This window comes from Culicoides brevitarsis, chromosome 2, assembly GCF_036172545.1.
Source record: "Culicoides brevitarsis isolate CSIRO-B50_1 chromosome 2, AGI_CSIRO_Cbre_v1, whole genome shotgun sequence".
Taxonomy (NCBI): Eukaryota; Metazoa; Arthropoda; class Insecta; order Diptera; family Ceratopogonidae; genus Culicoides; species Culicoides brevitarsis.
Window position 1 is genome coordinate 16,742,125 of NC_087086.1, and position 416,133 is coordinate 17,158,257.

Genomic DNA, 416,133 nt, shown 5'->3' on the forward strand with positions numbered 1-416,133 from the left:
TCACTAAATTATCCGGAATAACGAGTTGTAATGCAGGGCAAAAAGTTATTTTTGTAGCACCAAAATTACTCGCTCGTTCGAAAAATGATGTTAGATAACGACGGGCGGATCGATGAAATATGAAATGTTTCACGTGAAAATATATTTTTTTTTTTCGAAAAACCAATTAATTTGCCTTCTTTTGTGATGATGAGTTTTTAGGTCAACTTGAATGAGCTTGAGCGAGAAAATCCTTTAAAATTAATCAAAAAATGATTGATCGCTTAAATTCATCTGGTGTTGAAATTCAAAAGTAACTTTATATCGTGCGTTCGGGTGATTTAATAAATAATAAAAGTTTCCTGAAAACGATTGTCAGTACGTGTTGTGTGTCAGTTTAAAATGACGAAAAGAAACTATATAAATTTGCACAAAGCTTGCTTAACGCTTCCCGACACAGACGCACACACAGACAGCCTGCTCAAGTTTCACAGAGCTAAATTTATATTGTTGAGTCTGTACGTGATATGTTTGAAAGTTTCTGTAGCAAAAGCAATGAGAAAAAATTTTGTCGCATGAAAATGTAGTTTTATACCATAATCCTTGTGTATGATAATGTATATATTGTTTCAAAGTACTTCGCTTTAAAACGCTTATGATTGTAAACATTTATCATGTTCATTCATATTCGCTCAAAAAACATACAAACACATGACATACCTCCTCCTCGTTCGATGTGAAAATATAAATTTCATAAAATAGAAACGTCTTCTTCAATTCGAATCATAACTTTTGTTTTGTTTTTTTCTTTCCTCCTTTTTATTCTCAGTCATTCGTTCGTTCATTCATTAATTTAGCAAACATATTCATATACATAGAGCTTTAAATGAACACACATAGTGTACGTGTACGATAATAAAAAATATAAAAAATAATAAAAAAAAATTTAGATAGATGATGAGTGGAAACTTTTGCTAAACAAAAACAAACAGACTTGATGATAATTAAAGAAAAAAAAAAAGAATAAATAAACAAAAATACGGACGTTCATTTTTTTCTCTTTTTCTCCAATGTCAATTTTACTTCCTTGTGCATTTTTATGATATGAGAAAGAAGAGATTTTTTTATTTGTTTGTTTTGATGCAAACTAACGAACACCGAGACCGAAATAGGATGCTTTCGCAATAAATGTTCTCTTAGATCGGCACAAGTGGAGTTTTAATGATTTATTTTAATGATCGTCGTTTATTCTTGTAATTTTAAAATATTGAAGTTGAAATTGTTCTTTAAAATGTAGAGAAATAATTTTAATTTTAGCGTATTTTTTTTAAAGAAATTTTTATTTCTTTTTGAAAGTTAAATTTTTTTAAAAGATTTTATTAAATAATTAAATAATTAAAAAAAAAATATTTTTATTATAATTTAGTAAAAAAAACATTTTATAGCATTTTATAATTTTAAATAATTTTTGTTATAATTACAAAAATATTTTAAATATGAAAATTATTAAAAGTTATTTTTTTAAAATAAATTATAATAAAAATCATTATATTTTTTTATTCATTTTTCTTATAGTAATTTACAAAATATATTTTTTTACATAATTAAATTTAAAAAAAAATATTTTTTTTAATAAAAGAATTTGTTAAATAAAAATATAATAAAATATTTTCAGAAAAAAAAATCTTAAAAAAAATATTTTATTAAATTCAAAAAAAAAAACCAATAAGATTTATTTCCAAAATCAAACAGAATATTGGAAATTTTCGATTTAATCCAGGCTTATTTCTTATTTCATTCACACAAAAGAACCTTTTCTGCCGCAAAATTTCATTAACAAAGAACACCCGGGCCTAAATAGTCGAAGAATAAAATTCTGTTTTCACAATATGTACCGCGTTGCGCTATTGAAAATAAAGCTCAACATCAATAAAACATCGATGGAATGTCATTTTTGTTTATTCTTTCATGTAATTGAATTGAAAGCTCTGCGTATAACACAGAAAAAAAGATGTCCTTGGTCTCAAACGTATCAAAGGAACATTAAAAATATCAACGAAACGTTTAATAAACATCATGTATCTACAAATGTAAAACGTTTCCAACATTAAAAAAATATATATTGATTTTTTTCTCTATATTATCATTTGTTCATGAAAAAAAAAAATAAATATTTAACGGAACAGATGTCAAAAAATTTTATTTATCATTAACTGTTTTTTTTAAATGTCAAAGTTTCGCTCATTATCTTAGAGAAAATTTTAGAGAAGAAATTTTAGAGATTAAAAATAGTGACTTAAATCTCTTCTAACTACTTCTACTGCTTCTGAGTTGCTCACTTAATATTCTTCCTTATACAAACAACACAAATCCCTTAAACTAAGCGCCTACAATTCCTCTTAAAATCCTAGAAAAAAGATATATTATTAAGAAAAAAATGCTTAATCTGCTTTAAAAATGCTTTAGATAGATTTTAGCAGCAAAAAAATGCACAGAAAACTCCCTTTTAAAAAAAATATTTTTTTCCCACTTTTTTTCTCATCTTTATTTCTCCGCTTACTTTTTTTATATTATCATTATCACACGATTTTTCTCTTTTTTTTCTACAATTTTTAAATGCATCATTTTAAAATGTCAAACTTCTTAATTGATTATGAGTTTAGTTTTTTATTTGTTTTAATTTTAATATTTATCTGTGTAGTTTTTAACAGAGTTAAAGTTTTCAACAAAAATAATGAAAGGTTTTTCCGCATACCTTACCTTTTTTAATTTTTTTCAAAAAAATAAACACATAAATTCAAATGAAAAAAAAAAATTAAAAATCTTGAAAAACGCATTTAGTGACATAAAAAATCATCCCCCATTTTTATAGTGCGCACAAGGACGTGCTGCCTGGTTGGAAAGAGGACGAAAATGTAGCGTTCAGGAAGAAACTGCTTCCACACACAACCGTTACAAGCCGTGGATACAAAGAAATAGGGTAATGCGATTACACAAATCAAGTATCAAACAAAAAAAAATATTAAACCACACGAACATTTTTCACGTTTTTTTTTTCGTTCTTTCTTTGTTTATTTTGTAATTGAAAGTCGCAAAGTCCTGTCATCGTCGCTTCTGACGCTCTTCGTGAAAAAAAAAACTTTTGAACAATATTTAAGCCATGATTTAATTAAATCATCCATTTATTTTTTTTTTTTTCGTTTTTCTTCGAGTGTGTGTGCTTGGTTGTTACAACATACCGCAAATTGTGTGTTTCGGTACAAGAGAAAGAAGTGTTTCGTGATATCTTCGTGAAAAAAAAAGTAAAAAAAGGGGAAAGCTGCTGTTCGCAACAACAACAACAATAATAAAATGGAAATAATAAAAGTTTTGTTAACAGAGTTTATGCACGCATGATGTTAAAATACCGAGCCAGACTGATGTACGAAAAGTTCAAAAGTTTGAATGTCTTATTATTTGATGACGTGATGGAGGCGGTCGGTACCTTTTGGTCATTAAATGATTTATTACAGGGTTTGAAATTACTTTTTATAAATTTTCTTAAAAAATAACTTAGGTTAGGCTTGAGGATGGATCACCGCGGTCCGAAGACCTATTTTAATAAAAAAATAATTTTAAAAAAAGTAAAATTATCATTTTTGTATTATTATCTTAGAATATGTTATTAACAAAAATTTTTATTTTTTAAAAATTAATTTTTTTAAAAATTAAAAATTATTAAAAACAATAATACATTTTTTACAAAACATTATAAAAAAATAAACATTAAATGTAAAAAAAATAAAATATAGGAACCAAAATAAAATTAAAAAATTTTGTATTAAAAATTATACCCATTTTTTTTAAACCGTCAAAAATTAAAAAAAAATAAAATAAAAAGTTTTTCAAAAATAAGGTAAAAATTTTTAATTTTTATAAATTAATTTTATAATTTTTTTTATTAATAAATTTTAACTAATAGGTAATAAAATTGAAAATTTAAAGCAAAATAAAAAAGTTTTGTAAACCCTGCGTCAATATAATAGAAGGGACCTTGAACTACGAGTTGACATCTATAACAGTTGTTTTGTTGTGCCTGACATTAATTTCAAGGCTGGCATTTTTCGTTAACAACACAGAAGAATAAACATAAATATTATTTTAAAATAATTGAATTAATTTTTCGTTTTTAATGTGCCCAAAATAACTTTTTCACTTTCTTTCGACCGACGTTCCTTCTCATGATAAAATAAAAGTCCCAAACAATAATTTTACTAAACAATATATATTAAGCCGAAAAATTCGCCAGACGTGCCTTTATCACGCAATTACCACATAAGTTTTTTTTTGTCGTACAACATTTTTGTAACTAAAACAAATATATGATCTCATAAAAATTCTACACGAGGAGGAACAACGAAAAAAAAACTAACCACAATTTTTAAATAAAAGTTACCAACATAAAATCATCAACTTTTATATTTATTATAATTATAATGTTGGCGAGTATGATCAACGGCACCACAAAAGTGTGGCACACAAGGTTACAAATGACTCCGGAAAATGAACCAAAACCAACTTTTCTGGAATTAAATAAATGTTAAACAAAAGACGAAAAAAAAATAAAGTTTACGAGTTGGAAACAAATTAAAATCATGAGGGGTGGGTCGTAAAATATATTTAATTTGTCGTGTTTAACCGTTTACAATTTTTTGAAAATTTTTGTGTAAAGTGATTGAAAGAAGATGCAACAGGAGTCACGGAAGCTAAAAGTCACGAAAATGATAATAGCGTTGTGTTGATCATTTATTGATGGTTTTATTACGTTTGAATACGCAACAATATATTACGCAAAATTTAAAAAAAATAAATAAAATTTTTAATTAATTTTGATGATATTAAAAAAAATAAATAAAATGAAAATTAAATATAATTTAAAATAATTAATTAATTTAAATTTTATAATTTAATTAAAAAAAATATTTTATTTATTATTATAAATTTATAATAATTTTTAAATAAAAAAAAATAAAGATTTAAATATTTTTTTTTAAATAATTCAAATAATTACTTTTCAAAATTATACAGAAAATAAATAATAAAAAAAAATTTTCCAATTAAAATTTATATTTTTAAAAATAAAAAATAATTCCTAACTGTTAAAAAATCCGATAAAAATCAAACAAAACCTCTAATCATAAATTATATATAAATGTTATTTTTTTAACATGTTCAACTAAAATAGGACATTTTAATATTATGACTCAACTCGTAATTTTTAACATTTACATGCTTAACAAAAGTAGTTTTCATTACAATTACACTTCAAATTTTACATTCCCGTGGTAATACATCAAAGAAAATTATAAACTTTCAAAAATTCAACGAGCGTAGCTATTTAACATGCTCTAGAAATATTTTCATTTCCGTCCTACTGAGAAAAATTAAATAAAAAAAATCACACTGAAAAATTTAAAATTGTTAATAATTTTTGTAATTAATCTTAATATTTACTATTAAAAAAATATTTATTTTATTTTTTTTTTTAATTTTAATTTTTATTATTTTTTTATTTCAGCAATTTTCCAAAATGTAAAGTTTTTCTAATAAAATACTTCAAGTGTGTCAACAAAAAATACTAAACTATTTTTTCCCAATTGTTAAATGTTTTTTAAAAAATTTTTAATTGATGTTTTCACAAAATTTTTCTACGTTTTTTTCCAAATTTTTTTCAGTGTGTTTTCCTCCCACGACATGATGTGTGTATGTCAATATATTTCAAGTTTTTTTACACGTGCGTGAACAACCAACCTACAAAAAATGTATTTCCTTCATTAAAATTTTTCCGAGTGCTTAGATGTTGTGTTGTGTGACTTGACGTTTTATTTTATATGTAAATACTTTGGCCAATTGTTGTGTGGCCGCAACTGAACATATATATTTAGTGTACTTAAATATATACATAATAATAGAAGAAAAAGCATTAATAATTATTTTTTTATTCAAACACACGTTTTCATATATTTACACACAAAAACACGAAAAATCCTAGTCTAGAATACAAACACAAAACACATTACACAACAACAACAGAATAGTACAAAAAAATCTATTTTTTCATTAATGTCTTAATTCATAAATTATTCATGTACTTGAAAATTCATTGATGAGCATTTTTCGCTATACACGAACAAAAAATACACAAAGACATACAACGAAAGATACACAGTGGTCAATAAAAAGATATGACTGTAAGTTGTAAGTTCTTATCTCATCATTTTCCGTTACTTACTACGAACTATTTCTACATGTACTACTTGATGATCGTCGCCATGTGTATTTTTTTATCTCTTTTTTCCATCAAAAAAAAACTATTGTTGTCGTCATGTGGTTTGTGAATGTAATAATATGTTTATCTTATTTTTCTATCTAATGAAGCAGACACGAAAACTCATTTCAAAAGCATTTTTATATGTAATTTTTTGTGTCTTTCTCTTTTTGGTCCGATGGTAAGGTTCGTGTTGCTTTTTAAAATTTCATGTGAATTTTTTTCCGTTCTTCATTTTTCATTACTAACTAACTAACCTTAATTTTTTTTACCATCATATTAAAAATTAAACTGAAAAAAAAAAGTTTTTTAAAACTGTGACATTTAAATTAGGATTTTCGTACAAAAAAAAGGTGAAAAAAGGAATATCTCACCTTTTTATGTCACAAAAACACACAAAATGAAAAATTTTGACAAGAACTATGATTAATTTACTTCTTTTTTGCGTTCCGTCATGCAGGTTCAGGATGTTTCGCTTGCCGGTTCATCGGACGACGATGACATCATCAGTGTGATACGTGGCCCGAGCACTTTTGCAAATGCCTTTCTCTACATTGGTTTTGGTACGATTGCACTTGGACTGGTGATAGCGTTTGTGGGCACCGGAGAAAAGGGTTTTAAAACGACAGAATTAAGACTTATAGGTCCGATTATGATAGGTAACGTATATTTACGGAAATTGCACCTGAGATTTGATTTTTTTTTTCATGTAATTTTTTTTTTAAATCTTTTTTTTTTCATCACGATAGTTGTCGGTTTTGTATTTATGGTATTACGGATCTTTTTTTGCATTTGTCCATCGAGTTGTATACGACGTAACAAGGACGAGCGAAAACGGAAGAAAAACGAAAAAGACAAGAATGATGCGGATCACAGGACTTCCCTACTGCGAGACAAGAGAGTTTCAATAGCACGAACGCCAATGGGTCCTCATAGTAGCCAGGTAACAATTTTTTAGGATTTTAATTTATCTTGATTTTTGAACTCGTTGGATTAAAAGTTTTTTTTGTATCTTCTAAAATCCTTCGAAAAATTCTTAAAAATTTAAAGATTTTTTTTTAAAGTCAACATTAATGATTATTTAAACACTTTTTTGGAATAATATTTTTTTTTTTAATAAAAAATTAATTTATTTAAGTTTATTAATAAAATTATTAAAATAAATTTTCAATAATTAATATAATATATAATAAGGCGAATAAATTTAATATATCCATTTTTTGTCTCCCCCCCTCGGATTTTGTCGAAAAAATTCAGGGGGAAAAATAAAAATTATATATAAAATACAAATATTTTTGACATATTTTGGAATTTTTATATTAAAAAATCATGAAAAATTACTGTTTATGGTAAAATTATACAAAAAACTAGAAAATTTGCTTAATTAACACATTTTCTATTGAAATGTTGAAAAAAAAATTTTTTTGAAAGTCACGTGACCAAATCTATTTTTTTCAATTTTTTTTTATTTTGGGAAATTTTGTTTGTTTTTTTTTTACTTTTAAGTTCAAATTTTAAAATAATATTAACTAAAATTAAATAAATGTTAAGAATCAACGTTTAACGTCTAAAAACGTTAAAAAATTACAAACAAAAAATTCAAAATATTTTTTTTTATTTACCCCCCCCCCCCCTCGAGAAAATCCTCATGGGACAAAAAATGAAAATATTAAATTTGTTCGCCTAATATATGTAAAATTAATTATTCAATATTTTTTTAGAAAAAAAAATTAATTTAATTTTAATTTCAACTTTTAAAAAATTATTAAAAATAAAAGATTTTAATTTTTAATTCGATAATTAATTTTTTACCATTCTTAAGTCAAAAATTATCTAATCTAAAAATCTAAAATTTATAAAAAATATTTTAATTAAGTTTTAATTCTAATTTAGTAAAACTGAAAAATTTAATAAATTCAAAAATTTGAATTAAATCAATTTTTAATTTAAATAACTGATTGAAATTTAATTTTTCAAATTTTAGTTTTCTAAAAAAATTATTTCAAATTATTTGATGAAATATCATAATTTACTCTAACAAAAAGCTCAGAATTCAAAATATTTTCTAATTTTTATTACTTTTCATTCAAAAATTTTCATTTCACAGCCAAAACTATCTCGATCAAACACCAAGTCAATAGTTAAGACTAAAACGTACGAGGGTGTCGAAGCTCTCCGTCAAATTGCTACAACGTCGCTGTTCCTGCAAAACGAAACGGAGACGACGCCTGTAGCGGAAAACAGTAGTTCTAGTTCTAATACAAGAAATAAGACGAGTAACAATAAAAATATTAGTAAGTTAGCGACAAGTTTGGTTGTGCCGACAATTAAAGAGCCGGACAAACAAGAAGGTAAGTTGACAAATTGATGAAAATTTAATGAAAACTCATGAAAAATTCCCTTTTTGCAGTCGACGTGGAACTGAAACGTATTAATAGTATAGACATAGACACACTTAACGTAATTGATAATACTGCAACATCACCCATCGATCCACATCCATTCGATCCAAATGACGACTATGGCAATGAGAGCTATAGTGATGAGGATGAAGTGAGTTTTTCCGGTGAATTTTAAGGGTTTGAGTTGATTTTTTGTGTTTTTGTAGGAGGAACAGGATGATAACGATAGCAAAAAACTAATTGAAAGTGATAATGAAACTAGCAATAGCAAAAAAGTGTCGGTGTCGGCATCGAATAGCAGGACGTCGTCAATAAAGCATTCCGATAGTGTTCATCATCGCCGTAGCGGCAGTAGTAAATTATCACGTCAACGACTCTCAATAAACAATCAAAAAGTCTCACCTTCAACAACAACAACCAGCGGCGCCTTAATACCATCACCAACACCTTCTCAGCTCTCGACCGACAGTGGCAAAGTCATGGAAACCTCGCTAATGGTTCTTCCCGTTTCCGTAGTTTCGACCGCAACCACGACGTGTGCCACGCCATCCGCCTCGTCCACGCACGTGCTAACGCATCAAACATCATCCACAAGTAGTACAACCAGTGTAAGTAGTAGTCCAAGTACTGTGATATCTATACCGCAATTAATGCAAGGCGCGACGTCATCCGCGTCGACAAAACCGCCGCCGCCGCCCTCTTACGTTCCGTGCTCGAGCAAAGCGACGACCACATCCAAATTTACGTTCAACTTACTGTCACCGCCGCCGCCAGCAGCAAGTAGTTCGAGCAAAAGTAGCAGCAGTGGGTCTCACTTCGATTTCAGTAGAGCGACAACGACACTCTTGCAACCGCTCACGTCGGCGACAGCATCAGGGACGACAACCGCATCATCAACGTCTTCACGAAGCAACGGATCAACGCACACAAGACAAGTGGCTGCTTCAACTTCTTCATCTACTTCGACAGCTGATACATCGGAAATAGTGCTAAGTCCAGCGAAATTAGGACAACAATAACAGTAGTTTTAAGCTTAGATCATAAGACCTTAGGATATGAAAAGAAAATTATTAGTTATCACGAAGCAAAAGACCGAAATGCGATTTCAAAGGACCTCACTTGATGTCAATTTCATACAGAAAATTTGTTTTTTACTGTGAAATTGTCATCAATGCGGCCAAAATGTGCATCGCAAAGTGTTTTTGTCGTGTATAGTTTGTTATAATACTCTTAGGATATCAACTAGATAATAATAGGTGGATAAAAAATAAATAAAATGAACTAAAATACGCGTGAAATTTATATAAATGTATCTTTATAGAAAGAAAAAACTGCTAAGATGAATAGAATGTAACAAAAAATATTTTTAAAGTGAACTTTACAGGCGCAAAAATTTTCTCCGAATTTAATTTTTGACCAGAGACCTTCTTTTTCACGTGTTTTCTTATGATGAACTTTGAAAACCCAAAATAACATTTTATCTTTACCTTACTTTTATCATCATATTTTATTTTTATTAGATAAAATTTAAAAATAATAATAAATTTCCCCAAATCAAATAAAGTTTCAAAAGTTTTCCGTAAAATAAAACAATATTTTTGCATACATGTTTTGATTTAGTACAAAAAAAAAATAAATAAAACTTTTTTGGGTAGACGAATATTGTCTAAGAAAACATAATAATTTATATTTTGAATAAAGATATATATTTATCAAAGTTCTATCATATATATTTACTCAAGAAAAAATTATCCATACAAAAAATATATATTTATTGTTATGAAAAAAATAATAATTGTTGAATTTATTACAAAGTAATATGAATTTATATTTATTAAAAATAAATCAAAAACGATTTTATTAATTATTAAATTAATACTCAGTTCAAAGTAAAAAAAAAATATTACCTTAAATATTGAATTAACGAAAAAAAAACACAATGTAATGTCTATCAACAAAAAAAATATATATGAAAAAAAAGAATATTCGTAACTAAAGCAAAAAGTAAAAAACGGTGAACGGAAAAACAATAAACTTATAAAAAAATATGAAATTGCTTAACAGTTAACTATTGAAAGTAAAATATACATAAAAAAATAAACGGCTTAGATAAAAATAACCAAAAAAAATTATTATATTTTATTTTTATTGAAAAAAAAAAATATTAAAAAAATATTTATTTACCGTGTTATATGAAAAAAGATATATAAAAAAAACTAGAAGCTACGTAAACAGCAACAAGAATGTGTTTATTAAATGAATTAAAATTAAGTTATGAAGATTTAACAGAAAATGCTTACAAGATCATATGTATTTATTTTACCAAACAAAAAGAAATGAAAAAAGTAGATAAATAAAATAAAAAATATTATAATTATATACAAAAAACTACATATAAAAATTAATATTTATGAAGAAAAAAAAACAACAACAGAAAACAATATAATATAGTAAAATGAAGAAACATGAAGAAAAAAAAACAGAAAATAACAATTATGTGAAAGAAAATAAATAATTTTGTAGGTATACAAAATAAATAACAAAATTGAAAAAAAAATTAAAGAGTTTTTATATATATATTTAACGGCTGAAAAATTTAAATAATTCCCAATGAAAAAAAGTTATGCTCTCACACCCAGTGTAAAATAGTTGAAAGATGAATGCGCAGGTCTGGCGATTTTCTGAAGTAAGACGACAGGTATTTTTTACGTATATGATCTCGAATGCTTCAATATTTTGAATTTTTTTAAAAGTAAGTATCGAAAAAACAAAAGAATTATAATTTTTTATATATAAAATTTATTAATTTATTAAAAAAGGTCCTAAAAAGTTAAATATATTCAAAAATATGATAAAATAGATATTTTTGTTAATATTTTATCCATTTGAAGCAAATTTGACGCCGTTTTAACAAAAATCTAGATCGAGTATTGTTCTTGATATGGTTTCAAAATAAAAACAAAACTAACTCAGAGGAATTTTTTTCAGTTTAATTTTTTTTTTGTAACTTTAAGCTATATGGTAACTTTAAGCTATAATGGTTAAAATATGATAAAATAGAACTTTTCTTTTAAAATTTCATCCATTTAGTATAATTTTTTAAATATTTTTAATTTAAATTATTAAAATTAATAAAAATTTTTAAAATTAAAGAAAAAAATTAATTTTTAAAATTAAAAAAAAAATTATTAATTTTTAAAATTAAAAAAAATTATTAATTAAATTAATTCAAAAAAAATTAATAACTTTAAAAAATTAAAAAATTATTTAATTTTAGACTTCTTAAAATTCCTAAAAATTTTTATAATTATACTTTTTTGTAGTAAAATATAAAGTAATAAAATTCTACTTTAACTAAAATTTTAAATTTCAAAGAATTCTGAAGATCATGTGATAAAAAATAATTTTAAAAAAATCTACAATTTAACTTTTTCAACGTTATTTTACTTCCAAGCAATACATCTGCGTCACTGTTCTCAAAGCACGAAACATTGCCTTTTAGCTTCCGTCTGATCACTATCATGCCAACGTTAATATCCATTGATGATGTTGATTGTAAATCTGATTATTCTGACATCCTATTGATTTTTCGAAATAAACTTCGATCTATCTTCCTTAATTTATTACAGCAAAAAAAAAATCAAGCTACGTTTATTACTCTTTTTTTTCGTCTCCTACACACAAAACGTAACATTTTATCAAAGTAATGCAAAGATAGAGAAACTAATTTGTCGGCAAAGATCAAACGAGCGCAAGTAGTAATCACGCTATGTAGTATTGTATGTGAATATGCGTGTCCGTCGTACCAAATATACGCCACAAAGATGATGGAGATAAAGAATTGACGGAATAAGCATGGAGCGGAGATAATACTTTGCTGCGGCGTTGGATGGAAATATATAAAATAAAAACATAAAAATTATCAATTCACCAGACAGAGAGACTGTGGTGCATCGGCGAATGTTGTTTTTTTTTATGAAGAAGTTAAGATTGTTGCAACTCCCGTTGATGTTGAGACAGCAGAAAATCGCAACAAAGAGGAAATCCTCAATTGACTTTTAATTATCTTTCGAAAAATTACAAATTAATTTAATTTTATATTAATTTTAATTATTAAATGTTTTTTTTTATAATTTTATTTTTCTTTCGCAATCTTCATGATCGCAGAAAAAGCCGCGACTTTATGTAATACGACACTTGCCGTATTTTATCTGATACAAAGTATACAGTTCCATGTGTGTTCATCATTCATGCAACAAAAAAAAATCAAGAGATACCTTGGGGACAGTGCTTGATTTCTTCTTTTTTTATATCTCTTTTTTGTGTTATTGTAAAGTCATGGCGGCATGCTTGCTTTTAATCTTTTTTGTAGAAGAAATAATCATAATACATATTATAATAATAACATTTTCCACGTATCCTGCAGTTATAAATAGTGTTTGTATATCAGTTTTTTTTCTCTTCTTATTTTTGTATATTAATTTTCGCTTGGAGGGACGTCTTCCGATATTGATGTGCTATCATGTGTTTCTAAAAATTTTATCAGATCTTTATTTTTTTGAAACAATTATAAAAAGAGAATAAAATAATTTTTTTTAAATATATACATAAATGTAAGTATTGTTCATCATCAAACATGTGTCGATTTTGTATCATTCTGACTTTGCCTCGGGAGCAATGTACGTTAAAAAATATTCATAAAAAAATACGATTCGATTTTTTTTCTTTTTTTTAAATTATGTTTAGATAATTCGAGACTAATGTAGAACAAATTAAATTAGTTCCGTCATCGCTTTGATTAACTGCAAAATTAAATGATATAAAAAATGATTTTTACAATTATTTTATTTATTGTGATAGATGCAACAATGTTGCTTTGAATGTTGAATGCAATTTTAATTGTAAATATGGCATGAAAAGAATATTTGTGTCGTCTGTTTAAGGAATTTGTCTAAAAATTCATTTGTTTATTATATAATAAATTAAATATTATTAATTCTAGCTATAATTATAATTTAGAAATTATTTTATGATTTTTTTGAATTTTTTTTAAGCTAATTATTAAATATTAATAATTAAAAATAATTAAAAAAATATTAATTTGAATAATTCTTTTAATTAATATTTTTTAACTTTAATAACAATTTTTTAAATGATTGGTACAATGTGATTAATGAAGTTTTCAGTTGAATTATATTACATTTAAATATTTATTTTTTTTTTTATAAAATTTAATTTTTTTTTCTTAAAACAATAATTTTATTTTAAGCATTTTTAATTAAATTTTTTGAAAAATATTATATATTTAAATAAATAAAGAAAGAAATTAAATAATTTATTTTTAATTTATTTTTTTAAAAGAAATTTAAAAAAAAAACTAATTTTTAAAATTACAAAATTTTTCATTATTTCGGTATTTTAATATTAATAAAAGAAACAAAAGCAGACTTGTATCGCTGACATTAAACAACAGGACACCAGACATCATTACAATGAACAAGAACAGCGAACATAACTTCCTCATTTTTTGTACCTGATCATGTCAATAGGGGGTGAATTTGCCTTTGTGGTTGCTGAAGAAAGTCTTCTTACACCTAAAAAAGAAAGAAAAAAGTTTTTATTTTAAAAATATATCAAAATTTAAGACTTTTTGTATTTCTAGAAAATTTCTCTTAAAATTGATTTTTTCTAAAAAGTAAAAAAAAATTAATCCAAATGATCAATAAAAAAATCCTTCTTAAAAAAAAACAACTTTTTTCAAAATCTCTCACCTAAAACTTTGATACAAAGTCAGTTATGATTTTTTTTTCTACACATTGTTGCTTGAACTCTGCCTACACACAAAAGGCCGATAATGTTAACACAGAAAAAAAACTACAAAAAAAAACGAAACGAAGAAGGAACAAAAAGACAGGTGTTGCTCGTGCATGATGATAGTCGATCATGTTGTTTATGAGAATGGACCAAGATTTTTTTTATTATTTATTATTGCTTTCTACATGAACATTCAATAATACGTTCAAACATTTCTTCGATCAGAACAAAAGCTTTCTCGATTTTTATTTTATTTTTTTTTTGTTAGATAATGCGCTGTAAAACCTCAAATGCTGGCGTAATGCAATAAATTATCGGAAAATATTTCGTTTAATCGACGTTTTAATTGTTTTAATGAGCGACAAGCCAACAGATGACATCGGTCGATGATGAAAAATTAATTGAACGTGTTCAGTGAAATAATTGTGAATTTTTTTTTTTGCTTCTCTTGTGTACACAAATCCATGTGACATTCTTAAAAGAACATCTTTTAACAACACTAATGATATATTGTTATAATTTTATACGTCACATTGCTGTCGTTCGTTGCCGTTCGTATAATAAAATACTTTTTATTGTTATTTCTTGATTTTTTTCTCTTGTGTGTAGTGGCTTCGCCTTATAATGTTATTGAACATTGGACACAGATGTGCTCTTTGTAAATGACAGGCGGGCGGTTTGTTTCATCTTTGACTTCATATTTAATCGCGCAGCGCAAGAATGAATTGTCATGTATAATATTTTATTATTTTATATTTTTTCCTCTTACACACACGAAACTCCAGTCTGGAAAAAAATTGCACACTTTGTTCAAACAAAACGACAATAAATTGGTCTTTATTTTAACACCACATCTCTAAATTTGACAGAAAAATTAACAAACATTAATATTTCGTAAGAAACTTTTAAAAATAACGAAAAAAAAACGTGTTAATTTCCTCGAACTATCGTGCCCGTCGATGAATAAGAGTGCGTTGCGTTTTGAGGAGACCAGGATATCTGACTTAATTTTACCAAACATTATAATTACACGAAGAACGCTATAATTTGCAACACTTTACCAGCATTAAAACTGCGCCGTAGGCTTTTTGCTGCGTTGTTGTGCTGCATTGTCTGCTGCAAATTTAACACGAAAAAAAAAAAAACAACAAAATTGTATCTCGCAAAATATCTCTCGCACCGTTTTTTTGTTGCGTTTTGTATATTTATGTATATTTTAATGTGTTTCGTTGATCTTCAATATCAATAATTGCAGAGAGCAACACTAAAAGTTGTAATTCGTACAAGCAATGAACACACGAGGAACTATATTTATCTTTGAAATATCTTTTAATATCTTTTCAAATATAAATATTTGAGTTTGACAAATAATATAAAAATATTTTTTTTGTCATATGTTGGGTTTTTGTACTATTTAGACAAAAAAAAAATAAAAATTTATATGGAAGTAAATTTTTTGTTATAGAGTTTTTGGTCATAAATTTGACGATTATAGACAAAAATGTTTTACTTCACGCTTAAGTCAATGTTAAGTAAACACTTTATAACATTAAAAGTGACAGTTGGTAACAATTTTTTTCTTCTTCGGTTAAGATTTTCAATTAATTTTTTTTTTATCCAAAAATGTTCTTATCCAAAATTAATTATTTTGAATTTTAAAAGCAAATTTGGAATAAAAATAACTTTTTTTAATATTAATTTTTAATTTTATTAATTAATACTTTTTTTAAATATTTATTTAAATATATTAATGTTAAATATTTTTTTAATGTTTTATTTTTATAATATTTAAATTTAATAAAATTTAAAAAATTAAAAATAATTTTTAAAAATAAAATTTAATATTTTTATCAGGATTTACTTAAAATTTAATATATTTTTGCTCTAAAGTTGTTATTTTTTCATAATCTGCATGTTTTTGAACCGAGATTTTTTATGCATTTTTTCAAGTCAAGTTTTTGTTCTTATATTATTATGCATCAAAAAAATTTAAATTTATATTAATATTTTAAAGCTAAGTTTGTATTTTTTTAAGTTGATTAATTTTTTTTTAAATATAGAATTTTCATTTTAAAAATAATTAAAATTTTTCCGCTCAATTTTCACATCAGTTAAGCTTTAAAAATTTTATTCACCAATATATTAATTCATTAAGGCGAATAAATATAATTTATCCATTTTTTGTCGCCCCCCTACGATTTTGTAGAAAAAATTCAGGGGGAAAAATAAAATATAAAATTAAAAATAAAAATATTTTTGACATTTTTTTTAATTTTTTAATTGAAAAATTACTATTTACGATAAAATCATACAAAAAACAAAAGAAATTCGCTCTAGCAGGATGTTTTCAAATTTATTTGTTAATTTCAAATTTATTTATTTTAATGTTTTTTAATTTTTTCAAAAAAAATTAATTTTTTTAAATCCATTAAAAAAAAACTTCATCCAGAATATGTAAAATTTATTCAAATCATCCTTAAATATGACAAATTTTACATCCACCTCTTGAAAAAAATTTCCATAATAATATTATTCAAGGCATGATCATGATTCAAAACGGGAAACTTCCTTATCTTATTCATCATCATCTCTCCTAATCCTTGTTCCTTTTGTTAAATAATGTAATGCAATGTTGATGTAACGTCTTACCATCATCGTCTATTTACAAACAAAATTTCTCCGTTCATTCTTCAGTTCCGTAGTACTAAAAACTGAATGAATTTCGTTTCCTCTCAAAAAATGTTTTTACTCTCATTCTCTTTATTATTTCTGTATGACTTTCGGTGTTACCATGTTCCATTCATTCATTCATACAACGTGCGTCGTTCCTCACGGATGATGAAGAAAACAAACCATTATTCCGTTCATTCTCAATAGTAGCTTCGTATTGTGCAGACGTATATTGTAAGAAACTCGCGTTTTTAAAAAAATATTTTTTACTATTTTATTTATAAATTACAAAAAATTCAAAGAAATTCGTCAGTTTAAGCACAAAACGGTGTTCAAAAAATAATTTACTTCAATTTTTATGGAGTATTGACACAAAAATAATAATTCAGTATTAAAAATTGTTTACAATATTGGCCATAACAATTATTACACATCGAAAAAAAAAATAAACAACAACAACGAAAAGTGAAATAAAAATCAAAATAAAATATCATATTAGAAAGTGACAAACCAGGATTTCATTTTAGTTAATCGTACATGTCGAAAACTGTTCAAAAAAACGACGAAATATTAAAAGTTCGAGAGACGTCAGTGCAGTTGTCTGCCTTTTTTGTAAACAACATTCTCATAGTTTCATTACTAGAAGGAGAGTAAAAGACCCCATACACTTTCCTGTCGTGTCGTGTCGTACAGGAAAAAAAGTTTATTGTGTATTTATAAGAAATCTGTGCTAACGAGTCGTTCGTCGTCGTCGTCATCAACATATATATAACTTACATATTGTGTTACAACCAACAAAAAAAAAATATAAAATAAAATATGTGTATATGAGTGTTTTTTGATTTATCTAACAAAATAACAAACAAACATCGAAAGAAATAAAAAAATTCTTATAATGGATGTATCTTCCGTTCAAGTCCAACAACAACAATAATTACAACTCTTCTTCCGATAGATAACAACTACACAAGAAATTATAAAATTTTTTATTGTAAAATGATTTTTATTATTTTTATGATTCGATAAATTGATAAAACTTCGATCGAAAAAACAATCAGCAACAAAAAAAAAAGTATGGCAGGAAATATTGTCAAATGGTGGAGACACAAAATACTCGGAGGATATAAGCAATTTTCAGGTGAGCTAATTTTATTTATTTTTTTTTATTGTTGTTTTGTGAGAGATTTGATGAAAAAAGACCAAAAAAGAAAAAAAATCTTCCATAATTCATGTTGAAAGTTCTTCTTTTGAAAAAAAAAATCGAAAAAATTGTTTGTAGGCGTTCATTGTGCCAAAGAAATACGAAAAAAAAGTCGAGTATTGTCCTATAAACTTTTTTGTCTGTCCGAAAAACTATAAAAACTACGATATAAAATACGTTCAAGTCTTTTACTTTAAAAAAAAAATGAAAAAAAAAATTTTTTTTTTCTTACCTGAGTCCGAAACGTTTTGTTTGTCGGTTCATATATGTTTCAAAAACTAGACAAAAAAGCCATTTTTACAATTTTTTTTCTAAGGATCGGTGCCTTTATCCCAAAAAAATGTACATGTTTCTTTTATGGACGAAAAAAAACGTTTAACGATTGGTTTCTACTGTTTTTTTACGTCCTAAAATATATTTTTGACCGATATTTTGTTCAAAAGTAACAAAGAACATTTTTTCACAAGAAAAAAAAAATAAAAAGTAGTAAAATGTTGCAATAACAACCTGCCAATGAAAGAATTTTTTTCCTTTTGAGAGCGAAGCAGGGCAATTACGACGGTTGTCTCGTGTTTGTTGGAAGCAAAGCGCGACACCGCTTATTAATTATTTCGATTGAAACGAAGAAAAAAGCTATAATTTGTTGGCATGTCTCTTCATTGCTGCAATTCTTCGACATCTCTCTCTTGCTCTAGAAGAATATCCCAAGATAAAAATTCAAGACGGTAGTTGGTTTGGTCGTCGTGCAATTATACGAAAGAAAAAAAAAAATACAAAATAAAAAAAAGAAAGGAAGAATTTTTTTTTGTGTTCGTTTATACTTTTAACATACAACGAACATTTGTTTGGTCGTCGTCGTCGCTCGTTTGAAAAGAAGGAACAGAAAAGAACTCGGCAAAAAGATGCATAATAATTGCATGCTACTGTGTACTGTGCTGTCAATCTTCGTCTCGTATTTTTTTTTTTTTGTATTTTTTAAAAAATTTCTTGCGGATTGTTAATATTTTTTGTCCGTCGTCGTCCATTGAATTTCTATTGAATTTCGTAGTTCTAAATTTTTTTTATTAAAATCGCGACTTATTACAAACATTTCTTTCTATTTATATTGAGAAAAGCAAAAAAAAAAATATTTACATTACCAAGTCGTCGTCGTCGTCGTCGAATATACGCAACGAACAGAAAATCAAGTTCTCTGTGCCGTACAACGAGCTTGCTTACTTTTGTCGGCAACCTTGCCTTTGATGTTTTTTCTGTTGCCGTTGCGTGTATGGCTCATAAATGATGGACAGACGTGTGTTGAGTGTATTTAAATTATCAAAGTTTTACCACCACACCAGGTTTTAAATACAATAAAAATAATAAATAAGGCACCGAGAGACTTGCATTTGTCGGAATATTCCGAAAATTCCGAGTTCAGTATTTAATTTTTATTTTTTTTCGTAAATATTTACGTTACTTGGAAAGACATTTAATATTTTTTTTTTTGTTTTTGATGGATGACGGATCATCGGATTGAAGATTTTTGTTCCGAGAAAAAATATTTTCAGTAGAAAAGGGCGCGCGCTTCTTTTGTCTCTCTGCAGACAGAGAAAAAAAATGTTCTGTAAGCCATTGAATAATTTTCGCGCGCGCGGTTTTTATTTTGCTAAAAAAAAAAATCGTCGAAGGACGTCTTTCTCTAATTATTTGCAGACGTTGTTAGAAAAAAAATGTTCTGTAAGCCATTGAATAATTTTCGCGCGCGCGGTTTTTATTTTGTATTTTCCTTCTTCCTCTTCAATTTTTATGATTACTAAAAAAAAAATCGTCGAACGAGAACAGGTTCTCGGTTCCTCTGAAGAACATCACCACACATTGATTGTATGTTCAGCTCCGTTGTTATTGTTGCTGCTTTTTTGTACCTTTTTTTTTGATACGATCCCACTTTTGCGATACACGGTGAAATATAATATTACTCGAACGACGACGACGACGACGAGGAACATAACTTTAGCAAAATATATGGTTTGGTGGATAAGGAACAATGCAATGGTAGCTGCTTTATAAGGCATTGTTGGTCTGTTGCTGCTTTTCTCTGCTGCTTTGTACGTGCATTCTGATTGACTAAAAAAGCAAAATACCGCCACGTGCTCAAAAAATGTGAATGTACGTACACAATCTAAGCGTAAGTTGTTGCATGTGGTTACTTTGCTTTGCAACAGTAAAAAAAATGAGATTATATTTTTGTGGCAAAAATCGAAGGAAAAGACAACAACAATAACAGTAGCCGCGTTGCACGGAAATTTTACAATAAAAATCGATCTTTTTTTTTATCTCTTGTGGTTTTTTGTGTGCGACCAAGTGGTTTCGCCAAAAAAAAAAAATAAGAAAAAATGACATTGATTCTCGAGTGTTCTGGATGACGGAAGTTTTTTTTCTCTATTGATCGAACGGTTTTTTTGTCGATGAAATGCCCCGACGATCGTAATAATCGGCTGCATCATCATCATCATCATCGTCGTCGTCAGAAAACTGTTTTTTTCCAAGATTTCTGTTTTGTTGTTATTATTTTTTTTACGTGTAGAAACGTTGATTATTATCTGTATTTATTCTTCCATCACATATCGTCGTTGCATACACACACATGCATGTCGAGTCGATGCAGGAAAGAAGAAAAAACGCATCTTGCATCTTTTTCGAGATATTTTTCTCCTTAGGCGAGTGCAGTTTTCAAAAATGTTTCATATTTTATATTTAATTTTTTAAAAAATCCCAAGCGAGAATAATTAAAAATTGCATTTTTTAGATTTAAAATGAATGAAAAATACAAAAAATTGTCTAAAAATTAAAGTTTTTATTTAAATTTTTATTAAAATTAATTTTGTTTTTAATATTTTTGTGACCAAAAACGACAAAATATACAAAAAATTGATTAATTAAATTTAATATTAACAAAAAAAAAATAAATAAAATAAACAAATTAATAAATTAAAAAAAATATGTATTTGTTAATTCATAATTAAATTTAAAAAATATATTGAAGTAATTTATTTAATTTTAAATTAAATAAATAAATTATTTTAATATTTTTCATAATTAATTAATTTTAATTTAAATAATTTTTAATTAATTATTTTATTTTTTTTTTAATATTATGTATTTTAAAATTATTACTAATTTTATTAAATAATATAAAAAAAAGTTTAAAAAAATATTAAAATTGTTCTTTGTACTTATATCTTATTTATATTCTTTTTAAAAAAAACTTATTTATTTTTTTAAAATAGTTTTCATTTTAAAAAATATTTTTTTAATTTTTTTTAATTGAAATTTAAAATTAAAAAATACAAAAAAAAATCAAAAATAAAATTTAAATAATTTTTTTATTCTTTATAATATTTTTAGTTCTAAAATATTTTCAAAAATTGTACCTGCCTTAACGTACTTTTTTTTTCAACGTAGGTACAATTTTTCGTCAGTTAGGAACTGATCAACAACGGATGTGTCAATGCATGATGCAGCATGACAGTGATGAAGAATTGTACAAAAAAAAGCACATTCACGACTCGAATGGATGAGTGCATGTAACCATTCAAATTCGAATCGAAACAAAAGAGGAATTGAATTGACTGGACTTGACGTGACAACATACACACAAACATCGACGACGACGACTTGAAATTGGAAACTTTGTTAACTTATGATCAAAATCACGATGATCATCATTAAAATCAAGATCAAAGCACTATTTACAACTCACACACGCATCGTCGTTCGTTGATTTTTTTTTCGATATAATTTAATGGAAGATACGAGTCAGAAAGAAAACGACGATGTTCTTTGATCTATTATATTGTATTTTCATGTTATTTATTATCTTTCTCTAGCTAGTCGGATACTCTCCAACGTTTTTTTTTTCATTTCTATGAACCGTAAAATCGAGGAATAATAAAAAAAAAAGAGAAAAAAATTATTTTATAAAATCCGTAGGCAAGATTTTAAATTAGTTCATGTGTGTCATGGTTGGTCCAAATCATCATCCATTGACCTCATCACGGCTTTAATGAAGGAGAAGGGATTAATAAAGCGCTATCGCGGTCTTTTTTAAAGAATTTTTTTTTTGTTTTGTTCCTTCTTTGATATGGATGATGGATAGAAAAAATTGTTAAAATTTAACTATTTATGATGGATTAAGGAATTTGGAGCATTTGTGATACGGTGGTAGGTTGATTTTTTTTAAATCATTTAATTAATTACTACATTTATAAATTTTGATCCAGAAATAATTTTTTGATTTTAAAAAATATCAAAAATTAAAAAAATTTTAACTCTTAAAATAAATTTTAAAAATAAGACAATTTTATTCAAAAATTTTAAATTTTTTCGAAGGATAAAATTTAAAATTTATTTTTTTTTAATTTGATGAGATAAAAATATTAAGAAAATAATAATTTAAAAAATATTTAAAAGATTCAAAATTTATTTAAATTTCTAAATTTTTACTACAAACTGTTTTTTTTATAAAATAAGAACAATTTGCTCCTTTGTTTTTTGTTTTTTGAAAAAATTAAACTATTCAATATTTTAAGATAACTTATAGAAGAAGAGTATTTTTTTCAATTTATTATTAATTTGTTATTTTTTTTATTATTTTTGTTTGAAAACTCTTCATATTAGGATTTCATGTCGCGAATTAATTTCCGCTGCTCAATAACGCATTTTTCGCATTCTACCACTGTATTTCTCTGCCATCAAAACGGTGCTTTAATGATGAGATTATAATCACACATGAACTTTTTTTGAGTTCTCATCATGTTTGATGAACTACTATTATTATGATATTTACTACTTTCGAACATCCAACCATTAATATCCATCCATAGAATAATCTGGAACATCAAATTACCGATTTTCATCTCCGCTCACATAAAAAAATACACGCCAAGGTGAATGTACTGCCGAGAAAGAGAGGTGTATGTCAGTTATCGTTGGATTCGATGTAAAATACTTCTTCACACCAACAACATCTTGTACAAAAAAAAAATAAAATAACGAAGACCATAATAACAATAATAAATAATGATGAATGATCATCAGAAATCTATTTTGGGCTTTACCTCATTATAGTATGAAAAACACAAATCAATGCGTAAAAAACTCATCAATAAAGATTCTAGTTAAAATTTCACGCAACTTCATCATTATTTAGACATGCTTCTTAACCAAAAAAAAAAAAACAAAAAACGCAAAATTCAAAAAAAATCGTTTAGTGTGAAATATTCATCTCTCAGAATTCGTTTCACTCACAAAATAAATAAGAGTTTTTTTTTCAAACAATATGGATTCAGATGAAAGTTGTGTGTGTAAAGTGCTCGCGAGACGCTTCTTCGTCGTAAGTGGTTTCAAATAATAATAATAATCGTAAGTAAATGTTATAAGAAAAATAAATGTGTTTTAAGTAAGTGGATACATCAACATTAATATCTAAATACATTGTACAAACAAATAAAAAATACGGTAATGCACTTGAGAGACCAAGCAAACAATCTTGTTGCGTTGGCTGACACTCATCTCTCGATGATTTTTTCATCAATGAGACAGGAACAATGAGGAAGTTGAGTTAAATTAAGAAGTTTTTGTACAAAAAGAATGATTAAAAAAAGTTTGAATTAGCAAAAAAGCGATTTTCAAATTTTTCAACTGTCAATTTTTGAAAAGAAATTTTCGAATTTCTGATCTCAAATGAGAAAAAGTTGAGAACTTTAGGAGATATTTTAATTCAAAAAATATTTTGAATTAGCAAAAATAATCTAGAACATAATTTCTTTATTTTACGTCAAAAATATAAAATTTTAGAATTAGCAAAAAAGCAATTTTCAAATTTTCTAACGAGAAAACATTGGCAAGTAAGTTGAAATATGTTAATTTAAAAATAATTTTTTATCAGTCTGAACAAATTTCTAATAAACCGTCAAAAAATTGAATTGTAACGTTGAATTAGCAAAAACACGATTTTCAAATTTATCAACTGTCAATTTTTGAATTGACATTTTCAAATTGGTTTTTTGAATGTGAAAAAGTTGACAATTTAACGAAATATTTTAGTTAAAAAATAAATTTTTCATCAAGTTTAATAAGTTTTCGTCATTTTAGGTGAAAATAAATTAAAATTATAACGTTAGAATTAGCAAAAAGGCGATTTTCAAATTTTAACGGTCATTTTTTGAATTGACATTTGAAAATTTTTTTCATTCAAAAATGAAAATAAATTGCAAATCAATGAAATATTTTAAGTTTTTTAAAAAATATTTTAAGAAAGTTTTCTATTTTACGTCAAAATTTTTAAATAAAGTACGAAAATTATTCCTGCCTAACTATCACTATTAATATTTGTACTTATAGTAAAAAGTAAATATTTCAAAGTGCTTTTTGCACAATTTTACATGAAACGAATATGACAATCAATCAGATCTTTCTTCAAAAGGCAAAAAAAGTCTTTAAAACAAGACATTACCTACACCGAACAAGAAACAACGGTACCTCATGTCGTTCCTTTCTAATGCCAAAACAACATCATCTGCAACTATTCGTCTATTTTAATACTAATAATGATGATTTTATGTTTCCGAAGAGCTTCGGAGAACCTTAATCTCGAGAATCTCGTCGCACCATGACTACAAAAGTCCGCACAGCATGACACAAAAAGATGCATGCCATGCGTTTTCGTGTGACATCGACACCGTCGTACGGAGAAATGAATGGAACGAAACGAAGAGAAGAGATGAAAAGCAAAAAAAAAAAGTTATTCAGAATCACAGATTTTTGTCATAATTGTTCAATGTGAATTATGAAGTATCGACCTCCCACAAATTCTTACGGTAAATGTCGTTTGCAAGCAGCAGCTTCAGTAAAACATGTGTGTGTCTGTGTCTGATTTGTGAGTCGCAGACGACACTAAGAATGCGGAGAAACTCTTCGTTCGAATGATTTTGAAGCATTTTAATGACAAAAAAAGAAGAAGATTTCGTAATCAAAATGTCTGCGGGAACTCGGGTCATTCGACGTGTTAGAATTCTGTTTTAAGAGGAAATTTATGTCGTGAAATGTCATGTCGTAACAAGATAATCATTAGAACAAAACTCTAAATCAGTCATCGTCGTCATTATCATTAGAAAACTTCGACTCGAAATAATTTCGAAATTTTCTTAGAAATTTTTTCTATCACTGTTTTCTCAATAACGACGCTATAAAAAAAAATATATTTTTACAGTTAAGTTGTTGCATCGACAAAAACTTCATTTATAAAACGGTCAAAAGGTCAATATGTGATAATGTTATATTATATCTTTCGTTCGTATTTTTTTTTTGCTTTCAATGATTGAAAGAGTTAACTCTCACATATAAAAAAAAAACAAAAAAAAAATCACATCCATAAAGATTAGTTCGAATAAAATGGAGTGCAATCGTAAAAATATATGAAAAAATGCATTTCGTGTCGATAACAAAACCAGAAATTATTAAGAACATTGTCCGATTATGGATTTTTTTTTCTTATTTCATAAAAAAAAATCAAGTCTGGATCTTGTATTTAATGCTGGCTTTGACGAAATGCATTCAAAATAAAAATATGACGGCACTTAACATTTTTTTTTAGGTTTAATTGCTTTTAATTCTAATGTTTCGAGGAGGAGAGTAGACAATTAATCGGCTTTGATTCTAAATAGTTTCAAAAAAAAAAAAATACTTAAAAAGGGGTTCGCCTTCTGTGATGTTCATTTCATGGTTTAACTCGAATCACAGACGAACCCGAAAAAACAAAAAAAAAACTGAAGAGAAACAGATATGCACCAAAGTAACCGATAAAAAAGGTCTTAGCGGCTTTTTCTTTATACTTTCGTTTTCTTCACTTCTTCATCCTTTTTATTTTTGGTTTGGAGAGAGAATTTTAAAGTTAAAGTTAATTTGGAAGAAACAAAAGAAAGAATATTTCAACACTAAAGAAACCCTTAGTCGGATTATACTCGCTACTCGCTCAAGTCAGCAGGTACTGAACTTTTTTTTTTCAAAATAAAATTTATCGTATAAAGCGTAGAATTTTAATAAGTATGCTATGGGCGATAAAAAAAAAGAACCATAAAATACTGAAAAAAAAAGAGAAGAAAATATTAATTTATTTTATTACACCAGAAATTTGAATAAAATCGTATATATGTTATAAATATTCATGTCATACGAAGAAGAAAAGCAAAAGTTTTACGTGTAACTGGCACAGACAGAAGCGTGTTTTTGACTCAAAAAAAGTTTTTTTTCAGTACTGGAATTTTTTTTTTCGTGAAACGATCTAACTCATGCCAAAACGAAACGACTCCATACCGAAAAATTGTACGCAAAAATTATATTTTATTTAATGTTTATGTCTTATAACTACCGGACTTGAAATTCTTTCGTTTGATGTTTTCTCTGGTTCTTTCATCTGACCTGTGCGCGCTTAATTTTACACACACAAACAAAAAAAAAATCGCAGAAAAAACACAATATAATAAAGATGGTGCAATAATGTGTTGTTATTGTCATGAGTATGCGAACAAATTCAGAAATCGCTTTGATCTTCAATGTGATGCATCATGTGCATTTATTAGCATGTATATGAAGCACTTGAACACGCAGAGGAGACATTTCACACATTTTCCCTTTGAAGTTTTTACGCATAAAATGGATCTTTTGTTCTTCTTGATCTTTGTCATTTGGCATAAAAAATTAAAATTTATTAAAAAATTTTAAGCAGAAAAAGTAACTCGAGTGCGGAAAAAGTAATTAAAAAAATATATAAAAGCATTTTTAAAGCGAATGTAATAAAATACGTATTAAAAAGTTTGCAAAATAAACAAGTTTCGCTTATCGTATTACAGAAGCAAATCAATTTGTTTCTATTAATTTGTTACATTTAACATAATAACGTAATGTTTGTTTATGTGTATAATTTGTTCAAATGGGAAAAGACATGCAATTAATTACTGTTATGAATAATTTCGAGTTAACGAAAAATTGTTTCGCTTTTTTACATTACTATTATTATTTTTTTTAACCCTTTTGTGGTTGCACCAAGATTTTTTTTTAATTATTTTTTTAAAAATAAAAAAAAATTATAATTTTTAAATTAAATAATATAAATTATTATAAATTTTTTCAAATAAATTATTGAAAATTAATTAAATTATTTAAAAATATTTTTTAATTATAAAATTAATAAATAAAAAATTGATTTAGAACATGCTTAAATAATATTTTTTAAGCAAATTTAATTAAATTATTATTTTTTAAATTAATTTAAATTAAATTTGAAATTACTCAAAAATTTTATTTATTTAATATTATTAGGGCTCACGTACGAATTTTTAAATACCAAGCTGGAAAATCGGGAACGGGCTAAAATTGAAGCTTTTAGGACTAGAAACAAATTTTGTTAAACAAATTAAATCTTTTGTAAAAAAATAAAATTACAAAATTAATTAATGGGCCTTAAAAAAAATGATTTTTGCATTGATTTTTTCAGTATAAAAATATTGTATATCAAATTTGAAAGTGCCAAGAAAATTTTCATCGGACTTCTTTCAAAAATTTTATTATCGTCTTTTTCTATGGAAACTTTAAAAGGCGCTTGTACACTGGATTTTCAAAATTTTTCAAAAACCCAGAACAAAATTTGTTTCTAGTCCCAAAAGCTTCAATTTTAGCCCGTTCCCGATTTTCCAGCTTAATATTCGAAAATTCGTACGTGAGCCCTAATATTATTTTATTTTAATAATGTTAATTTATTTATTTAATAATTTTTATTGTTTTTGTTAACTGAATTCATTATTGATTAAATTGTTTGATTAAAAATTAAATTTATAAATTAAATTAAATTTAACAAAATTTTTATTTTTTTTTATTTAAATTAAAAATGATTACCTAATTCTGAAAAAATAATTAATTAAATAATAATTATTTAAATTAATTCAATTAAATTAATTTAATTTAATTAATTTAAATAATAAAAATAATAAAATCATAAAATAATGATTTTTATTTTTATCGAATTATATAAAAAAACAATAAAAAAATTAAGTTAAATTCAATAAAAGATCGTCAAAGGGTTAAAAAAATCTAACATTCATAAAATATTTTCGTCTAATAGATCAACAACGGAAGTTCATTTCTAGCCATTTACCGCACAAAAACAGCCTCTCATTCAAATTTTTCCATTTCACGTTGCCTTGCCTTGCCTTGCCATACAAATTAATTACCAGTACTGCTCGCTCGCTCAATTCACTGTTATAAATTTATGTGCAATTACTTTACGTATAGCGTACTTTTTTTTATATTTACAGCCAGATACTGTTTTCGCTCTTTGCAAGACACCGCATGGTGATACCTGATTTTTTTCTTATTCATTAAAGATTTACAATATATGCGAGCATTTATTATCGTGCGAAGCTCCGTTCTGTACACTACACGCAGATGGTTGTCAAACCAGTGCGGCGCCAATTAATTTTATTTAATTTTGTGGTTTTTACTGTCTTTAAAGTTTTTATCGTTTTATTAGTTATTTTTTTTCTTCTTGTACGTTCCTCGTCGTCTTGCTTTTTAATTATAATAATAATTTTATGTGAGCATTAGTGCGGCATTATCTTGCATTTTTAATGCACCATCAGAGGGAAATTAGTTTCAAATTTGTCTCGGTGACGACTGGAATCACAATTTTTTGACAATCGACGTCTGTCTGGAAATAATTTACATTTAAAAGCGTTTTTGTGCTTATCTGTTGGTCTGACTAAAACGAAGCATATTCTATGAAGACAAAAAACATGAAAAGACAATAAATTTCGAGCTCGATATCGGTAACAAAACCACAGAGTGCGGTAAATTCAGAAACAGAAAAAGCAAGAAAGACAATAATAATGGAATAGATAAGGAACACAAATTTAGTGCATTTATAAATAAAAAGCATTTTCGTAAATAATAAAATGGGCCGACATTCGGTTTTGTTCTCGGTTCGGCATGAAAACAAGGAACTACGATCAATAATTGATGAGTAACTGTGGAACAAAAATTTCTTTTTTGTTCGAGTCATATGATAAGAAACCAATTTCTCACACTCGGTCGCCTTATTGAAATTTCTTTGTGGATGAAAAATGGGTGAAATTGTGCCCTTATGCGTCAATTTAACCCCAAAAGTGAATTTTCTGATTAATTTAACTCATTAAAAATCAATCTGACCCCTTTTTTGAAGTCAATTTGACCCCTTTTGGAGTTTAACTTCTTCAGACCCCAAAAAATTGTATCTTTTATACCTAATTTTGTGGGTCTAAAGTTGGTAAATTTCAAAATAGGTCAAATTGACCTCTTATAAGTAGTCAGATTGATTCTTTAAGGTCTTAAATTAATCCCTTAAGGGGTCAGTTATATTCCTAAAGGATGAATCTGACCCCTTTTGAAATTTATTTTACCCAAGACCCCAAAAATAAGTCTCTTAAAGAGATTTCACAAGTCTTAAGAGGTCAGTTTGATCACATTGTCCTTCTTAGGGGTTAACATAAAATTTTATTGGATCAAATTGACATCTTAAGACTTTTGAAACCTTTTTAAGGGTCTAATTTTTGGGGTCTGTAGATGATTAATTCCAAAAGGGCTCCAATTGACCTCATAAAAGGGGTCATTTTGATTCCCAAGGTCTTAAGTTAGACTCCTAAGGGGTCAGATTAATTCCTTAACGAATAAAATAAATTTCTTTAGCAATAATTGATTTCACTCAAGAGGTCAATTGGAGTCTTAAAGGATGAATCTGACCCCATAAGAGATCAATTTTGCCCATTTTTCCTCTATAAGGCATACTTTTGAGCCTATTTAACAATTCTACAACTGTCTCGAAACGAATGAATTAAATTATATTACGAGTTACGTGCCTCCGTAAGTGTTACAGTACGACGCGAATGGAAAAATCCATCCCTCACGTACTCGGTTATGGCATTTCATATCCGCGCAGAAGAAATATGTTACCTTTTTTCGTCGTTAAATCGAGAAATAATGACACAAAGTTTGTCGTCGTTCCTGCCAAAAGTGACACAATTCGCTTCATTCACGTAGAATCACGGATCTTCCATTCAATTTTTTTTTGTGTTTTCATTCCACGCCAAATGTAAACGTCACAAACATCCTCTTCATATCTCTTTTTTTTTTGTCTTTCATTTTTATCGTCATCGGTTCATCATCAGCCAAGCCCAGAAAAAAAAATGAAGAGTTTCTAAGAATGAACGAACAAAACAAAATTTCGTCGTCTTTCCCTTTTGTGTGTGTGTGTCATTATCATCGAAAATCTATCTCTCTATTGTTCGGAAAAATTGGATTTTGCCGAGTGAATAACAATTTCAAGTATTTATTTTTTTTTTGGGGAATTGCCGTCCCAGAATTACTTTTGGTGTGAAAGAATCGATAATAATCTGTCATTTGGATGTTTGTTCACGTTTCACGTTCGGTAATTTCGCTTAAAATACAAAGAAAAAATTTATTTGAATATTAAAATCCGTTAAATGTCATGTTTACTCCTCATAATTACTCCGAATTACCTCATTAACGATCATTGTAACGGCTTTAATGTTATTTTTTCTCACTTTGTATCAACAAAAGGAAAACATAACATCATAATAATAATAACAGTTTAAAGTTTCTCTCGGAAAATTTTCTTTTTCATCAAAAAAAAAAAAGTTTTGATGCATAAAATAAAATAAAAATTTCATGTTTACCGAGATTTTTCTCTCTCCCTCGATTATTCTGGGATTTTTCTTCATGTAAATAAAGAATAAATTTTGTTGTTTTACTGCAGAGACGAGATTTTTACGAGAATTTTATGGGAATTTCATTGGAAACGTTTCGGCAAAGTATTAGATGGACGTGAATTTCTTCCCAAAGTGTGTTATGTGAGTTTCTGTTTACATTTATATTTTAAGAGCTCACAAAATATTGTGTAAACGTTTTAGTGTTTAATCTCGAGATTTAATTCTTCCTCTTGATTTTCTTGAGAAAATGCGAATTTTTATCAATAATCTTCATTTTTTTATTTCTCGAGAGATTTCTAGTTGTCATTTTTTATTTTTTTTTGCGACAATTCTTACAAATAAAATAAGAGACAAAAGAAGAAAAACGAAGATGAAGAATGATGATTGAGAAAACAAACAAACTGTTGTTGTACGGATGTCTGACATCTTAATTAAAAATTTTCTATAAATATTCATTAAACATTTTTTTTACATATTTTAAAAAGTAACTTAATAGTGGCGCCATGTTACTGTTTGATGAAATACTAATGCAACAACATTTGTTGATTCTGTATTTTTTTTAGGCATAATTTTCGTGTTTTAGCAGATATTTATAAGGTGGCTGACGAATGACGTATTGAGGTCGTTCGTAAAATCGCTCCTAATTTACTAATTCCCTCATTAATAATAATAAAATAAAATTTTATACAGACGACTGATGATGTATGGAGTTTGGAGAAGAGGAGTCTGATAGATGATAAAAACTATGAATTTACATAATTTTATTTTAAAAGCACATTTTTGCATAATCTTTGTGAGAACTGGCTTACCTCATAGTGGCGTGTGTCATCTCTTACGTAGTTTTTTTTCATTTTTTTTTTTTTAAAGTTATCAGCTGGTCGAGAGTTTTTTCACTTTTTTAAATGAGGTTGTGACAGAATAGATTTTTTTAAATTTTTATTATTTTTTTGTTTAAAGTTTTAATTTTATTAATTTTTATTAAAAAAAAATATACATATTAAAAAGTTATTAATATTTTTTGTTATATTTAAAAAAAATTAATTAAATATATAATAATTTTTTTAATTATTAAATTTAATTATTTATTTTAAAAAATTGCAAAAAATATGAAATTAAAATATTTTTTTAATATGAAAAAAAAATTATTAAATTTTAATTTATAAAAATTTTTAGATTTAAATTTAAAATTTTAATTTATTTTAAATCTAAATTAAATTACTAAATTAAATTATTTATTAATTAATTAATTAAATAATTAAATTAATTTAATTTAATAAGCTAATAAATAATTAATAATAAATTTACAAAAAAATATTAAATAAAAATATTTAACAAAAAATAAAAAAAAATAGCTTTAATTTAAAAAGTTGTCATAAATTGCTTAACAACTGTATTTATTATTTTTTTATAGATTAAAGATTTAAAAAAAACTTTGGAATTAATTTCTAATGCTTTAAAATTAATCTTCCATCTTGTTCTAAATTTTAAAGCTCATTTTAAATCCGATCTGATTTAATTTTTTTTTGTTTTCCTAACAATTGCTTGATTTCTTTTTAAATGAATTTCGAATGAATTTTAAACACATGAGAGGATATTTATTTTAAACGACACAACAATGTTGTTATAGTCAATCTGTGTGTGCATCAACAAACACACAAGAGAGAAAAAATGTTCAAATTAGAAGAAACAAGATGAAAAAAAATCATTTCATCTCATTTCAAAGAAATCCTCTTGAAGTGCGCTTTATATACCTCAAAAAAAATTTTTTTTTTATTCTTTTGTTCCGATTCTCTTAACAAATAATACGATCTACTCACATTTCAAAGAACGTCGTTTTTTTAATACATTATCATTATATTATTTTATATTATATATACAACAAACAAACTCTTTTTTTTTCCTCTTTATATTGTTCGAATGTCAGTATAAACAAGTACATCGCTCTTGTTCTTCCAGCAATAACAATAAAAATAATTTGAATTTTATTATAAACTAAAAAAATCTATGAGCACCGAGCACAAAACAACAACTTTTTTGAATAAATTTCATAATGAGCTCAATCAAAACATCACAAATTCTCGGAATTTACTAAAAAAATGTTTTTCCTTTTTTTTTAGTGCTTCAAGAATGCCAGACAGACTCTGAGGAACTGATATACCAAGCACGTGCTCCGTCGTCGTGTAGCGCGCCGCCAGACTTACTCATTGGCAGTGACCCAGAACACAAAATCATCAACAAAAGCGGCCGCAAAAGTCCTTCGTCGCATACGAAGAAACAGCGAAAGGAAATTAATCGCAACCGAAAGTCAACGGCACTCGGCAAGGACGGCAGTAATGACGGTGGTTCCGACGATCGTGTGAGATTAGAGGTGAGTTCAAAATTTTGATTGATTGCCAATAAATATAAAAAAATAAAATTGAAAATAAAAAAACGGGAAATCAAACTTTTTTTATCGCCTCGATTTTTAATTATAATTGACAAATTGTGCGCAATATCGAACGGCGGTATCTCGATATAATACACAAATGTGTGTCCGAGACATACGTACATTTTTTTGATTGACTTTGATCATGCCGCGATTACCTTTATCTGCTTAAAAGTCAACGATTTTTTGCTCGAATGTGTCTGGCTAAAACAAAAATAGCTTGCACACAAAATGGTCAGGATCGTAAAAAAATTAATCTGCTTAAAGAGTATTTAGCATAATCTACTCTGCTGTGAGTTTCTAGTATTTTTGCAATTAAATGAAGCTTATTTTTTCATTTTTTTTTTATAAAGCGCGTTTAGAAGTTAAGTATTTTATTTTATTTTAGTCATAAAAGTGGAGGCACGACTCGATAAGTAGCAGCGATAGAGCTGGCGATGACCATTTGTCTCTCATTTTATTTCGTTTTTTAAATGAAAGACTTGAACTTTATACCGCACTCCATAGAATTGATTGTAAATGTAAAAAAAAATTAAAAACTGTTGACCAGCACAAGTTTTCTTGCTATTCATGCGAAAGAGATACAATTCATAAATGACGTCTTTTATCTTACCGGCTTTTGAAGGCATGTTTCGTTTTAAAGTTTAACTTTTTTTGAGGGTTTTAGTCTGTCTGTGATCAAAAATTTAATTTGTATGGATTTCAAGTAAATTATTTGATTAAAAAAAATAAAAAAAAACATATTTTTGATCAGAAAAAATAGTTTTAGATATAAATTAAAAAAATAAATAAAAAAAATTTAAATTAAATAATTTTTTAAACAAAATTTAATTAAAATTAATTTTAATTAATTAAATTTATTCTTTTAATTTAATTTTATTTTTTTAAGAATTTTATTTAATTAAAATTTATTTTTACGTTTAAATTTCTTTTTTTTTCAAATTAAATTTATTTAATTTTAATTTAATAATTACTTTAATTTTAATTCATTCTAAAAAAATAAATAAATAATTTTCAAAAATTATTAAATTTACAAATAAATTATAAGATAAAAATCCAATTTAGGTCGAATTTTTGTTCGTCAATATAAGATTTTGCTCTCTTTGTCAAAAAATTTTAGAATGTTTATAAACGGAATAAAAATTCAATTTTTATTAAAAAAAAATGCGCTAATATCGATTTAAGTTAAATTTTCGAAAAATTTGCTCATTATGATGAAGCACAATGCGCATCATTATACAAAAATTTAAAATAAAAAAAAACAAGCATCATGGTCCCGTATGTATTGTCAAAATATAAATTGCGTTCCATTCATAATGAAGATCAATCAAAAAAAAAAGTGTCTAAAGATCGTCTGTTAATTTTTTTTAATTGAATACCTCACAAACGATTCAAAAATAAATATATTTCATTCTTGTCTCTCTCTTTATTTTTTTAGGAATTTACCTGCGACGTCAGTTTGGAGGATGACAGCAAACAACAGCCGCTTCAGTTCTCCTTCACGCTGTACGACTTGGATGGCCATGGCAAAATAACCAAAGATGATATCGCGGGAATTGTCTCGACGATTTACGAATCGATCGGCAAGTCTGTCGTTGTGCCGCATTACGGCAGCAAAACCATCAACGTTCGCTTAACCGTTTCGCCCGATTCGAAAACCAGACCGCACTATAACAACACGAAAAAAGACGAAATATCTCGGCGAAACCGGTGTCGCCCAAGAAAACTCATTTCCGATGAAGATGAAGTCGACGAGGAAAATTGCAGCGAAACGTCGTGCGAAAAGCAACGAAAACGCAACGATGAGACAAATCGTCTTTCGAAAGATTGTTCGACGACAACAACTGCCACAACAGCTACCGATTCGGAAAATCGCGAATTAATGGCGAACAACAAGACACGCGTTTGCTTCAACGACACCTCAAACGAGTGTTTCAACAACAAATTAACGAATGTCAAGCAGAATGGCACGCCGCGACGCGACGACATCTACGAAAACGTGAACAATCTGAAGGCGAAGCAAGACGAGGACTATTTAATTGACATGAACAGTTGCCATAATGAGGAATACAAGAACAATGACATCGATAATTGCAATATAATCTGCAAGGAATGTCCCGTGGAGTCGTGTCCGTTCGATCTGGTCGTGCAAAAAAGCAACAAAAAGCGTCTCATACGGAAATCCAGATCGCGCAAACAGAAAAACGTCTCAAATGACGCCAATGTGAAGCCTCGTGCGAGAAGTCTCTCGGTTGGACATGAAAATTTGTGGAAAAATGACATTCGGAATGAGGAGCAACAATGCTGGAAAAGCCCATTGAAGCGACATGAACTAATTGAGATCATCCGAGAAAGTATGGAGAAGAATCGTTTGTGTTTTCAACCCAATAGGTGAGTTTTTGTACCCTTAAACCTCTTTATTTAATGAAAAAAGTCAAAAAATCGAATTATTTTGATAAAAGTGAGACATCCAACAGTTCTTGAATAATTTCAGTAATTTTGTTGCGGTACCCAGCGTGAGTTTCGAACACTTTTGAGCAAATTTCCGTGTGTTTATTCAACACAAAGTCCTCAAAAGTCTGCGGAGTCTTGACCAAATCGCTCCATTTCTCTTCCGGCAAGTAAATTGTTTGGAAAAAGCAGAGACTTTCGATCAAAGCTGCTTTGTTATAAACCTTAAAGCTGTCGCTCAACTCCTTTCTCGTGAGATATTCTTCAGCTGACAACCCAAAAATGCTCATTTCATTAGTTAAAGATGCAAAATAAAGGTCAAGAAGTGCTTCGACGTTATCTTCCTTGAACTTTCGAGGCGTCGATGTTAACAATAACGTACAAATATCGTACATCGGGGGAGCATATCGCGAAAATTGAAAGTCTACCAAACGACAATCGACGACTTTTTCATTATTTTCATACTTAAACAAGATATTGTTGGCCCACAGATCTGATTGGTTGAAGACATTGCGGAATTTCGTGGATGGTTTGACAAGTTCGAACAGTTCCTGCATGATTTTTGGCACCATTTCGACTATTTTTTCCGTTGAAAATTTCTCGTACTTGACTTTTCCTTCAGCGGAAAGCAATTTAACGAAATGTTGAACGGTTTTCGTGAATGATTGGACCCCCAATTGACGATATCCGGGCGTACTTGTTGTTGGATATCCATTTTCACGCAGTAAATTTGGGAAAATTTCCGTCAAAGGCTTGGAATGTTTCACTTCTAATGCGATGGAAGCGGCATTCATGCGTGCCAGAGCCTTCATTACGACACTCAGATGATCGAAATCCAGTAAACGACCCGAAATGGAAGGCACAAACCCTTGCAATGTTAAGTTATCTAAGGCTATTAGGTCTATTCCCTTCGTTAAGTAACAAACAGCGGTCCAGGGAGTGCGTCCTTTTGCCATTTCCTGCAACGCTGGTATCAATTTCTGATAAATGTTGCCTTCCTTGTCGAACGTTTCCAAATCTTCGGCGTATTTTGAGCCAAAATCATCTTTAGGGGTTCGTTTTACAAAGCAAGACCACGTGGTTTCATTCTCATTGACATCTTCCAAGGTTACGGTGATGATAAAATGAGATGACATGATGCCAGCAGGAACGTCGCCGAGAGTACGAATCATGATTTCATTGATTTTGGGACATTTTTTGGTTCCATTGAGCTCGTAATGTCTCCGTAGCATCGTTTTGACATCCTCGAGGGTGAGGTCGAGATCTTGCAATTGAATTCCGGACATTTTTTGGGGTTTTAGGACCGTTTTTGATGGAGCGAAAGTAGAAACTGACGAGATGAAGAAGAAATTTGCTACGAGATTAGCTTTATCTTGCTTGAAGAGCTGATTTTCGCGTCAAGCTAATCTACGTAAATAATGTCTCGTAATGTCAAGTAGAATCAACAACGATAACTTTTACGATATTTGACTTTTTACAATTTTATTACATAATTTTACGCTCATAGAGATTAATTTGAAATTTTTTTCTTTGCAGAAAATCCATTGAAACTCCAACGAAACACCGAAATCGTTCGCACACGATGACAACGAAGGTCATTGATGCGCTCAACCAAGTCAATGTCACGCCAAAACACGTTTCCAATGGCGGCGCTCATCACGAATCCAATCTCTGTGGCTACGATTCCTTCCTGCACGCCACAATTTGCACAAATGCCAAAAACGGAGTTCATCTCTCTTCGAGCCCAATGGTCATCACGGGACCCAATCGTCTTACCCATCATCACAACAAAAATCGTCTTCGCACCAAACATCATCACACAAATTATCATCAAGTTGCTGCACCGCAAACGCAACATCCGTCACGCGAAACGGCACCCATGAAGCTCAGCACGTCGCTCCTGAACCAACTCAACCCAAATCTCTCGGCGGAACAAAAGATAAATCGCAGTATTAACCATGTCGAGTTGTGGCTCGAGACGAAAGACATTCGCGGAAGTCAAACCAACAACGAATTGATCGTCATGAAGAACACGCTCGACGACAAATCGTGTCTCAATAACAACAATCACGTAAACAACAACAACAAACCCACAAATTTGGATACGCCGCCACGCAAAAATAACGATTTCACCGAAACCGAACTGAAAATCACGGAAGATGACTTTGTCGACATTGTCTCACCAAAGAAAACGTTCAACAAGGAGGTCCTGATTTCGTCGGCGACACGCAAACACATCAAGACCCAACACAACAACGTCGACAACGAACCAACGACGCCCAATAATCAACGAACGGACACCTCAAAAACGTACGTTTTGGAGTATGCTTCGATTCCCGTCACTGCTGAGCCAAGCGAATGCGAAAATTTACTTTTGAAAGACGCGGAAGACGAGAACGGGGCACAACCTGCAACGCTCCAAGCGAACGGCAGCGGCACAGAAAACGCTGGATCAACAACTACCTCAAATACAACGCCATCTACCGTGCATCGATATGTCCACATTCACCATCATTATCATCACTTTAACGCAGAAGATGAGGAATGAACGAACCAACGAACTATTTTTAACTCATAAGCCATCAAGTCACACAAAAAAACTTAAATTACTGAGAAAAAATCGTCCAGAGTATTCTTTGATCTACCAATAAACTTAGCTTAGCTTTTAGCTTCCAAATGTGGCTTTCAAGCCTCGCTTCCTATAACTCCTTCCTCAAATAAAAAAAAAAAACTTTTCAACCAAAAGGGGAACAATCGAGCTTATAAATCGTATACGAAAAATATTTCACTCAATACTCAAAAATAATTTTTTTACAAGAAACAACGCAGGTAAATCCAATAAAATTACGATAAAAATAGTTAAAAAAAAAATACAAGACTGATACTCTGGTAGTTATATTAGTTTTAGCTTTTATGTATATTTTATAGATTTTTTTATAAATTATAATTAGCCATTAAAAATCTTAAACATTTATTGAACTTTGTATGTCGATAAAAAAACGTATTGCAGCAGGCTTACAATTGTTGTTTGTATAAATTTTTTTTAGTTGTTAGTGAGATGTTTTGTAAATTTTTCGAAAATTTTATGGTGCGAATGCAGACTAATAAAGTATAAAAGTTTATTGAAAAAAAAAATTTTTTTTTCTTTCCCTAAGGCTTCATTAACCAACTTTATCTAATTTAAGTGAAAATTATTGAAAAAAAAAAATAAAAAATTTTTTTTAAATATTAAATATTTTGGCAAAAAAATTAAATTTTTTATTACTTTATGTTCGATTTTGGCGAAAAATTATAGAAAAAAGTACCTTGAATTAGCTAAGCAAATTCGAATTGTAGTATATGTTTGTTACATAACCCGTTTGTGTACCGAGTCATTGTTTAGTTTAAGAGAAATTATTGCCAATTCTTCATATGCTGGACAAACATATAAACACAATGTACTAAAAATTACATGCGACCTTTAAAGATGTTAGCGAAAAAAATTGATTAAAAAAAATTTAAAAAAATTATTCACATAATTTTTCAAAATCGTCTCAAAATGAAGGTTTTGATGTTAGAAACAATGGACTTTTTCTAAATTTTGGGTTTTCGATGTACAGGAGCCATTTAAAGATGTTAGCGAAAAAAATTGATTAAAAAAAATTTAAGTCAAAATCCTCTTATTATGAGGGCTCACATACAGACAAAATTAAGCCGTATCATTCTTTCAAAAGGTTTTGATGTTAGAAACAAGCTAGATCACGGTTCTCCGTCTCAAAATGAAGGTTTTGATGTTAGAAACAACTTTTGTTTTGGACTTTTTCTAAATTTTGCGTTTTCGATGTACAGGAGCCATTTAAAGATGTTAGCGAAAAAAATTGATTAAAAAAAATTTAAGTCAAAATCCTCTTATTATGAGGGCTCATGTACAGATTTTTCAAAATTAAGCTAGATCACGGTTCTCCGTCTCAAAATGAAGGTTTTGATGTTAGAAACAACTTTTGTTTTGGACTTTTTCTAAATTTTGCGTTTTCGATGTACAGGAGCCATTTAAAGATGTTAGCGAAAAAAATTGATTAAAAAAAATTTAAGTCAAAATCCTCTTATTATGAGGGCTCATGTACAGATTTTTCAAAATTAAGCTAGATCACGGTTCTCCGTCTCAAAATGAAGGTTTTGATGTTAGAAACAACTTTTGTTTTGGACTTTTTCTAAATTTTGCGTTTTCGATGTACAGGAGCCATTTAAAGATGTTAGCGAAAAAAATTGATTAAAAAAAATTTAAGTCAAAATCCTCTTATTATGAGGGCTCATGTACAGATTTTTCAAAATTAAGCTAGATCACGGTTCTCCGTCTCAAAATGAAGGTTTTGATGTTAGAAACAACTTTTGTTTTGGACTTTTTCTAAATTTTGCGTTTTCGATGTACAGGAGCCATTTAAAGATGTTAGCGAAAAAAATTGATTAAAAAAAATTTAAGTCAAAATCCTCTTATTATGAGGGCTCATGTACAGATTTTTCAAAATTAAGCTAGATCACGGTTCTCCGTCTCAAAATGAAGGTTTTGATGTTAGAAACAACTTTTGTTTTGGACTTTTTCTAAATTTTGCGTTTTCGATGTACAGGAGCCATTTAAAGATGTTAGCGAAAAAAATTGATTAAAAAAAATTTAAGTCAAAATCCTCTTATTATGAGGGCTCACATACCGATTTTTCAAAATTAAGCTAGATCACGGTTCTCCGTCTCAAAATGAAGGTTTTGATGTTAGAAACAACTTTTGTTTTGGACTTTTTCTAAATTTTGCGTTTTCGATGTACAGGAGCCATTTAAAGATGTTAGCGAAAAAAATTGATTAAAAAAAATTTAAGTCAAAATCCTCTTATTATGAGGGCTCATGTACAGATTTTTCAAAATTAAGCTAGATCACGGTTCTCCGTCTCAAAATGAAGGTTTTGATGTTAGAAACAACTTTTGTTTTGGACTTTTTCTAAATTTTGCGTTTTCGATGTACAGGAGCCATTTAAAGATGTTAGCGAAAAAAATTGATTAAAAAAAATTTAAGTCAAAATCCTCTTATTATGAGGGCTCACATACCGATTTTTCAAAATTAAAGATCACGGTTCTCCGTCTCAAAATGAAGGTTTTGATGTTAGAAACAACTTTTGTTTTGGACTTTTTCTAAATTTTGCGTTTTCGATGTACAGGAGCCATTTAAAGATGTTAGCGAAAAAAATTGATTAAAAAAAAATTTAAGTCAAAATCCTCTTATTTGAGGGCTCATGTACAGATTTTTCAAAATTAAGCTAGATCACGGTTCTCCGTCTCAAAATGAAGGTTTTGATGTTAGAAACAACTTTTGTTTTGGACTTTTTCTAAATTTTGCGTTTTCGATGTACAGGAGCCATTTAAAGATGTTAGCGAAAAAAATTGATTAAAAAAAAATTTAAGTCAAAATCCTCTTATTATGAGGGCTCATGTACAGATTTTTGAAAATTAAGCTAGATCACGGTTCTCCGTCTCAAAATGAAGGTTTTGATGTTAGAAACAACTTTTGTTTTGGACTTTTTCTAAATTTTGCGTTTTCGATGTACAGGAGCCATTTAAAGATGTTAGCGAAAAAAATTGATTAAAAAAAATTTAAGTCAAAATCCTCTTATTATGAGGGCTCATGTACAGATTTTTCAAAATTAAGCTAGATCACGGTTCTCCGTCTCAAAATGAAGGTTTTGATGTTAGAAACAACTTTTGTTTTGGACTTTTTCTAAATTTTGCGTTTTCGATGTACAGGAGCCATTTAAAGATGTTAACAAAAAATTTTTGAAAAAAAAAACAAATTTTGAAAAAAAAAATTTTTGAAAAAAAAATTTTTTGAAAAAAAAAATTTGAAAAAAAAAAATTTTTTTCAAAAAATAAAAATAAAAATAAGGATATTTTTTTGCTCTAAAAAAGCCATGTTTTTGTCATTTTCCCCAACTTTGAGGCCTGGGCCCCAGATTTTTTTGATCAAGTCGGGAGATTCTTTGCCTCAATTCGAATTCTTTGGAATGTTTACTGTCGTTTAGCACCTTACCGCCTTTGATTCTGACAATTTTTCGATGTTTTTAGGCCGGCGTTTCACAAAATGGGCCCTTTTTGTGCGGTAAAAACAAAGTAGTATATGGAACATATACTACAAAATTTAATTTAAATTAAATTAAAATTTAAAATAAATTTAATTTAAATTTAAATTAAAATTATAAAATTTTTGATAAAAATCCGGTAATATTCGTTAAAAATAATTTTAAAATAATACAGTGTAGGTATGCTTAAATACTTAGGAAGTCAGGTAAAATTAGCTTTAATTTTATTTTAAAATATTTGTCTAATCTTGAAAAATTATTTTTTTTTTCTAAATGTTTAAAAAATAACTTAACTTTATATGATTTTTAAGCTAAATTTTAATTTTTGTTTATTTGAAAATAGAATTTCTTAATTTTTTTACGTGATCATACCAATTTTTTGAATTTTCCAAAAATAAAAATTTTAAAATATTTTCGACTACTGCCTTAGGCACCATCTGTGATTTTTATAAAAAAATTTATAGAGTCAAAAATGTAGAAAAGAAATTAAAAACAAAAGATTTTTAAACAATTTGAAACAAAAAAAATTAAATTTTGAAAAATCGAATGAAAATTTCTTAGGCTTCTTACCATCGATTATTTTAATTTTACAAAATTTTTAATCAAAACAAATGATTTATTGTTCAACGAAAAAAAAATGTTAAAGAAATTTTTATTCTTTCAAAAAACGAAATTGCAACTCAAATAAATAATAAATATCTCCGATAAATATCATACAAATATTCAAGTTGTAATGAACTATTTTTTATCTTGATACCACTTTACGCATTGAATTCTATCGTCGTCACATGATACCTGACGCCGCTCAATCGTTATCGATTCATCAAAAATGTTATCAACGTTATAAAATTCGTGCAATTCCTCGATGCACTTTTCCTCGAGTTGTGTCAATGCCAGCGACTTTGTTTTGATTTTTTCAATCAATTGTTTTTGTTTCCGCTCATTGTTCACGATGCTTTGAAAGGACTTTGTAGCGGGCGGCGTCTTCGGTACTGCAGCTGCTGAAGATGTTGACGGTCCTGGCAGCGGATCAGACTTCAATGGCGAGCTTTCGATATTTGGAATCGTTTTCCAAGGGTTTGGCGGAGTGACTGGAGCTACAGTTGGACTTTCGTTTTGGAAGAAATTCCGAACATCGCTTGTGGATCCCGATGAAAGACGTTTTCTGTTTTTCGTTTTCATCTTTAACGGCGTGATATCGGCAATGGAGAAGGTTAATTTGGTCCGTGGGGAGTTTTCAGTCAATTCTATGGCTTGTTTCGGCGTCATTGGTTCCGGTGTGCGTTCGATTGTGCTGCGACTATTGGGGGATTCGATAATTTTTGGCGTTGTTGGTGTCGTTGCCTTGAGATTTGTGAAGCTATTAGAGGATTTTGATTCAGTCTTGAGAATGTCATTGACTTTTAATGACGTTAAGACACTATTTTGCTTCTTTTTGACGTCCTTTTTGTCGTTTACTTTTGTCCATAACTTTGCTTCCGACTCAAATTTCTCCGTTAATTGCGTCATTTCACTCAGAAATTCTTGTTGCTTTGGATCTTCCGACACGACAGGCATCAAATTTTGCGATGACTCTTCCTGCATCGCGATTATCCCGACTTTTTCGTAACTCCGTCGATCGAGAAGACTTTTACTGGGCTTTACAGTTTTCGATTTTTGCTTTTGTTTCGCTCCATCGTCGGGATTTGCCTTTAAATCCACCGTAAAATCTGCGATAAATTGTTCCAACTCCTCGTCAGTGACGGCATTTGCATATGGCGTGATGGTCCAGTACGACACCAAGCTGAAAAATTGTCGATAAAATTTATTTACTTGTTGCAAGACCTTCGGTTCCGTCGATTCAAGTGTTCGCAACTCCAAAATCCGCGAAAAATTGAGTGAAATGTACTGCATGCAACAATTTCTAAGCGTTTCACAGTTGTAAGTGTCAGCAAACTCCAAAATTTCTCCGCAATTTTTCACGTGAATCTTTTCGCTGATCATCAACTCGAAAATTGTCTTCAATTCGGTAACAAAAAATTGATCACAAATCGTTATCATGTTAAACATGTAGTTGTCACTGTATTTCGTGGCACGAATTTCTTCGGTTGCATTCGAATACAAAAAGTCAATTATGGGTTGCATGAACTCAATGGGCACGGATTTCAAGTTGACAGTATCTTGTTCAGCCCAACTGTGATCGAACATCATGTTAAAGTACTCCAAACGTGACATGAGAATGCATTTATGAGCTTGAATCTCCTGTTCGCAGTCCAATTTGAGAGTGACGTCATAAAATTCAGGGAAATCTGTGCGTTTCAAGGGCGTAAAAGGAGTTGTTATCTTTTGACTGTTCCTAAAAAATTAAAATTTTATCATGAAAAAACAAAAAATTAACAAAAAAAATAATTTTCTTACTTTTTGAGAGCAGTAATAAGCTCATGGAGTCCCATAACGGTCAAAACTTTCTTCAGCATTGTGAATGTTTGGGCATAATCCACGGTAATCCGCTCAATTTCTGTCTTCATGATCGGTTGATTCGTATAAATATACCGCAAAATCAATTCAAAAATGTCACATGGCAGTCCCAAATCCGATAATTCTCGCAATTCAATGATTTTCTCTCCCGCATGTTCTTCGATAATTTTTTTCAAGTACTCGGAACGATGGCAAATGATGATTTGATGCACAGGAAAACTGCGAAAACCCATTTTGAACGTCAAATCATGCACAGAATCATATACATCGACATCAGCAAAAAGATTTCCATAGTCATAAGGCTTCTCAATGAACTTCGGTAACGAATGATATTTTCGTGAATTCTCAACAAGAGCGACGAAGTTGTCTCCTTCCGGATCTGAGCAGAATTCTATCACTTTATCAATGAACGGTATGCTTTTCAGTTCAATTTTTACTTTTGACCCGAAAATAATTCTTTTTTGCCGTACGTTTCATGATATTCGCCGGGAATTTTGATGGTTTTATGTTTCAACTCATGCGTTGCCGATCCCTTGGATAAGTTTCCCATGTACGACTGGAGGATTTCATCATTTGACTAAACAATTTTATCAATTTCCTGATAACGTGAGGCTGTGAATGAACCTTTGACGAACTTTTTAGTTGCCTCGTACCAAATAAAAATGTTGAAAAATTCAGTTAGCACGATAAATCGTAATGGTTTGCCCTGGTTTTGGCAATTTTCATGACCGTCAGCGATAATTCCGCCTGTAGCGCTTATTTGATGATTCGTTCCATTAGAGACTTCTTGTAGATTTTCGTTTTGTACGTGTAGAGGATGTACAGGAGGGCAGAAGTGCTCGAGTAGAATATCACAGCGCCAATTGTGGTAGCTACAATGTCCAATGGGAAGCGTTCTTTGTTCGTGTTGATCTAAAAAATGAAAAAATATTAATTTTTTTTTCATAAATTTTGATGAAAAATTACCTTTCGAGGACTAAAAAGTCTTTCAACGTCTCGTCGTAACCCGAATTGACCGATATTGGTACCAAAACCGTAGATACTTGTGTTTGTAACAACGATTGAGGAATAGTCGTTCGCAATAACGTTCTTTGCTTCACTGAAAAATTAAGTAAAATTGTGAATTGTGTTCAAATTTCGGATAAAAATCAATTTTTACCTGAAATTTGTCGGTATCTCCATGAAAGATAACAACATTTCCGGTATGGATTTGATTCCCAACTGCGAATGACTGTTCGATCCTGTCGCATAAACGCGATTTTTGTTTGTCAGTACCAAAGAATGGTTCTTTCCCGCACTAATATCGATAATTTTCTCATCTTCCTCCTTAAACGGAAGTTTTACCTTCTTCAGACTCATCAATGTCAATTCATCTCCCGTCTCCAACCGTCCTCTGAGGCCTGTGCCATGTCCCGTCACGTACAAATTCTCATCGTCTGTCACAAACATCGTATAAAACGAGCTCATTGACACTTGTTCCGTGCTTCTCGAAATTCATCCAAGTAATCGGGGGTCGTCTTCTCTTGCACATTTCTAATCCCGATGTTGTAATTCTGCAAAACAAAGGTTTCGCATCGATTTTCGATGTCAATCGGCTTCTTTACGCGATGGCAATACTGCAGCGGATTGATGAAATCGTTGTCGGGCATCAGCGTTGCACCATTTCGTGCCAACAAGACAGCTTCTGCGAGATTTCCGTAGAGCACTGCTCGCGTCAACGATGATTGACCTGATTCGCGATCTCGTAAATTCACTGAAGCGCCTTGCCGGAGCAAAAATTCCACAATGTCATAACGATCACCGACCGAAACTGCCAAATGCAATGCAGAACGTCCCTGAAAGAGTCAAAAAAAAGGCGATAAGAAAACAAAGAAAATCGACAAATCAGCAGTTTCTTACCTCATCATCTAAGATTTCGGCGAAATTTCGACACTTTTTGGCGATGAATCGAGCCAACTTTTCGTTCGAAATGGATCTTTTTGTCAAGGCTGCCGTTATGGAGTTCCCGTGTTCGGATTTTCTGCATTTTCGGGTGCAATCGTAGTCGTAAGTCGCGATCGTATGCATTTTGTGTGGGAACAAAAGAACGGACTAAAATAACTGATCCATATAAATTGAAGGAAAATTTTTTGTAAACAACAATGAGACGAATGAAAGTGATAATATTATACATTATTTAAGGCAAGTACAATTTCAAAAAATGTTTCACTTTATTTCAGGCCTCATATATTAGGAAGGGGGCAGTAGAGAATAATGATCAAGGAAAAGAAATTTTTTCTACTTTTTTCAGTACTTTTTAATAATGTTTTTATTAACATTTTAACATTTGGACAAATTTTTACTACAATTATTTTTATATTTAAAAAATTTCAAGCTAAATAACCATAAAAAAAAAACATTGAAAGAAAATTTTAGTAATTTTTCATCAATTTCAAGCTTAAGCAAAAGATTAAAAATAAAGAAAAAAAAAAATTGAAAATTAGAGCCCTCTGACAAATTTTTATCCATTTGGAGCAAGATTTGACAAAAATTGCTTTGACACAGTTTTTTTGTTCTTGATTTGGTTTTTAAAACAAAACTATGTCAAAAAAAAAAATTTTTTTTCAGTTTCAATTTTTTGGCAGTTTTGAGTTATAAAATGATTAAAAATGATAAATTAGAGCCCTCTGATAAATTTTTATCCATTTGGAGCAAGATTTGACAAAAATGGCTTTGACATAGTTTTTGACACAGTTTTTGATTTAGTTTTGCTCTTGATTTAGTTTTCAAAACAAAACTATGTCAAAAAAATTTTTTTTTTCAGTTTCATTTTTTGGCAGTTTTGAGTTATAAAATGATTAAAAATGATAAATTAGAGCCCTTTGACAAATTTTTATCCATTTGGAGCAAGATTTGACAAAAATTGCTTTGACATAGTTTTTGACACAGTTTTTGATTTAGTTTTTGTCTTGATTTAGTTTTCAAAACAAAACTATGTCAAAGAAAAATTTTTTTTTCAGTTTCAATTTTTTGGCAGTTTTGAGTTATAAAATGATTGAAAATGATAAATTAGAGCCCCTCTGATAAATTTTTATCCATTTGGAGCAAGATTTGACAAAAATTGCTTTGACATAGTTTTTGACACAGTTTTTGATTTAGTTTTTGTCTTGATTTAGTTTTCAAATCAAAACTATGTCAGAGGAATTTTTTTTCAGTTTCAATTTATTGGCAGTTTTAAGTTATAAAATGGTTGAAAATGATAAATTGGTATTTTTCTGTTAAGTTTTAGCTAAGAAAAATTTTAACAGTGTTTCGTCTTATTTTATTTTGATATGGAGAAATTTTTTATAATAATTCCCTAATTTTTTACAATTTCTCATATTTATCAATTTTCAAGCTTAATAAGAGATGGTTCAAAAAGATAAGTTAAACCTTAGATCTAAAGTAATTTTTGATGAATTTTAAGCTTAATAATCATCAAATAAACTTTTAAAATAAAAATTACGTTTTTACGGTTTTTTTTTATATCTTTTAAATTTCAAGCTTAAGAACCATTATTAAATTATAGATTTTAATCAATTTTAAAAGTTCTTTTTTTTCCTGGGTAATTCCTGGGATTTTTTTAAAAAAAAAGTTTGGGGAAGGTATTTATTTAATGTGAAACAATTTTTAAAATTGTACTTACCTAACAGTATCACTTTTATTCGTCTCATTTTTACCAGCAAGTCACTATATGGATTTCCTCTGAAAGCCAGTCACGATTAGTATGGAAGAAAAATTTTTCAGTCAAAAATATTAGAGAAAAACGCTTGAAAAATGGATGAATCAAGGTTAAAAGAGGTAAGAATCCATTAATTTTGAAGAAAAACTCTCACATTTGCCGAAAACGGTGATAGTTTCCATAGAAATTTGTTAGAAAATGACAAAATTGACGGAAAAATATCATGCACGTACTCGCCCATAGAAAAATTTCGTGCCTTGAAAAATTTTGTTTATCGGAATTTCTTTTTTTTCTAGATTGCTGGAGCACATCATGAAACCTTCGAAGGTTATTTTATCATGGTCAACACAGATAACACAGGCATCATCAAAGCACTCGATGCCGCAAAATTCTTGATGAAGTCTGGATTGAGCGATGTCGTTCTCAGTCGCGTAAGTAAAAATTTGTTCGATCGATTTCTTGGAATTTTAATTTTTTTTCGTTTTCAGGTTTGGGATTTGTCTGATCCGAATGGTAATGGTTACTTGGACAAAACGGGATTTTACACAGCATTGAAGCTCGTCTCATTGGCACAATCTGGCGAACAAATGAAAATCACAAATCTCATGATGACCCTCAACAATCCGCCAAAGTGCGGCGAAATCCCGCCAAAAGTCTTGGCGAGCATCAATCAAGTGCGTTGCATTCCCGTTGGCAACGTCGATTGGTCAATTGCTGCTGCCGATCGTTTCAAGTACGAGCAAATGTTCGAGTCAATGGGTCCCGAGAACGGATTGATTCCCGGCAACAAAGTTCGCAACAAATTGATGGAATCCAAGTTGAAAATTGACATTTTGGGGCGCATTTGGGACTTGGCTGATCAAGATAAGGACGGCAGTTTGGACAAAAATGAGTTTGTTATTGCTTGGCATTTGGTATGCGTGGCGCTCGGAAAACGTGTCGTGCCCGAAACATTGCCGCCCGTTCTCATGAAGCCCAAAGCGAGCACAGATGAGTTTGTTGCCGTGTTTCCGGATCGTATTTCGCCCCCGCCCGCAGTTCCTCCATTGCCAGCTGCCATACAAAAGCCTGTACCGGGACGTCCTCCGGTTCCCATGGCGACACCTGCTTCACTTATCGACATTGGAGGTCCTTTACTTTCGTCTGCAGCTCCTCCGAGCAACGAATGGGTCGTCACTGTCATGCAAAAACTCAAGTACGACGAAATTTTCGAGAAAGCTGATCTCGATCACGATGGTTTGGTTTCCGGCGGTGAAATCAAAGACGTTTTCTTGAAATCTGGCTTACCAACAAAAACTCTAGCCGATATTTGGGGTCTTTGTGACACATCAGCATGCGGCAAACTAACACGAGAACAATTTGCGCTCGCCATGTGGTTCGTCGAACGTAAGCAGAAGGAAAATATCGATCCACCAAAGAAATTGGAGCCAAATATGGTTCCGCCGAGCTTGCGTCCTAAGATTGCGCCGCCGCCAGTTGTTGCTTCTGCAATTCCTGCACCTTTGATCTCGGGCTTGCCGCCATCTACTGCGTTGCCCCTCATTCCCGATGATCCGCCGCAACCCACTTACTCGAATCCCGAGTTGCAAATGATCTCGGAAGACATCCAAAAGTTGGCAAAGGAACGACGACAACTCGAACTGGAAGTTGCACAGAAGGAAGCCGACATCAAAATCAAGGGCGGCGAGGTGCGCAGCTTGGAAAGTGAATTGACAACGTTGGCGGCAACATTGAAGCAACTCGAATACCAAAAAGGTGAAGCTCAAAAACGCTTGGATGATCTTCGTGCTCAAGTAAGTTTCGAATTTTTTGAATTTAAAGCTTTCGATCCTCTTTTGCTTGCTTTTTATTATGATTTGACACTTTTTTTTTATTAATTTTCACTACTTTTTACATATGATTGGGATAATTTCATGAACACACGACACTTTTTACCATTCAAAATTTCAAGAAAGAAGATTTTATTTATAACATTGACACACGACGGAACGAAATTTTTGATTTGAATGCCGAGGTTTGTACCAAATTTACCGTCCTGTCTTCGTTTGCGTCACAAAACTACACTTTCTATCTCATTTTCTGTTCTTTTTTGTGTTGTTTTTGTCTATTTTGTGTTGAATTTTTATTTTAAAGAATAAAAAATTAATAAAAAATTTTTTTCATTAGGTCGATAAAGTACGTGAGCAGTGCCATAAACAAGAAGAGGTGCTCAAGGAGACCGAAACCGAAGTCGACGTTAAACGTGCCGAGTTGCAAAAGTTGAAGGAGGAAGAGCAACAGCTCCAAAAAGACTCTGACGAGAGTCAACGCAAGCTGGAACTCTTGACGAAAATCTTGCAAGAGACTCAATTGCAAATCAGTCAAGTCAAAGCGATGCTCACGCAGCTCGAGGAAACGAAACGTCAAATGAGCGACTCTTTAGCTCTCTGCAAAGCCGCCATCGAGCAAAATGATCCAAATAGCGTTCCCGATTACTCCTTGAACTTGGAGCCTGAATTGCATGACGCCAAGAAACTTCTCGAGGATCGTCCGGATCCCACATTGTCGCCCGAAAAACCAGCAGCACCCGCTTCAACGGGCTTCAACAACGGATTTCAGGCGAAATTTGATGATTCGTGGAATGATCCGTTTGGCGCAACAGCAAATGCCATGTCAAATGACGGAACAAAGTTTGATGATTCCTTTGGGGCATCTTTCGACAAGCCTGCAGATCCTTTCGCGGCGACGAACAAAGCAGATCCATTCGCTCCAAAGCAAGATGCATTCGGAAGTGATCCGTTTGCGGCGTTACATGCACCCAGAACTGCTGCTGAAGCTGCTTTAACACCGACTCCAACGCGTTCGGGACCTCCTGCACGCCCGGAATCGCCATCGCCTGCATTACCGCCGAAAAAGGCAAAACCTATGCGTCCTCCGCCTCCCAGACCAGCAACTGTAAGAAATTATTTTGATGAAATATTGAACAAAAAATTAAAAATAAATATTTTTTAGGGTCCCTCACGCAGCAAATCCCCAGCGTCAGATGCCTTTGGAGATAGTTTCAACAACAGTGGCTCTGGATTTGCTAATTTTGCTGACTTTGATAACAAGGTAAGCCCTTCTTGCTCCATTAATGCCATGTAAAAATCACGCTGATGTAAAAATTCATTCATTAGAAAATTTTAAAATTGCAATGAATCAAATTTTCTTCTTCTTCTCTCTCTTTTCATGTCTTTTTACAGTGAAGCCACCAATAAATTATCACTAACAAACAATAACTAACGTTAAAATTAACAAAAAACAGTAAAATTAAGGATCGCTTTCCGTTTAACCTTTAGCTATTCACAAAAAAATTAATCACTGAAACTAACAAACAATCACAACTTACAAAAAAACGACATTTTTCTTCGTTCTCATCATATTTAGTGAATTTAGTCAAAAAAAAGTCGTTGAAAAATCATATATTTACTCCAACAGACGAAATCTCTCTCCTATCATATTAAAAAAAAATATTTAATTGTTGTTACGTTTATTGAAATTCTATAATATAATCGAGTATGACCAAACAAGAAGACATAAAAAGTACACATCGTAGCTAAAAACTATTATTATATAGAGAATTGAATATTAAATTTAACCAAAAATGTATTTAATTTCGTGTCATGAATAAAAATTGCAATACTTTGCACTCGACGAGGAATGTTCGTTCATAAAAGGGCTCGAGAGTCGTTCTTCGAAAGTGATCTGTTCAAGTCGCTTTTTCACTGAAAATGTTGAATTTCTTATTTTTTCGCGATTTTTGAATTAAATTATTTGTGAACAGAAGATTTTTCGTGCCCTTTTTGCATATCTTGAAGAAAAAAATTAAAATTTAGCGAACATTGAAGTTGATTTGCTCTTAGATATTTAAAAACAAAAATGAATACAAAACTATTCAAACATAAAAATATAGTATAGTAAAAATAACAAGAATTATAATAATAAAGAAATGTGTGTTTCAGATTAAAATGAATATACTAATAAAATTAACAAAAAAAAAATCAAATAAAAATTGTTTGATGTAATTTTTTGTTGCTTTTTTAATTCACTTTCATTTCATATTAATTTTAATTTTGCACTAATTTTAGTTTTTTTTAATTTTATTTTTTTTTATTTAATTTTTATTTTATTTTTAATTTTTTTTTATTTTAGCAAATTCAAATGTCTGTACCTACTCAACCGGATTCCGCCTTTTCAAAAGCGCCTGAGGTCAAGGCTTCAGATTTTGCTGATGATCCTTTCAAAAATTATCGTTACGAAGATGTTTTTAATATTGAGGATCCTTTCGCTGATGAAAGTAAGAATTTTATTAAATATTTTTTTTTATTTTTTAATTTTTTTTATAATTTTTAGAACCTCCAACCACAACTATCACCGCCTTCGATGCATTTGACATGAAAAATGACGCCGCCGACAAAAATGCCAACACGCTCAACTCCCAAAGTGGCAGTTTATTCGACTTTTTCGACGACAGTTTCTCCGAAAAGGTCAACACGCTCAACACAAAGAAGAATAATTTCACGGATCCCTTTGGCGACAACAAATTCGGCGGAAACACGAATGGCAATGGCAATGCCAAGAACAATAATGGCACCGAAGCTGCTGCCTTTTTCGACGAGTTTAACGACAACTTTGGAGATTTTAAGATAACTGACACGAATTTCGCTGCGACAAACACCAAATCAAAAAATACCAAAACGATTGATAATAGCGTTAAGAAAGACTTTAAGAGTGGCTATGCAAAGCCGATCATTAAGCCGCGCACGAGCAACAACAACAACATCGAAGCAACGGGAATTTCGAAGCAAGATTTTTCGCAGGAAGACAAATTCGATGAAGTTTTGGCCGCGGTCCTGGAACGCAGCAAAATCGAACAATAAAGAGAGATGAAGAAGTATTATGAAGGGAGAGAGCTGTGACTCGCGGTCAAACATTCATTCCGATAGTGTTAAGTTACATGTTTATTACTTACAAATTCCTTCTTGAATTAGTGTTATTAGAGTTTAGGTTTCGTTAGTTGTTTAAATGACGAGATATGTTACCGCGTTTATCCTTCTTTTTTTTTGTTACTGAGCAAATTCTGAGTAATCACAAACAAAATGTATTAAGTAAAATTATTTTTTTTATCTAAGACGATAAAATATATATATGCGCTAAATGTAGTTGAACTGATATTTTTCATAAAAAAGGCTCGAAAAAGGTATTTTAGCATTTAATTTCTTTTTAAAAATCTATAAAAAATTGGTTTTAAGTAAAATCTTATTTTTTTTTTTTTTCTATTAAAATTTGAATTGAAAATTATAGAAAAAGTTAAATTTTTGAGGCTCAAGGTTAATATTTTATCAAAATCGCAGTGAAAAGAAAAAAAATTTCATCTAACTTCGATTATTTTTAACGAAAAAGGCTTTAAAAAACCTTTACAGCGATAAATCTAACACAAAAATCAATTGATTTTCATTAAATTCTTCAAATTTTATAATGAAATCTTCGAAACAGAAGAAAATTGTAACTTTTTGTCTTCCAAGTCTTCAAAAATAATATTTTTATGACATATTTCGACGAGTTTTGCTGCATCAAAAATATGTTTTTTAATATTTTTAAGTGAAAAATCAGTAAAATTTACTCAAAACGGTATAAAAATTCATTTCTCAAACAATTCCTCTTAAAAAATCCGAACAAGTTGAAATCGGAACACGACTTGCAACGCTGTTGCAATATTTCAAAACACATTTCAACTCATTTTTTCAAAGAAATCGTTAATTTTCTTACATATTTTGCTCATTTTCTTCTTTTATCTTACTTATTTTTGCAGAATTTTGACTCAAACTACTAATTTTTATCATTTCTCCTTCCCATTTTCCCGTAAAATTCATTTTTATTACCAAAAATTGACACATAAACGTCCCCATGGGAGTTCAATCCAACAAAAAATCACATTCAACTTTTCTCTGCGCTTTTTGTATGCCTCCGATAGACAGGACATCTATTTTAAATCAATTTACATATCCTCTTTTCTCGTTTTTGCGCAAATTATTGCGTGTCCGACACTTGTAAATCACGTCATTTTAATGGAAAAACCACCAAAAGTTGGAACGATACAATTTTTAAACCTCTTTTTATGGTAAAAATCGTAAAATTCGAGAACTTTTTGCTTTTAAAATGCTTTTTTCCCCTCGAATGTAAATTAAATGACAACAACTAGATGCTCCAACTAATAAATATAATAAAACACGACACACACGTGAGAGGTATCTTTTCATTTTTGCATGTCCGTTCAGCTACTGCTGCTTCTGCTGTGGAGAACAGAGAATACCAATAAACTAAAATGTGACAGATGAAATTGATACAATAATGAATATTTCTATTGAGATCGAATGGCGTTGAATAAATAATGAGAACGAAGTTTTTCTCTCGTTTTTCGTTTTTTTTTTGTTGGTTAGTCAATCAATTACGAACGAAAAAAATATCCAAGGAAAAACTTTTTAATTTAATTAATTTTCCTCCGTGTCGCATCGCTGCAACGATTTATTACTTTAATGTCGAATTTAAATCAATGTCACAAAAAATGCAAATCAAGTCAAGCCCAAGCCGCGATTATCAGTTCATAAGAAGAATTACTTGTGAAAATGAGCTCACGCGTACCTTCAATTCAATTTGTTCAAAGAAAAAAAAAATGATTTTTTTCATCTGCTTAAGCTTGACTTCTTCGAGCGTCTCGACTCGATAAAATGCCCAATCAATCATATTTTTGTGAAAGGTAATATTATTTTGTGTTTGTGTGTGAAATCGCTGCGAACGCGAGATTTTTCGTGTATGGTGGTCCAAGTGCTGCTAAAATTTCATTCGATATCAAATTAATTTAATGTGATTTTTTTGGTGAATATTTGATTATTAACTGAGTAAAATGAGTAACGAACACGAGAGAAAAAAAGAATAAAATAAAAAATCAACAAGTTGAATGTAATTTACTGGAATGGAAAAGGAAACCACTCCTTGCAATGCAACTTTTATAAATATATGAGCTACTGTCAAGTCACACATCGCTCGCTTGCTTGCTGTTAATCAGTTAAATGTGATCAATTTAACATATTTTCGACTTCTTATATTTTTTTTTTTCATTTTTTGTAATACTTTACATTTACATAATCGCGCAAGAAATATCGGAACGTCATCATTCGTCGTGCTTCAACTGTCTCATGACTCGTTTCTTGAGTAATCTTGATATGATCGCAGCTTCTTAACATTTTTTCGTTGTTCATTTGTTTGTTTTGTGGGAACAATTTTTCTTCTTCGTTATTAAAATCAAATTGGATCTCTATTTAATTATAATTGATGTGCATTTTCAACAGCTTTTCAAGGAACTCTCACTTTATTACATAGTTGGTTTTGTTCGTTCGTTCCTGGCATGGCATGGAGGAAGCACAATCACATCGCAATCACACATACGCTCCGTAATGCTGGTGTAATGACCATTAAGAATACATAAATAAAGAAAGCTACCAATTAAAGAAGTCTATAAATATAATGGAGGAGTCTGAACATGTTTTTATGTTGCAATGAGGGGTAGGTCACTTTTAATAAATTTTTATTTTTTTTTTCGTTTTTGAGCAAAAAAGTAATTTTTTGAGTGAAAATTTGTCAAAAATGTTTTTTAGTACATTAAAAATTGATTATTTTTTTTAAATAAATTAAATAATTATTAATATTAATTAATAAATATTAATTTTTTAAAAATTTATTTTTATTCTAAATAAAGTTTTTGACATTTTTTTAAATAAAATAGTTGAAAATAATTATTTATTTTTTTTTTTAATAAAAAAATTAATTAATTTTAATTTTTTAGTTTTTTAATTTTAATCTGGAATTTTTAATGATTTATCATTTTTAACCACATTATAACTCAAAACTGCTAAGAAAATGAAACTTATTTTTTTTCTTTATTAATTTTCTTATTTTTTTAATTTTCAGTTCTGTTTAAGCTTGAAATTGATCAAAAATTAGGGAAATTTTCTTTCAATGTCTTTTTGATGGTTTAAAAGCTTGAATATTGATAAATATAAAAAATCGTAAAAAATTAAAGAATTCATAAAAAAAATCTACCTACATATCAAAATAATTTTCCTTAACTTAAACTTAACAAAAAGATACTAATATTTAATATCAATAATTTTTTTTAAATTTCTTTTTTAAATTCAGAAATTAATAAAAAAAAATATTTTAATTTTAAAAAAATAATTTTAATTTATTTTTAATTTTTAGAAAAAAAAAATACAGAAAAATAATTAAATTTATTAATTTTGTTTTTTAATTTTTATTTTATTAAATTTTTAATTTAACTAATTTAACGAAATTTATTTATTTATTTTTTTTAATTAAAAAATATCAGGCTTTTTAAATTAATAATTTATTAATTAATAATTTAATAAAATAATAAAATTAAAATTAGCAAAAAATAATTTAAAAAAAAAATAATTAAATTTCATGAGCTACCTTTCAATTTCACGCGTTTCATATTTCCTCGCACTGAGAATTTATGTGGAAATTTCCACATCCAACTGCGAAATATTTACTTTTCTCTCGACTTTTTTTCCGTTGAAAATGACCAAGCAAAAAAAAATTAGGTTCTGAAGCCCAACGAAGCAAAACCGAGAATTAATAGTGCAACTTTCGAGTTGTTTGCGGTTTTTGATTTTTTTTGCTGCCTTCCTCGCTTGAATAACACAAGAAATGTTTTACGACTTTGACGATAGTTTAATTGGAGTTGTTCCTGCATGTGCTGCGTCGACACACTGCCGAGGTCCATCCACTGAATCGTCGGTTGGTTGTTGGCATATCATGGTAACATTTCAATTATGTATTATTTTTTTATGATTGTTGCATGCAATTCTTTATTATTATTTTTTTTTTGTACTTTCACGCATTAGAACCCGAATAATTGCCAATTGTAACTCGAACGTGGGACTGACTTTCTGCCGCAGAAGAAGAATGACTCCATTTTGGAATTATTAATAAATAAATATTTACAAGGAAAGACGCACATAAAGAAGGGATTGCAAATAATAACAATTTTTATTGCGCCTAACGATTCGGCATAAAATCAAAATTTTATGGTCTCTTTCATGCCACAAATTAACTCGATTATCGTTGAGAATAGCACATAAATAACATAAAAATAGTGAATAGACAAGATGTTGCGCAAGATCGACAAGATTACAGTCTTTTGGTAAGTCATTAAAATGCATTTAAAGAACTTTAAGACCCTAAATGGGACCATTAGACATGAACGGGACTCACACCTTGAACCAATTTAACAATAGACAGTTTCAACAACACACAAAATTTTCGGTGCCAGGTAATGATCTTGATTTATATCGTTTTTTTCTGCATTCACAACGAGGGAAGTTTCTTATGAATAAAACTAATCAACGCCAAAAACGTAAGATTTTGTTCTAATTTTTAAAACGCACTTTCTCACATTTTTTTTCTGACATTTTTAGCAAAATTTTCATGATCTCGATGAAATTCAAAACCCGAATTGCATCAAAACCTCATATTTTTCGGTCATCATCATCGATCATTTCCTCTATTTAGTTATTTAGTCACATTGTCACAAAGTGTCAATACTCGCAACAACTGTGGCAAAATACAAAACGGAAGAAACATTGTCAAGGTGGTCTAAAAGTCACATTCGCAAACAATAGAAATGATTTTTTGTCAAGTTTTGTGTTGTATATTTTGAAATGTTCACAATCGAATGTGTCAAAAAAATGTAATGAGACTTTTTATGTAAATCCTCGTGATACCCTTATATTCTTTTCATTCGTAGAGACATGACACATTCGGGTATTGTTAATGTGGTAAAATTTACAAAATATATCGGATTTTCTGAATTAGATTGGCTCTTTGTGTGTTTGGTATGTATCATAAATGCATTGAGGGAACCCCTAAAATGGTGTCGAGCAAATAGATAAATGATGACAACTGACATTTCAGAGCAATTTATTAGTAGTTAATCATGGAAAAGTGATTTTGACCTACTAAATATTAAAATTTTCTCTGTTTCTCTTGTGGTTTTTTGAATGAAATCAACCCACCAAAACAGTTTTTATTTTATTTACAAAATAAAATTATATTTTTAAAAATTATTAAAATTAAATAAATTAAAAATTTTAATTATAAAAAATCATAAATGTAATTAAATAAATATTTATTTAATTTTAATTAGAAAAAATATATTAATTAAAAAAAAACATTTTTTCGCTAAACTTTGTTATTAACTTAATTTTTATAATTTTTAAATATTGAAATATATTTTTAATTTATATTAAAACATTTAAGCTTTTTATTTTATTTATTTTATATTTTTAGTATTTTTATTTATTTTACTTAAATTTTAATTTCATACAAAATTTTAAGAAAAATAATGTCTAAAATTTTTAAAAATTTTAAATTTTTTAATATATTTTCTTTAAATTTTTTAACCATTTCAATAAAAATTTTAAAAATTTTTTTATGTTTTATTTGTTTATAAAATTTTTAATTAAAATTAATTATTTTATTTTTTTTAATTATCAATTTATGTGAATTAAATAATTTTATAACCAAATGAAATTTTTAAAAATTTTTTAAAAATCCGAGGGGGGGAAAACAAAAAATATATATTTTAAAATGCCAAATTTTTAAAATTTTTTTGATTTTTCAATATTATTGTTATTTAAAAATTTTTCACATTGATATTTGTCTATTGAAAAATTTTTAAAAAATATTTTAATTAAAAAAAAAAATTTTTCGATAAATTAAAATATAATTAATTTTTATAATTTTTTAAATAAAAATATATTTCAATTTATTTTCAAAAAACTTTTTTTTTTTTTTTTAGTTTTTTTTTTAGTATTTTTATTTATTTATTATTATATTCTTAAAATTTTAATAAATAACCAATCATAAAAATTTTAAGAGTAAAATAATGAACCTTTAAAAATTTTAAATTTTTTAAAAGTTATATTTTCTTTAAATTTTAATTAACCATATAATTGATTAATTTTAATTTAATTTAAAATTATTTTTTAATATGTTTAATTTGTTTATAATTTAATATTTTTAAATTAATTAATTAATTATTTTATTCTTTAACTTTAATTTTATTTTAAATAAAAATATTTTTTGATATCGCTCAAATACTACTCAAATATTATTTCTGTAAAATTTTATTTTTAATAAAAATTCATTCAAAAAAATCTTTTTGTTTCAGGTGTATTTTTATTTTTTAATTAAAAGGATTTAAAATAATTGTCGGAAGCGATTTCTCTTATAAAACGATCAAAGAAAGTTATTAAATCACGTCAACATATAATTTGGAGCTATAATAACAAAATTAGGAAACAACTTTAATAATAATTTAATTTGGGATGCCACCCATAAAAGAACGTTCGAACAAAATTCCTTAACGCTAGAGGTCCGTAAAGTAGGCGGATGATGCCCAAATAAATTTTGACACTTGCAACAACACACAGAGTCCTACTCAAAAAATATTAATCAAATTATTATTTCATTTTTTTTTTTAAGGAAGTGTGATTTGTTAATTTTCTCATGCCCTTTTTTCTGTTCGGGTATTAATACGATTTTAAATCTAGATCCCATCCGCATCATCAACGTGATGCCACATTAAAAACACTTTTTCTGCTGGTGTGTGTGGTCTCTGTGTGTTTCTCCTCATAAATTATAATCTCGAATTGCCAAAACTAAAATATTGTTCTTACACGCCTCTTGTATTACATTACAACACTTAACATCACACAAAACACACATCATGCAGAGATTAAGAAGATCCTTGAAGAACACAAAAACATGTTTTCCTCGTGTTTTTTTTCTCTCGTTTCGTGCTAGTTAATACACAATTGTAATAAAAGTCAAGGAAATAGTTTTTGTTGAAACTCGAGCACAGGCGAGAAGTCAAGAAGAAATTTCGTTTCAAGTCAAATGTTAGAGCAACAGGCCCATCAAGATAATTAACAGCGATATCTGATATTTTTTAAGTTTTTTTTCATTATCCACAAACAAACTGCCATCACTCAAAAAAAGGAACTTTGTGTGCGATCATAATTATGATAAAAATAGGGAAATTCGGTTGCAGAAAAGAAGCGTTTGACATGACAGAAGACATATCAATTACACTAAAGATTGAAGAAATGAAGAGCATGACATGAGGTGCGCAATTCTTCAAACAACCAAAAAATAACAAAAGAAAAAAATAAATAAACAATGGGAATGTTGGAAGAAAATTGGCCGGGCCGGGTGTCAATGTTAATTATAACCTTAACAAAATTAGTTTTAGTTTCATTCTTTGTTATTATTTGCGCGCTCTGAATTTTCTGTCGGCTGTTGCCAAATTACAAGACAAGAAATTGACCTAATAATCATTATTGTATTTATCCTTCCTTCCATACTTGCCGCGTTGATTAGATCTAACTTGCACTAAGCCAATGAACGACGTAACGAACGGCTGCCAGGACGAAAAATAACTTGATTATTATTTTTTGTTATGTTATGATGATCGCTTTCATTCAAGATATCTTACATGTTCAAATATTTATACAATGGTCATAACTTTGTTGTCGGTCAGCTTTACCTGTATACTTTTTTTTATTATATTAAATAATTATTAGGTAAATAAATAAGCAAGCGGTCAAATAAGCACGCCCAAAATTAAATTAGTTGTTGTCTAAATTATGACACATGGCGGTTAAAATATGCTTCATTGATAGCGGCGATCAAATTCATCAATGAAGGTATCAATTTAAAGATTAAAAAAAATCCGGAACTCACACATGGCTAAAAAAATTTTTTTTTTCATTCAAAAAAAAAATAAAAAAATAGGTAAGTTCCTTAAAATCTATTCCAATTAATTCAAACCAAGCAAAAAATTGTCAAAAAATTATTTCTCGAAATGCGTCAAAAAATTCTCATTAACACAAAATAAATGCGGGAAAATGGAAATTTTTAATATGAGTAGTGAGCGCAGTGGGACAGTGTGTCAATTGAAAAATGTGCGATTATCAGTGGTATTTAAAATTAATTTAATTAACGGAAAAACTGCCCATTCAAGTCCCGTATGCGTCGTGATAAACTGCAGCAATGGGAGAATTAAATTTTATGATAATAAGCAACATTATCCGTTAATTGTGTTATTTATTGTGACTTTTCAATAATCATTAAAAATTTTGCATGTTCTGTAGATGCGCGAAATTTAATGTGAATTGAGATGAAAATTGACAAAAATTATTTAATGGATCGAAATTTTACAGAAAAATATTTTTGTTTGTAATTTTTTTATGTTTTTAGAGGAAACTTTTAACCAATTTTATTTTTAAATTTGAACTCTGAAATTAATTTTAGTAAAGTGACTTGAAAATATTTTTTCAATGATTAAAAAATTTTTTTTATAAAAATATTTTTTAAATAAGCCGAATAAATTTAATGTATCAATTTTGTCGGGAAAAAATAAAAATTAAATATAAAATAAAAACATTTTGACATTTTCTGGCATTTTTTGATTAAAAACTTACTAATTACAATAAAATACAAAAAATTGTTTTAATAGTTTAATAATTAATTTAATAATACTTTTTTTCAAGTCACTTTACTAAAATTAATTTTTTCAAATATTTTTAATTTGAGAGATTTTGATTGTTTTTTTCCTCTTTCGAGTTCAAATTTAAAAATAAAATTGGTTAAAGGTTTCCTCTAAAAACATAAAAAAATTACAAACAAAAATTTCAAAATTATTTATATTTATTTATTTATTTTTTATTTTATTCTCTTATTTATTTTTAAATCCTCTCCTCGTGATACAAAAAATGAAAATATTAAATTTATTCGCGTACCTAATTATTATAAAATATAATTTTTTTAAAATTTTTTGCAATTTTTTTAAAATCATCACAGCTTTTTACACATTAAATAATTTTGTTTTTAATTTCGAGAATTATTTTATTTTTATTTATATATTTTTATTTTTTTGAGAAAAAAAAAATGAAAAAAAATCTTCGTAAGCAATATGCTCCATTCTGTAAATAATCTAGATTAATTATCGTTAACTTACCATATTCCGCCGGGGTTTCTGCCAGCCGTGAAAAATTTCTTTAACTTTTTTTATTCATAATATTTTTTTCTTCTTGTGTTCTTGTCCCTCAGGAGTTAATTGCTTCACTTAATCAGAGGTAAAACATCTCACTGTTTGTGATTTCATTAATTATAAGCTAAACAGTAAAGTCCCTTGGAAATTGTTTCTCCTTCTTTTCATTGTTTAATTCTCATGTTTTTTCTATTTTTTCGTTTATTGATAAATTCCATATTTTTTATCATTGTTCATCGGATATTTTATATATTTTTTTTTGTTTATTGTTATGATTGTTAATGAAGAATAGAATAAAAAATTACAAATATATTCCTGGTAGACGAACACACAATTAGAGTAAAGTAGAATCGATTTGTCACGCCGTATTTTTTAAAAAATCATAATATTTATCAAATCCTTTTGTGTATACCATTGACTTTGGGGAACTCTAGGTCTCTCACACACAGAAGTGTTTTTTCGGATTAATTTCATGTAAATTGATTATTTATCATAAAAAAACATACAAATATTTTTCAATTCAATTAAATGGCATTTAAAAAACGATTGTTATTAATTTTATTTTAGTTGCTTAGATCTTTTGTTAAAGGTGTTTTTTTTCTGGGACATGGAAAAATAAGTTTAAAAGAATTCTCCGAAACCTCAACCGCACACAAGGGACATAGGACCAGCGCGATAGGGGGTTCTTCAAGTACAAGACACATTTTTTTATTGAAATTTTGTGAGAGATAGAGAGAAAAAAACAAGACAATGCGACCAAACAACAATCATATTAACTTTACTTTACTTGCAAGATGTGACAACATTGTTTTCCATCTTTTTGTTTACAATGTGTCCTCAAATTAATGTTGAAAACAGCTTTTGACGAAGTAAAAAAGCATGCACGAAAACAAATAACATAACAGAGAGAAAAATCATATATTCATGTTATGGCAGGGGGTGATGCCTCAAAGATGGTTAATCAATGTTGTCTTTCCTGTCTCTCGGTGCGAACGTTTGTTTGTTATCTATTGTTCGATACAGGTGTGAAAAATTGGCCATTTAACAAAAAAAAAAAAAAAATAAGGACAATTGAATATCTTTTATTTTATTTTTTTTTTTTTGCCAAAACATGTTTTTTCAATGTTTTGTGTTTGTCATCGAGAGGCGTGTTTCGGAAAGTCATTCATTAAAGTAGAAGGAGAAGAAGTTAAAAGATCAAAAAAGAAAAGAAAGACATTAAGAGGAAATGACTACTGTCCATTTATTTTTTTTTATCAAATATCAGAGGACCAAATCACCGAAAAATTTTATTTTATTTTTTTTTTATTTTCAGAGAAAGTGCTGATTTTTAGTGCAAAATTGTTGCTGTTGTTGTAATAAACCGCCAATTACTTAATTTGTACAAAACGTTAACAAATTAAAGATTTCATGCATCAAAATTTTCATAAACAAAATAACTCTCATCATGTCCTTCCTCTGCGATGCCGTGTACACACTATTTATTATTACAGGTAAGATAATGTCCAACGCAATTATTTTTGATAATATAATTTTATTTTTTTCGCCCATATGTGTGTATGTGCGTAAAACAACTCAAGGCATTGTTTGCATAATATTATAATGATAATGAAGAGCTTTCTTTACTGCGAGATTTTTACAACATTATTTTTTGGAGGAAAATATTTTTTTTTTACTTTTTTTTAAACAATGTGTTACATTCGTGCATTCCGTGCAGTTAATATCGAAAATTAACGAAATCAAAATCGTCACGTTTTTCAGTATAGTTTAAAATTCATGGTAATTATTGATTGTGAAATATTTAAGGCTTTTGTTCTTTTTTTTGTTTAACGAGATTTCCTAAAGCTTTTATTTTTTTTTTGCTTTCTTTCGACTGAAGGTCCCGAAATATTTAAATGCGTAAAAAATTTTGTTCGAGAGTTATGAAATAATAACGATCAGATTTATTTGTCCTAATAACAAAACATAAGGCGCAAGATATAAATAAAATATATTCGAAATGGACGTGTAATTGGTTGGACAGAAATTTTCTTATATGGAAAATTACCTTTGAAAAGCATCTTGTGTCTCTTCCCCAAAAAAATAAATATAAATCGGCATAAAACAAAAATATAAAGAATAACAATACAGATTGCATAAGACATTTTAATACGTGATCTCCCTTCGTTTTACGGCATTTGAGTCCATTGAGTGACCAGTGACCATTTTAGAAAATTCATATCATAAAACGAAATCTTATTGCTCTCTTTATTGAAATGGACATTTGAATAGAAATTGCTAAATTATGCCAAACAACCGAAACATTTTATATGACTGGACAGACAAACAACCAACGACAACGAAAAAAAGAACAAACATATATACAAATAATAAAACATTCATATAAATTTGAATTTGTACAAATCATTCGTTTTCTTTGGATTTTCTTTTTTTTTTTATTTGGTTCACATGTGAGGTATATACGATGGCTGTTGGAAGGCATTTTTTAACGTTTAATAAAATATGACATGTTCAATTTTAGATCTTACAACGTAATAAATATCAAATTTGTGTAAAATATGGAAAAGGATGTATAATATGCAAAAAATAACGCAGAGAGGAGGAAAAAATATAGCGTGCCCATTGTGTGGTCAACACGAAGAATTACAGCAATAATCTACTTGTTACAACTTCATCTGGTTGCCTTAAAATTGAAATGAAGAAATATAAAAGATGGAATTTGTCCTTTTGTGGTTTGATGGATGACGAGAGCGCATTTTTTCATTTAGGCGAGATACAAGGAAAACAGGTAAGTTTTGTTAATTAAAGTATTAACTATTTTCTTATCCATATTAATTTTTTTATTTTAGGCTAAAATTTTTAAAATTGTCGTCGTAACACACTTGAAATAATTTGTGAACCGCGGAACTGTGAGCTAATTTAAGTATTTTTGATTGTTACTAATTACCTCAATTCCTTCACAGGAATTTTTAGTTGCATAAAATAAATGTTACTCTAAAATATCCGAACAATCAGTCTCATATTACCAGCTTCATATATGGAAGCCTGGTTACATACCTAGGTTATATATGATTTATTTTCCATTATTATCGAACTTAATCTATGATACGTCAACAACTTCAACAAGAAGAAATCGCAGTGCAATTGAAAGGTTTTTCAAAATGAGAGACAAAGAGTAAGCTCTTGGAAGTTATATTAACCAAAGCAGAAAACAAAAACCTAGTAAAATGGCATGGAATCACTTATGACAAGGAACACTTTTTACTTTACTTAAATAATTTTCATAATTCTGAATTGTACAGTTCTGCCGTGTTCCACACAACGAAGAAATCGCTTTTTTAGAAACTCTAGGATGGTTTCAAAATACCGCTGCGAAAGTTAAGAAGTAAATATTGACTAAAGTCGAAATAAATGATTTTTATGAATGTGAACTGCTGAAAATCGAAAACCAAGTAACTTGTTAAGGAATCATACATACCGAGGAATTGCTTATACTTTACTATACCAACTTTCCTTAATTCTGAAGAAAGCGTTAATTAGAATTTGAAGCCTCATTATATGGATCATGAAAAGAAAGAAGAATTTTGAAATGAGGGTTGACATAATATTTTAAAAACCGAGCTTACTAAATTGAATATCATAATCCGACATATATTCTTTAGACAGACAGACCAACTTAAAAATTTCTCAACCTATAAGAAATGCACAAATAAAAATGACAAAAACAAAAGACCTGCTGTCCCTTTCGTTTTTGCACACATTCTTTTTTCTGTCGTTGTTCTTACTTATGCCTACATAAATAAATATGTTATTGTGAAGTAGTGGTGTGTGGTTTTAGATTTATTAAAAAAATGAAATAAATTACGTTGTTATGTGCCCTTTTTGTGTGTGCGTTTGCACATGTAGTGCTGTTCTGTTGCCAATAATAAATAATAAATGACCAGTAACAGAACGAGAAAAATAACACGAAAGTGTGACTCTGCTACATGCCACCACAACTGCAAACAACAACAATGTAGATCATAATAAAAGGTGCTCATGCTCAAATTATATTAAAACATCTTTATTTTAGTACGATTGTTATTCATTCAAAATATTACTTAAAATGTCAAACACACATGTCACATATTGCTTTTCTTCTCTTCATGTGTTATTGCACAAAAAAACTGCGACTTTGAAAGTTCTTGCTGGTCGTTTGTTTTTTTTTTTGGGCTGTAACATTGAGAGATTTTAATAAAATTTTCAAACAACGAGGCAAACGACGTACTTATCTCTAACAAATGGCTGTAATGAAGAATTTTTCATGGTATTAGGTATTACATACGAAAACATGAATATCAAGAGGTTTGATGAGAAATACGCTTTCGTCCCTTATTTTGGTGGTATTAATCTTCGGATCACGTGAATAACTTGTCAATGCGGTAATTTTAACGTAATTACAGAACGACTCAAACCAAATCATCACGAAATTGACTTTTTTCATCCGTAAACTGAACATGACCACAACTGCCACTTTTTTAGCTAGTCTTTGATGCAATTCAATTCAATTCATTACCAAAATTGCTTACCGCACTAAAAAAAAGAAAGAAACAAAAAAATTAAATACTATAATTTCATATTTTTTCTTCTTCATTGTAGATCATTGGCGGCAGTAAAAAACCTATAAAAGTAATGAAAACATATCCGTGCCCTTTAATTTAGTTTTGTTACTTCATTACACAAGCACTACCAACCACAAATTTTGACCTCGGGCTAATTTAAAAGTTTTGTACGAGCACAAAAAAATTACCCAAAGTGTTAGGTTTGCGATTAAGAAGTTTCATGCGTAAATGATATGCCAAAATTATGTTTCATCAATGTTTTTCTGCATATTAGATGCAACTTAATTGTAGAAAAAAGGAATACGAAGAAGATATCAAACATCTGCTGCTGTTCGTTAGTTAGTGCATGATCGGGTAATTTTTGCGAGTGGGCTGTGTCAACGACGAACTTGATTGCTTTAAATTACTTCGTTATGAAAAAATTATTATTTTGAGCCCCTAATTAAATGACACTTTGAGATAATTGAGATTTTATGGGATTTTTTTTGTGAGTAATTTAGGTTTTTTTTGCACCTGATTCAAGTGTCATTCGAGTAATCCACATAGAAACGGGTCGTGATTATATTTCAGACCATTTTTATTTTATTTTTTTTTATCTAAATTGATCGCGTTTATGCAAGGCAAGCAGAAAATGCCCCTCTTTGACGACCTGTGCGATTAAAGTAAACAAACGATTAGCAATGAAGAGTAAATAATGAGGCATATTTTTTTATCACTCTCTCGACGACCGACTCTAATCACGATAAAATTGTATTCATATAAAAAATGAAATTGTCCATGTAATCTACCTTTAATCCACTATTTACCCTCGACTTGCTCGAAAATCTCTCGCATATCGCAAACTTTTTTTCATAAACATTTTTTTTTTCATTTACTGGATTAGTTGTCATTCAAACCGCAAATTACAAAGTGGAAGATGAAGTAGAGAGAGATGAACCGCTTCTGTGTTCGGTGTCTTGTTTGTTTGATCAACTGTAATCCAGCTCAAATGGATGACACAAATGCGTGGTTTATGAAAAAAAAACGAGAATAAAAGAAATGAATGCAGAAAAATGAAGTCTCAGGTGCACAAATCCCCTATTTTTATAAATACACCGCAATCTTCTTCATTCTTTTTTTTTTGCTGGCTTGTTACGATGAACATTATTTTCATATAAAATAAAGCAATAAGCCTCATTTTTATTTTATTATATTATAACAAGTGGTAGAAGAAATGCGGCAGATTGGAGACCAACCACAGAAGGAAAATAATTTCTTATTTTGTCAGTAATCCAAGAGTTATGTCGTTTAACCATACGAAATATTCTTTTTCTTCATACATCTACCTAACTAACTTTGTCATAAGTGGAGGACTGAAGAAGAACAAGAAAAAACTCAGTTTATGTGTACAGTAATTCATTGACATCGTACGTAAAAGTTTTTTCTTCAGGACTTTTTAAACAATTTTCTTGTTATAATTTTTCTAGTTTTTTGTTTAGGGTGAGATCTGAAGTAAAAAAAATGATGATGACATGAGTTTTTGTCAATTTTTTTTTATATTTTTATTCAAAGTAACAAAATTATTTGTTAATTTTTGTTACCTAAATAAATAATTATTAATAAAAAAAAATTTTTTTTTTTCAAAATAATTTAAAAATAAAATTTTAAAAAAGTTTTTTTTTTAAATAATTAAAATTTTAAAATAAAATATTAAAAAATAATTAAAATTATATTTTTTGACCTTTGATGGCTATTTTTTACTTATTAAAAATTTTATTTAAAAAAAAAATTTAATCCAAAATTTTTATGAGAAAATTCAAATGATAATTTCTTTAATAAATTATTAACTTTTTTAATTATCATATTTCAGACAATTTATTAAATTTAATTAATTTAATAACTTTTTGAAAAATTATAATTAAAATTATAAATAAGCAAGTCTTTAGACTTTGAAAAAAAAAAATTTTTTTACAATCAAAATGAAATTAAAAAAAATATTATTTAAAAATTATCCTTCTTTTTTTTTTGTTAAAAATATATAAAAATAAATTAAATAGTTTTTAGAAAGTTCACAGAAATTGAATCTTTACCCTATTTCTCAACTTTTCAAAACCACAGAAAAATCGCAAGAAAAACACATTTTTGTACATAAAATTGGATCACCTTCCACTGTAATCCAAGGTAACATTATGACGAAAGTCGCAATGATGTCCAACTTAGTTAACAATGTCCTCCGCCTTGCCATTCGCAACGGTAATAAGGATCATAATATAACAGTAAGACGACATAAATATAAAACTAATCCTTGTAAAATTACATCTTGAGTAAAGTTATTATGAATTTTCCCCGAGATTGTCTTCGTTCATCTTTTAAATTGCCGGATTATTATTGCCTTTACCTTTAGACGTTTGCACGAAAAAGGACTCAATTAGAGACACATTTTTCACCAAATCGTACAATGTTGCTGCAAAATTGCTTCAAAAATTACTCAAAAGTATTTTTCGTGTCATATTCGTTCGGGCGACGTTAAATGCACAATGCACAAAAAATGCAAGCATATCATCATCAATTCATCTCTCTTTTATTATGATTCTCATCCGTTCTTGTACCACGTCTTTTCTGCCAAAGCGAATATATGTTGTGAATGAGAAAAAAGAAACAATTTATCTGCCTTGAGGTGTGAAGCAAAGTGATGCCGGCCTATAATCAAGCCGCGTTAATAGGCAAGTTCATCGCGAACTCCTAATTATCTACTGTTTTATATTATGTGTTGTGATAATATGGCAAGTGTGTGAGTGAGTGCAGATTATTTCGCATTAAAAAAGTTGCTGGAGGAAATTGCAGCGACACACAAAAAAAACTTAAGAAAAATGTCACTTTTTACAAGTAATTTTTGTTAAATAAGGAAAAATCATGTCACCTCGTAACCTTTCTAACCTCCGATCTATTGATCAATTTGGAGAGAGAGCAAGTCATTAGATCGCAATAAAAAAAATATCGAAAGACGGTGCCTTTGATGCGGATAATTAGGCCGAACTATACACTTGTGCATTTCAAAACAATCATTTTCTTATCATCTCACCTCTCATTCAATTCCTTTTATTTCGTGTGTTGGTCTTTTATCTCGTTATTATTATTATTGCAACAGCATAACAACTTACAGACCACTATAAGTATATTACCTTTTCATTTATATTGTTATTATTATTATATATACTATTTAGCTTTACCTGACCGATCGTCGTCGTTGCACTTTTATGTGTTTCAGCGTGCAACGTTAAACATTTTTATGCAGTTGTTATTATTATGATTATACTCTGGTACTCTGACATCACGTTTGTTGCCCGTACACACGACAACGCACTGCAATAACGCTCAACAAAAGCCAAGCAAGTCTCAAGCGCGGTTTTCTTTGTCGGTAAATTTCTTATATTTAGTGTTAAAGAGACACGCCTACTATCGTCTTCTTATTGCCTCTCTCACGGCACATGAAATATACTTGCCGGAGCGCACCACGGACAAAGTGAATATAAAGTGTTATCGCGAAAATGCACTAAATTAAAAGCTTGAAAATATGATTTTATTATTGTGTTGCACTCTTTTTTGTTGCATTCGACGATAATATTTTTATTTATGTGCTTTTTATTGCACGCCACGCGGGTCACATGATGTCACTTGACGTTTGTAGTTGCATAGAAAGGCGAGAGATGGCGCTGAGAATTGATTTTTATTTGACAATATTGTACAAAAAAGTCTCAGCACTAATTAAACTTTAAAAAAATTCTATAATTTTAATTTTTTATAAGAAAATTTATTTTAAAAGGTGTCATCTTTAAGGCAACTTGCAATTATTGTTTTTGGTTTAACATTTCTAGTTGAGGAGAAATTTAAAATTAAATTTAGTTGGAAAAAAAAATCAGAAATGCCGCGTGGGTATTCAGAGACTTCTTGATAATTGAAATTTATGTATTTTTATGTACCAAAAAAATTTAAATCAAAAAATATATTTATAAAACTAATAAATTATTATAAAACAATTCTGATATATTTTACAAAGTTTTTTCAAAGTATATGAAAAATTTAAAAAAAAATCTTTCTAAGCTTTCTAAAATATTTTCTGAAAAATTTTTGATAAATTTCACCTTTTTAATTTAATTTTATTTTTTGTTCAATTTTTAACAAAATTGTTTTTAAAAATATTTTGAAATTATTTTTTTCTTTTAATTTATTGAATTTATTAATTAATAAAAAATTTATTTAAATAAAGGTTCAAAAACTTCTGATTTTTTGAAAAAAAAAAATTGCCAACAAAATTATTAGTTTAAAAAAAATTAATTATAATAAAAAATGGGTTTTCAATTTTTAAACCTAAATTTTTAAAATATCAGAGTTAAATTTTTAATTAAAAAAAAAATAAACTAATTTTTTCTTTTATTGAAATTCGCGGAGAGAAAATAAACTTAGAAGACCCTCCATGAAAAAAATCTCATGCGAATAGATAAACCTTCAACAACTTTTCCACAGTTGACGCACAAACTTGTTAAAGCATAGCATGGCATGATAAAAAGCTGTCCAGTTGCAAAAGATACACGATAAAAAATAATATGCTATGAAAGGTAGGCAACATAACATAACTTAACATAACATAGTAATTCATCTATCATCAAAATCAACACACATTGCTTATGTTCCTTTTTATTTTATATTTTTTGCACACAATAATTTACAGCGTTACGAATTCATTCACTCGCACTTAAGGCAGTTTACAACTTATATACCTGCCTGCCTGCACCTCTTTAATTTATGCGCGCGAATACTAATTTTATGTGTTCTAATAATACGTTACTGTTGCTGCCGCGGCACACATGAACATATGCCATGCCACCAACTCGCTGCGATTATAAAATGCAAGATTATTAAAACTAATTAAACACCTCTAAGGCGCAAAAATTACTTCTTTTCTTTTATTTTTTTCAAATAGCACTTCAGTCACCTCGTCTAATGGCTGTTTTACACCAAATCTAAAACATTTTAAATTAATTTTCCAACACAACACACGTCTGCCAGCGATTTCACATGCATTATGCTAAAATCGCAATGGGGTGTTAGATCTTTCCACTCCAATGACGAGACTTCCGAACCAACCAGAAAAATGGATTTGCATAAATTCCGAACTCATCTTCCATCGTAATTGAAGATAATGACTCCAATTCAACTTCACTCAACTCAACTCAACTCGTTTTCAAAGGACAGGTAATTATAAATTAGCACGTTAATGTATTAATAAGGGTGATGATGTTCTTGTTGCTGTTCGTATTTACCGATAAAATGATCGTCATCATCGTTGTTGAGATACCTCTCGCTTTTTACATGGTTGCCCAAAACTGGATTAACATCTTTTTTGCGTCAATTTTCATGAAAATTTTCCTCACAGATGCTTTGCCAGTGAGAATGGAATGGCAGAGAAAAGCCTGATAATTTACTGATTAGTATGGTTTACTGTGTCAAAAGTATTTTTAAAGGCAACAAACGGATGGAAAAGGGGTGAGAAAGATTTTCTTTTACGCAAAAATTTTTGAAAATATATGCCAGGAAAATTTGTTGATAATCCTCCTTTGATAAAGTTTATTAATAACCTAGATTTACTTTGCTACTGAATACGGCACAGATGTGTGACGTGCGAGAAGAAAATTTTACGGATGCTTTTTCAAAAAATATTTATTTTTAATCCCTTTTTCCACACGTATTTATTTAGTCGAGAACGAGCGATGAACACTTGTGACGATGAACACTTTTGGAAACCGTAACTAACGAAGTCGTTTATTTATAATTTGTTGTTTTTTGGTATGGAAGCATTTCTAATTTAAGTTGTTTAAATTATTTTTACGATGTGTTATTAACATTGGAAGCTGCTGAATTTTTATTGAGTATTATTTAGTTTGAATCGATCAACATAGATGGCGCTGTAAATTCTTATTAGTTGAAATTCTTAATTTTCTTACCAAATTTTTTTAATTTTTTAAATGAAATAATTTTTAACTTTACATTTTTTGTTTAAAAACTTTTTAAAATATTTTAGAACTTATTTTTAGTTAAAAAAAACTTTAATAACGCCTCCTCCTTTGACTTTATTTTAATCACGCCCACTAAATTTCTCGAAAGAAACATTATTAAAAACAAATCAATCTTATAAAGTAATGAGTACGTTTCTCACACAAGGACTGAATAAATTCTTGAAAAAAAATTAAATGAAATAATAACAACTCTACAACCGAGAAAAGAAAAACTTTACAAGCTTTCGCGAATTAATGGCCTCTATTGCTATAAATTATTATTTAATACGCGAATGCAATATTGTATATGGCGAGCAGCATGTTTATGTGCAATATTTCAAGGAAAAAGCGGAGATTCAAGAAAAAAGATTAAAACAAGACGCCATTAGGGAGACTACAGTGAAAAATATTTCTTTCACGGCAAGGTGTGTGAGAGTGTTTGTGATAATTTGCTTTGAATTTTCTATGTTAAATTTATAAATAAATGCAAACCGCAAAGAACATACACTTTTTGTTGCTCAAATACACGCGCAGCTACGCTTTTGTATTGCTTTTGCGGATGAAGGCGGTACTCCTTTTGTTGTTGGATTGCGGAAAAAAAAACTGCAAAAAAATTTTGCGAGCTGATTATCGTTTGAATGTTCGTATTTGTTTTCTTATTAATAGTTTGCTAAATCGCACGAAGAAATATGTGTGTGAGTGCAGAAAAATGTGCGCGCATAATCAACAGCTAATCTGTAATATCCTGAAGGAGATAACGTGTTAAAGGTATGCGCGCGAGTGAGTGAACAATAGAACGGGAGGGCGGTCAAGTAAATTTATATAAATCACAGAAATTGATTTAATTTATGTTGAACCTTGTTATGGTTTGTGGACTTTGACTGAAACAATGTGAGATTTTGAAACAAAAGACGGAAAATTATATTCAAATCGCTGATTTAGTCAATTTTTCCATGTCGCGGTTTCACATCAGGGTGCTGCTTACCGTTTTACATGTAATTTTATAATCTCCTACGCTCACCGTGGCTGCGCATTACAACGGCTTTCGAAATTTAACCAGCAAATAATCACCTTATACATTTCATTACTCTTTTAAAGTTTAAACATAGGTAAATATATTTACTTCGCATTACCATGATATTCCCATTTTCATTCTGTCTTACACACAAATCAAGGAACCAAGGGCTGTGTAATGGAAGCGATTTTGTCATATACAATTTAATTCAATCGCTTGCCAATGAGCATTTTTGTAATTCATTCTTTTCGCTTCAATATATTAGAATAAATTATATGAGTTTGGGCAAATTGACAAAATTACTCTGGGCAAAAAGAAGCTCAAAAAGAAGATTACACATTTTTGTTCAGAAGCTCCCAGAAATTCTAACCAAATGTATAATCAAGAGCCTCTTGACCACAGAATACATAATCGTGCATGTGCTGTGCCCAAGAAAATGTAATTTTGATTTTTTAACGCTTAACCTAATGATTGGATAATTTCTATCAAGACTGCTGTGACTAACCATAATTCTTCATCTCGACCTTAAGCTCGAAATATGAAAAATTTAACAAAAACCAATACATTAGAAGTTTTTTTTTCATATTTTTGTTAATAAGCAATGTTCATGAATAACGAAGCCAAAGTTTTCTGCAAATTTTGATACTGTTGACTTCACAAACCTTTTTCGACTTACACTCTGCATTCATTGATTTTTTTTCCATTCAGCTAAGTTTTACATCCTTCTCTAAGATACTAAAGTCTTAAAATTCATTCATTTGTTATTTCTTCGATTTCTTCTCGTAGGTCAATTTTTTCGTGTAAGTTGCTTCCAATAAATTTAGCGATAAATTAGATCTGCAGATTTTTCTAAAATGGTGGTTTTGATTAGTCAAAACTGAACTTATCTGTGTACAGATTAGAACAGACTATCCGAGCAAGTCGTATTCTTAAAAATCATGAGTTTAACTGTCATTTTATCTTCTTCAGACTGGTCATCCTAAATATAAATATTTGGTATCAACAACTTTTCCAAAGTCTTCAAATTACTTTACCATTTAAAAAATTGTTCAAATTTTCATTAAACATTTGTCATTTGGTCAAACCTTGTATCTTTGAACCTGAAAAAATAAAATTCAATAAAAATATTAAAACAAAATAAAATAACTTGAAAGACAAAAATCACTCACATCTCAACCCTTTGCGGTAAACACGTTCATGGCACCAGATTAATATTGTTATTATTATTAAAAATCGTTTTTGATCTGTCGTGTAACTGAGCAGAATTGAATCTCCACATGAGTTTGATTTGAGTAAACAACTTGTAGTATGTCTGCATAAAAAGACGTTAAAGACGGGAATCAGTTAGGCATACTTCTCAATATACAAAACCATACAAAATATCATGTAATTTGAATATAAAGCTTAACAAATGCAAAGAGAAGCCCAAATAAATAAATCTAGTAAATATCTAACACCAACTATAATTAAATACAATCAATTATAATGATTAGGTAAGCAAGCGTGTCATATTATGGAACCTCTTTTGCTCGCTTCTCGCTGCTGCTGCTGCCGTTGCTCTATGATATGTTAAAAAGAAGTAAAATAAATGTTTCGGTGCTTCCTGTGCCCGTGTAAATATGTATGCGCGCCGCGCCGCAATCACCATCTGATATTCGAGACATGAAAGGAGGTGTTTCAAAATACATTTTTTAGTTCAGAAAATGAATGGATTAAAAGCATACACGAACCGATTGTTATCGCAAACAGCATGTTATAAGGCAAGCATTTTTTTCTCGATAAATGACGATTATTTATCAACAATTTCTGTCTGCGTATGTCTCTGTATTCCGCGTAGAGTCGCGTCTACGCGAATGACAACACAAAAAATTAGAGCATGTGAGTCGTGGTCATCGACGATGGACATTACTCAGCGTGGTTTTATTTAACGAAATGAAAATGTTTCTCACTGTGATATTAATTTGTTTTTTGGTCTTCTTTGTGTTGCTTACTTTGCATTTAGACAAATGTCAGCGCGGTTTTTCATCGAATGCCACAAAGGCGAAACAATGGACTTCTTTTTGTTTTTTGTTTTGGTGCGGAGAACGGGCGTGGCGAGAATATTTTTTATCATTAAAGAATAATTTTGTCCACCATTTTTTACACCTGAACGAGGCTTTTTTGTTTTATTTTATTTTTTTTTGTTTTTTCACTTTACTCGATAAATCAGATAAACGACATACAGCGAGTCAAAACATTAAACGTTCAACAATTTTTTCTGTATTTTTTTTTTTTTTTCATAGGATCATCAATAAAATTTTATCTTCATGAAATGCAATGAATATATTGATATATGTTGGTGATATGATGTGTGCCTGCATATGTACACGAAAAAAATATTCCATTATAATGTCATTTAAAATTTCATGCTCAATCTTTTACATGCCTAAAATAATGGATAGCGAGGAGAGCAAGAGGCGTGATAGGCGGCAGAATATTTTGCTACATTTTTTGTTTAAATGAGCTTTCAATGCATATTTTACCCGATTTTTTTGGTTTTATTTTAGATAAAAATGTTTTTTACTTGCGTTCGCGCAATTTCAACTTCAACATTTTCAGTTGATGATTTTTCATCAATCCTTAAAATTTTTTTTAAATTTTATGATTTTTTTTTACAGAATAAAAAAAATTTAATAAAATTATTTTAAAAATAAAATAAAATAATTTTACAAAAAAAAAATATCCGTCAGAGGGCGCTTTAATTTTGTTTTTGTTGATTTTAATCCGCTTTAAGACATTTACGCTCCAATTTGCACTGATTTTTCATTCACAATTTTAAATTATCAGATTTTAAGCCCTCACTCTCTGATGAAACCCTTCAACAATCATATACAAAAAATTACGAGTAGGAAGCAAAGATAAATTTTGAGCGTGTAAAATTCCACACTTTGGGCAAATTTAAAAAATATAAAAAAAAAGTTTTGACAGAATTGCGATATGCTTTAAAATGCATCCCTAACATGTTTGTAAATTAAATGGTACTTTGCCGAATGTATCTGTGCATCGATACAAATCTGACTGACGTTCGTTTGTGCATTGTGTCATAAAGATTTTAATGGGCTTTTCAACAATTGATTTTTTACACAACTTTTGTGTTGTGTATCTTTTTTCACAATTCATGAAGAAAAATACTTTAAAGCAAAAAAAAAAAAATCATGTGAAAAGAGATAAAGAAGATAGGCGTGCGTGCAAATGATATCCTACTGCGTGCCAAGGATAGAGATTCAACACGAAAAATCTGTCTTGTTTGTTGACTGTTTTGATGTTCCCAATTTTGAATGGCTATCAACGTGTTAAACGTAAAACGTGATGCGGTACACTCAGAAAATTAATGATGATGAATTGTGTGTCCGAATGAGAAAAAATAATAAATAGTTAAATTGTTTCGAATTTTTATATCTTCATCATCAGCAAAACAAAAAAAAAGTAGTTCATCCATTTTCACAGAAATAAAAAAAATGTGAAGAAAAACACCCCGTTGACATCCATCTAAAAGTCATTGAATTCGATTTTGAATGGGATTGACCACCCACAAGACAATCATTCGTCTATTTATGACACACACAAAAAAAAACGTTAAAAACATCGACATCTTATTAATATCGTTTGACTTATTACTACTCAATCAAAATCATCCGAAAATATCTTTTGAGAAGCTAAATTATGGTACATATATCATTATAGTTATAAATATTTATGATGCGATGATAAAAAAATGAGAGACGAAAAAATAAAGTCGTATAAAAATGACTTTATGACGTGCAATAAATAATTACGAGATCAAAATTTTTTTTCAAATCGTCGAGTATACAATAAATAGTTTTTAAAGTTAGAGCATGTAAGAAAAAAACCAAAATTATTATGATGTAAATAAAATGTAGGGAACACCATCAGCGACGAAAAATTAATAGGGAGGGATAGTTTGATAAATTTATCACTTGTTTGAAAATAATTAGAGGTTTTGGTAGCGATTTGTTTAAAAAAAAGTTTTAATTCAAGAAATTTAAATTAATAATTTTTCTTTAAAAAAAAATTTTAACGAAATTTTGTAGATTTAATTTCTCAAGTTTTTATTATGAATTAATATTATTAAATTTAGTTTAGATATTAAAAATATAAAAATTTATGTATGTAAATTTTTGAAGAATAAAAAATTTTATTTTGAAATAAATATTTAATTAAAAATATTAAATTAATAAAAAAATATAAATAAAAATTTAAAAATTAAATAAAATAAATTTTAAATAAATTTTAAAAAAAAATATAGAAAAGAATTCAAAACAATATTGAATTGTCTTTTATTTTTTTTAATTTGAATTTCCATGTAATTTTTTTTTGAAAAATTTTCAAATTAATTATTTATTTATTTAAAAATTAAAGCGGCAAAGCCTTTTTATAAAATTTATTTTTTTTTTTAATTTTTTTTAAATTTTATTTAATTTTTTTTAAATATTTTTTTATTATTTTTCCATAAAATTTATCCTTTAAAAAATTAAAATAATTGTTAAATTAATAAATTATTTCAAAATTTAATTAAATAAATTTACTGTTAGAAGTCTTTAAGTAATTTTTTCAAGAAGACATAAATTTTAAAAAAATATAAATATTGATGAAAAATTTTACAAAAAAAAAAATGCAATTGTCCAAAACAAAATTCTCATGGTTAAACAACTCTTTACCAATACAAAAACCCTCATTTACCTCATTTTGGTTCAAACTCTCATACCTCGTCCCTCTCTAACACTTAAACACATTTTATTTATTTTTTATTTTCATTTTTCGAAAAACAAAACAAAAACAACAAAAAAATGTGTAAAAGCAAATCTAATCAATGTTCAAATAGAAGTCATGGGGCCAACAAGAAAAGACAACAAGCAAACACATTCTGCGGGTGACCAAATATTCAACATTGATTCTTTTGATTTATTGTCACTCGTTAAGTATCAGGACCTGTTTCTCTTTGTCCAGCTTTGACACACACACGAAATTTTTATCTCGGGTCGTTTTATTTTATTTTTTAAATATTTATCATTTTTTCACTTTTTCTGTGTTTTTTTTTGGTGCGTTTTGTTAAATAAAGACATCTTCTTCATGGGATGCACGACAAAAGTCGTGTCGATAGTTGAGATGTTAATTTTAATTTATTTTTTTTTTGTTCCATTCCGAGAATCCTTTTATTTCGATTTTTTGATTGGCTTAATAAAAATATTTTTATTTATTTATTAATAAGATTTTAAAGAGATATCATCTGTTTTAATTTTTTTATTGCAACTGCTAACAAATTATGCCGCACAAATGGTCTTATTTGCGAAAGATTATCGGAACCTTCTGTCGCTTTGTTTCATGACATTCGTCAAGGCACGATTTTAATATGGCCGCAATTTGAATAAATAAACAAAAAAAAAATAATAATTGTTGCTCTATTTTTTTGCAAATGCTGGTAAATGGCAGCCGAGTGAGAGGGAATCTTTTCTCTTTTGATATGTAAATTACTCTGTTAGACCTTTGTCAACAACGTCAGTAAATAAATAATAAATTGAAAGGAAAATGTGAGTAACATGTAAATGAGGTGAATATTTTTTTCTTGTTTCCGAATCTAGGGTTCAACCGTAATAATAACGACTTTGCTAAAAATAAAAAATAAATGGCGTCGATATTAACCGACGGTCGACAGTGATTTTGTTAAATTAAATACAAAAATATAAAATTTTAAAATTTTCCCCGACAACAGCGAATAATTATTTTGTTGTTGTTGCCTTGTCTCAGTTGTCGTCGTTATTAATTGACAATATTAATGATAATGTTTTTCGCTAATTATCTTCCTAATACTCTGTTTACTCGTTGTTGTTAATATCGCTGACGCTTTTCATTCTATAAATATATTTATGTGGCGGTAGGTACTTACAACGCTATAGCAGCGCGCAATTTTGTTGTTTGTGGAAGAGTACATTTAATACACACGCACAAGCACATAATTGAATTAAATAAGCTTTTTAATTGTTTTTACGGAATAATTATTGCTGTGACGGGATTTCTGCATTGTTTGGCAGTTGAGTACATGGCAGGCGGGTATTAAAACGGCATTTATTAACGTTTCAAAGCAGTCTTCGAGGACATTGAGAGTTTTAATGAAGGTCTAATTACTTGTGAATATCTCGAAAAATTAATTTTTGAAACAAAGTTTATTCAAAAAAGTAAAATTTTTGGGAATTTTTTGAATAAAATCAAAAATAAATGTAAATTTTTGTCAGAAATTATATTTTAAAATTTAAATGAAATAAAAATGATAATTTGTTCAACAGGAAGACGTCAATTTCAACCAAAGCAAATTAAGATTTTTGCAAAAATTGATTCAAAAGAGATATTTTTATGAGTTTTTAATTTATGAAATATTTTTTTGTCTGAATTTTTCAATAAATAATTTTCAACGATAAATTTTATGAAAAAATTAAAAAATCTAAGATTTTTATTTTTTTTTGTAAAATTAAAAAGTTTTAATCAGAACTGTAATTTAATGTTATTTTAAAAATAAAATAAAAAAAATTAAAGAATTTTAATGATTTTTGAATATTAATTTTTTTAATATTTTTTATAAAAATTTAATTTAAAAATATTGATAAAAAATATTATAATGACAAAAATATTTTAAAATTTTATAAAAGTAACCTGAAATAAGAATTGACGAAAATTTTTTTCATTAAAATAAAAATTTTTTATGTAACAAATTTTTCAATAAATTCTCATCCAAAAACTTTGAATTTCAAAAACGATAAAAAAATTAATAAATGTTAATGACTTTTCAAATTTATTATTAAAAAAAATTACAATTTACCTATTTCATTAAAAATTAATTTATTTATTCAAATTTAATAAAATAAAATTTATTAAAAAAATTAAAAAAAAAAAATTAATAAATTTTGTTTAAAAAAATTTATTATATAAATAAAAAAAAGTAAAATAATTTAAATATTTAAAAATTTTCGTCAATTTTTCCATGAAAATAAAAAAATACCTTTTCATTGATAAAATTTTAAATAAAATTTATCTAAAACGTCTCTTTTCCAATCCTGAAACCCTCATTCCTTCAAAACATCAAGTACTTTGTCAATGTCAAGGCACTTCCTATTCACTGCAGGATTCAAATCATTCATCATTAAACAAATTAGCTCTCCATTCTCACTAATAAGCAACGCAAAAATAATGATACGTCAAATCAACGTAGGCTTCTGCTACAATTGTTCCTTTCTTCTGTTAAATTATCATGTTTCTTTGTCTTTCTCTCTGTCTCTTTGCCATGTTGTTATTGCTGCCATCCGAATAACTGACTGACTGACTGCTGCTTGTTCAAATAATATAATAATAAATATATAATAAAACAAAAAAAAAAAAGAGCAGAGAAGAAGAAAAAAAAATGATATGCAAAATTGTAACAATAATAATAAAGCTGACGATGATACAATGTTAGTAGTTAGTTAGTTTACTGGGTGTGTTCAAGCGAAGCGACGTCGTCTCAGCTCATGCGGTTGCAATTAATTTAAAGTTTTATTATATGCAAATGGCGTACTTTTCATATCATTTGCATCTCCGTGCCATTCATCTGTCGAACGTAATTTTGTTTTTGGAATTTTACGACTTTTTTTTTACGAATAAAGGTATCGAGATGAATGAAAAGGTGTAATTTTTGTCACACAAACTATCGATGAAATCGCTCTTTTTTATTGAAAATCAGTAATTTTTATTCAGAAAAAATAATCAAATGGACCATTATAAAAGCGTCATACTGTTCAAAATCATCATAGAACACATTTATCTAATTTATTGATAAAAAAATTTTATTTTACGTTTTTTTTCTGTAATAATTTCAACAAAAAGTCTGTCATTCAGTTAAATAAATTATTGAGTCCACATTCGGAAATACTTTCGAGCCAAACAATTTTATTGCATGCGAGCCATCATCTCGTTTTTATTAACGACTCGCGCACAGCACGACATACGCCGCATACGAGAGACGACAAAAAAAATTGTTATCGACGCGATAAACATTTCCGTCACATTTATATGGACAAATATACGCCTCTTTACATCCTATCTTATTGAATGTTGATTTTATTTGAATTTATAAATGAATGTATTATTTAGAGACAGAAAAATCATAATAATAAACATAAATAAATATCCAATAATGAATTAATTTATTTATTTGTGTGATTATCGAGCAGATTGAATTCACACAATGGTCGATTGTCAACGAAATTTTTTCCAGAGTAATTTTAATGTGTATTTAAATCAATCGGAATGATCCAATTTTGGCTTTAATGGCATCCAGGGGGTTCACAAAATGGACCAAAAGCACAAAAAGATGGTTTTTCAGACAAAGGCAAAACTCTTGAAAATGGATTTTTGCTCGATTGTTTGCCCAAAATTTATTATTATTGCCAATAAATTACTTTTCTTACAATTTTTTTCTGTTATTACAACAAAATATTTACAAAACATACTCTTTAGGAAACAATCTAAGCTGATTACCGAGTACTTGATTTTTTTTTTACAACAAATAATGTCACACCTTTTCTTTTGTCAGTTTTTTGTTTTGTTGAAAAAGTGTGTTCATTCTGGCGAAAAGGTACAAAAAATATATATTTTTATATTGAAATCGCTGTTTTTAGGCATCAGAGAGAAGAAAAAAAAACTCGTGTAAGTCAGCAACAAAGCCATAATAATAATAGTCTTAAAATGAATGAAAGAAGTAAATAAAAATAAAATACCCTTGTTATTTATTTGATGTGCAGCAATAAATATTTAGGCGGTAAGGCAACGAAAAAATTTATCGTATATTTGATTATTTGAGTTGTTTATTTGTTTGCGCTTTAAGGACAATAAATAAAAAGTACAGAAAAAATAAAGGAAGGGATTCTGCGTAACAAGACAGAGATGAGAAAAATGAGATTGAGGTGAATTTTATTCAAGCGCGACAGGATTTTTGAGATTTTATTTTCATGTTGATATGTTTTGTGGAACGAATTTGATGATTTATTGGAAAACATATGAGGAGAGTTTTATCAAAATTGATAAAAAATTTTATTTTAAGAAATCTGAATTGAAAATTTTATCATAGGGTTAAAAAAATAAAATTTATTATTATATTGAATTTATTTTAAATAGTTCAAAATATATTAGAAACTTATATCGTTTGTGAGAATTTTTGATTAAAGATATTTAAAATTAAAATAAAATAATAAAATATATCAAAAAATAAATAAAACCTAACTTTCATTAATTTAAATTAAAAAAAAATAGATTTTTAATATATTTTTTTTCATAAAGTGAATTTCAAAATAATTTTATTTGACAAAATATATTTAAAAAAAATAATTGTTTGTCGAATTTATTTTTAAATTTATTTCAATAATCAGATTTTTTAAAAGGCTTAAAATTTTTATTTTAAAATTTTTTTTTAAAGTTAAAATTATTTTTTTAAAAAATTTAAATATTTTTAAATTTTTATGTTATTCAAGATTTTAATAAATTTATTATTTAAAAATTATTTATAATAATAATAAATAATTAAAATAAGTTTTGAGATAAAATCAAGAAATTTAAAAAAAATAAGAAAATTTTCATTAATTTACTTAAATTAAAAATATTATTTTTGAGACTGTTAAAAGTTTTAATTGATTATTTAAAAAAAATACGATAAAACTTAAATAAAAATTGAAATTGTAATTATACTTATCTTAAAATTTATTTTAAAAAATTTAATAAAATCTATCATATTCTTTCAGATATTTCCTCAAAAAAAAATCAAAAGGATTTTTTTAAGATTTTAATTAATTTCTTTTTTTCGAAGATGCAACAATTTAAAATTTTGAAAAAAATCATCATCATGTCAAAATTTTAAATAAAAACAGAATAAAATACAATTTAATGAGAAAATTGAATCAGAAACCAAACAAATATTCAGTAAAAAAGGATAAAGAGAGAAATCAATAACATCTCACTAATCAATAGTTTTGTTTGCGTTTTTCCCTTTTTCTCACCATTGCAATGCTGCATTAATCCTGCCTAAAATTATTATCCTGCTAAATGCCATTCTCTCGCCTTCCATCCGCCACATGCTCCACAGAAAATGCAAAAGTAGAGGAACGGCGATATGTATTTTAAAATAATCACGTTCAAATTGTTCGTACAGAATTAATATGGTTTCGAAGGCATTTATATGAAAGTATCAACACCATTGCTCTTTACCACCCAAAAAAGTATATTTTATGCACACATACGCGAGAGAGACGAGTCAAGTAATCAATGCCGTACCGAGTGTGTCTATTAGCATCGTCATCACATATTATAGACACGCTACAGCGAGTGTGTGGTGCGATGAAAGCCTTATAACGTGATATGTACTCTCGGAATACATAAGCCCGCACATATATGGCCAGGGACCTATAAAACGCGATGCATATGTTCGACAAATTGCCCCTCTAAAGAACGTTTTTCCCCTGAAAAAGTTCATTTCTGTTCATTTACCGCCGAAGAAAAACAACAAAGAAGAGGGTAAAAAGACTGTTGATCGTCTCGCTACGGGAAAACAAAATGGAAGATACGCCCCTTTTAAATATGGTTCAGCCAACCGGATCTGACCAAGTGATGATGATGCGATAGTATGTGTTAGTGTGTGAAAATATGTGTCGAAAATAAAAGGAGGTGGTGCCTCAAACTTTTTTTCCGCTCGTACAGCCTCACAGAAGGCACCGTACCCGACATACGGATAGTTATTATTTATCGCTGCCTACTCTTCACGTAGTCGCTACGCTCATTATTTGTTGAAATATTCCGTACAGCAAACTATGTTCGTGTTAAAAAGAAAGAAGAACATTTTTCAGTTTGATACTGTTTGCCTTAAGGGTCGCACGTGAAATATTTTTCCTCTTTTTTTTTTGGACCGGCAGCACGGTACAACGTACGCAACGCGCTATTTTTTACACTTTTGGGTGAAAATTTTCTATGGCTATTTAACGTTTTTCACATTTTATCGTGTTACATTTCTATCGTCTCGTCGGCATCAAAAGTGTGATACAGAAAATTTTTCGCTGTCATTGTAACACATCAGATTGTGTTGATTGAACGTGTGCCGCGCTCTTCTTAAAATATTTAACACTGTGAAATACGAAAATAAATTAAATAAATATTTTGAAAAAAAAAAATTAAAAAAAAAATAAACAAGTGAAAATTAAATAAAAATTAAAGAAAATGATAAGAACATAAAAAAAATTAAATACAATTAAAAATAAAAAATAAATAAATAAAAAAAATATTTTTTTGAGAAAAAAATATTTAAAAGAATAAAAAAGTCAAAATTGCTCACAGAAACAAAAATTCAGTGCATATGCAAGTAAAATCAAGAAAATTAAATAAAAACATGTTAGTGGGTACGCAAAGTCACTTGAGTGCTGCTAACTTGGCATCCTCAAAAGGTGGCACAGATTTTTCCATCGCAGCTATCATGGCGCGGGGGGCTGCCAGCAGAGAGCCCTCCGAAAGAAGTATGAGTAAGTAACTTTATTGATTTTTTTCCTTTTCTCCATGTTGCTACAAAAAATCTTTTTTTTTATTTTCTTCGCCTTGAATCGAGACTTGAATGAAACGAACGTTGTGTTTATTTGTTACGAGAAAATTATGCACATTTTTTCTCTTATTAGTTTTGTCCCTTTGGCAAAATTCGGTTTTTTGTTTTGATGTTGTGTGAAAAGGATACTTGAGGGAATACAACGACAAATTGCAGTTCCGACGGACAAAATAAATACAAAAAATCATTTACATAATAAAATAAGCAGCTTGACCAATAAATATTCTTTTCGAATCAGCAACTCGTCTTCTTTTCAATATTTTCAACCCACAAAACTTATTCAATATTCGCGCGGCGACATGGCAAGCAGAGGAGACGACGATGAAAATCGATAACCAATCTAAATTTTATTTAGAGACTATCGACTCCTTCTTGCCGACAACAACAACAACAACATCATGACGACGACGACCGATGTAGAGAGAGAGGAAAATTTTTGCAGAATATAGATTTGAATGGGCCTCTTGCGAGATCAATTATGTGCCGTCGTCTGCCAGTGTGTTTATAAATAGCGACAGAAAATACCTTTAAGTAAGTGTTGAACAATTGTGTTTTGTCTCTGCGTTTAGCAAGTTAACGCAGACTCGCATCGAAAACATGGACTCCATCCATCTATGCTCATAATAAATTCATTTCTCAACACTTTTGCCTACACAAACGAAAATTTCTCTCGACATATTTTGAGTGCACATACAGCACAGACTGGTCGATATTTTCCGTTTGTATCCAACCACATACGGCAGCAGCAGCCAGTTGAAAACCCCTTGAAAAATTTTTATGCCTTTTTTATACCGGAGAAATATTTAATTCTTTCGTTTATGTACTTCTAACAACAACAACAAACATTTTTCATGACACCTCGTTTTTATCTCTGTGTTTATGTCTGTGCGAGTCTCTCTCTCTTTTTCGGTTTAAATTGCATATCAACCCCATTCCAGCATCCCTTTTTTCCGCTCGTACAGTAGAGGAATCTGCCAGGCTGAAAAGGTATGAATATGAAAATTTTTTTATCATGGTGTAGAAAAGTCGTTCAATACTTTGGTAGAATATTTAAAAAAGGGTGAAGAACAGAGCGACGTGTTAAAATGGCGTCAAAATGGAAGTTTTAGTGACAGTTTTCTTCGTTCCTTTAAATTTTTCACCACAAAAAAAAATTAATTGCGAAAAATCGATGTCGCCCTATTTTCGCTGTCGAAAAAAAAAACAAATAATCCGAAATAATAACTTTATCATAATAATAACAATATAATTATTATATTATGATAGAGTCCAATAATTTGTCAATGATTATTATCACAGTTGTTTAAGTTCGGTCATATTTTATTCAATTTTAAATTGTACGCCAAAAATTTATCGCCCGCGTAATTATTTATTTAATAACACGAAAAAAAAATTGATTGAAACATTTATATTGATGAAGCAATTAACACTGTTCACTACATATTTTACGTTATTTTTAAACAAAATTTTAATTTTTTTTTTCAAAATTCACGAGGGACACGAACACGATAAAACCACATAATTAGATTTTAATTTGAGTTGCACCTAAACAAAATTTTTCGGAGAAGATGTGAGCCAAAATTGAATTTATAATTAAATTTTACAATTACTTTCGTCCTGCAGCAATCGATTCATAGTAGTAACTGCACAGAGACTGATCAAATTAACATTATTGTTGAGTTGAAAATTTTACACACATTATTTTGCAGTTGTCGTCGTCGTCGTCGTCGTCGATTTGTTTGACGCACACCATAGACCATATCTATCGGATAGGATAGAAAATTGTAATTATATTATAATGTGTTTTTGCTAGTAACTTGCCTGAGAATTGTTATATCGTTGCGATAAAATCAATACAAAATTGTTTTTTTCGTTTGGGTACACGGGCGACAGTGTGCATTGATAGTGTCATTATTTTGTAAAATAATTGTTTAATGATATGATGTAAGTTACAGTTTAATTGAAAGTTTTGTAAAATGATTGGAGTTTTTTTCCTCTCGTTGCATTTGATGGGATTTGAATTGCCCTGAAATGAAGTTAAAATTATTATTATTTTTTTTTCTGTATAAAAATCGATTTTTATAAATATTTAAATTTCTTAAATTTTATCTTTACAAAATTTTTATTCATTTTTATTAAAAAAAAAATCGAAAAATTTATTAAGATTTTATTTTTTAAAAAATTCAAAATATTTCTTAAAAATGTATTTTCTTTTTATTCAGAGCTTAATTTTTTTCTTCGAAAATAAATTAAACATGTTAAAAATCTATTTAAAATTTTAATTTAATTTTAACAAGCTCTTTAATTTTGAAAACCATAAATTTTAATTTTTTGAATAATTTTTAACTTTATAAATAAAAAAATATTTTTTTAATTAAAAAATTAAATTTTTTAATAAAAAAATATTTTATTTTTATAAAATTTTTCAAGATCTAAGTTATTATTCTAAATTATTTTTTATAAATTTTATTTAAATATTTTTCACGTAACTTTAATTCAATTTCATGTCATTTTTAGTTCAAATTTTAAATTCTTAATATTTTCAAAAAAAAAAAACTTTTTAAAACATTTACATTCAATTGGGAAAATGTTTTAAATATGTTACCTCAAAAATTTTTTTTCAAAGAATTAATATAAAATTGTTAAAATTCTAAAAAATATATCAAAAAATTTTTTCCTTCAAAAATTACATTAAATTATTAAATTTTCTAAAAATTCATGAAACTTGTTTAACATTTTTTTTCAAAATTTCTTTTAAAAAATGTTAAAATATTTATTGGGCTGTCAATTCGTAGCCATGTTTTATTATTTGACTTGCGTTGACTTACACGCAGCTACCAGTTTTCTTCGATAAATAAATTCCTAGTTGTCGTACATAACGTTTTATTTGTATTGATCAATAAATAATTGAATTTCAAAAGAAAAACGGTAACCAATCATGTGCTGTCGACTAGTGAAATTGATGAGGTTGCGTTTTTTGGTCTTTGATTGTTGTCTGTAATCCTCCGTGAAACTCCGATTAATTCTACAAAAAAAAGTGAAGGAATGATAGATTAGCAGGTCATTCGTGAAAGGAAAATTCGTTAAAAAGACAAAAAATACTTCAAATTATTCATAAGGCTCACACGATAAATTAGTGATTGATTATTGTTCACACTTTTAGCTTGTAATTTACGTGCCATGATACGTTTCTAACACACTCTCGTCAACATTCATGTGGCATGTCGGTCATAAATGATTCAATTGACGCAATTATGGTGCATTAAAAAAACATAAGTAAAGTACATTAGTTGTGCATTCATGATTATTACTATTTTTTTTTACCATATCTAGTAGTTTTGATATTTGTTGCATATTGCCAAAGTGACGGAGAACGAGAGACAGAGACAAAACGCACATATCACATTAATGTCAGTTTCAATTGTGTTGCGGTACATTGCAATTATTTATTACATAAAATGTGTAAATTTCTTTTTAATTTACTTTTAATTGCGGCCTTTTGCACCTTTGCTCATTTTTTTGTACTTTTTTTCTTTCATGAGCCGTGCCCTGAAGGGTTTTCGACAGATTTTCACAAATTACAGACCTCACAATGCCAATTTTTACTGAAATCGCGTCATTTAGAAAGTCTGCGGGCTCGCTAATGAACTCCTCATTCTTCGCCCAAAACGTTAAAATTCCAGAACATAAATCAAAATCGTGCGCGATGCATATCTGTAACGTTCTTTGGCGAATTTGCACTTCATCTTTTATTATATTTTTTCACACTCGGCTTCTTTTCTTTCTTGCGTTGTTGTTGTTGTGCCAAGAGAGCTGTTAGCGCGCAAAGACACACAAAACTCAATAATAAATATGCTAATGCCTTTTTAATTGATGCGAGTTTATGCACTTTTTTCTTCATTTCAATGAATGGCGAACGAAAAAAAAACGCATGCACCTCAATTATGACTTAATTTAATGGAATCATCATGCATCATCCATGAAAGTGCGTGTGTTTGAGTTCTTCGCGAAATAAAAGAGCAGTAGCATCTCACATAATTCATTTTCTTGACGCAATTTTATTTATTTTGTCTCGTTTGCAGGTCCAATCTCGGTCGATCGCTTTCCCGAAGTTGACGATGAGGTGGATGTCGATGTCGAGCAATGCAGTGACTCGGAGGCGCCATCACGCGCATCACGTACAAACACATCCAACTCGCGAGCAACACCCACAAGTCCCTCGGATGAGGAACGATTGACGCCAGAACCAACGCCTGTGAGTAGTTTTAAGCTTATTTTTCTGTAAAAATTAAAGAATTTATTAATTTAAGATTTTTGACTTAAGCTTAAGTTTAAGAATAAGTCAAAAATTTATTAGTTTTTGTCTTTTGAATTAAAATTCTGGAAAAAAAAATTATTTTAGAAAATTAAAAAAAATATATTAAATTTTTAAATTTCGAAGAAAAATTGCGGTAAAAGTTGACTTTTTTTAAAATAATTTTAATTAATTTTTTTTAAAATAATTTTTGATAAAAAATATGAGATTTTTTAAAAAATTTGTCTTAAAAAAATTAAAAAATAATTTTAAAAGAAAATTATGAAATATTTTACCTTAAAAAAAATTTAAAATTATTAAAAATTGTTTTTAATAAAAAAAAAAAAATTTTCATAATTTTACTAAAATAAAAAAAAAATAAAAAAAATTATAAAAAAAATAAAATAAACTATTGAAATTAAAAAAAAGTTTTTTGCTACAAAAGTCATTAAAACGCAATTTACTTCTTACAGCGACCACAAATCCAGGGATCATGCAACTCTGATGATCTACGTCCAGTGCAATGTCATCTAGAAACTAAGGAATTATGGGATAAATTTCACGAATTAGGCACCGAAATGATTATCACCAAAACTGGAAGGTAAGTCATTTGATTTTATCATCATCCGTTGCGGTTACACACAGGACACTTAAATTTGTCTCAATTACTGTCAAAAAATTTATATTTTTATCTGATCCGAATCTCTTTTGAGGTAATTTTGTGGGTTTTTAAAAAAACATTTTAAAGAAAAAAAAATGTCATTTAGATTAAAATCTAAAATTTCTAGAATGTCAAAGCACCGCTCTCGCACCAAAAAAAACTAAACTAATCAACGTCATTCACTACAATGTGCTACAAAATGGTCGAAAAAAAAAAGAATTAAATGGCAAGCGGTGGTGTGGTTTATTCAACTCTTTTCATTGTCAATTTATTGATAGCCAAATGACAGGTCGTTTAGCAATTGCTTTATTATTTTTCTACCAACCACCCCGAAATTTCGGTTGCATTTCGTGCATCGAGAAAATGTCATGTCGTCTTTTTTGTTTCGAAAAAAAAAATTAAACAATAAATGGAAATTTTTCGTATCGAAAATTGTTTCCTGTCTTCCTTCCTTCCTTTTTTTTTGCATTATTCATTTGCAACTTGCACCCTTCTTTTCCATTTTTTTTTTTGTATTTTCGCACGACGACGACTACGATGATGTATTTTTGCGCATGCCATCTACTTGCCACTTGTACTATCCGACGATGATGTTACGATAGATTGCACACACATAAGGAACGCAAGATAAAATGGTGCCTTCCTCAAATCAATGACAGACGAAAAATGTTAAACAACGAAATTATTTGCGTTGCGTGAGTTTTTTTTTTTTTTGTATTTTATTGCATGTCACATCGTGAAAATTGCTAAAATTGACGAGTCTCTAAGCAGACATGTACATGATTGGTTTAATATTGAAAATTATCATTATTATATATATGAATATTTGTTTGTGTGTCGCTTAGTCATGACAAAGTTGTCCCCCAAGAGCCACTTTCAATCATAACAACACACAAACACACACTGAATGTCAATTTTCCTCGTACAAACATAATTTTGTCGATTTTGTGCTTTGACATGTGACTGAGCTCGATCAAGTTTTATTTATTTTTTTCGCTCTAGAACACCGTGACATGCAAAGGTTACAACATACATATTAAAAAATGTCAGTTTAAAGCTTTTTGTTGCAATTCGACAGACAATTTATTTTTGGATTGCTCGATTTTTTTGATCAAATGTCATGACATTCGTGATCACAATCACAAATTAAATCACTTTTCTGCCAAAATTTGACTTCCGAAGTCATTTAATGATGGGTTTGTTTATTTTTTGACATTTTGACGTGCATTTTTAAAAATGTAAAAAAATTAAAAGACATTTTTTTTTTTCAAAGAATCAACAGGAGAGATAACGATAATAATTTTTAATGATTAGGTTGCTGTAACTTTTTAATAGTTTTGTATAACATTTCATGTTTATTTTTTTCGCCATTTATTTAACGATGTCCTCATACGAGAGCAAAACACTCCACATGAGAATCTATGAAATATTTCAAGCTCAAATAACACAACAAATAATAAACGATAATCTTTTTTCACTGCTTTTGCTTGCTTTACAACAAGAGTAATATTATACACGGTCTTATATTGATTTATGATTTTCTGTTTAATCGTACATATATATCGATTGGACCACACGACGACGACGACGACGCGACTTGAAAATTATCGCTTTTTACAAACAAGTTGCTGGTTTGTTATGCAGGATGCAATTTTTTACTACTGCGTTACACCTAATCATCAAAACGGTAGCAAAAGAGCTCTGACATGCTTTTTCCGTCTTTGAATTTTAATTTTTGGGACGAAAAAAAAATAAATATATTAGAACAACGAAACAATTTAAATGTAGTTATTTTCATTAAATTATTACCGCTCGCACATGTCCATGTAATGTTTATTTCTTTCTCTCGTTTTTTTTTATGTTTTACAATTTTTAGGTTTACATGCCATATGGTCGTATACACGAATGGAGTAGAGTAGACATTAAAATGAATTATTACTTGTATTTAATATGCATATGAGGCGTTTTATTTATATTTTTGTTTCTTTTTTTTTCGACAATAACGAGAGAAACTCGCACCCAAAGCAAATACAAATGTATTTAAATGAAAGAAAAACAAAGGAGAAGTGCCGAATCGAATTAAAATTTACCTTAAACGTCTTAATTTCGGGTTTTTAGGGGTTTGTCACGACATTTCTCGTATATATTTTTTTTTTATTTCAAAAAAAAAATTGAGTTGAGTAAAAAATAATGAAAAAAAAAACTCAAAACGAGATGCAATTTCTTTTTAATTGCATTTAATTTTATGCATCCATGCACTTTGTTTAATTTATTTATTTATTTCGATGGAAAATTGCATACCGACGGTCGGTCAAACATTTCCCAGCGCACCACACGCCATGCTAACGTTTAAGATAAGAGAACAAACCTTTATAATCGTCTTCATAACAATGTAATAAACCATTATACGCAAGCTACTGTAAAAATGTTGTAAAAAAGCGAAGAAAAAAATAATTAAAGTTTTAATGATAAATTGAATGAAAATTGCTCTGCTCTTGCTTGATTAATAATTTTTTTTTTCTTTTTAAATAAATAAATAAATTTTAATGAATAGAAAATTTATGTGATATTGTTCATATGTAATTTCATCGTAATTAATTTTTTTTTCTTCCAATTAATTAATGATATTTAGAAATTTAGAGCAAATTTCCTCATATAAATTAATTTTTTTTATTTGACGTGTTGAAAAGTTATCAATTATCAGAAAAAAATCTCTCAGGAAATCTAATCTTTGACATTTCTAAGATGCGCAAAAAATGAGCAATCAACTTCCTCACGAGTAACTTTTTTTTTAATCTGATAACTGACGTTATACTCACGAATATCAAATCACTCGATTACTATCCAAGTAATTGTAGAACAATATTAGTAATAAACAAACAATATTCTCGTTAAGCAAAATAAGATGAGATCCCGTTTAAAATTTTAGCGGGAACGATAAATGAATAATTGTGCGCAAACATCCGGAATTTAATTTTTTTTTTCTCCAGACACAGACAAATATGATGAAGAATAAGATCATCTCGGTAAACAGAATGAGATAAAATGGGGCAAAAGACACATAAAAACAAGATATGAAAACTGACACCAAATATGTATCAGAATATCTGATCTGCGGCTCGCTGCGTGTGTGAACTATAATAAATTACACAAAGTTATGTTTTGGCGTTGTTGTGTTGAATCATTGAATGGACCAAAAATTACACACCTATTCAGAAAGTGTATAATAAACTATCAGGAAACCGGTCTTCTGTCACAACTTTTTTGACTTCTGTTTGTTGTGTGTGCCATTTATACGTCCCCTTCTCACTGTAAAACCGCACATACTCATACACAACACAACGCAGCAGCAGCAGCTTGAAGCACAAAACATAAATAATACAAGTTAAGCAAATAAAAATAAATAATTTTCCATTGAAATCTGCATCATATGATGTGGTGTGTAACAATAATATATTTATAATAATATAAATAATCATTATTATTATTTTTTATATCCATTTTGTACAAATGTACGATTCGCTTTTTATAGGCATTTCATACCTCGGATTGTTATTAAATTTATTTGATTTTAAATATTTTTGTATTGAATTTGCCTCTCGGCGTGATAACTTTAAGGAGAGGAAGAAGAAAACGATTTCATTCATGGGCCCTCATCGGTCCTCGTTTTCGTTTTCATTTCAATATTTAGTGCATTTAGTATTATTGAATTACACTGGCAAGGCATTTAATGATAATAAGATGTGTTAAATAGTCAATTTCAATAAATGGATGAATGAATGCAAAGGCGTTCACCGATGTCATGTGGGCTTCGTTACAATAAAAATGTTTAATAATTGATTTGATTAATGACATTAGGATTTGTATATTTACAAGAGTCTCTCGAAAATGTCGTGCGAAAAATATTTTACGTCATAAAAAATATGACGCGATGTGGTCAGTGACGGGTTTAATTTTTTGAGCCAAATTATTGCTTGGTTTGGATTAATTGGCATAGATTTTTAGCTTTTTAGGCCTACTTAATAATAGACGTTTTTTCAATATTCACAAGTATATCCCAAAATCTAAAGTAATTTAATTTGAAAAACCTCAATTCATCAAAAAGTTTCATGATACCAGTCCATTTGAATGCTTAGTTCTTGACTCGGAGCTTCTCATAAGTCCACCTCTGAAAAAGATTACAATCGTTATTCAAATTTTTGTTCTAAAAAACGGTAAAAAAAATTACTTATTCCGGTGAAAATATATTTTTTTTTTCTGTTTAATCATCCTCCAGTAATTAGTATAATGATATTATTTATTGTTCTACAAAAAAAACGAGTAAAATTTTAATGGGGTGGTGAAGAAAATCAAATAATAAATATCATACCTGACATCATCCACGGAAAATTCACTCGTGTGCTTCGTTAAGAGAGTTGGGTGTGCTGTCTCGTTGTCACTTGTCAAATTATTATCAATTGTTTCGTTGTTATGTTATAATAAAATGTGATTATTGTTATTTATATTGGCGGGCAACAAACAAGCGAGCGTGGCACGGATCCCTTGATAATCAATTAAAATTTTTGTCGGGCGTCCCTTGGTCAAAAAAATAAATAATAATTTAAAAAAAAGAAGGGAAATTGATTAAAAAATGTTTAAGATACATACCTCAATGATGTTAACAATAATTATTAATAATAACAAATTTAAATTCCAGAAATGGTTTTCATTTCATTCATTCGCCACAAAAACAAAGCAAGCTCAATTAACTTGATGACCAACTTTTGTTTTTATTTTTATTTATATTTTTTTGGTTACATCTTGATGTATGATGACTCAAACTCTTGCTTTATAATGAAAAAAAAAGAATAAATAATAATAAAGGAACAGGTGAAGAATTTTTTGGTGCTCAGCACGTCGAACGGTCGGCGGCAGACTACTTAAAAAATACCTCTATCATGTTTGATATGTTTCACCTACCAGCTTTTGGTATACTGAAAAATATTCAATTTACCAAAAAAATATTCAAAAAACTTCATATTTATGTCAAATATAATTAATATCACTAAATTTTCTTGAGTTTTTTAATTTATTGACTTTTTGTGTTTGTTTTGGACAAATTTCGTTTTGTTATCAGTTAAAGTTGTTACAAATAGAGGGCATCAGTTAAAATGTCCAAAGGTGCAAATTGCCATTCAATTATAAAACTCGTCGAACTGTTACTCTTTTTTTAATATATATTTTTATTTTTTTTTACAACTTGCCATTCATTCATTTTCAATGCCAAGCCGCTGTCTACGGCGTGTTATGTGTGTGCGATAAACCGTTAATTTCGTAACAAATTACTAACTTTTACTCGTTCTCATGCAACTTTCCTTGCCAGCGAGGTACCTAGCTCGGCGACGAAGCACGGGTTAAGCGCGCATTACGACGTTTAAATACAGTTAGACTAATAGTTTCGTCAATTATCGTTCCCCGCACACATTTTTTTCCATTATGGAATGGTAAATAAAAGGATACAAAACTTTTTTTTTCTTCTTCTTTAATTTACCTTTGTTAACACTTGAAGGAAATTATTATTTCAATCTATTTTGACACATTTTTGCCGATCGTCACAATTTTTTTTTCCATTAATGTTCAACAACAGCAGCTCCGCGCAGCACTAAAAAGGGGTTATAATGCTCCTTTTACCGAGTTTCATCGATGCGCGCGTAATGATGATATGTAATAATAAATAATAAGTAGCACAATGTACAGCACAAGGAGTGTAGCGGGGCAAAAAAAAAATGAGACCGACAAAAAAGCATAATAATAATCATATATATTGGATCGAACGTGGTTGTGGTGTATCATAGCACTTTTATTGTCATATCAATGCAATTATGATTACGAAAAAACATGCAAATCGATCATTAACGGAGCGCGCTCTTTTTGTTGTTGTTGTTGTTGTCTGTTGTTATCAATTTGCTTCAACACTAACTTGTAATTGAGAGAATTTTCAATGTGAAATGATACGTTACGGTCATTAACTTGCTGCGAGCATGTTAATAAAATGATTTGTCAAAATTCTTCGAAAAAAAAACATACTCGGATCATATTATTGATTAATGTTAGGAAATAACTTGAACATTAAACAAAATTTAAACGGTTATTGTTGTGGAAGATAAAAATTAATCGGATACAAACAAGTTTATAATAACTTCTTGATGTTCAGTTTTAAAAAAATTGGATAGAAAGTTTTCGATTAAAAAACGAACAATCGCATTTTGAATTTTTTTAAACCACGTGGCTTAACCCAGTGCACAATTTAAAATGTCTAACTTTTGCCAATTCTAAATTTACCTAGAATGTATTTTAAGTAATGCCCCAAAAGAAAATTTTGAACTTTTTTCCCCAATGTTTATATGTAAAATTCTCGGCCTAATGCATATTCAAATTTTTATCCCAGTGCATATTATAAAATGTCTATCTTATGTCAATTCCAAAATTATAACTTGGAATGAGTCATAAATAATGCCTTAATGAATATTTTGAACTCTTATCCCAATGTACATTTATAATTTTTGTCCCAATGTATTTTTAAATTTTAAGCCCCAGTGCACATTTTAAAATGTCTTACTTGAGCAAATTCTTAATTTCAAACTTGTAATATATTTTAAATAAAGTTTTAATATATATTTTGAGCTTTAAACCCAATATACAGTTTTAATTCTTGCCCCAATTCAAATTTTAATTTTAAATCCCAATGCACAATATAAAATGTCTGCCTTACACAAATTCAAATTTTTTAACCTAAAATGTATTTTAAATAGAACCTTAATGTATATTTTGAGCTTTAAACCCAATATACATTTTTAATTCTTGCCCTAATTCAAATTTTAATTTTAAGCCCCAGTGCACATTTTAAAAATTTAGCAAATTTTAATCCCTTGCATATTTTTAATTTAATATATATTTTTTTTTCAAAAACGAACAAACAATTTAATTCTTCATAATATAATCCCACATTATTTTTCAAAACACAAACAATTTCTTGTAAATCAAAAAAAAAAATATGAGATGAAAAGGAAATCATAATAAGTTACTTCGCGCTTCTCGTCTGAATCAACAACTTTACACTTTCATACACATTTAATATTTATTTACCTACAAGATGATTGTTTTTAACGCTTTGTAACTCGTGAAAAACTAACATTTTTTTTTATTTATATGAATTCGTATTTTGTAGCCATAAATAACTTATAATAAAAATGAGAATCTTATCGCTTATTTGCATAATCACCACACACAAAAATCTGTCATCAATCTACTTAATTCGTTAAATTATTATCTCTTGTTCGTTTGCCCATCGTCTCGTGTCATATTTCTTTTTTTTTCTATTAATTCGCCATTATCTGTACATTTTTTCATCGTTTTCGAGTGATTATGATTATCTTCTTCAAAAAAAATCTTTTATTGTTAAGAAATCTGAAAAGAGCGATTAATTAATTATGAACCTGTTTTTGGCAATTTTTTTTTTTAGATAAACAAAAAAAAATGTTTTAAGATTAATATTTTATGTTGATTGGTGTTGATGATGCTCACACGTTCCAGCTTCACACAAATAAATAATCATAAAAAAACGGCGCGCCATGCGTTAAATCTCTCAATCATGTAGGTATCGATGAAAAATTATCGTAATTTAATTTTGTTTGTGTGAGTTTTGAAATTCAATTTGTTTGTTCACACAAACACACGCATGGAGAAAAAAAAATCACTAGAAACGTAGTAAAAATTTGTGTTCGATATCGAAACATTTAAATAATAGGAAAATTAATGACACCATTTATCTATTTGGACAGCGCGTGCATAGCGAGAGGAGATGATAATTTGTATCTGTGACAATTTGGGTGGTTTTCTCATCTTTCCAACCTAAGCGGATTAACATTTCCTTCGTATTGTAAAATGCAAATTCTAACGTCAATTGTTACTTTTTTCATTCGTTTTGAACATAAATTGTTTCCAATTATTCGCGTTCCCGATACCAAAACACGGAATTTACATTGTGAAACGCGCATTCGAGTGTGACATTTAAAAAACAATTAAATCCGAGCGAAAACAATGAAAAATTAATAAGCGATTGTTTCTTATGTGTATGTTGCACAAATTATTTGACATGTTCCCCTTGTTTAATCAATTGAAAATCTCCGGTGTCAAGATTCCCATGCACGCAAGGCAGTCAATCGAAAAAGTACGCAAAAAAAAAAAGAAATTTGTCGTGATTAAATTGTCAAACGTATGTAATCGATTAGTCAAAAGACGTTCATTGTTCTTGACTTACCCGTCGTGCCCGTAAGCGTAAATTAGCTCGAATAAAGTCCTCACACCTGTTTTGACAGTTTCACAATTTTTTTTCCTCTTCACAATTATTATTTTTTATTATTATTGTAATTATGTGCTGTTACGAGAGAGTGTCAGAAGTAACCATGCTTGAACAGAATTTCTCTGCGCTCACATATATAATTTTGTGAGTTGTTACATTTTGCCCAAAAAAGCGCATGATATTAACATAAAATGGTAAATGGGCATGACGTGTGACTTTTGTTTTTTTTTTTTCGTACAAAGCAAATTAACATAAGAGATGAAAAATAACCTCAGAAGTCACAAGATATCGTTTTAAAAAATTTTTAACAAAAAAAAAAAAAAAAATGTGCAAACTCATGGCATTCCATTAGCAAGACCTGAGCGAGAGAGAACATTTCAACTGATTGCTTGACTGAGTCCACAACCTTAATTTCATTATGTTTATTAGAGTAGCAGGCGAACGAATAATATTTGTGACACTATATCATTATTATAAGATAATTCTATTATGCCGAGCTTTCTATTATGATTATTAAATATAAAACCTGACTAATGTACGAAAATTTGTGTGTAGATAAAATTTTGTATATATTTTGTAAAAGTCTGAAACACAGGGGACAAGAGACCAAAAATTTTATGTGTTTGGTTTATTTGCATTTTCAGCAAAAAGGAACACATTGCAATTTTAGCAAATTTTAACTAAATTATCTCCTCTGTAGATCTTTAAACGCCAGTTCGAGCTCCAGAATTATCGTCTAAGGATTTAAAATTAATCTAAAATTTTATTTGATCACAATCGATTCAAAAATTCATTCTTTTATTAAGTGCCAGTTGTTATTTATTTAAAAAATTTAAAAAAAAAATTAAATGCCTTGTCTGATTAATTTCATATTTTTTGAAACTTTTTAACATAATCCAGATAAATAAATAATAGCATTTACATAAGTTGAAGTGCGTTGCGTCGGAAATACTAGACAACAACAAAAAAGTGACTTGTTCCAGTTAATTTTTTTTTTTTTTAATTTTTCATGTGCGTGTCATGAACAAAAAAGTGTCTTACAGAATTAAATCTCTTCCTTTTATTTATTAAAAAATTTTATCTATCAATTGGGCATTGTTGAAATCTGACAAACCTTCGTCAAAAATGTTGACTGACCGAAAAATTAGTTAATAATTTTATAACGCAGTAAGTAGTCTTTTGTAAATATTTAATAAATAACGACGATGATCGAAGCAGCACCGAAAAAAAATATTAAAAAAATTATAAACGAAGAAGGCGATGACGTTCGTAATTATATATTTGTAGTTTATTAAGACACCTCGCGACGTATAAAATATATATAAATTTTGATTATTTATTAGATATTGTCGCGATTTTTTTGGTTTTTACAAAAACCTGCTGAACCAGAGATGAAATATGTTCGTAGCACAATAAAATAATATTTTTTATTAAATTTTTAGTGTCATTCCACTGTGAGAACGAACGCAGAAAAAAAAACAAAAAAAAAATTTAAATATTATAAATCTCAAAAATTATTAATATTTTGCACGATTTTATTAATGATGAAGCGCCCTGGAGGTGTTTTGTACAAGATGTTAAACACTGCATGGCGACGCATGAAACATTTTGGTGTGTGTGGCATTTGTTTTTGTTTTTTCCTCGTGCATTTTCTTTTTTTATTTTTAAGAAAAAAAAATATTAATATCGGAACGACCCGCATATTTGTGTCACCTTTCGCACAGCGAGCGGTGCTTGTTGTAGGGAAATAATAATAATAATAATTTACATTCAATAAAATTACATAAAAATTAAATATTATATTATTAGGCGCGAGGCATGCACATGAGTCATCCTGAATTTTTTGTTTGTTTATTTATAAAAAAAAATTTTTTAACAAGTTTAATACAAACAATTAAAGGAAAGGAGGAGAGAGGAAAGGAACACAAAATAATTAATGATCATAAAAGGTATCGACTCCTGCTGCGGGGATGTCAAGATGCTATTTACATTTTTTTTCTTATATTTTTTATGCATTTTTTTGTATTAAATATTTATAAATATTTGTATTTTGACCGGGATTGTCAATAATTGACTGAAATCAACAGATGCAATAATTAATAATATTTTAACGAAGAAGAAAAAATACCTTGCAAGGACAGGTGAATTCAGGTCAAACGCTTGGAGAACAAAAAATTTGTTTTGTTGACAGCTTGAGAGTGTCGTAAAATTTAAATTCATGATTTTAATCCTCTATTCGTTTGATCATCATCATCATCATCAACTGGGCAACTTGTTACTGCTTTATTTGTCTAATCCTATGAAATGTGTGATTTCTTTTCTTTTTATAATAATTTTATAGTTTTTTTTTGTGAACGACTCTCAATTTATTTATGGTATGGTGATAAATGAAGTGATACGCGCATTTATAAAGTGATAATAAAAATTAATTTTATTAAAATTTTATTCAGGTACGTCAGTTTACCCCTGATGCGAGTTAACAACACGACAGAATATTACGATTATTGTTATGATTATTGCTGCGAGTTGAGTTTTTTTTTGTGGATAAATATTTTTTATCGTCATTATTGAGTATTATTACCCGATATTTTGTGTTAAATATTATATATTTATTAAAGGAGAGCCCCCATAATTGACCCATAACACTAAATTATGACAAAATTTCTCTGAAATCCTTACAATTGTCACCTTTTTTCGTCGTTCGAAAAGTTCAGACGCATCATGCGATGTGAACGTATAACGAGACAATTGAATGACATGCTGTCGTTCCTAATAATGTACATGACGGAATATGACCTGAAATTTCTTCTCCTATTTTGATTGCCTTTTCACGGAACGTTTTTCTCGCACAGTGACATACGAAAAACGCTTAAAAGTGTCATGTCAGAATAATTTTCATTGTTTCAGATTTGCACCGAAAAACCGAGCCGCAAAACTGGTGTGAAAGAGAATTATGGCAGAAAAGTCGTCGAAAACGGGAGTAAATGACAGGCAAAAATTATTCCGTGTGGATTATTTTAATAATAATCATTTATTGTGTTGTCTGTGACGGTGTCAGGAAATAATATACGAGGGACTCGCGCAACCAACATTAGGATGATGAACAAATCATTGTGGTGCTAAATGTGAAGTGAAGTGACATGACACCTCGTGTCGTGCCTTTTCCCCGACTTCATTACTGTAGGTGGATTTTTCTTCTGCGTTTTTCCCGTTTTTCGTAATCAAATCAATTTTTTGACATTGACACTTAATTGTTTAATTCACGAAACCAAAAAAAAAAAAGAGAGAGAAACACTTGTTAACATCAAGCGACACAAACAATCGTACGTTGATTGCTCGTTTTTATGAGGGGAACGCAATTTTTTTTATAGAAAAAATAGCGAACGTGTGAATTTTTGCAATTTTTTCACACAAAATATTATATTTCAATCAACAGACATTTCCTATGGGATGCAACAATCTTTGATGAGCTGAGAAACTGAGATGAAATCAAATAAATAAACAAGTTAGCATCGTGTCACTTCAATTATTTCGCATCGCAATACGAGAAACGGTCAATTGTTCCTTCATTTGCACGTAAAATCAACACTTTTGTTAACTAGTTTTTACTTTATGCTGTAAATACCGTAAAGTGGATAATGCTAAGAGAAAAAAAATTTTTTGAAATTCAAACGAAAAAAAATCGATAAATTTTAATCAAGGCTAATTTTAAAGTTAAGAGAAACACAAATTTTCATACATTTTTGAGATTTTTAAATATTTTTTAGCAATTTTTATTTTTAAATAATTTTGACACTTAAATGATAATTTTTGAAAATATTTTTGAAAAATTTTTAAAATTAAATTAAAATTAATTTTTAAAATTAAAAAATAAAAAATTAAGTTAAAATTGTCTGTTAAAAATTTAAAAAATTAGAATTTGAAACAAAAAATGTCAAAAAATCGAGTTTTAACTTCAAATTTTGTTAAATTTGAATTCTCTTAGAATTACCTACTTTACGGTAATGGTGGAAAATTGTTCGCACAACGAACCACGGACCACGAAGCAAGAGATATTTATTATTAAATATTACTTACGCTCTTAATTTTCAATTTTTAAACAATTTTATATGCCATTTTATACATTCCAGAGTCATATTTCTTCCGTCCTTATCTTGAATAATGATCTAATCATTAATTCTATTATTTATTTTGTTGTATGGACTCTCGCGCTGACTGTCGACGACATGGTCGTTCGTATCGGGTTTCATAACTTGCTACAACTTCGAGCTCATGTCCAAGTTATGAATGAATAAGCAAAAAAAAAATATTTTTTTTTTATAAAATTATTAATAATAAAAAAACTGACCGTTGACTGAATTATATTATCGCGATATATCATGAGGAGGTTCGCGAGTTGGTAATAAAAACAGCACCTTTTTGTCTCCACAATTTTTTTTTTATTAGCTTTTATAATGTTTGAACATTTAATTGTGTGTTAACTCCTCTCTTTATTTGATGATTTTTGTATTTAGATGATAAAACTTTTTTTTTTAATTATGAGCTGAATGAACAATTGCCAATAAAAAAATCTGATTTTCATCAAAAAATAGTGTATGATAAATAAAATATTACTTTTTTTTAATGTTGGGCGTCATAGTTCCAGTCGCATACAAGTTTCTGATGCGAAATGAACGATTTTTTTTTATTATTACATTATCTCTTTTAACAAATCTTTAATATACCGGTTGTTAATCTGTGAACACATTTAGCTGCCCATTTTCACGCACTTATCGTGTAGTGCAATCGTCATCAATTACAACAACAACATCATCATCGTCGTCGTAGTCGTTGTCGTTATGTGGCGTTGAAGAGGAAATTTATGCGCGCACAACAACAATACACCCTGCTTAATCAAAATTTTTATGCTATGAACTATTTTTTTTTGTTGTTGTAGCGTTTATTATTCTTTTATTTCACGTCGTTTCGTTTTAAATGTTGCTTTTGAATAAATTAGTGATATTTTATATGATACGTCATAATTAGTTCATTTTGTATGCCCGTGCTTAGTCATGTCATAAATATTTACGTTCTCGAAATTTTTGTTTTAGAAGAGTCATAATAAAGGCGTTTCCTCGACAAATTTGTAATTGTAACAACTTTTTTTTTCTTTTTTGGGAAGTTCATCGGGTTTATTCACCTGAAGTACGGTTTTTGCAGTTTTTTTAAGGCTGCAAAAATTTTTTAAGTTAAAATAAATTGACTTAAGCTTACGTAAAAGTTTCTTAAGTCAAATTATGACAACTTAACTTTTTGATTCTTTTTCAAAATTTTTCAAAGTTTTGTCGAAAAGTCTAAAACTTTTTTTAAAAACTTAAGCTTTTAAGTCAAAAGATTTTTTTCTGAGTCAAAAAAAAAATAAAACTTAAGCTTAATTTTTTCGACTTTAATTTTAACAAAAATATGAGACTTAAACTTAAATTTGAGTAAGTTTTAAGTAACAATTTTTTGACTTAAACTTAACTTAACTTAAGTTGAACTTAAACTTGACTTAAGTTTCAGAAAAACTAAAAATTCAATTAAGTTTTAAGTTTTAGATCATTTTAGAAATACATTTTTTTTAAAGAAAATCAAGGCTGTTATACTTATTAAGTCAAAAATATTTGACTTATGACTCAAGTTTGAGTAAAAATCACTTAAGTTTGACTTAAGTCAAATAAGTTGACTTAAGTTTTTTATAAATTTTAATTTTTTCTTAAACTCAAGCTTTAGTGAAAAAATATATTAAGTCAAAATATTCTTTTAAATAAAACTTAAGTTTTATTTAAGTCAACTTTAAGTCTTTTTAAGCTTACGTTTAAGTCAAAAAATTTTTCATCCCTAAAAAAATTTTTTTTTGCATGGCCAGGTGTTAGTTCACTTGTTAACTCGTCATATTTTCGAAAAATTCTCTAAAAGAAACATTTTAGAAATGTTTGTCGAGTATTTATTGTTAGTTAACTGCCATGCCGTGTCATATACAGAGCATTACGTTGTATGGATGGCGTCCCGCTGCGCTAAAATGTTCTTATGGTATGTGATACTTTTTTCACTTTATTTCGTCTCTTGCCAGTGTCTTCTTGTTTATTTACCTGTGTGTGTGTGTGTGCTTGCTGTGCCTTCCACTAAATATGCATGAAATTAATGACTTTTGTATTTCTCTCGTTGTGTGTCTCTCACTCTCGGGCAAGGCAAGAAATGTCTCTACATCCCACTGTTGAAATTTCAATTGTTACCTTTTGTGTTTTGTTGCCTGCATTGTCACACTAGACAATGCCGAGATATCGGAAATCGGGCCCTCCGCAGTCAAAGACAAGAGAATAAAGACATTAGTGACGGTCTTTTGAAGAATGTCTCAAACGTGAAATGCTTGACAAACGTTGAGAATTGATTATTTCCGCACACACGAAATTTGCCCAAATATTTTGCCTTTGGACATTTGACATGGGTGCTTGGAATGCGTTATCTGATTCTAAAAAAAAAGTCCTTGTCACAAACGAGTCCTTGGCACACGGCAAGACACGAGAAATAACGATCTGTTGTACAACTTATTAACTTATCTGAACATGACTCAAACATTTAACGATTAAAACAAAACAAGAAAACACGAGAAAAAATGTGTCGAATGAAGAGGTGAAAGAAAAAAGATTAAATTAAACGATATATGAAACAAAAGATCGGCCTTAAAGATATTTTTGTGTGTTAAACGGTGAGCAGAAACACATGTAGATGTGTCTCGATGATATGTGCATCATAAAAATGTTCTCGTGCCATCAACGTCGAATTTTTAGATTTTCTTCAAAAAAAAAAAAAAAATTATTCGCCAATCCCGCATCATGGGTGGTCCGCTCCAGATTTAAAAAATCTCTCGCAAGGAAGACACTCAACACTCTCACACCGTCGTCGCAGCATCCGAAAAAAGTGTTTATGTTGCAACTTGCTTTGAAAAATTATGTTGTGGCTCTTCTCGCGTTTTAATGGTGTTGAAAATTTTTATTTTACAGCATTTTTTATGTTCAAGACGCGTTTCAAAGAGAAACTGAAAAAAATTAAAAAAAAATACTAAAATAATATCGAGAATGAGAGAGAAAAAATTTGTTTCATGACAATTAATTTATAATTTACGACACACAAGTTTCAATAAAGCACAGTAGTGGGTCGAGTTAATGCACCGATCGTGTGGAGGAAACTCAGATTTTTAACTGGACAAGAATTTATGTTTATTGAACAAATATAGCAATAATAATGACACAAAACGCTATTATTTATTGTAATTTTATTTAGTGATAATGAGCATAAAGAACGTTGATGACGACGACATTCACTTTTCTTCAGGGCCGAAAAAGTTTTTTAACGTTAAAATTAATCGACTTTTTTCTTTTTTAAGAACTTAATTTAAAATATCTTAAAAAATTTTGTAACTTAAAGTTTTAATTCATTTTTAATCAAAAAAATAATTAACAATAATTTTAAAAAATAATTAAAATTTAATATTTTGATAATTAATATATTAATTTAAAAAAAAATAATTATATTTATATTTTTATATATAAAAATTTATTGATGACTTTATATTTTTTTTATTTTTATAATTTTTAAAATATTTTTATTTTAATAGTTTTTTAAAACTTAATTGTAAAAAATATTAATTTTAATTAATTTTTAATTAAATAATTTTTTAAAATTTTTTTTTAAATAAAAATTAAAATTTAAAGAAAAATGAAAAAAAAAATTTATTTTAAAAAAAATAATTAAAAAGTAAAATGCCAAAAATTTTTTTTTTAAATAAAAATAAATTAATTTTTTAAATAAATAAAATTAAAAAAAAATATTTTATAAAAACAATTTCAAATAAAATTAATCTTAAAAATGAAAAAATTTAAGTCTCAAAGTCAAAATCAAAAAATTGTATTTGATTTTTTTTTAAATTAAATCAAAATTTAAAAAAAAAAAATTTAAACTGAAGTTTAATATTAATTTTCATATATTTTTTAAGTTGAAGTTTAAGTCAAGAAGTTTTAAAGCCCTGTTTTTGTTTTTAAAAAATTCTTGAATTAACATTCAGTAGTAACGAACGTTTTGAATTAATATTAATGATAATTTTGTCTGCTTTGTTTTTATTTTATTTTTCTTTTGATGACAGCCAACGTCTTCTGTCATCATCTCAAATTTCTGAATTTCCTTTGACCTTTTTTTGTGCGTCTGAAAGTCATCAACAGTTCATCACTCAACATCAACATATGTCGCCTTTGTCTTAATTTTTCTCTTTCAAAGCCGGAACTAAAATTTCAGTGAGAATTGAGAACCTTGAAAATTTCTTGAAGAACTTGCGTGAGATTTGACAGTCGAAGGGAAAAAACATGAGCGACAAACGCCCGAAAAAAGGTGCCATTGTTTCGAGCAAAACAAAATTTATGACCTTTATGCGTGAACATTAATTTTGGAATTAACAATTGTTACATTTTTATGACCTTTCGTACGCATAGTTTGTGCGTAATTAAATATTTGTAGTGGACTTTACGCCTATAAAATTTGGATTAACCTGTTTTAATGGGCAACAAAGTTATTTGGGCGAGAAAGAACATCAGCGATGAAAGGTCTTCTTGTAAAAAAAAAAAATTTCAACTAAAAAATTTTCTTATTACTTTTTTAGTTGTTAATAAAATTGCCTGGGTTTTGTAATAGAGTAACATTTATAGAGCTCTACCACATTTTACGATACGAAATGATTTATTATCATAATTTTTTGTTAATACCACTATAAGTGGTCACGAACTCAGCTCTGTATTTATTTATGAACCAATTCACGAGCAACTTTGATAATTGTCCCGAGTGGACATTAATGTAGTACTTTGTACTTGCTTATGTAGAAATCGCATAGAAAAGTCGGCACCGGTTTCATTGCAACCGGTTTTAATGAGTTTTCGGGTGAAAGAAGGTGAACCACGACAAAAATTATCATAAAATAACGAGAGGGCGTACAAATATTTTTGTTTGTACAAACGATTATGACGTTGCCCGGGAAAAAATGGGGGGAAATTTACGTGTCTGTGTGTGTTAAACGTGCTCGAGATTAAGATATGAACAAACACACAAAGACCTTGCCTTCCATTTTAATGAATTTCCTTTCGAATTTTCACATTCGTGTTAAAAGATTTGCGTTTTTCGCATTTTTTTTTCGTTTTTTTGAATGATGTGATAAGGAAAGTGAGCAAAAAAACAATGAAAAAGTATTATTATTATTATTAAGTTTCAGTTGACAGTTATTTCCTGTGTTTTTACTTTTAACAACTTTTCACGCTGACGAAAGCTCTAATCGTTATTTTTCATTTTTTTTTCAGACGAATGTTTCCGACGTTACGCGTTTCGTTCTCAGGCCCATTGAGACAGTCCCATCCCTCGGATCGGTATGCCGTCTTGCTGGATATTGTCGCGGTGGATTGTCGTCGTTACAGATATGCCTATCACCGGTCGTCGTGGCTCGTCGCTGGCAAAGCTGATCCTCCTCCGCCGCCGAGACTTTATTCGCATCCCGATACGCCCGTGGGTCCCGATGCGCTGCGCAAACAAGTGATATCTTTCGAAAAAGTCAAGTTGACGAACAACGAGATGGACAAAAATGGTCAAGTAAGTATTTTATTTATGGCATTACACTTTATTGCTTCCCATACCACGAGCGCGCGTGTATTTCGAAACGAATGTAAAACCCAAAAGTACTTAATCATAAATTTCTGCCATGCAAAAAGTTTTTTTTGTCGTTCGTTTGTTTGTTGTTAGACGTGACATATAGACACACACGTATGGCATGGCATCGAGTTATAAACAAATAAACACTTGCGGCACCACAGGCAGTCCTGCAAACAAACAAGACAAATCTCTCGCAAATAATATTAATACCAATAAAAGTTGTTCTCTAGCATTTAAATGCAATTCTATTGGTTCAATGAGCTTTACCTCCTTTTTTGTATACATCTGGTACTTGTTTATCTCGACAACTCGAGAGATTATTATTAGTATATTATTGCGAAAAATGTTCGTTGTCGCCTATTTCTTGAATGTGATGTATTTATTACGTTTGTAATTTTATAATTTATTGATTTCGAAATTTATTTCGAATTTAAATAAAATCATTTTCGAAAATTCGAAATTTAATTTTTGAAAAAAATAGTAAACTTGAGATTTCTTAATTTTTTACGGAATTTAAAAATTATTTAAATATTTTCTTTAAAAATTTTACATAATTTTCGAAAATTTGTAAGATTTTTTTTCGAAATCGAATATAATATTTACAAGAATTTTCGAAAATAATGTTGATTTTCGAAAATTTGAAATTTTTCAAATACTTTCTTCGAAAATTTAACATATTTTTCGAAAACTCGAGATTTCAAAAATTTTATTTAAGAAAACTTTTAAATATTTTATTTTTTCTTTCAAACATTAAAAAAAATCAAAAGATTTTTGAAAATTTGCTGGAATTTTTTTCGAATTCGAGTTATATGTTTACAACAAATTTGAAAATTTTGAAAGTTTTCGAAAATTGAGTAAAATCGATTATTTTTTATAAATTCGAAAAACAAATTTTCGAAAAAATCGAACATTCTTGAATAATTTTCGAAAATTTGAATAAAATAATTTGAAATAAATTCGAAAATCCGAATAAATTCTGAAATAATGTTCGAAAATTAAATTTATTTTTTCGAAAATTTAATTTTTGTTCGAAATTGGCTTTAAGAAACGAATTTCACTCACGAACTCCAATTCCCTTTTTCAAAAAACGCTAATGAGGTGCTATTAATCAAGGAGTTATTTATCAATAATAAAGAAAACAGGTGCAACTCTGAAAAAAAAAACTGTTTAAAGTCTTCATTCAATGAAAACAGCTTAACATTAACTCACCAACTATACTTTGTCTTTATCGAAAATAATCTGTCGAAAAAACGTGTTTAACACAACACTCAAAGCGATAAGACAAAAAAATATAAAAAAGCCGTCGGTCAGTTGCGTTAAAATTTTGTTTTCGAACGAAGGTGAGATACACATGAAAAAAATAAATTTTAAGGACTACTTTCTTCTTTTCTGCACCTAAAGTGACGACGACGACGACGAGACATGTGTCGCTATGGCAACCAAAGGAGAAAAACGACACCTTTCGATGGAGAACAGGCGAGAGAGAGTGGGTTGCGTTAACTGCCTTGGATCGTTGCTGTGATGAAAACGTGATTACGTACCTTTTTTGTGGCTGTAAAGGAAAAAAGTTTCCTGCTAAACATCTTATGCGCCCATTAAAGAAGAGAGTAGCATGTAACAATTTGCCAATTTACACAACAACACTCGTTTTATTTTTTTTATCGTGATGAAATGTGCGCGTGTTTATATTAAACACCATTTTACCGTTTTTTTGTGTTGTTAACATCACGTTTTTACAGTATAACTTGTAACATTACGTCGAGAAGTTGTTGGAAATTAAAGATTTTTCGTGTGGCGTACTCGTAAGAAATCTTCTAAGCAAAAGTTCTTGCCGGAATGTACCACATTTTGCACGAAAAAATCGATATTTCGGGTTGCTACACGAGATCCAAAGGATTTTTGTCGTCGTAAAATTTGATGATACGACGAATTTTCGCACCGTTAACACCTAAAAGGTGTCACATAACCCGACAACGGTCAGCAGCGCCATATGATGCCCCATAAAATGTTTATTTAACGAAAAAACAGTGACACGAGTCCATTTTGAACGTAATTTTAACGCAATTATCACTAGATATAAACTACATCGTGCGATGGTCATAAATGTAATATATGAACTTTTATGAAATTTTAATGAGATTTATGTGTTTCGTTCATTACTGCGCGACGCGTATACACATAAAATCATCAATGAGCACAACTTAATTAATTCAATTTTCACACATACTTCGTCGTACGTCGTACAGCGTCGTCGTCGTCGTCGTCAAAAATAATTATATCAACTCCTCCCAATCTATTAATAATGGACTCTTTGTGAGTTTTTGTGTGTTTGTGGTTACTGCGCATAGCGAGAAATGTAGAAAAAAAAATTGTGAATTTTAGTTGACAATCGTTTGCCCACACAAACGCGCACGACATGCAGGAGGAGGAAATGGGGAGAACAAACAAAAATAAAAACGGTGACAAATGTGTAGTAAATGGGTTTCGTTGTCAACTTTAATGGTGTGTTTACATGATTTTTCTAAAGCGAATTAAATGAGTGACAGTCACATCATCGCGGTTTTTTTTTCGTGATATGATACTTTCATTCAAAGTTTCGTTTTAAATTTTTATTCCGAGATTTTTTGAAAAAAAAAATCGAATAATTTGTCTGAAATCATATTTTTTTTAAATATTAATTTAATTAAAAATTATTAATTTACTTGGAAATTTCATAAAATAATTATAAAAAACATTTTTTAAAAAATTTTATATCAATAAGATTTTTTTTTTAAATTTTTTTTTTTACTGAATTCAAATTATTATTTAAAGTTACCTTAATTATTTTAATTTTTTACTTCAAAGTTATTTTTTTATAAAAAATTGACTAAAAAAATATTTTTTAATGCTTTAAAAAATATTTAAATCATTTTTATTAATTTTTAACAATTATGATGCATTTTAAAACTTTATTCATTAAATTTTTACCTCTAAATTTATTTTTTTATTAAAAAAACTACACTTAAAATTTTCACTCAATGCTTTTATAAGTTTTTAAATAATTATTATGTATTTTTTGACTAATTTATTATTATTTATTCATTTTTTTATTATTATTTTTTTTTTTTGAAAAAATATATTTTTTTATACTTTTTTGAGTTACAAAGCTAATAATTTAATTTTTTAACATTTTTTTTTTTTTGCATAAAGTAAACTTAGATCTATAGTTTTTTTTATCTCTTTGTTTACTTTTAAATAAAAAAATCTTTTTTTTTATTTTGCGAAAATGGGAAATAAGTTTTTTTTAATATTTAGGTAATACTTGTAAAATTAATAACTTTCAGGAAAATTAGAAGTCTTTCGAAAAATTTAAAAAAAATTAGAAATTTCTTAAATTTTTCTTATTTTTGAAGTTTGAAAATCGATTTTATGAACTTTTTCATGAATTCAAAGTCAATTTTCTCCATTTTCATACCAAACTGAGACATAAAAAATCGTTAGAAAAGTCATAAAGTACTCGGGAAAAAGAATCAATTAGATGCAAATTAGTGTAAAACATGAATTTCGTCTGAATACATAAATAAATAACCAACCACCCTCCAACAACCATAAATAATGTTTTACTACACACAAAAAAAACTCAACTTGTAACGAGAGGGATCTTTTTCAATTTGTTTTATGTGTGTAAAAAGTACAAAATACAGACATAACTGCTATCATAACTTTAAAACTGAAATTAAAGTAGGGGTTCTCCTCCCTCACTCATCATCATAATAATTCCTCACAATACAACAACAACAACAACACAATAACAAACAACAATGAAGTATAAATAAATTACATTAATTTGCCATGTTTTGTTTATGTATCAATTAATTCGAAAACTAAATAAATTGGGTAGAAAATAATATTTTTTTATGAATTATTATTGGCAATATTGGCATTTATCCTTCATTTATTGCTTTCGACTTTCGACCACATGCAAATTAGCACTTGAAATAAACGATAATTGGTTTCGAGAAAAATTAATTAATTTAAAAAGTTTCCCCTTTTTACAAAAAAAAAATGATTGTTGAAAAGTCTAGACTAGACAAAAAAAAATTAGAAAAAAAATCTATCAGCCATATTTAGCAACAAACGACGAAAGATATATCTTTTTAACAACAGTTTTGTGTATTACGTGTGAAAACGTCCTCCTTCACTCTCGACAAAAACGAGGCACATAAAGCACGATGCCAACACCGAGTTTCAGATGAAAGCTGGCTATATCAACACTGAAATGAAAATTTGTCATGCGCAACCAATTTTCCTCTCTCTCGCAGCGTCCCATATATGCTCCCGTAGTGCATGCGTTGATGTGAGAAAAGGGTATCCGAAAAAAAAAATTGTTGTTGCCTTAGCAACGTCCGCACACATCTTTTCATCGGAATGACCCACATTGTTGGGTAACATGGCGAAAAGTGACTTTAATTAAAGATTTCCGGGGATTTTTCGATGCATGTCCTTAAGCGGCAATTTCAACATCTTCATTGCGCCGCGTCGTAAAAAAATGCCATAAAAGTGCTTCTTGAATTGCGTTTTAATTTCGAAAAGGACTGTATTTGAATAACGAAGCGATATGACGATTCCATTCGCATATTCGTATCTCGGTTGTCGCCTCTTTGCGCGCCCGCAAGCAAAAAAGTAATAAATCACGTTGTTCGTTTATTTTTTACAAGCAAGCACCACAATACGATAAATAAATACGCTTTTTAACAAGAAAGCAAAATTTATTCATGATGATGCTCTTGCATGCTCCTCCCGGTCAAGTCAAGTGTTAAAGCAATTCATTTCAGATTTTTATTTTTTTTTTATTATTCCCTCTGTATTTATTGATCATCGATGATGATGATGACGACTGTAACGAATTGACATTAATATTGGCGCCTTTTCTTCTTTTCTTTCAGATTGTACTTAACTCGATGCATCGCTACCAGCCGCGCATTCATTTGGTGCGTTTGGGACCTGGCCAAAATATTCCCACGTCGCCGAAGGAACTGGCCGAAGTGGATCACAAAACTTACGTTTTTCCGGAGACCGTTTTCACGGCAGTCACGGCATACCAAAATCAACTAATCACAAAGCTGAAAATCGATTCGAATCCGTTCGCAAAAGGATTCCGGGACTCGTCTAGACTAACAGATTTTGACAGGTGAGTGTTGAGAAATTTATGCGCGGCGCGATTAAAATCCATAATAAATGGAACGCCTCTATTTTTGTAGTTGTTGTTGCGTTTTGTTATGCCTTGTCGATTGCCGGAGTGTAAATGATTGTGTGTTCGGTAAAACAGGCATGAACGAAAAAAAAATGATTTATTATGAGTTGAGTGTTAACTTAATTACCTCTCGACTTGATCGATTCTAACAAAAAAAAATTCTTTCAAAAAAGAAATTTTTTTTGATATCAAATAAGGAAGTCATTAAAAAATTTTTTGATCAATTTTTTTCGAAATTATTCTCTTATCGATTTTTATCCCCGAAAAAAAGCAGCAAAAACTTATTATTTTAAATGATTCTTTTAAACTTTTTTTTCTCGACTTCTTTTCTCCAGCTATTCGCACACACAAGCTAAGAAAAAAAATAAGTTAACGTCTCGTCCAGGGTAATTACTATTTATTTTAATGAGCATCATCTGAAGACCAGTTCTTGATGTATTACATACGACGAGTAGCTAAATTGGTGCCGTTTACACGTTTTCGCTCGCTCGCAAGAAGTGCTATCACTATGTGGCCTATTTTTATTTGCAACAACGTTCGAGCACAAACCACAAAATGACAGATATTTCATGTAAAGCACGTTCAATTTTAATATTTTTCCGTTCGTATCGTGTCTGACATTTTGATATTTCTTTGCAGCAACAATGTTGCCCTTTTTATACGTTGATGTTGTTGATTACAGAGCGGAATCTCGTCAAGAAAGCCACAAGCCTTTGCATTTTTCACACTCAATTATGACAAATTTGACTTACCGCAAACATTTGGAAGGTTAATTGAATCTTTTTGACGTACGGAAAGGAATTTAATTTTGATTTTACTCGGGTTTACTTGAGAAAAAGTTATTTAAGTCAACTTAAGAGCTTAATTTGTAATTTAAAAAAAAATAATAAAAAAACTTTTTTTACAAAATTTTTTGAAAAGTCAAAATCATATTAAATCAATAGCTTAAAAAGTCAAATATTTCATTTTTTTATTCAAATTTAATTTTAAGTCTCTTAAGTTCAAGTTTAAGTCATAAGTTTTTGCAATCCTGAAATTAAGTCAAAACTTAATTGAATAGATAAAATTTCTCTTAAGTTAAATTCAACTTAATAATTTTATTTGCAAAAATTTTTCTAATATTTTATTTTTGAATAAAATCAGAAGACTTATGAGACTTAAACTTAAGATTCACAAAAAAAACTAAAATTATTTGACTTAAGCTTAAGTTTAAAAATAAGTTAAAACTTTATTAGTTTTTGATAAATAATGAGAAAAAAATCAAAAAAATATAATTTTTAAATAAAAATTAAGAAAATTAAGTTCCTAATTTATCTAAAGTCAGTTGACTTAACTTAAGTTCGAATAAAAATTAATTAATTCTTACAAAAAATTAAAAAAAAAATATTTAAATTTTATCCAAAAAATAATCGATAAGCCAAAAATTGATTGATTTTTAACCTATTTTTCAACTGAAACTTAAGTCAAAATTTTAAAACTACAAATTAAGTCAAATAACTTAAGATTTTTTCCCATAAATTTGAACTTAAGACTTAAAATTCTTTAAGAAAAACCGTAAACTGTTGAAACCAATAGTGTATTCGGTCCTGATCAAAAGAAAGCATTTAATTTATTACTCTTTTTTAGAGATTTCTAAAGTATATGCACCAGTTTTCCGGTGTTATTATGCCACGTAGTGAAATAAATGATAAACAAAGGTCTGTAATTATGTGCAGAAAAACCGCACAGCTCATAATTATTTCTCATGCAGCATTTTTTTTATGGACTTGAGACTTAAGACCTACAAAGATATTGCAAAATATGTACGCATTACATGAAATACTATGGCATTTCACGTGATTAATGCGAATATAAAGTGTCCGCGTTTGAGTGGTAAATGATAATTTATGTTGCGACTTTTAACGTGTGTGAGCTGGTTTTCAATCAAATTTTGTCTTCGGCTCTCACAACGAAAAAAAAAATGGCAAACTTAAACTTTTCAACTTCAACATCGAAGTTCTATTTAAATGAATAATTGTGTGTTGACGTGCGAAAATGTCTGAATTACATCGCATCGTAATTACTACACGTACATGTCAAACTCACTACTTATTGGATGTAAATGAGCATTCTCGGGCATTTAACGCAAAAAAAAAAAACGAACGGCAAAACAAAAATAAAATTGAGGATAACTTTGATATTTGCCGCAAATGTGTCCGCCGTGCCAATTGGTCAAAAAAATAAAAAAAAACAGGGATATTTGATTGACTTGTGCAGTGTTTCGGTATGACCCAAATAGCCATTGAACCGACGAGTCTCTAAAAAAATTGTAATATTAATGAGAAACAGGCGATTGACAAGCAATTATGTCAATTGCTCTGCTGCAGCACCTGATAACTCAATAAACACTCGGCAACGAGCGAACGAGAGAGAACTTTTCAACAAGAAATGCAATTATCAGCCAGTAATTAGAGAGAACAACACTTGAAACGGGTTTGATAACAATAATCGATATTAAAATAATTGCAAAGTGAGTGAATACTTTTTCATGTTTCACACATTTTTTTTTTAAAAACAATTTTAAACAAAGCTCTGCAACATGAATATCCATGAATACGCTTCAAGCATCGTTATTATTGTTATTAACAATAAAAAAAATGTGTAAATGTAAAGTTTTGTTGATCGCGTGAACAATTTCTTTTTAACACTTTGCAATTATAACAATTTTGTTGTTCGTATTATTTGTTTGAAATGCAAAAAACACACACATAATGATTTAATACCGCGCGTTTAGTTTCGACGATGAACGATGAAAGAATTTTTACCGTTGAAAGACGACTTGCAAACATGCATGAATCGAAAAAATCCGTAATTATGACACCTATTCCATTAATAAAATATAGAAATAATTTTTTTAAAAAATTAGTTTAAAACGCGCGCCGCTCTATAATTAAGTTAATAAATAAATTTTGTGTGAATCAAAATCGAATGGAAAACCAATTTAGACAAAAATCGTTTTTGTGGGTCTCTAATCAACAGGTGACGCCCCTAAAAAATATAAAAATAAAAATTTTGTCGGAATGTTGATGAATGCTGAGATTTGTTCCTAATTAATGAATGAATGAAGCTGTCGATCAATGAAATATTTTTTTTTGCATTTTTTTTTTCTTCTTTGTCTTGGTAGACATTGTGACTCTGCGGCAATTTCGCAAAAAAGGCAAAAAACAAAATTTACAAAAAAAAATATTGAATAATGACGAAAATGCAGCAAAAAGTGAATGAACATGTTTAAAAGTGAATAATTATATCTGATGATAGCGCGCTAATAATTGCAACAATAATTTTTTCACATCTTTTATTGCCTTGCCCTCTCGCATGTTATGCCAATCCGTCGTCGTCGTCGTCGTTGTATGTGCGAAGCATCATGCGAGTGCAACAAAAAAAAATTGTATAAAGTTGTCGTTTGTAGAATGTTCAATGATGGTATCGTATTTAAGAATTTATTTTGCTTTGTGATTTTTTTAAACAACGTGATCTTAAAAAAATTCAAACCACGTGACTTGATAAATTTTCAAACTAAGAAAATCAAGCTTAAAAATTTTTCAGGTCACGTGGTTTGAAAACTTTTTCAGGTCACGTGGTTTGAAATTTTTTTCAGATCACGTGGTTTGAAATTTTTTTATATCACGTGATCTGAGAAATATTTAAACCACGTGATCTAAAGAAAAATTTCAAACCACGTGACCTAAGAAATTTTCAAACCACGTGATCTGTCAATGATCTGAGGAATTTTTAAGTCACGTGGTTTGAGAACTTTTATATAACGTTGCCTAAAAAGTTCTCAAACCACGTGACTTAAAAAATGTGTTCAAACCACTTGAAACCACATTTTCAGTACGAAATGCGGTAAAGATAATAATAATGAAGAGGTGTTAAGAAATCTTTTATAAAGTGTTCACTCACTCACATCTTTTACACCCAAAACATTACTAAATTGATAGGCCCGCAAGAAAAGATTGCCGCTAATTTTCTTGTTGTTCTTGTTCTCTTCTCTTGCACTCTTTGCTTCTCCTCCATGCATCATCATCATCATCATAATAGTCGTTGTCGTCCTGCAGTAGTTCCGTATGTGTGTTTGGAAATAATAACAGCGATGATAAAGGAGAAATAAAAAGACGAACAAAAAGCCCTACAGCCCATATCAACGCGGCATTACAAATTACAGGGCGGCAAATCTTTTTGATGAGCGTTTTGTGTTCGGGTTGTGTGATGTATTTGAAGGAAAATTGGTAAAAGCGAGGTAAAACGATGATTATAGCGCAGCATCGCAGCAATGTTGTACGAATTTGATCACTTTTAAAGGAGTCGTCATACTTGCAAAAAAGGTCAGAAATCGCTCTTTCATTACCTTTCTTAATTACTCGCAACTTCCAACTCGTGGAAATGAAGCGAATGGAACGACGACTGCGGGACATTCACCTCTTTTTCTATCTCTTTCTGCGTCTTTCTAGTTTCTGCCTTTTTTTGCACGCACCTGCATCATGCAAAGAAAAAAAAATCGCAAGTCAGTGAGTGAGTGCAAGAGTGAGAGAGATGTCGATTCAGAAAATCGCTGAAGCGAACCATAAGTCGTGATTTTATGCAGCGATAACAACGCAAAAATAGGGTGTGAACTCGGCAATTAATTAATTAATGTGTGCAAAAGAAATAAATCTCTAACCTTTTCCTCTTTTTTCGTTTTTTTGCAGAGATCCAATGGATTCCTTCTTGCTGGAACAACATCTCCGTACGCCACTTCGTCTTTTCCCCGACCCATTTACGCCGCAAATGCTGCCCCAAGATCCCGAAGCGCAAGCCGCCTTCATCGAAAAGGCCCGTCAACATCTCCAGATGTGGGGCAGATCGCCGTATTCCGAACTTTTGCTGCCCCAAATGTACCAACGACCCAATTTGGGTGCCCTCAATATCGGACTGTGGCAAGCGGCGCAACAATGGCCTCCGCAGCTCTCGGCAGGCTTTCTGGCGGCAAATGCAGCAGCAGCGGCGCAACAACAACAACAGAATGCACGAACACCTCCTCCAGCGGTATCGACGCCATCGAGCTCGGGATCGCCGTCACCCGATATGCGAGCGAAGCACTTTCAACGTTTCAGTCCGTATCAAATTCCGCAGCATCATAACACGAGTTCGTCGTCGTCGTCGCGAGGTAGTCCTCCAAATACTGCCGCCGCCGCCGCGAATAACAACAACAACTCAAGTACTAACAACAATAATAGCAATTGAATTAGATAGGCGACAATTTTTTTGTTTGTTTTTGCAGCGAAATGCTAAGAGGTATAGTTCCAAAGACATTTATTTATTTTTTTTGTAAAATGTGATTAATTTCTATTGGCTCCGTTTGGTGAGTTTCTTTCGTTTTGGACTCGTCTCTGTTCCTTTATTCATCAATTTTTTATATAAAATAGCTCGTAAAATGGACATACAGTATTAAAAATATAAATTATGCAAATGAAAATAGCAAATAAAGTACTTGATAAGCGATAAAATTTAGAGGAAACATTCTGTTTGAGACGAATTGTAAATAAAACTAAATAAATTTTACGCAAAAATAGCGATAACAAACAATTCCTAGGTGTCTACAGTGAGAAAAAAATATTAAACTATATAATTAATTGTAAAAAAATGGCGTAAATGTTGTATTTTATATAAATTTAAAAAAAAAACATAATTTTTAAGTATTTATGTTTGAATATTTTATAAGATTTTGCCACAAACAAAAAGAATTATAATTTAATAGGGAATAAAACATTAAAATAATAATTAATTACATTATGTATTATAAAAATTATGCTTAAGTGGCTTACAAAACAGTACAATTTTTGTTTAAATTTATGTTGAATTTTTGTCCACAAAAAAAGCCGCCGCCGCTTCTCATGTAAATGTGTTTGTAATAAAACAAAAAAAACTAAATAATTGATTAGTAAATAAATAATATAAAATAATTAATAAAATAATAATGATAATGGTAAAACAGTTAAATGATAATTATTATTATATAATATAAATACACAATAGGCAAATAAAAGTAAATCATATATTATTATTGAACAACAAAAAACAAGAAAATTATGTTAAATACAGTAAAAAATAAAAAAAATAATTTTAAAATAAAAATTTACAAGTGTTTCATTTAATATTTCTTTGTCATGCGATGTAATGAGGTGAATGAGGTAAGTATAGTTCGTTAAATTAATTTGGAAATTTGTGTCATTGCTCATGGTTTTCTTATTTTAATTAATTTTTTTTGCATTTTTTATACGAAATATAAACTTGAAAGTTCCGAAATATTTTTAAACATAATTCTTTTAAGAAATGGATAAAAATAATTTATTAATTAAATAATCTATTTCATCATTATTTATTTTTTAAAAAAATTATTTTTTATTTTTATTAATATTATTTATTATTTTAAATTTTTAATTTATTTAATTTAAATAAAAATTAATTTTGTTGCTCCATTTTTAATTATCCAATGGGGCAAAATAAAAATTTTAGTTTAAAAATCAAAAATTAAATTTTTGGTGTTTTTTAAATAAATGTAAAAAACTCAAAACAACAATATATTTATCAAAAATTTTTTAATAAATTGGCATTTTAAATTTCAAAATTATTTTAATTTTCAAACAATTAATATTTAGCGGCCTAAATAAATTATTAATTAAATAATAAATTATTTTTTAAATAAATCTTTAAAAATATTTTATAAATTATTAAACTAATTTCAAGGAATTATTTTAATTTTCAACCAATTAATAATTATTTTTACTTTAAATGAATAATAAAAAAATATAAAAAAAATTTTTGAAACTCAACTAAATTTTTAGGTTCCTGTTATTTTTTAAAAATTACAACAAAACAATAAATTAATAAATTATTTTTCAAGCTATATTTTTGATTAAATAAATTATTCATCCATAATTTATTTAATTTTATCAAATAATATTATTTTTATTTAAATAAATAATAAAAATATTAAAAGTTTACATAAATTATTAGTTTTTTGAATTTAAAAAAAAAGTATCAAAAAATCAACAATATTTCCATATTTTTTCAAGGCGCGAAAAAAAATTTTTTTTTTTCAAATTTTTATACAAATTACCCCCAATTAATATTAAATTAAGCCGTCTGCAAGTCAACAAAACACTAAAAGTAACAATCTTGTCAAGCTGAATCATCATCTGCCTCTAAAAAAAATCACTTCCACGCCTTGTTATAATTCGTGAGTATTGAGCACGCGGTTTGATCATCTCCATCATCACTAAACATCAGACGAAAAATGCAGGTGAACTATTTTTTTACTCTCTTATTAAAACAAAACTAACTTTAAATAAATTGCCACTAATTTAATTAAACCTAATTTCAGCTCTCTCGATACCTCCCTCGAAAACTTTACTCATTGCTCATCCACTTGCCATTAAAAAAATACTGCGCAACAATATTTAATGCATTTTATTAATCGTCAGCGATCAATCTTCACATAATAATGGTTGGTTTCGAAGAAAAGATCTTCAAGCAGTAACAAAAAAATTATAATTGATTCCCATTTATTAATAATATATAATATTCAGGTTAAAAGAAGAATTTTAAGAAGTATACCACGACGGTCCAAATCATGATTTCTCGACGATTTTCAATGTGCTACCAAATTTTATTATTATTTTGTTCCAACAACAAAACCTACAATCAATCATAACGTGGTACAATTCAATTTTTTTCTTCAAGACATTCGTCGTCTTCGTATCAATACCAAAAAATCAGCATTGTAGTAACAAAAAAATATTTTGTCCTGATATTCGAGAGAAATGAAAAAAAAAACCGATAAAATCTGATTATTAAAGTATAAATATTTAAATATAAAAAAAAAATAAATTCGTCAAATTATGATCCAACAATTTATAATTTTTGACGTTGAATTTTATCATAAACGAATATCTTAATCTTTGTCTTCAGTTTTGGTTTATTTGTTAAAAAGGACAGGAGAGACAGGTATAAAATCAATCCGTCTTCGGATAAACTCAAATTCGTTAGAAATAGGACACTCTTGACTTTTAATGGTGACAAAAAATCTAATTGAGTGTCGATTTGAAGTGCGAGATAAAAAAAAATAAAGTTAATGCACGCGGTCTTTGTTATCTCAAAACATGTCATTATAAACTTGTTTTCCTCGTAAATTAACGAGAAACGCACACAACAATAACGAGAGAAACTCCCACGAGAAAAGTCAGAAGAAAAAATCTTGAATTTACATAGATTAGACACACCAATTTCACTGTTCATTCATTTAATTTAGTATAAATCATCAAATAAATAACATCAATTTATCACTAAAGTGTCTCAATATCCTTGTTTCTCTCGTTGTTGTGTGTCTGTGCTAACCCCTTTTGTTGAAACTTTCTCCTCTGGTTGTAAATTTATCCCTCGCTTATTTAACGCCACCGTACATATGGCCCAAATAAAATCTTTTAATGATGCACTGCGAGGAGATAATTGGAGGAAGATGTTACTTGTCGATCGACATTGTAAGTTTTTTTAGCATTCTTTGGTATTCAAAAAAATTGAGCGGACTGAAAAAAAATTTTTTTTTGCAAAATATGCAATTTTTGAGGCCATTTAATGCACTTTGCCTTTTTTAGATTATCAAAAAGGACTCAAACTTTCCTAAAAAGGTAAAATATTTAAGAATTTCAACAAACATAAAGTAGCCCAATGCATATTTTAAAAAAATTATCCTAAGGCAAATTTTCGACCTAATATGAATTTTAAAAACTCATCCAAATGCACATTTTAATTTTTTTATCCCAATACAAAATTCAAATTTTAATCCTAATGCACATTTTGTTAAATTAAAGATATTTTATCTTACAGATTCTCGATTTGTATAAGACGCCATTTTGAATTTTCTCTCCAATGCAAATTTTTAATTTTTGTCCCAATGCACATTTCAAATATTTTTCCTTACTTAAGCAAATTTAGTAGCATTATTTTCATCAAATTTACTAAAAAAAAATATTTCAAATCACGAATCGTCGAGTTTTCATCCAAATGCAAACTTTAAATTTTTGGCCTAATGCACATTTTAAAATTTTTCCCATACTAATTTTCAATCAAATTTATCAAAAAATTCTCTTAAATTACAAAAATTATCAAAATCTGAGATTTGAGATCATTTTCCTTCCACTGTGCTATCTCAAAAAACACTTACTGTTAAAAATCCAAACCAAAATACGCACAAAAAAACCCGGCAGTCAGTAGTCAGTTTGTTGTGGTGTAATGTGACTAACTTAAAATTAAATGATGATATTAAAATTATCATTTAAATTATAACATCATATAGTACCCTTTTTCCGCACACGCACACCAACGAACGCAATATTATGTTATAGCAGAACATTAATTTTATCTTTGGCAATACGTTTTAAATTGTAGGTACAGCTAAAAAAAACTTCCGTACAGCGATGAGATAGATATTTTAGTAATAATGTAACAAATCAGTGACTTCAACACACTCCTCGCCAAAAAAGCAATAAATGTGTAGGCACTTTATTATGCCAAAAGCACACAACAACGAAGGAGCGTATCAAAAAGGATCAACTCACTCACTCAGTTTCAATTCAATATTGTTGTATTTTGAGATAATTTGCTCACAGTTCACAATAAAGCGACACATTTAGACTAAAGTAGGGTGTTAAAATTTAACGTTCAACAAAGGAAGAGCACAGAAAAAAACAGTTTTCACTCCAGATACGCAAAAAGGGGTTGAAAATAAGATGTTCCGCTAAATAAATCAGTATTTGAAATTATTTTTATGTCACGCTACGACAATCTCTTATCGAATGTTAAAGATCTCCGACAAATAATTTCGCAGATTGGCACGAAAATAAATTACAAATCCCGTCGTTTGAAGTGTCGTCGAAGAGAATTTTCGATCAAAAAAAGTTATTTTTCATCAAAAATAAAATTTGAAGAAAAAGTAGAAAGGAACTCGCATTCATTAGGTAACAAAAAAAGAAGTTCATTATCATAAATTAAATCGAAAAAATTTTTTGAACCATTTTTTTTTTTTGTTTTTTTGTTTGTTATTTGTTAGTTAGCTATCAATGCATTCAGAAGACTAATGAGGATGATATATGTTTGTTTTCATTAATTACAAAATGATTAATGACAAGTGCCTCAAAAAATGTAAATATTTAAAATATTTCACTGAAAGTTACGGAATTGGTATTTTTTTTGACGAAAATGAAATAAAATGCATGAGTAACACTTTTTTTTAGCAATTTCATCAAAAATATGCTATTAACGATTTTTTTTTTGTCTGTCAGCTTTTTTTTTGCAAATTTATTGAAAAAATCAATATTAATATTTTAAAAAATAAATTAAATTAAATTAAGTAAATAAATTTTTAAATAATTATTCATTTTAATTAATTAAATAAATTAATTTAATTAAATATAATTTAATTTAATTAATAAAATTAAATTTAATTTTAAAAATTAATTTTTTTTATTGATTTGTTTTATTTTTTTATTTTATTGAATATGTTTTTTATAAAGAATAATTTGAAAAATATTATTTAAGATCCTTAATTTAAAAAAAAAATAATATTTCAGAAATTATTTATTTTATTAAAAAAAATATTTATGCAAATGTATTTAAAAAAACTTACTTTTGAAGAATGAACAAAAAAAGCGCTCAAACTAACTTTGAATCATTTTTTTAAAACAAAAATACATTTTTTTACTCACCCATACAAAAAAAAAACTTGTGATTGAATATTTGCGATTTTTAACATCTGACAACTTGGACATATAATCCGCGTAACTTCAGCCTTAATCCACATTCGTATGCCAGAAGAACCCACAGAAAGAGCTCGCACGCAGGGAACTACAAGAACTTGATTGAATAACTATGCCTACTTATACTTAGTTACAATTCACTGCTAACAAGCTTGAAATTGTTAAATAAAATGTAAATTGAATTGAATATTTTATTGTAGCGCTAATGAGCTGACATTAATCATATGTGAGATTTAATAAAAGTTTCAGGGTTTTTGTCTTCTTGTTCGTCCAACGTTGAATGTTTAACCATCTCAACTCTTTTTTTTTCGTTAAGAGACTCAAACACGAGAAAAAAAATAAGTTTAAGTAGGCAGAATCTGTTAACAAATTGAAATCGATGCGGTTGTTCTCGTTAAATGTGTACAATTTATTAAAGGATTTTATTTTTTTTATAATTTTTTTGTGAAGATTAAAAATTGTTCTGCCATGTTTGTACTTATGATTGAGTCCCTCTGAAGAAAAAACTTCATGCTTGTTAAAACAAGTGTGTGTACTTTCCCTTTTTCGAGCCTGCTTCAAGACAAGACAAACTGCCACTGCTCTAGATGCGAGTTGGGCAGCGCCCCGTCGTGCTCATATTTCATCAAAAATAATTTACATTTGAAATGACGATAAATAATGTTTAACTGCTTGTTAATTTAAATTCTTCAGAATTTTTTTTAAACTATTTTTTATTATTATTATCAACGCCTTTTTTGTTAAAATTTATTTTTATTTGTTGTTGGTCAGCAATTTCAAAAATTCAATGTTGACGTTGGTCAGTAATTCATCAACGAAATTTCTCTTTTATTGCGTTATGTGTAAAAGTGGAGCAAAAATGTGTTATTTTAATTGAATTTTAATAATATTACTTGTTCTTTTGATCGTCAGAGGCATTAAAAGGAATACATTTACAATGAAATACAAAATTCCTTACATTAGCAACAAATTGATCATTTTTTGCAATTTTTTATTGATCGTTTATGATCGAATTGTACAGAGTGTTCCAATAATTATTTTATTAAAATAAAATTAATTGAAAATGAATAAAAAATTAATTAATTAAAACCTTTAATTAAAATTAATTTTTAAATTAAATAAAATAAATAATTAAAAAAATAAAAACATATTTTAAAATTTAATGAAGTTTTATTTTAAAATAAAATAAAATATTTGAAATTAATTTTTTTAAAACTTATTAAAAAATTATTTAAAAATATATGAAAATTTTTAATTTAATTCCAATTATTTTGGTTACATTTTTTTGACTTTTCCTTATTCTTCAAAAAAAAAAAATAATAAAATCGCTTATTTCGTTAATAAATAATGAAATATGACTAATTCTCATTAAAAAAATTATCATTAATTTAAAAAAAAAATTTAAAGTCACTGTATCAAAATAAAACGAAGACAGAAAAATATAAAAACATCTGACATGGCAATAAAAAAATTATTTAACAAATATTTGTATTAATAAATTCTTATTTTTGTTTTTTTTTATTAAAAAAAAAATGTTTCACTATAAAAATGAAGAAGATAAATAATGAAATATAAGGCAGTAAAAAGATATCAATACATATTGCGTGCTGATTTTGACTAATTATCTCACACATTGTAAAAAACCACCTGCTGGTATGTCTGCTAAATTCCTCTTCTCGTGCTTCATATAAGCTAAAATGAAAACGAAGACACACTTTCGCAACATTCGTTATCATTTCAATCACCCAAATCACTTTTTCTTGATTATATCAAGTCAAGTCGATCAACAAAGTAAATTCCACTCCACTTAATCTAATCATGAAACAAACCAAAAAATCAGCAGAAAATAAATGATTCTAACCTTTAGTTAATTTTTTCATTTTCTTCCAGTTAATTTGAGGATACGAGAGGAGCAAAAAAAAATAAGGGAAATGCGATTTGTCGTAATAAAAACCGTATTATACGACCATACATTAAACCACATGTACAAAAGTATACACTTGATTCATAATAATATTATTATTATATTAAATTATGTTTTTATTGTATAATCACAATTTCCTCCCCCTCCGTAAGCAATTTTCCAACCAACATGTGAATAAATGGGAAAAACATCAAGTTACCGAATAAAATACAACAAAAATAACGTCAATTCGAGTGATAGAAGCCCCTTTTTTGATTTTATTTCGTTCTTTTTTATTTTGCTTCTTCGGTCGTCGTCGTCGTTGAGCGAACGCATTAATGTGATGTGCGTAAAATATCAACCTTAATTTTCCCTGGTAGTGTATGATATGGCACAAAGGCCAATTTGTATCCCTTTTGTATAATAATAATGATGATGATGACGATTACAAGAAACTTTTCGATATCATTTGCCATGGCGCGCTCTATGGAGAAAAATCGCCCTTTTTTACGGATTTTCACACACAGACCCACAACAATCTACAGAGACATTAACATCCATCCAGAGGAAAGTCAGAGTGATGTGATGGAGACGAGGATGGCGTGTGCACAAGTAATATAATTGCACCCCCAAAAAAAGTTAAAATGATTGTTTTTTCTCGGGTTGTTGAATTTATGTTATCTGTTGGAGGTGTTAGGCAGGCCTAAATATTTTTTTTTACAAAAATTTTATTTTTTTTTAAGATTTTTTTCTATTTAAAAACTTCAATTTTGGGCTTATAATAAAATTTTTCGTAAATATTTTTTAATTGAAAAAAAATACTATTTGAAAAAATTTAAAAGTATTTATTTTCTAATTTTGTAAATTTTTTAATTAATTAATATTTTTTTTATTATTTTATTTAAATTTAATATAAAAAAATAATTAATTAATTAAATAAAAAAAAAAATTAAAATAAAATAAATTTAATTTTTTTTAATTTTATTTAATTTTTTAATTATTAATTTGATTTTATTTAATTTTATTTTATAATTTTTTTTTATTTAATTTAATTTTAATTAATTTATTTTTTGACAATTTCTTTTCCATTTTTCACCAGTTTTTACTTCAATAAATCATTTTTAAATTTAAAAAAAATGTTCCTGCCTAACATTTTTTAAAACACATTTTATGTAATCTTGAATATTTGCGGATAATGGTTGTGATCCCTTGCTCCGGTTCAAGCATTTATATTAACTGGAAAATTAACTGTGCAAACACATTTTATTCCACACAAACTCCGAAACAACCAAAACTTTATTGAATTTTCGCAATTTCCAACACTTGTCGTTCTGCCGCCTTTACAGAGAAAAATAAAATTAGATAAAAATTTCGCAAATTATGAGAAATGATGTGCAATTCAGGACTCGTGTGAAAGAAAAAAAACTTTTTCGCACACAAAAATAATGTGAAACAATTTTTTGCGAGTCTCCAGAGAGCAGCAAAAATTATAAAATTACATCAATTTATCTCCCTTTTGCATTTATCGACACCCGAAAAGTAATGATTGTAATGACAATTCAATTTCATTCAATTATTTGCACAAAAACACATATGAACGACAGGAACACAAAAAAAATTACTCGTTGAACAAATTGTGAGCAGCCGCAATAAAACTTGCACTTCACATAACTTCCATAAATTATCAGACAACCCCCGACTCGTTTTCGTGTACGATACGTTGTTTTTTTCACTCACTCCTCGCGCGGAACACCAGCTGAAGTGTTATTACATCTACGGTTGTTGTTGTTTTTTTTTTCGGTGTAACAAAGAATAAATTTGAAAAACATAAATTTTATACAATAAAAAACTGCACCCAGGGTGTAAATAATCAGCATAATATTGGTAGCGTTTTAGAAATACTTTTCCGGCGTTTTGTATATTTAGGAAGCCATGTACGAGGAATTTCGCTTGCATTTTCTTTAGCTCACATAATATTCGGTATTTTATTCAAAAGATTGTGAATATGTGTAAAAAGAAACAACAATGGTGATAGAAAATATTCTTTCGTACCTTTTGAACGTTTTGAAGTGTTCAGTATTTTAAGCAGTTTTGTACTTCAGGAATTTTTTGAGACCCTAAATAATTTTTTTCTCAATATTTTTTTACCTTATAAAATAAATAATTAATAAAATAATAAATATTTAATTAAATTTGAATTTCAAAAATTAATTAATTATTATTTTTTATTTTCATTAATTTTAAAATTAATTTTTATTTTTTTTTTTAATAAAATATTAAAAGTGCAGATATTTTTACTGAAAATATTAAAATTATTTTGATTTTGGAAAATAACATTTTTAAATATTTAATTAATTTTTAATATCAATTAAAAAATAGTTTAGGAATTTATTCAAAAAAAAATATTTTGCAATATTTAATACTCTATAGAAATTTTTTTTTACAAAATTTTTATTATTTTTTTTTTCTCCTGCTATAAAAAAATTATTTTTGTTAAAATTTCTTTAAATAACATAAAGTAACGGCACTGCTTTAAATCCAAAAAACAAGGAAAAATAAGAAAGGATTTTCCTTATTTTTGCTTTTATTCCAGAAATAACACCTTCGCACACATAAAAATAAGGCCCAAACCCCCATACTCGTAACAACAAAAAAAAAACGAACGAAAACACAGACAAATATGAGAAATAAACTTTATGAAATGTGAATACTCCTCACCTAGCTATTCGCATATTATTTTTCAACCGCACGAAAAAAAACCTTTTCCTTTATTTCCTAAAGAGTTATCAAATATTTATTATTCAATATCATAATTTGATGAAGATTTATAGTCAGTCTCGTATGTGAAATGTTCATCAGGCTAATAAAAAAATTATTTATGCCACAAAAACACAATTCCTACTTGATTCTTTTATTATTTTTATTATTATTTCATGCTTTTTTGCTTCTTTTTTGGTTGAATCACTAAAAATAAACGCACGAAGACAATTATGATTAAGCTGAAAATTAATCTCTGGTGATTTGATGCTGGTTTCGTTCTGTTGGCTAATAAAATTTATTTATTGACAGGCAAGATTTCTTTCGTTTTTTTTTCGGTGAATGGGCAAAACGATGATATATCATAAAAATGTAACTTTGTGGGTGGTTTCTGGACCCATTCCCATTGATTGAAACATTCAAGTGGAATTCAATTACAAAAAAACTTTTTCTGGAGTCATTGTGTCTCCCCTATCTTTTTATTTTGTTTTCTGTGATTCCTTTTTTTTTTGTTCCCAAAAAGAGGATTTTTTGTAGAAAAATAAAATTATATATAATGATAATTTAATACAGATGTGACAGTTTGAAAATAATATATAAAATGAAACATATGAAAAAATATGAGAAAACATAAAAAACTATGTTAATCCGCGTGACATCCTTCGGTATCGAATTACAACTTGTAAAAACAAACTTTCATCATTGTTTTTTTTTTGTCGAAAATGAAATTTGATGAGATTTAAAATTTTATGTGAAAATTCAATAAAAATAATTTTTAAGATTTTTTTCATAATTTTTTTTTTTAATTAAAAAAATTAATAAAAATTGCTAAAATTTACATAAATTAATGAAATAAAAATATTTAAGGAGTCATAAAGTCTCTCAAAAATAAAAAAAAATTAAAATCCTTTAAAAATTTTCAAAAAATATCGATTTCACAAGCTATTGAGGAAACATGTAACTTCAACTCATGCCACAATTTGACCCAAAAAAATCAAAAATTTTATTTTTTTCTTAAAGAAAGTTTTAAATTAGAGACATGTGTTGAATTAGAATTATTGCGGCGTTCAAAACGGGGTTGGAACAGTACTTAATATTTTATAAAAAAAATCAAAGAAATATTTTTACTATTTATTTACATTTTTTCCAACGAATAATTTTCTCAAATGACAAAATATTCAAAAAAAAGATAGTAAATGTTTCTCACTGCTTACAGATGTTAAGACAAGTGCAGCACCTCAAAACACAAGACCACACATGTTTCATCCGAAAGTTGTTGTGATTTGTTGCAAAGCAATCCTAATTTATCGTGTTATGTTAAGAAAAAAAAATGATTTGTTAGAACTTAAATCGTTGTCAATAATATTTGTCATGTGCCTCGAGAGAAAGCAAGAAAAAACTAGTCATTATTCAATTTATGAGTCAATTAAATATGAGGCGGGAAATGTGTCGCTCGTTATTTGTTACACATTTTCATCTTTTTTTTTTACAAAGAATTTTTTTTTTCGTTGCAACCCACTTCATCTCCAGGAAAAACAAAAATATGCGACGATGTCTCTGTGACAGATTATAAATTAAATAAACATGTTAATTAAGTGTCATACAAGTGTGACTTGATGATCATTTTACCACTAAACGCATAAATAATAAACTTTTTTTTATAAATTGGTGTTTCTTTGTAAAAGGCCACGAACATGATTTAGATGTAATTCGTATATAGCGTGACTGGTGGTCCTCTTGTGTGTGTGATCTCTTGGTTTTATCAGGCGTTATTTCTCTTTTTTTATTTTTTTTACTAAAAACTGTTAAAATAAAAAATAGAATTCTTTTTTTAATCCAATGAGTATCGATTGATGCAATTAATCAAAACGAGAAAATACTTGACAATGAGGAAGATGACAAATATTATGATATTGATTGAGAAATCGAATAAAATATGAATTTAGTCATCATGTTCCAAGAATTTAATGGAGAAAAAAGGTTGTGAATGGATTACGGTTCGGATGATTAGCAATAATGAGGCAATAATCGAAAGGACAGATTGAAAACGCCTTCATTGAGAAACGCTTTAGATGCAGAGACTTTTTTGTTGAGATGAAGTTATTTGACGTGAGCGTATTTTAAACTAAGGTAAGAATTTTAATAAAAATACTTAATTTTTATTTAATTTTCAGATTTTTAATATAAAATACAAATGATGTAAAATAATGGTAATAATATAAGCAGAGATATTAGTAGAAAAATGCTTATTTAATATATTGAGCACCCAGAATGTCGAAGGAATTGGATATACTCGAAAAACCAGTGCGAAAGTCCTCATGGAAATAAAAATGGAATAGCCGAACTATTAACAAAAACCCGATTCGACAGCATGGTTAACTATATTCTAAGAAGCAAGACGAAATGGATGGCAGCACTTTGTGAAAATCATTTTACAGTAACATGGCTTCTAGATTTCAAATTCAACGAAGATGGAAATCCTGCAGTCGACATGTGTAACCGCCAACCACCTATGTTTTGTTTGATGTCCTTTGCAATCAAATCAATAAAGTAGTGGAGAATTGTCGATTGTTCGCGATGCGTTAATCAGGGTTGTAGAAGCGCTTGCAACAACGGCAGAAAACAAATAACTCGAAGAAGAAATGAAAATCAACAACCAACAATTTCATTAAATATCAAAAGGAGTGATGGGTATAAAAGAAGTGATTCTAAAGGAAACAATATTAAAACATTAGTAACAGACAGACATCCACAAACCACTCAACGTCAAATTTCATCAACAGTCAATGTACTAACTCTGCCTCAGAGACAAGCACAAAAACATTTTATTGCACTCGAATGTATTTTTTGTGAGCAAAAAGTATGTACAGCAGCTATAAATTAAAAGCAGTGCCTGTTGTTTTTCGTGTTTCTCGTGCAATACACTTCGCGTAAACGTATGAATAAATTTTCAATTAAAAAACATTTTAATATCGCTTTTATAGATTTTGGTTTTTGCGAAAATTTATTGTTGCAGCAAAACTAGAGTAGAGTTGAAATATTCGACAACAAAAGCTTTTTGTATATCTGCCTGCCACATCTATATATACAAAAAGTCGTCGATAAACCCAAAAGCAAGGCAAGCAAAGAAACATTCACAAAGTGAATTATTGCGTACTGTTGGATTGCTGCTGGTCTGTTAATGACTCTGCGAAACGCATAAATATGGCACTCCATTCTTGTTCAAGTCTTTTTTTATTTTCTGTTTGTTGCTTTGTATATCCAGACAGTTGTTTACAATTTCGAGCAGATTTATGGCGTTCAGTCAGTCAACGGAATGAACGGGACCCGATTCTCGGAACTGCCACGCACTTTAGCGCCGAAACACACATGAAAGTATCTGCTGACAACTTCTGAAAAGTAGCATAAAATCACAAATAATTAGCACAAATGTTCGCCAAAAGATATCATCAGATGTGGAAAAGATGTGAGAAGACACCAACCAACAAAAAAAAATTAAAAAACAATATTTCAAATGTTTTGTTGAAATATGTTGCCAAAAAAAAAATGTGTGTGCGAGAAAGACCTACAACGAAGATTTTTTTCATTAGTAAAATAGTGTTGTGTTACGAGATGATATGCTCGAGAGATGATCAAGTGATTATTTATAATGATACCTTATGGAAAGACGCAATTTTCGGGTGTTTATTGAACTAACATTCACACACAAAACTAGTTTTTAAATTTTTTCTCGAGAAATATTCAAAGAGAAACGATTAATATCATGATTGATCTTCCACCTGTTTCAAAGTTTAGCCTTATCGATCATTTCTACAAAATACTACATTGTCATTTGTCACACCTTTGAAACTAAATATTATGTCGTACTCTTTTTTAGATATACGTCATAATTTTTAGAATGACAACCGAAATCATTATCACTCAAATGTATCTATTAATTTTCGATCCTTGTTGTGTAAAACAACGTCATTACCGATGATATCCCTCTTGACTCACTTAAAATTGATTATCTTCAGTTGTTCAAAGAAGAAAAAAATTGAATTTGATGATGAATCAGAGATAACACGCGGAACGCACGTTAATGCCATTCATTCATCGTGCGATGCCAATCACTTTCGGACAACTAAAGAATTTAAAGTGAATTTAATTAGGAATGTCGTTCCGTTGCAACTCACCTGATGTGTTAAAAATGTTTTAGCATCGCATCCAGTTGGTGGTCATCCGTTGATCTCCAAGCAGCTACTTGTCTTGAGCCATTTGATTAAGATTTATTACTCGTTTTACGGCATGCGATATTCTTTCTTTTTTCTGCAAGAACACAAAAAAAAGAAAGAAAATCGTTAGGTGTGTCCTTGTGTCGCGTCGGAGAGTCATCAGAGCAGAGTAGAGGTGTGGCACAACAACAACAACTGATGTCATATTTCTCTTCAAAAAGATCAAGAATCATAATTAATTGTATGATATTTGTATTAATTAACAGCAAACAACACAGATCACTTACATGCACGTAAATCACGGGCCGCATGTCAAAACGCGCAGTACTTTTACAGCTTTTTACATTTGATGTCACAATATTATTAGTCGCTGTCTGTGATTCAACGACATAATTAATATTTTCTCTTAGAGACGGAACTCTCTTCATCTGTGGCAAAGAAAGTTGTAGATCGTAAAATAAATCATTTCATGCGTTTTTTGAATGCGCTGCATCCTAATTGGTGCAGTTAAAGACATTTAACAACACAAACTTTTATGACTTGCATTGATAACTTGTGACGGAACATTTTATAGGCAACTACTTTGTAGACATCCTATCACGAAAACCAAACAATTCCATAATTACACACATGTTACAATTTAATTTTCACAGTAATTGTCTTTCTCTTTCGAAAAAAAAAAACATACATTTTTTTCGTGCAGACCAGAAACGAAGAAATACATAATTAGTTTGATAACTCATTATATTTCAACAGTAATACAATTTCATTATTATCTTGAAAAGAAAACGTTTTTTATTCAACGGTCTTCATATAATGTAAAACGAAGAGAGAGAAAAAAGGCAGAAGTAATTAAATGCTTTTATTACATCTTTTTTATTTGTTTATTTATAAATTCCTTTATTTTGTAACATTATTCAGATTTTTTTCCAAGCTAGTGTCATCTAATCATGACATAAAAATGTGTTGTTCTTATAAAGAAAAAAAAATCGTTGAAGACGGTTCAGAGTAAAAAATAAACAGAAACGCGTTTGAATTATTACCAAAAGAATATATGTGGTGTGAAAAAAGGAAATGATGTAGAAAAAAATATTTTAAGAGACCTTATTAGGTGACGATCAGGGTGGTATCGCGCCGTTTTCTTTATGGAACACTGTGGATAATCATTCCGGAATTTTCGGATGAAAAGTATGTGGCGCTACGGAATTTCGGAGGGATTTTTATGAGGATGGATTTCCATGAATTTTTTAAAGTACATTGAACGGATATATGATTATTACAATTTACAAAACTTTAGTCCTTATTTTTAGAAAATATGTAAAAATTACAGAAAAAAATTATTCAAAAGGTTGAATTTTGTACAATTAAAAATTCCAGGAAAAAAATAAATTAAATTAAGGAATTAAAAATGTTTTTTTAAGAAAAATTTTGAGGAGTTGTAAAGAAAAATTTTTCAAAATATTTTTTAAATTAATTTTTTTTTTGTTATCCTAAAATTATTTTAAATAATTAAATTTATTTTATTTTATTTTAGAAATTATTTTAATGTTTTTTAAATTTAATTATTTTTTTAATTAAATTTATTTTCAATTTTTTTTTTTTAATTTGATTTTCAAATTGAACATATTTAAACAAAAATAATTTTATAAATACTTTGTTTGAGAAAGAAATTTGTAATATTGAATAATTAAAAAGTAAAAAATAACTTAATTTTTTGTACAATTAATTTAAAAAGATTTAAATTTCAGTTAAAATTTCTTTCACAAATAAAGCATTTCTAAAATTATTTTTGTCTAAATTTGTTCAAATTAAAAATAAAATTCAAAAATAGAAAATAAGTTTAATTGAAAAAAAAAATTAAAAAACACTAAAATAAATTCTAAAATAATTAAAATAAATTTAAATATTTAAGATAATTTTAAGATAACAAAATAAAATAAATTTAAAAAAATATTTCTAAACGAAAAATTTTTCCAACGATACCATGCCTCAAAATCAAGCTAAAAAATTTTAAAGCGATCAATTTAATTAAAAATGGTCACTACATATTTCATAAAATCGCCACTCATTTATTCGACGAACCTTTCTTCTTTCATGTTTCCCCAACGATGATTATCCCTCTATAAATAATTCAACATTTTCCACGTAAAACAATTGAAACCAGTTGTAATTCCATTCCTCCTCCGTTTTTTTTTCCATAAACACGTTCCTCTCTAATTACCCTCCAATCGAATATTTAAACCACCAATCGTTCGCATCGTATCATAACTTTGAAGCCACTCGAAAGTTGAGTAGCATGTTATTTAAGTGGCACAAACACACAATCATCGTCCACAATCGACAACTAACAACAAATCATCTGCTTTACACATTTTCTGGTTCCCATAATTAACCTTTTGTTATTTCACATACGAGCTGTGTGTTTAGAACTCTAATTGGTAATATATTGATAACATTAAAAATACACAAGCTGATTTGTGCACGTCATCATTTATGTTTTAGAAAAGTTGCCGTTTGCATAATTTCAATTCTGGCATGCCATCGGTAGGTAATTTTATAATTAAATTGTAAATATTTGATATCGATAATTTACAATATGTGAGGTTTCCAGGAGGCAAAATACATAGTTTGCAACAAAAATCAATAAAAACAACTTTAATGAATTTTTTAAAGATTCTCGTTAATGAAAAATTAATAAAACTGACCTGAAAGAAAAAAAACCGAAGATTCTATTTTTAATTTTTTTTTTTATCAAAAATGTCATCTATCACGAAATAAAATTGACCACCCATTCGGTTAATTAAACGAAGATGAGCTCGTCATGCTTCGCCAGCATCGTGCAAACCTATCACTTGTCACATAATTGAAATTATTTCGACGACGAAAAAATATTTGCTCTCTCTGTCGCTCGTGCACACCGAAAATAAACATTTTAAATAATCAACAATTTAATTGTTGACAGATTTATATTAATGAAGATAAATACGAAGAAAAACAAATCTCGACTGTGTGTGTCGTCTCTATTTTATGATTGACTGATATTCTTAACACATTAGTTTATTTTTGTATTTTTTTTTTATTTTTTGGCAAACTGTCACTCTTGTGGGCAATCCTTTATGTAACAACTTTTTTCGTCTTTTTTTGACAAAAACTTTTTTCGGGCAGTAAAAAAATAAAAATAAAACATTGTATCTAATTGTTAATCATGCAAACAGCAATTTTCTTTGAAGTTGTAAAATGTTTTACGAGCTCGCGTTTATCATTTTGCCGTGTTCGTGTCGCCTTCAACGACATGAAAGCAGGTGAATTTAGTAAATCAATTAAATTGTGTGACTTTTTTTGGTTCCATAAGACTTTTCAGATTCAAAATGTGACAAAAATAGGATAATAAATTATATTTTCACGTCATTTAAAACGATTTAAAAACATAAACACCCAACGAATGCAGTGGCAAAAAATCTTTCCTTTCTTTACACATCATCATTAAAAGGAATTTCATATAAAATTTTAATTAATAATATTTGCGCGAAAAGTGTATGTGTCGCTCGCATGATTAATTAAAATATGAAATGAGCCAGGGTGTTCTTCGCAGATATGCTTGTTTTTCATTTGATCTGGCGAAATGCTCGTCGATGCGTTGGGTCTGCGTCGCGAGATCTTAATTGTTGTCAGAAGATTTATTCACTTAGTTTTTTTTATCTGTGCGAAAATTATGACGTTAAATTTAACTTCGATGTGTGCGACTTTTAGAATTTTGTGTCAGCTTTCGTCAGTTGAAGTAAAAAAAAAGAAAGTAAAGAAAGTCCTTTGAAGATGAATTTGTTGATATTTTTAATTTTTTAGGACTAATTTTCTTTACTTTCACATTTTGATCACAAAGTCTTTGGATTTTACTCTAAATTGTGTTAAATTCATTGAACTTGTATCACAGATTTTATTTATTTATTTACATGTTTAATGATTTGCTTTTAAGATATATTGTTTTACAAAGTTATTCAACTTTGAATAAAATATCATCAAAAGAAAATTTTATTAAAAAATAATAAAAAAAAATTAAAAATAATTATTTTCGGTTAAAAATTAATTTTATTTAATTTTAATTCAAAAAAATTTAAAAATAATTAAAGTAAGGCAAATAAATTTTATGTTTTCTTTTTTTTTCCATGAGGGTTTTCATGAAAATTAAATATTTTTCAATTTTTTTTTGTAATTTTTTAAAGGCTTTAGACGTTAAACGTTGATTGTTAACATTTATTTAATTTGGTCAATATTATTTTTAATTTTGAACATAAAAGTGGAGAAAAATCAAGCAAAATATCCCAAAACAAAAAAAAAATTTAACTATACTGTTTTTGTTCATACTGTTGAAAAAAAATGTTCTAAATAAAATAATTTTGAATGTTAAACGATGATCTGAGCTAATTTTTTGCTTCTTAACATATATTGTTTTACTTCCTTCTCATCCAAAAAATAAAATATAATCTAAAAAAGAAAATTGTATTAAAAAATAATAAAAAAAAATATAAAAATAATTATTTTCGGTTAAAAATTAATTTTATTTAATTTTAATTCAAAAAAATTTTTAAACCAATCAAAGTAAGTATAATTAAATTTTTTAAAGAAAATTTTAAATATTTCTCTAATTGAATAAATTTTTGATTAAAAATATTATTTTTAAAATAACAAACCTGAAAATTTTCAAACCATTATAAACTCCAAAAATCGTTCCAAGGCACTTCACAAAATTTATACTTTAAGACAGAAACTCCTTATCTAGCCACTTTTCGGGCAATCCAGACACACTTTTTGACATAATTTATTGTTCTTCCGAAGTACTTTTATTGATCTCGTAAGAAAAACATTTTTTTTCTTAAACCGGAAACATCCAAAAATAAAATTTCATCTGTTTAATTTTCCATTTATCTGGATTTGTCATAAATTTGGCGCCATGCGCGCGTTTATGATTGAAAGTGTTAATAATCTCACCTCTTGACGTAACGACAAACATCTTCCTTTTTTTTATTTTTTGAGACAATGAAACAAGTTAGGCGCACATTTTGTCAAACAACGCTGAAAAAAAAGCGTGAAAAATGTTAATGGCCAAGTTAATTATGTGTGAGGAGTTTTCAAGTAGACAACTCTTGTTGGCAGCACCAACAACAATAAAAAAAAATACAATAATAAAGAAATACATTTCGAGAGATGAAGTGATGATAAATGATGAGATCATACATACCTGCTTGTAACAAAACAGCTTTATTTTCATCCAAGAGCATTTTTTGTTCAATAATTAGCGCCTTACTGCCTGTTTTTTTTTCTTCATCATCGTCATTATTGGAGGTCTATTGTGCCTTAAAGTGAGAAACTCTATTGAAAAATAATTGGAATAATATTTGTACAAAAAGTTATTGGACCATTAATGATCAATATTTTACTCATATAACATCATTAGTTAAGACGCACAAAAGAAGCTTCGATCCTCTTGTTTGTTGTTGTTGTTGTGTTAACGACAGAAAGATAATTTATTTTAACAATTCTTGACAATTTCTGTCGATGATGAGTGAAATGTCGAAGAAACGAGAAAAAAAAAACAAAAACGTCGTGCGAAACTCCTACAAAAATAAGATTGATGAATTTTCGGGTCAATTCACACCTCTTGGTTAATGAACTTATCTCAAAATTTCGAACATCCTCCCGAAAAATTAACAAAATTTAATGTCGAGAAAAAAATAACGAACTTTTTTCTTGAAATCCGCTACCATGTGAGTTTTTGGGTGAGCATTATGAGCAATTACCCAGACAGCCACAAAATATTTCCGATCTAAATACGAGATAAACTGACAACAATTATACAAATGTAAATGTCAAAATATATTCCGAAGCCACACAACAACAACAACAACAGCACGAATTTATTTGATGGATCACACAAGAGTTGCCACCTATATTGATGTCTTTTGATAATGATCATCACGACCAGCAACACCGGGCGTGTTTCTAAAAATTTCTAATTTGTATATAATTGATGTGTGACTTTGCTTGTAAGTATTTTGTGTGTGCATTTTTGATCGAGCGCGAGATAAACCTGGAAATCTCGATTAAAATAATAATAAAAAAAATAAATATGACAAAACACATTTTTCACATGGCTGATGGAGATAATTGTTACAAAATTTCTTAAAATATTTGAACTTAAAAAAAGCGATCCATAAAAAATTATAATTAGAGCAATTAAGTATCACACACAAAGATAATTTGCTTCTGGCAGGAAAAATAACATTATGTGGGTTTTTTGTTGCTACTTATAATACGACGAACGGCTTTTAAATTTAGATGACCTACCACCTTAGATTCAATTTCGAAAGTAGCACATCACTCATTGCGCGCGCGATTGTCTATACCTATCTATCGATTGTAATAAATTCTCGGTATACGTACTTAATTGTCGTAAAAATTGTTACATGTTCCATCGAATGCGGACAAATTTCATAAATAAAACTACAATTTTCCTCCCTATTATTATGTCTGTCGGTTTAGTCGCTATCTCTCTCTCTATTAGCGTTTTACATCGTAAAACATAGGTTTCAGTTTTTCGAAAATATAAATGTTTATTTTGTCTTGCCTTATCAAAATTACTTATCAGGAAACAACAAAATGTGTGTAATAATAATAACAAATTAATGACTTTGGATTCCATCTAACGAAATAACCACTCGGCTGCAAGAGACACAAAAAAAAATAAATAAAAATGGTTGAATGTCATCGTATAGCTTAGGCTCAAATTTGATGGTAATAAAATGGCGGTAATCATTTGACAAATTTTTCGATATTAAAAGGCAAATCATCATTATTTTTCGTCGATATGACACAAGCGCCGAATTGAGCATCTAATGATGATGATCCGCCTCATCGTCGAAATAAGATAAATATCTCAATGGCATTTTATTTGTGGCGTTGTAATGAAATGCGTCTAATCGAAGGTCATTTAAATGAAACGAGAGCAAAATTTAAATACAAAAAGGAGAAATTCTCAGACCACACAATATTTGCAACAAAAACAAACTTCTTCCCTTGCGTTTTGCATTTTTTGCATGGTAAGTATTTAAATTTTTGTATAGTTTGAGTGACAAGTAGGTGACACATGACAATTTGTTGTTGACTAGTTGAAAGACTGGCAATACTTTTTGCACTGCACTTTAGTTTTACTGTCTAATTAAAGATTATAAATTGTTGTTTGTGGTACGACGATAAAAAAAAGAGCAGAACTAAAGTATGTTGATCAAAAACTTGTTTTGCAAACTTTTCTTGTGAATGTAATGTGAGCGTATTTTATTATTTATTTAAATTTTAAGTAATAATTTTTTATGTTTACAGATATTTAGGCTTTGAAAGAAATTTAAGAAATTTAAACCTTTCAAAAATATATTAAGCACCAAAAAATATCGGAAAAACATATAAAGAATGTCGTCATCTTGGAAGTCACTTGCAATCACAAATTATGATTAAAGTGAACTTTAAAAGAATTAAAAAACTGTTACAAAAGTATTTTCTGACATGACTAGAAAGACTTTGAAAACCCAACAGTTAAATACAATACGTTCGACTTGTATTTCATTTCTTATTCCGAATATAAAGCAATTGAACGATTATTGCCCTGGAAATTGCAGTAGAAAGGATGAATCAGATGAGAACTTCAAACTCAAACAACTTCTATTCGACTCTTATTAAAGGAGTGGTGTGTAAAAACATGGAGTATGGACATAACATTCATATTCAAAACGATACAAAAAAATTGAAGGACTGTCGACTATCAAAAAGGGTCTTCTTACCAAATCCTGATTAAAAATTGAATTTAAAATTGAAAATTAAATTTAAGTTTAAATTAAAAAATAAAATAATAAATAATTAATTAAGAAAACTAAAGAGAATAGGAAAAGTGAGGAAAAGCAAAGAAAAGGGAGAAAGTAGCACGTGTGAAGACAAACAAAGACAAAAAAAAATTAAGGATAGGAAAGACCGAGGAGGGAAGAAGGAAAATTCCAGTTAAAGTCGACAGAAGTAAGTGACAAAAGTAAATTGACTACCTCCTAGGTTTGAATAAAATCAGTTTATTGTACGAATTTTTGGTTTTATTGGCCGCTGTTCGCCAATAAAACTCCACTGAACAATGAAATAAGTCCTGTATCAATATCTGTACAGTTCTGGGATCTTGCCAATTATGTAGTGTGTTGATTTGAGAAATATAATTATAACTAAATATTTTGTTCAAAGCTTTTATTCGAAGAAAAGAAAAGTGTAGGATTTGCAAGTGTAAAATTTTATAAACCCTAATTAAAGAATATTTTAATTTTCAAAAAAAAAAATGTTATTGACATGATACAAAAAGGAACAAGTACAACAGACAGACACGATTCTGTCAATAGCGCAGAAATTTTTTTTTGCGAATACCATAGAAACACATTTAAAGTTATAAATCTCTTATTGAGGTTATCACATAAGCAAATCTTTTTCCATTACATCTAGTCTGTTAAAACGAAAGAAAGAAAAAAATAAATCGACTCCTAAATATAACAATAAACTCAACAATAGAAACAAAACGCAAAGTATCGCATTAAAGTTAATAAAAAATTTTAATGACTTTGAAAAAAGTTGTAAGAAAGCTGACTTCATGACAAAACCTTTCAAGCAGCACATGTGTGAAAAATACTCCACACACTCACGTACAACGTGTCGCCAAATAACATCGCAACTTCGGTGAAGCAAAAGTAATGCGCATACAATGGCAATGTAACACAACTCGAATGTGGCGCTATATTTTATTTTCATTCCGAGGAAAGAACGAAAAAAGAAAATGGGGCTGAGGGGATCATTTTGAAAGATTTATTACCACATACTTTAGGGGATTTGTGTAAATTTACGGAAAATACTCTTTTTTTTCTTCTTCTTCAACACACTCACATATGCGCGAAACACACATGGAGAGATGAATGATATGTAAATACAAGACAAAAAATACACACGTTTTAAATTGATACAGAAGCTTCAACATTTTGATTTCAAGACAAACAAGACCTCACAAACAGTCGAAATGATGAAGCGGAGGAAAAAAACCTTAAATCAGATAATGACAAAAAGATGATTATGACATATAGATGTTTATAATATAAAAACGAAACTCCAAAGGACACAAAAAAAATCTTGTATAGATGTAAAAGTCATCAAGATTCTTATCGAGTGATTGGTTGATGTTGTGCATCCATTCAAAGATTATTACTTGTCTCTGACAAAACTGAAACACTTAGTGCATTGACAGTATATTCAAGAAGAATGTGCGTCGTTGTCGCGCTTCCCAAAAAAAAGACAAGAAATATTTATGAGTTATTTGATGTCATTTATTTAGAAAGATGATCAATTAGGGAGTATCAAAGTAGGATCTAAAATTCATCTCAACGAATGACGTTTCAAAGAAAACTGAGTCAACCTACTTCTAATTAAATATTTTTTTTATCATTAAAACAAAAAATAACTAAACTAAACAAATATCTCAAAAAAATTGATGTGACATAATAATTTATGTCGAAACTTGATTTTTGACATTAATTGAAGCAGAGGCAGTAATCAATTGATTTTTGTATGAGATAATTTTTTCCGTAGCTAAAGTGAATGAGTGACTGACACATTAGCTGTCAGAGTAGTTGTTCAAAAAAATAATTGTGAAAATAGTAAAATTAATAAATAAAATAATAATCAAATTCACGCTGCCATATTTTTGGGTGTGGTTTTAAATTATTATTCAATTCAACAACTTTTTTCTCTTCTTATTGCATTACATCGCGCGTATGATTTTTTTTTAAATAAAATATATAAATAGACACTGCAAATGTAGTTCGAGCATCATACATCACACAATACACTCTTCCTTCTTTATTTACACTTCTTGTCTCGTCGTCGTCGGAATATTTGCTCGCTGTTATCAATACAACAAAACCACTAATAATACGATTATGTAGGAAAATAAGCAACAGCAGCAGCAACGTTTCTGATCTGAATGCATTTCTGTGTGCGACAGAGACAAAAAATTCAACGAAGAAACGAGAAGGGAATATGTTACAAGTGGCATGCGCGGCATATGTGATATAAAAACACACAGTTGATGGAGAGGAGAAATTTAAATTGACGGGGGGAACTTTGAATCGAAAATGAACAAATAGTGGGGAAATTGATTTTTTATGTGTCTTGAATGTTGTTTGGATTGAAAATTGACAGAAAATTCAACGTGGATGGCTATTTATGACGCGATTTTTTGAGCTTACATGTCATCGATGGAGTTTTTTATGGATTTTTCTTATTTAAGTCTGGAATATGCTTCACATGGATTTTAAACGATTTTAAAAGACTTTGAAAGAATTTGCCCTTTGAAATTTTTTTTGACTTAAATTGAATTTTAAAAATTATTTTGAGTTTAATTGTTGAGAACAATTTTTTATTTGAAAAACTTCAACGATTGTCAAATAGGTACTTTTCAGATTTTCAAAGCTTTTCGATTATTTAAAATATTTTTTTTAGCTTTAAAATTTGATTCAAAATAAGTTTTAAGAGATTTAATTTTAAAGAAATTTATAATTACAATTTTATAATTTTTTAAAAAATTATTTAAAAAAAATATTCAAAATAAAAATTATTATTTAAATAAAAAAAAATTATTTTGAATAATTTTTTTATTTTGATAATTTTTTATTTTGAATATTTTTTTTTGATTTTTTAGTTTTTCTTTTGACTAAAAAATTTTAATTAAAATATTTTTTTAGCTTTTTTGGAATTTTTTTCAAAAACAAAATTTTTGTTAAAAAAATCGATAAAAGACGAAATAAGACAAAGGAAAGACAACAAGAAAACTAACTAACAGACTGTTGGAAATTACTTCCTCGTTTAAGCCATCTCTCAACATTTCGCTCAACGACTTATTATAAACAACATCTTTTTTTTCGCCCACATTTTGTTGTTGTTGCTTTTTCCTCGCACAAACTCGTAAAATAGTCGCCGTATTTACAAGGACTACACAAAAATGGGGATGATGTGTTAAAGCTTTTTATTTATTTATCTGTCTCTCCATTTACTGCCGTTGTTGTTGCGCGCCTCGTCAGTACATAGGAATGGAACATCATCCGCCATGGCATGGAAAAATCATTCTAGCAGATCTTTCGTACAAACAAACACACAGAGAGTAGTAAATAGCACTACGTGAGAAGGTGATAAAAAAATTGTGTGGCAAAAAAAAAAGAAATGGGGTGCGCTCCACGCTAGCTGTAGCATTGTCTACAAATATTCGGTACAACGTTATATATTGCCTGTGTGTGTCATGACAACCGCACGCAAATGATTCAGTGCTGATGGGGGAGTGTAAACGATGTCGCAGAAAAGTATAACTACACACTCACTTCTCATACAAATGGAAAAATTAATGAAAAATTTTCCCGAGTCGAGCAATGTAACACCATATATTGCGGTATCGTCATTCTCATTTTTATTATTCTTTTTTTTTTTGCTGTTCTAAAGTTTGTTTTACTAAAAAGAGTGGAAAATGATGTCTCCCCATCCCCCTCGAGCGTGGACGGAAACAAAGAAAATGGTGGTTGTTAGTGATAATGTTGAGCGCTTTAATGTTTATTAACTATAACAGTCTTATTATTCAAACATAATGTAAATTGCTCAAATTGCATGAAGAAACGTGAATTATGGTGATTAGACTTGGCGAACCAACGAGAGAGCGAGGAAAAAATTCGATTTTTACAACATTGCCCTTTGGCAAAGTAGATTTACAATCTTGTATTAGCTTTCAATCCCATTTTCCATTAGTCGACTCCAATTCTGAACGAATTTAAACGTGACACATTCGTGAACGAGTTGAAGTAATTTTCCGTTAATACGCGTAATTTAATTTTTAATTCACGATTTTTTTTGCGCGCGAAGAAGGAGGAGTAACAAACACACAACTTCACACTATCAGGCATGAATTGGTTAATAAATCGGAGTCAGGCGGAGTTTTGAAATAGTAATCACGAAAAAAAAAATAATAGTAATGAGTAAATATAATTTACGAGGCTTTTGAAACAAAACGCAACGAGTAGGAAGTGATGACTTGCCAAACCACTTTAAAATTTTTTTTCTACAAAAAAAAAATAAAATCTCTGAGTGGGTTGAGTTGAATTGTTGCTAAATTGCTGTTATTATGGCTCTCACGTTACAAATCTCTCATTAGTAGATAAGATCTTTTTCGGCATTTCTTGACATCGATCAACGTATCACATTCCAAATCATGAAAAAAAATGTTAGAACGTCGTCTTTCCTACACAAATCAAGTCCCCTTCACCAAATTAATATTATTATAACGCAAAGTGTGACCAAAGATAATCCGTGTCAAATCTTCCCAATTTTTTTGTTGTCGGGGAGGAAATGTTATGTTACGAACAACAACTAAAATACGTAAACAAACGCTGGTGCGCTTTTGTTAAATATTTTATGTGAAGAGGAATCGTAAATCCGAGTTGTTTTATTGAATTCTTTCGGGCGGTAATGATTGGTAGTGTCTGGAAAATTAAGCAAAAGGAGCAATTTTATGATTAATTTTTGAGATTAAAGGTATTTTCTTGTAGTTTTAGGACTTCAGTTTAGAAGGAATTCAAAAAAATATAATTTGAATAATTTTTCTATGAAGTTTGAAAATGTAAAGTTTGATTTTTCTTTATGTGGCGGACAAAATTAATTTTTTCTATATTATATGTATATAATTCGTATATTATATGCATATAATTCATATATAATTCGTATATTATTTTTCGTTTTAAGTCTTCTTAAAGTCGTTTTAAGGGCAAGTCTTTTTATTCAAAAAAAAATTTAAGTTATTATGTGAGCAAAATTTTATTTTCAGTTAATTAAAATTAATTTAATTAAAATTTAATTTTTTTAATAAAGTTTTAATTTAATTATTTTTTTATTTTATAATAAAATATAATTAAGAGTCTTATTCAAAAAATTCTCTTTATAGAATTAATATTGATAAAATTGATGCTTTTTATTTCAAAAAACAAAATAAACTTGATTAAATAACTTTTTTAAAAATAATCAAACTTAATATTAAATTTCAAGATTTTTTTAAAACAAATTTTTCAAGAAACAAAAAAAAATAATTGATTAGGTAAATTAAAAAAATTTTAACAATCAAGAATTTAAATGAAATTTTTTAAATTTTTAAAAAAATCTTTTATAGTTTCCCAATACTTTTTTTTTAAAGTTTTTGATTAAATTTTTTGAAATTTGATTATATTTATTAAATAATAATATAAATTAAAATAATTAAAAAATAAAATTTAATTTTTTTAATACAAATTACGCATTTAAAAATTTATTTTACTATGATATTCATGAAAATTATTAAATTCAAAATTTTTATTAGGTTTACAAAAAGTCAATTTTTCACAATTTACTGTAAAACTTCCTAGATATATTTAAAATTTTCCCCCAAAATTATGACAAATGCTGGTCAAAAGTCCCATTTTCCACTCTAATTCACTCACTTCATGCTTTTATTCGCAAGTCATGGGGTCATCTTCATTACACACTAATATACAAAGTGCTTTGTCTCCCTCGATTTTCTTCTTTATTACCCTTATCATAACGTTAGTTGTCTCACAGACAAAAGACACACAAAAGTGATTTTAAATATATATCGTATCATCATTAAATCACGAGCAAGTGCACACCGAGTGCTAAACTCTCGTAATAATTGCTGGGGTGGAGATTTTTATCAAATCAAATTATATATGATTTTTATTATTATTCACAACAACAACAACAAGGCACCCTGCGTTATTATCCGACTTTTTTTGTCAAAGCAAACAAAAACTGAAGCAAATTCGTCTTTTATAAATTGATTCGTTAAATCCCGTATCGAATACGATTATTCTGACTTTAGTAAATAAAATGCAAAGTGAGTGAGAGAGCGAGAGAAAGCAATTTACCTCCGCATCTGTATCAAATATGGTTAGATTATGATGGAATAACGATGAGGCGAGGAGGAACGTTCACGAAAAAAATATTTTAATTTGCTTAAGAATTTATTACGTGGAATAAGCTTCTAAAATAATTCAATTTTAGACACGTTTACCATTTTTTCTCGGTTTTAACTTTTATCCGTGCCTTTATTTACTTAGTTGCCAAACGATGTGAACACGCAATTATACAATAATTTGGTATGGATTTAATTGAAAAAAAATTTCCCTGCGCCATAAAAGCCATCGACAGAAGTTTCAAATTAATTAGAGTAAAAAAAAAACGTAATACGGTTCTGTGGGGGAAACGATTGAATAAAACATTAAATTTAATATCAGAGATCAATTTTTTTTTATTTTATTAATTTTCTTCATTTTTTCATCACTCGATGCACGAAAAAAAATTTATCAATATCAAAATTTTTTTTTATGATGAAACCATCTGGTGTTCTCTCTCTAAAAAAAATTATTAAAAAAACATAATTATAGATTTATGAACACACAGCATTGGCTCATATCGGTAATTATTATTATTTCTATTCGACACTCTGAAAAAAAAACAACAACATGCAAGTCCCGTTTAACTTTCAATCCAGAAAACCACAAAAATATTTTTTGAAAAAAGGACAAAAACACACTTAACCTTGTTCAGTTGTGTCATCCTTTCACGTCCTTTGAACGACACAACACGAGATTCCTCGTGGAAATTATTCGATGTTTTACGATACCGCCTCATGACAGCCATTTAATCACGCATTCATTTCATAAACCACATAAACGATGATAACCACAAAATGTTGAGCGTCGTCTTTTGTTTGCCTTTGCATGTCAGTCCGGGGTCATAAATATACAAAATTTATTTGCTACTGGGACACATTTCGAGCAGCGAGCAACAAATGCGACGAAAATATTACTTGTTTTTTTTTTCATTTTTGGAGAGGAGCGCATTTAAAAGGCATTAAAAATATTACTATTATTAATATTTTTGAGTGGTTTTTAATGATGATCAACGACAGTTGTGGAAAATTTCGTGGCACGAACACCAAAAAGGTCGACTACGGTAATAAAGTGTTCGAGTAATCATCAACAACAGAGCAAATTTGTCGGATAAAAAGTGATGATTTCTTATTAAAAACCGAGTTTTGGTGATTTATCAACTTTATGGCTCATCAAATTTTATAGTTTTCCAGAATTGATTATCGCCAAAGTTGTCATTTGATTTGATGCTGATGTCATCTGGTCCAGCAATTTCAGTGTATTTCAAGAAATCTGCAGATTCCGAACGGATGAGAGTAAAATCGCCCAATTTTGGTTCCCTAAAAAAAAATTAAAAAATATGTTCCATCACTTTTTATGAGTTTTATGACATTTCGTTACCCGTTATATGCGAAATTTTCATACATATCGAGTAACATTCCTTGCATTTTTAGCTCATCTTGGGTCATTTCGTGCTTCGTTGGAGGAACATATACCACAAGCAGCGCGTCGTCCCCATGCCCGACACCCAATAGAGGAGATCGTTTTCCCGCAAAGAGCTCCGCGATGCCGTAGCTGTATTTAAAGGTGAAATAATACATGTACATTGGCATATATTTTCCTTGGATTTTTACCGTTTCATCAGCGCCAATGTGGTAATTGCGATCCGTTGAGATCTAAAAATAATTTTTTTTTTAAATTAATTAAAAATTTTTTAAAAAATTAACTTACATCAACTAATTTTTGGTAAGATTTTTCATCGATTGGATCGTCGCCAATGTAATGTTTTCGTATCAAGTCGCTAACTTCGTTCATTTTGTCATCGGGGATGGTTCGATTGTAATGAAGCAGATTCGGAGACACAAAATCCCAATTTTTATCGATAAATGGAAGGTACTCGGGTTTTCTGATGAATTGCGCTACTGGATACAATCCGTCGTCCTTTGTTTCAGACAGAATCCACGGAACTTTTTGGATTTTTCCAGCTTTTATGAGGTTTCGAGGGTAATCGGTGATGAAAGGAGTCCCATTTTGTGCTGTTGTCTCAGGAACAAGACCAAAAACGTTAAAAGGATTGAAAAGAAATGGTTGAAGCTCTTCTACTAAACGAACGATATCACTTCCAGGCACTTTTTTCAAACAATCAACGATTTTCTGACGATCCTCGTTTTGACATCCCGTTCGTTGAACGACAAAATCGAATTTTTCTTCGGTATTATGTTGCATGACCCAACAATCCAGCGCTGTTCCGCTGTGAGAAATCGCATTTTGAAACAATCCCGTCGACATTTCGCTCAGCAAATGTAAATGAACTGAAACACTTCCCGCCGAATATCCCGTTAACGTGATTTTTTCCGGATCTCCTCCAAAAAGAGCGATATTTTCTTTCACATACTTCAAAACGACTGCTTGATCCTTCATTCCCATATTGCCGGGAATCAGTGCATCGCTACTTGACAAAAAACCCAAAGGTCCAACGCGATAATTAAAGTTGACAAAAATCAAAGGTCTCGTTGTGATGTATTCGGGTCCGTAGGTGTCGCCTTGCCCAAACATGAAACCTCCTCCGGGAATATGCAGGATTACGGGAACTTTTTCCGTTAAATTTTGCGGCACATAAATGTTCATGTACAAACAATCCTCGTCGCCATACGTTTTGTCAGCTTCATCTACCAAGGAGTGACACCATTGGAGACATGGATTGCCTACTTTTGACGCGTCACGAATGCCATCCCACTATTGAACAAGTAAATTTATGAAAAAAAAAAACAAAATTCAAAAAAATTAAACTCACATTTGACCGAAAAGGAACTGGAGGCTCAAATCGCAAATCCCCAACAGGCGGCTCAGCATAGGGAATTCCTTCAAAAGCCAAAAAATGATCTCTCGCAACGCCTTTTAACTCCCCATTAGGCGTCTTTATGTTCGTTGTGATCGGAAATTGTCCGTTAATTAGTGAAATTCTGCAAATCAAGACAAGAAAAAGTTCATAATTCATCTTGACTTGGAGATTGAAAGTAAAAAATAAAGCATACAAGCGAAAATGCACTTCTATTTATATTTTTTATTAACAATTTCTGAGCTCACGTGAAGTTTATTCATTCATATCGCTCAATATTAAATTATATTCAAACAAGTAATATTTAAATTACAATTAGAGTCTTCCATTCATTACAAAATTTAATGTTTGTTTTGCATTACAATGGAAAATTTTTAATTTGAGGTCTATTTAAAGCTTTTATAAATGAAAATTTTATTGAAAATTATAAAAATTTTAAGGAAAAAAATTACGATGCAAAAATTTTCTTAAAAGTTATCAAAAAATCAATAAAAAAATTTAAAAAAAATTAGTTAATTAATTATTTTTTATAGATCCTTTATATTCAGTCATTAATTTTCAATTTAAATCAATTTTAAAAATTAAGCATGTTGAATATTTTTTTTTAATAAATAAAATAATTTAAACATAAATTTTGAAAGAATTAATTACTTTTTTATTTTTTATTTTTATTGAAAAAAAAAATTAATTTAGCAAAAATTTGGTTTTTTTTAAATCATAAAAAAAATTGGTCAAAAAAGAATTAAAAATAGAAAATATCAAAGATATTCCTTAAAAAATCAAATTTCGTAGAAAATCGATGCTAAAACTTTTAGTTCACATAATCCTTAGAAATTCATTAAAAATAAAAATTTATAGAAAATTAAATTAATTAAATATTTAACAATTCAAAATTCAAAGTTCGAGTCTTAAATAATGAAAAAATCAATAAATTTTTAATTTTCTTTTAAACAACTTTCAATTCCTCCTTCTACTTAATAAAAAGAACAATAATGTAATTGAAGTCAAGCAGATGCTATTTAACTTAAATGACATTTTCACCCTTTTTGTGTGTCATTTAATTCAACGGCATCAACTTTTGACCTTTTTCTTGCCATTTTCTCCGTACAACACGAAGCAACGTGGCGAACAGTTACTCAGATTAATTGTCTTTATCAACGTGTTGGAGTGCCGTGTAATCAACATTATTAATAACAACATCACAACGACAACATACAACTTGTATCTGTCATTAAAGCGTGCAAACATCGTTCGTTTACTGCTACAACCATGATGATGAAGATTTCATGCTCTTTTTAAATATTTGATGGATTACATTTTTTCTGTGACTTTTTTCTTTCTTTCTCTTGCGTTACGAAGGTATAATGAATGTTTTTCTCCACAATTTAAATGTTAAAAATTAACTGATATTATCTTTCTATGTTGCTATTTTTTTTTCTTTTTCTTTTAATTGTAGGTAGGAAATTTTTTGGGCCAAAACTAACGTTAATGATGATGATACCGAATCAAAATTAAAAGTGTGTACAAAAAGTGGCACCGTAATTATTACACACAAATTTATTTCCAGAAAATTTAACATTAAAAAGTGTCTCACTCTTGACGGCTGTTTGTTCCTTTTTACGCATAAAATGCAAAGAAAGATGCGTGCTCACAAAAAAAGGTGGCAGAAAAAAGGGATTTTAACAACTTTTGTCATTAAGATAACGAAAATACATAGAAAAATCGTTAAAATGTTAAATGACCTCAGAAATTTTTATTTTTTTTTTTTACGCAAAAAAGGGTCTCCCGTTTCTTCTTCCATCTTTTCTCCACTCATTTATCTTCGTTTTTTTTTAATAACATGTCTATTTGTAAATGTTTCTGTTCATATTTTTAACCTTTTCACTGGCTTATCAAATGAACGAGACACAAAACAGAAACTTTTCTTTTGAAGTTTAATTTTTTGTGGAAGGTGCCGATTCATTATTCTTCCTCAAACAAAAAAAAACGACATTTAAATCGAGGGAAAACGCATTTTCCGAAAAAAAAATTAGTATGAGATAAAATAATCCAATCGGTCATAGTCATAAGATTATACTTAACGGTCATATCCCTGAACAATTTTTGATGGTCGCTTTTTTTCGGTGAACACACTTTTAGGGCGCACATTGACTAATGAATCAGATTTATATTTTGTGAAGTTTTTTTTTAAGTTCTTATCTTTATGGATATTAGTTGGTGAGACACAAACAGACAACAACAAGCGTTTACCATGAAATCTACTTTTTTTTTTGAAGTGAGATAAGAAAATTAGCTGCCGCCTGTTATTTTATCAGCTTGTTAAAAGTGGTCTGGCGCGTGTGTTTAATGTTTTTTTTTTTTGAATCTTTACAAAAAAAAATTCGTCGGAAAATTGTTGAAAAATAGAACAAACAGAACAGTAAAGTGTAATAATTACTCAATGAATCATTTTCAGTGCGAGGAAATTAACTTCAATTGATGTGGTTGTTTTGTGATAGTTTAAGATTTTTTTTTTGTAAGACTATAAAAAATAAAATAGAAATAAAACAGAACAGCGTGTTTCCGTTTTTAAAAGATTTTTTAACTCTTTGGCGTCGTATGATGATTTTTTTCGCATTAAATGCGCTTAAATTTAGTTACGATAACTTTTTTTTGCGATTTCTTTTATAATTTCATCATTTCCGATAAACATTCTTTGATGAACTGCAAAAAATTACGAAAAACAAAACGATGTAGCCCCAAAAATAATCTCCAACTTTACTAATTTTCCAACGTTGAGCATTTTTGATGGGAGACAGATTGCAAAATGTGAACATTATTTTCATTATCTCCTTTGTCAGTCTGTGAGTGCCAACTAAGCTTGTTGTTTGGGTGTTTGTTTTCACAATAAAGATAAAATCTCTGCTGTAATATTGTGATGAGTATTTGCTGTAACAGATTTTGGCAGAATGTCACACGAGCTACGAACAACGACGACGACGACGAGTGAAGATGATGATGATGTGACGCACATGAGAGGTTTTCCAGTGACTTATGACTTTAATTATGATGCCAACATACACAAATAGCTTGCCTTTTCGACGTCGTACGACAACAGCATATTAAAAAGGGATTTTGGAATTTTCTTGGAGCCATTTTACGTGATGTCTACGAGACAAAAAGGGGAACAAAATTGATAAAGTTAATCAAAAATGTCTTTGCTCTACGAACGACGACATAACGATATTTTTCATCAAATCCATTTTTAACATTTGTGTTGATCCGTCATGTATTTACACAACACAACAATCGCAATTTATGCGGCAGTGTGTGGCAAAAAGCGGCAAACATAAGGGTTTAACAATTGAAACATTATAAAAACCCGGAGAGACACGAGAGAACGAGAGATAGTCACAAAACAAATATTTGGAGATATTTACGGAAAATAAAATCAAGTGGAATTACATTGGAATTAGGAACTAAATTTAAGGATTAGGTTCTTGTTTCAATTAAGTTTGGATTTACATCGCACTATTATTTGATGCTCGTTTGTTTCGTCGTTGTAATAATACTCGACGCCGCCGCCCGCCTTTCGAATAAAAAAAAATTTAACGGGAATTTTTTGACAATGGTAACGGAAGTTTCAGCACGTGTCGCAAATTTAGTAGGTAATCGTTCGCTGTTTGTCGACTTTTTCACACCCTTCCAATTATTTAGGTGACTAATAACTACAAAAGTGCACACGCCTTAGCTTAATAATTTTACAAGAGGATATTGAAAAGGACTTTAACACACTTTAGAAGATGAAAAATGAGAAAGAAATGATTAAGTTTGAATGCTTGAACTTTTTTCGGTTGTCTTAAGAGATACAACCTCCGGACTATTTTTTACTAAAAGAGCATAAAAATGCAAGAAAATAAGCATTTTAATTTTGGGCTTTTGTGAAAAAATTTAATCAACAGAATACCTAATCCCCTTTTCATGCATTTAAATTTAAAAAATAAATTTTTCTCAATAAGAGTCAAGAATTTTCGAATTTCTTTAAAAATTATTTTTTTATTTGAGTACCTTTCTTGCTTGCAGTTCGAATTTTCGCTACAATTTAAAAAAAAAAGTTTAATTGCTCCCGTTTTTAAGAAAATTTTTCAATAAACAAAAGACAAACAGATGCCTTTTTAATATAAAATCCGAAAATAGAGAGACTCTTCCCTTCAAATAAACAACAAATCACGTTCCCGAAATCATTCCCCATATGTTCACTATCTATTAACATAAAAACTTCTGTGACTGCCACCAAATTACATTTTCCGTCCTCATAAATCTCGTTTACTACTTTATCATTCGTAAAATTGCTTTGATGAGGTAGCATTTCCACATGTGAGGTCGCATCGTTTGCTCGTCGCAAATCAATTAAAAACATACTTGACGGATTACCGTTTTATTCGACTACAACTACAGCTTCCACAAAAAAAAACCTTTACAAAGGCACAAAACTACCGTTGAGCTTTTATTATTCACGTATTCCCAATTTATGACATATGCTATTCGCATTACGATACATTCGTGACTAATTGTGATTTTGTATTTAAATATATTTACAACTTTATAAGCGTTCGTCGTTCGAGAGACAACTCCGCATGATAATTCGACGTACATGGCGCAGAAAAACGAGAGAAAATCATAAATAACAAATGGCAATCTTGTAAAAGTCGCTACAAAGTAGTTTTATGGGATAATTTATAAGAATCAACCGGTCACTTGTTTGGTTTTTACAATCATCCGAATACGTGTTCTAATTGTTTTGCAAGAAAAAAAAACCACGAGAAATCATAGTAATGGAGGAAGGGTCACAATTTTTTTTGTAGATTTTCATCTTGTCTTAGTATACTAAATTCTTTTCAATTCATTCTTAATTTCAATTCTTTTCTGAAGCGATTTGAAGTCGACAAGGTTTGAGAAATCATTGTAGAATCTGATGCAGCGAGGAATGGGTGCATTTTCGAGGTACTTTCTTGTAGTTGTTGGCTGTAAGAGCAATCTTTGGCTTCTCAAGTCATACTAATGGTTTCTTTCAACAAATTTATTCTTAATGACGTTCGACATGATGTTGATATACTTACCTATTTTTTGGCGCATCTTTGGACCTCTCGATTACCTCAATGCCTGGTTTTGTATCCTAAGCTTCTATATTGGTTCATGTTCCAAATCAGTTTGGACCTGCAAATAAAAATTGCACAGACAAAAAGGTCAAAAAGTCATTTTTTGCACTTTTTGTCTGTAGCATGTCACTCAACTTTTTGCGTAGAGATGGAAAAATTTGTATGAAAATTAGTTTTTTTTTTGTTTCATAATTGTAAAGCTCAAAACGCAAATTAGGTGACGTTAATTGTGACATTACAAGGCGCAGCTTATTGCATTTATTCATTTAAAAAACACCTTCAATCATAATTTGCTGCCAGGACAAATCAATCACGGCGCGTCAAGCGAATTGACGGTAATAAATGTATCAAAAATGCATGCAAAACCAATCTAAAAACCAATTTATTATATTTTTTATGAGCAATTTCCTTCTGTCTTTAATTCGTTTTTATTTTATTTTTTTCCATGTTTGAAAAAAAAAATATTGTCATTGTTAGAATATTCGAAACATGACAATATATTTAAAGAAAATTGCTCTAAATGTCACACGTTTCGCAAATTTATCATCATTTTAAAATGGAAAAAAGCTCAATAGAGACTTCAATTTCCTGTGAACAAGGAAATTTTCCATCTCGAACTAATAATAATACTTAAATGTTATTACAATATTGTGATAGAAAAAGAGAGAGACACTTTTGTCACAAAAGTAGAAATAATTTGAAAAACAAATTAAAAAAATGGCATGACTATGATTTACTTCACCAAAGAATGAAATTGCACTTTTAAACTGTTTGTTCTGGCAAAATGAAAAAAAATTGCAATACTTACGTGTTAAAAATTAACCTAATTAATGACATGTAAACGAGTTTTTCTGATATAAATATTTGTTTGCAGTTGTCAAAGGTTCAGTTTAGATATTTCACTTCGAAGCTACATGCAAAAATGGATCAGTTGCTGGTTTTGCTGCTGGCAGCTACTTTTGTCGCAAACACTTTTGGTCTTTTACCTTCGGAAATACAAGTAAAAACGCCTTATGGAGAACTAAAAGGGGAGGAAAGAGATCATTATTTAGCTTTTGAAGGAATTCCGTACGCTGAACCTCCTGTTGGAGATTTGCGATTTGAACCGCCAGTACCTTTTAAGTCAAATGTAAGTTTTTGTATCGTTTTTCATAGGCTTTTTTTTTACTTTTGGATCCAATTTTTAGTGGAAAGGGGTTCGTGATGCCTCAAAAATCGGAAACGGTTGCTTACAATGGAGCCATTTCGTCTTGGACAAAGATGATAGAATCGTTGGCGACGAGGATTGCTTGTTCCTGAACATTTACACTCCCAAAAACATTAGTGTCGCCACAAAAATTCCCGTTATTGTTCATATTCACGGAGGCGCCTTCATGTTCGGACAAGGCGATATTTACGGACCAAAATTCGTAACAACTAGAGCTCTTATTCACGTGAATTTGAATTATCGCTTGGGACCATTTGGTTACTTGTCAAGCAGTGATGCACTGATACCGGGCAATATGGGAATGAAAGATCAAGCAACCGCGTTGAAGTACATTAAGGAAAATATCGCACTATTTGGAGGTGATCCAGATAAAATAACCATTACGGGCTTTTCAGCTGGAGGTGCTTCCGTGCATTTGCATTACATGAGCGAATGGTCAAAGGGATTGTTCAACAATGGCATCTCTCATAGCGGAACAAGTTTGGATTGTTGGGTAATGCAACATAATACCGATGAAAAATTCGATTTTGTGGTACAACGAACCGGATGTCAAAACGAGGATCGAAAGAAAATTTTAGAATGTTTGAAAAAAGCGCCTGCTAATGACATTGCACGACTCGTTGGAGAACTTCAACCGTATCTCTACAATCCGTATAACGTTTTCGGGGTTGTACCTGAACCTGCAGCTCAAGATGGGATTCCTTTCATCACCGACTATCCGCGTAACATTTTAAATTCCGGAAACATTCAAAAAGTTCCGTGGATTATCACGGAAACGAAGGACGAAGGGTTGTATCCAGTAGCGGAATTCATCAGAAAACCCGAATACCTTCCATTTATCGATAAAAATTGGGATCTCGTAGCTCCAAATTTGCTACATTACAACCGTACAATTCCAGATGAGAAAATGCATGAAGTTAGCGAATTGATACGAAAACACTACATGGGTGACGATCCAATTAACGAACAAACTTACAAAAGATTCGTTGATGTAAGTCAGTTTAGTTACAAACCTCTCCCAAAATTTTATGCAATTTCGTATTTAGATCTCATCTAATCGATTATTCCACATTGGAGCTGACGAAGCTGTCAAAATTCAAGGCAAATATATGCCAGTGTACATGTATTATTACACGTACAAATTGAGTTTTGGCATTGGAGAACTCTTTGCGGGAAAACGTTCGGAATTATTGGGTGTCTCGCATGGCGATGACGTTTTGTTAGCTGTAAGTGTTGATCCTGCTGCTCATGAAATGCCAGAAGGAGAGTTGAGAATGCAAGCCGCCATCTTGGATTTATATGAAAGTTACGCCAATACGGGGTTAAGTCTTTACAAATTTGCTTATGAATTGAAATTATATGAAAAACAAAACTATTTTTTTCAGTGTGCCAAAGCTTGGAAAATTTGCTCTTGTCCCTAGTGAATCTGAGGATATGGTAAAATACACTGAAATTGCTGGACCAGATGATATAAGCATCAAAACGAATGATAATTTTGGTGATCACAAATTCTGGGAAACGATCCAATTTTATGAGCCTTAATAAGTAAATTTGAAGAATAGTAGTTCAAATAAATTACCCCTTGATTTAACATGGTTATGGAAAAATTCAACAGTTTATTATTATTACATTACTATGAGCAAAAGTTAAAGCTTTAGGAACAAACGGTATTGTTAACATTTTTAACTTCTAAATTAACAGATTTCCCAGATTTAGGCAATTTTAGTTTTACAGTGAGCACAACGTCGTCGCTTTCACCAGCATCACAGTTTGCACGGTCTTTAATAACTACTGAAATTGCTTCTTTTTTATTTTGAGATCCGCAAGTGTGTTGCGTCTTTTCTTTTAGATTCGCGAAACAATGTTTGTTTGTAGAACAGGAACTGCTCGTGCAATCATTTCCAGAACAGCTACATGATGTTGGCGTTTTAGCTAAACTGTTATCCTTACTTTCATCGACTGGTTTCGAAGCTGGCTCAAACCAAAATCCTGGTCCATTTCTTTCATTTATGTCAGAGTCTTCTGTTTGTCCGTCTTTTTTGCTTTTATCTACAATTGACTACGCAGAAATGTTAATAAATCTGTTGAATTAGTCTCTAGAGTACTTTAAGATTATTTTCGTTTGGAACTTACGTTGACATGCGATGGATCAACGCCTAAAAATGCACAGGAAAGAAAGAAAGATAGGAATTAGCAGTGTAAGAATTTGAAGCATTTTAATTTAGATGGAAAGTATTTAAAGATATTGAAAATCTTTGAAATGTGTCTACGGAATTTTGGCTTAATAATAGTCTTACTTTGGTCATTTTGGTCGTTTGTCTGTGGGTCATTTGAGCCAGCTGGTTGAGAACCATGCGAATTTTCAACATTCGGGTCAACAACAGAATTTCGATTAGATGCAAGAAGAGGATCGTCATCGACAGACGATCTTACAAGCGAACTTTCGCTATCATTATCAGAAACAACTGTAGAAGATAAATCTGACATGGTTGTCGAAGTAGATCCAGGAGTTGTTGGTTCAGGAGTTGTTGTTTCGGGAGTTGTTGTTTCAGGAGTTGTCGTCTCGGGAGTTGTAGTTTCGGGAGTTGTTGTTTCGGGAGTTGTCGTCTCCGGCGTTGTAGTTTCGGGAGTTGTAGGAGTTGTTGTTTCAGGAGTTGTCGTCTCCGGAGTTGTTGTTTCGGGAGTTGTAGTTTCGGGAGTTGTTGTTTCAGGAGTTGTCGTCTCCGGCGTTGTAGTTTCGGGAGTTGTAGGAGTTGTTGTTTCAGGAGTTGTAGTTTCGGGAGTTGTAGGAGTTGTTGTTTCAGGAGTTGTTGTTTCCGGAGTTGTTGTTTCAGGAGTTGTCGTCTCCGGCGTTGTAGTTTCGGGAGTTGTAGGAGTTGTTGTTTCAGGAGTTGTTGTTTCGGGAGTTGTAGGAGTTGTTGTTTCAGGAGTTGTCGTCTCCGGAGTTGTAGTTTCGGGAGTTGTTGTTTCGGGAGTTGTTGTTTCGGGAGTTGTTGTTTCGGGAGTTGTCGTCTCCGGCGTTGTAGTTTCGGGAGTTGTAGGAGTTGTTGTTTCAGGAGTTGTCGTCTCCGGAGTTGTAGTTTCGGGAGTTGTCGTCTCCGGCGTTGTAGTTTCGGGAGTTGTAGGAGTTGTCGTCTCCGGAGTTGTAGTTTCGGGAGTTGTTGTTTCGGGAGTTGTTGTTTCGGGAGTTGTCGTCTCCGGAGTTGTAGTTTCGGGAGTTGTTGTTTCGGGAGTTGTAGGAGTTGTTGTTTCAGGAGTTGTCGTCTCCGGAGTTGTAGTTTCGGGAGTTGTAGGAGTTGTTGTTTCAGGAGTTGTAGTTTCGGGAGTTGTAGTTTCGGGAGTTGTTGTTTCGGGAGTTGTCGTCTCCGGAGTTGTAGTTTCGGGAGTTGTTGTTTCAGGAGTTGTAGTTTCGGGAGTTGTTGTTTAGGAGTTGTCGTCTCAGTTGTCGTCTCCGGAGTTGTAGTTTCGGGAGTTGTAGGAGTTGTTGTTTCAGGAGTTGTCGTCTCCGGCGTTGTAGTTTCGGGAGTTGTAGGAGTTGTTGTTTCAGGAGTTGTCGTCTCCGGAGTTGTAGTTTCGGGAGTTGTCGTCTCCGGCGTTGTAGTTTCGGGAGTTGTAGGAGTTGTTGTTTCAGGAGTTGTCGTCTCCGGAGTTGTAGTTTCGGGAGTTGTTGTTTCAGGAGTTGTTGTTTCGGGAGTTGTAGGAGTTGTAGTTTCGGGAGTTGTAGGAGTTGTTGTTTCAGGAGTTGTAGTTTCGGGAGTTGTAGGAGTTGTTGTTTCAGGAGTTGTAGTTTCGGGAGTTGTAGGAGTTGTTGTTTCAGGAGTTGTCGTCTCCGGAGTTGTTGTTTCGGGAGTTGTCGTCTCCGGAGTTGTAGTTTCGGGAGTTGTAGGAGTTGTTGTTTCAGGAGTTGTCGTCTCCGGAGTTGTAGTTTCGGGAGTTGTTGTTTCGGGAGTTGTTGTTTCGGGAGTTGTCGTCTCCGGAGTTGTAGTTTCGGGAGTTGTAGGAGTTGTTGTTTCAGGAGTTGTAGTTTCGGGAGTTGTAGGAGTTGTTGTTTCAGGAGTTGTCGTCTCCGGAGTTGTTGTTTCGGGAGTTGTAGTTTCGGGAGTTGTTGTTTCAGGAGTTGTTGTTTCGGGAGTTGTTGTTTCGGGAGTTGTTGTTTCGGGAGTTGTTGTTTCGGGAGTTGTTGTTTCGGGAGTTGTCGTCTCCGGCGTTGTAGTTTCGGGAGTTGTAGGAGTTGTTGTTTCAGGAGTTGTAGTTTCGGGAGTTGTTGTTTCGGGAGTTGTTGTTTCGGGAGTTGTTGTTTCGGGAGTTGTCGTCTCCGGAGTTGTAGTTTCGGGAGTTGTAGGAGTTGTTGTTTCAGGAGTTGTAGTTTCGGGAGTTGTAGGAGTTGTTGTTTCAGGAGTTGTTGTTTCAGGAGTTGTCGTCTCCGGAGTTGTAGTTTCGGGAGTTGTTGTTTCAGGAGTTGTCGTCTCCGGCGTTGTAGTTTCGGGAGTTGTCGTCTCCGGCGTTGTAGTTTCGGGAGTTGTTGTTTCAGGAGTTGTCGTCTCGGGAGTTGTAGTTTCGGGAGTTGTTGTTTCAGGAGTTGTTGTTTCGGGAGTTGTTGTTTCGGGAGTTGTCGTCTCCGGCGTTGTAGTTTCGGGAGTTGTAGGAGTTGTTGTTTCAGGAGTTGTCGTCTCCGGAGTTGTAGTTTCGGGAGTTGTAGTTTCGGGAGTTGTTGTTTCGGGAGTTGTAGTTTCGGGAGTTGTAGTTTCGGGAGTTGTTGTTTCAGGAGTTGTTGTTTCGGGAGTTGTAGGAGTTGTTGTTTCAGGAGTTGTCGTCTCCGGAGTTGTAGTTTCGGGAGTTGTTGTTTCGGGAGTTGTTGTTTCGGGAGTTGTTGTTTCAGGAGTTGTAGTTTCGGGAGTTGTTGTTTCAGGAGTTGTTGTTTCGGGAGTTGTAGGAGTTGTAGTTTCGGGAGTTGTAGGAGTTGTTGTTTCAGGAGTTGTCGTCTCCGGCGTTGTAGTTTCGGGAGTTGTAGGAGTTGTTGTTTCAGTAGTTGTCGTCTCCGGCGTTGTAGTTTCGGGAGTTGTTGTTTCGGGAGTTGTAGGAGTTGTTGTTTCAGGAGTTGTCGTCTCCGGAGTTGTAGTTTCGGGAGTTGTAGGAGTTGTTGTTTCAGGAGTTGTCGTCTCCGGAGTTGTAGTTTCGGGAGTTGTTGTTTCAGGAGTTGTAGTTTCGGGAGTTGTAGGAGTTGTTGTTTCAGGAGTTGTCGTCTCCGGAGTTGTAGTTTCGGGAGTTGTTGTTTCAGGAGTTGTTGTTTCGGGAGTTGTAGGAGTTGTTGTTTCAGGAGTTGTCGTCTCCGGAGTTGTAGTTTCGGGAGTTGTTGTTTCGGGAGTTGTTGTTTCAGGAGTTGTCGTCTCCGGAGTTGTAGTTTCGGGAGTTGTTGTTTCGGGAGTTGTTGTTTCAGGAGTTGTTGTTTCGGGAGTTGTCGTCTCCGGAGTTGTAGTTTCGGGAGTTGTTGTTTCAGGAGTTGTTGTTTCGGGAGTTGTAGGAGTTGTTGTTTCAGGAGTTGTCGTCTCCGGAGTTGTAGTTTCGGGAGTTGTAGGAGTTGTTGTTTCAGGAGTTGTCGTCTCCGGCGTTGTAGTTTCAGGAGTTGTTGTTTCAGGAGTTGTTGTTTCGGGAGTTGTAGGAGTTGTTGTTTCAGGAGTTGTCGTCTCCGGAGTTGTAGTTTCGGGAGTTGTAGGAGTTGTTGTTTCAGGAGTTGTCGTCTCCGGAGTTGTAGTTTCGGGAGTTGTAGGAGTTGTTGTTTCAGGAGTTGTAGTTTCGGGAGTTGTTGTTTCGGGAGTTGTTGTTTCGGGAGTTGTTGTTTCAGGAGTTGTAGTTTCGGGAGTTGTTGTTTCAGGAGTTGTAGGAGTTGTTGTTTCAGGAGTTGTCGTCTCCGGAGTTGTAGTTTCGGGAGTTGTAGGAGTTGTTGTTTCAGGAGTTGTTGTCTCCGGAGTTGTAGTTTCGGGAGTTGTAGGAGTTGTAGTTTCGGGAGTTGTAGGAGTTGTAGTTTCGGGAGTTGTCGTTTCCGGCGTTGTAGTTTCGGGAGTTGTAGGAGTTGTAGTTTCAGGAGTTGTTGTTTCGGGAGTTGTCGTTTCCGGCGTTGTAGTTTCGGGAGTTGTAGGAGTTGTAGTTTCAGGAGTTGTTGTTTCGGGAGTTGTCGTTTCCGGCGTTGTTGTTTCGGGAGTTGTAGGAGTTGTTGTTTCGGGAGTTGTAGTTTCGGGAGTTGTAGGAGTTGTAGTTTCGGGAGTTGTCGTTTCCGGCGTTGTAGTTTCGGGAGTTGTAGGAGTTGTAGTTTCAGGAGTTGTTGTTTCGGGAGTTGTAGGAGTTGTAGTTTCGGGAGTTGTAGGAGTTGTAGTTTCGGGAGTTGTAGGAGTTGTAGTTTCGGGAGTTGTAGGAGTTGTAGTTTCGGGAGTTGTAGGAGTTGTAGTTTCGGGAGTTGTAGGAGTTGTAGTTTCGGGAGTTGTAGTAGTTGTAGTTTCGGGAGTTGTAGTTTCGGGAGTTGTAGGAGTTGTAGTTTCGGGAGTTGTTGTCTCTGGCGTCGTTGAAGAAGTAGTTGTTGATTCAGGAGTTGTCGTCTCTGGCGTCGTTGAAGAAGTAGTTGTTGATTCAGGAGTTGTCGTCTCTGGCGTCGTTGAAGAAGTAGTTGTTGATTCTGGCGTTGTAGTTGTTGATTCAGGAGTTGTCGTCTCTGGCGTCGTTGAAGAAGTAGTTGTTGATTCAGGAGTTGTCGTCTCTGGCGTCGTTGAAGAAGTAGTTGTTGATTCTGGCGTTGTAGTTTCAGGAGTTGTCGTCTCTGGCGTCGTTGAAGAAGTAGTTGAAGTAAACGAACCACAATATTCTCTTAAATTGTTTCCGAAATATAAATCCTGTTTCAAAAAAATAATGTTTTATAATTCTTTTTGTTTAGAAATTTTATGTTTACTTTTTGGAATCCTAATGGAAGGTAAGTGCACTCTGTAATGTTGGTAATGGCTTTGCATCCACGACTACAAACATCGTAAACTGTGTCACCATAACATGAATATTTTTTAGCAACAAAACATCCTTTAAATGCGTCAAATGTACAGTAGTAAAATGTTGAACAATCATATGGATGTCTATACACTCCGCTATCAGGACATTGGATATCATAATCAAAATAATTTGAGTCATATGAGCATTGACTCAAGTATGAACATTGTTTTGTTGCTGGATTGAATCGTCGTTCACCAGCACACTGATAAACAACCTGATCCCAGATTTTCGGGTCATAAAGATTCTTCTTACAAGTGTAAAAATGACGACAATCTTCGTTTAGCTGTGCCAATGGAAAAGTACCTTCACTAACGCATAACGGTGTATGAGATACTCCAAGCTCCTGTTGAAAGTTCTTGTATTTGTATAACCAATCTGCGACACAAGCTTTTTGTTTATCATCGTATTGATATCCCATATTACATTGCACTAAAACAAAATTTTCATTAAAATCTTCTCACTTAAAAATATTCTTTAACATGTATTTAACCTGTGTATTTTCCAGTATTTCCATAGCAGTAGAACATGTCATTTGTTCCAGGAACAGGAGCTAAAAAGAATATGTCAGATGATGATGTCTGAAAAAATGCACAAATTTAAATTAGAAATCAAACACATCCTAAAGAATACAACTTACTGGATCCATTTGTACAATATATGAATTTTTTAGTTGGCATGGGTGACAACTTCGATCAATTGTATCATAAACAGCAGATGTACATAACTAAAATATTACTTGTTACATGTCTATACAAAGTCAATTTGTTTCGAATAGACAACTCACCGATTTACAGGCTTTAAAAGGAGGATAATAATCAAATCCATCTCCACAAGAATGACCCTAAACATCATTGTGCAACAAAGTTTTTGTTTAAATAAATGTGTAAATGTGATGTAAAATTAAATAAATGTGTGAATTAAAGTTAAAATTTTGCATCATGAAACACGTAATTTAAACTATTTTTAATATGAACGTGTTATTTTTGTTCTTTATATTTTTTTTCATAACTTTGAGGTACTTTTATAAAAATTTGAATTTAAATCCTTATAAAAATAATAATTTTTTAAAGATCTGTATGGACAGAATATATGTTTATTTCACATATACTTACATCGAGTTGTTTTCTATTAAAATGCGTGTAAGCACCAAATGGTTGTGATTGGTACGCAGCAGCAGGAATTAGCTGATGATATGCATTTATACTTGTTAGAATATTAACAAATCCTATTAATATTATAAATATTTTAGTCATTTTCTGACTTATTAACTTTTATATTTTTCACTAAGAGCTCAAACAAGAAGATGAATACCGTCGATCCTAAACTTAAACTAAGAGTAATGTCTGATTAGAGCTTCTTTTTATACGTCTGATATGTTTATAAAAAATGCACGTTATCACACAAGCACGTAACGGACAAAAAACAATAAACAAAAGAAAAACGCATAACTTTGGTGTCTGTAGTTTTTTATAGACCACCTTTATATCAAATTACGGCATAAGTTTGTGACTAACTCTTGTTTTTTCAAACAGGACTACGTTTAAAAATGTATAACGTATTACAACAAATCCTTATTGTTTCAAAGCTAAATTTTATCTGCAGCTCCATATTTAAAAACTAGTATCAACAGATTTGCAAAATAAATTTATTAATTGTAATGCAACAGAATGTAATAAATAAATTGAAGGACTAAGGATAAATCACAAAATTTCACTTTTAAGCAAATTAAAAAAAACTTTAAAAAACGATTTAAAGTTTTTAACAATTTTTTTTTTTACATTTTGAAATGTAAAAGATGATTTTTAAAATATTTATCCTTTCTCAACCATAAAAAATGCCAATAAAAACTTTGTGCAGAAATTTTTTTCATCTAATCTATGAGATGGCTTTGGGAAATTTTCTGTTGAGAATAGGATGAATCTCACAATTGATCCAAATTTAAAATGAAAATAAGACTTTTATAAGAATTTTAAGATTTTTCTTTTTTTTGATCAAATTAACTTTTTAAGATATGACACAGAATAAACAACACAATAACAAAAACATAAAATAATTTGGAAAAATTTTGAGATAAATTTCAATATATTGTCAGGCAATAATAAAAATATTTGGGCCAAAATTTTTGAAAAGTTTACCATCAATATGCATCTACTCGTTGATGGTTCTAAGTTTTGTGTAGTGTAACAAGGCAATGAGAATATTTTGAAGCAGAAAAACAGATATAAAAAATTAAGAAAATTTCTTGTAGCATTTATTTTATAAAATTGCGTTTATTGAATACTTTTGAAGAAAATGTTGCTTTAGAAAACAGAATTTATTATTTTCATTATTTTCTTTTTCTTACTAATTTCACACTTTCATATTGATTTGTAAAAATAAAAAAATAATAATTTAAAAATTGTCATTTTTTATTGTACAACAGTCTTTAAAACTTATTGAATAAAAACATTTTAAGGTACGGTTGTTACATTTCTATTTGTGATTTTTAAATACACCGATTCACCAGGATCGGGTAGCTCAACTTCTACTGTTATTAAAACAATTTGTTTCTTAACTGCTGCGGAATCAGCTGTTCTTGTAATTGATACTGCTTCAGAAAAGTTCTGAGTTCGACAAGTAAATTCATTTACATTTCGTAAATTTGCATAACAATGCATACTGGCCTCTGTATTTGTAGTATTTCTGATATTTTCATCGATTAAAGTACCATTTATGATTGATGAACTGTTCATACAAACATTCGGTTCATACCACAACCCATCGCCAAGATTTAGTTCTTCCTCTTCGCAATCTGATTTAACTGACGAACTCGATAAATTTGGATCAGTTGTCATTCCTGGAACTGTTGTTTCTAAAGTTGTTGACCCTGTAGTTGTAATTTGAGATGTCGTCGTCTCTGTAGAAGTTTCAACTGTCGTTGGTTCAGTGGTTGTAACTTCAGATGTCGTCGTTTCAGTAGAAGTTTCAACTGTAGTTGGTTCAGTGGTTGTAACTTCAGATGTCGTCGTTTCAGTGGAAGTTTCAACTGTAGTTGGTTCAGTGGTTGTAACTTCAGATGTCGTCGTTTCAGTAGAAGTTTCAACTGTCGTTAGCTCAGTAGTTGTAATTTGAGATGTCGTCGTCTCTGTAGAAGTTTCAACTGTCGTTGGTTCAGTGGTTGTAACCTCAGATGTCGTCGTCTCTGTAGAAGTTTCAACTGTAGTTGGTTCAGTGGTTGTAATTTGAGATGTCGTCGTCTCTGTAGAAGTTTCAACTGTCGTTGGTTCAGTGGTTGTAACCTCAGATGTCGTCGTCTCTGTAGAAGTTTCAACTGTAGTTGGTTCAGTGGTTGTAACCTCAGATGTCGTCGTCTCTGTAGAAGTTTCAACTGTCGTTGGTTCAGTAGTTGTAACTTCAGATGTCGTCGTTTCAGTAGAAGTTTCAACTGTAGTTGGTTCAGTGGTTGTAACTTCAGATGTCGTCGTTTCAGTAGAAGTTTCAACTGTCGTTGGTTCAGTGGTTGTAACTTAAGATGTCGTCGTTTCAGTAGAAGTTTCAAAAGTAGTTGGTTAAGTAGTTGTAACTTCAGATGTCGTCGTCTCTGTAGAAGTTTCAACTGTCGTTGGTTCAGTGGTTGTAACCTCAGATGTCGTCGTCTCTGTAGAAGTTTCAACTGTAGTTGGTTCAGTGGTTGTAACCTCAGATGTCGTCGTCTCTGTAGAAGTTTCAACTGTCGTTGGCACTGTAGTTGTAACTTCAGATGTCGTCGTCTCTGTAGAAGTTTCAACTGTCGTTGGTTCAGTGGTTGTAACCTCAGATGTCGTCGTCTCTGTAGAAGTTTCAACTGTCGTTGGTTCAGTGGTTGTAACTTCAGATGTCGTCGTCTCTGTAGAAGTTTCAACTGTAGTTGGTTCAGTGGTTGTAACTTCAGATGTCGTCGTCTCTGTAGAAGTTTCAACTGTCGTTGGTTCAGTGGTTGTAACTTCAGATGTCGTCGTCTCTGTAGAAGTTTCAACTGTCGTTGGTTCAGTGGTTGTAAGTTTTTCAGATGTCGTCGTTCTGTAGAAGTTTCAACTGTCGTTGGTTCAGTGGTTGTAACTTCAGATGTCGTCGTCTCTGTAGAAGTTTCAACTGTAGTTGGTTCAGTGGTTGTAATTTCAGATGTCGTCGTCTCTGTAGAAGTTTCAACTGTCGTTAGTTCAGTGGTTGTAATTTCAGATGTCGTCGTCTCTGTAGAAGTTTCAACTGTCGTTGGTTCAGTGGTTGTAACCTCAGATGTCGTCGTCTCTGTAGAAGTTTCAACTGTAGTTGGTTCAGTGGTTGTAACTTCAGATGTCGTCGTTTCAGTAGAAGTTTCAACTGTAGTTGGTTCAGTGGTTGTAATTTGAGATGTCGTCGTCTCTGTAGAAGTTTCAACTGTCGTTGGTTCAGTGGTTGTAACCTCAGATGTCGTCGTCTCTGTAGAAGTTTCAACTGTAGTTGGTTCAGTGGTTGTAACCTCAGATGTCGTCGTCTCTGTAGAAGTTTCAACTGTCGTTGGTTCAGTAGTTGTAACTTCAGATGTCGTCGTCTCTGTAGAAGTTTCAACTGTCGTTGGTTCAGTAGTTGTAACTTCAGATGTCGTCGTCTCTGTAGAAGTTTCAACTGTAGTTGGTTCAGTGGTTGTAACCTCAGATGTCGTCGTCTCTGTAGAAGTTTCAACTGTCGTTGGTTCAGTGGTTGTAACCTCAGATGTCGTCGTCTCTGTAGAAGTTTCAACTGTAGTTGGTTCAGTGGTTGTAACCTCAGATGTCGTCGTCTCTGTAGAAGTTTCAACTGTAGTTGGTTCAGATGTCGTCGTCTCTGTAGAAGTTTCAACTGTCGTTGGTTCAGTGGTTGTAACCTCAGATGTCGTCGTCTCTGTAGAAGTTTCAACTGTCGTTGGTTCAGTGGTTGTAACTTCAGATGTCGTCGTTTCAGTAGAAGTTTCAACTGTCGTTGGTTCAGTGGTTGTAACTTCAGATGTCGTCGTCTCTGTAGAAGTTTCAACTGTCGTTGGTTCAGTCAACTGTCGTTGGTTCAGTGGTTGTAACTTCAGATGTCGTCGTCTCTGTAGAAGTTTCAACTGTCGTTGGTTCAGTAGTTGTAACTTCAGATGTCGTCGTTTCAGTAGAAGTTTCAACTGTCGTTGGTTCAGTGGTTGTGACTTCAGATGTCGTCTCTGTAGAAGTTTCAACTGTAGTTGGTTCAGTGGTTGTAACTTCAGATGTCGTCGTTTCAGTAGAAGTTTCAACTGTCGTTGGTTCAGTGGTTGTAACTTCAGATGTCGTCGTTTCAGTAGAAGTTTCAACTGTCGTTGTCGTCGTTTCAGTAGAAGTTTCAGTCGTTGGTTGTAACTTCAGATGTGTCGTCGTTTCTGTCGTAGAAGTTTCAACTTTCAACTGTCGTTGGTTCAGTGGTTGTAACTTCAGATGTCGTCGTTTCAGTAGAAGTTTCAACTGTAGTTGGTTCAGTGGTTGTAACTTCAGATGTCGTCGTTTCAGTAGAAGTTTCAACTGTCGTTGGTTCAGTAGTTGTAACTTCAGATGTCGTCGTCTCTGTAGAAGTTTCAACTGTCGTTGGTTCAGTGGTTGTGACTTCAGATGTCGTCGTCTCTGTAGAAGTTTCAACTGTCGTTGGTTCAGTGGTTGTAACTTCAGATGTCGTCGTTTCAGTAGAAGTTTCAACTGTCGATAGCTCAGTAGTTGTAACTTCAGATGTCGTCGTTTCAGTAGAAGTTTCAACTGTAGTTGGTTCAGTAGTTGTAACTTCAGATGTCGTCGTCTCTGTAGAAGTTTCAACTGTCGTTGGTTCAGTAGTGGATGTTTCTGGAGATGTGCTTTCAGTTGAATATTTTGTCGAACTCTCTGTTGTTGACTCAGTGCTTCCAGTGGTAGATGAAACAGTTGATGACGGACAAAAACCACAATATTCCTTCAAATTGTTTCCACAATACAAATTCTTTAACAAAAGTGAAAGTAAATACAACGATAAGTATAAAATTTAGATTTTACAAATTTAAACTTACTTTTTGGAAATCTAATGGAAGATATTTGCATTCAGCAATATTCGTTATCTGTTTGCATCCACGAGTACAAACATCAAAAACTGTATCACCGTAACACGAATATCTTCGAGCAACAAAACATCCTTTGAAAGCATCGAACGTACAGTAGTAGTAAGTTGAGCAATCATATGGATGTCTATAAACTCCACTGTCGGGACATTTAATGTCATAATCAAATTCGTCAAAGCCATACAAACACTGACTGAGATACGAGCAACATTTCGTTACAGGATTAAATCGTCGTTCGCCAGCACACTGATAAATTGTTTGATCCCAAATTTTTGGGTTTTGAACATTCTTCTTGCAAGTGTAGAAATGACGACAATCTTCATTCGGCTGAGGTAATGGAAAAGTTCCTTCTTTTAGGCATAACGGCGTGTGAGAAACTCCAATCTCATTTTGAAAGTTCTTGTAATTGTAATACCAATAAGGAACACAGGCTTTTAGGTGATCATCGTACTGATGTCCATGGTTACATTGTACTATAAAAGGCACATTTCAATACATATCCTCAATAAATTTATTTAATAATACCCGTAAATTTTCCAGAATTTCCATAACAATAAAACATATTATTCGTTCCTTTGACAGGCGCTAAATAAAACGTGGCAGCTGGCGATGACTAAACACAAAAAAAAATTAAAAAAAAAATAAAATAATGTAAGAGACTAAAACTTACAGGGTCCATTTTCACAATGAAAGAATTTTTCAATTGACAAGGATGGCATGTTCGATCACTTGAATCGTAAACCGCTGAAGTGCACAACTAAAAAAAAAATTTTCACTAAAAAAAAATGTGAAAAAATTAAAACTTACTGATTTACAAGCCTTATGTGGAGCATCATATTGATATCCTTCGTTACATAAACGACCCTAAATTGGATTATTTTAATTTATTTTATTAAAAATTATTTTTTTTTTATCTAAAAATTGTTTTTCATTAAAAAAATCATTTTTTTCACTTTTCTTACATTATAAGGTTTTGTCAAAGAAGTATATGATTTATTATGTGGCACTAAATATGGGCTTCCATTTAAAACTCGATTATATCCATGAACATTTTTCACAATAGTTATGAATCCTATTAGAATTATCACTTTTTTCATCGCTGGACTTCAAGTCTGCACTTTCACTGTAAACTAATATATTTGCTTGACCGTTGTTGTAGCACTAATATCACCATTAAAGAGTTTAAAACTAAGACTTGCATTTCAAGTTCACCAGATATTTATACAGTGCAAGTATTTACAAAAAATGCACATATTAACACAAAAGTTATGTGTTAAAAAAACCAAAACACAAATGCGTAACTCTCTTTTGGGCATTTTTATGACATAATTTTTATTGTCACAATTAATTCTAGAACAAATGTTTTAGGAATTTTTTACAAAAATAATTAAAAAAAAAAATAAAAATCAGGATGATTCACAAAAAAATCTTAAAGAAAAAATATTTCATGAAATTTTTACTGTTTTCCACTTCCATCGCCATTCAAACATTTAAATTACATCACAATAACAACGAATTCTTTATTTTTTTTTTGCGAATAATTTTCTAGTGTAAATACGAGAAAGATTGTCAATTGGAAGAAAAATCTTCAATTACACGGTACGCTTCACCGTTTCGCATATAAATTCTAATGTACCTTCTTTTTTTTTGTTCAACTGTCTCGCACACACAAAGAAGGATGTAAACCAAAGAGACCTGCAATGTGAGAGATTCCCATTTCTGAACGAAAAAAGCACGCGTCAAATATTTCTACTTTACGTGTGTTTTTTCGCATATTTGTTTGTCAATGTATTGTCTTAAGCACCGTTTGACAACACACCTTTATGGCATACGAAAAAAGTTTGTTTTGGAGAAGGAACAAATAAAAAATGTCAATGTTTACTTGTAAAGGGTGAAATGTTGTGACACATTAGACAAAATACAAACAAGAAAATACGTGAACACAAAAAACTTCAATTATAGCGGCAATCCGAATGTTTGTCACGAAAAATAAACATAAGCTTCTTATCATCAATACTTGCATGCAGCGACAGTGATTTGCGATGGCGGTTGTTGATCTTGCGATTTTTTTTTTTCTTTTTTTGATTTTCATCTTAGATCAAAAACTTTTACGATTTTTTTCACTTTTGATACACATTTTTTTGGGCATTTTTTTAAAACTTTGATGAAAAATAAATTAAATATTTTTGGAAAAAAATAAACGTTGCATAAAATTAATTTTTTCGTGTCATTTGATCATTTTTCTCACTTTTGGCGACAAAATTTTGAAATCATTGAAAAAAATGGGAGTTCAAATTTAAAAATTATTAGGACAAATATATTTAAAAAAATATTAAAATTTTAACAATTTCTAATCAATAATTTTATTTGATTTTATTTTTATTTTAGTTGCAAACTTATTTGATAATTTGAAATTAATTTTAGTATTTAATTTTAAATTTTTAAAAAAAATTCATAAAAAATTCAAAATAATTTTGAAAAGTAATTTTTTTTGAAAAAAAAATTTAAAGAAGAAAATTCATCTTAATATACTATTTTCAATATAAACATTGTTTTTAAAAAAATTTTAGAATATTTTTTGAAAAAATATGAAAAAAGACCAAAAAACGGTCAATTTGATGAAATTTTATTTTTTTTTTATTTTGCCCCATTGGATTTTGTTTTAAAATGGGGCATAGATTTAAAAAATTTTAATTAAAATTTTATTTTATTTTATTTTTTTTCGATTATTTCGATTTTAAATTATTACACGTTTGACAATTTGATGAATTTTTTCTTTAATATTTTTGCTTCCAAAAGTAGAAAAATATTTAAATAACACAAAAAAATAAAATAAAAATTGTAAAATTTTCATAGTTAAAAATTAAGAAAATCACTCAAAAACAAAGAACAGAGCTTTAAACTTAATCAAAGTCAGACAAAGTTAATGAACTTGCAAAGTCTCATGTTGCTTTAACAAAACAAAAATATTAATTTCTTCCATTTTTTGTTAATTTCTTCATTTCTAACGATGCGAAACTCATTGCAAACAACAAAAACACCAAAAAGTAGGCAATTAACATTAAATTTAAAAGTAAATTCCATTCAAACATACGAAAAAAATGGAAATTAGCTCTTTTCTTTAATTTTTTTGCCACTCCATGACCAAAAATAAAAATTAACAACCGAAACTGCTTTTCTTTTTCTATCAACATGCTGCGAAGGAGCTGCGTGAAAATGAATTAATTTTAAAAAGAACGTCAAGAGGGCATTAATTAACATTAATTAGCAATTATTCAATGCTAATTACTCCTCGAAAGTACATTTAATATTCCGTAAAGATACCGAAAAAAGCAAAACAGTAACTGGCAATTAAAAAATACGACGTCCCAAAGGACATTTTTTTTATTTCGATTTCGCCCGCCACCGAATTTGTTTATTTTGTTAAAAAAAAACGTTCACATTTTGAAATGTTTTTCCAATCCTTGCCAACATTCGTAGTATTTGGCGTCTAATTTCTGGCACGTTTCTTCTCCCCATTTGGTAACTGCCATACTGAGCGACGATTCGAACATGAAAGCTTGTGTGCCATCGGCAACGCGTTGCGGCGCCAAAACAGCATTCGAAGCGCCCTCGAAACATTGCTTATCGGGACCATGCGGCGTCATCATGGAATGCAAAGAGCCACCGCCAGCCTGAAAACCTCCTTCTTTGGCTTCGTAGGTGCCGTAAATGAGACCCATGAACTCACTCATGCAGTTGCGATGGTAGTACGGGGGACGGAAAGTGTGTTCTTGCACGGACCAACGTGGCGGAAAAATAACAAAATCCGCAATTGCTGTGCCGGGCTTCAAGCTCGGGCAGGTGAGAACGGTGAAGATACTGGGATCCTATAGAAGAAAATCATGAAAATTTTCTTTTCTCAGAGATTGGAGGACGAAAAAACTTACGCAATGATCAAAACTGACAGAATTGATGACCATAAAGTTAGCCAAGTCGTATTTGTAGGGCACAAAGTTGCCGTGCCAGGCAACAACATCGAACGGCGAGTGCTTTTGCGTGGCAACAAACAAGGCATTTTGATATTTCGACACAATTTCATACCGCGCGACTTCTTTGTCTTCAAACCATGCAACGGGCGTCAAAAAATCTCGCTTATTTGCTAATCCATTGGCTCCAATGGGACCCAAATCGGGCAATTTAAAGTGATTATCGAACACTTCCAAGATGTAACCGCGTGTTGGGCCCGTTACATTGACGGAAAATCGCATTCCTTGTTGAATGACACAAATTTCGTTCGGTTTTACGCTCATTTTACCGAATTCCGTCGTAATATCGAGCACTCCATGTTGCGGCACAATCAAGAAATCACCGTCACTGTTGTAGAACGCGCGATTTTCCATCGAGGCGTTACACAAAAAGACGTGAATCGCAATGCCATGTCGCGATTTCGGATCTCCGGCGCCGGCAACCGTGTGCAATCCCTCGACAAAGTCAACTTTTCCAACGGTTGGCATGTCAAAAGGCTTCCATCGCAGCTGGTTCGGGTTTGGGAACTGTTCGTCGTAATGACGCGCCAAATGTTTGGTCTTTTCGAATCGCGTGAACGGCGAATGCACAACACTGGGACGAATGCGATAGAACCAAGTCAAGCAATTGTCGTGACGTGGCGCCGTAAAAGCCGTTCCCGATAATTGTTCGGCATACAATCCATAAGCGCATTTTTGTGGCGAATTTTGACCTTTTGGCAAGGCATCAGGACATCTCGGGTCTTCCGACGAGAAATATGAGCCAAATCCGGATTGATACTACGAAAATTTTTGATTAAAAAAAATATTTTTTTGAAAATGAACAAAATTACCTTATAACTCTGCATGGTATCTGCGTCGTTGTGAGAGAGAAAAATTTGTTGATCCTAATGAGTTAACGTCTGAAGGTAAACTAACTCCGTTTTTAACAACAAAATTCTATTAACATCAAAGTTTCTAGACAAAACGACATAGTAAATAAATAAATAAACGAGTTTTAATGTCTCCAACTAATTAATATACAAAATTTTTACCGGTTTTCTCGACAATAACAACAACAACACACAAGGAGGCTCGACTTATCACTAAGCGATAAATAAATGAGAGACGAGATTATGCTAAATACGTCGTTAAAATGCATTTTTATACGAAATGTGTGTTAGTTGTTGATTATTTTTGTGTGAATGAAGACGTGAGTGATATGATTTTGTTAATTATTATGAAATTTTATGACTGAACCGAAAGATTTTTGAAAGGAAATGTGCTCCAAGGTGGTTTTTTGTGTCTGTCTGTCACTTAAATTTTAATTTTTTAATAAAAAATGTTAAAAATTAATTAATTTTATAGAAAAACTAAAACAAATGCTTACCGAAACGACTTCTATAGCTCATTTTTGATGAAAATAATGAATAATTGCGATCAAAAGTCTTTAAAATTTGGTCTTATAACGTCAAGATTTGCGAAATTTTTTGTTGATAATCTCTTTAACTCATAAAAAACACAAAAATATTTACTTTTGCTGATATCTCTTTGATAAGAATGTGAACTTTTGACTTCAAATTTTGTTTAAAACGTTTATCTCTAAAATTATTTACTCAAAAATTTTGTAATTTTTATCGTTCATATACACAAGCAAAGCTTCCAAATTTCAAACTGAATGCTAAAAAATGAAAAATTATGAAAATACGCTAACATTTCTATTGAAAAAATAATTTTCTTACCAAAAATTAGCCGGTAACGAAAAATCTTGTCCGTTATTTGAAGAGAAAATTTCACATTTCCTTACTCCTCATCACAATTCTTGTGCAAGTCACTTGATTTGTTGCTTTTAAATCCGTTACCATGGCAAAATTTTTTAAATAAACATGAATTTCTGACAAATTTTCCACACAAAACAAAAATGAAGCTCTTTACGGTCCATAGAAATCCCTTAAATATCGCTTACAAACATCAACTTTGCTCAATTGCGACGTTATTTGTTCTTTTAGGAGCGATATTAGTCGTTGTCCTGCCTTTTGTTGTGATTCATTCCTTATACCGAGACACGTGGAAGGAAGAATTGCTGTTACATGAACAACCAAACACAAAATTCAGCTATAAATACATCTTCAGAGCTACTTTGGGGAATGAAATTGACGAGAAATTAGTGACTTGCAGCAGTTTTGCTTCATACAATGCCTTAACGGAGCCATATCAGGAGTGCAATGGAGTGACGGTAAGTTCTATTTCTCACCTTTTAACAGAAATTCATCAAATTTTCTTTTAGTTTTTGGAATTTGACAAGAACCACGATCAAAAAGTCGACGAAATGAAGTTTAGTTTCAGTTTTGACTTGATTCCCACGTACAAAGTGACGTCTTTTCAATTATTGATATTCCTTGATTCGTTCGTTGAAGCTCAATGCAAGTTCAAATTGCCAACAGTGATCGCAATTGACAAAGAATTTGCTGAAAAATCTATCCACGGAAGCAAAATGAGCGTCAAAGGAGCTTTATTAGCGAAACAACAACGAGCGCTTACGTGTCCTTACTTCCTTCGAGGCATCAAAACACACTTTTTCTACAACTTGATCATCGATAATGCCACACAAACTCATGAATTTTCAAATGAAGCCATCATGGAGAAGCTCTTTTTGAATCCTGTTTACCTGAAATTTCAAGAGGAAACGTCAAAAGTCACCAAATCCCGAACAGAATCGTTCACAATGGACTTAACTGTTGATGTTGAAGAGATTATGTTGCGTTACCATTACACATTATGGCAAATAGTTAATCGAATTTGGATCCAATATTTAGCGGTTTTTGTCATTTTCTACATTTGCGGTGAAAAAATCAAGGATTACTTGTTCCGAAACCAATATTTAGCTGCTTGGGAAGTTGTTCCATGGAAAAAATTGAGATAAAATGAGATTTTCACTAAAAATTACACGAAGGCTATGAAGTTTTATTTGCATTGCATCACTTGGTGACATTTAACTGAGTGTGGGGAAGGAAAATTCTTTGCTCTGTTGTGCCAGTGGCTGAGGATCGTTAATTCTGTTGTCTTCTAGTACGATAGTTTCATGCGGATAATAACTCATTTGCACAAATAAGTAGCGATATTCGTATTTTCCGGCGTCGTTCATGCGTTTTTCCAAATAAACTGTGCCTAAAAGAGTTAAAATTCATGAAAAAAATTAATTTTTCTTGAAATTCGGACATTAACAAACCTTTATTTCTGCATCCTTGTAAATAAAATTGCATCCTCATGTAGGTCCTGCCATCCTTTTCGTAAATTGTGTGTGCGGCATGTCTCCTTCTTCCGCGTCTCGTCTCTTCCCCATATCCTTTGATTGGTACGCCAAGCGCATCTTGGATTCTTGTGTCATTTTTGCACTTATCCAGAGCCTCAGAGTACACATTGTTCGGACTTTGTGATGAAAAAAGTTCACGGAAGATGGCATAAAACATAATTCCAGTCACGCCAACGCCCGCGAGGATGATTCCCATGTAACTAGCGGTCTTTGTGTTCTCCTTGATCTTTTCTCCGAGAGGTCTGACGTCTTCCGATAGCTCGCTGGACTGTTTAGCTTCCGCTATTGCACGTGCAGGTCGACAATATTGACGCTGGCTGAGCATTTGGAAGGTCGATGGCAGGCGATGTCGCAACAAAAAGGGACGCAGCATGATCTGAGACGTCATTCTAAAACGAAAAATCACGAAAATTAGGAGAAAATTGGAAAAAAACAAACAAAAACCGTTCAAAAAATCATTTTTCAAAATTTTATTCACATAGAAAATTTAAAAAAGTACAAATTTTATCCAGTCTTCTCATCATTGCTCTCCGAACTTCTTCGTTTTCCCACCAAACTCTCCTCGTAGAATTGCTTTTCAATCCGATCCGCATTTCTCTCGACCGCTACTTGCTGAAGTCTCAAGCTGCGATCTTTTAGAGCTCGGTTCTTTGTGTGTATCGAGACCATTCGATTCCGCAAGACGCTCAACTTTTCCTTGTATACTCTTATCACTTGCATCATTGTGTCAATTCCCTCGACATCGTTACTTTTCAAACTTTGTTTGATATCCGCCAAATCCTTGATAAAAGATTCCTGTTTGTCACAGACCTCGTTGCAATCCTGTCGAAATTTCGTCAAATCTGTGTGGAAACTCTTGAGAAAAGCATCGGGCAACGAATAATTTACACATTCTTGTGCTTGTTCCTCCATTCAGCTGCTTCGAAGCAAGAAAATAAAAAGCCACGAAACCGAAAAATTTTTTTAAGCGATCGTTAAATGATTATTTGAACGGATTTTTTTGGTTTTTTACAAGAATTTAAGCCAATTTCGATGTACTTACTGTAATTTGGTAAAATTTCAATGGAGAAAAATGGGAAAAATTGACCTGCCGAATGTATTTTTATCAATATTTTGAAAGGGAATGCGAATTGTGTGATGGTATATTTCAGAGGCGGAAAAAAATTAACCGGACTGAGTATAATTTTTACATGAAATTGATTTAAAATCATAAATTTTAATAAGAAAAAATATTAAAATTAATTTTTAATAATTTTTTCTTCAAAATTCACAATAAACTTATAAAATTAAATAATTTTTCGGCTAAAACGCATTTACCCAATACACTTTTGATGTCTTAGCCCCTTAAAAAATTAAGAAAAACGGGACGACACTGTATTCAATGTCAAAAACAGCTGTTTCAGAGGTGTGAAATGTGCCGGAAAAAAATTTTAATTTAATTTTTTACGAAATTTTCTGATTTTTTCAAATTAAATTTTAATTTTTTATAAAAAATCAAATAAAATAATTTTTTTTCTATAGAATTCAAAGCTAAAAGTTAACTTTTAATTGAATTTTATAAAATTTCAGACCCATTTCAAGCACACACCTCTGTAACTACGACTCTTCTGCGAGTTTTGTTCCTTTTGACATTTTTCATTCAACAACTTTCAGTCGATCCTCCAACTGGACAAAGATTACATTTTAATCTTAACTATATACTTTTTTCATTTTGTTTTTCCTTATGAACGAATCTTCAAAAAAAAAATCACAAAAAAAGTCCGGAAAATATTCTTTTAATAGATTTTAAAGAAAATCTTGTAACGTAACCATTTAATGATAAGACGAAACAAAAGTGCTTACCAAATTGCAAATATAAAATATTTGTGTTTATTGTGAAACAAAAAAAAAACCTTATGATGTGAACGTACCATGAAAAAACAAACCTTAATATGAGATAAGAGTAGACTGATAGTGAATGCAAAAAAAAAGCAAAAAAAAGGGTGATGTGGCGATTTTAGTTGAAGAAAAAAATAAAAACTTCCGAAAACGCGTTCCAAAAAAAATAAAATAAAAAAGTGATAACCGTCGTGTGACCGAAAATGAAATAAAAAAAATTATTGATTTTGCATAAGAAGCATAAGCGCAAAATATACGTGGAGAAATTTTTGTAAATATGTGGACAACTTTGTTATTATTCGAGTGGCAATCGGTATAAATAAACCAACGAGTGGATAATCTACGTTTTTTTTCTTCATCGTCGTTTCATTGTTGATTCGCGGTCGAGTCGTCGTCATCAATTATGGATTGGGTGATTCACGACGAGTTGGGCATCACCGTTGGCACTGTCGTCGGATGGATGGCTGCGAGCGCCATGGTACTCGGCGGCGTGCTGCCCTACGTGCCACAATACCGTCAAATTAAGCAGACACAGGATGCGGACGGCTTCTCGCTCTACGTGTGCTTATCACTGCTAATGGCAAACACATTACGTATCTTCTTTTGGTAAGTTCTTCTTCCTCCTTCCATGCCTCGTTGTGCTACGGAAAACAAAAGGAAAGAAATTAAAATTTATCGGAAATGCGAAGAAAGTAATTTGAATACGTCGTTGCGCGAACATTTTTTTTATTTCTTTCCACGTAGTTTTTTTTTTGCTTCTCTCTTATTTACGAAACGCTTACATATACTTACAACACGAACTATTTATTTATTTTACTTTGTGTAAAAATAATTCTCGTATGTGTCACCAAATAAATTTTTTGTCTTTGTACGAAGAAGCGTTCGTACGTCGTTCGACGATAAGATAACGTTGAAGATGTTTCGTCATCTCAGCAAACAAAACAGATTAAGGTTTCGCTATCTCTTGTTTTCTATCTAATTAATGTTTGTTACCCCTTTTTTCTCGAATTGAAACATTACTGGTAGTTGTGTCAATTAACCCGTCCCATATGAATAATGAAATTTTATTGTTCGCTAGATGATTACAACGATTGTTACTTGATTTTCGATCATTTTGAATGAATTAAAGTAGAGATAAGAGATGATTGACCTTGAAATCGGTGACATCAGTGTTCTTTGTTCTAGCTTTAATTGCTGTTTTTATGAATAAAAGTCGATTTTTATGGGTTTCAAGTTTAAAGGTAGGAGTAAATCAGGCAATTTTGGTAAATTAATTCAAAAAGTTTGGATTTTGTTGTCAAATTTTACCTTTGTGAGTCGTAAAATGTTTTTGTGGGACCTGAATTGTGTATTTATTGGCGTATGTTATAAATATGTTGATTGAAATATTAATTCATGAACTTGAAAATTTATTCAGAGTCAATATTTGATCTAGTTTGAGTATTTTTTGATGTATTTGCGAGGTTTTTAAAACAGAAGATGATAAAGAATTTAAGTTTATCATAAATTTTGAGATAATTTTCGATAAAAAATCATTTTTTTTAATCTTTTGTTGCTCAAATTGTGAATTTTGATGAAACTTTGAGAAATTCAATGAAAGTTTGTACCACAAATATTCGTTATTACAAAATTTTGTATAAAAAAAGTTCTCTCATGGAAGTCAAAAGTTTAATTTTTATGAAAAATCGAAAAATCGAATTTCAAAAGTTCTAAAAATTTTTGAAAAAATTTTTTTTGAAATTTGGTCTTTAAAAAAAAAAATGACTATGAAATTTTTTTTTTTCTTGAAGAATTTTTGACCCACAAAAAGCCTTTTTGTTTGCTCTTGGTTACTTCGCGCAAAAAAAATTCTTTTGAAAACTTTTTAATTGATTAAATGACTATGAAAAAATATTCAGAAATAACCCGAATACAAATTCGACCCACAAAAAGCCTTTTTTGTGTGCTAAGGTGAGTTATTTCATAATCATCATCAATCCGAAACAAACAAAAAATCATCAAAAACGCGCAAAACTGTCTAGAATCCATCATGATTTGACATTTTTTGTCGGATAAAAAAAATTGAAATCAACTTTGTTCCATCATTCTGCATTTTAAAGCCAAAAACCCCATTCAGCACATCAAAATTCAATCTTTGCAGACAGTAATGGTCAAAAACAGTTAAATTCACTGTCAGTTAGCTACTAATTGAACCGTTAACTGATTAAATGAATGAACTGCTGTGACTCCAACGCTTACTCATCTTCCCAACTCTGTCTCAGACCGTATACAAAAAGAAATTTAATTTAATTGCACGTGGCATATAGGTCAATAAAAGTTGACTGCCATCTCCCTCTGGGACTTTGAATTCTTTCACATGACATTTTGATCGTTTTTCTGCCGCCACCCACGTGCCTTTCGACATTTCCATCATTAATCCCGATATAAATCATGCCTCGCCTACATCCTCACTCTACCCAATATTTAACTAGCATTCCGGGTCAGTTTTATCAATCAATCATCGTGTATCGCTTTTATTTGTATTGATAACGAATTGTTTCTCGTATCAACGTCTTCGGGCCAAACTAAAAAGTATTTAATCATTTTAGGCTTGTTTTGCGTTTTCACGGAGAACAGACTAAAGACACTTACTTACGGAAAATTTAATAATGAGATTGTCGCAACAAACAATTCTCATGCCACAGCGCGTTACATGAATTTCCACTTCATTGAACATATCGGAATGTTTCCTGTCGTGTCCTGAAATTTCCAATGCATGACACGAAAATCGATATTTGACTCTATTAAGGCACAAATGACGATGATTACTTTTACCAATAACAATAAAAAAGCACATACAATAAATTGACTTTGATTACCTTCTTGTTTTTTTCTTCTTTTTCGTAGGTTTTCCAAGAGATATGAGCTTCCTTTAGTTGTACAAAGTATCGTTATGAATATCACCATGTTCCTCATGATCCACCTTTGTGTGCGCGTGAAACGCAGCAACGCCATTTTAGAAGCTAAAGAACGGGTATTTTCAGGTAAGATCTTTTTTTTTAATTTTTTTCATCCAAAATTGCAATTTGCTGCTATTAACCAAGAAAACGCGTTAAAATCGAGTTACTAACAAACATCTCTTGAATGAACGATCTTTCATCTCTCTCAATTTCTCCCTTCAAATCTCGCTAAAGGTGATGAACGAGCCACACTTGATAGTAAAGAAAATGAAGTTATGGGACTTCCATCACAGAAACTTAAAAAAGCACATTCAAGGCACCACCTAAGTGGTATGTCATCTCTCTTTCTTACTTTTCATGGCACTTAGGCACTAGTTTCACACACAAAAAGTAGTAGCATGATGTAGTCCGGTACCAACAATAAATCATTTTGGGAAGCTTACTTTGTTGTTCGTTGTTTATTTACTTAATTGACTTGTTGTTGGAGGCACACGATTCGAGTAGTTAGACACACAATTATTATTATTTATCACTAACAGGGTGTAAATTAACAGAATTTTTAATACATTCATGTGTAGATTACCAAACACTAACATAACACATTTGTAAATATATACAAAAAAAAACACTCAAATTAATATGATAGACAACGGAAACTTATAATTAGAGACGATGTTAAGGAAAACAACTTTTTAATAACTGCGCGTGGCTAACAACTAGCCAGTGGGGTGATTCGATGTTCTTTAGAAAAGTTTTTTTTTTGAATAATTATTCGGAGTATGTTTTAGATAAACAGTCCTTGGAAATTGTGTTGTCTGAAAGAAAAATAAAAATTTTAATGGAAAAATAACATAATTTGAATTTCTTGAGAATTGTAAAGAAAATGATTCCATTCAAAATTATTCACGACGTTTAATGGAAGAAATTATGTTGCATCAGGCTTTAATAAATTTATAACAATAAGTAAGATAATTTTGTAAAAAAAAATGTAATTTTTACTTTTTTTTATATAGTTCATTAAAAAAGTTCTTCTTTACTAAAAAAATCAAAAAAAAATGTAAATCATATTTTATTTTGGTTTTGATGTTACCTTCTTTTTAAAATATGTATTTATATTTTTATTAAATATTTTGAGGTCAATTTTTTCTTAAAAAATTTTTTAAAAAATATCATTTACCTTGTAAAACAAGTTATTTACGTTTTACTGCACATTTTTTATTAAAATTCAAATTTTTTAATTAATTTTTATTAAATTTATTTTTTTTATTTTTAATTAAATTAGTGTAATTAATTAATTAATAATTATTTTGTTCAAAATTAAAAAATATTTGTACTATATTTGGGTTTAAAATTATATTCTAAAATTATTTCTATTAAAGTTTCATAAATATATTTTTTAAAATTTAATTTAATTGTAAGAACCATCTCAGAAAAATTTTACAAAGAAAGGGTTTAAAAAGGTTTTTTTTATAAATTTATTAAAATTTCATTATTTTAGAAATTAATTTTTAATTTTTTTAATAAATATTATTATTATTTTTTTTTTTTTTTTGTTATTTAAATATTTTTTAATATCATATATAATTTATTTCAGTAGTTTTATTTATTAAATTTTTATTCATTAATTTTTTAATATATTAAATTGACTTGAATTTTTAAAATTTATAAATTTCAACCCAAAATATTGTACAAATTGATATTCTCTTTACTTTGTAATTATTGACATTCAACCTGACGAGATTAATTTCATGATTAACGTAAGCCTTAAAGATTTATTTATAAATAAAACAAAATTACAAATCTCAAAGTTCAGAATCTACTCCAATAAATTTCAAATAAACCAACGTAAGTCGACATATTTCTTCAAAAAACTTCAAATCCCTCAAGACATTTAATCCTCGTCAAAATCATGCCTTTCCGCACAACTTTTTCACTAACGAGCTTTTAAAAGTCAAATTCAGCCACGTTGCTCCCCATAATAAAAAAAAACACATCAAACCATGTGTCTAAACAATCTGGCATTTCGTCAGGTGTTCGAAGCAAAAAAAAAAACTTCTAAAATACCATCAGACACAATAATATCGCCCTCCATGCATGACATAATAATTTTAGCACACCTAAATCACGGAACATTTACAAAATTACAAAGCCAAGGACGACGAGCATGAAAAATGTCATCGAGCATTCTGTGGAGTGCCTTTTTTACTTGCATTCCTCTTTGACATAGTCATTCACGTTGAAACAAAAAAAAACTAAACTTTTTCAATGTGAAATGTGGGAAAGAAATTTTTTGCTTTACTTTGTTGACCGCAGCAACAAAAATATTTGAAAATAGAATTCTGCAAATAAAATTTTCATGAAACATCTGGTTTTCTCGAATTGCAACCTATCTGGAAACGAATTGCAGGAAAAATGTAACATAACAATCAAATCAAGTATTAAAACGTGCTTTATCAACATTCTTCAACCACTTAAGACTTTTCTTTCTTCTGCATTTTCTCTGTTTGCTCATTAACAACGTACAGAATTCATAAACAACTTTTTAAAAAATTTCATAAAAAATTCAAAGTTAACTGTGATAATGAAATTCAAGCTAATTTTTTCTATTTAAAAAAAAGTTATAAATTCCGCACCTCACAAAAATTAAATTAAATATCCAGTAATTAGGGGATTTATTTATAAATTTGTATAAAAAATCAGCGTTTTGCGACGTCTTTTGTATGTTTGTGGTGCAAATAGCGATACAATGCTATAATATTTATATTAATAATTATAATTCATTTAAAGCCGCTTACCGTTTTATTTATATTTGCACACATTTACGACATTCGCTCAATGAGAGGTAGAAAAAATAAAAATAGTTGATTTTTTCCGTGAGTGACGTTTTAAAGCAAATGCATTTTTTAAAAAGAAAAAAAAAATAAGAAAAATATTTTTTTTGTTTTTAATAAAAAAAAACAACCGAGGGAACGTGACTCGTCTTTGTTTGTGTCGAACAACTTTGTTGTGAAAAATAAAGATACACGAGGAATTGAATAAATTACTTAGAAAAAGTTTTGAAAAAAATCAATTGAAATGATAAATTAACGGGATTTAAATATTTGACGTCCTAAAACAGGACTGCATTCAATATTTTAAAAATTTAATATAAAATTTTGTTTTTTTTTAATTTATAAAAATAAATTATATTAAAAAATAAATAAAAAAATGAAATTTTTCATATTGAAATATAATATTTTTAATATTAATGCATAAAATTTAAAAAAAAATTAATTAAATTAAATAAATTTTTAAAAAATAAATTAATCATAACAAAACAGTTTTTAAATTTAATTATTATTATTAAATTTAAATAAAAATATTTTTTTTACTTATTATGATTTTAATATATTTTCATTACTTAAAAATTTTTTATAAATTTTTTAAGACTTATTTATTTTTTAAAATATTTTTTTTTAATTTTCATGATTTGTATTTCTTCCTACACATAAATTTTCAATAAAAAAACCGTATTTTTCCTCGAAATGCGGTAATAAAAATCTGATTTTATGCCTCTGAGATAAACCTTTGAGCATATTTCACCCTTTTTGTCGTTTCAATTTCACATAATGTGTCTGTTTTTGTGTATCTCACTTATTTACTGTGATCAATAAAATATTCTAGTCGATTATATTTTGTGTCAATAAATCTGTTGTTGTTGTTTTTTGTGTTGCTGCCTTTCTCTAAACAAACAAAGAGAAATACGATATAATAGACAGTAAACATGCGACAAAGTTCCATCACACATGTTACACTTTTTTTTATCAGTCACTCTTTTGTTATCGCTCCCAGGTCTATTTTTGTAAGGCATGAAAATAAAAACTATCGACTGGACACTTTTTCAAGGACAAATTTGTCCCCAGAGAATAAATACTTTGTGTTCGCTAAAAATGTTTACCTAAAATAAAATTTTTCCGTTACTTAGTTGCGGAATTTATGTTCTTCCTCTTTTGTATGTCTTTTTAGTTTTCACAAGGATGAGCACGAAACATAACTAATGAATAACGAAACACACCTTAAAAACGTTTTGCTTTTATAATTTCCTTAATTTATCCACGTTTAACACTCACTAATGTATTTTTCGCTTAAAACGTAGAAAACAGTAAAAATTACGAGAATTTCTTGATTAATTTTTGATTTTTTTGTAGACTTTGATGCAAGTTACTTCTGGGCATGGACCGATTTTCAATCGTACCTGGACTTTATGTTGGTTGTGTGGGCCATTGGCGCCGCCGTTACTTACCTGATGCTGCCGTTCGTTTGGTTTATGGAAATTGTCGGATTTATGGCTGTCTTCATCGAAGCCATGTTGGGTGAGTATTTCATTTTATTGCCTTCGTGGACCGTAATTTAGAGAAAATATGGACATTTAAGATCATTTTTACTGAAAAATCGATGTTGTTTCGGACATTATGAGGGAAAATTGAGACATTTTTGGCATTTATGAACAGACATTTCGCAGAAAAATGTGTTCATGATAAAATTTTACAAAGAAAATTGCATGAAAATATTGCTTTTGTTATTTTGTGAGAATGTCTTTTGTCTTTCATAGTCACATATTGTGTATAAAATCGATTTTCTTTCAAGTTTCGTCTCTCTTTCTCATCTAGTTTAAAGTTTAAAGTACGTAATTTTAATTATTTCTTGTTTTAGGTGCTCCGCAATTCCTGAAGAACTTCCGTACAAAGTCGACACAAGGCATGAGCATTCAAATGGTACTGATGTGGCTAATTGGTGACATGTTCAAGACTGTTTATTTCATTGTGCGAGATGCACCAACGCAATTCTGGCTGTGCGGATCGTTACAAGTGAGTATATCTGCCTATCTAGAATCTATTTTTTCTATAAATAACTTAACACACATTAAAATTACATTTCCTCCGTACCGTCAATCGGTCTACAAATTAACACAATACCGACGACAGTTAATATTAGGACGATGACGACGTGCGCCAACAGCAGAAAATTCTTGCAACTACTTCCGCCGCTCGTTTTGAGCTCATTGAGATTTTCCTCTTCCGTCGCCACGGAAAATAGGATGTGAGCAACTGCATAATAAACGCCAAAGGCAATCATTATGTAGTACATTTCGAACGGCAATTCCGCTTTCATGAGCGATACGGCGAAGAAAATACTGACCACTAAAAAATTTAACGATAATTAGCTCGATTTTATGAGAAAAATTTTTTTTTGTACTTACATCCTAAAAAGTGCGCCGTATTTCCGATGACAAAATGGATCCAATTAAACCATCGACGATTTTTCGCATTAGGCGCTGGTCTAAAAAGTGCCCCTAATGGTTGAATAAAGCACAAAATCGTCGTTATCAGTCCCAAAATCGGATGTGGGTTCTTCGTGCTACTCCAAGCCCCGATTTTAACGAAAATTAAAATGAATCCCACGATTGTTAGGAGCCACGTTAGTATCATCGATGCTTGATGTCCCTTTAAAAATGGCCAGAAATTACATTTTACCTATAGATATTCGTATTTCACACAGAAACTCACCACAAACCACAAGTCCTTTTGCATAAATTGTCGTCCTTGCCATTGTTTCTTGAAATATCTCGCAAAAAATATGCCGATTGTGGATGTTCCGAGCCATGCGGTGAACATAAATACGCCATGTAACTTATACAACAAGTTCGAGGGACTCGCAAATGGTCGTATATCGCCCAATAATCGCTTATCACTGGCTTTTGCACCCAGATTATGTATTCCGATGCTATCTCCGTTATCTGAGGAATCAAAAAATCATCAAAAGTAAGCAATTTTTTTCGTAATCTAATCAAAAATCATACCACTTACCACTCAAATCGGTGCCTGACGCAAGCAACAGATGATATTCCGTGTTATCTAAGTCGAAAATCTGATTATTTACGGTAGTTTTGGCGGGTCTTTCGATGTTACACATGAACATGTGGGCAGTGAGTCTTGTTGAAATCAGTTTCGATGTCGTTTGAACGATTCCTTGACGCGTAACGCCTCGTGGATTCTTCGACATCCAAGAATCGTATTTTTTTACATCGGAAACAGCGTTTGAATTTTTTACACACTCCATAACCGATGTATCTGACATGAATTCTGATGAGCTGAGAGCTACAGCGACCCATTTGGCATTAGCTAAAACGAAAATTTGTAAATTACCAGAGTTTTCCACGGAAAATTGATCTTTAACGACGTATTTCGGACCACATTATGGCAACTTTTAACGATTAAACGTCAGAAAAGGGACAAAAAAGCAAGTTAATGTCATTAATTTTCTTACCTTCGAAGGAAATTAACTCAAAGATATAATTGCCCTCGGGTGATTTTGCCACTGTGGTAGCGAAACTACACGAATTTCTTTCGATACAATTGTCTGGCTGCCCAAAACATGACTTTGTTGTGCCACATGTATCGAAAAGTGTGTCATTAACTGATGGCTTTTCTGTTGTACTTGATGACTGTCCATTATTTCTAATTGTTATCTGTGGTGACTGAACTTTTTCGTAGAAAGTAGTGAAGACTTCGAGAATTGTTCCGCTAGAAAAACAAAAAAATTCTCAGAATTCAATCGAAAAAGGAGAAATTTTTCTACTTACGTAATTGTAACTACGCCAGCAAAGTCATTCGGTGCCTTGTAATAAAATTTTACTGCAGTTTTATCATCGCGGCTTATGTGAGTCACTGTGTCATCTTCATTTTTACACTTGCTCGTCTTCGCTGGACTTCCATCTTCGAGAATAAATGTTCCGCGTGGCTCGTAAACAGCAATATCTTCCCTCGCTTGCGCTACAAATCCACGAAAAGTTTTCCCCGGGGTGTCACTTGTCACGGTAACTTCTACAACATCGCCGCCCATGACTTCGGTGCTGTTTAATTTGAACACAAATGGACTGGGATCAGTTTGGGGAACATTTTCTTTGTGACGCGGCGACAAAGTTTCACACACGGCATTAGGAGCTCCGCTTGGATAAGCAACAACGACCGAAACGAGCAGCAATAAAATGCTTAAAGGTCGAAAAAATGTCATTTTATTGCTAATTTTACGTCTTTACTGCCCAACAATCGATTCAATACTAAAAGGTGTCTAACTGTTGATGGCTTATTAACGAAAAAGTTGCTCGTTAAAGTCGGTCCAATATAATTTTGTTATAATTTATTAATACAAGCAAACAAATTGAAAAGAGTGTCACTAGCACAAAGGATAGAAGTCGAATATTTTTAGCTGCAAGAGTTATATTTTATGGATGAGTGTCACGTTATCAGCAAATCAGTCGAATTTGTTTCACGTAGATACTTTTGTTATTACTCGATGACTCTTATTTTTAGTTATCTTTCAGTTAAAACACAATAAAAAATTATTCTACATATTTATTTCCGATTCATTCATCAATGAAGTAGACAAAATGTTATCAGACATGGATTGTTTTTTGCTGATTTTTTTATCTTATGAAATTTTTATCAGATTTACAATTTGTTTGCAGCTGTTAAAGTGTTGTACGGTGTCCATTTTTCATAGAAAATAATGAAAAATTACTAATTTAACCAAAATCTATTTAAATTTTTTTTAAATATTCAAGATTTCTTAAATAAATATTTTTTAAAATTATTTTTTATTAATATAGAAAATTTTTTTTAATCCAATTCTTTAATATTTTATATATTTTTGAGTATTAATTTATTTACTAATGTATTTGTTTTCACGAAATTAAAAATTTTTCACTGAAAATTAAAAAACCAAGAAAATATTGATCATATTAAAATTTTACATTTTTTTGTTCCTTTTTTCGACACCTATCCTTAAAAATTTTTTAAAAATAGGAATGAAGGAAACACCAAAACATTTTAAATTTTTATAATATTTTCTGAATAAAAAAAATATTTTTTTTATTTTTAAAAATTTTATTTTTTTTTTATTTTTTTCAATGAATTTTGAAACATTTTTAAATACCTAATTTTTTTTATTTTTTTAATAATTTTTCTTGTTATTCAAAAATACTTAAATAAAAAATTCCAATTTTTTGTTATCAAAAAGTATTTGGTTGAAAAACATAAAATTTTCAATTTTGTAAAAAATATAAATTAATGTTCAAAAAATACAAAATCTTATAAATAATTGGAAAGTTTTTGAAAAGTTTTTAAAAATTTATAAAAAAATTAAAAATTTTACTTTCAGACCATCTTAAACATTTTTAATCAAAAAATGACAAAGTCATAAGGCTAATTTGTCAAAAAAAAAAAGTAATTAAAAAATTCACCTTTTCGTAACCAATTTAACAAATAATTAATCATTTTGGAAAATTTTCGCGTATTTTTTTTGATAAAATATTGCAATTCATGCAGCTTGCTACACTTTATCTGATCAAATTTTTATCAATTTTAATAATTTTTTTCGTATTTTTATAATTCCAGGTCAGCTTAGACATTGCCATCTTATGCCAAGTATGGATGTACCGCAACAACGTGCCGCGCCAAGGACACGGCGATTAGCAGTTTGCCCCCCGTGATAGTGAAAAGTCAATGCATCATCATCAAGAAACCACACAACAACAAGAACCAGTAGATGTCAAAACCTGTTATAGTAGACGTAATTCAAGTAGCAATAAGTACAACAATAGTCATCATCATCATAATCAGCATCAAAGCAAGAATTCGAGTCCTGTGTCGCGTCACGATATCGGAACGAATTGCAGCGTCAAGGATAGTCGACCCACCAGTCCATTGCCGGGCTACGATCAATTTGTGACGCCCGGCGGCGTATCTGTGATACGAAATCTCAAGAGTAACGAAAGGTTGAACGATGCCGCATCGTATAATGGGCGCAACGACAGTACAATTATACAAATTTACAATTCCAAGGAATCGACGCCCGTACGGATGCGACGACGATCTGACACGAGCCAAAGGAGACAATCAGGTAAAAATTTTTTTTTTGTATGAGTTTTGAACAAAAATGATTAATTTTTGATTTTTTTAGCTACAAAATTGTGGGCTCGATCGAATTTTGAGTCGAGCGGCGACATGCTAATTGGCGATCGATCGTTAGATTCACTCGATGTTGATCTCAATGCAAAATCTCGTGACAACAACACGATAACCGGCTACATCAATGACTTGTGTTCGCCCGTATCGGACAGCGTAACGAATTTCGGTCACATGCGCGACAACCATCTGTACTACCATCAGCATCTCCGTTCCAACAACAATGCGACATCCAACTTAGACACCATTGTACTATCACCGGGGGCAGTTTTAAAGTCCACTAGCACTCCAAGTGGCATGCAACGATCATTTACGCACGATTTTACCACAACCAAAACGATACTTATTCCGTTCCCGAATAAAATCACGGACGAGTTTGTGTACTCGTTGGAGCACGTGTTATGACATCAACTTCCGGCCGTCACATGGCCCGCCATAGATAATGTCGATGTTGCGTCGCTCGCTAAACATCAACTTCCAAATGCGAATCTTGAATCGTCTTCGTCAAACAACTCGTCGTGCACCCTAAATCCATTATCAATGTCTTCGGGAGGCGCTCCACGTGCGCACAACTTGCGACGCGACGTCATTTCGGCGAGTACGCAAACAGAAATCGCCCAATTTTTGGATCTCCAAAATGCCGATAGCTTCGGTGACGATCTCGCGTACATCGATGAGAGCAGCGCAAGCACTACACGTCCCGCCAGCAAGGATAACAGTCAGCGAAACAGCAAATTCATTAGCGATCACACGATTTACATCACGCAAGAGTGTCCCGAGTACATTTTATAGCAAATTCGTGTTATTCTGGCAGTGAGAGTGACAATTTACTAAAATTACCTGCTTTCTTCATTGCATGTAGAGTTGTTATCGGTAGAACGGTACACATTTATAGAATTATATCATTCATGGTTGCTATTTTATCTGAAAATATCGTTAAATAGTATTCAAACGTAGTATCTTTCTCTCTCAAAATTTACATAATTAGAGATGATTAGCTGAACATTCCTATTAATGACGACAAAATTTACTAGATTCAAGATGCAACAATTGATATTTTACACTTTTTAATTGTAATGCAATTATTTCCAATGTTAATATTAATTTTAACGGTAGCTACTAAGTTTAAAATTAAACAAAAATTGTACGAAACGAACTTCAATAAGAGTCTTCATGTAAATTAATGAGTTTCCTAAGCAATATTATTTACACGATAAATTGAAAAAAAAATTAACGAAAATTTATAAGAATGATTTGAGCCTTAGAAACCAACATATATACTATAAAAATATGTAATTATACAAAAAAAAATATCTAAATGTAACAAATTATAAAAAAAATGAGGAAAAACACAGAAAACTTAATAGAATTTAAGAGATGAAAACAAACATATTTTTCGTGAGAGTTAAGTAAATAAAATCTAAATATATAAAAAAATATACAAACCTTAATAATATCCTGTTTTTCTGGTTTCTCAATTATTAAACTATTTATAAAAAAAAATAAATAAATGTACCATCATGATATTTAGTGGATTCCAGATCAACATTTCAATCAATTAACCCTTACTGACTAGATTCTATGCCATTTAAAAAATTACTTACTCAACAAAACAAACTATTAATGTTTAAATAAAAAATAATAAATAAAGTTAAAAAAAAACGAATATCAATCAATTTTAAACATTTTCTCTGATCCAATTATAAAATGAGGCAGGTTTGCACTCACAATTATTAGAAGTATTTAAAAATAAAAAGTCAAGTCAAAGAAAAAAAAATTATATAGTTGACAAAAGTGGTTAAAGTTTGAAAAATATATATCAATCTACTATTAAATTAACATTAAAAATGGTTTTTTATTTCTTGTGAATGTTGTTGGATGTTATGCGTTCCTGTTTCAAGGTAATATTGCCGTCGTACATTTATCATATTTTTATTATGAAAATATCAACTTGGTTGTTTTCGAGTAAAAAATATATAAATAAACTTATTTTGGTTGAATTTCACTAAAAATCGGATAAAATTTATATTTTTATTGAGCTTTGTGTTATTTTTCAGCAATATTTAGTTGAAAAGTTTTAAAATTCAATGATAAAACTATGAAAATATGCTTTATTTTATCGAAAATGATATTCAGTGAAGCTTTATACGAGACGAAAATGTTCAAAAAGTAATGTATTTACTCGTGAAGTCTTATTTTTTGTTATAAAATCTTATTTTTTAATTTAATTTTTAATTCAAAAAATTAAATAAAACTTCTAAAATGCTGCTTTTGTTAGTTCCGAAGGTTTTTGTTTACATTTTTTAAACATCATCAAAACAATGAAACTACGCATTTTATGTTCTCCTGTTCGAACAAGTTGATATTTTCCTCATATTATCATCATAATATTAGCTTGGTATTATTACCCTAATATTACCAACGTTTTACCAAGGTATATTATGCCTACGTGTGTACGATATATATATATAATACAAGTAATGAGGCAAGTAAACAAGAAGCAAAAATTATTTTCGTTGCAATACGTTGTCCTTAAATTTTAACTTTTATAGTTGAACGAAAGCCATCAGGATGTTTAACTTATTAAAATAAAAATTACCTAATGTTACTTTAGAATTTAGGTTTTTCATAATAATTTTTTTTTTCTTTACGAAAATAATTGAAGTTTATAGTTTTTTATTAAAAATTTGAGAATTTATGAAATATAATTTTGATGTTTTTTTTTTAATTTGACAAAATTATCCAAAATTTTTATTTTTTTTTTTCTTATACATTATAGTTATACCTAGATTTTGAATGAAAATAAAAATTATCAAACAATTAAAATTACACATGAATCTCAATTTTTGACATTTTTTCTTCAGAATTTTAACTGACAATTAGAGGTTCTTCTTTTATTAGTTCCAAAAATATTTTTGCACGTTTTTGACCACAAGTAAAACAATAAAACTACGCTTTTCTTGTTCTCCTGTTCCGAGAAGTTGATATTTTCATCATATTACCAACATTTTACTAACTTTTTACCAACTTGTCTTATTGGTACGAATACTGCCGTCGTACGACATATAAAAACAATAATGAGGCCAAAACAAGAATCAAAAATTGTTTCAAGTGTTTCCAAGACCTTTGATATACTTGATACTTAGTATAAACTCATCAGAATTACCTTTAATTTTTTTTTTGTTTTATTAATTTTACTACTAAATTTTGAAAAAACTAAGAATATATTTGATAATTTTTAATAATTAATTAAATAATTTATTTTTTACTTGATATTTAAGAAAAAATTAAATTTAATTTTTTTATAAATTCATTCAAAATTATAAAAATTTGAACATTTTCTCATAATTTTGAATATAGATTTGATATCGCTCCTAAAAATTTACCAAATAAATAGTATTTCAGAAAACCGTTTGAAGAGAGAAAAATCTTCAGAAAATAATTAAATAATTTACGAACATCAATTTATGGCATTAAGTCTTATTTAAATATTTTAACTTCTTTTATCAGTTCAAAAGGCCTTAATTTACATTTTTACCCATCAAGTAAACAAAAAAACTACGCATTTTATGTTATCCTATTCCAAGGTGATATTTTTCTCAAAATTACTAACTTAATATCAACTTGGTATTAGGTATGTATTACCCTCGTATTACCCCAACTTACCAACGCAATATATTTACCTACTTATACCATAGGTACGACACAATGAAGTTGATATTTTTGTACTAAAATATGATACAAATACGACGAAAATATTACCCTGGAACAGGATTTCATGAAACCGAATAAGAATTTTCGCATAAAAATAGTCTATTGTTGAACTTTTTTTAGTGTTCATCATTCATTGTATAAAATTCAACATTTTTTTTAGTCACAAACTACCTGACAACGCTAGATTTTTATTAAAACTTTACAAAAAAAATTTTATTTCTGAGCATTACTTTTGATATCACAATTCACAGACTTGCCAATTGTTAAGCCAATGAGACGCCTACAAAAAAAATTAATTTAAAATTTTGTCAATCATCCGTAATACAAATCGATATTACATTTCGAGATATCCGGCAACTGCTTTCCCTTGCATTTTCTTTGCCATCCAGGCCATCCATCGAATCCTTTGCGACTGTAAATCGTCTTTGCACACTCAATGTCACTCTTGATGTCATCTTTCAAGAAATCCTCGCACTTCATGCCACACAAACCGCCCTTTTTACCTGGTTTGCAATATTCTTTGCTATTGATCTGAAACAAACCATAACTCTTGTAGTTCGAATATTCAGTGATTTTGTTGCTACTTCGACCACTTTCGGCTTCTACGAGACAGACCCCTTCAGGAAAAAACGAAAAATTTATGAAATTTTTACAAACAAAATTTTAAAAAACTTACAATTCGGCAAAAAGCTTCTCGGAAAACTATTTTTCGCCAAAGTTTTTGCAACTTCGCATCTCGTGTACTCCTTGCCCTCCACATAATACGCGAAAAAATAGAGAAATATCAAAAATTTTATTGTCATCTTCATGCCAAGTCGTCAACTCGTTGATGCTGAAAGAGAAAAAAAATAAATTTAAGCACTGAGACGTGAAATACAAACAAGAAGCATTAATGTACTTTTTTTCGGTAACAAAACCACGTCTCGTCAAGGTCACTTTTATTAACTGTTCAATGCAGCAAGTTAGAACAAAATTCGCGATTGTCCAGAAATTTATTACAATGAACTCTGCTGCCTTTAATTGCTCGTCATTTATATACCTTTGGAATTTCCTCTTTTATTTTTTGCGTTGTTTATGGGCAGTTGTGTGAAGTTTTTGCTGATTATTTATTGCGAACTAATGGAATTCGCTTCAAACGAGCAAGAGACTATTACTCTCCAACTAAATTATTCAAAATGTGTCGAATACACTCTTTGTTGTTTATGTGGTTTTGTTTATTTACTACAGAGAATTTATTCAATTTGAATATCCCTCTATTAACGAAAGAGCTGGAGATTATCTTGGCAACTTATAAGAGTTATTGAGTCCAATTAGAATGAGATTTGGCCCTCTTTTGAGTAATTTTTATATTTTCGGTGAAAATTTTTAAATTTTTTTTTCGAATTTGTAACTTGAATAACGTAAAAAAAAATATTTTTCTACTATTTTTTCTTTAAAAATTATAATGTTTTTAATCGATTTTCAACTTTTAAAAGCAAATTTGATAAAATAGTTTAATTTTCTTTTAATTTTTCAAAAATATAAAAATAATTTTTGATTTTTTATGTTTTTTCACTAAAAATTTACTTTTTTTCACATTTCCTTAAAAACTGTCAAAATTTCTAAACATTTTTGATCAATTTTTTAATTAATTTTCCTTTAAAATTTCAAAAATGTAAAAAGCTTTTCTAATTTTTTTGTATTTTTTTTTTCACAATTTTCTTTAAAATATTTTAAAATTACCTATTCAAACTTTTGATCGTTTTTCGACTTTTTTTTAAATCAAATTCAGATTAAAAGTTTATTTTTTAATAAATTTTTCTTTAAAAACTTCAAAAATTGTTAAAGCTTTTCTAATTTTTTTGTATTTTTTAACTACTTTTCTTAAATATGTCAAAAATTTAAAAAATTTTGATCATATTTTAATTTTTTTGAATTAAATTCAGGTTAAATTTTTAACTTTTTTTTTATTTATTTCTTTTCAAAATTTCGTAAAATATTTAAAATTGATCGATTTTTAAATTTTTCGAATTAAATTCATTTAAAAATTAAATTTTTGGTTAAAATTTTCACTAAAAACACTTTTTCACATAGAACTTTTCTGTGTTTAAATCTTCTCGAAACAAAACTCTCGACTGTTCTTAAAGAGATACGCGCGAACTACTACGGCAATTACCTTATCTATACTTTTGTGAAGCTCTATCATTATTATTTTGTATGTTGTTCATCAATTTATTAAAGTGAGCAAGTTGTATAAACAGCAAATGTGTCGATTGTGTTTTGCCGTGCATTCACATAAAGCAAAAAAAAAATAAGATGAGAGATTATTCTTGGAAAGAATTAATTTATCACTAAAATGACGTCTATATTCTCGGTAAGTTCAATAAAAATTCCAATTTTATTCGATTTCATATCAATTCCGTTATGGCGATAAGAAAATTAATTGTCCCGTTTGCTCTTTATCCTTCGACCATTTCAGCTTTTGACCGAATTCTTGCAAAAATAATGGCCAATGGACCAATTCCTTTCGCACCATTCGAGACACAAAGGATTTAATTTCATCCGGAATCGCTTCGTATTTGTCCTGATACACTTTTGTGACGGTTGGTGCATCAATTTTTATCAAAGGAACGTTCAACGGAGTGAATGGCTCAAAGCCACGTGGTGCCGTTTCAAGAGAATCGCCGAGATCTGGTTCGGATATGTTCAGCAAGTCGTCGTCATCATCGCGAATGATCGATTTTAAGGGGGAGTAACCTTTACTGACACGTTGTTGTGGCGTGAAAACTGGTTGTTCGTCGTCTTCGGAGGAGATAAGATCGATATTGGGAGCTGATTCATCCAATAAATTGCCGTCGTCGACGTGAATCGATGATAAGCGACCGTAAGTTTTGGCATCTGGACTGACATCCAATGAAAATGGCACAAAAGTCGCGTTGACAGGAGATTTTTTCGTCGCTTTTGGTGCAGCTGGAGTGAAACTTCGATGGAATTTCATAACATCGTCATACGTTGAGAGCCGCATCCCTTTTTTATATGGTGAATTTTGTACAGCATCCTTTACTTGATCAACAATTTCGGGAATTTCGGTGAGATCTTCGAGATTTTCATGCACAATTGCATCGAGAGCTTTCACCATATTAGTTGTAATTGTCTTTAAAACGTCATTTTTCACCAAAGGATCTGCTAATTCTGGTTGGGTTTCTTCGTTTGTGAGAGAAATCGGTGTCTCTACTTCCAAAACTACTTGCGGGACCTTCGGAATTGCTCCAGTTTTCTTCTTTTTCTGCTCCTCCCGACGTTTGAGCATCATTTCCTTCCGTTGTTGCTGCGTCATGGACTGATAATCGATAATTTCGGGAAACGCAGACACATCACTGCCATTAAATTCTTTAATTTTTCGTAAATATTCGCGCGCTTTTGACATATTGAGCTTTTTTGCTTCCGGCGGCTCTTCATCGTACATAAAATCAGGTAAAGTTCCTTTATTTACGCAAATGTCGCATTCTTTCTCGAACTCCAAACGTTCACACATCTCTTTGTAACCTCCGGATAAGCCTCGTTCAAAGAAATTACTCCACTTTTGATAGATTTCGCCGAGTTCCGGATCAATATAATCAATCGCGTACTCGATACTTTTCTTTGTGTCATAAATTTGTTGCTTCAGCGGCAGCATTCGCATTCGTTGATTGATTATCGGAGGTACTTTTCCCTCGATTTTGGTAGTTTGAGTACCTCCCGTCTCCAAAATCTCATCCGGTAGTATAGACTCGACAATTTCAATTCCCTTAATTGCTGTTTCGATATTTAGATCCATGTCGGCAATCTCAAGTTGTCGCAAAAATTCACGAATATTCAGGACATTTCCTTTCGGGACAACGTCAAATGGCTCCGCGATGATGCTGGCTTCCGCACATTTCCGCAAAGCAAGAAGAGCTCTTAAGCGATTATCGAGATCAGCTTCCCGATTGAGCTTCGTGGAGAAAATATTGATCCAAAATTTGAAAATTTGCACTGCTTCCGGGATTTGATCGGCAAGTAAGTCGCGCATGATGTGATTTTCGACAGCTTTAATATTTGCCAATTTCTCTTTTTTTATTTCAGGATTCAGTGGAGCTGATTTCGGGCGAGATGTCGGATCATGTGTGCTCACTTCCAGCGTTGTACTGATCGTTGTCGTTCTTCCGGGCTCCTCGACGACCTTTTTATTCGTGACAACTGTCTTAGTTTGCTTCTTTTTCGACACTTGACGGTCCACGTAGTCTTTCATTGTGTCACGAAAGTCCTCTGGATGAAAACGTCGCGAAAATTCTGTCAATTCTCGAGGTCCCTTGATGATTTTTTGCGCTTTGTCGTTCGGCGGAATGTTAAAAGGAGGCAAAAGACGCCCAATTTCCGACATAATTTTGAATGCATGAAGACAATCGTGCTTTGTTTGAACATTTGCAGCACCTTTTAACTGTTGATCGAAATATTTTATCCATTGATGCATCAATTTTTTATCTAAATTCATGAAAAAATGAAAAATTTAAACAAGAAATTTTGAAAAATGAAAAAAATACAAACCAGCGACGTTAAATTTGCTGGAATAAACCATGTCAGCTTTGAGTTTTTCTGCATTCTGAGAAATTTGAGTGATGTCCGGATTTTCCATGTTAATGCCGGATACGAATTTTGAGGTAATTGTGCGAGAAATTGCTTCAATAAAATTTTGGTAAAACAAAAACAACAACAGATAGAGCAAAGGTTGCTGTAATAATTTTTGAAGGCAGACACATCCTAAATAAACAAAATGGATGAAAAAGGCTTGAAATGATGCAAGATACCTAAGATTTGTTGAATTTGATGGTAATTTCCTGTTTTTGAAGCAGTCATCGAGACGAGACAATCTACCCGTAATCTTGTTAAGAAACTTCCTGTTTCCTCTTGTCTTTGATTTGATTTTTTTATCAGATCTTGAGTTTGCAGATTTTTTGTGAGAATTTTGTGGATTTTACGTTATTTTATTATAATTTTTTTTTTAAATATATAAAAAAAAACTTTAATTTTTACAAAAAAACAAAATTTATTAAATAAAATTAATTTTTTAAATGTATAATAAAATAATTTATTTTATGTTTAATTAATTATATTAATTTCTTACTATATTAATTTCTTTAATTTAATTCAATTTTTATTATTTTATCAAAAATAATTACTATTTTTTTTCTTTTTATGAAATTAAATTTTGAAAAGTTTAAAATTAATATTTATTTTTTTTATTTAATAGATATACCTAAATTTATTATTAAAAAAAATGAAATGAATATGAATATTTATCATGATATCATTTATCATTTCATGATATGAAATGAATATTTTTTTTAATAATCATAAGAATTTTTAAATTATTAAAATTTTCTAAAATGTATTCTTTAAATAAAATTTGACTAATTTTTTTTTTTTGTTGGATAAATTTTTGAGAATTACGGAAACAAAAGTTCTTAAAGGATCTTTTAAAAATTAAATATTGAAGATTTTTATCGCTAAAACAATTAAATTCGACGATAAGCCCTTTTTCCTAAGTAATCTTTTGCAGATAAAAATTTTTTTACCTAGCCTAATCGCAAAAAAAAGTTAATCTTTTTAAAGTCGAAAGTAAAAATTAAGGATTATGCAACAAAAAATCTGCACGTACACGTGTCTATACTTTACCACAAAAAGATAAATTCTCGTCCAATCACTGAAGTCAAGAAATATTAACAAAAAAAAAATTTTTTTAAGAAAAAAATAAAACACAAGAATTTTTCAACATTTGAACTTAAATTTATTTTCATTTTTTTGACTTTCATTCATATTAATATAATTTTTTATTTACTTTCTTTAATTACTGATTGAGTTTTCTTCATTAATAATCTTCTATTTACAGTTCCAACAACAATCTAGCAGGGTATAATGTACAAGTAAGTTACTCAAATATTTCTGGGGAGCTAAAAGTTGGTTGGTTTCATGCTCTCATCTAAATATAAACAAATTTTTCAACATCTATTCTGCATGATTAATCATTATTTTATAATGTTAAGCTTTGTAATAAACAACGAATTATTTTTAAATATTATTCATTTTTATTTTGTTTTAAGAATTTAGACAGGTTTAGTTACTTTTTTTACGTTTATTAAACATTCTGAAACTAAAAACTAATTTTTTTCACAAACAACATTAGATTTTTGTAAGGAATTAATAAAATTCTAACTTTTCTTTAGTAAATAATATATTTCTAATTTCTATAAGTTGGTAGGTAGGTACATGAAATCATCTTTTGTCATTAAAAATCGAATGCTAAAATTCTACTTTTTCAAAAAATGAAAGTTTTATTAATTTGTTTTGAGTTTTTAGTTAAATTTCTATATTTCTGTTTTAAAATAAATATTTTTTTAATCATTTTTGTACATTTTTTTATTATTTTGGGACTTTTTGTTTATCTAAATCTAGTAGAAGGACAATTTTTGTTGGTTTCATGCATTAGAAATTATATTTATAAGAAATTTTTACGAAAAATATTTTTTTTATTATCAGGATTTCGTTTGTTTTTATATTTTTTTTTCTTTTCTGTTTCAATAATAATTTAAATATTTTGTGTCAGGTACAAAAAAATAATGATTAAAAGTTTTTTGTTTCTTCATTTCTTTCATCATCAGCAATAAAAAAGTTTTTTTCTTCATTTTATTTCATTTTTCATATTTCATTACTGTTTGATTTCATGCAAATTTCATTATTTTATATCATTTTTTAAATTATGTAGCTTATAAATAGAGTTGATCTTATAAAGACAATAATCACTTGGTAGTTTTTTAAGGTTTCCTGTTTTTTTTTACTCTCAACGAGACTCATTTGTTTAAAAATCTAGATTGTCAATGTCTTGTCATACGGGCGGCTCCTGATCGTTTCCAATATGTTCGCTCCAGCTGACATCCATGGGCGTATTGCTGCCACTGATGTGTTGATTCACGCCGATTTTCTTCATGAGCGCATCCTCAATGCTGAGAACTTCACGTGGATCGCCGTTACTGCTGCTGCTCGACAATCCGCAACTTTCGTCGGTTGATTCGGTGTCGTCTTCGCTATTTGATCCCGAAATGAGTGCTTCGCCCGCACTAATTTTTGGTTTGCGTTTATCCGATTTCGCATGACTAGGAACGAGTTTTGTTGTGTCGCAGGTAATTAAGCCGCGATTTTCGCGCGAATTTTTGAAACTAGGCGTTTTGTCGCGATGAAAATGCTCGGGAATGGGATTTTCGACCTCGAAGGGCGACGTTTCTTCGATAAAAACTTCCTCTTCGACGAATTCCGGCTCGATGTGACGATCCAAACGGGGACTGCTGGTGTACATGCGAGGCTCTTGGAACGACATGCTCAAGTTTTTGACAGCAGTTGACTTTTTGCTCGGATTTGGGGTTTCGGCTTTCGTTTTAATCGTCACCGATTTGCTGCGACTGCGTAAAAAGGTGATTTCTTTCTGCGGGGAACGATCGGAGTTGTTGCGTCGCAAGATGGAGGTCGCAGAAGCGGATGTTTGGAGGGGCGATGCGCACTTTTGACGCTTAGGAACGGGAGATTGCGAGCATTTGTCCATCGACGTGGACAAATAGTTGGAGCGAAAACTGCCGGCACGACGAACGACACGTGAGGCAAGTACTTCGGGAGCTTCGTCGTCCATTTCGAGGACCCACGACACAGAATCACTCTTTTCGACGACACCTTTGACGACGGGCGACGTTGGTGGCGAGTTTTCGTCAATTTGCAGGGACTTTTGCTCGGAACCGGGCTGCGAACGGAACGACAAATCGAGACTTTGGTTCATCTTGTTGCGATTGCACATCGAGTGTTCGTGCAAACTTTTCGAGAGTTCCGTAAGAGTCGCCGAAAACTTTTCCGAATTCTGCTTGAGACGATATTGCAGCTCCTCATTGTGTTGCGACAATCTAGATTTGGTCTTGGTTTCTTGGTTATATTTCTCCTCGAGTTGCTTAATTTTGTCCAAAAGTTCTTGTTCTTGGCCAATTTTGCACTGTAACTGCACCTTCAAGTCCTCGAGACGCGATTCCGCCGACGCGTATTTCATCGCGAGCGAATTGTGGTCGTCGACAGCACGTTGCATCTCCTGATTTTGCTTCCGGAGTTCAGCAATTTCGTTTTGTTTCAAGTCAAGTACGCATCGGAGGCTTTCAACCTCATCTTGTAACGTCGATTGTGATCGATTCATGGATTTTTCGGGCGAAACGCGACTCGATGAGGTATTTATCGCTGTTTCTCCTTTTGATTTTTTGCTCAACTCGAACAAAAGTTCTTGTTCACGTGCCGCGGCATCGGCTTTCATCTTCTCGAGTTGCGATGTCAGCGATTGGATCTTTTCACTGAACTCGATTTCACTGGAATGAGCTTTCTCCGTGAGCTCATCGACTTTTCCCGTTAATTCTGTGAGACGACTCGTGAGATTTTGTTCATTTTCGCGAGCATTTCGGAGTTGTGTCTCGTAAACTTGTACCCGGAGCTCGGTATCTGTGTTGAGTTTTGCCATGGCAGCCACATGTGTTGTTTCTTTGTGTGACAATTCCGATTCCAAGGCATGAATACGGGATGATGCTGATGTTTCGAGCTCGATAAATTGTTCTCTCACTGCAAAAATTACGAAAAAAAATTGTTAAAAAATTATTTTTTAAATTTGTATTTAAAATAGTGACTTACCTTTTTGTAATTCTGTTTGATATTTCGCTTCTAATTCAGTCTCTCTAACTTTAAAGTAATTTTCACGATCTCCCAATCGCTCTTCTAAATGCTGGCAAGCAGCGCGAGTCTCATCCAACAATCTCGTTGTGTCGCGAAGACTCTTCTGTGACAAATCATGTGCTGTTTTAATACTTGGACAGGAAAATGCATCCAACTGCAAGGAAAAAAAAATAAAAAAAATCACAATTAATTTCACTCTTCACTAATTTTCAATTAATTTTCATCAAAATCCTTTGAGATTCGTTCAAATTTTAATTTAAATTATTTTTGGCATTACCAATTGCTCTAAGTTATCAATATCCATATCCATTAAATCCACACTTTGGTTCATATAATCCATTTCTGTTAACATTTTTAGGTCTTTACTCGTCGAACGTTAGACGATAACTGATTTGCTGATGAAATTTTACGGGACTAGGTAAAGAAAATTTTCGAAGACGGTCGTTTTTACCTCTCATTGTCCCACAGTTCTCTTGTTAATATATGCAAATTCGGTACTTCCAAAAGAACAATGCACACAAAAGTGTGAATACAACGTCCTTTGTGGTCAGAAAAAGGACTCTCAGGTAAATGCGAAACTTACGAATTTCGACACTAACTCACAAAAATTCACAAATACATGCAAAAACTTTTCAATTAAGGTTTTAACGTGTTTGTCTGTCCAGACAGAGTTAATTAATTTTTTATTGCTTTTTTGCAGTCGTGTTTGGGATTCCATGTACTTAAAACAAGACTTAGCCAGGGACTTTTTCGAGAAGGTTTTTCGAACAAACCATAGAAAAATGACCTAAAGATCGAAAAACTGATACCATGATAAGCGTTAGATGATACCTAATGATAAAAATTTATCAACAAAAAAATCTTAAGAAGAACATTTGGCCTGGAAACTCGTGTTGAGACAGTTCTAGAGACATATTCAGTGGAGTCGGTCGTCTTAGATCAGGCTTACATGCAGCTTTGAACTACTTTTAAGGATAAAAAATTGTAATTCTGCCTACTTCAAGAAAAATTTAATCCAAAAATGTAGAAAAAAATTAAAAATGTCAAGTTCAAAAGTACTCCAAAGACAAAAAAGAGCATATTCAGCATCAAATTCGAAGCTGAAACAAAACGATGCGATTTTCAACTAATTGTCACAATGCGATAATGCTCTCTTTTAGAGCAGTTCACACTAATTAAGCACTTAGCTGTACACAAAGAGAAACAAAAAAGTGCTCTAGACTTCTTTTTATTGTGTTATTTTGCATCTTTGTTCTCGAAAATTGCAAAATAAGTGAAGAATAATTAGAGCTCTTTAGTTTTTCGAGGCATTAGTGAGATTTTGAATGCTGCTAAAGATGACAAAGCGATGTGACAAATCCGTTAATGTCGCTTAATGCACTTGAATGGAGATGATGAAAGGATTTTTTGTAAGCCCAAGTGATGAAAAGTTCCTCGACATTGGTGACAAATGAGAATTTTAAAAAATTTTGTTCTTTAAAGAAAAATATTTTCTGCAAAAATTATCAAAATTGAAGAAAATTACGATTTTCAAGCCTTCGAGAAGAAAATTTTCCTGGAGAAGGATCAAAATTTAAATTTCTGGCGGTTTTTAAGTATAAAAAAAAACATCCTGAAAGAAGATTTTAGATAATAACGAGTTGAATGGATGCAAAAGTTATAATTTTTTTATCTAATTTCATAAAATCGGCATCTAAGTTTATAAAATGTGACTCATTTTAGTGCATTCGATCGTTTTTTGCTACCTCGGTGACCTTTGAACGACTATTTGAACCTTTTTCATGACATTTTTGAACAAAATTTTGCCAAATTCTTATCAAGATACCTTTTTAAAGACTCTAATGCGTCAAAAATTTATTAAAATTGCAAAAATTATCGTTATTTCTTTGAAAATTTCATTTCAGTAGAAGATTTTTTTTAATTTTAATTTAATTTGAGCCTGAAAAATCACAATTATTGAATCATCGTTACGTTTTTTGATGATATCATCAATTAAGAGAAGATCAATTATCTCTTTTAAATAATTTTTAATTTAATTTTATATAAATTACATCAATTATTTATTTTTTTTTTTGAGCCAAAAAACTCAAAATTTCCATCTTTCTTAACTCGAGGGCCTCGAAACCACGTTTTTGAGTGTCTCTGAGGAAAAAAACAAACGTGTCAAGACACACATACTAAACGAGAATTACAAGAAAAAATTATTATTTTAACCCAAGAAAGATTCTTTGCATGAAAGAAATATCCTACGACGTTTCTCAAAGACTTGCATCGCACGGAGAGACAAAAATCTCATCGCATGAGGAGAAAATTAGTTTCGCACGACAAGACAGGTATAGTAAATCTCCTCGTTGTTGTTATTTTCCATTTTACAGATGTCTTTCTAAATATTTGTTTATATACTTCGTAAACTACCTGAAAATTAGACGAACTTTACCTGTCAATACAAAAATATTTTTTTTAACTCAAATTTTCTTTCTTTTCGTCTCGAGACACGAGAAATTTGAATATTTGTTTTTTTTTTTTGCAGAAAATGGAAGATGGAGAAAAGATAACTGCCGAGAATTCGACGGAAGTATCGAGCTCATGGTCATGAGAACTTGTCAAAGTCGGAAAATACACGATCGAAAACATATTCAAGTACCTGTTGTATTTTTTTCGAATATTTTTTCTGTAACCTGTGCAATAAAATTTTATTGCAGCTCTGAGATGTTCTGAGGACTGAAAATTGATGAACGAAAGGACGAGAATCCCTAATTGTTTCGTTAAGTGTCTCGCATAAAACAATGCACTTCAAAAACGTTGCGGGACATTTCTTCGTCTTTCATTCAAGCGAAGAAGAGAATTTTGAACCAATTTCTATGAGAAAAAAAATTAGAACAAGAGATTTCCGAGCAAAGTGATGAAAAACAAAAAATGGTCCAATAAAATCTTCCAAAATCTCCTCTCTCTGACTCAATAAAGTGCATTGTGCAGGAGATTTTGCTCCATTCAACTGGTAGATGCAATAAAAATGGACCATTGTCTTACCGAAAAGATAATCGTTAGATTATAAAAATATTTTTTTTTACGATTTTGGGACAGATGTTCAAGTTTCATCTGTAAGGATGCAACAGATTTGTCTTTGTTTTGTCTGTTTTTCTTTTGGTACATGGTCACTGTTTACCTTTCATCTCACAATATTTTACCCATAACATGATCCAATCTCATATGAATCTTTTTTCTCGAGAGACATGTTTGGAAAATACCCCAAACAACATCTTGAAATTCAGATTTTGAGGGAATTTGGAAGGCTTACAAACAATTTTCGGGATTTTATCCACGCGTTCTTTTATTATTCAAATTGATTTTTGCATAAATTTGAATTTTTGATGAATTTTTAAGATGGATTAACGTCCTTTTTTAACTCCTTCGAAATATAGATGGTCTGCAAAATGCAAATTTTAGTCATTTTATGAAGAAATTTAGTTTTTTACATTTTTGTACATACATTTTTTGAAGAAATTTGCTTAATAGAATTATTTAGAGAGCAAATATTGTAGAAATTTATTCAATAAAATTTCATTAAAGGAAATTTTTCAATGATTTTATACAAAACCTGAAGAATTTATGTCAAATTTTCTATGAAAATGCAAAATTTATTAATAAAAATATTTTTTGATCGTTAAAAAAGAGAAATTTTAATGGAAAATATTTCCTTTTTTGCTTCTGACGATCCAAAACTAATATTTTAATTTTTTGAGAAATCTTAAAATTTTTGAACAAATTGTCTTCATAAAAAAGAAAAATAAGCTTTAAAAAAATTTGATCTGCGTGATAAATTAATCTTCATTTGACTTTAAAACAAAAATTTCATGTTTCAAGCTCTCCTACTGCTCAGAGGGCGTCTAGCGTCACAGAAAAATAGCTAAAAAGCCCAAAAAATTAAAAATCTCTGTGACTAAAATGCATCCACGCCTCTCGATTTCTTCCTTTTTTTGTGACATTTTTCTATTGTTTTCAATTGTCACCATGGTCACTTTTGATGCAAGAGACAAAAAAAGGATTAATGCCAGCAAAAATAATAAATAGAACAGAAAATGTCCTTTTTCTTGTGAAACAAGGAAGTGGAACGAATCTCATTAGGATTAACGTCTTAAATATTATTATCATGCAAATCTCATTTAAGGGAATTTTTTTGACTCACATGATAGACTAGATATTGCATTAATGCGCCTAACGCCTCGACGCCTTTGTTCGCATGGACTAGTTCTTGCTTGAGTTGCGCCTTGCTCGGACCGTCATCGATTACCGCAGCAGCAGCTGGTACCACTGACGCAATTTTGCCACTCAAATTTTTCAGATTCTTCAAATTAACACTGTGGTGCGTATTACGGTCTGTTTGCTGTTTGTTGTTCGGTATCGGTGACTTTTTCACACTTTTTGTTGTTGGTGTCTTCGTTGTCACCGTCGGAGATGATGCGACGATGTTATTGTTGTTTGTCGAGTGCTGTTGTTGCTGCTTCGCTGGAATTATGGTTGCACTTTCTAAAATTATCGTGGCATTGCGCTGACTAATTTTGTGTGGATGATGCGGCGATGTCAGGGGCTCGGGCGACTTGGCAGACGTCACGAGCGGCAATGTGGTGCGATTCGAGACATTTGTGACGCGCGGCTTCGGACTAAGGTGCTGCTTCGAGGCAACATTGTTTCCTGCAGTTGGTCCATTGCCAACTGTGCGGTTGTGATCTGCAATGAGATAAGAAAAAAATAATTTTAATTTTTTTTTGTTTATGATTTTTTACCCACGATTTCGCCCAATTAAGTTAGAACAAAAAATGTTCGGGTAAACAAATACTCATAAAAAGTAACAGTAATTTTTTTCATCTTTTTTTTCTAGAAAAAACGGTAACCTCTTAATAAATTAACAAGACAGAGACGAACATTAATTAGAGCATAATAAAATTGCGTTTTCTCTTTCATTCATTCATTAAAGTTTAAACAATAAACTTCATACAGAAATAAAAATCAAGGTGATCGCATTACAGATTACACAAAAAAAAAACATGGAATAAAACACCAACTTGTTCGAAATCTGTGATCTGCCCACAAAAACACAAGCACAATGGCGAAAAATAAACATTCGTTCGCGACAGCCTCCGATTCTGCTGTCATTCTCGAGACGCGATGTGTCAAAATTTTCTCGAAAACTGATCATCGGACCAAAAAGTGTGTTCGATGCAGATTTAAAAATAGAGATTTTTATGCGCATGCAACTCTCTACGATGCTCAAACGCCAACTTTACGACATTTTTATCATTTTATCGGTGCAACTACTCAACTGTGTTATTTGTGGTGTTGCAATAAACGATTTGAATTTTAGATTTTATGAGAAAATTTTCAAGATTTAAGCGTATTTTAATTTTTTTACGAAAATTTTTAAAATTTATTAATTTTCAGATCTAAAAATTATTAAAAAAAATTTTAATTTATTTAAAAAAAAATTAGGTCGAAAAGACATAAAACCTTCAAAAAACGTAAATTTTCATTAAAAATGCTCGTAAAAAAGACATAAAAACGTAAATTTTAATTGTGTTTACTTTTAATCATTGTTGTCTTCGTCTTTCATGCGAATGCGAACGATAAACGTGTGAATTCGGTTGTTCTAAATATTTTTAATTGTTTGAACGATTTTTTGTTTGATTTCATCTCGTTTTCATTTGAAGCAAGTAAACAAACGACAAATGAAGCAATATGAAAATTAAACAATTGTCGTTGTTATTTTCCATTCAATATGATCAAAGAGACTGAAATAAAGAAGGAAATATCTTTGATTGATACTTTTAAGAAAATTTTCCAAACAAGACTTCGAAAACGGAAATGGATAAAAATAGAATTAAATAAATTTCGAAGAAATCTTTAATAAATATTTTTTTTTAATTGTCAATATTGAACTTTTTAACGAACATCAAAAAAATTTTTTATGCAAATCCACATTAAATATTATGTTTAACGAGCAAAATCAAGCAAAAATCACGATTCGTGAGCGGTGTAACGTTCGTACATCAAAAAGAGCGAGTTGAAATCAGACAGTTATAAATAAACTTCACAAACGTAAGGAATTAATTTTTTGGCATTAGGTCAATGTTAAACGTTCGTGAGTCGTGTAAGCGGGCGATATGCGAAGATTTTATTTATTTTTTTTACGTCGATCAGATTTTTCTTTTTTTTTATTGACAGAGGGCTTTTAATTTAATTCTATTGGGAAATTAATAAAAAAAAAATATATTAATGATACTAACATGAGTAATCAATTTTCATCAATAAAGAAAAAAGAAAATCGGATTTAATGGTTAAATTAATAGAAAAAAAAAGTTTCTTGACCTTCGTTGATTGAATCAAAGTTCGTTTCATTGTTTTCTTGTTTTTCCTTGAAAAACAACTGATTTGATCGAATTGTTAGGAAAGTTTACTTGTAACAGGAGTTTGAGAAATTTCAATGTTACACGTTCAAGGAAACGATTTTTCATGGAAATTTTATACTTTAAGAAGTTTTTTGTACGAAATTTAAATAAAATTTAAGAATTTTATGGAATTTTTATGAAAAAATAATTTTTTATAGACACAAAATTTGCTTGAATTATTTCTTAATGCAATTTTTTATTGATACAAATTTTAAATTTTTCATTAAAAAATTTAAAAAAAAAATTAAAAATTCGAAGAAATTTAACTAAAAAATATTTTTTTGAGAAATAAATTTTACTTAAATTATTTTAAATTAGTGCAAATTTTAAATTTCTATTTAGAAATTTAAAAAAATTTAATTTAAAATAAATTTTCTAGGAATTAATTTTGGCTTAAATTATTTCAACTCGTTAGAAATTTTGTTCCGTAACAAAGATTTTCGTGAACCTACATCAAAAAAGAAATGTTTTTTTGTTCGACCTTCAAATCTCGAACAAATTGATCACACATGTTCGAGAATTAGTTTGGAGATTAACATCAAATTAAAAACACATGAAAACAACAACACGCATGTTGCGCTCAAAACTCTAATAATCGTATGTTCTCTTGTGTTTTTTTTTTTGTAGAAAATAAATTTTAATTAGTAAAAATCTTCTGAAATGATTTTTCAGACAAAACTCCTACTTCAGACACAAATGAAACACTTTCACATCATCATCTTGCTTTTTAATTCATCACTTTATTTATTATATTAGTCTGCGAAACATCTTGATTATCTTGAATCTTCATGTTTTTTCTCGTTGCGTTATTAATAATAATAATTTAAAAGATATTTTGCATCAATTTGAGATATCTAACGTCCATGCAACATTTTTTTTTCTTTTTTTTGAAGTGAAGTGATCACCACAGACAACAAAACTCGCAATTATTGTTTTTATATAGCTTTTTTGAGGAAGCGCGTTCGCTCATTAATATTCTCATATGTGTATTACAGCCGGACAACTTAACATTTTTTTTATGTTTCTAAATTAATTGATAGACATTATGCATATTTTTGCTACAAACACTCACATACCATTATTCGTTGAATGGATCAACATTAGCAATTACTTTTGGATTTGTACTTCCGAGTAATTGTTAAGTTTTCTCTCTCTCGCTCGCTCGTACGATCGTAATTTGTTTTAATAGCACGATTGTTGAACTTCTTTGAACTTTTTATTAGAATTCACTTGTCATTTTTATCATTGTTGTGATGCACTGCAGATGATGCATTTTTTTATTTTTAGCTATTTCCATTTATTTATTTGATTTATTTGAAATTTTAAGTGTTTGATAAGATTTGAACTAACTTTTAAATGTGAGATGTTAAATTTTTTATTATTTTTTTTATTCTAAAAATTAAATTTATTTTTTTTTAAATAACTCTAAAACGTTAGTATTCAAAAATGCTTCTAACAATTTTTATTATTTTTATCCCTTTATTCAAAAAAATTTAAACTTATATTTAGATTTTTAATGATTTTTGAAATAATTTTTTTTAATATAAATTTTTATTTTTATAAATATTTTTTTTATATTTTAATATTTTTAACTTTATTGAGATATTAAGGATTATTATTAATGATTTTCAATATCTTTTTTTCATTAAATATTTTTATCTTATTTAATTATTCATTTAATTATTTTTTAAAATTTTTAGGTATCATCTTTTTTTTTAAATTTTATTTCATTTAATAAAATTGTTAGAAAATTCTGACATAAATCACTTTTTTTTGTAAAATTTTTTTTTTATTTTTTGGTGAAATTTAACGAGTTAACGGCATCAAACACGAATAAAAAAAAATAACTACAAAAAATAATAATAGACGCAAATTTAAAGTTGCTTACACGCCGATGTACGAAAAGATACTGAAAAATATTGCTCGCACACACATGTACGGCATGTAATGTGCTCATCAAACGCGAAACTCACGAAAAAAAAGTTATTACAATACAAATTTTATGGATGACGAACGAACGGGCGAGCGATGCAGTCGCTTCATACACTTGTTACTACTACTATTTTTTGTGCGAATCTCTTTTTGCGGTACTTGTGGCTCGTTTCTACTAAATTTTCGCTCGCATTATTATTATTTTTTGCTCGTAACTCGTCTATGTGCCCGTACATTTTATATAAATTACTCTCGTATGCACGAAAAAAAAAATTCAATATCTCGTTGTGTGAAATTTTGAATGAAAGTGTGTGTTCGCAGTGACGTACGCGTTGTGTGTGGGTTAGTGGTAAACAAACAGAAAATAAAATAAAAAAAAAATGAAAAACACGAGAGACTCACATATGAGAAAATCACTCGATATAAAATTGTTTGAGTCGCCAACTACCTTTTTTCTCATGCTGCTTATGATACACAACAACGGGACGACTTTCTATGCAATTGACACGTAATTGCATAATATTCCGATTGAAACAATCGCTGAAAGACGCAATTTTCATATTAAATGTAAACAACTTTGCAGATACATGCAAAAATCAATAAGAATTGAGATTTTAATAATGAATGAAATTTTTTGTTCAATCGGCTAGACTAATAACGGCAAGAAGAACGCACGCTATGCTACTTTTTTATGATCCAAAGTAATAATGCTTTGAAGAAGAAGGGTGATTGACATTTCGTCCGGTTAAAAATTCATTCAAAAGGAAAAGAGATAGTTAACGAGGCATAATTTGATCACGTGAGCGCGTTTTTCGTAAATCGTGACATGTTAATGAAACATGAGTTTTGACGTGTACTTGAGATTTGTGCAGAAAATTACACGAAAAGAAGTATTTTTACGAGCCCGAACACGAAAAGGTTTGATTTTTGTTAAAAAATATTTAAAAAGTTAAAGACTTTTGTTAAAATAACTTCTTTAAATGCATTTTTTGGCATTTTAAGAACATTTTGAATCCCATTTGTGATTGTAAAATTTGCTTTTTTTAGATTTTAAGTGAATTTAAATGAAGTATTTTAAATGAAGTGTTAAAACTACATTTATTTGTTAAAAATTATGAATTTATCTATTAAGTCGCTCATTAATAAAACATGATGCAAGATTTTTCTTTAAAAAAAAATAAATTTGGGAGCTAACTGTCATTTTTTTAATAAAAAGCATGAAAAATTGTTCAAAACATAATTTTAAACGTATTTCATCACTGAAACGATCTAAAATCTACTTTTTAGTACTGATTTCGATTATTAATTGGCTTCTTTCTTGTACAGGTTCCCGGAATTCAGCATGAAATGACACCAAAACTTCTAAAATGTACCATCTAAGAGATCTAATTGCACTTTTGGCTGCTGCTCAATCCATTCGTTCAATTTTAGGACCTTTGGTAAGTGTCTTTCTTGAAAAAAATTTAAAATTTGGAGTGTAACGGTCTTTTTTCGTCAATTTTTTAACTAAAAATTATAAAAAAATCTTTCAAAAAAAGTTCCTTCATGGTTCTAAAATCAAAAAACGATTATTTTTAAATAAACTTTATCCCAAAATCACCTTTTAGTATTAATTTTAATTATCAACTGGCATCTTTTTTTGTTTTTTTTAGAATTTATCACGAAATAACATCAAATTGAAATTTTAGCTGCGGCACAACTCATTCGAAGTCACTTTATCGATCTTGAATTCTAGCTTGTAACAAATTTCCATTCAAAGGTAACATTTTTCCTCGACGATAATAACAAATCAATACGTAATAACCCTCACATTCACTCATTTATTAATGAATTGTAGAAAAAATAACAAGAATTTGACTCGTCCGTCATTGATGTGATGGAACAAATTTATTCACAACAACATTCTGGTAACATATTGCGGAATGAATAGATGGATGGCGACGCGTTCAAGGACACTCAAATATACATTAACGCACTCTTCCTCCTCGTCGAACGACATATCAAAACATTTCCAAGAATTTTTCGTTTCGCAAGCTTTTGTTGTGTCATGTTCAGACACAATAATTATTATTACTTCAATTGAGGTAAATGGACTTACTAAATGTCGTTGTCAGTGTTTTAGCTGTGTTACTCAAGGCAGTTTTTCTACAACTATTCAGAGTTGTTGTTTTTCTATTTTCCTTTAAACTATCACTTTTTGCACTTGTTTTGCTCTTAATACTGTTTGGTCCCACCATTTTTAGCGAGTTTTCGAACGAAACGAACAAAAAAATTTAACTCATCGGTGGAAAAGCGACTTTTTTCGCACTTATTTACAACATTTTCCTGATGCCAACTGAATGCAACGAAATTTATTGTTACTGAAAAGTACGACAACAAGGAAAGTGTTATACACTGATATTTAGGTTACGAAAAAAAAAAGACTTTTGCCATAGATACAGGTTGACAAGTGGAACAATAGAAAGTGAAGCGAAGCATGGGGCGCATGTGCGAGGAAAAGCGACTTGATGATTCATCGTTTCCAGTACAAACAACCCCCTCGCGACGACATCAGTGGGCGCAGTGACGGCGGGCGTACGTACCTTTTAGTTCACCCAAACTACCATCGGTCCAAACTTTACTTTCTATCAGACTGTTTTTGACACCGATATCAATTGTTCCGTGCAAACATAAAATTATTGAGGCACTTTTTGTGTCACTGATAGCATTTAATTTGCATTTCATTGTTTCAAAAATTTCTTATCTTTCACTAAAATTTATTTTTATTTTTTTTAGCAAATTTTAAGTCCGTTATCTATTGACTTTTAAATGCGGGTGTGGAAATTTGATAATTTTTTTGTAACAAAACTCAAGAAGAAGTTAATTGTCACAAAGTTAAAACAAGACTGACTTCAAGAGCAAGACCAAAGTTTTAAATGGATTTGAAAACAACACTTAATCTCAACTATTTTCGGTATAATGTTTATTTAAAAATTGGAGTAAGAGAATTACTTTTTCACGTACCGTTGTGCGTACATCCGACAGTGACGGAATTTCAAGTAGTTTTTTGCTTCTAAAGTGAAATTTTATCTAATTTTTTACTTTAAAATTTTATATTTGAAAATTATTTAATTGAAAGTGTTTCAAAGAGAGTTTTCTCAAATTTTCCACTAAAAAATGTATTTTTAAATTTTTTTTTTATAAAAATGTTTAAGAAAATAATTTTATTAAAGATAATTTTTCTGAAATTTTCACCCAAAAAGGTAATTTTTAATTTTTTTATCAAAATATTTTAAAAAATAATTTTTTGTCAAATTTTGTACTTAAAAAAAATTAAATTATAATTAATTTTATTTAAATTATCTTTATTTCTTGAATATTTTTTTCTCAGCAAAATCTCTTTTGATTCGCTGTGACACTAAAAATGTGACAAAAAGACTCAATTATGCAAAAAATATGCAAAAGTACCTCCTTCAACATTCTCTCTCGTTAAAAGAAAGTCACGCAGCACGGCCCTGCATTAATTAAATTTTTTAAAGTACGTGTAGAAAAATTAAATTACCATGGAAAACCATTGTTTGAGAGAGTCTCTTCGTTGCGTACACTCGTCAACAGCTCGTACATCAAAGCAGATCTAAATTTACTTTCATTGTCAATTGTACACAAATAATAGACTGTTTACGTCGGTTTATTTACATTCAAAAGAAAAATGAATAATAAGAGTGAAATAAGAGTACAACAAATAATCCAACTAATAATTACACAGGAAAAGATAAAAATGCATCACTCAACATCTTGTTGCTGCACGTAAATTGGAATCGATATCGATACTTTTGTGTGGTAAGAAATGTTTTTGTTTTTGTCTCCGCTTTTTATTATTTTTAAATTATTTTTAAGATAATTTTTCTTTACTCACCTAGCTGTTTTGGTAACTGCTTCGGGGAAAAATCGGAAATTTTTCGACTGGAGTGCTTCTTGTTCGGCGGTGAACTTTTCAACTCTTGAACTATTGCATGGGGATTTATTACCGTGTCTATTAAATAATTACAGAAAAAAAAAATTAGCAAAAAAATTATTAAAATTTGAAAGTGTTGAGTTCATTGCATAAATTTATCTTTTTTCATTTTTAGCTCCTATGAGATATGCAATGAACAGAACAAGTTTAGGACGATACAATTTTTAAAAATGTTTTGAATTTTTATTTTATTTTTGAAAATCAAAGCTAAATTTTTTAAATTTTCCAAGAAATTTAAAAATTTTATCCTTGAAAAGTCTTTAGAAAATATCTGGAGTGATTTTTTGTGAAAAATATAGAAAAAAAACTCTTAAAAGTAATAAAAAAAAAATATAATGTGTTGTAGAATTTTTAAATATTTTACTTTTTTAGATTAAATTAATTTATTGTAAAAATATTTTTTTTACAAAATCGAATATTTTTTACTAAAAATTGTCAAAATATAAAAATTGTTAAAATTAAATAAGAAAATATTGACCTTCGAACTTATTTTAAAAGAAATTTGATTTTTTTAAATTTTTTGACTGTATTAAAAATAGAAAAATATCTTACATTTTAGATATTCGATATTATTTTTTATGTAAATTATCTCATTTTTTATTTTGTTTGTTTCCATTGATTAATTACATTCAATTATATGACTTAATAATTCTTTTAAAGAATTCTTCAAAACATTTTCATCTATTGTACCGACCTTGATTAATTTTAAAATTTAATTTAGTTAAAATTTTGTCAAATATTTTAAAAATTTAATGCCAAAAACCACACAAAAATTTTAATTTAGCTTTTTAAATGATTAGTAACGTACCCAGCTTATTTTTCCTCGTTTGATCACTCGATGTGACTTCGTTGAGTGTTCGCACATCTCGCTTTTTAATAGCGCCTTTTGGGTTAAAAGGTAGTTAAAGTTAGTAAAAAGTCGTAGAAATTGACGTTTTCGATTAAACACACACAACCCTTCCCGCAATCAATATTATTTTTTAAAAATTACCTTTGTGACGTTTTCCGAAAGTTCCAAAACGTTCGCGATCAATGTAGTGTCGCTCGGATGCCGATCTGTACAATTTTTCTTTAGAACCATGAGCACCCATGTTGATTGAGGTTCAATAACTCTTTTCCGTGTTTAGTTTGAATGTAATTTTATTTTTATTTTTAATTCATTGCAATATCAATGTTTATTTTTAATTTCACTTTTTTTTGCGCTTCTCTCAATCGATGAGTTGGAAAAATTTTTTTTTTTATTTAATTGTAGGTATTACTCTGTTGCTGCTGTCATTTCTGCATCAGTGATTGCCAAGTATTTCGAATTATTTTTGCACTATTTTATTTAATGAGCTGAACAATTGTTCAAAAAAAAAATAAATAAAAATTTATTCGTACTGGATTGCTGAAACAATTAGAGACTTTTTCATATTTTCGCGTTCGCACAACAACGAAGGGAGTTTGCTCAACACACGATCATCATCAATTTTCAAGTGTGAGTGTCTCAGTGGTCTAGTTTTTCGTGTTTATTTTTAAAACAAATGATTGGGCAACGCAATGGTGCACAAAATATGATTATTATTTATACAAACATTTAATAATGTTTTGCAAACTGTTATAAATTAAGTGTGACATCATTTAATATAAACTGCGTGTTGTTGTTTGCTTTCAGTTTTTCAACAGTGAAAACAACGGAGAGGTGGATAATTAATAAGTTGAAATGCCTTTCGCGAGTAACCTAGGTAATTTATATTCGTACTTTATTGATTTTGTTTAAAAATGGTAAGGTGAGATAATTTTTTTTGCAGGGAATACGAAGAAGCCGGTGAGTATGAAAAGGGTTTGGAAATTTTTTTTTTTCGCACTTTTTAATTGATTTTTATTTTTCTTTTAGGCTTGAGGATCACAAAATGGAACAAAAATAAATCGAAGGCGAGGCTTTTTATAAAATTTTAATATTTTTCACAGGAAAAAATTTGGCTGGTCCAATCGCTGGTGAATTTTTGTTCCTTTTTCGTATCTTTATATGTTTTATCTCATGACGACTGTAATGGAAAATATCTCACCAATCTGTTCCAAGAAGGATCATAGTCGAGATGCCGGCCGAGAGTTTCATCATATTTTTATGTATTATTTTAGTTGAAAAGATGGGTTTTTTTATGCCGGAGATCTTGTATCGATGCTTTTTCACCCCAAAAACTATGTATATGAGACTTGACAAGGGCTTTCGCCTGTTGTGCGCTGAATAAATTAGGAGCATATATCTCCCTCCATTTTTTCTTCAGTAAAAACTAAGAAATCGCGTAAGAAAAATTTTAAAATTTGTCAGGTTAAATATTTATACACTCAAAAACTAAAATAAATCCATGTCTAAACGATGACTTTTGACCTTTAAACGATGTTTCGTAAACTTTCTTAAATATGAGTCACTAATACGTGATGTTTTTAATATTTTGGCATCATTTTAACATAAAAAGAATACTTAATGAAAGTATCCAATTTATCAATATTATTCAATTTTTTACAAAATCCAAATTTAAATCCCCAAACTAAGGCTTTTAAGTTGCAAATTCACAAAAAAATATTAGCATTTTTACATGTAAATACGTTAAAAATTCACAAAATCCTTTTTTTGCAAAAAAAAAAATCTAAAATATTTTGAGGATTTTTAGAACTTCAAATTTTTATTTAATTCAATAATTTGTTCATGAATGCTTTTTCACCCCAAAAACATATTTGAACAATAAACGGATGTTTCGGTAAAATTCTTTCGAACAAAATCCTTTAACTTAAAAAAAGCAAAATTATTCAAAAATATTCATCAAACCCTGTTTTTCTAATTACCACACACCATCGCCATATAAAGAAAAAGGCTCCAAGAACTTTTCAATGTCAAAACAGATCAAATCAAGGAAGTCAAACACAAAATAACTCGTCATAAGTCTCTCAAAAAATTGTCATCGACCGCACAGAAGCACTAAATTTATTTCTAAACGCGCGCGAACTAATTGTGCAAGTTTTATTTGCCCGCCAACAACTAACTAACAAACAAACAAATAATCCCTAGAACTGTTTTTTTTTTGTTTAAATTCAATTTAGGCATTTACGATTGTCCACCCCCAAGACAAGCAACCTGACACATAAAACACTTATTATATTAATATTATTGTTATTACATACTCCTACAATATTCGGCCACTTTTTACGGAATTTTTGCGTGGTTGAGTCGTCGCAAGAGCGCGCTCGTTACTCGAAAACTGCTGCGATATTAATTGGGAAGCCTTACAAGTCTTGTGTAAATAATTTCTTGATGATGTGATGTGTACTAATATTGATCGCGCGCATTATTTGTCTAACATACTTAAGTCCATGTCTAACTTTTTTCACCGTTAAATGAAAGAAATTTCCATTATTTATGCGTAAATTACTATTCTAACAAGCCACTGAATATACTTGAACTAATTATTATCTAACTTTTTAAAACTTGTCTGTCTCTCCACACTAGCCTTGTTTATTTATTTACTTTTCTAACATTTTTTTTAACAATATAATATTTTATGTGAAGTAACTGTTTTTCAACACTTGATTCAAACGTCAAGCGAATGTGCGAGAGAATTTTTTTTCGTAACTTTTTTTTTATTTTTTTGTTTCAAGCATCATCGCCGAACAACAAAAAAAAATCCAACTTGACCTTTTCTTACTAGTCGTGACATTGAAAAGTATAACGCGAATTGTCATTACCGATATCTTCTCCCCGCATCGCATGCAACGCAATGAAAATTTATTAAAAAATAATAAAAGAGACATTAATATCCGATTTTTTACTTGTTTGTTTGATTGCTTGTTTTTTGTCTCATATATGGGAACGTCTCCATTTAGGCCGATATAAAAATTAAAAATGTTTTCGATTTCATAGATTTGAATTTTTTTCAAAATTTCAAACATCAATTTTGAAAATTAAGAGATAAGAATATTTTTCTTCACAAAATTTACTTTCAAAAAATTAAAAAATTTCACAATTTTTAACGAAAATTTTATTTTTTTATTGAATTTTGGTCAAAATTATACAAAAAAAAAATAACAATTTTATTATTTAACAAATTGCAAGAGTAAGAAAATTTTTTGATAATTTTGACCAAATATCTTATTAATAACATAATTTTCGTTAAAATTTCCTTACTTTTTAAATTAATGAATTTTCAGATTTATATTATTTTTAAGTTTTTGTATAATTTTTTTCTTAATTTAAAAAAAAATATCAGAAAATTTTAAATTTTAATGAATTTTCAATAATTTTTGCCTATATTTTTATATTTTTTTTTTAAACTTTTTTAAATTCTCGAAGATTCTTGGAAGATTTTCTCAAAAAATTATTTAGGAAGAAATCGAAAACATTTTTAACTATCGTTTCAGCCTCATGCGTACAACACGGATGAAATTTAAAAGACAGCAATCAAGCGCGAATGACGCCACCCAAATATAGAAGATAAATTTATTCGTACAGCCTCCGGTTTTTTGTTGTGTTTTGTTAAAATTTATTTGTGAACTTGAGCTTTCGCATGAGAAACTGAGCAAAATTGGGTGTTGATTGCCGAAACATCGATTGATTGTCTATAAAATGCCATAAAAATGTCTCGTTTTTTACACAAAAATAATTTTTTAAATATCGGTGAAAGAATTTCCATATCCGGATTTCTACCGGTTTCAATTGTTCGAAAGAGACGGAAATTCACGTTCCACTCGACAAAAAGTGACAATGAACGCCGACGAGAGAAGGAGGAAGCGTGTGTGACCTGTCCTCGTCCTGCTATAATAAAATTGTATACGGTAAATATTGGTCACAACATGTAACACTTTATATTATTTTAGTCTTTAGTGACATTCGAGACACAGTCGTACACATAAAACATGTTATTTTATGATAAAACTGTACAAAAAGAACAGGTTTTATCTCTTTTTTTTTGCATTCCTAACGAAGTTCTCAGACATTTGAACGTGAAAATAAGTCACAATCGATTTCTTTTGAAGGAAAATTTACATTTTTCATTTTTTTTAAAAGGTTTTTTCAGCAATTCCATACGAATAATGCTACCAATTTAAATCAATTTACGGTGTAGCGTTAAAGTACTTGTCATTGAACACACAATAATATTATGATAAAGTGCACTTAATCTCCGGATATGAATAACGAAGACTTTTTTCTATTAAACAATAAATAATTTTTATTGTTTTAATTTTTTTTTCAAATCAATTTCTTTTTTCTTTCATTTTTTGCGCATTCACTTTGTTTGTCCGAAAATGAAACTTTCAACACTTAACGGTACTTTACGAAAAAATTAAAATATTTGCATATCACACTAATGATCGCGAATTTTCTTGTCTCCCACAGGTAAATAAAATAAAGAACTTTAAAAATTATTTTTTTTTTAGTTGGAACTTTGCAAACTTTGCCACGACACGATCACCGCAACACTGACTTGTACAGCTTGCCTTTTTCTTTTTTTTTTTACTGAAAGATATTATTATTTTTATTATTTCAGTGTGTGTTCGAAACTTCACTCTCTTCGCGTGTTTGTTATGGCGATACACGATTGAAATCAGCACTGAGGTGAACAGAAATAAATACGAAAAAAAGAGAAACAAATACTAACTTAAACCGCGAGAAAGAGACTGGTTTAGCGTGGCAAGAGGAGAGAAGTTGATCGACGCGATTTGAAAAAAAAAATACAAAAAAGTCACATCTCGTATGGGTAAGATACGGATTTAGAACCTTTTAAATTTTTTACTCACGGTTTTAAATTTCACGATATTCATTCATTCATAAAAAAAAGTTGTAGAATCATATGGTCGTCATTTGTTTTTTTTTTTTTTTTTTTCATTCTCTCTCGGTGCAAGTTGTTGAAGAAGAAAATAAATAGAATGAACGAATCGTGTCGCAATGCTTATAATTAACTTGATAACCGCAATCATAATGAAGATGCAACAAAACAACAGCCGCGCAATAAATAATTTAAATTACGAAATTTAGGCGCACGATAATTAGAATTCTGGTTAAAAGGGCAATCTGGTTGTCATTTTTTTCTCGAGTACTCGGAGGAATGTTAAATTTTATTGTTACTCCAAGCTATTTTTAAGCCGTTTTATGTGTGTTTTATGGACACTTGAACATATTTTGTCAACATTCCGCAGAACATAAGTTGTTTACAAAAAAAACCTCGAGACTGTTGAACGCCCTCTTACCGGCTTTTCATGTCAAGTTTTCTTAATTTTTTATTTTTATAACATTGAATTCGATGTTTTGTTATTTTATGAGAAAAAAAAAGTTCATTTTTAATACAATTTGCATGTCTTTCTGTGAAAACAGAAATAATTTATGCAAAAACTGAATATATTTTGACAGTTTTTTAAATAAATTTCAACTTGATCATGGATAAAAATAAATTTTGAAGAACAAGAAAATTTGTCTTTGTTTAAAAAAATTTTTTTTTTCATAAAATCCCCCACAAAAAACTTGAAAATTTCTCTAAACACTTAAAAAACATCAAAAATTAAGTCAACAAATATACGAAAAAAAATTAATTTCTTACTTTATGCGTTTTACGAGCATTTGGCATGCATGTTGATACTAAATTTTTGTGGCCTGTCATCCACATGTAGTTTCATTCATTAAAAAATTATTGTAAATCGTTGTAAATACAAAGTTGATACAAGTGGAAAAGCAAGTTAATACCTTGGTGGATTTATTCGCTATGCCGTTCAGCGTAAAATGTGTAAAGTTGAACAAAAATAGATTTACAAACTCGAAAAATGAAATCAGATCATGCAACGCGGGACTGTGACGCGACGCAAACGATACTATTAATAATTTATTAATAGAAAATTTTCACATATCAAACTTAAACAACAAAAAAAAACTTTAGGAAAACGTCAAAAATTAATCCGACGATCGACAGATTTTTTTTTTGTTCGCAACCTAACACTCCAAAAAAAAAACTTTTTTTTTCTATAAACTTCTATTCATTCATGAATGTGAATTTTTTTGCTTCTTTTTCTTCAACAGCTCAAGTGCTTGGCAAGAAAAATAATATTGATTGCATGTTTCGCAGGCGTAAAAATATTTTTTTTTGCTTTTCAAATCATGTTGTTTATTCGAAAACGTTTGTTTAGTCAAGTTTTTTTTTAGTATATCAAGAAATAAATATTTTTTTATTGAAGAAAGCAAGCAAGCACGATAACGGTAGACAATTTGTTTGCATTCTTGTATATAAACTTTGATTTTCTTGTTTTTGTTATTTTTTTCATGATTTTATTGATATGTTATGTAACACACTTACCTGATTTTGCTGGAGTGGTTCTTTGGTTGTTTTTGGGCGATTGAATGCCGCTCTTCGAGTCCAAGCTTAGGTCGCTTTGGGAGCTGCGATCGATTTCGTGATTGCTGAAAATAGAAAAAAAAGAACATTTGGGTGAGTAAATTATATTATTATTTGACTTTTTATTTAATTTTTTTATCTTAAATATTAATTTTAAAAAAATAATAAAAATTTATTAAAATAATTTTTAAAAAACTAGGCAAATTTTATTAATTTTATAAAATTTTTATAATTTTTTTTACCGTTTTATTTTAAGACAATAATATTTATTTTAATTAATAAATTAAAATTATTAAATTTTTCCAGTTAAAAAATATAGATAAAAATAAAAAATAAAAATAAATAAACCTGTCTTTAAATAAAAATTTAAAAAATATTAACCTAAATTAATTAAAAATAAATAACTTAAATTTTCTTTAAAATTGCTTCTTTAAATTAAAATAAAAATTTAAAAAATGTAAAAAAAAATCCTAAAAAATTATAAATTATTTTTGTTTTCCCTCTAAATTAAATTGAAAAGGTACTTAATATTTTTTTTTTTCAAAGGGGTCAAATAAAGGTGCATCGATTCGTCATCGTGCTGTTCGGACATTGCTCGTAAAAAAGTAAGACATTAGCATGAACCTTTGTACCGTTAATTAATTCAGCCTTGACTCACATTTAGCCGGGCATATTCTTATTATATCGAACATTTTTATTATTATTTACGTTTAATCGCACGCTGTTGTCTTATTATTATTTACGCATGTGAATTCTTGTGAATTTTAATAATAATATTGTTTGAATAATGTTTGACATGTATTATGTAAATCTCGGTGCATTCAGGTAAAAAAATATGAAAAATTGAACGGACACTCATTTGAGGTAAATTTATGTTTGTTTAGCATAAAAGTCATTAATAATAATGAGGACAACAAATCATAACGTGAAAAAAAACTGTTTAAAAAAAATCCAGATAAACTCGTTTGTTTGTGCAAAATACAAAAAAAAAATCTAACTCCTTGAAGACGTCGAGACAAGCGTATCAGGTTTTAATGCGACGGTGACATAATTTCATTCGAACGAAATTTATATGCTTTTAAAAATTAATTCGTGACCGGAGCGACAATGGACCGTACGAACCTACCACAATACAGAATTTATAATGTTATTAAGAGGTTGTGATTAAATTTGATGTGCTTGGGAATTTTTTTCGGTCTTTCGGGACTTTAGATGAATAAAAATGTCGTAAAAAATGTTATTTAGATGCAGTAAAGAACTGAAAATGATAAAAATTATTTAAATTTCTGAGCAGATCTTCAAAAAAATTAATGAAAAAAGACAGGAATTGGCAGAATTTTAATGAAATTATCAAAAAATGTAAATTTGAGAGCAAGTTTTTGCTTGTTTACAAACTAAAAGGATCAATATTTGGTTTTTAAATATAATTTTTTGATAAAAATTGATCAAAAATTTGAATGCGAAAATAACTTGCATGGGTCAAAACAAGAAAAATTGTTTAAAAAAACTATTAAAAATTTTCTTTTCTATCAAAAAAATTTTTTTTAATGTTTTAATGAATTTTTATGTGGAATAGACGTTTAAAGATCGTAATTTAATTTATAATTTATATTTTAATTTTTTATGAATTTTGTCTTAAAAAATATTATTGTAAAGATGAAAAAATTGTAAAATTTTAAATATTTTTTCCCTAAAATTATTTTTTTTTTATCAAGAAACCTTCAAATTCACACAAAATCAATAAAATTTTATGAAAGCTGTAAATTCACACAAAACATCACCTCCTTAAACGGCTTCTGCATCCGCCTTGCCTCCAACTGAGACAATTTTTTACAACTTTGAACTAAAAAAATCCGTCCTACATGACAATACAAAATCATAAATTTCATTAAAAGCACCGACAACCGCTCTCAAATTTGCATAAAAAGACGCTCGTTCACACATTAGATCACGTCGCATCAAAATTAAATTTCAAAATCATGCAACGACGACGACGACACTTGATACGCGTTTGTTGTTACAAAACAATGACTGTTTACACACAAAGTAGGTTGAGTTTACCGACAATTAAGATTAAAACGATTTATTCATTTAAAAAAGACGAAAAAAATCGCATCATTTTCGTTAATTATATGGCCGCAGATTTGATAAGCTTTTGACATGACATGAAAGTAATCAGCAAAAATTCCGTTTAATTTGCCATTTTATTCAATTTTTCTGCGGAATATCGAATTACCCTCGTATTTACTCGTCAGGATAATTTGTGTGGCTTCAAAGCTCTTGTTGACATTGTTGATCGACGGAAAAATGACTCATGCCGTAATGTTACAATGTAAAAACGAAAGTGACGACAGTTGACTGACTATTTATTTATGCTTGAATAATTCCGTGTACAAAAAAATAAATATGAAAAATTCTCTTGAGACTCGGATTTAAACAGAATATAATTGAATTATAACTTTTTTTTTCTTCGTACCGAGTAAATTATTGCGAGAATGCAATTTTTTGCTGCTGCTGCACTGAGAATAAAATGATCGTGAGGTGGCTTCATAATAAATGTCGGCATTTGTTTTTAAAACGTTACATCGTAACATTACATCTGAATAATAATAATAAATGATTATACTGTGTGCGAGTAGTTGTTAGATCATCTACATGGCTGCTTTGATAGAGCAATGTGTGTTTGTTTGTGTGTCAGATACACATTTCTGTTGAAGACAAGACGTTTATTTATTTTTTCTGTTATTAATAATTTGAGTGTACATGAAATATTTAGCGTTCGCAATATCAACGGGGCAATAAATGTTAGGCTAATGCTGAGAACGAAAGGCATTTCTCAGCGAAATTTTGCGTTTTTGTGTGAATTTCTTGAAATTCTTTAAAAATTTTCACGATTTCTTACGATCGAATATTTTATCTATTTTTTTTAAATTTTATTTAATTTTTATAATTTTTTTTAAATTAAATTTTAAATATTTTTTAAGTTTTTCTCATTTATTTTCCAGTTTTTTTTTTTTTTATTTTATTTTTTTTTTTTTTTTTTTTTTTTTTTTTTTAATTTTATTTTTTTTTTTTTTTATATTTTATTTTTTAATTTTTTTTTATTTTTTTAATTAAAAAAATTTATTTTTTTTTAATTTTTGATTTTTTTTTTAATCCTTTTTATAAAAATCGAAGCATTTTAAAAATTTAAATAATTTTTAATTAATTAATTTTAATTAATAATTTTTCTCAACTAAAAATATTTTTTTATAAAAATGTCGAGAAACTCAAAATTTGATTTTTTTAAATATTTTTTTTTTTTTTTTTGAAAATTTTCAAGAATTTCTCTTTATTCACTTTTTGATTAAAAATGCGCTCAGATCAATTTTATTTTATTTTTTTTTACTCTCAAGAGTAAAAGATGCTTACGATTACATCAGACAGTTGATGCCTTGTCATCAAACTCTAATATTTTCAACTTTTACAGTCGTGTCATGTCAATGCAAACAATAAATTTAATAATATTTCTCGCATCGCGGTCCCGCCTTAGCTTACGCAAAGTTTTGTGTGTGTCTCGTTCAATAAATAAACATGTCGAAAAAAAATTGAACGCACCTAATTTACACAAAGATCTGATAAAATCGTTAAATTAGCTGATCTTTGGCCCTTTGGCGATCTTATCACTAAAAAAAATTTACAAAATTAAAAAAAAAACTTACTGTTTTGCTGCGATAAAAAGTTGTCGCTTCGTTGCCGCCGGAGATTTGACAAGCCCGCAATACACTTTCGACTTTACTTCACTAAAATCGCGCTTTTTAGCACTCGAGTTCTTTTGATTTTCGGCAATTTTATTCATCACGGCGTCCCATTTGTTGTTCGATTTGGGTTTCGTTCGTTTTTGCGCGTCTCTGTCGACATTTTCGCGGAGTGGCGTACTGCCACGCGTACTTCGCGTCGAATTTGAGCAAAGTGACAAGTCCTCGCTTTCGAGCGAATTCAGCTTTTGGATCTTGCACTTGTTGCCCAACAAGGATCGCGGTGTCATTTCGAGTTTCCGTTGCAACGTAATCGCCTGTTTGCGTGTTTGTTGTTTGCTTGCGGACCCGCTAGCAGTAACAGTGGCATGTGTGGTGTCTCCGCTCGAACGGTTTGTGACAGACTGTCGTGCGGCTTTCGTATTATCACTGTCGACTACCGTAGCGCTCTTATCATACTGCAACGACGACGACGACGTTGACGATTGTGACGGTGTGTGAGTGTATTCGTTGCCTTCGTCTGTTGCGTTATTAATTAATTCATTATTATTTTGTTGTAGTAAAATACTGGAGCGCTTCTTTTCCGTGTACTGCGTGTTACTGCTGCTCTGCGTTTCGGTATCGGGCGAAATATCGGCCGTTTGATTGTTATTGGGGGCCTGCAATCGATGCGACATGTCGTCATCGCCCCGATTTTCCACATCTGTAAAGACGCCCGAAGATTCCATGCAAGAATCGTCCATTGTGCCTTGCTGAACGACGGGTTGCACAGGCATCGCATTCATTTTGGCGCCAAATAACGTGCCGTCAATGACTTGCGCTCGTCGATCTCCGCCGCGATTGTCATCCGCATCACTTTCCGTGAAGAAATCCGAGTCAGTCATGGGATCTTGACGCCGTGAAACGACATTCGAGCGATTTTCCTGCTGATTTAACATCCCATTGACGGGAGAATGATCGGCGCCACGACTTGCGGGACGTGACATCTCGCCATCGCCCTGATATCCGTCGCTCGTGACACTTGTGATACTCGCAATGAAACTATTGGAGATTTTACTCATGGCGGATTTGGTCATTTTGTCACTTTCAGCCAGCGACGAGATCATATCTTGCGGAAAAGTGTCAGTTTCGACGCCATCCATGTCGGTTTTTACACCAATTGGATCTAATGGCAGTTCCTCGGGACTTGGAGTTAAGTCTAACCGACATTGATGCCTATTAAATTTCATATCTTGATGACTTTGCAATTGCAGATTGCCTGGATGACTTGCTGTAAATGCCAAAAAGTGAGTAAAAAACAAGAATTACTTGCAAAAATTTCTTACCTGTATTCGTTTTTGTCGAATCCAAAAACTCTTTCATCTGTTCGGGCGTCAAAATTCCCAAACTCTCATCCATTTCGAAGCTATTTTGTTTCCCGCCCGTATTTTGACTGCTGGATTTGTTGTGACCCGGCATCGAAGACGAATTTGACATATCACATAAATCGATTGAGCAATCTTGGACATATTCCGACAAGTCGAGTCCAAGTGAAAATCTCTGTTTTGGCGGAATTACGCCTTTGTTCCCGTCTCGCATCACAACAACAACCTGTTCGGTATCAGCTAATGGCTCCGAGGGACTCTCCAACGGTTGATCCGGCACAAGAGTCTTGTCTAAGGGTTTTCTGACGAATCGTCGCCCTGAACAACGGGCAAACACAACAAATCCGTGACATTTATCGGCTCAACGGGAACCGTTTCATCGAAAATATGCTGACTAGTTGACGCGATGTCAGTTATATTGAGCAAAGGCTTCTCATTGTTGATCGTAGAATTCAATCCCGGGCCAGGACAAAGCCCTTTTTCGATCATTTGCTCTGCCAAGTCTGTCGATAAACGACTTCCACGAATTTTAAGCGTCTCTTCCGCCAATTTTTCATCCGGATTTTCATCGGCAACATCAAAAGTTTCATTTCTCTCGGAGAGTTTTGGCTTTTTAGCTGTTCCCGCGACATCAAAAGTCCCGTCAAGAGGCTTGAGAAAAGTCGAATTTGTCTCTGCTTTGCAAAAAGTTGAGTTTTTCGGTGCCACAGGCGTTGCTGAGACCTCAAATGTCCCGTTAACTTGGTAAGTAGCATCAGCAGCATCACTTAGAGTCTCAACACTGCCGCCTACCAACTCAATTGGCTCGTCATCAATGAGCATCTGCTCGCTGCCATTCTTGTGTATGTTATCAGGTACGGTCGCTAATGTAGCAACGCTATTTGGTTTATGCAAGTTCGATCGACTACTAAAGTCACTGCGCTTCAAAAGACTCGATTTGCGTTTTGTGACAATCGCGTCGCGCGAATGCGAACGAAAAACTGAGGGACGACCGGATTTCAGGTCAGTTGGTTTCTTTGTGACTTTTGATGAAGCCGCTGTTGTTGTTGTTGTATTTGGAACAGCGGGTTTTGCGAATTTTGTGCCGAAAGTGGGGATTTTACTGCTGCCAGCATCCATCCGGGGAATTTTTGATGTTGTTGGATTCTGGAAAAATACAAAAAATAATTTAAGTGATAAGTTTTTTTTGTTATTCTCACATCGTATGCAAAAAGTAATAATTTTAAAACGTTGCAACTGTAACAAATGCATCGATGCACTTCAAGCACATCACAAAATAGAAAGAAATTATGAAACAAAACAGAGAAACAAACTGGCACAAACACACACATTTTGCATGTAGGCATAGTTTACTGTACCATTGACTGCTCCGAGGCACTATTTATATCACTGCATGCACTACGGGCACCGAGAGACAGACAGACATGTGTGTTTTGCTGCATAACATAATTAAATAGGTTAAATATAAAAGTATATCGCATTAACTTGAATTCGTAGTTGAAGTAAATTTTGCAGCTAATTTCGAGTTAATGTCCTATGAACTCGACTTTGATTACCGTTTTCTTTGTGATACTTTACAATTCAATAAGCTTCCAGCACAAAATTTATCGAAGCCGCACAAAATAACAACAACGACATGTGAAACAATCATTCAATTGTGTAAAGAGCCGCACCTCAAAAATTATTTTTTTTTTCGATGTATCGAGCAACTATCATCTACTCATCTCCTTCATTCGTTATTTTTTTTTATTAAATAAAAGTTTTTTATATCATTTGATCGCGCGCAAAATTGCCAGAGGGCCCAATTTCAATTGTAATTTCTTGCGGGGACATTTTTTACCTTTTTTATTGAAAATATTTGAGCTTTCGATAGTTTAAACAATTTTTGAGTCGTAAAGTGAGTCTAACTCTTAAAAGTTTTAAAGCTGAAAGCGAAAAAATAAATAAAAGTTGTAAAAAATTAAACATGTAACATCATGTTGATGACTAATAACACTCGATTTGATCGTGTCGAGTGTTAAAAACAAGCAAAAAACAACAAAAGACTCTTCAACAACCTTTTGTTAAGTTTCAATTTCGAGTAGTTCTCAAGTATTGACCTCACAGTAGCGTTTAAACAGCAAAAAAATCACTTTAATTCATTAGAAGATGTTGCGAGAGATGATTTAACTGGAAATTTTTATTAAAATTATGAAATTTATTAAAAAGATTTGAAAATTTCTTCAAATTTTCTTTAAAAATACCTTTTTTGTCATTGAATTTCATAAAATTATCAAAATTTCAAATAAAAACTAGTATTTAGTTTCTAAAATTGTTTGCAATTTTATTAAAAAAGTTAAAAATTTTCAAAAGTTGCAAAAGTCAGTTCAAAATGTTTGAAAATTCGCTCAAACTTATGAATTAAATTAATAAAAAGCTCAAAATTTTAAGTTTATTAGAAAATTTATGAAAACTGAAAATTTTCTTCTTTTGAAAACAAAAATTCATGAAAAATGTTAAAAAAATGTTTATGAAAAATATTTAAAAATATATTTTAGTGAAAAAATATATTGCAAATTTTTGAAATATGCCAAAAAAAGACGATATCAATTTGAAAAATCGGAAAAAAAAATTTGTTCAATTTTATAAATTATTTTAAAGAGCCACGAAAAAAATAACAAAATCTTATTGAAGATGTTAATTTAAATCCAAAAATGCTTATTTGATCGCTGGCAACGTCAAATAAAATTTTTCAAGAAGTAAAAAAATTTTTTTCATCAAATTGTTTTTTTGAAAACATTTAAACTTCTTTAGCAATTAAATTAATCTACCTAAATAAAATTTAACATCTAAATAAGATTTAAAAAATATAAAAAAAGTCAATTACTTGTTAAAATTAAATTAAGACTTTTGGAAATGGCGCGACGATAATAGTAAAATATATAAATAAATAGAATTAAACTTTAAAATTTAAAAAAAAACACAAAAAATTAAAATTGGAAGAAAAAAAATGATAAGAAGTTCATCAAATTGTTTAAAATTTTCTGTTTTTTAAATGAAAAATATTGAATTTCGGCAAAAATGTTCATATTGTTGCCATAATTTATAAATAATTTTTTTAAAAAAGTTCATTCAACTTGTCATTAACCCTGTCTTTTGTACAAAAATTAAAAATTTTAATGAAAAATGTTCAATTTCGCACATAAAATCATTAAAAAGTGTAAATTTTTTATGCCACATATGAACAAAAAATCGAATTTTAATACAAAAAGTGCTAATTTCGAAATTAACTTCTCCTCTCTAATCATTAAAACAAACAAACTAAAATAAAATTTGAAAGATTTAGCGATCAAATGACACGAAAGGGTGGTCTTGTCAATAAATTTTACTTTCACATATTGTACACTACAACGCCAATTGATACAATTTACAATCAATCATCAATCAGTCATTTCACGAACATTTTGCTTCCTCTTCGTAACAAGTCAATTCAATTTCGTTACTACTTTATTTTGGCTGACATTCAATTTTTTTTTCATTTTTTCGTAAAAATTGATAAAAAAATTACTTGCGGAGCCCTTTCTAACTCAATAAAATGAAATTCCTTTCAAAAACAGAATCAAAACTTAATTGCTTATCTCGTAACAAGGTCAGATAGCAGCTACGAGATAAAATTCTTGCTTGTGTTGGAATCGAGCCACAACTACTCGCAAGCACTGACCTTGATAAATTTAATCATATATTCATAAAGTCATCGGAGTTAATGGATTTGGAGCATAAAATTTAATATTTTAAGCTTCTTTTTCTTTTTTGGCCTTTTACAAAAAAAAATAATAATTTTCAGCTTTTGTCATTTAAATTTTAAAATTTTTATACAAATAAATCCCAATTAATCGCTTAATCAATATTTTGACAAAAAAAAAGTTATGAGCGATAAAACTGTTTCCATTGACTGGGTTCCGTCTCTTATCCAATAAATAGCTATAATAACAATAATAAAAAAATAAACTTTAATTAATTACTACTCGAAGTGATTTATTTACAGTTTTACTATTATTTTCTCTGCCGCATTCACAACCCATCGTACAATGAATCCATCGAAAAAGGCAGCAAAATACTTGTTTGGATGCTTTTTCTGCTACCTGATTTGCGGTAATTCCTTAAATGTAACTGTCTGCAAAGCCATAATAGTCAAACGAGTAGCTAGAAAAGTTTTCTTTTTCATCATTTTTTCCTCACACATTCGCAACAAAGACGCCTACGAATCCATTTTGTTGAGTGGAACGCCGGAAATGTCTCTAGAGGATACATTTTTGGCAGTAAAAAAGCAGAAAATGAGGACGACTGGTGAAAATTGGCACAAAAAGTCCTTTCAGTCGGTCTGGCTCCATGCAGAAAAAAAATTATTTCGTGCTTGAACTTCTAAAAACTCGTTTTTTTTTCTTCGGCAGAATTTCGTGACATGACAATCCTAATTTATGAGTTGCTTGAATTTCTTCAAATTCTTGAAAAAATGCGCTTTCGTGCGTCATAAAAATTTTTTGGTTCTGTTCCACTTTTTTTTTATAACCACAGGAAAAGAACATAAAATAATAAAAAATATTTTCAGGTAAACAGAGATTTTTTTGTGACGGAACGTCAGACTTGTTTGGTCTAAACTATTACGAGATAAGGCACGCACATACACAACAATGGCAGTCAGTCGATGCAAAATGCGGCGTATTGTTGCAAAAATTATGATTATATAAGAAGTGTAATTGTAGAAATTTTGCATTATTTGTCTATTTTTGCTATTTGTTCGGAAAAAATATCGCAAAAACATGAAAAAAATCTCACCTTCGCCATGGCAAATGCGTTTCAAGTGACTTTCCTCGCTTTTGATTAAATTTTGTATTACTTTGTTGATTTGTGTTTTTGTGTGTTTTCGTAGCTACTACACTTTTATCGATCCATTTTATTTATTATTTGTGTGTATTTATTTTTCTGCCGTTTCTCGGAAAGAAAATAAAAGCATAAAACTAATTATTTTCGGTTTCTGTTTCTCTCACTGCCTTTTTTTAATTACAACAATGAATTCACTTATTTTTTCACTTTTTATTTAAAAAATTATTAGAAACGACACTTGGATTATACCACCTTTGGGAATTTTTTTAATTTGCACTTTTTATCATACATTAGATGGATAATGATGGCAGAAAATTAAAATCCGTCATCGCTTTTGATAAAATTCAATTTTTTTCTCAAATCAATAAAATAACGCCTTCTATTTTGTTTCAATTTTATGGTTATTCCGAGTTAATCTGAGATAAATTAGACAAATGTTGTGGTTGAAAAATGTGTTTTGCAGGTAGATTTATTTGTTAAAATTTTAATATGAATTTGATTCAACGCAATAAATTTTCTGAATTATCTCAAGTTGTGTGTGTTACGAGTGATTATTGTCTCTTAAATAATGGAAATTATTCCAAAAATTGATCAAAATAATTCGCTTCGATAGTTCGTTAGACAATAAAATATGTTTCACGTCCGATTTTGTGTCGTTCGCACATCGTACTGACGAGAAATAATCAATGTTGTGGTGAGTTTTGTTGAATTTGAGTTGAAATTTCAACCAAGCGTAGCGATATTGTAAAAGTGACTTGGCTAGTTTTTGAATATTTTTTAATTTTTTATTTAACGATTTTTTTCTTTTCAGAGTTCTTTAGAGTTAATCTGGATATAAAAATGGACTGTAGTATCTGACGAACCAGAATAGCGTTTTCACGATTCAAAATATTGCGTTTGTATTAGCGTTAAAGGTACGTCGCTCGACGACATCAAGTTAGGGAATTACATAATATTCGGAGGCACTATGAAAATTTTGGTTTGGAATCTTTCTTTCATCAAAGGTGAGACACGGAAGCTTTTTAACGTTGCAGCAACAAACAATACATTTTACCATGGGATCTCCAGGCAGAACGTTTATCGGCTCAAGGGTCATGCTGGAAAAATCAATTCATTTCGCAATAATCCGAATCTTTCTTGTAAACCCTAACGACTTCGATCAAATCAATTAAACGACTATCACGTTTCGGAAAAAGAAGAAGAAGACGTGGTAAAGGTATCTTTGTATTATTGCACCTCGATTCCCACGAACCTCCAATTAGTCATGGAGACTGCCATCAACTCTTGGATCTAGTCATTGATACAGAAAAAATCTTAAGGCCCTCCAGGTATATACCATTTCTGAAGGAAATCCTCACGCATCTTCGCTCAATAAATTGTCAACAAAGTACGAGTGTTCAACTTCGCAAATTGAAAATTATCGAAAAAGGTTGGAGTCTAATACTCCGTTATGAATTAGCTTAACTTCAGGATATGATTTGACTGAAGAATTACTTGAAAAATTGTTGAAATAACTTTGTTCTTTTTGATTTATTCAAAAATAAATACAGAGAAAGCAATTTAAATTTTTTTTTCAAAATCAAAAAACTTGACAGCAATCAAAAATATGCCAATAATACATATTCGTCGTTTGTCCAAAAATGAGACGCACCTAAAACGCTAATATAAACTCAAAATTTTGGTTCGTCAGAACGTTAAAGGGGTTCGTCGGATACTACAGTCCAGTCAAAACACAAACTCAATTCAACTCAAAACTCAGAATTTCAACGTTTATTTTTCATTGAATGACATCAAATGCACTGCGCATGTAGCGCCTACCGATCGATAAACATATGATTTTCATGAAAAACAAGTGTTTTCACTGTCCTGTGTATCTATGCAGAAAATGTTTGATTTATCGCTACGTGAAGGGAATGCTTAATAATGTTGTTGTGCAATATGCGCTCGAATAACCGGTAGGAAATTGGCAAAGGAATTGATAAATACGTTAGATGGACATTTTTTGATTTGATGTCAAGATGAGTTTTCAAGTAGTTTTTGCAGCAATTTAATTGAAAATTGGCAAGCTTTAATTGTTAAAGAATAATTTTTATGCTTTTTGATGAGCTTTTTTTACTAATAACAGCCACTTAAGGATAATAATTTTTAAGAAAAATAAGTTTTTTGAAGATTTAACTGAATTTCGCTATTTTTAAAGACAAAAAATGTCTTGAGCTTCAAATTTTAGCATTTAGCAAAAAACTTGGTTAAAAATCTCAAAAATTCCATTTAATACTCAATAACTTTCTCATTTTTCGTAGAATGATCGTAATCCAGTCCTAATCTGTAATTTATTTCCTTTATCGCATCCAACGTATAGTCCAGTTGATCTTTTGTGTGATCAGCAGATAGACAAATCCTCAAACGACTTCCAAAGACACCAACTGCTGGATATCCAACAGCTGCTACTGCAATTTTATACTCTTGAGCCAAGATTCGAGATGTTTCACTAAAAAAAAAATTTTTTTTTAAACGAATTTCTATAAAAATCAATAAAACTTACATCATTTTCGACGCAAAATACGAAATAATTGGCACAATTGGAGAATCTGCATCGCCACACACCACAATTCCCATCTGAAGGAGTCTTTCGCGAAAATAGTGAGTATTTCTTCGCAATTGATTGATTCTGTTGTGAATTTCAACTTTATTATCGTGCTTTCCTAAACACATTTCGAGGGAATTGATCAATTTTGGAATCACTGCGATCGGCAACGGAGCACTATAAAAGCTGCCTTGACTGTTTTTTCGTAAGAAATTAATGAGTTTTTTCGATCCTGCGATAAATCCTCCGAAAGAAGCAAATCCCTTGCTATATGTTCCCATCCAAATGTCAATTTCCCTTGGATCGACTCCAAAATGTTGTGTAACTCCTTTTCCTTCGTCACCTAAAACTCCGATACTGTGTGCCTCGTCAATGTAAAGATAAGCCTTGTACTTTTTCTTTAACGCAACAATTTCCGGTAAGTTTACGACAGTTCCTTCCATACTGAAAATCCCCTCAGTTACGATGAAAATTTTCTTCCACAGTCCTTCAACGATTCCATCGATCAACATTTCCTCAAGATTTTCCATGTCGTTGTGTTTGAAGACTCTTACAGTCGCTCCTGACAATTTCAAGCCCAAAATCATCGAAGCATGATTTTTCTGATCGCTCAAGACGAGACATCCCTTCGTGATGATTGACGGTAAATTCATCGTGTTTGTAGCGAATCCCATGCCGAACGAAATGACGGACTCTGCACCTAAGAATTCAGCAGTTAATTGCTCCACGTGATTATGCAACAATGTATTTCCAAGTTCGCGATATGAACTAGAAGCAACAATTCCCACGTTTTTGATTGACGTTTCAACAGCATCGACGCACTCTCCTTTGTTTCGCGATAAGCCCAGGTAGTTGAAGGACGAATAATTTATAAAATCAAATGTTTTTCCGGTGAAACTGGAGAAAAAAAAATAAAAAAAAAATATTTTAATAATTTTAAGGAAAGAAAATTCCAAAAAAAAAAATTTTTTTAAATTCAATATAAGATAGCAAAAGGGAAACATTTAAAAAAAAAAATCAAAATAAGATAGAAAATGGAAAATTTTTTTACTTTTTTTAACATTATTTTTTTCAAAATTTTCTATATCAGGAAATTTATTTTTAATTTTGAACTTAAATTAAAATTAATTCAATGTAAAAAAAATTCAAAAACGTTAAAAAAATATTAAAAAAAAAAAATGAAAAAAATTTTTCGCCTTACTTAACACATCCTTTGTCATCTTTAATCCTTTGCTTGACAGTTACTCGATCACTTGCCAAAGAGCTTGCCACATTATTTAAGCAATGCCAAACCCTTGGATAAATATGCGTTGAGAATAATCGATCAGCTGGACTATACAAAGGTGAATATCCTTCGCGATCAATTTCGTTTCGTACTTTTCTTTTGTATCCGAAAATTTCTTTTAGGTAACAGATCACGATCAGAATGTAAAATATCAAAAACGTACAGCAGCATTGAACGAACGGAGGTTCTTTGATTCTTTTTGGTTTTCGTGTAATTTGACTCATTTTAGTTATTAGAGGAAATCCAAAGTTCAACCGAATCACAGGAGATCAATAGACGAACTGACGCTCATTTGCACGTAACTTAAGAAATGTAATTAGATTTTCATTTTTATTCAAAATGAAGGAAAACAATTGAGTACAATTTGCTGATATTGAACAAAGTCACACACTTTTTATTAGTTGAGTCTACATTGAGTGTTTTAATTTTAGTCTCCAGTAGGTTTTCAAGTCAAACGGAAGTTTTTTAATTGAGAAAAATGAGATTTTTGTTAATTCTTTTTATATTAAAGATCATTTTTCACGAAATTTCTTGTGAAAATCTGACAAAAGGTATGTTAAATTTTCAAATATTTAAAAGTTTTAATTAATAATTTCAAAATTAGGAAATAATCCTCTCTTGATTCGATATCACAGTGAAGACAGACAATTTGAAGGTCCAAAAACCACAAATAACGTCAAAAATAATGCTGAAAATCTATTAAAAAGTTTAATTATTGTCATTTTGTGTTGTACGATTTACGACTTTTACACAAAAGACCCTCAGAAAAGCAATTTGTTGACCACATTTTCACTCAGAAGGAATTTCAACGAGCTACTGGAGGAAAAAACTCAAACAACATCAACTTCTATCGCATGTATCGACGGAATTCGAGTACTAACGATCTTTTGGATTGTTCTTTTGCATGTCTTTTGTGAGATCTTGTGTGTTTTTGTCAAGGAAATTCACAATCCAGAAGAAGCTGTTGAGGTAAATTTTAAAAAAAATCATTAAAAATTTAAATTAAAGTGAAAATTTGCTTAAAGTTTAGTAAAAGCATTTGGTATACAATCATTCAACAAGGTCAGATGGGAGTTGATAACTGTTTCGTGTTCAGCGGAATCTGTTTAACGTACAATTTTATGGAAAAATACTCAGATAAGTTAGTATTGTTACGTTTAGAATGTTTGTTTTTGTAACACGATTTATCTTTTTTTCAGGACTTGGCGCGATTTCAATTTAATAGAGCACTTTTCTCGACGTTTTTTTCGTCTCACACCGAGTTATGCTGCAGCAATCGTTTTTTACAGTCTTGTTCATGACTTACCAGCTGGCTCTGTGTTTTATGAAGGGAACGTGAACGTAAATATTTCGTGTAACGGCAAATGGTTGAAAGTTCTAACGTACTTTGATACAAGCGATTATTATGAATCTGTGAGTTTTTCAATTTTTTTTTCCATAAATTAAAGTTTTTTTTATTAACAGTGCCTGCCTCAAGGATGGACAATTGACGTTGATATGAAACTTTTTTACATTTCGCCGTTAATTTTACTGCCGTTAATGAAATATCGGAGAAAATTCCTGCCAATTATTTTTCTGATTATTAGTTTTTCCATCATTTATACTTTGAAGGTCGTCTTGGAGCATGAAATAACATTTGAAGACCTGCAATTGATGCAAATTCGCACTATGAGATTAGTTTATTACCCGATTGTAATACGAGCGGGTCCGTGGTTTCTTGGAATCATCACAGGATATCTTCTTTTTGAACAAAATTTCACTCAAAAAAGACTTTCCAAGGCAAGTTTTAAAGATTTTACTGAAAAAGTAATTTTAAACAATTTTTTTCATTAATTCAAGGTACTTGAGACACTTTTTTGGGTAATTTCTGTGACAATTTTGCTTGAATTCACCATTCCCGTGGACCATGCAGCTGGAATTCTGCAATCAAAAATCATTTCTTTGATTTTACTTCCCACATTTCGCTTATTGTGGTCCTTTGCGATTTCGTGGATCGTCTTTTTCTGTCACACCAATCAAGAAAGTTCATTAAACTGGTTTTTGTCGCGTCCTTTTTGGCAAATTGGAGCAAAATTAAGTTACAATGTCATCTTGATTCATTATACGATTATTGTCTATTTCTGCAAACAGCTTCAGACACCTTTCGTCTTTGATGCGTTCCATCTGTTGCTCTTAGGAATGGGAATTTTTTCATTTTCCCTAATTGCTGCTGTCCCATGGAGTCTCTTATTTGAATTACCTTTTCGAAATCTAGAAAAAGAAGTTTGGAAACAATTAAAAGGTAAAAAATTGTGGAAATTCCGTAAAATTGAATAAAGTTTTTTTAAATTTTAGAATTTTTAAAGGATATTTCGCAATTTCAACGCAGAAAATCGGCTTCAGACGATGAAAATGATTCATTTTTAATCAGAAGCAAGCAAGTTAATTGCTGTAATTACACCGGCCGGCTTCTTAACATCACATACGAAAAGTTGACTTGCCTTGGCAAGCCTTTATTTGTACGGAACGATGTTTACTTGTCTGATAACACGTCTCACATTTGCGTGAATGCGTTTCAGAATGAACTCAAAGTCGAAGAATCCAATGTTGACGCAATAATTTCTCTACTTTTGAACATCGGATGGATGACACACATGATCAAAGGTCAGAAAAATGAACACATCACAAGATTTTTTACCTACATCGTATGTGCTCGTCCATTATTATCTCCGTCAAAGACCAAAAAACAGGCCATACGAGTGAGTTTGTAATCAATTCCATTCAACTTCGGTCCGTAGAACTCTATTGTACACAGCAGGTAGTTAAGTAGTATTCATTCTCGGGCTTTCACATTGCATTTTAATACCGGACTTAATTTAATAAGTTCATTCAGTCTTTCGGTATACTTCATTCTGTGAACATCGTAGCGGAGAAGAGTCAACTAACAAGCAAAAAAGTAATTTTTTTAAGGCATCTCACAAAATTTTTGTTATTATTGTTGAAGATTGTTTTTAAACAACCGAGAAAAAAAAACATACTTTTATCAGGGTCATTGTCAAGTTGACTTAATTGTTTTCTTTGTAATTTCACAGAGTTTGTATTGAAATACGTACATCTGAATTTTGAGTGCATCTAAAACATGGGTAAGTATTTTTTTTTCTTCGGAATTTCCGAAAATTTTTGTTTAACGAAATTTAAATTTTTAACGTCCTGTGCTTAAAATTGACTCGACTAATAATAAAAAGTGATGTAATAAGTCACATAATGGATGGAAAGATTAAAAGTGCAATGGCTCAAGGGGTCACGTCATTAACATTCAAGTTAATTTAGCGCACAAAACAAATAATGAGCAGTAATTTATCATTATTTACAGATACTTCGAGGTTTTTCCGCATAAATTGACTTTAATTCTCTCCATTTTGTCGTTTCAGTTGAGAGAACCATCAAACGTCGCCATTCGGGACTCCCCCAAATGGATTGTGTGGATCGGATTCAAAGTATTCCCTTGGTAGAGAATAGTTTGAAGACCGCCGAGCACATTTACAATCGTGTCAAGACCAGCAATCGCTTGTTCAATTGGTATTTGAGCACTGCGGAAAGTGTTTCCATGGCAGCTTTGGACACTTTTAAGCCTGCTTTGCAACTCGCAACCGGTCCAATCGAGAAAATCGATAAAGTTGTGTGCAAAAGTTTGGATCTCGTGGAGCAACGCGTGCCTTCGGTGTACTTGCCGCCCGAAATGATGATCTGGAACACGAAGGAATACATGTCGGATCACTTTGTGCGTCCCGTCGTAAAGCGGGCAAACAGCGTGAAGCACATCAGCGAAGAGGTCATCATGAAAAACCGCGTTTCAACATATGCCGCGGAGAAGGCGGATAACGCTTTGGATGTCGCAGACGCCGTAATCGACAAATACTTGCCAAACAAAACTCAAGACGAAAAAGATGGTGAGTGTAGCGAGATAGAAAAGTCACGGGGTTATCACGCGCTTTCGACATTCAAATTTCGTTTCGGTCCGACGAAACTTTTGACTCAGTGCATGACTAAAAAAAGAGTGTTTGTACTTCGATCCGCTCGAACTTCGAATGCTCTAGACATAACAAACGCGACAACATCTAATCTAATCTAGACGCATTCATTAATTTATCAAAATTTTTTATTATCCGTAGAAACTGACAATAGCGAGGAAACGGGTGTCGTGCATGCATACCATCATGGCAAACGCGTCTCGAAGAAGTTGAAACGACGACTTACCAAACTCACGATTTCCGAAGTTAATGGCCTGAAGAAGCAAAGCAAGGAAGCTGTTCATATTTTGATTTATGCAGCAGAATTGGTAAAAAAAATTTCAAAATTTCAGGGAATTTTCACTCAAAAAGTCAAATTTTCTTAGATTGTAACCGATCCTCGTCTCGCTGTTCAAAAAGCGAAGGAATTATGGAATTATTTGAGTGGACCTGAGCCTGAAAATCAAGCAAGACCACAAACGCTCGAACAACTTATTGCACTTTTGACGCGCGAATCGGCAAGAAGAGTGGTTCATCTGGTGAATTATACGGCATCCGCTGCAGCTCAAGTTCCAAGGTAAGATGATTCATGAAACATTGCAATCTTACATCACGTTACACTGTAGTAAAAATATATTTAATAATTAATAACAACAAGTTGATAATATTTAATTATTAAATGACAATACAATTTACACGGACACTAATCAAAAATTGCACAACAGAAAGTTTAAAATTTATTTGTGGCAAATTCATGTCTCGCGACTCGAATTTTTTTTAAATCTTACGATAATTTTCCGATAATTTTTTAAGTTTTTATTTAAATTAAATTTTATTTTTTTTTTTAATTTTAATTTAATTTAATTTAATTAATTATTTAATTTTTTTAAATTTAATTTTATGTTAAATATCACGAAAATTTTAATGATTTTTTCTGAAAAAAAAATTTAATCAATTACTTTTTGATGCATTTATTAAATTAATTTCTTTCAAAATTAAAAAACAGTCAAAATTTGATGTTTTTGTAGATTTTTTTGGTAAAATAAATAAAAATTTTAATTAATTTATTTAAATAAAAATTTTTGAAATTAAAAAAAATTAATTGAAATTTTATTATATGAATTTAAAAAAAAAATCATGAAAAAAACTTAATTTGAAGTTTTTTGTAGTAAAAAAAAGTTTTAATTAAAGTTTAAACACCTATTAATGCCAAAATTTAATTAAAAAAGTCGATTAAAACCCATTTAATTTTTTTTCATAAAAATTTTTAAGAATTTTTAACAAAATTTTTTAACCCAGCTAAAGGTTTCATACAATTTTCGAGTTGCGAAACAAAAATTTCTCACAAAATTAGCATTTTTTTAAATTCTTCAATTTTTATTTTTTGGCTAAAAATCAAAAACTCACAAAATTCACACAATTAACACTTTTCTCTCTTAACAATGTGTGCCGCTAACCCTAAAATCATACAAAAAATTCTCTTTTCAGAAATATTCATGACTCGACCACAGAAATCTTCCATCACTTTTTGATCGTTTCGAATTCCCTCATCAAGGTAAGGGTTGCACAATGTTCACAAACGCTTGAACGTGTCACATCATATTTTCCCTTCAAGGCTGCGCACCTCGAAACGCTCAAGGACCAAACTATGCAAGGTGTCAATAGCGTCAAGACCCGTTACGAAGATCTGCAAGCTTACACGAATATGGCTTTGGTTAGTATTTTTGTGTTAGATTAAATGTATTTAATGTATTTAGTTGTAGATTACTTCTTTTAACTCATAATTTTTTTTAATCCTTGGGATTGGTTGCATTTTATTTTTCTATTTCTTTTCTTTTGCATGCATTTTTTAACAGGGGTAATATTCATCTATCCTTTCTTTGTACTCTTAATCTCATTAACACGTAGAAAAAAGTAGTTTTTTTGTAAATATTTTTTAAAAAAATCATTTTTCATTTCATTTTGACTCAAATTGTAATTTTTTAAATTCCCCCTTCCTTACAATCAACGAAATCATCGAACATCAAACACAACAGGAACGTTTGGCGATTTTTCTGTCGGGCCGCTTGGAAGCTGAAACCTCGAAAATCTCCCCGAATCCTCGCCGTCGTGCCATACGAAGAGCCCCCAACAACACCCAGTCACCGAATAATCATCCCGTGGCTTCAATTGTGGGGCGCCATCAACAACAAGCCTTTCTTAATGGAGGTTACTGAGCTGGTGTTTGCCGTTTGCGTTATTTTTAACTTTCTTATAATTATGTGCGCATTTTTATTGATCATTATATAATCTTTTTTTTTTTTGATACAAAAAACATGAAATAAAACATTTATTCAATAATTCCTAAAATTTTTTAATTTTGACGGGAATTCCGTGCACGTGTTACATTTTGACCGATCAAAAATTGTGTTGCGACATAGTTCACCATAGTAACGGCTTTATCGCGCGTCAGGTCATAATGCATTTTTTGACAATTAACAATATTTGTGTGCACAAAAAACATTCAAGATTTTCAATTTAACGCGACATTGTGTGGAAAATCATGCTGAAATGTATGAAGGACCACGAAAAGGCGACACGAACAACGATTTGAGTGGCGACGAAAGGTAATTTCGACACAAATTCCCGAAAATCATGAAAAATTCAAGGCAGTTTCGATTTTTAGTCATGATGAAAAAATCCGCAGCATAAAAGAGGACTTTGAAAAACACAAAAAGGACCATCGGGAGCTCAAAGATCAACTTTTTACTCTCGTGGAGGACAATAAACGTCTTAAAGACGCCATTAAAACCGACATTAAGAAGCCCCATCAGCTGGATCAAGAAACGGAAAGACTTAAAAAGCAAATTTCCGTGTTGAGTAACGAAAATAAAAATTTAGAACAACTTTGGCAGACATCTCAAAGGACTGTGACGACGCTCGAAGCGGAAATCGCTCGTTATCGCCAACAACTCTCGCGACCGGATTCAATTTTCTCATTGAAACAAGAATATGCACGTCGCGTCAAAGAAATGGAAAGCAACTTAAAGGACTGTAAATTAAATTTGGAGCGAGAAACAGGACTGAATACCGAACTGAAACGAGAAAAATCCGAAATGGATGGAAAATCGCGACTTTTGGAGCAAAAATTCCAAGAAATTCTCCTGCAAAAGAAACAAATCATCGATAAATGCATGAAAACTGACGCCGCATTGACAAATGCACGCGCTCAAATTCAATTACTGCAAAAAGACAAGTTACAATTGGAACAACAACTGCAGGCAGCGAATCAAGCCGTTAAAGAACACGTAGCGAAAGAAAATGAAGCAATATCCAAAGTACATGAGGCTTTAACGCTCGCCGAATCAGCAATTAGTGAAAAAGAAGCTTGTCTTGCACGCGAAAAGGAAAGTCGCGAAGAAGTTGACTACCTGGCACGAACAATTGGACAAGTGATGGAAGAGGCAGCAAAAAAAGTAGACGACGATATCGAAGTTTTGCGCAAGGAACACAACAAAGAAGTCGAAAAATTGGAAGAAGCTTTGGAAAAAAGCAAAGCTGCGTTGGAAAATCAAACGAGAAAGACAAAAATCGCAGAACAAAAGTACAAAGAAATGGAGGAACGTGCAAAAAATTTGTCAAAAACGAACATTATGTTGGATAACGATCTTCATAAAGCGTCTCAGACTATCGTAAGATTTTTTTTTATCAATATTTTACTGAAAAAAATTAATAAAAATTTTTTTCAGATCGATTTAGAGCTCAAAATCGACACTTTAGACAAGTCAGTGAAGAAAGAACAGGAACATAGTCGTCTCTGCGAGGAACGTGCCCGACAATTGCAGGATTTAGTTGAGTCCAGTAAACGAATGAAGCATGGATGGAAGCAGATGACGTTAGATATCACCTCAAAACTGCAAGGAAAAATCAATGAACTGTCTCTGGCGAACAGGAAACTCGAAACGGAAAATTGTAAGCTGAAGAAATCCTTGATGGGCACGCGAACATCGAAACCTTTGATGAGTTCAACGACCTCCAGCACTGACAGGTCCAGCAATAAAGACGAAGAAAGCTAAATAGTAACAAAATTTTTTAATATTTTTTTTCGTGATACGATAAATAAAACTTATTTTATGTACAAATTCATCCGCGTCGTCGTCCACTGAAGAGACTTGGGAACCAATAAGTGACAGTATCGCCTTGGGTATCGATCCAAGCTAATCCATCGCCGACAATTTTATCAAGAGCTTGTTGACATCGGAACTCATCCCAATTCAATTCTTTCATTAAAATCTCCTTTGAAACACAGCCATCGGATTTGTCGGTTGCCACAGATAGAATCGCCGTTTCCTGCAAACTTAGTTCGCCCGGAACTGATTGCACCATATAACGTCCTTTGCCCACGGAAAGTACTGTAAATCCGTTTCCGAAGATTTTTAGCTTTTTCGCTGCCATTAAAATGTCTTCGTTTGTGATTTCTTGATGATGTGCCTTTTGTCCGCGAGCTGCTACGAGACGATTTCGCAGTTCAGTGAGCTCCATTAAGCCTCCCGTTGAATGATTCGCGGCGAGACAAACTTCCACAACTTGCACGCAAAGTTCGTAGTAAAAGTCGCCCATTCCAAGGACACTCCAGAAGCCTTTATTCGAAGATAGAGGATCAACTCCGATTGCCGCACACATTTCCTGAAATTGTCGACGGAACTGGGCATTTTTCTTGATTTCGTGTTTGTGTTTTGTGGCGAATTCTTCCAAATTTTCACGGAAAACCTCCATTTGCTTCGTCATTTGTTCGAATTGGGACTCCTGGATGAGATTTCCTTTGTCTTTGTACTTCTCGGCTTCGAGTTTTTGCTTCTGAATGGCACCTACTCCAGCTCGACGACGCATTTTGGAGGAAAATTTAAAATTAATTGGATTAAAATTACTTGTGAAAAATGTAAACAAATACTCTGAGGTGACTGACAGCGGATTTTTTGTATTTGTGCAATCCAATTTACGTTCCTGACAAGCGGCAAAAACTTTTTTGTGAATAATTTGTCTATTTTATGGTAATTTAACAGGATTTAAGCACCAAATATCGCTCAAAATGGATTTATTTAATCTCGAGAGCTACACAAAAGGTATAAAAATGTCAAATTCTTTAATTTTTTCAATAAATTTTACGAAAATTTAAAAATTTTCATCTTTCAGACCAACAACATTACGATCCAAACAGCGATAGTCAAGTAATTTTTGATGAAACCGACGAGAATTTGCAAGAAATGGACTCACAAGATGACATTCCCATGGAAACTTCGCACACATCGAGCACCGAAAACCATCCGACAGCAGAAGAACAGAACGAATCTCATACAGGATCAGAATCTGAGACGGAAGAGAACGGAGGTGACCTTCAAGTCGATATTAATGAAAAGCTAAAAGAGTTGAATTCACTTTTTAAGCCAACAAAAGGTCGTAAAAAGGCAACAAAGACATCGACACCCGTCACAAAAGGCAAAAAAGGACAACTAACGAAGCAAGATAGCGGATCGATAAAATTCACATCGACAAAAAAAGTTGCGGGAAAAGTTGTGTCCGTGACTTCTGGCAGTACAGCTTCCGTTCGTCGTACTCGCAGTGATGAAACCCACACGTTACAAGCTCCCGCTCCGCTTGGACGACGCCGATCCGGAAGAATTGCCGAAAAAAGTCGTAGTCCAGCAAAAGTACAACAAAATGAACCGTCGCCGAGAAAAAAGAACAGAAATCCACGCAATCAAACAGAAGAAGGAATTGAAGTTATTGATCTCATTAGTGCACCGCCGTTAGTTTTGCCCGGAGTTGTAAGTAGTTTAACATTATTTTTTTTAATTTTTAGTAAAAGCCCGAATTTCAGATCAACTTGGATTCCGACGACGAGGATAATCAAAAACACAAAGCCCGTCACGCTGCTTCGCATGATGCCTCCTTCGAAGACAACTACGAAATGTCGATCAAACTTCGCTGGAACGGGAGCATACAAAAGTATCCATTGCGCAAATATCAACATTTCCAAGATTTGATTGAAAAATTAGCAAAATCCGAAAATGTCGAGCCATCGCAAGTGATTTTGACGTTAGGCGATTCGAAAATTATTCAACCTCAAGACACACCGGATTCAATTAAATACAACATTTCAATGATTTTGTGTAAGAAATTCCCTTTTTTTCGTCAAAAACTGATTTTTCAACTAAAATTTCGTATTTTCAGCTGGTCGATCAATCAGCGGCGAACTCGTGCCTACACAAACTCTCAACAAAAAGCCAAAACGTGACAAAAATATGATCAAAATCCGCGTTCAATCCGTCGAAATGAAACGCCCGCTTGAAATGTACATCGATAAAACGCGCAAATTCGCAGCTACGCGTCACACAATCGCAGAAGAGCTGAAAATTGACTCGGAAAAGCTTCGATTGAAATTTGACGGAGAACTTATTGACTTGGATGAGGCTCCTGTTGACTTGGATTTCGATGGTGGCGAGATGATTGATTGCGAAATTATATAAACGGACTGAAATTCCTTAATTAGAAAATTATTTATCATTCCTTAAAGAAAAAAATAGATTCAATAAATAATATTTGTTTTAATAAATTTTCTAAAATTGAATTTTTACACAAAAATTACATTTGTTTCTCCGAAAAACGTTAATAAATAAGACAATTTCGAACGATTTAAGCGTAAAAGTTTAAAATTTGACGATTTTTATATTAAAATTTTTGGTGAAAAGCTTATTGTGCAACAGCAGCTTTGGTTTTTTTGGTGGCTAGACAATCATCGATGGCTTTGGTGACATCGGCAAAGATGGTATCGACATCACGTTCAGCGTCAATCTAAAATTTAATACAAATTTCATTAATTTTGACGAATTTCATGACGAAACAAGACTTACTCTTCGCAATTGGCTTGGATATTGTGCGAGAATCTTCTCGGTATTCTCTCTGAACGTGGCGATTCTGGTTTTAAGAGTCTCCTCGTTGTCATCGGCACGCTTAACTGCTGATTCGGCAGCACGTTTCATGATCCGAGTAACCAAAGTGTTCTAAAAAAGACACAATTTTAAATTTTTTCATAAAAAAACTTAGCAGTAAAACTCACATCAGAGCACTCAAAGTACAAAATAATGTCAACAGGTGCGATAATTTTCTCGAATTCAGGTCCTTGTGCGGGCTCACGTGGATATCCGTCGATCAAAAATCCCGGGGTATTTGCGACTTTGTTCATTGCTGCCTCCAACAACTCGAGAACAATTTGATTCGACACCAAGAGACCCTTCGTCATCATGTCTTGCAACTCCTTGCCTTTGGGCGAGCCCGAAGCAACTTCAGCACGCAACAAATCTCCGGTACTAAAGTGCGAAAAGCCGTATTTGGCGATGATGCGATCGCATTGCGTGCCTTTTCCACAGCCAGGGCCTCCGAGAACCCAGATGATAGGTGATCCACTTGCAACCTAAAAGCAAAAAAATGTTAAAATTTCAAAAAAAAAAATTTTTTAGTAAGATAAACGACACAATATGATGAAAAAATGTTAATTTTAGCCAATTTCCGAGTCGAAAGTTAGTCAAATGAAGTAAGATGAACTTACGCCAAAACTTTTTTGATGCTCATTAGTTGGAGTAGTTGCTTCAGACTTTTCTTTTTCTTTGGCATCGTGCTCCAATTTCATTTGATGGCACATGAACAACTGTTTATCGATATGAAATTCGATTATTTTTACTTCATCAAAAGAAATTTTATTGTTAATGCTTTTTTTTGTTTATTACAAAAGCTATTCATGTGCCATATCAGTTTTGTTATCAGGATTAGTCGACATTCACTTTTAGAATCGCATGATTGATTATTATTAAGTATTATCGAACATTCGATTAACTTGCTAAGAGGTAAGGAAGGTTTTGAACTACAAAAAAAATCGTTTTATTGATTTATTTACATAAATTTCGGGTTAATTTGGCTTCAAGTCAATTATTTATCGAATTTTATGAATGCGGATCATACAAAATGTCACAAAAAGTGGGAAATTTTACAAAAAATTAACAATATTTTGGTAATTTAATGAGAAAAAAAACAGAGAAAAAAATAATTTTGGAAAATTTTGACTTTTTGAACATAATAAATGATCAAAATTGAACTAAATTAAATTTAAATTCAATAAAAAAAATTATAGAAACCTATTAATTCTCAATTTTTTGTCTATTTTTATCAAATTTATTATCTCAAATAAGTATTTTAAAGAACTTTACATCCCAAAAAAATTGAAAATTTTTAAAAATTTATCTAAATTTAACATTTTTCTTAAACTTTTACTATCAACTTTTTGATAACTCTTCAAAAACATTAATTTTTCGTTAAAACTTTTCTAATTAAAGTTTCGAAAATGCTTAAAATTATCTAAAATCAGAGTTTTATCGACTTGACGAAGTCCATTTTTCATTTCCTTCGCATGATTAATGTTTTCAATGACATAATTGACGTGCATTTTCCTCTTTTCTTTAGAAAAAAAATAATCAATTCTACATTGTATTAAATTTTTCGTAATAAAAGACAATATCGACAATGCTGTCATAAAAAAAATGTCTAAAAAAACAACCAAATAGTAAAAACTATTTTTAACTACAAAATTTATGAATATTGGACCTTCGTAGAAACCGTGAAAAGCAACATGGGCGGAAAATTTCAATTATTTTAAACTTTTGTGTGATATTTTCTTCTTTTTTTCAAGTTCATTGTGCGAAAGTGTGTTACATAACAACATCAAAGGTTAAAATAAAAATTACTTTCATGCTGTTAATGGACTCTTCCTTCAATTTAATTTCCATCTAAGTTAGTATCGTATTCCCAAATTGACACAAAAATGCGTAACCTTGAACTTTTATGATGCATTTTTATCTCTCTCGCGTTTTTCCTCCGCTGCTTTCTCTCTTTCGGAAAATCTGAGTAGTAGAGGAAAAACATTTTCTCATGTTTGTAGCATAAAAGTACGCGTCACAGACAGCTGACCTTCACCTTTTTTATGATTTTGTGACAAAGCTTACTTCGGATTGCGAGCCAATTACGTATCGTGGCTTAATGACAACCATCGTATTTAGTGGGAATGTGACGAAAAGTAGGAATGTCACTTCGAAACTTCGCATGTTTCTGATGTTTTTGACGAAAAATGGACAAATTAGTTACGGTTTTGTGAAAAGTGTGACATAATCTCGCACTGTGCGACGAGAGAACTTTTATTTTTAACCTTGATTCACAATAAAAACTAATAAAAGAGGCGAAAATTAATGACACACGCCTGACAGTGATAAACTACTGTTATTTTTGTAAGATTATTCTTATCTTAACATGCATCTCACAAAGATATTTTTCGTTGATTTTGTGCAAAAAAAAAAATTCAAAAAAGTAAACACATACCATTATGATAAAATTTATTGTACAACGACGGCGTTGATGATAGCGAATAGCGTTATTATTGTCTAGAGGTGATTTTCAGTTGTAAATATGTTTCAATGGTCAGTTGAGCACTGCCTTTAATTTTTTTTTTTTGTTATTTATAAAAATAAATAATTTTCGTATTGAAATCTACGAATTCGCAATGTTTTGCGTGCACGTCCGAACAAAACAAAAGTTTACAGCTGACTGAGAAGATTCCCACAAAGTGGTTAACTCAATCAATGAGCGAGTGTTTACTATGCTCGCCATCGATAGCACGAGAGATTTTGCGAGAGAGACTCGATTTTCCCTTCGTGACGTACTTTGTGTGGCTCTGTGTGCGAAGGAAATTCGTGAATGAAAAGTCATATAGCGATGTCGAAGTGCATTTCGAGTGTTGTAAGGAAATGAGGTCATCCAAGTACACAAAGTTGGTCTGGAAATGAAATTTTTTTGAATTAGAATAGAAGATTGATAAAAAATATCAGAATTTTTATCAACGAAATTTCTTTAAAATTTGGTTTTTTGAAGAAATTTGTGGCATAAGTGGCAGACAAAGAGGTTTTTGGAAGATAAGACTTATCATATCTAATGATTTTATTGACGTTAATCGGTCAATAGACTAAATAAAATAAAAAAAATAATGAAATTTGGGTCTTGAAGTGAACTTAAATTTTAAAATTCTACTAAAAATCATTATATTTCTGATTTTCTTAACAAAATTTATCGATTTCATCATATTTTTAATATTTTTTTTTCTCATTTCTTATTAAAAAAAAAAATAATTTTAAATTATATTCATGATTTTTGAACATTCTTAATGATAAAAATTTAATATTTTGTTTTAAAATGTCTTTAAATTGCTTAAGAACTAAACTTTTCGGAAAAATTTGGTTCAGCGTTTTTTTTTTAATATAAAATATCTTTAAAATTTTCAAAATATTTTAAATTTCTGTGAGTTTGGAACAAAAATCAATATTTTTTATTCAAAATTTATGAAAAAATGCGCTCATTTCGTTCATTTAATCTTCAACTTTTTCATCACGAACCAATTTTCGTTTCAATTTTTCAGTTTTAATTGATCCGTTGCAGTTCCGTTCTCGGAAAATAATCAAAACTCATTAAAATATTCAATAAAATTGCTCTAAAATTACAATTTTTGCCTTGTAATGCTTTTCTATCTGAAAATTCGTTATTATGTCAAAGGTCATCCACGTGACTTTTTCGCTGCCAACCCAGTAACCTTTGCAAAATGTGTCACAAGACAATCTAGCAAAACAAATTTGCAAGTGTTGATTGACGTCGACCTTTTTTGCACTGCAAAAAATTGAATTAATAAGCATGCCATTACAAGAAGGTCAAATTCTTGAAGCGGAAGATTATACCTTCGTACTTGGTGAGTCATTTTTTCGTAAATTTCTTGCAATTTTTTGATAATTTCTTGATTTTTTCCTGAAAAAAAGTTCGTGCTGATAAAAATTCTCGAGAATTAATAGCTGTCCAGATGGATATTTTACTTGGTCAAGACTCCCCCTCCGCCGCACTCGACGTTGATGATGATCTCTACTTACGCAACATCGATATTTCGAATGTTACTGCTGAAGATCTCCTTAAAACCAGCAATTTAGACTTGGAATCGTTGAACACGCCGGCCTTCACGAGTGACGTCATGCTGAATTCGACGGAAATCGACTCGATTGCAAAAGAGCTGATCGATGACGTCATCACGAGTACAAATTCTGCTCAAACTACGGATAGTTGCTTGATCGACATCAGCAATTTCACTGCAAAAGAGTTCTTTGACGCTCAAAATTTCAACTTTGATCACGAATTTCAAGAAAATTCCGGAAGTATCGACATCAAATTCGTCAAAATGCCGATTCAGGTGCAACCGGGACAGGAATTGCTTGTCATTGAACCAGTTTCTTTCGTGGCAGAAGATATTTTATTGCCTCAAGAGCCCGTTGCAGCTCCAATTATCGAACGTCGCATGCCAAAATTCAACAAACGCACAAAACTTATCGCAGAATTGCGGGAATTTGAAGCTCAATTGCAAAATATTCGGATTGCTCGCATTAATGAGGATCAAAAAACAAAGTCAAAACACAAGAGAAAGCAGGACTTTCAAAAATTCGTCAATAATTTGGACACGGATGTAAGTTTCTACAGCGATCAAGACATAAAAGAAGTAAAAACTGCTAGAAAACCACGTGTAACTCGCAAAACTAACCCAAAAAAGCCTAAAAACGAAAAGATCGTTTACGAAATCGAGACTGATTCCTCTGAAGATTCCGCCAAAACGCTTGAACCTTATCCCGAACCCAAAATCGCAGATCCAGTATTGTCTCTTCGTTGCCATTACTGCCAAAAAATGTTTATAACCAACGCCGGATTGAATTCTCACATGAAACAATGTGCCAAACTCGATCTCAAACTGAGCGAATTGATCGAAGAAAGTTGTGGCTCGCCCATAAATGTCGCTGGATCAGGTAAATTTTGTCTCATCTTCATGTTTTGGTCCTCAAAATCATCGAATTTCAGCTGAAATGACTCTCGAAGAGGCTTCAATGGATATCACAACTACTCCAATTCGCAAAAATGTGGGTCGTTCACGCAAAAAGTTGCTCTAAAATAGTTTCGAGATGGAAATTTTTTATTAATTATTAGTTTCTTAAGATCTTTTCTTACAAAAAATTTCTTAACTAGAACTTGAACAGAACTTGAAGCGCAATTAATCGATAGTGAGCTTATAAATTAGTTAGTTTTTAAGTACGTACTTGTAAATTGTTACAATTTTATCGATACTTTCGTAACAATAATTGACTGTGACTGTGTCTCTTATGAATTTACAATTTTAATCTTACACTGAATACAAGATTTTGTCATTTTTTCACAAAAAAACTTTTTTTTCTGTAACATAACTTGACTATTTTGAACATTTTATCGTGACATTCGAACGATTTCTAAATAAATACTACGGAAATGATAAATATGATAAAAAAATAAGAGTCAAAAAATAAATTTGTGTGAACTTTGAGCTACACCTAAGGATTTTTATGATATCACTAAGTCGTTTCGGTTTTTTTCTTAAAAATTAGTCGTTGAGGTTGTGAGTTTTGCAGTAACTTTGTAATTTTTGAACGTTATGTAGTTATGGAAGAGCGTCGCGAAACCTGTTTTCCCAGTGAGAGGCAGCCATTTACAGGTGATGATGGTCTGTCGTCAAAAATTTCACAATTTCATCGTAAAAGACGAAGTGAAAGGCAGTGGTCATGCCCGATTTGAGCATTGTGGGTCCCAGTCCCTTATACAGCCCCTTGAGTCCTTCGTGTTTCGCCGTCATGATGACACAATCAACGAGTCCCTTGCAGATAAAATGTTTTCCGAATGTTTGTCTGTGTTTGGCAAAACCCTGAATTTGCATCCGTTTCTTCGACAAGTCCAACGGATACACGAGAAATTTGGCACAAACGCCACTCAAGGCACCCACACCCAAAAGTTCCCATGCCGGAAGCATCTCACTCTGCTTGACGCCCAAATATTGTTTCAGCGCGTCACCAAAAAAGTTGTAAAACATGAATTGCCCGCCCGACATGGGTGCAATTTGCAACAAACTGGGCCATAATCCGCGAAATAGCCCCCTGTACGACTCTTCGCGCATCATTATCTTCAATCCTTGGAACGAATTGCGATAGCCCTTGGTGCGATCTTGCGCAATAAGACGCGTACGGACCACATCGATGGGATTTGCGATAATTGTGGCGAACGATCCAGCTGCTGCGCCGCAAATAAAGTGCCTCAGATCCGGCCTATTCTCGAAAAGGGCAATGTGTCGACTGCTGTAGTTGATTTGCTCGTAAAACCAAAACTGTGAGATGCCATAGATGACGGAGAGGCATTGTGCCGGCAAGTGACCCTTCCAAAAGACCCGAACACCCTCCTCTTTGTACATCAGACGCACCGCTTGGAATATCGAGTGATATTTCGCTCCGCGTTTCTCGCTCTCGACTTGCAGCTGAAAACGAATTTTGAGTACGTCGAGCGGCTGGCAAATCGCTCGCGTAATTGCGCCAGATAAGCCCCCGCTGAATGCATGTTTCACCTGTTCGCCGACCGTATTCTCCGTTTCGTGATCCATGACAAATCGATCTCTCTCTCTGGAAAATAACAAAAAAAAAATTTTTTTGTTTGAATGTCACACGTTCGCTTCTTTCTTTTTGCAGAGAGATAAAAATAAATTTTGCATTACATAATTTGCTCATCAATAACGATGAAAAAACTTACGCTTCGGTATCGTAACGTCAATTTGTTTACCTTTTGCACAATTTATCGCACCGGAAGCGTTCCTCGTTTCTAAATAAATTCGATTTGATCGCGGACTTTTATCACATTGCTCGATAAATAACTCGCCGAGCCTAAGTACGAGAGCTGTTATGGAATGGTTTGAATGAAAACGTGCGCGTTTTGTGACCTCGATGAGTGATGAATGAAACGCGGAACGTAAACAAATAACACATGTTCTGAGTCTTCACTGCCCATGTCACAATTGGAAATTTGTCACGACCCAATTGTGACATGGGGAATTATGTGAGACGAATGAAATTGATGAACAGCTGATCTGCACCAGCATGCAAAAAAAAATTCCTGCCGGCCCCAGTGAGCATGGGCAGGAATTATTTTTTGCATGCTGGTGCAGATCAGCTGTTGGGGGTGAGAGAACATTGATCATGAATTCAGCCTTTAAATTGAGCACAGGACACTTTATCCCGCTTATTGGACTCGGAACTTACCAAATTCGTGGTCCTGAAGTATTTCCGGCGATTGATTTTGCCTTAGATGTTGGATATCGTCACATAGGTGAGAGAAAATTCTTTAAATTTGTGAATTTTCTTATCTTATCGTGACTTTTTTAGACACTGCCAACGTTTATCGCAACGAAAAGGAGATTGGAGACGCATTGAAGACTCTTTTACCGAAGTACGGACTCACAAGGGAGCAAATTTTCATTACATCCAAGCTTGTGCCTCGTAATAAACAATCAAACGACGACGTAATTGCCACTGTGAAACAATCCTTGCGTGATTTGCAAACTTCTTACATTGATTTGTACCTAATTCATTGGCCCGGCGTTTACGGAATTCCCGTTGAGAGTCCCGAAAACGCAAAATATCGCGCGAGCACGTTTGAAGCGTTAGCAGAGTGTCAGAGAAACGGTCTTTGTAGGTCAATTGGGGTCAGCAATTACACCGTGAGTCATTTGAAGGAACTTCTTTCGCAGTGCAGCGACGTTCGACCTACTGTCAATCAAGTTGAGTGGCATCCGCATTACCATCAACCAGAATTGCTTGAATTTTGTCGCAAAGAAAAGATTTTCTTGCAAGCTTATTCTTCGTTGGGCACTTCTAACACGACATCCTTGCGAGACGACCCAACAATACAAGAAATTGCGAAAAAACTTGGAAAAACTCCTTCACAAATTTTACTTCGTTGGGCATTCCAGCAAGAAATTGGCATTTTACCGAAAGCGAGATCCAGAAGTCACGTCGAGGAGAATTTCGGATTGGATTTTGTCATTCCCGATGAAGATATGAAGACCCTAAGTGGCATGAGAGTTAATCACAAGTACGCATGGAACCCCGAAACTGTCGTTTAAACATGAATTTAGCAAATCGCATAGCCAAAGCTTCTCTCGAAAAGTTTGATTCGTTACCGAAAAACGGAAAACCCATTAAAAACGAAGAATGGACAGTTTTATCGACAATTTGTCAGGAAAATACTTCAACAGATACGTTAATCGTCGTTTCATTAGGCACCGGAACAAAATGTCTCACGGGACAAAATTTAGCTGAACACAAAGGCACCAAGATACACGATAGTCACGCTGAAATAATAGCTCGTCGTGGCTTTTTGCGATACATTTACGAGCAAATTGGACTACATTTAAATGGAAAATCAGAAATTTTCGAGAAAAACTTCACTTCTGAGCACAAATTGAAACTGCGAGATGACATCAACTTTCATTTCTTTACAACTCACTTGCCGTGTGGAGACGCCAGTATCTCCGAACACACGGAACTCGGACCGCCAGAAGCTAAAAAGGCACGTCTTGAACAAAAATCTGAATTTGAAACAGATTTTTATACCGGTGCAAGATTAATTTCCACAGAAATTGACGATACAATGTCACAAACTTCGGGAATTCGCACGAAACCTGGCAGAGGAGTTCGAACTTTGAGTGTTTCTTGCAGCGATAAACTTTTTAAATGGAATTTGATGGGAGTGCAAGGTGCTTTGTTGAGTACTCTCATCGAAAATCCAATTTATTTCAAATCTTTCACGCTATTAGGAGGCAATGAAGCAGCTGAATCTTCGTTAAAACGAGCTTTAATAGACAGATATGAAGAAAAATCGAAAATTATGAAGCATCCTTTTAAATTTAACTCAAATTTAGTCATAAATGTGTTACAGGAACAGAAATTTGCCTTTGCCAAAGACGACGAGAGACGTCCTTGCCCTTCGAGCATCGTTTGGTGCCTTTGTCAAGACCGCCCTCATGAAGTTACAGTCGACGGAAGGAAATTAGGAGTAACAAAAAAGACAAAAGGAGCCAAAAGTCGCCTCTTAATATCAAAAATTGAAATTTTACGAACATTTTTGCGAATTGTAAATGACGAAAAAACATTCAAAAGTGCCTTATTTCCAGATGAAAGTAACGAAAGTGACTTATTATCCAAAATAACATACGAGAAAGCAAAAAGTTGTGCGAAACTTTATAACGAACAATGGAATCTTTTGGTGACGGATTGCATAAAACTCTGGACCAAAAAGCCAGAAAACCTTAATTCATTTCTTGTGATCGATTAAAAATTCATTAAATATTTTGAAAATATTTTATTTAAAATAAAAAAAATATAATCATTTTTGTATCTCTTAATTTCTAACAAATTTTGTTTCATATAAATTACTTAAGCTTAATGAAAAAAAAAACAAAAACGGAAAGATATGAAGGAGTAAATAAAAAATCAGAAAAACTCTTAAAATTTGGAAGAAATTTAAAGTTTTCCTCAATTTTTTAATTCTTTTTTTTTTCTCAAAGCGGGTGGTTATAAATTAACTGGCGCCGAATCTGGTTGGTCAACGATGGTTTACAATCTGATGCCGGGGTTGCGGGAACGGACAAAGTTCAAAAGTTCATCGGAATCTTCACAGACGAAGGGTTTCAAGTGATGGCAAGCACTAAAAATTAAAAATTTTTCAATGAAATTCGGATTTTGAGCTAAAAAATAAAAAAATAAACTTACACATCGTGCCATTTAAGTCCGTCATTGTAGAAGTTGTTCAAGATCGACAAGCAAGATTCGTCATTTCCCTAAAAAAAATTTTTTCATGTAAGTTTTCATCAATTTTTTTCAAATTTTGAATTTCTTACTTGAGCTGCTTCACGATTGTCGGGTTGGGCTTGTCCATATCCGCCAGTGTAACTCCAATCTCCGGTGTTACGTTGCGTAGTTGGTCCAATCTTGACGCCAGATCCAGACCAGAACCATCCATTCTCATTTGGAGGTTGCAAATCGGGACGATCGCATCCAGCAAAGTTACATTTGCGACCCGAGGTCCAGATATAACGAACATTTCCGCGTGCAATACGTTGCTTAATGAACTCATTTTCTTGCGGAGTTTCCAAGGAGACGGCATCCATGCAGTGTCTGCGGCAAATGTTACGGGCATCCAACCAATCGACCTCGAGAGTGCGTGTGGGAGCGTGTTCCCAACTGAAGAAGTACGAGTGAGCGACGTTGCGGGCATCACGATATGTCGCATGTCGAACGCGGTTCGCGCAGCTACGGGGATCTGGCAAGGCAAGTCTTCTTTGTGCAAGTACCATTGTGGCACCCAAGGCAAGTAAGGTAATTGTCCGGAGGACAGACATTTCTGAAAAAAAAAAATAAAAAAAAAGTGAAATTAATTTTCGAAAAATTGCAACCAGCATTGATTATGTGACTAAATTATTATGGATTTAGTTATCGCGGTTACTCATTTCGTGCTCAGATAAAATTCATTTAAATAATAATTAACTGCATAATTGCTAGTTTATGGGCAAACAATGTATGTTAACAATTCCGGTTCGTTTTTTTCGTGTTGAAAGACACCGCAAGACGCAGCTCAGGTGTTCAAATGAGGTTTTTGTGCGAAAAAAAAAATAATTATTACGCGATGAGAGACGATCAATGAATAATTCACGATGACAATTAAAAAAATAACTTTAACTGACGACATTCAATCATCGGCAATTGATCAAAGTATCACCGAAAATCATTAATTTTTATTATTTATTTATTTTTTAAAAAAATAATGTCATGATTCCCTTCTCTCTTGACCTATTGAAACGATGCGCTCAACATGATAAGTTCATTAAGAGTAACCTTCATAACGGTCCAAATTAATAATTTATAAAAAAAATATGCACAATTCTATAAAAATGACAAGTTCTCATTAACATTTCCCTTGAAAAAAGAGAATGAATGACAAAATTTTTTATTATTTTATTTTTTTGTAGATTTTTTGGGAAAATAGCACAAAATTAACATGTGAATGCACAAAATATACAATTTTTATGCGTTACTTAATAAATAAAAATTTTTAAAGAATGAAAAGAGCAACGACGAAATGATTCAATTGTTGTCACTTTTTGATGTTAAGCAATTATTTGTTGTTGAAATATGTTAATGAGTAGAGTTTGATGATTTTGAACAATAGCGGTAACATTGATAGAGAAATTTTTAATTATTTTTTTTATTATTATGACCTATTTATAATTTTTATTTTTGTCAAATATTTTTTTTTTCAAAAATAATAAAAAAAACAATTTTATTTTTTTAAGCTTTTTTTAATAAATTTATTATTTACCTAATTTTAAATTTATTTTATTTTATTTATATATTTATTTATTTTATTTATTTTTTTTTAATAGAATAAAAATAAAAATTATTAGAATTTTAATTTTATTAAAATAAATAAAATTGAAAATTATTTTTTAATAAAATAAAAAAAATTAAATAAAACAATTTTTAGATATTTTTTTTATCAAATTAAAATTCAGGTAAAATACCTCAATTAATCTTCCGAAAAAAAAACTAAATACGAAAAATGTATAAAAAACAAATTTTCACGGCTTCTTGATTAAATTAAAGTTAAGACGGAACATCAGTCGGAAGTTGTTTTGATGAGGTATTAATTAAGTGATTCATTTAACACTAATCTGGTTTTATATCTTTTTGCGCCCGCTTCACACCAAAATATTGTTTAAATATTTATAAATAATTTTTTTTATATAAAATTTTTTGATTGAATGACTCTTCCTTGTTATTTTTATTTTTGTCACGATTTTGAAGAAGAATAATTTTTTTTATTGTCTAGCCGATAAAAAACACAAATCTGCTTTTTATGACTATCAACTTCTTCAGATGCTGCTAAAAAATAAAGTGGGATGCATTTTTTGTCACATCACATTCGAATAATCCAAGGTCTCATCTTTTTGAATGCTTTGAATATTTATTTTTCTTTGTTTATTCTAAGCTTTTTTGTTTAAATGCGTCAAAATATTATTTTTATATTTTTTGCAAATTTTAGGCACGGAAACAATAAATTTTAATGATAAGCTAACATAACGTAATATTACTAATTTTAATGGAAAATTTTATTTTTTCAGTAAATAAACGAGAAACTTGCTTAGCTGGTCGCATGTCAACATTTATTAATTAACGGTACTATTTGTTTCTTTTTATATGTGAATTGAATACTTTCTCCAGATTTTTAAAAAAAAAAAAAATAAACATACAAAATAATATTTAATTAAAAATTTGTCATGCTTTTTTTCTACAACAAAAAAAAAATAAATTTTTGCTATACTTGCTTGAGAATTAATATTTAAATAAAATCTTTATAAATTATTCTATTCATTGTTTTTTTTCATAAAAAAAAATTATTATATAACTTTAAGAAAAATCCGTTCACACATTTAATTTTCGAGATTTTACACAAAGATTCTAACATTAGTCGTCATCTCAAAACAAAAAAAAATCAATTTGAATTACAAAAAAATAAAACAATTAAAAATGCAGCCTTAATTTTGTTATTATTTCGTTCATTAAGATGTTCAAGTTATTTCCGTGATATGTTAATAATGCCAAAAAATACGTCAAAATATTTTCGTTGAAATTTCCAGTCGTTTCTAACATTTGCACAAGTAAATTTAGACATAATTAATGTGTTTAAGTTACTCAATGTCGTTTTTAATTGTGCATAAAACTCAAATGAACATTTGTTTAACGTCACATTTTTTTGTCTTTCTTTATTAAGATTTGCGTTAATTGTTTTTTGTTGAAGTTTGCGAAGGATATGTATTTATTTAACGATCAACATCTTTCATTAACGAAAAAATATTTCAGGTAAGTAAATCAAAGTTCAAAAAATTTGCTAAAAATAACTATGAATGGTAAAAAATATAATTTATTTAATTAAGATGACGCAAAATCATAAGATTATTAAAAATCTTACAAAAAGTTCATCAAAATAATTGTTTAAATTAAAATTTTATATTTTAAATTAAATTTTTAATTTAATTTATTTTTTTTTAATTTTATATTTAAATAATTTTAATTAATTAATTTATTTATTTAAACATTATTAAAAAATAAAATAATTTAAAAATTAAAATATTTAAAAAATATTTAATAAATTATTAATTAATTATTTTTCTTCTTCAAATCCAGAAAAATCGATAAACTTGACCTTCGTTACATAATTTAAAATATCAATTTTTTCCAACAAATGTGTCACAACTCCTCTCATTGACGTCGGATTAAACGTAAACATGAAATAATTTCCTCAATATGCAAATAAATCAATATTATGTTAAAAAGCCGGTAAAACAACTGTAAAAAACACAAATATTTGTGTCTTTATTTACCTCATTTCCATTAAAAATTTGCATTATTAATGACTTAGTTGATTGACTGGATTCATTCCACCACTTCAGTAGACGCTCATGCAAATGACGGTCAATGTCAAGGGACGTCTAGCATTTTTACATATTAATATTTCATAACTTCAGGAATCTTAATAAATTTTTTAAATTATTTTTCAAAAAACAAATTTGTCAAGAAATCGTGAAAAAAAAAGTTTTTAAAGGTAAAAGTATTTTTTTTTTGTGTGACACAGATTTATGTCTTTAATAAATGTTGTTGTCGTCGCGTTACTTGATGTATTCTTTATAATTATTTTTTTATTTTCTATATGATGATAAATATTGCAAGCAAGCTTTCTAAAGCATTAACTAAGTCATAGTGAACATAAAGAGTGAAGAGCTGTGAAATGCAGCGAGCGATTAAATAAAAAAAATATAAAAAAAAAATCGAATGAATGAAAAAAAGAAATTATAAATATTTATTTATTGACTTTTTTGTTGTTGTTGCGGTGTGTGCGTTACTGCGTAATGTGTCGAGACTCGCTCATGAGCATTTACATGTGAAAGCTTAGTAGATCGAAAGTTTTCAAAGTAAGAGTGTTCGTTTGCGAGAAAACTACAAAGTATTCTATTTCTTACGTCATTTTAGATAAATTGTTACTCTAGAATACTGTTAACGCTTCAGTAATTATTCAATATTATTTTTTCATCAATCTCGTCAAATCAATTCTACATGACACGCATCGCTGCCTCGCCATGATTAACTGTTCTTCTGATTGACTCATTATTTCAATGGAAGTCTATTCTAAATAAATACATAAAGAAATGTTAATTTGAATGGGTTCGAGCACATCAATAACGAGCAATTATAACGTCAATGATCGCTGATGCTGTCTCATTGGAGCGCGCGCGAGAAAAAAAAACCCGCGTGCAAAAACTCAATTTTAATCCGGTAATCGTTGAACGTTATAATTAGCGGAATTTCTCCTCATTGTTATCGAATTCACACTCAATTTTGCAATTTTATTATTTGCGATTTTTATTGATCCAAAACACAAATCTTCAATTTTTACAAGATCGAGTCGCGTCTAAGTAGTCATAAATTGAACAGGTGCAAAACAACTTTCAATTTCTTTTTAAAAAGTCTACGAATGCCCTGAGGTAATTTTTTGATAAAAAAGAAGTGATGTTCGTGATGTTTTGATATCGTTGCAGCGCACTGACCTTTGAGATGTTTTTGAAAAACGATCACTTTGGAGTGAATTTAAAAGTAAATGTGTGTAAGTTACACATCAATCAATGTTTTTACTGCCATATTTCACTCTACTTTTACTCTCATAACGCGTCACAACATCTATATTACCTTAAGAAACAATAAAATTTTATCTTGTTTTCTACATCGTGATAATGGTTATTGAACAGGGCTCGAAAAAATATTCTTCTGCTTTAATATTTTAATTTTAAATTCAGAATAAAATTCAGAGGATTTTAAAATTTAATTTAAATTAAAATTATTTTTAATGATTAATAAAATAAATTAATTATTAATTTATTCTTAATTTAATTATTTCAGTTATATTTAACTTTTGTGGTTTTTTTTAAATTTTTTAAGAAACAAATTTTTTTTTTTTTTTAATATTAAATAAATTAAATAATTAATTTTATCAATAAATAAATTAAATAATTAATTTTATCAATGAAAATATTTAAAATTCTTGCTTAAGAAAATTTTAAAAAATTAATTTTATATTTTAAAAAATATTGCAATTCTATTGAAAAAATAAAATAAATAAATTTTACAAGAAAATAGTCCATTTTTGATAAAAAAAAGTCTCTTTTCGATTTCAAAGAAGCAATAGAAATTAAAAATTATTTAAAAATTAAATTAAAAAAAAAATTTATTATTTATTTTATAAAAATAATTTATTTTTATTTTGCCCCCCCATTTTATTTTCAAAAATTTTGGACTTTATTTTTGAATTTTATTTGGAGCGGCCTTAATTTTAATTTAAAATTTATTTTCTGTTAATTATCTCGTTAAAATTAACGAATTTTTTCTTAAAAAATATTTTGAGGATAATTTTGGATATTTTTTCCAAAAAATAAATAAATATGATTTTTGAAAAAAAAACTTTCAAATAATTTCCTGATAAAAAAAAACAAAAGTTTCTCGTGATCGCACACGTTCGACAATACTTCCTGTCAAGCCCTGCTAATAACGGCACATTAAAAACTTACTTTCTTCGCTCTTAGCTTAGAGTGGTATTTTAATCGAGTTTAAGTTGCCACCGCACTGTCATTATCATTGTCAATCAATTCATTCATTCATAAATATATGGCCTTTCCAGCTTTGGCACGATGATTGCCATCATCATCAATTAAAGCCATGGAATGTTGCACTTGTTTGTGCCAATTATTTTTACTTTTGCGCACAGCGAAAAAAAAACGGAACACACCAACAATAAATTTCACAAAAAACACTCTCTTCTTCGTCTTTTACGTCGTCGTCGTCGTCGATAGTAAATAACTTTGTTTTTTTTTTATTTCGTGTGGTTTTATTTACGCGCCTTGTTTGTATTGTCACCTTTCTTCATTCACTTTTTCCACGAGCACTTTATATGGCATTTTTTTATACTTTTATTTATTTTAGATCGTTTTTTTTTTCGTCTTATTTGGCGAGCAGATTTACAGGTTTACATACTTGTTAATAATAATGATATGTGCTCTGGACGTATAATTGCTTCTCTCTTTTTTATTCTGTGCACGAATTCATGTGAAATTTCCTTTCTTTTTCTTTTGAGATCGATTTTTTTGTTTTTTTTTTATCTTATTTGCCTGTCTGGCCTTCTTATTTTTTTTTAAATATTTTTTTAAGAAAATAATATTCACTTTTATTTTAACTTACCTGCTATTTTAGCAAAGTCGGTAATTATTTAAAAAAAAAATAAATTAAATAAACTCTTATTTTTAAAGCACAAGGCTCGTATTTCACAAAAATATGTGTTCGAGGCAGGAGGCAATGTTATCGAACCAAAGTCTAAATTAAAACTGATTTAATTGTGTGCCTGTTGTGTGTTTATAGCTGGCCTAGATGCCCTTCTGCAATTTTCTGAGAAGATATACATTTCAATAATCCAAACAGACGGCAGCAACTCAGCATCGTGCAGCTAAAGCCACTCATTTGCGCGGTACCAGCACGGTGTTTCGTGACGATCGGTGGCTAAGAAGAGGAAATAATATAATTTTTCAAGCGTAGAGAGTGGGTTGTTGAGTGATTTTTATGTTCAATTGTCTCCCCTTCCTCGTTCTCCTACCATCACACTCTCGATGTTTCGTCGTGAGTTCGTCAAATTCCCCGTTTTTCGATTAATTTTAATTTTTTAATGCTGCAAAAACGGTAATCAATGACATTAAATGGACTTTTTGCGATATGTACTGATGATGCTCAGTGATGCATTTTGCAAAAACATTCAGAAAAATATTCGTTACCTATAATTTTTTACGTTTTTTACCGGAATTTGCATATACCGGTGTGTATTTAAATTATAAATGAATTAATTTCAACATACATATTATGCAAGAATCGCGCTCGTTATAATGATATGTTTGCCCTCATGATGCTGATGAATATTTGATAAACAAAAATTATGTGACACAATGTTGTGAGTGACCCTAACACACTTAATTATCATCGCGAGTCGCGCAGATTTATTTTATTGACAGATCAATCAACTTTATGTTTATTATTTTAATGAATTTTTTTATTTTTATTTTTTTTCGTAGAAAATGCATGACTTGTCTATCTATTAAGGATGTAAATTTTTTGTCAAATCATTGCTGTTTAGATTAAACAGGTTTGTGTCATCGTGTCAGAACTAGTACAATAACAATATAGTCATCAAAGACTCATCATCCGAGAGATAGGAAGTGCGGAACAAAAGTTTTTTTCCACTAAAGATTATGCAAATCCACATTTAAAATGCACTCCAAAAATATCCTGAGTCATTTATTGATTTCAATTTTTAATTACTACCGGAAAATCATAAAAAAATAAGAAAAAAATTGTTTTTTTTTTTTATTAATTATTCAAAAATGTTTGCCAGAGTGTGAAATATTTACCAAAAAATTATTTTAGATGGTTAACTTTTCAATATTTTTTTTTGTAGTTCCCATAATTACGAATTTCAGATTTTTTTTTTATAAAAAAAATAAAATTCATTGTCAAAAAGTTATTCCGCAAAATTGATAAGTTCAATGTCTTTGTTGTAGTAGAAAAAAAATAAATAACACGACAAAGCGAGTCGATTAAAAATACATGAATGGAATCATTTATTGGCTTATTGCGGTAACAACAATAAGTTATTACAACCAGCAATTTTTCCACAAATATTTTCTTCTTTGTTGGTTGCGTGAAGTGAACGTTATACTTTATTATTAATGAATTTCATTGATATTTTTCTCATGCATATTTTCGGATTGAGAAAGGGCGCCTATGATGTGAAATCTGTAAGTTCATTGTTTTTTTTTTTCGTTTTTATTGTTAATATTATTATGATAACATGTTTAAATAATAATCAACTTTTAATTTTTTTTTTGTTTGTTTTCGTTTGATTAGCTACACAAAAACACATGCGAAATTACACGTCTGACAAATTATTCCTCACGAATACGACACTTTCTCCAATTACAATTTAGTATTGATTTAATGTGTTTAGCAAATATTATGACAAAAAGTAGTTGTTACCGCATCATTAAATGTCATGGACTTGGTCAAACAAAAAAAAAATGCAGTTTGTTTACGATGAATTTCGTTGGGAATTAGGTAAAAAGTATAAATTGCTCAACAAATATTAAATAATTTGAAGAAGAAGAAGAGTTTGATTGAGTTCAATTTGATTGGTAAATCTCGCAATTATTCAATTATTAGGTATTTATTACTTGGTGTAATATCATGTGAAAAAGGGTCAACTTGGCGCAACTGACGAGAATAAAAGAGGAGATGATTTAAGTGTGAAGACGTGTTATGTAACGAAGTCTCTATTCAAAAGAAGAGTTTGAAAATATTTTTAACACACAAAAGAAAACGTGCTATGAATAAGGCAATTAAATAAGTAAAAAGAAAATTGAAAAAGAGCTAATGTGCAGTAAAAAGAGTTGAGTTATGAGAGCGCATTTTAAGTGAAATTGCTTGAGTTTTGGCTTGTGAGCTTAATTTAAGAGAACTTTTTTGAAATTGACTTTTATAAATTAAATTTTTAAATTTAAAATGCCTAATTAAAAAAATAATTTATCGAAAAAAAAGTATTTTTTTGTCAACTTTAGAGAATCTCCATAAAAAAAGTTAAAAACTTTTAATAAAATTTCAAAAAACAGATTTTGTCTCGCAAAGATTGAAAAAAATCGATGAAACAACTTCTAAAAGTTAGAAAAAATAAAAAAAAAACTTCAGATCAATAAAAAAAATTATAATAAAATGCTTAGAGTCCAAAAAATTTTCGATTTATACTCTAATTTTAATTGATTTTACAAAATAACGTAAATATTGAGTTAAGTTATATAATTATTAAATCATAAGTCAGTATCATAACTTAAATTTCATTAATTCTAAGAGCTTTCTCGGAAAACAAAAATTAAGATTAAGAGCTTGAATAGATTTTCTATGAATCCAACGATAATAATATTAAAGAATGACATCAGAAATATTCCTAGATCCTGGCTGGATTTTCACACGGAAGCTCTAACAATAGAGTTATCTGTATTTTTTATTTTACTTATTTATTGCAACAACAGGTTTAAAGCCCTTTGCTACATAAAAACTAATTTTCATTTGGGGCGAAAAAGCCATTGGAGAATCCGCCGGCATAAAAAATCCATCTTTTCAAAAAAAAAAAACATTTATTCGCAGTGCTTCGTCATCTTTCTCAGAGTCCTGCATCCTTCTTGTGATGGCCACCGGAAACAAAAATACACAAAATTAACAAAGAGCAACATCAGGGCTTCGACAAAACATATACAAGTTCAAATTACCTCCCAGTAAAATGTTGTCTTTCATGTGATTTGCCCTTGAATTGCAGCCGTATTATGCAGTATTATAGACTTCTTCATCCGAAATCATCAAATCTTGTTAATATTCCTCGTCATTTGTGGAAATACCAAAGCTCAAAGAACAAGTAAATTTTCCATTTCTCAAGCCAACCATTAATTTTCTTATCAACTTCTTGACCATATAATCTAATGATGTTTTATTCCAACGAAATAATTTACATGAACTGACTATACTTAAGTTACACACAAGATTTTATAAACTCTTGAAGGCCCAGATTTCACTAAAATAGAAAAATTATTACTTTGAGTTAAATTTTAATTACTTACCTCTAATAACGGACAGACCTCCTAAACCCGTAAATCTTCCACAAACACGTTCGAAATGTCTCTTTAAACATATTTCATACATGAAGAAAGGCAATTGTCTTCAACTCTTTAAAAGCCACTCTTTATCGCGATCCATTACTATAAAGCACGTTGAAATGTGATTTTATAAATATGACTATAAAAACGTCACTGCACAGCATAATATGCTCCTTCAAAAGATAAACGAAAGTGAAATTTTTACAAAAAACCATTGTGGATATGATGGGTCGGAATGTCCAAGTATGTCTTTTATGGAAAAAAATACCTTTCTTAATACTCATAACTCTCCTTCTTCATGTATATTCAATTGTCTGGCGTACAATCGTGTCTGTAAATCACAACAAATAGCATATATTTACGATTATTATTAATTTTGTACAACGAGAAACATCATAGACTGGTACAATTAACATATTTATTTATTTATATTTAATGTATCCTTTCATATTTGAACTAGATATTTTTTTTTGCATGTTCTCGGCGACGAGTTGAAACATTTTTCTCATTACTGCATCAAATGCATAATGCATCTCTCATATGACCCAAGTCAGAGCGTCTAAATCAATAGACAGGCGAAAGTGAATGTATTTAATGTTTTGCAATTTATTATTTTCTGCAAGTGCTTTGTTGTTATTATTATTGTTTTTTTTTATTAAACATGGTTTTTTTCTTCAAACGAAAGAGCGTTTGCCAATAAGTGACGAACCTCACACAACGACACCAAGAAAAAAAATTTCGTGCAATTTTATTGCACTTTTGACAATGACACGAAGCTTTTGTTAATATGCAGAAATAATAATGGAAAACATGTTTTTAATTTGCATATGAATGGGTCGTTACATGTCGATGTAACTTCATGACTCTTATATTAATTCACTTTCATTTTACAGTTAAAAAATACTTACCACTTGTTGCATCAGTTGACCATCAAAAAAACTTGATTGATTTTTTTTTACTTTATCAATTTTTTTAAGAACGGCAAATTTTGAAAAGTTTCCAAGGTGACTTACACTCTAAAAAAAACAAGAAAAGTCTACAGGTTAAGTCATTAAGAGAGAAAAACATAAAAGAAGTCTATCATTAAATAAATTAAATGAAAAACAAACAAAAAATGTTGCTTTTTAACACGGAAAGAGTTCAAAGGTGGTTGACATTGATAAAACAATTTTTGCAACAATTTGTTTTTTTTTGTGCGTAAAAATGCTCAACGATTGACAGACAGACATCTCGAGATAAAAATCTTTTAAAATTCTTGATGTGACATGAATTGGCAAGCTCTCAATAAACAAAAATATCTTTAGGTACAGAGTGCTTAATATAGGTCATCTTCGTTTTTTTACACAATCATTCAGTAAAATCATTCACACACTACAGGTTAATCACTCGAATACAAGGTCTGCAAGATCTACGAAAAAAAATATTTATTTTTAATGTAATCAAAACATACACGATTACCGACTTTTTTGAAGCTGGCAATTCATTCTCATTATGTTCAACATCATATGGTAGGTAAGTAAGTACAATTTGTTGCTATTAAATCATAGATCCTTGCTTTGTTTTTCAGGTAAGCGTGCAATTCTTACATAATTAGACGGGTAATTTGTTCCGATGAGAACATTCGTGAACGATTTTTTTTGTCGGTTTTGAGATGAACTTGAGTTAATTGAGCTATAATGCAGACATTTTTTTTTGTGTCTTATTTATTGTCCGTTAATGCAATAATTAGAAGTGTCTTCAATAGTTTATTTTCATGTTATTGGTTTATAATAATAACATATTCGTTAATTTGGGTTCAAAATATGAATTTTTAATGGAATATTCAGGAATTTACGGTTTAAGCTCTAAAAATTCCATTGAAAATTCATATTTTGAGCCCAAATAATCAAATATATTAATAATTTTAAGCCAATAATATCAATGTGAAGGTGATTAAAAATTAATTTTTGAACATATGATTGGTCTTATGATTAATTTTTTAATACCGAATAGAATTGATGAGATGATTTCTAAGAGTTTAGAAAATACTTTATAAAATTAACTTTTTAAGACAATTTTTCTCATCGTAATTTGCGATACCAAAAAAGGTTGAGACAATTTTCAAAAAATCTCTAAAAATTGTCAAAAATCAATTTTTTGAGGAAATTTTGTGTTTTGATACTTCCTTTGGCTATTTCTAATCATATTCCATGAACAATAATTTTAAAATTTGAAAAATATTGAAAATTAAAAATGAAATCTGGTGTCTCGAATCATGCCTGAATCCATGTTTGTCTCGCGCCTATGCATATCTCCAAGAAGAACTAAAGAGTTACTTAATATGAATGTCAAAAAAATCAGAGTGATTGTTGCTTCCTTACTGATCATGTAGAATATTTCGAATGCAAAATATTCTTTGAAGCGGAAGAAACAGCAGAACATGTCCTTTGTGGAAGCCCATATCTGAAAAAAATGTAAAATTATGATTTTTGACAGTACAAATGGAAGAAATCTGTCGAATCATGTGAATCCATTTTTACCATGCATATCTCCAAGAAGAACTAAAGAGTTACTTAATATGAATGTCAAAAAAAATCAGAGTGATTGGTGCTTACTTACTGATCATGTAGAATATTTGGAATGCAAAATATTCTTTGAAGCGGAAGAACCAGCTTGTGGAAGCCCATAACTGAAAAAATGTAAAATTATGATTTTTGACAGTACAAATGGAAGAATTGATACTTGTCAGTTGTCACTAAAGGATATTTATTTTTTTAAATGGAATCAGTACTGTGAAACTAGCATGTAGTTCTTGTTAGTTAACATATCAACATAGAAAGCTCTTTTTTATGACTTTAAAATAAATAGAATCGATGAAATAATTTCTGCATGGTGCAAAATTTTAACGACTAATTTCTTAAATTTTCAAAAATCTGGAGACGATTGAAAGTGCAATAGGTTTCGATAACTGTCATTCCAAGGAAAGAATTGTAAACAAGAGCTAAAAAATCCTTAAAATCAACAAGGCTCGAGGATTTTCCCTGCAAAATGTCTGTCGAAGTTGCTCAAGCTAAAGATGCCCTTCCCCCATCTGAACCTTCTGAAACTTTAGAGGTACGTTAATTTAAATTTTTCAAATTAATGACACGTCAATATTTACCGAAAATTTTCGTAAAATTCCACAGGACATCAACAAACGCCTGCAAAACATCCTTTCGAAACAATGTCAAGTCGAAGCTCGTATTCTCGGCATCGGAAAATCCATGGTGGTTCTATCGACAGCGCATTCCGAAACCAAAAAGCTCTCCGAACGCCTCGTCTCGACAGCAGAATTAGCTGAAAATGTCAGTGCCAAAGTTCGTCGTCTCGATGAAGCCCGTTCTCGTGTTAGTGAGTGCCAGCAACGCGTTCACGACTTGATTGATTTGCAACTTTGCAGCGAAGGTGTCATTCAGGCGATTCGTGATGAGGATTTCGAAAAGGGAGCTGCTCACGTCAATCGTTTCCTGTCCATGGATAAGACGTTACTGAAACGTACTGCCGACGATGTTTCCGAGTCAGTTACTTCCGTAAGTCAAGCTGTTGCAACGTTGGAAAAGGCAGCGGATCAAATTCGTCAAATTGTGACGTTGAAATTCGACGATGCCGTGCAACGCGATGACATGGCTTCCGTTGAACGATTCTTTAAGATTTTCCCTTTGCTTGGAATGCACGATGAGGGTATCGAGAAATTCTTCAATTATATTTGTACAAAGTTGCAATCGAGAGCGGAGAAGGAGTTGCGATCAAGTATGGACCAAGCAAAGGCGGAAAAGAGAATGCCGATAGCCTTTGCTGATACAATGACGGTGTTGTTGGAGACTTTAGCTCGTGTTGTGGAAACTAATCAACCGCTAATTGAAACTTATTACGGTTATGGACGTTTGAGTCAAGTTGCTGTGCTTTTGCAACAAGAATGCGACAACGAAATACGGAAATTAGTGACAGAATTCAAGAATAATCGACAAATTTCACGTCGAATTGCTCAGATAAATGATTACAGTAAGGGAAGCAGCACATCAAACACCAATGCAGGGCATTATAGGAAGCCATCGGGAGGTTCTGTGGACAAATTAAGTGCGAAAGATGTCGATGTGTTGATAAATGAAATTACAATTATGCATTCAAGGGCAGAGTTGTACATAAAATTCATCAAAAAGAGAGTTAATGTAAGTTTTTCCTTGTGAAATTGAATTAAAAATTAAAATTTTCTCATTTTTTTTAGAACGATCTTGAAGCAAGTACCCTAACAGAAGAAGAAAAGGAAGCTCGTCGTACAAATTTAGAAAATTCTATTCGTAAATCCGGTCTTCGAACGCAGATGCAAGAGCTTATTAGCACGTATCTCCAACTTGAACGCTATTTCATGGAAGAAAGTGTTCTCAAAGCAATTTCCTTAGATTCGTACGAAGCTGGGCAACAAAACTCTAGTATGATTGACGATGTCTTCTTTATCGTGCGAAAATGTATTCGACGTTCCATTGGCACGCAATCTTTCGACGGGGTTTGTGCCGTTATTAACAACGCCGCCAGCTGCTTGGATCAAGATTTCCTCAATGCCTTGCGAGTGCCTTTAAAAGCCGGGTATCCCTCGGGATACATTGATCTTGCGCAAGCCTACAATGCATTCCAGAGCAGCATCCAACAAGGTCGCATTCAAACGAGTGATGCCGAGCAAGCGAGAACTAATTTCATCGTGCAACTCAACAATGCCGACAAAAGTTTGGAATTCATTGATACTTTGTGGAAAATGATGAGTGAAGAGGCTCACAACACATTCCCCGCAATTACGCAACGAGAAAACGAAATTCTTGAATCATGTTTGTCGGGCTTAAAGAGTTTTAGTGATTCATTAAAAGCTGTTATCGACTTCGGGATGCAGCAATTACGATCGAGTGCTGTGAAACCTCGCATTCATCCGTGGGTCGACCAATTCCAATCGCATAACCATATGTTGAGTGATGAGGAACACGCAATTTACGAATCGAGCGAGACTTTTGTGCAATCCTTGATTGTGCAACTAGATGAATTTTTGAATTCCTTCAAATCACAGCTGACCCAAAGCACGTACGAGGCACTTATTGACATCGTTGTGACTGACGTGACGGTGAGAATGGAAAGAGCTATCAAGAAATGCACCTACAATCGAGTAAGTATTGAAAATTTGCAAAGGTCACCAATTCGAGATTGATCTTAATTTTTTGTTTTTTGTAGCTTGGCAGTATAGTACTGGATCAGGAAATCCGAACTCTTGGATCATATTTTACGAATATTGCTTCTTGGGCGGTACGAGATAAACTTACACGTCTCACACAAATTGCAACGTTGCTAAATGTCGAAAAAGTTGCTGATGTTTTGGATTTTTATGATCCGCTGGAACAAGGTACAACATGGCGCTTGACTAGAAATGAAATGAGAACGATTTTAGCTTTGAGAATTGACTTCAAAATGGATGAAATTAAGAAATTAAAATTATAAATAAATTTCAAAGTTTATTCCGAATTATTTGTGAGAAGTTCTTTCACGTGTTTCGGAATTTTAATACGTTTTCGAGGCTTCTTTTCAACTTTTCCATTTTTGACAGGATTTTTTGTGTGTTCTTCAGTGCCTTTGGGTGTCTTTTTCTTCTTGCACGACAACGGATTTGGTCCTCCTTTGACTTTTCGCTTCTTTGGTGGCGTTTTTGTCTCTTCCTTGATCAAACCTTCCTTTTTCTTGTAAAAGTTTAGTCGTTCTTCTTGAATTTTGGACACATTTATAACTTTTTCCGTTACTTTATCCACTTTTTTCAACGATCTCTCTGACGGACCTTCCAAAATTGGCGCTACTTGATGCAAATAAATCAACGGAATCCCTGCTTGAAGTCTTATCCAATCCTGTAAGTCTCTGTCTTGCGTGGCGATAATGTAATGACTCTTCTTTGCCATTGATTTGAAACATTTTGAACCGGGAATCGGATTTTTCTCATGTCCACATTGATGAATCTTGAAGTCTTTCAAAAGTTTTGTCGTAGTTTGGAATTTGTTGCCGAGCTGTTCGGATTCGATGATGCAACAAGCAGTCGTCAGAGGTTTAATTTCCGTTTGTAGATACTTTTTCAGTTGTTGAACGATTTGAATGTTGTTCTAAAAAAGAGATTTTTTTTTGTAAATTATGAAAAATCGGATTAAAAATTACATTTACCTTTATCGCATTAAAGCAAAATGTTCCATCGATGAGGATTTGATAAGGTTCTCGAAAGCCAAAGTTGTTGCAGAAGAATGCCAAATGTTTTTGAGCACGTTTCGTTCGATTTATCTTCATGTTTTGCGTGAATTTGGATTGAAACTCGTGGAAACTTAAATCAAAACAAAACAAATTTGAGACGAATGAAAGTGATAATTTTTATACGGAGGCTAGTGACAGGGGTGAAATCCAAAAATTAGTGTGCACTGGAGGTTGGTAACTGGATTTTTAAAAAATTAGTGTGTTCGAGGAGGCGAGTAACTTGGATTTTTCGAAAAATTAGTGTGTATCTGCGGCTAGTGACCGGATGTGCTTGAAAAAAACGGCTCAAACCGCGAAAATGGCCGCGACTACTGGATTTCCCGTCACGATCCTCACAAAATCCGTTGACCCATTGTTTACGCTATTGTTTCATCAATAATCCCTCGTAATTTCTCGTGCCAATGTGTTTCGCATCTCATCACACCGCAAACTAGAGTCAAAAATTCACATCATGGCATTCAAAAACACCCCAAATACGAAACGTTTGAAGACGGGCGAGCGAAATGTCTCCGTGCCGCCAAAGAAAGTCGTCAGTATCGCAACTCCCGGAAAGGCGGGCACTCCTGTTCCCTTGAGTCGTCGTTCCAAGTCATCCACATGCATCACATACACTCCAACATCCACAAGCAAATCGGGCAGTTATGCTCTCAGCACACCCAAAAGCCTCACACGAAGAGCCTTGGAGCCCGTCGAAACGCCAGATTACTTCAATCCGGTATCACTTGAGACCCCCCGTCGTTTCGCCAAAAGTGCATCAGACATCGTGACGGATCTCTCGCTGGAGAGCACAAAAGAAGACGAAATCTCAAATCTAAAAGTAGCAATTCGCGTAAGACCTATGAGTGTAAAGGAATTGTCGAATTATCGCGTGAAGAATGTCGTTTCGTGCACAAATAACGAAATAACTGTGACAAATGGCACAACAGCAGATGGCTTAAGTGGCGTAAGTCACACATTCCATTATGATTACGTCTTTTGGTCGGCAGACACGGAAGACAAGCATTACGCTGATCAAAAGCAGGTTTTTGATACGCTTGCCAAGCCCTTGGTTGATGGCGCCTTCGAGGGATACAACGTGTGTTTATTCGCATATGGCCAAACAGGTTCTGGCAAATCTTATTCCATGATGGGAATTGATTCAGGTGAGAAATATTTCTCTCAAATCACAAAAAAAACAAATTTTTAACAAAAAAAATCTTTTAGACGATCCCGATGAATTAGGTTTAGAAGCTGGCATCACTCCACGCTTCTGCAAGGAGATCTTCAACCGCATCGAGGAACTCAAAGAAAACTTTTATGCCGAAGTCGAGGTCAGCTACTTTGAAATTTACAACGAGAAAATCCACGATCTTCTCACTTTATCAAGCGAAGAAGGATTTATCAACTTTGAAAATGCAAATTCGAAGAAATCTGCTCTCAAAGTACGCGAACATCCCGTTTTCGGGCCATATGTCGTCGATTTGAGCACTCACATGGTCGACAGTTACAAACTTTTGCGCGATTGGCTCGCCGTTGGTAATAGTCAACGTGCTACTGCCGCAACTGGCATGAATGACAAAAGCTCCCGATCACATTCAATCTTCAATATCGTGTTAAATCTCACGGAAAAGACAAATGGACACGATGCTGACGAAGTAAAACTTACGAAACGCAGCAAAATTAGCCTCGTTGACTTGGCGGGAAGTGAACGGGTGTGTCACACAAACGCTTCGGCGGAACGTTACAAGGAAGGCGTCAGCATTAACAAGAGTTTATTGACTTTGGGAAAAGTTATTTCAGCACTGGCGGATACCAAGAAACAAAATACCTTCGTGCCGTATAGAGAAAGTGTTCTAACGTGGCTTTTACGTGTAAGTAAATTTTTTTTATTTCATGAAATCGTCAAAATTCAATGAAAATCGTTGAACATATCGATCGTTGGTAATATGATCCGCCGTTTGCGACATTTGCAGTTCACGGGAAGGCATTTGCACTTCTTGGAAGTTGTTTCTACGAAGAAAAAAAAATAATTTTTGATAATTTTTAACAAAAATTAAAGTCATACCTGTCTCTTTTTTCTTGAAAATGTTCTTCATCGTGTTTTCAAGTCAAAATCTCTCACTCAAATGAATAATTTTCGAATTTAATCTCACCCAGAAACCGTTAAATCAACAGGAAATGATAAAAAACCGCATTTCAGTACAATATTTTATTTATTTTATCATCAAGAATAATTTTTTTACACTCAAATCGTTACTTCTAGTCTAGATGGTTCGTGTTCATCTCGCCATTTGGTCGTCCAATCAACTTCATCTTGTGCCAGTAGTTTAAGCAGTGTGTTTGCATAGGCCCGCTGTGTTGCAATCATCCGTTTCGCATTAACATTTTCCGTGGCGGCTTGACGACACTCGCTCTCGACAATAGTTTCGAGTATTTTTGCCTTTGCCCGTGACTGTCTCGCTGCTTCTGTGTTTTTCTTGCGTTGAATTTTCTGTTGCGCCGTTTTACCTTGCGCCTCGGGGAATTGTCGTGCCATGTTTTTGTGGTAAACCACAGGAATGTTGCTCGGAATCTTATATCGGTCGAGTAAACTGAGTTGTAAGCTGGCAGCAGGCGATATCGACACCATTCGACGACGCTTTTGTCCTTGCGGAGGCGTTTCTGTCTCAGATGTCGACACAAAAGACTCGTCAATGCACAATTCGCCTTCGGACGAGGTATCTGGCGAGTATGAACGGGAACTAGAGTCGTCGACGAACATTTTTTCGTTTGTGGATGAGCCGCTACTGAGACGATTATCTCGAATTTTGTGTTGCGGTGTGCCGGATTGCGGTACTGTGTGAACGTCTAATGATGTCGTTGGCAGGAGGAAACGTTGGGGGGTGCTTGTCATGTGAGGTCGATCTGACGTTGACGTTGTGAAGGGCGAGAAAAAATTCTGTTGTTGAGTACTTTTCTGCAATGATGTCGGTGATGGATAGTAATTATTTTGCATTTTACTGTCAATATCTTCTCTATTCTAGTTCTGAATATCGAATGTTGGGTCAAGTGTCATCATCACTTGTTATATACGGAAAATTGGGATGATTCATCGTGTGACCTGAGAACTTTTTTTTAACGACGTGACCTACTAAACGCATAAAATACCTGCAAATCATGTCATTACGAGTTACAAATGCGATTTATGCGCAAAAAATGAACAATAACAAATTTCAGATAAATCTAGATCAGCAGGTAGCGAAAATTTATCATGGAAAATCCCAAATTGAAGGAAACAAAGAACAAGAAACGAGTTTACAATGCAAATTAATTGCAATTCTAGATAATTTTAGAAAGAATAACCTTCATTTCGTGTAAAAACATGAAATTATCATTGTGAACTTTCACCTTTTATGAGTGATTTTTTCTCGTACCCTCATTAAAAGACAAAAAATCAAGAACTCGTGCACCAAAAAAGTACTTTAAATCAATGTCGTGATTTTTTTGAAAGATTTTTAAATGTCGCATGTCAACGTTCATTGTTTTTATACAAAAACACCTTTGGCATGAGTAATATTAAAAAACATTTCGAGGATTAAGTTTAATTTTTTATCAAACAGACGTTTTTTATCAATTTATTAATTTTTGAGGGTAACGTCATTTTTTTTTTGTGCGTCAATAATTCCCTGAACTTGGACATTGCGTGATTCAAACTGATTTTAATCTTTAAAAATTTTAATAATTTCAGTACTTTTCTTTAATTTTTATAAAAAAAAAATAATATTTAAGTAAAAAATTTAAAATTTTTTTAATCAAAATTCATTTTCAAAAAAATTTATATCAACTTTTCACATAATTTTTATAAATTTATTTTTAAAAGAAAATTTTATGTTGAAATACGATTTTTCAGACAAAAATTACTACTAAAAATTGAAAAATTTTCTTGAAAGTTTTATGAAAAATTATGAAAATAGACCAAAAAACGGTGATTTTTGATGAAATTTTTAAAAAAAATTTTTTTTTTTATTAATTTTAAAATCCTACAGTGACTTTTTAGATCAATATTGAAGCCTTTTAGTAAAACAACAAATTTACAATCAATAAGCTTTTCGAATTTATTGAGACACATTCAAAACTCGCTGATATTTTCATTAACAACAATACCAAAAATCAATATTAACGGAGTATTGTCGTTACTTATTCATAATCTGACTTAATATTTTTTTAACATTTAACTTAACATTATACATTTTTGACTTTTTAACATTATTTTTATGTTTTTCTAAATATTTAACAATTTTTATGTTTTTTTTTTTTTTTGACGAATCAATTCTTAATTCATCTTTTACATACAAAATAATAGTATATACTAAAAAGTTACAAAAGAAGGTTAATTTAAAATTTATGATCTAAAAATCGATCAAAGTGTATAAATAATCATATCTCTTCATAAATATAATCTGAATGATTAACATTTTTTTTTTGTTTTTGGCCAAAACTGTAGCTCATTTATAGAAGAAGGCATTAGTGTGTTGGTCCAATAAAGACTTTTTTCTCTTGGATTTGTATTAAAAATTAGAATTTTTGTTCATTTTTTGTCGGTTGCATTGTGATTCGTTGTTTCTTCGGGCTCTTGATGTTCTTCTTCCTCGCAAATGCTTTCGTTTCGCTTGGTACATTCGCGTTTTCGCATGTAAGCTACCAATGGCCGTTTCTTTTGTTCCTTGCAAAAGGGGCAGGAGTCCTTTTTCTTGCTTTTTTGTTTGTTTTGTTCCGCTTTTTCTGGAATTATAAGAAAAATTTTGATTTTTATTTGATTTGAAGTCATTTAAATTAAGAAATTTAATGAAAAATCAATTTTTCGTCATTAAAATTAAATTTTTATTCCCTAAAAAGTATCATGAAATCAAATTTTGACTATTTTTTCGTTGCTGTATCAAATCCCAAGCAGTCATCTTGCTGCTCATCATCCCCAATAGCACGTTCACGTAAGCCGTTAACATCGCCACGCGAACTTTCAACTTTAAATTCTCATAATTTGCCTCTGTGGCATCTGATTCCGCAATTGCTGCATAAATTTTCATCTTCACATAAGATCTCCGGACTGCCACAGTATTTTTGGCGCGATCTTCTAACGGCGATTCTGAGCTCGATGACTTACAAAGCTGAACTCGCGACATATTTGGATTCTGTATGGATGCTGCTTGCAGAGCTACGACACTGTTGCGATATTTGGCGTTTTGTTTGAACATTTGGCGACACTTGGGATCGTGTGCCGAGAACTTTTTCGCGAGTTCGTGGTACTTTTGTTTCGTTGTTTCGATCTCATCTTTGAAAATGTTCTCCAAATCGGGCACAATTTCGTCCAATGCTTCCAGAGACACGTCTTCCGGCGGATTATTCGAAGATGGCGAGGGCGAACTCGCAGTTATGAAATTCTCAATTTGTGCTGCGAGCTTTGAACAATCGAGACTATTCAAGTTTTCTTCGAAAAACGTGTCGAAATCCACGTCGAACATTTCCATTTTTAGTAAATTTTATTTTTTTGTGCTTTTCGGTAGCGAAGTTGACTGTTTCTGCGTCAGATAAGTAATGATTGGAGTTCAAATGTCATTAATTGTCTTTATATGGGGTGATGACCTGTTGCTATCTCGCTTTGTTTTGTGTCTTGGTGTGAACTTGTTATGATTTTTTTGTTTACCTGAACCAAAATTTGACTTCGTAACACATTTTTTGTTGTTTTTCGGTCTGTATGTCGTTATCGCGCGTACATTGTAGACAGGTAGACTTTATTATTTTATGGCAAGGGAGATAAACCGAGACAAATGTCAGTCGAGACGATAATTTTCTGGGGGATTCCGTATGAGTAAATGGTCTCTGAGCGCGTTTTCTTCCATGTGAACGTCAATTATTTTTTAATTGAACCAATTTCCATTCAATAATCTCTCATTAGCCTCATATTTACTTTGAAATGATAAAGAACTCAATTTATTTAATTATTTATTATTATAATTTTGACTTGCTAAAGGCAAACAAGTGTCTTTTTGTACATAAATAGACGGAAAATTTAATCTGAACAAGATATTGATGGCTTTTATTGATAAATACGAAGAAACTGTTCATATATTTATTTATCAACTGAAGAAAGATTAAATTTGTAAATAATTAATAAATAAAAACAAGGTTTTCGAGTATCGATTTTGACGTGAAGGGCATAGCTTAAGCGTAAATTTCCAATGTTTTTGAACGGTTGACAAAAATTAAAATTAACTTTTTTTTTATGTTAAAAGTCTTAAATAGAACAAGTATGACGATATGAAGCTTAATACATTCCGAAGCTAAAAAAAATTCTGAAAATTTTTACTAAAAGAATCAAGTTTCAATTTTTTTTTTAATTTTAAATTAGAAAAAGATTTTTTCATTTTTTGAACAATGAAGTAAGAACAATTTTTAATGCCATTTTCTGATATATTTTGTCTAAAATTTAATTTTTTAACTCGAAAATCATAGAAAGTTAATTTTTTGATCAGTTAATTTTCTCCAAAATCTTAAATGTTTCAATTTTCAAACAATTGTTTCATAGTTTTGACTTAAAAAGTCAACATTTCTTAATCAAAAACTTTCAAAATTTGGATAAAACTTTTTTTTAATACAATTTTAGATCCTTAAATTTTGTTTTAAGCTCTAAAATTAATAAAAATTACATTTTTAAACAATTAATTTTATTCTAAATCTCAAAATTTCAATTTTAAAAATAATTTTGAATAATTTTTTTTTTTTTTGGAAAACTTTTGACCCAAAATTTTTTGAAAGCTCAAAAGTTACATTTTTTTAATAATTATTTAATTTTCTTTAATTAATTTAACAAAAATTTTAATTTTCAAAGAAAATTTCAAAAACTTCGACTTAAAAAAATTTTTATACGTTTCATTTCAAAAAATGATAAATAAACCTTAAATATCCAACTGTTTCCAACAAACAATGTTCTATAATTGCAAGAAACAACAAATTGCAATTGCAGCTGACATTCCACTTGAAATCAGCTCGTAAAGAAAGATAAAGTTTACAAACAAAGGATTTACGACAGTTAAATATCTTGTAATAAAAAGCTAATAAAGCGCATTTTTCAAAGAAATATAAAAAATTGTTGCAAAACCCTGAATTTGCGACACCATTTGTTATCTTGACAATAAAATATCACCGTCTCAAAACGTCAATAATTAGTCAACCTTTCGTATCTTATCTGATTTTCTGAACTGCGTCAACAAAGTTACAATTATTTTTTTTAATTACGCAATTAAATTGCACCAAGATTAAATTTCTGTAAATAAAAACTTTGTGGTCGTATCACTTTTCCAACAACTTTACCCGTTGATGACACACCTTCTCTCCGGTTGTCATGTTCTCGTTCTTTATCAGCGTACGTTCCGCGAATGTCGATTCTCCATTATCAAGCGCTTGATATTTTTATCAAATATTTGCTAATTTCAAGCGCTATTAAAAAGTAATAAAAATCACAAGTTCTTTTTATAGAAGAAGAAAAACAAACGCGAAAATAAACTGATAAAGGTGAATGAGGAGGAAGAGTTGTTTTGCTTATTGCGTTGTTCGTGTGAGTGAGTGAATGTGTTTGTAAATAGTACGATACACTTTTTTTTACACGTAAATAGTCGCATTGTATCGTGTTGCAATGCGAATCGAGGAAAAATTGTATTGAGGTTGATGATTACATGAAAAAATTACCTTGAGCGAGACAATAAGCACTCTTCATGGGAGTCACTTTGGCATTCTCGAGCGATCCATATGGATATTTCTCGTAGTCGCGATGATGGATGCTTCGCAGAGAAGCATAAGAAGTGCAATCGCCCATGTAATAGATGTCCATGTTGCTGATTTTTTTGTCGTTTTTATGCTATCGGAGCATTAATTCACTGAAAATTTTAAAAGTTTTTCACTTTTCCTTTCGCTTTGCACACACTTTGTGATCTAAAATGCGTTCAATGACACAAGACTCGATAGTTTTTGTTTCTCTTAAAGTGTACGTGACGAAAAATGCGTAGAAACTTTATGGCGTGCTTCTGTTGTTCTGTTTTTTCGATTGTATATCGAGAGGTTTCAAGGTTTTCAAATGTTTGTTCCAGTTTTTTGTTTATTTTTATATATTTTTTGCTTCAAATGCAACACGTTTAATTTACAACTTTGATTTTTTTCTCTTGTTACTCGTGAATTTGCTTCTGGAGCTGCAAAAAACACAATAATATTATGAATGCTTTGTAGTAAATACGATGTTGACTGTTAGAGGCAACCTTATAAAGTATTTCGAGTACCAACATGTACGCTCGAGTATTGGTCGTAACACCGTAAAAGTGTCGAGAGAAACGAGAGAGAAGCAGAGAGTGCGATATTTCTCATTTTTTGTATTTTTCTGTGGCGGTTATTTTTTTATTTTACTAATTTTCTCTCATTTTTTTTTTCGTTTTTTTCTCAGGAAAATCTCGGAGGTAATTCCCGCACAGCATGTTTGGCGACAATTTCCCCCGCAAACACGCACATGGACGAAACGCTTTCGACGCTACGTTACGCCTGCACTGCCCGTCGCGTCACAAATCGCGTGCGAGTCAACGAGGCACCGCACGATAAGATAATCCGCGAACTCAAAGCCGAAGTCGAACGTTTACGTGCCCTCTCACAAAATTTCGAAACACTTCAACGTCGAACGTCAATTAACAATCTCGAGCCGCGAAAAATTATCATCGAAACGTCCGTGGATGATAACGAAATTGAGGTATTACGGCAACAGCTGCAGTCGACAGAGAAGGAATTGGAACGTGCTCAGACAAAGTGGGAGGAAAGGTTAACGGAGATGGAGGAGATAAAGCGCGCGGAAACGCGATTATTGACGAAAAATGGTCTCGCATTGACACTTACGGCAGAAGAGCAACAGGCGTTGTTGATAAATATTTCGCCGAATATGATGGAAACTGGTAAGATTTTAATTATTTTTGTTTGTAAGTGATTGTAATTGATTAATTTCATTGCGGAAACAGGAAATCTCTTGTATTTATTGCCGATGGAGACAATTAAAATTGGTCGATCGTCGTCTCTGACAAATTCCTGTGTCGATATTTGCTTGAATGCAACGGATATTGCGAATCATCATTGGTAAAAATAAAAATTTTAAACGAAAAAGTTCAAAATTAACAAATTTAATGTTTTTTGTAGCTCAATTATCAATCGTGGTGCTATAATGTACATTCAACCAGAGGCAGGCGACTCTCACAAGACATATCTCAACGGGAAACTTCTCGCTAATGGTCAGAGAACCCGCATTTATCACGGAGATACGATAGTATTAGGCACCTCTCATTATTTTAAAGTTGCCAACAAATTATGTCAAAACATGTCAGAGAATAAGGTAAGAATTTTATTAGTTTTTAAAGAAAAATTTCTAAAATTGATGTTTTTTTCTAGAATTACGATTTCCAAAGTTGTCACGAAGAAATACTTTCGGAGCTTGAGAAGCGTTTGCGTCATGAATGGGATCAAGATAAGCGAAATGCAGTACGTAAAACGGAATTAGCTTGCACCAAAAAGTTATCAGACTACCATCAAAAGATGACAGAGCTCGAAAGTGAAGTTGCCCGTTTGAAAAAAGAATTTATACAACAAGAAAAATCAAAACGACGTTCGAGTCAGATGCTCTTGAAGAGTCCCGATTTAACAGATGTCACTGAAGAAACCGAAGATGCCGAATATACTTCATTTTTACTGCAAGAAATCCAAGAAATTCTTTCGAATCCCGATCAAGACTTGCTCAAGCAGCATCAACAACTTGTAAAAGACGCCAACGAATGGATGCAAAACAAAGATTTACCGTTCACATTCAAACTTTCACTCCCCAAAGAGGATTCTTTCACGGTTACCAGTATTCACATCACCGACATCAGTGCGCAAAAGGAAGCCACGTGGTCTGTTGCTCGTCTCCAAGCATGGGTAGATGCGACAAAAGAAAATTTCATCGACAACCAAGCACCATTCGCGTTATTTGACATCGAATGGACCGACATGGAAGAAGACGAATCTCTGAAAAAATCGGCGGAACCATCAACGCCCAGCAAAATCTTCTCCCGTCTCAATGATTTGAGAAATTCATTGACGAAATCCCCGTTACAGCACATCCGATCGTTCATGTCATCGGATTCGCCTCCAAAATCACGACGACAATTGATCGCAGACTCAAACGACAAGGAAAATCAAGACGTTCTGAACCAAGAAAAGAATGCCTTTACGAAATCGGCAAAGACAATCCTTCTGGATGTGGCTTCATCCAACATTAAATTGAAACGTCTTTGTAGAAAACGCTCGAAATCGCTAACAAACACGACAGACGAAGATGAAAACTTGTCTTTGGCACAGCTGAAGACAAATATGCTCAAAAACTCGGAGAAAATTGAAAGTATTGTGCACCAAATGAACTTGGTGTTGACTGAAAATACCATAAAAGACAGTTCGCCCAACATTTCGAAGTCTCCATCGAAAGCGGTGAAATTTTTGATCGAATAGACTTGCCCCGAATGACTTAGAATTACATGTTAACCGATAGTTAAGATATTGTGTGCGCTTTTTTACACCTTTTTTTGTAATAAAATGACTAATTAATTTTTTTATAAAGATATTTTAGCTTTTATTTTGTTATTATTGTTCAATCTACTGTTGATCTCAGTAAAAATTTTGTCATAATAATTGGAAATTGGTTAAAATGAATTAAAATTAAGACTTTAGAGGGGAAAAAATGAGAATGATTCTTTTGTGTGGGGGTCAAAAGTCCCTTAAATCTACTCTTATACAACAATGAACCTTAAAACAGCTAAATTTAAAAAAAAAATTAGGTCAACTATCCCGCGATAATTTTTTTAATACCTCTTACTTATGTTACAAACGACTTTTATGACGGAATTGAATTTCGCTTGTTCGGATGGCACCACTTAAGCGACTCAATTGCCGATAATGGTATTGATGTCTGATTGTTTCCCGTTTTTCTCGTTCATAATGTAATAAGTTTCAATTTGTTCTTCGATATCGAGACTTCCGGGATCTGCGTTTTGACTCGTGCTTGCCGATGATGCTGCTGCCACAGCAAGCGGCGTCACAGTTTTATCTCCATTCTTTATCAGTTCGTTGCTTTTAACGGAAAAACAGAGAACATCCTTTTTCGGGGGTTCCGGTTCGTCATGCAGATACGCCGTTTTTGGTTTTTGTGTTCGGGGACGTCGTTGTTGCTTCGGTCGATCCGGCGTCATGGCAGCTGATGTGAGAGCTGCTGTCGTCATTGTCGTGGTATGTTGCGGTTGCTGCAATTGTTGCTGCTGCTGTTGTCGAATTTGTTGCAATTGATGATGGTGATGCGTTGCTGCCGTATGCCCGCTCGAGGCTAAAAGTTGAGATTGCTGTTGCAGCTGTGCCGCTTGCAACATGTAATTTTGATTTAGAATCATGAGGTGTTCATTGGTTGGCGCTGCCGCTGCCGAAGCAGCAGCTTCCGTCGTTTGATGCACGTAATTTCGTGCGAAAATGTAGTCGTAGAGGTCTTGCTCCGTGTTATTTGACTCGAAAATTTGGAGCATTTGTGTGGCTTGTTCGTCGTACGGGAAGCCCGAAGGAGTTTCCGTTGGTTGCCATGGCAGAGGATTCGAGTTTGGATGGTTTATCAGGATTTTTCGCCCGTCCTGCAAGTATTGCATTTGTCGCTGATCAAAATGTTCTTCGCAAATGAAAATGGGACGACGATCGAGGATGATTTTTGCTGCTTCGGCTTCCGAGATTCCGCTGTTTTTGATCCAAATTTCGCGTCGACTGTGTTCCGAGGGCAACTCAAAATACGTCTTGGATGGGGCAATTTTGTTCTTGCAATCACGATAGCTACACGTTGGACGATAAACACTCGAATACACTGCAAAAAAAAAATAAATTTCATTAAAACGCAAGTTTCAGGAATTTCCGAATCCGACAAATTTTAAATGTCGCTACTTACTTCTTTATAATGGTTTGTTGCTCGTTGGCGACTTGTTGCGAATAAAACATTTAACAAGTACTATAGATGGCTTTTCCGCAGACAAAAACAAATTTTCATCGTATTTTCCGAAGTTTCAATCGTAAACAAGTGCCCGTCATTTGTGTCTTGGGTCGAATTTTCGTGCCCCATCCACATTCGACACGAACAAAAACAAACAAAATGCTCCGAAAATTGCTGCAAAAAGACTTAAAAGCTGCTGTGATTAGCATTCAAGCTCGAAACCATGTCACATCGCATCACGAAGCCCCGTCGTCATCATCACAAGAGCAAGAGGAACACGTTGAACCCGATGAATTCACCAAAGATTTCTTAAAGCAACGAATTCCGCTGACCGGTTTCCAGCAAATCCTCTTGAGTGCGGGTTCATCTCTCGCAGCAATTCTTAATCCAGCACGCAATGACATGATTTCCGCATTGGGTGAAACGACAGGCACCCGGGCTCTCCAAAAGCAATACGAGATAATGATGTCAACGGATGAAGGTCAACGAATTTTGTCGCAAAAGCCGCGTATAAATTCTCGCACCATCGATTTACGTGCGTTGGAAAAGCTTCCGCACAACACTTTCGGCTACGCTTACATTAATTTTTTGAAAGAAAACGAAGTGCATCCCGATTCGCGGGATCCCGTTCAATTTATCGACGATCCGAAATTGGCTTACATAATGACCCGATATCGCGAATCGCACGATTTAGTACACACGGTATTGGGCATGCCGACAAATATGTTGGGAGAAGTAGCTGTGAAATGGATTGAGGCCTTAAATACGGGATTGCCAATGTGTTATGGCGCAGCGGTATTTGGTTCACTCCGATTGCGACAGAAACATCGAGCGCAGTACAAGCAGTATTATTTGCCGTGGGCGATGCGAATGGCGCGCAACATGAAACCTCTCATGCCCGTATTTTGGGAGGAAAGATGGGAGCAAGATCTGTCGGCGTTGCGCGAAGAACTGAATATCGAGGTGTTAGTGTTACCGAATCACGTAAAAAGTACCAAAAAAGATAAATTGTTGTAAATGTTTTAATCTTATCATCCGAAAAATATAGAAAAATTTAATCGAAATAATCTTCAATGTCGATATTTGGATCGAGAATGTCATCTCCGTACGGCGTCAAATCCAATTGATTCAAAATCAGGTTTTCACAAGTTTCAGCCAAGTCTGTGTCACCAATCAACAAAGCTCCTTGCAACTTTCCCTCTTTAAGTACGAACTTTATATACTCTTTTTTCGGCGTAACTCGCAGCAAAATCTCATAATTGTCTCCCAAACCTTGCCCATTGAAGTTTCCGAGCAAAATGACTTGATATCCAAACAATTGTGTGACATGTCCGAAGAGTTCGAAGCAAAAATCAGCGATTACCGGTTCGTTATTTAATTTTCCGGCAATTGTTTTTGCTGCCATGCCTCCCATTTGACGCGCTTGGGTCCAAAGTCGCATTTGAAACCATTGCGGAGCGTATTTCCAGCCAGCGTAACAAATATCGCCAGCAGCATAGACATTATTTGCTGAAGTTTGCATCAAATCATCCACGAAAATGCCTCCGTCGGGACCGAATTTCAAGGGAACATCGATTTCGTAGTCGATACAAGGCACAACGCCCGTAGCTGACACTACAAGATCACATTCAACGACCTCGTTGTTCGTTAAAGTCAGTTTTACGGGAAATTCGGAAGAACTTTCGTTCATTTGGATGTCCTTTACTTCACAATTGTAGTGAATTTCAACTTTATTCTGTTCTTGGAGATTATTTCCGGTTAATTCTAGACTTCGATGCCAATCGGGACCGAGAGCTGCTCCCTTTGTTGGTGCGTTGTTCTTGTTTGTTTGCTCGTAACGCATTCTTTTGATAACGTGAGTCTCTTTTTCCGTGGCATTTGACTCAATTAAGGTTTCTTGAAAGAATTTTGCAGCTCCTGGATCGACAAATGTGGAGGAAATGTGTTCATCTTTGACAATCCAATGGATTTTAATGCCTTTTACTTCATAAACAATCTCTGAGGCGATTCCCCCGTTTCCGACAATGGCCATTACCTTTCCCGTTTTTATTCTTTTTTGAAATTCGATGACTGAATCAGTGTCACGGATGCCAATTACATGAGGATTGTCTGTGGAAATGAGTTTTGGACGAGCTCCTGTGCATAAACAAATGTGCTCGTACTTGATAATGACTCCTTTGGCGGTTGTAGCTTTGAAAGACTTTGTTTCCAGCCGAATAAGACGATCGTGAATGACTAAAACGGTATCAGCTGACAAGGAAGTTGCTTCTTTCTCCGTGATATCGAATTTTTGAAGGGTTTTGCTGACTTGTGAGATGTTGGTGACTGCTTTGATCAACGGCGATTCCGTAAGTAAGACAATTTTTGCAGTTGGAGCAAGAAAACTGAGCGTTTCGAGACACGATACACCCGCAATTCCTCCTCCGACGATCAGACAAGTACATTCGATCAAATTTTGTTCCATATTTTCACTAAATTTTTTATCTAAGGACTAATATTTTGGTTTGTTCGGAAAATTTTAAGCACTTGTGGCTTTCTTTTTCCAATCCTTGCCGTAATATTCGGAGTAATCGTACTCCCTGAATGGCAATTCGAATGTCAAAAGGCCACGATCGCGTGCACGTTCAATTGCCACAAGCAGTTGTTGATGTTTCTTCTGACACAATCCTGTCTTACTGTAACTCAGAACCTAAAAAAATTCAAAAAAAATTAAGAAAAATTCATGAAAACTTTAATTTTCACTCACGTCTCCTGTATAAGGTGAAATAAATTGCTTCAAAAGTTCCAAATTGTTGTAATCCAAGACCAAATATTCATCACGACAAATGGGACAAGGCGATCCCGTGGAAATTACTCCTCCACGAATGCAAGTTCTTCGTGTCTTTCGTGGTGCAAGTTGACCTTTGTGATTCCGACGATACTGAACCCAAACTGGTTCGGTGCCGTAAGTCGTTTTATATGCCTCACTTGCCAAATACCGGATACTTGTCTCGACGGGAATGATTTTTGTGCGATCCAATTCAGGTTTGACGGGCTTTTTCTTGTCTTTGCCGTCGGGATTGTCGTCACCGTGATCGCAAAACCGAAGGGGAGTCGTCGAAATGGGTCTCAAAGTGTTTGTAACGTTGGCAAATTTACTGAAACTCGTCACGAGCAACAAATTCTTTCCGATTTTCGTAAACATGGCTCACGATACACGAGACGATTGCGATGAAAAAGTCTAAATGAAATACTCAATGGGTGTCGTTGCAGGAAAATATTGCACATTGGGAACATTTTAACCGCCGTTTTGCGTGACATCATCGAATTCAACTGAAATTCCTTATTTAAAGCCTTCAACAGGAGATTTTAAGCAATTTTTCATATTATTTGTGTGTACAAAAATCTATAAAATGGGTAAGAATCTGAAAAATTAATTGCTTTTTTCAAAAAAAATTCATTTACCGAAAAATTCCTTTACTTCCAGATGATGTTTATGTTTTTAAGAAGACTCTTCTCGAGAGATATGACGATTGTTTGAACATTTTTAGCTTAAAATCGGAAATCAAGCCATCCGAAATCCAAAAAGAGTGGAGTAACTTTCTCGATGTCGTTGTAGAGCCAGCAGGTAAGCTTCTCAAAGCTCTTATGCAACATCTACTAATGTCCTTTTTCCTTCTATTTTAGGTTGGCAAGCTATTTGGAAAGTTCCTCGTGCCACATGCGATGTCCTGAAGCTCCGATTTCCCATTAACATCATCGGGACTGTCAATCAAGTGTATTACGATGATTTGACAGCAAATTTTACAATTGAAGAAGTCGAGGATTGCGGCAGCGACGAAGAAGTTAATTTGCCCGATCAGTACGACGTTAGTTTAATGGAGCTTTTTCCCACGAAATCGCAAGAAAATCAAGCTTTGAATATCGAACGAACAGCTGAAGGCATCGATTCGCTTCGTTTTTTCTATTCTCACATCTGGCGAGCATGGGATGCGGATTGTGACGTCGACATGGATTGGAATTCTTATTTGGAAACCCGTATTAAATTCTATTTTGACCTAATTTCGCAGAAAATGTCGAAACGATTGGCAGTTCACATCAAGAATTTGTTGGAAGAAGCGAATTACGTGTTCAAAAGGAAGCAATTGATCGAAGAGGAAATGGACGACGAAGATGACGATGTTCCCACGAAAAATGTGAAAGAACTCATGCACTTGCATTATCGCCTAAAATTACTGCGAAACGACTTGGAAATGTTAGAAAACGAGGATATGCGTCAAGTTTTCGAGTCCATCAAGTTTAGCGCGAACGGCGATGGATGTGACAGCACAAAACGATTTTCCTTAAATGTTCACGAGCAACCTGCCAGCAAAGGGAGCACTTTTATCGTGTGTCCTGAAAGTAATTTCAAAGAATTATCGTCATTCATCAACTCGTTACAAATAAAAGATGACACTCCCGTATCCACACATCACTCACTCGCCGATGTCTTTGAACATTGTTCGAATGTCAAGCAAATTTACTTGTCTCCCGCAACTCATACCTTGAATTTCAACGAAAATCTCTTCGGAAAATGCACAATTACGGGATCCAATTCGACTTTGACGTCAAAAGTATTTGAAACAACGCTTTTAACTCTTAATGGATCCTTTGTCTTGGAAAACATCACGTTTGATTGCAAGAACTCGAGTGTTGGTTTAGTCATTACGGAAGGTAAAACGATCCTTCGTAACTGCACGTTGATCGGTAAGCCAGCAGCATCCATCCAAGAAGGCATAATTGTGACAGGAAATGCTTCGTTGACTCTTGAAAACTGTAAATTTGTGAATTTTGCGACGGCACTTCAGACAAGAAGGAATTCTACGGTGAGCTTGAACGACGTAACCATCAAAGATTGTCAAATTGGACTGGATTTGGGTAAAAAGGCGAATTCCAACATGAGTGGTGTCAAATTCGAGAATGTTAAAAAAGAGTGCCTGAAGGATGATGCAAAAATTGAAGAAGAAAAAGATGAAAATATGGATATTCCTGAGAAAGATGTTTCGTTTAATGATTCCAGTATTATTTGTATTGATGATTAATGTTGATTTTTTGTATAAATTCAAATAAAAAAAACTCAAAATAAATATTTTTAAGTAAAATTACATATTTCTTTCGATAACATAACCTCAAATTCCACAAAGATTTCAATGAAAGTTGATCTTTTGATCTCATAACCTCAATTTTGAACAGAAACTCCAAAGAAACCATTTTAAATGTTGATCCTTCGATCACATAACCTCAAAATTTCACAAAATATAAATTGAAGCCTTTCAAAAAGTTGATCTTTGTATCACATAACCTCAATTTCCAAAAAGTGTCTGCCGTAGCCATTTTAAAAGTTGATCTGTTGATCACATAACCTCAAATTTTCACATTTCAATGAAAACCATGTTTTTTGAAAAAAAAAATATACACAGATTAGAAAAAATTTTTGATCTGATGCTTGAATTCATCTTATTTAATATGAACTTGTTATTATAATCATATTCGACAACTCATAAACAATACTCAGAAATAATTCCAAAACCACAAATTAGGTATTTATTTTCAGACAATTTTCTTTACATTGATTTCTCGGAATTGTCAGAGTAATTTTCCAAAAGCAACATTTGTTCATTCCATCAAAAAGCTAATGACAATCAGTAAGACTTTTAATGCGACAATATGACACTTTTTTATGAAATCACGGAAAAAAAACAACATTAAAGGATATCAAGAAACATATTTCGCTCATTACCAAACTTTCTATTCGGAACACGAATTTTATCTTCATCAAACCACTTATATGAGCATTGCCACGAGCGTAATGTCGTTATCAGATGTCGATGATAAGATATTGATTAAAGGTCATGCAAAGGTCAATGTCGTCATTCTCTTTCTCTAAAGCCATCACTCGAGGGAGACAATCGGATAATATTTTGATTTTCTAGCACGCCAAAAAGGAGTACCTTTGAATATTTCATCATAATTTTATTATATATCACATTGTATTGTAATCAAGTTCACTTATTCCGCTACGCTTCCAATATAGAACAGATAGTAATGTTTGATCGGAGTACTACGACGACGAAGTAAGTGCTGTTATCATCTCGCATCATCTTCGCAAGCATCCCAAAAAATTTAGCTGCTCTCTCACTCTCTTCTTTTCCGTCGTTTCCCGCAGAAACCTACCTACACCTAAATCATACTCTACTACTTACTGCCGATATGGTCGGTGTGTCGGGTAATTTCTCTTCTAGTATGTCGATGTATCGTGCAAAATATAGAGTTTCATTCATGCCAACCCGAAAATAAAAAAAAAAGTATTATAATGAATCGCGTTTCTACAACAACTAGTTGACTTGCTGCATCGCGATAAAAAGGACGTGTAATTCTCGTAGGCGCGCACTTATTTATTTCGATTAAATTTATATATAAATTACATTATTATGATGACGATTTAATTTTATATTATGTAAATTTTACGAAAAAGTTCAAGAGGCGCTCGCAAAAAAAAAATCGTGAATCGCAAAAAAAAAAGTGAAGAGAACTTACAAAGACTACAATACAAAGTATCACAACATCTGCTAAAATATAAAGACAATTGTTCACCAATTGCTGAGAAACAATATATTTCTACTAAATAAATGTGTATTTATCATGAAATTCTATAAATTAATTTATTTACGTGTCGCTCGTATTTATTTCAATTAAGCACTACTATTTTTTTTGTCAACTTTCAAGGTAATTATACGAAAAAAAAAACCGTTTCGAAAAAATGCAAGTTAAGGGCAACTCAACTTATTATAATATGAAAGCACATTAACATTAAAAAAAATAAATGATAAATGACAAGTTGTGATAAATAAATATAAATAAAATAAAAATCATTTAAATATATTGTATTATAATACATTTTCAACATTTCAAGTATACTATTGCAAACTATTAGGTTTTCGTATATATGCAAATTCAAGCGACGACGACGATAGATAGTCGCAGTTTAAAACTTTTGTAACAACAACATTTATTTTATATTTTATTTATTTTACTGACCTAGTGATGTGGTTGTTATTGGGATTAAAGATATAACTTGTATGTATGATTTTTTTTTAAATTTCGGTCTAGTTGCAAACGAAAAAAAAAAATAAGTAGTATCTACATTTGTATTTCTATATGTTGTTATTTATGTATTTCTAATACGTTAACTACATTATTCACGCAATGATCGGCTTGCCATACAAAATAATATACAAAAAAAAAAATAAAAATAAAAATAGAACGAGAAAAAAAAACAAATATAATGTTGAGAAAGTTTACATCATAAAATTTCCACTTAACAAGGCATGAGATGCGATAGATGAAAATGATGAAGGAAAATGTTAATTTATATTCAAATTTTATTTTAATGTAAGGATAAAAGTTATAATAACTTTCGAATAATAATAAATATATAATGTTTAATAAATCAAATCGCAATTGTCATGTAAAATCGCAGACATTTCCTTATTTGCGAAAAAATAAAAAAATAAAATTACGACGAATCGTACAATACTCATCGTAATAATAATATTCATATAATAATAAACAAAACGAAAAAAAAAGTTTTTGCATTTGTTATATATTTGCGAATAACATGTGACACGATTTGTAAATATATCCTCGTTCACGGAGTTTTCATGTATAACATTGTTCATTTATTTTTTTATGAATGTATTTGTTTCCTTTTTTATTATACACATTTTTTTTTGTCTTTTTAAAAGAAATTATCTCTGTGTCATTTCTTTTATAACTTTTTTAAAGTTCACACATTGAAACTTTTTTCTCGAAATACTATTATTATTATATTATTATTATTATTATTATTATTATTATTATTATAACTATACTACTACTACAAAGAAAAGTGCAACACATGTGAGTGTTAAATATATATTTTTAAAATTTTATTCGAATTAACGTTTGTTTTACTTCAACTTTTTAATATAAATTTAAAATATATTTTAAAACATATGTTTAATATATTTTTTATTGATTTATTAGAACAATTTATATATTTTAAAAAATATATAATTGTATTAATTATTTTTTTTCGAATAAAATCAAAAAGTGCTTTTGTTAACCTTAAATGAACGAGCACAAAACATACATTAATCTCTTTTCTAAGTCAGTCGTCAATAAGAAGGAAACGTGATTGTATCGCCGTACACTTTTGACGGGCCATAAAATAAAATTGAAAAAAAGACGAACGAAGAATCACAGAGTAAAAAAGATAAATTATTTATTTAATTAAAAAAATCTCAAACAATAAATTTGTTTTAATTAAAAGTTACGACAGTGAAAAATAACACTGGAAAATATCAGTGATCATTAAATTGAGACTTCAATAATCGACAAAGTCGAATTCCATTGAATATAAATATATATTTATATAGACTTCATTCATTCAGTCATCATATATATATATAAAAATATATTTTATATATATTTGTGAGCCGTAAGATAGTATGTGAGTGTTTCATTTGTGTATTCATATATTTTATGCATCATATAGATATATCTTTAGTGGTATGCATGTTTAATAGTGTTGGTCTTTCGTGAAAGTAAGACACTAATATTATGATAAAAAAAATAATAAGTTTAAATTCTTAAGAAAAAAATTACGCGACAAAGTCGACGAATACGACAACGACGTCTTCTTTTGTAATTTAATAAGTACATTAGATAAGAAATCAAATTGATATATAATAAAATAATAACAAAATGTTGTTTCCTGTGAGTGACATCAAACGCCAGTTCGAAAAACAAATGAATTAAAATGAATGAAAAAATAAAGATAATAATAACAATGATGATGAACTAAAAAAACTTGACCAATAAAGTAATAAATATACATGTATATATATCGATTCTAAGTAAACATTGATGATTGTGTGATGTAAATATAACAGAGCACATGATAAGACCAGTATCGCGAGTGTGAAAAGTTACATTTGTATTTTCCGTCATTTCGGGGTATCAAATTTATAATTGTATCATACACCTCTTGTGCAAATACCGCACGAAAAACGCAAACGACACGAGAGTAATAATAAACAAAGTAAACAGAAAATGATGAGGCAGCAAGTGTCGTTATGGATCGTGTTTATCGTATTACTTAAATGCCAATAATAAGAAGAAGGCAAAAATTAACGATTGTTACTAATGAGTTGAAAACACGGAAACAACTAAAAAGTGCTTTTATTTGACTTGCAATCATTAAGTTGTTGAAAATTTTCATTTTTTTTTTATTTTTAATTTTATTTTAAAGGAAATTCCGAAAAATAAATCACGCTGGCTGCTCAAGGTAACAACTCGGCACCACCGGTTTTGTGGAGGACGAGAAGGAAAGGCGGTAAGTACTCGAAAAAGAACATTTTTTTTAATGCGATCACGTCGGCATTACATTCCTCATAACATCATCGTGCGTGTCCTGACAGCGTGACGCAACACGACAAAAAGCCTATTATTTTAAATCATAACGGATTTTGCTTTATTTGTAAATACATAAGCGGATTATGATAATTAATCTTAATCAAAAATGACACAAAAACTGATTGAAAATCTGAAAAGTCGTTCACGCGCTCAAAGCACAAATTATTAAACATAATACCCAGTAAAATGCTGTCGAGTTGCGTTGAGGAGAAAGAAGAGGAGTCTATCAAAAAGGACATTACGACATGAAAATTAAATGATCTGAATAAATTAAGTTGTTTTGTATAATTCTACGGATTTCTGCAACAATCGACGACGACAACTAACTCTCGATTGGGAATTTTCCCGTTTCTCGCAAATGAGAATAATAATGTAGGTGCGTGCAGTTTTGGAAAATGTTTCACATTTAATCATAATAATTTTTTCTATAAATAATTAATTTTGAAAAATTAATAATGAAATATGTTATTTTTAATTATTAAGGTTAAAACAAAACAAAAAAAAAATTTTTTGACTAAAACTTAATTTTTTAAAAAAATATGATACTTAAGCTTAAGTTTTAGTTCGAGTATTTTGAGTAAAATTATTTTGAAAAAAAATTTTGACTCAAGTTTAAGTTAAATGATAAGGCAAAAGTCAATTAATTTTTTACTTTTCGACAATTCTTAGGGAAATAATATTTATTTTTTAAATTTTTTAATTAAATAAATAAATTAAAGTTTTTTTTTTACTTATTCTTAAGCTTAAGCAAAAAATTGAATGATTTTCGAAATTCGAATCTTTTCAAAAAATCTAAAATATTAAAAATTATTCTTATATTAAACTATTTTAATGTTAAACATTTTTTTTACTCAATATGAAAGAAAATTTAACAAAAAAAAATATTTTTTAAAATTTTTTATATTTTATTTTTTTAGTTGTATTTTTTTTTTAATTTTTGTATTTAAAAATTTTTATATTTTATTTTTTTTTAAAATATTTTTTTTATATTTTATTTAAAATGACTATATTAATTTGCCTAAAAATGTTATGAATACGGAAAAATACACAAATTCATTTCTTTTGCTGTTTAATATTTAAGGATATAAAGTAATGTGAAACATTTTTGAATTGCATTTGCTTATAATGATGATGATGATAATACAAAACAAAATAGATAAACTTGTAGAGATACGTTGGTTGACACGAGAGAAGCAAAAAAAAAAGAGTTCGGTCCTCAGACAATCTTGAATGTATCTACATAATATTAATAAACAGTAATCATATTGTCGCTTAAATTTGTATAACTTTTGAAAATTTAATTTTTTTTCTTTTTTTTTTTTTTTTTGGTATACAAGATGAAAAATTGTCTGTATATATTTACATAAAAATAATAATAATACTACGAAAAAATATGAAGAAATGTAGAGGACAACGACGACGACAACAACGGTGATGTTGATGATGTACCAATGTACGAACACACTCTTGATCTTGCGCCTTCGATTTATTATATATTTTATTGCTGCTATATGATGGGAGCAAGCAACGAAGAGCAATAAGACACGAGAGAGCTTCTCAATATGTTGGTTCTGTTGTGACAAAAATGTTTCTTTCTCAATTTAATTGTCAAACCGCACACTTGGAGTATATATAGCGAGCAAGAAAAAATAAATAAAAATGTATGGAAACAGAAGTGTCGTCGGTCGGTCATCTCTCGTCGCTGAGTCAAATCATCATCATTGCTCGCAGTGACAAAATAAAGCAAAGACATTTAATTCAAATTAATGACAATGCTCGAGCACAACAAAATCGTATATTTGTTTACAATTACACTCTGATAAGACTTTGTCACTTCTTCTGTGTGTATGCGGAGTAGAGCATTGCTACAGTGGCTTCGAGAACGATGTTGACCGGCGAAGTTGGTCATTGATAAAGAGTTGATCGTGCATTCGGAGAATATAGCGAAAGAGAGAAACTTGGATGGAATGCCTTGTACCTCATTCACAGAGAATACTCGCAGCTCTGTGTGTCAATGTATATGATGAATATATGTATATAAATAAATACATTTACTGTAAAAATTGTTTATATATATGTTGCTCTTTGACGCATTTTGTAACAAATTTTAAAAGATTTTTATAAAAAAATACTAATTTTTTCAAAAAAAATTATTTATTTTTTAAAATATTTTTTTATTATTATAATTTTAATATAATATCATTAATATTATTAATTATATATATTATAAAAAATATTTTTCAAAAAATTATTTTATAAAAATTTAAATAAATAATGTAAAAATTTAATATTTTTTATAAAGATCTTTTAAAATTTGTAAAATGCATGAAATAGTAACATATATAATATATAAATTTTGTATTATTTTATACATAATTTTAATTTTTATTAATTAATGTTTATTATTTTTAAACAAAAATTAAAAAAAAAAAAAGTTAAACATACCTTTATAAATGATAACAATGAACGACAAATGCGCTTTTATCATAATTTCCATTCACGTCTTTTGTCGTATGTACCAACGAAAACAACATACACACACAATATACAATTGTATAACTGTATAACAAGTTTTGCCAGTTCAATTAGACTGAACTTTGTTTGGTCGAAGCATTCATCAGTTAGTTAATTTTGAATCGTGTCGGCGTCAAGTTATTTGAATAATGTGTCGTATAATAATATACACATATAGATAGATAGTAGTAGTAAAGAATGTTGAAATATTTAAAAAAAAAAACATTGAAAGAATTTTTTAACACGACTTTTATTATGATTATAATGCCTTTGAGTATCTGAACGACAAAAAAAGTACATGCCGGTATTTTAGATAATAATAATGTTTAGTACCACTTCAATTCGCAAACGATAAATTAACATATAAAATGTGAAATAAATCGAAAAAAAGTATTAAACGGAGCGACAAAAAAAAATAAAGAAATGAAGAAGAATTTATAAAAATAGATCGCAATCGGAAAAAGTCAAATGAAAAATTGTGACGTGAAATATTTGTATAAATTTTCACTTATTTATTTTTTTTTTAAATATTTCTTGTGTCTTGTGTTGTGTATATATATTTTAAATAATAATAATAATATAATCTCCTGAATGAATATATTTACAACCATCTACAAAATATAATAAAAAAAAAATAACATATCTAAAGTGCATACACAGACATAGAGATTTATAAGACATCAGAAACACACAATGACACGAATAATATCCATGTGATGTTCGTATTATATTATTATGTATAAAATCAAATATAACACACACGCGCTTTATAAAAACATGTACAACATTCATGCTCTTTGCTTGCAATTCTACGTATTCTCCCACATTCCAATAAAAATAATAATAAATAAATAAATATACCAATATATATAAACTATGAGTGTAGAAAAAAAAGTCAAGTGCATCTCTTGTTGTGTTAACTAATTTAATAAATACTACAGAAAAATACTCGTCATTTTATTTTTTTCATTTTTTTATATTTTTTATCATCAACGACAACATTATATTTGGACATTATGTTGAAATTCACGCAAAATAATAAAACAAACATCACATTGCCTTTTTTTTAATAGTATTAAAATTAATACTTTCACTCGTATTTGATGGAATTGGCAAACGCAGCGCGAAATTAAACGCAATTTAATGTTTTTTTTTGCTCATTATTAGTGTTATTATTCACCTCGAGTACAAATGACCTACCACTTAAATTAATTGGATCCACCTGAAACAAACATAATTCACTAATTTATCTATTTCACGTTTCCTTGCCATGAAACAAACAAAAAATTACAAGTACTTGTTATTGTTATTCCTTTCGTGTTTTAATGTCTGAGGCATACTTGAAGCGATAAAAATGAAATTGAAAGCAATCCAAAACGTAAGCGTGATGATGACTTCCTCTAATTAATAATTTACTATCAAAACATAAATATTAAGACACTTATCGCAAAGAGCTACGCAGCACGTGCTTCTTACGTCCTTATCAGTTTACCTTTTTCGTTATTTATTGATATTCATTCATACCTCTATCTCGCCAGCATCGGCTTCAAGTGAATGAACAACGCTTTTTAGAGATAATGATAAGAGAATGGGGGAAAGAAGACAATTAAAGTTATAATTGCGATAAATTATATTTTTTTTTTCATAGAAATTTGTGCGACAAGTGATAAAAAAAGCGAACGGATAAAAAAATTAGCGAGAGAAAGAGAAGAAAATGTCAAAGTGGTATTTAAACTTTCATTATTATTGTTGTTATGGGACAAGCGAGAGAACAATATCAAACATTCAATGCAAATAAACAACATACAATTATAATAAATGGTATGGAAGGCATATAAATTATATTATTATACTGTGGAAATTCTAAAAAGAAAGTACACAGTTGTGTATAGGTCAGCTTCAGAATGTTCTAATGGGCCAGACTACAAGCATGTGTCGTTTTCGTAAATGCCGTTACAAAAAAAGCAAAAAAGGTTATTAATTATTATTATTGTTTGATATTTGACTTATTCTCATTATTCGTCCACCCGCGCGTCACATGTAATTAATTATTATCCTCGTCGAGCGTCGTTTAAATGAATGACTAAACACAAAATCTATTTATTTTTTGCTTTAGGGCTGCATCTACGCAGCTTGGAGGAACAATTAACAAGCACCAGGATGCCCATTGAGCAGGGGGGCACTGCCGGGCACGAACATCATCATCATCATTACCTCAGCTCCCGATGCCCAAGTGTCCCCCTGCCACTTCATTTACCATCGCAGCAGCAACAACAGCAACAACAGAGTCCGTATGGGGGCGAATATGCCAAAATGGAGGCTTGGATGGACGAAAATCCCGAGTTCGTGCAAGATTATTTCATCCGTAAAGCCACGCGACAGGTTGTTGATGCTTGGCTCGTGTCTCATGCGACTCCTGCAGCTAATACGAGTACCGAAATTTCATCGCCGACGCATGTTAACAACACGCAAAGTTGTTCGTCGCGTGGCGGATCGGGAGCTACGACACCTGTGCGGTAAGTTTTTCCCATTTTCGTTGAAATTTCCTAAAAATAAGGTAAAAAATTATTTTTTTTAGAAAAATTTCTGCTCACGAATTCGAACGCGGTGGTTTGTTGAAACCAATTGTCAACACAATCGATGGCACGCCAACATTTATCAGTCCCCAAAGTGAAACTGAACTATCATCCTCGCAGTATATCAATGGAACGGCATACCATATGGCAGGTGCCCGATCCCAACGACTCTCCCGCAGTGAATTGAAGCAACTTGACGAAAAGGAACTCATTTTTGAATTGGTAATTTTTGTCATTTCCATTTTTTGTGATATTTTTACGATTTTTCATGTATTTTTTCAGGTAAAGGACATTTGCAACGATTTAGACGTGAGATCATTATGTCATAAAATCCTGCAAAACGTGTCAATACTCCTAAATGCCGATCGTGGTTCACTTTTTTTGGTGCAGAAACGCAGTTCAACGTGTGTCAATGATCCAGTCAAGTAAGTCTGTTACGTTTCCTCTCGCCTTTTCGTCGTTTCTGACGTTTTTCTATCTTTCGCAGTCGCTGTTTGGTCTCCAAATTGTTTGATGTGTGTCCCCGTAGCACGGTAGAGGAGATGGAGACGATGGATGAAGTGCGCGTTGAATGGGGCACGGGTATTGCGGGACACGTTGCCGAAAGTGGCGAGCCTGTCAACATACCAGACGCATATCAGGTGAGTGATTTCCGTGTAAAAAAAATGTATGACAATGATTAATTGTTTTTGTGCCTTTGTGTTGTAGGATGAACGCTTCAACAAGGAAATTGATATACTTACCGGTTATCGGACAAAAGCCTTATTGTGCATGCCCATAAAAGATTGCTCAGGTGACGTAATTGGGGTCGCTCAAGTCATTAACAAGTACGGCGGCTCACACTTTACGGAAATTGACGAGAAAGTGTTTGCTTCGTATCTGCAATTTTGCGGCATCGGACTACGAAATGCTCAATTATATGAAAAGTCACAGCTCGAGGTGAAACGAAATCAGGTCCTGCTGGATTTGGCCAAGATGATTTTCGAGGAACAGAGTACAATTGAACACATGGTTTTTAGGATATTAACGCACATGCAAAGTTTAATACAATGTCAAAGAGTTCAAGTGAGTCCCAATTTCTAAAAAATTAATTTTAAAAAAATTAACAAACTTTTTTTTCAGATTTTATTAGTGCACGAGGCCTCCAAAGGCAGTTTCTCTCGTGTATTTGATTTTGAAGCAAATGATCTCAGGAACGATGATAGTGATGCAAGAACTAGTCCATTCGAATCTAGGTTTCCAATTAATATAGGGATTACTGGATATGTCGCAACAACCGGTGAGGTAAGAATATCTCTCATAAAAAAATTTTAAAAAATATTTAAAAAAATATTTAAAAAAAATTTTAAAAAATAAAAAAAAAATATTTGAAAAATAAAAAAAAATAATTCAAAAAAATAAAAAAAAAAAAAAATATTTTTATAAAAAAAAATAAAAATATTTTTCAAATAAATGTTAAATTTTTCTTCAACTTCTATAATAATTTTTATTATTTTAAAATAAAAATAAAATTTAATTTTTTTCATTGTAGACTGTAAACATACCAAATGCTTATGACGATCCTCGATTTGATGAGAGCGTGGATGTGGGCCAATCATTCAAGCACAATTCGATTCTGTGCATGGCTATTAAGAATTCATTGGGACAGATCATTGGCGTAATACAGCTAATTAACAAATTTGACAACTTGGTACGATAATGTGACAATTGTTGAGTGCTTGTTGAAACGCAATTGCAACATTTCTTTTCGGTTTCTTCCAGATTTTTACGAAGAATGACGAAAATTTCGTCGAAGCATTCGCAATTTTCTGTGGAATGGGCATCCATAATACTCACATGTACGAAAAAGCGATTGTTGCGATGGCGAAGCAGAGTGTCACGCTGGAAGTTTTGAGTTATCATGCCTCTGCCTCGACGGATGATGCGTTGAGATTAAAAGTAAGACCTTTGATGTGGCTGTAAAAGACATTTTTATGAAAATTTTTATTTTTTAGACCTTAAAGATCCCTTCAGCTGCGTATTTTGAGTTGCACGACTTCACATTTGACGATATCCGGTTGGAAGATGACGATACACTGCGGGCATGCATTCGAATGTTCCTTGATTTAGATTTAGTTGAAAGATTTCACATAGACTATGAGGTATTATGTCGGTGGCTGTTAAGTGTTAAGAAGAATTATCGGAATGTTACTTACCACAATTTTCGGCATGCTTTTAATGTGACACAAATGATGTTTGCCATACTGACCGCCACGCAATGGTGGAAGATTTTTGGTGAAATTGAGTGCCTTGCATTGGTAATTGGATGTCTTTGTCACGATCTGGACCACAGAGGGACAAACAATTCCTTTCAAATTAAGTAAGTCCTTAAATTTTGATTTTTTTTCAGTTCAAACAATAAAAAATAATTTTTTTTCAGAGCCTCATCACCTTTAGCTCAATTATATTCAACAAGTACATTAGAACACCACCACTATAATCAATGTATTATGATATTAAATAGTCCGGGAAATCAAATATTATCGAATTTATCGTCTGAGGACTACTGTCGTGTCATCCGTGTGTTGGAAGATGCCATTTTGTCGACCGATCTCGCCGTTTATTTCCGCAAACGAGGTCCCTTCCTCGATTCTATCAAAAATCGCGACACCCTGGATTGGTCAAACGAAGAACCGCGATCACTTTTACGGGCAATGAGCATGACTGTGTGCGATTTGTCTGCCATTTCGAAGCCGTGGGAAATTGAAAAACGCGTTGCTGACCTCGTCAGTTCCGAATTCTTCGAGCAGGGAGACATGGAACGACAGGAATTGAAAATTACGCCAATTGTAAGTTTATTTTATTACTTTACGTGAGGGTTGGATTAAATTTTTTATTGTTTTTTGTTTTGTTTTGCAGGATATTATGAATCGAGAAAAGGAAGATCAGTTACCGATGATGCAAGTAAACTTTATTGACTCAATTTGTCTTCCAGTGTATGAGGTAAGACTAATTTGTTTCCGCATCACGTAGAAAATTGACAATTTTCGTGTTTTCTTGCGTGTGTTTTAGGCATTTGCCGATTTGTCTGACACGCTAACACCTCTCGTGGAGTGCGTGCGAGACAATCGCAAACATTGGATTGAATTGGCGCAGGAAACGCAGCAGCGGAAAATCGAGCGAGATAACGGAACGACAACAGACCAAACGAAAATATCGGCATCGGCAACCACAATGTCGACAAATAACAATAATACTAGTTGTAATAGTAATAGCATAGCACCAAACACGTACGACGATGTCAGCACAAGTAATAGCGATGTGTCGATTTCATCGAAAATTGTGGGAAAATTGCCGCAAGATGCGACACAACAAATTCTTTGTACAAACTACCTGAAACACAACGGATCATGGTGTTCGACCGATAACAATAAAGAACAAAACCAAGTAATGGACCAACAATAATTCATATATGCAACAAAACGTATATGATATATTTTCATCGATTTAAACATAAATAAATAATAAATTCAAGAATCATTAAATTTTATATTTAAAAAAAAAAGTATTAGAATATACAAATCTTTAAATAATCAAACATATTCCTACGAATTTTGTGGCATTCTCCTCCCCCCTCATTCATTTTGGCATTAAATTGATATCAATTACGGCTGGACCATACTATTTTATTTGATTTTAACAACTAGTTCCTCCCTTTTTTGATAGAGAAAATTTCATAGAATACCTAAATTAATAGAAAAAGGGAACTACGTGAGTCTCAATGCCTAAATATCTTACATATACATATGCTTAGAGCGAGAAAAAAATATTTTTAATTAAAAGAAATACTAAAAGTATAAAAAAATAATTAAAAATTAATTAAAATTTTATACATTTTGTATTTTTTTATTATTAAATAATGTTAATATGTTGTTCTAATAACTACGTTATGTTATAGAAAGTTAAACAAGAGGATCAAATATTTTTATTAAAAATAATTAATGTAGCCTAAAACTATTTTCGCCAGTGTAGAAAGAGTAAAGTTGAATTTTGACGAAAGCCTTACTGTATTAATGATAGAAAATATATATATTTACATGAAATAAATGAATAAAAGCTCCAACCACTATTTATGACTTAATTGAATAAGCTGAACTAATTAAAATAAAGTAAATATTTTAATATATATAAAAATAAACATTATATGTAAAAATAAAATTTATTAGAGAAGAAATGCCTCGTACAAAAATTATTCAGTTTTAATATTATTTAAAGTAAAATCTATTCATGTTCTATCAAATAAAACAACAAAATATATCTATATACGCATGAAACATGAGAAACGAGAATTTAATTTTATCGAAAATGTCAAACGATGGAAAGACATTAGTCAGCAATTACAGATAAGCGGCTTATAATTTTGTGTCATTTGCATCTCCCAAGTCAAAGGTGAGTATTTTTTTTGCAAAACTTGACAATATCTAAACTAAAATTAATTTTTAAATAAACGTTTCGAATAATAATACAAAAAAAAACCAGTCGTCTCCACGTGTTTCTAAGTTTTTAATGGAAAATCCGGAAAAAATCTCTTTAAAAACCACTGATCCAATAATTGTTTAACAAACCGTCGTCTCACTCCTCCGTCGTTGTTGTTGTTGTTGTCGCACAAACATTTTATTTTTTTTTCGAAATTCGTTTTTTGTTGTACCGTGCTCGTTGAATGAATTGGCGGCATACACAATCATCGAAAGTAGGGAGGCACACTCGCGCATGCCACTTGTGCCGTAATCTGTTGCATCAAAGTTAGTATCCTTGAAAATTTGAATGAAGAACGTCGTCTTTGGCGACTCGTCTCTGCGTTTAATCTAAAAAAAAGCAAAAAAGGAGTATATAAATAATAATAAAAAGTACAATACAAATAAAATAAATTTCATTTTTTTGTAAAATGAACATTGAATAATGTTGCAATAGTGAAAGTTCAAACCATTTTTAAATACGGTAAAAAAAAATTTAGTGAAAAAAAAATTTTTTTTTTGAGTTTGTTAAAAGCACCCCTACAAAAAAAAATAAAAGAAGAAAAATGTACATTGTGTCTGCAATTGTGTGTGGCAATATGTGCTTTTAGTTGTTTTAAAAGGCACAAAAAAGACCACAACGAAGAAGGAGAAGAGACGAGAAACAAACAACTTCTAATATATTTGTCTTTGGAACAATGAATAATGATGTTTAAAAGTGTTGTTAAGAGAAAATCGTTCAACAAATAGCTCTGAGTGGGAAAAAAATCACAGTTAACCATTCCTTGCCGTTCCATTTCTTCCATAAATCATCATGTGCGGGATGTGTGTTGCTTGCGCGTTGCTTGCCTAAAAAAAATGTATAATTTAATTTTTTTTTGTTCGGGTACCAACAACAAGATGTTCCCTCTATAGTGTGAAAGAAGGAAAATTGTTATATAATTTTTTTGGACAACAATCCACTTGCCTGGATTTAAATTTTATTTGTGTATGTACGAGACTATCGCAGCGCTAGACCACCCTCTACGACGTTATTCTGCCACTTGATTTGAAATTGTTAAAGATGTGAAGAAGAAAATGGCATAGTGCGAGGGAATATAAAAGAAGAAAAGACGTCGTTGTCGTCGTCGCTGCTTTGAAAGAGAAGAATAAAAGATGGTAGGAGCGCGAATGAATGCAAAAACACGATAATATTCCTTTTTGAAGAACGATGATGAGTAAAGTGTCATAAGTAGTAACACAATCCTCCATATAGACGATTTTTGTTGCTTTTGTATATTTTATTATATTATAATATATAATTGTTGAATACAATACGGAACACACTCACATTATATTTGGAAAATATAAAAGTTTTTGTGTGAGGAAAAGAAAGACGGCATTCATCGCCTTTTTCCTCTGTCGCGCGGTAAACGTAAGTCTGTTTGCACATCTTTGTTGTTGTTAAAATGTAAGTACAAAAAGAACGATCTTTTTGATGAAATTATATTAGGATGGAGTAATATAACACGCCTGCACTCCCTCACACATCACGTATTACTTTTTGTATTTTTTTCATATATACTACTTTGTTTTTGGTGCATTTATTGCCCATTTTGTTCAACGTTATGTTAAAATATCAATAAAGCGGTGAGAAATTTTTCATTAATCTTCAAAATTTTATGAATTCTGAAATAAAATTTTTGATTTGAACACAAAAATAATTTTTAAAGGCGGTAAAACTTGGAAAAAATGACAAAAAAGTAGAAAATTTTGATAAAAAATCAAATTTTTACAATAAGAAAGTTAAAAATAATCGTTCTTAATATTTTTTCATAATAAAAAAAATAATAATAATTAAAAAAATAATTTATTAAAAAAAAATATATATTTAAGTTTTTCTTTTTTAAAAAAGAAACTTTTTGTACCTTAATTGATTGTATTTTTTAATATACATAAAGTGTATTTTATACAAAAAAAAAATTAAGAACATTATAATTTATATTTTTTAACTATTTTTTATAATTTAAAAAAACATTCTGAAAAAGATATCTTAGAATTTAAAAAAAATCAGTAATTTTTCCTTAATTTTTTTTAATTAGAAATTAATGCAATTTACAATACAAATACAATATTTTTAAAAATCGAAAATTAAAATAAAAATTTTAAAAAGATCAAAAAATGATCGATTTGTAGAAAATTTCAATAAAAAAAATCTTAAAATAAAAAAATAAAATGATATTGAAAAAAGTCAATTCTTAGTCAAAATTTATGTTTTATTTATGCATCTTAAACATATTAAAGTGAAAATTCAATTAAAGGGCACCCACAATTCAAATAAGTGTACCAATAAGAGAATATATATTATCTAATAGGGCATATAAATATTCAGACATCCATAAATTTTTCAAAAAAAAATTCGTAAGAAATGATAGATTTATAGATAATTTTGACCATTAAGCTAAATTTTTAGTATTTTGATTGAGTATTTTTTAAAAACATGGAAATTTAAATGATGTATTTGGAAATGATGTATTTCTATGAATTTTTAAAAGTTTTATAACTTTTTCAAGTTTTTTTTTCTGAAATTCTATTGAAACAAGTTAAAATAAAATTTAAGATTTTTATTTTATTTTTAATTTGATTTTATAGATATTTTTTTTTATAAAATCATTCTTCGAAATCTATCGAGGGTTGAATGTATGCAAAAAAATCATTTATAATAAAAATAGGCATACTTCAATCGAATTCGCTTGATAATTCAAGTTATTTTTTATTGTGCTTTCCCCGACGACAACGCAACAATAAAGAGCAAGCGAGGGAACATACATATTTATTTTCAAGGTGTCACCTATATGTAACTCATAAAAAAATCGAATGCATGGAATTTCAAACGCTTTATATCCCCTGGTTGTGTGACCTAAATTATATTTATCATACATACACACCACAACTTTTCAGCTAACTGTTGGTCATCGCATTGATAAAATTGATACCTTTTCATTATTATTGAATGCGTCGACGACGACGTCCCCTTTTTCTCATCATCATCATCATCATCGCCATCGTCATCGTTCTCTTTATCGTTGTTGTCGTTGCATGGCAAAGAAGAGAAAAATAATATTATTCTTGATATCTATATGACAGTTTCAAGTGTCATCATCCTCTGTGTTTGAGATATCCAGCGCAATAAAACAAACCAACGAAAAAATATACCAGACGTCTCCATCGCTAATCGTTTAATGACTTATAAATCCAAGTTGATCTCGACCGGCCTTTTGCCTAAATCGAATTTGTCAATCAAAGGAGATATGGCATCATTATCCGGGATTCTACTTTTCTTTTGATATATGAGACATCCGATGCTGGTCTTAAAGAAAGAGAAAAAATAATATTGAAAAAAAATAAGAAAAAGTTAATTTTTTTAATACTTTTTCATCAAAAAAATAAAAAAAAAATAATACAGACCTGTTCAAAAGTAATAAATGTGATGCCGCAAGAGTATTTTATGTACAGTTCTTATCCGTTTCATGAATAATTGCGCTTTGAGGTGAAAAATTGCTTTGTTTCACACTTCACTAGTACACCGAGCGTTGTCAAAGACGTACTTTTTTCGTCATTTTGGACAGAAATTCAACATTTTATTTTACATCTTGTTGCTTTCATGGGACCTTTAAACGAATTTTGGGCGTCAAATATCACAAAAGTGGAAAATTTTCCCCTAAAAAAACAAAAAGTACTTGAAATTAAGGGAAAAAAAATACTTTTGCAACTCCTTGAAGCAATCTGAAAAAGAAAAGTTTGTTTGTGTGTGAGGCAGGCAACTTATCTTGAATTGTCAAAATTGCGTAAAAAAAGCATATCTGGCATGACTTTTATTATGGTCAGTTAAAATTTGCCCAAAGATGAATTTTATTGACCATTAAAACGTTTCTTTGCACCCTTCTTAGCTTTTTGTGTCGTCGGATGTCGGGCTGTGCGCAAAAACAGAACCTTTTAGCATGAAAAGGACAAGTTGCTGGACAAGTGGGTAGAAAGGAAATCAATTTTCTCCCCGAAGTCATTAAAATAAATGTCAAAACTTCCAATGGAAGCAGGTAAATAACAAGTGAATGTCGGCTTTTGTTCGAAACTCGTGTCCAAACGAACAACAAAAGATTCCTGTTGCTGCTTGCCTTGCTAAATGTTTGTAATCAAATTGAAATTGTGTCGTACAACAAGCAACTTTCAAATGGAAAAGATACATAAATTAATTGCTGTGCCGACATTCTCGTTGCTCGTCTCGTAGGTGTTTGATAGTTGAAAACTTTTAATTAATTTGAAAATGATGTTTTAATTTAGATAGTTTACATGATTAATAGTGTTTCCTGATTGTTGCTTTTTACCTGTTTTCTCTTACTCTTTTTCGCTGCCTTTGTGACATTTTGTTTATTCCACGAATTGAAAGGATAAATGGCACAAACGAGGTTTTTAAACGAATTGAAAAGAAGCTATTTTAATTTTTTTCTGATTTTTCAGCCTATTATATACTAAAAGTGTTCTATTTGAACAATTTTTTGTCGAAAAAACTCTTATCTGAACTTTAAGAGATCATTTTGGGCAATTTATGGTCGATAAAAAGGATAAATCGCACATATGAGGCAAGAGCCATTACTCATAAAACCTCAAGTGTCAATTTTTTATTGAAAATTGTGGTTCAAATTGACTTTTTATGCGATAATACAGCAATCCAAATTGATAAAAATACAAAAATTAAAAAAAAATATTTTGGGGAATAGAGAATTTTGACTCTTAAGATAATTTTAAAGCTATGAACACATATTTTCGAACAATTTTTTTAAATTTATCAATTTTTCCGAATTTTTTATCAACTTTTTCATTATTTATTCAATTTGCTCAAAAAATTCGTTTGTGCGATTTATCCCTTTATCCCTTCAAAGGTACCTGACACACAATTTCCTCTTTGTAATTAGCGAAAAATCACATTAAACGGTTTTTCTCTCGTAACATAACTCCGCGTCTGTTTGTGTAATGCATCAAAAAGACAGATTTAGGCGGATGTGATGCTCACATTGTGTCGGAATAATCCCCAAAAGATTAATTTTAAATGTTTTTATAGCGTAGCGTGACACGTTATTTACATTATTTAAGCAGTAACAGTGCTTTATTAACATTTTACGAGACACTACTTTAGTTAATGATTCATAAGGCAAAAAAAACTACACGTTTCCCATTCATCCTGCGCGTTTTTTTGTAGTTTTTATAAGTTTTTTGCTCCACTTTATTAAGAGTAGTAATAAGAACTGCACCTCAGAGACACGGTTGATGATTAAAATACTTCAGCAGGAAACAAAGTAAGCTCACGTTTATTCGATCCCAGTGGAGCCATCAAGCTGAAGAAGTGTTACTGTTATCTTCAATGAGCGAATTATCATCATTCCTCCTTTTCCGCACATTTTTTTCCTTTTTTTCTCATGACAACCCTTCAAACAGATTCCATTCACATTTTTTTTTGCGTTGCTTTGCACACACGAATGAGTGGATGAAATTTCCGGTTTACGTCAATATATTTTGTATATTTTATGTTTGATATCAAATAAAGGCTTTAATGCCGATGATGACTTTCCTTTTTTTTCCGTGCGGCAATGCTGCTTGGGGAGCCAGTGTAAATATGTATCTTTGACTAAATACAAAGAAAAATTAATAAAAAAAATATATTTAAATTATTTTATTTGAATTGTATTAATTTGTACTTGCTCGTTTTTTTTTTGTTCTTTAAAATTCTGAAAAATAAAATATAATTCAAATTTTTGTGAATAAAAAAAAAATATTTTTTTAAATGTTTAATTAGGTATTAAATTACCTATTTTTTAACATTTTTCGAGAAATAAAGTAAAAATCATTAATTTAAATGAAATAAAATATTTTTTGTGGAATAAAAAAAAATTAACAATTATTTAAAAAGTGAAAAAAATATAAGAAATTTATTATTAATTAAAAAATCTTTTTTTTAGAATTTTTGAATATTTTTAAAAATTAAAAAAAAAAATAAAGTAAAAAATTCCATAGAAAAAATGCTCGGCAATTAAATTTAAAATTCTTTTTAACAAAAAAGTATGGTATAAGCCTGTCAATAAATTCAAATTCTATTTTTCTCCGGGTCATTAAAAATTAACGACGTTTCAACCGACGAAAAACTTAGTTAATCAAAATCGAAAACGATTTTCCATCAATCTAATTTTTCGGATTGCTGTCGAATAATGAAAGGTGCTTGTTATAATTCAACAACGAAAGAATAAAAAAAAAATCATTTTGGAACGAGAATTGTTGGAATGTAAGAAAATGAGGAACGAAAGTAACTTTTTTTTACGATTGAATCGTTTTTTAAGGTTTATCGGAATCGAATGCTACACACATAAAAATAATCGACATTCAAATTTTATCATCTTCTCCCTCTCATAGCGTGACGCGCTATTTAATTATCTATTTTTGCAAACAAACTCAATTTATTTAATTTTCATTATATTATATTTTTGTGTCGTTTCTCGTTCCGCCAAACCAAACCAAACCGAAGCAATCACTTTATCTCTTTCTCATCTCTCTCGTTTTCGCGGCATCTCGCAGCTAGACAAATGGTGTAGAGAAATGCTTTGGAATTTATTGCCACGAAAATGTCAATTTTGTACATCAGCCACATCAAAATACAGAAATGCCGCCGCCTGCTCGTTGCCGACAACACTTTTCTCGATAATTATCATTCACTCGTTAATGTGGAAAAGCAATTATGGTCTTTCAAATCTGCATCATCAACATAATTTAATTTCCTTCGGTGATGGCACCAGCAGTCAGGCACTTAGTACGCAGGTAAATTTTGATCTGAAAACGAATCACATGAATTTTTAATAAATTTTGGGATTTTTACACGAACATACCTTTTGGCTTGCCCATTTTTTTGTAGAATATCGTCGAGGAATCTCTCCAAATAATTCACGACATCCAAATTAACAATTTGGGGAAAGAATGTCTGACAACGGCATATCGCTCCTTGAAGGTCCCTCTGAACACGGAGGTGAGTAATTTTTATTTATTCAAATTTTTTCCCTAAAAAAAAAGATGAAAAGTGTTTATTTTTTGTGATAAAAACCAAATTTTTTTGTTCATACAAACGCATTTCCGTTTTGAAAAAACATTTTCTCGATGCTTTTAACAAAAACTCTCGAAGAAAAAAAAAACTTGTTGACACAAATATACATAAAAACCTTTTCTCTCTGAAGGAAAAAAGGCATGATAAGGGTTGTTACCACTGGAGACGCCTTGCTGTTTTTTAACAAATTATCTCTCCTTTCCCACACAGATTTTTTCTGGAGCACGTGAAAAGGCCGACTTGGTAGCTGTCGTACTGCAAGACGTTGGCTTAGGAAGACATAATGGTAGTAATTTCCATACAATTTTTCATCGTGCTTTCATTCATAAGTGTCTCTTTTTGCTTCTATTTTTTGTTCTCGACTTTTTCCGCTCGTGCTTGCTTCCTGTGTGTGCACTACAGGCTTAATAGATGCCTTGGTGAAGGGTATTTTATCGGATCCACAGGTAATTGGCGCACGAGTACTAACAACAAACCTCACTACGGGCGCCATCAATAGTTTCGTCTATTGGAAGAAGCAGGCAGGCACGCTAAGTGGTCCCGTGAGAGTCGACGAGAATGATTTGGTGATTGGCATGAAGCCGGATAACGACTATCCATGGTAGGTTTTCCCTTATCCGTATTTCTTTTTCAACATTTCATCCAGGAAATTGCTCCTTTGGCGTATCCGTGAATGGGTTTTCGAGCGAAAATGCATCCAATTATTTGTTGTTTGAACAAGAGTTTTCGCCAGAACAAAAAAAGTTCGATTTCAGCAACAAACACCATAAGCTAAAAATAATTTCGAGCTATAAAGCTCTTGTGCTATATTAACATGTATTATTCACCGCACATCATACAGTTGAATGAACCTCACTCAAAAGGAAAAAATGTATAGACACGCACAGCAGCGCACGACACTCTGTCATAAAACGAAAAAATACGGCATGCATGACACATAAAAACTGATAAACTATGCATTTTCCATTATCCCGACGTATCTCGATGATGTTTACTAATGAGAATTGTACATTTTACAGGTTCGAGGATCCCGTTTCATCGCCTGGATTGCGTTCCGCCAAATTTGCTCCGAGCCCGCCGAACATTTCGTATCGCGGTTGGTGGACTTATGCGTATTACTCGTGTTCGCAGAAGCAATGGATGCTCTCCTACAGCATTGTGATACCGCCGATCGGACGTCACGGGTAAGAATTTTCCATTTCACTGCAAAAAATCAATATTTTCCTTTCGAATTTGACGCTTTTTTTTCGGTTGCCGTTAATAGCATTCGCGGTTTTCTGAGCATCGATATTGACGTATCGAGCCTGCGAGTGAATCAGTGCGAAAATGAGAACCAAAATAGTGCTGATTACATTTCCATATCAGAGGCGCAACCAACGTCGTCTAACAATGTTTATCAGCATAATTTCCGGAATAAGCGATATTGGCAGTCTGATGATATTTTAACAATCGATACGTTTCGCAACACACACAAGTGTCATCAAACTTCGATGAAGGTAATAATTTTTGGCACAAAACTTTATAAATACTAATAACGTTGCTGAAAATGATTTTTGTGACACATTTTCACACAGTGTGCCTACAAGCCGCATGTGGGAAAAGCTGCTGTTGCGTTTGCTAATTGGGCACGCGGCGCGTATCAATGTGTTTGCAAAACTGGCTATTATTCGCTCAAACATCCGCATGGCTTGAACGGAACGATTATGGAACAAGCGTATCAGGAACAATTGGAGAACAAAAGTAATCTGTACACCCATGAATTTGTCTGTTACAAATGTGCGCCCGGATGTGATTCATGTAAGCTATTTCTGTCGTTTGCGATGGAGACGTCTTGTTATTTACTCTTTTTATTGACAGGTACTGGACCGGAACCGTGTTTGGCGAACTACAATTGGCCCTTCAGGATAACTCTTCTCACCTTTTCTGTACTTTGTGGCATCCTGACACTCGCATTAGCTGTCTACATGTTCAAATATCGCAAAGTAAAGGTCTTCAAAGTGGCAAGTCCCATCTTCTTGACAATAACTCTGCTCGGTTGTGCAACAATGTATCTCGAAATGGCTGCCATTTTTCCCATTTTGGATACCTATTCGTGCATTGGTGAGTTTGAAAGATACTAAAATCAATTTTTTTACCATTTCACAGATATTTTGAAAAATATATTTTTAAAAAAGCAATATTTTCTCTTGAACTTCATATATTTTTGCTCAAAAACTTTAAAAATTCAAAGGGATGAATACTTTTCTTTAAAAAAAAATATAATTTTTAATCAATATATTATTTAATTAGTATAAAAATATTGAATTTCGAACTGACTTTAATGAAAATTTAGATTATTTTCAAGAGACATTTGTTAAAAAAAATACTAAAATTTGAAAAATGTATGAAAATGTTAAATTTTTAACTGATTTTCATGGAAATTTTGAATATTTTCAAAAAAATTTCGGTCAAAAAAATATAAAATTTAAATATCCTCCCTTAAAAATTCTCAAAAAATTATTGAATCGAAAATACTTTTCATTATTTATTACTGTATTGATCTTACTTTATCGGTTACCGCAACTGTTTTTAATGAAAATGTCATTTTCAGCTACCAAATGGACGCGTCACATGGGCTTTTGTTTGACATACACGGCGTTGCTGATGAAGACATGGCGCGTGTCTCTAACATATCGAGTGAAATCCGCTCATAAAGTCAAATTGACAGACAAGCAATTGTTGCAATGGATGATGCCCATATTGCTCGTCATGATTATTTACTTGAGTACTTGGACCTTATCTGCCACACCGTTTGCCGAAAAGGTTGTTTATTTTTTTTCTCACACGAAAATTGATTTTGTTAACCAAAATTTTTGTTTCTCCGATAGATTACCGACCAAAATGGGTTGATTTTCAAACAATGTTCGTACAACTGGTGGGATCACAGTTTGGCTATCGGTAAGTATTTTTAATGAAATCCCAACCAAAATGCAAATTAAAATTGTCCCTTTTGCGTTACAGGTGAAGTTTTATTCCTAGCATGGGGAATTCGTGTGTGCTATAACGTGCGAAATGCCGAATCGATGTACAATGAAGCTAAATTAATCTCCTATGCTATTTATAACATTGCACTTGTTAACACAACAATGGTTGCATTTCAGTAAGTCCCGCATCACCAATTTCGCAATTAGTTTGAAATTAATTGCAATTTAAATTTATTCCGATAGCTTATTAATTTTCCCGCAAGCCGGGCCCGACATCAAGTACTTGTTGGGCTTCATTCGCACGCAGCTCTCGACATCAGTTACTATCGCGCTCGTTTTCGGGCCCAAAATTATTCGAGTTGTGCGCGGGCAGGGAGATCAATGGGACAAAAAGTCACGATTTAGAGGCATAACTGCCTCATTTTCGCTGAACGGCGTCGGATTAGTGGCGGAAGAAACAACAGACCTCTATCAAGAGAACGAAGAACTGAAGGTAAATTCATGAAAAAAAATCTTTTTGATAAAAACTCATGTTTTTTCGTTGTAGGAGGAAATCCAAAAACTCGCCGGTCAAATAGAGTTTATGAAAATTGTCAACATGGAAGTGAATAATCGACATCTGAAACCGAAGCCGGGCGGATACTTTACCATTCAGAGCCCCATGGGTAAAAGTATCGGCGTGCAAAGTCACTTTAGACGGCATTTCAAGAGCGACGAACGTGATTCCAAGCAGGAAAGTAGTGTGGTAACTGACGATCCGCAAAGCGGTTCACATAGCGGGACATCCAATTCGATTGGGTAAGTCCTCACGTTTTTCAAAAAAAAAAAAATCCCAACAACTTATGGGACATTTAATTTCCGCAGCCTTCCCGCTGTTCCTTTGAATGCCACACCGCAGCTCGGTTCGCAGTCGTTCCATCAGTTGCAACAACCATCGCAGCAACAGCAGCAGCAGCAACAACAAACGAACGGCGGCGTATGACTTTCGCACCGAAGTGGACTAGACTGTGGCACAAGTTCGACAACGAACTCTATATCAAGTAACTCCCCTTCCAAAGTGTTCGACTCACGCATACCCATTTATGTCTAGAAATTTCGTTCCTGTGATTTATTTATCGCCCATCCACCCATCTCACGTGCGTGCGTTTGTGTCTGTGTGCTACTGCCTGTACAAAATTGCATGTGATTTAAATCGCTGATCATTCATCATCGCTCTCTTGTTCTCTCGTTACTGCTCCCGATGTAAAAAAAAATAAAAGTAAAAAATAGAAACCCATCGGGCGCAGTTTGTAGCAAAATATAAAATATTAAATGTTTTTAGAAGAAGAATGATGATGGTGACGGAGGCAATTGACCACAGAATGTGATATTTTATGCAAGACACTTGCTTTGACACAGTAATAATAATAATTTGTTTGCTCTCCCCATTCTTCCTTTGTTTAACTTTACGTATACATTGCACATCCTGAATGTAATTACTTTACAAAATTAATTAACACGGTGTACGGAGTGTGTGCGTTTGAGGAGCGAACCATCCTTTGATATACAATTATATGTATAAATAACCTTTGGTTAAAACATAATGTGATACCTTTCGAAAAAAGTGACATTAACTTGACCTAACAAAAAATGAGAAAAATAATATTATTATAATTAAAACTATTATTGTTATTATATTTTTTCCATGTAATAGCAAAAAATAATTAAAAAAAAAGTGTTATAGAAGTAAAAACATATATAAACACAAATATTGTAATAAAAGTAACAGTTAAACGTTTTAAGTCTGTTCACTTCGGTGTAATAAAAGTAATTAAATTGATGAAAATGGTCATCATTGATAATAAAATATAATCTTCTCTAAAGTAATAAGCCATTCAAATTAAATTAATTAATTTTTCAAAAGTATTTAAATAACTTTCTCCTCTATTGTATTCTAACCTATATATTATACATGTACTTTGTTAACAATTTTCCCACCGTTTACAAGTTTACGTTCCCACTGTTCTTGGTTTTACAAGAAAAACTATTTTTTCATCTGAAACTTTATCCTACCGTAAAAATAGTAAAAAAAATTAATAAAAAATTTACATAAAATTCTCTTGGATTGGATTGTGCCAAACTATTCAAACTAACATAATTTCTCCTTATTTTTCTTTTGAAAATTTATGTTCGTATATTATACAACATTGTACGTTATGAATAATAATAATAATAATAATAATAATGAAAATTACAAACAAAGTTTAAAACTATGTAGTAATTTTTACTATAATTGTTATTATTGTTCTGAATAAAAAGTTATGATTTATTTGTTAACATATTTTGCTCGAGATTTTCTTGAAATAGAAGTAAAAATATAATAATTAAAATAAATTATACAAAATATTTGTCTAACCAGCAGTAATACCCATAAAAAATGATAACCCCCCAAGCAACATTATATCCAATCCGCTTTCAGTTTAAACATGAATAGAGTATAAAATAATGAAAATTATTCCCAAGATAGATTCAAATAATGAAAAATCTGTAAAATCATTTATTTACACAAAAATAAACCTCAACATACAACTTTTGATCCGTTTTTTGATTGTTTTCAATCATTCTATTGTTATATATATCTTGAGATAAATGAACTTTTGAATTATTTTTGTATAATTTAATCGATAAACTATAACTAACTAATTGTATAATGTTTGCTCAAGCAACTATTCTCTTGTATAAGCACAAAAATGAACCTTTTGTTAAGTGTAAAGACAAAAAAAAAACTTATAAACTAATAAATAACAAATTTATGTATATCTGTTGATACAAAATAAATAAATAAAAAGAATCTTTCTATATAGTAAGTTTTAAATCGTTTTTTAATGTTGATATATGATGCTTAGGAATTTCTAGAGGCACGACTAATTAATTATTATCGATGACGGTAGATTGAACACAGATGAGTTCATTTATAAAGTGTAAATTTTTTGTGATATATTACATTGAAAATACGCAAAAATTTCATAAAAATGTCTTTTTATTGTCTACAAATTTTTAATAAAACTAAAATTTGTGCGTCGTTTGTTAAAAAAATAACTAACTTTTATCTTAAAGTTAACACTAAGGCATCGTTTCTGTTGATTTGTCGTAGATAAAAAGTAGGAATGTACTTTAATACTTAATTTTGGACGGCACGGTGATGAATTTTTTCTCGTTTCTTTGATAATCTTCAATATATTGGACGGTTTTTGATTGAGATTCGCGTTTGTTCTATGCTATTTGGAAGTTTTCTTATTTGTTTCTTAGGATTTGTAGAATGACAGCTGACACGCAACCAAGTAAAAGCCATAATTTTTTGTCTAACAAGGCGCCTGTGTTGCATCCGTCTTTACTGTTGCAAGTACAGTACTCGAGGAAAATGTTGTACGTGCCAGTTCTCATGAGACAGAATCTCTCGTCTCCTTCAATTCCGGGTTCGCCAATAAATGCGCAACTTCTGATGTATCTCCATTGACCATGAACTGAAATAATTTGATATCACAAGAATTTAAAGTCAGCAACAGGTTTTATCGTTCTTGTACGCATGAATAAATTTACCTTTTTGACGGATTTTGCGACACATGGTGGCTTTGACGCCCGGCAAATGTTCCCTTGGCTCGACTTGGCGGCAATCCGTGATGGAAAGGGTGCTGTTATCGAAGGGATCTGAGCATTTTGGGTCGTTATCGCTGCGACATTCCCAACATTTGATGGCGAGCGCTGTAAATAGATGTGTATGTATGAGTGAAAACGTAAATAAACAACTTTGGGGAGTGGCACAAAGACGGGATTTTAATTGGAAAAACTGCTCGTCTGGAAATCGCGATCGAATTCGTTTCAAGGAGACAATTGATTAGTGACTCATTTGATGCAGTGTCACGATAAAATGCTGATGTAAGCGCGAGATAAGTGACGAAAACATCAATGGCGGTTATTGTTATTTTCATTCTTTAATGTTGTCGTTTCGTGCGCCAAACATCGCTTCAAGCGCTTTAAACGACATTTTGAGGTCATTTTGGGCGTCTTGCATGCCGCAGTTGCGGATAAACTCCCACAATCGCGCTTATCGTCGCACTTATCGTGGCGAAAAGAAACCAAAACATTGCAAGACGAGCAACGAGAGTTTGACAGTTGCTTTAGTCATCCATTAATACAAGCACGGGCAGAATCGTAAAATCGTTTTTTACCTTTTTCAACTGCAAATACCACAAAAATAAGGCAAATTAATAGTTGGTAAGTCGTATTACACCGCATACTTTTGCGTAGCTATTGAAATAACAGTGAAAATGCACGGAAACTAATAAAATTCAGCGATTAAAAGTGTGACCAAGTCTTGAAGCGACCAAAAAATGACAGACAGACAGTGACGTCACGACGAGTAACCGCACCCGAGAGTAACGAGTGTCACGGAGGCGCGCGACCGGAAAGCGCGAGGAAATCCATTCAAATTTCGTTTGAAAAATTGTGTTCTGGAAAGACGTTAGAAAAAATTTTAACGAACAAAAGTGTGCTCGAGCAAAAAATTGAGATGTGAATCTGTGCCAAGAAAAATATTAGAGCCAGATGTTGAATGACAAGTTTCTAATTGAGCAAAAAGATGTGCAAACATGTGAGTGAAGTGTTTTGCCAAAAGAATTTTTAAGGCATCTCGGAGAAGTTATGATGCTAATAATCGTCTGTCTGTTATTTTATGAACAATTTTGAGCGCTCGGAGTATTTTTAGAAAAACTTTGACCTTTTTTATGGTCTCTCGAGCACGTAATGTGTAATTTTGTACTAAAATTTGATTATTTTTGGATCTAACATTCCATTAAAGAGGTAATTTTTTATAAATTACAAGTTTGAACCTTTTCATAGGAATCAATTCTACCCATTTTTTGATAATTTTTACTAAAAAAATTGTTTCTTAAAATCATTTTTTGAATCAAAGTTTAAATTTTGACGTGAAATTTGGTAGTTTTAGTTACTTTCAATTCTATTATTTGATCTCAAACCTTAATTTTTGAGACAAAATTTCATATTAAAGCTTAATTTGGCTTATTTTTTTAACAGAAATATTTTTATCATAAATTTTTATTCAAAATTTAGTACTAAAAATCATTTTTTATATCAAATTGTTCATTTATTTTCTCAAAAATTGTATATTTTGTGTATAATTTTACTGAGCTTTTGGCCCTTTAATTTTAATTTTGACTGAAAGCCTCAATTTGGGTCTAATTTCGTTCTTAAACCTCGAAAAATGATGAGATTTTTACCATTTTTTGGTACAAAAACATTAAATTTTTTGTATCTTTCATCATTTTAGACATTTTTTGATTTCTAAATCTCATATTTTAACGATTTTAATTTTTCCCAAATCTTTAACATACAATTTTATAGAATAAAACATTAGAAAAAAAGTAACTTTTATTCGTAACCTCTAAAAAATAATTACCAAGTAGCCTTACCGTAAAAGCAGATTCGAGCGCATCAGCAAGAAAAACAAAACGTCGTTCGTTAGTGTTTCAAAATATATTTACAACAAATATAATTGTATACTTTTAAGGCACAAGTGCTTATTCGTAATAAAAATTACAGTAATAATAAACTAAATAAAAACCTTTAGAGAGATTCGGATAAAAAAAAATTCAACGACAAAAAAAGACATTTTACTCTTTTGTACGATTTAATTAATTTGATATGACTTTATTATTGCGCCTAATTTTAAACAACTTTTTGTTTTTTTTTTCTTACAAAAGACAGAAATTCTAAACAAAGAAGGAGCTTGCACGTAAATTTGTGTCTCTACTCTACGATAACTTTTTTGTGTGTTTTTTTTTATAAGATGTGCTCTTGATTTGCATGAGAACCTTGAAGTAGGTGCGGTTAGATATAAGTATTAGTCATCAATTTGCTTGATTGAAATGTGATTTAAGCCCGAATTTTGACGTAATTTTTAAAATTAATAAATATTTTTTTTGCCCCCCTCTTTGTTCGTTAACAACATTTAAAATCTACTCGTTTGATTTGTTTTTTTTTTCTTTAAGACACTTAATAAAAATTTTACATGTAAGACAATTAAATTTGTTTTTTTTTTGCAACGCGCGACAACGACGACAACGACTTTACTGAATTTAATTCCTTTTTCTTACAACGTCAGTAACTTGGCGATAATTGCTGGAATGATTAATAATAATAAAGTTGGTCCGTATTGACTAGCGCCATTGCATCCATCTTCGGTGCATGTTTCGCAGAACTCCGTCTTGATGTAGGATGGTGTATTTTGTCGCAGACAGGCATCCGTTGGTGCATTTACGTCTTCCCATGAGCAGGCACGTGACACAACGAGTTTGTCTTGCACTGCGCGTCAATTAAGAAAAATTATATTTAGAATTGTTTTGATTGCAAATCAATATTTTATATTTTTTTCGATTGATTACTCACCAACTTGCTTCATTTTCTTGCAAACGGGACGCATGTTGGACGACGATCCGTACGGGAGTTGGGCTTGTGGCGGGAAACTGCAGTCGACGTAGCTCCAGCGTCTTTGTTGCTCACTTATGAGATCCGTTTCGAAGGGATCGTTGCAAAAGGCAGCTCCAGTGGCATCTGATGTGCAACGCCAACACTTGAGGGCACTTGCTGAAATGAGAAAAAAAAATAGAGAAATCAATAAGGGGTCAATATATCCAGCAGTGTCAAAGTCCGAAAGTGCCATCTTATCATAATAATAAAAAAAAAGTAGGACAGAACGGACAACTAATGAATGATGTTTTAATCAATCTCGCTAATATATTATTCATAAGACAGTCGAATCGCCCGTATTCACACCCAAAAATACCTTTCTTACGAAAAATTTCTCATTTTTTTAATGGAACACGGAAGGACGAACGGAATATTTGTAGTATCGATTTTCGGTAAACATGTTCTTTTGATTTCCTTTCATGTACAGCATTGTCCATTTCATGACTTGATTTCACATGCAAAACCGTAAAGCAAACAAATTGCACAAAGTCTAGCGTGTACTTTGATAATTTTCACGTTTATTATGCGGACATTTATCTTTCGCCAGTTCATTAACATAAAAATTTTTAATGTAAACAAACGTTTTTTGTTTTTATTTTTTTATTAGCCAAAACTTTTTAGAGACATGCATTGAGATCTTCTCATGAACTCAACCACGATGATGATGATGATGATGATCATTTTGTTTTAATTAAAGCCAAAAAACAAAAGTAATGTCCTACATCAACAATGCGCGCCGCGATATTCTTCCAGGTCACGAAAACCCACAAAGAATGACCTAATTACTAACGACGTGTATCGTCATCGCACTACTAAGTCTATTAGTTAATTTAAATAATAAAATTTATGATAACAGAGCGTTTAATTTTTTCGACTTGAGCATTCGAGTCATGTTTGTAACGACAATCGACATCGTTTACAACATAATACACCTCATGTTAATTAGATTTCTTTCTTTTTTTTTATTAAATATATTTCATTTGTACAACATCGTAACAACATGTGTAATCGCCCCGAATCTCACCAAGTGCACAATAAATTTCTATTTTTAAATATTTTTTTTTATAGAGTTCATTTATTTTTATTAAACGGATATATTTGACGGATATAGACTAATTTACACATAGGTCTAATTAAATAAATGAACATTTAAACAGCTGTCGTTCCGTTTTTTTTTGAACTCTTTAATAAGGATTTGACAGACCTTTGTAGTAAAAAAAAACTTTTTTTTCAAAAATCGCTATTTAAATTATTTAATAATGCAATTATTCTTATTTTGCTCATTCTTTGCGTTTTGTTGATTTAATTCAATTTAAGAGCTTCAATTATTAAGAACTTGGCAAATTGGCAACGATGTTCATGAGTTGAAGAAAAAAATTAAGAAAGTACATCCGCAAGAAATTTTTTACTAAAAAAAAATATTTTTTTTCTCGTGACATTCTCTGACGAAATTTCTCGCAGTAAATTTAAATTACTGAATTTAATGGAGACGTCTGGTATTTTATTACTACAGATGTTATGAGGTCATCTCTTAATTTACTATTTCAAAAAAATGCGAGAGACACTGTCTTAGCAGAGAAAAACTTTAAATTCATGATAAATGCTGTTAAATATTACTATTGAGCATTCGTTATGTAACGACGACAACCTGACCTTGACTCAATTGTGTGATTTATCTATCATGTACGCATTTTTTTACATTTAAAAATACCTTTGAAAAATTTGTGTAACGTATAAATGTCTAAAATTCTCTAAAATATATAAGACATCTGGTCTGAAATGTCAAAGAAAAAAAAATTTACTTAAAAAAACTGAGTATGTCTTAATCATCGTCGAGCTACTTGCATACTTGAGGTGATACATATTAAAATTTTTTTTATCAACAATTTGAATAATAATGAAGCGCGCGTATCGTCAATGCATGTAAAATGATGTAATGACATGCGAACAAGTAAACAACAGATTTAATTGTTTAAATAATAATAATAAAAAAATGTTCTTCTGTCAATGTGTTAACTGCCTTTTTATTCCTATCCTTCGTTTTTTTTTGCCGTGTTTGTGTTTCTGCGGAGGAGCGGAAAAAAAATAAATGTTCGTTGTCATTTATTATTGTTGTGAATCATGGAATGATGGCATGCGAGGTGTGTGCCGTATCTGCGTGAAAATTATATCAGTTAAGTTCCCATCATAAACAAGTCATGTGCATTTAAAAAACGAAAGCAGCACGTGAATTTATCAAGTCTCTAAGGAAGTTTGTTATTTTTGTTCTAGAACTTGACACTCAGAGACGCAAACAACTCACACACGCGACCCAGAGGGAAGAAAGATGTCGAAAGTTAAGGTGCTGTATGACTTTAGTGGCGAGCCAAATTCGGCGGAACTGAGTGTCGTGGCGGGCGAAATTTTGGTCGTTACGAATACGAATGTGGGCGAGGGTTGGTGGGAAGGCACGAACCAAAAGGGACAACGAGGACTCTTTCCGGCTGCGTATGTCGAAGCAATACCGAATGTGCCTGTGCCCGCATCGACGCCATCTGGAGATAGATATGATCAGGTAGGTCCTGTTTTTAGCTTCGAAAATACGAGAGACTTCAATTATTAATTTAAAAAAAAAAAACAAATTTTTTGTGTTATTTGGTCATTTTTCAAAACTAAGATATCAAAATTTTGAAAAAAATCCGAGATTTTCAAAGTTTGGAGATTTCAAAGCATCTTTAAGATTTTAAAAATCATTCCAAATGCAAAGTTCGCTTCAAAAGGAACAAAATTTTTGACAAAATAAAATTATTCTAACGCTCGAAATTAAAAATTTTGCTCCCCTTTCAACAAAATTTTGCTTTTGGAATGATTTTTTAGGTTCATCCTTCAAAGATGTTCAAATTTCCAAAATTTGAAGCTCAATTCGGATTTTTTTTTCAAAAGTTTTGAAAAAATTTCCACAAAAACACAAAAAATGGGTTTTAAAAATTTTTTTTTGGATTTCAAGTCTAGTTTCTCGAATTTCTTGTAAACATTTGAAATTATTTCTTAAAAAATTTTAAATAATTAGCCCGATCCATGGGATGAAGCAGACAGCGATTTTTCCGACGAAGGCACCGAATCACATTACGCCGAAATTCCTGCCTCGGATGCCACATACAGCAATCAACCACTAGCTTATCCAACATCGCAATTACCTCAACCGCCAGATCAGGCTGGGCAAGCAAGCGGCGTTCCCGTTCGTCGACCCCCAAAGATGTTCTCGAAATCCAGCGACTCGTACATCTTGGGCACGCAATCGGTTCCCGTGTCGCCCAACGAACGCGTGCACATCGTTCAAAGTCAAATCGGTTTCATGTGGAAACAAAACCCCGACAACTACTTTGTCACAATCGCCTCCCCAAAGACTGAGTCAAAGCTGAAGGGCCTCAAGACATTCACGGCCTACCAAATGACGCCGTCTCACACGAATATCGTCGTTTCGCGTCGCTACAAGCAATTTGACTGGTTGCACGAACGTCTCGTCGAAAAATTCAGCCTTATTCCGATACCACCGCTGCCCGCGAAACAGGCAAGCGGACGCTTCGAGGAGCAATTTATCGAGCATCGACGTGCCCAGCTGCAGGAATTCACGAATTACATGTGTAACCATCCGATATTGTCGAATTGCGAGGTGTGGCAGCACTTTATCACGTGTACCGACGAGAAACGATGGAAAGCGGGCAAACGAAAAGCGGAAGGCGACACGTTGAAGGGAGCCACATATTGCGCGGCAATTGTCGCACCCGAAAAACAATTGTTGCAATCGACGGTCGACAAGGAACTCGAATGCTTGAATGCCTTTTCGCACCAAATGATGCTCGCGGTAAAGGCGATCATGAATGTGGCGGATGACCAAACGAAGAAATTCCAAATACAACACAAAAAAGATTTTCAGCGTGTGGGCGAGAGTTTGTCCGAACTGGCAAAGGCATTGGATATCGATGAGCGACGTTTGTCGACAGACACGAAATTGTCGCAAGCTGTGGGTCGCACGGCGGCAATTTACATCAATTTGGGGCAAATGTTCGGGGAACAACCGAAACGCGATTGGCTGCCATTCTCCGATAAATTTCACATTTATCGCGGGATACTGACAGCCTATCCAGACATATTGGCGGAACACAAAAACGCGATGCAGAAGAAGAAGGAATGCGAACGCCTGACGTCGGAGCAGAAAATGCATCAGTCGCAGTTGCAGGAAGTGAATCGCCGCACGGAGGTTATGTCGTATGCCGTGATGGCAGAAATGAACCAATTTCGCTTGGAGCGCGATAGCAATCTGAAACACACGATGAACGAATTTATCACGGCGCAAATAGACTTTTATAAGAAAATTGTAGAGAAATTAGAGGAAGCACGCTCGTACTTTCAGTAGAAACGCAGTCGTGGCAGACCAATCGCTTCAAAAGTGATCATTGTGTTATTATTAATTATAAAAAAAATTATCGAACATTCTGTTACATTTACACCCATTTATTGTTAAAATATTTTTTTTTTCTAAGATAAGTCACAAAAGTTACAAATTTCCATCAGTTTTATGAATACATTAAGAACAATGTACATTAATTAATTATTTCAAGGTTATATTTAACGATGAGAACTTGCAGGCATTTCAAACGATGATTAGAACGATAATAAGACAAAAAATAACAATAGATTATATATATATATTGCTAAAAATATATCTAAAACTAAACTATATTTTATATAACAGTTTACTCAGCACTCATATTTAACTTATATGTATGCATGTTGTCAATAAAAAGATCTTAAAATGAAATACGCGACAATTTTTCTTCTTTATTAATCTCATTGAAAACGAAGGCAAAACCGATCTTATCTGAAACGTGCTCAGAATGGAATTCAAAATTACGAAAACAACAATGAAATGAGATAAAAACCATGGTCACGTGGTGCAATTAGAATATATCAAGGTAAAAAGTTCATCCGTAAGTTAATTTTTTTTTGTAATTTCTGGTAAGTAATAAATCCAGAGGAGACACATGAATGAAAACTTAATGAGTTATTGTCTCGACTCTGAACCCATAGGGATTTTGATGCTAATTATAAGACAATCGCATGATAACAAATCTATTAGAACAAAGAGGTTTGAACTCAACTTCGACGTTAAATGGGGACAAACTGTCTAGTACGCAATATGAAGAGCGTTTAAAAGAACATTTCATGTCATAAAAATGATCATGCAAGTACTGTAATTTAATTCAAACCTTATTAGTTATGGTTGTAATTTATTTTTAGAAGTTTATTAAGAATTCTATTTGAAGAAAAAGTTTTATTATTCGAATAAATTTTAAGAATTTACCAATTTTGAACGATTTAAAGTCAAAAATTCGTAAATGTCAGTTCAAAAAATGACCGTTAAAAATTTGAAAATCGTTTTCTCGCAAATTTGAAGATTTTTCATTAGAAAATTTTGAGAATTTACAAATTTTGAATGATTTAAATCTAAAAATAATTAAATTTTAAACATTTTTACTCAAATATTTTGCTTTGAAAATACGAAAAATTAATCTTTTCCAATCTCAAAATAAATATAATACCCAAATAAAAACTACACGTTCCAAATTTGTCTTATTTTCTCATTAAACAATGAATACAATGTTACTCGAGACCATTAAATCTACTACATTTCCTTTTCTTCACTCATTTAAAACCACAAAACCTCGCCATATTTGGTCTCTAAATCAGATTTATTGGCATTTCAATTCACTCCAATTAAATTTGTAATAATCCGAAATATTTTTTGATACTTATTAACACTTAATTTATCGCTGTAACACACTACATGCAGAGGAAAGAGAAAAAAAAATAAAAAATTAGACCAAATATTCAACATAATTGTTAATTTTGATAAGAAGAACCCTAATTGAATTTACAGACTTCGATCAATTGAATTAAATTTAACCCACATATTTTCGACTTGTGAGATGTTACACTTCTATGTAATGTCGAAACATGCAGGTGTGCAAAATTATTAATTTTTCATTGGGGTTCGATTTTAAAATCTTCTGTGTGGCATTTATGTTGCAAAAAAAAAAAATAATAACAATACAAAAGAAGAATTTCAAGTATTTTTAATAAAAATAATTTTATTGCCCTATTAGCAGCTAATAACGGTAGCGTCGTAACCAAAACCAGCATTTAGTGCAATATAAAGTACAAAGATAACCAGAAGTGTTATGACTAACGATTTGAAAATGAGTTAGGGTTAATAATTCAATTCCTGATCATGACGCTGTTGCAGTTGATGATAATGATGATGAAAATAAATAATAGTCCGCTTTATTTTAATGAATTATTATTATTATTTTCCATCACGTTGAAATCTTTTGTTCGAGATAACATGTTATCACAACGTTGCATCGTTATAATTATACTGTTGAATCTGCAATCAAGGTAAAAATGCAACTTGAACTCTCTGTCAGAACAAACACAAAAAAACTCATCGCAAAACTAGCAACAATTAAAGTGATGTCGGTATCTGATTCATTTCATCTCGCGCTCGTTCGTTCGCTTATTATATAAGAATTTGGCATTGTATCTTGATGCGCAATGAGAATTTAAGCGCGAACAAACTGACGTGATGCCATATCGCTCGCGAGCCGTACGAAAGGGGGCAATTAATTAACTGCACGCTTCATTATAAATTATTTTTTATTAACGTAGATCGAACAAAACTCGCATTTTTTTCTGACTCACTTTACTTGCTTTACTTAGAAGTGCTCGAGAGTTAAGTTGACTTGTTTGCTTGTGAGTTATTTCGATGCGCATACTGACTCGAGCTAATTGTATTATTATTTTTTTTTATTGAATATGGAATTTTACAGATTTTACATCACGATAGATTAATTGAAAATACGAAAAAAAAATGGGAAGCTCAATGTTACGCGATGCAAATCAGAGATCATTAAGTGATTCATTTTTAGAGTAAATAAGAAATTTGTCACTAAACGTGATTTAATCATTAATTTTTTTAAGTTTTATTATTTTTTTTCGATCATTGATAACTTTTTCTTATGGAAAAATGTGAAATTTTATGTAAATCAATACAAAACTATAAAAAAAAATAAATAAATCATCAAAGAGATTGTAAATATTGATTAGAATATTGCGACGAGACATTTGCATGAATTTCATGTAAAAATCTAGTATCACTTACTTTGGAATGTGAGGTTCAGTTGAAAAAGTCACACGATTTTAGTCATAAAAGTATTTTTGAAGGCATTAATTACCAAATATAGGAATATTTTTATAAGCAGTAGTGGACTTTTTGATAATTTATAAAGGAAAAAAAAAATTTTAATTTTAAAATATATAAACTTCTAAAAATTAATGAAAAACTTATAATTTTCAATTTAAATTTATTTGTATTTTTTATAAAATTTATTATTTTTATTTATTTTTATAAATTTATTTGATTTAAATTTATTTGTTAAATATTTTAAGAGAAATTTTAACAAAATTCTTATAAAATATTTAATTTTATATTATTTTTAAGGTATTTACAATTGTAGGAAATAATCATAATAAAAATTTCTACAGCCGTAACGTCAAAAATAAACAAAATATAAAAATTATCATCTAAGAAGGTCATCAAAAAGAATTCAGATTAAATAATTGAGTCATTTGTACTCAATAAATTAAGTCATTTTTTATTCAAGTAACAAAAAATTTAAATTTCATAATTTTTTTGTGTCATTTGTCATCAAAGTTGTAAAAAAAATTTAAAAAATATTTTTTTAAGAATATTCTAAGTACCTAAGCCACTAAAACAACATAACTAATAATTTTTCAATCAGTTATACAAACAAACAATTAATTCCCTGTCCGCCACTTCAACACAGATTACAATCGCTAATCGTCCATAATGTTACTAATAATAGTCCGTGCGCCTTGTTCAATCGACAAATCCTAAACAAACATTTTTTTTCCCAAAACGAATTAGGTAGCTGGACATGTTCAAAATAAATTCGAGGTAAATGGCCTCACATAATAAATAGTCGATTGCGTCGGGGCTTTGATAGTAACTTCATTAAATTTTCATTTCGTTTGTGTCCTGACACTATCATTCATTATCACTGTCATTCGATATAATTACGTTCCAGCAGTCAAACACTCTACTGGGAAAATTGGAATGAGTAAGTACAAAAATAAACCTTGAACTAAATAGAAATTCTACGTTTATTTTTCTTCTTCTTCCAGAAAAAAAAATTTTTTTTTTGCTCTACATATGTTTAGACTCCAAAGTTTCGGTCAAACTTATCGGAATTTAACGTCGAATGATTACTTAATTGAGCTCTAAATATTGTTACAAGCTGTTCTGAGAATTGAAGCGAACGCCTGCTTCTGATGAATAACAAAAATCTTCGAGGTGTCAAAAGCACATTAATAAACACAACAAAAAAAAAATATCATTCATCATTAAAAATGTATAAATTGATCTTAAATTGTATCCACTGTGTCTCGGCATATTTATCAAGAACTTGCATAACAACTATTCGATATTTATTTTTTTTTGTTTCGATATATCTATTATTAGGTCATTTCGTCACGTTTTGACCACACATTACATTCCGATTGGTAAAATTAAATAAAACAAATAATCGGAAGAAAAGTTCTAACGAAAATCGCACAAGGGACTGTCGTAAATTATAAAAATTTTGTCGATCATGACGTCATGTTTTTTGATTAAATATTTATATGAAAAAAATATTTTTTTATCTGCTCTCATCATTTGAGTTACTCTAGCGTATAGTCGACACTAACCTTGAAACGAAACGCATTTACATTAAAACTCGTACAAATAGGCATCGCGAGCTAAATGTAGAACCTTATTTTGTTTATTTTGTACCAGATTTTAGTTTCGCGCCTTTTAAATACTACTTTTTGTGAGTCAATGTACTACGACTTAACTCTTTTTTTTAACATTTTCTATAGCATCTATGTTATATAAGGTATACTCCAACACCAACAGCAAGCCAACAACACCAACATATATAAAGAAGGTAGCTAAACCGAAAAAAAAACATAAGAAAAAGAGCAAAAATGACCACAATGGCGTCACACCTGGCTTCTAAACACGAAAAAAAAATCATCATTTGGCGAAACAATCGTTATTTGCTGAGACTCTATCCGAAATGATTACTTAATAGGCAAGCTGTGGTATCGAACCTGTTTGAATTTTAATTCAATCGAGTCACTTGAGTATATTTTTTGACTCATAAAGTCACACTAAATGTTAGACATACAAAGTTTTATTTAAATTATTATTATTTATATTCGATTTGAATTTGTTTTGTACAAAGGTTCTGTTTATTAGATATCTATACTACTTTACTCGGTAGACGTTCAATGTTATGTTTAATTTTTATTATTTACAAAATTGTCTCTGTATTTATTTTTTTTTCATTTTGGGACACTTGTTGTTGAAGCTTTTTTTTCGTATGAATGAATGGGTTTCACTTTTATATTATAATAATTGTTTTTACTTTTCCGTATATAAATACTAATGTTGTTGATGTTATGCTTGATGAAAGTTTTAAACAGTTTTCACTTATTATTCCCAATTATATAATACAAATAATAGCGGCACACACAAAATAAATAAATTAAAGAAAGATAAAGAGGGAATTCGCACTCCATTGAACATTTAATTAAATTTTATTTATTTTTTTATGCTCAATATTTACAAAGAAGAGTATGATTTGAATGCAAAAAAAAAATAATTGAAGATAATAAACAATAATAATCCATTTTATTTACCTTGATTGATCAAAATGGTGATACCAATGATAGTGATTGCAGTAAAGTATTTTGTCATTTTGTCTGAGATTTTTTTTTTAAATATTTAAAATATTTTTTTTGCAAAATTTAATTTTTTTTTAGTAAATATGAATATTTATTTACTGATGAAAAAAGTGGCGAAATATAAATTTAGAATACACAACAGCAACTTTTGATTTTTTTTTAAAATAGAGATTTATTTTAATTTAAACGCAGTTTGTCTTCTAACGAAACGTTCGAACACTCACAAGTCCAATTAACGACTGAGTAGTAACAAGCGATATATTAGCGGATAAATATAAGACAACAACATAAATGAATGGATTGCACGTACATTCATACATTTTGAATGGAACTCAGCGTCAACTACGACGACGGTTGTGAATGAACACGAAGAGTGGCATGCTATGAATGAACACGAAGTGAATGAATGGAATTATTTGTCGCTCACAATTCGGAGACGATGGCAAGTCACGGCTTCATGAATGACGGCAAATCCGATAGAATGGCGAATAAATTCGTCGGTTTCGTCCGCCATCCCAAATTCAACAACCAACTGATGGAATTGTGGAAATTTAGCAACTTGGTTGGGTCTCTTTGGAACAGGGCTTCTGCTTGATCCCGCATCTCCTGTGCTCCACGTTTTGCATAGCTGTAAGCCTGCGGGATGTCTTTTCAAAAAGGATCCTGAAAATCAAAGAAAAAAAATTAAAATTAAAAAAAAAAAATTAGGTAGGCTTCTTACTCTCCCTCTTGAGGATTCTGGTGCGTTGGGAGGAACTCCACGTAATCAAAATTACACGACGAACCTAAAAAGTAGTTTCCAACGTAAAGTTGCCAGGTCAAGAATGCCTCCGACAAGGAATTGTCGAAAACTTTGTTGGCAACAGTATTTCAACAGTTAACAGTATTTCAAAATTTCGCTAAGGTGGCAATCGAATTTTTTGTCCCACAACCTAAAACTTGTTAAATTTTTTGATGTATTCTTTAAAAATATAAAAATTTAAATAATAATTTTTTTTAATATTTAATAAAATTCAACGGTCCCAAATAACGGTAAAAAATTAAATTCTTTAAAAAAATTTTTATAAAAGAAAATTTAAAAAAGAATAGGTACAAATTTAAAAAATTGGAGAAAAAAATTATGAAAATTTTTGATTTTGTATGAAATTTGGAAGTACAAACGCTGATAATTTTAACAAGTCACTTTTTGATCAATTTCAAGCCTAAAATTGAATAAATATTCATACTAAAGATGATATCTGATCATATTGGGTCGATATTTGACTAAACAAAAAAAAAATCAGCGTTTGGGAGAATTTTTTGTCCCTTTTATTTGTAAATTTAAAAAACAATAACCTTACAGAAACGAGCTCTATCGTATTCGTTGAGTGAAAAGACAAATTTAAAAAATTGGAGAAAAAAATTATGAAAATTTTTGACTTTATTTTTAATTTTCTTTTGGAGCGAACTAAATGCAGTTAATTTATTCTATTTTATTTTCAGACCATTCATTGCCATTTCTGCAGCTACATTGCAGATTATCCTAGCCGTTTGAAAGCGCATATCCTCGAAGAGCACGAAAAAGCCCGTTTTCCGTGCGATACCTGCGAGAAAAAGTTCAAAAACGCCAAAGGTAGAAAGTAAAGGGCTTAAATTACCTACAAAAAATTTTTTTTTGGAACAAGATGCCCAAGGTTTTTTAATTGGAAAAAATAAAATAAAAGTGTTGGAGGAAATTATCATTTTGCCTGAAAATTCAATTTTTAATAATTATTTGAAAATCATATTTTAACATGAATTTTCTTTTTTTAAAAATATTTTTCTTTAAAAAAAACATCAAAAATAATATTTATTTTATTTTCGAAAATTTTGGACTTTTTTTTTTGATTTTCTTTTGGAGCGACCTAAATGCAGTTAATTTATTCTATTTTATTTTCAGACCCTTCAATGTCATTTCTGCAGCTACATTGCTACATTGCCTAATTTTTTTTCAATTAAATTTTATTTAAAAAAAATCCAACTAAATTTGATTCAATTTCTAGGCCACTCCAACATTTTTGGCGGTTTTGCGGAAAAATTTCCCCTCCTGGCGGTTTTGTGGAAAAAATCGCCGCACGCCGATTCAAACATCGACATCGGGTTGAACATCCCTGCACTGGGAGCTACATTGACACCGAATGCCGGCCGGTGCAGCAAAAAAGTAAACATTGAAGTGCTTTTTATAAAATAAAAATGAATTCTTACCTGCTTCAAAGGCTAATTTGTCGTGCCCCGATCAGAAATTATGCCTTCAATAGCTCCGTACTGCATAAAAATTTCGCTTCAGTGAGCAGTCATCGTCTATCATCATCAAAACAGCCAACAAAAAGTACTTCTGACCTCGTATGGACTCCAATTTACAAATTCCCGTACATCGTAGCAGCCAGCCGACTCGCTAGTTTACGGAAATTTCAATATCTTGTGACTTGTATTGCTTGTCCTGCGACTTATGCTCTCGAATACTATCAGTACCTCCCGGAAAATATATTTTTATTGACCCTGAACTTGAGTAAGAACGATTTTTATGACCTTAAAAACTGAATTTTAAATGATTTTTTCATTTTAGCTGTGTCATTTAGTGTCACATTGACTCTTTGTAGCTTCATGATCCGAAGATTGGTTGGATTTGTGTATGTCGATGAGAAAAGGGAGCACATGAAGTTGGCCTATTTGACATTTAGTGGCAAGCGGGAGGATAAAGTAGTCAAAATAGAGGATGTCAAGACATTTTCCGAGACTCAGAAGTTCAAATATCAATATTTTAGGACCGTCGCAACGTATAACGACGACACAAAGTACAAACTAATCGATTTAGGTGGCATTTTGAGACGTGATGATTTCGAAATGCTTTTCGGAAGTCATTAAAAAAATCGCATTTGTAGTTTAATTTGATATTTATTTACTAAAAAGTTGCATTTTCACGCTGAACGAAGCATTTTTAGCCCCATCTGTAGTGAGCGTATGCCCGATTCGCTTCACATTGCTTGTGCAAATCCAATTTTTTCTTGATAACACGTCCTTGGTTGTTGGCAGCATCGAGCACTTCCCACGCAAATTTATCGGGAAAAAGTACTTTTCTCTCCTTTTCGTTCGATGCCTCGAGAATCCATTTCATCGACATGAAAATCGATTTTTTCTCAGTAATTGGAATAGGCACTTGGTATGTCGAGCCGCCGCGTTTGATTGCCGTCAAAGTCAGCAATGGTCTCGCATTCTCGATCGCCTTGAGGAAAATCTTCAACGGTTCTGTCTCGATATTCTTCTTTTCTTCCTCGCTTGCTAAATGGTAACGTTCCAACTGGATTCGCTTGATATTTTCGAAACCTTCTTCAATGAGTTTACGAGCGAGCGCCTTTCTGCCGTCTTCCATGACATAATTCGTAAATTGTCGCACGTATTCGTTGTGGAAAACAGAGTTTGTGGCATCGTTGACAGCTGCTCGGACCGGAAGATGAGATAATCTGGCAAGTTCTCCGGTTTCCTCAGCTTCTTTTTGTTTTTCGTGCTTGAAAACGGGCTTTTGAAAGGTTGACGGGTACTGAGACATGCATCGTGGTATGATAATTTGGCTGAAAATTCAAGAAAATATTAAAGAAAATTAAAGATTTGAATGAAAAATGGTAAAAATGACTCACCTTTTCGCCGTAACTTGCAAGAATTTTTGAATACAGAACATTTTTACCCGAAAAATTGGGAAAATACTCCAATTCCAATGTTATCGATGAAAATTTTACTCGCCCATCTGGTTTTGACACTTCGAATGAGAGCTGCAAGCGTTGTTTATTTACGTTTTGACGGCGTATTCGAGTTGGGAGCCCTGCAAAACAAACGAATTGCACGTGCGAAGTTGAAATTTTCATGGAAAATATTAAATTATCCTAAAATTCATCGAAAAATACGAGAAAAATGATTGCGAATTCAAAATTAAAGGAAGTGTGAGTATAAATTCATACAAAATCCATAAATAAAATTATTAAATATCAATTTTTTTACAGTTTTGAAGTTGACAAAGAGTTTGGTGCCTTTTACACGGGCGGAAAAGTTGCTTGGTCCAAAGATGCCAGCAAGATTTATTGTCAGAACGTCACAAAAATCAACATTGTCGATATCGAAACTGTCTCCATCACATCCAGCATCGGTCAAAATGTAGAAGATGAGGACTTGGAAGATCAAATTTACACTTTTGCCCTCAGTCCGGCAAACGATTTCATTGTTTCAGCTCATAAAAGTGCTTTGCTGAAGTTGTGGCAGGTCGAAGGCGAAGTAAAACTGAAGAAAATGTGGAAATCTTTGCATAATGGACCGATATCGCAGATTGAATTCAACGAAGATCAAACATTAGTTGCGAGTGGCGGCATTGACGGCATCATTCGTTTGTGGAATTTCGACTTGCAAGTATGTGCGGCGACATTAAAAGGCTGTCAAGGTGTCATTTCAGCAATGAAATTTGTGAAATCAAGCGATGGCGAAGTAGAATGGCTCGTTGCTGCCGGAGATGATCACGTCATTAACGCATTTAACTTGAAAACTGGCCAATTGGAGAAACAATTCAAGTCACATTTCTCCACAGTGACAGATTTTTCGTTCTGTGGCGAGTTCATGGTATCAACAGGACGTGATAAAGTCGTTATTTTATGGAATTTTGACGAAATCAAGCACATTCGTACGATTCCCGTGTACGAAAGTATCGAAACAGTTCATATCTTGGCACCATCGATGAAGTTACCTGGCGGAATTAAAGTCGGCAAAACCGATATTTTCGCATTAATTGGCGGAGAAGAAGGCGATTTGAAGGTTTGGGACATGAACAATTCGAAACTCGTGTATAAACAAGAAAATCCTCTCCTGAAGTCAGCAGAACAAAAAGGCGGATTGTCAATTACTGACGTGGTTTATAACGAATCATCCAAACAAATTGCCGTTGTGAGTGTCGATCATAACATCGTGATCCACAAAATTTCGTCTTTCAAGTGTGTCAAACAGCTCGTTGGGTTCAGCGATGAAATTATCGATTTGGTACTTGTGGGACCAAAAGACAAATTTATCGTAATGGCAAGTAACAGCCCGGATATCAAGGCATTCGATCGCGAAACGATGAACTGCAAATTATTAAAAGGTCACACAGATATCGTTCTCGGGCTGTGCGGATACAAATCGTGGCTCGTGTCATCAGGAAAAGACTGTTCAGTTCGTGTTTGGCACATTGACGCCGAAAATTTCGAATTTACGTGCGTTGCTAGTGGCACGCGTCACACAGCAGCTGTTGCCGCCGTCGATATCAGTAGATCACTGGACTTTTTCGCATCTGCCAGTCAAGATAAATGCATCAAAGTATGGAAAATGGTGAAAGAACGTGCCGCCGATTCGAGCGAATGCATGTTAAATTGCATCAATTCCCAATTGGCACACGAAAAAGACATCAATTCGATAAAAGTCTCGCCAAACGACAAATTTATCGCTACTGGATCGCAAGATAAAACCGCAAAATTATGGGATGCTCGAACGTTGGAGCTCGTTCATGTCTTCCGGGGGCATCGACGTGGCATTTGGACCGTTCAATTCTCGCCTGTGGATCAAATTCTTCTTACCACATCTGCTGATTGTACGATACGTTTATGGTCTCTTTCCGACACAACTTGCTTAAAATCCTTCGAAGGACACGAAAGTTCCGTGCTAAAGGCGTTATTTGTGACTGACGGAATGCAAATCTTGTCGACAGGCGCAGATGGTCTCATAAAATGTTGGAATATCAAGAATTCCGAATGCGTTCAAACTCTCGACAGGCATCAGAGTCGCATTTGGGCGGTTGCTGTGGCATCTGATGAAACATGTTTCTACACTGGAGGCGCCGATTCGATGCTGATTCTGTGGAAAGACGTCTCCGAAGAGAAACGCATCGAAAAAATCACAAAATTACAGGAAACAGCATTGGAAGATCAACAACTTTCAAATTTGATTCATCAAAAGAAAATGTTGAAAGCATTAAAATTGGCATTGAAACTCGATCGTCCCGCAACGACACTCAAAATAATCAATACAATTATCAAGACAAGGGAAGAAGGCTTGGAAGACACAATTGGCAGCTTAAATGAGGGAAATAAGGAAAGTTTGTTACGACATGCGATAAATTGGAACACAAACGGAAGAAATACCGTGGCAGCACAACTTGTCATCAATATTTTGTTATCAGACGTGCTAACGAAGAAACTCAATGTCAAAGGCTTGCGAAATGTGATCGAAGAAACGCTTCCCTACACCGAACGACACTTCAACCGAATGACGCAGTACCTGAAGGACATTCAAATTCTCAACTACACGCTGAATTGCACACAACCGCATCTCTCGGAGATAAAGATGGAAGAGGAATCCGACTAATTTATCTTCGTTGCAATTTTTAATGATAAATTTATACATAAATAAATGAACTTGAAAACAGACTTGTTCGTCGTATGCACTGAGAGTGAAAGTAATAATTCGAAAAACGTGACTTTTGACCTTGAGTTTTCCATTTTTTAATTGAAAAACGTTAAAAATGTCGTCCAAGTTTAGATGAGAAATTTCAAATATTCCCAAGTTGCTTGAAAAACTTGTAAATTGAAACATTACTCGCATTAATTAAGTGTTAAAATGCAATTTTTCAATACAAAGTTGTCACCAAATACCATCCGTCTCCACACAATTCTATTTTTATCAAGCTTAAAATTACAACGAAATCATTAAACGGTCCATATCTCTCGCCAGTGCTTATGATATATAATGCTAACAAACGTGTTGTCACTAAACAAATAACTTTATTTAATTACTGTGTGCAACTTGAACAAATTAAACGGTTTTCCGTAAAAGCATGAGCAAGAAAATTCTTGACTCATATTCGAAAGATAAAAAATTTACGTAGATTTCGTTATAATAATATTTTTTTCCATTGAAAGTTTAAGTTTTATTATATTGACAAAAGATTAAATCATGTGAGTATCATGAGCAAACAGAAGCGCGAGATGCAAAGTATTTTTTTTATTCACTAAATAAACGAAGACGACACACGGTTAAACAAAAGAAAAGGAAACAATTGAAAATGCAGACCAAGATTTTTTTTTATCTTTTTTCAAACGCGACATTGTGGTTTTTTACTTTATTTATTGTGTATATAAGCGGTTATTGAAAATATTATTTGAAAATTTTAATTTATTGTAAATTAAAACCGCCTTTTAATTAATACTTAAGTGTAATTTAATTGATTAATAACGAAATGATTGTTTGATAAAAATAAATATATATGTTGTAATTTACCGAATAATCAACACATTAGATTTTTATCATTAAATTAATTTTATTGCAACATATTATTGATAATAATAAACATATATTTTAAACGGAAATTATTTTTTTTTTTTTATTTTTTAAAAAATATTTAAAATGTAATTATAATAAATTAAAGTTAAAAAAAATATCGGAAATAAATAAATATTATTTTTGTAAAATATTTTTTAATATAACTTATAATAAATAATAATTACTAAACATAATAAACATAAAATATGTATTTAATAAAATCAGAAATAAACAATAAATGTTATTTTAATTAAATTTATTGAATAAGTTTAAATGTCAGTAATAATTAATTTAACTTTTTTATTATGTGTACAAATTCTTTTCGCATGTTATACATTTTTATGTATAAAAAATAAAAAAAATATTATTCAATATACATATTTTAATTGCATTATTACATAAATAAATAAAAAAAATAGTTCATTATATTGAACTTGAAAATATTAACAATTACAAATCTATAATGTATCAATTATTATTATTACAAAACATGTATGTTTCTCTTAAATATATAGTTTATACATATTTACAAGATTAAGTGCTATACTTACAAATAAAAGTCGAGAAAACTTACCGTTCGTTATCGTGTGCCGATATCTGAATCGAAAACACGTCGCGTCTACAATAATATTGATAGAACGATTCTTGTAGTAGTTCGCAATGTTATACAGAAATTTTATCTCAAAACGAAAAAAAAAGTGTATAAAAAATATCAAAAACAAAAGCTACTCTATTATTGTTGTTAAACCTTTTTGTTAAGACTTTCAGTCGTTAGTTAAACATTGTAAACTAAACACACATATTTGCGAGAGAGACGACGACGAAATAAAAAATATAGCAATATTTTATACACGATCGTACCTCGCTAGCGCGCGGCCGTTGTTGTTGTTGTAGATAAACTGAAATCAAATAGAGTTGCATTTAATTAGACGCTTATAAGGTGAATAACAGTCCAAAATTAGCCAGTACGCCTCGTGATCTTGCCGTAATATAATATAAGGAAAAAAGGAGAATAATAATTACTTTGATAAAAAATTCAAAAAAGAGAAAATTTCTAGAAGTTAATAAATGAAAGTGTTAATGAAATTACTGAAAAAAAATTTTTTTTTGAGATTTTTTGTGGTTGAAATATAATTGCACATAAAAATAGTAATAATAATAGCATTTTTATATACATTGAACGATAATAATAATTAAAAAAAAAATCTACAAGTGCAACTGCAAAACGTGTCGTTATATATCTTAACGATGATTGGATAAAACACTCAATATACATATTTTATCAAAAAGTATGATACGAAAAGACAACTAGTTGCTCTAGATCACTTGCCAATGCCATGTGTTCTGAACGTTGTGATAGTTAGTTCAAAAAAAATATCAAAAATTCCCTGTGTGCCTTAAAAAACAGACAAAAAATGAATCAAAAATACAAAAAATTCATATATATCTTACTCTACACAATTTTCGTGTCATCCCGCGTGAATTGCAGCTCAATCCTTAATACGACAGCAGTGGTTGAGCCATCGACTCCTGCAAATCTGAACACATCCACATCCGAATTACCTCACACAACGGAGGAAATTCTGCAAATAATCCAAAGTAGCACTGTAAAAATCAGCACTGAAGCCTCCGACTTGGATGAAGTCACGAAACACGAACATTCCAACAACACCACCGACGAAGAAGAACAAAAAAAGTTGAAAACTAATCAAACGGAATTACTTCCCGTTACGCAGTCACCTCCAGAAAAGCCAATTATTAATACCTTTGTGGATGAAGCGTAAGAAAATTGTTGTTTCCGTAAAAGCTAAAAAAAAAATTAAAGAATTAAAAGACTAATAAAACGTGTGCAAGATTAGTCATGACTTAACTGTCTTATCGCGCATACTTAAGCACGAAATGTATTTGTCGATCCAGATTACAAGTCAAGTCACACGATGAGACCTTTTCCGTGTTTGCTCTTACAAAGTTAAGCAATCATCAAATCGAGACGAGCGACACATGAGACAATCTTGGAATTTTTTCTTCAGGATTTTCTCAGATTCCGATTTAAATGTTATTATTTTTAAAGAAAATTACTCTGAGTCATTTATTTTATTGCGGTTTTTTATGATCATTAATAATTAATGTGCTCAATGTGTGTGAATGGTTACTTGTAATTTTCGTTCGCTTATCAAAAACTTTAATTTAAGGCTTTAGGAAGTCTAATTTTATGCATGTTTTAATTTTGAATAATTTTTCGACAATAACATTTGTCAGGTGTTTTTAGGCAAAAGACAATGTTTCTATTGTACTTTTAATAATTATTCAAATTTTGCGGTTTTGTTACTTTCAAAAGGTCAATTTCCTTAAAATAAGGTCGAATAATTAATACTTGCTTGAATTTCAACAGCACTCTCGTGGATTGCCCGTCCCTCAGTAATGCCGATAGCTTAAGTCAAACACAATTGATCGAAAGACTTACCCACACGTGTCGCTATGACAGACTAGAAAGGCCGAAACTCATTACGAACCACGGCAAAAAGGCGCCTGTCGAGGTTTTTGTTCGAAATTACCTCTATTTCATGCAGAATTTGGAAGCGCATGATTTGGTAATTTTCATTTTGCTGTTTAAGAAATCGAATTTTCATTTAAAACCTTTTCCAGCAATTTAAAATTCATATTTTGTTACAATTGAGATACGTGGATGCTAGATTGGCATTCAAGAAAATAGCGCCGTCTAAACAAACAATCATGGGAGAGCAATCTTTGTCCTCGAAATTGTGGATCCCGCACTTGTTTCTGGCGAATGAGAAGTAAATCCATTGGAAATTGCTAAAAATATGAAAAAAATAATTTTTAATTTTTTTTTTAGGAACTCACAACTGCTTGGAACAGCAGACAAAGACGTTTTAACATCAATCAGTCCCGATGGAACTGTTATCATCAGTAGAAGAATTAGTGCGACACTGTTTTGTTGGATGGATCTTCGAAAGTAAACGTTTTTTACGAGTTTTTGATGAATTTTCTAACTAATTTTCGTGTCACAGGTTTCCATTTGATGAGCAATATTGCCATACAATCTTCGAAAGTTGTAAGTTTCCCGTTAAAAACACTTTTTAATTGATAATTTTAAATGAAAATTGTTTCAGGGATGTATAATGCGTCGGAAATTATGTTGCATTGGGAACCAATGAGTCCAGTAAACTTGGCGCCCGAGGTACATTTGACGGAATATGGCTTAATGCGACTTTACACAAACGAGACAATCATCAAGGCAGACTTTAATGACTTGAGACATGGAGCTTTTACGGGAAATTACAGTTCGTTGAGCTTCACGGTGCATTTGGCACGTGAAATGGGCTTTTATTTGATGGATTGTGAGTACTTTTTGTATTTTCAAAGGAAATTCTTATTAAAAATTGCTTATTTTCAGATTTTATTCCTTCTATGATGATTGTTGCCATTAGTTGGTGCACTTTTTGGGTAAGAAATTAATTGTTTTGTGTCAAAATTTTGTAATTTAATAAAATTTTTGTAGTTACAAGCCGATCAAACAGCTCCCAGAATCACTTTGGGTAAGAATTTCATTACTTTTTACTCTCTTATCTTGAAATTTCTTTAATTTTTCTTGCAGGAACAAGCACTATGTTGACATTCATTACCTTGGCATCGTCTCAGGGAAAAACATTGCCAAAAGTCAGTTACATCAAAGCATCAGAAATTTGGTTTTTGGGCTGCACGGGCTTCATTTTTGCTAGTTTAGTGGAATTTGCGTTCGTTAACATCATTTGGCGTCGCCGAAAGAACGTAGAATTGAAAAAAGTTAACTCGAAATATATCATGAAGTCGACTTTAACGTAAGATTTTTCAATTATTTTAAATCTTCATTTAAAATAATCAACAAAAAATGTTTTTTCAGTCCCCGTTTAGCCCGAAAAGAAATGGGAGGAGGTCAAGGCGGCTTATCAAAATCCAGATCGTGTTCCAGTCTCAATGAACAAGGAAATGGCGGTCATCAAGGATATGATAACTATTTGACAGTTCATGGCAATGTAAGAATTTTCTAAAAAATTTTTCTTTATTTTCACAAAAATATTTTTTTTAGAGCTTCACAAGCATCAACAAAACCGTCCCAATGATAATGGTTGAGAACGAAGGTAGAAGCAACGAACAAACCAGAATTAACATCGAACAACAACATCACGGAAGTCAAATGAGTCTCAATGGCGCAGAGCCAAGTAAGAAACCAGCATCCGGATGGACCACAATGGTAAAAAATTTAATAAAAAATCGAAGTTTTGTTAAAAAGTTTATTTTACCTTTTTTTAGACTCCTCAAGAGATTTCAATTTGGATTGATAAGCGATCACGTTTGGTATTTCCAGTTGCCTTTTTAGTATTTAACATATTTTACTGGTCATTCGTTTATCTCATCTAAAATAAAATATATATTTATTATTAAGTTTAAATATGCAGTAAAATTGAACAACAAAAAACGTCATTAACTCAAAATAAACAATTCTTTCATTCTAATCTAATAAATGTGACCAGCTGTGACTTATTTAAGAATCTATTAATAAATGAAAATTGTGTATATTTTAATGAAAAAGTATTTATAAAGTATAATAAAATGAGATGCAATAACGCAATGTGAGATGTTTTCATTATTTTTTAGTACATTTTTGCGAAAATTTTGTAAGTTTCTCAATTTTTAACACAAAAATAAATTATTTTTGCTAAATAAAGACAATTAAAAATTAATAAATGTTTCATTTTGATCCTAATTATTAATTTAAGCCATCACAAAATTCATTCAAACATCCAGAACGAAAGTTACAAATTTAGGATTAAATTTTGATTTATAATGATTTTCATATTAAAATTGAATATGTATGATCGTTAACAAAAATCTAACAAATTTTTGATCACTTTTCATTAAAAAATTTAATACTAGTGAGAAAATTTTGACTATTTTAACATAAGTTTTGATAATTTTCTTAAATAATATAATTTAAAAAAAAATAGAAAACATTTTAGATTATAGTTTTTCAACATTGATACATAAAAAACATTGATATAAAACTATATAAAATAATATTTAAAAAAATTATGATCTTATTTATTAAAGTTGATAATTTTATAACATACAAAAAATTATAATTTTATCGATTTAAATATTTAAAATAAATGATAATAATCTTGTTAAAAATTTTATTTATTTACAAAATAATTTTAAAAAATTTTGTTCTATCAAATCTTTCAAAATATGTATATAAAATTTGAAAAAAATTAATAAAACACAATTTTGTCAGTTAATTTTTCGTATAAAATTCATAAAAAATCATTTAAAAAACAATAGATAATTTTTTAAAATTTTAATGGAAATTAATGAATTTATCTTAAAATCTCATAGTTTCCAGAAGTTCTCAAAGAAAGAGAATAAAAAAATCAACGACAAAACATTTCAAAATGAACAAAATCAGATCATCTGTTGTTGCTCCATTGCGCATGTGCCCCATGTGATTGTATGGGTGTACGAGCAAGGGAGACAGCAGGACATCCGAGCGAGATGGGCAATGTGCAGAAGGGTATCTGGCAATGTACAGTTGAAAAATCCTCAGTTTCGCTAAAAGTTTTTTATCGATAAGAAGCAAAAGGCGCTCCTCTCTCGCGGACGGTATAATATATATTAAATAAAATTCAATATTACACAGAAAAATTTTTTGAGGAAAAATACAGTAAAAAAATCCAACAATTTGTCTTGATATCACCAAGTCATGGCGGAAAGTGAAAATATAGGTGGTAATGACCACTTTTTCGAGGGTGTTGAGAAACTCTTGGAGATTTGGTTCGCTCCAAATCCAAAAAATAAAAATGCGGATTTGAGAAAAATTCCAAGGTTAGTGTCTGACTCGTCGTCGTCGTCGTCGTAACACACACACACAATCATGCACGCGTGTATGTGTGTTGTATAACACGGGCACAAAACGTGTCTGTTCTTGTGAAAAGTGAAATTAAAGGAACGCTCTCGATTTTCCCTTGTCAGAGCCAAAAAGAACTTTTGATGCAATTGCAAACGCGAGACGCGACATTTCCGCGCATTTCTACGGGATTTGCACCGCAAATCAAAAGATAAATATTTTCATTATCGATTAGTTTCACTTCGCCGTCGTCGTCGTCGTGCGTATTGTTCGAGAACACACTAAAAACAACAACAACAACTACGAAAAAAAAAAACAGAGTGCCCAATATTATTTTTTGTGTGTACGGAAAGGCAAAGCGATGACATGAGCATCAAAATAATAATAAATCGCGTAAATAACAGACGGAACGCGCTGCCACTCTTACCGGCTTTTTCTCATTTAAAGTTCTTTATTTATTTTTCGCAATATTATTATATAACAATTAATCGTCGTTCGTTTGTGTTTCGCTTCAAGTAAACTTTTCGTCTTCGTATCGCATGTCGCGCAGTGTGAACGCGGTTCTAACGTCTTATCGTGTGTTTATTCACTGATTCATTTAATTATTTCATCATGAAGTGCAAGAAAACTCACAAAAACCTATTTTTTCAGACCCTTATGGGATGCACTTTTGAAGTCGGTACGTTGTGAGATCATTAGTTTCACCCGGAATGACAACATTGATGCCTACGTTCTGAGGTAAGTACTCTCCGTTCAAAGGTTAATGCTCTAGAAACTTTCGCTGTCAGCCTGCCTTGTGCCTATCAACATCCTTATCTGCTTCATTTACATCTAAAACGGCAAAATTGATAATCAGTGAAGTGCTCTGTAACTGATAACGCTTCTTTTTCCACAATTAATTTTACAATTTTTGTCTCGAATGACTATTTTTACATTGCATAGCAATAAATCCAGATTAAACTTGATCTTTGGACACAAACTGGAATCTTCGGAAATAGGTCAGTTGCGATTGTATCGATGAAAAATGGTTCGATGACTGTATCCTTGCCTTGAAACTGTGTCGAATGTAGCTTATCAACCGGTAATGAATGAATTTTATAGTGAGAAATTAATCAGTAACGAAAAAAAATGCTTAGTAAAGGTCTTTGTTACTTACGTTTTATGCGATTTTGATTGAATTGAGTCGATTTAAATCGCTAAGAGGGCAAAAAATAGCAGTTTTTGTTGAAAGCAGGCACAACGAGTTTCTGGAAATATTTTTTTTCTTGAAATATGACATTAATTACTTTAAAAATTTATGGCGCGTTATTGAAATCGCTTCATATTTCAATGATTTAGCTTTTTGTTTAATTTAAAAAAAATTATAAAAATATTTAGATTTGATTGAAATAAACAAAAAAAAATCTGTCTTTGCAGCGAAAGTAGCATGTTCGTCTCAAAGAGACGCTGGATCTTGAAGACATGCGGAACAACAACACCCCTTCAATGTTTGCAGCCGTTACTTGATTTGGCCGTTAAAATTGGCGGTTATGCCGAAATCGAAGATTTATTTTACTCGCGCAAAAACTACAAGAAACCCGAGTTGCAATGTTCGCCGCATCGTGCATTCGATGAGGAAGTTGCATTTTTGGACCAATATTTCGAGGATGGCCGTGCGTATTCCTTGGGGTCCGTAAACGGGGATTGCTGGTATTTGTATACAGTATGCCGCGGGGGAGGAGACTCGTCACTCGTCATGGATAACACACATCCGAAAAATTCCAACTTGATTGAGCAAGTGGCCAACAACAATAGTCCTCCCGATCCCGATCAAACTATCGAGATTCTCATGACGGAACTCGATCCCGAAATTATGTCTATTTTTACAAAGGATGAATGCAGCACAGCTAATGAAGCTACTGAGGTAAAATTGTCATTTTATTTATTAAAAATTGAAATTTATGAATTTTTCATGTACTTACAGAGAGCTGGTATCCATAAAATTATTCCAGGAATGGTTGTAGATGATTTTCTCTTTGATCCATGTGGTTACAGTATGAATGGCGTCTTGAAAAATGTAAGTTTCTCACTTCATCTCACCTCATAATGGCAAGAAATTAACAAAAAACTCTTTTCTGTGTTACACGCGTCTAAATTAAGTGTGGAAAAGGATATTCTAATGTAAGTTTTTGTTTGTTTGGTAGACAGCTGCGTGTGTTTTATCGCTTTTTTCATAGCTTTTGTGCGTCAAAGTAACATTTTCGGTTCGTTTCTGACGAATTTTCTCTCTTTTCAGGGTTGTTACATGACCATCCATATTACTCCAGAGCCGGAGTTTTCGTATGTTAGCTTCGAGAGCAACATATCTTCCGCCAATTACGGCGATTTGATTGCACGTGTCATCGAGACGTTCCAACCAGGCAAGTTCGTTGTCACCATTTTTGCGAACAAGGTAAAAAATTTCTTTGCTGAGGTAATATTTTTGGATTTTTAATGAAAAATTTTTGTTTTTTTTTTTTGTAGACGTCTGATGCATTTACTGCTTCGCGCGAACTCGAACATCACACGTCAATCAAGCAGTGGAAGCGTGACGAGTTGCAATTCTGTCGTTTTCCGACATACGACTTGATTTACGCGCACTACTACAAATTCAAGTTCCCCAGCTGAGGTTTAAAGAACGAGACTCTGATTGCTGAAGGGGTCGTACGAAATGATTGCAGCAAACAAACCAATTTTACCGATCAACTTACACAAAAATCCTCCAAAATTCTTTCCGTTCAGTCATTTGTGTCACTTTTCTCGATGATTTTCCTTTATTTCAACCAAATCTTCTTACGCGATGATCAAACTACTTCTTCAAACAACAACAACAACAACAACGATGAAAATGATGATGGCATTCAAAGAAAGCAGAAGTTCATTTCTGTACCGCACTTTGGACCTACCATCCGAAAGTCTCTCAACACGTTCGTGGGCAAACACCGGTTCTCTTTGACGGCTTGCGTTAAATTGATCTCGTTCTCAATCATTTTATTCTCATTGTGGACCGACAAGATTTCCTGAAACTGATCCACGCCCATGCTTCAGAAAAGCATCGACATTCATGAAATTCATTGCTGATGGCGTCCGGATACGTCGTCATTGTCTCACTTATTATTATGATTTACAGTGACAAAAGTTGATTTTGTTCAAAGTTTATTATTATTATTATCGTCAGTGCACTTTCCAACTTTTTGTTTTAGATAGCATTTCTCATTCGTAGGAATATGTGAAACTTGTTGTGACAAAAGATTGATTTTAAATTAAAAAAAAAAATAACATTAAAAATGATGAAAAAGCCAATATAAAATGTGAAATTAATTTGGGAAACCGATAGAAAAACAAAATGTGATAGTGAATCTTCTATTTCAAAAAGCACACAAAAGATATTTTATAAAAAATACGTTGTTTCAATCATGAAATCAATCATTTCAACCAATCTTGTACTTAATTAAACAACATATTAAGAGTTGTGTTTAATAATAATAATAATATTGTATCGAAAAAAATCATGCACAAAATCATAATAGAGAGAAAAGGTTCCAAAAGTACATCAAAAAGTGGTAGAAGTTTGAATATAATATTAAAAAGTATATTATTATAATACTTACAAAAAGTTTATATAATATTAACATTTATTATAAATGACAATTTACCCCGTAAAATGCATCTCATTCCACAAATTTGATCATCATCCGTAACATTTAAATTTAAAAAATAAATAATCTCTTTTTATCATCATCATATTGATAAAATAATATCTTACATAGTTTTACTTCATTCATATATATTACAAATAATATATAATAATAAATAACATACAAGACAAAAGAAGACAAAAAAATTAATAATTTCATTCAAATTATAATAAAATAATATTAAAAATTCATGTTTATGTCTGTATAAGAATAAATCAATTTTAAAAGATTATCATATACAAACTATATATTATATATATTTTAACATATAGATTGAAGACGACAAAGTAAGAAAAAAAAACAAGAATGATTTTAAGTAAAATACAAACTAAATATGTATAATGTAAGATTTGCTCATAAAATTTGCTCCAAATTCGTTCCTCAACATACATAATTAAATTAAATTAAACTAATTATAATATTTACCTGAAATATAATCTCCTAAATATGATTAAAATTTAATAGCAACCGACTTTCTTCTTCCATACAAATAACAATTAATTAGCATTTTTATTGGAGCAAGTATTTAGAGCTATTTATAATTAAGTTCTTGGTAATGAAATGAAAAGCGGAAACAAAAATGATTGAAACATATATAAAAAATTAAAAATAAATATTAAAAAATATATATCCAAAAAATTTTTTGCTAAAATTAAAAAAAAAATATTATCATTGAATGATATAAAATAAATTTATAAAAAAAATGTTCAAAAATACATAAACCACCCAATGTTATAATAATATTAATTATTATTATAATATTATAAAACAAAGTAATAATGGATTATTCACAAAAATAAATGATATTTCAAATAAAAATAAAAAAAAAACTGTTTTTTTTGTCCTTTTAAAACCGGTAAGTAATAAATCCTGAAGGACAATGGTTGCCTTAACAATACAATGGAACAAATCATATGCTTCACAGTAGATCTCATAACAATTATATACATTTACGCACACTCTTGCAGACTCTTTTATGTATATCAATATCAAATTTTACTCCAACACAGTCACGCTCCTTCCTATCTTTGTTCTATTCTGTATTATGTATCAACTTTACCACCACCAACACAGCAATTCACAATTCATTCCTTCCATTCACAACTTTTGTCACGAAAGTTCAGGCGAGTGTTGAGAAATGTCGTCTCACTAAAAAGAAATAAGTTTTGAGCGAAAAAATTTAGAATTCTGTGTTAAAAACTCGTTAAAACGGAGATAGAAGACAAGTGTACCTCATGAATATTCTTGAGCGATTTCCTTATCTGCCGAAATGTTGTCTGTGTATAAATTTAAGAACGGGATGCATTTTAGTGGGATTCGTATCAATTATTTTTCATTTGACATTCGTTATAATCCGGGACATTACGGTGCTGATGTCGGCTAGGAATGCCAGCAAACAACGAGCTGACGATACCTGTAAGTGTCTCTTTTGTGTGTTAACATTGAATTTAAATTAACATTTTTTTTTTGTTCTTCTTTTGAACTTTTTTTTCTCTCTCACAGCATACACCCTGTTGTTAATACTGCTGGTACAAACAGTTTGTATGCGATTGCCGGGTGTGTTATGTTCCTGTTGTACAGTCGCTGGAGCTCTAATGGTAACATTTGCATTTTTAAACAATAAAATAAAACATCTTCATTTACTTTTGTTTCAAAATTTACACAGGAAAGCATTTTTGTGATCAAAATTTCGGTTTGGACGAACTTTTATGTGCTCATATCGATCGGAGTCGGAGTCGTGTTGTGTGTCGTGCAGCTTTTTGTGCAACCCATGGCCGTATTTGTTCTCGTAATCCTGTTTGATCTGTTGCTATTTGTCTTCCTGCAATATTTTTTCCTTATCATCAACTCCTTCTATCACTATCTCATGCAAGTGAAGCAGATAGAGGAGCAAGAATCCTGTTATGTTACGTACAATTATCCGCCCGGTGAATAATTTTATTGATTTTTTTACGCTCAAACTTTTTTGTGAGTCAGACTTTCTTATACATATTATTACGATATTACAAATATACATCATAAATTGTATCATTATATACATCACTTAGTTACTTATGGTCAATTTAAAATTGAATGGATGCCAATTAAAAACATTTACCTCAAAAACATGACTAAAACATGGCCTAGCCCTCGTGCAGTGCATAACGTGAAATCTCAAGTGTATATAAAATTTATTAGATTAGTCTCTTTTGTAATCCAAAAAATATATATATTATTACAATAAAAAAAATGAATAGCATTTTATACAAAAAACAACTTTTTTTCAATTTATGTTTTTAAAATGAAGCCATCAGGTAAGAAAAAACATTTTTTTTTGTTATTTATCAAAATGACACAATATCTTTATTATTGACTTTATATTTTTTTATTATTTTTTAATTTTGACTTGAGTTTTAGTATTTATTTTATTATTATTTTTATCATATATAATATATATAATGTCTCTTTATGTTTAATTTTTATATTTTGTTTGGTTGTTTTTCATTATTTTTTTATTAATAACTAAACAAAATAAATTGTTAATAATAATTGTATTTAAATGTCAGACCACAACAAGCTTGGAGAGGAGATAATCTTTAGCATATCTAGCGATTATAATTTATCAATTAATTATCATATATATTCATTTTTAAATTAATTTTAAATAATTCGCACATAAAGCTCTTGTAAATAAATTTTCATATAATTTATAAATTGCAATAAACATAACATCATAAAGCTTGTGGTGATTTGATATTTTTTTGATTAGTAATTTTTTTTTATAATTTTTAACGCAACGGAAAAATCGGGAAAAGGGGATGTAGGATCGAAAAATTTTCCATTTTTTACCCGTTGAGTTGTAAAAATATCTTAGAACTATTTTTTCTTCATTTTTATTCTTAATATCGCTTCGAGTATAAAAAATTTGCTAATTAAAGTTCTAAGAAAAGCGTATCAAAAAATGTTTTTTAATATATATTTATATTTTTTTAAACACATAAAAATTTTTAATAATTTTTTTGATTACTTAGTTTTTCGTTAAAGGGTCGAATTTTAGTTGAAGAATTATTAGAGTTGAAGGGAAAAAGCGTTTGTAACAGACAATAAGCCAAAAATTATGTTTAGGATAAGTTATTGAATGAGCAACGAAATTAAGCGACGTCTTATGTATTATGTACGTATAAAAATTAGCAAGGCATTGTTGTTGTTAATTTTTGTTGTTACTCTTATAATGTTACACTTCAAAAAAGGTATAAAAATCTTCTTTTTGGAAAAACATCTAAAGCATTTTTCAAGTTGTATATCCTATATAATATTGATATTTTTTGTTGTTGTCTTCATAATATGTGTGAGTGTTTAGTGTGTATATATATAATTTGTTTGATTTTCTTTAATTTTTTTTTTCTTAAATATCTATTCTATGCCAGCTGAACTATCGTGTGTCATATTAGATTCGCAATCGGAATCGTCTTTGTTGCCATTGCAATTTGCAGCTTCCTGCAGGCGCATCAACATTTCCAATAGCGGATCGTTATCATTATTGCCACTAACCATGCCCTCCAATCCGATTTCCTCGACAGTGATTTGTTTCAATTTTGGCACACTTGTTGGTCTTACGGGCCATGGCCATGATTCGCGAATGAAGGTGCACGGATCGGTCCATGTACCACGCCGACCATACAATTGGATTCCTTCGCGCACAACCTCGACGATATATGGCACAAGCTTCAGATTCCACAAATTGATGAAAAATTGTTCAGATTCGGCGGAATCCAGTGGCACATCGAGGAATAAACGAGGACCGATAGTAACGTCGCTACTGCAATGCGTTTCGAGAACGCTGTTTATGTGCTGCCACACCAATGGTAACCAAAGTAATTGTGCTTCAAGTTGTGGATTTGATTTTCCTCTCACTAATTCCAATAAGTAGAGTTTTCGGCGTAAGTAACGGGCGAGCAGACCTTTCACGGGATCCATGTGATTCGCGAGGAGGATCTAAAAAAGGATTTTAATTAGTAAAAAATTCAAATTTAACAAAAAATGATCATCTTACCCATCTAAAGTTATGATGCAACTGTAAATTCGTCGCATTGCATGTCGATTGAGACATCGTGGCGATCAAAAATGGCAGTTTTGGTCCCGCATTCAGCAACGAAGAGAACACATCTCCCAATTCGTTTGCCGTATGCAAGTTTTCAAGGATAATAACTGACGGCAATTCATTCTCTCCATTCATTGCCTGCTCGGAAATGTGTCCCAAATATTGCTGCAACTCCTTATTCGACTTGTTATCGACATTAAATGTCGCAATTACATCACTATCGGACTTCTCGATGAGAAATTCGGCGAGTTTTCGTGCCAAATAGGACTTTCCTGTGCCACTTGGTCCGCACAAGATCAACCGACGATGTTCAATGAGCAAATTCACGTAACGATTTACGATGCCGCGCGGCACTAACGAATCAAATGCCAAACTACTGACGCCTTGCAAGCAAATGTACAACGTATTTGTGTGTCCCACGATATATCCGCACGGAAGTAGCTCGGGCAAACCCATTTCTGGTCCGCGTTTCGCTTCGCCCAGGTAATACGACGAAATCGAGTCCGTATTGAGACCCAGATTTGATCCGGGATCTACTTTAGCTAAATATTCTTTAAATGTTCTCCTAACTACGTAGTCCAAGTTTTGCCATGTTGTTTTGCCTGATATGTAGGTATATGATATCACAAATTCACTCGCGTCTGTTACGAGATCCTTTTCCGATGACGACACGTCGTTACTTAGCTCATCCGCGTACTTGTCAAAACACTCTGGTTGTCCAAGAAAAACGGAAATTGCGATTTTCTTTCCGTCTGGGATTTCATCCATGCCAGCGGATAAAATTTCTGTCTCGGGAATCGTTGATGTCGACAACTTTGTGAACTTTACGGGACTTTGCAAGGCATCGTCGTCTTTTGTCGTCGGCAACGGCTGTAAAATCGACAACATTTCATTCAATTGTGAATCCAGCATTTGTTCAATTTCTGACGTATTCACGGGTTGCACATTCGATCCCGATTTATCAGTTGCCAAACTAAATCTCCGATCGCCTCCATCTGTCGTCGAGGGACTTGCCGGTATGCCAAGCGATGCATCGCTGCCCGCAAGTGAACGACTCGTGATGAGTCTTTGCAGTCTTTCGTTATTTTGTTTCAAATTTATCATTTCTTGTCGCATCTTCATGACAGTTTCCTTCAAATTTTCCAGTTGACTAGCGGAACTCAGCGCTTCGAGACGAATATCGGTAAGAACCATGTCTTTTTCCCGTAATTGCTTCTTCAGATCTTCAACCACGGGATTTCCTTCCAAATCTAACGCGTCGATTGGATTCGCGTTATCAATTATCGTAACAGGTTTTTGTGGTTCCACGTGATTATTTTCCATTGTTGGCATCTTTGGTGGCAGTTCGGGCGACATGACATGCGAATGTTGACTACTTACATCCGTGTTGGAGCCCAAATTCGAGTGACTCGACATCTGTCGATTGGATCTATCGACTTTTGTGATTTTGGCATTTCGCGAAAAGGCTTTCGAGAATGAGCTACGTAGCCAGCCTTTCTTTTTCTTCTTGTCATTTGAGCATCCGGAACTGATGGAGTTCAGGGAACACATTGAATCGCTACTGAGATGTCGTTGGAGCGTCGATTCGGATGACGGTAAGCGTCCTACGTGCTCCGTGCTGTTGGTATTTTTCATTTGTGCGTTATTTGCTTGTTGTTGCTGCGTTTGTGGAGTGTTTTGCTGCTGTTGCGAATTAGCTGCGACATTATTTTGGTTTTTGACACCCATACTTTGCATGTGCGCTGTTGTAAGACCTGCTTGAATCGACTGTTTTCTCAAAAGTTCAATCGTTTGACGCATTTCCAGGATCTCCGAATCCTAAAAAAGTGAAAAATTATTAACAATTTGCATTAAAAATTGATTAAAAGTGAAAATTTACCTTCTTTTCTGTAGTTGCTGTCAATTGTTGCAATCGGGTCGTCATATTTGACAAACTTTGCTCGAATGCAGAAACAACATGGGCCTGTAAATGAAAGAAAAATTAATTAGAAACACGTTAAAATAATTAAAAAAGATGGAAATAAGCGAAAAAAGTCATCTAGCAACATTCACCTCTGTTTCATACAACGGCGGACAACTCTGACGATTATCTTTTTTGATTGCCAATTCATACCACGGCACTTTCGGTTTCGTTCTTACGGTATTTTGACACCCTATTTTGCAACTCATGATATCAAAATAATCTAATTGAGCTTCGTTAAGTGATCCCGTCGATTTTCCCGCCGTCAAATGTTTTTCCCCATCATTTTTCTTCTGATAACCGAATGTCGCATATCGATTCATCGACGGCTTATTGCTCGGACCAAAGTCTAAACTCACGATATCCGAGGCAGATCGTCGCCCAATTCGACTGCTATAACCATCACTACTTATATCACTAAATTCGCTAGATCCTATGTTTGTACTGTTCGCCAGGGGAACCAACATGGGTTCGGCATAGATAATCTCGTTGTTGGCGGAAATATTGTTACTCGTGTTACTACTGTGGAATGTTCGAGATTGAAGCGTTGCTGATTTAATCGGTGGCTTACGTTTCGTGACTGACTCGTCGTACAACGAGTGGAATGTCTTAAGTTTCGCGAGACTTTGGTAGTCTCTCGGTGGCGGAGGCGGCGGCAATGGCACCCGAAACGAATTGAAATTCGCATAAATTGGCGATTGCGGTACATTTTGGTACAACGGCTCGCATGGAAGTGAAGTGAATGACTCCGTGGGACTTCGAGGGCGCGTATATAAATTGATGTCTTTCGTTTTGGAACGGAATGTATTGAGTCGATTGATGTATTGGGGCGACTTCAAAGGCGGAAGGGAGTAATTATAACCGGAAATACTGTCGTTCGTTTCATTTAAATTTGCAAATTCGTCGATTTCGTCGTCGTTGAGTTTCTTCGGAGACGAAGACGATGCCAGCGACGCACGAGAACTGTACTTGATGTTATTGTTTTCCGTACTAATTGAATCTAATTGAGTTAATATCGTATTATTATTGTTATTATGCATCGCTAAGCCATTGCTGGATGATGGCGGCGGCGTGACAACAGACAAATCTGATGTAGATCGCGTTTTTGGCACCGATGCACGTTTGAGCGATGGATGACGGAGTAATCCGCTGCGTCGAATTGTTGCGTATCCATCCGGAATTCGTTGACTCGACGATGTATTGTTGTTGCTGCTGCTGCTGCTAAGAGACATGTTTTACAAGTTTTTCGCTACGTTTTCAAGAATTCGATACTCCAACTTGATACATGTCGATAATCACTGCTTGCTTGTTGAACACGATTTGAATGATACTCTGTTAAGTCATTGAAGCTGAATGAGTGACACTTTTGGTATGTGCCAATGCACACCCTGACTGATAACATTCACTTGTTGTACTTTGTTGTAACCTTATGCCACTTTAGGCATTGTTCAAATAATGGTCGTAAATCATTCGGAGAACGACAAAACAAACATGAATAATGAACAAACGACAAAAAACTTAATTGACAATTGATTTTTTCTCTGTGTTTCTAAGAAGGTTCGTTCTACGGCACTGCAAGTCTACGACTACGAACAACAATGGCGATCATCTGGATGACATTATTTTGCTGCAACATCTCATTATGATCGCGTAACTACTCGATTTGCTCGTGCCCACAAGATTTTTATGTAGGCAGGTGTTTGAAGGTCTCACGAAAAAGAGATTAGATCACACTCCGTACTCTACCGAAACGCGAATTCGATCATTCTGATTGGATTGTCACGTTAAAATTATGCTAATTTTCGCTTAAGATAAATTTCTCGACGTTTTGATGGCAGAAATTTTGTTCCTTGTCGTCGTTATGAGTTTATTATTGAAATTTTGTTCCGTAGACGAAACACACGTAATTCGATCGTAACATTTGCGTTTCTTCTTTCATACTGAACCAACACAAAACTCTACAATTTTATTTGTTATTAATTTTTTTTCAACTTTGCTTCATCCACTCATGATTTTTACACACAAACACATTCAAAACCAACATGAATGAATGTATTTGTGAATGAATTTGAACGTGCTGGTAGTAGTGCAGATCAATTCGTTACAGAATATTGAATGAAAATTAACTTTTTTGGGCGACAATAAGGTATAGCTGATTGATTTTTGATGCATTTCATTCAAAAGTTGGACCACACTTGAATTTCCCGTCAAGAAATAATTTTTTAAAACTTCTTTTAGAACAACTTCCTTCATGAACCGTTACTAGATGACATTTTAGACAATTAAAAACTTCAAAAATTCACTCACATTGGTACTTAGTTGACTAGATAGACTCATGACTTGTTCCCGAGCGATCGATAATTCACGTTTTAATCTTCGAACTTCATGGAATTGTTTTTCCTCAACTGATCCAGCGTAAAGTGATGAAGATCCTCCCGACAGTAATGAGGCTTGACTTCCATGTACTACAAAAAAACGTTGAAATTTAATAAAAATTCATGAAATTCACGTTAAAAAGGTGAAAACTTACATTCATCATTCTTTTTGCCATGTATCCGACTTGCTGTATTAGTCGGCGACATAATCCCCGGAATGCCTCTCGTAACAGGCGTCGGAGAAGTTGGTTGACTCCATGCGACAATTCCATCATTTGGAACAGATCCAATTGGCAAGCAGTAATAAGGTTCGATTTCGACATCTTGGCCTCGACTTAACATTGATGGATACATTTTTTCCGATTTTGTGGATCTATTTGACGAGGAAAAAAATTATTAAAATTCATTTTTTTAAGAAAAAATCGAAAAAAAGGGTGATGTTTATCCCAATTTGTTCAAAAAAAGAATTCAGCACTCCGTTTTATGTGAAATAATATCGTAATTAACAGAAAAATGCTGTATCTTTTTGATAATTTTTTAAAAATTTTTGATTTTTTGAGGGAAATCATAAACTGATGGATGATATACCTTGGATATGTCCTTTCTTTCAAATAGCTGTTGTAATGTAATGTCAAAAAAATGTAACATGAAATATTCGAGTTAGTAAATTTTCCGATTAAATGAAAAGAAGCCACCCAAATTATAAAATTTCGTTACAAATAAGCAATTTTGTACATTTAAAGCGGTTTTTGTTTAGACAAATGCAGTTTTTTTTATGAGACAAGCACTGAACTGAGCAAACTTAAACAAAATTTATGATAATAACAGCTAAATTTGAAGTTTCTTACCTAATACTGTTACTTCTATTGAGTCGCGGGCTTTGCATAAGCGACGCAGAGTCTCTGTGATGCAACACCTTATAGTTTCTTGGAAGACATGGTGATGAGACAACCGACTCTATGGATTCGCCATCCGATAATCGACTTGCTGTGTTGCTCTTATTCAACCACATGCTGTACGTACTGTAATCGGACTTGACTTCGGCGTACGTTTGGGTATCTGAGAGACTTCCATCGTACTTAATTGGACCGCGATTGGTCATTCTACATCGAAAAAAAAAATTATCAGTAACTTTTCAACCAGAAAATGACCAAAAAATTACCTGTGATGTTGAAAATGATGCATATCTAAACCGGATTTGGGTAAACTGCGAGTTCCTAAGCCAAAACGTTCTTTCACGGATTGACTTAGTTGGGCAGCTCCTTGTCCAGTTAGTGAAAAACTGCGATATTGGGGATGGTGAAGGGCTTCTAAAAGGAAAAAATTGGTTAAAAAATTAATTTTTAATGAAAACAAAGAAAATTACTTTGTTGAAAGTCTGTGCTCGCAGTTTGTGTTCCGCCAGACACCTTTAATTTGTTTGTGCGAGGAACGGCGGAGACAAGTGCCGTACGACTCCCTTGCGGAATGCCTTGTTTTGGTCGGGCAACGCCTTTGAGATGTGACGATGGCGATCCTCCTTTACTTTCTTTAATCTTTTCGCGCGACGAGACCTTGACGTGAATGAAAAACAAGAGAAAAATCGTTAATACTTAATATGCATGCGAAGGATAAACGCAGAAAAAATCAATAAACTTTGATTAGTACCTGTTGATTTTGACTTTGCTCATACTGCTCCTGTTGTTTTGCCCAGAATTCTTGTTTGTTATTGACATTTGCGTTACTTTGTGCTTCCATTGGTGTCTCTTGGGCATGTTCCAGTATGTTTTCAACACTCGAAAGACATCTAGAACGGCAAAAAATGACGTGAAACGGATGACGCAAAAGCTTTTAAACAATAATTTTTTCCTTATCGCTTCATTTCCTTTCACTCTAATCAATTTTTCTCCCTTGCATGTGCCAGTTTTGTCATCGCCAACAGGCTACCGAGCGATAAGTACGACAAAAACCACAGACAGACAAATAGGCAGACACAATGAGATATGTTAACAACCGGAAAACCATGTCAAATTATTTGCGATAAGTGAATGGCTTTCTGTATAGATAACATGGAAACTTTTTTTTCTCTTTCCCGTCGCCCGTAGTCGCACGAAAAAAAGGATTCGATTTTATTGAACAATTTTACGGAAATTTTATGCAAAAAACCCACCTTTAGTACACTCTTCACTGATCGATTTTACTACAAAACAACAAAAAGCTTGTTCCCATTATTTTCTACGCTGCCTCAAAATAAATTATTGTCAGCCATGTAATCGATAATGAACGTGCTTTCGCAGAAAATTGTATTTCGAGCACTTTGTATCACTAAATTTGCATTGTTAGGTAAATTATTTCGCTAATACCGACATCTACGACACACATAAGACGAAATTTTGTAATTTTTTCATCTATTTTGCACTTTTTTGTCTGATAAATTAACTTTTTTTTGTTGCGGAACGAACAAAAATGCGAAGGGTGGTTTTCATAGCAAGAGAATCAATGAGTCACTGTCCCGAATACAATGTGCATCAACGCGATTTTGGTCTGTACGGCATTTCGAGTAAGAGGGGAGAGAGAATTGAGCAAGGATATCATTTAAGGATACGATTTTTGAGAGCGAAGAGAAAACTTATCGTGACATATGGTCCCATACACACGATAAAAACGATATTTTTCATACACATTTGAACAGGATATATCGAAGGATACTCACTTTTCTTCAATGGTAGTCGGCAACTGCGATCTATTTCGTAGTAAACTCATGAATTGTGACGAACCTCCTTCGGACATGTATCCACTTTCGACATCGGAGTATCGCGTTCGTTGTGCGGATTTCATCAATGGCGAGTCGCTGTCACTGTTGTAGCCCTGTTGTCGCAAATCTTCGCAAAAATCCGCGTGTAATTGACCGGTCTTCATGTTTCGCGGTAACGTTACGCGATTATTGTAGCCACGTAACAATGGTCTCATCGGCAATACAGTCGGCGAAGCGGATGATTTATTGCCATTGACGACATTTTGCGCCACAGCAACGGGCAACGTGATATTGTTTGCATTCTCGCCGTTAACTACTTTACGTGGACTACCTTTCGTTGTACCGGCGGCGACTAATTTCGATTGTTGCTGCTGCCAAACATCTGGTGTCGTCACTTCCTTCGTAGCTTTAATGTTGTTATTGTTGGGGGCACATAAAACGCTCGATTCGCTCGAATTATTAGATTTGGCAGAATCCGTCATTGTTGGAGTTTGAGCTTTTTGCGGCGATTCATTAGATAACGTGACAGTATGGGTTGGCGATGAAGCAAGGGGAGGCTTTGTCGTGCCTTTTACCGTTGCAACAGGCTTTGGCGTTGGCAATTGGGAGTTTGATGTCGTCGAAGTAGTTAATAAATTTGATATACTTTCACTTTTCTTCTCGATTCGACGATTTCCCTGAGAGATTTGACTCGGAGACTGCGATCCGACTGACACTACGGCGGGTTTTTGTGCTTTTGGAATACTCGGGATGATGGTTTTCGGTGTCAAGCCCTTCGTTTCGACAATTGTGATATTTGTGTTTGTATAATGTTCGACTTGACTCGCGTCTTTTGATTTTCCCGATGATTTTTTCGAACTTTTTGACACTAAGAGTTTATTTTTTGTCTTTGGGCTTCCACTACTTTTCACTTTTTTGCTCGAATCTGTGAGAATTTTCACCTTTGTCGATGTCTGTAACTCATTCAAACTGATACTCGAGTCACTTTTTTCACTTTTTGCCGAGGAAAATCCACTACTGCTACTTGCACGAGCATTACTTGACACCTGAGACTTCACGCGAGGCGTTTTATCCTTGTTGAAAAGTCGCAGCAAGCCCGAAGAGTGCTTTGTTGTCGTTAAATTTGTTTGTTGGCTTGTGGTTGAGGTAGTTGTAGGTTCGGTTGTATAAGGACTGGCGGGATTTTTACTTATCTGTCTAACGCTATAAATTTTACGACATTTAAATTAACCATAAATTTAACAAAAAGTACAAAAAAATAATAAATTACTTACTCATTCTCTTTTGTGACGATGTTCTGTTGCGAATCATACGCGTGATTATCACCCTGTTTCTTACTTTGTTTACTTCCCAGTGCGGTTTGAGCTGCAAATGAAACGTTAACGATTAAAATATGAACGGCACGGAGCATAGATGCAAGACATACATTGATTTGGCGTGGGCGGCAATGGACGAACTTTATCAGGAGCACATCTTCTTTGTACGAGAGCAGTTGCAGGAACTGGAATTGACGTATGTGGTGCGGGTCTGCAATGAAAAACGTAAAAAGTCACTTGGCTGGTTGCATTTTTTCGGCTTACAAACACACATAAGCAGCATAAAACTCGAAAAACTACCTTTTTGTTGCCGGCGAACTAGGTAAGCTTTTAGATTTCTTGCTACATTCTTTCTTGCTGTGAAGATTATTCACCGAGGAATGTGTATTTCCCATTTTTTGCACACAGAAAAAACTCTTTTCTTCCTCTTTCTATTTAACGACTCGATCATAAATCATCTCATGCGTACTATTATTATCAAATTTAGTCCCCGTAATTTATATCTAACAGTTGGTGTTTACGCACGTGAGTCTCGTATGCCGTTCAATCGTTTATCACTTGCGAGAACACAGAATATTATGAAAAAAACGGCAACTGTTACGGTTTATCGACCTCTACGCACGACGTTACAAATCAAACTAACTGAGCATAATGCATTTTAAAGAACTGTAAGCAGCAACAGCAGCAGAAACAGAGATTTTTTACACACAGCAACCAAATATTGCCGGAGATATTGTCAAAAAAAATTCGTATGAGTGTGGTATGTGCAATGCAAGTCCCCTAAATAACGCGCAAACGCGCGTGCTATTGTTATATCTACCCACTTGCACAACTTTACGCACAAAAAATACAGAACAGAACATTATGCACGATCACGAATCTGAGATTAGATGAGTAGAGTGGCGTTTGTGTTTACTACTATTTTAATCAGGTTTGAAATTTTTGTGTGACACGGGAAAGTAAACACTCGATAAAATTTGATGATGATGAGATGAGATGAGATATCAATTGTTCGGTAGCAGTTGATTGAAAAGTCGATTGTGAAGCACTTAAAAGGGGTTTTTGCTCGATGGAAAGAGAAATTTTAGCTTTAAAATGGTTACAGTGAGGATTTTTTTACCAAATTTAACCATTTCTTGAATACAATTGCTAAAAAAAATATTTGTTATATGAAATTTAGATATTTTTGGGGTTGAAATTTGTCTTTAAAAATGAAATTGTTAGAAAATTTAATCAAATTAGAGTTGAAATAATAATTATGAATGATATTTCACAATTTATCATATACAATTTTTATGTTGGTCTCAGGTGAGTCATCAAAAAATGAAGATTTTTAGATATAATTTGCCTTATATGCATATAAAAATATTAGAAAATAAGTAAAATCTTAATATTTTTACAAATTTTGATTTAAAAAAATTGAAGAGTTACTTTTAAAATTGAGTTTCAGAAATTTTGACCTTATATTCTTAAGAAAATTGTAGGTTTTGTTATTAAATTTTATAAATTTTTCATAAGATACCTAAGTTTTCTTCATATCTAAACAGATTTTCACACATTTTGATCAAAAAATTTAAAAATTATTTTTAAAAAGTGACTCTGAGTATTTTTGAGCTAAAATTTCTTTAAAAAATTTAACCTTTTCAATAAAAATATGTTGAATTTCCCACAAAAATCGATGTATTTGATCGTTTTTGATCCAAATGATCGATAAAAAGTGTCATAAATATCTTAAATCGTTCATTTAGACCTATAAAGCTGTCCCTCAGGACAACAAACTGACGATCACCCACGCTCATTCACTCGTGAGCCGTATTATATTTCAATAAGAACCAAAAATTTTATCATGATGGGATATTATTATTTTATAAAAGGAAGGAAAAATAGTAGATGCACTTCCCCCTTTTTATATTTTTTAGTGTTCTTTCGTTCTGTTACCTTCCTCTAACCTATCTATCTATCTGCTTGTTACATCATTCTTCTTCTTCAGCATAAATAATGTTGTCATTAATCAATAATGATGGTAATGTAAATAAATCTCCTAACATTTTGGAACAAATTATTGTCGTTATACCGGCACTCAGAGACACTTGCACGACGGTAATCACGATAATTTGTATTTATAAAACCGATTTACAAAAAAAAACATGAATTTTGTTCCAAAAATTGCCATTAACGTAAATTATGGGCGTACATCACGCATAAAAATATACAAAAAGTGCAATATGCTTACCGTTCTTGTGGTTGTTGCTGTGACTGTTGCATGGATTGCTGTTGCTGTACAACAACTTGCGGTTGATGATATGGCGACTGATAAGGTGATGGACCCATATTTGGATCTTGTTTGCGAGAACCACTTCTGTCATGTACGACAAGGGCATGAAATAATAAAAAGTAAAATTTTATTGTATTTGCGAAAAAAAAAATATTTTTATGACTTACCGTTGCTTGCTTGCCTGTTTGTGTCGACTTAATGCGAAAAACAATGAAAGAATCGCTTTCAGACCTAAACAATAAAAATTTAAAAAAATATGAATTCATCCGAAATTCAATTGAATCGAATTTGACTCACGTCCGGCACAAATGTCACTCGCGTTAATGTCTTCCAGTCCACCGACTTCTTGTTGCTTTAGTAGGCTCAGACATGAATTAACATTGTCGTGCTAAAGGATGTTAAAAGGATTCATTAAAAGTCTATAAAAATATTTTTTTAAATGAACTCGTGCAGTCACGAAGTTTTTTTTTCTAATCCACAATCTCTCAACACCACAAGTCCATTAATCTTTTTTGACTAAATCCAGAACCGTCATAAACTCATTTTTTTTTGTTTAATTCAATGTCAATTATTGCTTGTTGCGTATATATTTGTGTATAACTGTTCTGTTCAGCGAAGCATAAATATATAAAATACTTGACGAAAAAAATTAACAACTTTTTCGCGCATATATTAGGTAGGTACTATTATTGCTTATTAACAGGGATGAAAAAAATATTTCAATAAATAAATCTTTAAATTAATTTTTAAAAAATAAATAAATTAAATTATATTATAATTGAAAAATATTTTGATTGAAAATATAAAATTTTTAGTCTTTTGAGCCCAATTTCATATAACAATTTTATCATATAATTCAAAAAAAAATATATTTTTGATATATTTTTATACGGTAAATTAAGAAATAATTGAAGAAATTTTTCAGAAAAATTTCGCAATTTAGCAAAAATTATAAAATAATATATATTTTTTAATTATTATTTAATTTTTTAAAATTTTTATTTCAAAATTTTCAATAAATCTGCAAAATTTTTAATCTTTCAAGTTTACAATTTGGATATTTTAAAAAATAACCAAAATTTAATAAATAAATTCTCATAATTTTATCATTTCAAATGAAATTTTTGATATTTTCAAGTAATTTCAAAGTATTTTATATCATTTTTTACTAAAAATAATTTTTTGCACTAAATTTTAATCGAAATTCTGTTAAAAATTTTAAAAGTTTCACATTCAATATGTACATTTTTGTCTCTTTAATACAATTTATGTACATAAAACACAATTTTCAGTAAATATTTTTTTCATCCCTGTTGTTTATTAAGTTATTCATGTCGACAGAGAAAGAGCAAACGAGTGTCACTGGGCTTCAAACTTTTTATCTAACGGTCTATCTGACATTTTTTGATTTGGGATCGTCGTCTGATGATAAATCAATTCGTCGAAACAAAAAACAAAAAAATGTTCTCGTACCACGAAAGACGATGAAACTCTCCGCGCCAAGTCGTCCGCGAGACTAATTATTATAATAATAATAATAAAACGGTTGGTCGATCGTAGCAGCAGCAGCCGCGGCGTGTTGTTACCTAAACGATAGTTTTGTGAATACTAGCCGTACCACAGACGATATGGATAAATATTACGACAATTGACATTACGATACAAAAGAACTCATGAGTGTTTTATGTTGATTTTTTTTTCTTTCGCTTGTTTATTTTCATTCAAGAGTCTTATTGTTTGCATACGACCATTCACATATCGCTCCGCAAAGTACAGTGCGAGAGTCACAGTACGTCGTGAATAATGAATGTTTTAAAAAAATATATCTATAACATTGGTTTTTTTTTAAATATATACAAGAGTCTAGTCGTCGTCTTCAACGATTTCTCATGTTGTTCGATGACGATGATGATGATGAGGCAAGGAGATGCATTTTAAAGTACACACATACACGTAACCAGAGCAAAACATCAGGATGAGAAATAAATATTTAAACGAAATTCAATACTATTTGTATTTCTTTCTCGATTCTCATATAAACAACGTCGTTTTTGGGTTTATTTGCATGCCTTTTTTTATCTGTGCACGTCTCTTTCTCTCTGTCGTTGCGCGGAATGCGTGCTACTTTTTATTCATTGCCGAAATTGCGACTTGAATACCAATAAAGCTTAATTAATGAAATTTCCTTAAATTTGACGAAGATATTTGACACCTGATTAACACACATGACTAATAAGTGTAGAAAGGAGGACCGTATTTGGCAAAGAATGGCGAATTGTGGATCCGAAAAAGGTAAATTAGATTTGGACTTACCATTTGTTTTGGCGTCTTTGGTTTCTTCGTCAAATCGGGCACTTTGTACGAGGTAACAACTTCAATTAGTTCCGCCAGCAGCAAGCCATCGCGAATGTCCTCGGATAAATCGACGATTTTTCGCTTTGATTTGCGCTCCAAATAGTAGTTTGCCCATTCTGTGTAGATCTGGAAGGAAAAATTAGGGGGAGAAAATTGAATTATTTTTGATTTTTTAAAGGGAATAGCACTAAAAATTTGACATATGTAATACTTTAATATCAGATAAGATAAGTTCAAAATTAATTTTTTGCACAAAAATTATATATTTTAAATGCTGGAAGTAATTTTCTTTAATTTATTAAATTGTTTTGATTTCAAAAGTCATAAGATTAATTTATTTAAAATAAAAATTCATCAAAAATTGACCATTTTCATAATTGTTCAAGATTTTTTTTTAAATTATTAAATATTTAATTTTTAAAAAATTAAATAAAAAATAAAGAAAAATTAATTTTTGTAATTTTTTAAAAAAGTTTCATTTTAATAAATATACCTATGTACTTTTTTAGCAATTTTTTAACTTTGTATTGTTATATTGAAATTCAATTGCCAATTAAATTTTTAAAAATATTGATAAACTCTAAATTTAGTCAATTTATGTCATGAGGCTTTGAAATATTATGAAAATTAAATTTAAAATTAATTTCAAATATAATATTAAATATAAAAATTTTTAAATATTATAATGTACTAAAAATTAATTTAAAAAAGTGTTAAAAAAAATTAAAATTAAAGCAAAAATTTCTATAATTTTTATAAAAAATAAACATTTTAATTTTTTGCATTATAAGTTTAATATGAGTTTCAATAAATTTTCAGTTATAAATTTTTTTTTCGAACATTTTTAACAAAAATTCATCGATTTTATAATTTTTAATTGAATTTAATTAATTTTTTAAAAATTTATTTGAAAATTTTTTTCCGAAAACTTGTGTCAAAAATCGAAATTTTGATGTTTTTTTTAATTAAAAATATTAATCATTTACAAAAATTGAATTTTTTCTTTAATATTAATATTTCAGCTGATAAAGCACGAACACCGAGCAATAAGAGGTTAACACACTTCAATTCTACTATTGTTTTTTTTTTTGGTTTTTTTACTCTCATGACTTGTGTTTGTATATCTATTGTTCGATGAGTAACGCTCCTGACCTGTATCACCTCCAAAGTTATGTTCTGTCTAAATACAAGAGTTAAAAACTTATCTTATTAAAATTTAATGACTTCAAAATAATATTCATAAGTACTCCATAAATCTCTTGCGATACTTTAAAAGCCGTGTTTTTCTCTCACAACAACCACTCAATAACAATTAATTACACATTATTAATATTTCACACATGCCTCCATTAAGCGAACGCGCGCTGTATTAAAGATTTTGTTAATTACCGTTATTAGTTCGTGTATATTCATCGGATCTGACGCCTTTGTATCACTTTGTTCGGCTTGCGTCTCCATCGACATCGTCATTTCGGGCTCAGCAGTCGGCAGCACGTTGTACTGTATTGCTTTGTGTTGCGGCGGTGGCATTCTTATAAACAAGGATATGTTCGTTTTGCTATCATTGATTTCTTTTATGTTCGACATTTCTGCCGTCAACATTTCACAACCGTCGTCATAATCATTGTACATTTCGTTAAAATAAAAAACTTCGTCATAAGAATCCGTTGCGACATTGCTCGCGGCAAATTGATCGGGGTAATTGGTGCCATCGACGGCATGCGTTTCAGGTATTGTACCGAGCACGTGTTCGCGCTCATTGAAAAAATCCGTCTTCGGATCGAACAGGCAGTAATTGTCGAATTGCGGTGCTTGCGACGGTGCAGTGCGTTTCTTTGGCTTGGCAGCGGGCAAATCTTCGAGCAACTTGGATGACAACGTCGTATGCTTTGGCACGGCAATTTTACTCTTAGTCACACTTTTGGCAGTAGTAGTGGGTGTTTCGTGTCGCGGCGGATTAAATAGCACATAATCGTTCTTTTTGCGTAACTTTGTGCCATTGTCGACACCCGACGTCGCTGTCGTTGTCGTACCTTGACTGTTGGTCTTGAACTTTGCACCTAGCTTTGCACTGTTTTGTACAACTCCCAAGCATTTTTGTTTGCTAATCGAATCGATATGCTTTTTCATGCTGTTTTATTTGCGATTTTCAGTCATAATTTGCCATTTTTTTTTTATTTTCACTTTGACACAGCACTACACTAATGGCATATCGATACACGTACGACAATAACAAGATGCTTTTGCAGACGAGAAGGAATGATTCACCCAAACAAATGTGACTTTTTTGAATGAAAATTAACACTTTGGACACAATTACACACGAAATACGAAACGTCTACGGGTAAGGTGAGCCGTTCGAGTAACGGGATAATGAAAAATCAACTACAAAGGGAGAGGAAAAACTAATAATAACAATTTTTAACTGGAGGAAAATAGTCACATTGAAAAATATGTCTCACTTTTTCTATGTACTACTAACAATTTTGACAAGACATGCATTGGAAAAGTCAAAAATCCTCGTATTTGTGTACGCGAAAGGAGGAAAATTCGATGAAATGCGCAATGTCAACAAACTCTATCTATAGAGATATGCGTTAATATATACATTTATTTACTATGTCTCGATTTCCACGATATCCTTGGAAAGTTAGTTTTACACGCTTTTCACTTTCAATTCGTCCCTGGCAACCGTTCCATTCAAACTTTCCACATTTTTAATAATATTATTCTTATTTTCCGTGTACATGTGTACAATATCATACGAAACATAAACAAAAACATCATTATATTTGTTTTTTTTTCTACATACAGAAAAATATCAAGAGACGCATTTCCTTATGGTTTTCATTAAAATGCACAAAATTATACAAACAATATTTTACTTTACGTGCTGCACACGAAAAAAGTTCAATTGTTTGTAATAATGTAAACATTAATGACTCAATTGTTATAGTATGTATGTTCATTATTATTATTGTAACGCGCATGATACACATGTTTTATTACTCATACAGGCTCCAAGAGATGCTTATTTGGTCTCAATTACCTAAAGTGTGTATAATTATAATTTTTTTTATACAAAAAATTTATATTTTCAGCACTTTATTATTTTATTATAAATAAACACTCATGTTACAAACGTATATGATGTGCATATATTATTACAAGAGCCGGTCTCATTGCACTCGAGAGATGATGTTTTATATTTAGATATAGAATTACCGAGTTGAATTTTAAATAAATAATATTTACCTGAACTGTTTCGTGTGCAGACTGTCTCGGAATTTCCGTCATGATTTCATTTGTGGAAGTTTTTTGAATTATGAGAATTTTGTCTCCACACTTATTTTTAATTATTATTTATTTTTATTCATTCGTATTTTTTTTTGTTTTGACTCACTTTGATGAGTGTGTGTGCGGTTGAAATTCTTAAAATGATTTAAATTTTGATAGAATTTCACAATAGCGTTAAATTACTGTGAGATTTCCGAATGATTTTTCACACTTCATCTCGCGTATCTTAATTATTTCCTTCCTTATGTTAACATCGGGCACCAAAGTACGACTTTTAAACGTATATTTTTAACTTAATTTATTATTTTTACGATATTTCAAGTGAAATCCGGTCAAAAACTACTTCAAAACTCCCGAACAAACAAAACTTTCTTTGTGTTGTTTTCCTAATTCTAAGTGTGACTGTCGCTAACTTAATATATGTTGCAAGTGAAAATATTTGGAAACTCAGATTCGAATGGTGCACCAATACATTTACGCGTCGAATTAGATGGAAACAACGATTTTCGTCGTTTTTGTTGGTTTAAAGTGATGAAATTGTGGAAAGGGCTCTCCCTAACGCGTAGAATACCGTACCAACACCAACGCATTTGTCGGTTCTTACGGTAGAAGTTGTACGAGGAAATGAAAAAGGGGGAAAATTGTGCCGTATGTCTCTATTAAGCGCGTATCCTCAACACTTGCCGTTGTCTGTAGCGACTTACGAGTGTTCTTTTTGTTGTTATGAATGGTTCACATGCCTCGTGCAGTAACGGCACGGAACAGTAGGCCAAATTTGAATAACTTTTCTCTCTCATAATGGATTTGCATTTGCATAATTGAGACATTGCTTGTTAGATATTCATCAAGAGGATAATTTTGTGTGTGTGTATGTTTGTGTTGACAAGTGCAAATCGAGGAAATAAACCCTTCAGCGGTCGTTGATTTTATTCTTCTAACCTTTATTTTACTCTTAAAGTGCTTTTTTTACACAGGAAGTTTTTCTTTGACTAAATGATGCGAAGAATTGCAATAAATGAAGAGAACAGCAGCTGCGAGTCTCGCTTGGAGCTCTTGTTGAGCCAAATCGTGAGCCCATTCAACACGTCCCCAATGTCCCATTTGAAACTCTTCCTCGAGTCGAGAAAGTAAAACTGCCTTTTCAACGGAGATTTTTTGTTTGATGCACGCAAAAGCAAGTACAATTGACTTTAACGTATCAACGGCATACGAAAATCCATGTAACGCCGCCAAATCATACGAATTCAGGTAATTACTGATGTTCATCTTGGTCTCTTGGGAAATCGTTGGCACGGAGATGTCAGATGTGTGTTTGATATCAGCGTTGAATTCCTTGTTAAACCATTCGATGATGGGAGTCCATTCGGCGGCTTGGAGTTCAGCAAGGGGTTTTTCCTCCTAAAAACATGAAAATTCAGTTTTGAACGTTAAATTGAAGGAATTTTCTTACAAATGAGTGAAACAGCACAGTATCCGTCTGAATGTAGTTGATCAAGTAGTTGACAATGTCGATTTTTGTTAATTTATTTGGGTTATCTACTGCGGTATTCACTAATGCCGTCAAATGCATGCTCGAACGATCAACTGTCTCCTTTTGGGAATCCCATTCCGAGGCAACGCCCAATGCCAAAGGCTCACTATTGACTACCAGAACACTTCCATTGGGCGTTTTGAGCTTTTTATTGTCCAAAGTGATCTCAAATTTGCCATTGCTTTGCAAGACTCCGGTGTGTTTGTAAAATCGTTTCGGCAAAGCAGCTGAAATATGAGAAAAATTAGATGATTTTCGAAACTAACAAGCTTTTGATGAAGAAAACTTACCGTAGAATCGTGTTTGTGTCTTGATCACGACAGAAATTGGCTTAAAATCGAATATTTTAACAATATTTCGTAACATTTTGCTTAGGTCGAGAAATCAAAACACAACAATTGATTTGTCTTCATGCTAATTCTGCCAAAAAATTGAGGCGTATTGAAAAATTGGAGCCAAACTGCTCACCGGTTAAAGCGTGAACAGCCAAAATATTGCAATTTTTAAGCATTTTCACGCATTATTTGAGGATAAAATTGGTTTAAAAGTGAAGAATTAACACAAAACCATGGAATTCAATCAACAACGATTCTCCCGACTGAGCGGAGTAGGCGTTAAAAGTTCCAGCAGTCCATTGTTTTCATCGCGATCTGTTTCAGCGTAAGTGAATTTCAATTTTTCAACCTTTTTTATCATTAAAATTTTTTTTTTCGCCGTAGAATCAGCATGTCAGGTCGTTCAACTACCTCCGCAGCGCTCCAAATTCAAGCACAAGACTATTGCGTCAACACATACGGACTCCCGTATCCCGTGCAAATCAACGAAGCTCTGACTTTCGGCAAAAACTCGAGTGTTTCCATCAATTGTTCGAGCAATGGATTCGCATGGGCAGTTTGTGGCAGGAAACTCTTCATCTGGCAATACAAGGAGCCCCGAAACATCGTTACGCCACAACGCAGAACGATAGCCGGTCAGTGTCGCGTTCTCACATTGCCTCATTGTGACATTGGCAACAAAGCAGATTTGGTTACAGTTTTCGTATCGGAAGGACATCAATCTGCGTCGTGTTTAGCATCATCTCCAACGGGAGACATTCGTTTTTGGCAGTCTATCAATCACGATAATGCTTCTGTCAACCAAAACGGGATTCTGGAAGGGCAGGAATTCGATCAACTTATTAAACTGGCACCAAATCACTATTTACTATCGACTACAACGTGCCAACTTGTCGTTCTGCAAATTGATGGAAGACAACAGATCAAATATCGCATCGTTCGTTCACCGCAAGGCTTCCTCGCAGGGATTGGAAGACGATTTTCATCAATTGTTGGCTTTTCTGGCACCAATGATAAGGAAAATGTGAGTTTTTAACCAAAAAATCTTAAATTTCATATTTAAAAATTCATTATTTTTCAGAAATTGATCAAAATCTGCTCAGAAAAAGTCAATCAATCGACATTCCGGATCACAGTTTTGGCAGATCGCTTCTTACAAGAATGGACATTTACCGAATCCATGGAAACTTTTGGTTTTGAAGACCCGGAAATCCTGCGGAAGGTGCGTGAGTTCTACAATGTCAACGTTTGGAAGAACCGAGATACGCACGAACTGAAATTGTGGCTTCTTGACATGAGAACTTTCAAAAATTCGTTGATAATTCTGAGTGCAGCTGTAAATCCAAGCGTAAGTCCCCAAATTGAGTATGGATTGTTGATTTTTGGACGTGAAGGAGAAACAGTGCGACTTTTGAATGGATACAATCTCAAACACAAAGGTTTCTACAAAGACGAAAAAGAGGGAATGGATTTGAGATTTATCGTGAGTCACGGGATGGCATATGTGTACGACGAAAAATTCGTTTATCCCGTCTTCATAACTGGGCACGATCTGGATGAAGCCGAATCAATCGAGTTTAAAGGTGCAGAAGACAAAATTTTAGCAGCAGTGTCGGTTCAGGACTTGGCATTGTTCTTTTCACGCACTCATGGCATCATTTCAGTAACACCTTCAGATTTTGATCCAAGTGAGCTTGGAAATAACGTTTCCATGTCGCAAGATCACGAAACGACGTTCAACGAATCGATGTCAATGTCTTCATTTAGAGAACCGAACGCGAATCAAACGATGTCGAATCTCTCAATGTACGACTACAACCCGGAAGAGATAATGCAAAGTCACGACGATGTTGTGCACAAGCTAAAAGCAGCCTTTTTGTACTATGTCAAGCGAAATACGATCGAAAGCACGAAAATTATCGAAAATCTCCTCGATGAAAGTGAAAATTTACAAAGTTTGGACTACGCAATTGTCGCCATTGCAAAAGAAATCGCCACAGATACGCCCGCACAAGATCCTCGCTGGAAAATGATTCAACCGGAAGACACATTTGCTCTTGGTAGATCGACTTCTATGCAGATTTTGACACAATTGAAGGATAAAAGTGCCGCCTTTAAGCATTTTGTGGATTTTTTGCATGCAACAAGCATTTGGGAGAGACTTGCGACAATTACCGAACAAGGAACGACCAAATCTACCTTCCAATTGTTGTCAGATGTAAACGAGCAAATCGAAGCCGCTATTGGATTGAAGAGTATTCACGATAAACACACAAAACTCATAAATGAAGCAATCGAAATCGTGTTGAAAGAGAAGAGATCGACTCCAGTTCATAATTTAACGAACCAAGACTTGTTTTATGTCAACGTTAGTCACATGCGAAGTTTCCTACATGCACTCGTCAAAATTATTCAAAATCAGGTATCAACTGAAGGAGCACTTCCACGTTTACAATCCTTGTTAATCGATGTTGATACAATTGTTTTGGTAAAAATTTTCAATTTAACTCATAAAAACTTAATTTTTAACAAAATTTCTCATTATTTTTAGACAATTCTCTCTGCCATCACGAAATTCCGTGCTGTAAATGCGGGTCGTTTTGAAGCTCCAACCGATAAAATTCATCTTTTCGAGTATTTACCGTGGACTAACATCACAGGCAAGCAAGGAGCGTACGATCCCTTGATGGAATTGATCAAATTTCATATAAAAGAAAGCTTTAAATCTGTTGGTCCTGTCGATATTCGGAAGAAAATGTATTTACAACTGTCGGAATTGGTCGATTTTATCCTGAATAGCAAAGAAAGGTACTTGGCAAGCATCAACGATGGCGAAAAACGTAAAATATTGAAGCAAAAGTTTGAAGCGCTACGAACGGAATTGATATCAGCCTTTGTTGAGAGTGAAAATTATGATATTGCAACAAAACTTGCGGAAAAATATTTGGATTTTCAAGCTTTGGTGCAAGTTGCTGATCGTACGAATGATGAAGCGCGTCTCGCGGAGTACAATGAAAAGTTTAAAGAATATGTAAGTCTTGATTTTTTAATTTTTTTCATAAAAAAATTTAATTTTTTAACTTTTTATCTTTTAGAACTTTGCACAATACGCGATTAATTGGCATTTACGACAAAACAAACAAGGAACAATTTTCCAAAGATTTAAGCACGATCAGCCTGCATTAACGCAATTTCTTGGAGATCATCCGTCACTTGCTTGGATTCAGCATATCATGAAAAATGAACAAGATAAGGCATCTCACATCCTCTACGCCTTGGCACAAAATGAAAAAGAGCTCGTTTCACGTAAAAAGACACTTTTGTCACTCGCAAAACTCAGCGCGATCGCCACAGACTCCCAATTAGCTGCCGATATTCAACAAATTAACTCAGAATTGGTTCTCATCCAACATCAGGAACAACTCCCTCCAGAATTACTGTTGAACTTTGGATACGATGTGCAAAACCAAAAAGTTCTTACACCCGAAGAAATTATCAATGTAAGTTAATTTCAATTTTTTTTTAAGTAAAAACTGATTTTTAACTCATTTTTAGCTCTACATCTCCGACGAAAACGTTGGCAGTGAAGAAGATTTCCGAAAAGCACTTGAATTGCTGCAATACGTTGAAGATCCCGTCGAAGTTCAAAGCAAAATTTGGTGTGCTGCCATTTTAAGAGATGACTGGGAAGACTATTCGCCGGATGAGCCACTCGAGAAAATCCAAAATATGACATTCTTCAAGCTCATTGACTTGTGTTACTTGTTAGATGGCGATTTGAATCAGTTTTTGCCGCCATTGCAGGTTTTCCTAAACGCTCCAGAGCTCGCCAGCATTTCCGACAGCAAGAAATTCCAATATTTGATAAAACTCGGATATGAACATGTCCTTGAGACGTATCAAAGTACCCGAATGGAATGAAAAATTCGTTAAGTTTTCTCCCAAAAATAAAGTTAAAGATGTTTTCTGTATCTAATGTGTCTCCAAATGCTTGTTCAACTTGTATTTTGTAGCAAATTCCTTCTCGCAAGTGTCACATTTGAACTTTTTCCCGTTGTAGTGCAAGTTCATGTGATGATTGTACGACTGCTTGTTCCTGAATTCCGTTGTACAGAGCTCACAAATGAAATTTCTCTCGGAATGGCTGTTCATGTGGGCATTCAAATGCGATTGTTGGAAGTATTTTTTGTCTGGGCAATGAGGACAAACGTATTTTCTGTCGTTCGAATGAACTCGATTGTGATACTTGAGTTGAGCGGAAGTTGGAAATGTCTTTTCACAAGTGTCGCATTTGAATTTTTTCGGTCCATGGAGCTTCATGTGGTTCTGAAGGCTTGACTGATAGCTGAAACTGCTGTCGCATTGATCACATTTGTACTGTTGCACGTTCGAATGCTTGTCTAAATGCTCTCTCAATGACTTTGCATGACGAAATTTCTTATCTGGAAGTAAAAAAAATTGTTAAAAAGTATTTTTTAGACATTAAATGACCTCAAAACGTACCACAGATGTTACAATCGAACTTTGCTTCTTCATGTGCGACCCTCATATGTGCCTGAAGACCCTTTTTCTTGGCATATGTCTTGTTACAAGTCATACATTTGTGCGTATTTGGCTCCAAACCAAGTCCTAATGCTGTTAAAAAGTTAAATTTTATTTAAAAATTGAACTAAAATTGGTTTAAAAGCTCTCTTACATAGATGGGAGTCCATATGTTTCCGAAAAACAAGCTTTTTATAGAAATTCTCATTGCAAATATCGCACGTAAAGCACTTTGGTTTGATATGAGAGATACGATGGGTGCCAAATTCTTCTTTTGTAACGAAACTTGCATCACATTTGGGACAATGAAACTTATTATCTCGAAAAATGTAGTCATTATACTCCGATAATCGAGTACAGGAGTGTTCCACAAACGAACCAGGATACAAAACTCCATTACATTTTGGACAATTCGTTCGTTTTATCTAAAAATAACTCGAAATAAAAAATATTTTTGATGAAAATTAGAATTTCTTACATTAGGATGCGTTAAAAAATGACCTCTCAAGCTTCCATTACTGAAAAATCTCTTGAAACAAACGTGACAAACATACGGAGCATCAGCAACATTCGAGTGAATCCTCAAATGGTTCGTCAAACTTTGTTTACAAGCTGAAAAAACACACTTTTAATCAAATTTGGTAAAATTTCTGACAGAAACTTACCAAAAGTCTTCTCGCATTGATTGCAGTTGAACTGAAACTTGCAAGACGAAGTTAAAGAAAGCTCTTCTTGCATGTTTTTTCAGCAATTTTAGTCCCGTTATCAGGTTTCAAGATGTTTTTGATTGTTTTTGTTTATTCCCAGCACGTAAGAAGCTGTTTGAAGTTGATACCCAGTCGTCATACATTTCACATCAAGTATCCTCGTGTATGGAAAAGTAAACAAACCGGAATTTTTCCACGAAATTTATGATTTTTTGAGAGAATGATTCGAACTAGGACTTTTAGAATATTAAAAACTCAAAATTTGAGTGTCATTCTGCGACGATGGAAGAGCAAGAAAAAAGATCATTGGGTAAGTCATGAGATTTTCGTGTTAAAAATCATCTTCATACTTGAAATTTTTATTTTCAGTCAAACCTTCAGAACAAATTGTATCCCATAGACCGCGCTTTGGACAACTTTGATGACTTTTATGGGTCAGTTTTCGGTCAACGATGGAAAAGTATGCGAATTGCCATGCTTTGTGAACGTAAATACATCGCTTTGGTCAATACTTTCGGCGACACAGAGAAAACTATAGAGCAGATGAAGAATAATGGAGCCATAAATATCCGAGAAATAATCGAAAACACTCCATCGGATGAGGAATTTACGGCGTCAAACACTCCCTTAGAAGCGAAAATGGACCGTTTTATTGAGAAAAAGGAAGCTGAGGACATTTACAAGAATGTTGAAGGTACTTCGGCGGGGAAATCGGATGAAAATTCCGTCGATTACAAGCAATCTCTGGATGAAACGTTGAAAAAAGACACGGAAATCCAACACGAACGTCTCGTCAACAAAGATAACGTTGGTGCCTTGTACGATTTCATTCCGGCAACGCAAATTAAAGGCATGGAAGATTTCGTTTTTGAGTCTGAACACTATCGGTATTACAGCAATCAAACGGATTTTCCTTTAAAATTCACCAAAGACACGAATATTCATTTTCCTGACAATTTACATGTTTTTACGTACGAACAGGGAAATACTTCGACGTATAAACAGCCAAAAAGAGGAGCAACAGGAGCATTTTCTCACTATTTGATGGATGGAGCGTCATTATTGCCTGTTTTAGCTTTGGATATTCAACCAGGAGACACTGTTCTCGATGCATGCGCTGCTCCAGGAGGAAAATCTCTGCTTATGACTCAAACTTTATATCCAAAAACTTTGGTATGTAATGATATTTCCGAGTCGAGACTGAATCGTTTGCGATACATCATGCGCGATTTTATATGTGACTTCCACGAAAAATGGTTGGGAAAACGAATTTTCATCACACAAAGCAATGCAATTAATATGAACGATTACGAGACGTATGACAAGATTTTAGTAGATGCTCCTTGCACCGGTGACAGATATGCCGTGACTATAAACGAAAATAATTACTTTAAGCCATCTCGGGTGAAGGAACGAATAAAATTGCCAGAAACGCAAGCTGCGATATTAGAAAATTGTGTGAGGCATTTGAAACCGGGAGGAAGTCTCGTGTATTCAACTTGTAGTTTGAGTCCCGTGCAGAATGATGGAGTCGTTCACATGGCTTTGACAAAATTATTTCAAGATCATGGAATTACAACAACAATTCAGTAAGTTTTAAATTTTTTTTTTTGAAAAAAAAAATTTTTTTAATTGAAAATTTAATTTCAGTGACTTATCGTCGATGACACAACGCTTCAAACTAATCTACAAGTTCGAAAATCCATCAAATCTGAAGTACGGGCAGTTAGTTCTTCCCTATTTGCCGAACAATTTCGGGCCCATGTATTTTTGTAAGATAACGAGGAACGTGTCAAACGTAATATCTTAAAGGTTTTTATTTAACATTCAAATTTTGTTCATAAATAATAGCTAATTGTAGTTTATAACAACCCAACAAACTTTGGCAATACGTGATTTTCCACACAAAACTTTCCTATTTTTCAACGTTAACAGTCTCTATTTGAATCGAAGGCTCAGACTCGGATCTGCGATGTGTCCGATGTCCAATACTTATGCTATTTTCCTCGCTTCCGGGCGTTTCGCCGTCTTGCAAGTCTGGCACGCTGCGCGTAATTTCGGAATCTATCGTGCCAGCACTTTCATCGCCCGTGTTGAGGACTTTTTCGTTCAACTTTACGTCATCCAAGTCGACGTCAGAATTGGAAAAAATCGCCGTTGCTCCCAAATCGCACGTTTCACGGATAATATCGCTATCGGCAGATGTGTTTGGTTTTTCGTCCTTTTCCTGCGATACTGTTTCCATTATTTGACTTTTTGATCGATGGAGAGTCGTGGGTTGAGGCGTCGCGTTGCTTTGATGATGCATCGGGGATGTTGCCATATCTGAGGTATTGAGAGATTTTACCGGTGGTTTTTGGGCGGGCGTTTGAGGAAGTCTTTCCATCTTTTCCTCTTCGTGTTTCGTCATAAGATCGCACGCTTTTCCAAGGGCACAAATTGTGTTGAGGATGCGACAACTGATCAGGAAGATGTAGAGCATGACAAAAATGATGAAAGCAGCAAGGAGATTGTCAATTGAGACGGCATGATACAAGGCTTTGAGAAGAACGACTCCCAATGGGAACGGGATGAAACCCATTCGACGTGCTACCAAGTCAGAATGGTCGGAAAAGGCGTGTTTTTGACGTGTTTGAGCCATGTCGTACGCCAAACTGATCGTATATTCGCGATAAACGTCGCACGGAAGCTCATTGAAGCGCGTCACAAAGGCATGTTTGATCCAATCGACGAAAAATTCGGTAAAAAGTACCCATAAGCAACATGGCAGCATGACGAGAAATTGATCGGTGCGCCAGTTGAACTCTTTCATCGTTTGAATGACGACAATCACCAACAAAGTGACCAGATGGAATCGTTCCCGCACATCGCTGCACGTAAGTTGAAACAAATTATTCTTATCGAACTTTTTGAAGACACTTCCTTTGATTTCGACAAAGTTATTTGACATCATGATCGTCAGCAGACCTTTGTTGTTGGAATTTATGGCGACATTTAGCGTCGTGGCTTGAAACATGATCAACGTACTGTGCAATCCCACGTAAAAAAGTGCAAAACAAATGTGAGGAATCAGTCCCAAATGCTCCGATCGTCGATTTTTGGGCTCCGTAGCTGTCCAGAACAACGCATCTATCGTATCCTGCCCGAAAGCCGACAGCAATTTATCTCCCACTTCCAACATGTTGTAAAAAATGTACAACTTGATGATGGACTGACTCTTGATGAGATGATAAAGCATATTTGTATCAAAAACGCGAAACATTGCGAAACACACAATCAGCCAAATTGTTCCCTTCAGTAAGTCACACATTTCCGCAGGTGTCAAAAGTCGTTGTCGCTGTCTCCGGATGCGCAGCAACGTAAGTATCAGGCCCCATAACGCCATGACATACCGTATCGGCAAAAATGTGTAGATGTAAAGGAAGGAATCGAGACATTGCAGAAACCCGTAAGCCATAAATTTCTCCAATTCCCGCGGGATTCGCATAAACGAGTAGATTTTCTCGCGTCTCGCCGAATATCGTTCCTCGTCGTGCTCCAACACATAGCCGCGCGTCAATTCAATCTTCAAGAAGTCATAAAGTGAACTTTTCTCGTCCTTATCTGGTTTGTTTTGTGTCTCTGTATGCGTTTCACGGGAGTCTCGACGGTTTGCATCATCGAAAATATCCTCGATTTCGTGAAAGTGTTGCAAATTCAGGTCACCACGGAAACGCAGCTTCTTCGGCGTGACAAAGGCATCGTCTCTCCGCAACATTTTTTCGCTGAATTTTGATTTTAGAGCCGGTTACAAGTCTTTTTCTGCTTCACCATAGTTTGTAAATAGTTGCAAGATGACGTTCTTTTGTACTGTCAAGTCGCGTAAACAAACAAACGTCATTCGTCGTCGTTTCGGTGTCTTCGAAAAGAGGGTCGATTTTAATTTTAAAGCCCTCGTAAGCCTTGAAGATGGATGTCGAACAAAGTAATAAACAAGTAGAAATACTTGATGTCTTAGTAGCTTCCGGATATTTTCGAGCAAGACTGAAGTCGTATGGAGATTTCGACAAAATTGTAGGAGGAATGGTAAGTAAAAGTCATTTTAATTATCTCACAAAGTGATAAGAGTCTTGTTTCGTAGGTCTTTTGCTTGGAAGGTCTTGACAACATTGATCTCGATGTCGACTTTTTATTCCATGATAGCTTATCGATCGGGCAGAAAATGTAAGTCACGTGAATTTTTTTTTTTAAATTTAAAATTTTCACTTTTCTTCTGTTTTAGTGCCTTAACTGAAAAAATCGTTGCTGTGTTGCCCCAAATTGGATGCCCATATACCCTTGAACCTCATCAGATTCAAGGTTTAGACTTTATCAACATCTTTCCAGTGATTCAATGGCTTGTCAAACGATCAATTGAAAGTAGAGCTGAAAAGGCAGATCGTTTGAATGCGTTTGCAGTCAATCAATTTCATAACGATTTTTCACTTCCAAGTTCGCGAGAGAAATTTGCTCAACGTAAAAATATGGTAGAAAATTTAAAAACGATCCAAGAACAGCTCAAACCTCGTCGGAAGTTCAGAAAAACCGGAAACATCGACGAAAATGACGAAAAATTGCAAGTTCAAACAACTTTGTTGGAGTACGCGAGTCAACTAACACCCACAAAAAAGCAAACTTTGATAGAAAAGTTTGCCATTCAAGACGACGTTGACTTTCTGGATCAACTAGAAGCTCAAATGGATGACAACCTCACCCGCGATCATCAAGAAGTCATTTCGGAATATAAAAATCTTAAATTAGAATTTGGTGAAAATGATGAAAACCTGAAGATGGCACGAAAAATTAACGAACTCAAAGAAACAAAAGTAAATTTGGAACGACAACTTGCCTTGTTAAAGGAAAACTTTTCTCAAGCAACTCAAAAACAGCGAGATGAGGAACAAAAACTTGAAACCCTTAAAAACGAAAAAAATCAGTTATCCACGAATTTGCAACGTTTGAAGGAAAAACACGCAACTGCCGATGCCGAAGTGTTAGCAAAACTCACAAATTTGCTGCAGAAAAACGAGGAAGCCAAACAAAAAGAGATCGCCTTCAAGAACGAATGCAAGAAAAATCTGGCAGAAATGGAACAAAAGACCAAAGAGTACATCGACATCTTGGAAGACGAGAATTCCGTCGCTGAAAACATGGCTTTACTTGAGACTGAGAAACAAAATTTGGCAAAAACAAGGGTAAAGGTCTCCAAAAAGACGCGCCAAGTGATTGTCTTGAATAGAGCACTTGATGTGCCATCACGTTCGGAACTGGCGCAATATCAACGGAGATTTTTGGAGCTTTATACGCAAGTGAGTGCCAAACATAAGGAAACAAAACAATTTTATACGTTATACAACACGCTAAATGACACGAAACAATATATCGAAAAAGAAAAAACTCTTTTAAACTCAATTTACGAGAATTTTTCGAGTTCCATGAACAACCCGAGCATTCGAGATCAGTTCCTCAAACAATTCGAGTCAATTGTCATGGGAGTCAAGGAAAATAAAAATCGCGTACAGAAAAGATTGGACAATGAAAAGGCGAAAAAACAAGAATTGTGTGCCGAATTGGTAGCGTTGCTGGAATTGCAACGCAAATATGTGGCAGCGACGAAAAAATTACAACAACTCGTTGGATAATGATCAAATTCAAAGTTTATTTTCTCATTTTTTTATGTAAAAAAATCATATACAGATGTATCTAACATTAATATTTTTTTCAGTAAAACCTTATGAAATATAACTTTGCATCTTATTTTGCATAATAATCAAAAATATCTCGGGTAATCCACAAATTTCTTTATTTTTTCAAAGTTTTTCGATTTTTTTTTTTATATATTTTCATCCATTTATGACCACACATGACTTCCTATTTCCTATATTGACCGTTTAATAGTGTGCTATGTTACATGTGGTATAATGAATCTTAAACATTATATGTGAAATTTTGAACTATAAATGTAATTTTTTTAGTAGTATTTAGAAATGAAGATGATGGCATTCAGTAACAATGCTCCTCGCTTCTTCTTCTGTTTCTTTTTTCGTGTAAACTTTTACCTACACTCACTCAAAACGGTAGGTTGTCTGTCTCTTATGTACAATAATCGGTAATAATTAATTAATATAATTTTTTAAATAGTAAAAATCGATTTGGGCTTCATATCCAGCATGTCGTCGTGGCTCTTAATCTGCAAAAAATATTTAAATTAGAACAAATTTTTGATTAAAAAAAGAAAAAAACTCACCTTTAAGAATCTCTCTTGTCAGTTCTGATAATTTGTCCGACACGGGATGCATTTCAGGTGATTGTAGACTTTGTGCTCGTTCATCATCGGACTCGTAGCTAACCATGTCAGTTACATCAATGTCGCTTCGTTCTTCCTCCTGACTCACAGTTTTGTCGTCGTCCTCGTCGTGAGACTCTGATTCATAAGCAATTATTTCTTCGAGGTTCATTGGTTCAGCTAAAAATGAAAATTTTTTGTGAGTGAATTGAAAAATAAATTTTTGAAGTGTTAGAAATATTTTGGATTTCATAAATTTTCTTAATTTTAAGAAGGATCATATCAAAGTCGAATAAAAAATTGTTATAAAAAATTATTTTTTCAAATTTTTTTTTTTGCTCAGTTTTTTCATATTTTCGTAAATTTTTTAGAATATTAAGAAAGAATATTCTTTTTCGTATCAAAATTGAATGTTTTTCTTTGAAAATTAAAAAAAAAATGTATATGAAAATTTATAAATTTTGATTTTTTAAAATTTTTTGTCAGAAATTTATAAAAAGTGAACCAAAAATTGAAAAATTTCTTACACTTTTTCTTGAAAAAATTTAATACTCGATTAAATTTTCAAAAAAAAATTAAAAAGAAGGAAATCCAAAATATTTTCGACATTTTCAAATTTAATTTTCAGTTACTCACCAACAACTTCGGAACTCTTGAGACTTTGTATTCCTTCAGTCTGCATATTGGGTATACTTTGTACTATGACTCTCGAGGTGCCTTGTCCCTTTTGTTGCGGTACATGGTGCTTCTTATCCAACTCGTTTTCCCAATCGACCTTTTCATTCTCGATATTTTCGTTATTTTTCACGACACTTATGGACTTGGGCGACGCGCTATTCCTATTTACAACGTACATTTCGGTGAATGGCGTGCCATTGCTGTACGTAATCGGATAAAGTTTCGAGTTTTTGGACAACTTGATTTGAGTCGTTGTTGTCGTGAGTGGCGGCAAGGGACGGGAAATTGCTGATGACGTCGGTATCAAGCGGATCTTTTGCAACGATTGGTCCGCATCGATTTTCGTTAGTGTTGCACCTGAGAGCGGTTTCACGGGGATTTGTTGCAGGTTCGATATGTTCTTTTTCGTTGCGGTGAATGTCGTCGTGACAATTTTCGAGGGATCTTTCTTGTTGTTTGCCGAAAGTTGGGGCATGCAAATTACTTGTTGACCTCCATGTTCTGCTTTGTTTGGGATTTTCGAGGCATTCATTGCCGACGCTGCGTTATTTCGCACAATTAAGAAGTTGGCGTTCGCCTTGGAGTTTGCACTTTGCACCGGCATCAATTGGACTTTCTGTACATTGATTTTGGGTCCGGGAATCGTTTGAGGCGGCCCAATGCCCCGCGGATCGGGAGACTCGATTTCGTTGTTGAAGGAACGCAAGACGACTTTGCCGGGCGGCGATTGAACAACTTGAACATTTCCCTTGGACTGCAACGTTTTCAGCGACAACGAAGGAATTATTTTTACAGGATTATTGCTTAGGATTTGAATTTTAGGTGGTTTTTCGAGAGCAGGCGGCTTGTGTGCGATCGGCGTACTAAAACTATTTTCCGCTCGTCCTGCCAGCAAAGACATGTTGTTCGCTTCCATGACGCCAGACTTTGTACTCATCGGTTCGGCAGGCGAATGCATCATCTGAGGATATTGTAAGAGGACATTTTGATTCATCATGTTGGCGGCAGATTGTTTGCCCTTCATTATGTTATTGCCTTGTTGCATCATGCTCGGATGGTGCAAGTGGTGCGGATGCGTCGAATACTCGCTTTGTGAGTGTCGTTTCTGGCTATTTTTCACATTTTGCTGCGTCAGTGGTAACGAATTACTCGCATACGAGTGGATCATTCGCATATTATCCGCTTCACGATTTTGGCGATTGTGTTCCTGCGAGCGATTTATCGAATCCTCGAAATCAATAAACTTTGCAGGATGTGAGTTGGCGTGCGTCATTGCAGCAATTTGATTTTTTGACACTTTTTCTTTGCGCGGTCTCTTTGCAGCAGATCCCTTTTTCGCACTACTCGTTGATTGTTGCGCTTTCATGACGTGCGGATACAGTTTTTGATTTAAATTGATATTTTCCATCGACGAACGACGCTTTCTACTCCATCCATCGTCTTCGGGCATCGTTGATGTTGTCGTAAGGGGAATCCTTTCTTCCAGTTTCATGGCAATTTTCTCGTCAAAAATGACGGATTTCTCGTCGAACAAAGGAACTGGCGGAATACGCGACTGATCGGGAAAAATAATCGCTTCCGGGCGCGACACTATCACGCGCGATGGATGTGGCATCTTGTCATTTTGCTTTGTGTAGCGTTGCGAGAGCGTATCTGCGACTTGGATGAGCGCCGTTTCGGCTAAACCGCGCGGAATTAACGGCACTGTCCGACGACCTTCCTTGGTCCAGGTACGCGATGTCTCGTAGCCCGAAATTACGTCGGCTATCGTGTTGAAGCGCTCGTCATTCGATACGCGACGAGCTTCTGCTTTGTGCCTGTCATCCGAGATGTGGAACGCCACTCGCAAATCCTTCAGTATTCGAGTTTTATCGTCCGTCAAATCACCCTGCGACCGAAAAGCATTCATTACGCTGGAATACGCCTCGAGTTCTGCAAGAAAAAAAGACATTCAGAGTTGTGAGTCGCATGGAAAAAGACAAAAACCCTCACCATAATTCCGCAACAATGCTCGACACTCTTCAGTTGAAAGATTCAGTTTTTTTGGCCACATTTTGTAGTTGTCTCCTTATACAGTTTCACCAACGAATGCAAGTTATTGTGTTCTCGTGAACGCAATAATCGACATCTTAGAAGGAACTAAAGCTTCGCAATCTCAATTTTCTAATTTGTTTTCTTTCGCGGCTACCTTTTGCTACAGCTTTAAGGCAAATCACTTTCATTCGTCTCATTGGTACTTGGTACTGTATCACGGCGAACAACACCGGGCGTGGGTTACAATCGCCGTCTTCCTACCGCGCCATCTATTGGTTTATCAATTTCATTCGTCTCAGATCATATGGGTACTGTGTTCCGGCGAATAAGTGATCGTCGCCCGCGCGTTTAAATTCGCATGAAAATATTACTCTGCAAGAATACCCCATCGAAAATAGGGTTGCCAGAAATTGTCCTTTTTGAAATCTGGCAACCTTATTTTCGATGGATCTGAGACGAATGAAAATGATAACCAAATAAAATTGCCCCATTCTAATTCAAATGTAGGCTCGGATTTGTTGTTGTTGTTGTTTTTCACACGAAAAAAAGGAGATAATAACACTTAAAAAGGCCTAAAAAGTAATCTACAAATAATGTTAGTTTAAAACGATCTCAGAAAAGCGACTAATCAACATGGAGACCAACGAATCCGGTAAGAATTATTTTTTCGTGCACCGCTTTGCTTTGTTTTAACATTTTTTCACTGGATCTAGACCATCACGTCCATTTCAACCAAGAGCCCGGGACTGACGATCCGTTCATCGAAGACAATGCAATTACCATAACGAAGAGTCAACCGGGAAACTGTTTAGTTCATCTTGGATTTCTTCAGGTTGGTTCCATTCACAATGTTTGCGTAACCCTTCTCACTCCCCCTTTTTTGTTTAGGTAAAACATCGATATTCAATCGAACTCGCCATTCCCCTGAAAGTAATCGCTCACGATGACTTTGACTGGAAAAGCAGTATTATCGAAAGTGATGACAATGGCACGCATGTCCCGAATCTCAATTGCAAACTCGCCGAGTACTTAGGCTATAAGGACGATCACATCGAGCTAAAAATAGATTATTTTGCGCATAAAGAACGATTGCTGAAGGAAACGCTCATCTTGATGTTCAGCAGCCCGAACGGGACAAAGCAACAATTAAAACTTGTGATCTCAGCGAGAGTTTTGGGTCGTGGCAAGGGCACTCCGATGCTCCGAAACGGCATCCATTGCACCGGAATTGAAATTGACGATGAGTCTGATGCCTCGGATTGGGCAGGTTTCTCTCGAAATGATGTCGATGGTTAAGCCTAACGCAAAAAAAACGTATTTTAACCCCAAAGCTAGTTAACAATTTTATGACAATTTTACTGCAAAAGACAATTTTTTCGCATTTTTTCATCATCGTTAGTTCACTCTATGTACAACATTAACATAGGATGACGGAGAATAATGACCAGTATTTGATGTAGCATGAGGAAAGTGTTTCATATTAGCGTAGTAGAGATAATTTTATTGATATTTACATATTTTAGTAAAACAACGTTGTCTGCTTTAAATAAATATTGATATTTACAAGACTCAAACCAGTTGTTTTATTGTTGTTATTAGTGTCACCCAGAAACACAAAAACAAAGACAAAAGACAAAGTTGTTAATGTTTGTAATATATATCTTTATTAAATTGTGATTTAAAAAGGACTAAATTACTCTACTAAATGATAAACTGCTGCATAATGTTTTTTTTTTTGAATGAAAGAAAAAGGCAAGAAAACTTTTTGCTAAAACCTAAGATATTTGTTCAAAACATAAAGTACTATACTGAAAACTTGAATTATTTATACAAAAAAGACAAAAAAATAATATTTAATTATTTAAGGAATACATGATAATATTAATAATAATAAATGAATATTGGTTATAAAATAATAAATACAGCTGAAAATAATGCATCATCAAATAAATCATCATCAAATACTTTCTGATCGGCATTAAAGTTCAAACTGTTTACAATAAAATTTTCTTTTTTTTTTGTACATTTTTTTTAACAATTTTATATTTTTTTTTTTTTTTTTTTTAAGATTTTTTTTTACTCGTATAATAGATTTTTTTTTGATAGAGCGTCTCTAAATATTTATTTTGTGTCGCAATAATCTGGAATAATATTTGTTTCATATATTTTAATATGTGTGTAATTTTTATGATGAATTGTGTGATTTGTAATGGAAGTTAAAAGAAAAGAAAAAGATGTTTAGTCATCCAAGTGACATATCAAGTAAAGATTAGAGTTCGTCGAAGTATCATCAACGTTTTTACTTTTGCCAATTTCCGCATGTGCTGGGGGCGGGGCAAGGGGTGAACGCGGATCCAATGGTTGGAATCCCAAGAACATGAAGTTGCGTACGAGTGATTGACGATCGGGACGATCGCTACGCATGCACAAGACAATGGCGGTCGCGTGCAACTTTTCCTCGGCAAACTCCAACAACGATATGAATGAATGTTTGGATGCCTCGTGGTTGATTTTCGATGGGAGGGCAACGTACAAGATGTTGTTGTTGTTGTTCAAAACCTAAAAAACAGAAGAAATGATGAGCTAGAAGGAAAAGAAGAAGAAAATTAATAGGCGGAGGCTTACAGTTTCCCATATACTGAAAGTATTTTCAGTGATGTGAAGTTTTAATGTTACGCGAGTCGGCAACTTTTGACTACGGATCTTATTGATCAAATCCTCATTTTCATTGGCTCCACTTTCCAAGTTGTAGGAGGAGATTTGATCATCACTATCACTGTTGCATTCATTGCCAACGCATCCCTCGTCGATGATGGATAAGTTATCAGAATACTCCGATGAAGCTGATGAGTCGAATGATTTTTTGCGATTTATATCTGATTTAAAAAAAAATAAAAATAAAAAATTATTGAAATAACAAGAGATAAGATTTAAAATCGTGTTACGTTACCTGATGTAATAGACGCTCTATCGTGATCGCTCCGCTCGTGAAGGACATCAGGACCACCACAGCGGTCCCACACCCAGCGAGACGCAGTAGGATTCCGACATGACGGAGGAAGAGGAGGAACTCGAGTAGGTACGCTTATTAGCGTTACCACAATTACTACTCATTGGTTCACTGCAAACAAAAAAAAATATCAATTAAATCTGCTGTCATCAACAAGCAATTGAATAGAATTCTCGAGAAAATTGTCAATATACATGCAATTCATTTTATTATCAGATGACTCTACTATTTCCTTGAAACTATGTGTTGTTGATAGAATACTCTTCAAACTTTTATTACGAATGACACAAAAAAAAAAACTTTAAACTGATTCTAATACTTTGTTTGTTCAAGTAACAATAGAGCGACGGAGATAAGATAAGAGGACAACCGAACTATGAAACTGAGAAAATGAGAATGATAATGGGAACAAATAAAAATTTAAACAGCGCAATAAGTTGAAAAACAATTTTCGGGCCAAACCAAAAAAAAAAAAAAATAAAACAAAAAAAAATTACACACGCATGACCTTGGAAAGGTATCGAAGCCTCCTGCTCGTGCAACCCACGAGCAACATTAACGTGCAATTGCATAATTTTCAGTGCAAGTTGCTACGTGCAGCAAACCCCTGTCCTTGAACCCCTTCGTCGCATGTAACACAAACGAGCTTAACTTGCGGAAAGAATGCAAATAATTTTTGCACCCGAAAAAAATAATACGTCTCATCATTTTTTTTTTGTTTTCTTCGTAAACATACGATAAATGCAGCTGTACGACAGCATCGATAAGACCCGATATATATTGTGACGTCATTTGGAATAAATAAAAATTGTGAAATCAAGGATTTTCGAGGGTTTTTTGCATAATTCCAATGCTTGCAACACATTCCGCCAGTCCTATACCAGCGATTTACGATGAAAAATGTAAAATTCCGCGAAAAAATCGTCCGATAATGTGGTAATTGGATTCTCGACACAATGGAGTCACAAAGGAAAAGTGAAGTTGGAATGGAAAACGAGGTGAAAAAGGTACTTACCGACTATTATATGATATTGAAGGCATTTTACTCAAATCTGTTTTAATTGCTTTGAACAAAAAATTACTGTTTTCAACAAAATTAAAAGCTTGCAGTGGCTTTAAATACGTAATTAAGTTTTCACAATTCTGTTGCGAATGAGGATTCCAATTGAAATGAAGATTTATCAAAAAAATTCGTCTCAAAACTACTGTTTTTTGGCAATATAAAAATCACTCTTCATTGTTCGTTGTTTTCCGGAAAAGTACAGCTTTTTCTGGAAAAAACTTACCACTTTTTCGTGCAAAGACAATACTTTTATTTGTTTACTTTAATGTTTGTGCAATAATTTGCTGGATTTTGATGGGATTTTCCGTGTGAATTAGGCCCCGAGGATGTTTGGCGAAGATATCAACAACTATCATTTGCGCACCGTGATGCGAGAGACCAAATCTACCGTCGTTCACTTGGCACAATACAAACAAAATGGTCAATTTCTCGTCATCAAACGCTCCAAAGAGCCCTCGCCGACGGAATTTCAGCTCACACAGAACGAAATTGCCGTGATGCGTCAATTAAACCACCCGAACATCCTGAAACTCGAGTCAGCGTTCGTGCATGGACTCGATATTTATCTCGTGCATCGCTGCATGAAATTCGGATCGTGCAAAGATGTGATGGATCGCTTCCTGATTGTGGGCTTCCCGGAAAATGTCGCCAGCATAATTGCTCGTGACGTGCTCCTTGCCATCGATTACTTGCATAAACGCGGTTACGTTCATCGCTCGATTCGGGCAAGTCACATTTTGTTGGATGACATTGCCGTCCTCACCGGGTTTAAAGAAGCTGTGAATATGATTCAGAATGGGAAACGCGTGAGACAATTGTACAGCCTTGCTGAATCGCCGAAAGAACTGATTTGGGCAGCGCCAGAAGTGCTCGAGCAAAACTTGTGTGGCTACACGGAAAAGTCTGATATTTACAGTTTTGGCATCACGATGTGCGAATTGGGCAATAACATCACGCCGTTCCAAGAAATGGGCAACACATTGATGTTGACGGAGAAACTCAAGGGGAATCAACCTTCGTTATTGGATTGCTCGACATATGCCGTCGATACAACTCTCGAAGAGGATGGCGCCAATGCTGATGGGGATATGGTCAATTGTTTCGCAACTCGTAAAATATACGCAAATCGGAAATTGTCTGATCCATTTCATAATTTCGTGGAAATTTGTCTGCAACGAGATCCCAATGCTCGTCCAAGTGCGGATAAATTATTGGGACATCCATTTATTAAACAATCAAAATACACAAATTTACGCCAGGAATTGGGAGAAGAACTGAAAATTGATACGTTAAATGCCATTTTCAATATTCCAGATAGTGAGTTGTCGGCGATGATCGATAACATGCAGAACGTTGCAATAAACAATATCACGGATTTCGAATGGAATTTCTAGATTTTTTGTTTAAGTTTTTATTGTATATCATAAAAAATTGTTAAGTATGTGTTATTATTAATAATTAATTATAATAATAATAATTAAAATTGAAAGAACAAACAGAAATACTTTTAAAAATGCATTCAATACATATTGATTGAGGAAAAAAAATTGGAAAATAATTTATATGTAAAGGCATGTTTTAGTTTTTTAGTTTTTTTTTATCGTTGCATTAACCGCTCATGACCATACGAACGAATTCCTCGTAGTTGACGTTTCCTTGGGAATCCTCTTGACTCGTAAGCAATTGCTCGACTTCCTCATCGCTCAATTTCTCGCCCAACGTGGTCAACAAGTGTCTCAATTCCGCGGAGGAAATGAAGCCGCTCGCATCTTTGTCAAAGTGTCGCAAGCCCTCGATGAAATCGTCAGCCGTATCGGAAGATCGTTGTTTCGAAATTGCCTGGTAGATGGGGAGAAAAACCTCGAACGAGACACGTTCGTCGGGCTTCAATTGATGCGTGAATTTTTTCACGTCACTTTCCGTGGGGTTTTGACCGAGAGCGCGCAAACACTCGCCAATTTGGTGTTGTTGGATCTTTCCATCGCCACGATTGTCAAACAAGTTGAAGGCTTCTTGGAATTCTGTTGAAGAAGAAAAAAATATATTGGTCAAGGTCGTTTTAATATTTTAGGATGATCAAAAAAATTGTTTAAAAAAATGACAGACCTTCGAGAGAGTTGAAGGTATTTTTATTTGGGGGATCGTACATCAACATTTTTGTTATGTTTACGATAAAAATTAAAAAAAAAAAATAAAATTCAAGATAAAAATTGACTTGAGATGTGAACTTGGAGAGAGATTTGTGCAAACTGTTATTCGTTCCGACAATTACATTTGTAAGTAACTAAGTAAGTAAGTGATATGCAAACCATATACGTAGAAAACGGAGACGTATAACATTTCATGCAGTCTGTTGCGCGCTGAAATCAATCAATTTAGGTCTCGTGCATACAATTTCGTAAAAACTTCTCATTTTTTGAGGCTTAAAAATAAGAATTTTTCAGAATTTCATCCGAAAAATGATTTTTAGGCATAAATTTGCCCAAAATTTTCCAGAGACGAATACGATGTATGTAAAAGCGTCGTATATAGAGTTGCAATAATGAAATATGTTACCTTTTATGGGTATACAGTTTCAAGTTTTAGCGTTTTTGTGTACATGTTGTTATTATTTACAAGTTGAACAAAGTTATATAAAGTCAACCATATGTGAATTGTTTATTTGTGTGGTTATTTTTGGTCAACCCTCTCGGAAATTTTTAATTACACTTTGCTCGTGGATGATTTTTTACAATTTTCAACTAAATTTCATCAAATATCAACAAAATTTTTGAATTTCAACAAAAAATCATAAAAATTAAATAAAATTTGGTGAAAAATAATTAATTTTTGATTTTTTGTGTCTCCTTTAAAAAACATCCCTTGGAAAATTTATGTTGAGCAAGGTCATTGTCGTTATCAGTTAAGGTAACGATTAAAATGGAGTAAAAAATCTTATCAATCATCAATAAATTATATCAAAATCGTATCGATTACGTAAAAATAAAATAAAAATCGAATGCAAAGTCATCATTTTGCTCAAAATTCCGAAAAATTCATTAGTCAACAGATGTGTAACACTTTCATCAACACCCAACTTCCGGTTAAAATTTGTTAATTTTTCATGTTTTTTGCAATTTCAGGTGTTTCTTGATTTTTTTGATTTTAAGCGAAAAAAATAACTTCAAACACTCGACTTTTTGACAATAATTTCCATATCGAGCGAAATGACGCACAATAAAATCATCTTCAACACATCTTTGTTTTCATTCATGCTCACTCATTGAAACCACATCCAAGTCTCCGTCATCGGACATTGACCTTGTTTCAATAAACGAGCGTTTAATTAATTAAATTCACATCTTCGAGTGTAATTGATTCTCGATTAATGGTCTTTTTGTGCCAAAAACATGCCCCGAATGCATGCAGGAAGAAATTTCGTGGGACGGACAAGGCAAAAGAATGCAAGAGAATTGCGGATGACTCACCAGCAAGTTGATCTTCAGTGTAGTTTGTCTAAAATACGAGAGAAAAGAGGTTAAAAATACTTGTAAAAGTTGCAGAAGCTGCTGAAGTAACTCACCATTGTCGATTTTGTCTGTTTTTATGGGGTTTTAATACTATAATTTAGGAAAAGCTGCCTGAAAAATCACAAAAAGGCGATTGCGATGAAACAGAATGACAGTTACGACAGTTGTCAAGTTAGTTTGTCCTTGTCAATGTAGATGGCGCTACTGTCACGGGCAAGTAAAATGCCGTTATTGCGAAAAATGATGAATTTTCTCGGGAAAACTCGGTGAAAAGGAAGTTTCGGAGTGAATGTTTAATGTTTGTTATATTTAAAAATCGAAAGTAGTATTACACAATTGTCAAAAATGCTAAAAAACATGGATTAATAACTAATAACTTGTTAATGTTTTAAACGACAACGTGTTTGTATGTGAGTTTAGCTGATTTTTAGCCATTTTTTCTAAACATATTTAGTTGTTCTTGTTGTATATATGTGTAGATATTAATATGTTGTATAATTCATAAATTAAGCCACTCTCTCGCGTCGGAGCAGAGAAGATCAGTCATTCAAGTCACGGCATAATAATACTTTTCGTGCGAGACACACCACCTGATTTCAGAGAATTTCGCAGCACCGGCAATAGCGAGGACGTACTTGAGGCGTTATGGGGGGCGTTTGGGGCGCAAAATACGCATGCACTTTAATATTTGGTAGATGATTTCGCAGTCGGCGTATGGCTTGTCGCGATATTAATTGACAGTCGTACAACTCTATTCGCTGCAAGTTGTGACACGATATCAAATGCTCGAGCGTGGCATCCGTTATCAACGGGCAATTGTCTAATTCGAGGACAGAAAGACTTTCGGCGGCACACGAACCGGCAGCGAGTTGCCGAATACCTTCGTCAGTTATTAGTTCACAGTGCGATAGTGTCTGAAAAGTGAAAAAAAAATTTTTTTTTGAATTTCACAAGAATCAGATGAAATTTCATACTAATTTTTCCAAGCTGGGACAGCCAGTTGCCAAATGTGCAAGTGTAGAGTCTGTTATTTGATTACATTCCTCCAAGTCCATTCTCTCCAAGTATTTGCAGTTCTGCAAAAATATTAATTTTAATATTATTTTATAAAAAAAGTTGAAAAAATATAATGAAAATTGAAAAATAAATCAAAAATTATTTTTAAAAAAATTATAAATAAAATAAATAAAAAAATATAAAAATATTTTTAAAAAATTAAAAAGAATTAAAAATCAATTTTAAAATAATTTTTGAAAAATTAAAAAAAAAAAATTTTTTTTGAAAATTTTAAAATAAATATTAGAAAATTACAAAATGAATAAAAAATCTTAAAAATGAAGAAAAATAAAAAAAAATCGACTTACTCTTCCCAATGCCTGAAAGCCCAAATCTGTGAATTGATGACATCCAGCTGCCTCAAGAGTATTTAAATATGGATTATGCTGTGCCAGAGCGACTAGTGTTTGGTCTGTTAGATCGGCGCACTTTGAGACACACAGTTGCTTCAAATTAATGCACTTTTCTGATATTTTTTGTATGGAAATGTCTGTTATGCTCTAAAAATATCGCATTAAAACAACTACAAAATTCATCAAAAAGCCAAAACTTACATCACAACTGTGTAAATTCAAACATTCCATGTTCGGACAGTAAAGAGCTAATGCTGTGACGGCTCTGTCGTTAACTTGTTTGCATCCTAAAAAAACATTTTTTATGAATTTTTTTTTTTGGTAAGTTGATAAATTTTGACAAAATACCTTTACAACTGAATTTTTTGATCTTATTACAGCCACGTGCGAGTGCCTCAATGCCATTTTCTGTGATCAAATGGCACCAGGAAACGTTAATTTCGACGAGATTCTAAAAATTAAAATTTTTGACATACTCAAACATGTTAAAAAGTTTAAAATTCTTACGGGACATCCATCGGATATTGCCTTTAAACTCGAATCAGATATTTGAGAGCACGAATCCAAGTTAATTGATGCGAGTTTGGAGCAATATCGACTGAGGGCTTGTGTCGCGAGATCCGTTATCTTCTTGCATTCCGACAAATCGAGGTGCTCAATGTTGTGGCAGTGCTGTGCGAGTGTTCGAATACTTTGATCGCCAACGGACTTGCATCCACGAAGACTGAGGGATTTGAGAAAGCCTCCGCAACGGTATGAAATGTTCTCGATAACGGGACCCTGTTGACATGTGAAGTGAGTAAAAATATTTTTTTATGAAAAAAAAAGTAAAACTTACCTCAATATCTCTTTGAAAGTCAAATAGGTCAATTTTTTGCCAATTAGAGCCATCACGGGCAAGGACATTCCAATAACGAGAGACCTAAAAAAACATTTTTAGAAATTTTTTTTTTTTTTTGAAGAAAAAATGATTGAAAATCTTACTTGAGCACTTCTGCATAACGAAACAACATCTAGATAAGATAAAATCCGCAGTAGAATCTCCTTTGGTAGCCGCGAGATATCATCATCGGGCACTGGTATGATCTGTTGCTGTTGAAGAAACGCAAAAAGAGCCCTTAATTTATTCGTCTGCTTCGGTATTATACAGCTCACACAATTAAAAGAGCTCGTAGACGTGCACTGTTTTTATTGTCATTGTTGTCTAGATAGGTATATGCGTGATATCGTTATGTATATCGTCTAGCTTTGTCGAGTAGAGCGAAAAAAAACCCAGACATCTTGTCTAAATGCGATCAATTTGCGATAATCGAGACTTTTATTCCCCCATGGCGATTCTTATTGGAATCTCGCCCTCGGGAACCATCGAGAATGGCAAATGAACGCGAGGCGCAATACATAAGAGTGGCAAAAAAAAAATGAAAGACAGACAACAAAGAAGATTCTCTTCTACATAAACACTCGGAATGGCATTAAATGGCGAAAATTTTTGTCACAATTAGCACCTACCTCGATTCTGTATCTCGTTGAATTGCTCATGGCGAAACTCTGAGTAATCTCGATTTAATTTTTCTTCTTTTTCTTTTGGGCGTCCCGACTTTACCGTTTCACTGCTTTTATTATTATTTGTTTTTCAGTCGTCGTCGTCGTCTCGTAAATACAGCAGGCAATACGAAGTTTTGACATTTCCAACTACATATGGGAATTTGAACGGATCTGACGTTTGTTCTTGCGGTGTGATATCATCATTAAAGCATTTTTAGCAACAATTTTATTTAGTTTTGGATAAAATTTCAACTTTAAAAGGTTTCGAAAACATTTTGGAGTGTTATTGGAGACGAAATTTGTCATTTTCACTACAATCGTAAGCATTAATTTTCATTAAAATGTCTTTCATAAAATTGTCTTCAATATCAAAACTTTTTAAAAAAAATTAAAATATTTTTTCTTTTAATTTATTTTTTAGCTTGTAAAATGATTTTTCAAGAGATTTTTGGATTTTTACCTGTTCAAAACACAAAAATTTAAAGAAAATTCAACTAAAAATAATTTATTTTGATATAAGGAAGCATTGAAGTCCGTCTTTTGATAATTTCAAATGTCATGAATCATCAATTTAGAAAAAAATTCAACCTTAAGTGATAAAAAAGTAAGTAAAAATTAGCTTTCATAATTTATTTTTATAAATTTAAGGACTTTTCATCACGTAAAATTAATTTTTCATTAATGAGGTTTAAGTTATCTCCCGTTATTGCTTCCTTTCAGTTGAATCTTTATAAATTTTATGTCCTAAAAATTAATTTTAAATGACTCAAAAGCTTTTTCAAGTTAAAAATTTAAAAAATTAAGGTCTTAAAAGAACGAAAAAGGCTTAAATTAAATTAAAAATGAGAAAATTTTCATGAAATCTCAACTGAAAAGCAACAACTCGTTCAATTCAAACAGCAAAACTGACAGTATCAGATATAGCTATATACATCTATCGCATATATACGGGGCCAGCTGACGTTTGTTTACACCAGAGCGAGCTGCACAGTCTAATATTGGCAGTCGTAATAGCCAGACATACATAAACTGCGTATATTGTGAGCAAAACGAAGTGAAAAATTAATACAGTGAGTGAGAAAATCAACTTTGGAGTATTTTAATCATGGGAAAGTCATCGATTATTGGAAAGCTTTTTGGTCTTCAGGAGAATCTCCTCATAATTTTATAGAATTGTTGGATATTTCACCAGTTTTTGTAGCGAAAGGTAAGGGTAAAAGTTGATTTTTTTTTTCAAAAGGTTTTCGTACTACGTATTATTGGAAAATTTGCTCTTTATGGTCTGGTGCTGTGTGTGCAATATGTGCTGGCACAATTAACTGAATGCTGTCTAATGAGCAGTAAGTGGACAAGAATTGGAGATACTTGCTGTGTAAATTGGAATGTTGTCTGATATGGTGTGTGAGATTTTTTCGAAAAAAAATTCAGAAAAAAAAAATTGATTACCAAACACACAAAGCACAAATAGGCCAACCATGGCAGTGTGTGTAGATACAGACCCAAAAAGACCAACGTAGCTATGTATATATAAAGTGTGTTGTCTTATGTGCATGGCAAAGGTATATAATGTAAAAATTGTACATTCACATTCACAACGACGAAATAACCTTCGACGATCATATGGAAATCTATTTTGCCTCAACTAAATTTATGTAAGGTTTTTTTTTTATTGTGATTGCCTATCTAGGTGTTTTGTGAAAAAAAAATCGTGCAAGTTGCATCAGGCTTGCACGTTTGGGAAATTCGATGAGTTTCTTTGTTTTTCGCCCGTCTCCGTTCCAAAATGGAAAAGTTTTCACTTGCATGGCAGTGTGTGTGTGAATGATTTTGCAAGAGCTGCCTACATAAGAATATCAAGTGAGTTTCGAAAGACAAGAAAAAGTGTTCCAAAGGTTAAAATTCAGTGTGCATTAATGTAAAACACGTCATGTCGTGTTGCAAAGCATGAGTGTACATTTTCTTTGTGAACGGCACCCAGACGACGATTACTACGACAACGACACCACAGCGAGATGATTGAACCTTTTATCTCATCCTCTTCCTTCTTCTTGTTTTTTTATTTTTCCGCAGATGCATAGTTCGGGATTATATAAAGATCCAGCATTCTCCGTTTCCGTTGGCATCGCTGCCCTAATTCTCGAAGGCAGACCCAACTACAACGTCTCCAACGATGTCTTTCTCAGCTACGACGAACATTTTGAGCATCGCGCATCCGAAAACTCCGCAACGGTGCCGCAAGCAGCAACCACAACGCAACGTATCAGCCAAAAACTCCAGCAAATCCGGAATTATCCGAGCACGAGCAAGGATTACGTCGAAAATACGGTCGAAATATCGGTAGGTTCGCCCGTCGGTAGTAACCATTCCGACGAATTTGCCGAACGTATCTACGTCAATCGCAAGCTTTTCCGCGGAAATGAGTATCCGCGTGCCGCCAGCAAGAGTGCCGCGTCGCGATCACTGTTCAAAAGTCACATTGACACGTCGTGGACCGAAACGAGTGTCGTCTACAATGGGCTCGAACAAATTAAGATGCTGCACAACATTTCGCCGTTGAAGATAACTGCAATGCCGAAAAGTCACGCGAACACGAAGAAGAAGCCCAGCGGTGTGAGTGTTGCGGCGCAAGGCCCGCACTGCGAGCAATTCTTGAAGAAAATTGGATTAGTGAAGAATGAGTGCATTACCGATGAAATTGATCACAAATGCGAATATTTTAACAACATCGTGAGTATTTTCTTTGTTTCTTCTGGAGCTGGAAGGAATGCGCAATAACACTTTTTTCCTTCTTGCAGTGTCGTGCCTGGCAATCGAATTTAACGAAAATCACGTCAATCTTGAGCACGAACGAATGTGTGTGCATCGAAGTCTATTTAGGTCCCGAAACTCAGATGATTTTGTTGGAAGAGTGGATTATTAAAACGATTGAAAAGTAAGTTTTACCTATATTTTTGTTAAAAAAGCTCCAAATTTCAATTTTTTTAAATTTTTCATTAGATCATCTCGTCCTGTGATGTCGTTGCAATCACTTTGCAGTGCAATCCGTAGCCAATTATACTTTTCGCAAATAGTAGCGTGGACCGAACAACTCAACAACTTGACATCGCCGCTGCCATTTGACGTAATCAACAATCCTCGAATAGTAAAAGATGATCACGGAGCCTCGGCAAAGCTCGATATCGTCTTTCGCATCCGTGCATTCGACGGAGCCTCGAATTTCAGTGAAAAGCCTCAAGTGCATCAATTTCCGGACGCGAATTTGACGGAAAGTACGAGTATTCAGGTGTGTTTGAAGAGCTTGCCGCGTCGCAGTGTCATTCCGACAGTAGTTGGAGCGGTAAAATGTGAAAATTCAGAAGCGCCTGTGACGGAGAAGAAATTGCACATTTGCACGGAAAAGGGAAAACACTGTTGTCGCGACGAAATTGACTCTCCCACATCGAAGGAAGACGAAAAGAAATTTCCCGTGAACAATTTTCCGATTCCCTCGTCGGAACATCGCGAGAAACAGTTGCAAAAGTATCGCAAACGCATCATGAAACGCGAAAAAGTCAAGAAGAAAACGGACTCGAATAGTTGTGGTTCCAAGAGTGATGATTCAAGTGACAATCAGACCCTCAAACAAGTGGCTACAATGTCGTCGCAAACGATAACGACGCAAGCAAACAACAAAACCACACAAACAACCGCGCCAAATGCCAACACTGTGGGCACGCAAACGGACTATTGTGATATGATGATGATGATGATGACGGGTTACGAGCAATTTTGTAACAACCTCAACAATAAAAGACCGATGTGTCTTCACTGTGATAACGAACAAAATGGCGAAAGCATGCCCTTTGTTCACAACAACGAAGCAGATCCGCTCGAGAAGGCGGACATTTTGCTGCAAGCCTTGGAACGTACAGCTTCTGTCAATTCGAAACGCCCAAAGGACAACATCTACATGAATGTCCACGAAATCTTCAAGCGACAAAAGTGTTGTCAGAACAAGAAATCCGAATCGAGTTCGAGCGAAGACTCGTCGTCGCTCTCGTCGTACATTACGGAGCAAGAACAACCCGCAACGAACTTGCTTACGGAGAACAATAACAAAATAACACTGCCATCGGAAGTCGCTGCAGCAGCATCATCATCCGCAACTCGTCACTCATCGAGTTACTCATTTTTGTCAGAGCCAGATTGTGATACGTGTTTAAGCTACGAAACGAATGGCAGAGCAGCAGCAGCAGCTTCGCCAAAGTCTCCCGAATTATTTGTGCTCGAGGGTCGTTCGAATCCTCAGCAAATCTCACATCAGAGATCATCCACGGAAAATGTCTTTCATTTTGACGATGCCTCATCACCGTGTAGCAGTAGCAATAATAGTTTAAGCATACCACCCGTTCAAAAATCGAGTTCGGCGCCGACTTTTTATTGCGCCGCTACGTCAGCAACCTCATTATCGCCCCGTTTTTGTCGTCTGGCTGCCATATACAACCGTCGCTCGCGACACTTGTCCGATCGTTCATCCACATCCGAAGAACAATTCTCCGACGACGACACTTTCATCAAGTCATCCGGCACAAGTTCCCTTTCAAAGTTCTCGCGCGGCAAGGATTTGGGACTTTTCAAGCGAAACACACTTCTCGGATCTCTCGAAGAATCACTTTTGCATTATCGCATCCCCATTAAACATCAAGTTGTCGGATTTAAAGTATTATTAGGAGCGTCCGGGAGTTTTTGCCCGACGCAATTAACCGTACCAGCTGTGTCATCTTTCTATGAGCTCGATGGGCATTCCGTTTTGACGCCCTATGTCGTAAGTTAAACATTTTTTTTTAATTTTCCTAAAAAAAATTTTAATTTATCCTAAAAATTTTTCAGAGCGAGTTCAAACTACCTCGAAAAGGATATTGTGTACCGCGTCAAGGTACCATTCAAGTTACATTACTTAATCCCCTTGGAACGGTCGTGCGAATGTTCGTTGTGCCGTACGATTATAGTGATATGCCGCCGACAAATGTCTCGTTCATTCGTCAACGCATCATGGCACGTCGAGTGGACTCGCCCTCAGACTCCAATTCGGGCACCACGAATGCCCATGAGTTTGAAAAATTGAGTCGCAATGAGCAAATGCGATTACTGCGATATGCAATTCATTTGAGGTAAGCGTGTGTCAGATTTTTTTTTTCAATTAAATTTCTTATGTACTTGATAATCTTAATGTAATTGACAATCTTATCTCTTTTCTCTCTTTTTGCGTTCACGTAACAATAATTAGATTCAAGACATCTCGTTCGGGTCGCCTCTATCTGCATACAGATGTGAAAATTCTCGTGTTACGGAGACCCGATTGTGATACAGCAGCTGCACACGCCAATAATTCAATTCTGGAATCACCAAATGAATTAAACATATTAACGATAGTTCCAGAGCCAAAATATAGTCAGCGTTTCGATAAGTAGAGTTACATGGTAGTAGAGATAAATATATAGATAGATATATAAATATGAAGAAAACATATTAGTGAGCAATGAAATTTTAAGAAATGCTAATTTTTTTTTATTATTTAATTCACAATTTAAATTCCCTCAGATTTTTCGTTAGATAATTTTTAAACTAGAACAAAGTAATGTTTTAGGTTTCATTGCAAAAATAAATATTTAATAAATTTCAAAGCAAAGAGTTTACGAATTGTCTAGTTAATTATACTATTATTATATTAGTTTGTAAGTCAGGTGTGTCATTTTTACGTTTTTCACGCTAATTTTTTCTTCTTTTCATTTCCATTAGTACATTGTTTGCGTTAAAGATTTATTTTACCAGAAAGAAACATTAACTATAGAGCTAAATAAAAAAAGAGAAGAATTAACTATGAAGTAGGACTTCAAGATATAGATTGTAGGAAGATGATATGAGAAAATAATATATATGTAAATATAAATGAAAGCACAATAAAATATCAAATTTTAATGAATAATAATAAAAATTGAGTATTTTCTCGTTTCTAAGGTTTTCGCTGAACAAACATTCTTAACTTCTGAATAAAAAACTTCTTAAATAAAAATTACAGATTTTTTACGTTTTTTCATATCTTTCAATTTTTAAGCTTAAGAACTATCATAAAGACATTCAAAGAAAATTTCCATAATTTTTGATCAGTTTCAAGCTTAAAAATCATTAAATAGACTTTTAAAATGAAAATTAGGTTTTTTTTATTTTTAAGTTTGAGAATCATCAAAAATGCATTGAACTTAAGCTTAAGTCAGAAGTATATTTTGACTTAAGTTTAAATATTACTTTGACTTAATATACGTTTGACTTAAGCTTTAGTTCAAGAAAAAGTTAAAATAAGTCAAATATTTTTTGATATTCAACCAAAATTTAAGAAAAAAAATTTTTTTCGAAAATTCGCAAAAAAATCGTAAATTAACTCAATTAACTTGACTTAAGTCAAACTTAAGGTTTAACTTTTGTTTAAATTTAAGCTTAAGTCAAAAGTCAAATAATTTTAACTTTTGACCTAAAAAATTTCAAACCCTATGAACAAGATCTTCAAAAAGGTTAATTTTTGAGACTTTCTTCTTCATACCCCTTGATTAAAATCTTCAACATTTTCGACTATTGCATTGGCCTACTTCATCGTATGTGCACGAGATTTTCATAGCAAAAGCCGATTTTTTGAATATGCATGTAAACATTTGCCTGCAAATCAAAACAAACAAATTTTTCAAGTCGATCGGCAACAAATTATTGAAAAATAAAGAGAATTATGGAAGAAAAACAACCTTCAAACACTCCAGCTCCTTCATCGGGACCCGCAAAGCCCTTCAAAGGTCGTTACAACATCCTAAACGATCCAAATACTGCTCCGGCGAGAATTTACGTCGGTAATTTGTCGGAAACGATTGATGAGGGCACTTTGAGAACCCGATTCGGAACTTATGGACAAATATCAGGTGAAACTATTGACTTTCTCGTTTAAAATCCTTCTAAATTTTAATTTTTTTCATAGATGTTCTGTTGAAAAAGGGATTTGCGTTCATTCAATTTATGTCGAAAGACTCTGCAGCGGAGGCAATTGCAAAGGAAAACAAAACCACGATGTTAGACAAAATTATTGCCGTGCGAACAGCTGTCAAGAAGGGAAATGAAAACGAAAGTGCTGCACAACCACCGAATAATAGCGTAATTCCGTCGAATAATGGACCTCCAAAGATAAACAATGCTCGAGGACCTCCTCCGTCACAACAACAACAACAACCGCCGGCTTTGCCATTCAATCACACTGTCACTTCGAATCATATTGAGATCATGGCTATGTCTCGAGACTTCACAGAATACGCGGAAAATATCGAAACGTATCTTAAGAACAAAAACTTAAAAGTTGACATTTTGTATCCGAATCCAAATGTCCCGATGCCGAGTTTGCTTGAAAATATCCAAATGCGTGGCACACTTTTCGCCCTGGAAATCGACGAGCACAATCAGCGCGACGAAACTGTAACTGTCTACATGCTGTACCACGAAAAAATTAAATGGCAACGCGACATGCGAGTACAAGACGCTTTAGCGCACGTTCAAAAATGCTCCGAAGAATACATCCAACCGAGCAATTCCACGCCAGCTCTCGATCAACAACCACCTGCTGCAGGATCATTCACTCACAAAGACACCGCAGAACCCACAAATGGCATGTCATCCACATCCTCGCCTCAATTCAAAACGTATGAAGGCTCCATGAAGACCATCAACGAGCAAGTAGCGAGTTTAGTGAAACGCAACATGGTATCCGTCGCCGATCTTGACAACTTTATCGAGCAACTACGAAAAATGCGACGTGCTGTGGCTGTTATGGAGAATCCTTTGAACCCCCAACCAGAACCAGAGGTACCGGAAGAGGATCCCGTCGAGCAGAGAATTCAGGGAATCATCAAATCGCAAAATTATCTCGAGCAATTGTCGAAACCTGAACCATTTGTCATGACGAAAGAACGTTTGGCACTTTTACAAGACCCAAAAATCGAAAGGGCTCTTGACACACTTTTACATCCCGACATCTTTTCGACGTTAGACCTGAGTTTCATTAAAAATATGTAAAAAAATAAAGATTTCATGTAACTTTAAGAGAGTATTCAAGTCGAACGAATGAGAGAAACGTATTTGGATAGAAATGCTCTCTAATCGTATGTCGTTGCATGTCACGTAGAAGCAATGTTCTGGTCAAGTAGTCATCAAGAAACAATTTTTTTGATGATTTTCATGTAATTTACATAAAAACTTTTTTTAAAAAAATAATTTTTGACCCAATTTTAATGATTCAATGAGTCATAAAAAAAAAGTTTTCGAAGTTTAAGTTATGATTCATACGCAATGTTCGTTTGGTTGTGGAGACAATCCAAGATTGTGTTCGTTTGACACTCGCGATACTCGCGTGATGAATGGGTTTGCGTTGTGCGGGTGTCAAATGAAGCTCATTCACACAATTATTCTTGCTGTTGGTCGTTCCGTGTGTGTGTGTGTGTCGCCTGTCCGCGTAGATGAATGGATATCGAAGAGACATTGCCTATGTAATAACAATAACGCAACGCGACTCAGTACGCTCCTTACAGCATTTGTCGTAAATACGTGAAATTTCACAATCGGAGGAATTGGAAAATATTTTTTCGCGGAAATTATCGCAAGGACCTGTTGTCCTCACACGTGCATCTCTTGCAAAACGCTCAAAATTCGCCAAAAAAGTCATTCAAATCACCGGTTTCGGAGACTTCTTACATCGCGGTCGCTCGAAACGGAACGTCATGTATGTAAAAAAAAAAAGATTCTAAGGTGATACTTTTTTTTTGCCCATCTATCATGTCGTGTGTATCGTGCGGAGGTACAACATTGTAGAATGAATGGAGAGTTGCGGAGAATCGACTCATTCTATTGTGTCGTCGTCGTCGTCGTCGTTGTTGTTCGTCTGTTCGTGTGTGTGTGCGTGTGTGTTCATTGAAGATATACACTGGCTTCATATGCTCTGTATGCTCACATTACTATTAAATTGTAGATGCATTTTTTCGTTCTTTTTTTCACGCCACTGGGCAGCCATTTTGACAAAAATTTCTTGCATTTAGTGTAGTCGGAGCTGAACAAATAATTGAATTAGTGCGAAAAAAGACCCGGTTTTCGGTTTAATTACGACGCACCAGCAAGACAATCCGTGATTGATGATGCCGGCAATGCGAGAAATCCTCGAAACTTGACGCGATTCATGTAAATACGGTGATAAAGTGTAACCATCAAGAATTTTGCGGGATTAGCCGTGTATCGAATCGAGAGTGAATGTAAACTTTTTTTTTTACATAAAAGTGGCGAGTACCAAAGTTTCGTCAAACAAGACGAGTGAATCACGCAAGAAAAAGAGCAAATGTCGTAAAATCAAGAGATAAACAAAACAAAACAAAAAAACGGAGACTTTTTGTGAGAAAATTAGTGTTTTGATGGTCGATGGAGATTCTATTTATTGATTTGTGAATCTCATCCTCCGTCGAATTTTTTTCTGTGTTCCCATCCTTTGTCTAAGTTACACTTTTTTTTCGTCTCTTCTTCAAGTAATCATACCTACATCGAATTGTGTGTATGTTGTGTTGTCCTCAGTTCATGGCATATACCCTGCTCTAGTAGTATAAAATAAAATCTATATGATTTGAACACACATCCATAACAACATCGCATAGAAGAGGTCTCTCTCTGTGTCATTGTTGTGCGTGTTTAAAAAGAATGTACAGTCGTCGTCGTCGTCGTCGTCGACGATGAGTGAAGCTGTGTGTAGAAACAAACAATTGTAATAAAAATGGTTTGCTTCTGTCATTCACATTAGTTTGTGCGCTTACTTTTTTACTCCTTGCCAAATCCAATACACCTTCATACACACGCAGCAGCACATATATACGTCGCAAAACTGTCGAAGCAAGCTTCTTTTTCGAGCAAACGACCGCTAAAAAGTGCAATTTTGCCCTCGGGACTCGCCAAAATCGCGAAATAAACCGACGTTTTAGTGATTAAAGTGCCGTGGAAGCGAATGAAAGTGAAAAAATCCCGTAAAATTCGGACTGAAAAGCGTACAAGCGATTTTTCAATCTAACCAGAGACTCTTTTTTGTGCATTTACAGATTTAAATACGCAGAAAATGTTTACTACTACGACAGAACTAATAAGTGAACATGAAAAAGAACATTATTATTGAGTAAATGCATGAGAATAACAACACACAAGTGATAATCAATTAAAAACAAAGGCGAACACTGAAAAGTGCTCACAATAAAGATATGAAGAAGAGTGGAAAAGACAATAAAAGTGGAAGTCAATCGTCATTACATAATCGTGGAAGTCATGGAGGCGCTCCGGATCCCATGTCTCTCTTGGATCCCGTCTCGCTCTTCGGTAAGTCTCATTTTTATCCCATTTTTTGACAGTTAAAGTCATTAAAATTACATTTTTCGCACAGCCTACTGGGGTCGAGATCCATCTTCAGCAGCAGCTGCTTCACAACTCTTCGGATCGCCATTCGCAGCGAACAATTTAAACTTATTAGCGGGTGCTAATGCGCCAAGTTCGCCCGGAGGAAGTAGCACTCCCGAAAGATTTCCTCCCGGAGGACATGGAAATACCATGGCGACAGCTGCGTCACAAGCAGCAAGTTTAGCGGGTCTGCATTCAGCGAGTAAGTTGAATTTTTATGAATTTAAAAGAAAAAATTTTGATGAAATTTTTTTTTTTTTAGATTGGTGGTCCATGGCACAATATGCTGCTCAGGATTATTTCGCTCGGTTATCGGGTTTGGGCCAAATGCCGTTCGCGCCTCCAGATTTGGGTGCATTTCCAGGCAGTGTGGGCAATAGCGCAAAAGATTCATCGTCGTCGCTAAATAACAGCAGCGGAAAGTCCAAAAGTAGCAAGAATAAGGAAAAAAGCGCACAATCCTCGTCGACATCAGCGACGTCCTACAACAAATCCGCATCTCTAAGTCATTCTTCTTCGTCGGGACCGTCGTCTTCCGCCGCAATACCGCCCGCATTGTCGCTGCAAGACTACAAATCGTTGTACGAACGCTCAGGAACCCTGCCGAAAGATCTGTTTGGTGCTTCAAATCTTACCTCACAATCATCGCCATCGTCGTCGTCGACCTCCAAGAGTTCGCGCAAGTCAAATTCCAATGATTACCATCACCATCACCAACAATCGCAGCACCAATCGCATCATTCGTCGCATTCCGCGAACACGAATAACTCGAAACAGCAGCAGCAGCATCAACAACAGCAACAACAACAACGAAATTACAGCAAGGATCACGACACGCCGAGCAAATACATGAATAGTCTTAATTCACACAACATTTCCATTTCGCCAGCGCCTTCAAGTACTTCGTCGTCGAATTCGACGCGTGATAAGCACCATTCAGCGGGTTCTGGATCAGCGCGAACGAAAGAACATGAAAAATCTCACAAGTCATCGTCATCATCTGCCGTTCCCGCCATGAATGAAATCAATTTTGACTCGTCACTGTCGATAAATGCCCTCAATTCGCTTTCGCAACTCGGGAATCTCAATTTGACATCGCAACAAAGTGTCACCGCGGCAATGAATGCTCTTGCTGCGAGCTCAACAAAGGCTAAGGAGTATGTCTCATCAGGCATTTTGAGGTAAGCATCAAATTTTTTGACAATTTTTTTCTAAAATTCGTACCTAACAAACATTTTTTCTTGGTTAAGTGCTGCTTTGGAAGGCAGATATGAGGATTTAAGGCATGAAATTTTCATAATTTAATAAAAATTTCATTTCTAATAATTTTTTTTCGTAATTTTTACAGTGATCCATCATCGTTCCTTGGCGTTCGATTGCCACCCGATACGGAAATTATCAAATACACCTCGTCAATTGTCGGTCCAAAGGTTCCTGGAACAACGAATCGTGGCAGAAAGAAAACAATTTCGCTGGATCCGAATCCTCCGTGGTTGCATGGTGGGAAAAGGCCTCGATTAGATGCGGATTTCAGTAATCTTCCGCAAGCACATCAAAATGATCATATTGAAGTCATCAAATTACCGCCGACAGTTCAGTCGAACGGTGTCGTCAACTTGTCATCAAAAGCTACGGGAAGCAATAAGGATAACAAAGAATTTGCGGGCGGTGAATGGGGCGGATTGGGATTAATTGCGTCATCCAAACAAAAATCAATTGAAGAAGTCGATGATGCTCCTTTGAATTTATCGATGAAACCAGAACCGCCGAAATCTTCAATTTCCGATGAAACGCTCAATTTGTCAAGCAGCTCGGTACTTAATTCCAATAGTTTGCAAAGTTTATCCTCGATAACGGCGGCTTTGGGTGCGCAGAACAACGAATCCTCAAAAAGTAAGAAATTTTTTAACAATTTTTAACTTGAAATACTAAAAAATTACCTTTTTTGTAGGTCATCATGGCAAAGAAGGTCGTCCCCGTAATCTCGGAAGAGGCGTTTCGAAACCCAAGAAGAACACAGTCGCTTCTTTACTTGCTCAAAGTCGAGCTGTTGGCTTAAAACCCGTACTTACGGCACAACAGCTGATGAATCCCGCGGAATTTGAAAAACTTCAACGAGCAATTTCCGAAACGCAGGCTGCTATGGAGCTCTCTGCCACGGATACAGAAAGTATTGCCGAAAGTGGCATGTCAGAGTCAGAAACGGAGGAGCAGGTGAACATTTTTGACTTGCGAGTGCCCATGCAGCATGGATGGCAACGTGAAACAATCATTCATGGACTCACGAAGAACGGACAAATCAAGGGAGATGTTTATTATATTCCGCCCGGTAGTTCGGGAACAAAGTTAAAGGGAATGGCACAAATACAGGAGATACTGAACGCAACAAAATCCAAATCTTTGAAGTTGGATAACTTTAGTTTCTCACCGAAAGTCATTGTTGGAAGCTTTTTGCAGCCCGCGCCGCCGCCATATGCCACGGAAGGCGGATATATTCGCATGACAGACGTCGAAGTTGCTAGTCGCTTGGAAGAGCTGAAGATTTTTACGAGACACTCGGCGCTCGGAGTTGATCAACGCATTGAAATAGCGAGACAACAACAGGCGTTACGAGAAGCGAAGAAAATGGCGAAGGATGAACAGTCAAAGAACAAAGAAAAGGTAAGATTTTTATCGAAGATTTAAGAATTTTTCATTAATTCATTGATTTTATGTTTAGAAACTAATGCAAAAAGAAATTGAACGCACTGAAAGACTGGAACAGCAACGAAGAGAACGAGAATTGAAACATCAAATGCAACTCGACGTGAGTTTTTCAAACAAAAATTCAACTTTTTGCAGAAATTAATGTTTTTCGTGTTTTTTAGGCCCGTCGCAAACGAGACGAAGAAGCAGCGAAATTAAGACAAGAAGAACTTCAAAGGAGACAACAGGAAAAGGAGATTAAGCGACAACAGCAGATGTTTATAAAAGAACAAGTGAGTATTTTTGTAAATTTAAATCTTGAAAGTCATCTAATTTTGTGTGAAAATTTTTCGTAGGAGCGTGAACGACGACGACAACACATGACATACATCAAACAATTAGACACGCGAAAGAAGTTGGAAGAACGTGAAAAGAAAAAGCACCAACAAGTATTAGACAAACTAATTTCGCGTGAGAAAAAGTTAATTAGTCGTCGACGTGAAGCTGATATTTTGGCAGAATTGAGGTAAAAAAATGATTTTTGAAATTTTTTAACATTTTTACTTAAAAAAATTTTGATTTTTTAGGAAACCAAGAGAAGATTCCGAAATTCCCAACCAAAAAGAACTGCCAACATTACCTCGTTTAGCTGGTCTGAAACTTGCTGGTCAAGCATTGGCCGACTTACTCATGGTATTTGAATTTTTGCATGCATTTGGCGAAACTTTAGGTTTTGGTGAGTATTTTTTTCTCATATTTTACGTTTTTTTGCTAATTTTTTATATTTTTTTTAGACATGGAATCATTGCCAACCCTTCAATCGTTGCATCAGGCTCTAGTCTCTGAAAATGCTGTGGAAGCTGAGGATGAACTTCTTTCAGTTATTACTCATCTGATCGTTTGTGCCATCGGTAAGTGTCATTTTTCATCAATTTTTTCTTAATTTTCATAAATTCTCATTCAACAGAGGATCCTGGAATTCCAAATCCGAATCGTCATACCACCCTTTTGGGTCAAACACTGCGTCAAGCTGACATCACACACTCAAATGTCTCGGAAATTCTCCGAATTTACATGTACGCGATCTCGACAACGGAAGTGCGACAACTTACGGGCATCGTTTACGAACGCGAACGTCGAGGACAGGAACAAGATCCCGAATGCATCGCCAAGAACCAACAATTCCTCGAAGCGTTGCAGGAAAATACGAGATTCAAGCTCTCGGAATGTTTGAAAGATAAACCTTTCGTCTCGCTAAATCCAACGGTTAAAGCTCAAATAATGGCAATGTTGTGTAACGACTTGCTCCTGAACAAAGCTGTGTGCAAACAAATCGAGGGAAGTCTCGAAAGTCAGGCACAACTGAAGAAAGATAAATATTTGTTGGATAGCAAGATCCGAAAATGCAAGATGCTGTTAACGCGAAAACAGAGACTTGAGCAGTACGAAAAGTCAATGGCGGAAAAGGCTGCCAACGAGTCAGCGATGGATGAAAGCAAAGCAAATGAAAAAGACGAATCACAAACAAATAAGGAAGAAAATGCCTCAGAAGACGCAAAAGAAGAGGAAAAAGCTGAAACAGAAGTTGATAAAAATGTCACAAAGTCAGAATCGAATCCGCCAGCGACGCCCGACAAAAGTACAATTCCCGATCGTGATGTTCAGACACCGGCAAGCGTCAAAAGTGAACTCAATACCAACAAGTCAATCGCTGCCGACAGCATCGTTGAGAAGATTGACGATGACAATAGTGATTGCGAGAGTGAAGGAACGCAACTCGAAGAAGACGAAGACAACGCTTTGATGGCTGACGAGGTGCAAAAGAAGCTAGAAGGTCTCTTGCAAGAAGCATCTCAGAACAAAGAACAACTTTTGAAGGCTTTGCATGGTCTCCGTGCCAAATGTTACGGACAAGATCGTTATTGGCGTCGCTATTGGCACATGCCAAAGGCAGGAGGCATCTTCGTTGAAGCCTTGGAATCCGCTCAACCCGAAATTTTGGAGTATCACGAAGCACTGGAGCAACAAAAAATCGAAGCTGACGAAATGTTGCTGCGTCAACTGGAGAACGACAAGCGAAACAAACGCTCAAAACGAAAATCAGCCAAATCCGAATGTACGGACAGTGGCAAATCCGATTGTGAGAGTGCTTCAGAGTCACGGGCTGATGTCAGTAGTGACGGAATTATTCAACACACGAATAAAGACAACAGCAGTTTGGTAGAAGAGAAGTTTGTGCAACCAAATCCGGCAAATCAAACGACAACAGATGAGGAAATGGACATCGAAGACTCAATTCCGACAGCAATTTTGGTTCAAAAGAGCAATCAAGCCGGCGAAATCATCGAACCGGCTCCCATTAGTCAAGTTTCAACGTATACCGTTCCCAAGGTTGTTCAGGATGCCGTAAATCCAGTAGTGAAAATGGAGACGAATAAATGTGATAATGAAGTAACAACTCCTGCTGCTGTGGAAAATGGTTTACCGAACAAAACAGAGCCCGAAACGAATCACGTTGTCAAAGAAGAGACACCACAGTTGATAAATGAGATCAAAACTGAAGCTCCGTTACTTGACAAATGGTTTTCGCTGCTAAAACAAGACATTCCTTTAATATCGCAGGAAACCGCCATCAATCAGGAAACCAAACGCTTGTACTGTAACATCACGTGTCGCGATACCGTCATGGGACAAGGTTTCCGTTGGGATGTCGGCAACGCTCTTTACTTCTATACCGTGCCCGATGACGGTAAACAAGAGAATACCTACTTTAGCGATTCAATAATGACCCTTTCTGGCTTGGATGATACCCGAATGCGCAACGTCATTGAAGGCAAGAACCTCGAACCGAAGCCAGAAGTCGAAGTAAAGCCCGAAATAAAGTCCGAAGACGTTATTACCGGATTTTCGCTTCCGCCGTACATGGCATTGTCCTTGAACAATCTCACAAATTACTTGCAGTGTGATAGTCCGGGTCCCGTTCCGTGCACACCCGAAGAGCAAAAACAACTTGAAGACATCAAACTGAATGGCGCCCCGCACAAACTCGAAAACAACTTTGTGCCGAAGGATTTGCGTCACGGATGGTGGAAAATCAGCGAAATCGAGCAACTGAATGAGCTGATTCAGTGTTTGAACCCGCATGGCATTCGTGAACGAAACTTGCGACAAAATATATTGATCGCGTTAACGGAAAGTATTGACTTGACGATCCCGTGTCCAGTTTCAAATCCGCGAGATAAACCGCCGCAAAATGGATTTATCGAACCGGAACCCATGAAATCGTGGAATCCACAGATTGCGAGACGCGTTGAACTGACGTTGCTGGATCAAGTTGAAAGTTTTGAGGATAAGATCGCAAGTGCGTCGATGCAAGTGAAGGGATGGACAGTTCCGCAACGCGATAACGATAACGAAGAAAATGTCGGAGGCGATTTTGTGAATATTCAATCGATCGGGGAACGGATTTTATCGCTTGAAGGTGCCATTGAACGACGATATCTAAAGCCTCCGTTGGGCGCAAATGTTACGGAAGCACAAATTGCCGCGATGGCAGCTAAAAAGCAGGAAGAAGAAAATGAACAGAATAAATCGATTGACTGTAGTCGATCTGATATTTCGGAAGATGACATTCCAAGAGGTGAGTTTTAAAGGTTTTTTTTTTAATTTTAAACAAAAATTGAATATTTTTATTATTTTAGGACTGGCTCAATGGCGTGATGCCGTGGAAAGATCTGTAACATGTGCTCAGCTATCGATGGCGTTGTACGTGTTGGAGTCCTGTGTGGCATGGGATAAGAGTATCATGAAAGCGGTAAGTTTGGGTTTGCTATGCGTGCGTTTTGAATTCCCCATCCATTCATAGTCTTCTATCATTTCCTTCCTTTATTGCTATCTTTTATTTTTTTATTTATTTTTTCATTCTAACTTTACATACTAACTCATTTAACTTTTCATTTTCGTTCATTTTATATTGTTTTGGGAAATCCTGCTTAATCTCCTCTTCACATTCACACACACAATCATACTTACACGCAAAATTTTACTAAAAAAAAAAGACTAAACCATTGGATAAAAAACAAGCGAATAATTCTAAAAATAAGCGCATATCAAACAAGCATGACAAATCCACGACTAACGATACGAGTCGTAGCAAAACGGCACCCAGGAAAAATGGGTCGACTACGACGCGAAAATCCACTACCTCTAAACGAGTACGAACTTCCTTGCAGAACTGTCAATTTTGTCAGTCCGGCGAGAACGAGGACAAGTTGCTGTTGTGTGATGGTTGTGACAGAGGCTATCACACGTATTGCTTCAAGCCGCAAATGACATCTGTTCCAGAAGGTGATTGGTGAGTTCAATTTGCAGGACAAAAGTCTCCGCTTTGCTCATTTTTTTTTACATTTTCTTACAAAATTTTATTTTTTTTTAGGTATTGCTACGAATGTGTCAACAAAGCCACGAATGAACGAAAATGCATCGTCTGTGGCGGAAACAAGCCAGCACCCGTCGGAAAACTCATCTACTGCGAGGCATGTCCCCGAGCGTATCATCACGATTGTTACATTCCGCCAATGATCAAAATTCCGCGCGGAAAATGGTATTGCCAGAATTGCGTGTCGAAGGCACCATCCAAAAAACGCCCTCCAAAGAAGAAGGAACCGAAAGAAGCGAAAGAACCCAAGTCGAAAGACACGTCAAAAAGCGAAAAGAAAGAAAAAGTTGTCATGAGTCCCCCTTCAAAAGTGATCGAGGAACCGCCTTTGAGGTAATTTCTTCGTTTTCTTAGCTCTTGAAAGGTTCTCGTCTGACACACATTTTTATTTCAATCCAAATTTTTAGTCCTATCACGTTGCCCAACAATTCCACGCAGAGTGAAACTACGCCATCGAAACAAAGTTCAGTCGTTCATTCAACGCCCACGAACAACACGAAGGATTTTGATGCTACATCTCCGCAATCGCCGGTTAATGACACGAAAGACGAGGAAGAAGTGCCGAAGAAAAAGGACTCGTCTGCCAATGAAAACAACATTAGTGCTAAGGAAAAGTCAAAACAGGAACGAAAAGCTACGAAAAAATTGATGAAGGAACTTGCCGTGTGTAAAATTGTCTTAGAAGAGTTGGAGGTATGTGACGTTATCTTAAGAAAATTTTTAAAAAATCTAAACCGATGTTGTTTTTTTAGGTCCATGAAGATTCCTGGCCATTCCTATTGCCGGTAAACACAAAACAGTTCCCAACTTATAAGAAAATTATCAAAGTCCCCATGGATCTTTCAACAATCAAAAAACGTTTAACAGATTTGTCGTAAGTTTCTTCAAATTTCCTTCCATATTTCAACCTTTTTTCAAAAAAATCTTTTCTTTTAGCTACAAAACACGCGAAGATTTCATCACGGATGTCCGTACTATTTTCAACAACTGCGAAGTATTCAACGAAGACGATTCCCCCGTTGGCAAAGCAGGACACGGCATGCGAAATTTCTTCGAAGCTCGTTGGTCTGAACTCACTGACAAGCATTCATGATATCATCATGCCTCCAATAATCCACGTGTCAACCTTACACACTGCGATTGAAAAAAAAAATGATGAAAAATGTACATAACCAAACGCTAAATACTATTTTTAAAATTAAAAACTGAGTAATCTCCTGCAAAAAAAAATGCAATTCGTTGCACGACCTATTGAGTAACTAAAAAAAAAAATATTACTTACGTAATGTATATGTAGATTGAATATATATATTAAAAAAACAAAAGAAAACTGGGAAAGCTTGTATACAGTATTGTCCGTGTCAGTATTTATCATTGAAGCGCAACTAAAAAAAAAAATATTGAATGTTTCACTCAATTGAGATTCTTTACAAAAACAAGAAGAAAATATTTTTTAATTATATATTTTTTATTCGGCGCGCCAGACAACCATTAGTATGTAAGATTTAGTGTGATGATTATATTATGTGTGTAACTCTCTCTTCTATATTTTGTCCTATTTTACTTCTATTTTTATTTTTTGCAAAATTTGATTGATTTTTTTTTATGAATTTACACGAAAAATGAGAAGAAACTACAAAATAGTGAAAATAATAAAAGTATTTAGTTGACTAATAAATTATGACAAAAAAGTATTTAAAAAGTTATGATAGTTTAGCATTTAGAAAATGAAAAAAAAACAACAAAAAGTGAAAGCAAAATTACGAACATTCAATAAAACTTAAAAATATAAAATAAATTAAAATGTTGTTTTACTTACGCATAAAATTCCAAATAATACATCAATTTTTCATTAATAATATTTATTTGTTTATTCTATTATTTGCTCAATATTACACTATATTTATTTATTTTTTTTTATATTTTTTTACGGTTTTTTTTTATTCCAGTTTTTTTTTTAATAAGGTTTGTATTTATCACACAAAATTAACATATTCCTAATCTAAGTTTTCGTTTGTTGTTTAATTTATTAATATTTTTATTATTACTTCTTATTTGTTTAAAAACTTTTCAGTTTCCCAAGATTTTTTTAGACATATCCAATTGTGGATATGTGACCAATTTTTTTGTTATTTTTTTTCTTTTTTTTATGTAATTCTTTGTTTTTTATGTATATTTTTTTAGTTAAGGCCAGCTTATCTAAAAAAATATGTATATCCTCTCTTAAATAACTTTATTTTTTTTTTATAGACAATCAACAACTTATTTTTTATATTTTTTGAATTCAAATAATTTCGTTTATATAGTTTGTTTTCTCCTACAAGTTTTCTTTTCCACGTGTAAATTTTATTAGTTTAGGCTTTCAACGCAAGTTTCAAACAGAAGAAGATAATTAAGCGATGTACTACGAACAATGATATGCAATGCAATCACTTTCGTGGGAAATTAAACAATATATATTAAAATTAAAAGTTATTTAATATTAAAATTTTGTTTTAAAATTCCTATGTTTTCCATTTCTACTTCCCTTTTTTGTAGAAAAATATATAATATATTGTTTTGTATATTTTTTTCCATTATTATTATTATTATATAGTTGTTACTTTTGTTGTTGTTTATTTTTTTGAAACTATTATTTTTGTGCATATGATTATTATTTTTGTTTATTATTTTTTTTTATTAATATAATGAATATACATTCAATATATATTAATTGTATTATTTTTATTATTAG

The 416,133-nt window shown here is 31.8% G+C and overlaps 62 protein-coding genes and 2 long non-coding RNA genes across 78 annotated transcripts in view; 32 read left to right on the forward strand and 32 right to left on the reverse strand.

Annotated features, from left to right (window-relative positions):
* Positions 1–9,797, forward strand: part of LOC134828605 (uncharacterized) — a 10,153-nt gene extending 356 nt beyond the window's left edge. The window contains exons 2-7 of the mRNA XM_063841586.1: positions 2,852–2,959; positions 6,747–6,945; positions 7,036–7,229; positions 8,394–8,637; positions 8,697–8,839; positions 8,895–9,797. Of these exons, the coding sequence (XP_063697656.1) occupies positions 2,852–2,959; positions 6,747–6,945; positions 7,036–7,229; positions 8,394–8,637; positions 8,697–8,839; positions 8,895–9,707 (1,701 nt within the window). The 3' untranslated portion in view covers positions 9,708–9,797. The remainder of the gene's footprint in view (positions 1–2,851; positions 2,960–6,746; positions 6,946–7,035; positions 7,230–8,393; positions 8,638–8,696; positions 8,840–8,894) is intronic.
* A 24,026-nt stretch (positions 9,798–33,823) lies between these two features.
* LOC134828608 (protein naked cuticle homolog) lies at positions 33,824–38,875 on the forward strand. Its single transcript, XM_063841589.1, has 3 exons — positions 33,824–33,835; positions 35,031–35,983; positions 37,580–38,875. Exons 1-3 carry the CDS (start codon positions 33,824–33,826, stop codon positions 38,589–38,591), a joined length of 1,977 nt encoding a protein of 658 aa, XP_063697659.1. The 3' UTR covers positions 38,592–38,875.
* Positions 38,876–42,768: 3,893 nt separating this feature from the next.
* Positions 42,769–46,693, reverse strand: LOC134828609 (inhibitor of Bruton tyrosine kinase-like). The gene is given in 8 exon segments (XM_063841590.1): positions 42,769–44,476; positions 44,539–45,068; positions 45,182–45,366; positions 45,369–45,510; positions 45,565–45,697; positions 45,758–45,998; positions 46,070–46,433; positions 46,498–46,693. Coding segments are annotated over 8 exon segments (3,360 nt in total). The 5' UTR covers positions 46,666–46,693; the 3' UTR covers positions 42,769–42,879.
* A 1,632-nt stretch (positions 46,694–48,325) lies between these two features.
* On the forward strand, positions 48,326–53,468 carry LOC134830976 (epidermal growth factor receptor substrate 15-like 1). Of its 3 annotated transcripts, XM_063844597.1 has the most exons (8): positions 48,326–48,417; positions 48,595–48,729; positions 48,787–50,091; positions 50,250–50,312; positions 50,465–51,232; positions 51,290–51,388; positions 52,469–52,613; positions 52,670–53,468. In XM_063844597.1, exons 1-8 carry the CDS (start codon positions 48,394–48,396, stop codon positions 53,194–53,196), a joined length of 3,066 nt encoding a protein of 1,021 aa, XP_063700667.1. In that variant the 5' UTR covers positions 48,326–48,393; the 3' UTR covers positions 53,197–53,468. The 3 variants fall into 3 exon arrangements, with proteins under 3 accessions (XP_063700667.1, XP_063700668.1, XP_063700669.1); XM_063844598.1 differs by lacking the exon at positions 50,250–50,312; XM_063844599.1 differs by lacking the exons at positions 52,469–52,613; positions 52,670–53,468 and adding an exon at positions 51,520–52,261.
* A 32,142-nt stretch (positions 53,469–85,610) lies between these two features.
* Positions 85,611–119,256, forward strand: LOC134828610 (T-box protein H15-like). Its single transcript, XM_063841592.1, has 6 exons — positions 85,611–85,683; positions 89,843–90,015; positions 90,528–90,655; positions 108,416–108,701; positions 113,687–113,931; positions 118,722–119,256. The coding sequence occupies exons 1-6, from the start codon at positions 85,638–85,640 to the stop codon at positions 119,254–119,256; spliced, it is 1,413 nt and encodes a 470-aa protein (XP_063697662.1). The 5' UTR covers positions 85,611–85,637.
* A 29,626-nt stretch (positions 119,257–148,882) lies between these two features.
* Positions 148,883–150,722, reverse strand: LOC134831733 (venom carboxylesterase-6-like). Its single transcript, XM_063845540.1, has 4 exons — positions 150,519–150,722; positions 149,456–150,460; positions 149,126–149,400; positions 148,883–149,064 (listed from the first exon to the last, which is right to left on the reverse strand). The coding sequence occupies exons 1-4, from the start codon at positions 150,720–150,722 to the stop codon at positions 148,908–148,910; spliced, it is 1,641 nt and encodes a 546-aa protein (XP_063701610.1). The 3' UTR covers positions 148,883–148,907.
* Positions 150,723–156,620: 5,898 nt separating this feature from the next.
* On the forward strand, positions 156,621–158,520 carry LOC134831218 (venom carboxylesterase-6-like). Its single transcript, XM_063844892.1, has 4 exons — positions 156,621–156,830; positions 156,889–157,899; positions 157,955–158,229; positions 158,294–158,520. The coding sequence occupies exons 1-4, from the start codon at positions 156,624–156,626 to the stop codon at positions 158,448–158,450; spliced, it is 1,650 nt and encodes a 549-aa protein (XP_063700962.1). The 5' UTR covers positions 156,621–156,623; the 3' UTR covers positions 158,451–158,520.
* A 42-nt stretch (positions 158,521–158,562) lies between these two features.
* On the reverse strand, positions 158,563–170,689 carry LOC134828611 (mucin-17-like). Its single transcript, XM_063841593.1, has 16 exons — positions 170,681–170,689; positions 170,536–170,623; positions 169,963–170,483; positions 169,338–169,895; positions 169,022–169,291; positions 167,992–168,963; positions 167,501–167,914; positions 166,441–167,287; positions 165,050–165,162; positions 164,428–164,515; positions 164,152–164,366; positions 163,461–163,789; positions 160,437–163,226; positions 159,206–160,332; positions 159,042–159,064; positions 158,563–158,967 (listed from the first exon to the last, which is right to left on the reverse strand). The coding sequence occupies exons 1-16, from the start codon at positions 170,687–170,689 to the stop codon at positions 158,563–158,565; spliced, it is 8,769 nt and encodes a 2,922-aa protein (XP_063697663.1).
* A 2,648-nt stretch (positions 170,690–173,337) lies between these two features.
* LOC134830132 (homogentisate 1,2-dioxygenase) lies at positions 173,338–174,990 on the reverse strand. 2 transcript variants are annotated; one of them, XM_063843515.1, is made up of 3 exons: positions 174,851–174,990; positions 173,958–174,797; positions 173,338–173,879 (listed from the first exon to the last, which is right to left on the reverse strand). In XM_063843515.1, exons 1-3 carry the CDS (start codon positions 174,863–174,865, stop codon positions 173,448–173,450), a joined length of 1,287 nt encoding a protein of 428 aa, XP_063699585.1. In that variant the 5' UTR covers positions 174,866–174,990; the 3' UTR covers positions 173,338–173,447. The 2 variants fall into 2 exon arrangements, with proteins under 2 accessions (XP_063699585.1, XP_063699584.1); XM_063843514.1 differs by having other exon boundaries at positions 173,940–174,797.
* A 927-nt stretch (positions 174,991–175,917) lies between these two features.
* Positions 175,918–176,947, forward strand: LOC134828612 (transmembrane protein 231). The gene is made up of 2 exons (XM_063841594.1): positions 175,918–176,232; positions 176,284–176,947. Exons 1-2 carry the CDS (start codon positions 175,918–175,920, stop codon positions 176,917–176,919), a joined length of 951 nt encoding a protein of 316 aa, XP_063697664.1. The 3' UTR covers positions 176,920–176,947.
* On the reverse strand, positions 176,940–178,550 carry LOC134832665 (mitochondrial import inner membrane translocase subunit Tim21). The gene is made up of 3 exons (XM_063846771.1): positions 178,352–178,550; positions 177,226–177,698; positions 176,940–177,164 (listed from the first exon to the last, which is right to left on the reverse strand). Exons 2-3 carry the CDS (start codon positions 177,695–177,697, stop codon positions 176,989–176,991), a joined length of 648 nt encoding a protein of 215 aa, XP_063702841.1. The 5' UTR covers position 177,698; positions 178,352–178,550; the 3' UTR covers positions 176,940–176,988.
* Positions 178,551–178,974: 424 nt separating this feature from the next.
* LOC134830874 (solute carrier family 66 member 2) lies at positions 178,975–192,525 on the forward strand. 2 transcript variants are annotated; one of them, XM_063844483.1, is made up of 7 exons: positions 178,975–179,793; positions 182,074–182,210; positions 182,361–182,456; positions 186,314–186,478; positions 186,819–186,973; positions 190,562–191,066; positions 191,127–192,523. In XM_063844483.1, exons 1-6 carry the CDS (start codon positions 179,591–179,593, stop codon positions 190,637–190,639), a joined length of 834 nt encoding a protein of 277 aa, XP_063700553.1. In that variant the 5' UTR covers positions 178,975–179,590; the 3' UTR covers positions 190,640–191,066; positions 191,127–192,523. The 2 variants fall into 2 exon arrangements, with proteins under 2 accessions (XP_063700553.1, XP_063700554.1); XM_063844484.1 differs by lacking the exon at positions 182,361–182,456 and having other exon boundaries at positions 191,127–192,525.
* Positions 186,901–189,287, reverse strand: LOC134830873 (putative ferric-chelate reductase 1 homolog). 2 transcript variants are annotated; one of them, XM_063844482.1, is made up of 7 exons: positions 188,749–189,287; positions 188,433–188,689; positions 187,973–188,287; positions 187,673–187,902; positions 187,366–187,609; positions 187,052–187,306; positions 186,901–186,998 (listed from the first exon to the last, which is right to left on the reverse strand). In XM_063844482.1, the coding sequence occupies exons 1-7, from the start codon at positions 189,177–189,179 to the stop codon at positions 186,988–186,990; spliced, it is 1,743 nt and encodes a 580-aa protein (XP_063700552.1). In that variant the 5' UTR covers positions 189,180–189,287; the 3' UTR covers positions 186,901–186,987. The 2 variants fall into 2 exon arrangements, with proteins under 2 accessions (XP_063700552.1, XP_063700551.1); XM_063844481.1 differs by having other exon boundaries at positions 186,901–187,306.
* A 2,436-nt stretch (positions 192,526–194,961) lies between the features above and the next one.
* Positions 194,962–196,151, reverse strand: LOC134830545 (lysozyme c-1). Its single transcript, XM_063844060.1, has 4 exons — positions 195,744–196,151; positions 195,522–195,677; positions 195,184–195,462; positions 194,962–195,125 (listed from the first exon to the last, which is right to left on the reverse strand). The coding sequence occupies exons 2-4, from the start codon at positions 195,652–195,654 to the stop codon at positions 195,109–195,111; spliced, it is 429 nt and encodes a 142-aa protein (XP_063700130.1). The 5' UTR covers positions 195,655–195,677; positions 195,744–196,151; the 3' UTR covers positions 194,962–195,108.
* A 5,166-nt stretch (positions 196,152–201,317) lies between these two features.
* Positions 201,318–228,770, reverse strand: LOC134830580 (uncharacterized). The gene is made up of 8 exons (XM_063844115.1): positions 228,377–228,770; positions 227,016–228,321; positions 223,276–223,379; positions 216,768–216,842; positions 215,861–215,977; positions 207,777–208,318; positions 203,549–203,744; positions 201,318–203,479 (listed from the first exon to the last, which is right to left on the reverse strand). The coding sequence occupies exons 1-8, from the start codon at positions 228,627–228,629 to the stop codon at positions 201,726–201,728; spliced, it is 4,347 nt and encodes a 1,448-aa protein (XP_063700185.1). The 5' UTR covers positions 228,630–228,770; the 3' UTR covers positions 201,318–201,725.
* Positions 228,707–233,931, reverse strand: LOC134830581 (uncharacterized). Its single transcript, XM_063844116.1, has 2 exons — positions 233,231–233,931; positions 228,707–229,561 (listed from the first exon to the last, which is right to left on the reverse strand). The coding sequence occupies exons 1-2, from the start codon at positions 233,237–233,239 to the stop codon at positions 228,707–228,709; spliced, it is 864 nt and encodes a 287-aa protein (XP_063700186.1). The 5' UTR covers positions 233,240–233,931.
* Positions 233,932–240,043: 6,112 nt separating this feature from the next.
* On the forward strand, positions 240,044–243,476 carry LOC134829418 (lipid storage droplets surface-binding protein 1). The gene is made up of 8 exons (XM_063842475.1): positions 240,044–240,081; positions 240,219–240,269; positions 240,558–241,076; positions 241,299–241,465; positions 241,523–241,713; positions 242,625–242,691; positions 242,752–242,850; positions 243,173–243,476. The coding sequence occupies exons 2-8, from the start codon at positions 240,266–240,268 to the stop codon at positions 243,350–243,352; spliced, it is 1,227 nt and encodes a 408-aa protein (XP_063698545.1). The 5' UTR covers positions 240,044–240,081; positions 240,219–240,265; the 3' UTR covers positions 243,353–243,476.
* A 210-nt stretch (positions 243,477–243,686) lies between these two features.
* LOC134828613 (myosin heavy chain, cardiac muscle isoform-like) lies at positions 243,687–245,191 on the forward strand. Its single transcript, XM_063841595.1, has 3 exons — positions 243,687–243,742; positions 243,802–244,807; positions 244,865–245,191. The coding sequence occupies exons 1-3, from the start codon at positions 243,687–243,689 to the stop codon at positions 245,189–245,191; spliced, it is 1,389 nt and encodes a 462-aa protein (XP_063697665.1).
* Positions 245,091–246,060, reverse strand: LOC134829421 (vacuolar-sorting protein SNF8). The gene has a single exon (XM_063842479.1). The coding sequence runs from the start codon at positions 246,003–246,005 to the stop codon at positions 245,259–245,261; it is 747 nt and encodes a 248-aa protein (XP_063698549.1). The 5' UTR covers positions 246,006–246,060; the 3' UTR covers positions 245,091–245,258.
* Positions 246,061–246,116: 56 nt separating this feature from the next.
* LOC134829420 (DNA repair protein Rad60) lies at positions 246,117–247,900 on the forward strand. The gene is made up of 4 exons (XM_063842478.1): positions 246,117–246,238; positions 246,309–246,940; positions 246,994–247,285; positions 247,347–247,900. The coding sequence occupies exons 1-4, from the start codon at positions 246,205–246,207 to the stop codon at positions 247,640–247,642; spliced, it is 1,254 nt and encodes a 417-aa protein (XP_063698548.1). The 5' UTR covers positions 246,117–246,204; the 3' UTR covers positions 247,643–247,900.
* Positions 247,701–250,751, reverse strand: LOC134829422 (adenylate kinase isoenzyme 1). 3 transcript variants are annotated; one of them, XM_063842482.1, is made up of 4 exons: positions 250,539–250,751; positions 248,233–248,586; positions 248,027–248,176; positions 247,701–247,967 (listed from the first exon to the last, which is right to left on the reverse strand). In XM_063842482.1, exons 1-4 carry the CDS (start codon positions 250,539–250,541, stop codon positions 247,866–247,868), a joined length of 609 nt encoding a protein of 202 aa, XP_063698552.1. In that variant the 5' UTR covers positions 250,542–250,751; the 3' UTR covers positions 247,701–247,865. The 3 variants fall into 3 exon arrangements, with proteins under 3 accessions (XP_063698552.1, XP_063698550.1, XP_063698551.1); XM_063842480.1 differs by lacking the exon at positions 250,539–250,751 and adding an exon at positions 250,169–250,397; XM_063842481.1 differs by lacking the exon at positions 250,539–250,751 and adding an exon at positions 248,722–248,871.
* A 2,552-nt stretch (positions 250,752–253,303) lies between these two features.
* LOC134830313 (mitochondrial thiamine pyrophosphate carrier) lies at positions 253,304–255,043 on the reverse strand. Of its 2 annotated transcripts, none has more exons than XM_063843750.1 (2): positions 254,841–255,043; positions 253,304–254,713 (listed from the first exon to the last, which is right to left on the reverse strand). In XM_063843750.1, exon 2 carries the CDS (start codon positions 254,692–254,694, stop codon positions 253,756–253,758), a length of 939 nt encoding a protein of 312 aa, XP_063699820.1. In that variant the 5' UTR covers positions 254,695–254,713; positions 254,841–255,043; the 3' UTR covers positions 253,304–253,755. The 2 variants fall into 2 exon arrangements, with proteins under 2 accessions (XP_063699820.1, XP_063699819.1); XM_063843749.1 differs by having other exon boundaries at positions 253,305–254,713; positions 254,871–255,043.
* Positions 255,044–255,268: 225 nt separating this feature from the next.
* Positions 255,269–256,209, forward strand: LOC134831164 (uncharacterized). The gene is made up of 2 exons (XM_063844825.1): positions 255,269–255,413; positions 255,470–256,209. The coding sequence occupies exons 1-2, from the start codon at positions 255,284–255,286 to the stop codon at positions 256,207–256,209; spliced, it is 870 nt and encodes a 289-aa protein (XP_063700895.1). The 5' UTR covers positions 255,269–255,283.
* A 2-nt stretch (positions 256,210–256,211) lies between these two features.
* LOC134828614 (tRNA-specific adenosine deaminase 1) lies at positions 256,212–257,420 on the forward strand. Its single transcript, XM_063841596.1, has one exon. The coding sequence runs from the start codon at positions 256,212–256,214 to the stop codon at positions 257,418–257,420; it is 1,209 nt and encodes a 402-aa protein (XP_063697666.1).
* Positions 257,421–257,567: 147 nt separating this feature from the next.
* On the reverse strand, positions 257,568–264,558 carry LOC134831165 (uncharacterized). The gene is made up of 4 exons (XM_063844826.1): positions 264,428–264,558; positions 257,986–258,488; positions 257,858–257,925; positions 257,568–257,792 (listed from the first exon to the last, which is right to left on the reverse strand). Exons 2-4 carry the CDS (start codon positions 258,484–258,486, stop codon positions 257,702–257,704), a joined length of 660 nt encoding a protein of 219 aa, XP_063700896.1. The 5' UTR covers positions 258,487–258,488; positions 264,428–264,558; the 3' UTR covers positions 257,568–257,701.
* LOC134831167 (uncharacterized) lies at positions 262,614–265,337 on the forward strand. The gene is made up of 3 exons (XR_010161988.1): positions 262,614–262,683; positions 262,738–262,792; positions 265,306–265,337. It is a non-coding gene; the product is annotated as an uncharacterized LOC134831167 (long non-coding RNA).
* A 5,552-nt stretch (positions 265,338–270,889) lies between these two features.
* Positions 270,890–273,426, forward strand: LOC134832860 (conserved oligomeric Golgi complex subunit 4). Its single transcript, XM_063847061.1, has 4 exons — positions 270,890–271,023; positions 271,095–272,117; positions 272,174–273,097; positions 273,163–273,426. Exons 1-4 carry the CDS (start codon positions 270,958–270,960, stop codon positions 273,424–273,426), a joined length of 2,277 nt encoding a protein of 758 aa, XP_063703131.1. The 5' UTR covers positions 270,890–270,957.
* LOC134832866 (rRNA-processing protein UTP23 homolog) lies at positions 273,415–274,302 on the reverse strand. Its single transcript, XM_063847067.1, has 2 exons — positions 274,132–274,302; positions 273,415–274,073 (listed from the first exon to the last, which is right to left on the reverse strand). Exons 1-2 carry the CDS (start codon positions 274,249–274,251, stop codon positions 273,441–273,443), a joined length of 753 nt encoding a protein of 250 aa, XP_063703137.1. The 5' UTR covers positions 274,252–274,302; the 3' UTR covers positions 273,415–273,440.
* Positions 274,303–274,583: 281 nt separating this feature from the next.
* LOC134832858 (kinesin-like protein KIF14) lies at positions 274,584–284,842 on the forward strand. The gene is made up of 6 exons (XM_063847056.1): positions 274,584–275,357; positions 275,419–276,065; positions 282,662–283,157; positions 283,221–283,335; positions 283,396–283,588; positions 283,645–284,842. Exons 1-6 carry the CDS (start codon positions 274,667–274,669, stop codon positions 284,734–284,736), a joined length of 3,234 nt encoding a protein of 1,077 aa, XP_063703126.1. The 5' UTR covers positions 274,584–274,666; the 3' UTR covers positions 284,737–284,842.
* Positions 276,061–277,189, reverse strand: LOC134832300 (uncharacterized). The gene is made up of 2 exons (XM_063846284.1): positions 276,260–277,189; positions 276,061–276,204 (listed from the first exon to the last, which is right to left on the reverse strand). The coding sequence occupies exon 1, from the start codon at positions 277,187–277,189 to the stop codon at positions 276,440–276,442; it is 750 nt and encodes a 249-aa protein (XP_063702354.1). The 3' UTR covers positions 276,061–276,204; positions 276,260–276,439.
* Positions 278,358–282,464, reverse strand: LOC134832868 (uncharacterized). The gene is made up of 2 exons (XM_063847069.1): positions 281,917–282,464; positions 278,358–278,955 (listed from the first exon to the last, which is right to left on the reverse strand). The coding sequence occupies exons 1-2, from the start codon at positions 282,056–282,058 to the stop codon at positions 278,762–278,764; spliced, it is 336 nt and encodes a 111-aa protein (XP_063703139.1). The 5' UTR covers positions 282,059–282,464; the 3' UTR covers positions 278,358–278,761.
* LOC134832865 (uncharacterized) lies at positions 284,835–286,342 on the reverse strand. The gene is made up of 2 exons (XM_063847066.1): positions 286,205–286,342; positions 284,835–286,123 (listed from the first exon to the last, which is right to left on the reverse strand). Coding segments are annotated over exons 1-2 (957 nt in total). The 5' UTR covers positions 286,206–286,342; the 3' UTR covers positions 284,835–285,167.
* On the forward strand, positions 286,256–287,320 carry LOC134832864 (ubiquinone biosynthesis protein COQ4 homolog, mitochondrial). The gene has a single exon (XM_063847064.1). The coding sequence runs from the start codon at positions 286,271–286,273 to the stop codon at positions 287,261–287,263; it is 993 nt and encodes a 330-aa protein (XP_063703134.1). The 5' UTR covers positions 286,256–286,270; the 3' UTR covers positions 287,264–287,320.
* On the reverse strand, positions 287,301–288,710 carry LOC134832863 (pyridine nucleotide-disulfide oxidoreductase domain-containing protein 1). The gene has a single exon (XM_063847063.1). The coding sequence runs from the start codon at positions 288,708–288,710 to the stop codon at positions 287,301–287,303; it is 1,410 nt and encodes a 469-aa protein (XP_063703133.1).
* Positions 288,711–288,764: 54 nt separating this feature from the next.
* LOC134832867 (small ribosomal subunit protein mS40) lies at positions 288,765–289,451 on the reverse strand. The gene is made up of 2 exons (XM_063847068.1): positions 288,993–289,451; positions 288,765–288,935 (listed from the first exon to the last, which is right to left on the reverse strand). Exons 1-2 carry the CDS (start codon positions 289,428–289,430, stop codon positions 288,765–288,767), a joined length of 609 nt encoding a protein of 202 aa, XP_063703138.1. The 5' UTR covers positions 289,431–289,451.
* Positions 289,452–289,502: 51 nt separating this feature from the next.
* Positions 289,503–291,357, forward strand: LOC134832862 (protein nessun dorma). Its single transcript, XM_063847062.1, has 3 exons — positions 289,503–289,642; positions 289,713–289,853; positions 289,913–291,357. Exons 1-3 carry the CDS (start codon positions 289,639–289,641, stop codon positions 291,304–291,306), a joined length of 1,539 nt encoding a protein of 512 aa, XP_063703132.1. The 5' UTR covers positions 289,503–289,638; the 3' UTR covers positions 291,307–291,357.
* A 1,250-nt stretch (positions 291,358–292,607) lies between these two features.
* LOC134832859 (dual 3',5'-cyclic-AMP and -GMP phosphodiesterase 11) lies at positions 292,608–305,000 on the forward strand. Of its 4 annotated transcripts, none has more exons than XM_063847058.1 (14): positions 292,608–292,990; positions 295,557–295,640; positions 300,351–300,750; positions 300,813–301,032; positions 301,093–301,235; positions 301,298–301,451; positions 301,519–301,875; positions 301,933–302,094; positions 302,342–302,500; positions 302,572–302,748; positions 302,805–303,169; positions 303,230–303,638; positions 303,709–303,792; positions 303,862–304,999. In XM_063847058.1, exons 3-14 carry the CDS (start codon positions 300,395–300,397, stop codon positions 304,252–304,254), a joined length of 2,979 nt encoding a protein of 992 aa, XP_063703128.1. In that variant the 5' UTR covers positions 292,608–292,990; positions 295,557–295,640; positions 300,351–300,394; the 3' UTR covers positions 304,255–304,999. The 4 variants fall into 4 exon arrangements, with proteins under 4 accessions (XP_063703128.1, XP_063703130.1, XP_063703129.1 ...); XM_063847059.1 differs by lacking the exon at positions 292,608–292,990 and adding an exon at positions 294,457–294,509; XM_063847060.1 differs by lacking the exon at positions 295,557–295,640.
* A 624-nt stretch (positions 305,001–305,624) lies between these two features.
* Positions 305,625–317,003, forward strand: LOC134830967 (probable G-protein coupled receptor CG31760). Its single transcript, XM_063844589.1, has 15 exons — positions 305,625–305,787; positions 311,907–312,146; positions 312,241–312,351; positions 312,637–312,712; positions 312,829–313,027; positions 313,446–313,610; positions 313,691–313,922; positions 314,001–314,223; positions 314,284–314,526; positions 315,017–315,228; positions 315,294–315,363; positions 315,427–315,565; positions 315,633–315,882; positions 315,937–316,187; positions 316,254–317,003. The coding sequence occupies exons 2-15, from the start codon at positions 311,928–311,930 to the stop codon at positions 316,369–316,371; spliced, it is 2,508 nt and encodes an 835-aa protein (XP_063700659.1). The 5' UTR covers positions 305,625–305,787; positions 311,907–311,927; the 3' UTR covers positions 316,372–317,003.
* A 1,404-nt stretch (positions 317,004–318,407) lies between these two features.
* On the reverse strand, positions 318,408–319,999 carry LOC134829384 (uncharacterized). Its single transcript, XM_063842435.1, has 3 exons — positions 319,598–319,999; positions 318,969–319,130; positions 318,408–318,892 (listed from the first exon to the last, which is right to left on the reverse strand). Exons 1-3 carry the CDS (start codon positions 319,662–319,664, stop codon positions 318,663–318,665), a joined length of 459 nt encoding a protein of 152 aa, XP_063698505.1. The 5' UTR covers positions 319,665–319,999; the 3' UTR covers positions 318,408–318,662.
* On the forward strand, positions 319,562–326,680 carry LOC134829382 (sorting nexin-33). Its single transcript, XM_063842433.1, has 3 exons — positions 319,562–319,643; positions 324,186–324,468; positions 324,964–326,680. The coding sequence occupies exons 2-3, from the start codon at positions 324,241–324,243 to the stop codon at positions 326,308–326,310; spliced, it is 1,575 nt and encodes a 524-aa protein (XP_063698503.1). The 5' UTR covers positions 319,562–319,643; positions 324,186–324,240; the 3' UTR covers positions 326,311–326,680.
* LOC134829383 (uncharacterized) lies at positions 320,904–331,991 on the reverse strand. The gene is made up of 3 exons (XM_063842434.1): positions 331,719–331,991; positions 321,834–322,031; positions 320,904–321,749 (listed from the first exon to the last, which is right to left on the reverse strand). Exons 1-3 carry the CDS (start codon positions 331,774–331,776, stop codon positions 321,538–321,540), a joined length of 468 nt encoding a protein of 155 aa, XP_063698504.1. The 5' UTR covers positions 331,777–331,991; the 3' UTR covers positions 320,904–321,537.
* Positions 331,992–334,662: 2,671 nt separating this feature from the next.
* LOC134832098 (small ribosomal subunit protein uS7m) lies at positions 334,663–335,568 on the reverse strand. The gene is made up of 2 exons (XM_063845997.1): positions 335,417–335,568; positions 334,663–335,350 (listed from the first exon to the last, which is right to left on the reverse strand). The coding sequence occupies exons 1-2, from the start codon at positions 335,455–335,457 to the stop codon at positions 334,720–334,722; spliced, it is 672 nt and encodes a 223-aa protein (XP_063702067.1). The 5' UTR covers positions 335,458–335,568; the 3' UTR covers positions 334,663–334,719.
* Positions 335,569–335,595: 27 nt separating this feature from the next.
* Positions 335,596–339,133, forward strand: LOC134832096 (transducin beta-like protein 3). Its single transcript, XM_063845994.1, has 2 exons — positions 335,596–335,716; positions 335,777–339,133. The coding sequence occupies exons 1-2, from the start codon at positions 335,688–335,690 to the stop codon at positions 338,154–338,156; spliced, it is 2,409 nt and encodes an 802-aa protein (XP_063702064.1). The 5' UTR covers positions 335,596–335,687; the 3' UTR covers positions 338,157–339,133.
* Positions 339,134–340,335: 1,202 nt separating this feature from the next.
* Positions 340,336–343,740, forward strand: LOC134832097 (pH-sensitive chloride channel 2-like). The gene is made up of 12 exons (XM_063845996.1): positions 340,336–340,890; positions 341,503–341,701; positions 341,757–341,905; positions 341,965–342,084; positions 342,140–342,183; positions 342,242–342,469; positions 342,526–342,575; positions 342,631–342,667; positions 342,727–342,949; positions 343,012–343,144; positions 343,198–343,362; positions 343,422–343,740. Exons 1-12 carry the CDS (start codon positions 340,526–340,528, stop codon positions 343,527–343,529), a joined length of 1,821 nt encoding a protein of 606 aa, XP_063702066.1. The 5' UTR covers positions 340,336–340,525; the 3' UTR covers positions 343,530–343,740.
* A 987-nt stretch (positions 343,741–344,727) lies between these two features.
* LOC134831099 (S-adenosylmethionine decarboxylase proenzyme) lies at positions 344,728–348,860 on the forward strand. 2 transcript variants are annotated; one of them, XM_063844745.1, is made up of 7 exons: positions 344,728–344,990; positions 345,664–345,750; positions 346,429–346,915; positions 346,976–347,068; positions 347,152–347,172; positions 347,288–347,443; positions 347,515–348,860. In XM_063844745.1, the coding sequence occupies exons 1-7, from the start codon at positions 344,869–344,871 to the stop codon at positions 347,656–347,658; spliced, it is 1,110 nt and encodes a 369-aa protein (XP_063700815.1). In that variant the 5' UTR covers positions 344,728–344,868; the 3' UTR covers positions 347,659–348,860. The 2 variants fall into 2 exon arrangements, with proteins under 2 accessions (XP_063700815.1, XP_063700816.1); XM_063844746.1 differs by lacking the exon at positions 347,152–347,172 and having other exon boundaries at positions 347,515–348,858.
* A 949-nt stretch (positions 348,861–349,809) lies between these two features.
* Positions 349,810–350,952, forward strand: LOC134831528 (uncharacterized). The gene is made up of 3 exons (XR_010162002.1): positions 349,810–350,144; positions 350,232–350,326; positions 350,395–350,952. It is a non-coding gene; the product is annotated as an uncharacterized LOC134831528 (long non-coding RNA).
* An 807-nt stretch (positions 350,953–351,759) lies between these two features.
* On the reverse strand, positions 351,760–359,400 carry LOC134832616 (protein sickie). Of its 2 annotated transcripts, XM_063846707.1 has the most exons (10): positions 359,294–359,400; positions 358,792–358,930; positions 358,511–358,697; positions 358,307–358,454; positions 357,993–358,247; positions 357,300–357,517; positions 357,077–357,234; positions 354,689–354,772; positions 352,762–354,627; positions 351,760–352,703 (listed from the first exon to the last, which is right to left on the reverse strand). In XM_063846707.1, the coding sequence occupies exons 2-10, from the start codon at positions 358,879–358,881 to the stop codon at positions 352,122–352,124; spliced, it is 3,588 nt and encodes a 1,195-aa protein (XP_063702777.1). In that variant the 5' UTR covers positions 358,882–358,930; positions 359,294–359,400; the 3' UTR covers positions 351,760–352,121. The 2 variants fall into 2 exon arrangements, with proteins under 2 accessions (XP_063702777.1, XP_063702776.1); XM_063846706.1 differs by lacking the exons at positions 357,077–357,234; positions 357,300–357,517; positions 357,993–358,247; ... (2 more) ...; positions 358,792–358,930; positions 359,294–359,400 and adding an exon at positions 354,862–356,677.
* A 432-nt stretch (positions 359,401–359,832) lies between these two features.
* Positions 359,833–361,589, reverse strand: LOC134828615 (protein sickie-like). Its single transcript, XM_063841597.1, has 4 exons — positions 361,495–361,589; positions 361,305–361,405; positions 361,153–361,243; positions 359,833–361,081 (listed from the first exon to the last, which is right to left on the reverse strand). The coding sequence occupies exons 1-4, from the start codon at positions 361,587–361,589 to the stop codon at positions 359,833–359,835; spliced, it is 1,536 nt and encodes a 511-aa protein (XP_063697667.1).
* A 1,834-nt stretch (positions 361,590–363,423) lies between these two features.
* Positions 363,424–367,260, reverse strand: LOC134828616 (protein sickie-like). Its single transcript, XM_063841598.1, has 5 exons — positions 367,214–367,260; positions 365,783–365,950; positions 363,767–363,857; positions 363,637–363,700; positions 363,424–363,553 (listed from the first exon to the last, which is right to left on the reverse strand). Exons 1-5 carry the CDS (start codon positions 367,235–367,237, stop codon positions 363,424–363,426), a joined length of 477 nt encoding a protein of 158 aa, XP_063697668.1. The 5' UTR covers positions 367,238–367,260.
* Positions 367,261–370,041: 2,781 nt separating this feature from the next.
* LOC134830838 (ATP synthase mitochondrial F1 complex assembly factor 2) lies at positions 370,042–371,046 on the reverse strand. Its single transcript, XM_063844430.1, has 3 exons — positions 370,943–371,046; positions 370,572–370,879; positions 370,042–370,519 (listed from the first exon to the last, which is right to left on the reverse strand). The coding sequence occupies exons 1-3, from the start codon at positions 371,016–371,018 to the stop codon at positions 370,088–370,090; spliced, it is 816 nt and encodes a 271-aa protein (XP_063700500.1). The 5' UTR covers positions 371,019–371,046; the 3' UTR covers positions 370,042–370,087.
* A 68-nt stretch (positions 371,047–371,114) lies between these two features.
* Positions 371,115–374,965, forward strand: LOC134831514 (nuclear pore complex protein Nup133). The gene is made up of 6 exons (XM_063845256.1): positions 371,115–371,312; positions 371,372–372,011; positions 372,069–373,475; positions 373,539–374,018; positions 374,083–374,487; positions 374,543–374,965. Exons 1-6 carry the CDS (start codon positions 371,221–371,223, stop codon positions 374,906–374,908), a joined length of 3,390 nt encoding a protein of 1,129 aa, XP_063701326.1. The 5' UTR covers positions 371,115–371,220; the 3' UTR covers positions 374,909–374,965.
* LOC134831515 (zinc finger protein draculin-like) lies at positions 374,777–375,795 on the reverse strand. Its single transcript, XM_063845257.1, has 3 exons — positions 375,684–375,795; positions 375,491–375,622; positions 374,777–375,429 (listed from the first exon to the last, which is right to left on the reverse strand). The coding sequence occupies exons 1-3, from the start codon at positions 375,697–375,699 to the stop codon at positions 374,960–374,962; spliced, it is 618 nt and encodes a 205-aa protein (XP_063701327.1). The 5' UTR covers positions 375,700–375,795; the 3' UTR covers positions 374,777–374,959.
* Positions 375,796–376,408: 613 nt separating this feature from the next.
* On the forward strand, positions 376,409–378,116 carry LOC134830213 (5-methylcytosine rRNA methyltransferase NSUN4). Its single transcript, XM_063843619.1, has 3 exons — positions 376,409–376,546; positions 376,606–377,825; positions 377,887–378,116. The coding sequence occupies exons 1-3, from the start codon at positions 376,457–376,459 to the stop codon at positions 378,044–378,046; spliced, it is 1,470 nt and encodes a 489-aa protein (XP_063699689.1). The 5' UTR covers positions 376,409–376,456; the 3' UTR covers positions 378,047–378,116.
* Positions 378,027–380,057, reverse strand: LOC134830212 (protein TAPT1 homolog). Its single transcript, XM_063843618.1, has one exon. The coding sequence runs from the start codon at positions 379,991–379,993 to the stop codon at positions 378,152–378,154; it is 1,842 nt and encodes a 613-aa protein (XP_063699688.1). The 5' UTR covers positions 379,994–380,057; the 3' UTR covers positions 378,027–378,151.
* Positions 380,058–380,124: 67 nt separating this feature from the next.
* LOC134831817 (coiled-coil domain-containing protein 93) lies at positions 380,125–381,980 on the forward strand. The gene is made up of 3 exons (XM_063845639.1): positions 380,125–380,301; positions 380,357–380,439; positions 380,498–381,980. The coding sequence occupies exons 1-3, from the start codon at positions 380,185–380,187 to the stop codon at positions 381,894–381,896; spliced, it is 1,599 nt and encodes a 532-aa protein (XP_063701709.1). The 5' UTR covers positions 380,125–380,184; the 3' UTR covers positions 381,897–381,980.
* Positions 381,981–382,305: 325 nt separating this feature from the next.
* Positions 382,306–385,390, reverse strand: LOC134831816 (BRCA2-interacting transcriptional repressor EMSY). The gene is made up of 4 exons (XM_063845638.1): positions 385,211–385,390; positions 383,177–385,150; positions 382,502–382,720; positions 382,306–382,444 (listed from the first exon to the last, which is right to left on the reverse strand). Exons 1-4 carry the CDS (start codon positions 385,269–385,271, stop codon positions 382,440–382,442), a joined length of 2,259 nt encoding a protein of 752 aa, XP_063701708.1. The 5' UTR covers positions 385,272–385,390; the 3' UTR covers positions 382,306–382,439.
* Positions 385,391–385,758: 368 nt separating this feature from the next.
* On the forward strand, positions 385,759–386,550 carry LOC134831093 (adipose-secreted signaling protein). The gene is made up of 3 exons (XM_063844739.1): positions 385,759–385,904; positions 385,966–386,084; positions 386,141–386,550. Exons 1-3 carry the CDS (start codon positions 385,886–385,888, stop codon positions 386,546–386,548), a joined length of 546 nt encoding a protein of 181 aa, XP_063700809.1. The 5' UTR covers positions 385,759–385,885; the 3' UTR covers positions 386,549–386,550.
* Positions 386,551–387,342: 792 nt separating this feature from the next.
* On the reverse strand, positions 387,343–389,500 carry LOC134828618 (ornithine decarboxylase antizyme). The gene is made up of 4 exons (XM_063841599.1): positions 389,494–389,500; positions 388,203–388,361; positions 387,878–388,128; positions 387,343–387,811 (listed from the first exon to the last, which is right to left on the reverse strand). The coding sequence occupies exons 1-4, from the start codon at positions 389,498–389,500 to the stop codon at positions 387,491–387,493; spliced, it is 738 nt and encodes a 245-aa protein (XP_063697669.1). The 3' UTR covers positions 387,343–387,490.
* A 67-nt stretch (positions 389,501–389,567) lies between these two features.
* Positions 389,568–390,858, forward strand: LOC134832908 (STE20-related kinase adapter protein alpha). The gene has a single exon (XM_063847119.1). The coding sequence runs from the start codon at positions 389,652–389,654 to the stop codon at positions 390,717–390,719; it is 1,068 nt and encodes a 355-aa protein (XP_063703189.1). The 5' UTR covers positions 389,568–389,651; the 3' UTR covers positions 390,720–390,858.
* Positions 390,859–390,933: 75 nt separating this feature from the next.
* On the reverse strand, positions 390,934–393,011 carry LOC134832909 (myosin-2 essential light chain). Of its 2 annotated transcripts, XM_063847121.1 has the most exons (3): positions 392,888–393,011; positions 392,793–392,820; positions 390,934–391,346 (listed from the first exon to the last, which is right to left on the reverse strand). In XM_063847121.1, the coding sequence occupies exons 1-3, from the start codon at positions 392,888–392,890 to the stop codon at positions 390,934–390,936; spliced, it is 444 nt and encodes a 147-aa protein (XP_063703191.1). In that variant the 5' UTR covers positions 392,891–393,011. The 2 variants fall into 2 exon arrangements, with proteins under 2 accessions (XP_063703191.1, XP_063703190.1); XM_063847120.1 differs by lacking the exons at positions 392,793–392,820; positions 392,888–393,011 and adding an exon at positions 391,432–391,562.
* Positions 393,012–393,106: 95 nt separating this feature from the next.
* On the reverse strand, positions 393,107–395,894 carry LOC134832907 (F-box/LRR-repeat protein 20). The gene is made up of 9 exons (XM_063847117.1): positions 395,753–395,894; positions 395,228–395,335; positions 395,082–395,165; positions 394,751–395,023; positions 394,592–394,694; positions 394,445–394,530; positions 394,199–394,390; positions 393,809–393,910; positions 393,107–393,748 (listed from the first exon to the last, which is right to left on the reverse strand). The coding sequence occupies exons 1-9, from the start codon at positions 395,780–395,782 to the stop codon at positions 393,431–393,433; spliced, it is 1,296 nt and encodes a 431-aa protein (XP_063703187.1). The 5' UTR covers positions 395,783–395,894; the 3' UTR covers positions 393,107–393,430.
* Positions 395,895–396,798: 904 nt separating this feature from the next.
* On the forward strand, positions 396,799–401,731 carry LOC134830686 (protein Atossa). Its single transcript, XM_063844241.1, has 6 exons — positions 396,799–396,995; positions 397,859–398,515; positions 398,584–398,720; positions 398,786–400,592; positions 400,658–400,938; positions 401,055–401,731. The coding sequence occupies exons 2-6, from the start codon at positions 397,859–397,861 to the stop codon at positions 401,236–401,238; spliced, it is 3,066 nt and encodes a 1,021-aa protein (XP_063700311.1). The 5' UTR covers positions 396,799–396,995; the 3' UTR covers positions 401,239–401,731.
* A 759-nt stretch (positions 401,732–402,490) lies between these two features.
* Positions 402,491–404,051, forward strand: LOC134830902 (uncharacterized). The gene is made up of 2 exons (XM_063844515.1): positions 402,491–402,732; positions 402,789–404,051. Exons 1-2 carry the CDS (start codon positions 402,546–402,548, stop codon positions 403,871–403,873), a joined length of 1,272 nt encoding a protein of 423 aa, XP_063700585.1. The 5' UTR covers positions 402,491–402,545; the 3' UTR covers positions 403,874–404,051.
* An 857-nt stretch (positions 404,052–404,908) lies between these two features.
* LOC134830498 (bromodomain adjacent to zinc finger domain protein 2B) lies at positions 404,909–415,059 on the forward strand. The gene is made up of 18 exons (XM_063844001.1): positions 404,909–405,028; positions 405,928–406,198; positions 406,263–406,478; positions 406,539–407,457; positions 407,625–408,169; positions 408,228–408,937; positions 408,996–409,082; positions 409,144–409,254; positions 409,318–409,487; positions 409,549–409,697; positions 409,756–409,872; positions 409,929–412,601; positions 412,663–412,775; positions 413,194–413,315; positions 413,397–413,732; positions 413,807–414,092; positions 414,152–414,273; positions 414,336–415,059. Exons 2-18 carry the CDS (start codon positions 406,084–406,086, stop codon positions 414,490–414,492), a joined length of 6,948 nt encoding a protein of 2,315 aa, XP_063700071.1. The 5' UTR covers positions 404,909–405,028; positions 405,928–406,083; the 3' UTR covers positions 414,493–415,059.
* Positions 415,060–416,133: the final 1,074 nt, after the last annotated feature.

Excerpts from the sequence above, each read along its gene's own strand:
- LOC134828608 (XM_063841589.1), top strand. Across the intron at positions 35,984-37,579 it reads TTGTGTTTTCAACCCAATAG|AAAATCCATTGAAACTCCAA; the intron begins GTGAGTTTTTGT and ends TTTTCTTTGCAG.
- LOC134830976 (XM_063844597.1), top strand. The coding sequence starts at position 48,394 with ATGGATGAATCAAGGTTAAAAGAG. Across the intron at positions 50,092-50,249 it reads TGGATGATCTTCGTGCTCAA|AAAGAAGATTTTATTTATAA; the intron begins GTAAGTTTCGAA and ends CAAAATTTCAAG. Across the intron at positions 52,614-52,669 it reads GGATCCTTTCGCTGATGAAA|AACCTCCAACCACAACTATC; the intron begins GTAAGAATTTTA and ends TATAATTTTTAG.
- LOC134828610 (XM_063841592.1), top strand. The coding sequence starts at position 85,638 with ATGGCGCGGGGGGCTGCCAGCAGAGAGCCCTCCGAAAGAAGTATGA. Across the intron at positions 85,684-89,842 it reads GCCCTCCGAAAGAAGTATGA|GTCCAATCTCGGTCGATCGC; the intron begins GTAAGTAACTTT and ends TCTCGTTTGCAG. Across the intron at positions 90,656-108,415 it reads ATTATCACCAAAACTGGAAG|ACGAATGTTTCCGACGTTAC; the intron begins GTAAGTCATTTG and ends TTTTTTTTTCAG.
- LOC134831733 (XM_063845540.1), bottom strand. The coding sequence starts at position 150,722 with ATGAATTATGAACTTTTTCTTGTCTTGATTTGCAGAATTTCACTAATT. Across the intron at positions 149,401-149,455 it reads CTTACCAAAAATTAGTTGAT|ATCTCAACGGATCGCAATTA; the intron begins GTAAGTTAATTT and ends AATTATTTTTAG. Across the intron at positions 149,065-149,125 it reads GAAAATTTCGCATATAACGG|GGAACCAAAATTGGGCGATT; the intron begins GTAACGAAATGT and ends ATTTTTTTTTAG.
- LOC134831218 (XM_063844892.1), top strand. The coding sequence starts at position 156,624 with ATGGATCAGTTGCTGGTTTTGCTGCTGGCAGCTACTTTTGTCGCAAAC. Across the intron at positions 156,831-156,888 it reads CAGTACCTTTTAAGTCAAAT|TGGAAAGGGGTTCGTGATGC; the intron begins GTAAGTTTTTGT and ends TCCAATTTTTAG. Across the intron at positions 158,230-158,293 it reads GAAAGTTACGCCAATACGGG|TGTGCCAAAGCTTGGAAAAT; the intron begins GTTAAGTCTTTA and ends TATTTTTTTCAG.
- LOC134828611 (XM_063841593.1), bottom strand. Across the intron at positions 165,163-166,440 it reads AGTTGAGCTACCCGATCCTG|GATTTGTTAATATTCTAACA; the intron begins GTGAATCGGTGT and ends TAATATTAATAG. Across the intron at positions 159,065-159,205 it reads AAACGACCAAAATGACCAAA|GCGTTGATCCATCGCATGTC; the intron begins GTAAGACTATTA and ends GTGCATTTTTAG.
- LOC134830132 (XM_063843514.1), bottom strand. Across the intron at positions 173,880-173,939 it reads CTGTCAGTTTTGATCATTGC|GATCCCAGTATCTTCACCGT; the intron begins GTAAGTTTTTTC and ends TTTCTTCTATAG.
- LOC134828612 (XM_063841594.1), top strand. The coding sequence starts at position 175,918 with ATGAAGCTCTTTACGGTCCATAGAAATCCCTTAAATATCGCTTACAAA. Across the intron at positions 176,233-176,283 it reads AGGAGTGCAATGGAGTGACG|TTTTTGGAATTTGACAAGAA; the intron begins GTAAGTTCTATT and ends ATTTTCTTTTAG.
- LOC134832665 (XM_063846771.1), bottom strand. The coding sequence starts at position 177,697 with ATGACGTCTCAGATCATGCTGCGTCCCTTTTTGTTGCGACATCGCCTG. Across the intron at positions 177,165-177,225 it reads ACAAGGATGCAGAAATAAAG|GCACAGTTTATTTGGAAAAA; the intron begins GTTTGTTAATGT and ends TAACTCTTTTAG.
- LOC134830874 (XM_063844483.1), top strand. The coding sequence starts at position 179,591 with ATGGATTGGGTGATTCACGACGAGTTGGGCATCACCGTTGGCACTGTC. Across the intron at positions 179,794-182,073 it reads ACATTACGTATCTTCTTTTG|GTTTTCCAAGAGATATGAGC; the intron begins GTAAGTTCTTCT and ends TCTTTTTCGTAG. Across the intron at positions 182,457-186,313 it reads TTCAAGGCACCACCTAAGTG|ACTTTGATGCAAGTTACTTC; the intron begins GTATGTCATCTC and ends ATTTTTTTGTAG.
- LOC134830873 (XM_063844481.1), bottom strand. The coding sequence starts at position 189,179 with ATGACATTTTTTCGACCTTTAAGCATTTTATTGCTGCTCGTTTCGGTC. Across the intron at positions 188,288-188,432 it reads TGAGTTAATTTCCTTCGAAG|CTAATGCCAAATGGGTCGCT; the intron begins GTAAGAAAATTA and ends TTTTCGTTTTAG. Across the intron at positions 187,903-187,972 it reads GTCAGGCACCGATTTGAGTG|ATAACGGAGATAGCATCGGA; the intron begins GTAAGTGGTATG and ends TTGATTCCTCAG.
- LOC134830545 (XM_063844060.1), bottom strand. The coding sequence starts at position 195,654 with ATGAAGATGACAATAAAATTTTTGATATTTCTCTATTTTTTCGCGTAT. Across the intron at positions 195,463-195,521 it reads GAGAAGCTTTTTGCCGAATT|GGGTCTGTCTCGTAGAAGCC; the intron begins GTAAGTTTTTTA and ends TTTTTCCTGAAG.
- LOC134830580 (XM_063844115.1), bottom strand. The coding sequence starts at position 228,629 with ATGCGAGACGGGAACAAAGGCGTAATTCCGCCAAAACAGAGATTTTCA. Across the intron at positions 215,978-216,767 it reads AACGAGGAAAAATAAGCTGG|ACACGGTAATAAATCCCCAT; the intron begins GTACGTTACTAA and ends ATTATTTAATAG. Across the intron at positions 203,745-207,776 it reads TGCAATATCTAGTCTATCAT|TTGGATGCATTTTCCTGTCC; the intron begins GTGAGTCAAAAA and ends TTTTCCTTGCAG.
- LOC134829418 (XM_063842475.1), top strand. Across the intron at positions 241,077-241,298 it reads AACTCAAGACGAAAAAGATG|AAACTGACAATAGCGAGGAA; the intron begins GTGAGTGTAGCG and ends TATTATCCGTAG. Across the intron at positions 241,466-241,522 it reads TGATTTATGCAGCAGAATTG|ATTGTAACCGATCCTCGTCT; the intron begins GTAAAAAAAATT and ends AAATTTTCTTAG.
- LOC134828613 (XM_063841595.1), top strand. The coding sequence starts at position 243,687 with ATGTATGAAGGACCACGAAAAGGCGACACGAACAACGATTTGAGTGGC. Across the intron at positions 243,743-243,801 it reads GATTTGAGTGGCGACGAAAG|TCATGATGAAAAAATCCGCA; the intron begins GTAATTTCGACA and ends TTCGATTTTTAG. Across the intron at positions 244,808-244,864 it reads ATAAAGCGTCTCAGACTATC|ATCGATTTAGAGCTCAAAAT; the intron begins GTAAGATTTTTT and ends AATTTTTTTCAG.
- LOC134829421 (XM_063842479.1), bottom strand. The coding sequence starts at position 246,005 with ATGCGTCGTCGAGCTGGAGTAGGTGCCATTCAGAAGCAAAAACTCGAA.
- LOC134829420 (XM_063842478.1), top strand. The coding sequence starts at position 246,205 with ATGGATTTATTTAATCTCGAGAGCTACACAAAAG. Across the intron at positions 246,941-246,993 it reads CGTTAGTTTTGCCCGGAGTT|ATCAACTTGGATTCCGACGA; the intron begins GTAAGTAGTTTA and ends CCCGAATTTCAG. Across the intron at positions 247,286-247,346 it reads CAACATTTCAATGATTTTGT|CTGGTCGATCAATCAGCGGC; the intron begins GTAAGAAATTCC and ends TCGTATTTTCAG.
- LOC134829422 (XM_063842480.1), bottom strand. The coding sequence starts at position 250,267 with ATGCGAAGTTTCGAAGTGACATTCCTACTTTTCGTCACATTCCCACTA. Across the intron at positions 248,177-248,232 it reads TGTACTTTGAGTGCTCTGAT|AACACTTTGGTTACTCGGAT; the intron begins GTGAGTTTTACT and ends TGTCTTTTTTAG. Across the intron at positions 247,968-248,026 it reads ATCCAAGCCAATTGCGAAGA|ATTGACGCTGAACGTGATGT; the intron begins GTAAGTCTTGTT and ends ATTAAATTTTAG.
- LOC134830313 (XM_063843750.1), bottom strand. The coding sequence starts at position 254,694 with ATGGATCACGAAACGGAGAATACGGTCGGCGAACAGGTGAAACATGCA.
- LOC134831164 (XM_063844825.1), top strand. The coding sequence starts at position 255,284 with ATGAATTCAGCCTTTAAATTGAGCACAGGACACTTTATCCCGCTTATT. Across the intron at positions 255,414-255,469 it reads TGTTGGATATCGTCACATAG|ACACTGCCAACGTTTATCGC; the intron begins GTGAGAGAAAAT and ends TGACTTTTTTAG.
- LOC134828614 (XM_063841596.1), top strand. The coding sequence starts at position 256,212 with ATGAATTTAGCAAATCGCATAGCCAAAGCTTCTCTCGAAAAGTTTGAT.
- LOC134831165 (XM_063844826.1), bottom strand. The coding sequence starts at position 258,486 with ATGTCTGTCCTCCGGACAATTACCTTACTTGCCTTGGGTGCCACAATG. Across the intron at positions 257,926-257,985 it reads ACAATCGTGAAGCAGCTCAA|GGAAATGACGAATCTTGCTT; the intron begins GTAAGAAATTCA and ends AATTTTTTTTAG. Across the intron at positions 257,793-257,857 it reads GGACTTAAATGGCACGATGT|TGCTTGCCATCACTTGAAAC; the intron begins GTAAGTTTATTT and ends TTTAATTTTTAG.
- LOC134832860 (XM_063847061.1), top strand. The coding sequence starts at position 270,958 with ATGTCTGTCGAAGTTGCTCAAGCTAAAGATGCCCTTCCCCCATCTGAA. Across the intron at positions 271,024-271,094 it reads AACCTTCTGAAACTTTAGAG|GACATCAACAAACGCCTGCA; the intron begins GTACGTTAATTT and ends AAAATTCCACAG. Across the intron at positions 272,118-272,173 it reads TCATCAAAAAGAGAGTTAAT|AACGATCTTGAAGCAAGTAC; the intron begins GTAAGTTTTTCC and ends CATTTTTTTTAG.
- LOC134832866 (XM_063847067.1), bottom strand. The coding sequence starts at position 274,251 with ATGAAGATAAATCGAACGAAACGTGCTCAAAAACATTTGGCATTCTTC. Across the intron at positions 274,074-274,131 it reads TTTGCTTTAATGCGATAAAG|AACAACATTCAAATCGTTCA; the intron begins GTAAATGTAATT and ends TCTCTTTTTTAG.
- LOC134832858 (XM_063847056.1), top strand. The coding sequence starts at position 274,667 with ATGGCATTCAAAAACACCCCAAATACGAAACGTTTGAAGACGGGCGAG. Across the intron at positions 283,158-283,220 it reads GCCGAATATGATGGAAACTG|GAAATCTCTTGTATTTATTG; the intron begins GTAAGATTTTAA and ends TTGCGGAAACAG. Across the intron at positions 283,336-283,395 it reads GATATTGCGAATCATCATTG|CTCAATTATCAATCGTGGTG; the intron begins GTAAAAATAAAA and ends TGTTTTTTGTAG.
- LOC134832300 (XM_063846284.1), bottom strand. The coding sequence starts at position 277,189 with ATGCAAAATAATTACTATCCATCACCGACATCATTGCAGAAAAGTACT.
- LOC134832868 (XM_063847069.1), bottom strand. The coding sequence starts at position 282,058 with ATGGACATCTATTACATGGGCGATTGCACTTCTTATGCTTCTCTGCGA. Across the intron at positions 278,956-281,916 it reads TGCTTATTGTCTCGCTCAAG|AAAAAGCGGAACAAAACAAA; the intron begins GTAATTTTTTCA and ends TTATAATTCCAG.
- LOC134832864 (XM_063847064.1), top strand. The coding sequence starts at position 286,271 with ATGGCTTTTCCGCAGACAAAAACAAATTTTCATCGTATTTTCCGAAGT.
- LOC134832863 (XM_063847063.1), bottom strand. The coding sequence starts at position 288,710 with ATGGAACAAAATTTGATCGAATGTACTTGTCTGATCGTCGGAGGAGGA.
- LOC134832867 (XM_063847068.1), bottom strand. The coding sequence starts at position 289,430 with ATGTTTACGAAAATCGGAAAGAATTTGTTGCTCGTGACGAGTTTCAGT. Across the intron at positions 288,936-288,992 it reads TTTCACCTTATACAGGAGAC|GTTCTGAGTTACAGTAAGAC; the intron begins GTGAGTGAAAAT and ends GAATTTTTTTAG.
- LOC134832862 (XM_063847062.1), top strand. Across the intron at positions 289,854-289,912 it reads TGTCGTTGTAGAGCCAGCAG|GTTGGCAAGCTATTTGGAAA; the intron begins GTAAGCTTCTCA and ends CTTCTATTTTAG.
- LOC134832859 (XM_063847057.1), top strand. The coding sequence starts at position 300,147 with ATGGGCCAGACTACAAGCATGTGTCGTTTTCGTAAATGCCGTTACAAA. Across the intron at positions 300,751-300,812 it reads GGAGCTACGACACCTGTGCG|AAAAATTTCTGCTCACGAAT; the intron begins GTAAGTTTTTCC and ends TATTTTTTTTAG. Across the intron at positions 303,793-303,861 it reads TTTGTCTTCCAGTGTATGAG|GCATTTGCCGATTTGTCTGA; the intron begins GTAAGACTAATT and ends CGTGTGTTTTAG.
- LOC134830967 (XM_063844589.1), top strand. The coding sequence starts at position 311,928 with ATGCTTTGGAATTTATTGCCACGAAAATGTCAATTTTGTACATCAGCC. Across the intron at positions 315,229-315,293 it reads CCACACCGTTTGCCGAAAAG|ATTACCGACCAAAATGGGTT; the intron begins GTTGTTTATTTT and ends TTTCTCCGATAG. Across the intron at positions 316,188-316,253 it reads GGGACATCCAATTCGATTGG|CCTTCCCGCTGTTCCTTTGA; the intron begins GTAAGTCCTCAC and ends TAATTTCCGCAG.
- LOC134829384 (XM_063842435.1), bottom strand. The coding sequence starts at position 319,664 with ATGCGGTGTAATACGACTTACCAACTATTAATTTGCCTTATTTTTGTG. Across the intron at positions 319,131-319,597 it reads GGTATTTGCAGTTGAAAAAG|CGCTCGCCATCAAATGTTGG; the intron begins GTAAAAAACGAT and ends ATCTATTTACAG. Across the intron at positions 318,893-318,968 it reads TCGCAAAATCCGTCAAAAAG|TTCATGGTCAATGGAGATAC; the intron begins GTAAATTTATTC and ends AAATTATTTCAG.
- LOC134829382 (XM_063842433.1), top strand. The coding sequence starts at position 324,241 with ATGTCGAAAGTTAAGGTGCTGTATGACTTTAGTGGCGAGCCAAATTCG. Across the intron at positions 324,469-324,963 it reads CTGGAGATAGATATGATCAG|CCCGATCCATGGGATGAAGC; the intron begins GTAGGTCCTGTT and ends TTAAATAATTAG.
- LOC134829383 (XM_063842434.1), bottom strand. The coding sequence starts at position 331,776 with ATGACAAAATACTTTACTGCAATCACTATCATTGGTATCACCATTTTG. Across the intron at positions 322,032-331,718 it reads CACCATTTTGATCAATCAAG|CAAGTGCCCTCAAGTGTTGG; the intron begins GTAAATAAAATG and ends TTCTCATTTCAG. Across the intron at positions 321,750-321,833 it reads CAAGAAAATGAAGCAAGTTG|TGCAAGACAAACTCGTTGTG; the intron begins GTGAGTAATCAA and ends ATTGACGCGCAG.
- LOC134832098 (XM_063845997.1), bottom strand. The coding sequence starts at position 335,457 with ATGTTCTGTATTCAAAAATTCTTGCAAGTTACGGCGAAAAG. Across the intron at positions 335,351-335,416 it reads TTGCAAGTTACGGCGAAAAG|CCAAATTATCATACCACGAT; the intron begins GTGAGTCATTTT and ends TTGAATTTTCAG.
- LOC134832096 (XM_063845994.1), top strand. The coding sequence starts at position 335,688 with ATGATTGCGAATTCAAAATTAAAGGAAGT. Across the intron at positions 335,717-335,776 it reads AATTCAAAATTAAAGGAAGT|TTTTGAAGTTGACAAAGAGT; the intron begins GTGAGTATAAAT and ends ATTTTTTTACAG.
- LOC134832097 (XM_063845996.1), top strand. The coding sequence starts at position 340,526 with ATGAATCAAAAATACAAAAAATTCATATATATCTTACTCTACACAATT. Across the intron at positions 342,668-342,726 it reads AGCTCCCAGAATCACTTTGG|GAACAAGCACTATGTTGACA; the intron begins GTAAGAATTTCA and ends TTTTTCTTGCAG. Across the intron at positions 342,950-343,011 it reads ATCATGAAGTCGACTTTAAC|TCCCCGTTTAGCCCGAAAAG; the intron begins GTAAGATTTTTC and ends ATGTTTTTTCAG.
- LOC134831099 (XM_063844745.1), top strand. The coding sequence starts at position 344,869 with ATGGCGGAAAGTGAAAATATAGGTGGTAATGACCACTTTTTCGAGGGT. Across the intron at positions 347,069-347,151 it reads TGAATGGCGTCTTGAAAAAT|TGTGGAAAAGGATATTCTAA; the intron begins GTAAGTTTCTCA and ends GTCTAAATTAAG. Across the intron at positions 347,173-347,287 it reads GTGGAAAAGGATATTCTAAT|GGTTGTTACATGACCATCCA; the intron begins GTAAGTTTTTGT and ends CTCTCTTTTCAG.
- LOC134832616 (XM_063846706.1), bottom strand. The coding sequence starts at position 356,001 with ATGTCTCTTAGCAGCAGCAGCAGCAACAACAATACATCGTCGAGTCAA. Across the intron at positions 354,628-354,688 it reads CAGCAACTACAGAAAAGAAG|GATTCGGAGATCCTGGAAAT; the intron begins GTAAATTTTCAC and ends TCACTTTTTTAG. Across the intron at positions 352,704-352,761 it reads TGCATCATAACTTTAGATGG|ATCCTCCTCGCGAATCACAT; the intron begins GTAAGATGATCA and ends ATCCTTTTTTAG.
- LOC134828615 (XM_063841597.1), bottom strand. The coding sequence starts at position 361,589 with ATGGGAAATACACATTCCTCGGTGAATAATCTTCACAGCAAGAAAGAA. Across the intron at positions 361,406-361,494 it reads AGTTCGCCGGCAACAAAAAG|ACCCGCACCACATACGTCAA; the intron begins GTAGTTTTTCGA and ends TTTTCATTGCAG. Across the intron at positions 361,082-361,152 it reads ATCGTCACAAAAGAGAATGA|CGTTAGACAGATAAGTAAAA; the intron begins GTAAGTAATTTA and ends TAAAATTTATAG.
- LOC134828616 (XM_063841598.1), bottom strand. The coding sequence starts at position 367,237 with ATGAATATACACGAACTAATAACG. Across the intron at positions 365,951-367,213 it reads ATATACACGAACTAATAACG|ATCTACACAGAATGGGCAAA; the intron begins GTAATTAACAAA and ends TTTTCCTTCCAG. Across the intron at positions 363,858-365,782 it reads CAAAGACGCCAAAACAAATG|CACGACAATGTTAATTCATG; the intron begins GTAAGTCCAAAT and ends AACATCCTTTAG.
- LOC134830838 (XM_063844430.1), bottom strand. The coding sequence starts at position 371,018 with ATGTTACGAAATATTGTTAAAATATTCGATTTTAAGCCAATTTCTGTC. Across the intron at positions 370,880-370,942 it reads GACACAAACACGATTCTACG|CTGCTTTGCCGAAACGATTT; the intron begins GTAAGTTTTCTT and ends CTCATATTTCAG. Across the intron at positions 370,520-370,571 it reads CTGTGCTGTTTCACTCATTT|GAGGAAAAACCCCTTGCTGA; the intron begins GTAAGAAAATTC and ends TCATGTTTTTAG.
- LOC134831514 (XM_063845256.1), top strand. The coding sequence starts at position 371,221 with ATGGAATTCAATCAACAACGATTCTCCCGACTGAGCGGAGTAGGCGTT. Across the intron at positions 371,313-371,371 it reads TCATCGCGATCTGTTTCAGC|AATCAGCATGTCAGGTCGTT; the intron begins GTAAGTGAATTT and ends TTTTCGCCGTAG. Across the intron at positions 374,019-374,082 it reads ATGAAAAGTTTAAAGAATAT|AACTTTGCACAATACGCGAT; the intron begins GTAAGTCTTGAT and ends TTTATCTTTTAG.
- LOC134831515 (XM_063845257.1), bottom strand. Across the intron at positions 375,430-375,490 it reads GTTCGATTGTAACATCTGTG|ATAAGAAATTTCGTCATGCA; the intron begins GTACGTTTTGAG and ends TTTTACTTCCAG.
- LOC134830213 (XM_063843619.1), top strand. The coding sequence starts at position 376,457 with ATGATTCGAACTAGGACTTTTAGAATATTAAAAACTCAAAATTTGAGT. Across the intron at positions 376,547-376,605 it reads GCAAGAAAAAAGATCATTGG|TCAAACCTTCAGAACAAATT; the intron begins GTAAGTCATGAG and ends TTTTATTTTCAG. Across the intron at positions 377,826-377,886 it reads GGAATTACAACAACAATTCA|TGACTTATCGTCGATGACAC; the intron begins GTAAGTTTTAAA and ends ATTTAATTTCAG.
- LOC134830212 (XM_063843618.1), bottom strand. The coding sequence starts at position 379,993 with ATGTTGCGGAGAGACGATGCCTTTGTCACGCCGAAGAAGCTGCGTTTC.
- LOC134831817 (XM_063845639.1), top strand. The coding sequence starts at position 380,185 with ATGGATGTCGAACAAAGTAATAAACAAGTAGAAATACTTGATGTCTTA. Across the intron at positions 380,302-380,356 it reads ACAAAATTGTAGGAGGAATG|GTCTTTTGCTTGGAAGGTCT; the intron begins GTAAGTAAAAGT and ends CTTGTTTCGTAG. Across the intron at positions 380,440-380,497 it reads TTATCGATCGGGCAGAAAAT|TGCCTTAACTGAAAAAATCG; the intron begins GTAAGTCACGTG and ends CTTCTGTTTTAG.
- LOC134831816 (XM_063845638.1), bottom strand. The coding sequence starts at position 385,271 with ATGTGGCCAAAAAAACTGAATCTTTCAACTGAAGAGTGTCGAGCATTG. Across the intron at positions 385,151-385,210 it reads AGCATTGTTGCGGAATTATG|AACTCGAGGCGTATTCCAGC; the intron begins GTGAGGGTTTTT and ends TTTTTCTTGCAG. Across the intron at positions 382,721-383,176 it reads CAAGAGTTCCGAAGTTGTTG|CTGAACCAATGAACCTCGAA; the intron begins GTGAGTAACTGA and ends TTTCATTTTTAG.
- LOC134831093 (XM_063844739.1), top strand. Across the intron at positions 386,085-386,140 it reads TTCATCTTGGATTTCTTCAG|GTAAAACATCGATATTCAAT; the intron begins GTTGGTTCCATT and ends TTTTTTGTTTAG.
- LOC134828618 (XM_063841599.1), bottom strand. Across the intron at positions 388,129-388,202 it reads TAGAGCGTCTATTACATCAG|ATATAAATCGCAAAAAATCA; the intron begins GTAACGTAACAC and ends TTTTTAAATCAG. Across the intron at positions 387,812-387,877 it reads CTTTCAGTATATGGGAAACT|GTTTTGAACAACAACAACAA; the intron begins GTAAGCCTCCGC and ends TCTGTTTTTTAG.
- LOC134832908 (XM_063847119.1), top strand. The coding sequence starts at position 389,652 with ATGTTTGGCGAAGATATCAACAACTATCATTTGCGCACCGTGATGCGA.
- LOC134832909 (XM_063847120.1), bottom strand. The coding sequence starts at position 391,480 with ATGTTGATGTACGATCCCCCAAATAAAAATACCTTCAACTCTCTCGAA. Across the intron at positions 391,347-391,431 it reads TACCTTCAACTCTCTCGAAG|AATTCCAAGAAGCCTTCAAC; the intron begins GTCTGTCATTTT and ends CTTCTTCAACAG.
- LOC134832907 (XM_063847117.1), bottom strand. The coding sequence starts at position 395,782 with ATGAGCAATTCAACGAGATACAGAATCGAG. Across the intron at positions 395,166-395,227 it reads CGTTATGCAGAAGTGCTCAA|GTCTCTCGTTATTGGAATGT; the intron begins GTAAGATTTTCA and ends ATGTTTTTTTAG. Across the intron at positions 394,695-394,750 it reads CAATATCCGATGGATGTCCC|AATCTCGTCGAAATTAACGT; the intron begins GTAAGAATTTTA and ends TTTAATTTTTAG.
- LOC134830686 (XM_063844241.1), top strand. The coding sequence starts at position 397,859 with ATGCATAGTTCGGGATTATATAAAGATCCAGCATTCTCCGTTTCCGTT. Across the intron at positions 398,516-398,583 it reads GCGAATATTTTAACAACATC|TGTCGTGCCTGGCAATCGAA; the intron begins GTGAGTATTTTC and ends TCCTTCTTGCAG. Across the intron at positions 400,939-401,054 it reads CGATATGCAATTCATTTGAG|ATTCAAGACATCTCGTTCGG; the intron begins GTAAGCGTGTGT and ends AACAATAATTAG.
- LOC134830902 (XM_063844515.1), top strand. The coding sequence starts at position 402,546 with ATGGAAGAAAAACAACCTTCAAACACTCCAGCTCCTTCATCGGGACCC. Across the intron at positions 402,733-402,788 it reads AACTTATGGACAAATATCAG|ATGTTCTGTTGAAAAAGGGA; the intron begins GTGAAACTATTG and ends TTTTTTTCATAG.
- LOC134830498 (XM_063844001.1), top strand. The coding sequence starts at position 406,084 with ATGAAGAAGAGTGGAAAAGACAATAAAAGTGGAAGTCAATCGTCATTA. Across the intron at positions 406,199-406,262 it reads GGATCCCGTCTCGCTCTTCG|CCTACTGGGGTCGAGATCCA; the intron begins GTAAGTCTCATT and ends TTTTTCGCACAG. Across the intron at positions 408,170-408,227 it reads GAACAACGAATCCTCAAAAA|GTCATCATGGCAAAGAAGGT; the intron begins GTAAGAAATTTT and ends CCTTTTTTGTAG.